The sequence below is a fragment of the Ambystoma mexicanum genome, chromosome 11 (assembly GCF_040938575.1).
Source record: "Ambystoma mexicanum isolate Mex_15411 chromosome 11, UKY_AmexF1_1, whole genome shotgun sequence".
In the NCBI taxonomy this organism is placed as follows: domain Eukaryota; kingdom Metazoa; phylum Chordata; class Amphibia; order Caudata; family Ambystomatidae; genus Ambystoma; species Ambystoma mexicanum.
In genome coordinates, this window is record NC_090934.1 from 1,185,462,308 (window position 1) to 1,186,038,133 (window position 575,826).

General features: G+C 46.3%; 1 protein-coding gene, 1 long non-coding RNA gene and 1 pseudogene across 3 annotated transcripts; 2 read left to right on the forward strand and 1 right to left on the reverse strand.

Annotated features, from left to right (window-relative positions):
- Positions 1-41,510: 41,510 nt before the first annotated feature.
- Positions 41,511-41,660, reverse strand: LOC138505275 (5.8S ribosomal RNA; annotated as a pseudogene).
- Positions 41,661-44,637: 2,977 nt separating this feature from the next.
- Positions 44,638-448,843, forward strand: MPI (mannose phosphate isomerase). 2 transcript variants are annotated; one of them, XM_069624514.1, is made up of 8 exons: positions 44,638-44,727; positions 79,122-79,249; positions 186,643-186,843; positions 234,869-235,010; positions 236,469-236,651; positions 280,910-281,083; positions 323,446-323,654; positions 446,406-448,843. In XM_069624514.1, exons 1-8 carry the CDS (start codon positions 44,712-44,714, stop codon positions 446,622-446,624), a joined length of 1,272 nt encoding a protein of 423 aa, XP_069480615.1. In that variant the 5' UTR covers positions 44,638-44,711; the 3' UTR covers positions 446,625-448,843. The 2 variants fall into 2 exon arrangements, with proteins under 2 accessions (XP_069480615.1, XP_069480616.1); XM_069624515.1 differs by lacking the exon at positions 446,406-448,843 and adding an exon at positions 350,546-350,956.
- A 63,929-nt stretch (positions 448,844-512,772) lies between these two features.
- LOC138504833 (uncharacterized) lies at positions 512,773-514,966 on the forward strand. Its single transcript, XR_011280000.1, has 2 exons — positions 512,773-512,829; positions 512,973-514,966. It is a non-coding gene; the product is annotated as an uncharacterized lncRNA (long non-coding RNA).
- The last annotated feature ends 60,860 nt before the right edge of the window (positions 514,967-575,826 follow it).

Sequence of the window (575,826 nt, forward strand, 5' to 3'; positions counted from 1 at the left end):
CTCGTCTAATGAGAACTTGCCCACTCACACCGAAGCAGCTATTTCCCATTAGAGAAACGGCCCTCTGACCTGCAGAGGCAGAAAGGTCCTCTTGTCTAATGGGAACTAGCCCCCTTACACTGAAGCAGCTATTTCCCATTAGAGAAACGGCCCTCTGACCTGGAGAGGCAGAAATGTCCTCTCGTCTAATGGGAGGGAACTAGCCCACTCACACTGAAGCATCTATTTCCCATTAGAGAAACGGCCCTCTGACCTGCAGAGGCTGAAAGGTTCCTCTTGTCTAATGGGAACTAGCCCATTCACACTGAAGCAGCTATTTCCCATTATAGAAACCGGCCTCCGACCTGCAGAGGCAGAAAGGTCCTCTCGTCTAATTGGAGGGAACTAGCCCACTCACATTGAAGCAGCTATTTCCCATTAGAGAAACAGTCCTCTGACCTGCAGAGAAAAGAAACGTCCTCTCATCTAATGGGAACTAGCCCACTCACACTGAAGCAGCTTTTTCCCATTAGAGAAACGACCCTCTGACCTGCAGAGGCAGAAAAGTCCTCTCATCTAATGGGAACTAGCCCACTCACACTGAAGCAGCTTCTTCCGATTAGAGAAACGGCCCTCTGACCTGCAGAGGCAGAAAGGTCCTCTCGTCTAATGGGAACTAGCCCATTCACACAGAAGCAGCTATTTCCCATTAGAGAAACGTCCCTTTGACCTGCTGAGGCAGAAAGGTCCTCTCGTCTAATGGGAACTAGCCCACTCACACTGAAGCAGCTATTTGCCATTAGAGAAACGGCCCTCTGACCTGCAGAGGCAGAAAGGTCCTCTCGTCTAATGGGAACTAGCCCACTCACACTGAAGCAGCTTTTTCCCATTAGAGAAACAACCCTCCGACCTGGAGATGCAGAAAGGTCATCTTGTCTAATGGGAACTAGCCCAAACTGCCCTCTTACCTGGAGAGGCAGAAAGGTCATCTTGTCTAACGGGAACTAGTCCACTCACACTGAAGCAGCTATTTTCCTTTATGGAAACAGCCCTCTGACCTGCAGAGGCAGAAAGGTCCTCTCGTGTAATGGGAACTCGCCCATTCGCAGCTATTTCCCCATTAGAGAAACGGCCCTCTGACCTGCAGAGGCAGAAAGGTCCTCTCGTCTAATGGGAACTAGCCCACTCACACTGAAGCAACTATTTCCCATTAGAGAAACGGCCTTCCGACCTGGGGAGGCAGAAAGGTCCTCTCATCTAATGGGAACTAGCTCACTCACACTGAAGCCGCTATTTCCCATTAGAGAAACGGCCCTGCGACCTGCAGAGGCAGAAAAGTCCTCTCGTCTAATGGGAACTAGCCCATTCACACTGAAGCAGCTATTTCCCATTAGAGAAACAACCCTCTGACCTGGAGATGCAGAAAGGTCCTCTCGTCTAATGGGAACTAGCCCATTCACACTGAAGCAGCTATTTCCCATTAGAGAAAGGGCCCTCTGACCTGCAGAGGCAGAAAGGTCCTCTCGTCTAATGGGAACTAGCCCACTCTCATTGAGGCAGCTATTTCCCATTAGAGAAACGGCCCTCTGACCTGGAGAGGCAGAGAGGTCCTCTTGTCTAATGGGAACTATTCCACTCACATTGAAGCAGCTATTTCCCATTAGAGAAACGGCCCTCCAGCCTGGAGTGGCAGAAAGGTCCTCTCGTCTAATGGGAACTAGCCCACTCACACTGAAGCAGCTATTTCCCATTAGAGAAACGGCCCTCTGACCTGGAGAGGCAAAAAGGTGATCTCATCTGATGGGAACTAGCCCATTCACACTGAAGCAGCTATTTCCCATTATAGAAACTGGCCTCCGACCTGCAGAGGCAGAAAGGTCCTCTGGTCTAATTGGAGGGAACTAGCCCACTCACATTGAAGCAGCTATTTCCCATTAGAGAAACAGTCCTCTGACCTGCAGAGACAGAAAGGTCCTCTCATCTAATGGGAACTAGCCCATTCACACAGAAGCAGCTATTTCCCATTAGAGAAACGTCCCTTTGACCTGCTGAGGCAGAAAGGTCCTCTCGTCTAATGGGAACTAGCCCACTCACACTGAAGCATCTATTTCCCATTAGAGAAACGGCCCTCTGACCTGCAGAGGCTGAAAGGTTCCTCTTGTCTAATGGGAACTAGCCCATTCACACTGAAGCAGCTATTTCCCATTATAGAAACCGGCCTCCGACCTGCAGAGGCAGAAAGGTCCTCTCGTCTAATTGGAGGGAACTAGCCCACTCACATTGAAGCAGCTATTTCCCATTAGAGAAACAGTCCTCTGACCTGCAGAGACAGAAACGTCCTCTCATCTAATGGGAACTAGCCCACTCACACTGAAGCAGCTTTTTCCCATTAGAGAAACGACCCTCTGACCTGCAGAGGCAGAAAAGTCCTCTCATCTAATGGGATCTAGCCCACTCACACTGAAGCAGCTTCTTCCGATTAGAGAAACGGCCCTCTGACCTGCAGAGGCAGAAAGGTCCTCTCGTCTAATGGGAACTAGCCCATTCACACAGAAGCAGCTATTTCCCATTAGAGAAACGTCCCTTTGACCTGCTGAGGCAGAAAGGTCCTCTCGTCTAATGGGAACTAGCCCACTCACACTGAAGAAGCTTTTTCCCATTAGAGAAACGGCCCTCTGACCTGCAGAGGCAGAAAGGTCCTCTCGTCTAATGGGAACTAGCCCATTCACACAGAAGCAGCTATTTCCCATTAGAGAAACGGCCCTGTGACCTGCAGAGGCAGAAAGGTCCTCTCATCTAATGGGAACTAGCCCAATAACACTGAAGCAGCAATTTCCCATTAAAGAAAAACGGCCCTCTGACCTGCAGAGGCAGAACCGTCCTCTTGTATAATGGGAACTAGCCCACTCACACTGAAGCAGCTATTCCCATTAGAGAAACGACCCTCTGACCTGCAGAGGCAGAAAGGTCCTCTCGTCTAATGGGAACTAGCCCACTCACCCTGAAGCAGCCATTTCCCTTTATAGAAACAGCCCTTTGACCTGCAGAGGCAGAAAGGTCCTCTCGTCTAATGGGAACTAGCCCACTCACAGCTATTTCCCATTAGAGAAACGGCCCTCTGACTTGCAGAGGCAGAAAGGTCCTCTCGTCTAATGGGAACTAGCCCACTCACAATGAAGCAACTATTTCCCATTAGAGAAACGGCCTTCCGACCTGGGGAGGCAGAAAGGTCCTCTCATCTAATGGGAACTAGCTCACTCACACTGAAGCAGCTATTTCCAAATAGAGAAACGGCCCTCTGACCTGCAGAGGCAGAAAAGTCCTCTAGTCTAATGGGAACTAGCCCATCCACACTGAAGCAGATATTTCCCATTAGAGAAACGACCCTCTGACCTGGAGAGGCAGAAAGGTCCTCTTGTCTAATGGGCACTAGCCCATTCACACTGAAGCAGCTATTTCCCATTAGAGAAACGGCCCTCTGACCTGCAGAGGCAGAAAGGTCCTCTCATCTAATGGGAACTAGCCCACTCACACAGAAGCAGCTATTTCCCATTAGAGAAACGGCCCTGTGACCTGCAGAGGCAGAAAGGTCCTCTCATCTAATGGGAACTAGCCCAATAACACTGAAGCAGCAACTTCCCATTAAAGAAAAACGGCCCTCTGACCTGCAGAGGCAGAAAGGTCCTCTCGTCTAATGGGAACTAGCCCACTCACACTGAAGCAGCTTTTTCCCATTAGAGAAACAGCACTGTGACCTGCAGAGGCAGAAAGGTCCACTCATCTAATGGGAACTAGCCCAATAACACTGAAGCAGCAATTTCCCATTAAAGAAAAACGGCCCTCTGACCTGCAGAGGCAGAAAGGTCCTCTCATCTAATGGGAACTAGCCCAATAACACTGAAGCAGCTATTTCCAATTAGAGAAACGGCCCTCTGCCCTGGAGAGGCAGAAAGGTCCTCTCGTCTAATGGGAGGGAACTAGCCCACTCACACTGAAGCATCTATTTCCCATTAGAGAAACGGCCCTCTGACCTGCAGAGGCAGAATGGTCCTCTTGTCTAATGGGAACTAGCCCATTCACACTGAAGCAGCTATTTCCCATTATGGAAACCGGCCTCCGACCTGCAGAGGCAGAAAGGTCCTCTCGTCTAATGGGAGGGAACTAGCTCACTCACATTGAAGCAGCTATTTCTCATTAGAGAAACAGTCCTCTGACTAGCAGAGACAGAAAGGTCCTCTCATCTAATGGGAACTAGCCCACTCACACTGAAGAAGCTTTTTCCCATTAGAGAAACGGTCCTCTGACCTGCAGAGGCAGAAAGGTCCTCCCGTCTAATGGGAACTAGCCCATTCACACAGAAGCAGCTATTTCCCATTAGAGAAACAGCCCTGTGACCTGCAGAGGCAGAAAGGTCCTCTCATCTAATGGGAACTAGCCCACTCACACTGAAGCAGCTATTTCCCATTAAAGAAAAACGGCCCTCTGACCTGCAGAGGCAGAAAGGTCCTCTCGTCTAATGGGAACTAGCCCACTCACACTGAAGCAGCTTTTTCCCATTAGAGAAACGATCCTCCGTCCTGGAGAGGCAGAAAGGTCCTCTCTTCTAATGGGAACTAGCCCACTCACACTGAAGCAGCTATTTCCCATTAGAGAAACAGCCCTCTGACCTGCAGAGGCAGAAAGGTCCTCTCGTCTAATGAGAACTTGCCCACTCACACCGAAGCAGCTATTTCCCATTAGAGAAACGGCCCTCTGACCTGCAGAGGCAGAAAGGTCCTCTTGTCTAATGGGAACTAGCCCCCTTACACTGAAGCAGCTATTTCCCATTAGAGAAACGGCCCTCTGACCTGGAGAGGCAGAAATGTCCTCTCGTCTAATGGGAGGGAACTAGCCCACTCACACTGAAGCATCTATTTCCCATTAGAGAAACGGCCCTCTGACCTGCAGAGGCTGAAAGGTTCCTCTTGTCTAATGGGAACTAGCCCATTCACACTGAAGCAGCTATTTCCCATTATAGAAACCGGCCTCCGACCTGCAGAGGCAGAAAGGTCCTCTCGTCTAATTGGAGGGAACTAGCCCACTCACATTGAAGCAGCTATTTCCCATTAGAGAAACAGTCCTCTGACCTGCAGAGAAAAGAAACGTCCTCTCATCTAATGGGAACTAGCCCACTCACACTGAAGCAGCTTTTTCCCATTAGAGAAACGACCCTCTGACCTGCAGAGGCAGAAAAGTCCTCTCATCTAATGGGAACTAGCCCACTCACACTGAAGCAGCTTCTTCCGATTAGAGAAACGGCCCTCTGACCTGCAGAGGCAGAAAGGTCCTCTCGTCTAATGGGAACTAGCCCATTCACACAGAAGCAGCTATTTCCCATTAGAGAAACGTCCCTTTGACCTGCTGAGGCAGAAAGGTCCTCTCGTCTAATGGGAACTAGCCCACTCACACTGAAGCAGCTATTTGCCATTAGAGAAACGGCCCTCTGACCTGCAGAGGCAGAAAGGTCCTCTCGTCTAATGGGAACTAGCCCACTCACACTGAAGCAGCTTTTTCCCATTAGAGAAACAACCCTCCGACCTGGAGATGCAGAAAGGTCATCTTGTCTAATGGGAACTAGCCCAAACTGCCCTCTTACCTGGAGAGGCAGAAAGGTCATCTTGTCTAACGGGAACTAGTCCACTCACACTGAAGCAGCTATTTTCCTTTATGGAAACAGCCCTCTGACCTGCAGAGGCAGAAAGGTCCTCTCGTGTAATGGGAACTCGCCCATTCGCAGCTATTTCCCCATTAGAGAAACGGCCCTCTGACCTGCAGAGGCAGAAAGGTCCTCTCGTCTAATGGGAACTAGCCCACTCACACTGAAGCAACTATTTCCCATTAGAGAAACGGCCTTCCGACCTGGGGAGGCAGAAAGGTCCTCTCATCTAATGGGAACTAGCTCACTCACACTGAAGCCGCTATTTCCCATTAGAGAAACGGCCCTGCGACCTGCAGAGGCAGAAAAGTCCTCTCGTCTAATGGGAACTAGCCCATTCACACTGAAGCAGCTATTTCCCATTAGAGAAACAACCCTCTGACCTGGAGATGCAGAAAGGTCCTCTCGTCTAATGGGAACTAGCCCATTCACACTGAAGCAGCTATTTCCCATTAGAGAAAGGGCCCTCTGACCTGCAGAGGCAGAAAGGTCCTCTCGTCTAATGGGAACTAGCCCACTCTCATTGAAGCAGCTATTTCCCATTAGAGAAACGGCCCTCTGACCTGGAGAGGCAGAGAGGTCCTCTTGTCTAATGGGAACTATTCCACTCACATTGAAGCAGCTATTTCCCATTAGAGAAACGGCCCTCCAGCCTGGAGTGGCAGAAAGGTCCTCTCGTCTAATGGGAACTAGCCCACTCACACTGAAGCAGCTATTTCCCATTAGAGAAACGGCCCTCTGACCTGGAGAGGCAAAAAGGTGATCTCATCTGATGGGAACTAGCCCATTCACACTGAAGCAGCTATTTCCCATTATAGAAACTGGCCTCCGACCTGCAGAGGCAGAAAGGTCCTCTGGTCTAATTGGAGGGAACTAGCCCACTCACATTGAAGCAGCTATTTCCCATTAGAGAAACAGTCCTCTGACCTGCAGAGACAGAAAGGTCCTCTCATCTAATGGGAACTAGCCCATTCACACAGAAGCAGCTATTTCCCATTAGAGAAACGTCCCTTTGACCTGCTGAGGCAGAAAGGTCCTCTCGTCTAATGGGAACTAGCCCACTCACACTGAAGCATCTATTTCCCATTAGAGAAACGGCCCTCTGACCTGCAGAGGCTGAAAGGTTCCTCTTGTCTAATGGGAACTAGCCCATTCACACTGAAGCAGCTATTTCCCATTATAGAAACCGGCCTCCGACCTGCAGAGGCAGAAAGGTCCTCTCGTCTAATTGGAGGGAACTAGCCCACTCACATTGAAGCAGCTATTTCCCATTAGAGAAACAGTCCTCTGACCTGCAGAGACAGAAACGTCCTCTCATCTAATGGGAACTAGCCCACTCACACTGAAGCAGCTTTTTCCCATTAGAGAAACGACCCTCTGACCTGCAGAGGCAGAAAAGTCCTCTCATCTAATGGGATCTAGCCCACTCACACTGAAGCAGCTTCTTCCGATTAGAGAAACGGCCCTCTGACCTGCAGAGGCAGAAAGGTCCTCTCGTCTAATGGGAACTAGCCCATTCACACAGAAGCAGCTATTTCCCATTAGAGAAACGTCCCTTTGACCTGCTGAGGCAGAAAGGTCCTCTCGTCTAATGGGAACTAGCCCACTCACACTGAAGAAGCTTTTTCCCATTAGAGAAACGGCCCTCTGACCTGCAGAGGCAGAAAGGTCCTCTCGTCTAATGGGAACTAGCCCATTCACACAGAAGCAGCTATTTCCCATTAGAGAAACGGCCCTGTGACCTGCAGAGGCAGAAAGGTCCTCTCATCTAATGGGAACTAGCCCAATAACACTGAAGCAGCAATTTCCCATTAAAGAAAAACGGCCCTCTGACCTGCAGAGGCAGAACCGTCCTCTTGTATAATGGGAACTAGCCCACTCACACTGAAGCAGCTATTCCCATTAGAGAAACGACCCTCTGACCTGCAGAGGCAGAAAGGTCCTCTCGTCTAATGGGAACTAGCCCACTCACCCTGAAGCAGCCATTTCCCTTTATAGAAACAGCCCTTTGACCTGCAGAGGCAGAAAGGTCCTCTCGTCTAATGGGAACTAGCCCACTCACAGCTATTTCCCATTAGAGAAACGGCCCTCTGACTTGCAGAGGCAGAAAGGTCCTCTCGTCTAATGGGAACTAGCCCACTCACAATGAAGCAACTATTTCCCATTAGAGAAACGGCCTTCCGACCTGGGGAGGCAGAAAGGTCCTCTCATCTAATGGGAACTAGCTCACTCACACTGAAGCAGCTATTTCCCAATAGAGAAACGGCCCTCTGACCTGCAGAGGCAGAAAAGTCCTCTAGTCTAATGGGAACTAGCCCATCCACACTGAAGCAGATATTTCCCATTAGAGAAACGACCCTCTGACCTGGAGAGGCAGAAAGGTCCTCTTGTCTAATGGGCACTAGCCCATTCACACTGAAGCAGCTATTTCCCATTAGAGAAACGGCCCTCTGACCTGCAGAGGCAGAAAGGTCCTCTCATCTAATGGGAACTAGCCCACTCACACAGAAGCAGCTATTTCCCATTAGAGAAACGGCCCTGTGACCTGCAGAGGCAGAAAGGTCCTCTCATCTAATGGGAACTAGCCCAATAACACTGAAGCAGCAACTTCCCATTAAAGAAAAACGGCCCTCTGACCTGCAGAGGCAGAAAGGTCCTCTCGTCTAATGGGAACTAGCCCACTCACACTGAAGCAGCTTTTTCCCATTAGAGAAACAGCACTGTGACCTGCAGAGGCAGAAAGGTCCACTCATCTAATGGGAACTAGCCCAATAACACTGAAGCAGCAATTTCCCATTAAAGAAAAACGGCCCTCTGACCTGCAGAGGCAGAAAGGTCCTCTCATCTAATGGGAACTAGCCCAATAACACTGAAGCAGCTATTTCCAATTAGAGAAACGGCCCTCTGCCCTGGAGAGGCAGAAAGGTCCTCTCGTCTAATGGGAGGGAACTAGCCCACTCACACTGAAGCATCTATTTCCCATTAGAGAAACGGCCCTCTGACCTGCAGAGGCAGAATGGTCCTCTTGTCTAATGGGAACTAGCCCATTCACACTGAAGCAGCTATTTCCCATTATGGAAACCGGCCTCCGACCTGCAGAGGCAGAAAGGTCCTCTCGTCTAATGGGAGGGAACTAGCTCACTCACATTGAAGCAGCTATTTCTCATTAGAGAAACAGTCCTCTGACTAGCAGAGACAGAAAGGTCCTCTCATCTAATGGGAACTAGCCCACTCACACTGAAGAAGCTTTTTCCCATTAGAGAAACGGTCCTCTGACCTGCAGAGGCAGAAAGGTCCTCCCGTCTAATGGGAACTAGCCCATTCACACAGAAGCAGCTATTTCCCATTAGAGAAACGGCCCTGTGACCTGCAGAGGCAGAAAGGTCCTCTCATCTAATGGGAACTAGCCCACTCACACTGAAGCAGCTATTTCCCATTAAAAAAAAACGGCCCTCTGACCTGCAGAGGCAGAAAGGTCCTCTCGTCTAATGGGAACTAGCCCACTCACACTGAAGCAGCTTTTTCCCATTAGAGAAACGATCCTCCGTCCTGGAGAGGCAGAAAGGTCCTCTCTTCTAATGGGAACTAGCCCACTCACACTGAAGCAGCTATTTCCCATTAGAGAAACAGCCCTCTGACCTGCAGAGGCAGAAAGGTCCTCTCGTCTAATGAGAACTTGCCCACTCACACCGAAGCAGCTATTTCCCATTAGAGAAACGGCCCTCTGACCTGCAGAGGCAGAAAGGTCCTCTTGTCTAATGGGAACTAGCCCCCTTACACTGAAGCAGCTATTTCCCATTAGAGAAACGGCCCTCTGACCTGGAGAGGCAGAAATGTCCTCTCGTCTAATGGGAGGGAACTAGCCCACTCACAGTGAAGCATCTATTTCCCATTAGAGAAACGGCCCTCTGACCTGCAGAGGCTGAAAGGTTCCTCTTGTCTAATGGGAACTAGCCCATTCACACTGAAGCAGCTATTTCCCATTATAGAAACCGGCCTCCGACCTGCAGAGGCAGAAAGGTCCTCTCGTCTAATTGGAGGGAACTAGCCACTCACATTGAAGCAGCTATTTCCCATTAGAGAAACAGTCCTCTGACCTGCAGAGACAGAAACGTCCTCTCATCTAATGGGAACTAGCCCACTCACACTGAAGCAGCTTTTTCCCATTAGAGAAACGACCCTCTGACCTGCAGAGGCAGAAAAGTCCTCTCATCTAATGGGAACTAGCCCACTCACACTGAAGCAGCTTCTTCCGATTAGAGAAACGGCCCTCTGACCTGCAGAGGCAGAAAGGTCCTCTCGTCTAATGGGAACTAGCCCATTCACACAGAAGCAGCTATTTCCCATTAGAGAAACGTCCCTTTGACCTGCTGAGGCAGAAAGGTCCTCTCGTCTAATGGGAACTAGCCCACTCACACTGAAGCAGCTATTTGCCATTAGAGAAACGGCCCTCTGACCTGCAGAGGCAGAAAGGTCCTCTCGTCTAATGGGAACTAGCCCACTCACACTGAAGCAGCTTTTTCCCATTAGAGAAACAACCCTCCGACCTGGAGATGCAGAAAGGTCATCTTGTCTAATGGGAACTAGCCCAAACTGCCCTCTTACCTGGAGAGGCAGAAAGGTCATCTTGTCTAACGGGAACTAGCCCACTCACACTGAAGCAGCTATTTTCCTTTATGGAAACAGCCCTCTGACCTGCAGAGGCAGAAAGGTCCTCTCGTGTAATGGGAACTCGCCCATTCGCAGCTATTTCCCCATTAGAGAAACGGCCCTCTGACCTGCAGAGGCAGAAAGGTCCTCTCGTCTAATGGGAACTAGCCCACTCACACTGAAGCAACTATTTCCCATTAGAGAAACGGCCTTCCGACCTGGGGAGGCAGAAAGGTCCTCTCATCTAATGGGAACTAGCTCACTCACACTGAAGCCGCTATTTCCCATTAGAGAAACGGCCCTGCGACCTGCAGAGGCAGAAAAGTCCTCTCGTCTAATGGGAACTAGCCCATTCACACTGAAGCAGCTATTTCCCATTAGAGAAACAATCCTCTGACCTGGAGATACAGAAAGGTCCTCTCGTCTAATGGGAACTAGCCCATTCACACTGAAGCAGCTATTTCCCATTAGAGAAACGGCCCTCTGACCTGCAGAGGCAGAAAGGTCCTCTCGTCTAATGGGAACTAGCCCACTCTCATTGAAGCAGCTATTTCCCATTAGAGAAACGGCCCTCTGACCTGGAGAGGCAGAGAGGTCCTCTTGTCTAATGGGAACTATTCCACTCACATTGAAGCAGCTATTTCCCATTAGAGAAACGGCCCTCCAGCCTGGAGTGGCAGAAAGGTCCTCTCGTCTAATGGGAACTAGCCCACTCACACTGAAGCAGCTATTTCCCATTAGAGAAACGGCCCTCTGACCTGGAGAGGCAAAAAGGTCCTCTCATCTAATGGGAACTAGCCCATTCACACTGAAGCAGCTATTTCCCATTATAGAAACTGGCCTCCGACCTGCAGAGGCAGAAAGGTCCTCTGGTCTAATTGGAGGGAACTAGCCCACTCACATTGAAGCAGCTATTTCCCATTAGAGAAACAGTCCTCTGACCTGCAGAGACAGAAAGGTCCTCTCATCTAATGGGAACTAGCCCATTCACACAGAAGCAGCTATTTCCCATTAGAGAAACGTCCCTTTGACCTGCTGAGGCAGAAAGGTCCTCTCATCTAATGGGAACTAGCCCATTCACACAGAAGCAGCTATTTCCCATTAGAGAAACGGCCCTCTGACCTGCAGAGGCTGAAAGGTTCCTCTTGTCTAATGGGAACTAGCCCATTCACACTGAAGCAGCTATTTCTATTTCCCATTATAGAAACCGGCCTCCGACCTGCAGAGGCAGAAAGGTCCTCTCGTCTAATTGGAGGGAACTAGCCCACTCACATTGAAGCAGCTATTTCCCATTAGAGAAACAGTCCTCTGACCTGCAGAGACAGAAACGTCCTCTCATCTAATGGGAACTAGCCCACTCACACTGAAGCAGCTTTTTCCCATTAGAGAAACGACCCTCTGACCTGCAGAGGCAGAAAAGTCCTCTCATCTAATGGGATCTAGCCCACTCACACTGAAGCAGCTTCTTCCGATTAGAGAAACGGCCCTCTGACCTGCAGAGGCAGAAAGGTCCTCTCATCTAATGGGAACTAGCCCATTCACACAGAAGCAGCTATTTCCCATTAGAGAAACGTCCCTTTGACCTGCTGAGGCAGAAAGGTCCTCTCGTCTAATGGGAACTAGCCCACTCACACTGAAGCAGCTATTTCCCATTAGAGAAACGGCCCTCCAGCCTGGAGTGGCAGAAAGGTTCTCTCGTCTAATGGGAACTAGCCCACTCACACTGAAGCAGCTATTTCCCATTAGAGAAACGGCCCTCTGACCTGGAGAGGCAAAAAGGTCCTCTCATCTAATGGGAACTAGCCCATTCACACTGAAGCAGCTATTTCCCATTATAGAAACTGGCCTCCGACCTGCAGAGGCAGAAAGGTCCTCTGGTCTAATTGGAGGGAACTAGCCCACTCACATTGAAGCAGCTATTTCCCATTAGAGAAACAGTCCTCTGACCTGCAGAGACAGAAAGGTCCTCTCATCTAATGGGAACTAGCCCATTCACACAGAAGCAGCTATTTCCCATTAGAGAAACGTCCCTTTGACCTGCTGAGGCAGAAAGGTCCTCTCATCTAATGGGAACTAGCCCATTCACACAGAAGCAGCTATTTCCCATTAGAGAAACGGCCCTCTGACCTGCAGAGGCTGAAAGGTTCCTCTTGTCTAATGGGAACTAGCCCATTCACACTGAAGCAGCTATTTCCCATTATAGAAACCGGCCTCCGACCTGCAGAGGCAGAAAGGTCCTCTCGTCTAATTGGAGGGAACTAGCCCACTCACATTGAAGCAGCTATTTCCCATTAGAGAAACAGTCCTCTGACCTGCAGAGACAGAAACGTCCTCTCATCTAATGGGAACTAGCCCACTCACACTGAAGCAGCTTTTTCCCATTAGAGAAACGACCCTCTGACCTGCAGAGGCAGAAAAGTCCTCTCATCTAATGGGATCTAGCCCACTCACACTGAAGCAGCTTCTTCCGATTAGAGAAACGGCCCTCTGACCTGCAGAGGCAGAAAGGTCCTCTCGTCTAATGGGAACTAGCCCATTCACACAGAAGCAGCTATTTCCCATTAGAGAAACGTCCCTTTGACCTGCTGAGGCAGAAAGGTCCTCTCGTCTAATGGGAACTAGCCCACTCACACTGAAGCAGCTATTTGCCATTAGAGAAACGGCCCTCTGACCTGCAGAGGCAGAAAGGTCCTCTCGTCTAATGGGAACTAGCCCACTCACACTGAAGCAGCTTTTTCCCATTAGAGAAACAACCCTCCGACCTGGAGATGCAGAAAGGTCATCTTGTCTAATGGGAACTAGCCCAAACTGCCCTCTTACCTGGAGAGGCAGAAAGGTCATCTTGTCTAATGGGAACTAGCCCACTCACACTGAAGCAGCTTTTCCCATTAGAGAAACGACCCTCTGACCTGCTGAGGAAGAAAGGTCCTCTCGTCTAACGGGAACTAGCCCACTCACACTGAAGCAGCTATTTTCCTTTATGGAAACAGCCCTCTGACCTGCAGAGGCAGAAAGGTCCTCTCGTGTAATGGGAACTCGCCCATTCGCAGCCATTTCCCCATTAGAGAAACGGCCCTCTGACCTGCAGAGGCAGAAAGGTCCTCTCGTCTAATGGGAACTAGCCCACTCACACTGAAGCAACTATTTCCCATTAGAGAAACGGCCTTCCGACCTGGGGAGGCAGAAAGGTCCTCTCATCTAATGGGAACTAGCTCACTCACACTGAAGCCGCTATTTCCAATTAGAGAAACGGCCCTCCGACCTGCAGAGGCAGAAAAGTCCTCTCGTCTAATGGGAACTAGCCCATTCACACTGAAGCAGCTATTTCCCATTAGAGAAACAACCCTCTGACCTGGAGATGCAGAAAGGTCCTCTCGTCTAATGGGAACTAGCCCATTCACACTGAAGCAGCTATTTCCCATTAGAGAAACGGCCCTCTGACCTGCAGAGGCAGAAAGGTCCTCTCGTCTAATGGGAACTAGCCCACTCTCATTGAAGCAGCTATTTCCCATTAGAGAAACGGCCCTCTGACCTGGAGAGGCAGAGAGGTCCTCTTGTCTAATGGGAACTATTCCACTCACATTGAAGCAGCTATTTCCCATTAGAGAACCGGCCCTCCAGCCTGGAGTGGCAGAAAGGTCCTCTCGTCTAATGGGAACTAGCCCACTCACACTGAAGCAGCTATTTCCCATTAGAGAAACGGCCCTCTGACCTGGAGAGGCAAAAAGGTCCTCTCATCTAATGGGAACTAGCCCATTCACACTGAAGCAGCTATTTCCCATTATAGAAACTGGCCTCCGACCTGCAGAGGCAGAAAGGTCCTCTCGTCTAATTGGAGGGAACTAGCCCACTCACATTGAAGCAGCTATTTCCCATTAGAGAAACAGTCCTCTGACCTGCAGAGACAGAAAGGTCCTCTCATCTAATGGGAACTAGCCCACTCATACTGAAGCAGCTTATTCCCATTAGAGAAACGACCCTCTGACCTGCAGAGGCAGAAAAGTCCTCTCGTCTAATGGGAACTAGCCCATTCACACTGAAGCAGCTATTTCCCATTATAGAAACCGGCCTCCGACCTGCAGAGGCAGAAATGTCCTCTCGTCTAATGGGAGGGAACTAGCCCACTCACACTGAAGCATCTATTTCCCATTAGAGAAACGGCCCTCTGACCTGCAGAGGCAGAAAGGTCCTCTTGTCTAATGGGAACTAGCCCATTCAACTGAAGCAGCTATTTCCCATTATAGAAACCGGCCTCCGACCTGCAGAGGCAGAAAGGTCCTCTCGTCTAATTGGAGGGAACTAGCCCACTCACATTGAAGCAGCTATTTCCCATTAGAGAAACAGTCCTCTGACCTGCAGAGACAGAAAAGTCCTCTCATCTAATGGGAACTAGCCCACTCACACTGAAGCAGCTTTTTCCCATTAGAGAAACGACCCTCTGACCTGCAGAGGCAGAAAAGTCCTCTCGTCTAATGGGAACTAGCCCACTCACACTGAAGCAGCTTCTTCCGATTAGAGAAACGGCCCTCTGACCTGCAGAGGCAGAAAGGTCCTCTCGTCTAATGGGAACTAGCCCATTCACACAGAAGCAGCTATTTCCCATTAGAGAAATGTCCCTTTGACCTGCTGAGGCAGAAAGGTCCTCTCGTCTAATGGGAACTAGCCCACTCACACTGAAGCAGCTATTTACCATTAGAGAAACGGCCCTCTGACCTGCAGAGGCAGAAAGGTCCTCTCGTCTAATGGGAACTAGCCCACTCACACTGAAGCAGCTATTTCCCATTAAAGAAAAATGGCCCTCTGACCTGCAGAGGCAGAAAGGTCCTCTCGTCTAATGGGAACTAGCCCACTCACACTGAAGCAGCTTTTTCCCATTAGAGAAACGACCCTCCGACCTGGAGATGCAGAAAGGTCATCTTGTCTAATGGGAACTAGCCCAAACTGCCCTCTTACCTGGAGAGGCAGAAAGGTCAACTTGTCTAATGGGAACTAGCCCACTCACACTGAAGCAGCTTTTCCCATTAGAGAAACGACCCTCTGACCTGCAGAGGAAGAAAGGTCCTCTCGTCTAACGGGAACTAGCCCACTCACACTGAAGCAGCTATTTCCCTTTATGGAAACAGCCCACTGACCTGCAGAGGCAGAAAGGTCCTCTTGTGTAATGGGAACTAGCCCATTCGCAGCTATTTCCCCATTAGAGAAACGGCCCTCTGACCTGCAGAGGCAGAAAGGTCCTCTCGTCTAAAGGGAACTAGCCCACTCACACTGAGGCAACTATTTCCCATTAGAAAAACGGCCTTCCGACCTGGGGAGGCAGAAAGGTCCTCTCATCTAATGGGAACTAGCTCACTCACACTGAAGCAGCTATTTCCCATTAGAGAAACGGCCCTCCGACCTGCAGAGGCAGAAAAGTCCTCTCGTCTAATGGGAACTAGCCCATTCACACTGAAGCAGCTATTTCCCATTAGAGAAACAACCCTCCGACCTGGAGATGCAGAAAGGTCCTCTCGTCTAATGGGAACTAGCCCATTCACACTGAAGCAGCTATTTCCCATTAGAGAAACGGCCCTCTGACCTGCAGAGGCAGAGAGGTCTTCTCGTCTAATGGGAACTATTCCACTCACATTGAAGCAGCTATTTCCCATTAGAGAAACGGCCCTCCAGCCTGGAGAGGCAGAAAGGTCCTCTCGTCTAATGGGAACTAGCCCACTCACACTGAAGCAGCTATTTCCCATTAGAGAAACGGCCCTCTGACCTGGAGAGGCAAAAAGGTCCTCTCATCTAATGGGAACTAGCCCATTCACACTGAAGCACGTATTTCCCATTAGAGAAACCGCCCTCCGACCTGCAGAGGCAGAAAGGTCCTCTCGTCTAATGGGAACTAGCCCACTCACACTGAAGCAGCTATTTCCCATTAGTGAAACGGCCCTCTGACCTGCAGAAGCAGATAGGCCCTTTCGTCTGATGGGAACTAGCCCACTCACACTGACGCAGAAAGGTCCTCTCGTCTAATGGGAACTAGCCCATTCACACTGAAGCAGCTATTTCCCATTAGACAAATGGCCCTTTTTGCTCCCCTAGTGGCCATGTCCTGCATAGTAATGGGAACTAGCCCACTCACACAGAGAAGGCTAGTTCCCATTAGAGAAATTGTCCTTATTGCTCCCCTAGTGGCCAAGTCCTGCATAATAATGGGAACTAGCCTACTCACACCGAGAAGGCTAGTTCCTATTGGAGAAATGGCCCTTTTTGTCCCTAGCGGCCAAGTCCTGCATAATAATGGGAACTAGCCCACTCACACAGAGAAGTCTAGTTCCCATTAGGGAAATTGCCCTTTTGCTCCCCTAGTGGCCAGGTCCTGCATAATAATGGCAACTAGCCTACTCATACTGAGAAGGCTAGTTCCCATTAGAGAAATTGCTCTTTTTCCCCCTAGTGGCCAAGTCCTGCATAATAATGGGAATTAGCCTACTCAAACTGAGAAGGCTAGTTCCCATTAGAGAAGGGCAGAAAGGTCCTCTCGTCTAATGGGAACTAGCCCACTCACACTGAAGCAGCTTTTTCCCATTAGAGAAACAACCCTCCGACCTGGAGATGCAGAAAGGTCATCTTGTCTAATGGGAACTAGCCCAAACTGCCCTCTTACCTGGAGAGGCAGAAAGGTCATCTTGTCTAATGGGAACTAGCCCACTCACACTGAAGCAGCTTTTCCCATTAGAGAAACGGCCCTCTGACCTGGAGAGGCAGAAAGGTCCTCTCGTCTAATGGGAACTAGCCCACTCACACTGAAGCAGCTATTCCCATTAGTGAAACGGCCCTCCGACCTGCAGAGGCAGAAAGATCCTCTCATCTAATGGGAACTAGCCCACTCACAATGAAGCAGCTATTTCCCATTATAGAAACGGCCCTCTGACCTGGAGAGGCAGAAAGGTCCTCTCGTCTAATGGGACCTAGCCCATTCACACTGAAGCAGCTATTTTTGATAACAAGCCAAAATGTTATTCCCCTTCACCTTGTAATGCTTGTCCATCTTGGCTATGCATATATCAAACTGGTTGCCCATCTTGATGCATTCAGCTAGTTTTAAGAAATTGTTGTCCAGCCCGACCTCGACAATGAAACAATGCCTCTTTCTTTTTACTCAAATAATTAAGACCATATACTGCTAACATATACTTCTCGAATCTTTCTTTCCATTTAATAACCTAGGAATAACCCAGTGCCTGCTCTTGGTATTTGTCACCTTGTTCACAGGGACAAATGTCTGTAATCTGCCTTTTAAGGTGCAATGAAAAAACACCTCTCAGAGTAACAGCCAATTGTGCTACGGCATGCTCCCTTCTTTATTTGTGCAAGTGTTTCTTTCGGTCACTACACTGCATGTGGGATGGGCACAGCATGGAGCGCAGTGCCCGCAGTGAAGGCCTTCAGCTTGTTACATAGCTAAGCAACAGACATGTCAATTCCTTATCATGTCTAAAATTGCCAGCAAACAACTTGAAACACCGGATGATGCGTCCTTGGATCACGTGTTCTGTTGTCTGCATGCACAGCTATGCTGCTAGGGTGCTTTTTGTGTCCTCATAGGCTCACGCACAGCCCAGATAATCCCCAATACATGCCTGGAGAGTCCCACTGAGCCACCATTCGACGGTGCAACTAACCCTGTACCTGCTCAGCCATGGCAACCACAATCAATGGCAAGTGCAGGCTTTTTGTCATTGCCGCAACTCATCACCAGTTAAGGAAGTGAACCAGAACACAGCCAGTATGTGTGACTTAATTTCTTTTGAGTTCATCTTTTTTTTTTTTTAAACACTTTATTGGTTTTCCAACATTACAACAACAAACAAACATATAACACATAACGTATGACTTGTAACTTGACTGGCTGCTTGGCACTCTGCATCAATGTCTTTCTCTCCTTCTTTTGCCAGCGAGTGGGCCGGCGACCCTGCCATTTGAGTTTCCCTTGTCCGTGTGGCAATGTAGCAGCTTTTTTTTTCACCTTCTTGTTCTGGGGGATGCCGAGCACCTTCCTCTACTGTTCTTCCGCCCTTCTCGGGACCTCCTCCTCACTATCCTCTCTTCGTTCGAATAAGTCCTGCATCAGGGAGTTCCATGCCATCATTTTCTGCCCCATTTCCCTTTCTCTCCTTTGCGCTGCCCTCATCCACACCGCCGTTTCTGTCATTGCCCATTTTCTGAAATCCGCCCACCATGAGTCTGTTCTAGGGCCCTCTTTCGAGTTCCACGCCATCCGTCGTTTAGCCAGTATACATATTAAGTCTTTCATTTTTGCAAGATGCGACCTGTGTCTGCCTCCTCTAGGGAAGAGGCCCAGTAGGTACATTTCAGGTGTCCCCTCTTGTATTTGAAGTCCGCTTCCGGCCACCCTGTGTCTGATTTCATCCCAGAAAACCTTTATCACTGGGCAGGTCCAGAACATGTGCACCATGCCTGCTTGCTCCTCTGGGCAGCGGGGGCATGTATGGGGGTCTCCCGGCTTCATTGCGTTCATCCTTTTGGGCGTAAGGTACGCCCTGTGCGTGACATATAATTGTGCTTGCCTGAACCTCGCATTCCTTGATACTTTCTTGGGATATCTCAGCACCCTAGCCCACTCTTCATCGCTAAGGGGTCGTCCGAGTTCCTCTTCCCAGCTTGCTCTTATATGTAGCACCTGTGAATTGTTTGGTCTCAACATTTGTTCATATAGCCTCGAGGTGGTGTGTCCTCCTTCTGCTACATCGTACCATGCATCCAGCTCTCCTTGTACGTCTTCTTGTTCTGGCCACTCTGGCCACCTTTTTTGAATCGTCAGTATCATCCTGTTATATAGGATGAATTGGCCTTCATGTATGTCAAATCCCTCCACCATGTCTTGGACCTCTGCCCATTGCTCGTCTATCCTCAGATCTCCTATTTGTGCTACTCCTTTGGCTTCCCATTGGGATCTGTATATTGCGAGCTGTGCCCAGTAATCCTGCTAGTGGGATCTGTGATGAACAAGGGTCTTCCGCCTTCTGGAGTGTCCACGCCCTCGCCCATAGTTTCGTCGCGAGTCTAAGCATGTTCGGTAGGGTCTTGCGTAATGATTTGTCTAACCATGGGATATCTCGTAGATAGTATGATTTCAGTGCTGGTTGTCAGAGAGTTTTATCTATAGCTTCGTCCTCCCCAAGCCATTTAACCACTTATTGGAGTTGCCCTCATAGATAGTATTTTTCAAAGTCAGGTAACCTGATACCCCCTTCTTCCTACTGCCTTTGTAGAGCTGTCATGGCGATCCTGCACCTCCCCCCTCCCCACAGGAACCTTCGCGCCATCGTGTCCAACTTTCTGAAAAAGACTCTGGGTATGGCATGCGGGATGTTTGTGAAATAGTATAATAACTTTGGGAGTACCACCATCTTCAAGATGGCTGCTCTTCCCATCATTCCCAGTGGGAGCGTCTCCCAGAAGCGCATGGCTTTTTGTATTTTGTCTAGTGCTGCTTGTGTATTGCGTTCGTGTGATTCTACGGTGTTGTGGTATATCTTTATTCCTAAATATCTGAAGGAGTTCGGTGCCCATGTCAGACCCATGTGCCGGAGTTCACCCCGGGGAACTCGTTTAAGGTCAGCCAGGGGAAAGAGGACCGACTTCTCTTTATTGATGGCTATTCCTGAGAGCCTGGTGTATGCTTCAGCCGCTTCTAGGAGGCAGGGCAGGTTAGTGCGTGGGTTTTCTACAAAGAGCAGGATATCGTCTGCATATAACGTGATCTGTTGTACCACCCCGTCCATGACTATGCCTGTGTCTCCATATTCTGCCCTTAGAAAGACCACCCATGGCTCCAGGGCCAGTATATATAGCATTGGTGACAGTGGGCAGCCCTGTTTGGTACCCCTATGTATTCTCCAAGCTTTTGAGATGTGCCTTCCTGTGTTCACTCTAGCTCTGGGATCTTTGTATAATAGCCTAATCCATCTAAGGAACCCTTCTCCCATGCCAAAGTGGGCCAGAACACTCAGCAGCCACTTCCAGCTGACCGAATCGAATGCTGTGATTGCACCTAGTGACACCACCTCGCATTCGCCTCGTCTCTGATTTGTCTGCTCTATAACATAATGTAATCTACGAAGGTTCCATGGCGTGTTGCGCCCCGGGACATAGCCCGTTAGGTCTGAGTGGATTAATGTAGGTATCACCATTTTCAAGCGGTTCGCTAAGACTGCTGTGAGTATTTTGGCGTCTTGGTTGATAAGGGAAATCGGTCTATATGAGGTGCATTCCCGTGGGGATTTCCCTGGTTTAAGGATCGGCACGATTGTCGTTTCCGACATAATGTTTGGTAATTGTGAATTCTCATATGCCTCCTGGTATGTTTCTAATAGTTTTGGGGCATTGTGCTCTTATATACCTTATAAAACTCTCCCGGAAGTCCGTCGGGAGCCGGGGCTTTACCCGAGGGGAGGCCGGAAATCACTGTCTCGATTTCCTCTAGTGTGAGAGGGGCGTCTAAGAGTTGGGCCTGTTCCGCCATTAGTTTTGGTAACACTATCTCAGCTAGGGCGTCCGGAATATCTTCCGGTTCCACTTCCGGATTAGGAGCATAATGTTTCTCATAAAAGCCTGCAAATAAATTGTTTATATCTTCTTGGTTCCTAACCTCTGTCCCTGTTTCATCTTCCAGTACCACAATAGGGTCCCTCTTGTTTTCATTTTTGGTGAGCCATGCCAGGAGTCTGCTGGGTTTATCCCCTTCTGCGTGCAGTCTCTGTAGGTATTTCCCGTAATTTAGCTTCCCCAATTTCTCCCAGAGTTCCATGCATCTTATTCTTAAAGTCACTAATTCCCTGGGTTCCTCGCCTGCATTTTCTGCCCTTCTTTCCTCCTCCCTTATTTCTTTTTCTATTTTGTCCAGTTCCTCCATGGCTGCCCCTTTTAACCCTCCTGTTTTCCCAATCGCCGCCCCCCTTATCACTACCTTGAATGCCATCCCAATGTGTGGCGTTACTTCCTACGCTACCCTCGTTATGTTCGAAGTATTCCTCTATCACCTCATGTAGATGTTCTTCCAGTTCACTCTCCCCCAGTGCTTCGGCTCGGAGGCGCCATGTCGGTATCGGGGTTGTCCTGTGGGTGTGTGCCCATGACGCTATTATCGGGGCATGATCTGATAATGTACGTGCTTTGATATCAATTCCTGTGAATTCTATTAAGGATTCCACGCCTGTTAGAAGGTAGTCTATTCGTGTGAATATTCCGTGGGGCGCGCTGTAATGAGTGTACCCCCTCCCCAATGAGTGTACCCCCTCCCACCTCCGTGTACCTGCCTCCAGACGTCCACCAGCTGCAGTCATGTGAGGGTTCTGTGAAATTCCTAGGCTGGGGGTGCCGGACTCCTGTACTTGTCATCTGATCTGTCGAGGAGTGGGTCTAGGGTGCAGTTAAAGTCTCCCGCCCAGATGAGTGTTGCGTCTCTATATTGGCCACTTTCGGTGCCACTTTTCTGAAGAATTCAGTTGCGTCATGGTTTGGAGCGTAGGTATTGATCAAACAGATTTCCTTGTTTTCTAGCATTCCGTGTTCCAACACAAGTCTCCCTTCCGGATCTGTTTCTTGCTTTATGAGCTGGAATGGTACACCTGGTGCAATCCATTAGTGCCCCTCTTGCGTAATTCAAGTATGTGGTGCCATATACTTGTCCTCCCCATTTCTTTGCCATCTTGGCCTGCTTTTCCGATGTTAAGTGAGTCTCTTGGAGCATTGCTATCGTAACTCTCATCCTGTTCAGCCAAGCGTATACTCTGAGTCTCTTAATATATGCGTTGAGTCCCCGCACATTCCAAGTTGCTATTTTTATCTCGTCAGGGTTCATGTTTACATTGGTTCGTTTGGCTCCGTTGTCCCATAGCCTCTGTTCCGTTTGTCAACCTGTTCTCCTACCCCCCCAGTTCTTGTCGCCTTCCTTTGCTTGCCAGATTATCGCTGTCTTTGCCTCCGGGATGGGTCCCCCTATTATGCCATTGTGTGTCTTTTTTATCTCCGCCCACTCGGACCATTCTGTAGTCTCGTAAGTCGTCCTCTCCGTTGATGGTGCCGTGTGCTAGTCATCCCTACTTGGTGTTAATCAACACATGAACTATAACTTCTTCAACCCAAACTTCAACATTTAAACAAACGCCCAGCCACCCTCCCCCTGCTCGGGCTTCGCCGCTTCTCTTGTCTTGCTCGCCTGGGCTAAGCAGACTCGCCGCAGCGTGTTACCTTAAAACTGGTATCCGAACTTGCATTGCTCTCTTCTTAGGGGGCTAGGTTTTTCCCGAGCCAGCCTGTCTGAGTAGAGCTGGTCTCTCCTTTCTGTTGTCTTTGTCCTCCCGACCCCCTTAATATATCAGATGTTAGCGTCTTTGTTTTTAGTTAGCTGCAGATCTTTTCACCGGGGTTGGCCCCTTCCGTTGTCAACGTACCTCTGTTCCACCTGGGGGATTCCCTGCACGTCCATCCATGCTTGGGCTTCCTCCGTGGATTCAAAAAAGCATGACTTCCCTTTGTATATCACCTTTAGCTTGGCCGGGAAAAGGAGCATGTATCTTATCTCCGCCCTTCTGAGACGTTCTTTTGTAGGGCCGAACTGGGCTCTTTGTTTCTGGACAGTGGCAGTATAGTCCGGATATATTGTGATCCTGGAGGAATTTCTAGTGACCTCTCCCCCTCCCCTTGAGAATGCCAGTATTTTCTCTCTATCTTTAAAGTTCATTATCCTGGCGATCATTGCTCTCGGTGGGGCCCCAGGGAAAGGTTTCCTAGTTAGTGCCCCGTGTGCTCGTTCCACCACAAAGCCCTGAGATAATGACCCCGCTCCAATTTCCATATTCTGTGGGGTCGTTTCCCTCCTCTCCTTCCGGAACTCCGATTATGCGGACATTGTTCCTCCTTGCCCTGCCCTACGCATCTTCTGCCCTCCGCTCTAGGAACCGGACTCTCTGCAGCACTTCTGACATTTGTGTCCTTGTGACCGTGAGGTCTGTGGTGTTTTGCTGTACCTGCTGCTCACTTGTTGTTACCCTGTCCGTCAGGTTCCTGGCATCTTGGCGAAGGAGGCCCACATCCACCATAACTGTGTCCAGTTTCTGTTCCAAGGATGCGTGCAGGGTGCCTATAGCAATGTCCATTTTGTTTTCAAGGCACGTCTTTAGGGAGGCAATCGCCTCTAGGATCTCTCCATCTTTCCTGTTATCTGGTTGGCATGGAGTGCACTCCTCCGCTGCTGCCACATCTGGTGGGTTTAGCTGCTTGTTTCCCGGTGCTTTGGCAAAAGTGTCCATGGTTACCTGTTTAGTCTTCACTTCTATTTTCTTGCCGGGCATCGTTGGTATGCGGGAGTGAGGTTTGGCTCTGTTCTTGTCCCTTCCTCGCATAGTCTGCTTTTAGGTTGGAGCTGCTGTTATTTTGTCTAGGAACTCGCTTCCCGGAGGGGTGGGTACCCCCCGTGTAGCAGTCGGCAGTGGCAGCCGGATTGGTGGGCGAGGTGGTCCTGCCCGTGTCCATTACTTGCGCCCTTGATGGGGTTGAGGCCGCGGGAGCTGATTTTGCCTCTCCCTCCCCGGAGGTGGAATGTTCTCATGTGCCATGGCTTTACAAGGGGTCAACCAGGACTAACTGGAGTCCAGGATATCAAGGGGAATATCTGCATATAATTTGTGGGTGTCCCCGTTTGCTTACCATCCCGTGGAGGGGACGGCTGTCGCCCGCTCGGCGTTATCCGGTAATTCTGTGTCCTCTGGGGCCCCAGCGCACCCAGCCTTATTGTTGGCCAGCGGGGGCAGCAGCACTCAGCAGTCCGATGCAGGCGTTCCGGGCGGTTCAACTCCCTGAGTACCCGTGGTCCGGGTCCTGCTTTCACAGTCGGGCACCGCCTCCTCTCTTCAAGCTCGCGGTTCTCCTACCCGATCTCAGGGGGCTCTGTCCCTCGTCGCCGCGCTCCCCAGCCGCCGCCTCATCACCAGCCCACACGGGCCCGTCAGTCTGCGAATGCTGGGCGGCCGCGAAGAGCAGCGGCGCGGCCAGGCCCGGGCCCAGGGACCGCAGGGCTCACCTCCCGCTGCCTCAGCCGTTTCAGGTGCTCGAGGACCCTCTTTTAAATTCATCTTTATGCTGTAACAACTCTCTCTGTCCTCACCCTTACACCAACCACCATACAACTTGACTTGCATTATCTTCTAGTGTTCTCTGTCCACATTCCACACCCATAACATTCCCTCTGCTGATATTCCTAACACTGTAAGGAATCCCCCTTTATTCTAGAGGACTTTATTCCCATGGCCACTTTCCCTATTCTAATATTACTCAACTAGAGTTGTATTGCCAAGTGGGAATGGTTCAGTTAGTCCCCCTCTAGTGCTCTATATGAGTATGGGTTGACCCTCCCAGGATTGACGACACATTGGCTTTACTATGCATGACGATTTGTTTGCTCTCCTGGCCAGAAAGACCATTTATCTGTCCTGGGCTTGAAGATGCGCTGGCACTCCTGGGCTTGAAGACAAAGATAGGCCCTTGCAGGGTCCAGAAACCGATGATGTGATGCATCAGCAGGGCCAGAAACCGAAGAGAGGCCCACTCAGCTTGGTGTTGAGAGTTAAACCACGGTTAAGTTGGTTTACCCAGCGTACTACACTCCTACTCGTCTTTCCAATACCCCTCTCTACTTTTGATGGGCTAGTTATTAGGTTAAGATGTACAACCAGGCACCATCTAGCATACTTCTTAATGGACACAGGCCTTCTTCCACAGCATTTACCTTATTTTCAGGGTCCACCTTCTACACTTCTTCCTTCCTCCACCTTCCTTTTCTTCCTCAGTACCTGTCCCAAAATGTTCCTCCATCGGTGGCCCTCATCTTCCTACACCGATTTCGTCTGTACCTTTTAAACTGTACTCCATGTCATTTCCTCCTTTCTCTTGTGTCTCACCTTCCATCTCTCCTTTTCCCCCTTGCTAGTTTTACCCTCTTCATGCTGCTCTCCCCTTTCCCTTCTTTTGACACATCTTCACCTTCCTCTCCCATCCACCTCAAGTCTTACTCTCCTTCAACTCCCTTCGCCTTCCTTCTTCCTCTTTTACTCCGCTCTTTACTGCAACGCTTGTTTCCAAACTCCCATATTAGGCCTTCTACCAAAGCTTCCCTATATAGTCCTGCCCCTTTTGATACTGGAAAAGGGTGTTAATTCATGTGCCCAACTCCTTGTGTGTACGTGACAAAGTGATTGGCTCTTCTGAGTAACTAGATCTAGTGATTTGTATCAGTTATAAATTGTCAGCTGCCAACTTGAAGTCAAGCAGCGCCGTCATGGTAGCTACCTGACCCCACCATGGTGCCTCCTGCTGCCAGCTGCACAATAACTCTGCCAACCTTGAACCTCCTTATCTGCCAACTTCATTGCATACCCAAGCTCAAGTAGGTCTTTTCCACAGTCCATCCTGCAGACTGTGTATTCAAATGTATTTTTGTGGGATCAAAGACAATACCCACAGATCTTTTGGCCTTCTAATGCAGAGTTGTTCATTCTTCAAAACTCTACCGGGTCTTGAATTACAGACTGCTACCTGGCAAAGGATAAAGTGGATAGGGCAGACGCCTTGGAAATACCTTATACACTGGCTGTTATCTTTCTGAAGGTACAGGCCCCCCAGGGTCTCATAGCTCCATTCCCACCCATGTCCACCTAGAAACATGGTCAGTTCTCTCCTTTTGTAATGCTGCCACTCAGTTCATTGTTGTACTCAATATGTCTTTCTTTTCATTGACAGTTTCATATTTTCAGTCATTTATATTCCATGAAAGTATTTATATTGTTAAAGTAGGCCTTATTTTCATTTATTATATTACTCGAGTTATCAGTTCATGGTTCTTACATATTTATCATATTCAAGATTTATTATAACCATTAATTGGACCAAAGTGTGAAATATCTTAGCCGTTGGTATAATTATGGATCTATGTGTTGAAATTGAATCTGAATTAGTAGAATTATTTCCAAATGTTTTATACCAATTTTTTTTAAATGTCAGATTTTGGGGAAGGTCACCCCGTCACCACCCACCCCCTCCAACCCCTTACACAATCCAATATGGCCTGACCCCAACCCACCATCTACCATCAGTGGCATAAAACATTTAAAGAAATTGAGGTAAGGGGGCAGGGGATTTTCAACCAGTTTGAGGGGGTGTCAACCAAAATCCATAAACCTATAATTATACTGTTAAATGGTGTTATGGTCACTAATAGTCTTAATAAAAATCGACCCCTAGGAAGGGGCAAATGTGTTTTTACTGGTGTATGAGGGTCACTAGACCACCAGGGATGGCTTGAAAGGGGGGGCGGTGATCGGAGCGTGATAGTTGTGATTTGTTTTTGCTGGGCTGAACACAAGTAATGAATGTTTTTTGTTTTGTTTACAGGTTTCTTTACGCAAGGAGCTGCAACGTTATGGGAGTAGTTTTTTGATTCTACGGGATTTGGCAGTCTGGGGAGGTATTTTGGTGGGCGTGGACACAAATGCAGGGTGAGGCCACAAATTCCCACCATGCCAGCAAAACATTAGTCTTTCCATAGGAGCAGCTGTCTCCCTTGTGGGTTGACTGTCCGCAAGCCCAAGCTGCACCTCTGGCTTTGCTGCATTAAAGATTTCACCTCCGGGGAAGAATGGGGAACCTTTGCCTCTGAGGAGGAATGGAGACCCTGCAGGGCTCCCAGAACTCAGCTGGACTTGGGGACAGTCAACCCACATGGGAGACAGCCACCCAAGGCCAGGGGCATCACCCTCACCTTCCTGGAGCTCTGGCTGGCCTGCATTATAGCTTCTCCCTCTGGGAAAGGACAGGGACCCTGCCAGGGCTCCCTGTGACAGCCGCTGTGCTTGAAGACAGTAGACCCAAATGGGAAACGCATTCCCAAGGCCACAGAGAGCACCCCCAACTGTGCTGGAGCTCTGGCTGGGTTTCGTGCAGCTTCACCGCCTGGGAAGGACGTGGACCCTGCCAAGACTCCCTGGAACCGTTGCTGGGTTTGTGGACAGTCAAACCACACGAGGGACAGCCCCCCTGGAGCTCTGGGCTGACCTGCATTATACAATTTCTCTCTGCGAGAGGGACCCTGCCGGGCCCCCTTCAGCAGTCACTGCACTTGGGGATGGTGGACTCACATGAGAGACAGATGCCGAAGGCCGAGGACATCACCTCCAACCGTCCTTGAGTTTTGGCTGGGCTAGATTAGTTTTTCCCTTCGTGGAGGCATTGGCACACTGCTGGGGCTCCCTGGTGGGGGAAAGTTGTAGCAGAGGCGAGCCGGAGCTCCAAGATGGTTGGCGGTGATGTCCTCGGCCTTGGGCGGCTGTCTCCCATGTGGGTTGACCGTCCCGCAGCCTAGTAGCGGTTCCAGGAAGCCCCAGAAGGGTCCCACTCCCTTAGGGAAGGTGGCCCTGTCAGGGCTCCTTGGGACAGCCGCTGCACTTGGAGATGGTCACACCATATGGGAGACAGCTGCCCAAGGCCAGGAACAAACTATCCTGGAGCTCTGGCTGGCCTGTGTTACAGCTTCTCCCTCTGGGAAAGGTTGAGGACTCTGCCGGCGATCCCTGGGAGTGCCGCTGTGCTTGGGGATGGTAGACCCACATGCCAACCAAGGCTGGGGACATCACCCCCGGCCATCCCAGAGTTCTGGTTGGGCAGCATTATAGAATTTCCCCTCCGGGAGCTGATGGAGACCCTGCTGGTGCTCCTTGGGACTGGTCAACACTTTATTTTTCACCCATGTAGGTGCATCCACACATGAGGTACTGTTTTCATCCAGACACCTGTGGGAAGGTAGGCCATGTGTTGGCGGTATGTTTCAGTAGTTTCCAGGTTGGAAATGTCTGAATATTGTGTTTATTTTCCATAAATTTCAGACTTTTGGGTAATAAATTCTAGGGGAATTTGCACAAGTCAGACCTCTGTGGGTTCCAACGGGAGTCTGCTCTCCTGAAACACTTGGGTTACCAGTGGTTTAGCCTTTTCCATTTGCACCCAGGTAGGTGCACCGACACATGAGGTCATTTTCGTCAGGATACGTGTGGGAATGTGGGAAGGTAGGACATTTGTTTTTTCTTGTTTTAACATTTTCATACATTTGCTACTGCACTTTGTTACACAACCCTTTAATTTCCCAAATGTGAACTACATGTAGTTGCTGATTTAGGCACTGTATGCTTTTGTAACATGCTCAAGTCACCAACCTTTCAAAAGGTCTGCCTGTGCTCTTTCAAAAATGGTATGCTTGCCATTCCTCACATTTATTTTCCTTATTTACACATGCTAAGTATGTCTGATTAGGCTGTCAGCATACAATTCCTGTGTGCTATGGCTCAGTTTTTGGCTTGTAGTAGTGCATGTTTTATGAAACAATACAGAAAAATATGCGATTTCCTAACTGGAAAAGTCAGGGGAATGTAGCAGGGCATTGCTTTTCTCAATATTCACAGAAGCCATTACCTTACAGGTCCAACCATGTCCACCACATACCTTTTTTAACTGTCATTTGTCAAATCTTTCCCCAAACTATGGGCATTTTCCCTACATAGATATTGCCTGACCTGTGCAAATTACCCTTTCCTTAACTTGGAATTTTGTCTGCTTTTTCAGAAATGTATGCCTTTGTCTTCCCTTTCAGCTTTCCTACCCTCCTCTTCCATTCCGTCGCTGCATGGACTATTGGGGGGGTGGGGGAGGAGGGGTAAACTCGCATAGCTCTCCCAAAATTGATGGTAACCTTATTTTTTTTTTATTTCCACTCAACCTGTTCTTGAAGCCTGGAAAATGTCAAATTCAGTACAGCAAAACATTTGTTCCTAGCTCTTACAAGGAAATAATCACAGACTTCTTTGTACATTATTTTATTGGCATTTTCTGAAAAAACACGAAATGTGCTCCCTTTTTGGTTATTTTCTCTCACCCCCCATACAGCAAACTAGGATTCCTAGTGGCGTTATTACCACCTACATGTGGGAAGAAAGGGGGTCAAAAGTGGGTGAGATATCACATGTAAAAAAAAAAAAGTTACAAGGGATTGATTGGCACCATACCGAAACCACCAAAAAAGGGCTTGGCAGCGGGGGTGCATTGCCAGTTAAGGGGGTAAAAACAAATAACATTAGCTTAAAGAAATAGACAATTGTGTAATTGAAACAAGTGCTTACACTGTAAAGCAACAAATGATACATATACATGTGTAAACCAAAGATCAAATTGATGGAGTTATATGGCGTAAAACTGCTTTACTTGGGGGATTGGAAGAAAAAGAAGCCAAATAGTGAAACATTTATGGAAAAACAGTTCTCATAACTGCACATGAATAGCTGCAAGAATTGGATAACAGAAAAAGTAAACTTTATTATTGCAAATTTTCACAATCTTTTGTCACAATATTTCCTGTAAGGGCTCAACAGATATGATGACTTCACACCTTCAGCAGAGGCACGCTGATAGAGTGCCGGAGGTCTGCAAACGCAATTATCGATCTATAAATTATTTGCTTTTCATAATGGTTCTGTAGTGGGAACAAATACACGTAGACAACTAAAGGTCTCAGAACATTTCTAAGTTAAAAATGTCACTCAAAATATGGATTTATAGGACAGTGAGTTAGATAACATGAAAAGCAACTCACGCTGCCTAAAATTAAAAATGCGATTAAAGTGGAAGGAACTCAGAAACACTTGACACTTTTCTCAAGCGTACCTAGCACTTTTTGAATCCGTTCTACTTCTTTGCACTTTAGTCAGGCATTTCCAATAGTTACAATTTGCCTTGAAGTAATATGGTTCTGCACTGACTTTGATGCATTTTGCACACAGCACTTTTATATGGCTGTATAACGGATTTATATGTACAGGGCAGTTTTGTCAGTATTTAATATCAGGCATTTACCAGGCGCAGGAGCCGAGCAGGAATGTACAAACGGAATTTGGCCTGTAGATATTCTGCCCCAGTTCCATAAAAGACATGATGAACTAGACATTAGCCCTTGACCTGAATGGGCTTGGCCATGGGTAGCCAATGAAGATGGTGCACACATGGAGTAATGTGAGCACAACTAGGTGTACAAGTGGCTACTCTGGCTGCAGAGTTCTGCAGGACCTGAAGGTGCCATAAGAAGTAGACAGTTTGTGCCAGAAATAGGGTGTTGCTGTGGTCCATGGAGGACATAACAAGTAAGGACACCACAGGGGCACATAACTGACAAAGGAGTAAACAAAGAACCTTGCTATGGGGTTTTCAGTTGAAGATAGCCCCTTTGACACACTGGACTTATCTGAGATTCCAGAGACTGAAAAGCTAATAGATTTACCCCTAAAGATGGCCAAAAAGAGGGGGTCCAAAAGGCAGTAGAGGATGGAGGGTCCACCACCAACACCTTATTTCCCCCCACCCTGAACTAGCTATTGCACATCCATGCACCCACAGCTTCGAGACAGGACCTAAATCTGGTCGCTGTTTTGACAAGAGAGATCTAAACGGACCAGGATCTGTGTCATCTGCTAAGAATAACAATGGAAGCCACAAGAGCAGATAAGCTTGGTAAGAGGTTACATGTACATGTTAAACAAAACCTGGAAGATGGAGGAAACCTGAGGGACTCCACATCTCAAGGCAGAAACCTGAGGGACTCCACATCTCAAGGCAGACGGTACAGAGTGAAAAGGGGGGATGTAAATTGACTGTTCGGTTAGAGAGAAACAAAGAAAACCAGCGGCAGATAAGTCAAGTTATAAGCACCGACGCTGCCCGAGTCGTGCAGCCAAGCCACATTGTCAACGTTGGAGACCAGCACCCCCTCTGTGCCACATCCTGGATGAAAAATTGATTGAGAATTGTGGAAGAAGAAAGATTACTCAAGAAAGGCAGACGAAGGCTTCAAAAACCTTCATAAGATTCCAAGATGGCCCCCGTGACCACCCCACTGTGAGGAGTGAGCGCTCCTCCCCGGCCACCCGAAAAGAAGCAATAAACAGCGTTACAAGACTCCAGGGCAGCAAAGGGGACAACCCGTGAACTGAGCGGTCCCCAAGAAAACTCCAACTGCAGCGTTTGGGGGCATTGTGAGTGGACCTGAGACCACCAGCAGCAATGTCTGTGTGGGGACTGGCAGTCGAGCCGGAAGAGATCAGAGAACCCACGCGAGTGGTGCAGTAGACGCAGAGTGGCCATTCAGCCAAGGCAACATAGGCGAGACTGGGGCGTGAGAGCAGACCACCGTGGGTCCCCGACAGCCGACCTGGGGGAGACAAGGCTGCCGGACCAGCACACCCGCCGGAACACACTAGCGCAAGCACCGCAGATCAGCAATACAGCAGAGCCGGCGCAGCCCGGACACCCAGCTACAAATGATAGGGAGCGGGTAGTATTCCCCTGAAATCCTGCGCCTGCCTCTGCCCCATAAAGCAAGCCCGGATCCACGCAGCACAGGGTCCCCATGAGCTGTGATACGCCCCAGCTGGCGCTGGATAAGTAGGCATAATTAAGGGAGTTGGCAGCCATGAAGCAGGCACACGCAAGACGCTCCCCTCCCAAACAACGGACATGGAGGTTTATGAAAGCAACTGCCCCGGCACACCATAACCTACACTTGGAAGCGTACCACCTACGGCAGGAGACCCGCAACATACCCAGACCCAGGCAAAGGCCCAAGCCCATACCATTCAGCAACATCAGAGGCAAACTGCAGTAATAGAAGGGTGACAGCACTAAGTTTCTTGCAGCATCCCCCCCGCTAACGGCCAGGGAAGGAACCCGGGGGCAAGGGGGGCGCATGCTTTCAACCCCCAACATTTGACTCTGCAGGAGAGCGCTGCTTCGCTCCACCACCAACCCGAATGAAAACTAACCCTGCCATGCAAGATTAACCGATAATGAACCTCCAGGGGTGCAAGAGCATACTTAAGAGGCTCAGGGGCGGTGGGAGCACGGGGGCACCCCGGGAAGAAATTCAAGTAGCTGCTGGGCTCCGGGCCAGTGTGACATTGTGATCTTAACCACTCTCACCTTTGAGCGTACTAGCCCCACGGCCCCCAGGGGGCAACCAACCCAGACTCTAAAGGGGAGGTAGACCCCTGCTGTGCACAGGAGGGAGAGAGAAGCATCCCCTTCATACAGAACAACTGGGCAATACCCTGGGGTCAAGAGGAATCTTAAGGGCCTAGGGAGAAGCCCCCTACAGTAAGGTGCAGGCAGGCACTCGCCATCACCAGGCAATGTTGCGCAACAAGGCCAAGGAGGTCAAAAAGGGCCCCTCAAGGGCCAAGATCTCAAGAAAACAGGAACAGACTCCCCAAAATCTATGGAGAAATGAGGGGGAAGCCCCAGAGGAAGAGGATCCAGGGGTGACAGAGAGGCAACAGTCAGAGGAACCCCCGACGCTGCCACAGGGGCAAGAGGTCACAAACAAGGTGCTGCAACAGTGCTTTAAGGCATTCAGTGACCCAATGACTGCTACCCTTCAGACATTAAGCCTAATACGCACAGAACTTGCACAATCCCTGCAGGAAATCAAAGGCGACAGTTGAATTGATACAGATGAAAAACACCATTCAAACTCACTGAAAACACCCGGAAGATAGATGTATTAGCGAAGCAGCAGGCGGTAGCAACATTGGCTTGGAGCTCCAAGCCAAGGAATTTGAGAACCGCTCGGGAAGGTCCAACATCAGGGTGGGGGCTTCCAGAAAGTGTGAGCGATGACCTCAGGAAAACAATGCAACACGTGTTCAAAGATTTGCTGGACATGGCTGGGGTAGAAATTCTCATAGGTAGAAGGTCCCTAGCGAGAAGGCCAGGGGCCAGGCCAAGAGAAGAGGCAATGGTTTTACAGCGATACGACCAAAAGAAATGGATCCTCCAAGTGGCGAGGAAAGCAACCCTGATAAAAGTGAACAGCACCGTCATAGAACTTTTCCAGGACCTGGCCAAATCCATACTAACAATGAGGAGGTAAATGGGCCCGGTGACCAAAACCCTTACCAAAGCCCAGATAAGATCCAGGTGGATTATCCCCTTTGGAATCGTCTTCAAGTGGGAAGGGCGCCAACACCACATCATTACGTTGGATGAGGGACCCAAGATCCTGAATATTGAAGAAGAAGGGGATGCAGAGGGAGGACATAATAGGAGGCCAGAAGTTAAGGCCATCAAGAGAAGCCATGGGAGTAGAGAAGAGTAGAGAGGTCAAAGACAAGACGCAAACAATTGCGGGGCCCTGGGGGGGGTGAGGGGGCTGCAACCAAAACCCCAGGCTGAATAGGCTGTCCACTTTAACAGCAGCAGTCGGGATCACGATACAAGGGTTAAGACCCGGCAGGGTTACACAGGGAATGTCAGCCTAAAGGCCGGCTCTGGGAGACGGGGGGGGTCAGGGGTGACAGATCTTGGAAACAGGGGAGAGCAGAGGAATGTCTCTCCCCGCACAGTTATTCTCTGGGATGGGAACGAGATCCAGCAACCTAGGACAACATTACAGCCTGGGGAAGTTGAGCCGAGTCCAGCCAGAGGCAGCGATGTAACGGACTGGGGAAGTTGAGCCGAGTCCAGCCGGAGGGGGCGAGAGGGAGAGTGGGGGGCTTAAATCAAGGGGGATCAGTTCGACATGGTTACTCTCGGGACGTAACAGGGTATGGGTAGCAGAAAAGGGATCCAAATACTAAAACTCAATGTTAGAGGGCTAAGCACACCGACTAAAGAGACAGAAACTGGAGAACCTCCTCCAGGATACCAAGCCCGACATTGTGACGCTCCAGGAGACCAATATCCATAAGCAAGACAGACACAGAATGAAGTTGAGAGGTACCCCCAGGTTCTGCAGGCTAACCACCGGAGCAAAGCTTGAGGGGTCCTCAAAGCTTTTAGACACCTACCTGACGTCAAAATAATAGGCACAAAAGCCGACAAGGAAGGTAGATTTCTCTTTGTCCAGGTACAATGGGGGGTGGCCTCTCACAATCGCCACATTGTATGCCCCCAACTCAGGGCAGGGCGGATACTTGCAGGGGGCTTTGGAGAAGCTAGACCAGTTAACAACGAGCCAGCTAATACTGACAGGGGATTTTAACTTGGCGTGGCACCCATCCGCGGACAGGGCACCCACATCTAAAAGGCCCATCTAGTAAACTACAGGCTAGCAAACAGAATGGCATTAGTGGATACATGGTATGAACTAAAAGGGGACGCCAAGGGGTATACTTACTACTCACATGTGCACCAAACATTCTCAAGAATTGATTACATGTGGGTTTCGGTGACACTGCTTTGCCAAGTACGGATCATAGAAAGGGAAACCATAGCCCTGCCTGACCACACTCCCCTGCAGCTAGAATTCCAATGGGAGGGCGGTGGGCCTCTAGAAGTGGCCGTTCCCCTGACATCTGCTGAGAGATGCAGTAATTTGCGACGAGATACACAAGTCCATCCACAACTTTTTTGGGGAAAAGAAGAGGCCAGAGGTGCAGGAAGATGTAGTATGGGACGCCTTTAAGGCAACCATGCGGGGGATGCACATAGCAAAGCAGGCATCTCGAGCCAAACAGGAGAAGGCCCTCCAGGTGGACCTAGAACAGGGCTAATGGAGACCGATAGGGGGGTAATGATCAGGAGGGAGTATAGGCATATGAAAGGGCAAATCAATGTCCTTCTAGCTAAACAAGCAGTAAAATCGCTCCTATTCTTGAGGCAGAAGTATTACCTCCAAGCAAACAAGACAGGCCGGCTCTTAGCCAGGTAGGTTAAGCAGAAGGAGGCGGCAGGTACAATACACCACATTCAGATGGTGGAGGGACAGGAAACCACACATACAGAAGAGATCCTGCAGGCGTTCACAGAGTTATATACAAGCCTCTACTCTATGGAGGCACCGAAGAGTGACCTCCAAAAGGCCTTCTTAAAATCTTGCTGGCTAAAAAGATTAGAACAGAGCCAGCGTGACGCTTTGGAAGGGAAAATTACCTAAGACGAGGTGCGTGCAGCGATCCAATTGCTACAACCAAATGAAGCCCCAGGCCCGGACGGGTACCCCACCACATTCTATAAAGCATTACATACCACATTAGTCCCGTTAATGACATCCCTGTTCAACTCCTTCTCCGATACGGGCCGCATCTCCCAGTCCATGGAGGCGGCCAAGGTAATCCTCTTCCCTAAGCCAAACAAGAAACAAACCCTCTGTAGCTCCTACCGCCCTAATAAACTTTGATGCCAAAATCTTTACAAAAATTCTAACATCTAGAATGGATAAAGTAATCACCGACCTGATCCACCCAGATCAAGCAGGCTTTGTCAAGGGAAGACAACGTTTGACAACATAAGGCGAATATCCCACCTGATAGAGAAGTCAAACAGGGCAGTCCTGAGGGCGGGTGTGCTAGCACTAGATGCAGAGAAGGCATACGACTGAGTCAAATGGTCATTCTTGTTTGCTACCATGGTGGTTATGGGGTTTGGCCCGGGCCTTCTCCACCTGGTCAAAGCCAACTATGGAGCACCACTTATCAGGCTAGCTATCAATGAGCATGTCTTGCAGGCGATAAGGATCACTAGGGGTACTTACCCGGGCTGCCCATGTCACCATTCCTGTATGCAAACTTTCTCGAACCCTTCCTAGCTAGAATTAGACAGGAGAGGGGAATAAATGGCATGACATTCCGTGGTGAAGACCATAAGGCAATGGCCTTTGCCAACGACCTCCTAGTCGTGCTAACAGACATGGACACTTCCCTCCAGACGTTAACAGCAAGCACTCCTAGGGGAATTTGGCAGAGTGGCAGACCTGAAGACCAACAACCAAAAATCTGAACTAATGGTGCTACAAGAAGGCATGCCCTCAGAAACATCAGAGCAATTTGCACGAGCAGAGGGATCCCTTCGATACCTGGCGGGGACAATAACCAGTACCCTAGAGGAAATATACCAAGCAAACTTAACCCCACCTGTTGGAAACTATCAAGACCTAGCTGGGAGAGATGAGGCTCCTTAACATATCATGGAACTGCTGCATCAATGTCATAAAATGATAATTTTCCCCAGAGCGCTATATTACTTTCAGGCTCTCCCCCCTGGCGGTCCCCCAGAAATTCTTCAAAACCCTGAATAAACTAGCACGTAACTACATCTGGCAAAGGAAAACACAGAGGGTGGCCTTGAGAGCCAGGGTCACTTCCCCGGGGGCATGGGGAATGGGAGTTCCAAATTTTCAAATGTACTACCAATGAGCAGCTCAATTGAGGCAGCATTCGCACAAGGGACATGGAGGGACAGTAGGTTAAGTCATGCCAGCTTTGCAAACAAACCATGGGTTTGCGGGAGGAGGATAGGTATCGCTATGCTGAACTGCGGCACTGGCTCTCTTCTCGAGATACGAAACAATCAATCACCAGAGAATTCACTTCGCTAGAAAGGTACTTGCTAACAAGTTCCGGTGATAGACAAATGATTAGTAAAATGTACAAACTGTTCACCATGCCAGAGGCACAGGTCCAGAGGCCCTGTATGAAACAATGGGCAGACACGCTGCCCCTCCTTATCTACGAAGAACAGTGGTGGGAAGTGTGGCAGCGAATCCCCAAATTGATGAGAGGGGTGCAGATCAGGGAAATGTGGACCAGGATACTAGTGCAGTGGCACCTAACACCGGAGAAGCTACATAAAATATACCCCTCAGTGTCACAGATGTGTTGGTGGGGCTGCAAAGAAGTAGGTACGTGGCTCCATGTCTGGTGGTCCTGCCCCATCCTAAAACCGTTCTGGGAAGTGGTCAACAAAGAAATGAAAGCCATCTTTGGTCCCCAAATATGGACAGAAAATGGAGAAGCTATACTGGGCCCGAGTGACATGCTGGACACACTCCCGACTAAACCACAGAGGAAAGCATATATAGTCCCAAGCATGGCGGCCCTCTCCCTAATTGCGCAAAAGTGGAAATAAACCAAGATCCCCAGCTAACAGGAATGTATAGCAAAAATGTGGCATTACACTTCACTGGAATGGGTAACATTCACTATCCATGGGGATTACGCTACATTCAAGAACAAGTGGGACGCCACCCTGAACTTCCTGCACAAAGACTACTGTGAACAATGGTGTCCTTAGTTACTAAGACTATTGGATATAGTCTATGACCCGTTATGCCATGACTATTCGGCTCAGAAGATATCCAGTGCAGTGAACCGGGGCGGGGGGTTATTGTCAGGCGGGGAAGGGGATTGTTAATGTTCAAATCTTTAAAATGGCAATACAAAATTTTAAAAAATAAAAAATGAGAAATTGAAGAAGCAAAATGGGACTAAGAGAGGCCAGGGGGGAGACAGCGCCGCCTGTCCCGGCTGCCGTGGCGAGACAGCCCAGCTCCCCGTCTAGCTTCCCCACTTGGGTGTCGGCTGAGACCATCAGGGTTTTAAAACAAAAAAAAATCCAGGCTATCAGCCCAGGAAGCCTGTCCGCCACCTGCAGCAGCACGGCTTCCCACGGCAGAGGCAGGGCACGATCATCCTTCCCCGACCCCCTCCGCCGCTCCCCTTTTGGGGGTCGGATGGAGAGGCGGACCAGAGAAAGCACATGCAGGAGGGTGGGGAGCAGGTGTCGGTGGGATTGCTAGAGTCTTCAAACCCCTGCACGGGGCTGAGCTCCAGGGACCTAGGCAAGAGGGAAGGTCGCCTGCTGCGCGGGCAGACCTGACCATCGCTCGCCCACGGATGTGGGCAGCGGGAACCTAGTCGCCCCCGTGTGCACCATGGCTCAGGGATTGCCGGGCCTGTCAGCCTGGGGAGGTGTCCCTTGAGAACGGCCGTGCTTCCCTCGGCTCCCACTCTGGACTTCCCCGTCGACTGGGGTACCCTTACTGACATCCGTCTGCTGGTGGGTCAGGGTGGAGGGGCACGCCCACGTCTGGCAGCTCAGGGGCCGCTCAGTGAGGAGAGGACGGGGGGGGGGTCACTCAGGGCTCCCTCTCTCCGGTGGCAGAACATCCCCAGCAGGTTAACCCAAACCATACGACTTCCTCCATCTTCTCGCAGATCCGAGGGCCTCACTAAACCATCCAATCTGTAGTAGCGACGGGCGGTGTGTACAACGGGCAGGGACTTAACCAACGCAAGCTTATGACCCGCACTTAATGGGAATTCCTCATTCATGGCAAATAATTAGTTAGCATGGAGGAGTCTTGTTCGTTATTGGATTTAACCAGACAAATCTCTCCACCAACTAAGAACGGCCATGCACCACTACCCATAGAATCGAGAAAGACCTATCAATCTGTCAATCTTTTCCGTGTCCAGGCCGGGTGAGGTTTCAAGACGCAGGCTCCACTCCTGGTGGTGCCCTTCCATCAATTCCTTTAAGTTTCAGCTTTGCATCCGTACTCCTCCCTCCCCCCCTCCCCAAGAACCCAAAGACTTTGGTTTCCCAGAAGCTGCTCGGCGGGTCATGGGAATATCACTGCCAGATCGCTAATCAGCATAGTTTAGGTTATGAACTACGACAGTAGATTAATGAAAATATTATTGGCTAATGCTTTCACTTTGGTTCGTCTTGCGCTGGTCCAAGAATGTCACCTCTAGCGGCACAATACGAATGCCCCCGGCCGTCCCTCTTAATCACGTTACGAAAAACAACAAAATAGAACCGGTGTCCTATTCCATTATTCCTAGCTTAAGTATTCAGGCGACCGGCCTGCTTTCCACACTACTTTTTTCAAAGTAAACGCTTCAGACCCCCAGGACACACAGTCAAGAGCATCAAGGGGGCACCAAGAGGTAGGGGCTGGGACAGGCAGTGGTAGCTCGCCTCGCGGGGGACCGCCAGCTCGATCCCAAGATCCAACTACGAGCTTTTTAATTGCATCAACATTAATATATGCTATTGGAGCTGGAATTACCACGGCTGCTGGCACCAGACTTGCCCTCTAATGGGCTCCTCGTTAAAGGATTTAAAATGTACTAATTCCAATTACAGTGCCTCGAAAGAGTCCTGTATTGCTATTTTTCGTCACTACCTCCCAGAGTCAGGATTGGGTAATTTGGGCGCCTGTTGCATTCCTTGATGTGGTAGCCGTTTCTCAGGCTCCCTCTCCAGAATCAAATCCCGATTCCCCATTACCCGTGGTCACCATGTTAGGCACAGAAAGTGCCATCGAAAGTTGATAGGGCAGACATCTGAATGCATCGTCGCGGTCACATAGATGTGCGATCAGACTGAGGTTATCTAGAGTCACCAAAGCAGCGGGGCGAGCCCGGATTGGTCTTGGTCTGATAAATGCATGCATCCCGGGAGGTCCACGCTCGTCGGCATGTATTGGATCTATAATTACCACAGTTATCCAAGCAAAAGATGCAGTTTCACTGAAAAGTCGTTTGTACTTACACATGCATGGCTTAATCTTTGAGACACGCATATGCTACTGGCAGGATCAACCAGGTAGCCGCAAGTGCTGGAGGGTGGCAATGGGGGGGAGCCGCGCGACAGCTATCCCGAGGGAACATTTGGAGAGAACCAGCTACTATATCGTTCGATTAGTCTTTTGTCCGTATACCCAGGTCAGATGACCGATTTACACATCAGGACCGCTACAGACCTCCACCAGGCCGAGTTCACCATATTTCGGGTCCTACCACACACGCTCATGCATCATCTCTCTGACAGAGTGGGCGAGACGGGTTGGTGGAGGGCCGACCGCGACAGGATGCCACTGCAATCGGCGAGCACCGACCGACCATCATTAGATCACAGGGTTTCATTCGGCCCTCTGACTCGGGCACATGTTATACTCCTTGGTCAGTGTTTCAAGACAGGTCGGGTGGTAAACCGACATCACCTCAGAACCCTGGCACCCTCTGTGGGCCTCTCCGCCCGGCAGCATGACGTGGTCGGGCGTATTGGGGGCAGCTCACCACAGTCGCATCGGGAGCCCCGCCTCCTGTTGCTACTGTAGCAAACCCCAAGAGGGGCCAGGATGGTTGCCGGATAAGGGCGCAGTGGCAGTCTATCTCCCCAAGCCCAGTGGGCACAGCAAAACTGCTGTCAGGTGGCTGTAACACACTCTGCTGGAGCAGAGAGCCACCTGCCCCCTGGGGCCTTCCCAGCCGGTCATCGTGCACCGCCACAGAGGAAATGCGCCTTACTGGGCTGGATGTGCCCGGGCCGCAGACCCGCAAGGTCCTCCACCGTTCCAGGTGACCAACCTGCCTGCCGTGTTGAATCCTGTGGACGGACTGCACAGACCCCACTAGTGTACCTCTCAACCGTTTCACGCCCTCTTGAACTCTCCAAAGTTCTTTTCAACTTTCCCTTACGGTACGTGTTGGCCATTAGTCTTGCGCCCGTATTTAGCCTTAGAGTTTACCACACGCTTTGGGCTGCATTCCCAAGTAACCTGACTCCAAGAAGACCTGATCCCGGTGTGCAAGAGGCCGCTACCAGCCTAACACCATCCACGTGGTGAGACTCGATCAGAAGGACTTGAGACCCCTGAGTGATGCCGGGGAGTCGGTCTTCTGTACACCACATTTCCCACACCTGCCGCTGAATGGGGATTCTACGCTGGGCTCTTCCCTTTTCACTAGCTGTTACTGAGGGAATCCTGGTTAGTTTCTTTTCCTCTGCATAGTAATATGCTTACATTCAGCAGGTCACCATGTCTGAAGAGGCCATGGTCGGGGAGCACAAAACTCAGGGCAGCTGGCCTCGGGCCCGTACGGGGGTTGCCCCAGCCCTGTACCTCTGGTGCAGGCAAGTGTGCTCTATCCCAATCTGCGACCGAAGCCCACATGGTCACGAGGTCCGCGCTCCATGGTCATCCTGCGCCGACAGCCGTGGGACACCAAAGAGCCACACACAGCACGGCCAGGTGTCCCAGGGTAGGGTGAAGGTGCGCCAGGCTTTTTTAAGCCTGCTGCCACCGCCACATCCGGGGCGCGCCAGCCACCGAGCCGCCCCGAAACCAGCATGAGGCGGGGAAAATGGGGAAGCCAGGACATATCGGCAATGAGCTTGTGCACCAGATCCAAGGATCCAGCAACGGTGCTGATCGGGGTCTGACCATAGGAGGATGAATGGAATGGGGTCCCTGCGACAGCCCCAGCCACGCCCCTGGGAGGGAACCCCGGGGCGATTGATGTACAAGCGACCCTCAGACAGGCGTAGCCGCGGGAAAAACCCAGGGCCCTATGGTGCATTCAAGTGTTGATCAATGTGTCCTGCTATTTACACTAATTCTCGCAGCTAGCTGCGTTCTTCTTTGATGCACGAGTCGAGTGATCCACCGCCAAGAGTCACAGGGACCTTTTTTTTGTTCCAGACGTCGGCCTGACCCTGCCGATGCAGGAGAGGTCGGGGGAGGCAGCGCTGCCTGTGGCGGGACAGCCCAGCGCCATCTAGCTCGACTGAAACCATTGTGGTTTAAAAATAAATAAACAATCCAAGTGCTCAGCCTGGGAAGCCTAACCACCACCTGCAGCAGCACAGCGCTTCCCAGTGGGATGGAGGTAGGCCGCTCCGTCACCTGCCCACCCAGCCTAATCCACTCATCCTTCCCCAACCCCTTCCACTTCCCTTTTGCGGGGGCTGGGAGACAGACAGCGAGGCGGGCCAGAAACAGTACAGACAGGGGGTAGGGAGGGGACCGCTAGAGTCTTCAAAACCCCAGCCTGGCCGCATAGGGCCCAGCTCCAGGTACCTGGGCAAGCGGGAAGGTCACCCACTGCGCCAGCGGGCCTGGCCATCGCACGCCCAGATGTGGGCGGCTGGAACCTTGAAGCTCACCGTCGAGTAAACTAGCTGCACCATGGCTCAGGGCTCATGCCTGGCGTGCGGGGCCCCTGTTTGCCTGGGGAGGCGCCCTTCGAGAGCAGTCAGGTTTCCCTCGGCTCCCGGCTGCCCCCATTCAGGGCTTCCCTGCTGACCGGGGTGTGCCTACACGCTGGCAGGTCAGAGAGGAGTGCGCGCCCCAACTAGCGCAGAGGCAGGCTCAGTGAGGAGAGGGGGCTGCACAGGGCTCCCTTTTTGGTGCGTGGTTGGGGACATCCCCAGCAGGTTAACCCACCCGTGCCAGGCATCCCTGGCCATCTGCTGGGTCGCACACCCCTCTCTGGTGAAGGGAATCCTCGCTCCCAGGCATCCCACCACCTCCCTCCAGAGCCACACCAAGATGCCCTGTCCCACTTCCCAACCCACACCTACCCATACCACCCTCCAGATCCACTGTGCCCCATCTTTCCCTCCAGAAACACACCCATGTGCACCATCCCTCCACCCAGATGCACTGCCCCCACCACCTCCCTCCAGAGCCACACCAAGATGCCCCGTCCAACTTCCCAACCGACACCTAGATGACCCATGCCACCCTCCAGACCCACTGAGCCCCGTCTCTACCTCCAGAAACACACCCATGTGCACCAACCCTCCGCCCAGATCCACACCAACGTGCCCCCACCACCTCCCTCCAGAGCCACACCAATGTGCCCTCACCACCTCCCTCCAGAGCCACACTAAGATGCCCCGTCCACTTCCCAACCCACACCTAGATGACCCACCACCCTCCAGACCCACTGTGCCCCATCTCTCCCTCCAGAAACACACCCATGTGCACCATCCCTCCCTCTGCCCAGATCCACACCAATGTGCCCCCACCACCTCCCTCCAGAGCCACACCAAGATGCCCCGTCCAACTTCCCAACCCACACCTAGATGACCCATGCCACCCTCCAGACCCACTGTGCACCACCCCTCCGCCCAGATCCACACCAATGGGCCCCCACCACCTCCCTCCAGAGCCACACCAAGATACCCCGTCCAACTTCCCAAACCACACCTAGATGACCCATGCCACCCTCCAGACCCGCTGTGCCCCATCTCTTCCTACAAAAACACACCCACGTGCCCCCACCACGGCCCGCCAAAGCCACACCAAGATGCCCCTTCCAACTTCCCAACCCACACCTAGATGACCCATGCCACCCTCCAGACACACTGTGCACCATCTCTTCCTCCAGAAACATACCCATGTGCACCATCCCTCCGCCCAGATCCACACCAATGTGGCCCACCACCTCTCCCCAGAGCCACACCAATGTGCTCCCACCAGCTCCCTCCAGAGCCACACCAATATGCCCCAATCAACTTCGCAACCCACACCTAGATGACCCATGCCACCCTCCAGACCCACTGTGAGCCATCTCTCCCTCCAGAAACACACCCATGTGCACCATCCCTCCGCCCAGATCCACACCAATGTGCCCCCACCACCTCCCTCCAGAGCCACACCAATGTTTCCCCACCACCTCCCTCCAGAGCCACACCAAGATGCCCCGTCCCACTTCCCAACCCACACCTAGATGACCCATGCTACCCTCCAGACACACAGTGCCCCATCTTTCCCTCCAGAAACACACCCATGGCCTCCATCCCTCCCCAGACCCACACCAATGAACCCCAATCCTCCCCCAAACCCACACCACTGTCCCTATCCCTCCCTCCAAACCCACACCAATGTGCCCCTTTCTCCAGATCCACACAAATGTGCCCCATCCCACCAGACCCACACCATTCAGACCCCACCAAGGTGCTGCATCCCTCCCTCTAGTCTAGACCAATACCATAATGCCCCATCCTCCCTCCAAATAGCAAGATGTCCCTTCCCCCTTGCAACAGATGCCTGTGTGCCAATCCCGAATCACAAGCAGATAGCCCCAGCCAACCCCCTCTAAAACCACCCATCCTAATAATCACACCCTCATGAAACATTAAATCACTCTATTAGCCCCCTGTGATCAGTTAAACACGATTATACACGGTCTCCCTGGTAGCCCTCCATACCTTTCATGTTGAATAGCTGAGCATGATTTTTAAAGTAAATGTAATTTCCCGCTCCCCTATCGAAATCGGGTGTCTGCAGGAAAGTTCACGGTATCCAGAAGAAAATGCTAATTGTATTTACCGCCAGTCTAGAGCAAACTGGTTGCTGCTGTTTCTGCAACCGAACAGTCAGAGCCTTGCCGCTCAGGACTCTCCATGCTCTCGTAGAAACGTTCCCGGTATTCTAAGGAAAATGCCCACCCCAAACGCTGCAAGCCAAAGGCAGGCAGGGCCCCCAGAGGAAATAATGCCCACCTCCGGAAAATGCCCACCCCATCCGCTGCAAGGCTGGCGGGGTCCGGATGCACTCGCACAGGCAGCCAGAGCTTCAGAATTCCCGCTCACTGAACGTGCTGCGGAACCGCTTCACTGCTCCGGCCGGAAATCACACGGATGACATCAGAGGTCACGTGAAGAAGAGTGGGCGCGCCATTGCGATGGTTCTTTTCTCGGATAGGAACTAGTCGCTACCATGGAGGTTATCCGAGGTGAGCTGAGGGCAGGGCAACCAAACATGCACTTCAAGGACCGTGAGGGGGGAGAGCCGTTCAGGGTTCCTAGTGGGAAAGGCTGACATGACATGTCCTGCTAGTACCCACCTGCGAGGGAAAGAAATCAGAGAATTTCCCGAGGAAAACCGAAATGTGGGTGGGGACACGATCAAAGATACGCCCCTTTGGGACAAGTTCCGTATCTCAGAGGCTGCTCAATAAATTCTTCTTCTTAGACTGCCTTTTAATAATATATTGTATAGGTGTATATAAATTCCTGAACATCTCAGTTGTACTATGGTTAGTTTACACCATTTGCGAAAGAGTAGTATTGTAACCACTTAAAGCCAGCTTTCTAACGCAAAGACAAGTACTACGTTTCACTAAGCGAAACTTGTTAATGGGATTGTACCGTCAACTCATTTAGTTTCGTTTCGCCATTAAGACCAATACCATTCACCGCTTTCATATGTATTTGTGCATTTCTAAAATTCAACTTTCATGAGCTCCCGTTCGACCACTAACTGAGCAATAATTGTTCGGAATTGTTCTCATTATTCCTGAAAAGCCAAGTTCTAAATTATTTACATTGGAAACATTCACATTTACCCGTGTGGTGGCCTTGAGTGATAACAGGACACTTGTATAGTAGAATAAGGTTTTTAATTTGACACCTGGAGTCAGTGGAGTGACAGGGCTATTTGAGTCCAGGGCAGGGAAAGGGGCAGTACTCGCAATTTTGTTCTGCTGCCCTTTATTGTTATCTTCACTGCATGGTACCAGTCAAAGGGTGCTGATATCCCTTGTAAGCTAGAGCTCCCAGGAGGCTGTCCTCTGCCATGGAGTTACGCTCTGCTCAAGGGGCCTGTGGATGACAGGCTCTTGGAGGGCTAATTCCCCCTCAGCAGGAGGAGCTCCGAGGCAGTGTGAACTCTGGTGCCTCCTCTCTGGCTGTGTCGCGAATCCTGCTTTACTCGCGCTGCACGCACAAACTCTCATGAGATCTCCCTGCCGAGATCTTGCGAGGGAAGTCTCCCCCCCACCCCCACGCACACACACACAGACACCTCCTTCCGTAGGAAAAGATGGTTCCTAGTCCATGACAAAGTCTGCAAACCTGATTGGGTTTCTTCTCTCGTTGGGGCCTGTTCTGGTTGGTGGTTACACATGGGGATTGGGTGGTTATGCGGGATGTGTCAAATGAGGTTGGGTCCATTGAGGTTGCTTCCCGATGTGGTTCTTTAGACCGTGGCGTGGTGTGGAGCTCATGTGGGCATGTTCACCTTGGTTCCCTTCTTCCGTGACATCTGTCTCTGGTTGTTGAGGGTCGCTTGCTAAACCCGATTGCTCATGGTCATTTCCTACTCCCCTGCAGGGGCAGGTAGTGGACAGCCTTTTCTTGTACACAGCCACTCTTTCCAGGTTCCACCTTCTTCCATCACTGGTGTGGACATGGTTGGTTCCTTTCCGTGTGACTTCTATGGCCTTGCTATATTTGGAGCCTGTGGTATCTTTGTGGGGTAGGCGTATTTTCACCAAGTCCCCTTCATTGATCTCTGTGCGATGGGCTGCCCTCCGGTTGTCACCTTAAGATTTCGTGATGATCTTGTTCTTTTGCAATCTGAAGACAATGTTGCTCATGGTGATGTCATCGTCCTCTCTGACTTTGTGTAGCCACGGTGGTACCAGCGTGGATGCAGCCCTTCTCCCTCTCAGCAAATGAAAAGGAGATACTCCTGTGATGGCATTTGGCGTCAGGCAATGTGCTGCTAAAGCCTCTTTGACAAACTTGTATGGATTCATGCCTGATGTGCATGCCAGTTGTAAAGCGCCTTTGATGAACCGATTGGCCCTTTCTACCAGCCCGTTGGCTTATGAGTGGTACAGACTTGCTCTCAACTGATGGATATTGTGCTTCTTTAGGAAGCTTTCCATTTCCCTGGAGACTAGTTTCACTCCATTGTCCGTTACAATCTCTTTGGGGAGCCCTTCCCTTTGAAAAACTGCGCTGAGTTCTTCTATAACTGTGCCTGTAGTGATGTCCGTCACAAATTTAATTTTCGACCCACTTGGAGAAATAGTCCACCATGACTACCCTATGCCTGTTGTCACTCGACGTGCCATCCAGTGGGCCAATGAAGTATAGCCCTATTTTGGGCCAGACGCAGTGTGGGATTTCTGTGGTTATCATGGGAGCCTGCCTCACCTTCAGTCGTTTGTCGCTGTTAGTGCAATCATGGCATCTTTCGATCATTGCCCTTACATCTTGGTCCATTCCAGGCCACCAGTACGCATTGCGCACTCTGCATCGTGCCATATTGCTGCCCAGATGACCTGCATGCGTTCTGCACAATATCAACTTGCGGATGCCTCTTGGGGGAATTAGTCGGTCGCCTCTCATTATTAGGCCATCCATTTCTGTGATTTTGCCGCTGACTTTCCAATATGTTCGCAGACCTTCCGGCACAGCTCTCTCACTGGGCCACCCTTTGCAGACCTATTCTGCTACTCGGCCCAGGGCATCATCCTGTTCCATTTCTTACTGCCAATGTAGCTCGCTCATCTCCATAAAGTCTCTGTTCCTTAGATCTCCTATGGATACCACCACACATTCGTCTTTGAGGAATGTGGTTCCCGGGGTACTTTGGTCCAGTAGCCTGGACATGCAGTCCGCTTGGGTGTTCTTCCAGCTGCAATATGAGTAATCTCATATGTATACTCCTGCAGTTTGGCGGAGATTCTTGCTCGTCGTGGTGTCACCGTTTTTGTGCCGCCAGGGGTCAGCATGTGTACTAGGGATTTGTGGTAAATGACTAAGCAGAATTTGGTTCCCCAAACGTACAACCTGAAATACTCACCGGCCCAGTCACACGCAAGGATTTAGTTTTCAACGGTAGAGTAGTTATTCTCTAAGGTGGATAGCGCTTTCGACGCAAGGGCAACTATTTTTTCTGTGTCTCCCTTCTTTTGGGTAATGGTGTCACCTAATCCGTATGCACCGGCGTCTGTTGTTATGTACGTTTCCCATTTGGGATTGAACGGTTTGAGACAGCGTGCGTGCAGGATTCACTTTTTGATTTTTGCAAAAGCCTCGACTTGTTGGGATTCCCTTGTGTTCTTCACACCTTTCTTCAGGAGCTCTCTCAAAGGCGATGTGGTTTCTGAGAATCTTGGAATGGATTTTGTGCAATATTCCACGAGATCCAGGAACGACCGAAGTTAGTCTCCCAACGTCGGGGCTGGGGCATCAACTGTGGCTTGTAGCAGGTTTTTCTTGGGGCTTACCCCTTCTTTCGAGATGCGGTAGACCAGGTACTCTACTTCACCAGTACCAAATATGCACTTCTCGTGACGCAGGTGGATTCCAGCGTTCTGTAGTTTGCCCAGTACTTCACTCAGTACTCTGTCATGGGTTTCTGTGTCCTTTGCATATACCAGGGTGTTGTCTTGGAAATACAACACATTTTCGATGCCGTGCAGCATGGAGTTTATCATTCTTTGAAATGCTAACGCAGCAGATGACAACGGAATGGCATTCGTGTATATTGATATGTGCCGAATGGCGTGTTGAAAGCTGTGAGAGGGCGTGAGGCCTTATGCAGACCCATTTGATGGTAGGCATCTCGCATATCAAGTTTTAAAAATATCATTGCTTCATTCATCATTAGTATGATTTTGTTGATGCTGGGCAATGGAGAACTGTCCGTGACTACTTCCAGCTTGAGGCTGCATAGGTCTATGCACACTCTCAACTCATTGGAGGATTTCTTCTTTAGGAGGACCACCGGGCTTAACCATTCAGACGACTTGACTGTTTCAATGGTTCCTTCATTTACCATTTTCTGAAGCTGGGATTCGAGTGCTCTTCTCGCTTCGCTGGAAGGGGCCTGACCGGTACTGCATTTGGTTTCAGACGTATTTTGTGCACATCATTTTTTATTTTCCTGGGTTTTTCGCAGAACAACGCATGGAATGCCTCCTTTAGGTTTGGCGCTCCTCCTGAGGAGACCAGCAGCACTTGTTCAGCGGTGCTGGAGTCTAGCCGGATGCTCAGTTTATGCTGGTCGTCCCATCCCAATACAGCTGGGCCCTCAGACGAAAAGTAGACGTTCGTTGTGGTGCACCTATCCTTGAATTCAATTTTGGCTCTGATATAGCCTAATAGTTTTACGGTGGCTCCCCCAAAGTCTGTTGGCCTTTGTTTGGTGCTTCTAAGTTCAACCAAGTTGCGTCCTATCATGTTCTTGTATGTCTGGATGGGGAGGATGGTCGGACGCCGAGTCGGCCCTGACGCGCATTTACATTCCATCCACTCTCACCACGCAATGGGGTTACTCTTCTTGCCCGAGATGAGTTGACCATGATCACCATGGGCTTGTCGTACTGATCCTCTGTCGCCGTCAACGCTGGCGACATTCCTTTCCCACCACGTGCATGCTACGGCAACGTGGCCAAATCGCCTGCACTTGGAGCATTCCTTGTTCCTTGCGGGACAATCTCAATCATTTGCCATGTGCTTGATGCTGGCACATCTGTGACACTTGGGTGCTTCTCTCAACTTTGGTCCTTTTTCCCTGTCGGCTTCTCGTGGCTGTCTCTCTCTATGCCCCTTCCATTGCACAGTGGCCATTTCGGGTCCAGGTGATGGCCCACTAACTTCTCTGTGCCTGCTCGAGGTTTCCTCATCGGCCCTTGCAATTTGTATGGCTTTATCCAGGTCCAATTCTTTCTCTTGTATGAATTTGTCCTGGACATTGCGGGAATTGGTATGGCCCACTAGCATGTCGCAGATGACTTGTTCCACGTTGTCCCCAAATCCGCACAATGCCGCCAGTTCTCTCATCCTGGTGATTTAGTCATTGATAGGTTCGTTACCTTCCTGTTTCCTTGTGTAAAACTTCAGTCTGTGGAGCACCACATTTTCTTTGTTGGAGACTCTTTTAACTATGCAGCAAACTGCCTCCTTGTAGACATCATCGTTTTCGTTGGTGGTGAGCACAGCCTTCAACCCAGCGAAGATGCGCTGCTCTTCAACCCCCATAGCGTTGAGCAGCATGGCCTTCTTTCTGGCTGGCAAATAGCCTCCTAATGCCTCCAGATACGTGGAAAACAATGGCTCCCATAGTTGTCACAGGATTGTCGGGGGACTGGAGAAAGGTGGGGGGGAGGTGTGGCGCCCTGCACGGTTGCTGTGCGGCTGTTTTCTGGTCCTCGTCGCCAAATATGTTGTGGCCTTGAGTGATCACAGGACACTTGTATAGTAGAATAAGGTGTTTATTTTTACACCTGAAGTAAGTGGAGTAACAGGGGTATTTGTGTCCAGGGCAGGGAAGGGGCCAGTACTTGCAGTTCTGTTCTGCTACCCTATATAGTTATCTTCACTGCATGGTACCAGTCAAAGGGTGCTGATATCCCTTGTAACCTTGAGCTCCAAGGAGGCTGTCCTCAGCCATGGAATTACGCTCTTCTCAAGGGGACTATGGATGACCGGCTCTTGGAGGGTTAATTCCCCTCAGCAGGAGGAGCGCAGAGGCCCGTGTGAAGTCTAGTGCCTCTGGTCCGTTTCTGGCACGAATCCTGCTTTACTCGCACTTCACGCACAAACTCTCGCAAGATCTACATGCTGGGATCCCGCAAGGGAAGTCCCCACAATCCATCTTTGATTATTTATGTCCGCCAATTAATCGTTGTCAAGTGCCTAGAAAAAAATATATTTTTCAGCGCCTATTTTTAAAAGTGAAGTAGTGAATAGTTCTCTTTATTACTATGTTAATAGTGCTTTATACCGAGCTAAATCACTACTGTAGCAGTCTCAGCGCCCAGGCTTGTACAAGACCCGGTATATTGTGCCCCAGCCAGGAATGTGGACGGGAAAGGAGCAGAGTAAAAATAAGAGGGGATGGTGCCACAAACAAAGGGCGGATGAAGCGGTGGAAGAATGTCTTCTGATTGCATGGTTGCATATCTGTCTGGTAGGTGGACCATAGAATTTACAATGTTGAAAATATGAGTTTATTTTAATGTGTGGGATCAATTGGAATGTGTTACAAGGAGATTTTGGAGAGTAGGAAAAGTAGTATACCTTGGAATATTTGGATGTATGAAGGAATATTTTTAATACCGCAGGTCAGTCTCCAAAATATTCTGGGACATGCCATCCTGTGGGCCGAGTACGTTCTATTAAAGTAAAGATTAGACTGTTAGGAAGGTGACTGTTTGTGATTAACAAAGAGAGGGAAGGGAAGGTAGGTTCCAAAGGACAAACTATTCCAACTTAGGTTGACAAAATTGCAACCTTAAATGTGAGATGTTCTTGAAATAAGATTAAGCAGTTTTGGAGCTTTTCCAATTCGAAATGCAGCTGATGGATTGACATAATTTTAAGTGTTTAGCAAACTCCACTTCAATAGGATTGACTAAAAGTGAGTATGCCACATGCGCATAATGTTACACTAAAAGACACAAGAGCAAGTATAAATAAGTCACAAATCACAAATAGAGCATTAAAGAAGTAATGCAAGATAAAGTGCACCTGTGGCCAATACCTAAACATACCACACCAATCCTCAAGAGAGCTACACTATTTTCTGTTCCACTCCCACATCACCTGCTTCACATACAAGGCTTTGCCAACCAAACTTCCATTCTACTTTGTTGAAATTATCCCCATCTGTGGAGGCTGTCGCTGCACCAGAAGCATAATGTCACCAGATAAGAATCTAAGAGATACAAGGAAGAAAGAACCAGAAATTGGCCTTCTCCTGCTATGCTCTTGAACATTGGGATAAGACACTGATGCACATTTGATCCGTCCCACCTCTACTGTGTGTTTATGAAGACACTGAAACGTCTGCCCTTTGTGGAATATGTCACCCGTTGAGCCCTGATAAAGTCACTCCCCCCTCCTCTTAAGCTCTCTCATCCTTTTCCCTTCTCCTGTTCTCCCAGTCATACGCTCTTTGAAGTCTCCTTTTTTTGTGCAGAGTACTTTACTCTAGCTGGATTTGCACTATATAAATCCCATTGGCTTTAGCCATGGGGCAAAATGTCGCTATTGGATATTTCTATATTTGTTTTGCATGAGAATGTTAACTGATCTTGTTTGTCATGTTTTTGTATCAAGTGAAAGGTTTATACTTTTATCTGAACCATAACACTGAAATAAATAAATAATGTGCTATTCAGCTCCTAAAACGTTACCAGCACAGGACAACAAATGCAAAATGATTCAAGCCTTGTATTTCACCAAGTGGGTATGGATGCTGCAATGTTTCTTTATTTTGTATAGCCTTTCTCTAGGTTTATCCACCCCTGGGCACATTTTTAATTTGGCTTCCAATATGCAGTTATTAACTTGCAGAGGTTTAACATCATATAGCTTTCCTGCTTCTTTCAAATGAATTTTATGTCAAGACCGGAGACAGGAGTAATTATAATGCTCTTTTTATTCAGTAGCAGCTCATTTTCTCAAACCACCCAAGATTTCCTAAAATTATTTATTGTGAAAGGACATCACATGGCTCAAAATGTCCAATCCAGTATCTGAGTTACAAAATGATCTGCAACAGGCTTCAAAATCTGCACTCAAACACCCCATTGGAGTGTGTTAATTGACTCTTGGTGAGTAAGAAATGGTGAGATTTGTAGGGTGGAGTGACTTTTTATGTTGGACAGTAGTAAACACCTTTTTAATTGTTTTACTCCTGATCAAACAATCTTCTTAGTTTCTTCTTTCTTCACAGCATTAAAATGAATTTTTATAATTTTGTAGATGTTGGTATTTGTGTATTTTATGAAGCTTTGTTGACTAGATTACTTTTGTAAGCATTAGGCTGGTATTCTAGGCAAACCAGGTTGAGGTTTGGAACACACTAAACTGCCTTACGGAATGGGGGTGTCCATGGCTTTCTCTGAACCCTTTTTTGTAAATGGGGAGTGATATCTCGCAGGCGTGATGTCTGGCAAGAAGCGCATGTTAGACTAGACCAGCAATAGGTAACATGTATAAGGGCAAGTGTGTGGGTGAACCTTGCATGTACACAGTGCATTCCACTACAGGAATGTACTGTGCCTTACAAATGCATTCCTGCCTGAGGGGAGGGCGTGTTAGGAAAGACTTCTCTTTTGGCAACCTTCCCTCCATAGTTTCTGTGTTCTGACTTTTTGAAGGGAAAGAAAGCCTTCAGCTTCACTTCCCCTGGCTTTTGCTAATTTATTATGGGGAAACTTATCGGTCTTTCAGAGCAGTACTCTGATAAAATGTTTCCTTTTAACTTTCACATTTTTGTAACTTTAAAATTGCACACAGCATCTTTCAATGCAGTGCAATGGGGATATCACCCTACCCCTTTACACATGGGAATTTTGGTTACTTTTATATGTGGCTAACGACAAGCTGGTGGCAGCAGATATATTTTTACCATGTTTGTGTAATTTCTAGTGTGTACATTCATGTTTACCGTGTATGGCTACTAAACAAGGCCAACGGCCACAGAACAAGATTTACGCTTGTTCTTTGGCAATGTTGCAGTTTGTCCTTCTTCCTGCCTTTCCAGGTCAGGAAATTCCATATAAGGTCATGCACTTGCTCGGGAAGGCTGATGCTTTCGCAGGCTAGTGCTGCCTTTGTGTGTGGCCTAGGAAGTGGGTGGGACGGTCTGGTTCCACTCCACATCTGTGGTGCCAGTGAGACTAGCTGGGGGGCATAAGTAAAACCAATAGTTGCTCCTGATTTGACAACTACTGGCTGTTTGAATGGTGAATATCCTTAGCATTGGTGTGTTTGGACTGGTTTCCAGGCTGGATTTTGGATAAGAAGAGGACTCCTGCAGCAATTTCTTCAGATCAGCATTGGAGCCAAGTAATTCGTTGTAGACAAACAGCCAACTGAAGACCCGAAGAAGACCCCTGAAGAGGCTTGTCATCCCTCCCTGTGTCTGTCCCGGTGAGGGCCTGTTAGACTACCTGACCTTCGAAGACCCAGAGTGGTACATCAGCCCGTGTACTATTGGGACCAACTAGACTCAACACCTTCTCGATGATCTTGCTGTCCTGAGGTCTTAGGAAGTGTCCCTGCACCACTCAGTGGACTGACCAGCTCCCTCCTGGACTACCTCGCCAGAAGCGCTGCTGTTCCGCGATTGCACCTGGAACTTTGGTGGTCGCCAGCTCGTGGTGCAAGTCGCCTTCCCTGCGCATTTCAGCGCCTCAGCCTCAAGGGATTTGATCCTGAAAAAGCTTCTTCACAGTGACTGGGAGGTCACCTGCGTTGTTTGTGTGTGGTGGCCGTCGCTAGGACTCGTCTCCACTCCCGTCCTGTGAAGTGTCCTAAAGAGGCCTGCATTGGTAAATCTTGCATTTCTACATCGCCTGGGGTTGCATCTGAAACTGACAAGAAGAATCCTGGCACCCGCAGCTCCCGGGCACCTCTCACCGGAACCAACAGCAGGACATCCTACCTCCAGGGACACATCAAGTCATCTGGGACAATCGGAGTCGGGGGGGGTAAGTATATGCAAAGCATTTGTCTCTCCCCCTCCCCTACAACTCTTCCCTCCCCACTTTCTCTTCCATAGGATAACATTGAAAACCAGTCTCTTTATATCCCAACATTCCATTGTACAGCCTTTTGGTCGTTGAACCTGGGTAGTACCATCTGAAAGGTAAGAACCCATTTTACTTACCTAGTAACTTTGTTGCATCTCTTCTTTTGAACAATCACCAACACAAATAACTTACCTGTTACAGATACATTTAGGGGAGAAGCGTGTGACTCCTGTTACTTTTGCCTTCTTCCTCTGACAGATTGGACTACCTAAGTTAGGGAAAATCACTTGTATAACTGTATCACTTTATCTACCTCCTGTGCTTATTTAAGTAATTGACAGCATTTTAAGAACCTATGGTGGATGTATGTATGTTTATTACTGAGTATTGGGCAATGGAGTGCTGAGCAAAGTGGTGAGCAGTTGCCTTTAGCGCTGTGGTAGAGTCTGCCTATACTGCCTATTGCCGTGCTGATACAAGGAGGAGCCTGGATTCAATCTGGGCACCCGCAGAGCCGAGTGGTGAACAGTTGCCTGCAGTTACCTGCAGGCAAGCTATGGGGGTGATGTGTGGAAATAAAGTAGTAAAGGTTGTGAAAGAGCAGGCGTCCAGCAGGAAATGCTCTAATGATACCAGCAGTTCATTTGAATTGGACTTTTGGAAACCAACTGTTACTCATAAGACCCACAGGACACCTGTGCTCGTCTTGAGATAACACATTTTTTAAGTTAATCAGTTCCGATCTTTCTCCTCCATTCAAACCCATATATGGGGGTTGAATCAACTGTGTCTGCTGGAAAGTTACCCGTCAAGCACGTTAGTCTTGTGGGAAGTGCTCTAATCACATTGGCAGTTGATTTGACTGGGACTCAACAGGCTGCAGTGGGTCTCGTTTTTATAAGAGCTTGCAGGATGCCTATACTCATCCAGAGATAACACATTTTATTGTCTAAAAATTACTTATTTGCGATCTGTCTCTTCCGTTTGAACCCACAATTGGGGACTGAATTAACTGCACGTTGGAAAGTTACCTGTATAGAGCATTAAACAAGGTGTTATTGAGAATCACTTCTATATTGATCCCGAATGAAGATCTCTAAGATTCACATATAGAGTAAGGCCCCTAGAATGCATTGTTTAAGGAGCCTCTCTAAAAGGACTGATTACACCATCCACAAACAAATTCTGGTAATGACAAGAGAACTTCCCCTCCCTGCATCACTGTAAGAGGAAAAGAGCTACGGGCATACCTCTGACGGACAGCCCCTTCCCACAGAAGTGTCATTGGGGTTGATGAGCAGGGTTGTAGGCAATGGGACAGCCACAGAGGAAGGCATAAGCGGATCGAAAAGGGGGGTGGGAGTATACATCGCATAAAAGTGAATGCATTCATTTACTTACAAACTCAGTAACAGATGCATATATACTAAAGGTGGTAGTTTCTCTGGAAAAGGGGAGACCACCAAGGGTTAACTACTCCATCTTTTTATACGGATGAGGACTGTGATATAAGTGAGGCTTCAATATCGTTATACGTTTCTACTCCCCACCCGGCTTCAAGAAATGGGGAGTATACCACTCCAAATGAATAAAGAGGGGGCAGGTGCAAATACTCAGGCTGCTTTGATTGCCTTGAAACAAGTGATTTCAACATTGGCATAATTGTATGAGGATATCCAATCTGAAGTGAGAATGCACACAATCACTTTGCGAGCAATTCAGAATAAATTGGAGCTTTGGACAAACCAATTGGAGTTGAAGGGCTTATCGCAACCTTACTCGCACAAAGAGCCGTCAGACCTGACGCAGGCTATTTTATTACTTCAAAATGCGGCTGCCCCATCCCAGGGAGATGCATCTCAACTGGAGGACCCTTTGGTCTGGGCTGATTTACCCAAGTGTCGAATAACAAACAACAACATAGAATGTGACGGCCAGACAGTTGATGATTTAGTAGGGAACGCTATAGCCCATTGCGACATAACTCCGAACACAAGGCATCCCCCCGGTGTATAAAAAAGCATCAGAGAAAACAAATAACATTGCTGATAAAAAAACAAAAAGAAAAATGTTAAAAGGTTATCACGGAAATTCTTACAGAACTTCACCATCGCCGAGTCGCTCATTGACAACAGGAGGAATACTGTTACAGCATTGGGGCAGGTAGTGAAAAAGTCTCAGATGATAGTAATAGGCAACTTCTCGGAGGATGAATGTCCAACTCAACTCGCAAAAAAAATCTGGCAGGGGCCCGGACATGGCGGAGGTTAAAACAGCAGCAACACAGTATGAACTGATTGTCCGGGAAAAGGTTGCCTCAGTGGATACAGTGGTAGGCCACAAGGATCTGTTCCAGTCGCTATTGCTTTGTGTTCAACTAAGTCAATATGTACACAATGTGAGATTTTCTGGGAAAACGTGGCCTCAGTAGACACAATGGTAGGCCATAGAGATTGGGTTCCAAATGTTTCTATTTTGCAAGGCATACATTCGTTTTCAAAAATGGATTAGCAGAATTTCCTAATTAACATTTTCCTGATTAGCAAACAAACCCATTTGATTAGCAATGTTGTATTAATGTTTTCAATGCCACCAGAAGATACTTGTACCCTAGATATAAAACAAGCAATACAGCAGTTGTGTACCACTGAAGTAAGACATTAGTGTGGTAAGTCAGGCCTTGCAAATTCTTTAAAATTCCACTAGACCTGCAAGTTTACAACATCCCCTGCAAATGGTACTGGCCCTTCTTAAAATCTACTTGAGTGGGCAAAACAACGTTGTGAGCCCTGGATGAGTGTCTGTAAAAAGGTTCGCTGCATGAATTGATATAAATAGATAGATATGATAAAAAGGCTCTGAAAACAGTTTGGCCATCTCTCTCTACTGCAGGTGCTAATATATAATGCAATCATAATCATAGAGCCAAGTGAGCTCTGGAGGTCAACTACAGTGTGCAGTATTGCAGCAGGTCTGTAGATGTACAGACTGCATGAAACTATTGATCGCTAATTTGTGTAAACATCTAGTTATCTTTTGTGTATTCATTATGTAAGCGACAAAGCAGAGTGGATGGCATGACATAGGCAGAGATCTGGGCAAACTAGGTGGAATATTGTAGTTTGCAGCCAACTCACTTTCAGGGTAGCTGGTATAAAGCAACAGGGTGAGATGGAATGTCAAGTATGGGATCAGCTCATGGGTTGAGCATTAGTTGCAACCTGTATTTAACCAGCAGGCCACAGAACTATGTTTGCCATCAAAGCATTTGGCTGTGCGGTCATGTACATTTTTAAAAGTGTCCATTTGTCAATATGATTCTTCCCTAACAAAATGAAATCTAGTTGACACTATGAGATTTAGATGCACTTCACTGTAAAGCATGGAGACAATGCAGCGTTTTACAGTAGCAATACTGTAATTATGCATTATGTAACAAATACAAATTACATTTTTAGAAATGTAATTGAATGACTTTTAAAAAAAAAAGATGATGTTTAACCCATACTGGTCTTTGGCAGACAGGAAATAGTTAGCTTAATAAAAGTATTATCGTGATTTATTCCTGGTTTGCAATTATTTGAAAAAGAAAATTATGTAGCACTCCCACACAGGCATTTTGGCACATGAGTGGAGGGGATGATTACTGCTTCTCTCTCTCTCTCTCTCTCTCTCTCTCTCTCTCTCTCTCTCAGCCCCTTTGAACTTGCAGTGAACAGAGAAAAGAGGGTGGAGAGGGCTCTGAAGGCAAGAGAGAAATGCAGGGTGAGCTGTACTTTGATTGAACAGGGTAACGTAAATAGCTAGCTTTACTACACAAGTGGGAATTTAATTGGCAAACCTACAGACTTTTTTATGCCTTGTCTTTGTGTCCAACTAAGTCTACATGTACCCAATATGAGACAAATGATGGGTTCCAACATGGGTGGTGGTGACTATGGGCCCTTCTTAGGTGTTAGGAGCTGTACGCAAGTAATTGAATGGCTAAACATGAGAGATGCACAGATGTAATTGTTCTTAGTCATGGGACAGAAAAAACAAAAGTAGATTCTGAGGCTCAAACAGACTCTGGGGATGTGGCAGAATCATTGCGGGCAGGTTGGGCTTGACTCCATTTTAATACACCAACTTATACTCGAAATGTGGCGGGAGAGGGCAGTAGTAAAGTGAATGGACCCTTAGTAAAAGTGGCTGAGGCCACCAGTTATGATTGGAAAAGTTTGACATTGACAGTGGAACGTTTTATTGAATTTTTGTCTGAAACATTAAGTAAGCTCTGTGCTTCCAAAAGATTTAGGCGGGAGGAGGAGTAAGAGAGCAACTATCAGAAAAACTCACAAGTTTGATCCGAGCGTGGATGAAAGGAAAAGGGAAATGAGAGCTGAAATTAGGAGAATAAAATGTTTATACATCACAAAAAATGAAAAAGGTATGTAAAAAGAAAAAGAGGTTAAGCACGGTTTTAAGAATCGGATGAAAAGACTGAAAGCTGGCTACTAAACCTACACTTTAATTTCCTCTTGGAACATCTGTGGCCAAGCGAACTTGGCTAAATTTCTCTTGAGTTCTGACATTTCCCAGGATAAACGCATCATTATTGTACAAGAGATTATGGCTGCACAACACTTTGACCTAGAGGGGTACACAGCATTTACTAAACCGTCCACCAGAGGCAACATGGGGCGCCCAAGTGGGGGTTTAGCCATTGCTTTTGATTTAAATTTTAGCATCAAAACACAGAGCATCGATTCTTCCAATGAGGATCTCTTGGCTGTGGGCCTCCTTATGGAGTCTTTCAATTTTGAAATACTTTTTGTGAACTTATATTGGAACCCTTCCAGGTTGACTCTAGCCTCCATCCAATCTGCCCTGGCCTTGATTTCTTTTTTATTTCTTTTTTTACATTGATTTAGTTTTGCACAGAGCTACATTATACATCCATACAGTCGAATAATGCATTGTACAGGAGTCACTTCAACAACCCATATTCGGGTAAAGCGCTTACAGCACTACATTTCCGTCACCTCCCCCATCTCCTAATCAGGTATTGGCGGAAAGCTCCCCATATGTCCCTTGGTCGACTAGTTAAGGGCAGCAGGCTGGAGTACAACTCTTCTTTGTCGTTTGCCCAGTTCATATCACTCACCCATTCCTCAACCGTGGGGGAATTTTTACTCTTCCACCGCATCAAAATGGCACGTTTAGCCAGCAACAGTCCTATATTTATAAGTTTCCGCTTTAATGGGTTCATTTTAAGCACATAGCCCAATATGCACGACGTATGTTCCCACCTTACAGGCTGGTCCACCATGTCTTCTAGCGCATCACACACCTTACCGCAGTACGTGGAAAGTGCCCCACAGGACCACAACATATGCATTATATCAGCATCCTCATTTCCGCACCTCGGGCCTCTTCCCTTGTCTGTTACATACCTTTTTTTAAGGCAAGCTGGGGTGAGGTGTACTCTATTCAATATTTTGAAGTGAATCGGCTTGTACCTGGAGTTGAATGATATCTGTCTCGTTAGCCTGCACAATTGCAGCCAATGTGCCTCTGTGAAAGTGATACCCAGGTCTCCCTCCCACTCTCCCTTGATATCTGGTGTTTGTACCTTCCTTGTTGAGAATGCTAGTTTACATAACGCTCAAGCGGTTTTCTTCATCGTACCAGAGGAAATTACGTAGTTCAGACTTTGATGTAAGGGTGGTTCTTGCAGGAATCCATCACACACAGATGCCATCGCACAGCGGAGTCTAAAGTATTGTATTGTAATTTCTGTAGTGGGGTGTCCACTATATGTATCTTAATATCATTCCAGGTCACAAACGGGCCATCCCGGTACAAGTAACCAAAGTGTATTATGCCCAATCCCTGCCAGTGTGCTGCCAATACTGCGTCTCTTGATGGGTCCAGATAAGGTGCGGCCCAGATAGGTATACAGGGGCTGTACATTATGGTATTGCTGGGGTGGCGAACCAATCTCGAACCTGCCTGCTGTGTGACTAACACTGGGTCCAGCTGGTTGCCATTTCCCTGCTTGCCGATGGCCCCACCATGCAGCAGAGTAGCCTTTCCCTTCCCCTGCCTCTCTAAGTCCACATATGATGTGTGCGGACCGCCCTCCATCCAATGCATCGCATAGTATGCCTGAGCTGCCAAGTAATACAATTCGTAGTCCGGAGCAGCAATGTGAGGCGCTTCAGCTGGCCCTTACCTGACCCTTCCACACGAACGTGGAGAATGCACCAGTTATTTTTTTTAAAAAGGATATGCCCGGCCACAATGGTATCGTACTAAAGAGACAAAATAGCTTGGGCAGTATAATCATTTTCACTAGTGCCACTCGTCCCATGAATGAGATGGAGAGCTGGTTCCATCGTTCGTTTAGTACACACTGCATTAGCCAGTGTGTCGTAATTAAGGGAGCGTACCAGATTTGCTGAGCATGCCATCTCTACACCTAAATATTTAATCTACTGGGGCATCCATCGCAGTCCGAACAGATTACTAGGTTCAGCCGTCTTGTCCATCAATGGGAATATTTCAGACTTGTTGCTATTCAAACGGAGACCTGAGTATTTCCGGAACCCTTGGACCGCAGCTAGTATCCTCTGCAGATATTTTCCAGGGTTCCTCACATACATCATGATGCCATCTGCATATAGTGTTATCAACTCCACTCGTCAAGCTTTGGTAATACCAACCCGTGCGTGGCATGCCCTCATGAGGTCTGCCAAGGGTTCTATCACCAATGCGAGTAGCAAAGGCGAAAGCGGACATTCCTGCCTGGTGCCTCCCGCTAGTGTCAGTATTGAAGATAGCACCCCATTCACACACACTTTAGCATACGGTTGCATATATAGATTTGCACCCCCCATATAAAGTTCGGGCCAAACCCATAGTTATGTAGCACCCTGAACAAGAATGGCCAGTATACAGTATCCAATGCCTTCTGCATGTCTAAGGATACTGCAACCCCCTTGGTATCTTGTGGTATCCTTGCCAATATGTTATAAAACCTCTGTATGTTTGATGCTGTAGATCTACCCTGTACGAATCCCTCTAGATTCTCATGCACAATGTAGGGCTTATCGGATTGAGTCAGGAGGCCAATATCTTTGCGATTTATCTTTGCATCTGTGTTAAGGGACAGTGGTCAATACGACCCACAGTCTTCTGGTGACTTCCCGGGCTTCAGTAACAGGGTGATGTCTGCCTCCCGCTTTGTGTCTGCCAGTTTCAGTCCCTCAGCCCACACTGATAAGAGACGGGGAGCCAGCACGTCCATGAATTCCCTGTAAAACTCTGCACCCAACCCATCTGAACCTGGGGCCTTCCCTCCTGGTAAACTTGTAATTGCCTCCTTTATCTCACTCAGCGGTATAGGTATGTCCAACACATTGCGAGCGTCTGTCGACAGCAGCGTTGTGGGTATCTTGGCTAGATATTCATCGATCTCACTGATTGTAGCCACACTTTGAGGTGAATAGAGGTTCTCATAGAAGCCATAGAACACCTTGCAGACTTCATCCACTCTGCCGCCTGGTTATGCAAGGAATGGTTGAGTTGCCTCTCTCATTACGTACCATCTGTGCTAGAAGTTTCCCTGGCCTCTCTTGCTCCCCATACCTGCGCGCCGCTGCCGGGCTATCAAAATAGCACAGCTCTCTGTCTGCTGCTTCTCGATATTCATCCAGCTGCGTTTTAATTTCTCTGCTAATATGTGGTGACGGGTTTTCCTCATGTTCCACTTGTAATTTCGCTAGGGAATCCTGTTGCCGCTTAAGTTCTCCTAATAATGCAGAGTACCCCAAATACAGTGGACATCGCAACCCCTCGCATTTAAACTTTAAACGCTTGCCATAAGACAGCCTGCTTACTCACAGATCCCTCATTATTTTCAAAGAAGTCAGTGACATGCTGCGCCATACTTGAACTAAACACTGGATCTAGCAGGGATGTGGCCTTGAAACACCATTGTGTTCTCTGTGGAGCTCCTTCCGGGATGTTCAGCAAGAGTGACACATGGGAGTGATCCGACAGTGTTCTGGGTAGTATCTGGGTCTCTGTCACTCAACTCGGCACCCTTTGTGATGTTAACCAAAGATCTATACTGGAGTGCATATCATGCACTGACGAGTCGAATGTGGAGATCTTCTGTGTCCCATGCAGAGCGTGCCAAACATGCCTCAATCCCAGATCTGCAATGTGTGTTTGTGTGTGTGTGTGTGTGTATTGTACATGCCGCACTCGTCAAGGGTCTGGACGCGACGGATGTGCGATTTAGCTAAATCTCGAGAATAGTATTAAAATCGCTGCCGCAGATCACTAATGCAGTGGGATATTTGCCACACTTTCGAAACACTTCCTCATAGAACTCTGAATCGTCTACATTAGGACCGTATATGTTCATCAGTAAGACTTCCGCACTTCCCAGCTTCCCATGTACCATCACATATCTGCCAGAAGGATCGCTTTCTGTTGTATAATGTGTGAATCGGAGTGACCTGTGGACCAGGATCATAACCCCATGGGCTCTTGTCGAGTAAGAAGTGTAATAGCGCTGCTCTCCCCATCCCGGGACAACCTTGCACGCCTGGTGCTCTAATAGATGCGTTTCTTGCAAGAACAGTATCTGGGCCCCTTGTCTGTTTACGTATGCCATCACCTTGTGCATCTTCATGGGTATGCCCAAGCTCCTCACATTCCAACTCAGTAACTTTAGCCCATTCGGCCCACTTCTAGACATCATCTCTCACATGTCTCTGGGCAGTCTCCATAACCATGTACCATCTCCCAACTCGGCAGTAATATGTTGTACTCAACCTGCGCATTTTCATAACTGTTTCACCCCAACCTCCCCCAAATTCCTCCCCTCATAGTACCCCGAACTTTGACTATGTTCTGCCCCATTCCCATACTCCCCCCCCCCCCTCCCCCCACCCTGTTGAACAGAATTGTGCACCCTCATTGGGGGCGACTACTTCCTTGGCAACTAGAGTTCCCGGCTTACACATTATTAAAACCTTAGCCGGGCTGAAAGCACTGTGAACGCTATAAACCAATGTTGCCAAAAACACATTGTGAATTTACAGAGTTACTTACGAGGTTCAGTACATCCAACATTTTGAGTACCAACACAGGTGTACTGCATAGCCCTTTGTAGACCCTACATACCCACTGGCTCTGGCTCGGACCTTGAGGTAATGTTTAACCAAGCGTTACCAAATACACAACTCTAGATGACATATGCACTAGCGAGGTCCAGAGCACCCATCATGTTCGGTATCATCATAGGTATACTGCACAGCATCTTTTTAGTCACTACCTTTCTTTGGGCAACTGCTACTCTGGTAGGAGAATGTTGGCCTGCACGAATGATGCTGCCTCGTCTGGGAACATGAAAAAGTCTTGTTTTTTAACTGCATGCGTAGCGTAGCTGGGTCTAACATAGCATAGGGTATTTTATGCTCTCTCAGTAGCTTTTTGACCCCGATAAATATGCGCCTCTCCTGCTGTACCGCCAACGTATATTCTGGGAAAATACAAGTCACACTGGAGCCTATCTTCTGATCTTGTTTTACCCGCGTGACCTTCAAAACCGAACGCGCCTGGTTTACGTCTTGCCACCAGTGTTCTGTGCGCACGCTCCACTACAAACATTTGAGACCAACCCGCGTTCCTCAGCAGGTCTTTCAAGAGTTCCTCCACAGCTAGTTCCATGGGGCCTTTCAGGGCATCCTCTGGCACCCCTATGATGCTTAGATTGTTCTCTCGTGATCTCACTTCCAGGTCCTCGCACTTAATCTTGATGGTGCCTAGATCTTTCGCCATAGTTGTCACTGTGCTCTGCAATGCCTTTATGGCATCCTCCGCCGTGCCAATCCGCGTTTCTGTTCCTGTGATGCGCTGTGTAGTCTTTTCCATCTGAGCCCGGATCGTGGTAATGCTGATAGTAATGCCATCTAGCTTGTCATTAATGGAGGCGAATCCTTGCTGCATGACTCCCTGTCGGTCTTCCGGCGGCGATGGCGGGGTTATCACCGCTTGACCACTTGTCCCTTCGCTTCCAGCGTCCATTAGTTTAGCAGTTGGCTTAGCAAATTTGTCAATTGTAGCGCTCTTTTTGGGGGTGCTCCCTTAGGTATTATACTGTACCACTGGCAACTCTACAATATTCAATACTATGTGCTCTATGATGCAAGCAGGCCTAGAGATCTTTTCTCTGTCTAACAGTAGTCTTCCGTTATGTCTGCCAGTCTCGTATTCTTAAGTGCGTGCCAAGATCCGCTGGCACAGATGTTAAATGATCTCTGCAGCACCACCTCCACCCTTTGCGCCCTTGTTGTTTCCAGGTCACTCTGTTCTCAATTCATGTGTTTCGCAGTTCCGGACAGCGAATCAGCCCACGCCCTCTTTCTCAGGCTGTGGGGGCCGGGAGGGTAGAGGGAGACCGACAGGTTTACTGAGTGTTCGTGACGGTCTACATCCTAAGGACCGGGTCCCCCATTTGATATACAGAACTTCCAACTCGGGTAGGGGAGAGCCAAGTGACACCGACCCTGGATGGCAGCCGTTCAGTCCTTGTGCAGGCTGCGATGCCCCAAAACATCCGTACCACGGACCCTCACCTCTTGTCTTGCCCCTGGAATGTAACCAAAAGCGCTACTGGCGTGTCAACTACAGCCCTCCTTCTCCGCCTGAACCTGATGCGGGTTCTCAGCACGTTCCCCTTCCCATCCTTTAGTGCTCTCAGTCGAGGCCCCGAGTTTCAGAGTTTGATATTAAAATGTCTTTTGGTGGCACTGAGGGGAACACAAAAAAAAACCTTTGTAGTACCTGTGGGTTGAACCTGCGGGAGTCGGCCTTTCCAGGGGGAGTATATGGTAGCCAAGCACTCCGACGCCTACCTGCTGGTGAGCACAGTGGTGAGCACGGTGCGGGACCAGGCCTCAGTATTAGTCACATACGTTGTCTGTTCCGGGTTAGCAGGGAGCATGCAGTCGCCCCACTCCACTGGGTCTCTCTATGCTCTGTGCTATCCCGGTGTGGCGTTGCAGTTCCAGTATGCCAATGTTGTTGGGTCAGCAGCATTTATTCCTGCAATCTGTATCCAGCTTCCTGCGAAAGTACGGGGCCGCCTTCACCAGAGGGATCCAATATGCCAGTTGGCGGCTTGCGTATGTACTTCCAAGTACCTCGTTGTGTTGCGTAATGGCAGAGCACACGCGTATCAAGTTAGTCAGTGCGGTCACACACTCTGGCAGGGTCTGAAGTCTCTACACATGGTTCCCCATGCGTGGCGTAGGGCATAGGTTGCCGAATCACAATTGCCGCCAAAGTTCTGTTTAAGTTTCAGTCCGTTGGGCTGTAACTTTCCTCAGAGCCTCACGGTGGTCAGCACTCAACGCGCTTTGTTCAGGTCCGCGGCGATAGGCAGGGCCTCCCTCACCGCCCACCTCGGCAGCATTGGTCGCAACAGGGCCGGCGACCCAGGGTCTTCCTCTTCCTCCCCGCGGCACGGGATGAGCGTGGCGAACTCAGGCACCGTCCACCCCAGCATCTGTTAGCAATGTGTCATGCCTGCGAGCAGCCTCCTCCCATGTACTCTATCTCCGCACCGAGCTTCAGCAGCTTCACCCTTTCACTGTCCACAAGCAGGCGCTAGGCCCGCCCCCACAGGAAGCTCCCTCGGCAGCCGTTATTCGTCTCTGCACACACACCCAGCAAGGGCCCGCTGAGCTCTGTCAAATATCTCCAGCGCAGCAGGAGTAATCGTTCTGCTTCTTGGTCAGGCTGTGCTAGACCCCGTTTATACCTCTTCTGAGCCAGTCTTGTGGCAAGCCCTTCCTTGGTACTGCCAAAATGATTCCAGGATGCTCTGTACACCAGCGGAGCTCACACAAAGGCTTCCATTTGACCAAACTCGCAACAGCGCCTGCCCCCCCGCTCAACCCTTGATAATCGAGAGTGGTTGGAACAAGGCCTTCCTCATGCAATAATTGTGGGTGGTGACTTTAATTCTAATTGTTCTTAGGGTTTCAGGTTGAACAAATCCTCTATAGTTTCTTTCCCCTCTAACCAACATTGTGCAAGGGGTCGATTGGGATTTGTTTATGCTTGGGTGGGGTTGTCATTAATTCCATTGCATAAGAACATTGGTGTTGCGCATGCCTTTACTTGGCATAGAGGGAATCCGCAATCACGGATAGACTACATCTATGTTTCGGACCGGTTAAGATCTATGTGGAGTCCCATATTGCTTCATGACCTTTCAATTGGTGACCATATTATTTTGCACTTCACTTTATTAACCGCTGTTGCCCTGTTAGATTAACATCCTGCGCTATGTTATCCATTGATCGGGCGGGTTAACTTTCAAATGGAACAATAATTCCTGTAGAAACTTTTGAAGTCCGATATCTACGGCTATTAACAACTTTACTTTGCTTGACGATGACCTACCCTTTTCCATCTGCCAATAGATACATTTAATGTTATGATCCGCCAAAGTCTACAAAAACTAAGGTAACTCACAAAAATCGTTTTCCCACTTATGACATTAGAATTGCAGAATCAAAAAGGCTTAAAGCCTTTTTAAGAGCTCCTGATTTTGAATTTACAACTAAGAGGTCCATTTTAAAGGCTCACAAAAATAGTGTTAAATTCCTAAAATTGGAAATGCACACAACCATCAGATTCCCCTAAATAAACGAATGTGTTGCAATGCAGCTGAATTCTGGACTACTATTAACAACAAATTGGGAAACGGCCAGGTTCATATGGTATCCCATTTCGGAACAGGTTTGGCTGGACTACTACCCCAAGAAATATTCCTTACCCCCTTTACTAAAAAAAATCTTGAGGGCCTGTCCTTAGAGTGAAAAGGACATTTCCTGGGCAATTTCCTTTTTTAAAAAAATGTTTTTAAACAACTTTATTTGTAATTTTTGTGGGACATGGGAGACAGCACAGTAATACATATAGACCTGAACTGATATGATATGGCATTTATAACGCCCCTATACACAAGTGTTTCAAGGCGTGACGAGGCAAGTGGGGGGGCAGAGGGAAGACGAGACAACGATCCTACTAAGCCAGGCGCCATTCAGATAGCGCAAGTGCATGGGAAGGGAGAAAGTGCGGGGGAAAGGGAAGGGGGAGGGGACAGTGCAGTACATGGGATAAATAGAGTAAATAAACAATAAGTAAAGGTACGGCCAGCTGGTGGCAAGTGCAAGGGTAAGTGAAGACACCAGGTGTCAAGTGCTGGTAGTGGGACTGCAGGGATACAGAAAACAGTCCCCAAGTGCAGGGGTTGCCAGGAAGGCAGTGAAGGTGTGCGACTGGCAGGGAAGGGCACCTGGGCACGAGAATAGAGGGTGGCCAGGTAACCAGTGTAGTTTCAGTTTCACCAGGAAAATCAGCAGGGGAGAGGAGGAGAGGAATCAGAAGCAAAGAGAATGGTTTTGAGGTGCTTCCGGAACCGTAGATGATTCTCTTGAAGTTTCAGGGAGGCAGGAAGGCTGTTCCAGAGGGAGGCCTCAGTCGAAGAAAGAGATCTACCACCAACCCGTTGCTTGGAGAAGCGACTGACCCTGAGGGATTTGGAGGCGGATGAGCATAGAGCCTGAGAAGCAAGATATTTAGGAAGAGCGAGATGAAGGTATTGAGGCCCCAGAAGGCCTTGTGGACAATGCAGAGGGTTTTGAACTTAATCCTCGCAGCCACTGGGAGCCAGTGCATGGATTTCAGTCCTGGAGAGATATGATCCCTGGGCTTTAGGCCAAGGACAAGTCTTCCAGTCCTTTTCTGGATGAGTTGCAGAGGGTGGAGAGTAGAAGCATGCAGATTTAGAAAGAGGCTGTTGCAATAGTCCAGCCTAGAGAGTGTTAGGCAGAAACCTGTGCAGTTCCCTTAGGGACCACTGCAAAAGATTTAAGACTACAGGTGTTTGCAAGTAAACCCACTTGGTAGCAGTCTGTACCACACAGATTCACTTGGTAGCTGTGGCTGAGCAGTCAGACTTCTCTCAAGAAGAGTTAGGCAGTATGCAGAGTATACACAATAGGTACAGAGACACAGTAGTACAAACAAACGCTGACCAGAGCTTTGGTGTAAAAGTATATAATTATTTATTTAAAAACGCACTTGTAAATCACACTAGCAAAAAAAGAGGTAAGTCATTTCAGCACACAGTCACTATCATATATATATATATATATATATATATATATATATACAACCCTATTCACTTATTAGACAAGTCTTAGTGAGAAACACCACTTATTTTCAGACAGTGGTGAGCGCTTAACATAAGATGACACTCTAATAAGTTGTAAAGAAAGGGAGGGAAAAAGGCAGAGTTAAAGAAGCACACAAGTTTCAATACTTTCTCAAGGAACCACAGTAAGGCAGGATAGGCAGAGTTCTACTGGAGAACAAGGAAGTCCATTGCAAGACACACTCTTGGAGAGAGCAAGCAGAAGGGGCCCAGGTTCACCAGTGGGGTTATGCCCAAAGAGTCTATGTAGATAGTTCGCACAAAAAGGATGAAATTAAAGCCAGGAAAAGTTAGCTAGGTTGTCCCAGGCCAGCCCAGGTTAGAAAGTTGAGGCTTTACTGTCACCCCGAACGATCTGTCGCATGGGAAGCCAGGCGGGACACAGTACCTTAAGTGTGAAGGAAGCTCCAGCGGGGGCAGTTGTTCCTGGCAGCAGGTGCAAGTCGGTGTTTCGTCCAGAGGAAGAAGAGGTCTCGCCTTGGAGGAAAGATGAAGGTCGTTGCACTGCCAGGTAAGAAACCAGCCGCGGAGTTCTCCGGTTAAAGGACACTACCCTTCTCTTCGGGGTAGTGGTAAACCGTGGTATTCCGGTTGCCGGGGTGCTTGGCACAGGCAAGGCGGCCATGAGATGCTCCAGGAAGGTGAAAAGAAGGCGAAACTGGTTATCCCCACCAGTCAAAGGAAGAAGACTCTCCACACTGGAGATCTCCTCTGTCGTCGGAAAAAGTGGTGAGATGGTTCAGCAGGGCTCCACCGGTGGTGTCGTCGTTGCAGGTCGGCTCAGCTTCTCCCTCCTCGGATTCTAAGGTCCTGTGGCGACTTCTGAAGTTCCAGTCCCCAAAGCCCTGCTTTTATGCAGCAAAACCCCATTCACTCAGCCTAGCTGTCAATCAAACATGCTGAGTGGTGAGCCGGCCTGCTCACCACTTGGGCCAATCACACAAGAGTGCGACTTGAATTACCAAGGTAACTCCGTCCAGGGTGCCTAAACCCCCTCCCATACCCCCTGTGCTTCCCAGACAGAGTGGCACCACTTTTGGAGGCTTCTGTGGAGAAGCCCGCCAAAAGTGGAACAAAGGGATCGACTCGGGTTGGAGTCACAGAAGAGAACACAAACGCCATTTTAGAATTGAGTTCTGGCAAAAAATACCAACCGGTGAATTAATATTAAATAAATAAACCGGCGGTATGTTCGAGGCTATAAGAATTAAATAATTAAAGTTGGTAGCCTCGAACAATGGGAAAATCCCATAGAGATATATTTGCGGTCGAATATAAAAAGTAGTATCCACTGCCACCAGCCAAAACTCGATCAGGGGGGACGGAGACGTGCCCCCTCGAACAACAGACCCCGGGGCAATCGAATTGCCCCGACCAGTACGTCCACAACATGATGGTTTGTACTGGTTTCTGTTCATAATTTGGGACTAGTAAAGCCAATGGTGACTTTACATGCCCTGGGAGACAGTAGTCAGTCCCAGGGTATGGAGTCTATGTTGGGGGGTCGCTACGACACCCCTGGGTTACGGCACGGAGGGTGCTGTGTAACCCACATAAAAAAACACATGAGACCCTATGGAGTAAAAGACCCCATAGCCCATAAAACACATGGAAAGTGAAAGGAACACCTCAAATCATGTCTAAGAGTGGGAGCAAATGAATCTCGCTCTTAGCAGGAGAGAAAAAAATAAACCCCAAAAATCCAGCAAAGCTGCTGGGGGACTCACTAGGTTTGGGAAATTAGCCTTACAGAGAGTTCTCCCTAACAGAGAGAACCAGAGCTCTGGAGACAGTGAACTTCTCGGGGACAGAGAAGAAAGGAAGAATGGCTCTAAGGAGGTGCAGTTGGTAGTGGGACTTCTTAGAGACGTCAGAGATGTGAGGAGAGAAGGAGAGCATGGAGTCGAAGATGACCCTGAGGTTTTTCGCCTCGCACGTGGGAGCAGGAAGAGGGCCAAGAGAGGCTGGCCAGAGAGGGACAGGAAAGGAGGGAGCGGGTGTGCCGATGAGGAGAATCTCAGTCTTACTGACATTAAGGCAGAGATCATTGGCGGCACACCACTCCTGGATGGCGGACAGACAGTCGGAGATGAGAGAGTATTGATGTAATGAGTTATAGGCAAAAGAACACTGTGAATAAGCAAAACGCACAGAGTTATTGTACACTGCCTGAATACAATAGCTAACAGCGCTCAAGTCCGTGCCCAAGCCTAAAGCAGGGCTAGCTATTTATATAGCTTGGGTTTATTTGTGCCGTGGTAAGCTTCTTGCGTGTACTCTATAAAGGGGAGCCAGGTAGCCACGTAGGAAGAGGGAGGGAGGGAAGGAGGAGGTGGAATAGGGGGAGGAGGAGTAGGGGGAGGAGGAGGAGGAGGAGGCTCCTATCGGTAGGATTGGGCTTCAGGGCATTGCCACCACATATGGAAATAGGTTCCACTTTCCTGGCTTCCTGGGTGTTATGTCGGGGCATTTGGTGGTCAGTGTAAGTGGGAATATTTCTGATTTGGCCATATTAACAGTGTAACCTGAATAAGTTGCTAACTCCTGTATTTCTGACATGAAAGGTGCTAGGTTTATTTCCGGTTGCCAGAAGTATAATAGTGTATCATCAGTGTATAGTGATATCAGCTGAGTGAATCCTTTCATATTAATCCCCCTGTCTGAATGTCGTAACTGCACCGCTGCCTCCATAGGTTCTATAGTTAATGCGAATAATGGGGGTGAGAATGGCAAGCCCTGTCTAATGCTCCTACCCAGCATGAAAAATTCGGAGATGGATCTGTTGGTTAACACTCGTGCCCCTGGGTCCGTATATAATAGTTTAACATATCTGATAAAATTGGGGCCCACCCCAAATGCCTTTAGTACAGCAAGGAGATAGACCCATGACACCAAATCGAAGGCCTTTTCGGTATCTAGGGATATGGCCACCGCATTTCTACCTGGGTCTATTTGTGCCATTATGCCGAAGAGCCAGCAGAGATTTAGGGCTGTGGATCTTGTGGGAATAAACCCGTTCTGATCGGGGTATACTAGTGTGGGAACTGCAGGTAAAAGACGATTGGTGAGTACTTTCGCAAATATTTTGGCATCAGTATTTATAAGGGAAAGGGGCCTATAGGAGGAGACGTCCTGTGGTGGTCGACGCGGCTTAGGGAGCACCGTAATTACAGCCTCTTTCATAGTTGGGGACAGTATGCCGCTCTCAAGGGATTCTTCCCATACCTGCGTTAATATTGGAACGAGTTCCTCGCAGAACTCTTTATACAATTCGGCCCCCAACCCATCTGAGCCTGGTGCTTTGCCTAATGAGAGTGCTTTGATTGCTTCCGTTATTTCTTCCGCCTTTACTGGACGATCCATTGCCAAGCGATCTTCATCAGGGAGTTTTGTAAGGGGGAGAGCCTCAAGATATGATTCAATTTCTGTGTGTGATTTCTTATCCTTGTTTGTATACAGATTTTTATAGAACTTAGCAAATTCCCCATTTATGTCCTTGTCCTTCAGGAGTACTTCCCCTTGTGTGGTTTGTATACTGGTAATCTGATGGGGTTGTTTATCCTGTTTGAGTAGATTAGACAGTGTTCTCCCTGCCTTATTGCCCTCCCCGTATCTGCGCGCCCGCATGGGGGCTGCCATATAGCTTACTTCTCTGATGGCCAGTTTATCAAATTCCTGAAGATTTGTGTGTATGTCGGCCAGTATTTCGCTATTCTGCATACGGGTGTATGTTTTTTCCAATGTATCTAGTTTGCTTTCTATGACCGTTAATTCGGGCCGGACACCTCTCAGCATACCAACTGACTTGGACATCAGGACCCCTCTGACCCACACCTTGAAGAATTCCGACACTGTAGAGCATCTATCAAATGATCCCATATTGTTAGTGAAAAATTCCACTATTTCAGCATGCAGAGGTTCCGCCACCCCAGGGTCCCCAAGGATCTCACGCTGCATTCTCCACCTCCTTAAAGGGCTGGGACCATCCCAGAGCGCTAATTCCAGTGACACTGGGGAATGGTCAGACAATGTACGGGGGAAGAATTTCACATGTTTTCATTGCTGTGGTCATAGCCGTGGATATCAGCCAATAGTCAATTCTGGACTCGGAGTCATGGACTGAAGAGTAATATGTGTATTTCCTGCTGTCTAGGTGTATGTCCCGCCAGGCATCTACCAATGAAAGCTGCGGGAGAATACGGCTCAATGTTAGAGCTGTTTTGCTCGGGGCTCTGATAGTTTTCGAGGACCCATCAAGTGCAGGATCTAAAGCAACATTAAAGTCCCCTCCCCAAATCACATTGGAAATATCGAGTGAGGTGATCATCTGATATACATCCATATAAAAAGTGGGATCATCTATGTTGGGCCCATATGTGTTGACCAACAGCAGTTGCTGGCCCGCCACCTTCCCCCACACCATAACATATCTACCCGTTTGATTGACTTTGCGGCCCTCCAACCCAAATACCAGACTAGGATGAATGATGGTAATGACCCCACTGGATTGCGAGGAGTATTCAGTATGGAACCTTGAGTTCCCCCATTTGGGAAGTATATGCAAGTTGCTCGTTCCCATTGCATGGGTTTCTTGTAGCATTAGGATGTTGGGGCCATGCCTAGTGACATAATTACCAATTTTCTTGACCTTCCTCTGGTTGTTTAATCCCTGCACATTCCACGTCAACAGTTTTATCTTTAGCCCATCACCCATGCATTGTAAAAAGGAATTGTGACATTATTTTGTCTATCAGAGCCATAGTATCCATGCGACTCGGCCAGCGTCAGTCTCCGTGTAACCACGTTTTTAACATTAAACCAACGGTCAACCTTCATAAACCGTTTACTGGACATAACACCATCCAGTGGCAACAATCCACTCCATTGTCTCGTAGTTGGTCAAAACCACAACAAAACCACCAACATCCGCTCCCTCTACCCTCCCTCCCACCCCCATCATCACCCCCAACTTGACGATGTACCCAAATTAACTCAGTTCGGCTCCAACACTGCAGTAATCACATTGGATGGAGCTGCCTAGACCATCAAATTATTAGGACTGCATTCTTGATGGTACAGTAGCTTAACAGGTGTTCAAACATCGGGTGTATCCTAGTCCTCCGGCCTGGGCCTGTTATTTTGTTCCAGTCTGCCCCCTCTGGGAGGAAGAGGTATGGAAGTCTCAATGTACTCCGTGGCCTCAGCCGGGGACTCAAAAAAAGTGCGCCCTTCCTGTGTGTTGAATCCTCATCATGGTCGGGAACATCAAGGCGTATGGAATTTGGTGTTCTCTGAGGAGTCTTTTGACTGGTTCGTAGGATCTTCTACTAGCTTGAACCCCAGCAGAGAAGTCCGGGTATATATGTATTCGGTTCCCTTCATATTGGAGTGTTCCAGCCTCCCTTGCCATTCATAGGATTCCATCTATATCCCTGTAATTAAGGAGTCTTGCAATTATCGTACGTGGCGGTGCACCTGGTTTGGGATCCGGGGCCAGTGTGCGATGTGCTCTCTCAACCAGGAAATGCTCGGAGAACACCTCCGGTCCAAATACGGATTTAAGTAGTACTTCAAGTTGCTTTTCATTTTGGTCTCTTCCGAATGATTCTGCCACGCCTACTACACGGATGTTGTTTCGCCTTGATCGAGATTCAAGGTCCTCGCATTTATTCTGCATTTTGGACATGGCTTCCTTGAGCTTGGTGATGTCACAGCTATGGTGTGCAATGGCATCTTCGTTAGTCCTTATTCTGTTCTCTGTTTCCGTGATGCGTCTCTTTTTCGACACTTGCCTTGAGGGAGCCTACGGTGGACACTATGTCGTCCAACTTCATGTTTACTGCACGGAATCAGTTTTGCACTATTGTTGTCAGCCTGTCCTCCTGATCTTCACTCTCTGCATTCAGGGCCTCCTTAGCGTTGGTGTGTATGTCTGCAGTAGTAATTTGCATTTGGCTACCAGTGTAAGCATCCATTGGGCCTTTCTTCTTGTTACTGGGAGTCTTGCCTCCCTTCCCTATTTTTTGTGGTTCGCCCATGATGCTGTCGGTTAATGTACTGTTATTTTCACCTTTTATGACCAGTTGTTGGGTACTCGCACTCACGTGGAGGGAGCTAGAACAAGGCTCCAGGGGCTTGGGGCCGCCCACCGCTAATGGACTGTGTTCTCCCACGTACTATGTTGGCAGGATACGAGTTTAAAGTGGGTTTGTGGTGTTGAGTTTTCAGGGAGTTTCCAGCGCATAGACCCACAGGATGACCAATGTAGGTCCTTCATAGGTTTGACGCCGGGACGGCGTGTCTGCAATCTATCTTTCATCCAGTGACCAGTTCATCTAGGATGGGATAGAGGAGACGAAGGCTGCATGTGTAGAGCAGGGCGGGTAGGCCCGGAATATGCACCAGCGGCGGTTGGAGCGGCGGGGAGGGAGGGGACTGCATCGGCCTCGCCGGACAGATAACTCTTAGATGGCCCCTTCGTCTCCCCAGCCGAACCTCCGGCCCCCTTGTTTAATTTCAGGCAGATTTTGCTGCTCAGCGTATCGCAGCGATGTGGCGCCGCTGCACGTTCAATGGGGGCGGCCTTGGGGCTCCGCGGCGGGGGATCGTTGAGAGCGCCGATTCTGTTCTACTTCTCCCGACCTTCAGTCCCTGCGCCCCGGCTTTGTATTGTTACAGGCCAAGTATTTCATGCAGAGTCTACAACAGCTCGGCCCCAGTGACGACGTGCTAGTAAATGTTGCAAAGTGTCCAGGGCGGACGTCAACAGGATACAATTTTTTAGTATTATTCAAAATCAGGATCAATGCAGTTATACATGGCCTCATGCTATTGTATTTGGATGGACCTAGCAGCCTGTACAGTATTTTGTAGCCTTTGGGCAGGTCAGGCCCGTGTTGTGTGTCGGGAGTAGCTGGGTTGTTGGCCTGTATCAGGACGGCCGTTTAACAGAGGGGGGGGGGCCCACATCAGCTTCGATGGTCTGATCCTAATCAGATGGCCTCCTTCCCCCACCCCTCCGCCGCACCCCCGACCTCCTTACTTGGTGTGGGACGGATTTCGCTGTCGCCTAATCGGGCCCCGGTGTGTTGCGGTGATGTAGTGGTGCCGCACAACCTTCCTATAGAGGCACCGCGGGATACAGGGCGGCCCTGGGGTCCAGCGGCATGCAAGCATCCAGAGCACCGGTGCTTCTTCACCTCTTCGGCCCGCTCGGATCCTGCATCACGTTCACAAACTACGGGCGAGGGCCTGGCGCGGATTGCAGGCTCAGGCTCCGCCCATCCATGGCCCCACGCCCCCTTGGGTCCACGGCCTCAAGTTGTTTCTTCGCGGTGCTTGCAGGCGGACCGTGCCTGCAGCTTGGGCCGGTTCAGGCTCAGACCGGCGTAACTACAGCGCTCTTGAACGTAGCTCCCCTGGATTTTCAAGATCTGAGGACGGGTACTTGGTCTGTCTGTACCATAGTTTTAGCACTTCAGGTGGTTCCAAAAAGGATGTTTGGTCGCAGGATTTCTGAATGGAGCTGGAGCTCACAAATCGGGCGGCCATCACTGTAGTGCGCAACAGCGCCTCCCGCCAGCATATGTTGATTTTAATTGAACTTTCATGAGGGTGGATCTGTGGGTGAGAGCAGTCCTGCTTATTTATTCTAGGGTTTTAAGTGTGTTGTATGGAATTTTATTAAATTATTTTTTTTCCCTTTTAATATTGGATGTATGGTGGTTACTGTCTTTTGTTGATATATGCTGTTATGGTTGAATGATTAATTTAACCAATAAACAATTTTAGTGTCATCTTTTGGTGTGTGTTTATGGCCGACAATACATATTTGTATTTTTATACATTCCCTGTCTAACTTGAATTGTGTTTACTGTGTGGGCTCATTGTGGACCACTTACCCCACTTGCACTCCCTGAGAAAAGCCTTGCCAGCTCTCCATGTTTACTATGATTGGATTTTGGCTAGCCTCTCATAGTTCACTATGAATAGGGTAGCTTCCTAAAATCTGAAATCCATCTTAACAGGGGAAGTCCAAGCTCATTGGTACGCAACACTCAAATGGAACTTGGCTCATATCTGATCTTGCTGACCACTCGGGGGGGGGGGGGGGGGGAAGCTTCTGGATCCTCCCATGTTGTTGTTGGAAAAAGGAGATTAATTGAGATTTGCTGCTCAGGACTCCCCTCTATGCTGAACCTACATATCCAGGGAGCGAGAAGAATTGGAAATCTCAAGGACACAGGTCAAGGAACAAGGGATTTTTCAATTTTCCCTTCGCCCAATCTGGGATTGCTAAATCTGGAAAAGGTACATGTCATTAAACTAGCTTGTGCCTCCCAGCTATAAACTCGTCTTCATAGCTAGATACGTCAAATTTTGTCTTTTTGCTCAAAGTACACAGAACCTCAAGATACACAAATTGGACTGAAAAGTGCCCTGTATTACTTGCTGCCTCATTCAGAGCCGATTAGATCTCGATTATTGCGCCAGACTGCTCCTTTTGGGGTGGTCTAGGTTTGCGATGACGCAGAAGAGGGAAATAAATGATTTTCTGGTGGTTTAAAAATGTTAAATCCAGCTTTTATGAAATTATTTGTTTCCACTATTGAACCTTCTTTAGTGGAGTGGGTATGTCATGACAAGGACCCTTTGATCACTATGCATCCCTATGCCATTATAAAAGGGCACCATCCCAATGCAGATCAATCGGTCCTGAGGTGCGCTTTGTGAGACGGTCCATGGTGCTAATGTCACTCTGGGCGTTCTCGATCAGCACATTGTTCTTGCTTTCTGCCAGAGCTGTGCAGCACTGTAGCACCATTGGTCCTTTGGGAGTCAGACCTTCGGTGGGAACATGGTAACTCAGATGGGCATGGGCCCCTAAATAGCAGAGGGAAAAGAAACGGGAGTACTACTTGTCATGTGAGGGTTTAGGGACAGGGTGCACAACTAAGTCCTCGAGGGCCACAAGCAGGTCAGGTTTTCAGTACTTCCAACATAAATAGTCATGGAGCCACGTGGCACATCATTTACACAGTCAGTGGTTAGACAGAAAACCTGATCGTGTGGTAGGCATAAGCGGCAGAGGAGTGCACTACTCCTTTAATGATTGTTTGGTGTATATGACCACTCTTGTTGGCTTGGATTGGGTGTCCTTGTTTAATACCTTAAACAAGTTTGGACTAAAGGAATGCTCTGTATGAAAAGTGTACCTTATGTCTGATTAAATGATACGATACGATGTGAGTGACCGCTCATTATCTAGGACCTTCTACCAAAACGTTGGCGTGCTTGTAGGGCTGTAAAACGGGTGTTCCTAGTTCCCACCTTCGTGGTACTCTGTTTAGTGATCTCTGAATGATGCAAGACTGAGATTACAATCCAAGCTCCTCGGCAAGTGCTCAATTTAGTGAGCTGTCCTTTTAGGGCTTTTCATCTATTGCAGAACACTCGCCATTGGATTGATTGATTTGTACAGCGCTAACTGCGCAAAACAAAATTCCTTTCAGGCGTGGAGATGGAGCAAAGTCTCTGGCATCAACCACATAATCTTATATACTCTGCATTTGTTACATGTACCCTCCTTCAATGCTTGTAGCCATAATGGTGTTTAATGCTCTGCTGGGTATGGGGCGTTTCTGGTGTCAGTATTGGGTGTTGTAATCTAGATAGATCAAATGCCTACATTATTCGACCTCCCCCCCCCCCCCTTCCTTTCATTTTTCTTCTCTCCACTAGTTTTCTTTCTCTATTGGTCACACACCTATTTGTTATCTCCCTGATTTTAGAGTCGTTTTGAAAAGTATACACTTTTTCTCATTGAATGTAGTCCATTTAACTATGAAACTAAAGAATCATATAGACCATGTAAAGACCAGCATTCCCAAGCTCTTCCCTGCTGATGTTACAGATTGCCAAATACCTGTAATTCGCAGCTGCTCTTGGTGGGCCGAACCTTGGTGGGTTAGTTAGCAGCCTAAAGTAACAGACACTCAAAGACATAAAAGTCATGCGTTAGCCATCTAGGTTTACATTAGACCAATGATGTTTTCTTATTCTAAGCCTGACGGCCCTACCTCCTGTGTTCACAATGAAACAAATGAGGGTCGGTGGCTATCGCTGCATACATTTCAGTTGGATTATTTTCGATGCTACTTTGCAATTACATAAAAGCCTGACCTTTTGTGTATGCTTGTCTGGGGTAGAAAGACATTTGACTGGTAAAAAGAAGGCCAGCCACAACACACACCCTCCACAACAAACAACCCAGACCCTGGGCCGTACCTCTCCAGTCACAACAGGCCTGTGCACACTCAGTTGACACGCACATACGCCTGTTTCTCCTGGTTCTGCAAACATCAACAGAATAGCACAACCTCTATCCTATCCCTCTTCCCTCACTAACCCACCCCACCCTCTTTCATATAGAGCCAAATGAGCACCTGGAAACCATGAAAATGGTAGCAGTGGGCGATCTAAGTCAACATAACATATCTGTCCAAAGGGTTGGGCTTGATGGTGGTCGGATGCTGATGGAATTTCTTTGTTTCTGCAGTATTTCCGCTTTCTTGCGCTGTGCAAAACTATGCCTGGGGGAAGATCGGGCTTGACAGTGAGGTGGCCAAACTCCTAGCCAGCAGTGACCCTCTGGTCCATATCAACCCAGAGTTGCCCTATGCAGAGGTAAGTGGCTATATCTTGAACTTGGGGCTGATATGGTAGTGTTACCTGGTTGTATTTCTGGTGTGCATGTACTTTTTGCTGCCCTCACTTCTCTCCAGGTTTCACCCAGATTGGGAGTTTTGTGGCATTCCCCATAACAAACTGGTTTGTTTCTAACTTATACTGTCCAGTACATTATCATCTGCATCTCTTAAATCCTGTTACCTTGCTAGGCACCCTTCTCATGTGAGGTTCCGCCCTTCATTAACCACAGAGATGTGAAGACCTCAATCAACCCCTGTGATTTACAGAAGCCCCCTGAATTCTGCTAGTTGTGTGGAATAGCTGCAGGAAATAAGGATACCAATAAGACCTAGCAGGTTATAATTTTGATTCCTCTGCATTTGATATACTAGACAGCTTGCCACTGGAGCACCGCGGAGTCCTTCACAATACTCTTCGTGTTTAAAAGTGCTGCATTTGCTCTGTGTCAGAGGAGGTCATAGGTCATGTAGAACTATGGGATTTAATTCTATAGCCCCCTAGTAGAATTAGCTAGTTAAATCACAGTAGAGCTGACTTGTCCCTTCAGCCTCCCGGGATTGTTCAATTGATGAACAATTGATTAACATTACATTGATTTAGAACACCCATTATAGAAGTACTTGGAAACGGGAGAAATGCGTTATTTAGTGCTACATGCAAGTGTGATATTATTCTGGCAAGCAACCATTATTTTCTGAAGTCATTTACAAAAGCAAATCATTTTCCACCAAAGTTGTCTGTTTGCGCTACAGATAAAATAAAAGGCAGGAAAGTAAGGGATACTAGATTGGAAAGGTGCAGCCCTATTTATTTTATTTATTTTTATTTATTTCATTTGTTATACGCGCCCAGGACCCGGAGGTATCACGGCGCTAGATTACATACAGTAAAGCATAGGTAGTTACAGTACAGTCAGTCAGCAGTAGTTACATAGGTGATCAAGCATATTTGTTAAAAAGTGCGGTTTTGACTTGTTTGAGAAATGCAAGGTAGAAAGGTTAATTCCAGATGGAGGGAGGGAGCGAGCGTGTTCTATTGTGGGCGCGATGACAGTGAAGCAGAAGCCCCCTGATCATTTTTGTTGAATCTAGGTGTAGTAAGTGAGATGGAGGAAGTCGAGGGTAAGGTTCGTGAATTTGGTTTCTTGGAGATGCAGTGTGTGAGATGGGGGGATGTGTTGTAGAGACAGCGGTGGGTGGTGGAGAGTAATTTCAAGTCGATGCGTGCTTTAATGGGAAGCCAGTGGGCTTTGTGTCTGATTTGGGAGATGTGCTCTGAGTGTTTGAAGACCCAAATTGCTCTGAGGGCGTTGTTTCTGTGTGAGTTGTAGTTTATTGAGGTTCTTGTTGGAGGTCCCTGCTAGGATGGCATTGCAGTAGTCAAGTTTTCTACTGACTTTTTCTCTAGCAAGAGTGAGGCAGCTGCTAGGGGTGAGGAATTTTCTGGAGTGATTGAGGAGTTTGGTAGAGTATGCAGCAGAGAAGGTCATTGCTTTCACGTGTTTGTTCAGGTTGAGTTCTGCATCTAGGTAGACTCCTAGTGTTTTCACATGAGGGGAGACAGGGATGCTGTTTCCGTCGATGATGAATGCAGTGTAGGCAGCATCAAGACGTTTGAGGGTATGGGGGGATCCGACAATGAGTAACTCGGTTTCATCATCATTTAGGCATAGGTGGTGGTTTGCCATCCATGCCTGTATGATGTTGTATATGTGATTGATGTTTGCGCAGTCGTGGTCATAGTTGCCAGATAGTTTGAGGAGGTTCCGGGTGTCGTCAGCAAAGTTTGTATAAGGGATATTGAGGTTGTCAAGGCGATTGAATAGGTCCTTAGTGTATGTGTTGTAGAACGTGGGTGAGACGCAGGATCTCTGTGGGACACCAGGGATGGGGTCTGCTGCTTCCGTGCCGGCGAAGACCCTAGAGGTTCGGTTGCTCAGGAAGGATTTTACCCATTTGGCTGATTCTTGTGAGAAGTTGAAGGAGGTGGTGAGGCGGTGGCAGAGGATATCGTGTTCTACGAGATCAAAGGCCGCCGAAAGGTCTAGTAGCATGAGAATGGCGAGGTCTCCTTTGTCGTGAATGAGGTGAAGTTGTATCTTGACGTCGAGGAGGGCAGATTCTGTACTATGCCTTGGCCTAAAGCCGGATTGGCGTGGACCGAGTAGGGAGTGTGTTTCGAGGTAGGATTGGAGTTGTAGGTATGCAGTGCGGTCGAGGAATGGAACTGTAGTGACGGGGCTCTAGTTGGTGGGGAGAGTGGGATCAAGGGAAGGTTTTTTTCAGTAATGGTTTGACCCAGGCTTCTTTGATGGAAGTGGGTATGGAGCAGGTGCTGAAGGAGGCATTGATAAATTTAGCAATGGTGGGGGTTAAGGGCTCGGTACAGAGTCTGATGATGTGTGCGGGGCAGAGGTCACCAGTGCAGTTGGAGGCTTTGAGGTGTTGGATGATGGTAATGGTTTCTGCAATGGCGATCGGGCATAACTGGAATGGGGGGATGGAGGGTGTGGGTGGCGAGGATGTAGGGTGGGGGGATTTGGCTTGAAGGATCAGTGCTTTCTTGAGGATGGTTTTATCTCTAAGGTTCTGGATTTTGTCGGCTAGGGTGGATTGTACCAATGTGTACCAGGTTTTGTCTTTGGTCAAAGGTAGAAACGGGTGCGACCAGGGTTTCCAGTTCTTTTAGGATTTGTGTCAGACTGGGCTTTAGGGATGCAGGTATTGTAGATGTTGGCTTTGGTGTTGATGACGACAAGTTTGTAGGAGGTGGCGCAGATGCTGAAGGCATCTTTGTTGCTAGGGGAAGGGTTTTTCTGCCAGATATGTTCTTTAGAATGCTTGGTTTTGCAGCGATTTGCTAGGTCTTCAGTGAACCAGTTGTGCTGGTGGTCTTTTTTCCTAGGCTAGTTTTGAGGGGGGTGTGAATATCCACGTTGTGGCGCTAGGCAGTGGTGTAAGCTGAGAGAATGGCCTCTGTGTTGTTATCAGGGCGAGTTTCGAGGGAGGTCTGAATGGTGGGTTCTAGGAGTTCCTTAGGGAGTTTTTCTGTATGTCTGGCAGTGATGGGTTGGTGGGTGGTGGGTTTTTCAGTGGTGACATTGAGATCTAGGGAGAATAGGATCAGGGAATGGTCTGTCCAGGGCATAGGATTGATGTCTAAGATTTTGGTGGAGGTGTTTAGGGATAGGATCCAGTCAAGCGTGCACCCTTTGGTGTGGGTGGGTGCCTGGATGACTTGTATTCAGTTAATCTCTTGGAGTGTTGATGTGAGTGACAAGGCCAGGTGATCGGCTGGGTCAGCAAATCCGAGATTAAAGTCTCCAAGGAGCAAGAATTTGGTATTGGGTTTCAGGAAGGGGGCAATGAGTAGGGTTATGTTGGAGTTCGGTGTGGCACAGGTTTTGGGCAGAAGGAGAGCCAGATGGGAGAGTTGTACTTGAAACCAGTGGTATATTGCGGTAAAACGACCCACAACTAGATAAAAGTACTGGAAAGACATGACCACAAGCCGTGCCATGCTGTGCAAAGGGATTTGGAGGGGATTATCCAAGGATCATTGGAGAGGGGTGTCATGTTTGATTTTTCTGAAAAATGAAGGAAGGGCCTTTTTGTGCTGGACTCAGTAAACCCTACTGAATAGCTAGAATTTCATGAATTCGAGAATGGGGAGCCCTTGCAAGCATTGAATAAAAAGTGGCTAATACAATCCTCCTTGCAAAGATCCAGTTTAAGTTGGGCTGCCACATGTTGTATTCTTCAGAGTCGTCTCTAATTAAGGAGAAGGTAATGAAATGGTGAAGTTGGTCACTGATTGTCAATAAAGTATAGATATGAGAGTATATACTTTAAAGGATAGTTCCGGGACTTTTTTTTTATTGTTCCTACGGTTCGGCCATGTGTTTTTAAGCATAAATCGGTAGATCGTAGAAAACTTTCCTATGGACCTTACCCGACTTTTCGTCCATTAACGCACTCGAAATCAGCCGCCATTTTGTGATAATCCTATCATTTCCCCCCATCGACCTGGCTCACCTGCGTTTGCGGCACTAAATCAAATCCCCCGCCCCTGAGCCTGACATCAGCAGACGCGTACCGCCCATTTCCCAACGCCAAAGCACGTTTCGTGTCAACAATCGCTGCGCCTCAGCTAATGAAGTGTCGCCATGGAAATGGCAGGACGCCTCTTTCCTCAATAAGTATAAACACACCGTTTCACAACACACAGCAGCAGATTTTTTTCGATTCCATTATTCTCTCTGTGTTACTTTGAGTATTCTGTGACTCGTTTCTGTGCTCTGGTCAGCTACCTTCGCCGCTTCTAGGCCTTGTGAACACCTGTACCATCTCTGTAAATTATTTTACTTTCTTTACCACACAATGGCTACAATAATGCCGTATATGTACGAGCCCGAGTACACCGAGGAGGAACTACTGGAAAGGCAAGCACGCGAAAACGATGGGGATTCGGACGGCAGTTGGGAGGACCAGTCGCATGGACGGCGTCTCCACCTGGTGCACGTGCAATCGGTGCGAGCTAATGCCAACTGAGGAGGAGAACTGCTGCTGCCGTGAAAATTCCGGGTGCTTGGTCTACATTTCGGAAGGCGAACCAAGTCCGCAATGCATCACCGAGCTGCCAGAGTTCAGGGAAGCCTGCCTCTCACGGACCGTGTTGAGGATGATGATGGTGCTTATGCACGAACTTCGCGGCACTGTTCGTCCGCGTAATCCGAGTAACGAGTAAGTATACTCTGGTTGTGATGTCAGTGATGCCACTACTATTTCATGGTCGTCTCCCACATATAAAATTACATCTACATATCATTCGAACGCATGTAAATTGGTTCCATATTGTGCATTTTCTAGATAGAATTTTTTTCAAAGCAGAATGACATTTTTTACCTTCATCGACATTGATAAGAAAGTTGTCATTTTAATACCGTTTGCATCTTTCTTTTTCACCGGTGGTACAGGCTGGTGGCCTATCGTTGCTTCGCTTGGTGGCTTCACGGGAGGCTCGGACACCGCGTTCGGAGAGTAATACCTGCCTGTGCGGTACTTGCCATTAGACAACATTTCCCCAGCGACAGTGGACAATACCGCAGATTTTCCCTGGATGTGCTGCAACCGGTACTTTACAATGTGTAATGTTTATTATTTATGTTCAATTGAAATTAAGATCTAAAATAAAACCCAACATATATTTTAACAATGGTTGTTTTGATTTTTTAAATGAATCTAGTGTGTCTCCATTGAATAGTCTTCCTGTGCCTTGTCTTGTCACACCACATGTCTCCGGCCAGCATCCTCCCTCACGCTGGCTGCCCACCTTCAATCCACATAACCGTTGAACCCATATGCAGCAGACATACATATGTTATTTTGCGGGTTGGCATCAAGCCTCCCGGCCTTGCCTCCTCCCCCAAAAATACTTACCACACCACTTTGTTCAAGCGTTGGCAATAAAAGGCTGTTGGATTTTATTGATACAAAACATGGTTATAGGTAAATAATCAATATGGTTGATCATAATAAATCGTCCTTTTGGGCACCGGGTACAGAGATGACCCCCTCTGGCCCGTGCCGCCTTGCCACCACAGGCCAGCCTGCTGCTGACTAACTGCCTAGGCATCCAGGGTCTCCAGGGTGAACTGCACCCATATATTCTCCTGGGAGGGTGAGGTATTTATAAACTCACCCCCCTGCCTTCCATGTACTAGATCCTGCAGCCTGCCTCTTACATGCAGTTAGATGGCCTCTCCTTGGTGAGGCCCTGCGGCAAACGAGTCTTGTCTGCACGACCACCGCCCCAATCCACCCCCCGCCCTATCAAAGGCAGTTCGCACCGGGGTACTTGCGCTGGCAAGTGGAGCTGTCAGGGAGCGATAAAGGCCAAGAGGTGCCAAAGACCATGTACACTTCAAAGTGGTCTATAGAGCATGGGTTGTTGTTCCCATGTCTACCTCCAGACCCCGTGTCTCCTGCCAAGCATCCCCCCTCACGCTGGACGCCCCCTGCAAACCGCATAATGCCACGACAGATTCACGTCATTCATTCACAAACACACCCCTGTTTCGAATTCTTTATAACCCACTTCATATTTCTAATGAGAACTTCTTTGCGCTTTGCTAGTCAACCCGTGAAGGTGCTGGTTATCTGCTCTTCGTCTCTGTGAACTTCCGTGACCACTTCGAGCAAACTCGTCAGTTTGCAACCTGTGAACTGCTCCCTGTTCTACGACAAGAAACTACTCTGATCCCTGCATCTAACTGTTTGTTCGTCAAGGTAAGGCCATGTACCATAATCATTTTGCGTCCAATTTTTTAATTTATATCTATTTGCTAGTAGTCCTCAAATTGCATCCATGTTTTCTTTTCGTTCAAGACAGTACATGCAAGGAACTAGTCACATGTTCTGAGTTTAGTCAAATTATTTTTCTATTTTTTTAAAGTTATTCAAATACTTATCCGCATGTGAATAACGTGTATAGTTCCAAGAACCAAAACAAACCTTGCATTGAACCTTTTTATGTGTCATTTAATTTTTTAACACATTGGTATTCATAGAGAATTGTTGATCTTTACTTTTCAGAACTTTCCACAATGCCTGCCTGTTCCATTGGCGGTTGCCCTTCAAAGACCCATAAAAAATCTGAAGGTACTATAATGCATGTTTTCCCTAAGACAATAGATCAGATAAGAGAATGGGTCCGATTGCGGATATCCACCGTCTGAGCTTGAAAGTAGAGTCCTAGAAGTCTTTGCGGACAAGAGGGGTGATCTATACCGCATCTGCAGCAGGCACTTTAGCTCAGACATGTACTCTACATCATTGCTAATAAAGAAGAACACACCGCGAGCGAAGCGAAAATTGCTCTCAACCGCTATTCCCACTCTATTCGTCCACATCCCTCCACTGGTGAGTCAAGTTTACGGATTTAGCTCTCGGCCTTGCGGTAGTGTGTAGCATTAGCTAACAATAATTTCCCCATTTATGTATCCACTCAATATGAAGGCGGAAGATTCTCCATCCGTGTCGTTATTGCAGTCATCAGCCACTTCAAGCGCCTATCGGGTAATCTTACTTAGCTATTCTGCCACTGACTTGTTTTAGGCATGTAAATCAATAGTTTTAATTTATCGTGTAATTATTTTACCTAATGGTACACCCTAGTACTTGTCCTCTAGTCTTTGTTTTCAGTTATAATTATTGTTATCAAAATAATGCAAGTACTGTCTTTCAGGGAGATGCTGAGGAGTCCAACGCATTGACGACAACCGTTGATGTCACTCAGATGCTCGAGGTACATTTCCGGACAGTTCCATCGATGGAGATCATCAGATCTTGCATTCTTGTAGCGTGATTGTTACACACAATGTTTCTTTCGTTTTTAGCCATTGATATGTCCTTCTGTCGTCGCCCTCCTATGTGTCTTCTTTTTTCAATATTGTGTTCATTACTAATGAAAGTCCTATGTTTCAGGGAGTCGATGGAGCATTAGTCCAAGAAGAAGGGGGAGCATGCAGTTACGCGTCGGCGCAATGTTCTACAAGAACATCACCCCTAGTAGTTGATGCAGATCTCTGGGTGGTGACACTTCCAACGATCGAGCAAATCGAATCATATTTAGGTATCCATTACTTATTTTAGACAACTGATCATTTGTGCAGGTCTATTTAGATGAGCCGTTGACGCCTGCACAAAGTTTATGTTCTTTTTAACAAAATAGAAAACCATACTAATGCAATTACTGTGTTTCAGGGAGTTGCTGAAGCGTCATCTTCAATAATATCATCAATGGAAGTCTATGCGGAGCCCGAGGTATGGATCTTGACAGTTCCATCTAACTAGATCAACAATGCGTGAATAATTGTCGTTTGAATGTTCTACACAATGCGTTCATTCGTGTTTTGCTATGGAGATGTACGTGGGTATTGGTCCCCAAGTACATTTTGTGTTTTCAATATTATTATACATACTAATGAAAGTTCTATGTTTCAGGGAGTCGATGGAGCGTCAGTGCGTGATGGATGTGCTTATCATGAAAATAAAGTCGTTGCAGCGCAAGAGGAAGTGGAGACATGCACACACGAGTCGGAGCAACAGCGTCCTGATGTTGAAGTTCGAGGCAAGAAAGTTTCAAAGAAAAGAAAGCAAAAGAAGGTTAGTGTCCTGGTCACTATATTATGTTGTTTTTCACTGTTAATAGTTCAATACTGTAAGTTGTGTTTAAACTGAACATCCCTTTTCCAATCTGTCCTCTAGTTGCGAGTGGGTGTACTAACTAGATCTACACAGACAGTGAAGCGAACGAGAGATGTTGCTTGTCAAACCTTTTGGCAGGGACTTGAGACTGGAGATGCATCGTGCCAATGGGAAGAATATGAAGTGATTGACAACGGAGCTATACCACCACCAGCCATTGATAGTGAATGTCCTCCTGGTAGTTCGGATGCAGTTGGAGATCAATTCACACCCGCAAAAACTAAGACCGCGAGAAAGTTGAAGACATTGTTTTATTCACCCATCGCCGTAGAAGGAACAGATGTTGCAATGGAAGAGAATGAAGTGGACGACAATGAAACACCATCAATATCACTGAACATAGCGGAAGACGATATCAGACATTCTACCTTTCATGTGAGTGACATGTCCTCAACGTTACAGGCCGAACCAGCTGGGATGCAGAGTGACAGTATAAGGAAAGAGGCCAAATTCATTGTATTCAATAGTTGTTTGATTGATATTATTATTAGGATGAAATGTGGGCATTCGGTTGGTGGGGAAGTATGTGGGGAGCCATTGATTAATGTGACTCGTGCAATTCGAGGCACTAACCTTAAAATACATACAACCTGTACAAAATATCCTTTCTCATGGTCTGCACAACCCATGCTGGGGCAACTGCCAGCAGGCAATCTACTTTGTGCAGCGGCCGCACTTTTTAGTGGTTCAAGTTTTAAAAAGTTAGAGTATTTCTTTCAGTTTGTGGGAATCCATTTAATTGCGAAAACTCAGTTCTACAAATACCAAATCGATTATCTATTTCCAGCCATTAGCGAAGCTTGGAGAATGAAAAAATGTCTATTGATAGTACATTCGCGGGCAAACGGTTCAGGCTAGCCGGTGATGGACAGTGCGACAGCCCAGGATTTTCAGCCAAGTACTGCACCTACCACTTTCAGGACATGGAAAGTAAGAAAATTGTGAGTTCGGTGGTCGTGCAGGTGTCACAAAGTACATCCTCAGTGGCCATGGAGAAAGTTGGCTTTGTAGCATCATTGCAAGAACTACAATCGCGGGGAATGGTGATCGACCTGATAGCCACGGACAGACACGTTTCAATTGCCAAGACAATGAGAGAAGAGTACAAAAATATAAATCACCAATTTGACGTATGGCATCTTGCAAAAACAATAAAAAAATGTCGGCTGCAGGTAAAAAAAAAGATATGCAAGGTATTTCACAGTGGTCCAAGTCAATCAGCAACCATCTTTGGTGGAGCTCAAAAACATGTGGAGGGTCGTTGGAAATTCTACTGGAAAAATGGCGGGCAGTAATGCTACACTGTAGCAACGTTCACCGCTGGACCACAAACCAAAATTTCCACAATTGTGAACATGGCCATTTGTCCACAGAGGAGGCACGGAAGAAGAAGTGGTTGATTCCTTCATCACCCACTCACAAAGCCATTGAAAAGATTGTATTTGATAAAACTATAACAAGAGATTTGTGCCACACGGAATTCTGCCACACAGGAGATTTGGAGGTGTTCCACAATATGTGCCTAAAGTACAGGCCAAAACGAATGCATTTTGGCATGGAGGGCATGGATAAATCGGACTCTTCTAGCGGTCTTGGCACATAACCATAATGTTGGCCGTCAACAAAGTAGGACGACCGGAACTTTAGGGATGCTTCGCTACAATAAGGCCTTCACTAAAAGAAGTAAACAATGGGTGATCAAACCAGTGTTTCAGGATATGCAATATGAGTTTATTGAGAGACTTATTGTTGATGTCCTAAACATGGCACATACATGGAGTTGTGAACGAACCTGTGCAGGGGACAACTGCATTGCCACCCAACATTGCCTCTGTTCCATGTCCACCTAAAGCAGAGCTCATTGAGAAATACACATCACGGTTTAAATGATTGTAATTTGATTGTCTCTTCTCTCGAGTCTCCTCATGTTGCAGGCCCATTGAATATTTGTATCTATGTAATGTGTAAATAAAAGTGATTGCTCAGTGTACATGCAATGTGTCCCTCCACCGTTGCCCCTCCCTTCACCGTGCAGTTGTGCGAACCACCCGGGTGTCACCCGTGACTTTGCTCTGGAGTCTCCTCATGTCGCAGGCCCATTGAATATGTGTAGCTATGTATTGTGTAAATAAAAGTGATTGCTCAGTGTACATGCAATGTGTCTACCCAACCTTGTTCATTTGCGCATTAAATTAAACCAAACAGTAATATAAAACATTTTTCAAAAAATATAGAATGTCTCTGTATTTATGGTTCTCTGGGGCTGCAAATGCACACAGACAAAATGCAAAGATGTAGTGTAAATTTCAAGTCCTGTGAGATGGCCCTACACTGAATGTAGCTAACTAGGATTGTGTGCTCGTTCAAAGTGAAGGTCAGCTGCTTTGATTTTTTGCTCGGGTGCCGGAATGGCCCACGACTCAGTATAAGGTTCTATTGTTATTTGACCTTGACAGGCCGGGACCATCCCGAAAGACTTCTTTTTGGGGGTGTGGTGCAATAACGTAAACGATAATGAATAGAATTTCAGAAACGAAAGCCATTTAATGTTCGTTCATTAGAAGAAATAACGTCGGCATAGAAGGAGTGGTATTTCGGGGCTGCCCTACGCACAGACACAATGGAAAATGCAAATATAATGTAAGTAACTCTTTAGATGAGTTTATACCGCAATTTAATTACTATACAGTAGCTTTAAAGACGGGTTAAGTTGTACTTGTTCGTTCTATGTGGCATATTGTTTTGTACCGCGCACTATCTTGAGGAGAACCAACTCCTTTTACGGAAGCACCTCAAAACCTTCCTCTTTGCTTCTGCTTTCTCTCTCCCTCTCCCCTGCTACAACTGGTCCACTGTCTGCGACCTCGGTCCTGGGCCCTTCCACTCTCCACCTGCACTGCCTCCCTGTCAACCCCTGCACTGGGGGACTGTCTCAGTATCCTACAGTCCCCCTTCCCAGCACTTGTTCTGCACTTACCTTGCACTCGCCACCAGCTGGCCCTATGTATTTATTATGTTATGCTACTTACCTTGTACTCCACTTCCCCCCTCCCCTTCCCCTTGCACTTTTACCTTCCCCCTACCCCTGCACTTGCACGATCTGAATGACACCTGGCCTAGTAGGATCGTTGTCTGTCTTCTCCTTGTTCCCTCCCCTCCCCTCCCTGCCTCGCCACGCCTTGAAACACTTGTGTATAGGCGCGTTGCAAATGCCATATTATATCATATCAGTGACGAAGTGGTCCACTGGCGCTCAGACGGCTCTGAAAAAGGCGGAGGAGAGGGGGTGGGTTACTGGAAATGACGTATAATACCCAGTTGCACTGTCCTAGCTATGAAATAATTTCCCGACCTAATATATAAAATGAATAATTTTAATAAAGATCTGATGGTGAGACTAATTTCATTTTTTATGTTTTTAAAACAGGTACATCCTTCATTATTGTATGTGTCACGAGTACCAGACACCGGCGGATGGCTTTTACAACCGCCAGTTGCTTCTCCGCGTGAACAACGTTACCACCCTGACCATTTTATGGGACGATCGCCAAGTACAAGTATGCCCTTGCGCGGTACTAATGGCTAGATGCAACATACATTCCGTTGATGGCCTAGTGCCTCGTTGTTGGAACAGCCATGCGATTATCAGTGCGACTGAAGAGCTTATTTTATCGTAAACCAACACCCTGTGTACTGCACACAAACATCGCTTGCCTCAAGACGAACTATTTTGGATTTAGAGCAAAGAAAATGCAAATCGTTGAATATTCTCTAAACATTTGATGTCAAATAAATGTACTTTACCAAATTTACAATCTTGCGGTTTGATTTAAAAGTACAGTTTCATATTCCGAATTGTGGCGCGCTGTGTTGTGAGCTGATCTGTGTTGGTTTCCGGGTTCTGTGTGGAGTCGCGTAGAAGACGCCTGGGCGCGTTTGCCTACGCAGCACAGTCACGTCACGGATAGAGGCGGGGAATATGAATGTTTTGATAAAGTCTGTTTCAGGGGCGGGGGATATGATTTAGTGCCGCAAACGCAGGTGAGCCAGGTCGATGGGGGAAATGATAGGATTATCACAAAATGGCGGCTGATTTCGAGTGCGTTAATGGACGAAAAGTCAGGTAAGGTCCATAGGAAAGTTTTCTACGATCTACCGATTTATGCTTAAAAACACATGGCCGAACCGTAGGAACAATAAAAAAAAAAGTCCCGGATCTATCCTTTAAGGTGCACAGGTGATAACAAAAGTGATTACTTTGTTGCCTTGCTGGACACAGGAGAGCTGGGCCAGAAAGATTAATTCCAGAGACCGGAGCGCTGTCCTTGGTCGACTTACTCCATTTTGCCCATGTTCAGTTTAAGGTGGCTAGCCCACTTCTAAATGGGATGGAAAGCTACAATAGGAGGTACTGTTCCTTTGAGGGAATGGCCGAAGTGTAGTAGGCAGAATAATCAGGAGGTAACCCTTTGACTCCCCCGTCCCTTTTAAAGGAACACCTGAAACGATAACTAATGGCGGGGCAGTGAAACGCACAAGCAGCAAACGAACCAGTCTCACTGTGTTATTTACTTTAGCAGAAGTCTATCCTGGCAGTAGCTGGCAGCAGATAACGGACACAGTAAGCCATGAACGGGCTCTGCACGTCAGAAACAAGATGGAGGTTGCACCCTTGGAAGGCTTTTTAGCAGCATTCTCTTGTGCACTCAGTTTATTGTGACCAGACAAAAGAATGTGGTTATGGGACAGAGGCCATTGTAATTCCTAACACCCCATATGCAGGTCTGGATAGGTTGGCAGTGTGAGGCTGGGGCCAACTTTTCTATCTTTTCTTCCCATTCTTTGGCCCTCCGGTGGTGCCCAGCCTATTCTCTCTTCCTTCCTTAATGACTGGCCACATGCTTGTTCTTACAAAACCCTTTTCTATCTTTTCTCTATGGCACCTGCTGTCTTTGTCTTCGCCATGCACCTCCTTGATGATCCGCTGCATTCTCATTCCTCCTCCACCTTGAGTTTACCCTATGTACTCATGGTTCACCTCCACACCTGCATTCACCTTTTCCTCATTCTCCTCAATGTCTTTGCTGGTTTCTATCTCTGGGTATTCTCCTTTCCCCACTTGCACAGCCTCTGTCTGCTTTTCACTGTCCAATTCCTGCTTGCTTATATTCCCCTTTCCCTTAACATACTGAAGTTCATTTACTCTTGTGTCTATCCTGTCTGTCGGAGTGCTCCTCTTTCCCAATAACTCCCATCTCAACCAATTCCTTGTCAGCCACCTTCTCTTCTTCTTCTCGTATCCAAGTTCCCCACTCCTCTACCTCTGTCATTAATTCCTTTGAAGGGGCCCCTGAGGGACCTCGTTTGTGGAAACAAGGCACAATCACCACACACGAACTGATACGCCAGACACTAGGGTTTATTGCAAAGCAAAGTATATTCAGTTGGCCAACTGGTCTCACGCCCTGTGACGTGTGTCTTTCAGACCTCGGGAGACGCAAGAGAGCGAAAAACATACATCAGTTACATATATACAAAACAAGCATCTTGTAATCAGTAGTGCCACATCCAATACCGCCCCTCGTACTTTTCCTCTGAATTGGGCACGATGATTGACAACGGTGACGAATATGACACCTTAAACATTCATTTTAGCAACAATTGCAATTTTGTAAGACCGCAGACAAAAGTCTTTGTTGAAGAGAACATAATGCTTCTGTTCTCTCTCGCAAGCTGCATGCAGGGGAAGAGACACATTCCAGGCCTTCCTATCTCCTAGTTTCTATTTGGATCCTGGGGGCCGACTCGCTCTCCAGGACTCTACAGGGCTGGGGGAAGGGGGGCCGCAAAGAAGAGCATTATTCATGCCATTTAATGTTCGCTTCTAGTATTACTACCGTGTTTTCAAGACTTGCTGGCACCTGTGAGCTGATTAAGGTGCCTCGCTGCTCTCTTTCAAGGATAGCGCGCGGGAGGAGACCGGGCATTTCTGTCTGGTTGCTACGTTATGTTTCAACATGTCTCCCTCGGCCTTGCATTGTGCACTAGCAAAGCAGAATATTCTTTCAGCGAAGCAGTTTAACAGAAAGCAAAAAGCAAACGTTAGAGAAGTCAAGCTCATGGTTATATATATCTCTAGTACTGAATGCATGAGACAGTTGGTCTTCGGCCAACATGATCCACAACATCGTGATCGAGGGGTGCCTACTTTTCTAGATCGACAAACCCTCCTTTTGAACGTATGCCAAACGTCTCATCTGTACATTGCATCCTCTTCTGACCAAGTATCTGATTCTGAATCTGACTCTTGCGCATCATTAGTTTTCTCTTCATTGACATGAATTCTTTAACTGTTTTTGTTTCCTCATTACCATGGGTATTTGGTTTAAAGGTGCTCTTTTTTTTTCTAGCATCTGTACGCATCCTTGATTCATTTCGGTGCATATTACAGGTAGACAATATATGCAACAACAGCATGTCATGAATATTCCTAGTATTGTTACTAGGATCACAAATAGTTTCCATCCCCATGAATATAATAAGTCCCAAAACCAGGAACTTATATCCCAAACACCTTCTTGGGTATGGAGTTCAGAGCTCAAAACGTGTAATTTTCTTATTGCTTCTAAAATCGTGGGAGAGGAGTCGTTTACGAATACGCAGCACGCTGATCCCACGATTTTGCAAACACCGCCACTATCAACCAGGATTACGTCAAGAGCCATTCGGTTTTGAAGTGTCATTTAATCTAATCCCTTTCTCCTCTAATGTCATGTTGTATAATATATCTGTTGTTCCGTTTATTGTTTTTTCTAAGATTCTGGATAATCGTCGAATATTATAGGAGTTTATTGCTTGGGCCAAGAATGGTATAAATGATGTTGCTACGTCTACTGCCATTAATCCCTCTTCAGTACTTCTTCGTGGCCTGTATCTAGATAGTTTGGCTATGTCTGCTGTTTCTAAGAAAAACACTCCTGGGAACAAAAGTCCTAAATAACATGTACCTCCCCAGTTTCTAGGTAACCAGGGATACACTTTTTCTCCACACATAAAATACACAGGGTCAACTACATACACTGGTTCTATTTCCCTATTAAGAATCGCTGTATTCATACATCTAGTGAATGTCCCTACTTAATAGGAGCCCTTCTTATGTAAACAAAAAGGAACAGAACGTGGGCTGTAGTTTACTGTGAAAGAGGGGGGCACTGCATCTTTTTTTTCCTTCTGATCTTATGCGAAATATGATCACAGATGATTTTTCTGGTGGAGACAATCTATCTTGTGGCATTGGTTTGGGCATAGCTTTTGGTATTATCCTTCATGCTCAATGAAATAAAGAGCAACCTATGGGTCTCATGAAAATCTCCTCAAATTCATTCATGTTCGTGCTATCTAACTGACCTGTTTCACTCTTATTTCATTTTCCATATTATAATGTACTCAGAGATGCACTGCATGCAGAACTTAATGTTAGTGGTTGCACGTACCAACCTATTCCTTTGCCACCATGTTGTGGCAGATGAGCACACACCCAACAGTTATTCTTTTTCAAAATTGAATGTGTCATGTTCATTATTTGTAGTAATGTGTTATTCCCATACCCCTCTGTCTTTCTTCCATTGGGGACAGAGTGTAAGTAATTACGTGGACAGCACTTTCAGTGGTGGAAATGTTTCTAATGGGCAAGAGGATTTCTAAGGGGTGCATTTCTTCTAGATACCACAATGCTAATGCTGTTGTTACTGGGGCTATTATACTCATTATGCACATGATTACTGTTAAAATCAGCATACAAGTTTTCCGATAACCCTTTTTGTGCAATTTTTCAGTTTCTATGTTTGATTCATTATTAGCCTTATCAGCAGTGGTGCATGAGGGGGCAAAAGCTGGTTCTGGCAATTTCTCTCACGGTCCGTCTTCCTCAGCGATTTTCGTCGTGGATATCTCTCCTCGTGGCACTCATCCGAATGTCAATGAGTTCAATAAATGTCAACTGTCTATTCTGCCAGCTCTCAGCTGCCTGGATTGCTTATACGTTGGGCAAGATCTCTATGCGTTAGCACACTGCTTAAAGAACTCCAGAGCAGTTATCAATTGCCTTTTGTACCATGTGCGCCCCGCTTGTCCGCTCGGGTTCAGGACACATGGATTTATGTTAGCACCGAGGAGTCTCGTTGTTGGGCTGTCTGATTTGCACAATCCTCACGCCACTCTCCTCTAGGCCTCCAGTTCCTATTTCATCCGTGAATAGGAAATGGAGGCAGCAAAAGATCAACAAAAATGAAGATTTGATCACTCCTTCTTTCGGCGTCGTAGATTGTACCGCCTTGCTCCTGTTATCGTGTGATCAATGAATAGTGCGGATGCACTTCCGGACTCAAGCTCGGAGTCTGCCTGTGACACTCTGATAGATGATGGCAGGCGCCCACGTGATGATTTAATTTTCGTTTCAGGCTGTGGTGGGGCAAAGGATGGTGGGCGCCAAAGCGGTACACGTTTCGTGTCGGCCAGCAGTGATGCAGATTCTGCTGGACAACGTTCGGGCAATCTTTGCCCTTCCTCTTTTTCAGCAATCTTTTCAGGCTTTCTTTCAGGATCAGGCATTATTTGTGGCAAAGAACTGTCAACCGTGTCTTTTGTTTCAGGAACCGCTGCTTCTTTCTGGTCACCTCGATCGAACAGTTTTTCAGATGGTGACGGGACCTTCTTGGCGTGGGTTGCGTGTATCCACACCGTGCGCCCATCCACTCGAATAGCCGTCTGCGTTGTCAGGAGTATTTGATAGGGACTACGCCACCTGGGTGCTAACAATGTTTTCCGCTCAAAGTTTTTAAATTAGCACCCAGTTTCCTGGTTCCAGTGTGTATCCCGGCCCAGTGTATCTGATCGGTAATGCCTCCTGCACCTGCTGATGAATCAAACGCAGTTTTTGAATCGAGAAATTACAATAAATGCTGAGCACAGGGTATTCAATCTCCCTAAGTCTTTTCGGCTAAGGTGCACACCAAACATTCGCCGGTCTCCCCATGACTATTTCATATGGGGAGAGCCCAGTCCTTGCCTGCACAGATGTTCGAATGCACAATAGCGCTATTGGTAACGCATCTACCCAGCTTAACTTGCTTCCTGCGCATATCTTGCTGATCTTAGATTTCAAGATTCCGTTGTGACGTTCAATAAGACCGGCCGACATCGGATGTCTCGAACAATGGAATCGCTTATCGATCTGGAGACCTGCGCAAATCTGTAAAATTACTGTGCCCACAAAATGTGGACCGTTATCTGACCATATGACATGGGGCAAGCCAAAATGGGAGAAATACTCCTTTAACATTACTTTCGCCGTGCTAATGGCAGTGCAGTCTTTCAATGGATATGTTTCCACCCATTTGCTAAATGCACATATGACCACTAGGACATATTTCAAGTTTTGGCATCCCTCCATCTCTATGAAATCAAAATGGATTGCCTCAAACGGCATAGAGAGAGGGCCAAAACTGCCTGTTGGAGTCACCGTTACCTTCCCCACATTGTGTTGTAGACACTGATGCAGTTCTGCACCAACCTCTCAGAATTTTTCTTTGTGTGCATTCTCCCATACCGTGGCTAGATGCTGGACGATTTTTTTGGCACAAATGTGAGTGGGGCTGTGGGCCTCGTGACCATCACAGTTACATAGGGATTGGGCAGCATCCAGTTCCTACTCTTCTTGTTCACCCAACAACCATCTAGATCTAATTCTGCAGAGCCCTCAGCCCACCCTTGAATCTCATCAGCAGTAGCTTCTGCCTGCGTCTCTTTGACAGTGGCAATTCCATTTTCTATCATGCAGGGCACTTCCTCAGACTGTACTGTCAACATTTTGGTATCCAGGTCAGTGGCAGTTTGCTTCGCAATCCTGTCTGCAAATGCGTTTCCCTCTCCCACTTGCATGTTACTTTTTTATGCGCCTCACATTTCACTATTGCCAGGTGCTTTGGACACGTAAGTGCAGACAATAATCGTACAATCAAAGGGCCATGTTGTATTCTAGCCCCATGTGATGTTAGGAAACCTCTCTCAGCCTATAGTTGGCCGAAGTTATGAACCACGCCAAAGGCGTACTGACTGTCAGTATATATATTTACACTCAAGTTCTCTGAAATCTCACAGACTTTGGTCAAGGCAATTATCTCCGCTGCTTGGGCAGAGTATAGGGGATTCTTTTACTCTCCACAATACTTTTGAATGTGGTGATAGCATAAGCGGCAGTTGATGTGCCATCCGGCAATTTAAAACGAGAGCGTCACAAAACAACTCTCCATCTGGCTCTTTTTGTGGGGTATCTGTTAAATCAATTATCCCCTTCGTTTCTACTTCAGTAACCATTAAACAATCATGGGGAGGTGTTTCATTTCCATCAAGTTCTTCTGTGGGCAGTGGCATTAATTCAGCAGGATTCACAGCGCTACACCTCATAATTTGAATGTGTGGTGCGACTAGGACGATTTCATATCTAGTCAATCTAGCAGAGGTGAGGTGTTGCGTCTGCGTTCTATTGAGTAGAACGTCTATGGCATGTGGCACCATCAAAATTAAGGTGTGCCCCAATACCATCCCTTCTGTTTGTTTCACTGATGCAGCAGCCGCTGCAACAGCTCGCAAACATTGTGGTAATGCGCGCGCTACAGGGTCCAGCGCAGAAGAAAAATAGCTGCACGGCCTATTTCTTCCACCTTGTTCCTGTGTTAAAACTGCCAACGCGCAGCTGTCATTCTCATGCACAAACAATCTAAAAAAAAATCAATTTGCTGTGCCCAAAACTGGAGCAGAACACAATGCAGTTTTGAGCAAGTCAAATGCTTTCTGACACTCTTCATTCCACTGCAAAGGCATCACAACATCCTTTTTTGTCAACTCCACCATTGGTTTTACAATTAAGGCAAAATTGCCAATCCATTGCCGACAATAGGAAGCCATACCTATTATGGCTCTGACTCCTTTCTGTGTTTTTGGAATAGGCATACCAGAAATACTCTCTATTCGCTCTGGTGTTAATCTTCTCCCTTCTTTCGAAAGTAAGTAACCCAAATAAGCCACTTCCTTTCGACAATACTGAAATTTCTTTAAACTGGCTTTGTGGCCATGCGCTGCTAGGTGTGTTAATAGTAAAATGGTACTCTCTTAACAAATCTCCTCTGTTTCTGCAGCAATCAACAAGTCATCTATATATTGTAGCAATAAGCATCCTGTTGGTAACTCTAGCATATCTAACTGTTCTTTCAATGCTCTGCTATAGATGCTTGGACTTTCTGTGTAGCCTTGCGGAATGCGCCTGAAGGTAAACGATCGCCCTCCTAATGTGAAGGCAAACAGATATCTACTTCCTTGGTGTACTGGAATGCTGAAGAAAGCATTCTTCAAATCAATAACACTAAAGTATTCTGCTGAAGCTGGAATCATTGTCAAAATTGTGGTAACATCTGGGACCAATGGAAATTGAGGATCTACTACCTTGTTTAGTGCGCGCAGATCAATTATGAAACCATATGGTACCTCATTACCTCCTTTCTTATATACTGGAAGAATGGGTCTGCTACACGTGCTGCCTGTAATTTCTTCAATCTCCCCCAATTTTACCAAATCAGACACAATACTCTTCAATCCTTTCTCTCCTTCTGCTGAAATGTTATACTGTGGAATATGCAGCAATGTTACTCCTTCTTTTAACGTAATTTTCACTGGCTCTATTTTCAAACATCCCACATCATTATCATTTACCGCCCATATAGAAGTTGGCACTTCACTCAATTCCCCTGGCAAAGGTTTGGACAGAAATTCTGATACTGGTACATTCTGTGGCGAAATAGTCAAAAATAGTCCATCTGTTGTACAGTGTGTAACTGCACTGAGTTTTTTCAACAGGTTTAAACCTAACAAATGTTCCCCACAGTTTTCTGTTAAGAGAAATGGACAGTATTCAGTGACTAGACCTGATGTTACTGGTACTGGGTGAGACTATGGATTGATTACTGAGGTACCTGAAAACCCTACTGAAATATTTGTATGCCCTGACGGTGTTATCACCGGAACCAAGTGATGGTCTATTGAACACTTCTGCGCCCCTGTATCCACAAGGAAGCTGTTCTCACTATTCCTGACTTTCATTTCTACGTAGGGTCCTTTCTGATGCACGGGAATAGACACTGGTTCCAACCCCTGTCTTGGGCTGTCCTATTGGGGAAATAACATATCCGATGTGTAGTTGCTGCTGTTATTATAGTACGCATTTGAATGAGAATCAAAAATGTTCCCGCCCCTCCCTCTATTTCCATTTTGCATATTCTGCTGGCTCGATTCTGAGGAGGGGTCTGACTTTGGGGTTGGGAACCATTCCCTTGACTATTTTGGTGTTACTGCATATTATTCCTGTTATGCCCATTTGCTCCTGGATGCCCTCTATGCTGTTTTCTCTGACCGTACACATTTCTATTTTGCAGGTGTGGACATTGCACTCGCCAGTGACCTTTTTCTCTACAATACGTATATTGATTTAATCCCAGAGGCCCTCCATGCATGTTCGAATTACCTCTGCCTTGTGCATTCCCTCTCCCTCTATTGTGTTCCGCTACTTGTAGCACCCTCGTTTTCAAATTCGCCCTATCCTTCACTTCTTTCTCTATCTCCGCATTTACTCTATTCTCATAGTATTGGGCCATGTGTAATACTTCGCCCAACGTTTTTGCTTGCCATGCACTTTCTGATGTCATTATTAAGTTTTGAATTGGAAGTATTAACCCTCTTACATACTTATCAACAAATAGTCTTTTCCCCGCTTCTGTGCTTACGTCCTGTTCACTAAAATCTATAAATACTTCCTCAAATCTATTAAAGTAATCCCTAGCTAACTCATCCTTGCCCTGCACACATGCAGTTAATTTGTCCCATTGAATTCTCTTCTCCGGAAAAATTCCTTTCAATTTCTGTATTATTCGCGCTGGTAGTGCCACCATATTTGGCCCTGGTTTCCCTCCCACTTCTTAATTCCTATCTTCCAGTACGAAATCTGCCCATTTGGCACCATAGGCCGTTGCATCGTCCACCTTTCTTATTTGCTTCCATATGTCTGTTGGCAAGATTACTGGGAATATTAAATCTATGTCACCCATGGTGAGTACTGATGATTGCAGGCAAGATTCTACTTCTTTGTAGAACCCTGCCCGATTCTTTGTTATATCAGGAATCGTCTGCTTTATGTTGTTCACTTCCTGTCTGGAAAAAGGAACATGTACATATTGGCAGTATAATGGGCTGCCGTTACCTGCACCGCTAGTGACCTGATGCAGGAATCTCTACTTTTGGCACAAAGGTAGGAGGTACTTCTCTCATGGGAAATACCGCGCTTACTGTTCCTCCCCCTCTCTCATCTGTAACAATATTCCCAAATCAAGTGATAGGGCTGTTTTCTCCTGTTCCGCTTTCAAATGCCCTCTTATATACTGCTATTATTTCAGGGGGGCTGGCTTTATTTTCATTTATATCTTTGCTTATCAAATGTTCAGCCATTATCTGCAATGCTTTTCTTTTCATGGGCAAGGTATATTCGTCAAATATCTCGTGTATCTCCATTGTGGGAACACTAGGATCCGAAATCCATTTCAACGCCTCTCGCATACATACTCTTAGTCTGTCGCCTGTATGTCTTGACGACGGCAGATATTGCCGCTGTATATATGGCTCTACCGCTTCAGTTCTATCTCTCTTAATATCCCTACTCCTATACCCAGGTGTGGCAAACATTTCAGTATGTTCATCGTCAAGTTCACCTTTTAGTTCAAAAAAGCCGATCTACATGTTCCCTCATCTCTTTATCATTCCCTCTACAACGGGCCAAAGCATTCAAATCTAGCAATCGTTGTGGTGGTAACTTCCCAAGTATCTGTTTCCATCTTGCCACCAAATGTTCACCCATGCATTCCAACAATACCTGTTTTTCGTTGCTCCTCCTGAAGTCGAGGCCATCCTGCCGTTTCATCATTCCCATCTATAAACATTTTGGCCTGTTCTCGCAACTCTTGCTTTCTCCCCTTACTAATCGCGCTTCGAGTCACTCTCACACATCCACTCTGTCCGACCCCTTCTTTCTTTTCACCAGATTCAAGTTCAATTACAGGGGGGAGCAGATGGGACAGAAGCGATCTCTAGTGAGGGAGGTGCAGATGGGGCCATGGGAACGGGCTGTATCTGTTGCGATGCTGATTGGCTAACCAGAGGCGCCGTGTGTGCAGTATGTGGCTGTGCTAGGGTCTGAACAGTTGGGAGGGGCTGAGCAACAGGAGGGGGCTGAGTAACAGTTCCTGACGCGATCATTTGAGTTTCTTGCCTTGGGCCTTGTTTTGTATCTGTCAATATTTTTTCTAACAATTCATCTGATGCATGCAATTCTCTTTGTGGATATATTTTTTCTATATTCAGCTGGTCACGTCTATTTGACCTCCTCAAACTAGCAGTCCACTCTTCCTCCTCCTTCTCTTCCGCTTTCTCTGCTTTCGATTTATGAATGTGCGCATGTTTCTCTCTACTTCTCCAACGAAGCATAGCTTCCATCCTCCAGTCCCTAAGAATGTCAAATGCTGCAGGGCGTGTTTTCTTTTGTATTAACACCTTTTCCAAATTATCTATCCTATTCATCTAAAAACTCCCATGATTCGGTCACTGAGAAATTAAATATAAACACAGTGGGCGATCTCTTCATCGAAGACTGTTTTATGACCCCCCCTAGCAAGCAAAGCAAAGAGGAGGTATCACAGCCCTCGATATATTCATTTATTTCAGAACGCGACATACCCTGCAATCAATTTGGCCGACGTTTCCATCTCAACCCCCAACCTGGCACGCTCTCAACAACGTAATCAAGGCACAAGGTGCGGGCAGGCTGGTTTCACAAATATACAAATCTATCACGATTGACACGGTCCCCGTCAACACCCGCATCAAAGCAAGATGGGAACAATCCCTGCAATCAACCATCTCAGAAGAAGACTGGACATTCATATTGCGAAAAACTCAAAAAATAGCTCTCAACTCCCGCTTCAAGCTGATCCATTTCAACTATCTCCACCAAACCTACTTCACACCAATGAAAGCGCATGGACATCACTCCGAGTCCTCTTCCAACTGCGAAAGATGTGGAACCTCTGAGGCTGACTTGTTCCACCTTGCATGGGACTGCCCCAGACTAACCTCCTTCTGGAACCAAGTTCTGGAGACAACCACAAAAATCATAGGGGAAGAGATACAACCCACCGAGACCGCAGCCCTACTAGGGATGACACGACTCCTCTCACCACCGACGAGAAAACTCGCAGGGTTACTATTGACACTTGCCCGCAGGAGGGTAGCCATGTCCTGGGGCCGCGGGCCCCCCCCCTCTATCTCCAACTGGCGTAAGGACATCCTTTACTGGCAGGACGTGGGAACAGACTACATTAAGCTTTTGCCCCAACACGGACGGCCACCAGACATTTGGGGCCCAGTGGTACTATTCTTAATCGCAGAAGCTGAAGGAACCTCCACCTCCCCCTCAAATTCCCAATAGCTCCGGGGCACGGACTGTCCACCAATGCAAACCAAGGGCCCGTCATTCTGAAGGAGACGATCAGAATACTCGGACACAAACGCACAGAGGCGTGAGGCGACGAGACTAGGAGGGGGGGGTGAGGGGAGGCGAGTGGGGAGGGGGGGGATGAGGGATTGGCGCACAGTTGACGCCACCCTAATGTGGGTGTAGTTGATGTTCCTTTTTTTTTTTTTTACATAAAACCCAAAAATAAAGGTTTTTTAAAAAAAGAAACCTGTATATTATACAGATGGGCACGACAGGAATGTGGGAAAAAGAAAATGAAAAATCAAGATAAAGACCCAAATTACGGGCAGTAGATAAAATAGAAAGCTGAGAAGTGGGAAAGGAAACACAGCCAGAAGGAATAGGAGGAGGAATAGTAAAGGCAGGAAAGAACAAGACCTCAGTCTTAGAATAACTGAGAACAAGGTAATGATCTTATCTATTTCACAAGTTTGACTTCCTCTTCTGTGTACTGGGTTCCTTCTCGACTTGTCCCTTGACCTCCTTCCACACACACTCTTTTGCCATCGACTCCGTAGTGCTAAATTAATTTGCTCTTTCTGATCACCAAAGTCCACATGCTTACCCTCAGCTCCAACTCTGCTTGCTTGATCTTCCAGTATACTTGTTCTCTCCTCCGGCTTTCTGGGTCTCTCCTCCTTTTGCCTGCTTCAGCTCCTTCGACCATCTGCCTCTAATTGAACTCATAACTCCAACACCCCTGTCTCTCCTGGGCTTGGTCTTCTATACCCTGGTAACCACTCCCCTCAGACCTGGCTCTGATGTGATATGATATGATAGGTTATTTATAATGCGCTTAATACGCAGAGGTTTCTAAGCGCGGACCCGGGAATCGAACCTGTGTTGCTCCGTGTCGTCTTGCTTCTAAGGCGAGCACGTTGCTGTTGCACTATCCCCCCGAGACAAATCTCTGGTAAAGAACCTGTAGCTGCGCTGGGTTATTGATGCTGGTCTTGTATTGGCTGTTTAGGATCAGGGTATCCATTTCAGGTGTGTTGACTTTCAACATGTGGTTGATGCTCTTTGTACAGATTGTACAGATTCAGGCTCTAAAAGCCAGGTCCACTGTCTTGGATTGACATGGCTCACTCTGATGCACATGCTTGTGAGGGCTGGACTCCGGTAGCAGAGTCTTCTCTTGTGCCTGCAATCATGGTGAGCCTCCACCCTCTCCTTCATTTTGTTCTTTCAGTTTGCATTTTAGGTAGAAAGTGCACCTTTTGCCTGCAGATGCAGCCCCCCTGCACATTTTGCTGCCTTTTGTTGGTTTTGGACTTTATTTTTCCTCTCAGCTAGGCTTAATCCAATACCTAGCCCAGAGAGTGGGCCTATATTTATGTGCTCTGCCTTAAGTGCACTTCTGACATATAAGGCAGGGGTAACGCAAATTGATCCAATAGTGTCCCATAGAGGGTACCCTATTCTCTGTTAGTCATGTGACTAGGCTTGTGGTAGCATTTTGCGTAATGTAAAAAGACTCCATTTGGTGGAGTACATTTTTCCTGGCTTGTTCCCTTTTGACCGCCTCCTCCATTTCATAAAATGAAGGTTGTGTTTTTTGTGTGTATGTGAGAGTAGGTGGCCATCTTGGGCCATTGAATACTTATAACCCAGGATTGGGGGGCTGTAATAAGTCCAAACCCGTTATGGTTGGTGTATACAGATGCCTGTTTGAGCTAGTACCTCCCTGGTGTGACTTTGCAAGAAGATCTTCAATACTCTTTCTTCCCTGGTGTCTTCTCAAGTTAACCCCAGCCACAGAAACAGAATCCTGTGTCCGAGGATGACACAGGAACTTTTCATCGCTGACTACCACCGACCAGATCCTCTCCTCGTTTCTGCTCCTCTGGCTCAAACTCTTAACCTGGGCAACACAGAATCGTCAAAAATCATCCTTCCCGAAGGTCTTGTGGTTCCTCCTGCACTGCTGTATTGTTGCTGGAACCTACCGGGGTCACCAAACAATGTGCATAGTGACCGCTTTTCTAAACCACAAAACTGCCTGATGTAGAACTCGTTTTTGGGCCAAGGAAATGTCTCCCCTGTCTCTCTGGTGCTGCTGGTGAGTCCTTTCTTCACTTGAATGTTCTTGAAACTGCTCCTTTGGACACGTTTGCAGAAGGTAACTCGTTTTTGTAAAAGCCTGCCCAAATACACACAACTGGCCTCCAATAGTCTCTCTTAAAAAGCTTTCTGGCTTCGATAAGAAAAGTGTTATACTTCCCTGTGATTGCATTGAAACCTAAGGTAGCCTGGTCAGCTTGAGGGAATCACTGGTACCCCTAAGTCAAAGTGACCTACCTAAAGACCCTGACCACAGGGCTCAAGGAAACTCTCCCTAAAGGTAAGTGATTGGTGTTCATTCCTCTTCCCATGGTAACCTGGTGAAGTGTCTGTTGTGAGTTTACTACTTGGGGCACAACCATGTCATGGTGGGGGGGGGCGCGGCAGGGACCCCTCCCAACCTGTAATAGGCAGCCTACCAGGGTCGAATGGCAGAGCTGGTTTTGACGAATCGAGGGAATTTGTGCCTTCCCCAAGGGGGAGCCCCCCCCCGTGCCCTCCATGAAGCTAGGAAAGCGAGCCCTCTCTACATACCCTACCTAGGGGTAAAGGCAAGTGGAACCTCACTGGGAGAGGCTCTCCCTTTGGGGACAAGGACTTGCGTTCCTGTGGGGAACATGCCAATATTATCTCTTCAAACATATCCAGTAATGATTTATGTGAAGAAAATGTCAATATGTGCAATAGCCAAGAGGAAACTGGTCTGTTCCTTTAACTGAGAAATCCTCATTGACTGGGACGAAGAGGATGACCTATGGAGGAGAGGAGAGGAGAAGAGAAGTCATGGAAGACGAGAAAAGAACTACAGGTCGGTGCCGGGGAAGTCCCACGGCTTTGTAGCATAGGAAAGGAGTCTGGAGAGAAGCCTGTGAGTTAAGAATTGGTTCGCATGCAAGCGTTAAGCGAAGGCTGGACGCTCTGCATCCCCAGCTTGTGAAGGAATAGGAAGCCGAGAGAGACGAGTTGCTTCTCGCAAGAACGAGCAGGAAAGAAGTACCATTGGACGCACAGCGACCTACAAGCTGGGAGAAGAATGAGCGTGGTGGCGTGACCACAAGAAACATGTGGTGGACATGCAGTCCCGCTAACAACGCCGATACCACTCAAGCTAACCGGAATATCAAAGTAACTAGGACACAAGACTACAAGATAGATCTCATTTAGTCCAACTTTTGAAAATGGAACTGAACTGTTTTGTGGTTTAACCAACTGCATTTTCAGGGCTTTCCTAGGATTATTTTTCAACGGAATATGCAAGGCAATCGCAGTTTGAATGTATAAGTCCTACAGAACGTCTGTACACATCAAGGGTCTATGCAGATAAGACCACATCGCCCTGGCCCTCATCAACATTCACTGGCGCCCACTGCACGCACACCTTCAAGTCTTGCTGCATCATCCTTAAAGCAGTCAACCTCAAGTCACCTAGCTACCTTGCAGAGAAACTCAGCATCTCTGGCGGCCAGCACACCACCAGAAGCCAGGACACATGCAGACTTGAAATCCGCCACTGCAAAAAGGAAAGGACCAGAAAACAAACCATCTCTCCCTACGCCCCAAGACTATGTAACCTCCTCCCTGTCGGCATCAGACTTGCTCCTACAATTCAGAAAAGAACTCCAGACCCACCTCTTCAAGGAATCGCTCTCAAAACCTAGGCCTTCACATCGCCTCTCACACCACCGCCAGACGCTGCCTGCCCCTCTGCTCCCCATCACCTGGTACAACTGTACCCCTCCGTGCCCTTCTCTATCCCACGCACCACTGTATAGCTGTTCTGTGGTTACCAGTGAAAAGCTCTTCGTTATGCATCTGTACTGTGTATATCTCTGTAAATCGCTCTGTTGCTTCTCAAATCCACTCAGAGCTGTGCAGTGCCCCAATGAAATAAGAATAGCATTATTGGAGGTTCAAAAACGAATTGATGGTCTGAAATGGCTTCCTCGAGGCCTTTTCTGCCTACTGAATTTGCTCATTAAAAAGCTAAAATTGATAGTTTTATATTTTTTACACAGATATTTAATCTGATTGAGACTGTTCGGTATTACTTTTTTTTTTCTTTAAATGCTCCAAATTGAGAGGGGCGTGTTTAATCACCTTTAAATCAGAGATGTAAAGCAAGGAGCAGTATTTTTATGGCCATTATGAATCGACACTTGAAGAGAACATGATTTGCACATAAATCATGAAAAGAACCAAGTAATAGATCAGTAAATTCTTTACAAGCCAGGGAGAGATCAACCTACCAAGGTTTGAAGTCCTGCTTTAATTGTAAATGTAGACGTAAAAGGACGATAGTTCATCTTAAATAACCTGATATAGTGGTCCGATCAGGATACCTGTAAGGTATTGTTGGATATAACATTAAGGCCCCTAACAAACACTTGGCCTAGACAACGCTCATCAAAATGGGTAGTAGTCGTAAGGAGATGAGTACATTATTTGGTTTGGAAGTTTAAACTGCATGTGATTTTGCTCTTTGAATCACACATTAACAAAACCAAGAATGATTACATTTTTATAATCCAACGCTTCGGTATTCAGCCATAAATCAAGGTTTTCCTGAAAAGCATCTGGGCTGCAGGGCAGTAGCATAACAGTACTTTGAAAGTCCCTGCTCCCTGCATTGGCCGGAGTGGGAAAAATACTGCCAGGGTATGAAATTCCAAACCCCACTACCCCCCTGAACTGCAAGGAGGGAAGATGAATAATATGCCTGTAGAACTAAACCTCTGCAAAGCGGGAAGCACGGAGGGAAGGGGTGGGGGCGGGGGCGGGAGCCATTTCTGTCAGCGGTTAACAGATTACCTTAAGAAACTGTTGCTATAACATACCCCCAGCGATTGAAATCATTAATAGGTTCTTGTCGCTAATTGGTTTGAAACCTGAGCTTGAGCCGGGGCAGGGCATTATCTGTGATAACCTGCCCAATGACAAGTGTAAGACTGCAGTCTAAGCGGGCCAGAATAATTGGGACAATCAAGAACATTGTGGCACTGTCTCCTGTCAGGGCTGTAACTATATTGAACTCGCCATAACCCAACTTAAAAAAGATAACGAAAGCCTGTGGCAAGAAATTAAGTCAATTAAGGGAATTCTTGGTGGCTTGACATTCAACCAGAAGCAGAATAGGGATACTAAACACGAATCATGGGGATAGCTTGGTCAACAAAGTCACACATTGGTTACAAGCAAAAAGGGTTACTCCATTATTCATAAAGGAATAAGTTACATTCACACAGGTCCCGGGATACCAGAATAGAGATGCCATTAAAGTACAGATGGTGGATGACCAGCTTGTCGAAGGTCTCCTGTTGATGGAACAGCGGGCTCTCCTACTTGCTGGGCTGGAGCTATCCTTAAAAATGTAAATCGGACTACTTGCACTATGGATGGCAAGCCTATAGCTGTTAGTAGCGCGAAATTGCAATTGGCTAGCACACTAGTTTCCACCATCCATATCTGTGAGACCAACCTAATTAATAAGAACTCTAGTGCATTGCCAAGAACCGATAATTCTAATGGATTGTGTCCTCCCACGTATTCCTTATCTTTGATATTGAAGTCTGCTTGCGGCTTGCTTTGGAACAAGTTTTCATAGGGTCGAGCATAGTGCAGCGTTGAGTCTTGGTCCTTGATGGCCTCACTAGCGTCCCTCGCAACGTCGGTGCTGGTATATGAAGCAGGCACGCCGACCGTTACCTCAGTTCTGTTTTTTCACGCATTGCTGCATGCTTGCGCGCTTCTCGCCTCCGAATTTCGATTACGTTTGTTTCATATTCCTCTAATATTTCCTCAACACTGAAGACAGGCTTCAAGCAGTGTTCAGACTGTGGAGCCAAGATGTCTATCACAGACCCTCACCGCATATGTCTCTGGTGGTTGGGGTCGGGGTCACAAAGTTGACTACTGTGGCTCATGTAAATCCCCAACTGTCAATGCCTTGCAGGAAAGAAAGGGGAAACTCAATGCAGGTCAGCCATCTCAAATCCCTGACCGATGCCCCATCTAAAAGAAAATCATCCTCTGAATTGAGAGATGTTTCGCCCATTAAAAAGCATCCTAAACACCGAAGACGTTCGAGGTCCAGTTCACAACACTCGTCCTCTTCTCATAAGAAGAGTAAAAAACGACATCACAGATCCTTGTCGTCTACCTCTCCCAAAAAATCTTTAGTTTCCAAAAAAGAATGCGACTCAGAGGGAATTAGAAAACATCTGGTAGAAAATGCTTGAAGTTTTCCAGAGGCAAGCTTCTCCGAGTGTCCCTCTGAAGGAGTCTGAGAAAAGAAGCCACCCTTTGGCATCTGACAAGGCCAGTAGGGAGTCTTGTTTGTCCTTCTCGTGTGCCTCAAGGCCCGTAAAGAGACTCCTCGACGCAAGTCGAAGGAGTCTTTCTCGACAAACAAAGATGTTGTGTCTGTCCCCTCGAAGCATTCATCTTCGGTATCGAAGCCGCCTTTGAAGGTATCGAAGCCGCTCTGTTCATCGCTTGAACCTTCAAGGCATGTAATCCATCTAAACATACCAAATTGTCTGCTCATTCACCGACTGCTTTGAGGAAGTTGTCGAAGCCTTCAACGCCTTCAACTTCGGAGCATTCAGTGCTCTCAAAGACTGTTAAGCCTATGACCGAAATGTCTTAAGTGTTGTAAACTCATTCCTAAACCTGATTTCTTCAGGCAAATGGGATCAATCTTTGAGGAAGAGGAAAATCAACCCCCTTTTGCGTACGAATAAGGGACACCAAATGTTCCAGAAGAGTTTATCTCTGAAGAATCCAAGATGCAAAATCTTGTTGAAATTTTAAAGGAGACCAGTAGCTGGGAAACGTCACCAGAGATGAGTTTGGTAACCCAGAAATAGCTGGTCATGCTGATCCCTCGTACAGAGCTGTAATTTGTAAAGTGGCTGAATATCTGGGCTGGTCCAAACCCGCAGCTGCTATGGAGACTGATGACCTCACTGATATTTTAGACAGTGGTCCAGTTAGGGAGGCTGTGTTACCATTTCATGTAGCGTTAAGAGTAAGGGTAATGGAAAACTGGTTAAAACCAGATTCTGTTCCATTGGTTAAACTGTGGTCAAAGAAATACAGAACTGCTTCTGTGGATGCTCCTTTTTTGAACAGGCACCCCACACCAAAGAGCATGGTTGTTCAGGCAGCAATAGTTTCTTCAAAAGCTGCAGCTTGCCCTTCTGCTCCGGCAGATGAGGAGGATCGAAGAATTGACACGTTGGGAAAGAGAGTATTTAGTGCAGGGAGCATGGCATTAAAATCAGCTAATGCAACCAGTGTCTTGGTAAAGTACACTCGCACCCTTTGGGGTGTAGCTGCTCTTACAGCAGAACACATTCCGGAGAGAGAAGAAAGAGAAGGCCCCTTAAGCCCAATACAAGATGGAAAAGATGCCATGAGGCAGTTTTTACAGTCCAGCCTGGATACAGTGGATTCAGTAAGTAGGTCCATGGCTGCCAGTACAGTGCTTAGGCGCATGTCTTGGCTAAGAAAATCAGGATGTTCTGCAGACGTCCAAGCACATTTACTTGACATGCCATTTGAGGGGACTTCCCTATTTGGTCAGAAGGCAGATAGTAGCCTGGAAAAACAGCAAGCATCTGGAGCTGCAGCAAAATCATTAGGGGAGGCAATCGGGCAACCTCCATCTTCGAGTCAAGGATGGAGAGGATGTCCTTTTCGTTTTTATTCCTCCGTCTCTAGAGGATGAGGTCAATTCTCACAAAGGGGCCAAAGAAGAGTCCCCTTGTGGAGGTGGAGGAGGAAGAACTCCCTGTTCAACAGCCACAGAGTTACGCTCAGCTGTAGGTGGTTGTTAGGCAAGATTGTATGCATTACCCTGTGGGAGACTGCACCGGCCTTGTCCTCTTGGCAATAGTTAACCCAACCTTTGGTATAAGCATGTACTGCACAAGTTGGTAGAGTGACTGAGCACCCAGGCTTATCTCAACATGGGTCAATGTGAGCTGTAGAGTTATCACACAGAGATTCACACTGACAAGTATCCAAATAAATACTTGCACTCAATGTTCCTTGATTAAATAATTATTTATTAATTTAACAGACAGTTGAATACACCTTCTTCAGAAGGAACAATATATATGTAACACAAAAATATATTTCAAAATAGACAATCAGTTTCTGTAAATCAGTAGATACACATTTGGGATGGTACCCAGACACTTCCTAAACCCTGAGGGGGCTTAAATAACTAGGACACTGTGGACATTAATCGATCACTGGCACATTTGGAGCAATACTGAGTTTGGTGTTAAAGAAAAGGTTTTAGGGAATAAAACAAACGTTAACAAATATTCTTCAGCAGGTGAGTACTTTTTTAAAAACTCCAATGCAAAGTAAATGAACCCTTTCCCAGCCCCACAAGTTATCTAATGTGTGACTTTTGTTGAGCGATAGTTAAAGCACAAAGTCAGAGGTAAGGAGTCTTTCAGGGAGCCAGGACAGACCATGTTAATTGAGCAAAATGTCTCAGAGAACTGAAGCACTTCTTGTAGGTAAGTAAAAGTCTTGTACAATATGGTACCTTTGGTTAGAAGAAATTGGTTCCAGCTGACTTCTGTTTCTGTGTAGGTCTGCAGATCCTTTGTTCCTGGGCCTCAGTCGTGGGGACAAGAGGGAGGACGTCTGTGGACTCCTGCACTACGGATGGAAGGTCGGTGGCAGCAATGGGCAAACTTCAGATCAGCAGCTCTTCGCATTTTCAGCTTCTCGCAACCCTCGCAAATAGCACCACCGCGGTTCTCGGATACCTTGATGGACTTTCCTTGCATTTGGGGTCCAGCACTCTGTTGAGGTCGCTCAGGCTTGGTCAGTCCTGCTTCCTGGAAATCCGGAGGATCTTCCAAAAGCTCGGGTCCGACTTAGACTTCCAAGCAAAAAACCTCTCCTTTTATGCAGGTTTCTCCCATTCAGTCTAGCTGTCCATCGCACATCAGGGTGGCTGTCCTCCAAGGACAGCCAGCCGGCCAATCACCTTTGGGTGCATTCCTAAGCACAGGGAGTTTGGGGACCTCCCTCACTTCCTGCCCCTGCCAGGCATACTGGAGCCAGAGGCAGGCTTCACCAGTGAATCCCGCCAAAGACAAAACGAACAAAGGGACAAAACCTGGTTTAGCGCACATAGTTAATCTCAAGAAGGACCTTTCCAACAAGAAATTGCGAATAAAGAGACTGGTGCCTTTTTTACAGGATGCGCACCCATGGGTGCTTTACTGCAGCTGCGAACACAGCCTGTGGTAAAAACACGCAATTGTAGGAAAAAGTATACCTCTGCCACCAGCCACATTAATTATTGAAAGTGTAACATAAAAATGTTACATGAGAAACTAGACAAAGGGATACTAAGTAACCCCTCCAGCACCCAATTGTAAGATAGTGTGTGCTGGGTCTAGAAAGTTACAAAATGTAAGTAAGTCAATTCCACTTCACTGTTCTTGGAAACAGTAGTTTAACCAAGAGAAGGTATTTAAACCTTTGGGAAATCTGAGAGACTTCCCTGTGGCACTGCACTGAAGGTGATGTGTGTCACAATGTAAAGATGATGCCTATGGAGTTTGTCAGACTGCAAAGTCAAAAGAAGCACAGAGTCCATATCACAGAAAAATAAATGGGAGAGTGGGAAAAAGGTCTCACACTTTCCAGGTTAGAATTGAATGAAAAAAGTCCACCAAAAGAGCTCAGGGCCTCTAAGGTAGAAGGAAATTAGCAAATTTCTGAGTATTCTCCCTAACAGTGGTACAGCTGAATGACTCTGTCACCCACAAGTCTGTGGTAGGAGGCAGACTGTCATAACTTCACCAACTGTGGAGATGATAACTTTGGACGCATGGGTGCTAAAAACCATAGGAGACGGTTATTGTTTTCTATTTCTAAAGAGACATCACCATTGCCCCCCAAAATCCAGATCAAGCTTGATTCCAGATCTGCTCCTGCAACAGGAGATTATCATCCTATTGGAGAAAGGTGCAATATAATTAGTACCTGTAGCGGAGAGAAACCACGGTTGGTACTCTCCTACTTACTGATACCCAAGAAGGATGGAGGAGTGCGACCCATCTTGGACTTGAAATGCTTGAACAAGTTCCTCAGAAAGGACAAGTTGAAGATGGTAACTCGTTGGCAGATCCTTCAGGCCCTTCGATTTTTTTGATATTTTGCTCAACCTGGAAACCTTGAATTGTTTGGTGTCATTGGACCTTCAGGAGGCTTACTTTCATGTGCCAATACATCAGGAGCACAGAAAGTACCTGAGGTTCGCAGTTGGTGGTTCACATTATCGGTTTCGGGTTCTGCAATTTGACCTCACTTCAGCCGTGAGGATCTTCACCAAGTTTATGGCCCCTACCTGGGCGGCTGGTTGATCAGAACTATTTCTCTGGAACAGTCTCAGAATCATCTGTCGCACCTGCCACTTCCTTCACGAGCTGTGCTTCTCCCTGAACTTCAAGAAATCCCACTTGACACCTTCACAGAAGCTTCAATTCATTGGAGCATTCCTGGATTCAGCTTCGGGAAAAGCTTTGCCACTCGAGTTAAGGGCTCAACATCTCTCGTAGATGGCCCAGAAATTCCTGAGTGCCCAACGTCTTCCGGCCTATGACTTCCTAAGGTTGCTCGGCCTCATGGCATCCTGCATTTTTCTGGTGCCAGAAACCCGTCTGAGAATGAGATTCCTTCAGTCTGATCTCAGATCCCAGTGGACTCCATTCTCCAGCAGAATGACAGACCTTCCCCAGGTCCCGACAAGGGTCATCCAGAATCTCCTGTGGTGGGCCACCCGAGAGAATGTCATGAGAGGAGAACCCTTTTGGCAACCATGGCCGGAGGTAATAATTGTGCCAGACTCCTCCCTCACAGGATGGGGAGCGCACATGAGGGATCTTTCAATAAGCGGACACTGGTCTCAGTCTGAGTTCATACTCCATATCAACCTTTGGGAGCTGAGGGCAATCAGGCTAGTGCTGATGACCTTCCTGCCCTCAATACGGTGGGAAGAGTGTCCTGATCATGATGGACAACTCAGTGCCCAAGCGCTACCTTAACAAGAGAGTGGGCGTAGGGTTACTGCCCCTGTGCAGAGAGGCAATGCATCTCTGGTTCTGGGCACTGAGGGAAGGAATCGCTCTTCTGGCAGTTCTTCTAGCCAGAGAGAAGAACACAGCGGCGGACACTCTGAGCAGGCAGAGCCCGATCCCCCACAAATGGGAACTATGTCAGGAAGTCCTTCTGGAGATCTTCGCCCTTTGGGGAACCCCTCAAGTGGATCTGTTCATGACCAGTGTCAACTGGAAGTGCGAGCTGTTCTGTTCCAGGAAATTTCCCAAAGAGGAGCTCTAGGGGGCACGTTCATAGTGGACTGGGAGTTTCCACTGCTGTATGCTTTTTCGCCAGTCTCTGTCATTCCTCATGTCATCGGAAGGTTGAGGAAGTTTGTGAAAACCTATGATCCTGATTGCTCCGGATTAGGCCAGGAGAACGTTGTACCCAGACCGTCTAGAAATGGCCATCTGCCCTCCAATTTGTCTTCCCCAAAGAGGGGACCTACTCTTGCATTGTTCATCCAGAGATCAGGACTCGCAATCTTCACGCCTGTTGTCTGAAAGGGTAAGATATAAGGATTGGGACCTTCCGGAAGACGTAATGGAGGTTTTGCTTTCGACAAAGAGACGTGCAACTAAATCCCTGTACTGCTGCTGTTGGAATAAGTTTTGCAGCTGGTGCAGGGAAAATAAACTAGATCCTTTTTACGTTAAAATTGCCCAGGTACTGTCTTTCTTGCACCATCTGACCCATTCTGGGTTGCAAATGGCCACAGTGAAGGGCTACTTTGTCGTGCCATCATAGGATTTAAATCTTGTATTATGATGTTTTATGGGAGCTCCATTTGACCCCTTACATTTGTGTCCTTTGAGGATGCGGACTAGGAAAACAGCCTTTCTAGTAGCTATCACATCTACCAGTAGGGTAAGTGAGCTACAGGCCTTATCTTCCAAATAACCTTTTACGACCTTTTCCAAGGATAAAGTCATTTTAAGAGTTAGGTCCTCTTTTCTTCCGAAAGTTGTGTCAGAGTTTCATTTAGCACAACGTATTGTACTGCCATCTTTTTGCCCTCCTCCTCATCCATCAAAAGAGGAGGATAATAGACTACATTGTGTAGACCCGAAAAGGGCACTAAGCTACTACATTACAAGAACTGCAAGTATTCTCCAAGATGATCAGCTTTTCATCGGTTATGCTGGCCAAAGATTAGGCCGGGCAGTCACAAAATAAACTATCTCTAGATGGATTCTAATGTGCATAACAGTGTGTTACTTATTGATATTGATATTTTATTTGTATCGCGCTCATACACAAGTGCTCATGCACAGCCAAAGATTTGCACCTAGGTTTGAGGGCGCATTCCACTAGAGGGGTGGCTGCTTCTTCAGCTCTGGAAAGACGTGTGCCGGTGCAAGACATTTGTATAGCGGCAACCTGGTTGTCCCTTCATACTTTCAGTAAATTACACTTTCCTTTTTCGCAATGTCAAGATTGTCTCCTCCTATGACAGCATGCAAGTTAAAGGAGGGAAAAAACGACGAAGTGAGATAACGGTCAGCACATCCTTCATATACCAGCGTGAGCGTCAAGAGGGATGCTACGGAGGCCACGAGGACCAAGACTAGATGCTGCACGGCACTCGACCCTATGAAATTATTTTCCGAAGCAAGCTGCAAGCATACTTGAATATCAAAGATGAGGAATACGTGGGAGGAACATCCAGTCGAAAGAAAGTTACCACGGGTAAGTAACTTGTTCATCTGAACCACCAGGCTATTTGCCCTTTTTGCAGCCCATTTTGGTGAACTTGGAGAGGGGGGCCACCTGCTGGGGATCGTGAATGATGCTCTGCGCATCCAAGTCCCGAACTGGTCAATTTAGGCAATCAGGCATTTACTGAAGACTCTGGAGATCTAGATCTAGTAGGTCAGATAACTGATAATGTTATTGTTGAACTTCATTCACACTTTTGGGGTGATCAATTTACAAGAACCCTGTGGTAAGAAGTGCCCCTCCCGCCCCCTTTCAGGGGTATACTACCTTTTCCATCCTAGCCATCGAAGGGAGGTGTGGGCAGCCTAGTGGTGGTCTTCTGACATGGGTGAATACTGCATCTTTGCCGCCATAAGTGTTCATGAGAATGGGTCCTAAGATTTCTTGGAGCTCCATATAAAGCTCCTTGATGGAACGGAAGCCCTTCTTGTTAATTTGTACAATTGGTGTGTTAAGCAAGATTGTATGCAGTACCCTTTGGGTGCACTACAACAACCCTGATCTCCTGGCAATAGGAACCCAACCTTTGGTATAAGTCTGTACTACACAGGTTGGTAGCGTGTTAAGCAGCCAGGTTTATCTCAAGAGGGGTCAATGTGAGCTGTAGGGGAGTTAAACAGAGATTCACAGAAGTATTCAAATAAAATCTTACAGACAAGGTTTCTTGATTAAACAATTAATCATTTATTTAACAGTCAGTTAGAGTAAGCCTTCTTCAGAAGGGGCAATATAATAGTAACACACAAATACACAAAAAATACACACTCTAAATAATTCTAAATCAGTAAATACGCATTTGGGATGACCCACAGACACTACCTACACCCTCAGGTGACTTCAATAGTTAGGGTGCTGTGGACATTAATATATCACTGTTGTATTTAGGATCAAATTTGTGAATATGTCAAAGGAAAACGAAGGTTATTAAAACAAAACGAGAATCACACAAGTATTCTGAAGCAGGTAAGTACTTTTGGTAACCCCCAATGCAAAATGAGTTAACCCCTTCCTCGAAGGAGGGACACAACACCTAAGCAGAGGAGAGAAGAGTCATTCAGGGAGCCTAGGCCAACCAATGTTAAGTTAGCAAAAGTCAAGGTGAACTGAAGCACTTCTTGTAGGTAAGTAAACGTCTTGCACAATGTTTTAGAAGTCTTTGTAGAATAAGAAGCAATTCAAAGTAGGGCCACAAGCTGATTAGGCTTGTGAGGTGAAGAAGCTGTTAGCAACTCTAAAGAGGCAACCGAGGCAAGTCTTCAATGAGGACAAGCAAGGTGGCACAACAAGAGGTAAGTTCTCTCAGACTTTACAGTACCTTTAGGTTGAAGAAAAAAGTGCAGCAGATGACTTCTCTTCCTGCAGATCCTGCTGTTCCTGGGCCTCAGTCGTGAAGACAAGAGGACAAGAGGGAGGATGTCTGGGGACGCCTGCACTGCAATGGGACGGTCACCGCTTGCAACCGGCAATCTTCAAACAAGTGGCACTTCAGTGTTTCAGCTCCTCACGCCTACCACAAATAGCAACACTGCGGTTCCTGGCTGTCGAGATGGACGTTCCTTGCTTCTGGGGTCCCGCACTCTGTTGAGAGGGCTTGGGCACGGTCAGTCCTGCTTCCTGGGAGTCCGGAGGATCTTCCTGGAGCTCTTAGCTAGCTTAAAAGCAACAGACACAAGCTGGTGTTCCTCTCCCTGGCTATTCGGTACCAGCAGCAACTGCTTTGGAATTTCAACCAGCTCAGAGAGAATGTCCAGGTGGCTTAGTTTGGAGTTGATTGACCCCACCAACTCAAGGGGAGAAGTCGTCCTTGCAGTGGCTTCTCTGTCGATACAGATTTGGAGTTTCACCACAGCAGCAGGGCTTCACCGGGCAAACCAACGGTCCAGGAGTTGCAGCAGGCGTCGTCTTCAAATTCTTCTCCGGATTCCTTTGTCCAGTGGTCGACTCTGCCTTCCAAGCCAGAAAGCCTGGCCTTTTATGCAGGTTTCTCCCATTCCATTCATTCCAGCCCAGCTGTCAGTCCCCCAGCAGGGTGGCTGTACTTGCCGGACAGCCAGCCGGCCAAACACCTAAGAGTGCATTCTGGTCTCCGAGACTAAGCGCAGGGAGTTTCGGGCACCTCCCTCGCTTCCTGCCCCCGCCAGACACCCTGGAGCCAGAGGCGGGCTTCACTTGTGAATCCTGCCCAAGTAAAAATGAACAAGGGGACCAAACCTGCTTTGGCATGCAGAGTAAATCTCAAGAAGGACCTTTTCACAAAGAAATGGCGAAAAAAGAACACGGGGCAATTTTGATAAAAATGGCACCCTTGGGTGCTTTACTGCAGCTGCGACCGCAGCGGTAAATGCACACCACAGTAGTTAAAAGTAAACCACTGCCACCAGCCATTCATCGAGGAAAGGGTAACATACAAATGTTACATAAGAAGCTAGACAAAGGGGATACTAAGTAACCCCTCCAGCACCCTATTGTAAGATAATTTGTGCTGGGTCTAGAAAGTTGCAAATGTAAGCAAAGTCAATTTCACTTCACTGCTCTTGGAAACAGTAGTTAATCCAAGAGAAGGTATTTAAACCGTGGGATATCTGAAAGACTTTCCTGTGTCACTGCACTGAAGGTGCTGTGTGACACATTGTAAAAAGATGATGCCTATGGAGTGTGTCAGACTCCACAACCAAAAGAAACACAGAGTTCAAAATCACAGTAAAATACATGAGAGTGGGAAAAAGGGTCACACACTCTACAGGTTAATAAAATCAAGTCCTCAGAATCCAGCAAAGTTGCTGGGGGGTCTCTAAGGTGGAGGGAATTAGCACATTTCTGAGAGTTCACCCTAACAGCTGGCTTGGTATTAGGGACTGCAATAACTGTAAGGGTACTCCATGCTGTGGATTTGTTGCTCAACAGGACACATACTCAGCATTTGACAGAAGCACGCTTAACACAGTATGTATTGACATTGTTTGCACCAAATGTGACTATTGCAAGATGTAATACTTTGAATCCGGCATCCCTTTTGCCCTTGTGAAACGGGGAAGGTGACCAAGATATACACGTACTGATGAACAGACCCCGAGGAAGGGTCGATCTGAGTGACCTTCCCTTGGAAGAGGGTGATGGGATATTTCATGTTATAAATTGGAAAATGGGGAAACAGTGGCCACAACTGAAACAACTGAAAATGATAAGGTAGAGAGGAATTTGCACATTTCTGAGAATTCTCCCTAACAGGCGTACAAAGGGACAGGGGTCAGGGCTCCCCTCCTCCCCAACTCCCCTCCTTCAGGAGAGGGTTAATGACTGAGACCTAACCACCATGGCAATATAGAGATTGTGGTTGCTGGAGACTGTAAACTACAATCTGAGCTCCTGCACGCCATGGCAGATGTTACAGACAATGAGGACGCAGTGTGGGGCATTGGTGAACTTAAAGCCTGTAAACCTAAGGGGCAATATAGGAATGCAAAAGAGGTGGCCGTCTTGATTATGATGGCCAGCCTGAGGGCCTGTAATGGCCGATTACCTGGCCATTCTCCAGAAGACCCTACTTTTGATGCTGGTACATGTAAGAGTAGGATCGAGTCTATTTTAAAAATGTTTACTTCTTCTTTTTTTTGGTTTTTAATATTTTGGTCAACCTGGAAACCTGGGCATTAATAAGGGATTTCGGTATACATCCGAGCGGAGAGTGAAAGCCACCGGCTAACCCTGTAGACGTATGACACCTTCCTGGGAGTATCCCCAAAGAAGGCAGTACCCCACAAATGTATCACTATTTGGAACATGCCACGCCAGGTGCTACATTAAATGGGTACGCATGGATCGGGTTTACATCAGCATTCTGTCACTATTGGAGTTTCTTTTGCCTCCAATTTGGAGGATCCTACTGAGATTTTGGATATTCATTAGGTGTTAAGTAGGGAGCTTTTTTACTAAACCACACAAAGTGGTCCACCACCAATCACAGGGCAGGACACCCTTGTATGATGGCGAGTGTAGAAAAGCTAAGAGCTTATTGGTGAGGCAGGCCAAGTTTTACCTAGAAGAGGTGTCATGGCGCTGTGTGAGACCAGGAAAAGTGATCATGCCATTTTAAAAAATAAGAAATTGGCCTGGAAAGAGGAGATTGGGAGCTCTCTCTTGATTGCTCTTGATAGTAGAGCTTCCTGGGAATTCTGGGCACTAATGGGAATTGACGCCCAACGGATTGTAACATCTTTTATGGCTGTATACCCTAGTCGATTTGGGTTGATCACTTCACATAACTGTATCATTCAAACAGAACATTGTTGCATGTATACCAACCCGTAATTCCACTCCACTGGTTTTGACCAGAGAGGAAGTTGAACGTGTCCTCTTAAGACAGAAATTGGTCAAAGCGCCGGGTCCGGACTGTGAGTCTAGAAAATACCCTTCCATAGCATAGACGGTATATTGTGATGGCCTAAAACCAACCGCATCATATATTTAGCATCGTCAGTACAGAATCGTCAGCATAACCAGAGAGCGTCCACTTTGTAATAATAGAATTTGCCATTTTAGTAATTTTTGCTTCGAGTGGATTGTGTCCTCCAACGTATTCCTCATCTTTGATGTATTCCATCCAGCACAGCTGCTTCGGAATTTTTTTTTCAGCAGAGGGCACCGTGCGTCAATGTCGTCGAGTCGATGGTCCCTCGAAGGCCTCCATCGAGGGTGACGTCATTGGGTGTATAAGTAGCTCGCGTAGCGTCCGTTGGCCTCAGTTCCGTTTTTACGCAGTGTACGTTGCTTCGGAGAATCGGCGCGCTTCGAGTTCTGTGAGAATAGCAAATTAACGAATATGTTTTCGTCATCGACGCTAACCACGACCCCAAAATCGGGTTTCAAAAAATTTAAATCATGCGGCTCGAAAATGTTGATTACCGACCCGCATCGAGAATGCTTATGGTGCCTTGTAGAGGGCCACGACATGGAAGCCTGCATGAAGTGTCAATCGATGACGGGAAAAGCCTTGCGAGAGAGGAGGGGAAAATTGCAGGTAGGTCGAAAATCCGACCGGAAAGCCTCTAGCATCGAGTCGAGGTCCCGTGAGGAGAAATCTCCTCGACACGAAAGGCATCGGTCCGGGTCCTGAAGTGATTCCCATCACTCGTCGTCTTCGACGAAAAAATCGAAGAAACAACGCCATAGATCCCCCTCCAATTCGTCTTCGGACGAATCGGCAAAAATGATGAAATGTCCCACAAAACATTCATCATTCGAAGAGTGGGAAGCTTTTAGGATGAAAATGTTAGAGGTTTTTGATAAAGCGAAGCCTCGGTCCGCGCCTTCCTCGGAAGCCGGCCGGGAGCGTCATCGCTCCGACACTCACGCGCCCTCGAGCCCGGGTGATCGAAAGAGGAAAGCTAGAGAACCATCTAGGACGCCAAGCGGCTGCTCGAGTCGAGTCGACTGATCGAGGTCACCGACGCCGTCCGAGACTGAACATACCTCGAAGGGCAAGTCCTCGAAGGGTGCCTCGACGCCCTCGAAATCGACGCCGTCGAAGTCGGACAATATGTCGAAGTTGTCGACGCCTTTGTCGACATCAACGCTGAAGCCCTTGGCGCTGAAACTTCCAGCTCAACAAGATCAGCTAGGAAGAGAAAAGGACAAGACAAAAACACCTGGGTCACATTCAGGACCCAGTAGCACTCCTCCTATACCACCACCAGAAAAGGTTTTTAAGCCTTTACCTAGGAAGGAGTTCTTCAAATCCTTGACCTCAATTTTTGAGGAACAAGAGAAGTCTGATGAAGAAAATGTTCCCTTTGGCCTTGAATATGGTACTCCAAATGTTCCTGAATGCCTGATTTCAGAAGAAAGCAGGATGAAGGATTTAGTGGAAACACTACACAATGCAAGTGGCATTGATACGTCCCCAGAGAACGAATATGGCAGGCCAGAGCCAGGTGAACATGCTCATCCATCATATCGTCAATTAATGACTAAGGTTGTGGATTATTTGGGCTGTGCCAGTCCTACAGCCCAATTTGTTCAAGATGACCTTACAGACATATTGGACCATGGTCCTACTGAAGACCCAATTCTACCTTTCCATGTGGCCTTACAAAATAGGGTGGCCAAAAATTGGGAGACGCCGTATTCTATTCCTCCAGTGAATAAATCCCTTACCTCAAAATACCGCCCTGCCAGTAGCGACCCCAGCTATATGTCTAAGCATCCCTCTCCAGAAAGTTTAGTTATACAGGCAGCCACAGCTTCAAACAAACTTGCGTACCCGTCTATCCCTCCAGACAGGGACGATAAGCGTGTGGCTGGCTGGGCAAGGAAGGTATTTTCAGCCGGGAGCATGGCACTAAAATCGGCCAACTCCACCTGTGCCTTGGCAAAGTTTTCGTACACTCTTTGGGAATGTATTGCAATGGCGGCGGAGCATATACCAGAAGGGGAAGAAAGGGAAGGATTCCTAGCCATTGTTAGGGATGGTAAGGAAACTATGCAGGAATCCCTTGAATCTGGTTTGGACACTGTGGATAGTGTGAGCAGGTCCATGGCCACTAGCACAGTAATACGTAGATTTGCATGGCTAAGGAAGTCAGGATTCGGACCGGACGTGCAGAACCGTCTCCTTAACATGTCCTTTGACGGGTCTCACCTTTTTGGCAGCAAGGCTGACGAGAGCCTTGAGAGGTTGCAGACCTCAAAAGCAGTGGCCAAATCTTTAGGAGCTGCTATTAGGCAACCTCAGCCTTTTCGTGCGCAAGGGCAATCATGGAGGGGACGATCCTATCGTTATTACACCTCATACGGGAAGACGAGAGGAATGGCCAGTCAAAGGGGCCAAAGAAAGGCCACTCACAGTGGACGAGCAAGACGTGCGAAGCCAGCTCCAGCTACAGCCTCTTTGCCATCAGCGGCTGCAGCAACCGCCACTAAACCACTTTGCGGACTTGCATCACAAGACACCGGTGGGAGGCAGGCTGTCGCAGCATCTGCAAGAATGGCAAGCCATTACTTCAGATGTTTGGGCCTTAGAAATAATAGCCCAAGGTTACTGCCTTCCTTTTCTAACGCAACCTCAAAGCAATCCACCAGGGAGACACCCATTGGAGTCTTCGGATCCGCTCCTACAGCAGGAAATTCTAACCCTGCTGGAGAAAGGTGCTATAGAACCAGTACCTGCAGCAGAAAGGAACAAGGGATGGTACTCCCCATATTTTTTGATCCCCAAAAAGGACGGAGGATTGAGACCCATCTTGGACTTAAGAAACTTAAACAAGTTCCTCAGGAAGGACAAGTTCAAGATGGTTACCCTTTCTTAGATCCTTCAGGCCCTCCAGCTTCAGGACTGGTTGGTGTCATTGGACCTCCAGGATTCTTATTTTCATGTGCCGATTCATCTCAAGCACAGGAAATACCTGAGGTTTTAGTTGGCGACTCACACTATCGGTTTTGAGTCCTACCATTCAAGCTGACCTCCGCCCGAGGGTCTTCACCAAGTTAATGGTAGTGGTGGCAGCACACCTCAGGAGAGGGGGGATTCACGTCTACCCCTACCTGGACGATTGGTTGATCAGGGCGCGTTCTGCCGAACAAACACTGGATCATCTGAAAATCACTTGCCACTTCCTCCACAAACTGGGCTTCTCCCTCAATTTCAAGAAGTCCCAAATGACACCTTCCCAACAGCTTCAATACATAGCTGTGTTGGACACATCCTTGGGAAAGAGCTCGCCTCCCAAGTCGAGGGCTCAAGACATTCTTCAGATGGTTAACAAATTCCAGAATGCCCAAAATCTCCAGGCTTACAACTTTTGAAGGTTGCTTGGCCTCATAGCGTCCTGCATCTTCTTGGTGCCAGAGGCACGTTTGAGAATGAGATCCCTTCAGTGTGCGTTAAAGACTCAATGGACCCAGTTCTCAGGTCAAATGACGGATCTTCTCCAGAGTCCAAACAAGGTTCGACAGGACCTTGTATGGTGAACTTGTATAGAGAACATCCTAAAAGGGGAACCTTTTTGGCAACCATGGCCGGAGATCACAGTAGTGACGGATGCCTCACTCAAGGGGTGGGGAGCTCACGCCAACGATCTGACAATCGGCGGTCGTTGGTCTCCATCGGAGTCCAAGCTACACATCAATCTTTTGGAGCTGAGAGCAATCAGACTAGCGCTGAAAGCTTTCCTGCCATCTGTCAGAGGGAAGAATGTCCTGATACTGACGCACAACATAGTCGCCATGCATTATCTAAACAAAAGAGGAGGTGTAGGGTCACTACCCCTGTGCAGAGAGGCAATGCAACTCTGGTATTGGGCAATTCAAGAAGGAATCTCTTTAACGGCAGTCCATCTAGCCGGGGAGGAGAATATGACGTCAGATGCTCTGAGCAGGCAGAGCACGGTGTCCCACGAATGGGAACTGTCTCAGGAAGTAATTCTAGAGATCTTCGCCCTTTGGGAAACACCTCAGGTAGACTTATTTTCGACCGGTACCAACCGAAAGTGCAAAAAGTATTGCTCAAGGGAATTTCCCCCAAGAGGAGCCCTAGGGGACGTGTTCGTGGTGGAGTGGAATTTCCCACTTCTGTATCCGTTCCCTCCGATTCCCGTCATTCCTCAGGTCATCAGGAGGTTGAGGCGGTTCGGGAGCTGTATGATCCTAATTGCCCCGGATTGGGCCAGGAGAACATGGTACCCGGACCTTCTAGACATGTCCATCTGTCCTCCAATACGTCTTCCTCAGAGAGAGAACCTTCTCTCTCAAATGGAAGGTCAGGTTCTCCACCCAGAGGTCAAAACGCTCAACCTTCATGCTTGGTATCTGAAAGGCTGAGATACAGGGATTGGAACCTTCCAGATGACGTTATGGAGGTGCTGCTTTCGGCAAGAAGACCAGCGACAAAGTCTCTATACCGTTGCCGTTGGAAAAAGTTTTGCAACTGGTGCAGAGAAAAGAATGTCAATCCTTTTCTATGTTCTATCCCGGAAGTACTATCTTTCCTTCTGACCCTAGCGCATAGAGGTCTAAATATTGGGACAATAAAAGGTTACCTTGCAGCGCTTTCCATCTTCAAGCGCTCGTCGGAAGAATGCTCTTATTTCAAAATTCCTTTAATAACACAATTCTTAAAAGGACTCACTAATGTGTTTCCTCCTCACCCATTTCAAGTACCGATTTGGGATCTCAATTTGGTCTTAAAATTCTTAATGTGTGCTCCTTTTGAACCGCTGCACACGTGCCCTTTGAGACTGCTAACATGGAAAACTGCCTTTCTAGTTGCCTTAACATCTGCAAGAAGAGTGAGCGAATTGCAGGCACTGTCTTCTGGGCCACCCTATACTGTGTTCCATAGGGACAGAGTTGGCTTAAAGGTCAAACTCTCTTTTTTTTTACCAAAAGTGATATCTGAGTTTCACTTAAATCAAAAAATTGTGTTAGACTTTTTGTCCTCCACCCCATCCTAGTAAGGAGGAGGAAAGACTCCACAGATTGGATCCAAAAAGAGCTTTAAGCTTTTATATCGCCAGACTAGCTAGGATTAGATTGGATAACCAACTGTTTATTGGCTACACAGGAAAAAGATTGGGTCAATCAGTAACAAAACAGACCATATCCCGTTGGATTGTCCTTTGCATCTCAGAATGCTACAGGCTGGCGGGGAAAGACCCACCAGAAGGTCTAAGGGCTCATTCCACCAGGGGCATCACTTCGTCTACAGCTCTACAAAGAGGTGTTCCTATTAAGTCCATTTGTGAAGCAGCGACTTGGTCATCGCTGCATACCTTTTCAAAATTCTACAACCTAGATGCTTCCCAATCTGAGGGGTTGAATTTTGGCAGAGCAGTCCTATACTCGGCTATATATATATATAAAAAAAAAACGAATCCCTCCTCCATAATGATTGTCCTTACTGCTTTGGGAGTCTATCAAAGATGAGGAATACGTTGGAGGACACAATCCACTCGAAGAACAAGTTACTTACCAGCTGGTAACGTTCTTTCGATTGGATGTTCCTCCAACGTATTCCTCATCGCCCTCCCAACCTACCACTCTGTAGATTTTTCCCGGGTTTTTGCTACTCCAACTCACGCAAGGCAAGTACCCGTCTACCGACACAGTCTGCATAGTGTAAATCCATACCAAAGGAAGGGGGGGAGAACAGAACTGAGGCCAACGGGCGCCGCTCGTGCTACTTATACACCCGATGACCTCACCCTCGACGGAGGCCTTCGAGGGACCATCGACTCGATGACATCGACGCACGGTGCCCTCTGCCGAAATGTTTTTTCCGAAGCAGCTGAGCTGGATGGAATACATCAAAGATGAGGAATACGTTGGAGGAACATCCAATCGAAAGAATGTTACCAGCTGGTAAGTAACTTGTTCTTTTCTTGCTTTTCTATTCAGAATGCTTTGCTGTAAGTGAATTCTATTTCGTTCTGCTCAGGCACAGAGCAAGGCCACAAGTTGCATGCCGAGAGACTAGCCCAGACAGCAGTATGCTGTTTCCCTCCCTCACAAGTCCTTGGAAGTAAGCAAAAAGGCATTTAATCATCATGCAGGTGCTAGCTAGTCTCGCTGGAGTGGCAGAAACTGTAGAAATGGCTTGAATTATGCTCTCCTTTGCGGCCCCCCTTCACTGAGCCCCTGTAGATCGAGCGGTCCTCTAACTCACAAATAGAAACCCAGAGATAGTGGGGCCTGGAATGTGTCTCTCCCCTGAACAAAGCTTGCTTGCAGAACAAGAGCACTATGTTCCGTATAACAAAGACTAGTGTGTGCACCTTTGCAGATTGCAACTGTTGCTGAATAAATGTCTTAGGAGTATCAAATCCGTATATTGATCATAATTTTCAATCATCGAACCATTGCAGAGGAAGATACATTATGGGCGGTTTTGAATGTGTCATTACTGATAATGTGGTGGTCATTTTTTATATATGTAACTGATGTAAAATGTTCGCTCTCTTGCGTCCCACGAGGTCTGGGTAACACACGTTACGGGACGTGAGATCCGGTCGGCCGACAGACTTTTTGCTTTGCAATAAACCCTAGATTTTGGGAACTGAACCTAGTGTCTGGTGTATCAATCTGTGTATGGTGATTGTGCCTTGTTTCCATGCTCGAGGGTCCCCTAGGGGCCTGTCAAAAGATGGTGCCCGAATAGGGACCCTCCCCCACTTCCTCCATCGTGTACATTGTAATTTGAAGAAGGCGTAAAAAACTAATCGAGGACGAGGCCGTCGAGCCGGGATCGAGAGGTGTTCGGGGCGCCCCTGTGAAAGTGATGAGAGACTCCTTTTCAGATCTGTACACAACCGATCCTTGAACGACGTGTCCGGCCAGAGGGCAAGAAGGCGAGGGTCCCGAAACGAGGCAGAGTGAGCCAAATATGCAGACACGACGATCCTTGGTTGCATCAGTATACGGACGCATTGCGTCTTGAGAGACGACTTGGTTGATCAGGTGAGTCGTGCCCTGATTCTAATAGTCCTGATATTGGTTGAGTGTTGCTCTTGCAAGATCAAACGCCCAGGGTAAGGTACGAACAAGATTAAACTTGCCTGGGAAATTGCATTCCTGTTTAGTGGGATTTTTCCACTGCGGTAGACAATCTTTGGAAACTGGCCAGGCTGCGCCACCCATAGGGTCGCCAGCGTATGAAATGTATGTGAAATATGGAATAGGGACAATAATGTTTTGTGAAATTTGGCATAGGCAAACCAGACATGAAGATTTGCAATGGCCCAAAAATGGGAGTTATGAGATGGCGCATATAGATTATTTGGAATCATTATTGCTGCACAAGAAAGCACGCCCTGAGACATTTGACGTCATTAGAGACTGGAGGAAGGAAGCTATGCTCCGCTTGAGAAGCAGAGAGAAACATGCTCATAGACACAAATCTAGAGAAGATAGAGCACTAGAACAGGAAGAAAAAGAATGGGATGAGCAAATTAGAAAGACTGATCGAAGTGTCCAGATGGGAATAGACAAAATATATCCTCAACAAGAATTGCATGCATCAGATGAGTTAATAAGATTTTAAATGAAAAAAGGCAAGAACGTCCCAAAAAGTAAGACTGACATAATTGCATTAGTGCCCATTGCTCAGCCCCAGCCCATCCCCGCAACTCAGCCTCCATTACAGCCTCAGCTACCACTCCCCTTTCCAGTTGTTCCATCTGCACCAGCACCTCCTCTGCATGTAATTCCACCCACTCTCGCACCTACCGAGCTTAAATCAACAGCCATCAGAGAAGACAGTATGGGAGGAGCGGGGCCTGCACAAAGTTTGTATGCTAGAGTAACCCGTAGCGCGGTTAGCAAGGAGAGAAAGAAGGAGTTGAAAGAACAGGCAGAAATATATATCGAAGGAAGGCTTCAACGATGGGATCAATGTATGAAATACAAAAAGATCAGCGAAAAGCAGGTATTGTTGGAATGCATGGGAGAATATTTAATGGAAAGATGGAAGCAATTAACCAGCATGGTGCCGCCGCAGAAGCTGCAGGATTTTAATGCCTTTTCGCGTATGAGAGAAAGTGAATCAGAGAAAAAGGAGCATGTAGACAGACTTTTTGAGTTTAAGAACGAACTTGATGAATTGTATTCAGACATGTTTTTTGTTCCTGGGTAAGGAGGTAAGGAGAGGGAGAAAAGAAGCGGTACGATATGTACAGCAGCGATTTTTTTTTCCGCAATCGAAACAGGCTAGTGAAGAAGTGAACATCTGTACACGAGAGGCGCTTAGATGGATCACAGATCCTAGCATTCCCTACAATGGAGGTGCATGAAATATTTGACCAATATACATTAGTCATGCAAAGAAAGGCATTACAAGTGATGGTCGAATATTTACAAGACAAATATGTAGATAATAAGCAGATTTGTCCGACTGAACTAATGGCAGTATATAGGAGAGCATTATCGCGAGATACAGGAGAGACTGCTTATCTCTTGATTTAGCTATAGTGCTTCAAATGAGAGAGGGAGAAGGAGGAGCGAGTGCGATATTTCCCATGAGGGAGGTCCTCCCCACTTTTGTGCCGAAAGTAGAAATTCCTGGTGTTAATGGATGCGCATCGCAGGTAATGGAAGCGCATTATACAGCACAGTACATACACGTTCCCTTCTCCAGACAGGAGGTGAATAATATAAAACGAACGATACCTGATTTGAGGAAAAACCCGGCGGGATTCTATAAAGAAGTTGAGTCATATTTGAAATCGCTCATTTTTACAATGAATGGTATTGACCTATTATTCCCTGTGATTCTCCAAGCGGATATATGGAAACAAATTAGGAATGTAGATGATGTGCAAGGTTTGGGTGCTACATGGGAGAATTTAATTAAAGAAGATACAGATAGGAAAGCGGGCGAAACACCATTGTCAAATATGTCAACGTTACCAGCACGTATAATACAAAAATTGAAAGTTATAGTTTCTGAAAAGAGAATTGTATGGGAGAAACTAACTGCATGCGTGCAAGGCAAAGATGAGTTGGCTACAGACTATTTCAATAGATTTGAAGCAGTATATACAGATTTTAGTGGGCAGGATTTAACCACTGAATCGGGGAAAAGACTATTTGTTGATAAATATGTAAGAGGATTGATACCTGTGATCCAAAATTTGATAATGACATCTGAAAGTGCGTGGCAAGCAAAATCACAGAGCGAGGTATTACACATAGCCCAATATTATGAAAACAGAGTGAATACAGAGAAAGAAAAAGAAGCAAAAGACAGAGTGAATTTAAAAACAAGAGTGTTATTACAACAGGTGACGAATCATAATAGAGGAAGATGACATGCACGAAGGAGAGCAGGTTATTTGAATATGCATGGAGGTCCACTTGGACTAAACCAATGTGCATACTGTAGGGAAGAGGGTCATTGGCGAGCACAGTGTGCACACTTGCAAAATAAGAATGGGAACAGTCGGAGAAGACAAAATGGAGGTCGCCCGGAAACACAGGGGTAGAATAGAAACAATAGCTTGCCGCAAATTCGGAATAACCAAAGAAATAGCAATCAAAATCAGGATCAGCACAATGGAGGAGGGGACGGGAATATTTTCGATAATCAATCGAGTACATACTATTCTGGAGACTATATATCAGATGATGTATTGTTCCGCTAGGACAGCCCGAGACAGGGGTTGGAACGTCTATTCCCGTTGATCAGAAAGGACTCTACGTAGAAATGAAATTTGGGAATAAGGAGCACACTTTTCTTGTGGACACAGGCGCACAGAAGTGCTCAATAGATCACCACTTGGTTCCAGGAATACCACTGTCAGGGCAGAAGAATGTTTCAGTAGGGTTTGCAGGCACCCCAGTAATTAGTCCCGTGTCCCAATCAGTACCAATTACATTAGGACCATTCACTGAATATTGCCCATTCTTGTTGACACAAAACTGTGGGGAAAATCTATTAGGTTTGAACTTGTTAAAGAAACTAAGTCCGATTATCCATTGTACTCCTGATGGGGTGTTTTTGACAATATCACCACAGAATATACCAGTTTCCGAGTTCCTGTCCAAACCTCTGCTGAAAGAGTTAAGTAAGGTACCGACTTGTATATGGGGAATGAATGATAATGATGTTGGGTGTTTGAAAATAGAGCCGGTGAGAATTGTTTTGAAAGAAGGAGTAACATTGCGACGTATTCACCAGTATAAGATTTCGGTTGAAGGTGAAAAAGCATTAAAATGTATTGCCTCAGATTTGGTTAAAAGAAATATAATTGAAGAGATTACTGGTAGTACTTGTAACAGTCCCATTCTTCCAGTTTATAAGAAAGGAGGTAATGAAATACCGTTCCGTTTCGTAATTTATTTTACGCGCATTGACCAAAGTAGTTGATCCCCAGTTCCCATTGGTCCCAGACGTCGCTACCATTTTGACAATGATACCAGCTTCGGCTTCATATTTTAGTGTAGTTGATCTTAAGAATGCATTTTTTAGCATTCCTGTGCACCCGGATAGCAGATACCTATTTGCCTTCACACTAGGAGGGCGGTAATTCACATTTACACGAATTCAACAAGGTTACACTGAAAACCCAAGTATTTACAGCAGAGCATTAAAAGAACAGTTAGACATGTGTACTATTGCAATACATAGATGACCTGTTAATTGCTGCTGATAAAAAAGAGATTTGTAAAAGGAGTACTGTTTTATTGTTGTCACATTTAGCAGAACATGGGCATAAAGCTTCTTTGAAAAATTCCAGTATTGTCGAAAGGAGGTGGCTTATTTGGACTACCTACTTTCGAAAGAGGGGAAAAGACTGACACCGGAAAGGATAGAGAGTATCTCTGGTTTTCCTATTCCAAAAAAGCTGAAAGGGGTTAGAGCCATAATAGGCATGGCTTCCTATTGCCTCCAATGGATAACACATTTTGCGATGATTGTGAAGTCAATGGTGGCATTGACGAAGAAGGATGTTGTGTTGCCTTTGCCATAGAGTGAGGAATGCCAGAATGCATTTGATGTGCTCAAAACTGTGTTGTGCTCCGTCCCAGTTTTGGGCACACCAAATTATGAAAAGGTTTTCAGATTATTTGTGCATGAGAATGAAGGCTGCGTGCTGGCTGTTTTAACACAGGAACAAGGCGGAAGAAATAGACCATAAGGTTATTTTTCTTCCGCGCTGGACCCCGTAGCATGCGCTTAGCCGCGTTGCTTGCAAGCTGTTGCTGCGGCTGCCGCGTCAGTGAAACAAACTGAAGGGATGGTGTTAGGCCACACCTTGATTTTGATGGTGCCACATGCGATAGACATTCTCCTAAACAGAACACAGATGCAACACCTCACGTCAGCTAGACTGACTAGATCTGAAATTGTCCTGTTTGCACCACATATTCAAATTCAGAGGCGTTGGGCTTTGAATCCTGCAGAATTAATGCCACTGCCCAGGGAAGAAATAGGTGAGAATTAATCACCTCCCCATGATTGTTTAATGGTTACTGAAGAAGAAACAAAAGGAAGAGTTGATTTAACAGACACCCCACAGAAAGAGCCAGACGGAGAACTGTTTTGTGATGGCTCCTGTTTTAAATTACCTGACGGCACATCAACTGCCCTATGCCATCAGGACACTAAAGACTATTGTGGAGAGCAAAAGGATCCCACACAATTCAGCGCAGGCAGCTGAAATAATAGCACTGACAAGAGCATGTGAAATTTCTGAAAATCTGAATGTAAACATATATACTCAGTCAGTATGCCTTTGGGGTGGTACAATTTTTGGTCGACTCTGGCTGAGAGGGGTTTCCCAACATCACATGCAACTAGGATCCAACATGGCCCTTTGATAGCGTGATTGCTGCCTGCACTTACGTGTCCAAAGCGACTGGCGATAGTGAAATGCGAGGCGCATAAAAAAGTAACATGTAAAGTGGGAGAAGGAAACACATTTGCAGACAAAATTGCAAAACAAACTGCCACTGACTTGAGCACAAACATGTTGATAGTGCAGTGCAGTCTGAGGAAGTGCCCTGCATGATAGAAAATGGGATTGCTACAGTCAAAGAGATGCAGGCGGATGCAACCGCTGATGAAATAAAAGGGTGGGCTGAGGGTTCTGCAGAATTAGACTTGGAGGGTTGCTGGGTGGACAAGGAGAGTAGAAGATGGATGCTGCCCAGCTCTTACGTAACTGCCATGGTCACCATGGCCCACAGTCCCACGCACATTTGTGCGAAGAAAATGGTTCACCATTTGGCTACAGTATGGCAGAAAACGTACATAAGAAAAAATGCGGAAACGCTAGTGCGGAACATGTTGTAACGCTCACCTGATTCCCGTAGAGGCGCCGGTCTTGACTGGGCGTATACCGTATCTTCAAAGGTGATGTGTAACACACGGCTGGCTCTTTGGGCTGGACCTCTGTGCACTGTATGTCTGACTCGAAGGGTAAGATGTCTGCAGATAGAAAATATGGGATTAAGGAACTGGGTTATTGAATGTGTCTCTCTCTTCTTCCCTTTCTCTTCTCCTGTAGAACCCCAAAGGTTAACGCTCTCACCTTAGGTAAGTGAACGCAGTGCTCTCCATCTGCCTCGGGGCAGGGTGCTGTAACCAGTTTCTTCTCTGGATAAGGGGAGCAGGCCTCTTGACTTCAGAGGACTGCTGTCCGTCGTTTACTGCACGAATGGTAAGTTTCGAGTAATTCTAATGTCTTTAAAGTCTTTAGTAATGATGTTTCTTGTTTTGCAGGGTTCCGGCGATGGCCGATGACGGGCTGAAGTGAGTTGAAGATGGAGCCCGTGTGATGAATAGAAGCGCCTGCAAGCACGTAAGTAAGCGCTTGTTGCCTGCTTCACGATGCGCTCTAACTGTCTTTTTATTTTGCAGGTACAAGTTCGGAGCGGCTGCAGGGTGCCGGAATACCCACTGGGTTAGATGTGGAAAGGAGTAATGGCACGTGAGTATTAAAGTTCCCCAATGTCTTTAAACGCACCTTGTTTTGTCTTTCAGATGCGGGATGCAGCGCCGAAGGCCTCCGGAGCGTGCGAAGAGTTGGTAAGCTTTTGTCTTTCAGATGCCGGAATGCAGTGTGAAGACCTCCGGAGCGCATGAAGAGTAGGTAAGCCTTTGTCTTTCAGATGCCGGAATGCAGCGCGAGGCGTTGGTGACAGCCGATGGACCAGATAAGTGAAGAGCTGTCACTGAAGACCGTAATGCTAACCTGTTCTTTCTTGTCTTTATAGGTGTTGCTGAAGACTGGATTCAGGATGGTAAGCCTTTTTCCTTAGGCCCAGGATCAGATGCAGAAGACACGATGAGCGTTCTGCTGCAGAGGATGCAGAATAACGCAAAGCAAGATTCATCCATCGGGTGTGGTTTAAATAGCCTCCTGTAGTGCTTAGGTGTCTCCTTCCACAGCCACGCCTAGGTAAGAAAAGAATTCCTGCTTTCCAGAAGAGTTCCAGTGTTCTGAATCTAGGGAGTGGCTCCTGCCCCACCCAACAGGAAAAGTAGTTCCAAACAGAAGAGGATCAGAGGCTCAACTGGCAGGCAAGTAAGCAGCATGGTCTGCTGCAGGTAAGTCCACCCAAGCATTATGAGCCCGGCGCTTCCAGCGCTGGGACTGGGCATATTTATGAGCCTGGTGCCACTGGCGCCAGGACTGGGTCCAAAAGGTCCCAATTGGGATTGGTTGGCACTCGAACCTGGGTTATGGATCTGCTTCCAAGGGAGTTGGGAATACCCTGACCTTTTGGAAGCAGAGATCATGACACATGTTTGCCACACAATGATGGAAAAGGAATAGCTACTCCAACAGGTAGTTTTGCCCCCCCCCCCCCCCCTCCATGCCTTTTCAGGTGATCCATTTTGATTTCATAGAGATGGAAAGGTGTCAGAACCTAAAATACATTCTAGTGGTAGTGTGTGCGTTCAGTAAATGGGTGGAAGCATATCCGCTGAAGGATTGTACAGCAATGAGCACTGCTAAAGTGATGTTAAAAGAGTATTTTTCCCGATTCGGCCTGCCACGGGTCATATGGTCAGACAACGGCCTGCATTTTGTTGCCGCTGTGATATTACAGATTTGTGCAGGTCTCCAGATTGATAAATGATTCCATTGCGCCAGACATCCGATGAGTGCGGGTCTTGTTGAATGCCAGAATGGCATATTGAAGAGTAAAATCAGTAAAATATGCGCAAGGAATAAGTTGAGATGGACGGATGCACTACCTTTAGCTTTGTTGTGCATGCGCACATCTGTGCAAGCAAGGACTAGGCTCTCCCCATACGAAATCATGATGGGGAGGCCTGCTAATGTTTGGTGTGCGCCGCAACCGAGGCGGTTGAGTGAGATAGGATATCCTGTGCTTAGTACATACTGTAATATTTTAATACAGAAGCTTCGTGTGATTCATCAGCAGGTGCAGCAAGCTCTTCCTGTCAGATATACTGGTCCGGGACATACTTTGCAACCGGGAAACTGGATCATGATCAAGAACTTTGAAAGGAAGTCATCGCTTGCACCAAGATGGCGTGGGCCCTATCAAGTTCTTCTGGCAACACAAACTGCAGTCCGTGTGGATGGTCGAAAGGCATGGATACATGCTACTCATATTAGAGAATTCCATCGCCAAGAACTGCCTGATCCAGACAACGAGGAAGAGACAGCTGCCTCCGACTCGAAGGACATCATTGCCAGTTCTCTGCCGCAAGTTCTGCCTAAGCCCGAGACAAAGCCTGGAAAGATTGCTACACAGGAGAAAGGGCTAAGTGTGCCCCAACTTTGCCCAGCTGAACCTGCATCGCTACAGGTTGACACGAAACCTGCATCATCACTTTGGCGCCCACCATCACTCGCTGCGCCACAGGTTGACTCTGAGCCTGAATCTGGAAGTGCACATGCACTATTCATCGATCACACAGTACCTGGAGCAATGCAGTACAACCTACGTTCTCAAAATCGGAAGTGATCTGATCTTCATGTTTCATTTTTGTTGCCTCTATTTCCCATCACGGATGAAGTGGGAATCGGAGGCCTAGGGGAGAGAAGCATGGGGGTTGCGCAAATCTGACAGCTCTGGAACGCGGCTTCCCGATGCTACCTTTTTGAAAGCGAAAATCCATGTGTTGATCACCCTGTGCGAACGAGCGGGGCTCACATGGTACAAAGGCAATTGATCATTGCTCTGGAATCCTTTGAGCAATATGCAGAAGCACGATAATCTTGCATTACGTTTAGTAATCCAGGCTGCCGAGAACTGGCCTAAAATACTTTGGTAACATTTTCGGACTTACTGGTATTTCAACGAGTGCAGCGGTGAGAAGTATACACGACGAATATTGATTGAGAAGAAGAATCAAGAAGATGCCTGTACCTGCTTCTGCCCCCTCCTGCACCAATGCTGATAATGTAGTAAATATAGAGACTGTAAAATTGTCGAAAAAGAATTGCCGTAAAAGATGTATGCTAATCATCACGATAATCATGTGCGTTATGAGTATACTAGCACCGATAACAATAGTCCTGGTATTATGGTATTTAGAAGAGATACATCCATTAGGAGTGTTGTTGCCTATTAGAAATGTTTCTGTCACCGAAAGCCCCGTCCATGTAATTTCTTATACTTTGTCCCCACTGGAGGAAAGACTCAGGGAAGGTTATGGGAATAACACGTTACTTTTGATAATGAACATGACGCACTCAATTCTATGAAAAAACAATTGTTGGGTGTGTACCCAAATACCACAACATGGTGGTAAGGGAATAGGTTGATATGTGCAGCCATTGCCATTAAGTTCCCCATGTTACGCATCCTTAAGTGCACTATATTATGGGAAATGGAATAAGCGTGAAACAGGTCGATTAGATAGGACAAACATGGACGAATTTGAAGAAGTAGTAATGAGGTTGCTCTATATTTTGCAGAGCAAGAATGAGAACACCAGTAGTAATGCCACAAGATAGATTATATGTGCCATATAAATCATCTGTAATCACTTTTCACATGAACCCAGAAGGGAATAAAGATAGAGTGCCCCCCTCATATACAATAAATTACAGTCCTCGCACTGTTCCATTTTGTTTGAAGAAGAAAGGCTCCTATTCAGTAGGGACATTCACTAAGTGCATGAACATTGCAATGAGAGAGAGAGAGAGAGAGAGAGAGAGAGAGAGAGAGAGAGAGAGAGAGAGAGAGAGAGAGAGAGAGAGAGAGAGAGAGAGAGAGAGAGAGAGAGAGAGAGAGAGAGAGAGAGAGAGAGAGAGAGAGAGAGAGAGAGAGAGAGAGAGAGAGAGAGAGAGAGAGAGAGAGAGAGAGAGAGAGAGAGAGAGAGAGAGAGAGAGAGAGAGAGAGAGAGAGAGAGAGAGAGAGAGAGAGAGAGAGAGAGAGAAAAAAAAAAAAAAAAACACCAGAACCAGTATATGTGGGTGATCCTGTCTATTTCATATGTGGGGAAAAAGCTTATCCCTGGTTGCCAAGAAATTGGGGAGGTACTTGTTACTTAGGGATTCTATTCCCAGGGGTATTCCTTTCAAAAACGTCAGACATAGCAAAATTATCTAGATCAAGGCCGAGATGAGGAAGGACGATTAATTGCAGAAGACATAGCAAAATCATTTATACCATTTTGGGGTCAAGCAATAAATTCATATAATAGAAGACCACTATCCAGAATTTTACAGAAAACAATAAATGGAACAACGGATATATTGTATAATATGACTCTGGAGGAAAAAGCAATCAGATTAATGACACTTCAAAATAGGATGGCTCTTGACATAGTATTGGCTGACCGTGGAGGAGTTTGCAAAATCACGGGGTAATTGTGTTGCGTATTTGTAGGGGAGGATTCACTTACAAATACGCAACAAAATTACCCCGTGATTTTGTAAGTGACTCCTCCCCTACGATTTTTGAGGCAAAAAAACACGTCCTGAGCTCTGACCTCCATCCCCCAGAAGGTAGTTGGGAATTAGACATAAACTCCTGGTTTTGGGAATTATTACGCTCATGGGGATGGAAATTGGCTGCAATTCTATCAGCAGTGCTCAGAGTTTTCCTAACATGTTGTTGCATACGCTGTCTGCCAATAATTTGCACTGAAGTAAGTGATGAATGCATACACATGGTGACACAGAAAAGAACTCCTGAATTGAATACAAACACGAATCACGAAATGCAGACAGTAAAAGAATTCATGTCCATTATTATCGATGATGATGACGATTATAGCAGTGTGCAGAGTTCAGAATCAGATACATGGTCAGAGGAAGACGCGATGTGTGGCTGATGCACTTGGTTTACGGCCAAGAGGAGGGTTTGTGAGTCTAGAAAATACCCTTCCATATCATAGACGGTATATTATGTTGGCCTAAAACCAACCATATCATATATTTAGCATAGTCAGTACAGAATCGTCAGCATAACCAGAGAGCGTCCATTTTGTAATAATAGTATTCGCATTTTAGTAATTTTTGCTTTTCTTGCTTTTCTGTTCAAAATGCTTTGCTGTAAGTGAATTCTATTTCGTTCTGCTCAGGCACAGAACAAGGCCACAAGTTGCATGCCGAGAGACTAGATCAGACAGCAGTATGCTGTTTCCCTCCCTCACAAGTCCTTGGAAGTAAGCAGAAGGGCATTTAATCATCAAACAGGTGCCAGCTAGTCTCGCTGGAGCGGCAGAAACTGTAGAAATGGCTTGTATTATGTTCTCTTTTGCGGCCCCCCTTCACTGAGCCCCTGTAGATGGAGCTGACCTCTAACTCACAAATAGAAACCCAGAGATAGTGGGGCCTGGTATGTGTCCCTCCCCTGAACACAGCTTGCTTGCACAACAAGAGCACTATGTTCCCTATAACAAAGACTAGTGTCTGCACCTTTGCAGATTGCAGCCGTTGCTGAATAAATGTTTTAGGAGTATCAAATCCGTCATATTCGTGATAATTTTCAATCATCGAACCATTACAAAGGAAGATACATTATGGGCGGTTTTGAATGTGTCATTACTGATAATGTGGTGGTCATTTTGTATATATGTAACTGATGTAAAATGTTCGCTCTCTTGCATCCCACAAGGTCTGGGTAACACACGTTGCGGGACGTGAGATCCGGTCGGCCGACTGAGACTTTTTGCTTTGCAATAAACCCTAGATTTTGGGAACTGAACCTTGTGTCTGGCGTATCAATCTGTGTATGGTGATTGTGCCTTGTTTCCATGCACGAGGGTCCCCTAGGGTGCATGGTGCACATAGATTTTTATGCTACCGAGTCAGGTGTCTGGGTCCCATACTTAACAAAGTTATTCAACTCGGCTCTTGGATACAATGTGGTCCCTCCCTCCTGGTCCCACGCTGAAATAGTGCCTATATTCAAGAAACGACCACGGGACGTGCCCAGAAATTACTGCCCCATCTCCTCACTAGATGCGGACGAGAAGATATATGCTCGACCATTCTTCGAACATCTTGAAACATGGCTAGTGGAAAGCCATGTTATAATCTGTTTACATTTAAAAAAACAAGGGTCGTCCACTAAGTTTTGTTACCAGGGGGATTATACTCATGGCGGGGAGTTAAATATATAAGGCAAAAAAGAGTATACAGCTACCACTCCCTCTAGTGTCCAGATCTGGCATCACCTTTATTCCACATCTGCGCCGATGTGGAATAAATTCTGCACTGAGCCTCAATAGTCCTGTTGCATAAAATTGTTTAAATCTATTCTTTAATATTTCATAGTGTGCAATACAATTCAGTTACAGGTACAAGCTTACCTTAAATGGCTGTTGGCAGTGAACCTTTTTACAAATACAGTGCACCTTTACTGTGGGCTGTTTTCACAGCTGCGGTTAAGGCACCCATGGGTGCCCATTTTACCAAAATGGCCCCTGTCTTCTTGTCCCTTTTTGGTCTTTCCCCTGCCCTCCAGGGTGGGAAATTCCTTTGTGTGATGATTATCTTCGGCGGGAGAGCTTGGTCAAGCCTGCTCATGCTCCAGAGTGTCTGTGAAGGCAGGAAGCGAGGGAGGAGTCCAACACTCTGCTGCTCTTTCTCTTCCAGCCTGCCTGCGAGAATCTGGTTCAAACTTGGAGGCTGGCTGTCCTGAAACTATTGGCCGATCTCCCTTCTGGATGCCGACAACAAAATATTTGCAGGGCTAGTTCTGAAAGACTTGGAATGCTGGTTGAAAAACCAGGGAATCCTGCCTGACGAATCAAATGGGGTTCAGAACGGGCCTTTACGCCTCACAGAATGGCCTGATAATAAGTACAGCCTTGAGTAAATCCTTCCAGAAAGGGGCACCATGTTTGTTTGGGGTCTGGGTCAATATTTCCCAGGCCTTCGACACAGTCAATGGAGTCAGAAGATGGCAGAAACTAAGACAGCGGGGACTCTCTGAATCAATCTTGGCCATATTAATTGAACTTCATAGGCGGTCTTGCTTGAGGATAAGGCTGGATGCCCGAGGAAACTTATTAACCTGCATTTGGACCCACAAAGGGATGAGGCAGGGGTGCATAGTTGCTCCCTACCTCTTTCATTTGTATATGGCAGACCTTGGTAAAAGTCTGCAGGGGTGTGGCCTGTCAAGCCTGATAGTGGGTTTAGAGGGGTTGAATTGGGTAGCCGATGCAGACAACATCGTGATGCTAGACCACACACCATTCGGCCTGTAGCGCATGTTGGACACCCTGGGAGAGTATGTTCTGATTTAATAACCTTAATAAATCCTCTTAAATCAAAAATAGTGGTCTTCAAGCGCTGCTTGAAAAAATTACCTATCCTTACCTGGAGGTTGTCTGATCAGGCTGTACCAATTGGCAAGGAGGTCCTAAATTTGGGATTTAACGTTTGTTCCTTTCCTTTCCAGGGATATGTAGAGGGTATTATAGAAGGCAAACTGATCTAATTGGGGAGTCAAATGAAGTTGAATCGCAGCTTCTGCAAGTTCTCAATACTTCCTTTGTTAAAGTTCTATACTTGTAAAGTGATTTCCATCCTTGCATACAGTGTGGAGGTTAGCCCAGCTATAAAATCGATAAACTGGGATAGGTTAGAGGGGTTTTGTATGGAAAATGTTCTTCCCCTCCTGAAATCATCTGCAAGGTATGAACTGGGTCCCCAATCTCTTCGTTTTCATATTGAGTGGAGAATACTGTCTGTATTTAGATTGCTTTGTGTACCACGTTTAAACATGCAGAACTTGGCAACAATGGCAAACTCTTTCTAAATGGTTTGGCTCAATACGCTCTTGAAATCCTGAGATCCTGTGAATGCGAAGTAAGTGATCTCTCTGACAATCCAATGTACGTAAAAAAGCGCTTAAAAAGAAAGGACTGGATTGATACCTTCATGGAGATGAGATCAAAAAAGATGGCACAATCCTTATTGCGTAACAAGTCGCAGGGATTCCTACCTGGATATCTAAAGCGTTTCCCGAGCTCCACAGTTAGAACTGACTTTTTCAGATTTCGGCTCAACATATTACCTACGAGGGAAATTCTTTCCTCCAGAAATAAGGATTCATACAGTGACAACCTGTGCCAACGCTGCAACCCTTTGTGTTGAGACAGTGAGACACATTTTGATGGACTGCGTAGGCACTAGCGCTGAGAGAGTGGAAACATTCGCGAGACTTGTGGACAAGGATTGGTGGCTGGATACACAATCATTCTGGGAACAAATGAGCTCAGGCCACGAAAACCTCTTGACCTGGGAAGTAGTAACATTTCTTTGTGAATTGGGTCTTCTGAAATAAGACTATTGATTGTAGTGTCCTTCCTTCTCATCTGCTTTCTCTTCTTTATTTATTTTTTTATCTTTTTTCCAATAGTATGCTATGTCTACTTCTTTTAATTTTTTTAATTTGTCAAAAGTCGACTTTCTGACTATACCATAGTAAATAAATTTTAAAAAAGTAATGCTGTTGGTTATTATTCCTGGTAGGATAATTGTATGAGTGTCCCCAATTGGGTCTTGCTTCCCCTGGCTTGCTGTTAGCCTGTCATTTCAACACATATGTGACAGAAGGCTATTTTATTTACAAAGTTATTCCTAACACTAGGTCCCTAGTAAAAAAGCTTTTTCGCCCTATGTGTTGACAATCTAGTGCCCATGGGTGCTTAGCCCTAGTGGGTGCTGATGTGCCGACTGCAAGGGGATGTTGCGAACCTGTCCCTGTCCTCTCTAAACCACTTTCCTATTAGCTAAAACAGAGTGCACACATTTGGGGGTCGATATCTGTATTTTAATATTTTCACCGCCCAGCCGTGTGGCTTATCAAAATGCTAGTCAAAAAAACACAAGGTTTTATAAGAAGAGATTTCTATGTCATTCTTGTCACATATAACTCTATTAAAAAGCTCCTTTTGCTCTGTACAGTACTTTGACTGTGGAAAGCAAATGGAGTTATGATAACATTAGATTTCTTTTTGAAAGCCCTTTACTTAATATGTAGGGGTATTGGGGTTTGGGTTATCCACCAGATCCTGCTATAACAGTCAACCGGTTTCAGCGGGATTCGAAAGTAGCCGCTTTCTTCAGGACGAATATTAATAAATGAAATATTCTCTTGGAAATTCTTCAATGCTAAGAAGAATGTTGAGGATGTCTTCAGGTCTCGGACCAGCTTAGTTGGGTCAATCCCTGAGTCCTACAGGACAAACAACAAAAAGAGATGGGTGGACTGTCATCAGTCTCCGAGTACTACTAGAAATTACTGGACATATATTTAAGTCATCATTCAGGGGTGAGGCACATCTTACCTCTTAGTCTGACATTTGTAGTTATACCTGTTCTCTGTTGGAACACAGCTATACGTGTCTTGATTCTTCCTGTCAGGTAGCCTGCGTCTCTCAGTATTACTTCCTAAAAATGGAGAACGGGGAGTTACAGGGCTTTATGTATCCAAAAGTGTACTGTGCGCTACATCTCGCAGTCCATCTGGACTCATCTCCATTCTAAGCAGTCCTTTGGTATAGCATCAATCTTGCTTTCCTTTCCCTTTTTAATTTCCCTTTTTAATTTTTAAAAACATTACTCCTGAGGTGGACCCACTCGAGTGGATAACAAGGTTTTTGGGGGCTATTAATTGCCACCGCTTACCTTATTTTCTTTTCTGTGCCGCTGCTATCGTCCGTGTTTGTGTTTATGCGCCATTTTGTGTTTCTATTTATCTGATAGTAGTCGCGGGTTGGTCACATGGTCAAGCGCGAACTACAAAAAACAAACTCAAAGTGACTAGGGAGATGTAGTCGGGAACCGTAGTTCTCACAAACACGGACGATAGCAGCGGCACGGAAAAGAAAATAAGGTAAGCGGTGGCAATTAATAGCCCCCAAAAACCTTATTATCCACTCGAGTGGGTCCACCTCAGGAGTAATGTTTTTAAAAATTAAAAAGGGAAATTAAAAAGGGAAAGGAAAGCAAGATTGATGCTATACCAAAGGACTGCTTAGAATGGAGATGAGTCCAGATGGACTGTGAGATGTAGCACACAGTACACTTTTGGATACATAAAGCCCTGTAACTCCCCGTTCTCCATTTTTAGGAAGTAATACTGAGAGACGCAAGCTACCTGACAGGAAGAATCAAGACACCTATAGCTGTGTTCCAACAGAGAACAGGTATAACTACAAATGCCAGAATAAGAGGTAAGATGTGCCTCACCCCTGAATGATGACTTAAATATATGTCCAGTAATTTTTAGTAGTACTCAGAGACTGATGACAGTCCACCCATCTCTTTTTGTTGTTTGTCCTGTAGGACTCAGGGATTGACCCAACTAAGCTGGTCCGAGACCTGAAGACATCCTCAACATTCTTCTTAGCATTGAAGAATTTCCAAGAGAATATTTCATTTATTAATATTCGTCCTGAAGAAAGTGGCTACTTGCGAATCCCGCTGAAACCAGTTGACTGTTGTTATAGCAGGATCTGGTGGATAACCCAGACCCCAATACCCCTACATATTAAGTAAAGGGCTTGCAAAAAGAAATCTAATGTTATCATAACTCCATTTGCTTTCCACAGTCAAAGTACTGTACAGAGCAAAAGGAGCTTTTTAATAGAGTTCTATGTGACAAGAATGACATAGACATCTCTTCTTATAAAACCTCATGTTTTTTTGACTAGCATTTTGATAAGCCACACGGCTGGGAGGCGAAAATATTAAAATACAGATATCGACCCCCAAATGTGTGCACTCTGTTTTAGCTAATAGGAAAGTGGTTTAGAGAGGACAGGGACAGGTTCGCAACATCCCCTTGCAGTCGGCACATCAGCACCCACTAGGGCTAAGCACCCATGGGCACTAGATTGTCAACACATAGGGCGAAAAAGCTTTTTTACTAGGGACCTAGTGTTATGAATAACTTTGTAAATAAAATAGCCTTCTGTCACATATGTGTTGAAATACTGAGGTATAGTTATGAGGCGTACACCTATCGACTCCATTTCTGTAGTTACTTTGCTGTTAGCCTTGCCAGAATAAGTCTCTGTTAGGTTATACTGATCCTGAAAGCCTCTTTAAAAAGTATTAGGTTTTAATTATCTTAAATAGCTTTGTGCCATCTAAAAATAAGTTGATAAGTTATTGCTTCCCTTAGTCTTCAAACTAAAAAACAACTATATTTGAATATTATACCACAAGGTCCAACTCCCCTAGAATAACTGTGTTATCCTGAATCACGTCACAGTGTAACTGACAGGGTCTACTACCCTTGTATTACTGTAAAGTAATCTGAAAGTAACTTATGGTTTTACTCCCCAAGAATAGGTGTGCCCTATACTGAATGTGAAGACAAAGGTCGGACTTACTAAGAAAAACTGTTTGTTTTCTAAATAAGGTCTCTGTACTTTAAAGCATAGTGTTGTGTTTTTATAATGTGTTTATATGATCTTTGATAGTACTTATTACCCCCAAGATTTATCTGGGCCTACCTGTATTTAAATAAACCATTTATTTTGACAATACAAATGGCCTTTTCACAAGTTGGGCGGTATCTGTACGTTAAATCTGCCGAGCGGTATTTGCGTTAGCACCGCACTGTGTGGCGCAAACAACGTCACATCAAGAGTTGGCATACATTCGCACACGGCCTTGGCATTAACGCAAATAGCGTCTGTCGGAAACAGTGGCTGTGAACCCGAAAACCCAGCGCACATTGAGTTAGCGTCACCTACTGCACTAATAGCGCCGCAGGAAATGCGTCACTGCCGGAACGGGAAACAAAGCGGCGGGCATTTTGGAAATTGCAATCCACCGAAAATCGCAGACCCTGGAAGCCATCTGCTACTGAAAACACTGCAAAATGTCCCAGAAGCGTACCAGGGGCAAGTCTGCCTTGGACAGAGTCAGAAAACCAAAGTTCTCTGAGCCAGAATTAAGCATACTGATGGAAGAGGTAATGGGCCATCTGGCTGAGCTGTATGGCCACAGCAGAGAAAGACCAGCACACAGCGGCGCACGCAGATCTGGAGAGCGGTCAGCCAGATGGTGACAGCGGTGGGCCGTGTGCCCAGGTACGGGGAGGACTGCCGCAAGTGGTTAAACGGCGTTCCGGATCCATGTCCGTGGGTTCCTGGCCCAGCACAGGAGCGAGACCATGGGGACTGGAGGAGGCCCATCACCACCAACAAGCTCACACTGTGGGAGGAGCAGATCACCAACCTAACTGACATGGGTACGATTGAGGGAGTGGGAGGAGCAGCGGCAGCCCCTGGCGAGTCACCCCCCACGCCCTCCCCAACCCCATTGGAGAATGCATTTTGTCTGGCCCAACACTCCCTACCCAGTTTGATTGTCTGTGGGTGCATTGCGAGAGATGCACCGCAGCCACCTGTGAGTGGGCTCTTGTACCACCGTACCGTAGCGCCCCCAGGTATCCAGAGTAGACTGAAGGACCTCCAATGTATCAATGTAAGGACCAAGGCACACAGATCCATGGCCTGGCCACAGCAACGTGATGTGTGCGTGTGTATCAACCCCCCTACCCCGCCTCACTTACAGTGCCATGGGAGCTGTGCATTCACATCAGACATCTGAAGATGCCACATCAACACGTCCGAGCTGTGTCCCTCCCCTGTAGTACGTTCCAGCAATCCCAAACTAGTGAATAACAACCATGTAATGGCCAAGCATGATACAAAATGTGTAGAGAAAGAATTAGAGAATCAGCGTGGGCGACTCGCGCCCAGATTAATAATTGGTCCGTAACCACATTAAAATATCACACAGTTCTGTAACTTGAAGTATAAGGTTTATTCCACGTATTGCACAAGCGCACAGCCGACACGTGTGTCTACCACCTGGTCGTCTTCAAGGCCTACTGAGTAGTTTTGGGAGTATGCACCTGTTTGCAATGTTCGGTCTCTAAATATTGAATGTAATACTGTACTGAATGATCACACTCAATCGGCGGGTCCAAATACCACAATATAGTTTCAACTGAAAGTGGTTTCACAAGATGTAGTTCGTCACAAATGATGTTTTGAAATTAGTTTCTTGCTGTCATTCTTGATGTTCACAATCAGTATTAAATGTCTAGGCGTTCTATATATGCCTGTAATAGGCTATCACAATATCCACAGGTTCAATCCCACATCACAACCGTACCACCCTCACCCCCTGTAAAGCATGAAATGCATGATACAAATGTAAGTTGCCCTGTTCTCATACCAGGCCCTATGTGGCCTACAGGCACGCAGTGATCATTGTAGGGCAACGTTGAAGAGGAGGCAGTCCCATCCAGACGCACGCCCAGACGCGCCTCCACCAGCACCAGCACCCTGAGAAGGGACTGGCCTGAGAAATCAAGGCATAAGACACACCCCGGCTCACCCCACCTCAGCCCAGTCACACCAGCTCAACGGCCCCAAGCCACCAGGGTGTCGCAGGATGTGGAGGTAGCCACCAGTAGAACAAACACAGAGGACAGGCACACATCGAGTGATGAACAACATGGTGCATCTGTGTTCTCACCCACTCAGTCCCAAACAGGAAATGGTCACCCCCCCCAATGGACACCAGAGCAAGTGCCAGTAGAAATCCACAGTCCCCATGTCCCTGCATGCAGATGTCATGCCCACACACACACATACCATTGCCCAATGTGGACACCCCCTCTTATGGATCACATAATGGCAGCCCCACCAGACAGGCCACCATCTCCAACAACAGCTCCCCTACGACCCTGCGTAGACCTGGCGGGCCGATGAGCCCCACACGTGACATACCCATAGTCACGGGAGCTGCAGTAATGGGACGGCTGGACGTCATTGGGGCACGTCAGGGGGGGTAATGTGTATTGGTGGGGGCAGGGGGGGATGTTTGTTGGGGCATTGGTGGGGGAGGGGGGTTTATTCCACGCAAAATAAATCCTTTTCATACTGCATAGAATGCTTGGACATTCATGATTGTGTTCAAGTGCTCTTTATTTGACAAGTGATGTTTGTAACATGTAACCATCGACCAGTTCAGAAAAAATTGTCAATCAACGCCTGTCTGGCCAACCTCCTCTCCCTCACCCCATTCCTGTATGCATTGGCCTCGGCTACGGGCGCATGCTCTTCGTCACTCCCATCACCAGGTGTTTGCCCTCAGCATCCAGGGGTAGAGACACATGCCTGCATCAGATGTTGTGCAGCATGGCACAGGTGAGTACAATGTTCCCCACTTTCTCAGGCACATACATCAGTGCACCCCCTGTATGGTCGAGGCACCTGAAATGTGCCTTAAGCAATCCAAATGCCATTTCAACACAAATGTATGTATGCCTGTGGGCAATGTTATATGCCAGCTCAGCTGGATTTTGAGGATTACGGACAGGGGTCGTGAGCCAGGTGTACTGCGGGTATCCGGAATCACCTGCAGGGTAAAAAATGTGTACATTGGGCCTTGGTTGGTTCAGTGGATGTGCAAGGGATACACGTCATTCCCTAAGCACAATGGTCATGTATGTGTGCAACATCTACATGCTATCTCATTGCAATATCTGTATACATCAATCATCTCTAGGGACATGCATGGGCTGACCTATACATGCAGCCTGTGTAAATGTGTAAGGTCTTATGTGGCAGGTTACCTTTGCATGCACCTGGTGTCAATGTACATGCAGCAGTGTATAAAAGACTATGTTTATGGATATGTGTGTGACACTAATGCTGAACAAGTATGTTCATGTTTCCATTTGTCCTTTGATTGTGGGGTCTTCATGTGCACTGTGTGTGCTCTGCAATGCGTGCCATTTCCTTTATGGTGACCTTACTGCATGCATCACCCCCTATGTCTCTTTGCCTCAGTGGTGCATCTCTTACTTCAGGATGAGGCTCCCGTCATATTTGCCTGCTCACATACTATATTGTTGAGTGATGGGGTGGGGCTGCCTCCATGGCTGCTGTTGCGTTTGGTACATGGAACATTTATCTACATTTGGACATGCATGTGAATGGCCAGTCAGGGGTCACTATCTCAGGGATGTTCATGGGAGTGCCTTCACCTGCTCATCTACAGTGGTGTTGTGGATGTGTTTTCAATTGGACTCACTAGGTATTCCTGTGTGTTGGCCAAGGTGAGATTGCTCTTTGGCGTCAGGGTGATTAGCAGCACTGCAAGACCGACCAGATGCATTGTGGTTGTTGGGTTTCCATGTGTGAATGTGCATTCATAAGTGTGAGGCATTCACCTTCTGTGTGTTCTGCAGTGGGGCACGTGTGCAGGGGTCCTTGTGTGACACACATGCATGGAAAATGGGGCTGTGCTAATGTTGGCTATGTCTCCTGGTGGCATGCAAGGCTTCCTGTGTGTCTGCTCCTACTTCATCTGGTGAATGTTGGTATGCATTTCATGCAGGATTTCTACTCCCCCAACATCCAAGTGCGTTGGCCTTGGTGCTTCTCCATGTACGCTGGCAGGGTACTGTTGCTCAGCACCATGGAGTCGTGGGAAGAGCCTGGATAGCCGACGCAGTAGTGGCTGAAAGTCAGGTCAGGCTACAGGTCATCTGCACGTTGATAGAATGGAAACTCTTCCGGGTCCTGTATGCTGCTTCATGGTCCCGGGTGCTACAAGTGCAACATGTGTGCAGTCAAGGGTTGCAATGACTTTCGGGACTTGGGCAATGGCATGGAACTGTGCCTTCACTTGGTTGACCTGTGCCTGTGTGGCTGGCAATGCTATGTGCACATTGACATGGAGCAGCAGTGCATCCACCACCTGTCCCAGCAGGACACTGAAGGTGGACTGGGCCATACCATGCATCATGGCAACTGTGTGTTGGAAGTTGCCAGTCCCGAGGTACTGGAGGATGGACACAAGCTTCACAAGTGGGGGCACAGCGGTGCTGATGGCTATCCGGCTGCCTATGTCACCCTGGATTGTGTCCAGCAACTGGGTGATGGTTGCCCTGTCTAGCCTGTACTCAGACACCAACTGCCCATCAGTCAGGGTCCAGGGTGTTGGCCTGACATGGGGATGGCTGGCCGCCTTGCTGGTGCTGGTCGTCTCCTTACTCCCCCCAACCTGCCCCCCATTACCCTCCCCCCTATGCTCCCAGGGCCCTGGCCTGGTGGTCAGGCCTCTGTAACTCATGGCGCAGCATGTAGATGTCCACATCAAGGCTCCCGGCTCCAAATGGAAACATGGTGTTGGGAAGGGTGTGTGGTGCATAGGTGTGTCTTTTGTAGGCCTCCTGTGTGCATTGTTTCCACCTGGGGCCTTATTGCTGTTTCCTCCCTGATCCTAATGGCAACATGGTGTGGGGGAGGGTGTGTGGTGCATGGGTGGGTCTTTTGTAGGCCTCCTGTGTGCATTGTTTCCACCTGGGGCCTTATTGCTGTCTCCTCCCTGATTCTAATGGCAACATGGTTTGGGGGAGGGTGTGTGGTGCATAGGTGGGTCTTTTGTAGGCCTCCTGTGTGCATTGTTTCCACCTGGTGTCTTATTGCGGTCTCTTCCCTGATCCTTATGGCAACATGTGTGGGGGAGGGTGTGTGGTGCATGGGTGGGTCTTTTGTAGGCCTCCATTGTGCATTGTTTCCATCTGGGGCCTTATTGCGGTCTCCTCCCTGATCCTAATGGCAACATGGTATGAGGGAGAGTGTGTGGTGCATGGGTGGGTCTTTTATAGGCCTCTTGTGTGCATTGTTTCCACCTGGAGCCTTATTGCTGTCTCATGTGTTCTTTTACTTCCAGCCTTTGGTCGGGGGTATTTTGGGCGGTATTAGCGCTGGTTTCCGGCACTAAGAGCGCCAACACTGAACTTGTGATGGGTATCTGTTTGGTAGCTGCGCTATTACAGCTGGCGCTATTACAGCCGGCTATAATAGCGCCGCCAGGATTTGCAGTCATGATCTTGCGGCGCGGTATTGGCGCCACTAATAGTTTCCGCCATATTTAAGGGCTACCACCCAACTCGTGATGACAACCATAGTATTTGTTTGCATTATGTGTATTCCAATTTCATTGTATGGATTCTACAGCCCTTTCCCCCTCCTAAGAAAAGCCTGGCTGCCATGTCTACGCTACCCTGAACTCATTGGTACAGCCTTATACTAAGAGTGGAGTCTTGCTCTGCCTCAGATGAATGGTTTTACTAAGCCCTTAGTTGGACTTCAGAAAAACTGTCCTAACACTGCCCACTATCAAGCAACATGAAAAGTGTAGATTTGTATGGCCTCATTTGGGAATATGAAGACTTCACCAATTGTAAAACCACCTGGGCTGTGTATGGCATTAAATGTCAGTGCAACATCCTGTACATTGGCAAGACGAAAAGGGAAATTCGTCAAAGGATCTGCGAACACAGATCGTGTCTGAAAAACTCTGTACCAGAAAAACCAATGGTGGAACATTTTCAGGCAAAATAACACAAATACAAGCACTTCTTCTGGTTTATCAGTACCACTGTTATCACAAGGAGGGGACCGAGATGTAAGACTGAGGAAGCTGGAACAGATTGTGGGGGGGGGGGGGGGGGAACAGGACCCTCACAGAACACGCAGGTGAAATCTGCTGCATTAATGTTCTGGTGTCCCTCCGGTTCTCCCACTTCTGCTTGGATTGCCAACACTGTGCCTTCTTCTTTCTGCCTCTGCTGCTACTGCTGCACGCACTCCAGTCACAGTTCCAGCTCCTTCTAATTGCCTGCACCCGAGGGGGCCTATGCCTCCCAGGTTCCTTCAGGTGTGGGCTGTTCGCCTTAATTGCCTGCCTGCTACTACAACATAACTCTTCAGTCCTCTTCCTTGTCTCAGTACTTATGCGATTATGGGACTTGTAGTCCTCGACAACAGTTAGTTCTTTTAAGAAACATCTTGATTTTAAGGGTAGATTTATTTCCCTTATCATTTAAAGATGGATTTTAAGAATTTGTTATTGCAAAGGAAGACAATTTACTATATTTCAAGATCCTTTTACATTATTCCTTTGGGAGAAAGGAGCGTGTTTATCCTGAAATACCTTGAAGGGTCTTTCTATTGTTAAGGCTTGTTCAGGTTTTATGCTATTTGTGCCCAAAGCCACGGATCATATATGTGGTTCAGATGCATCATAATGACAATAAGCCATTACTGGTTTGGCAACCTTGAAAGGTTCTTTCTTTTAAGGATAAATACTGTGCCTCATCCCACGGGATCTACTTGCCACCCTGGGCTTTGTCTCGTTTTGGTGGTCCTCCCGCAGTACACCACCCCCAAGATCAGGAAGCTCCTGGGAGGAGACTAGATAGGGTTTAAGTGGGGGATCCGTAGGATTCATCACACCACAGAATATGGGATCAACACAGTCTGGGCCTCTTTAGAAGCATACAAGGCCCAAGCGCGACGAGCAGCAATTTATGGGGCCGAGTTATGGGGGAATGTTTTGTGTTCAAAACTTGCAGTCCTAGAAACTAAATATTTGAAAATTATCCTCGGCCTACTGTATAGCACACCCAATCTGCCAATTTATTTTTAGAGACTGGCATGTAGCATATAAAGATGCGCTGCCATTTTTTTACTGGGGAAGGCTCTGGTCAAATGAGCACCTTGGCAAGTATAAAGTAGCCCTCATGGACCGGATTGCTCAGGCAGGTGGTAAGTCACTACCTTGGCTTGCCCACATTGGTGTTCAACTCAGCGTCTTAGGGCTGAGTGAACTCTGGACCATTCAGAATGCTAATGCACTCAAGACAGAGATGAGGAAAAAATAAGCCAGTCCAACTTGTTTACGGTATTTGGACTTGAAGACAGCATTGTGATATGAAACCTACCTTGATTAGATCAGCCCCAAATATGAAAGAGTGTTGTTCCTGAAATTGTGGCTAGGTACATTGCTGCTAGCCACCCCTGTGCAACAGGTGGAACACTAATGTTGCACCAGAATGCCCGTTTTGTGTGAACTTAACAAAGTTTGCTTCTTTTCGTCTTGATATGTCCCCACTATTTACCGCCAGAAGACTATTCCTGAGGCCATTCTTCAGGGGGAGACAAGTGTAGACTACAGCAGGTGCCATGACTCTGTTGCAGCGCAAACTATGTACTGTCAGTCTATTCAACATCTAAGTACCTTGCATGGGCCTGGTGTGTAAGGCAGAAAAAGATAGACAGCCAACGGCTTCAATACACATGGTGGACTGGCTTGTTGTCCCTGAATATGGCATAGCATAACCAGAATCTTAATGAAGGTACAACTGGGTTGATTTAGCTTGATATTCTAGCTAGTACTTGGCTCATATTCTAGAGTAGGCATTATTAGCCCTGATTAATTGACGATTGATATGACATTGTGGGTATTTTATGAATTGCATAGATATCTTTATTATTTTAATTATGTCTATATGTATGTACCTTATGTTATATCTATAATTGTGACGAGGTGTTTAAGTTGGCTCTGAGCTGCTATATTTATTGATCCTTTTTGTACTTGATTTTACCAGAGTCAATGCTGATTTTAAAATTGTCTATTGATGTTGCTGCTGTTGCTTTTATGATATTGCATATCGAAATAAAGCTATCATGATAATGATGAAAGTCCTTTGGTTGCCTATGCAACATTTTAATGAAACACATTCGACTGAGTCATTCCATTCAAGCTTCCTTGATGTAGTAATTTCATAGGTATTTTTATAAATCTGAGCAATACATCCTATTCAGCCAAGAGATAAAATTATTAGTGGGGTATAAAGGTCTTAAAGATAGCTAATCTATCCTCATTTAGCCAGGTTTCTGTCAACGATAGAAACTCTAAATTACAATCCATAAGTGGATCAAATACTTCGGAGGAATGTGATGGAAGAGATCTGAAATTAATTGATGCACATCCGCGAAAGAGGGGTTTCACCAGGCAATAACTGGATTCAATTTTATCAGTAGCCTTGTTGGCTTTCATGTAGTCATTGGAATGCCAGACTATATTAACATCACCTTTTTATTGTTGGACAGTAACAATTATTCTCTGGTATATTTTATTTACATTAATGGTTTACACTGGTCTCTAGGATCAGAGAGAAGTTCTAAGAAGTTATGCAAACAGTAGTACTTTAAAAGGGAGAAGTATATCCCAAAAATCCTGGTCAGACTTGTGGCTGCACTGCGGCTGTCCTAAAGTACCATAAGTGGCCAGGCTGGCAGAACACGGCAGAAGAGGCACAGAAACGACTACCATCAAGGTGATCATCAATGCCCTCAAAATCCTTGCCTCCTGGTTCTCCATGACCTCTCAGCACCATTTGACACAGTAAACCACCAGATGCTCCCTGACTGCAGAATTTGACACAGTAAACCACCAGACACTCACTGACCGCAGCATTTCACGCAGTCTACCACCAGACACTCACTGACAATCTACTTCTTAAAATACTTTATTTCGGCGAGTGCCATAAAAGTTCATAAAACATCATAAAAACATACACAAATATAAAACAAGTAATTAAAGTTCCATCCGAGGACTCTAATACAGTAGAAGAAATGAAATAATAATGAATTGATTACCCCTGTAAGTCAGATCACAATTGTCATCTACTAAAATACAATCAAAATGCATTTAATCACATAAATACATTAATTTCACAGCCTAAATTAAGAAATAACATGTTTCTCAACTGCATCAGAGAGAGTAGCCCTTCTCTATCCAGTGAACTCACGATCTTCCATGCTGTTTAAACATAAATGCTTAGTTTATGCCGCAGTCACTGGCGTCAGTGACCTCTAATGTTCAACCTGTTTCAACAAATAGCTCCTTCTCCGCCATGCACAGCGCAAATATTCGGCAAAACAGTAGACCATATTGAGGTTTTCTGATAGTCTACAAAATGAAAATTACTCAGGATTACAGCTCAGGGAGTCTTGATTCTATTAGACATGGAAGCAGGCATTATGCTTCAACTTCTTTATTCTTTCACTCTTGAGCATTTTTTAATCTCTAACTTTGTTTATTTTTTTATTAGGGTACTTGAAGTCCCTGCTAGTTCTTTAAATCCTGCAGTCCTCCACCAGACCTCCTTTTTCCTCGACCTGTTATGTAATTTCCTGTATAGGTCCCTTTCTCTTCTTTTGATGCTTGAACGTGACCCCTTTAGGCAGAAATGCCTCATCTAGGCAACTCAAGACCAAACCTGGCCCCACTGGCCTGCTGTCCCACAGACTTGAACTTCCTGTGTCTGCCGACAACAGTAGCATCTTTACCCCAGTCAGCTGTTCTTTTGCTCCTCCCCTGTGAGATGAGAACAGAACAAAATCAAGGTGTGGGGGGCATATGTCGTAACCGCTTTAATACAGATAATTACATGAGCAATCCGGTTAACTGTGCATATGTTGGGCGGGAATAATGCTTACCTCTGTGTCTTTAAAAGAATGAAGACTCTGAGCTGTAAGCCTGGGTAATCTTAATTTTATGTCAAGACCGGAGGAGAGCATTATGCTTGTTCAAAGCGGTTAATTACTGTGCCACAACTGACATTATTGGCCCGAAGTAAAAACACCTTACACCCTATCATTCACCCAAATGCCTCCCTCATAATATCTTGCAAACTTACTCCTGCAATAAATGCCTTGGAAGCTACGGCTCCCCTAACCGAATACGTGCTATCAACAGTTGCGTCTCTCCAGCTGGTCTCAACTCTGCCGTCTTGGTCTTGTATTCTTTAATACAAAGCTGAGCCTGGCCAGGCAAGTAAGGGTACGAGATTGAGGCACAGTTGGTCTTAGTCCTCTTTGCTATCGTAAGTCTCACGCCCTCAGGTCCGTACATTTTCCTGTCAATCTCCACGGCTTTGACGCCTGAAACTCTTACACAAAACTAAACATAGCAGCATCGTTAGCTTCCCTGACAGTTGACTCAATGATAAATATTTGTTTGGGGGACCCTTGCTGAGAAAACTTAGGACAATTGTCCACATCCCAGAGATACGCATATTTCGGGAGCGGCGGGATTCGAAATCTCATTTCCCTTATCAGTGTAATCGCCTAGTGTCTTCCCTTCAATTAGGTTATATCCAGCTGAACTGGCTGATCTGTAGACTCCTTAAGTCCTAAAAGCCTTGCTGTCTGCCACCAGGGAGGCTAGGAAGTTAAGTTGAAAAGACCAAGGTAGGGTACTAGAATGTGTTGACCCCTGTGCTGATCAATAGATGTGTGTGCAGGGACCCTGCTGTGTGTGACAGGGTTCAGGAGAGACAGCGCCCTACCGTCCCAATTTGGGTTCAACTTTACTCAGGCACAAACAGCTCTGCGCGACAGGATTCTACAAAATCCTGCATTCTGAACGGGCAATTGCACTGACCAATGAGACATAGTTAAAGACACCTTACCTTGATAAAGACCCAGGAGGGTTGAAACACGTATTGGCCGGAACTAGAATTAAAATGATTTTTATCCTCAACAGAACTGTCATGGTTGAATTACTTGATACCAAATTAACCTCGCATGTTGAACGAATTGCTCACCCAGCGCTGGTCTGACTACGGTTCTCCCCTCTTTGTTTTGGAAGTTAAGTACTTGCACTACAGGTGCAGAAACGGGATGAAGACCTTTTCACCAGTCCTCCCACATGTTCTACGCAGCGTGTTAGGTGAGATTTACATCTTTATGATACATCTTCCTGTCCTGTATCAATCCCAGAACGTTTGGTTTGGGCTGGGTAACTATTTTACCTCGTCTCTAGTTGAGTGGGAATCTTTTTTCCCCCCTCTCACCTAGTCTTTTACTTTTTTTATGGGTGACTTTTTTTATCTCTGATTGGACATAATCATAATTATGTGTGATTGGAGTTATAGTTTCCTATAACTTTGAACTGACTGTACTATGGTTGCACACAACATTTAAAATGCAGTGGCTTCCTTTTTAATTCTCTTATTATTTCTTGGGTGAAATACTGTTCCCAAGAAGTAACATGGGTTTCACATCCCCTTTACATTGATTTAAGTGAGCAAGCACACCCCACCTTATGTGGAGTGCTGGGGGATAAAATGGATCCCCTTTCTTACTTACTGGTAACATTTTTGTTACATTTGCAAGTTTACTTGAATGGCTGGTGGCCGTGTTTTTTTTTACTTTAGTGACTTTTTTGTCTTATTACCCGCAGGCTGATAAATCAGCCTCGGTAATGCACAGAAGGGTCTTTTTTCCCCACCTTTTCTTGTTTGCTTGTTGTTTCTGAGGTCTTTGCCTGCCATTCTAGGTGGGAACGACCTCAGTGGAAGTTTTGTCTTCGGCAGGAATCCTTTATTTATTGGACATTTGTATGGCATCTATGTACAAGTGATTTTGCAGGTGCCACAATACACATTTGGTGGGTGTGGGGGGGGGAGACATAGAAGAAGAAAACTACAAAAACAACAATAATGGTTATGTTGGCCTTGTTACAATGCTACCGTGCAAGTGCATGACAAAGGTGGTAAATGCGGGGAAGGGGAAGAGGGAGAAGTGCAGGAAGGGGTGCTTAATGGGTGGGGGAGGAGGTCAGCAAGTGCTGGGGGCCAATACAGCCAGTGCCATGGGGGAGAGGGAGAGGGGAGGATAAGTGCGATGGACAGGGTGGACCAGGTTGGGCTGGTCAGGGGAAGGGTACCCGAGGGCAAATGTTGGCAAGCGATGTTGGGAGGACTGGTAGGGGAGGTGCTCTGGTCCCGTTATGACTCAGAAGCGACCAAGCCCCAGTCGTAGCAGCAGCGGGGAAACTTTAGCACGGGATGGGGAGAGGGAAGGAAGAGGATAAACAGAAGTCTTGAGGTTTCCGCAATTTAAGAAGGTCCGGTTCAAGTCAGAGGACGGCAGGGAGGCTGTTTCAGAGGGAGGAACCTGCTGAGGAAAGGGATCTACCTCCCACTCTCTGCTTGGAGAAACATTTGACCAGCAGAGAGTTTGAGCTAAAGCACCGAAGAATTCTAGCAGGGAGGTATTTATAGAGGGAAAGCTAGATGTATTGAGGTCCCAGGCCCCAGACAGCCTAGTGGATGATGCAACGGATCTTGAATTTGATCCTTGCAGTCACCGGGGGCCATTGTAGAGACTTAGGGCTGCAGAGATGCAGTCGTGGGCTTGAGGCCAAGTATAAATCTCGCACTCCTATTCTGGATTAGTTGAAGGGGGCAAAGGGGGGAAAGAGGAAGATTGAGGAAGAGGCTGTTACAGTAGTACAGCCTGGAGAGGACCAGGGCTCTGGAGACGTTGAGCTTCTGGGGGAAGGTGAGCAAAGGTAGATAGCCTCTGAGGAGGTGGAGCTGAAAGTTGGACTTCTTGACAAGGTCTGCGATGTGTGGAGAGAAAGAGAGAAGAGTCGAAGATAACCCCAAGGGTCTTTGCCTCACAAGTGGGTGAGGCAAGAGTACCCAAAGAGGGTGGCTAGAAAATTGGGGAGAAACGAGGAGCAGGCGTCCCAATGAGAAGGATCTCCGTCTTACGGGAATTAAGGCAGAGATTGTTGGCAGAGCACCATGCCTGAATGGCAGTCAGGTATGAGAGGAGGAAGAGGATGGCAGCTTAAAGGAGAGCTGTGTGTCGTCTGCATAACACTGGAAATGAGGGGAGAAGGTGGAGATCAGGTGGGCCGAGTGGTAAGATGGATGTTGAAGAGCCATGGCAATAGGATAGAGCCCTGAGGGATGCCACAGGTAGAGGGTGAGGCGGAGGAGAGAAAAGGACTAATTTGTACTTGGGAGGGTCTTTTTGAAAGAAAGGAGGTCAGCCATGCCAGTGCCCTGTCCGTGAATGCCAAGGGTATCATATAGAAAGTTTATGAGGAAGGAGTGGTTGACTGTGTCAAAGGCAGAAGGAGGATCAGAACAGAGTGCTTGAGTCCAGATTGGAGAGCCGGTCTTAACAGGTGTTCAGGAGAGCAGATTCTGAGCCTCTGGATGCCCTGGAACCGGACTGGTGGTCATGGAGGCAGGCAGCCATTTCAGTGTGGAGGGCCAGTTGGGGGCTTACCAGCTACTCCATGAGTTTGCCCAAGAAAGGGGTGATCGTGATAGGGCGATAGTTAGCTGGGCAAGAAGGGTCCACAGGTGGGTTTTTTAGGAGGGGGTGCACAAGAGAGTGCTTAAGGGGTTGTGGGAAGGAGCTAGAAGCAAATGAGTGGTTACAGAGGTCCGCCATAGCTGGGACAAGGGGGGCAATGTTGTTCTTGATGGTTCTGGAAGAGCAAGGAGACACCTGTTTAGAGTAAACTTTAATAGAGCGGACAACTTTAGAGATCTCATCTGGTGCAATGGGAGAGAAAGAGGAGAGTATGACAGGAGAAAGTGGGGCCAGGGAGGCAAGAGAAGGGGCGGGTAGGAGCAGATGAGAGAAAGGACAGGATGTCAAGGGTTGAGTTTTGGAGAAGTGGGTGGCCAGTGCAGTGTAGAGGGCCTGTGAGGGAGGAGGAGAAGATGAGACTGCAGTAGGATTGGTAAACTCCTTGCAGATTTTAAAGCGCTCAGTCGTGTTATTGGTGGCTTTAGAGATGCAGGCTTCGACAAGGGCCCTCTTGAGGCAGTATTGCCTTTGGAGCAGGCAGCAGGCAAGTTTATCAGAGGATCAACTGGAAGCCTTCCTCTTCCGCTCTGCAGCCTTGCACTTGCGTTTCAGAGCTGCCAAGTCAGAATCCTACTAAGAGTTGCATTTGGAGGCAGGCTTCATGTGGATCCTCATGTCTGGGGAAAGGATGTCAGGAGTGTTATAGATGGAAGTTAGCAAGAACAGTCAGAAGCATAGTCAGAAGAAGGTGGGGAGGAGGTATGAAGGAGGAGGCAAATGCAGCAACTGACACTCGCTTTTCGGTTAATGACTGCGGAGGATACTGGCAGTGCGGGTGGAGGCATCATCACGAGGCAAAAGCGGTCAAGGTAGGAAGAGAGGAGAGAGTTGTCAGACCAGGAGAGAGGGGTAATAAGAGGGTTGGAGAGTAGGATGTCAGTTGCGATGAGAGCATCCAAGGTGTGTCTGGCACAGTGGGTTGTGGCAGGGAAGGATAATGAGGGAAAGAGTGTGGCGAAAGAGTACAATAGCCACATCCGGGGAGTCCAGATGGATGTTTAAGTCCCCAAGGAAGATTTGTTTGGGGGAGGAGGCAAGAAGCGAGGACAGGTCCGCCCATTCAGAGAGGAAGAGGGAAGTTGGTCAGGGGGGCCTATAGATGGTAGCAAGAGTATGAGAGAAGGTTGGAGAGACCGAGAGCCTGCGGACTAGGCTTTCAAAGAATGTGAAGGTTTGAGTGGGGATGATGGAGGCAGGAACCCACTCGGGGAAGACAGAGCCAACCCGCTGCGAGGCCGGGAGGGCCTGTGACTGGACAGGATCTTGTAGCCCTCAGGAGGAAGAGTGTCTTTGTATTCCCTGCTGAGGCTCGCAAGTGTCTGAGAAGGTAGGAAGCGAGGAAGGAGTCCAAATGTCTTTCACATTGCCTGAAAGGAACCAATTCCCAGTGCAGGGCTGGCTGCCCTGATTGGACAGCCAGACCGCCCCTTTCTATAGTTTGCAGAAGTTGTGCTGTAGTTCCTGATAAATACTCAGATCCTGGAAGCTGCTGACAAGTTGACCACTGGAGCTGAATTCGAAGAGGAAGATGAAGAAAAGACGTGTGTAGCGATTTCCAGTGACTAGAGAGCCTGCTGTATAACGCCTGATGCAACCCTTCCTTCCAATTTACCCGGGGGGCCTGAACGCGATGACTCCTACCCAGAGGTTGGTGGGATCCACTAGTTTCAAGAAGACCTGCATTTTGAGCCATCCCACGACGTGCTGTGAACTTGCTGGCCCGCAAACCGCCAATACCCATGTACCTGAGAGTCTGAGTGCAGTGCATGGCCTTCCGAAGTCTGAAACTTTGGTGGACTCCTGCTGGATCTCCAGAGACACTATTCGATTCCCTGAAGTACCCTCACTAGAGGGCAGGACCGAGAGAATGAAGAGAATCCAACCAGCGATATTTGTTTTTCAGCTGGGTGCTGTTAAAATTCCCAAATCCACAGAGCCGTGGGACTCCGTGATGAAACCTTTGCTGGAAGCCTTCTCTGATGACGACTGCTGATGCAAGTTCCCATCCAGTGCCCAGTTCTTTCGTCTTCAGTCCAAGAATCCAGGGACCGGGTCTTGTGCTGCTGCATCCCGAAAGGCATCCACTCTGAAGCTCTTCTTTTCTCCTAAGTTGCTGTGCTGGCTTGGGTAATACTTACCTTACGTCTTGTGTGAATCCTGTGAGGCTGCAGGGGTGGTTTGTGTGGTTGGGAGTTTGCCCATACCACTTACCCTGGCATAATGCTGGAACACATATAGGGAGCCTTCTCTTAAGTCCCTGAACGCTTTTAACTAACTCTGAAGCTAATACTTACTTGTTAAAGAAGATATCCTTTGGAACTTTGACTTTACTGCAACTGAACCCTATCCTGGCTTGCCTGCAGCTAGCACCTAGACCGCTGGGATCCCTCTTCTGCCTCTAAGAAAACTCGTGCTATATACTAAGGAAAGACTTTGATGTTAGGGATTCTGTCTGGAAATTATGACCAGTGTGAAAGTACTTGCATATCAGTGTTGTAACTGTAACAATTGCTAGTGCAAGCCACTGCTAGTTTAACTATGGAACTGTCATTGCTGTCATTTTGCTGTAATAATTGTGGCCGTGAGACACTACTATTTAAGCAGTTGCATGTAAAAATATACACATGCTTTACTAACTTTGAATGGTGTTTTCCCCCTTCTGAAAAGTAATGAGTATTGGTACTATTTTACTATTCTTAACTGAATGAGTGTAAAAGCTGACCGATAGGGTTTACCTACCTTGAAATGTATTGGGCCTAAATCACAGAAGTGTTTTATAATGGCAAAACCCCATTGGAAAACGTTCTGTGAATCGGGCCATTGTCTTTTTCTTAAAGGGCACCTGTGGGTTTTGCTTTCCTTGATATGCTTTATACAGATCTAAAACAGCCTATGAATTAATACTGGTCTTTTAGTTGCAGGTAGCCCCTCTTAAAAGTATATAGGTCTTACTCACCTTGAATAGCTACTGCTCTTCTAAACTTGTAACACTGGGTTGTGCTTCCTTGAATTGCTTTGGTGCTATTCAAAAATAGTTTAATAAAGTTCTTACTTTATATAGTTCTTAAACTGTATTATACACTTCTTAAAAATATACTGGGTATAACTAGCTATTAGGTAGCGGATAGTTATGTACCAATTGGTCATTTACTTGAAATACTTTGGGCCTCCTTACTATTTGTATTTTATTTATTTGTAAAGCGCACCAGGCCCAAGGGCATCCGGGCGCATAATTTAGGTTACAGGCATGTTATAGAGTACATACAAGAAGAGAACAAGGGAAGGGAATAAAGGCAATTTAGAATAAAAAAGCAATTTAGAAAATATACAAGTACTATACATATTAACAATCATGCATATCAGCTAGCAGGTTTGCGCAGTGTAGCGGAGTGCCAGTGGGTGCTAGTAGTCAGGCTGGTCTTGGGCTGCCAGCCAGGCTTTGGCTTTGCTCTTGAAGGCCAGGAAGGATGGTTCTGCTCTGAGTGGATTGGCTGGGGAGTTCCATAGTTTCGCAGCCTTGACTGGGAAACTGCTCCCGCCTGATCTCTGGAGGTTGATGCGGGGAATGGAGAGGCAGTTGGTTTGCACACTTCTAAGTGGTCTTGGGGAGGTGTGTAGAGAAAATCTACTAGCCAGGTAGCTTGGTGCTTGATGTGAGATGCTTTTGTGTGTTAGCGATAGCGCTTTGAGAGAAACTCCTCAGACCTGAGAGTCTGAGTGCAGTGTATGGCCTTCCGAAGTCTGAAACTTTGGTGGACTCCTGCTGGATCTCCAGAGACACTATTCAATTCCCTGAAGTACCCTCACCAGAGGGCAGGACCGAGAGAATGAAGAGAATCCAACCAGCGATATTTGTTTTTCAGCTGGGTGCTGTTAAAAGTCCCAAATCCACAGAGCCGTGGGACTCCGTGATGAAACCTTTGCTGGAAGCCTTCTCTGATGACGACTGCTGATGCAAGTTCCCATCCAGTGCCCAGTTCTTTCGTCTTCAGTCCAAGCGGATAGTTATGTACCAATTGGTCATTTACTTACCTTGAAATACATTGGGCCTCCTTACTGTTTGTATTTGTATTTTATTTATTTGTAAAGCGCACCAGGCCCAAGGGCATCCGGGCGCATAATTTAGGTTACAGGCATGTTATAGAGTACATACAAGAAGAGAACAAGGGAAGGGAATAAAGGCAATTTAGAATAAAAAAGCAATTTAGAAAATATACAAGTACTATACATATTAACAATCATGCAGATCAGCTAGCAGGTTTGCGCAGTGTAGCGGAGTGCCAGTGGGTGCTAGTAGTCAGGCTGGTCTTGGGCTGCCAGCCAGGCTTTGGCTTTGCTCTTGAAGGCCAGGAAGGATGAGAGAAACTCTTTGGGGAACTGATAGCCAATGGAGACTCCGTCTGGTGTCTGAGATGTGGAGGTTCTTAGGGATGTTTAGTGCCGCTCTAATGGCATTATTTTGAATGATCTGTAGTTTGTTGATGTTGCATTGGTTAGTGCCGAGGTAGAGGGAGTTACAATAGTCGATCTTAGACAGGACCAGGGTCCTGGCTAATGTCGTGCAGTTGGCTGGTGATAGGAATGGACGACAAGCCGTGATGAGCTTGCATGTATATGATGCAGCAGAGGAGACAGCGTTAACTTGTCTCAATAGTGATAAGGTGGCGTTGAGATAGATACCAAGTGTTTTAGTATCTTTGGCCACTATGATGATATTGCCGTCAATTGTGAAGGATTTGAAGGACGGGTCTAACTTGCTAAGTCTTTGGTGAGATCCTAGGATGAGAATCTGTCTTTTTATCGTTCAAGCACAGTTCATGCTGCGCCTGGATGATTGGATAGATGGAATTGATGGCTAGAGTGTCACTTTTGTGGTCACCGGCGATAGGAATGAGTATCTGGGTGTCATCGGCGTAATTGGTATATGTGACACCCAGAGAGTCCTAAATATGAAAGAGTGGTTTCGTGAACTCATTGTAAAGTGTCGGAGAAACACACGAACCTTGAGGAACCCCGCAGATGACTGGCGTGGGATCAGCAGTGGCAGAAGTGAAAAAGACTCTCATGGACCTATTTTCCAAAAAGGAGGTTATCCAGGCCGTGGCTTTGTCCGAGAAGTTGGCGGCGGTTTTGAGGTGACGGCAGAGGATTGGTGATTTACTAAATCGAAAGCTGCAGAGAGATCTAAAAGGGGTAAGGGGGCAAGCTTGCCCTTGTCTTTTAGGTCTTCGATCTGAGTTTTTAGATCTAGGAGGGCAGTTTCCATACCATACCGAGGTACAGTACGTTCCGTACCTTACGAGTCCGGCGTTAGCCGTGCTGGAAAGACAGGCAGGCTTGCCACCGGACCGGTAATTCCATTCCGCCTCCGTGATTGCCGGAATCACCGGGGCATTACAACCCCGGTGACCCGGTAATTCTCGAGGTGGAATTCTGTTAAGCCCCATTCCCATGGAGTCGCATAGGACTTCATGGGGATGGGGACCATGGAAACACTGGTTCCGTCTATGACAGAGCCGGTGTTTCCCTGTCCGCCTGCAGGCGGGTGGTTTTACTTCCGCCAGGTCAGACCTGGCGGGAGTGACACTTCCCGCCTGCAGGACTCGGAATCAGCCGGTCCGGAAACAACAGTGGCAGCGGATTTACCGCCACCGTTGTTTCCGGACCAGCTGACTTGTAATGAGGCCCATTGTCTCTTAAAGTGTAATTGGGTTTTGCTTTCCATGAATTACTGAGTGCATTCTAAAATCGTTATTGAGTGTTCATACTTACCATTGAATAGCTTGAGGCCTTTCTAGAAAGTATGAGTTTTTCCTGGCTCTGAACTGTGTTCTAAAAAGTAATGTTGCAAGGTGTATACTTGTAACAGGGGTGGTTTATTATGTGATTTCTATAACTGCAGGTCACTACATGACTGACGGGGTCAATTACCCTTGAATTACTGATTTATTCTAAAAGTATATATAATCTGGTTTTACTCCCCAATGATAGCGGACTGCCATTCTAAATGTGTTGTAGCTTTGACTCGCCTTGACTGCTTAGTGTATTCTTAGTAAGGTTATACTTTGGGTTGTAACCCATAAGTATTGAGTAGGTTTTTATAACTGTGTTTATATATAATACTAGCTTAACTATCAAGCTTCACCTGGGATTCCAATTCTCAGATGTTTAAACCTCTGATTGGTAAGTCTCACTTCAGTTTCTTCAGCAGTTTCATTCCTTCGTTGTTCAGCAGCACTAATTCTCTTAACAGCAAGTTGTATTTCAGTTTCTCCAGCAGTTTCGTTGCTTTGGTTTTTAGCAGCACACATTCTCTGATTAGTAAGTCTTGCTTCAGGTTCTGAGCACTTTCATTGTTCTGTCTGAAAGCATGTTGAATTCAATCAGCCTCATGGTCTTCAGATCTACCTTCTTCAGAATGTTGATCCTGTTTAAGCTTTCGAGGTTTTGTTTTGATTTGGGTGGGATTAAATACTGCTCTTTTTGTGTGGCATTTCTGTAAAAATATATTCGTGGGATAAAAGCATTAATGAAAGGAGAGAAAATTAAGAAATAAGTCTTTTTTTAAAAACATGGAACTTGATTCAAATCAAAACTATGTAATCTTCAAATTATAGCAAAATTCCATTTGTTGTCATGAGGGGTGAAGTAAGTACCTGTCCTTTACAAAATTTTGTGATGGAAATTAATCTGGTGTTGATCATGTTTCAGCTTCGATGCGTGATGATAACTTACTACAAATGACCTGTAGATGGTGGTGTAACACCACAAAACGTAATGACGAAAAACAAAGCAGAAAAACCATAAAGATGAATTATCTCGGGAACGGGATGGCTATAGAGTCCGAAATAATTGCATTAATTCGGCAATGAAATAAAGAAATAAAGAATATACTATATATATATATACACATACACCGTGGCTGTGTAGTTATGGTTAAGTTGCTGTTTCCATAGGAAGAGCACAGCACTTTTTGGGCAGCCTATAACTCCGCTCCCCCTGGACAAATCCTCTCCGAACTTTGCAAAAAAAGTATATGGGTCACTCTGAATTTTTGTTGATGTTTGGTCCAGGGGGGAAAAGTTAAAGGGGGGGTTCCCAAAATGTCTTTTTTCCCATAGACTGAATGGGGGAAAAACTTTGCGCACGGCTACAGGGGAAACCGCTGGTCGGATTTTCATCAAATTTGCGGCAGGTACAGGGGATTGGTCCAGAAAGCGTGCTTTTGTAAATTTGGTGATCTTTCGTGCAGTACTTTTCTTTGAAATGACCAAAAAGTATGTCTAAAAATATTTGTGGTATCTATGTCCGCTCCGCGGTCACACTTCCCTGTTCGCTCCACGGACAAGATACCGAATGGCTAAGGGGCTGGCATCATGACCGCGGACACGCGACATCTCTGCCGATTGGCTGCAGCGAGACGTGTTCTGCGTCAGATTGTTTGGATGCGCCCGACATCTTGGATCCACCAACAGCGGAGCGACAACCAGCGGCAACATGGTATTTCGAAAACTCTTTTGCTGTGTCATAGTGCTTTGTGAAAGGTTCAGACATTAAGACATGGGTGAGAAATGTATTTGTTCTGGCGGTAGGTCTTCCTGATGTATATTGTATGGGCACCTTGTTCGGGATGTTAGCTGGCACAGAAAATGAGGGGTCTAATAAGGGTAGCATTTCAGTCCGTGCAGCGCACAGGGAACTTGACAGTGTTGTAAGGACACGCGTGGTGTTAGCGAACATTGAAATTGAGCACATGCCTTCATTGCATTATTTTTTGCTATGGGTATGCTATACATTAGTGCGCCGCCATGGGTGTGACATGCTGCGGTGGTTGTGGCCAGGCCCTATCCTACCGCCTTGCATCGCGAATCGATTAGCTGGTTGTGTGGTTGTGGGGAGTGTGTACAGTCTTGGGTGCATGGTCGAAGCCATGTCCCCAAGAACAAAGTTATAAGAACTGGAGGTCCAAGGCACTGCACACCCATACATTGCAATATCTATGGACATACAGCTAGGAGTCCAGCCTCTGGCCAGAAGCACTGTAGCAGACAGTATGAGCTGGGTGAAAAAATGCATTTGGTCTGGCGGTAGGTCTTCATGATGTATTTTCTGTGGGCACCTTGTTCGGAATGTTTGTACGCACAGATAATGAGGAGTCTAATAAGGGTTGCATTTCAGTCTGTGCAGTGCACAGGGAACTTGTAACTGTTGTAAGGACACGCGTGGTGTTAGCGAACATTGAAATTGACCACATGCCGTATTTGCATTACTTTTTCCTATGGGTACGCTATTCGTTAGTACGCCGCCATGGGTGTTACATGCTATGGTGGTTGTGGCAAGGGCCTAGAGTCTTGGATGCATGGCCGAAGGCCATACTTCCAAGACTGTAGTCCCTGGCCCTGGCCACAACCACCGCAGCCTGTCACACCCAAGGCACTGCACACCCATACCATGTAATGTCTATGGACATACAGCTAGGAGTGCAGCCTCTGACCAGAAGCACTGAATGATACCACACCTATACATAAACCCCAGCTACCGCACGTCACTGAGGTGGTTGTGGGGAGGCCCTGCCCTCTTGGGTGCATGGCCAAAGGCCATGCACCAAAGAACAAAGTTATAACCTCTGCACTTACAAGCCAACATGGGTTTTATCTAGTGCGGTGGTTGTGGGCAAGATATACACTTTTGAATGCATGGTTGCAGGCTGTATGCCATACACCCAAGCATGTACACACTGCCCACAACCACTGTAGCTTATCACATTTATACATCACAACCATACAATCGATTATGCATCTGGCAGGTGTGGGCAGGTCCCAGAGTCTTGGGTGAAAATTGAGTACATGCTACATTTACAATGTTTCCTTCTGTGGGTGTGCTACTGATTTTTAAGCAACCATGGGTGTAATATGCTGCAGTGATTGTGGCCAGGCCCTACAGTCTTGGGTGCATGGCCGTAGGCCATACTTCCAAGACTGTAGGCCCTGGCCATAGCCACTGCAGCATGTCACAGCAATGGATACATCTGTAGTATTCGTTATTAATCAGATGGTTGTGGGGAGTGTGTAGAGTCTTGGCTGCATGGCCAAAGGCCATGCATCCCAAAAAGACACTTCTAAGTACTGGACTTATAAGCCACTTCGCATCCGTATATTGAAATGTATGGACATACACCTAGGATTTTAGGCCCTGCCCACAACCACTGCAGCATTTCACAGCTACAGAGCCACCCGTAGAATTGAAGATCACTCGGGTGGCTGTGGGAAGGGTCTGCAGTCATGGGTGCATGGCCAACTTTGTACGTAGTGAAATTACAAGACACAATGGGTCCAATATGCTGTGGTGTTTCTGCGCAGGACCCAGAGTCTTGGCTGCATGCCCAAAGGCTATGCACCCAAGACTGAAGTCATAAGCAGTGGAGTTATAAGTGAACATGGGTGTGGTGTCATGCGGTAGTTGTGTGCACGTCCTAGTGTCTTGGCTACATGGCTGGAGATGATGGTCGCAAAAGTAAACTTATAAGTAGTTAATTTACAAGAACCATGATTTTGATATGCAGCGATGGTTGTGGGTAGGAACTATACTCTTTGTTCCTTGGTCGTAAGGTGTAGGTGGTAGGTTTTACAACGAAGATGCTAGGGCCAGCCTACAGCCACTGCAGCATAATAGTGGCATAGATTAGACGTGTAGATTTGCATATGTATGAAATGACTCAAAATATACTTACTGCTTACTTTGTTTAGAATCCATATATGCCTTACCTGCCTTCAGTACTTCAGTACTTGGCGGAAGTATTCTTTTTTAAATTTCTGTGATAAAAGAAAAAGCCATGTTAGTCTTTGCATTTTACAAAAGTTTACTACATTGCATAATAGACAGTGTATTTTTTACCCTAATATTTAGATTACAAACCAGTGTACTGTACATTCTGCTAAGTTTCTGTGTTTGCTTTTCTAATCCTTGGGTCTGGGGGAAAAAAATCCTTGTCGGATTAAAAAAACCCTTTATTTGCTATGCTACTAACTATTTCTTTGTTTTCTCCTTCTTTCTGAATAATGTTATGTTTGTTGCCTTGCTGCCGATTTCTAACACCAGTTACATACCTGTTGGCATATTCTAACTGTTTGTTTGTAGTCTTTCACATAATTGTTTGATGTTGAAATACACATTAGTTATTAAATTTTGGCTTTAAGAAGATTAAATACGCATTTGCAAGATTAGCTGGCAATCTCTGCTTTAGAGTAATGATGCTATCATTAAACGTCGAACCATCCACATTCCTTTTTAATGTATGCAGTGTAATGACCAGCATTGGTTGTAGCTCCTGCATGGTAGATTATACCTATTGTTGTAAAGGTTTTCTTTCCAAGTGACACTTGACTGTGTGTGAATCCAGTCAGTTTGCAGTTTGGTACCATCTGCATTAGAACGTAGAAGCGTAAGTATTATGTACGCACTATGTGTTTGTATCAGTAAGGTGGAGCGATTGTCTGAATTGCAAATAGTACATAATCTGCCATGGTTTGCATTCTGTACAAGTTGCTGAAATGAAATAGATTCACATTTAGGTATGGATAAATACACAAATCGCTATACATTGCTACAGAGAGTGCATGTATGTTTCCACATGTACGAAATCTGGAAGATTTCATTTACTGGTATGCTTTTGTTTTCCAGTACTAGTAGTAAGTACATTAGAAATTCTTGTGGATCTTCTTGTGAGTTTATAGTGAATCTCACCATTCCAGCACAGTAGTCCAATTCTTGCCTTATTCCATGAACACTGTACGTGTTGTCAGGATCATTTCTGTGAAGCACTAACATTTGCAAACACAATTGGTCTGTACTGTGTAAGTAAATATTGTTAACTATTTGTGGCAATTGAAATAGAATATTCATTGCTACATTTGCATAGCAACTTACCCCAGTTTCATTTGCAAATTTGAATGGACCAGCTAGTTCTGTATCTGAGTGAATTTTCGAGAGTTTCTGTTCCTTCTTTGAAGAAGTACCTGGTTTACATTCCCTATTAGGTTCATCTTTGTTTGTGGTAATTGATGAAGCTTTAGCTTCTTTTGTTTTCTTTGAGGGATTTGCTGTAGGATTCCGTTGCATTTCTGTTTGATTTAGTTTTCTTTTACCACGTTTTACTTTATCTGGAACAGGATATTGTTTCAGATGGGGGGTGTACAGTGAATGCAGTCTATTGTATTCTAAAATGCAAGGAATATCAGCGTTGACTTTACGTGCATCAAAGTTCATTAGCAATAGACCGTCAGGTGTACGTAAGCGTGATAATGCTACGTAGCTCATGCCTTCTTTAAAGACTGTGTTACCTATATCTATCAATGCTTTGTCTAGGGTAAGACCTTGGGATTTATGAATGGTAACTGCATATGCAAGAGTACAGAAAATTGCTCTCTACGTACATACATGTCTTTGAAGAGAAGGAATCGAGCAATTGAGCGCCCCATCCTTTTCACTTCTGATAATTTATCGAAGCGAATATTTACAAACTGGATGTTGCTGTCACGTGGGTATGATTGAAAGCCAACAATTGTACTCAGTGCTCCATTAACTAGCCCTTGCTCGACGTCAAGGTTACGTTTAAGCATTACTTTACAATTTAAGGATAATTTTAACATTTTTTCCAACCCAGCTGTTTGGAGATTGAATTTTCTAAACTATTTAGTCTTGTTGTCACTTGCTCACACATGGGTACTGTCATACCATGTACGTCTAGTTTGTCTGTGGCGCTAATATCCATTATTGGTTACATTTCTTTATTTTAACATTGTTTCATTGAATTTGAAACCGCTTGCAAGAGTTGGCATTAAGGCCCTACAATTGACATTTTTGTGCGCTAATTGTTCCATAACATCAGTCGCACATGCTTTATCGCCATAAAGTGCATGAATGTGCCAGTTTTTCAATACTGCTTGTGCTTCTTGCGATAGTTCACCAACTCTAATACTTTTTAAGATGTTGGCATAAGTGTGATCTGCAGATTGCTGCATGTTTTCTGTTAATTCTCTGTATTGGAAAGGTTGCCAAAGGTTATGATATGATATGGCATTTATAACGCGCCTATACACAAGTGTTTCAAGGCGTGACATTTCCTATGCTGCCAACAGTTTTACGGCACAGTTTGTATCCTAAAGTTTTAAAAATAGGTTCACTTTTCACTGGTGTCAAATGCAGAAGATTTCCGAAAACAATAATGTGCTTCCCTGCAAAGAGTTCTTTGTAGTTACTTTTAAGTACTTGCAATCTGAGGTGAATCAAAGTCAACATTAGGTTGGAGCCCATGCTCACTTCAGTAGCATTTTCATTTGTTTTAATACTATGCGTAGTTCCATTGCAGCTTCTGCAGAAGGTTTGTAATAGTCTAATTTATTTTGATGCTCTACTGGAAGGAGTAGTAATCGGTGTAAAGTGATACCGCCTATGTTGTAGGCAGCTAAACCTGTGGGGGCCGGTACAACAAGAAGGAACTCGCTGATGATTTTGATTAAGAATGTTTTTCCTGATCCAGCTTCACCACTGATGTACAGCAGTATAGGTTTGTAATTTTGGCAGCTACATTCTTTATTTTCGTGTTATACACCATGTACAATTTGTTTTGTTACGTCCTCAAAAATGGTACCCTGATCTTTCTTAAGTTTTGCTTGTTCTACAGTTAAGTCTTCTGTATCTTCTTGATACTGATACATGGTGTTTTCTACTTCTGCCATAGCTACTTCTGCCTCATTTGCTATTAGTGGTTATCCTAGTGGTTCTTGACTTCCTGTTACAGAAGGTTGACTACTGTCGGAAGAGTCCTTATCTAGTTGGGCCTGAAGTTCTTCCTGTTGTTGCTCATTGTGTAACATTGTTTTGTACTGCGTAAATTTCACATCGATGATGGCGCATTCATTTGCTTTGAAAGCATCTTCATAGCAGTCATAGTTATCTAGTATGTCTTCCTCTTTTCTCCATGGTTTAAAAGGTTATAGCAGAGACATGTAATATAGTTCTTTCTGTTGAGGAGTTTTTAATGACAATTTCTTATATGATTAATTAAGCTTCATTTGGTAAATTTTACTAAGCTGCCTTCACAATCGGTCACTCTATGTCTACGTTTGCTTTCATGGGGTTTTATATTATTTTTGTATCCAATGTTTTGAGCTATGTGGTATAGACATAGTGCTACTTCTTTTCAGATAGTATGTGTCCAGTAAATTGTTTTTTAGAATGTCTTGGCTGTTGGGATCATTTCTGGCAATTGTTTCTATGCTCTCATATGATTTCAGCACTCTTTTTCTAGATTTAGCAGGACCAAGACTTAGCCATACTATATTGTCTGAATTTCCATACAAAGCAGTACCGGTTAAACAATCTGCTGCTTCATAGGAGCCACATTCTCTATGAGAGAGCATTTTCATGCCTAGGATGTACAATTTCTGTGATAGTGTTTTGTCTGATGTTAGGTGATCCCAGAGGTGAAGCTCTGTTTTTTCTGCTTTTGTTAAGTAGGCTGAAACATATCATGCAACAGCAGTAGAATTGTCTGCAATGTACTGCACATCTATGTTTGCATTCCATAAGAGGGCAATGATTGCATTGTAATCCTTGATATATTTTGATTCTTCTTTTTTTTTTATGTAATACGTGTTCTTAGGTGATTTACCTTTAACATTATTTCGAACTGAAAACATGTAGTATTTACCTTTGTTTTTGTATTTGTGACAACAATATTTGCCACATTTGTGTCTTTGAAATTGTAAAATGTGCCCATGCAGCTCAGTATGTGTCTGTTGTAAAGGGATTTCACAAGTGACATATTTTTGGGTGAACTGCAAAACAGTGGCATCACTGTCATGACCAAATTTAGGCGCACCTTGGATCCATAAAAGCTTGTGAATATGTGGTGCGCCTCTCGCTTGATATTCTTTTCTCCAAAAGAAGTGTTGCACTTCTCCAAGAGGAGGAACAGTTTTATTACAAATAAAGTGTAGCATGGCAATGAAACGATGATGGAAATATCGTGACACATTAACTGGATCAAGAGAGCAAAGTTCTACAGGTGTTAATATATCTATGTTGTTTTTGTTGCTGTTTGCTATGCGTAGGAACTCGTGTAAATCTTCCCATGCATATTCTGCACAACTTAGTGTAACAAACCAAGTCGGTGGTCCAAGGTTTATGATCATACAACGCACGTCTCTGTGCCGTCGGAACCAGTATTCTTTTGTACCACGCATGTTTGCAAGCAAATTTGTTATACTTGATTGTAAAACCTCATCTTTTTCCTGTACTTTTTGTATTAACTGCGTAGCTGGCCTATTTTGAAAGTGAGTTCCAGATTTCAAAATGTGTGCAACTCCGTAACATAGCGTTGCTAATTCACTTTCATAGAGTTGGTGGAATATGTATGCCACATTTTGTCTAAATCTGGGATCTTGCGAATACATTCGTAATGAGCGGTATTCTGATGCCCCAATCTAAGTGGGTCTATCATCGTACCTTCCACCTTTGCCAGTCGGAAAAAGCAGTGGAAAAGCACATGCTTCTACACTTTTTTTCCCATATACTCATTGGTGAACCTTTGGTTTGTCGCATTTGGTAAGTTTCTAGTGCATCATCTATGCTTTCATTGGAATGCAATGGATGAATTGTGTACTGGTCCAAAACAGTGGATGCTGCAGCAGGATCCAGAAGTTCGAATAGTCCATTTTCTGATGGCTCTTGAATTATTTCAGTTGTTTCCCTTAAGCTTTCTTCAATATTTATTTCCTTGTAGTACTCGTTATTAACTTTTAGATATTGCAATGCTTCTCTAACTTTATGTAAGTCCACAAGTTGTTGCCAAATCCTTTTGTCTTTTGTTGGTACACCATTTACCAAGACTATTAAAGAATGTTCTATTGAACGTTGCATTCCTACAGTGTGTACATTTTCAGTTAGATCTAACGGCAAATAAACTACTTTGCCACGAATGCCTTTCACCAATTCAGAGGGAGGTAATTTTGCTGTTTTTGGATGAAGGCGTATAATTGCTTGAAATGGGTGAACTGATTGAATTATGACGCTCTCATACAAATTGAGTTGTTGCAGGATTTTTGGTAGTGGGAACAATTCCAAATTATTTGTAATAGCATGTGAAGGAGTGTGGTTGTTGTCTAATTTTGTAGTACAGTAACTGCAACATATTAGGCGTTCAGTTAGTTCATTTTTGTTTTCTGCTAAATGGTAGAGAGCTAATTCAAACCATTTGGAATCTTCATTGTCTTCTATTTTGTATGCTATGTCTATATTTTTTGTGTTCCTTTTGTAAAACATTCTGCGGCAACAAACACATGGTTTGGTTCTTCAGCCGATGCCCTTTTAAATGTTAGTATTTCTTTTCTGTGTGTAATAGAAGGTTTCTATGTGCAGAATTGTTGCTACTCTATTCTAAAACTATTGCATTTTGTAAGTGGCTTTCGCTTCCAAAATACTTTCTCTGGATACGGTCAATTTCTTCTTGTAGGTATTTGGGTGTAACATGCAGAAGAGTGTTATTTAAATTGCCTAATTCTGAAGCTGGACTTTTTGCATAGTGTATTTTATACACTAGATTTCTTACATTTGAATGATGTATTGATATCCTTTTGATATCATGGAAGGTGCTTTTGCAAATAGGTCCAGAAGTGCAGGCTAATGAATGTCCTTGTAGTCCTGTGTATTTGCGCACTGGACAGATATCCATATTTTGCAGCACTTTCATTTTAATTTTGTCTTTACCTTTTACATACTGATTGAGGGACTGATGTAAAGATTTGAAACATTTGTTTGGAATGGCACACATTGATGTGCACAGCCATTTGTATACTGGATGGTCTGGTTCTGTCGAATTGAGAGGTAATGCTGAGTTTTCAGGGGATAATTTTCTAAGCAGTGTTTCTTGTTCCATGATGGTACTATTGATTTTTTCATACTCTCGCCCACTGCTATGGATGGCAATTGTTTGTTTGATTGTGTTTGTATGCTTCTTCATTAAAATATGGTTCTGTGGTTGTCGTGTGACTCTATTCACCTCCACTAATATTTAAGAAATTATTTTTGTTCACATTCCATTTATTGATGAGTTTGTTTTGTAATTTGGTATTTAGTGTTGTTGGTGGTTTCATCCTATTTAACACTAATATAAACAACTTCCTTTTGAGAAGGATTGCACTGTCCACGAAAGCTTGTAGAATTAATTTTATATGGTAGGTTTTAAGGGTTGAAGATGATTTCGGACCTCTTCTTATTAGATTCTGAAGGACTCTGTGGCAAAACATTTTTGCTAAAATACTTTTTTTACTATGGGTTCTTGTTACCATATCAGGATTATTAGGAGCATTGCTAGCTGTACTGGTAGCCGATTATTTTGCCAAAGGTTTTGTGTTTTGTGACACATTTTGATGGAGGAGGTAAATTTTCGGTAGTTGAAGCTTCCTTTGTTTTGCTAAATGACTGCATTAGCTGGTTTGTTCCAACATTCTCTACAAACTCTATTTCTGCGTTCCTTTCTACGGACTTGCTTTTTGGAAGGTATTCTTTGGTGTCTGTTGAAAAAAAGAAGGCATGCTTTGGTCTGTTGTACAATGTATGTGTGTTGTGTGCATGCGTGCATGAGTTTGATGGGGAAGCTCTTTGTCGTGTTGTGTGAATGTGCATTGGACTCTTACAAAGATTTGGGAAGGCTATTTTTGTGTTTGTATAGTACTACAATGTGCTTCAGATGAGATGACAGTACAAAGTGGCCTTGTGTTGACTAGAAGCATTAATGGTAAACAAAATGGCATAAAATTGAAACCGCTATTTCTTTTCTAGTACTGACATTCTAATGATTCTGTATGGTATTTGAGTTCCAAACACACAGGGATTTGTGAGCCATTCTGCCTGTTATTCTTTGTTTAACAAATGGGGATTTGTGAGTAGAATGGTGCAGAAATCAATGTTAGCTTTGGTGCCCAAAGTAAACAAATAACCAACGCAGCCTCTTTGAGGAATAGTTAGAATATGAAGGTAGTACTGTACTTATTTTTGCGAAAAGACCAGGTTTCTTCAGATATGTCGTTTGCAGTGTAGATGCTGTTGCTTCCCAGTAAAGTAGTCTTCACTGCGATTGAAAAAAAAAAATAGTCACTTTGTGTGTATAAAGCAGTGATGATACTGTACACGTTAATTGTGCATCATTTGTCAGAGTATTCTCCTTTCGTATTGCAACACAGTGCATGTGTGCATTTCACTTCACTATGTGCTGCCTTTGTATTTTATTTGCAGTATGTTACTTACAAGTTCTTCTGAAATGAGAACAATTTTAAAGTTATGAAAATGCCTTGTTTTTTTAAAGCTGTATTATCTATAGGAGAGGTTTGTAAGCGATAGGGCATTATAGTCGATGGGGGGGGGATGGGAAATGTTCTACTTTCAAATTATAAGTACGATACCGAAAAATCAGTAGACCTTCAGAGGGCGATGTCACCACAGCAATCGGGAGCGCTTATTTTTCCCCATACGATCGCATTGCAAGTAGCATTACTGTAGGCCATACACAGTACACAACTCAGACATTTTGTTATGTAAACTCGAGTTTCGCGCTATACAGGCATGCCTGTAACGTATGTATAGGTTATGCGGTAAACAGTAGTAAGTAGTGTGTTTGCCAATGAAAATTCGGACATCTTGCACTTAAAAGGGGGAGCGTTGGTATGTATTGCCTATGCAAATTTAGCTGCATTCATTTGTTTAAATGAAATCATAAGGGTTGCACATGTTCTTTGATTAAAATATGCATACCTGTACTCTATACTCATGCATGTGCGCATGCATGGAGGTGTACGTAGAAATCCGCGACACTTGCACAGTAGTTTGTGAGGTAGGTGCTTTGCAATGATATGCCACTTCCATTCAGAGTCATCGATAGTAAATTTGAAGTGCGCAATGTTGATGATGGAGTTAGATTTAGCGATGTTCAATGTGATTGGTGGATGGTGTGCGACTGCTTACTTGTGTCCAATGAGGGACTGGATTTGTGACTGATGTGGAAAGGGTAGAAGGACTGAGTAAGAGTTACGTGCCACACGCAGACAAAGCTTGTCCGCGGGTAGGGCGTGTCACGTACGGGTTTCTACAGCAAATCCAGCATGGAAAGGGGACTGTAGGCATCAGCCAATCATGTTCACATTGCTCTTTTGTGTTGAAAGACGGTGCGTATACTGAAAGATGGCAGAGGTGGAGAGGGTCAGGGTTTTGGTGCTTGGATATATTTTTGTCCATGGCATACAGCACTATGCCGAGAGTAGGCATGTGGCACACCATTTCGATGTGAGAGGAGTGGAGGTGGTGTGGGGTGCTGATGGCAATGTTGCGGCAATTCTGCAAGTTTGCAGACACATACGTACGATGACCACTCCTCATGTGGTAATTTTGCACTACAGTGCTTGCCATTTGGGCTACATGAGTTCACGTACTTCGTTGGAAGATTTAAGAGAGTTGGTTCAAGCACTCATGAACATCTTTCCAACTGCGAAAGTAATTTTTTCTGGTTCACTCCCTAGGGGAAAATGGGACAACAGTTCTGTTTTCTGTCCAGATCAAAGTATTGGGAGGTGTAACATCAATCGCGGCATGCGTGTTTTCATGTTACGAACTGGTATGTTTTTCTGCAGCCACAACGACATTGTTCCCAGTAATGCAGATTATTTTGCAGCAGATGGTGTTGCACTGTCTTCTTTGGGAAATGCCATGTTCTTTTGGAATGTACGGCTTGCTTTAGAGAAGGTTCTGTAATGGTTGTAGGAGGAAAGTAAGAACAACATTTTTTTTAAAAACACAAAATAACAGGTGTATGTAAGGCATCTGCCCAAAAACAAAAAAAAATGCTCTTTTCAGAGCCCATCTTAAAGGGGAAAAGGGGATTAATACTTAACTGTACAGTCGTCATTCTCTGATCCTGTACTTGTCTGCGGACATGGCGGTAGTTTGCAGGCAGCGCATATTACCAACGGGGATTCTGGGGTGGAGACGCATGCAAATGAGAATGAGCACAGCTAGAGATTGGTCAATACAGTTCAGTAGGTGAGTTCTGAACGGAGAGATTTAGTGAGACCGTCCACTCCCTGACAGGAGACCACTCAGCTATGGCTCTGTGTGCTCGAAAACAGATTATCTGGATTTTGGGAGACTCATGGATACATTGGTTGAAGGTGTATGCAGAAAGTTGCCGTCTATCTACAGATCTTGGATTTCCTCATGTGGAAGTGCACTGGCATGGCGTGCGTGGTATGAGATGGCTGGACTTGGTACCTCTCTGTGTTACTTTACTGACAGAGCGTCATCCTGATATACTTAACATTCATTGCGGAGGAAACAGTTTAGGCCACGTCTTTGGAATTTCTTTGCAATGAAGGAAGGACTTGCGCGGGTCATGGACATGTTCGCCAATTGCCGCATAGTTTTTTCCCGTATTGCACAAAGACAAATATGGCTGCGTTCTTCTGCATTTGGTCCACAAATGGAGAAAGCGAGACGCAATGTGAATAAGGCTGTTTGTTCTTTTCTAAGAGATGTTGGCATGTCCTCATTCCACAATGAAAACATTTTGTTTCGGAGCTCTTTTATTTTTCGTCGAGATGGCGTCCATCTCACATATGCTGGCAACCAAATTTTTCTTCACAATATATAAAATGCATTGCGCCCTTTTTTGGAATCACACTAACCTATTTGCCATTCCGTTTTTCCCAATGTACAGTTTTTGAAGCACACACAACACCACCAAAGGCTCTTTTCAGAGCAACCACTTACTCGCAGCGTTAAGTCCATTGGTATTACTCCACGTGCACCCTCCATTTTTGTGTCCTACGACTGTCTGTGGACTTTTTCAAAAATGCGCGGGGGCCTACAACGGTCACTTGCTAGTTCTATTGTTAAACTGAGAAAGGCGGCTCTGAAAAGAGCCATTTTTTAAAAATGTTTGTTGTTTTCCACTTTCCTGCTTTTGGGCACCTGACACACTAGGAGAGGAGGGCAAAGGAGGGTAAGGAATGGATGCCAACCACGGGGATAAGAAGGGGCAGGTGGAGAGAGAAAGATATAGGGTGAGCTTTACTTGGGTGGAAGCAGTTATTCTGATGCTCCGTGACCGTAGCCTCAAAAGCACTTCGAAAACTCTCCCCCCTGCAGAGTACTGCGTCACAATACATACACACTATTGTCACCTTTAAAAGATAAGGGTCAGTAGCATTTCGAATGGCTTGTGAGGCAGCTGGAGGGCTGCGCTCTCCCAAATGAGTGACCCTTGTGGTGAGAGGATCGGACACAGAGGATGCTGTGGAGGAACTTAATCTACTAAATTCTTCACATGGCACCACCTTGCGAATGTCTGTACTGTGGAACGAAGTTAGGTGTAGCTTCATGGTCGTAGTACCAAAGCTGTACACACCAGGTCTCCCACGACTCAGCACCAACTGGCACTGGTTAGACCTGACCAGGTTCGCATGTGCTTTTGGTACGTTCCCACAAACGGAAAACAACCGCCACAACCACGACTCCCGGCGAGTGCTTGTAGTGCGCAGTTCCTCCACCTCATTCTCTTTTTCCTCTTCTTCCTCGATCTCTACATCCTCACCCGTATATCCCTCTGCAGGCCCTTGGGGAGGTGGTGGTGGTGGAGGGTTTGGGGTGTTGCTGAGGCTAATGAAGCGACAGTAGCCATGGGTGCCATAACATTTAGTTTTCCTATTGGTCGCTACAGCAGTAAAGGCAGCACAACTCAATCTGCTATAGCCAGAAGCACAATGAAGATGCGCTCAGGGGTGTGGCCATTTATAGGGGTGGAGGGGTGCGCCTCATGACCATCTTGATCACTCAAAAGCGTTCCAAAAGTTTTAAACAATACATCCACCAGTACACCTATTGTATGGGGCATGTGAAATGCTTATTTTAAACTGTGAAATAACTTCCCTTGTGTGTATAAGTTCTTTTGTAATGTCGCGGAAGCACACAAACAGCGCAAATTAGTCCACACGCTCAGCGTGGGTGCGGTCACATGATGACATCCTGAACACATCCGCGAGGGAAATGGGTGCCCGCTGGACAGCAAATGTACACTAACAAACGTACGCATGCGCACAACTGTCCTACGGACAGTGTTCGGGTCCTCAAACTAATTACAAGTGCGCCACAAGTGAGACGGACAGATAGGGACAGGCGCCATGTTCGTTGTACTTATGGGTGTACTGCGCATTTGCATAAATCATCTGCTGACTTCACGGACAGGTCCACTGTCCTTAGGACACCTCCATTTCGTTTGCCCACGAACATGCCGCCCACCACGCTTGTTCTACGGACGGTTCCATCTTGGCTGAGGACGATACGGACAGGTATACTGTCCTTAAGACACTCCCATTTTGCTCGTTTTCAGACATCCCGGACACCTGTTGTGCTCTACGAATATGTCCTATGTCTTTTGTAAGTATTACGGAGAGGTATAATATCATTAGGGCTCCCCTTTATTTATTTAAGCACACCTTGCACAGATGGTGCGTTCTAAGATCAGTTCCATCTTGGTTGATATTGGTACAGGTAGGTGTGTTGCCATTAGAACATTCCTATTCTCTTGCTTACGGGTAGCTCGAACAGGCGTGCTGTTCGCAAACATTTTAAGTCTTTTTTAAAAAAAAAATGTTTCCTCCACCTCTGCAACAACAACAAATATAAAAAAACTTTCCAACAACTCACACACAGTTCAGTCAAGTGAAATACAGGGGGAAGCAGATACTGACACAAATATAGGGGAATTAGGATTCAACACGGGCTGGTTATGAGGGGATGATCTGTGAGGGGAAGAAGGGATGGATGTTTCATCAAAACGTCTGTGTTCTTCTGGAAGGTTTGGGGATGGTTCACTAGGGAATGGAGAAGGGGGGGCAGGTACAGGTGGAACAGTGATAACATACTTTCCCTCTCTCACAAAGTCCTCCACAAATTCCCTTAAACTTTTAAAATTGTCATTCAGTGTCTCCATTTTCAGTTCAATCCTTTTCAGCCCTTCTTCCTCTGTGTCGTTTATTGCCCTTTCTTCATTTCTTCCCTGTCTGTTAAAAATAAATATACATAAGTTAAATGTCTATAAAATACTGATCATTATTTTGCTTATGCAGAGCAGTGTGTACCATTATTGTCGCTGTCTTCGGACATTTCCCCAAGCAGAAAATTCTCCTCCAACAACTCCAAAGTACTGGCCATTTCTGTGTCAAAACAGAAATTATTTTTTCTGCCCCACATACCAAAAAAAGTACACTCACATATAAGAAAAATGAAGTTCCCTTACTATTTTGTTGTACTTTCCCTTCGTTGTAGTGCGTGTGTCTGCTATCGGTCCTGGCTGCAGACTTTCTGTAAGGTAATTACGTTGGAGGCATACCTTTTTTGTTATGGTATAATCCAATTCATTCTACATGGTCATTACATGCATGGGTTTAATTTCACACGTTTAGGTTTCCCTACTTCTTTATTAGTACTTGTAATGTCTATATGTGTCCTTTTTCCTTCCTAGGTGCGCATTTTTAGTGTAAGACAATAGTAAAATTTCAGGTACCCCGTGCCTGTTTGCCCACTGTTGACCTTGTCCGCACCCGTCTGCAAACGGGCGCTCAGTCCGTGCCTTTAAAATATTAATAGAGAGGGGGTTCTGTATGTTAAATGTATATAAAGTAAGTCAATTATGCTATATATCTTCCAAGATCACATCATGATAATGTATATGCAACAAAAAAAACTTTATTACCACGATGTTATGATTAAGTTACCCTTCAAAAAAACGGAACTGCAGCACACAAAAAACTTTGTTAAAGGGATGTTATGGTTAAGTTGCCACACACACACACACACACACACACACACCCCCCCCCCCCCAGGTTTTTGGTAGGGCAACTTAACCATAACGTTGTGTGTGTATATATACATTCCAGAATCTGGGAATCTTACTCCCAGATAATCCTAGTGATCGACATTCTCCAGACTTTGATTTTCCATCCTTGATGTCCACCTTGCGGGCCTTGGATAATTTGGGGCGGAACTCAATGAGTTTGGTTTTACCAATGAGTTTGGTCTACTAAACAACTTTACTAATGTTGAGTTCCAACCCCATGTCATTACATTTCCTACAAAAGTTTGTAACTTTTTTCTTTAACCCAGCCAGAGTAGAAGCCAGTGGCACTGCATCATCTGCGAAAAAAGAGAGCAGGAATTTTCATGTGAAGTAACTTAAGGGGGTTCTGGCATATTTCCATTAAATAAATTATTACCTCATTTATATATAGACAAAATGACAATGGCGCCAGGACACATCGCTGTCTGACATTTTTCCAATCCGAACATAGCTGTTGTTTTGCCACCGAGCCCCCATTGCACAGTTGCCTTGTTTGTGTACTTGAGTTGAATTAACTAAAGATGGTCATTGGGGACACGTCTACTCCTTAATACCTGCCACAACAGTACCTCTGGCACTCCATCAAAGGCTGTTTAAGGTCCACAAATATTGCATATATATTTACCCTGTACAGAACTAAATATTTTTGAAGAATCCAAGAAAATCTAAAAACGTGATCAGTGATACACATACAAGCCTGGAAACCAGCTTGAAGATTGCTAATGGATTCCGTAGAAATAGTCCATTCACTGAGATGTTTCACTAAGATCTTGGCAAACGATCTTACCCGTGGAATCCAGCAGAGATGTTGGTCTGTAATTTGCCGGGACATACTGGGACCCAAACCACAAGGTCACTCTTAAATCGGTCCAATGGTACTTTTTCTGGGCCACGGGGCATCCCACTTTTCTGCATTCTAATCGGCACACAGGGATCAGTGAGATCGTCTTCAGCTGTTTCAAATCGTACTTTGCTAATCGACACAGGTTTTTGCAAATGGATTCCTTTAGATGACCAAGTTTACCAATCTTATGTGAATTTTCACAAGGATCCATCCTCGTCCCGTGATCGTCATTCTTTACATGGAACACTACTCGCTCCACACAACATCCACCGATATGCAGATAACACACAGCTCTACCTTAAGATATCCTCCATCGAAGACATCCAAAGGCTCAAGGCCTGTCTCTCATTGATTTGGTTGTGGATGTCCAGTGGTTACCTGAAACTCAATCCCTTCAAGAGTGAATTCCTACTGGTGACAAACAACCCTGGACATCCAGACTTGACTCTTTGCTATGCACCTCGAGGGCTTCACACCCTAGATGGCCACCTGTGCCAGGTTCTTTGGGTTTGACATCGACAGACCCCTCTCCTTCAAACGGCACATAGCAAGGAAGAAAGAAACGGCTTGGTACCAACTTTCTCTCCTGCGGAAAATCCAGCCCTTCATCCCGGAAAACAACTGCAGATCTGCTGTCCAAGCCTTGGTCCTCTGCTAGCGGGATGATGGCAGTGCCCTTTTGTAAGGGCTTCCGGCGACTACCGTGTCTTCCCTGAGATGTGTCCTGCATGCTGCAGCAATACTCATTGAAGGACTCTGCAAATTCAAGCACATCACCCGACCCTCATCGAACTGCACTGGCTCCCACTGCAAGCATGCGTCATCCTCAAATCCTGCTGCATCATCTACAAGGCTGTCAACCTAATGTCCCCAAGCTGCCTCCCATTACGCTCTCTGTCATTACAGGAGTGACAATAAAGGGACGGAGCTGTGCTACACAGCGGAGCCAGCTGTGGCACAAAGCGAGACGAATGACAAAGGGAGCAAGGAGAATGCTGAAGGGACAAACCACCGTCCCGATACAGAGGCATACTGGGGCTGAGAAGTTCTGGCCAATCAGAGCAAACACTGTACCTGAAGGCGTGGCCAGGCCGAGGACGTGGTTGGCCTAGATTCCGTGAATGATTGCTGAAACCATCAACCGAGGGAGGAATTAATCCTCTGCTCACGAGAGAGCAGAAGGGCGAAAGACGAGCGGAGTCAGAAGATCGCTTGTATCCAGTCCAGAAGACCGGCAGTTGAGGAGGAGTGCTGCCGAAGTGAACACCCCCACTGAAGTGGACCCTGCAAAGCAGAAGGTACACAGTTGCCCAGGTTGAGGTGGGTCGGGGGGGGACACAGAATTAAGTGAAATACAGGGTCACAGAGGCCCAGTGAGAAAGACTAAACCAGAGAAAGAGAAAGGTTATAAGAGTTTGTGCAACTTGAGGAAGATAAACCTCCAGGGGGGTCACAAGAACCCACTGGAGCAGTGAGAACCACAAATAGAATAAAGGGGTTACAGAGTCCCCAGAGAGTCAAGTGAAGTAGTAATACAAACCCATGGGAGCCAGAGAGACCCATTAAAGAAAGCAAAGAAGAGACATGAGGACCCCAGAGGCACCCAAACTCTGAATCTAGAGGGGAGAGAGTAGCTTAAGCGGTGGAGAGGTATTGGGGAATATCCCTCCCATCTAAAAAACCTGGATTTCTGTTTTCTCTTTAACTTAATTTGTTTGGTTGTGGAACTTGAGAGACTTGAGGAACTTTGATAAACTGCCTGGAACTGTGAAGCTGGAGGACTGTTAATCTGAAGAATCCTGAAATCAGGAGAGATTCCTGGAATCCCTTTGGAAATATTCCGGTATCCAACATTGAATTGAATTCAATTGATTGTTTATTTCGTATAGTGCCTATACACAATGTGTTTCAAAGCGCTTCAATGAGGGAGGGAGCAAGCCAGAATATAATTACATTCGTCCAAGTTCTTGAAACAATCCAGAATGTGAAGAATAACTATCATAATCAGCCTGGCTGCCTTTCCGATAGTGAAAGTGCAAGGAACAATTAAGGAGAAGAGGGGAAGGGGAAAAAAGAAATGAGACAAAACCAGCAGTAACATTACTATGCCTGAAGACAATTGATATAGTGATGAGTATACAAGAGGGGGGAAAGGGGAGTGTGTAGTGAGGGTGAAAGAGACGGACAAAACAAGTGACTATCATTATAGGTCAGACGACGATTCAGAATAGTGCTGGGGGGAGTGGAAGGAGAAGACAAGGAGGGAAGGGGGCAGACTGCTATCAAAGTTCAAGGGACAAATGATAGAGTAAGTGCTAATCGACATAAAAGGCGGGAGGGGGAGGAGAGGGCAAGGTGACTGCGAAAGACAGGCGGCTACGATTACTATGCCTGACAGCAATTGAGGTAGTGCCAGACTTTAACAGGAGGAGGGAAAGGGTGGGGAGGAAGATGGGAGGGAATAGTGTAGGAAAGGAGGGAAATAGAGGTGAGGAGGAGGGGAAGGGCAAGACAAAGCGATAGGTCTTCTGAACTTGTATGTTGTCAAGTCATGCTAGGGGAGGAGAGGAAGGAGAAGAACAAAAGGGGGTGTGGGACATAGACATGCAACCATCATACAGGTCATACATTAGACAAGTATGAAATAGCAAAAGTGCTGGAGAAGGAGGGGAGAAAGGATGGGGCAACACTAAAACAAGGGAGAACAAAAAGAGTAGGGGGTTCATAGGGGTGGGTGGGGGCACAAAGTCAGTCACGGGGGGCATAGGGGTGGGTGGGGGACAGAAAGACATTCACGCGGGGCATAGGGGTGGATGGGGCACAAAGACAGTCACGGGGGAGGCAATGCGGCATACCGTGGTGGACAGAGGCCTTAGGATCGGGCCTTTGGAGGAGGGCCGGCCAAGCGTGCAAGACTCCTGATTGGCTGAGATGTAGCAGGCCACAGCCAATCCTGGGCCCCATGCACACCAGCCCCAGCACTCCAGTGCACAGCAAAAGGGCACAGCCATCTTGAAATGGCATACTCTCAGGGATCATAATGAGCGCACAAAACAAAGGACAGCAAAACGGAGAGATCTTAAGCTCCATAAAGTACAAAAGTATTGGATGATGATCGCGTCCTTTTGAAATAAAATGTACCTTCATTCCCATGTTTTGCGCAAACGTGTGCCGCTCACTACTGCCCAAGGGGGGCATGCCATGGAAAATGGAGTTGCACCCAGTGCACTACGAGGGCATCAGATGATGGAGGGAGGAGAAGCAGCAGTTACAGCCGCTCCGGTGCCCGCAGCATGAAAGAAACATTGAGTGCATGGCACTCTATCTAAATTTCCTTTATTTTTCTCTAAGTGGTAGGGCCAGTTTAATGAATGGGTTTGGATGGAGGACTATTATTTGGCTATTGATGAGCACCTTAGTTTAGTTTGATAGCAAGGGAACTCCCCTTTTGTCAATGGGGTTAGTCAGGCATTTTCCTTTTAAGTTGAATAAGACCTTTGCAAAGAATGTCCTCTAGTCTGAGTCCTTCCTCCGTCTGCCCATGCTATCCTTTTCTTTTCCCCTGAAGAAAGTCTGTTAATAGTAGACGGAACTGAAACAAGTAGGGGTAATAGTGGGTCAAGTGATCAGACACCTTTACAGGAACATCCGATGTTAGTTTTAGAAATAAGTTAACTGCATTTATTTAGTATTCCACAAAAATAATAGGCAATTGAGAACTTAAAGTGTGACACAGATGTTCTTAAGTAGAGGTCTTGTGTATTATTGTACAATATTTTAAATGAGTATTAATTTTTAAATGTTTAGCTGATTAGCAGATAAATATATTTATAGTTTTAAAAGTGAAATGAGTAGGGTTCACTTTTGAACTGTAAAATGAGTATATGTCATGCGAGTTTTCTTATATTAGCTATAAGCGTTTCCTGGGGCACTTGTTTTCGGTCAGTGCTTCCTGCCTTGCAATTATTACAGAACATGTTCATACTTCTTTTGTTTGCCTATATTCTTATGTGGTGTGTTGGTACAACTCCTACCTGCTCCAGACTTGCGATATGTCCATTAGTTTATTGTCCACTAGTCTTATGTTGTACAGTACCCAATCCTAATCCAAAGCTTGCTCTCCTATTCTCTGTATAACCACGTATTAACTTGAGGCTTTAAAGTCCTGCCATGGTAAATATATGTCCTGTAGCTTCCCCCATTCCCTCAGTGCCATTTCTCCAACCTGTTAGCCACCCTCCTCCATTACACACAAGTGTTTTTGATTGCCTTCTGTTCAAGTGTTATTAAAAAGGGCCTCTGTTCCCGAATGAAGGAGTGCCATTGTTTCAAGACACAGTTCCTAGTGGCGGTTAACTCATGATAGTTTGCTATATAAGTACATCCTCTCGCTTAACTGAAACCACTCTTTCTTGCACTAAGTTCTTAGTAATACATATATTTTCTTCATTGCACTTTTGTCCATTACTAGGTCTTGAGAAAAGCACTCAAAACACAGCTTTTTGACTAGGTTGTTCTTCCTCCATCCACTTCCAAACGCTTTAGGTTGTTACACTGGATGTAAATGTCCTGAATCTAAAGTTTACTATACCTGATGTAAATAACTGTAAATCTATTCTATGTAAACCTGATGTACATAATTTGTTCCTGCAACATATACTATGTTTACACAATGTAATTAACTTGTACCTTCTACAGCGCCTCGATGCACCAGGGGTGTTTGTGTGCTTTATAAATCAAATAAATAAATACATTGTTTGCATATTGCTTTTGATTTCTCCACTGATCTCTCTGTCCCCCTCTCCCTATAGCTCTGGATGGGAACCCATCCCAAGGGGGATGCTGTCATTGTGGACAATCGTATCACCCAGAAGACACTGGGGCAATGGATTGCTGATCATCCAGAATGCCTGGGATCGAAGGTCAAGGATACTTTTAGTGGTCAGCTGCCATTCCTGTTCAAAGTGCTGTCAGTTAAAATTGCGCTGTCAATCCAAGCTCATCCCAACAAGGTAAGTCCTAGTCTTGTGTTGAGCCTTAGTTGCTTGAAGATATTGCCAATTAGAATTCCATTACTATCATAAGAGCCTTCCTCTCTGAGATGGAAGGTGACATAAACCATCTTTTATGACTGACTGGAAATGCTCTACATTTCCCTTTTAAAGGAGATCCAGAGGTAAACCTGCATCCTTCTATCAGAGGCCTCATCTTGCAGTAGCAGATAATTCCTATTTTGATGTCGTCTTTCAATCCATTGGTAGTCTCGCCTAGTATGTTCTTTCTCAAGAGGCAAATGATGATTCATACGTTTGCATTACCCACATTTAACTGTTGACTGGCTCCTTCCAGTAACCTTATTACTCCTAGATGACAATTATAGCACTGAACTAGAGCAGCTGCCCAACTCATTCACCTTCATATCCATAACACAGGAAGCCTTTGTCAATCTAAAATTGCATTGCCGAGGTCTCCTTCAATAAACACACTAGTAAGTGGGTTTAACAATCATTTATTTCAATCAAGACAAGGGCTTTCGCGAAAGGGCTGACTCCAGCACACCACTAGAAGCGTAGTGCCCAAGTGAGCAGCCAACGTTACAGACTCAGGGCTTTTTACATGGAGTCCTATGGCAGAAAAAACAGGATCCACTTACGTAACTGCAATTTCCTGCCTAAAACACTTTGAGCTGTTTTCCCAGCCCTTGCAGAAAGGAGTACAAAGACCGGACAGGGACTGTTTTCACATGCATTCCAGGAAGAAGCAAATAGGCCAGACTCTCTGGGGTCTATGGGTCATAGGTGGTCAAAAGATGTTCCGGATGTAGCTACAAAGTTGAAGGGGGAGCACATAATCAAGCTGTCTCGTCATTTTCAAGATCCAGTGGAAATATATTGCGCACAGCATTTCGTCTTGCTGAGGCAAATAAAAATGGCAGCCCTATTTGATTGTGTATTAACAAACAATCCCTTTGAATCAGAAAGACAAAGCTTCATTAGGGCCAGACCTGCTCGTCCTCAATGGATATATCACTTGAATCATAGTTATTTTCAGAAATATCAAATTTTATGTAACCCTTCCACGACTTCTTCCATGTGTATTATTCTACTGGTCAGCATTGTATTGGTAGGTTTAGGTGTTAGTGCTCCCATCAGTTTCTTACAACAATCACCTATGAGTGACACACATAAGGGGAAAGGAGGCATTGTATACAGCAGCAGCAGGCAGCTATCGCTCCCCTAATAGCCAAAATAGGAATAAGGGGTTTCCAACCCCAGTATTTAACAAATTCCCACAACCATGATTCACCATTTCCGTCCCCAGTGTCATAATGTATTTGAGTTGTGATCTAATGCATCTCATCAATGCCCTTAAAATATTGGTACTGCAGTCAGTTATCAGGGTGCAGCATGATGTCCAAATTATTTTACAAGCCCCTCCTACTTCTGCTAACATTGTGTCTAATACCAGACAGTTTTGTAGTGCGACCATCCGGATTGCTTTAATTTCAATAGTAATATAAGGACGTTACTGGTTACATTGAGTTCCCTTTCCACCGATCTACCCAAATGCCAAATGTCTCGGGAGTTCATCATTATTCCTGCTGGCAACGACATACCCTTTATAAAGGCGATGCCAGGTAGTATCCTCATCATTAAAACCACCTCTTATCCTTCATTTTTAATTTCCAATATTTGCTATGACCTTCTTTGTTTTTCGTTTTGAGTTCACTCCCTCCAAAGGTTTATAATGTAAACCCAATAATATATAACTGATGGTACATCTTCATGTCCAATAGCGAGGCAACCTAAGAAAGGCTTCCTTTCCGCAAACAAACATCACCCCTTTTCGAGGCAAAAGAGGCGCTGAGATTCTATTTATCTCTACTGTTATCTGACAGTTGTGCTGGCCCATAAAAATGTCTTTGTCCTGGGTTTGGTTACTTTGATAATAGAAGGGGGCCTTCCGAACTATATTAGCTACATTGATCTGAGGGGGAATCTCTTCTTTCCCCCACCCTGTTGCCTTACTTAAAATAGGATGGGGTCTGCCTAGCAGGAAGTGGATCTATTCAAATACAGGGTTGCATTAGGTGTCAGGGTAAAGCTATTCCATAGGAGAGTTTGCAGGGGCACATACGTATCATTATCCATGGGTATCTCGTACCACTCAGGTCCCCTGTCATGGCTGTGGGGAACATACGTGCATATGTAACAATTGGTCCTATTTCATATCTGGTTTGTATCATTCACCCACTTCAGTATGCTGTTCTTTGGGTGCCTTTTCTGATACTCTTGATCCACATGGGGAATAGTCACTGGTTCTGGGGTCGGGGTTGTGTTGTGCTGGGCAATAGATTATGAGCAGCATAAATATCATTATGTTCAAGATACCGAAGGGATACTGCTGACTCTACTGCTATTAGTATACACATGGTAGTACATGCATACCTATCAACCGTTGGCATGTCTGCTCTCTCTCATCATTCTCATGCATTCTCATTCATTAGTTCAAAATTATCCATATTTAACAACCTACTTGGTTCCTTCGCACTGAGCTAATCCCGAGTGGCTGAGTTCCAGAATTTGGCTGTCAAAAGTAATATAATATACAATTATTTACACACAATGTTCAATTACCCTAATAATTACCCTAACAGTGTTGTCAGTTTATGCTCTATATCACAAGGGTTGCACTCTATAACACGTCCTGTTGTCACCTCTTCCGGCACCTTCCTTGACAGGTCTCAGCGAGGCTACTTCCTTACCCTTGAGGGGCCGTCAAGGCCATTTCATCTGTATTTTCAATTATCCTGGTTTGTTTCGACCCTTTACCAAGTCTGTCTCTCAGCCAGATGTCGGAGTTCAAACACAGACAATCAGTGCGGTTTCCTAGGGTGTAGGTTGTACCTTGAAGTGTCCTCCGTTGGCTCGGATGTAAAATGGTCCATATCCGTGGTTGGGGGGTGGAATATCTGAGGTGATGCCCGCTTAATGTGGTTCGTGTGTATCCAAGATTTATGACTGTTCACTTTTACGGCTGTCTGTGTTGCCAATAGGACCAGATAAGGTCCCTTCCACCGGGCCTGCAAGCAGTTGGTTTGATCAAAGCTTTTGATCAGAACATGCTCTCCCGGCTTGACGGAGTGGCCCGCTCCCTCTAGGACCACTGAAGCTGCTTCCTTCACCTGTTGATGGAGAATGGGCAGTTTGTGTGAGTTCAGCACACTATTGCCTCAACAATGGCTGTTCACTATTTCCAATAGCTTTGGGCTTTGGTATAGACCCAGCACTCGGAGGCCGCCCCATCATAATCTCGTAAGATGACAATTTGTGTGTCGCTTTCGGAGGAGTCTGCATGCTGAGCAATGCCAAAGGAAGCGTGTCTGGCCACTTCAGAGTTGTGGACGCACACGTTTTAGCCAACTTATTCTTCACCACGGCGTTGGGCGGTTCAATAAGACTGGCTGATTGATGGTGGTACACGGAATGGAATCGCTGGTCAATCCCTAACGCTGTGCAAACATATTTCACAACTTGACCAGTAAAATGCATCCCATTGTCCGAATACAGCAGGCTGGGTACCATATACTGGGGCACCCAATATTTCAAAATGTACTTTGCTGTGGATATGGCAGCGTTATCTCTCAGGGGGTAAGCATCTGAACAGCCACTCTTTATTACAAGGCAATATTTCAATTTGGCAACTGGCTCCATTTGTATAAAGTCCATGTACACTACTTTAATGGTTGCGTGGAGAGCTTGCTTTGACCTGCTGGTACCTTTACAGATTTACCCATGTTATGTTGAAGGCAAATGGTGCACAGTGCCGCCCATCTCCGACAGTACGACCCAATTTTGCGATTTTTCCACACTCTGCTCAGAATGTCTTCCATCGCACTGGCGTTAACATGAGCATTTCCCCATGGGCAAATAACTGTCAGGGAGCAACCGCCTCATTTGTATTCTATCCAGCCACACACCCTTGGACGTTTGTTCATTGTTTCTGTCCTTAGTCCATTCTTTAATTTCACAATCTGTTGCTTCTTCTTGAATGTCTGACTACTCCTTCAATGTCTCTTCCTACTCCACCCTCCCACTTTCCGTCCACATCCCTCTGTATCATGTTACATTCTGGAAGGGGCAATTTACAATGTTCCGCTGCACACTTAGCCAACTGGTCTGCCAAATAATTCCCTTGACACACAAAGTCTACTATCTTTTTGTGGGCTGAGCATTTCACTATAGCCACGCGAGTGGGTTCAGTCAATGCTGCTAATAATTAACTTATTAAGCCACCATGCTTTATCTTGGTACCATGTGAGATAAGAAATCCTCTTTCTTTCCATAGTAGGCCAAAATTAAAGGCCACACCATGTCCATAGGCTGAAGCCGTATAGATGGTTACAGCTAAATCCTTGCTTAATTCTAGAGCCTTTGTGAATGCCCTTAATTCTGCAGCTTGCGCTGATAATTCAGGTATGCGTTCCATATGGACAATATCATTTTCAGTTGTTTCAGTTGTGGCCACTGTTTCCCCATTTTCCAATTTATAACATGAAATATCCCATCACCCTCTTCCAAGGGAAGGTCACTCAGATCGACCCTTCCTCGGGGTCTGTTCATCAGTACGTGTATATCCTGGTCACCTTCCCCGTTTCACAAGGGCAAAAGGGATGCCAGATTCAAAGTATTACATCTTGCAATAGTCACATTTGGTGCAAACAATGTCAATACATACTGTGTTAAGCGTGCTTCTGTCAAATGCTGAGTATGTGTCCTGTTGAGCAACAAATCCACAGCATGGAGTACCCTTACAGTTATTGCAGTCCTTAATACCAAGCCAGCTGTTAGGGTGAACCCTCAGAAATGTGCTAATTCCCTCCACCTTAGAGACCCCCCAGCAACTTTGCTGGATTTTGAGGACTTGATTTTATTAACCTGTAGAGTGTGTGACCCTTTTTCCCACTCTCTCATGTATTTTACTGTGATTTTGAACTCTGTGTTTCTTTTGGTTGTGGAGTCTGACAACTTCCATAGGCATCATCTTTACATTGTGTCACACAGCACCTTCAGTGCAGTGGCACAGGGAAGTCTTTCAGATTTCTCAAAGGTTTAAATACCTTCTCTTGGGTAAACAACTGTTTCCAAGAGCAGTAAAGTGAAATTGACTTTACTTACATTTGTAACTTTCTAGACCCAGCACACACTATCTTACAATAGGGTGCTGGAGGGGTTACCTAGTATCCCCTTTGTCTAGCTTCTCATGTGACATTTTATGTTACCCTTTCCTCACTGAATGGCTGGTGGCAGTGGTTTTGTTGTAACTACTGTGGTGTGCATTTACCGCGGGCTGCATTTGCAGCTGCAGTAAAGCACCCATGGGTGCCATTTGTCTCAAAATGGCCCGGTCTTCTTTTTTTGCCATTTCTTTATGGAAAGGTCCTTCTATTTTTTTTTTTTTTGAAACTTTATTTACTAAACATCTACAACAAAAACCCAAGACAATCAATGTACAACAAATAAAACATGGCAAAAATGCAAGAAAAGCACAGCATTTTACACAATTTAATATACAGAGTGAGATATACAACACTGCAAACCCCCAATAAATCAAAGAAATCTCTCAATCACCCCCCCACCCAACAACCACAATGTTAGAACAGCTGCAAAAATCTAGCCCATATTTTTTCAAACAAAGCCAATTTACCAAGTCTCTTATACATCACTCTCTCCATATTTGCTAATTCATCCATCTCAGACAGCCACGTCTCAACATTCAATGTCAAAGCATTCTTCCAGTTCCTTAAGATAATTCTTTTACCAGTCATTGCCTCTCTGAACAACCACTTCTTCTCACTCCGAGAGAGATCATCCAAAGACTCATCACTCCCCAATATGATCACACTAAAATCCAAGACCGGGAGACCAATAATCACTGTATCACATATACGACCAATCTCGCCCCAGAACAGCCTCACCAGCCTACAATCCCATAGTAGATGTTCCAGTGTACCAATTTCACATGAACACCTCCAACAATCTGTACTCTGACATCCCTCTTTTATGCATTCTCTCAGGCGTCCAATAAATGCGATTCAGAATTTTAAACTGTCTCGATCTTTCCGTGGGTCCCAGCAAGCACAACTTCACGTTCATACACATGTTTTGCCACAAGCCCTCCGTGATATCCAATCCGATTCTCCTGCCGCACTCCTCTCTTAAAGAATCCTTCCCTTGCGTTCATCCAACGACCATTTGTAAACAGGTCACCAACCCACCTCATCCCACCCAGAAACCAATCTGCCCAAAAAATCACCCTGCCATCTATCTTGATAGCCTGATTTAGCCACACCGAGGCACCAGGCTCCCTCAAAGCATCCAAATCCAAATAAGGACACAAACCCTTCCATGCGCTCCTCAAGTCATCTATCAACAAATCGTGTCCACAACTCTTCCTGGAGACCGAGGTCAACACAGCTCTGGAAGTAAGAGGTCAATTGAAACTGGTTTCAGCCTCTACCCAAACATCCTGCAATTCCTCCACAAAGGGAACCAAAAATTCGGAAAAGAAGGCTAGGTGATATGCCCTGAAATTCGGCACCCCAAGACCACCCTTATCCAATGGCAATTGTAACTTCCACAATTTCAATCTCGGGGCGGGGGGGAGGGGGGTTCCTATGCCACAAGAACTTATCTCTCCAAAACGTCTTGGGGAACATCAAAGGAACTATGCTCAAAATGTGATTAATCCTCGGGGCAGATACCATTTTTAAGGCGTTCACCTTACCCCACAAAGAAAGATTCAAAATCTCTCAAGATCCGTCCGCAAACCACTACACATGACCCGTGCATTTTCCTTAACCATGTCACCAATCCCCGGTGTAAGCCAAACCCCCAAATACAGCAATCTATCTGGACACCACCTGAAGGCCAAATCGACCACAAACCTCCTATCAACAGAATGCGTGAAAGGCATAATATCCGATTTCATCCAGTTAATTTTGGATCCAGAACAAAGATTAAACTCCGCCATAACATCCATCAATGCCTCTGTAGACTTCTTGAGATCACTAAGGACTAAGAGCATGTCATCCGCAAACAACCAAATCTTCTGTGTTATCCCCCAGCACGAGCGACCCACCACATCATCAGCCCTCCTGATAAACTCAGCCAGTGGTTCCAAAGCCAACACAAATAGAAGAGGTGACAGAGGGCACCCCTGCCTCGTACCCCTCTCCATTCTAATTCTCCCTGACCTCATACCATTGGTAACTACCTCTGCAGTCGGCTCACTATATAACAGCCTGATCCAGGAAATAAACCTCATACCGAAACCCATCTTGTCCAACACTGCGTAGAGGAAGTCCCAATTCACCCTATCAAACGCCTTCTCCGCATCCAAAGATAAAACCATACTATCCCCTTCCTGACCACTTGCTTTCGAGACAATATTTAAAATCTTTCTGATGTTACTGGAGGTCTTCCAATCCTTCACAAAACCAGATTGATCCACATGTATCACTGACGGAAGCAGACGCTCCAACCTGCAAGCCAACATTTTCGCCAGAATCATATTATCAACATTAACAAGACTAATAGGCCTATAACTGGAAGGCAGAGTTTCACCCCTCCCTCCTTTCAAGAAGACCGATATCAAAGCATGACGAGTAGTCTCGGGAAGTAATCCTGTGGTCAACGACTCCACATACACATTCAGCAACAATCGCAGAGCCGAATCCGGCAGGATCTTGTAAAACTCCGCCGGGAACCCGGGGCCTTCCCAGCTTTCAACTTACCAATCGCCATCCTAACCTCATCCAATGAAATATCCTCCTCCAGCAACATTGAATCATCCACATTAATCCTAGACAGGCCTACCTTTTCCAGGAATTCTGCACCTTCACCTGATATCCCGGATTCATTCTTATAAAGTTCCTCATAAAAGTCTTTGAAAATGTTTTTATCACACCCGGATGATAGCTAATGCTGCCGGCGTGAGTCCTAACCGAAGGAATAGACCGCTTCCTCAACCTATAAGCCAACCACCTGTCGCATTTTTCACCCTTCTCCAAGTAGGCGCATTTTAAATAGAAGCTACTTCGATCATTACGTTCATCAATGAGCAAATTCAATTCTCTCCTCACCCTTTTAAGTTCACCGACCACCTCCCCACAAACCGGACATACCATCACCCTCCTCGACAATTCGGTAAGTTTAGTCTCCAACAATGCCTTCCTTTCAACGCTCTTTTTCCGTAACCCACTCGATACCCCAATTAGATGGCCCTGTATTGTACATTTCAAAGCCTCCCAGACAACACCGGGACGCATCACGCCATCATGATTACTCTCCACAAAACATTCCACTTCCTTCCTCAATACCTCCAACACATCATCCTCTTGCAGCAATGAAACATTCATCCTCCAAAATTTATGAACATTTAGCGCATATCGCAGCCGTAATTGCAAAACCACATGCGCATGATCCGATAAGAGTACGTTACCTATTTCACTTGTTTCACAACACTCCGTCATCCGACCAGCAGTCAAAAACATATCTATTCTCGAATATACTGAATGTGCACCGGAGTAAAAACTATACTCCCTGGTCAAGGGATGCTCCAGTATACAACAGTCTTGTAAATTATGTTCCAACATCAAATCCGCCAATGCCAAATGTTGCTGGTCCGCACCACCCTTAGAATGACTTCCACTCCTATCCACTGACTCATTCAAAACAATATTAAAATCTCCTCCCAACACAACATTCCTGGATCCCAAATCCTGTAATATTTGCGCCACTTTTCTGAAGAAGGAACCATCATCCACTGAGGGTGCATAGATATTACACAAGGACACCTCAATCCCCTGCACATCTAGCAGCAGAGCAATTATTCTCCCCCTCCTTATCAGAAGTTTCCTTCAGAACCCTGACCGGGACGTTTTTCCTGAATAAAACTACCACACGCGTCAATTTGGTATTATATGAGGCACCATAGACCTGCCCCACCCAACCTTTCTTCACTTTCTCAATTTCATCCTTTGCCAAATGAGTCTCCTGCAGAAGACACACATCACCCTTGAGATCATCCAAGAAGCGCAAGATTTTCATTCTTTTCTTGACACAGCAAGCGCAGCAGGAAGGAATGAGCGCCCAATTAGGTCACACTTTGAAAAGTCCCTCTCACTCCACCTTGGACGTCTATTGTGCACAGAAACATTGCTCGAAGGACCTTTAGACGTTGCTTTGCCATAGAAATGGATTGATGCCTTCTCTATAACGCTTTTCTCCCATGGCCCTAGCAAAATGAAAGAAGTGTGATGAGTGTTTTGTCCAGTGCCTTCGCCCTGCTTTACTGTGCCAACAACTAACCATTTCAATGACAGACCTGCTTCCAAACCCCAGAAACAAAATCCGTTTGAGTCGTTCCCGGAATTGAAAGTGATCAACAGCGTGAAGAGAGTAATTACTGTTTAGACAGTAACCTTTGTAACAACGAAGGTAACAGTGCTAGCCATGTGCTCAATTAAATAACTGGTGATATCACCATCTTCACCACCTTAAAAGTCTCGGCGATGTTAACATTTTCCCCTTCATTGTAATTTTCTGTTATTGCACACAATAACATTTGGATAGGTGGTGGATTTGCAATATTGGTCCGGGAAAAAAAAATTGCTTGTTTTAACTCCTTCCTAAGCATTTGTTTCCTTTGCTCAATGGAAGACTACAGATATCACTATGCAAAGCAGTGCACGTATAAAACCTATCCTTTATGTTCTGGAGAATTCATTTCTATTTATAAAGCGATGCCACCACCGACACCATATTAACAAAGCCAAATAAAACAAAATAAAAATACCAAAAATAAATAAACGTTTTAGGACACACTACATGTCCCTGTTCAGCAATGGCTCCAACCATCCTACTGCCTCCTTGTGGTCGGAAGTAGATTTATCTCCACCAGGCAGGGCAAGTGTTAACACATTATTCCTGTTAAGAAAAGCTTTCACCCCAGCAAGCCTGGCCTTCTCTTTTGCCTCCTTAAACGATTTCCGTATGGCCAAAGTCTCCTTGGGATAATCAGGGTAGAGGAAAACCTGTTGTCCTTTATAACCTGTTGTCCTTTATAATAGGCTTTACCCATCCTCCTTGCCAACCCGAGTACCTCTTCTTTGATCCTTGTGTATGCGAATGAAATGAGGATCTGTCTGGATTTTGATCCATCCTGTCTGCCAACCCTATAGGCATTATCCAGATCACCCAATACAGCCTGTTCATAATGAAAGGAACCCCTTAAAATGTCCAAGACTATCTTCATCAAGTCCTCTGAGGCATCTCCCTCAACACCAACCAGCCTCAGGTTCCTAGCTCTGACCTTTAAATCCAATTCAAGATTTTTGTCCTTTCCTTTCTGAACTTCATCCTTCAAGTAGTTATAGGCCCTGAAACTACCAGCCATCTCAGAAGTAATGGTTGCAGATCCACTTTCCAAGGCTGATACCCAGCAATCCAACTGTGACCCCTTCAGGGAAACATCCTCCATAGGGGATTTGACATCACTCACATCCTGTACAACTTTTCCAAGATCCTGGGCAATCTTCAATAACGAGGAATATATATCCTGTGTGCTAGGTGTCTCCTTCATCCCCATCCCTGAAGTAGATTTTGATTTCTTAGGCACTGGGTTTTCAGCTGAATGAATTTTTTTTATAGTTCATAATCACCTTTAATCATAAAAGGGAGAGGGTCAGGAGCAACAGGATTATGTTGCTGCCTCTGCTGCCTGCATTCCGGAATCACCCTTGGAAAGGTCCTTCTTGAGATTTACTCTGCGCGCCAAACCAGGTTTGGTCCCATTGTTTGCTTTGCCTTTGGCGGGTTTCACAAGTGAAGCCCGCCTCTGGCTCCAGGGTGTCTGGGGTAGGCAGCAAGTGAGGGAGGTGCCAGAAACTCCCCGTGCTTAGTCTCCTAGGAGACCCAAATGCATTCTGTGGTGATTGGCCGGCTGACTGTCCGGCAAGGACAGCCACCCTGCTGGGTGACTGACAGCTAGGCTTGAATGAATGGGAGCAACCTGAATAAAAGGCAAGGCTTTTAGCTTGGAAGGCAGAGTCGACTACTGGACGAAGGAAACGAAGAAGAACTTGAAGAGGATGCCTGCTGCAACTCCTGGACCGTTGGTTTGCCCATTGAAGCCCTGCTGCTGTGCTGAAACTCCATCGACACAGAAGCCCCTGCAAGGATGACTTCTCCCCTCGAGTTGGTGGGACCAATCAACTCCAAAGTAAGCCACCTGGACATCCATATAAGAGCTGGTTGAATTTCCACAGAGTTGCTGCTAGAAACCGTATAGGCAGGGAGAGGAACACCAGATTGTGTGCATTGCTTTTAAGCTGGCCTAGAGCTCCAGGAAGATCCTGCAGACTCCCAGGAAGCAGGGCTGCCCAATCCTGACCCCCCTCAACACCCTCAACCCCCCTCAACACCCTAGAAGCAAGGAAAGTCCATCTTGACAGCCACGAACCATGGTGTTGCTATTTGCGGTAGACGCAAGGACCTGAAACACTGAACAGCCACTGATTAGAAGATTGCCGGTTGTGAGCAGTGACCGTCCCATTGCAGTGCAGGAGTCCCCAGAAGTCCTCCCTCTTGTCCACACGACTGAGGCCCAGGAACAGTGAGATCTGCAGAGCTGCACAGGAACAGAATTCATCTGATGCACTTTCTCTTCAATACAAATGTACTGTAAAGTCTGGGAGAACTTACCTCTTACTGTAGAGTTGCTTGCATCTTCTACTACTCACAAGTCCAATCATCATGTGGCCCTACATTTGATTCTTCTTTTCTTCAAAGACTTCTAAAACACTGTGCAAAGACTTTCTACTTACCTACAAAGAAGTGCTTCAGCTCATATAGACTTTTGCCTATTGACTTTGGCTTAGCCTCTTTAACTGAACTACTGTTATTGGGGGATCTGAAAGTATTTGCCTACTTAAGAATATTTGTGGTCTCTTGTATGTTCTGAATACCCTTTTCCTTTGACTTATTACTATATGATTCTAAATGCAACAGTGATAATGTCCCCAGCACCCTAGCAATTGGTCACCTGAGGGTGTAGGTAGTGTCTGTGGGCCATCCCAAAAGGGTATCTGCTGATTTAGAGATATTAAGAGTGTGTATTTAATTAAGTGTATTTGAGTGTTACTGTTATATTGCTCCATTCTGAAGCAGGCTTATTCTAACTGACTGATAAATAAATTAATACTTGTTTATTCAAGAAACCTTGGGTGTAAGAGTTTATTTGAATACTTGTCACTGTGAATCTCTGTGTAACTCAATACAGCTCACATTGACCCCTCTTGAGATAAGACTGGCTGCTCAACACGCTACCAAAACTGTGTAGCACAAGCTTATACCAAAGGTTGGGTTACCTATACCTGTAGTTGTGCAATGGGCAACGGGAAATGTGAACAATTGAGTTGCCATTGTTGTGCTAATGAAATTTTTGGCATTTAATTCTGTACACTGTGAGGTGGCATGATTTTAAGATGTATATGACTGTTTATGTGTATGTTTTTTAAAACAAATGAGTGTATTTCTTGTGCTAAGGAGTGGTTAATATATTAAAACTGATATTTTTTGGTAATACTGCTTTTTGATGATTATTGAGAACACATAATGCAGCCTATATTTGTTTCATGGTTGCTACAAGAAATTGCTGTCTGAGGATATATACTGTGTTGATGTAGTCTGTTATATGTTCCTTCCTTTTGTTTAAATACACATTATTTATCCTCACTTAGTAGGAGGGAATATCACCAGAACGTGGGGGTTACCCCTGTAGAAAAACTAGTTGTTTGTAGTCTTCCCAGCGGGTACTGCATACAGACTTTGCCTAATACCAGGGCTCTGTTTAAGTGCTACTGCTGCTGCAGCAACTGATCTCATACATGGGGCAGCAGGGCCACCACATTATCCAGGGTTCCAGAAAAATAGACACAAGGCCTCTGTCTTCCACTTTGTTCCTGAGTTAATACTAATAGGGCACAACCTTCTTGTTCATGTACGAAAAGGGTAAATGGCTTGCCTTAATTGGGCGTCCCGAGTCCCGGGGCACTACACAAATCGTCTTTCAAAGCGTTGCAGGCTTCTCTCATTTCCTTCCTGCAAATAAAGAGGGTCTGATCCTTCTCTGTTTTTAAACACTGTAACAGGGGCTTAGCCAACAGCGAGAATTCAGGGACCCAATGACGGCAGTATGAAGTAATACCTAACGGGTACCAGGATAGGCTATTTCTTGGTTGTCTCGTATCCTCTCAGGGGACAGTGATCGGCCATCTACAGTGAGAACATATCCCAAATAATGAACTTTCAGCTGCACATATTGCATTTTTCTTAAGCAACACTTTGTGGCCATGGTGTGCCAAATGTTGCAATACAATCAATGTTCCTTCCTTACAACTCAATTCGCTATCTCCACATATCAAAATATCATCCACATACTGTATCAGTATTACCCCTGGGGGTAATAGAATTTCATCCAACTGTTTCCATGCTTGACTAAAAATAGCTGTACTCTCTGTGTATCATTGGGGTGCTAGGCAAAACCTATATTGCCGCTGCGCTAATACAAAGGAGAAAAGGTGTCTAGATTCTTCAGCTATGGGTATGGAGAAAAAGGCATTCTTCAAATCAACCACACTGAAATAAGTTGCTGCCGGAAGGGACCATTGTGATAATGCTCGTCACACTGGGGACAACTGAATATCTTGGATCCACAACTTTATTGATCTGTCTTAGGTCAATTATAAACCTATAGGGGGTGACTTCATCTCCTTTTTTATGGACGGGCAACAAAGGAGAATTATATGGACTGTCATCACACTCTTCGACAACTCCTAGTTGTATTAAGTCCTGTACAATTCTGACCAATGCCCCTTCCCCTTCTGGCAATATTTTATATTGTGGAGTCCTTGGCAGACAAACCCCAGACTTTGCTTTTATCACCACAGGGGGGAATATTCAAAACACCTACATCATTACTACCAGCAGCCCAAATTGCTGCTGGCAGTGCCTGTAATTCTGGTGGCAATGGTTCAACCAGATAACAACCTCCTATGACTGACATGGTATACACGCATTTCGCCGACCTATTTTTGGTCGTGGTACTTTTCATTGCCGGATTTTACATCGCCGGAAATCCCGTTTTTTTATTTTGGGGGGTGTTTTGTTGGGGTTGGGGTATTATTATAATAGTAAGGGAGGTGTCTGGGGGGGAACCCGCCCCCCAGAATAAAAAAAAAACAAAAACAGGGTTTCTGGCGATGTAAAATCCAGCGATGAAAAGTACCACAGCCAAAAATAGGTCGGCGAAATCACGTAGAACCGACTGACATATAGTCATGCGAACACCTGCCGGGGAACAATACATTGTTGCATTCAAGGCTTTCAAAAGATCCAATCCAAGGAGATTTTCAGGACACCTGTTGGTTAATAACCATTTGCTTGCCAATTTTACTCCACATATAGATGTCTCAAGTTTCTTGGACACCGGAGTAAAAATGGGTTCCCCGCTGAACCCTACAGATAACTTATTTTCACCCGCTAGTGGAACTGAGGGGACTGTCTTGACATCTACCGAGCTGCTATTTGCTCCGGTGTCAACCAAGAATTAAACGGTGGGGTGCTGTCCTATTTGTATTTTAACATAAGGTCCTTTCTGGTCAATAGGAACAGACACCGTTTCCCCAGGTTCAGTAGGGGTGTTTCAACTGAGTGTTGCAGTATCATCAAAAACATCATTCCACTCAATTCATCTTTCGCAAGCCCATTCCCATTCACTCCAACCATTTGCTTGTGGGGCGCCTGCTGAAAACACATTATTCTCCGGGTTATTAAATCTCCCTCTCCCTTGGGGTGGCCCTGCAACGGTCTCCCCCTCCCCTCCTACCTCTGCCCCCTGAATGCTGATCATTCTGCGCCATTAGTGCAGGACATTTATTTTTCTAATGGCCTCTCTATCTACAAAATGAGCACTGGTCTAGCCTGGGCAGTGTCCATTGCAGGGCGCTACCTACAGAGTTTCTTACCTGGGGTCTCTGGTCCTTGGGTTTATTATATGGTGTCTGTAATACTTTGTTTTTTAAGTTTCTGTCCGCCTGCCTTTTACCTTCCATTTCCTCCTCCTCTTGCTGTTCGTAATATTTGGCCATTTCTAGGATCTGAGACGGGGTGCTAGCCTGCCAAGTACTTTTTCCTAATTTAAGTGGCTTTTTGATTCCTTTGCGTAATCCCTTCACGAAGCCCATGGCGAAATATCTCTGGCCTGTATGGTCACTAACTGACTGTCCACTATGCGCCTTCAAATCTAAAAAAAACAATCCCCAACCGTCTCCGCAGGGCCCTGTATAATAGCATCCAGTTTCTCGACATTTACATCTACCTCCGACAATACCTCACTTAACGCCTTCAATATTCTTGTCACTAACATTTTTATTCCTTTGGGAATGAGGTCAGTCGGTTTTTCGGTCTTTATACTGCTGGTCTAACGTGGGCCAAGTAATGGTGTGTCTGGGGTAATTTCATAATCTAAATGGTTCCCATATATCAGCTGGGGTTACCGAGGACATTACAATATCAATGTCCTCGAAAGTCAAGGCCACGTTTTAAACAATGTTCTCAGTTCCTTATAAAATCCTGCGGCATTGGTCCTAGGGTCTGGGGTGCTCTTGGCTATATTAAACAATTCTGCCCTTGTAAGAGGTACATAGACCTATGTCTTAGTTACCAATGGAGCCCCACTCGGGTCTGCATTTGCCGTGACAATGGGTGCACATTCTCTCAAGGGTGCAATGGTTTGGGTCTTTGGGAGAAACACTTCTAACAATTCCTTGAACAACCTACGTGTTGTAAGGGTGTCCTCCTTTTCCCAGTTACGAGTCATATGTCCTTGATTTAGCCTTACATTCTCTCACCTTCTTACAAACATCCTCTCGCCCACCCTCCTTACATTCCGATCCTATCGTTACCAGGAGTCCGTCCAGCCATACCAATTGGGTGGCCGTGCTTTGTGTATCAAATACTCCTGTCCAGTATTACAACTTCCCACCCTCCTTTTCACCAAGTACCTTTTCAATGACATTGTTGGCAATTATTTTGGCATCTTTGAAGGCTTGACTTCGCCTTTCCTTTCCCCATACCTCCCCCATCTCATTATCATAGTGATCTTCCTTAACTTTTGTTACCCTCCGAACTATCTGGGTGTACTTATCCCATAGGGCTGCCCGATCTTTCTCAGTGCTAAGGCTCTGATAAACTTCATACAACCCCGTGGGCCAATTGCAAATTGCACTTGACCTCATTTTTAATCCAATTATGGACACGGTCACTATGTATTTTCATTACCTGCCGGAATTCCTTCTTCTGGCAGGTATGTAACCTCTGCATGACCCCCCTGCCTCTGGGTCGGTAAACAAGTCCTGCGCAATGTGTTCTACATTTTCAAATTCAAAATGTATAGAGGCAGGATGTCTAGTCAAATTCACTCTTTCCACCTTTTCTATACTTTTGGGTCCATAGTGCCAGTCTGGGGAGTGTACAGGGTGGGAATGATGGAGTGGGTGCAGAGGGGCCAGTAGGCCCAATTTTAGATTCGAACATGACCAGTGTACCGTCAGTCGCAAAAGATTTTCTGTCAATTTAATTGAATCTTGGCTGGTCTCATTGTCGGGATCAGGATCAGCGATTTCTTTCCCTGTTGTTGGTAGGAGGGGATACATAGCCTTTAGAATATTTTATCAGGGCCGCTCAATCTTCTACATCAAGTCGGTGGTCAAATTCCTTATTATCCAATTCACAAGCTTTTTTTCTACTGTCCTACGTGGTCTCTTTCTTTCCTTCTTCTCTTCTGACATTTTATTTTTAATGGCCTTGTACCGCCATTGGCGAATGGCATGGAATTGGGCCGGACAAACCTTTTTCCTAAGTAGAACTAATTCCAGAAGTTCTATGGTTTTTAAATCAAAAGTCCCTGCCTTCTGCCATTGGTATTGTACTGACTTCTTCGTAAATTCTTCACAATTTTTGCAAAATTGGGTTGCTCCAAGCCCATAAGTAGTCAACATCGAATAGCACAGGGTGTCCTCAGCAGGCGCATACATAGGTTTCTCATTACTATTTTTATCACACATTATCCATTTGCAATAATGTATCTTTACCAAGATAAAATAATACGTATCATATAACTGATACCAATGTGGCTTACCGTCCACCAATACAATATCTGCAGATAAAATTGACTTACCACACCATTGGGGACCTTAGTCCTCTGTCAGATTCCTCGGGCCTCTGGCAGGGCAGCATCCTATCCCTGTCCTGAGCCCGTCTATCAAAGAAGAGGTCGCTGGTGCGATAAGACTTGTGGCCCCGGTATCGGCGCTGCAGACAAGGTTCAGTTGGGGGCACACAATGAGGGCTCACTGAGGGGCGCCATTTTGTCAATCTAAAATTGCAATGGCCGAGGTCTCCTTCAATAAACACACTAGTAAGTGGGTTTAACAATCATTTATTTCAATCAAGACAAGGGCTTTCGCAAAAGGGCTGACTCCAACACACCACCAGAAGGGCAGTGACCAAGTGAGCTGCCAACGTTACAGACTCGGGGCTTTTAATAACAAAAACTAACATGGAGTCCTATGGCTAACAAAACAGGATACACTTACATAATTGCAATTTCCTGCCTAAAACACTCTGGGCTGCTTTTCCAGACCTTGCAGAAAGGAGTACAAAGACTGGACAGGGACTGTTGTTAAATACATTCCAGGAAGGCGCACCGATGTCGAACAAAGACTGTTTTCACATGCGTTCCAGGAAGGAGCAAATAGGCTGGACACTCTGGGGTCTATGGGTCGGTCAAAACATGTTCAGGATGCAGTTGCAAAGGTGATGGGGGAGCACATAATGTAGCTGTCTTGTCATTTTCAAGAGTCAGTGGAAATATACTGCACACAGCATTTCATCTTGCTTAGGCAAATAAAAATGGCAGCCCTACTAATGGATTTTGTATTAACACCTGCTACTGAGCTAGAGGAGCTGACATACTACTGACAATCGTGCTGTCCAAGATACTAACCTACGGCCTGGTGGATCAGCCTCAGCAAGTGCCCTTCAGATCCTCTGCTAAGACTTCTTTCTGAGCATGATTAAGTGACTCAGTGATCCTCATGCTGTAATCACTGTAACATCAAATGTGTTGAAACTCCCTTTATCAGTGGCAATGACAAGGAAATAAACCTTAGAGTGGACTCACCAACAGAAAATAATTCTTGGAACCACTTGTGACCGGATTTCAGGTAAGATGAAGCTGATATGAATTCCCTGAACTCTCCTTCCTCCCCCGTGGCAAAAGCCCCGGAGACTGAGAGAGATCCCAGGGAAACCCTCGGGGGGAAGAAAACCCTGTGTGTCTGTCAGTTCGTCTGCTTACAGTGTCTTCTAGCAGTTGTACTTCATGGTCGTTTTACATTGTACTGTCTAATATCAGAAAATGGATAAGACACAGTAAGTATTAGTAGGTTTAGAATCGGATAATGTTAAATGGAGAAGGAAACAGGACGGGTTTAACACCTTGTAGCGGACTGGAAAGAGATAGTACGTGAATCAGGAGACTCTGCTTTTGGGAGACCTTGGGAGACTTCGCTATGATAGAAGGAAGGAGTTAAATTGGGCTGAGAGAGCGAAAAAGTATATGTACCTCTGATGACAAGGAATACCTGTGTTATGGAACGGACTGGCCGCTGAACAGTGGTTCAAATAGGTAGTCCGCTGTTTGTCGAGAGTGGCGGAAATATAAGATTGGCTGAGAGAGGGAAGGGAACAACGTTAGGACTATTCTCACCATATGAGGGGGAAAAAGAAAGAGCCGCCCCTGCCTTCGTACCTCGGATGTGACCGAGGGATGAATTTGTTTGAAGTACCGAGGCAACCCGGAAGTTTCCCTTGAGAGCGTGAGAGTTCATACTGCTCGTGGAAATACTGCGGTAGCGGTTTTACGGCTGGGGAGTAATGACAGCTGATACTGGAAACAGAAAGTAGAAGGTAAATACACACAATATCGTAATAGGGACAGATAGACAAAGCCCAGGTCCGAACTTACGTAGCGTTGGTTTGAAGGAGTAGCAAAGTGCCTGCTTGTTGTAGAAAGAGACAGATATGCTGTGCTTGGTCGAGAGGGCGGAGTCGAGTTGCCGTGTGGGAACAGAGCAGCTAGACTGCAACAGACAGCAGTGGCCACCATCTTAGGTGGAAAAATGGATGCTGCATACCTCTGGACCCAACGGCACCACAGGGACCAGCGCTTCCTAAGGGGCGTGACAGTATGCCCCCTCCGAAGGGTCGGAGAAGCCAGTTTACCGGGATGACAACGATAGAAGCGTCAAATCAAATCCGGGGCATGCACAGAAAAAGCAGGCTCCCAAGACCGGTCTGCGGGAGAATAACTGCGTCAATCAACCAGATACTGAAGACGACCCCGATAAATTTGGGAGTCACAAATACCGGCCACCTCGTATTCAGGACCCAAAGGTGTAGCGACAGGAGGGGGACGAAAACCCCGGCGTCTAGCAAAACGATCCGTCACATCCTTCTTGAGTTGGGAAACATGAAAAACAGGATGAATCCGGGACCATGAGGAAGGGAGCTGAAGCCGGAAGGCAGCAGATCCCACCCGTTGAAGAATAGGGAAAGGACCAAAAAACTTGGGCGACAATTTGGACGGCACCAGATGGCGATGCAAAAAGCGGGATGTCAACCATAATTATCCCCCGGAGCCAGCAGCGGAGCCGGGGAGCGACGTCTATCGGCAAAGCTCTTAACACGTTCTTGGGCAGCAAGAAGAGAGGCTTGAGTGGATTGCTGACATTCCCAGATGCATAAGAGTAAACTATCAACATCTGGAAATTTAGACGGAGAAGATGAACCCACAGGAAAACAGGTTGGATGAAATCCGTATGAACAATGGAATGGGCTAGTCTTCAGAGCAGAATGTCTTGAGTTATTGTAGGCGAATTCAGCCAAGGGCAACAGTTCGCACCAATTGTCTTGGGAGGCCGAAATGTAGCAACGTAAGTACCCCTCAAGTGTCCGATTGAGACGCTCGGTCTGGCCGTTGGTCTGTGGGTGGAATCCAGAGCTCAGAGCCCTATTGATCTTCAGATATTTACAGATCTGACGCCAGTATCGAGAGGTGTACTGTGGTCCTCGATCCGAGACAATGGTTTCCGGAAGTCCGTGAAGAGAGAAGATCCGGGCGATGAATATCCTTGCCATTTGAGCGGCTGCGGGAACTTGAGGAAGTGGAATAAAATGGGTCATTTTTGTAAAATAGTCCATGACCACCATTATCGTGGTACACCCTTCGGAAACAGGTAGGTCAACCACAAAATCGGTAGATCTGAATTGCCAAGGACAGACCGGAACAGGCATATTGGAAAGAAGACCCTGGGGAGCTGTTCGCTGTGTCTTGGTTTGTAGGCATATTGAACAGGCCGAGACCTAATCCTGGATATCCTTAGCCCGTTCGGGCCACCAAAAATGCTGTTGTACCAGATCCATAGTGTTGGCGATTCCGCGGTGTCCTGCTATTCGTGAGTCATGACACAATTGCAACACCATCTTTCTCAGATCTTCAGACGGTAAAAACAATGGTTTCTCCCGGTAGGCACAACCCTGGTACAGCACTAGTTTCAAGTCATTCAATACTGTAGGATTGTTTCTCAGAAGCAGAGCTGTAGCTTCTGAGACGGACTGTAAAAATGTAGTTACTACCTGCAGAAAACGAGCCGTGGGAAATATTGGCTCTGACCGAAAAGGATTCGAAAAAGATAGAATCCTTCCTTGACAAGGCGTCGGCCTTGAGGTTGATTCTGCCAGGTATGAATGTAAAAGTTATCTCATACGGGGAAAAGAAATGAGCCCAGCGAGCTTGTCTACTATTTCAAGTCTGAGCATACTGTAGGGCTCGAAGATTACTATGTCTGTTCGAACTTCGATAGCATGACACGCTCCAAGTAGCAGATGTCGCCATTCCTCAAAGGCTCGCTTGATTGCCAGCAGTTATTTTTCGAGGACGGTATAATTTCTTTCGGAAGGTGAGAGAGTCTTAGACATGTATGCTACCGGACACTCTATCCCCCGCTTGCTTTCCTGTAACAGAACGTCTCCCAATGCATGGTGAGAGGCGTCTGATTCCACAATAAATCTTAGTTTGGTCTGGGGTAAGAAGAATGGGACCAGAGACGAAGCGCATCTTAAGTTTGTCAAAAGCTAGTTGAGCCTCATCCGACCAAAGGAAATGCACTCCCTTTTTGAGAAGAGCGGTCATAGGCAAGATCTCCTCTGAGTAGTTAGGGATGAAACGCCGGTAAAAATTGGCGAACCCGAGGAATCTCTGAAGGTCCTTCACATTCCCAGGGGTTGCCCATTCCGTAATAGCAGAAACCTTTTGTGGGTCCATGGAGATTCCCTGCATAGATAAAATGTAACTCAGATATGCCACCGTGTCCTTGTGGAACTCACGCTTATCCAATTTACAGTACAAGTTGTTATCGGACAGTCTTTGGAGTACCTCCATAACATGTCGAATGTGTTGAGAAGATCAGAATATCGTCCAAATGAACGATAACCGAATGAAGAAGATCTGAGAAGATGTGGTCCATGAAACGCTGGAAGACGGCAGGGGCATTTGAGAGGCCAAAGGGCATGACTCGATATTCGAAGTGCCCGAAGGGTGTTCGGAATGCCGTCTTCCATTCATCGCCAGCTCGGATTCGGATAAGGTGGTAAGCTCCGCGGAGGTCCAATTTTGTAAAGACACTAGCTCCTTGAACGGCTTCAAGTATGTCAGGGATCAAAGGCATAGGATACCTATCGGTGATTGTGATCTTATTCAATCCACGATAGTCTATACATGGTCGAAGTTCTTTAGTATCCTTTTTTGCAACAAAAAATAAGGAAGCTCCTGGGGATGTTGATTCTGCTATAAGACCATGATGCAGTTTCTTTTGCAGATATTCCTTTAGAACTTCCTTTTCCGGCGAGGACAAAATGTACATGTGCCCAAATGGGATAGGAGCATCTGGCATCAATTCGATTGCGCAATTATCTCTCCGGTGAGGTGGGAGTTCTGCATATTCAGTGTTAGAGAATACCGTGTTAAAGGGCTGATAGACGTCTGGAATGCCCTGAATATGGTTAAGCATAGCAGAATTTGGCTTACGTTCTTGCAAAAAAGGTCCAGGATGAAACCCTAAAGCTCTGCTCGAAAGGCAGTGTTTGATACAATGTTCAGACCCCATAAAGAGGGTTCCTGCTGTCCAGTTTATATATGGATTATGAACCCTGAGCCAAGGTAGTCCAAGTATGATTGGATAATGGGCGGTCCGGATTATGTCCAACGTGATGATTTCGACTATGGGAAGCTATTCTCATATGTAGAGGTTGAGTTTGTTTGGTTATAGGACCAGATACCAATGGACTTCCGTCATCTGATTCGACTGGACTAGCTAGCGTTTTTAATGAGGATGGAATTCCTACTTGTTGAACCCACTGAAGATCTATAAAATTACCAACAGCTCCACTATCAATCAAGGCGGGTACATCCACGGGTTCTACGGTATCCCATCGGAGAGTAATATGCAGAACGACCATTGGAAGATCTGGAATTTCAGTGACTTGAGAAGGTACATGAAAAGGTGAGGAACCGTTTCTCAATTCCCTATCCGTGGGTCCCCCGACGGTAGAGAACAAGCGTTTCCCGATCTCCTCACTGGAGTAACGGGATAGTTCTGAACGGCATGATCCTTAGCCCCACAGTACATACAAAGATTATGTTGTCAACGTCTGTTACGTTCTTCCGGAGTTAGCCGACCTTGTGTTGTACCAATCTGCATCGGTTCATCTGTTGGAGCCCTTGCGGGAATGGTGGTGAAATCAGAAGTAAATCATGGATTTCTGGGTCGACGACGTTCTGTCTTTCCTGTATTCGGTAATCCATTTGCATTACCATAGAGATTAATTCCGTGAGATTAGGGGGGCGAGGTACTCGAGACACCTCATCCTTTAACTCCACATTTAGGCCTCTTTTAAAAAGAGTAATGAGAGCGTCATCAGCCCAGGAAGTGCCCGATGCCAACTTTTTAAACCTAATGATATAAAACAGTAGGTCCTGTGATCCTTGCCTACAGTCCAAGAGTTGTTCCTGAGCTGAGATAGTGATTTCTTGTCTACTAAAAATAGTCCTAAGGCTATTCAGAAAACCGGATAAGAATCCAATAAGGGACTATTAGTAGTGACTAATGGTGTGGCCCAAGCTAAGGCTGGACCGGTTAAGGTAGAGATTATATGACCAACTTTATCCCTATCACTGTGAAAGAAAGCAGCCTTAAATGAAAATTGAACGATGCAAGCTTCATTAAAAGCTTTCAGCTCATGGGGATCACTGTCATATAAACCTCCGGGAATTGGGCCAGGGGGTAGCTCCGAGTAACTAGGAGCTCTCGCCATATGTTGGCGTAAAATGGCATTTTCCTGTTTTAATGATTGTACCTCGGCGGTCAGAGACTGAACCGCTGTCAGCAATTGTTGCTGTTGGGCTGGGTCCATCTTGAAGTTAAGCTTAATTGGGGAGCCACTCAGTCTCACCTCCCGTCACAACCACTGCTTTTCTCTTGTTTAGTGGGCGTTGCTAACTGTAATCACTGTAACAACAAATGTGTTGAAACACTCTTTAGCAGTGGCAATGACTAGGAAATAAACCTTAGAGTGGACTCGCCAACAGAAAAGAATTCTTGGACCCACTTGTGACCGGATTTCAGGTAAGATGACGCTGATATGAATTCCCCTGAACTCTCCTTCCTCCCCCGTGGCAAAAGCCCTGTAGACGGAGAGAGATCCCAGGGAAACCCTCGGGGGGAAGAAAACCCTGCGTGTCTGTCAATTTGTCTGCTTCCGGTGTCTTCTAGCAGTTGTACTTCATGGTCGGTTTAGATCGTACTGTCTGTTATCAGAAAATGGATAAAACACAGTAAGTATTAGTAGGTTTAGATTCGGACAATGTTAAATGGAGAAAAGGGAACAGGACGGGTTTAACACCTTGTAGCGGACTGGAAAGAGATGGTACGTGAATCAGGAGACACTGGTTTCCGGAGACTTCGGGAGACTTTGCTATGATAGAAGGAAGGAGTTAAATCAGACTGAGAGAGAAAAAGTATGTGTACCTCTGATGACAAGGAGTACCTGTGATATGGAACGGACTGGCCGCTGAACAGTGGTTCAACTAGGTAGTCTGTTGTTTGTCGGGAGTGGCGGAAATATAAGATTGGCTTAGAGAGGGAAGGGAACGTTAGGACAATTCTCACCGTATGAGGGGAAAAAAGAAAGAGCCGGCCCTGCCTTCGTTCCTCGGATGTGACCGAGGGATGAATTTGTTTGAAGTACCAAGGCAACCCGGAAGTTTCTCTTGAGAGCGTGAGAGTTCATACTGCTCGTGGAAATACTGCGGTAGCGGTTTTACGGCTGGGGAGTAATGACAGCTGATACTGGAAACAGAAAGTAGAAGGTAAATACACACAATATCGTAATAGGGACAGATAGACAAAGCCCAGGTCCGAACTTACGTAGCGTTGGTTTGAAGGAGTAGCAAAGTGCCTGCTTGTTGTAGAAAGAGACAGATATGCTGTGCTTGGTCGAGAGGGCGGAGTCGAGTTGCCGTGTGGGAACAGAGCAGCTAGACTGCAACAGACAGCAGTGGCCACCATCTTAGGTGGAAAAATGGATGCTGCATACCTCTGGACCGAACGGCACCACAGGGACCAGCGCTTCCTAAGGGGCGTGACACATGCTCTTCATCAAGAACCCCACCAAGTGCTTGTACTGCCACTCCTCTTTAATTCCCCCCAGTAAGGCTTGTAGTGTGCCTGCTGTTTTGCCCCAACTCCACAGCCTCTACTTGGCTACCTTACCTCTTCTCTGTCTTTCTGTTACTCTGCATGTCTCTACACCTCTCCTCGCCTTTGGTCTTCCCCCATCTTGCTCCACTCTGGATTCTTATTTTCCTCTCTTGCTGTTACCTCCAACCACTTGTTAATTCTTGGTCAGAAGGTACCAAAAAACACTTTATAAAATACACAACAAAGGATTATCCACACAATATATCATCTTAATATAGATGAGGCAAAAAGAAAATCGCTACAATCACAAATAAATTTAAACTTTAAGATCAACGTATACAATAAGCAACTTTTAAAGTTTTTGGCAGTTCTGTAAAAGCCTTTAGGAATGAGAGAGGCAGGTAAAGTGTTTTAGAAAAGGAGGGAAAAGGCACTTAAAAGAAAGTAAATGGTACAAAGGCTTGCAGCGAAGATGTGTTGTTTAACCACAACATTCTCAGCTTTGCAAAAAGTACATCAGTTGCAGTTCCAATGTTCTGGTTGGATCTGAAGAATGGCAGACCCTTAGATCCGAAAAGAGGCGACGCCCAAATGATGATCAAGAATAAGAACCCTTCCATCAACGCAATGGGAAAGAAAGTTAAAATCCAGAGTCCAGATACGGGTCCTAGTGCAGAGGTAGTGTGTCGTTCCAGGGTTAGTCAACAAGTATGTACGTTTTGTTAGAAACCCTAGAAGGTGGATCCCCACCATCTCAATACTGAGGACATTGCACCGCTTCTTAATGTATTGTATCTATGGTGGTCCAGCTCCACATACACCCCGTCCTACTGCCCACCTTCCATCTTCTTACTACTTCTTGTCACTCTACCTTCTAATAAACTGCTGTAAAATATCCAAAGGCTATATCTGGTGAAACATCTGCAGTGAGATGGGGGTGGGGGGGATTCGGGTCCAGGAGCAGGATGCCAACAGTGGGGTTGGCGTACGCAAAGGTTCTAAGGTTCTAAGTGATCCAATCCAACCGCGGCTGATTTTGCCGCTTCCGGAATGTTCGCATGAGAAAGGTGCGAACCACCAAAAGTTTGCACCTTTCTCATGCAAACACATGCATATACTACGGGGGCTGCAGGGGTTTCCCCCGCAACCCCCGCTCACTACTTTGAAGTATAGTGAGCGGGGTGTTGCGGGGGACACCCCTGCAGCCCCCACAATTTTTTACTTCCCTGCAATGCTACCACCAAAGGTTCGAACCTTTGGTGTTCAAACATTTGGTGGTAGCATTTTTAGAACTTTTGGTCCTTGCAACCATTTATAGTCGGTCAAAAAGTACAATTCCGTACGCAAACACCAGGGAAGGAGGATTGTCAGGGATTTGTTCTTGGGACCACACTAAAGAGGACCCAAAAACCTCACAGTCTTCGGGGTGTAAGCGCAGCCCTTACAGCTTCCCAGATTGGGACCACACTAAAAAGGACCCAAAAACCTCAGTCTTCGGGGTGTAAGCGCAGCCCTTACAGCTTCCCAGATTGGGGAGATGGAACCAAGGGAATTAGCCAGGTGTCTCCTCATGGAGGAAATTGGGTTCAGCAATTCATGGATTATCACAAGGTTGTCTGCAGGAAAGGCACTCCTGCTTCTTAGACAGGGGATGAAGGCACTTGGAGCCGCTTCAGTGAGACTGGGACTTTTGGCAGGGGAGGCAATCCAGGTGTCCCTACCGGAACAGAAGGAAAGAGCACCACAGTCTGTTACTTCTTGGTCACTAGAGAGATGGAGCTTCACCAGTAGATGTCTTGGAGTGATTAAGATGCACCAGCATCTTTAGCAAAGCTTCAGTCCTTTTCCTCAACCATTAGGCCATCCATTTGTGCAGGTTTTTCAGCATTAAGACACTGGTGAGTTGGTAATATGAGGGGTCAGAAATTAGAGACGACACAAAGTTGTAGGGTTCTTAACATTTTCCTTGTAAACAGTCAATACAATAGTCCAAGCAAACTCTTTATAACTGGTATACATTTATTTTATATACACAAGGCAGGTAAGTATATACTTTCTTAGACTAACCAATACACATAGGAAATATCAACAATACCTTTTAAGGGTGACTGCGCCAATACTAGTTGCTTGCGCTTACAATTGTTACAGAAAATGACGGTAATGACAGTAAATAGTAGTGGCGCACACCCGCATCTGTTAGAGTGAAATGACAGTTTCATTCATTTACAAAAGTTGTGCAGTTCTCTGGAAATGAAACGTCAGTTGGGGGAAATCGGTAACAAGCATTGCCCAGAGAGATTGAAAGAAAGGTTGAGACAGAGGTGGCACAACCCCTCATATATGAAATGTCTGCATGGTGGAAATTGGTGCAAGTAGCCACTGAAGTCAACAAGTTGTGTTATTGAAGAAATATGATTCTGTAATACCTAAAGTGGAAGGAAGATTCTTATGCTTGTTAATCTGCTTAGAATCACATGCTGTGCATATGGTCCAACATCCAGTGGTAACTGCAGAGTATTGCATCTTGTCTTTCGGGGACCGAAAGGGGACGTCGGCATAGGCGTGTCTGTAACACTATCCCTATCGTGACGTGTGTAGTACCCAAAATCTCTCATGCGCCGAGGTCCCTCAGATTGTTTTTTTCCGCCCAGATAACTGGTCGCCCTACAGCAGAGCTCTTACTAGAGACATTGTTTATCTTTACTGAATTTTTGGTTTATGCCCCGTTAAGTCACTTTGCCTAATAAGAACATCTTTGACGAAGACTATGGAGGAATCGTCTACGGCTGTGGTCGCGGCGCCTAAGATCCGGCGGCCGGATTTCCACGTGGTTGGGCCCTCTGGCCGACCTATACAGTAGGGAGAGTGGGTTTGGGGTGGCCATATTGTTATTATGTCTTTCCTCCTTTCCACTTCTTTCCCTTTCGGTCTGGTCATCCTTCCCTTTTGCTATGGAAAGGACTCCTTTAGATTCTGCCCTAAGTGTAGGGTCAGATATCCTTGGAAGGACGAGCACAGGACATGTAACGCCTGTCTGCCCCTAGAGCATGACGAAAAGCGTTGTTCGGCATGCAAGCTCCTTAAGCCTAAAACCCTTAAGGATCGCCGTGTAAAGTGGTGGGCCACGTACGGCATGTCACGCGTGGAGCCTCCCTCCCCTACCGCAACACCAGCCGAAAGTGACGGGGGTACTTCGGATGACCAAACGTCCAATGCGGATGTTATAGACCTTGAGGTGGACACTTCTAGGTCTGCCACGCCCGTCCCCGACCCTTTCAGGCTCGACTCTGGTCTTGCTACAGGGACAACACCCGGCGAAAAGGGCGTACATAAACATCGCACTAAACATACAACCCCTACGCCCTCTTCGATGCCTTCGTCGAAAAAGGCGAAAGCGCCAACAGGTCCGTCGAAAATTTCAACGGTTCCCTCGGATCGTGTAGATCCAAAGCCTTCCCCGCATCCTCAACAGCACATGACGACTGGGCAAACAAAAAATATTAAGGGCACTACTCCCCAATCTACACGCGGCGAAGTTTTGGAGTCCGAAACTTCGACGATTTCCAAGGCCTCAATAGGCCCGAAAGTTACGACTAGGCATCTACCCGGCACTCCGACCGCTGGGCCTTCTGGTGCCGCGGACGGCATTTCGGCTACCGCTACATCATCGGAGGCTTTCTCTCACGATGATTCGGTTACTATCCGGAAGAGCATCGGTAGGATTGCAGCGGCGGTGGGCCTTATCCCAGTCCTGCAGAAAGTTAAGGGCCAGACCGCGGAAAAAAATTTCGTCAGATTTGGGCTGCGATTCCGATGACTCTTACGTGGATAGTCAAGAGCCTTTCTCAGACACCCTGAGAAGTTCCTCTCGACGCCAAAGGGTGGAGAACGTTGTTTCTCCCAACCTAGGCCCTTTTGGGTCCTCGAAATGGACTACTGAAAAGTTTGAAGGATGTATGGATCGGCTGGAGCAGATTATCAGTTCTGCTGACCAGCCTCTGCTGAAAAAGGCTCGGGTAGACCCTAACCTTCAAATACAAGATGTTCAGCCTCAGGTTTTCCAACAGGAAGACGTGGCCCACATGGACACATACAGGGAGATCTATACTGAAGAAGAGGAATCCTCTTTTCTCGAAAATTATGAAGAAGATCAACAGGCGACGACGGAGAACTGGGAGGAAACCCAGCAAGAAGGACAGAACCCTTGGTCACATCAAGATCAGGACTCTGATATTTTGTGCATCGATTCTCCTCCTTCCACCCCGGCTCGCTAGGCATCCCCTGTGGATGACCAAATGGCTTTCAACACCATGTTGAAAAAAGCAGCAGAATTCTTCAAAATTGCCACTCAAGAGGCTTTGCCGAAGCAGGATTTTGTGGAGGACATTAGTAAGGAAAAACCTCTTGCAAGTCAATCCATTCCCCTCTTTAACTCTGTTAAGAGGCGGATAGCTCCATCTTTAGTCACACCTGCCCAGACAAGGGCCGTGAACCCGAGAGTTGAAAAATTATTTCGGGCTTCTCCTTCCGACCCTCTATATATCAAGGGGCATGCCATCCCGGACTCACTGGTGGTGAACACTACTTGTAAGAGGGCAGGGGTACCCCTTGCCACTGGAGAATCACCTTTGGACAAGGAGTCTAAAAGATTGTATGCCTTAGGCAAACGTGTCACGTCAGCAGCTGCATATACCATTTGGGTTGCTAATGACACTACTCTATTAGGAAGCTATGCCGATGCCCAATGGAACCTGCTCCAAGAAGGCCTTCAGGAGGTCCCGGAACCGGCCAGGACCAAGCTTCTCGCCATTGTTGCGGAAGGAAAACTGGTTAACCAGAATGTGGTTAAAACATCCTGGATACTACAGAAACATCTGGCAGATCCCTTGCACAAGGGACTCTTCTGAAGAGACACGCATGGCTGCGTACATCGGGATTTAGACCTGAAACTCAGGCCTCCCTCATTAATATGCCCATCGAAGAGTCAAACCTCTTTGGGAAAGCAGTTGATGAAGCGTTGTAGACAGCCAAGAAGCAGCATGAGACCTTAAAGTCTCTGCAACAAATTATAGAAAAACCCTCTTCCCAGATGGGTAATAACTCTCGGCGGTCCTTTCACGGCCAAGCTTGTGCCGGTCAAAACAACTACAGCACAGGCAGCTTCAACAATAACCAAACATCTGGAAGCCCCTCTTACTATCCCTCAAGGTGTCAGAAACGCGGCAAAGGTAGAGGCATAGGCCCCAATCCCAGAGGAGCCACAGCCTCGGATCAGAAATGACCACCAAGTTCAGGAGGGGATAACTTCCGACCAGTGGGTCTTAAAGACGGTCGCCCACGGTTATTGCGTGGAATTCTCCTGACCTCCACAGTTTAGACCGCCGCGCTCACGGCGCCTTTCTCCGGACCATCTAAACATCCTGATTCAAGAGGTGGAAGCACTGCTGGGAAAGGACGCCATAGAAGCCGTCCATATTCTTCAGGTAAACGAGGGTATTTATTCAGTGTACTTCCTTGTACCCAAAAAGGATCTCTGCATGCGTCCTGTTCTAGATCTGCGCACAGCGTACAAGTTCATAAAACCCCAGAAGTTTTGCATGGTAACACTACAAGAAGTGATCCCATTGCTGAAATGGGGGGACTTCATGGCAACATTGGATATGAAAGATGCATACTTCCATATTTCAATGTTGCCAGCGCACAGAAAATACCTAAGGTTCATGATCCAGGGCAAACACTAACAGTTCACAGTTCTCCCCTTCGGCATCGCCTCTGCGCCAATGGTGTTTACCAAGGTCCTGGCAGTGGCAGCAGCACACCTGCGCAGACTATCAGTCCCAGTTTACCCTTACCTCGACGACTGGCTCATTACAGGGGACTCGTTCGACGCTTGTTTTTTGAACACCCAAAAAACAGTAGATCTCCTCTTCAGCCTGGGCTTTTCAATCAACGAAATGAAGTCCAGCCTCGTCCCCAGCCAAGTAAAACAATTTCTGGGGGCACTAATTCGGACGGAAGACGTTCTGGTCTTCCCCTCCAGCGAGAGAGTTCAGAACATGCTCTCTCAGATTGCTCAATATGTAGCCAGTCGGGAGGTGACGGTACGCAAAGCCATGCAGTTGCTAGGTATGATGGCGTCGTGTATATACTTGGTTCCCCACGTGCGGCTGCGCATGCGTCCCATGCAAGAGTGGCTCAACAGCCAGTGGTGCCAGGCCAGCGCACAATCGGAAGATCTGGTAGCTGTCTCACCAGCCCTCGTTCTCTCTCTGCAATGGTGTTCGAGGGGAAACCTCCTGAAGGGGAAAACCTTCACCACCCCTGCAGTGGAAGCTACTCTCATGACAGACGCATCTCTCACGGGGTGGGAGGCTCACCTGCTTCAGCAGACAGCACACGGAGTGTGGTCCCCTCAAGTAGCATCCAATCATATAAACGTAATGGAGCTATTCGCAGTGTTCAAAGCATTGAAAGCCTTTCAGGTACACCTGCAAGGGAAGATGGTGCTGATCTTAACCGACAGCACTACAGCAATGTATTACCTGAACAAACGGGGGGGGGGGGGCACTCACTCTCCAGGGCTATCCAAGCTGTCCCAAAGCATTTGGATATGGGCTCTCGAACACAGGGTGTTTTTGTTGTCCCAACATGTTCCAGGGGAACTCGATCTTCTAGCAGATGTACTCAGCAGAGATTTTCCTCTGCCAGAAGAATACGAATGGCGGCTGCACGAAGACATTGTATCCAGCGTCTTCGCAGAATGGGGGTTCCCAGAAATCGACCGGTTCGCTACTCGGGAGAATGCCCAATGCCAAGACTACGCCTCCAGGTACTCCCAGAACCAGTCCAAGGTGAACAGTCTCTGGATAACATGGTCGGGGAAATTTGTCTACTCTCAACCCCGCCCCCCCCCCGACTCCCCTTCTCAACTAGATAGTGCACAAGATGCACCAGGAACCAGTTACCATGATACTAGTGGCCCCCATGTGGTCCCGCCAACCCTGGTTCGCTCACCTGATGGAAATGTCCCTTTCCCCACCAGTCAAGCTGCCCTGCCCGTACAACATGTTGTCTCAGGACAGGGGGGAAAACCCTACACCCGTGCCCCCAAACCCTGAATTTAGCAGCCTGGCTCCTGAGATCATAGAGTTTGGACACCTGCAACTCCCTCAGAGATTGCTATGCTAGCAATTGGAAACATTTCGTCATCTGGTGCAATTCCAAGGGTGTCAATCCTATCGATTGCTCACCCTCACACATTGTGTTGTATCTAACCAACCTGTTGGATTCTGGGTTAGTATTTAATTCCCTAAAGGTTCATCTGGCTGCTTTGTCAGCCTAAACCACATCACAGCAAAAGGTATTGTGGTGGAAGATACTGGTGATTAAAGCCTTTATGAAAGGAGTTAGGAGGATTTATCCTCCCATCTCTCACCCAGCCCCTGGATGGGATCTGAATGTGGTTTTAACCAGGCTCATGAGAGCGCCATTCGGGCCTATGCATAAAGCAAGTCTGAAAGACCTGACTTATAAAACAGCCTTCCTAGTGGCTATCACTTCTATCAGAAGGGTTAGCGAACTACAGGCTCTTTCTGTTTTAGACCCCTTTGTTACAGTCTACAAAGATAAGGTAGTTCTGTGCATACATCCCAGGTTTGCGCCTAAATTTATTTCGAAGTTCCATGTGAACCAGTCAATCGAACTACCCACTTTCTTCCAGAACCCTACTAACATGGCCGAAAGAAGCCTTCACACACTAGACGTGCGCAGGGCAGTCATGTTTTACCTGGAGAAAATTAAACCACTATGAAAGACTAAACAATTCTTCATTTCAGTGGCAGCTGGTAGAGAAGGGGATCATGTCTCTAAATCAGCTATCTCAAGGTGGATTGTCAAATGCATCACAATAGGTTACACTCTTGCGAAGAGAGAACTGACTTTCGAGCTTAGAGCACATTCTACTTGAGGCACTGGGGCATCCATAGCATTAATTGCAAATGTTCCTCTTGAGTCCATTTGCAAAGCGGCAACCTGGAGTTCTGTACACACCTTTACAAAACACTATTGCCTAGACACTCATTCTAGGTCCGATTCTCAGGTGGGACAAGCAGTACTAAGACATCTTTTCTCTACTGTTCCTTCTCACAACCCACCTCCAACTCCGGGTACTGCTCGCTACTCTATGCACAGCATGTGATTCTAAGCAGATTAACAAGCATCAGAAGACATGCATTACTTACCGTAATAGTATTTCTGATGATTGTATCCGCTTAGATTTACATGCGCCCTCCCTACCACCCCGCTCGGGGTGGAAGGAACATAGACTTCTTACTACTTTCTCTCTTTATGTACTCACTCACTATAGCCTTGGGCTCCCTCATGGCAGAAAAAATACATTCGGAGGGACCTCGGCGCGTGAGGGATTTTGGGTACTACACACGTCACGATAGGGATAGTGTTACAGACACGCCTATGCCGACGTCCCCTTTTGGGTCCCCGAAAGACAAGATGCAATACTCTGCGGTTACCACTGGATGTCGGACAATATGCACAGCATGTGAATCTAAGCAGATACAATCATCAGAAATGCTATTACGGTAAGTAATGCATGTCTTACAGGAAGACCTGATAAGAGTATCGGGTAAGGATCTGTCTTGGAAGGAGATCTTCCTGGCAGGAGAGTAAACTAGGATATCAAAGGATTGAGTTGAGAAATTCGTGGCAGGGGGAGTATACCAGGAGAGGAATAATCCTGTAAAGAGACACCTTATGGTTATAAACTATGTTCTGTGAAAGAGGCATTTGGTTTTTCCATGCTAAGAAAAGTGTTGTGTAGAAAAGATATGCGTTTTGCTATTCTAACTACAGTATTCCATGGATGCCCTTTCCTTTCTGCAACCTCAGAATCTGCAAAGTATAACTAGTATGATAAATAAATGCTATTACTGTCCTTGTGATTGTAGTCACCTCAGGGTGTAGCAATTGTCTAAGAAGCATATCCAAAGATTATCCACTAACTTGTTATGATTCGGGAAAATCATTTTAAAGTATATTTACATTGTTATATGAATTGCCTTTTTAAAGAACGCTTATTACAAAATTGATGTTGATTAAATAACTATTTATAACTGAAACCTTGAGTAGAAGTGTTACTTGGCTACTTGTATTTTACGAATTTCATTGGTACAGCTCCACAGCTCACATTTACCCCTAATGAGATGGGCCTGGCTGCTCAGTCACGCTACCAACTTGTGTAGTACAGACCTATACCAAAAGGTGGGTTACCTAATACCAAGCTGATAAGTGTTGTGTAGTATCAGGGTGACTGCACCAATTCTTGCCTAGCAGGGTCAGATATAAATGTGGACACAAGGTCAACTTGCTTTAGTTTTAGTTTTGTAGGTGGGAACATTCTCATTAGCATAGGGACAGATGGGACTTTATCCCACCATTTTTGTTTTAATGAATGTTGGGGTGATTTCATTGTTATGCTTAATCCCCTCTGCTCTCCTAACCCCTGTACCTTTTTCTTCTCCTAAATGAGTGGAGCCTTTTTCCACTCATTCATTCTTATGGGCTCTGTCTTTTGGAACTCTATACTTTGTATTTTACCTATACTATGCAGTCTATTTTCCTCTATAGTTCTTAAAGGTATCTGTATTTTACTATTGCAGCACACAGCTCCTTATGGGCAGTGTTACCTGGGGACCCTTAGGGTCCACCTTTGAGATTCTTTTCTTTATCCTAGGGTAACTACAGTTCTTAAGGATAGAGAAATACTTAGTATCTCTCCAAAAACATTATAGTCTAAGAGATTGGCACGCACCACCTTATGTGGAGTGCCAAAGGCATACCTAGTATGCCCCTTCTCTCTGCTCCTGTGACTTTTTAGTCACATAGACAATCTCCTAGTTATGGCCAGTGGCAGTGGACGTGTTCTACCAACTATTGTGTAATGTTTGTACAGCAGGCTAGGTCCATAGCCTCGGTAGTGCACAATCCTGTCTTTTTTCGCATTACTAGCGTGGTTGTTCTTTGTTAGCCCTTCTTCTACCGTTCTGGGAGGGGGAGGCCGGTGTGTGTGTTCTGCCTTTGGCAGGAACTCTTGGGTGTCCCCGCCTAGGCTCCAGTGTGTCCGGGCAGGCAGGAAGTGGGGGAGGAGTCTTCCACGGCTGCCCTTTGTCTGCCAGAGTGCCTGAATAGAACCAGCTCCCACTGGGGGTCTGGCCCTTCTGATTCGACAGCCAAACGCCTCTTTCTGTAAATTGCTGAGAGAGATTGCAGAGGAGTGTGTGCTGGAACTGTATACAAGGTGAGGCTCCTGGAGTGAAAAGCAAGTCAGCCACTGGAAGCTGGAGTAACCGAAGAAAAGACGACCAGAGACGCCTGCAAACCTTTTGCAACACTGTGAAGCAACCACTGCCGTCCTGACCACGTTTTCTCTGTGACAGGGGAGCTCCGAAGAGGATGACTCGTTCCCTTTGGCTAGTGGGAACAACCAGTCCCAAGACTAACTTTGATTTGAGCCATCTCCCTAGGTCCTGTGAGTTCCCAGAGCTGAGGAATCCCAATACCAGGAGACCTGCCGCCCATTTCAAGTGCATTGTCGTGGAAAGGCCAAATCCGTCCATATCTTTGCACCCTCAAGGACACTCCAGAGATCCGAATCGCCCAGACCCCCTTATCCGAGTGCGGGACTGCAGGAAGAGAAGGAAATTGACTGGGCGAATCGCATCCTTGGTTGGTGCTGCAGAAAAGGCGCAAAAACCGCAGAGTGACTAGAGAAGTTGGTGAAGTCCTGCTCAACTGTCTCCGTGATAACCTGGGTATCACTGGTCAGGCTCTGGCATGGCTGACTTCTTTCCTTTCCGGTCGACCCTCCCAGGTCCAAATGGGCTCCTTCCTCTCTGACATCTTTTTCTCCACCTGTGGTGTCCCCCAGGGTTCCAACCTCTCTCCCTGGCTTTTCAACCAGTATCTGGCACTCCTTGCCCACCGCATCGCCGCTCTCTGCCCCTACTTCCAGTGCTATGCAGACGATACCCAGCTCATTTTCAGGCTACCCTCGGCCTCCTCCTCTCCTTCCCTCATCTCCGACTGTCTGTCTGCTATCCAGGAATGGTGTGCCGCCAATGACCTCTGCCTCAACGCCAGTAAGACTGAGATTCTACTCATCGGCACACCCACTCCCTCCTTCCCTGCAGCTCTCTGGCCGGCCTCCCTTGGCCCCCTTCCTGCCCCTACCTGCAAGGCTAAAAACCTCGGGGTCATCTTCGACTCCACACTCTCCTTCTCTCCTCATATATCTGACGTCTCTAAGAAGTCACACTACCAGCTGCACCTCCTCAGAGGTATTCTTCCCTTCCTCTCCTTCCCCCAGAAGCTCACTGTCTCCCGAGCCCTGGTTCTCTCAAGGCTGGACTACTGTAACAGCCTCTATCTTAATCTGCCTGCCTCCACTCTCCGCCCTCTGCAACTTATCCAGAACAGAACTGCGAGACTTGTCCTTGGCCTCAAGCCCAGGGACCGTATCTCTCCAGGACTGAAATCCCTTCACTGGCTCCCAGTGGCTGCGAGGATTAAGTTCAAAACCCTCTGCATTGTCCACAAGGCCTTCTGGGGCCTGGGACCTAAATACCTTCAACTCTCTCTTCCTAAATATCTTCCTTCACGAGCCCTTCGCTCATCCGTCTCCAACTCCCTCATGGTCAGCCGCTTCTCGAAGCAACGAGCTGGGGGTAGATCTCTCTCCGCAGCAGGGGCCTCCCTCTGGAACAGCCTTCCTGCCTCCCTGAAACTTGAGGAGAACCATCTCCGGTTCCGGAAGCACCTCAAAACCTTCCTCTTCGCTTCTGCCTTCTCTCTCCCTCTCCCCTGCTAAACCTGCTTAACTCCCCACTGAATTCAGCACTAAACCTGCATCTGGGCCACTCTCAGCAACCTCGGTCCAGGGCCCAGCCACTCTCCACTTGCACTGCCTCCCTGGCCCCCCCTGCACTGTGGGACTGTCTCTGTACCCTACAGCCCCCTTCCCAGCACTTGCTCTGCACTTACCTCGCACTTGCCACCAGCTGGCCCTTTTTATTTATTATTTATTAATTATTATTTTTTACGCTACTTACCTTGTACTGCACTTTCCCCCCCACCTCCTCCCCCTGCACTTCCTCCTTTTCCCCTTACCTCTGCACTTGCGCGATCTGAATGACACCTGGCCTAGTAGGATCGTTTGTCTGTCTTCCCCTTGTTTCCCTCCCTCCCTGCCTCGTCGCGCCTTGAAACACTTGTGTATAGGCGCGTTACAAATACCATATCATATCATATCATATCAGAGGTCCTTGTTAGGCAGAAACCTGTGCAGTTCCCTTAGGGACCACTGCAAAAGATTTAGGACTACAGGTGGTTGGCAGTAAACCCAATTGGTAGCATTCTGTACCACCCAGATTTACCTGGTAGCTGTGGCTGAGCAGTCAGACTTCTCTCAAGATGAATTAGGCAGTATATAGAACATACAAGATAGGTACCCAAAACACAGTAGCACAAGCAAACACTGACCAGAGTTTTGGTAACAAAGTATATAATTATTTATTTAAAGACACACTCAGAAACACTCCAGCACTATTACTATAAGCAAGTTCAAAAACACAGTCACTATTAATATATATACATCCCTTATTCCTTATTAGACAAGTCTTAGTTAACACCACTTATTTCCAGACAGAGGTGAGCGCATAACTAAAGATGGCACTCCAATAAGTTTAAGAAAAAGGGAGGGAAAAGGTAGAAATTAGGAACAGCACACAACACAATACTTTAGAAGCACCCAGCAAGGCAGGAAAGGCAAAGTCTACTTGTGAGCAAAACGTTCAGAGGATAGGCTCCCTTTTGGAGAGAGCAGAACACCACTGTGCCCAAAATCACCAGAGTTTCAAAGTCTTAAAAAGTCTTGCAGGGAGTTCAGAAAGAATTAGTTCAATTTTGAAAAGTTCAGTTAGCCAGTCTAGGGCCAACCCAAGTAGTAAGTGGAGGCTTTAAGAGTCACCCCACACAGACTGGTTGCGAGGGAGGCCAGGCGGACACAGTACCTTCAAAGTGGAGAGGATCCTCCAGCGGGGGCAGTTGTTCCTGGCAGCGGGTGGAAGTCACGGCGTCATCCAGAGGAAGAGATGGTCTTGACGTGGAGGAAAGCTGAAGGTCGTTGCACTGCCAGGGAAGAAAGCAGCCGTGGGTTCTCCGGTTAAAAGGTACTACCCTTTTATTCACGGTAGTGGAAAAAACCGTGGTATCCCGGTTGCCGGGGTGCTTGGCACAGGCAAGGCGGCCACGAGATGATCCGGGGAGGCGAAAAGACGGGCAAACTGGTTATCCCCACCAGTCAAAGGAAGAAGACTCTCCAAATTGAAGATCTCCTCTGTCGTTGGAAGAAGTGGTGAGACGGTTCAGCAGGGCTCCACCGGTGGTGTCGTCGTTGCAGGTCGGCTCAGCTTCTCCCTCTCCGGATTCTTAGGCCCTGTGGCGACTTCTGAAGTTCCAGTGCCCAAAGCCCTTCTTTTATGCAGCAAACCCCCATTCGTTCAGCCTAGCTGTCAATCAAACATGCTAAGTGGTGAGCCGGGCGGCTCACCACTTGGGCCAATCACACAAGAGTGCGACTTGAGTTGCCAAGGCAACTCAGTCCAGGGTGCCTAAACCCCCTCCCACACCCTCTGTGGTACCCAGACAGAGTGGCACCACTTTGGAGGGCTTCTGTGAAGAAGCTCTCCAAAGGTGGAACAAAGGGCTCGACTTGTGTTGGAGTCACAGAAGCGAACACGAATGCCATTTTGGCATTGAGTTCTGGCAAAAAATCCTACCCGTGAATTAATATTAATTAAATAAACCGGCGGTATGTTCGAGGCTATATTAATTATTTATTAAAAATGGTAGCCTCGAACAATGGGAAAATCCCATAGGGAAATATTTGCGGTCGAATATAAAAAGTAGTATCCACTGCCACCAGCCAAAACTCAATCAGGGGGTCGGAGACGTGCCTCCTCGAACAACAGACCCCGGGGCGATCGAATTGCCCCGGCCAGTACGTCCACAATATGATGGTTTGTACTGGTTTCTGTTCATAATTTGGGACTAGTAAAGCCAATGGTGACTTTACATGCCCTGGGAGACGGTAGTCAGTCCCAGGGTATGGAGTCTGTTTGGGTGTCACTATGACACCCCTGGGTTACTGCACTGAGGGTGCTGTGTAACCCACCTTCCAAAAACACATGAAGCCCTATGGAGTAAAAGACCCCATAGCCCATAAACCACATTACAAAGTCAAAGGATATCTCAAATCATGTCTAAGAGTGGGAGAAAAAGAATCTCACTCTTAGCAGGAGAAAAAAATAAACCCCAAAAATCCAGCAAAGCTGCTGGGGGACTCACTAGATTTGGGAAATTAGCTTATACAGAGAATTCTCCCTAACAGTCCTCCCTCGAGGCTGCTGCTGAGAGATCCTGTTCCTTGTCCTGCCTTCAGTCATCAGACCAAGGAATCTGGAGGTCGGGTCCAGAGCTGCAACATCGCAGAGCATCCACCATGAAAATGTTCTTCTAACCTAAGGTACTGTGGGGAAAAAGGTATTGCTTACCTGATTCCAGAAAGTGACTCCAGAGCACGGGGGTTCACATTGAGGTGTCCAGGGCAACCCCATCTTACCTCCGACCGAAGCCGCTGCTTCTGTCCCTTTAGAGTCCTTTAACAGTGTCTCCAATGTTGGTTAAGCTTTCTTGTATCTTCCTTCCTAGAGACTAGAAAGTATCCACAGGAACTTCTGGTGTCTGCTGCTTTGCAAGACTTTAAGCCTCTACGAACTGCCTTTTAGCTAGGGTTGTGTTTTTGACTTTGAAAGACTTGCTGTGCCGCAAAACTACATCTAGAACCTGAAGCTCTGTTATGATAACATTAACCAATTGTTTTCCTTCCCAAAAATCACCATCTTGTATGTGTATGCAGACTAAATACAATTACTGTATTATTTTGTGGGTGCACAGTATTACCGATAGAACTGTCAAACTCCTGTGTTTACTTTAAGCAACTACCAACTAAGACGTGACCCTTTGAACAGTATACCTTTGAGTGTTGGTTTATTGTGCTAAGTGTGTATATAATCTATATTTTAATACATATTTGTGTTTCTTAGAAGTACATTACTGACTGGGATCAGTGTACTTAACTCCAGTTCACATCTTCCTCTTAAGATAAGCCTGACTGCTCTGCCACTCTACCATCGTCCTTGAGTTGTACAGACTGATATTAAGAGTTGGGGATCTACAGACCACTGGGATAGCTTACTAGGATACCTTTGGGTCCAGTGCGCAATATAAATGAATAAACAAACAAACTAAAGTCTTAACCTCCAAGTGGGTCTGTAGGAAAACTCTCCCAACGGCGGCTTTCCTACTGCCCAGTTTTCCCCTCCCCATCTTGTTTGGAAACGCAGACCAAGCATTCATAGAGGTCGGCCACCATCTTGCAACACCATTCTACACAGGCTTTGTGCCGTGGGGCTCTATCTAGCAGTACCAGAGTGTGTAATTGTTTCAGAAAGGAGGTTTCTCTGGTCAGAGTAGTTTGAGTATGTTTAAATACAAGATTCAGTATTTGCCACCAGTCCTGCGCTCCTCTGATTGATTGAATTGGGTAATTCTTTCCAGTTCCAGCAGCACTGCTATTCAATAACGGATGTCATGACTGTTCTACTACAACCACCCTTGGGAGATGGAGGGGGGGGGCTCACAAACTTGGCATTGATTGGGTATTATTCTACCAAACGAGAGTTGGTGTTTTAAAGAGTCCACACCATAAAAGGAGCTTCCTTTTGAAGGAACCAAGGCATGGTTTCACTGCTTTTTTTTAGAAGGCAATGGCACTGGTTCCCATGGCTACCTCACTCTTTACTCCTTAGCCTTTGGGGCCAGCAATGCTTAGCAACAGCACCACCCGTCCCCAAGGCTGCCCCAAGAAACCAGTCAAGGATCTTTGCCACACCACAGACCTATTAACATCATCGAAGGTAAGCATAAAACGAACTGAGACTGAGACGAGACTGCATGGGAACGGGAGAAATACTGAAATCCTCCCAAAAACAAACTTGAATCCAAACTCGCCTGCAGAGGAAGATAATCATCAGAGACTGCAAACCAAACATGCTTTTCCCCAGACTAAAACAGTGCTGGGGTTCTCAGAAAACCAGCCCTAATCACACCAATGTAAGATGCCAATTCACTTGATAATCAGGAAAAGTAGTCTAGAGTGGAAGAGGAAACGTGCTTCCTGCTGCCTCAATGGCTTCCTAATGATTATGCCATGTTACACATCGGGGCCCTCTGCAATGTGTGGCGGAGGTGATGATTTCATAAGGCATACTCTTAGTGAAGAACTCCATGATAGATTGGATCTCCTACTCAAGAGGCACCTAGCCATGGCTAATGTTGGTTTGGGAGCGGAAACTGTCCCTTTGGAGGGCTGAGAGAGAATCAGAAACAAGAGAACTATTGGAACTCATGTTTCTTGTACCCATGCCTCATTTATGTGAGGTGACTTTTGAGATCTGAGAGACCCGTGCAAAAGAAGAAAATACCCTGTGTGCATAAAACTGCTAAGAAGAGAACCTCAACTTTGTATTTCAACTGTACAAAAAACAATTGCCAGAGACTACTGTTTTGATAGGCATTGATGCTGAGTTATGTAATGAGATCTAGTCGCATTACCCATACTAAACAGCTTGCGATCAGGTTTGCGGTTTTTAGTGCCCAGTATTGATATTGATATTGAAATTTTATTTGTATCGCGCTCGTACACAAGTGTTTCAGAGCGTGACAAGGCAAGGGAGAACAAAAACAACGATCTTACTAGGTCCAGTGACCTTGAGAACACGTAAGTGCGTGGAAGAGGGAAAGGGGGAAAAGTGCATGGAAGGGGGGAGAAGTGGAAAGTGTGTAGCAAAGTAAAACAGATAATGATATAAATAAATAATAAAAGGCAACAAACCGTGGTAGTGCAGCCAGCAATTGGCAAGTGCTGGGTTTAAGGCAGCAGACAGGGTATGTCTGATAAGTGTAGGAAAAAGGGGTGGGGACTGTATGGTTACAGATACAGACCCCAGTGCATAGGATTGCCAGGAGGCAGTGCGGGTGGGTGGCAGTGTGAGCAGGTACCTGGGCCCTGAGGTCAGAGGGTAGGCCAGGTGCACGGTGCCGAGAGAGAAGAGATCAGCAGGGGACAGAAGGGGCAAAGGTAGAAGCAGAGAGGAATGTCTTGAGGTGCTTCCGAACCGGGGATGGTTCTCCTCAAGTTTCTGAGTGGCAGTGAGGCTGTTCCAGAGGGTGGCCCAGCCGAAGACAGAGATCTACCCCCAGCTCGTTTCTTTGAAAAACGACTGACCCTGAGCTAGAGGAGCGAAGAGCTCGAGAGGGGAGGTATTTACAGAGGAACAGCTGAAGGTATTTTAGACCCAGGCCCCAGAAAGCCTTGTGGACAAAGCAAAGGGTTTTTAATTTAATCCTTGCGTCCACTGGGAGCCAGTGGAGAGATTTCAGGGCTGGAGAGATACGATCCCTGGGCTTGAGGCCAAGGGCAAGTCTCGCAGTCCTGTTCTGGATGAGTTGCAAAGGGCAGAGACAATTGTTAGAATTGTCTAACCTAGAGAGAACCATGGCTTGGGAGACAGTGAGCTTCTGGGGGAAGGAGGGGAAAGGCAGAGTACCTCTGAGGAAGTGCAGTAGGAAGTTTGACTTTTTAGAGACATCAGAAATGTGGGCAGAGAATGGAACGCATGGAATCAAAGATTCTGAGGTTCTTAGCCTTGCAGGAGGGGATAGGAGGAGGGCCAAGGGAGGCCGACAAGAGAGTGAGGGGAAAGGAGGGTGAAGGTGTGCCGATGAGGAGGATCTCAGTCTTGCTGGCATTCAGGCAGAGATTATTGGCAACACACCAGTCCTGAATGGCAGATAGGCAATCGGAGATGAGAGGAGGAGGAGGAGGAGAGGAGGTGGCCGAGGGATGCCTGAAAATGAGTTGTCTTCAGCATAACACTGGACATTGGAGCAGAAAATTGCAATGTGGTGGGACAGAGTTGCCAGGTATTAGTTGAAGAGCCAGCGAGAGAGATTGGACCCCTGGGGAACACTGCAGGTAGAAAGGGAAATGGAAGAAAGGAAAGACCCAAGTTGGACCTGTGAGGCGTCGATCAGAGAGGAAAGAGGTCAGCCAGGCCAGAGCCTGATCGGTGATACCCAGGTTGTCACAGAGACATTGAGCAGGATGGTGTGGTTGACTGTTGAAGGCAGAAGAAAGATCAAGTAGGATGAGGACAGAGGGAATGTTCGAGTCAAGGTTGGAGAGCAGATCTTCACTGATGTTCAGGAGAGCTGTTTCTGTGCTTCTGGCAGCACTAAAGCCAGATTGATGGTCGTGGAGACAGCCAACAGAATCAGAATGAAGGTTAAGCTGAGAGATGGCCAGCTTTTCCAGGAGTTTGCCCAGAAAAGGAGTAATGGAAAATGGGCGATAGTTAGCAGGGCAAGAGGGATCAGCTGTGGCTTTCTTGAGAAGAGGATGCACAAGAGAATGCTTCAGGGGGGATGGAAAGGCTCATGAGGCAAAGGAAAAATTGCAGAAATCGGCAAGGACCGCAGCGAGGGTATCAATGTAGTCCTTGATGGTTTTAGAAGAACAGGGATGAACCTGTTTTGATGTGGCTTTCATAGATCGGACTTGTCTAGCGACCTCGGCAGGGGAGAAAAGGGGAAATGACGAGAAAGAGGGTGGGGGAGTGGCTGAAGGGGGGCAGAGTTCACCGAAGGAGAGGGGGGAGGGGAAGAGAGGGTGTACAGGATGTCCTAGGTTTTTTAGATAAAGTGAGAGGCAAGGGCATTGCAAAGGGCCTGGGAGGCGCCAGGATATATAGAGACGACAGCTGGGTTGGCCAGCGCCTTGCAGAAGTAGGGCAAGAAGGATCAATTAATGTGGCATCAATGTTTAGTGATTCATGTCTGGCTAATTACAACCCTGATTGCAACTCAGTTCCAGACCATCTTGGTCACCAGAAAAACTGAAACTGATGAATGGGGCATACAGGCTTTGAACAGAAAGCAGGGATTGTGGCCTATGAGAGGCACACCCATGCATCTTTTAAGGTTGCTATATACATATCCCTATGTATAGCTTTTGGTCTTTCTGGTTTCCTCTGCATGGTGGCACTTTTTTCTGAATGTTTTGACTGGAAGGGGGTGGCATATGAGAACAATAGAATTAATTACAGCAACGTCAAGCTGGCAAACGTGGAGGTCTAGATTCAGAAAGCTCTTACTGTGTAATTGGAGTGAGCAAGTTACTTTACCTGCAGGGCTTCAGCCAAATTATGAAGTGGGCTGCTGGTGGTTAGATTAACTTGTTACAAATATGACCAGCTGAAGACCTAGTGGAGAGGGAGATAGGTAAAGTTGAAGCTCCTTTTGTGGGGTGGTAGTTAATGGGGACAATGGATTGTGTGTGCAAGTGTGCTGGAAGACAAGAGATTAACTTCTAGGACTTGGGACTGTGATTGCTGTCTTGGGTACACTGTCAGACATTGTGTTAGGCCAGAATTATATTTTTGATGGTTTCCTTGGTTTCCGACTACCTCTATCCTCCCAGCCTGGCCTAATTCAAAACCTAACTGAGAGTGTGGCTCTTTTTTTTTTCTGTGCTCTGCCTAAGAGTATTTTGACACCTATGGTAGGAGTACTTCAAAGGTGCTCCCTAGACTCTGAAAGAGAGTACCCTCTCTCTGTTAGTTACGTAGCGAGGGTGGTAGTGGTATTTTCCCCCATGTAATGTGTGACAGGATCATGACCCTGTCGGGGGGGGGGAATAGGGACCCCGCTAAGAAGCACAGCTCCCAAAATGTGCCTGAGCACAACCAGGACTGGAACTAGGAGAACAGCATCGAGAACAGGAATGGAATGGAATGGACTGGGCATTTTAGCTGCCAAACAGAGAGGCGACCTTCAACACCCGACCTACAAACCCCAGATAGACCCCAGGGGAATGGTGGGACATCAGAGAATTAACTTAGAGTGAGAAGGAAGTGCAGGAGAGATACAGAAATCCACCCCAATCCAAAATGGAAATGAAATTCACCAGCGCATGGAGAAAGCTACATGCAAAACAAGCAGCCTGAGCACACGGCTGCCACCCGCAAATGGAGATTGAAAAGGGACAGGGCTTAAACCCTACCTAAAGCCTTCCAGTGGAACTCAAGAGGGATAGCTTAGCCCCATATTGGCCAAGGGGCATGTGACCAGGAAGTCCAATGGGACCCGGGAGGAGTGTTGGAAGGAGTAGGCTGTGCTAAAAAAGCCCATCAGGCACAGAGGAGATTGAAAGGTGTTCGGGTGAGATCAGGTGGAGTCAGTGGGTCAGGAGACCAGGCGGAGGAAGGGCAGTGGAGCAGTGTGCAGAGGATACACTGGCAGTATTTTGTGAGCGTGCAGGTAAGGTATTGTTTGAGAGATTGACTGATGGCAGTTGTGTGTAGTGTAGTGAAACGGGGTGTGTAAAAGGAGAGGGAAAGATGTGGGAAGCATTGGGGAATTAGAGATTGAGAATGATAATGTTTGGTAGGTGGATGTAAGGCTGTAGTGGAAGTAATGGTGAGGGTGGAGTAAAGCAGGAGGGGCTATCGTTTGAGGAGATGGGCAGTGATTGTTTGATAATATCAGGACACAGGCATTTATAGGGGAGTGAGCAGAGAGAGGCGGAGGACAGTGAGGAACACAACAAGAGATAGAAGGCATTGAGAAAAGAGTGGAGGCTGGTAGTGAAGAGGAGTGGAACTAGAGATAGAGGTGGGGGAGTAAGAAAATCTCAGAGGGAAGAGCACAGAGATGGATTTAGGGGGAGAACGAGAGGGTGTGTGTGTGTGTGTGTAAGGGGGGGGGGCTGGTGGTGAAATAAGTCTGCTGACCAAAGGAAGAGTATCATTTAGAAAGGTCATGTGGGAGTTAGACAGAAAAGGTGATGGCTTTTAGGTTTCTCTCCCAGATAAAAGACAGACACTAGGGGGTTAGCATGCATTAGAGTCCATTGGGGGAACATTCTGGTGGTTGGGGTGCCTGGGCTAAGCTGGAGGGAGCCCACAGAGAGGTTGAGGGAGCCTTAGGCACCTCCTTAGTGTCGACCGACCCAGCCTTCTCGGACCAGTTGTTTAAAAGTTTAATAAAGCACCATGAAACTGCTCTATTTGACTGTGGATTGCTGTGGCGTATGGTTGCACTGGCCGTATTCCATTTTACCTGGCTGGGTCATTTTGTACTCCCTCCTCTATCCATCAAAATGGAGGTTGTCTTTGCCTCACAGACTTGAGGGGTGCCATGACTAGCCCTTGTCCCTCTTTGGCTATGCTAGAGGAGGTGGCCATCTTGACCCACTGGATGCCTGTATCCCAGAACTGGGGTCTGTAGTCAGCCTGAAACTAGTTCTGGAAGGCTTACTCTCTGGGATTGTGTAGTTTAATTCATAATTCATTTGTGAGAGAGCCCTTCCTGATGGGTATGCCTGGAACGCTGTCTGGCCATCAGCTGACCACTGTTCTGTTGAATGAGGCTTGGTAGGTGATTGGGTCTTTGTTCACTGACTGTCTCCCCAACCGCTGGAATTCTGAACCTGCACTGTGGAAAGTCTGCAGGTCTTGGAAGAACCAAAGCTCTGCATCAGCATCCTTTGGCATGCCAAAGAATAAGTCGGCAAAGCTCCACCTCTCCAGGATGACCAGAAGGGAACCCACAGCGGTGCTGCTTTCCCCTGATACAATCCATCTCCCTGAAGCTTCTACTGCGCCTTTACTGTGGTGCCCAGGCGCAAGTGCCCCTTTGTTCCCAGAACTCGAAAGATGCTTTGTGCCAAACTGATCAAAGAAGCTTCATCCCCAACCATGAGGCAACCTCTCAAATTCTATTTCTCCCAACTGGGAAGCTCCAAGGGCCTGCGCTGCCTTGATTCTTGCAATCACACCGCCAAACTCGTCTTCCCAGTTGTTGTTTTCTGGTCTGCTCTTCTTCAGCGCAACTCCTTCAACCTTTCTTTAAGATTTGTTTTCCCTTGGGGTCTCTCTCCAAGCCGATTCCTGTACTGATGATGACATAATGCAGGGTGCATAACGACTTACACATCCGACTCGTCTTTCTGATCCTATGGCCCTCACCCCTGACTTGGGAATCACTGGATCGATAATAATTGCTCTTCCCAAGAATCTTGGGGTCCCTCGAGCACACGTATTGTCACTGGAGCGCTTGCTGGTTGCTGAACAAAGTGCACTGCAACTGCATTAGGAAACTGCTGATCTCCTACTGCAGAACCTTTTTTCTGTCCAAGAGTATTGCTCTCCTGACTCTCGGGTCCTGCTGGAAAATCCTTTTCTTTACATATCTTCATCCCTCGGCCTCTTTCATCTTGAAGGGACTGTTGAGGGCTTCCATCCACCAGAACTCTAGTAACGGCTCCTTGGGGCACCTTTGCACAAAGGTGGGATTTTTGATTGACTCTAAAGAACTTGTACTTAAAAACTATGAACTTGTACTTAAAAACTATGAACTTGTACTTAAAAACTATGTTACTCACTTTGTACATTGTGGCATCTTCTGTGTTTCAAAGTTACTTCCCTGTGAGTTTATTGCTTTTTCTCTTTGCTTTTTCTCACCTAAAGATTATTATTTTTGTGAAAATATAGTGTGTGGACATTCTCTTGGTATGTGAACCACCTCACTACACCACCTGAGAAATATACCTGGGTTCCTCTGTCACGACTACCACTTTGACAGGCTGGTGTGCTTGAGGGAGTCACTAGCAGTTCCTGTGTCCGGAAGATAAACCTAAACATCTTGACCAACAGGTCTTAAGGAAAATCAACCTACCCTACTTTGAGAGGGAACACAGGCAGATTGAATAAGCATGGCTGTTTTTGCTGAAAAAGCAATGTCTGGGTTACGTCCGGGTTTTTCTTTTACTGTACCTTGCTGATGAGAGGGAGGTGGCTGTGGTCTTTTATAACCCCCTAATTTTTCCATTTAATTCACAGGACTTGGCTGCCAGACTTCATGCCCTCTTTCCTGAGCACTACCCCGACGCCAACCACAAGCCTGAGATGGCTATTGCTCTGACCTCCTTCGAGGGCATGTGTGGCTTCCGACCCGTGGAGGAGATTGTGGCCTTCCTCCAGAGTAAGAGATGACCTGATGGAAGGCATAGATGAAGGAAACTAGGATGAGAGATTGAGAAAGGATGGTGGCAGTGAGGGAACAGAAGAGGGTATGGAAGAGAGGGAAGAGACTGGGCACAGTGGAAGAGAGGTAAGAGACCAGGAAGGCAGGATGGAGCAGGGACAATAGACAATTTGAGGGAAGAAACGAGGGATGATTGTAGGAAGGTAAGAGAGGGTGGTGGGAAGGAAGAAAGAATGGGACAATGGGAAGGAAGAGACATGGTTGAGAGGACAGCGGAAAGAGATCAGTGATGGAAGTGAGGAAGAAGATGGGTGATTGGAGTAAGAACAATGGGGATAGTAGGGAGGAAAATATATGGAACAATGTGAAGGAAGAATGAGACTGGACAGGACGAGAGGAAAGGGCTTGGGTAAAGCGAATGGAGTGATCAGAGCGAAGAAAGAAGTGCACACAAGGGACAAAAGAAAACGTTAGACATTTGGGCGAGAGGGTGAGATGGGGATGATGGGAGCAAAGAGACTTGATCGCGAGGGAAGAGATCTGGTGATGTAAGGGAAGACAGACAATTTGAGCTTGGCAAGAGATGGAGAAGGATGAGAGAGAATAAAATGGAACTATGAGAGGGGAAGAAGAATCTGGGATGATGGGTCGAAAAGAATGACGACGAGCAATGGTAGGGAAGTAAAAGAAAAAAAGGGACGATGGAAGGGGAAAAAAAGGGATAATGGAAGGGAATTAAGAATGGACCATGAGAAGGGAGGAAGGTAACGAGCCAGTGCGAGTGGTGGAAGAGGAAGGGGCTTTGCGAGGAAATAAATAGACTGGAGGTGTATAGGATGGAAGGAAGGGAAGGATTAGACAGTGGAGGCAAATCTCCTATCACTTCTGTCAACTTCTAAGGAGTTAGCCTATAATGTCTGCATTGCAAACTACAAACGGCTCCCCTAAGGTGGTTGCTGGCATTATTGCAAATTTCACTGGAAGCCACTGTTGCAGTTTCTGATTATGACGTTCTTTCACCTCATTAACATCAAGAAATTATTTTAAAATGAGCAGCCAAGTGGTGGCCTTAAAGAAGTTGAGACATGTACACAGACAATGCAATGCATGTTGACTTTGTTAGGCAATATAACTGCCTCGGGGCATTAGGCATGCTCTTGCCCCGTAATCCCTTCTAATCCCTACTTTTCTCTCTTGCATTCTCCTTTTTTTTTTTTCCACACTTCCCTTCTTTGTACTACTTGTTCGGATTAGATTGCTCACTCTAGTCTCTGCTTGAACCACAAGGTTGAATGTATGCTTTTCAGCGAGTTGGAATTGCAATGCCCTGTTGTGATGTTGCGATTAACAAGACACTTTCCTGCTCTTGGCAGGATATAGGTGGCGTCAGTGGTCTCTGGGCCTTGCAAGTCCTTGCATGGTGGACTGACTGAGCATATACTGTTTTATCTTTAGATGTTCCTGAGTTCAGAGCCCTGATTGGGAATGCAGCGGCTGAGCAGCTGGAGCGCAGCCTTGGTGAGGATCCACGAGGCGTGGCTGTGGCACTACGCTCCTGCTTCACCAGCATGATGAAGAGCGAGAAGAAGGTTTTTGTGGACCAGCTGAACATGCTAGTAAAGAGAATATCTGAGCAAGGTGATCTTTGACTGCCTGAAACCAGAAAGAACCTAAGATAACGGGATGCTAGTGTCCTTATTTCCACTATTTTCTGCTTTATTTCTCTGACATATTCTATTTCTGTCCCTCCTGTTACTTCTGTCCCTCTATTTCTCTCCCGTCTCTCTGTCTGCCTTAGACAGTTGCCACAAAACACTGAATAGTAGTTACATGGATTGAAGTTTTGTTTTGTTCGTTTTTATCGTTCAAAACGAGGAAACATTTGACATGAGTAACGCAGAATTTAATTTCCTCTGCCAAGCTTTGCCTGGGTAAAAGGAGGGCGGCACACAAGGAGCGTAAAACCGGGGCAGAAATGAAAAGCTTTTTATTTTTTTTAAACATATTTTTATTACTTTCCAAGTACAACATATAACATTCCAATCCCCTTGAAACATCCCCCACACCCATGAAGTGCAGCCCGTTTCCTTCCTTTTATTTGTCTTGATGAGTCACAGTATGTGCTAAATTCTTATCTTGTGTAGGCACCATTGTACCATGTAGTCACTTTGCAAGTATGTCAGGACTGGACCCCATTCTTGTTTGAATTTCTCCTGGTCCCCCTGAATTCTGTATGTTGCCCATTCTAGAGCCACAAAGTTCCACACTTTTTGTAACCATTCCTGTATCGTGGGGGGTGTCTGCTTTTTCCATTTTTGTGCGATTGCCAGTCAAGCTCCTATTAGCAGGGTTGTTAAGCCTCTTTTCAGAACTTTCGTGGGTATTTTCATTCCTGGTTCCCACATCGCACACATCCATATTTTGTCCCCTATCTGCCCCATTCCCTGCTAAATTTCTTGCATCTGCTTCCTGGCCTCTCCCCAAAATTGTGGATTACTGGACAGATTTTCCGTGTTTGACGCTAGTTGCCTACTGCCTTACATCCCCTCCAGCATTGATCTGATGCTTGTGGATACATTGCATGAATCCTCTCCGGCGTATAAGGCCATTGTAACAAAACCTTAATCTACATCTCCCTTAACTGTATTGAGCGGGTTAGTTTTGGGATAGATCCCCACAGATATTCCCACTGGCTTCTCGGTTTGGGTTCTCCCAAAATGTTCCCCCATTGCCACATGTAGTTCCATTGCACTCATTCTTCCTGTTCATTTAAGTATTTGTATATACTAGTGACTATGCCTTTTGAGCCTGAACTTGTAGTGATGAATTGTTCAAATGGCGTTAACTATCTTGTGGCTGCCTCTTTGATTATTGGGGAGCTTAGCCAATGTTTCAACTGACTATACTTGAATCTGTCCCCCTCTGTCAGTCAAATGGATACATTTGGATACATTTCCCAAACGTTTTAAGTGACTGCCCTTGAAACATAGCCCTTATCTTCTGGCATCCTACTCTTTACCATTTCCAGTTTGCATCTTTTGGCATTCCGGGTTGAAAATCTGGATTATTGAACAGGGGGAAGAATGGGGATGGTTTCAGCGAGAGTGCTTCTCTCACCGTTATTTTGTCCCAGGTCTCTAGTCCTACCCACAGGACCTCACTAATCCTTGTGTTCGGGAGTCTCTTCTTTTTATCGATCCACAGGATGTCCTGGTGAGGAGAGCCCACGACCGCCTGTTAGGTAAGATTGTATGCAGTAACCCTGTGGGAGACTACACTAGTCTTGTCCTCTAGGTATTAGGTAACCCACCTGTTGGTATAGGTCTGTACTACACAAGTTGGTAGAGTGACTGAGCAGCCAGCCTTATCTCAAGAGGGGTAAATGTGAGCTGTAGAGCTGTAGCATTGAAATCCACTAATATAAGTATCCAAATAACACTTACACTCAAGGTTTTCTAGTAAAATAATTATTTAACGGTCAGTTTTAAATAAGCATTCTTTAAAAAGGGCAATATGCAACAATAAAAATACACTTCAAAATACTTTCTCAGAATCAAGTTAAGCAAGTAGATACTGTTTATAGATGCTTCATACACACTTCCTACACCCTGGGGTGACTCCACTAACTAGGACAATATTGGCATTTATATATCACTTTTGTACTTGGTAAATTCTGAGTTTGATAACGCAGGAATGGTTATAGGAAGGAAAAAGGTTAACAGGTTCTCAGAGCATGTGAGCACTTGTCAATCCCCCAATGAACTCTAGATAAAACCTTTCCCAGCAATACTTAGTTAAACTAATGCATCACCTATGACGGACAGCTAGAATCAAAGTCAATGGGTTTTAGATGAGTCTGCAGGGAGCCGGGACAGCAAAAAGCAATTTGAACAATGTCTATGGAGCTGAGGCACTTCTTTAGATAGCACAAAAGTCTTGCACAAAGTTAGAGAGTTTGTTGTAGTAAATCACTATTGGGCCACAAGCTGTTACACTTGTGAAAAGTTAGAGATAGATCAACTCTAGAAAGCAGCTACTGCAAGTCTCAAGTGAGATGAGCAGACCTACAGACAACAAGGTAAGTACCTGTTAGTCAGAACAGTACCTTAGGTTAGAAGAAGAGGTTCCAGCTGGCTTCTGTTCTGGTTGCAAGGTTGCAGATCACGGGTTCCTGGGCCTCAGTCATGGGGACAAGAGGGAGGACGTCTGGAGGAGTCCTGCACTGTGGTTCGAAGGTCGGCAGCAGCTACGGGCTCTTTTCAGTTCTGCGGCACTTTGAGGTTTCAGCTACCAGCAAACAGCACCACTGCAGATCTTGGACACTTGATGGGCTTCCTTCGTTCTGAGTCCAGCACTCTGGTGAGGTGACTCGAGCTTGAGTCGTCCTGCTTCGGGAGGGTCCTCAGGATCTTCCTGGAGCTTCGGTCCGTCTTAAAGACGATGTACTCCACTACGGATTTCTCGACCCCTGTCACTCGGTTCCAGCAGCATCAAAGAAGTACAGCCAGTTGGGCAAGGTATTCCAGCAAAGCTTGTCTTGGGGTTAGTTGGTCCCACCAACCCAAGGGAAGAAGTCGTCCGTTCCGAGGCTTCTCTAGCCTATTGGAATTGGAGCTTCAGCACAGCCGCAGGGCTTCACCAGGCAGTTCAACGGTCCAGGAGGATGCAGCAAGCTTCTCTTCACGGTTCCTTTGTCGGATGTTTCGTCCAGTGGCCGACTCTGTCTTCAGTTCACCAAGCCTCACCTTTAATGCAGGTTTCTCCGATTCATGCACAGCCTAGCTGTCACTCACACAGCAGGTAACCAAGAAGCCTCGGGACAGGGAGTTTTGGGCACCTCCCTCGCTTCCTGCCCTGCCAGACACACAGGAGCCAGAGGCGGGTTTCAGCACTGAAGCCCCCCAAAGGCAAAACTAAAAAAAAGGGTCAAACCTGGTTTGGCTGGCAGAGTAAAACCCAAAAAGACCTCACAAACAAGAAAAAATGTGAAAAAAGACGACCAGGGCTGTTTTGACAAAATGGTCACCAATGGGTGCTATACTGCAGCCGAGGATTCAGCCTGCTGTAAAAACGCACAATGGTCGGAAAATTAAACCACTGCCACGAGCCGTTTAAATAACAAGGAAAAGGGGCTACTAAGTAACCCCCCAGCACTCCACATAAGAAGGTGTTTACTGGATCTACAACGAGAAAAGGTAAGTAAAGTCAATTTCACTTTACTATTTTTAGGAACTGTAGTTCACCCAAGAAAAGGATTAAGAGAAATCTAAAGGATTTCTCTTTGACACTGCACTGAAGGTGCTGTGTGTCACCATACAAAAAGTAGATGCCTATGGAGTTTGTCAGTCTCCAGAAACAAAGAAATACAAAATAAGATAAAAAATACATGAGAGGGTGAGAAAAGGGTCTTGCTCACTCCAGGGTAGAAATGAAAAGTCCTAAAGTCCAGCAAAAAGCTGGAGCTCTCTATGATTGAAGGGAATTAACACAGAAATGAGAATTCTCCCTAACACCGCCCTATCCTGTCTTGCCCATATTTTAAGTTGGTCTTCCCCTAACCATTCCCTCATGACCTGTAGTTGTGCCGCCTCTAGTATCTAGAAACGCGCGGGAAAGCCATGCCCCCCCCTTATTTCTCAGGGTCGTAAGTGTGGACATAGCTTCCCTTGGCGGCTTACTCTTCCATATATAGGAGTTTATGGTCCTGTTCAGGGAGCAGCAAAAAGTTTTCGGGATTCTAATGGCAGGCCATTCGCGAATGCCATTGTTTTATGCGTTTCCCCTACCATCGCTATTCCCGTCAGCTCGTCACATTCCTGTATCCTAATTAGTAGGGGTTCTAAATATATAGTGTAGAGTAGCGGGGATAGTGGACACCCTTGTTTAGTTCCTCGACTTAGTTCTACCTTGGCTGTTACTATGTCGTTAAGTGTTACTCGTATTATTGGCGTCACGTAATTAACCTGCACCATTGCTAGGTATCTAGGCCCAATCCCCATGTGCTTCAGTGTGTTAAAAAGCATTGGCCATTCAACCCTGTCAAAGGCTTTTTCTGCATCTAATGATATCCAGATTGCAGGCTGTTTAGTTATTGCTGTCTTTTCTATTAGATGGCAGACTCTTAAAGTATTGTCAAATGTGTGTCTGGAAGGTATAAACACTGACTGATTCTGGCGTATTAGTTTCGGGAGGAGATGCGACAGTCTGTTAGCCAGTATCCTAGTGTATAGTTTGGCATCTATGTTTATCAGTGCTATTGGTCTGTATGACCCTGGCATTGTAGGGTCATTCCCCTGCTTATGGAATACTACTAATTTCGCTTCATTCATGGAGGGGGTTATGTTTCCCCCTAGTCATGAATGAGTTAAATAATTTTGTAAGGATTGAGGTCAGTATTTCTCTGAATTTTTTTATAAAAGCTTGCCGGGTATCTGTCCAGGCCAGGCACTTTATTCATCGGAAGGTTCTTCTGAAGGTCCTTTATTGCTTTCTTTACCTCCTCTTCCTTAATGTCCTCCTCTAAAATTGCCCGTTAGTCTTCTGTTATCTTCAGAATGGGGTGTTTTGAGAAATATTCTTCTTGTTGCAGTTCTGAGGGGTTTTCTGAGGTGTACAGATTCTGGTAGTAATCCCTAAAGATTTCCCCTATTTCTTCGTTTGCTGTTTTCTTCTGCCACTGGGTATTAGGGAGTTTTATTATTGTCTGACTTCCCTGTTTTTCTTTTAGTTGTCTGGCTAGGTGTCAGTCTGCTTTATTAGCTTTTACATAGTACCACTGTGTTAGGTACAGCAGTGCTTTCTCTTCCCTCTTAGTTATGAGTATCTCATGTTGTCCCTGGATGTGTCTCATTGCTTTTCTTACTTTATTACTCAGATTTCTAGCTAATTCCTCTTGTATATCCATTAGTTTCCCTTCCTTTACCCATTGGGCCTCGTTACGACCCTGGCGGTGATGGTGTGAACAGTGCCGGTAAGGCACCGGCAGCGTTCATCCCGTCCCGCCACATTACGAGTTCTGCTTGTGGGTTCCTGACAGCCCGCCAGGTCTTAACTGGCGGGCTGTGCGGCACCCGCAAGCAGAACTCGTGATTGCAACGGCATCATTATCAACGGTGCCGGTGCAACCATGCTCCCCACCCCCATTCTGCCCTATGGGACAGAATGGGGATCGGGAGCCCGGCATTACTGCCACCTGCAAATGGGCAATTACCGGCCCATTCAACTCGTAATGGGCCGGTTATTTGCCAATCGTGGGTGGTGGTGCCGGTAGCAAGCATGGCGGTAGCCCTGCCATACAGGCACGGCTACCGCCATGCTCGTAATGAGGCCCATTGTCGTCTTTGTTTCTCTTTCCTCGATTTAAGAGCTATCAAGTATCCCCTTGTTACCACCTTAAATGCATCCCAAATAATTTCCTGTGACACTTCTGCTGCCTCATTTTCCCTGAAGTATTGCTCTATCTGTTCTCTTATTGATTCACACAATATTAGGCCGTGTAGAAGTTCTGTGGGGAGGTTCCACTTGCATAGCCCCACCTCCTTTTTTTCCCCACTCCAGTATCATCCACAGTGGGGCATGGTCTGATAGAGAAATCAACCCCATTTCAATATCCCTTATTTTGCCCAATAATCCTGTCGAGGTCCATATGTAGTCTATCATAGAGTTGGTGGAGTGTACGTGGGAAAGTGCATAAAGCCCTGTTCCTGGCCTCTAATTACCCTCCACAAATCCTGGAGGGCCAGCGTCGCCATCTTTTATTTCAATGTTTTGGATGGGGCTGGTGTATTCTGTGACCTGATCCCACTCCTATCCTGTGCTGAGACCCATGCTATATTAAAATCACCCGCCAATATAGTATCCCCTTTGGCGAAGGTCTCTAATTTTGTTATGGCTTTGTTATGGCTTCCCTTAGGTACTCTTCCTGTCCCGTGTTTGGTGTATATATTGTTGCTAAGGTGATTCGCTGCCCCACCCCCCCAGGCTGCGTTCAGAGAAATGTATCCATCCTTCCTATCCATTTCCGATTCTAGTATATGTATTCCCAATCTGTCATGTAGTGCTATCGCACTCATAGCTTTTTCCCTTCCGCGTTCGCTTGGTACAATTGAGTGTATCCCCTGATTTTTTGTATTTCCTGTCTGCTCTTTTTTTGTATGCATTTCCTGGAACATCATAATATCTGCTTTCACTCCCCTTAAGTGATGTTCCACCTTTGTTTCTTTTTGAATGCAGTGTTGAGCCCCCTCACATTGTACATTAGTATTTTTAAGTCCAACATTGGGGCCCTTCTTCTCCTCCCACTAAGTTCCCTGTTCTACCTCTTCCCTTTGCTCCACTTCTGGACCCCTTCCCTTTCCCTTATCCCCAACTTTCCAACCTCTACCTACACCCCAACTCAACCCCCCCAAACCCTAACTTCCTTCCCCTTCCGTGAGGAGGGACCAGGTTCCTATGATCGCTCAGACGAAAAGTCCTACGCTCCTGGCCCTCATGTCTTCCCCTAGATGATATTGTGAGGATTACCAAACCCCACTTGCTGTACCAAGATGCGTCCTTTCTTTCCTTTCCCCTTGAGCCGCATTTTACGATATGTATTTTCTGTCTTGGGCCTTCTTCCTGTGCAAGTTCTACGTCCACCTCTCCTCCACTATATGTAGCCTTAATTCGGCTTGTCCATCTTTCGACTGTTATTTTCCACTCCTTATATTATCCCTGTTGCCTCCAAGTTCCTTTTTTGCCTTTCCTTGGTATAGTGTTCCATTCCCATGATTTGCTGCAAGTTTGTTAATCCCATTGTTCCTCTCTATTCTCAGTTTCTTCACTTGATAGGTTTAGGATCTGTTCGCCCTCCTCACACGTTGTTATTCTCTGGGTTTGCCCCTTCCATGTGAACAGAAGGCCAAAGGGGAACGTCCACATGTATCTTGTCTGTTTCGCTGTTAGAAATCTCACTACTGGCCCCCTCCGTCTCCTTTTCAGGAGCGTGCTCTGTGCTAAATCCTGGTATAGATGTACCTCATTACCGTTTATTCGCACCTGTCCCGCTTCCTTTGCTTTCCTTAGTATCTGTTCCTTCTGGCCATGTGCTGTTACTGCCACTAGGACGTCTCTTGGGCACGCTCCTGGTTCTCCCGTCCTTCTTGGTCCCACTCGGTGTATTCTGTCCATTTGGACAGGATCCTCCTTACCTATGCCCAGGATTTCTGCAAATAATTGTTGGCCTGTGCTTTTTAAGTCTTTGTCTTCCACCATTTCTGATAGGTTTTTTTATCCGAATGTTGGATCGCCTAGATCAGTTTGTCTAAATCTTCATTCTGGATTTCTAAGTTATATTAGGCATGCTGAATGTTCCAGCTTTTCATCGTTTTTTTTGTGTCTCTTCTTCAATGCTTTGTACCGCTCTTTCTAGGGAGTCTGTCCGTTCTTCTAATTTTGCCACATCAATTTTGAGTTCTTGTACTGACAGTGACATTTGTCTTCTTTTAATGACTCACTGCGTTTGGAAGGATGACATAAATAGAGTCTGAAACTCTTTGAACCACCCCTGCATATCTTCTTTGCTCGTGTCATACCACCATCTCTTGTGGTTGGTGTTGGGTGGCTTTGGGCTGAGTCCCCTCTTCTAGACATTGTTGTACTCCCTGGGCCCTACAGCTGCTTGGTGGTAGGTTCTTGCCTCAACTGGGGGCTCTTTTGGGTTATGGATGCCGTTGTCATGATCTCTGCTTCCAAAAGATCAGGACTTGCCCGACTCCCTTGGAAGCAGACCCATAACACCGGTTCCGAGTGCCAGCCAGTCCCAATTGGGACCTTTTGGACCCTGTCCTGGCGCCAGTGGCACCAGGCTCATAAAGATGCCCAGTCCCAGCGCTGGAAGCGCCGGGCTCATAATGCTTGGTTGGACCTACCTGCAGCAGACCATGCTGCTTACTTACCTGCCAGTTGAACCCCTGATCCTCTTCTGTTTGGGACTACTTTTCCTGTTGGGTGGGGCAGGAGCCACTCCCTAGGTTCAGAACACGAACTCTTCTGGAAAGCAGGAACTCTTTTCTTACCTAGGCGTGGCTGTGGAAGGAGACACAAAGCACTACAGGAGGCTATTTAAACCACACCCGATGGATGAATCTTGCTTTGCGTTATTCTGCATTCTCTGCAGCAGAACGCTCATCGTGTCTTCTGCTTCTGATCCTGGGCCAAAGAAAACAAAGGCTTACCATCCTGGAATCCAGTCTCCAGCAGCACCTGTAAAGACAAAGAAAGAACAGGTTAGCACTACGGTCTTCAGTGGCAGCGCATCTCTTACCTGGTCCATCGGCTGTCACCAACGCCTCGCGCTGCATTCCGGCATCTGAAAGACAAACGCTTACCAGCTCTTCGCACGCTCCGGAGGCCTTCAGCGCTGCATCCCGCATCTGAAAGACAAAAGAAGGTGCGTTTAAAGACATTGGGCAACTTTATTACTCACGTGCCATTACTCCTTCCCACGCCGAATCCAGTGGGTATTCCAGCAACCTTCAGCTTCTCTAAAGCTCCGAACTTGTACCTGCAAGATAAAAGGGACAGTTAGTGCGCATCGTGAAGCAGGCTACAAGCGCTTACTTACGTGCTTCCAGGCGCTTCTATTCCTCACGCGGGTTCGATCCTCAACTCTCATCAGCCCGCCAGCCGCCATCGCCGGAACCCTGCAAAACAAGGGATATCATTACAAAAGACTTTTAAGACATTTGAAGTGCCCAGAACTTACCGTTTGTGCAGTTAACGACGGACAGCAGTCCTCTGAGGTCAAGAGGCCTGCACCCTTATCCAGTGAAGAAACTGGTTACGGCACCCTGCCCCGAGGCAGATGGAGAGCTCGGCGTTCACTTACCTAAGGTGAAGGCGTTAACCTTTGGGGTTCTACAGGAGAAGAGAAAGGGAAGAGGAGAGAGGCACCCAATAACCCCAGTTCATTAATCCCATATTTTCTATCTGCAGACATCTTACTCTTCGAGTCAGACATACAGTGCACAGAGGTCCAGCCCAAAGAGCCAACCGTGTGTTACACATCACCTTTGAAGATAGGGCATTCACCCAGTCAAGACCGGCGCCTCTGCGGGAATCAGGTGAGCGTTACAGCCGTTTCCGCCCCTTGTTTTGGACATGTGAGGGATGTACCGGATCTAGCGATGAGTCCCTCGCGTTATCCAATGTGTTTATCTCCAGACTGCATTAATTGGGAAGGAGGCATTTTTGCATTTTAGTAATGTTTTGTTTCTCTGGCTATACTCTTGATTCCTGCTGTATTTCCTGATGTTATGGTTGGTGTCCCTTTTGGTCTTTTTCGGTTTCTCCCCGATTTTTATCTTCACCTACTGTTCGTTATCTCCTGTAGGTCTTCTGTGGTAGGAGAGCCTGGTGGCATCTGAGGAGGAAATGTGACGGGGGGGGGGGGGAGTAGGCCCCTTTTGCTGTTGAGCGGTCAGTGTCCCTCTTCCAGTCAGGTCCTCCCTTGTTTCCTCTGGTCTGTGACACTGCTGTTCGCCGGGGTGTGGGCCTCCTACTCTTTTGGTGTGGGTGGATCTCTCCTCCCCACCTTATCCTCTGGTGTCGGGGCTTCCGAGTCTTTCTGTCCCCTCTCCTCCCCCCACCAATGCTCCGTGGGATTGGGCCTTCTGTTCTGTCTCCTCACTCGTCCCCGTTGTGCCGTGCTCCTCCTCTCTCCCGCCCGGCCAGAGCGTTTCTTCCAGTGCGCTTCCCTCTCCCACCTGTGCTTTATTCCTGTGGCTCATCCTGGGGCCATGTGGGGGAAGTGCCAGCCTCTCCTCCTCCTTCAATGAGTCTCTGGTGTACAGAGCCGGGGAGACTTGAATTCTGGCAGCCGCGCACTCCGTCCCGATGGCCCCTCCTCTCTTACTGCTCTGCCTCGTTGCACCGCTAGCCACTGGCGTGTTTCCTTTCTGTGCCTGAGCATTCCCGGCCTCGCCTCCGATCCAGCGCTTCCTCCCTCTTTCGTTTTTGTGTTGCGGCTGGCATTGTCGCAGTCTGAAATATTTCCAGGCAGGAGCGATACCTTTTGTATCACATTCCGCCAGTCAATCCTTTCCCTTTCGGAAGACTCTCCGTCTTTACTCCAGTGTCCGTTGGGAGAAGTATTTCACTTCTGTCGCATTATATTGTACACCCTTTTTGTTGTGGCCCAGCGGGGAGAGACAACCACACACGTCGTCCTTGTCCGGCTGCCATCTTGGAATCCATCGGAAATTAACAGCTTTTGGCGGACAGGAAAACTGTATATGGGAGAAATAGGGTGCCTCCGGTTTGATAAACATATGGAGAGTGGAAAATGTGTGATTAAACCCAAAACATCAGAACAGTTCTGAAAATATGATGTTCATCAATATTTTCACATCAATCCAGGTATTGTCACAGATGGCCTCAAAAACACACCAACTTCCAATTCAAGGGTTTCTATCTTGGTTTTTATTCAAGGAGCTCTCCAAGGGCGGCTCCTCGCTATCCAACCTAGGGATGGGCAATCCGTCCCTTGTCCAGGTGTCCCTCACCCCAGGGTGATCACTAGACATTGGTAACCCCTAGCATCTAATAACTATCTGTAACCTATAGCATCTAATAGCTATCTGACTAACAGTGATGGCCTAAAGGCAAACCCTGTATCCCACTAACTCCCTCTGGGAATAATCTAGGTGGTCTCTAACCTGGGATCCCCAAAGGTAGTTTTCAATAAGACACTCAGACACTCGGGCCCTACCTGGTCCTAAACTTCCACGGCCCTCCTTCTATCCCTGTGACTATTAGTCTCTCTTCCTGGTTTCCTCCCTTTTCCCTCCCTCCTCCCACTGACTCTCCTCTATCATTTATTTCTTCCTACGCTCTTCCTCAGATGCTTCTCTCTCCTTTCTGTAATACCGACCTCCCTTCTCCTTACTACAACTATCCCCTTTCCTATTTACTACTTTCTCTCCACTCTACTAGTGCATACTATGTCTCTCTCCACTCTCCTTCTATCCCTCTCCACACCATTACTACCCATTTCTCCACTCTACTACTCCTCCCACACCCTCTTTCCCAGTCACCTTTCTTCTACCCTTGCACTCACCTTACCATGTTTTCCTTACTCTCAGTCTCAGACCTTTCATGCACACTCCCAACCCAGTACCACTTTCTCTCCCTAACCAATACCTCACCTTGCGCACACCTTCAATAACTGTTAACCAGACTATGTGGCTCGGTGCCAGGTGTCACAGATGGCCTTACTAAAACAGCAACTGCCGAAGACAGGTCAAAGGTGTTTTTATTCAAATTCTTTAAACGGGCTCTAAGGGCCGTCACTCACTCTGTTGACCCTCCGTAACCATTCCCCAGGTTAGTAACTACTGCTTGTTTACCCCCTACAATCTAGGTTCTGTCTTGCTCTCTTTGAGGGCCTAAAGGCCTCCACCTTCTTTATCTAGCTGTCCTCTGGGACTTCCTAGCTGTGATTTACACTATCCAATGGTTAATTAGGGTTGTACGATTGTGCCTTTCAGACAATCAAGCCCCCTTTTATCATCTTCCTTTCATGCCCTGATGTTCCTCTCCCTATGTCGCTCAATGACTCAAGTCACCTCCGGCTCTCCCCTCTCCAACTCCACCCACCTTATCTGTCCCTCCAATCACTCTCAATCTCTTTCTCTCTGACCTGCCTCCACCCTCCGATGTTACTCCTTTTTGCTACTCTCCTCTCTTCACTTCACCGCTACTCCTAACCACCTTCTACTCAGCCACTCTCCTTTCACTCTCATCCACCTTCTACTCCTGCTACAATTTCACTAACATTCTCTCCATCCGCTCCAAGAAGAGGGTCCATATCCAAGCCTGCTTCACCAACTACATGGCTGAACTCTTCAAAATCTGTAAGGCACTTGCCAATCCTACTGTAGTCTCCATCTCTCCTCTTCGATCCCAGGCCCTCTGTTCATCACTATCCCACCATTTAACTACCAAAACCCCAGGACATCCTGTCCTGACTCTCGTCCACCCCCTTGTCTACTCCCCCTCCTACTCTCAAGCCTCCTTTATTTTCTCCCCCCTATAATCTCCTCCTCACTCTATGAAAGTCTCCTCCAAATAGGTGCTCCCATGCCCCTCCAGAACTATCAAGGACAACATCTTCACTCTCGCTCCTGCCTTGTCCGATTTCTGTAACCATTCCTTTACCACTGGCTCTTTGCCACTTTCCCTCGAGCACTCCCTTGTGTACCCTCTCCTAAAAAAGCTGTCCACTGACCTCTCCTGCCCGGCTAACTATCGCCCTATCTCCACTTCCCCCTTCCTGGGTAGACTCCTCAAAGATGGTCATCTCCCAACTGACCCGTCACACTGAATCTTTTGGCTACCTCCTTTACCACCAGTCTTGACTTCAGAGCATCCAGAGGCACAAGACTGCTCTCTTGAACACCTGTGAAGTCCTGCTCTCAAACCTTGATTCAAACTCCCCCTCTGTTCTCATCTTCCTTGATCTTTCCTCTGCCTTTGACATGGTCCATCATGCCACCCTCTTAAAACAGCCACACGACAACCTTGGTATTAGGGACCTTGCACTGGATTGGTGGACCTCCTTCCTTTCTAATCGACCTTCCGAGGTGCAACTGGGCCCTTTCTCTCTTCCACCTCTCACTCTACCTGTGGCATCCCCCAGGGCTCTATCCTATGGCTGTGGCTTTTCAATATCTACCTTGCCCCTTTGGCCCACTTGATTTCCCCCTTCTCTCCCCATTTCCAGTGGTATGCTGATGACACTTGGCTCTCCTTAAAACTTGTCCCCGGTCCCTCTCTACCTCCTTTCATTCCCAACTGTCTAACTGCTATTCAGGCATGGTGCTCGGCTAATGATCTAGGCCTTAATGCCAGTAATCCTTCTAATTGGAACAGGGTCCCCTTCTCCAAGCTCCCCTCCATCTCTCTGGCCACCCTCCTTGGGTTCCCTCCCCTCATGTAGTGGGGCAAAAAACCTTGGTGTCCTCTTCGAATCTGCCCTCTCCTTCTCCCCTGACGGACCTTCCCAAGAAGGCCCACTTGCAGCTTCACCTCCTCAGATTTATTCTCCCCCTTCCTTACATTCTTCAGAGCACTGGTTCTCTCTAGGCTGGATTACTGGAACAACCTCTTCCTCAATCTACCTCTTTCCACTCTTTGCCCCCTTCAACTTATCCAGAATAGGACTGCAAGACTTATCCTTTGCCTCAAGCCCAGGGACCACATCTTTTCAGCCCTTAAATCTCTCCACTGGCTCTCGTGTGGCTGCGAGGATCAAATTCATAACCCTCTGCATCATCCACAAGGCCTTCTGGTGCTTGGGGCACTGCTACCTCCAACCCCCTCTCCTTAAATACCTCTCTGCTAAAGGCCTTTGTTCTTCTAGTTCATAACTCTCTGCAGATCAGAGGTTTTTCCAAGCAGAGTTGGGGGTATATCTCTCTCTCTTCGGCAGGCGCTTCCCTCTGGAATGGCCTCCCTGCCCGTTTTCTTTTTTTTTTTTTCTCACTGCCCTTCTTCGACTTGAGCTAGACCTACTTAAGTTCCAGAAGCTTCTCTTCTCTACCTCATTCCCCCTTCCCTTCCTTGCTAAAGGCCCCCACCTGCCGCTGTGGCCTGGTGCACTTATGAGTCACAATGTGAACCCTGACCAGTCTCGACCAGCACCCCCATTCAGCACTGTCCCCCTCTGCCCTCATCCCTGACCAGCTTGGAGGGTTGACTCCCCCACAACCCTCTCTCTTGCACTTAAAGACGGTGGCCCTCTCCAGTCCCCTCCTGAGCACTTGTCTGGCCTCCGGTCCGGGCCCTCCCCCTAAGCCCTTGCCTGGCCCCTGGGCTGGGCCCATATCCCCACACCCTTCTCCCCTTTCCTTTGCATTATCGCCCCACTCCTCGACCCCCCCACTCCCCTCTCCAAGCACTTTTCCTGCACTTGCATGATCTGAATGTCACAAGGCCTAATAGGACTGTTATTATTATCCCCTGTCCCCCCACACCCCTTATTTCCTTGTGGTGCCTAAAAACACTCTTCTCGTTGTACAGTGCGCCTTATAAAGCCCAATAAATAAATAAATACGTTCTCACTTATCCACCTTATGTGGACACTCGCTACACAGTACCACTTGCTCTCACCAACCAACCAATACGTCGCCTTCTCTGTAAATCGTCTCCACACTCCTGTCCACCGTCCTTCCTGCTTTTGGCCTCTTGGCCTATCGCCTTGTTAGGCACGATTGTATGCAGTACCCTTTGGGAGACTACACCAACCTTGTCCTCCTAACAATAGGTAACCCAACCTTTGGTATAAGTCTGTACTACACAGGTTGGTAGTGTGGCTGAGCAGCCAGGCTTATCTCAAGAGGGGTCATTGTGAGCAGTACACAGAGATTCACAGTGACAAGAGTTCAAATAAACTCTTACACTCAAGGTTTCTTGATTAAACAATTATTAATTAATTAAAAGGGTTTGGAATACAACAAAGGTCAAACTAATATTCTGAAGCAGGTAAGTACATTTGAACCCCCTTATGCAAAGTAAATTAACCCTTTCTTGGAGGAAAGGTAAAGCAGAAAGTCAGAGGGAAGAAGAGTCTTTCAGGTAGCCAGGCCAGTCAATGTTAATGGAACAAAGGTCTAGGTGAGCTGAAGCACTTCTTGCAGGTAAGTAAAAGTCTTGCACAAAGTTTTAGAAGTCTTTGTAGAAAGATAGATTCGAGGAGATTGGGTCCTCCGACGTATTCCATATCTATGACATGTAATCACCACAGCTGTGCTGCTTCGGAAACTTTTTTCGGCGTCTGCGTCGATGCGCCGTCGTCGAGGACTTCCTCCGACGTCCGACGTCATCCGATGTGATAAGTAGGACGCACAACGCCCGTAGCCTCAGTTCCGTTTTTTCCGCGAACGTGTTGCTTTGTGAATCTCGGTTAACGCCTCGACTCTTTGGAGTTCTGTTCTTCTCGGTTCTTTGAACCTGTTCGTTTTTGTGAAAATCCTTCGTGTGAAGATGTCTTCTACTTCGTCTTCGACCCCGCGTCCGGGCTTCAAGAAGTGCAGGGAGTGTGGGTCCAAGATGTCGGTGACGGACTCGCATGACGCCTGCCTCTGGTGCCTCGGGGAGGCCCACGACACGGATGACTGTATCGACTGCCAGTCGCTCACCTCCAAAGCCTTACACGAACGTAAGAAATTGTTGTCGGTAGGTCGGGTGTCCAAGCCCCGGAAGTCGAGATCTGCGGGGCTTTCAACGGATGATTCGAGGGGTGACTCTCCGCGTCGGAAGTCTCGTGGGTCTCCTTCTAGGAGTCGGTCTCGCCAGTCCTCAGCCTCTTCGAGGCATTCTCAGAAGCGCTGACACCGGTCGTCTTCCAGGTCCTCTTCGGAGGACTCTGCCCGGCACGTCGCTTACCCCACCAGCCGTGCGACGCCGGAGGAATGGGCTTCCTTCGGAAGAAAATGCTGGCGATTCTTGAGTCGCAGGGTACTAAGTTGATGAGGATGATAATGTTTCTGAGTCAGGCTCAGATGTTATTGATGAGTTAGGAGAATCAGAGGAGTCTCACGATGTGAGCACCACTGCACCTCTACTTGCTTTAGCTCCTCAAGCTATAACCACAGGCACCCTACCAGGTCCAGTACTGAGTCCAGAATGTGTCTCTCTTGAAATCACAAACCATCAATACTTGGTTTCTACCACTGCCATCTTCTCTTGCGAGGTAGACAGAGACCATGACCATAAATGGTCACATTCGAATACCATGCATTTAAAAAAATAAAATAAAAACAAATGTTATGCGTGGAACTCTGCACAGCAATATTTTAATGCAGGGCTTCCCCTTGAACACCCATCGGGATTCAACACACTGTATTTCACCAGCAGCTATTTAATATTGTTCTTGTAACATGCTGCATGCAACTAGTGGCCTCAGAGCTTCTGCGCAAGAAGGGAGCATCAACAAGGTGTTGGGAGGAGCGGTAACATTGGGAAGAGGTAAGCTTTGAGGTACTTCCTGAATCTGAGGAAGTTGGGTTGCAGGCAGACAGATATGAGGCGAGGGTTCCGGAGATTGATGGTGAGATTCGAGAATGCTCTCTCATTCTTGGTTGTTGTCTTGGTTTTTGGAATTTGAAGGAGTCCAGCATTGGTCGATCATAGAGATGTTTCCTGGGAATGATGGTTGAATTGGGAACAAAGGAAGCTTAGGCTGATGTAGTGAAGGGCTTTGTGGATTATTCAAGTGGCCTTGAATTGTTCTCTTTTTGAGACAGGGAGCCAAAGGAGTGACTTTAGGGCTGGAGAGATGTGTTTTTGTTGATTGAGGTAGAGCAGGAGTCGGGGCACAACATTTTTCACCATCTGCAGGCGAGTGAGCTGGATGGAATGGGGTCAAGGTAGGGGCCATTTCCATAATCTAGGCGAGTGTAGATTAAGGTATTGACAGCAGTTAATCTGTTACGAACAGATAGAAAGGGGAGCATGCCTGGCAGGATTTTTAGCTGAGGGAAACCAGATTTGACAACAGTACTGACTTGTGCTGTAACATATAGATTTGGATCAATTATTAAGTTAAGGTCTTTAATGTACTTGTACGAGAGGGAAAGTTTCCAAAGGTTTAGAGCTGGAGACGTTTGCTCCGCAGGTTAGGGCTTTTGTCTATGAGCAAGAATACTGTTTTAATGGGATTCGGTTTCCGCCAGTTTAGACCCATCTAGGTTTTTATTGGCCTGAAGACAAGGGGCAAGACATAGATCCATAGTAGAATGTTTTGGCCAAGTGGAGAAGGATCTGCTTCTTGCCTGCATACATGTCGAAGTTTAATCCAAAAGAGTGAATGATATTGGCAAGGGGCAGAAGAAGAGATTGAGGTCCAACAGAGCAGAGCCCTGAAGAACACTGTTCTTGGTAGAGGCACTGTTAAGGGGGGGGGGCACGAAGTTGGTCAAGTTGTGAGATCTAGACAGATTGAGTGCTATTCCACAGGCAGAAGCCTGCTAGTTGTGAGTCAAGGAGGGAGCTGTTCTTGATGTCAGCTTGATGTTGATAACCAGCTGCATGCTCTAGAAGCTTGCCAAGAAATATGTTAGAGCTGGGTATATAGTTGGCCCGATCAATGCAGCCCAGATTTGGCTTGTTCATCAGGGGTACAGCCCCACTGCAGCTTTCAAGTGAGTGCTAATCAAGCCTGAAGATATGTGGTGATTCACTAAATTCAGAATATGGTGGGGAATTGCTGGCCATAGAGATTTGAAGATTTTTGCAGGGCAGGGATCGAAAGGGGATCCCAGGGGATCCAAGGGCTTGCACTCAGCAAGTAGGGACTCCAGTGGAATCGAAGGACTAGGGGCAGAAGAGAAGACTGGGTTTGAAGAGGGGAGGTGTTAGAGTGAAGATAAAGATGAAGGTGTTTGTGGGAGCGGGAGTGGTTGTGTTACTAGCAATATTTTGTCGAATGGTCAGAATTTTGGAATGAAAGCATGAGGCCAGGTTGTCCGTGGTGAGTTGGAGCAACTCTTCCTTTTGTGTGAGAGAGTAGTGCCCCGTGGTACCACAGTGTCCCACCACTACTCAAAGTGCCCCCAGAGGGTGGATAGAGTAAGATAGCCAAGTATTCCTCTCCCTTACCCTCGAGCTAACAACCACCCTGTATCATATCCAACAATCACGAGAAATCAGAGACAAGAAGTCTTTGGTAGAGACTAAATTTCCAAAAAGGCAGTGTAAGCAGACCACAGAGTCGATCTGCTTATAAAGATTGTTCCACCATGTAGCCCGGAAAGTCGTAGCTTCTGAGAACCAGCTGCTTGTTTACTTCATGACAGGAGAGAAACAGCTAATTCTACACCTGTGGTCTTCAGGCGACCGCAGGATGGTGTTTCCCTGATTCCAAGATAGCACAGACAGCGCTGTATGCCGATAAAGCCTTGTATGCTGTTAATGGGCCCATGAAAATAGGAAAGGGGCCCAATTTAAGGATTAAACCAATCACTGAAACTCCTAATAATTGCTTGATTAGGGATGGTAAGAAAACTATCAGGCCTGACCAATCAAGAGTGCCTGAAGCATGTAACCTCAGGAAAGAACCAATCCCAAAAAGTTTACTGAGAGCCCCACCATTATGTATACAATGGGTGTCGTGGAAAAATGACCACTGACTATTTCGATCAATTGGTGAACAAATTGTTAGTAAAAAATAGGCAACAAGACAAAAACAAACCAACACTGTTCAAGACATTGACGCCAGTGAGAACCACCTCCCTCTAAGCACTGTTCTCTTTTACCCAAAGGAACACATGCATCCAAATGGAAGCGGAGGTCCAGACAGGGCAAGGAATCATACTGAAACAATGTTACAAACCGGGAACAAAGCCCCTTTATCCAAGTCTTTGATACCAGCTGTGTTCTTACATGTATAACTGTGTTATCAAGAGGGACAGCATAAAGTGATACATTCAGTAGAGCTTAATATACTCCTCAAAGTTTCACACATGGCCTGAGGAAGGCGAGCACATTTACAATATGATGACTTCCGTCTACTAAAGCTGCTTTTCCTAGGAAAGCAGGAGTTTAAAACACACTTATATATGCCAAAAGGGAAACGTGTCCGAAGTGAGATATGTGAAGGCGGGCATAGCTGCACCCTAGGCGAAGAGACTTCATCGCAAAGACATGCCCAGTAAAGCCTAGAGCATCGCCTCGCACAAACAAACATTTGTTTAAACATGGCAACTTGAAATACCTACTCTATATTATAATGCAGCAATATGCTAGAGGAGTACATTCAATTTTAAATTCCAGACTAGACCCCCTTGCCCTCTCACACAGGGTTTGGAGAAAAGTCGGCAGGTGTCATAGACCCAGAGGAAGCAGACTTACTTTTAAAAGCACCTTTGAGGGAAGCACGGACTGGTTCCTGGAAGAAGACTGGGATAGCTGAATAACCTAAACGGGCTGAAAGCTGGAGAGCCTGAAGCCTGACCTCTCCATTGGCAAGGAAAAGAAAGCCAGAATGAAGCGAGACCCGTGGCAGGAGGGTAAAATTGATTGCCCGACAACGATGCTCGTGTGAGGGGAGAGAACCTTAATCTGCCAACAAACCCAGTAGTGGGGCCAGGAGATGGCTAGACTTTAACATACTGTGACAAATCGAAGGGAATTTGTCCCTTCTCTCCAAGGGGGAGCCTCCCCCTTTGAGGCTAGGGAGCCGGCCCCGTAAGACCCTTCATAGGGATCTGGGCAAGAGGATCCTCCCTGGGAGAGACTCCTGTTCCTGCAAGGAACTCCCTAGACCATTCACCATAGTGGCATATATGGGACTATCATATATCAAGAACATTACAAATCTGGGAACTTAGCTGAAGACAAAACTAAAATATACAATTATGCATAAGGAGGAGGATCTGTCTCTTTAAGGAGAAGCGTACATTTAACTGAGACAAGTAGGCTGGTAGATGAGAGCACACCGAGGAGAGGCGAAGCACAGGCAGAGAGAGAAGCGTGTAAGCAGGGGAAGCCCACTGACGAGCTGATGCCTGGAGGAGATGGAGCCAATGAGAGCTGCATAGCCTACAGCTTTCAGAGGAGTACTGAGCATCAGAAGGAAACACTGGAGGCCCAGCATTTCCGAGCAGATAGAAGCTGAGGAGACAGGAATCCAGTGGTGGCGAACAGTTCCAAAACCACCCGAAGGAGGAGTCAACAAGACGCCCTGCGACCCGCATCCAGACCCTGTTGCAACGAGAGGGAGGACCGAGTACATACTCTGGCAATAAGGAGAAGCATGAAATCCGGAACAGAGGAAGAGAACCCGAGTGAGCGCTGAGCCCGACAGCGTTCCCCCACAGATACAGATACAGTTAACTGGGAGAACAGGAGTACCGGGAGGTCGCCGGGGCATCGTTCTGGAGCAGGAGAAACTATTCCCATTGGAATTGACGAGATACTTAATATAGAGCCATTGAAGCGAGACTGTGTTAATGGGATCAAAACAATAACGAATAAGCATGAAAGAGAGAGTATTCAGAACTGGGCGCAAACACCCTGGGAAGAGGGAAAACCCATGGTTTAAGAAATAGAGTGTAGGAATCCAGAAAGAGAAGTTTATAAATATGAATGGGAAGTGAAATCAAGTGAAGCATATAAGAGAAGAAATATCAAACTGAGCAACCCCAGGAGAGGGGGAGGGTCAAGTCATTACAAAGGATAACCAACATAAGAAGGCCTAGGTTACAAGAGACAGAAGGGCATATATGCCTGGATCAAAGTATATGAAAGAGTGATCCAAAGGACTGTGGAACAACTGTACCGAAAGGGGAGATATAACCCAAGTACATTGTAAAAGAGTTACAAGATCTTAACTATTTGAAGATATCTTATGAAACAGAGACATTGCCGTAAGAGATAACTAGGAGAGGGGAGACATCCTCCTAGTGTAATTTAAGTTAGTTAAAATAGTGATAGCGTCAGTTAGAACTAGTTCTGGACCATGGATGCATTCATTTCAGACTTCGTGACGACTGACGAGCTCTGTGACTTATTTATATAGGTAGAGGTACCCTTCTACCAACAGGGAAAGATAGGCCTTATCTTTATTATTTTATTAAACACCAGTAATAATGTCCTTAATTGTCCGCCTCCTTCTGACTTGCCACAATACCCGCGGAGGGGATGGGGGGGGGGTCCGAGAAAGGGAGGGAGTGAACACACTGAGCTCTAGTGTTGAAAACACTATTCCTTTTGAACAGAGTACATGGAAATCTGAAGCATGGAGAAACCCAGGTACTATTACAGGTTAGGGCTGGACCTTTATAGAATAGGTTTAGGGGGACTTTTATAAGATAGGTTTAGGGCAAAGGATTCTGGATTTGTGTTTTGGGATAGGGTTAACTCGTAGATTGAGCAACTTGATAAGCATAGGTTGGAACTTTAGTTGCCAATCGTTGAACTCTTATTTTGGATTAGATTAGGGTGTCCCCAGTGGGTACTTCAAAAAAGGTAGCAGGCGCTCCTCTCCAGAAAGAACATGGCATGATAATCTGTTCTGAGATGAGAGTTTGCAGCACACGCCTTTTGCTCACTGTACCTTTCACGGATGGAAAATATCCATTTGCATATCAGTCTTTGTCCCGCCCACATGGGCATTCCAGCACCCAGTGGGACAGACTTAATAGGACTGGGTTTACTGTTTGTGGTAGAACAGCATGGTCATCTGTCTTCAGGTGGGAGGACAACACCGGACAGCTTCCCAATTTTATGTTATCCTTCTCTTTGAAACTTTTTCGTAGTTGTTCCTTACTATATTTAGACATAACCCCTATGCCCTTTAGGCTTTGATGCATCCTGACCCTGGTTTATCAAATCTTTAAACTAAACCAGACTAAAACCTTTTATCTAACTCTTCTATATCCCAGCTCTGCAACCTACACATCACAATGATTTTGTGATGGCCTTTAAGTGCTGGGGTTCAGGGGCTTACAAAGTTCAGTTAGCACTTTGAAAAGCTCTGCTTGAGGGGTTTTGTCACCAAACATACTTTTGCAATAGTATGATTTCTTGAGGCTCTATAGATTTTGAGGCGAGATAGGTACCTGAGTTAGTCTTAAGAAAGTTGTTTTTTTCTCTGGCTTTCAAGAGGTGGGCCTTTTGTGAGAATCCTGAAGGTGTCTCCCTGACTAGTCCCAAGGGATCTGTCATCCAGGTGGCCAGGACACAGACATCTCTCTTGGATCTTCCTAGGGGTGGACCAGTGAGGGATGATCACCTGGATGGGGGGTCCTCTGGGAGTGGAAAAGGGACACTGACGGGTGAGACGCAGTATCCCCCTTCTTACAACACCTTTTTCCCAACCTACCAACCCCCTTCTTACAACACCGTTTCCCAACCTACCTAGTAGGACACTCAAACAATCTACTCCCCTCCCCCTTTTCCAACACAAACACTTTAGCACTCCACGGACAAACATCAGAGCCATTTACCGACGTATCCCAACACAAGGGTCAAGCAAAGTCAGACAATTGACCAGAATCACACACACCTGACGACCCTTTCCCTTCCCCACAAGGATAAAAGGTGGAGCACAAGTGCACAATACGAGCAAGGCAGACTGCACGACGAAAGAGCTAACTCAACACAGCAGTTCAAGAGGAGGAGAAAGACCAGCAGAGAAGCAACCTTTCCCTTTCTGACCAAGGACTGTGAAACCTCCACGGAAGGAATCTTAAGACCGCAAACAATAGCTAGCGTCTGTTGTAGCAGAGGTCAGCGGTACACAGGGCCCTCCTCCACTGATTGCCAAGCCGGGGAGAGACGCTTGCCACCGTGGTACCAGCCTTGACTCCAGAGAAAAGAAAAGCCAAGCGGATCATCACAGCCGGTGAGTCGAGGGGAGCGTTGAACAAAAGTAGCAAACGGCTAATTGCAGAAAGTACAAATAACTGTTAATGTGAGAGGAGAAAAGCAGCTACAGAGGAGTCAGGTACCACGTGGGTGCTCACTCGGAAAACTCTAAGCGATTACACTATTGTTGAAACTACTGTTACCAGAAGGCGAGAAGAGGGTCATAGTGATGATACGGCGGTCTAGTAAAATCCTCTGTACAGTCGAAAGTCTTTGACCGGCAGATGATCTTGAAGCCAAGGGAAGTGAATCCTGCATTGTAAAGAACCATTCAAGGAATTGTGTGATTGACAACGTTGGCAAGAATGAACCCAATGGAGGGATGCCTATAAAGAGGGGGCGAAGCCTGAAGTCCTGATAAATAGTATGTTGACATTAGTGAACCCGGCAGAGGGTTGTCCACAGTGAACTGTTTAAAAAGACATTAAGATTTGTGAATGTCACAGAGGAGATTGTGTTGAAAGCCGTAGTGAACCCGACATAGGGAGGCTACATTCGAGAAGGGTCTGAGCCTGGAAGAGGGGAATCCAGGGGTGAAAAGGCATCACCCAATGTGCAAGCAGAAAGGAACTTTTATTTATGATTTTTGGAACACATCAGGTCCTCGGAGGCAAGAGACTTTTTTTTATAGAAAATAGACTTAACCACTGTAGGTCCTGATACCTGAGAGCGGAACTGTAGTATCATGCTGGGAAAGCTTGAGCGTGTGCTGAGCTCCGGAGTCCCGCCTTGTCCCATGCTCAAAACATGCTCAAAACGTGGGGAAGGGAGACCCAGACTACCGCATCCTGACTTATTATTTGTGAACACTTCTTTCTTTCTTGTGAATCCTATCCATCACCTTGTTTGTATTTAGCATAAGGTTTTTCTTAGAATGGGCCCTTTTATTTGACAAGACGCGACTAGGACTGCCTTATTACTTGGTGGTTGTAGCTTGCTACCATATTAGATTTGGGTTTGCATTTTTCCAAATCAAATATACAATTTAATAAACACCCTTAAACTGTGATCACTTGTGTCTGTCTTTCCTGTTGCCACCACGAGTGCCTTAAACTTTGCTATTGAGAGTTTAGAGGTCCGAATTGAACCATTTAGCTTGTGTTTTGGGTTGGTGCAAATGGTTTTGTGTGGGTGAAGGTCATCAAGGACCGAAGTCAGCCAGGATCAGATGGTATCCAGCGTGGGCTCTAAGTGTGGGTGGTTTCTTGTAGTCTAGCTACCACATCCTGAGGGGTCACACCGTTCCAAAGATTAAGTTTGAGAGTAGGAGGTTTGGCTGCTGGCTTAGGAATAGAGAGTGAAGGAGGATTATGAAAGTTATGGGACAGTGGCCAGAGCTGACAATTGGAATATGCTTGTCAATAAGAATCTTCTTGTCTTGTGAAAAAACGAGATCAATGGTGTGGCCCAGGCGGTGCTTGGAGGAAGACGCAAGCTGTGAGAAGCCTAGGGGTGTCCATGTTGAGTTTCAGATCATATGTAACGAGGGCAGTCGGTGACCTTTGATGCAAAGCGGTTTGAGAGAGGCGTAGTCCTCATAGCTTATTTTTTTTCCATGGACGCGAGAGAGCAATAGATGAAGGCAAGGACTCCACATTCCTGTCTGTGCGTAATATGCTGCAACCTGGTGGCGTAAGGTCAGCAAGTATTTGGTTGCAGTTGGTAGTTAGCCAGTTTTCAGTGAGTTAGAGCATATCTAGTTTTTCTAAGATGATCAGATCTGCATGGTGATTTTACAGCCGATCTGGATTTCAATAGGAGGCAATTTAGATGTGAGTGGTGTTTTGTGTGAGAAGAGCCAGGTATTGTGTTGGGGCGGAGTTATGGTCCTTGAGGAAGTGCATTTTTAGTTTCTCCATCACATCTCTTGGTAGAGTTCCATTTAAATGAGATAAAGAGCAGAACATGGCAACAAAACAACTTTGCATGAAACTTGATGTGTGTTGCGGTACTCCTGCTGGTTCCAAATGAAAAGAATACCTTATTTTCTGGCAGAGCTTAAGAGACAAATTGGGTCAGGCAAGTGCAGAGCTTTTCTACTGAGACTTTGTTGTTCTGAAAAAATTGAGGTTCCCTTTGAATGGGGTGCCGGGGAGGAGAGTGATGCAGGAGACTGATCTCTCTTAATGTCTTTTGTATTCCTGGAGGGTGAGGTCACTTTAAAGATGGCTGCCAGGAAGAGGTGTGGGCTGTACTCCTGTTTCTGTTTCCTCAGTGGTTCAGAGAGATAGAGGCTCATTTAAAGTTGGCCATCAGCGGAGAGGAAATGGTCAGCAATCCTTTTTATGCTGCTCCTTGTGGCGCAAACCCTGCTGCATCTCGAAATATCCTGCTTGCTTCAGTACTGGGGCCCAGCCGTGCCAAAGCACTTGCAGGTTTACCTGCCTCACTTGACAGCCACACACAACTCATCCAAAGCACCCTGTCTTTATCAACCTGACATGCTATAGTTCTGAGACCCAAAACAGTTTATTCAAAACTGATTTTGTTATGAGACGCTTTAACAGCCCTATGAAATCATTGTAATCTTGTTCTCTCACCTCTGCTCCAGTATTGAGGTCCATGCAGAGTTCTGCCAATGCATTACTCTTTTTTTATTTTTATTTTTTTATTGGTGTGTGTATAATATATAAATATATCTGAGGCTTGTGGAATCTGCTTAGATCACATGCTGTGCATAGGCCGACATCTAGTGGAAGCTGCGGAGTATTAGTTTGTTTTTTGAAACTCGAAAATGAGCGTCGACACAGGGCGTGCCAGTAATACTATCCCTAGTGTGACGTCCACTGTACCCAAGATCCCTCACGCGTCTAGGATCCTCAGATTGTTTTTTTCCGCCATACTGGTCGGAAGCATTTTGCGGAGTCCCCTGGCCTTAGCCATACCTTTGCTAAAATATTGATGAATTGACATCCTTCCCCATCCCAACGATATATATATATATATATATTACATAATACATAACCCTTAAGATCCATAATACTGCACATTGGCCTGTCACATTAAATTCCTTGCAGAGTATAGCAGTAAAATGAAGGCAAATTTACAGAGTTCATTAAAGACAGAGGCTCCAGCAAGTGAGATTAGCATTAACTGACAAAATTAATTTTTTCCAGTTCTTTGGTTATACCTTGCAGGAGCGCATTCAAAGCCCCAATTAGGGATACATTTAACCCCCCCATACATCTACTCCAGAAAAGGTTCACTGGCAGCTCTGAATCTTTCACAAACCTACCATTAAAAATCAAGACAGGCATAGGCTCAAAGTAAAAACAAGTAAGCACAAAGTGAGTTAATTTCTCCACAAAATCGACAGCGAAAGTCCAGAGAACTAGACCCCGGCGCTTTATTATTACCCCAGTGCCTTGTCCTCTCGAGAGTCGGTACCTAGTTGAGCCTAAAACGCACATAGCTGGTTCTTCCCCTATCACACGGAAACCTCTGAAGGTAGAGGGGCAAGCATTCCCTAGCGTGGCCAAAATTGGAATATTCTTTGTAATTAAAGTAAGAATTGACACAATCGACCGTTTCCACCCAGTCTGCCCTGAAGAGAAATCTCTTCACCAGACCTGGGGGTTGCAGAAGGTCTTCTATAGTTAAGCCAAGGGAAAGTAGTATTGAGTTCATTCTAGCACAAAACATTTCCATGGATAAAACTAATTCTGATCTAGCAACCTCTCTTAAGCTTTCATATAGAGTGTTTGTCGAAGGGTCACTTTTTTCCTGAATAGGAAAAGTTGTTTCCAAAGGTACCTGGCCTTGAGAGATATAAGGCAGAGCTCATGGTAGATAACTGCATTAGGTACTGCCATAGATAAACCCAGTAGCTCTTTCCACAACTTTCCCTGAATGCTAATCAGAATCAGACTCATATCATGGGTGCAAAGATCGAGGCCATAAAGTAAGATGGGCTCACATTTGGCAAGATAATATTGCCATATCGGTCTCCGAAAAAATCTGCAAACCTTCGCTTTCAAAAATTTAATTTGGGATTTAAGTTTGCAGGCCTTCTCATCAAGGCTCTGTTTCCATTGTTTCGCACTAACCCTATTTGTGAGATTGTACCACAAATATATAATGGCCTGGACTTGATTCACCGTTTCGTCACCCGTGGTCCACCTGTAAGTCTGTATCTTTCTTCTTTTGGAAAAGACCAAAATTCGAGATTTGGATGCGTTAAGCAAAAGATTATTAGCAACTGCATAGAGATAGAAAAGATACATTTTTCTCCTAAGGCCACAAGGGGTACGGTCCAAGAGAATAAAGTCATCTGCAAAAGCCATCCACTCGACCGCCATCCTCCCCAACCTGGCCAGTGCAATGGAAGATCCCTGCCACACTCCTTCCACATCGCACATGTAAAGGTTGAAGAGAATTGGCGCCAGAGAGCAGCCGTGCTTGACCCCCACATATGTAGAAATTTCCCTGGACAAAGCACCCTCCTTAGTCAGACGAACCCTAATGGTTGTGTTCGTATGAAGTAATGCGAGGAGCTGAACAATCTTACGCAGGATCTTCATAGCTAGCATCTTGGACCACAATCTCGATCTTATTACTCCATCAAATGCATTACTCTTTTTACATGTCCCTGCTACTTAAATAGAACATTTAAGCACCAGTGATTTGTGTACCATTTTACTCAATGTCCGTGTCGTCTTCCCTCTCTCCTCTTACCAATCTGTGCCCCTCCACCTTTTTCCAAGCTGTTCCTTCCGCTCAATTCTCTCCTCTTCCTTTATCCCTGTCCTCTCTCTCCCACTTTGAATGCTTCTGCCTATCTCTCGCTGGGTCCTTCAATCTTTTTCTCCACACTTATCCCTATCTCTCTTCTATATTCCTGTAAGTGGTATCCATGGTAATGATGAGGTGTGACACACAGGAAATGGAATGGGAGAGTTGAGAGGAGGCAGGGAGGGCCCAAGGCAGAGCTCGTTTGAACCTACAATAAAACCTGTGTTGCATACTGCGGCGAACCAGAAGGACGATTATGACTTATGGTTCAAGGGTTTTTTTCAAAATAAAAAGATCAAAATGCCTAACTTGCCCTATTTATATTATGAGGGAAGTTCCCTGCATAGCAAAACTATGGATGTATGTTAAAGTCAAGTACTTTAATCCGAATCCTATCCAACTAACTTGCCCTACCACTTCAGGAAACACCTTACCAAAGGGAAAAGTGTAGGCTGTGTACACTAGCCTCAGCAAGACTTAAAGGCCCATTTTACACCTGACTTGTTCTCAGTCGTCAAATGTGCTTTTTCACAGTAGGATATTCTTCTTCGCCTTGATACTTGGTTAAGGATTTCAGTCTCTCTGTGTTATTAACAAAGACTCTTTCTTGAAGCAAACCATCCCATTCCTCAAGGGTTGCTGACAAAAAATGAAGTTTCTGTATTTTCCTCCTTTGAAGCACTTGGACTCCCCAAAGTATCTCAATTCTCAGACTGTTTGCTTTCTTTTACACAAAGGATTTATATATATGTGTGTAGGGCCTGGTCCACCCTCGTTGTTCAAAGTTCGAAATTTCTCTCTGGCTTTCTCAGCCTTACTTCAAAAGACTTTACTTTTCTAGAGTATTTTCTCACTCCGGTTTCTCCGGTGCCTGTAACCTAGATAGCTTCTCAGCCATTATTCACAGTGTTGATACTTCTCTCAGTCCCCCTTTCATTGGGTCTTTTTCTCTAGGGTTTCTCGGGCTCTTGTAACCTGAATGGCTTTTCCAGCATTCTTTCACAGTATTAATCTTGCTCTCACTCCCACTTTTCTATGGGTTTTCCACTCTGTGGTTTTGCTGGTTCCCATAACCTTGATATTTTTCCCAATCGTTATTTACATTGCTTGTATTTCTCTCTATTCCCTTTTCATTGTGTTTTTCGACTCTCTGGTTTCTCAGGCTCCCGAAACCTTGATATGTTTTCAAATTGTAATTTACAATGTTCGTACCTTGTAGCAGTATATTTGTCGTCCGGTTTCTGAGGCTCCTGAAACTGCGTCTGCTTTCCCCATGTCTGCGTGTCTCTGCAACCACAGTTCAATGTGGCTAGAGCCTGGGATTCTGAGCTCCCTCGTACTGTCTGGTCTCTGCGTTCTTTGCCAACCTTTCAGGCCACCACAGCTCTTTTGTTGTCGTGCCACCGGGCAGGGCAGAGATCTCTCCACTCCTTTTCTGACCTGGACTACTTAAATGGATAGAACGCCATCCTGCAGGCATTCAGTTAGCATCTTCTTCCTCCTCGTTGCATCCACTGACCCTGCGGCCCAGTTCGCCTGCCTCCATAGGAATTCCCTCTTGCTTTACAATCCACCCTCTTCTGATACACATCACAGGGGCAGCTGAAACGGTGTCCCTCTTCGTTGCCCAAGGCATTTTGGCTGTATTCAGCATTGTCTGCAGCCAAGAGTGGTACAGAAGGATTCTTGTGAAATCCATTTGTTGTGGGTGATATAAAAGTATTTTCCATAGGGCATGGTTTGAAGCGCCAGTGATGCAGACTCTTCTGTAAAAGCCTCAGTGTGAAGCTCGGAATAATCACCTTAAAAATACAGATCCCAACACCTTTATGAAGTCCACTAAGTGTTGGTAGTGAACGGAGACAAGTAAAGAAGGACCGGAGCAAGCAGCAGCGATAGAAATCACCCTGGCAGCCAGTTTAACGATTTGGAGGTCGCGTCGCAGGCGCTGTGGAGCCTTTCCAAAATGGCGGCCGTTCTCTGGCCGAGTTCCCGTCCTGCTGGCTTGCGTGCCCGCCGATCGCACACAGCGACCCCAGGAGCCCGACTAGGAGCCCCGCCAAACAGGACCGCGGGAGGGAGCCTTAGCCTTGCTGGATGCAGCCCAAGCATACCCAAAGCAGAGAGAGCCCTGTAGCGACTCAGACTCATTAATCAAGGCGGGAGGAGGCTGCAACGGTCCCGACTGGGAGACGAGGAGAGCAAAGGGGGCAAGTCACCTAAACCCTGATCACCCAAAGGGTGGGAGGCTACCGCTCCTAAGGCTAATGCAGCACAATCCGAGGACGACACCGGATTATGCTGCCGCAGTCATCCTAAAACCATAAAACTTGGAGCAGTGAGGCTGTAAACCAGAGGACTTGGCACCCTGTTCAGTCGCGTATCACAACTCTTCGTTACCTCTGGTTGGTGGGAGCGCCTGGGGGGGGCCGAGGAACAGAGGACGCCCCCGCCATGCTAACCAACTAGGTTTCCCGAAAGGGGATCAGCTCCACAGAAGAGGGTGAGCCTAACAGGCAAACAAGAATATCTTTCTTATAAATTAATTCTCCCAATCCGGGGAGGCTGCTGGTAGTGGAGCCATGGGGGGAGCCATTTGGGGACACTTTAAAGAAGACACCAATCAATTCTCATCCACTGGACTCTAGGGTTGATGCGGACGTGCTAAGGAGGTTGATGAGGTCTGAGGACCTGGAGAGAGGAGTGCGCAGGACTCCTAGCAAACCGCTTTACTGGAAGAGGGAGAAAAGAGCTTAACAGTCTCCTGAATTGGCAGAGGCCTGGCAACGGCACCTCTCATCCAGGGGGAAGCTATAAGAAGCTGAAAGCATGGATAAGCAGCAGAAGCCACAAAAGGATGCTGAAATAGCCACTCTCCTACAACCTCAAGATAGGGGGGGGGAAACAAACTAAGCGCCCTGGTCCACTCCCCGGAACGACCCTCAGGACAACTATCCATGAAAGAAGACATCCAATCCTTTATGGCGGAGTTCCACAACTGCATGACAGAGATCTCAACCAGAGTGGACCGTTTGGACAATCGAGTGCTGGAGGTGGAACAAAGGCTCGGAGTTTGAAGATTAGTCTATGGAGCAAGCAACAACAGTGCCAGAGCTGCAGCGCAGAATACAGGCACTGGAAGGGAAAAGCGAAGCCATGGCAACCAAACAAGAGAATATGGACAATAGAGCCTGCAGAAACAACCTACGGATTAGAGGAGTGCCCTCCTCGTTCTCTGACCAGACCAGATCCTGAGCAACTGTCTGTTAATTGTTCCAGACCTCCTAACACACCTTGACAAGGCAATGCTGCTCATGGACCATAACCATAGGCTGCAAAGCCGCTGAGATTTTCCTGCAGAGACGCTGCCAAACGTGATCACACGTGTCCCCTTTTTCACTGCCAAACAGGAAACCATGACAGCAAGTCAAACGCAAGAAGAATTATTTTATGAGGGGCGTCACTGCAAATCTTTCAAGACCTAGCAACAGCGACAGTGCAAAGAAGGCGAGTGCTCAGGCCACTAACAGCATTTTTACAAGACGAAAGATCAGCTACTGGTAGCTATTCCCCTCTACGTGCAGTTCACGCTCAAAAGTACAACGCGGACCATAAGCTCACTAGAGGAAGCAAAAGCCTCTTGGGGAATGGCCCCCTGAATATAAACAATAGCTCTCCAGCTAAATTTCTCACACCAACAAAAAGGGATGCCCCACAAATCGAGACCTAACACTTGGGCGAAAGTAACAAAAGGACAGAAGCCCAGAACTTCCCCGCAACAGTTGTGAGCCATTCTCAGGGGACCACCGGCAGAGACCTCCCAACGCGCAGCCACATTATAACTATACCGGCCGACCACACCAATAGGAGTCTTGGGCCCGTACGTCACACTGCATATGCCTGGTCAGGAGTGATATGTCACTCGGAGGCTATTGGGGCGATAAGCCCACTACTGATTTTGTTCCTTGGTTGAAATATAAGTTTTGGTTTAAAAAGTTGAAAACCTGGTTGCTGCAGTGAGCTGATGTGATAATGGAGCTAGACTGCGATTGATGCTCACCCCGACAACCCCCCCCTCCTTCCCCACACAGCCCCTCTTCTCCACGGTGTAATCAGACTCTGTTAGCACCCCCTTTAAAAGCTAAAATGTGTAACTCTTAATGCAAATCACCAGTCAAGTGTAGATCCACCCTGCGATGCCTAATCGACCTGAATAGCTCAGTTGTATTTTTCCAAGAAACCCATTTGATGCCACCTGACGTTGCCTGCCTGTGCAGCTGAGCCTTTCTGAAGCAATTCATAGCTTCCTGTGGGTCGGAAAAAGGGGGCACAATGGCCCTTCTGGTGAGAGGAGTTCCCTTCGATGAACTAGAGACGCTACGCAGTCCGGAAGGACTATGCATGGGGGTTAAAAGGTATGCTATTTATTCATCTTTATACACTGATCACTGTTTATGCCCCTAATGAGGGGCAGGAGGCCTTCCTAATTGATCTGGAGTCCAAACGACTCCCCTTCCTCGAGGGCTGAGTGGTAATGGGGGTGACTTTAATGGGGATCCAGACCCCCGGGCCGACAGATCACACCAACGCATGCCAACAAACATTAAATTTGCTTTGGGATTACTCTACCTATTCAAGTCTTTAGGGGTGGTTGACACTTGGAGGGTGTTACACCCGGGGGTAAAAGACTTCTCTTTCTTCACTTGCGTCCATTGCGCGTCCTCCCACATAGACTTACTCTTAGCTAACCCCCAGCTCATGTCCTATGTCGATGACGTGGCCATAAAAACGAGGTTACTGTTGGAACATGCACCGATACTAACAGCTCAAATCCATTACCCCTAGCCCCCCCTCAGGCCCCGGAAGCGGCTAAGGTGAGAGGAGAAAAAGATTCCCCTTCACCTAGGGACAAGGTAAAATAGTTCCTTAGTCAAAGCAAAAGGTTCTGGGGTTGACAAAGGTCAGGAAGATTTATCATTGACATGAAAATCTTACCTAACAAGCGATAAACGTGGCAAAAATTATAATTTGGCAGTGCAGGAAAAATGCCTCTAATTCTGTTGCCACACAAAAAAGTGGTGGTAACAGAATTAGCTCCACTTTTTTCCTGCACCCCCAAACTCATAATGAGGCCCACAGTCATTACAAACTGGTAGCAAAGGATGGAAAAGTACAAGGGCCTTGCCATTTGAACAACAGGGCTCAGAACGTTGTGCAGAGTGCAGCAGGGACGCATCCAAACAAGACGGTTTCATCAAGAATTGAAAGTGCAAAGTACCGAGGGGGGCCTGTTGACTGGGTCAGTAAGCTAATCTGAATCAAAGCTTAAGTACAGAGATATACATTATAAAGGAACTTACCGGCCATGCTTACGATAACAGTTAACTTGCATCTCGCCCTACAGAGAGGTGCTCTGAAGGATGATACGCGAAGCTAGGCACTGTGTCATGGGGCTGGACAACCAGAGAAAACCCTTCCCAGCGAACGCCGATGCATACTGGCATACGGCCGCTCCAAGTACCATGTTGCTTGCCAACACTCAAACACTGTTTAGTCCGCAACGTGTTGCCGGATTGACTCAAACCTATGCGAAAAAAGGGACGAATAATGATAAAGAAAAATTGTGACTATGGATGAAGCAGCGAAAGGAGATATTTTAAAGCAAAAGGCAATGGAAAGTGTTCTATCTCCAGTGGTGTTTCTACCCGGACCTGGCGAGCCATTAGTATGATATGATATGATAGTTTATTTATATAGCGCCTATACACAATGTGTACAGTACTGTGGGAAGGATGGGTCCATAGCCTTTGAACACTATGCAACAGTAATTTGTGGGACCAATTATGACATAGAAAGAAATACATAAATATTATTGCATTGTCTAGGCGTAGCTGTACAAACGATATTAAAGGATTTACCAGATCTCTCAAAGGATAAAGCAAAAATAATTTGAATGAGTACTAGAAGTGCATAAGTAAAATTAATAAATATTATGAGAAGGAAACAAGTACAATATTATTTTCGAAAAAGAGTGCTGGAAGGATGAGTCTGTGGAACAATACATCGCAGCACTGGAGAGGGTGGGCTCATCCCTGCAACTTTGAGGCTCTAACATATGAAAGACTAAGGGACCAATTCTTGTTGGAGTGCCGCAAAGGAAGAGGCATGTTTTGGTTGAAAGATAATTTGTCGTTAGAAGAATTACTATGATTGTTCTACGTTGCTGTTCTGGAGTGTTTGTTCTTTCATCTTTTCGTCTTTTCCTTGGAATGGGTCGTTTGCGTGGCATTGTAGGATTGAGAGTTGTTTAGTCTCTGTTTGGTGACGTCTAGTTGGTCCTGCTTTGGCCTGGTTGTCTTGTGGTCTTGTGGTGTAGTGGTGGGTGAGGGGGTGTCCGCTACTAGTTTGGGCCTCGTCTGTGGGCGGTGGTCCGGATGGAGTTGGCGACTCGTTCAGTCACTGTCCTAGGGGTGGTAGGAAGAAGTTGAGCACGCCAACCTATGATGGGGCAAGCCACATGAATGTGAAGAAGCAACAAAGCAATACAGATGGCCAATATATGATACAATCGATATGTACGGGAGCACAAAACTAGAATAGATACTCTGGGGGGACGGACATAGAATACAGAAATAAGCTTGGTAGTTTGCATAATGACTTGTATTCAAATAATAAAAGGGGTTGAAGAAATGCCTCACTAGCCCTAACTCTCTGAGGGGTTTCCAATCCTCCACCAAACTAACTAATGAGACGGTGGTTGACGGGATGTCAAAAATCATATTCACCATCCAGTGTCCAAAACCTATTCTGACCCATACACTCCAAATGCTTCAATCTACTACAACAGGAAAATAAAGTGTCTTTTGGCTGCCCCTCTGCAGCCTTCTCCAGCTCTGTTGCGCAAAGTTCCAATGTGGAAAGTAAAATGCAAAATGTTACCAAAAAGTGCCACAAAGTTGTAAGTAACATTTCCTAACTTGGTGGTGGTGATTGTGTTTCGAGGAAGTGAATTTCTTCCCTGAAGGTGGATCTGGTAATGCCAGGGGGACAATCCACTTTCGTTGATCCTTTCCTCCAGGTTTAAGATTATGGAGAGCAATTGCTTAATGGCCTTTTCCTGCCTTTGGCAGACTGGGCTCTGCCAAATACTTGTGTGAACCTGTTTGTTGCACAAGCTCCTGTCAGCCTTGTTTGCTTGTTGGCTGTCACTATAGCCCACAGCCTTGGTATATTATTTTACTAAGTTCAGTGCTTCTTTCCCAATTGCCAATCACACTGGGGCTTCCAGCCTGCCATGTGCACTCTTAATTATGCTTGTACGGTTTTAATAATTCAAGGTGGGTTTGTTCGTGGGCTATGTACCTTTTTTGTACAGCTTTTCCACGTGACCCAGTACTGTATTGGGTTGCAGCACACTGCTCCTCTTGTTGTTGTGAGGCTCAGGGGCTCGGCTGGCTCCTCCCTTTGGTTTTCTGTGAAGGGCTGTCCTGCCGGCAGATTGTTTCCACAGTATTGGAAGTCCTGGCCTCTGCTGCGTCATTCACAATGATGGCAGCACCAGGCAGCGATGCTCCTGCAGGGAATTGTCATCCTCAGTCTCCCACTGATAGCCAGCTTCCTTAGAGCTCTAAGGTCTGGGTGAAATATCATGACTTCCTTCTGGTCGGCTCTGCCATGTCCTGTCCAGTCAATGCCTGCTGCGGGTAGCAAAGTTCTTTTCAGGAGCAGTCTGCCATGCCATTATGTTGTGGCTCAGCAACGGCACCACTGTTGGAAATGGCTGTATCCATTAATTGCTGACAACTCCAAATCTGGGTGCGTTAAAAAGTTATGAGCTTGCAGGTAGTTTTTCTCAACTGTGTCGGGACATGGAACCCGCCTCTGATCATGAACGCTCCTGGCGTTCATACACAGCTCCTGGGTCTTGATACATAATCTGTGTGCCTGTGTTGTGCTTTATAGAAACTGAGGCGGCACCATTGAACAAAGACCTGGTTTCTGCGGTCTCTTGAGCTTCCACAGTGGTTTTCCGCCAGTCTCGGTGCCAGTTTGTAATTTTTTTTGTTGGGATCCGGACTTCACTGTTTCTTCTTTGCCTTGCTTCGGGGAACGCTGATCAAACAGCTGTTTGCCGCCCGTGTCTCCAGTGGCGTTTAGCCCAACTTTCTCTAACAATGAGGGAGGGGGTGAAGATATGACTAGAAGAACTGGAAAAACAAGGAATCGTACAAAGGATTGATGCATGGAGTGGGTGGCACCTCTGGTAGTGTTTAGAAAATCCTTGGGTACAATACGATTATGTGTAGACTTAAGGGAATTGAACAAATGCGCCATACCGGATAGGCATCCCATTCGAAATATACAGAAACTCATTGCAACCTTGGGTCCGGCAAGTTTCCTTTCAACACTAGACCTTACATCAGCTTACCATCAAGTGAAATTGCATGATGCGTCAAAAAGATTAACTGCTTTTATTACACCAGAGGAATGATATCAGTTTGTAAGTATGCCGTTCGGGTTTATCTCTGTATCATCAGTTTTACGATACATAATGTATAGACTATTTAATAAAGAGACAGGCGTACGATTCTTCCAAGATGTCATACTAGTGTATGGAAACACTGAACATCAACATGATGAAAGATTAACAAAAGTTCTGGAGAAATTGGCATTGGCAGATATGACATTTGAGCAAGGAAAAGTGTAAAATACAGATGGAATAGAGTACTTGGGGTATGTGATTTCGGAAAAAGGCATTGAGCCAAAGAAAGAACTATATTTCTGATACTATATAGAAAACACCATCACCCAATATTAAACAGCAAGTAATTTCATTTGTGGGAATGGCTGAATGTTATTCAAAATGTATAAAACATTTTGCTGACTCCACACTTAGGCAGTTACTGAAATTGGGTGGTGTTTTCAAGTGGAATGGAGAATGTGAAGTGGAATTGAACAACAAAGAAAGCGCCTAGTTAAGGCATCAGCATTGAATATTTATAAGAACGGAAGGTTAGCAATAATAACTGACGCCAGTGATGTAGGTTTGGGCACAGTAGTCTCTCAAAAAGGAGGGAAGACAATTTACAGTAGCCTTTGCATCTCGATTATTGAAAGGAGCAAGACAAAATGCACACAACAATTGAAAAGGAGATGTTGCCAATAAAGTAGCCACTAGAGACAATAAGGTTCTTTTGTATAGGACACCATATTTGAAATTCACATGGATCACAAACTTCTAAGAGAAATAATAACATCTAAAGGTGTGGATAAAGTATCTTGGACAATCAGGAGGTGGGTAACAGCACTACAGGATCATTCCTTTGAAATAAAATATATTCTAGACATAAGGAATTATAAGGCGGATTACCTATTAATGTTAACCAACAAGGAGAAACCACAAAAGTAACAGAACAGGTAAATGTTTGGCAATAATACATCAAGCAATTTCAAAAGATGAATGGGTTGAACCAATGGGAAAAACATGGCACAGATGAAACTAATAGACTGGGTCAGAAAAACAAGAAGAGACCAAAAGATATAGGAATTGACTCATTATGGCAAATAAAGGATGAACTCTGTGTAGAAGAGAACATACTCAAAAGAGGAAACTGGATAATTCCACCAAAATATATGAGAACACATCGTAAATTTTTTATGGAAGAAGTATTTCAGAGGGAAGGATACTGTAGGGTATTGTTAATAGATAACAGAGAACAGTTTAAGTCAAATGAAATGGAACATTACTTAGGAGTGAGGCAGCACAACATAGGACCCGTGCAATATATCATTCACAAACTACTGGAGTAGTGGAAAGATTTAATAGGTTTCTGAAGTATGAGAAACTAAAGGGTGCCTCACTTACTAGTCCCCGGGGATCTCTCTCTCAGGTGGCTAGGGCACGGCCATCGCCTTTGGATCCAGACCCTGGGGGTGGTCCAGTGCGGGAGGATCACCTGGATGAATGGTCTTCGGGCAGTCAGGGTGGGGCAGCCGATGGTGAGACGTGGTATTCCCCTCCCCTTTCCCATACCCATGCCCCATCCTATTTTATAGGATCTGCCATCATTCCAACTCCCCCCGCCCTTTCTACACAAACACTGGGCCGAGGAAGAGGGCGACTGAGAGTAAAGAGGCTAACACTTGCATATCTCATTGGACATGTCCCGCTAATCAGGTCAGGCAAAGTCAGGCACTTGACTTTAATCACATACATCTGACGCACATGCGTGGGAAGTCCGCCAAGCGAACACTACACTATCGCGCATGCGCTGGTGTCCACATTACGTGACACAGCGCTGGTGTCCACATTACGTGACACAGGGCATGCGTGATTAAATAAGTATGGCGGTGCCCAGCATTACAGCAGGAGCGCGACAGAGCACCCAGGACGCTCAACCTCGGACTCCAGGTAAGCGCCCATATCCCCACGGAAGGAGGGAGACACTACCCCGCCACACATGGGCTCTGCACCAGCTATATAGATCGCAGCCATTAACCTCCTTCTCTATCACCTCATTAATCTCGGCAACTGAGACCAAAACGGTTTCTTTTTAGATAATCAAATTGTCCTAATTAACAGCTATGCTCCAAATAGGCTTGGTTTTACCAACCCTTAAGTGACCTCACCCCCATGGCACAAGCACCAAATGGCAGTTCAACCAACATGGGCTCCCCCAACCATGCTCGCTACCCAGCCATACCCCCACTGGATGCAACTCACCTACCAATCCATCACTCTCTATTAAACCCCTCTGTAGGGCCCAACAGGAGCCAAGACTGCCACAAGGACAGCCTTCAACAACTGAACTAGGACCCCAATGAGGGCTCACAGAAATTCACACATGGTAAGAGGTACACCATGTCCCTCCCCCCATTACTATTTGCACATCAACCCAAATCTTTTGCTAACTCTTTTCCGTTTCTTCCTCCATTTTCTTCCAACTGGAATCTAATTCCCAATGTAATTCAAACTGTTTATAATGCTATGATTCTCAAACTGTCACAATGTTTTCATGTCACCCCAACACCACAATGTTTGACTATTGTACAACTATCATGTCACCATATTGTCACATTTTACACATCACCTGGCACTATTGAATATTGATCAGCCTTGAGAAAGACCCCCAGGGTCGAAACACGTGTCGGCTGACCGAATTGGTACATTGAGTCCTAATAGTGTTTCTTAAACACTGACAATTGTATTAAAAAAACCACCCAAGAAAACCGCCAAATAAAAAACAAATTGCTTCGTACCTACCAGAGTGTTGGAACTAATCATTGCAGCAAATCCAAGCAAGATCTCCAGGAGTAAAAACTCTTTACCTACATCTGATAGGCATTAGCTCTCCCCACACGGATAAAAGGCGGAACATAGAGACACACTCTGAGCAAGGTGGAACATGAGAAGGGGCAGAACTTCTGGGGCGAAGGCGAACCTACTGGAGCAGATCGACCGATCGAGGGAGTAAAGTGTAGGGAACCCCTGAAGATCCCTGCAGGAGGTCGTTGCTTCTGGGAAACCGTGAAGGAGACGCAGAGAAAGCCAAATCGCAGCCAAGAAGAACCCTGCATTGTGTTTCAAGGACACAAGCGACCCTCCCGGCTTAACAACCTAGTTGGGGAGGCAAGGGCAAGCCTGTGGGATTAACTTTGACTCGTGAATCAAAGCCACAGAGACAAGAAAGGAAAGCGCACAGCCAGTGAGTTGGTGAAAGACATGTACGGCCGGTTTGTGTCAAGGACAGATTGAAGCTGCAACAGTGTATCTCACACGTGAGGGTTGCACACATACTGATGAGATGCGAAAAAAAGCTAACCAGTGGCTGATAACTGTGAAGCCAGTGATACAGAGTAGCAGAGTGGTCCGGCGAAAGGAAGAAGCCCACTCGAAAGTCTTCTAAATCTGAAATGTTGTTATAAAGTGGCAAAGTGAACAAATTCTGAAATGTGGAATGGTTAGGATTAACCCCGCCAAAGGGGAGGTGAAAAGGTGAATGCCTGAAGAGAAAGATTTCTTTGAACGTTTGTGCTTATGGTACTGAACTACCAAGACCAAGAGACAGTGGGGCAAATAACATAAGAGTGTGAGCTGAAGAGAAAGTCGAAGTGGTCCTGCGGAGGTCTATGGTAAAAGCCTTGCACATTTGAATGTCTTAGACAACAGTAAAAGGTCCGTGCCCGACTGAGGGAGACCGGAAGTGTGATAAATTGGGGGAACAGGAACCCCTAACGAATGTGTATTAAGCTTGGGGAAGGGAACCCCTCCAAGTGTTTTGATTGAGAGGTCCGAGCCTGACGGAAGGCGACCTGCGTGAACTTTTTGTTGAACTCTGAAGGAACTTTTGGAACGCTGAAATAAGTGACATTAACGTGAAAGGCCAGGTGGGTCGTGATCCACGTTTTGAACTGCCTTTGTTTTGAGAACCTGAGCCAGAGTGTGTCATCCTGTTTACGGGGCCGCCTTTCTCCGTGCTGTCCAACGTGGGGAGGATAGCTGACTCAGCCACTTTGATCCTTTGTTATAACTCTTTGCATATATATTCCACTTTACACACTTTTTTTATGAGAGATAGGGCAGACTGACTAGGACTTTGTTTTCTTTATTATTTGATGGTAGAGACTACTCCCGTCATAGCTATAGGGCAAAGCAGGAGTTTCTCCAAACCCCAATAATCTAATAAAGGTTTTGAAACTTGGAAATCTTGTCAGTGTGTGTCATGCTTGTGATACCATGCCTCCCTTACAGAAGGATCCAATAAGATGTGCGTGCGTTAGCAAGGAGGATTGGAAAAGTGCGGCAATGGAAATGGTAGTGGCGTATAGATTTGAGCCTCATACCACAACTGGTACACAGTTTGAATTTAGCAGAGGGAGAAAACCACAATCCGAACTAATGCCAGCCTGGTTAAAACACACTAGTGCCATAAATATTGATCGAGGGGCACTTGACCACAACCTTAAAGACAAAGGAAAAATAAGGAGACCTATGATAAAATAGGAGTTTGCAGGCTTCCACTTGTCAGTGGCATCAAGGGCTAGGATACATTTGCCAAAACTACTTAGAAAAGTGTTGGTGGTCAGAACCCTTATAAGTGATGGACAAATACCACAATGCCATGTGAATGACAGATGGTCAAGTATGGAATCTACAAAGAAATAAGGAGGATGTAAAGAAAAGAAGAGAGACTAGCGAGAGAGGACGGACTAGTCAGACCACAGAGGAAGTTTGTAATGTGCCTGCGAATATCTAAAGTAACAATGGTGGAGAGAGAGAGTGCATGCAGTGCACATCTCGAACAGGACAAAGGTATGTGATTGCAAAGTTGTCTGAAAGATTATAGAAGATGGAGGGCAAGGATGAGTGTTAGGCAAGATTGTATGCAGTACCCTTTTGCGTGCACTACAATAACCCTGACCTCCTGGCAATGGGGAACCCAACCTTTGGTATAAGTCTGAACTACACAGATTGGTAGTGTGGCTGAGCAGCCAGGCGTAGTGTCAATGTGAGCAGTAATGTTGTGACACAGAGTTTCACAGTAGCAGTTATTCAAATAAACTCTTACACTCAAGGTTTCTTGATAAAACAATTATTAATTTATTTCACAGTCAGTTGTATAAGCGTTCTTCAGAAGGGAGCAATATATGTAACACTCATAATACACTTCAAAACACACTCTTAGTTTTTCTAATCAGATGATACCCATTGGGAATGACACACAGACACTTCCTACATCCTTGGGTGACTTAAATAGCTACGACACTGTGGACAATGATTTATCACTGGTACATTTAGAGCAATACTGAGTTTGGTGTAAAAGATGGAATAGAGGAATAAAACAAAGGTTAACAAATAATTCACAGACCGGTAAGTACTTTTAACACCTTCCAGTGTCAAAAACGTTTAACCCTTTCCTGGGGAAATGATAAAGCACAGAGTCAAAGGGAAGAAGAGTCTCTCAGGGAGCCAGGACAGCCAATGTTAATTGCATAATGGGGGTCATTCCGAGGTTGGAGTTAAGGGAAAAACGATGCCAGTAAAGGATTACCGGCATCGCTTACTGCTGCGGGCTATTCCGACCAACCAAACCGCTATTAGCGGCACCATAAATAACAGTGCCTCTAATAGCGGCATGGGCCCAGGCACGCGACCCATCATACCGGCAATAGCGGCATTCCGTAAACTGGAGGACATCACAAATCAAGCGGACATGCAAATATCGGCATCATGAAGGCACTAAAAGTGGATGCCGGCATACCGTAAATACCTGCAATGCTGACCAACCGTAAAATGCCATGTGCAGTGTTCCCAACTGCCACAGGTGCACACCATCAGCACAGGTGGAGGCAATGGAATCTGGGCCTGTACAAAAGGAGCACACCCACACACCACACCCCTTTCCACACCAAGATCCAATAGTAGCATCAATGCTTCAGCTGGAGGACATGCTTGCATTGCAACACCAGCAACAATAGCAACAGCAGGCACCACAGAGGAGACGCAGCAGGAGAAGGAGGGTGAGACTGGCCCAGCATGCCCCACCAGTGCAGCCAGCATAACCACGCATGCAGCCCCCAATCCCAAACATCAGAGCCAGTCCTTTCAACCCAACCCCGGAGCAGAACCACACCCTGTACCGTCTGGACCGGGACACCATCAACACCATCGTGGACATGCTGGGAGGCTTGTGAGGGGCAAAGCTATAGCAATTCTGCAAGATAACCAAGACGGGTCACAACTGAGAGAAAGCAAGGCTACACAACAAGAGATAAATTCTCTTAGACTTTACAGTACCTCTGGTTAAAAGAAATGGTTACAGCTGGCTTCTGTACCTGTACACCCCTGCAGATCCTGTTGTTCCTGAGCCTCAGTCTTGGGGACAAAAGGGAGGACGTCTGGGGACTCCTGCTCTGCAATGGGAAGGTCAGCGAGAGCAATGGGTGAACTTTAATTCAGCAGTTCTTCAGTGTTTCAGCTCCTCGCATCCGACAGCAAATAGCAACACCGTGCTTCTCGGACACCACTCTGGACTTTCCTCGCATCTGTGGTCCAGCACTCTGTTGAGGTACCTCAGGCTTGGTCAGTCCTGCTTCAGGGAAGTCCGGAGGATCTTCCTGGCGCTTGGATCCAACTTAAAAGCAACGCACCCAATCTGATGTTCCTTTCCCTGGCACTTTGGTTCCAGCAGCAGCAGAAGTGGAAGTATAGCCAGCTCCGAGAGGATGTCCAGGCATGCTTACTTTGGAGTTGATTAGTCCCACCAACTCAAAGGGAAAAGTTGTCCTTGCAGGGCTTCTCTAGTCGAGGCAAATTTGGAGTTTCAGCAGAGCAGCAGGTCTTCACCAGGCAAACCAATGGTCCAAGAGTTGCAGCAGGCATCTCTTCCAAGTTCTTCTTTGGATTCCTTCGTCCAGTGGTCGACTCTGCCTTCCAAGCCAAAAAGCCTTGCCTTTTATGCAGGTTTCTCCCATTTATTCCAGCCTAGCCGTCAATCACACAGAAGGTGACTGTCCTTGCCGGACAGCCAGCCGGCCAATCACCTTTGGGTGCATTCCTGTCACCAAGGGGATTAAGCACAGGGAGTTTTGGCCACCTCCCTCACTTCCTGCCCCTGCCAGACATACTGGAGCCAGAGGCAGGCTTCACTCGTGGATCCCACCAAAGACGAAACGAACAAAGGGAACAAACCTGGTTTGGCGCGCAGTGTAAATCTCAAGAAGGACCTTTCCAACAAGAAATGGCAAAAAAAGGGGACCGGGGCCATTTAAAATGGGCACCCATGGGTGCTTTACTATAGCTGCAATTGCAGCTTGTGGTAAAATTACAGAATGGTAGTAAAAAGAAAACCACTGCCACCAGCAATTAATTGTAGAAGGGGTTACATAAAAATGTTATATGAGAAATTAGACAAAGGAGATATTAAGTAACCCCTCCAGCACTCTATGGTAAGATAGTGTGTGCTGGGTCTAGAAAGTTACAAAATGTAAGTCAAGTCAATTTCACTTCACTGCTCTTGGAAACAGTCGTTTATCCAAGAGAAAGTATTTAAACCTTTGGGAAATCTAAGAGACTACCCTGTGCCACTGCACTGAAGGTGCTGTGCGTCACAATGTAAAGATGCTGCCTATGGAGGTTATCAGACTCCATAGTTAGAAGAAATGCAGTGTCCAAATCGCATTAAAAAAAACATGAGGGTGGGAAAAAAGGCTCACTCTCTCCAGGTTAGAAATTTAGAAGTCCTGAAGTCCACCAAAAGAGAGCTGGTGGTCTCTAAGGTAGAGAGGAATTAACATATTTCTGAGAATTCTCCCTAACAATGAGCAAAACAGAAGAGAAGGGTTTGTGTGGTATCCATGGTAATGATGAGGTGCAATGCACGGGGAATGGAATGGGACAGTTCAGAAGAGGAATCAAGGACGGAGGGCAGTGGAAAATGCTGTGGTGCTCCTGTGAACCTACAATAAAACCTGCATAGAAACATTTCATTACGTACGCACAGTCATTGCACTACATTATACACTGAATTTTCTCTCCCTGCTGTGTCCTCCATTTTCTTTCTACCTTTCTCCTTGTGATGCACCTTACTCTTTACTCCCTACTTGTTTAGTCTTAGATTATGTCCCTTATTTGTTCACTTGCCATCTCTTTGATTGATTAGTCATTTATAATGCGCCTTTTCACAAGTGTTTATGTAATATTTTGCTCCTCATTCTCAGGCCGCCACCTTAGCACTTCCTCTTTCTCTTCTTCGCAGTTGCGGCTGGCAAGGATACCTCAGAAAGTAACGGGGAGCTGCTGCTACGGCTCCACTCTCAGTTTCCAGGAGACATTGGATGCTTTGCCATTTATTTCCTTAACCTGGTGAGGTTGAAGCCAGGGGAGGCCATGTTCTTGGGAGCTAATGAGCCGCATGCCTACCTGTCTGGAGGTGAGTGAATGGTTGGAGCTGGGGAGCACGTTCTGCATTATGCTTCTGGCAGACTGTGTAGCCGTCTCCTCTCTCCTAACTTGTGAAATTAGTTTCTGACCATGAGTGTGCATAAATGCAGGCCACCCCACTTGGGCAGAACATCTTTACATTGACTGCATAAAAGCCAACCCCTTACCACTATCTGTTGAGTGAAAAGGCCACATTTAGCGGTGTCAACCTGGGAGGGAGTGCGTTCATCATGGACCATTGCTTCTAAGCCCATTCTTTCTCAAAGCATGTATTTGTGAAGGAGGCAGATTGTATGTTTGTCTCTCTAATATTAAGCCAGTTCAAACCTGCCAACCCAACTGCCTGGGCTCTTTTTATGAGTTTGTACATTGCAACACCCCTCCCCCAAGTCTTGTGCTGCTGCGCTTTTGGGAGAATTCTCAAAAATGTGCCAATTCCCTCCCCCTTAGTGAGCCCCAGCAACTTTGCTGGGTTTTGAGGACTTGATTTTTTTAAACCTGGAAAGAGTGTGACCCTTTTTTCCCACTCTCTCAAATTTTGTAATGTTTATTTTACCTCTGCGTTTCTTTTGCTTATGGACTCTAACAAATTCCATAGGCATCACCTTTTACAATTATCACACGGCACCTTCAGTATAGTGGCACAGGGAAGTCTTTTAGATTTCCCAAGGTTTCAATACCTTCTATGGGATAAACTACTGTTTCCCAGAGCAGTAAAGTGAAATTGACTTTACTTAGCATTGTACTTGCTAGACCCAGCACACCCTAATTTACAATAGAGTGCTGGAGGGGTTACTTAGCATCCCCTGTGTCTAAATGTTCATGTAACATTTTTATGTTACGCTTTCCTCACTGAATGGCTGTTGACAGTGGTTTAGTCCAAACTACCATGGTTTGCATTTACAGCGGCCGTTCACAGCTCCGGTAACGCTAACTGCGGGAGCCATCTTTGACAATATGGTCCCGGGTCTTCTTTTTTCACCATGTCTTTGTGGAAAGGTCCTTCTAGAGAGTTTCTCTGCGCGCCAAACCAGGTTTGGTCTTTGTTAATTTCGCCTTTGGCAGGCTTCAGGAGTGAAACCCGCCTCTGGCTCAAGAGTGTCTGGGGTAGGCAGGAAGTGAGGGAGGTGCCCGATCCCTGTGCTTAGTCTGCTAGGAGACCCAAATGCACTCTGTGGTGATTGGCTGGCTGACTGTCCGGCAAGGACAGCCACCCTGCTGGGTGAGCGACAGATGGGCTGGAATGAATGGGAGAGAACTGAATAAAAGGTGAGTCTTTTGGCTTGGAACGCAGAGTCGACCACTGGACGAAGGAACCGAAGAAGAACTTGAGGACACCTGCTGCAACTCCTGGACCGTTGGTTTGCCCGGTGAATCCCTGCTGCAGTGCCGAAACACCAAGTTTGCAGCTACAGAGAAGCCCCTGCAAGGACGACTTCTCCGTTTGAGTTGGTGGGACCAATCCACTCCAAAGTAAGCCACCTGGACACCATCTCAGAGCTGGTTGAATTTCCTCCTAGTTTCTGCAGAAAACCGTATAGCCAGGGAGAGGGACACCAGATTGTGTGCATTACTTTTAAGCTGGCCTAAAGTTATTGGAAGATCCTACGAACTTCCCCAAAGCAGGACTGACCAAGCCTGACCCCCCTCAGCAGAGTGCGGGACCCCAGAAGCAAGGACAGTCCACCTCGACAGCCAGGAACTGCTTTGTTGCTGTTTGCGGTAGCTGAAACGCAAAACAGCCACTGAAAGTGAAGTTTGCCGGTTGCAGGTTTTAGCAGTCCCAGTGCATTGCAGGAGTCCCCCGACGTCCTCCCTCTTGTCCCCATGACTGAGGCACAGGAACAGTGAGATCTGCAGAGCTGCACAGGAACAGAAGTCATCAGCTGCATCTTTTCGTCTTTACCAAGGTACTGTAAAACAAGTCTAAGAGAATTTACCTCTTACTGTAGAAGTGCTTGTAGCTTCCACAACTCACAAGTCTAATCAGCTTGTGCTTTTATCTTGCTCCCTTCTGAAGAAGGCTTATTCTAACTGATAATAAATGTGATTCTTCTTTTCATCAAAGACTAATAACCTTTTTACTTTGACTTACTCTTAAGTGATTCTAAATGCAACAGTGAGATATTAATGTCCCCAGCACCCTAACTGTTGAAGTCACCTGAGGGTGTAGGTTGTGACTGTGGGCCATCCCAAAAGGGTCTTTACTGCTTTAGAAACTAAGAGTGAATAGTTTTGAAGTGTATTTGTGTGTTGCTTTTATATTGCTTTTATATTGCTCCCTTCTGAAGAAGGCTTATTCTAACTGATACTAAATGTGATTCTTCTTTTCATCAAAGACTCCTAAGAACTTGTGCAAAGACTTTTCCATTGACTCACCAGAAGTGCGTTATCCTATCCAAGACTTTTGTCCATTGACTTTGGCTTAGCCTATTGAATTGAATGACTCTTCTAGTGAACTCAAAAAGTATCGGGATTGCTTAAGAATATTTGTGGTCTCTTGTGTTCTAATAACCTTTGCCTTTTACAAACTTTATGCCAACAGTAAGGTATTAATGTCCCCAGCACCCTTGTTACTGAAGTCATCTGTGGGTGTATGTTGTGTCTGTGGGCCATCCCAAAAGGGTCTTGTATGATTCAGAAACTCAAAGTGTAGAGTATTGAAGTATATTTGTGTGTTACTATTCTATTGCTCCCTTCTGAAGAAGGCTTTATAACTGAGTGATAAATAAATTATTGTTTTTGCAAGAAACCTTGTGTTTATTTGAATACCTGTAACTGTGAATCCTTGTGTAACTCCACTACAGCTCACATTTCCCCTCTTGAGATGAGCTTGGCTGCTCAACACGCTACCAAACTGTGTAGTACAAGCTTATACCAAAAGTTGGGTTTCTTATTACCTGTAGTCAGAGTTGTTGTAGTGCACCCAAAGGGTACTGCATACAAAATTTGCCTAACAATGACAAAGTGTTGATCACTAGAACTCCCCCCGATGATAGTGCCACCAGTTCCTGATGTTGTCTGGGACGTAGTGGAAGTGGCTATTTTAGGGCCTTTGACGTTGAGGGGAGATCAGGGCAGCTATGTGGGGGTGCTGATGGATGTTTTGTCTAAGTAGCCAGAGGTATGTGTGTTGAGGGAAATCAGTGCTAGGAAGATTATTCAGTTCTTGGAGTCAGTGTTTTTTGCAAGAAGGTTTTCTCAGAAAGAACATTTCAGATAATGGCGCACATTTTGTGGGTAGGGAGTTTGAGGCGTTTTTGGAAGAAAATGGCATTAAACATTCAGCAACAGCACTATATCATTCCAAGGGAAATGTCGAAAGGTTTAATAGGACGATAATGGGTGCAGTGAGGATGGCTACAGTGACGGGAGGAGAGTGGGTACTGTAAAGGTGCAGAAGTAGGGCTCAGACACAATGGTGGTATGCTTTTGGATATAGACTTTTATTAATAAAAAAGGGGTTGGAAAAATACCTCGCTATCTCTAAAGCCAACAGGCGTTTCCCCTACCTCAAAAGAAACTAGTAAAATATTCAGAAAGTCTGAAACTAAAATGTCTGTCACTGTCGTGTCCCCAAAATCTACTTATGTCCCCCAACACTAATAATCTAAGATAACTGTGCAAGGATGGTCTCTTCTCAAAGTAACCTGTGTCCGTTGTGTTTTCAACCAACAAAAAAGTTCCCATTTTCACTGGTAATAAAGGTGATGCTAAATGATGTTTCAAAATACAAGTGGGTGCGGATCCCAGACTCGCAATACTCGGAGCTTGGTTCACTCTCCTGTCAAACAAATGTTCTCCCATGGACTGTCTCTTTTCCTCACAGGGTCCCAGACCCTCTTCGATTTCAACCTTGGTTTCGATGATGTGTGCAAGTCCCACACTCACTGCTGCGTTGTATCTGCTTGGTTCACTCTCCTGCCAAGCATACAACTCTCACTCTCTTGTTTGCTTCACAGTGCCAGACCCTCTCTTTCATCAGGGTTGCAGACCCTCTTACTCTTGGGTGCGTGTCTCAGACTCACACTGTTGCGTGGCATCCACTTGGTTAATTCTCCTGACAAGTATACAACTATCTAATTTGCTTCAGAGTCCCTGACCCTCTCTTTAATCGGGGTACCAGACCCTCTTACTTTTGGGTGTGGGGGTCACAGACTCACTGTTGTATTGTACCCGCTTGGTTCACTCTCCTGCCAAGTATACAACTGTCTCTCCTTCGGTTCAGGGTCTCAGACCTTCTCTTTTGAGTTCCTGAACTCACCCTATTGCACCCTGGACCTCTAACAGCTACCGGAAACCCACATACCTGTTTGCTTCCTTCTCGGAGGTACCAGATGTTCCCAAGCAGCTGTGTCCCTTCTGGAGGTTCCGGTAGCCTTCAAATGTCCTGCTGGGTCTGCAGCACCTCTGTAGTCTGCTGACTTTCTCTGGTTGCACGTTCTGTCTCTTCCATGCCTTACCGGGTCCTGCACGGCTCCCATTATTCCTCTTTGGGGGACACTTCTCGCCCTCTTGCGTCTCTGCTGCACTTGGGCTTGAACTGCCTGCGAACTCCCGCGTGGGATTGATGTCGCCTTGGGCCAAGCACTGGCCTTTGAAAAACCAGACTGCTCGTTCTGCTTCTTAAGAGTGATCTTTAAACTCGCAACCATCTTCTGCGGCCATCTTCTGCGTCACAGTACCAGTCTTAAAGCTACATGTGATATTTTGCACTTTCTTGGTTGTCATTTTTGTCATGAAGGTTAGATTGCCTGACCAGACAACAAAATATATTGGTTCTATCCAGGGAAGGGTTAGGAGGATTTAGAGTTGGAGAAGGGGTTGAATATTGTCAAGAGGGATGAAACCAAGTTTTATAGTGAGGGTCGTCCCCAATCCCATAGGTGGATTCCTGCCCCATGTGATCCTCCCTTGGTGCACCATCCTGAGGGGGGACAATTTTACTGTGGCCGCACTGCCCTGGCTGTTAGGTAAGAATTAGTGCAGTCCAACTGTTTTGGAACTACACAAGACTTACCTCCTTGGTATTGGGTAACCCACCTTTTAATATAGGCCTGTACTACACAAGTTGGTAGTGTGACTGAGCAACAAGGCTTATTTTAAGAGGGGCAATGTGCGCTGTAGAGCTGTGCAATGAAACTAGTAAATACAAATATCCAATTAACACTTAGACACCTAATGTTATAATTAATTAATTTATACACAAAGATACTCAAAGCATTCTTTAAAAAGCAGTAATTAGCTGTAACATTAATCCCAAGTTAGGATTCAATTCAAAAGTGACCAATAAAGCAGGTGGGTAATTCATTCACATGGTACACATGTTCCAGCACCCGGAGGTGATGTCATTTGAGGTCAATATAGCATTTATACAGTATCACCTTTTTGCAGGAAGGAAAGGTTGGGGTTAGATCAGAACAGACTGATAGGTTATAAGACTAGTTGGATTCTCCCAAAGGGATGCAGTCAGTCAATTATCCCAGCATTAACGTGTTCAGCATTTAAAATCTGTAAGGGAACAGGCACTGCCACAGCCATTAGGTTCAGAAGGAGGCCTTTAGGGAGCTAGTACAACCAAAGTCAATGGACAAAGTCAAAGTTCTGATGCTCTTTGAAATGTGTTCTTAAATAGTCGGTGTTCAAAAGAGAAATCACAGCAACTCATGAGGAGTCACCTTTCGAAAGCACAAGCTGTAAGGCCAATGCAGGTAATTTGAGGTCAACTTGGTATTGGGTTAAATCGCACTCCCAAAGATAGGAAGCACCCCAAACGGCAAAAGGATAAAATACCCCAAACCTCACAGTACCTTGAAAATGAAGAAAGTGTTCCAGTTGGTTGCCTTCATGATGCAATGCAGTAGACCCTTGTTCTTGGTCCTTGGTCGTGGTGATGAAAGGGAGGACATCTGGCGGGCTCCTGCTGCAGCACTCGAGAGGGACTTAGAAGCAATGGATTTCAGTCGATTCTTTGTGGTTTTGGTGCCTTTTTCTCAGCGCCAATGAAGAAGAAAAGCTCTGGTTAGAATTTCCTTGATCCCTTGGTCCTAGACTCTGGTCAGGGGACTGTGGATGTGTATTTCTTGCTTCTGTAGGGCCCACTGGATGCCTACGAAGATCTGGCCAGATTTGGGCTTTGGAAGACAATGCACTCAAAAGTGTTCGAGGTACCCTGGGTATTGGGCAACTGCAGCCTTGGAAAGTTGCAGCAAGTCGGGGGCTGCTCCAAAATAATTTGTCTCAAGGCTAGTTGGTCCCACCAGCCTGAGGGAGGAAGTCATCCTTTACGGGTCTTCCCTGTTGATTCAAAAACGGGTTCCAGGGCAGCCAGCCGGCCAAAGGACAGGAATGTTTCAGGGCCCTCCCTCACTTCCTGCGTTTCCAGGCACACAGGAGCCTGGACAGGCTTCATGGCTGAAGCCCACCAAAGGCAAACTACACAATGGATCCAACCCCGATGCAAACAGGGTGAAAGCCTAGAAGAAACGACCTAACAAGATATGGCGAAAAAACAAGAAATGGTCACCCTTGTGTGCAGCACTGCAGCTGAGGTATCAGCCTGCAGATACATGTCACTAGGTAGTAAATAAAGAAGCCACTGCCACCAACCATTCAAGTAAGTTAGTGTAACAAAATCTCACATGGGGAATGGGTTAAAGGAATTGCTAGGTAATTTCCCCCCCCCCACCCCCTCTCCAGCACTCCACATAGGGTGGTGTGTGCTGGAACCATAAAGTAAAGTTAAGTCAGACGGGTCATCTTCCTATTCTTGCGAACAGTAGTTCACCCAGGAAAATGTAGTTAAACATTAAGAGAAGTCCATGGGACTGCTCGGTGGCACTGCACAACAGATGCTGTGTGTCACAATGCAAAAGCAGATGCCTATGGAGTTTACCAGACTCCATAAAACAGTAAGGAACATAGAAAATCATAGTCTGGAAAACGCATGAGGGAATGAGAAAAAATGTAAAAAGCCCAGAGTCCAGCAAAAGCGCTGGGGGTCTCTAAGGCTAAAGGGAATTGGCACAGAAATGAAAATTCTCCCTAACACTGGCCACATGGGAAAGGTCTTCCCCCTAGGGGAGAAAGGACGACATCCACAGATTCGCCACAGTGTGTGCAGTGATGGAAAGGGTATTTCAGTACAGGGGAGGAAGGAAAGCTCAGGGACAAGCCGCAGCACAACACAGGTTTGAATTGCGATCCTGTGCTTAGAAACCACTTGCTGGTATTAAATGCGTTATTAAAAAACTATTATAATATTTATAGGTTGGCACCTCGTGACGTCCCAGGAGTGTCACGGTTTGAGTGTTAGAAAAGGAGAAAGCCTAACTCGAGATTATGTCTAGGCTGGTTGAAGAGGGCGAAGTCTGTACATGTTGATGTTGGGGCGGGGGGGGGGGGGTGAAGAGGCGAGTGAAGGAGAACACTGAAAAGGCAAGAGAAAGATATGACAGGTTATAAACTCTGTGAGGAATGTGCTGATGAGGTCTGGGACTGTGATTAAAGTCAAGTTGGGAAGGAATGTCCAAGTATTCAAAGGCCATGATGGTCAAAGAGGATGTGGGAAATACTGTGAGACTTGAGAATGGAAAGGTGTGGAATAAAAGGGTGTCATGGGTGACCAGAAGAGATGGCACATTAACAAAATTAGAAGAGTGAGTTTATATAAAGGGAAGGAGATGTGTTACATTTGTGAATAGTTAAGTGTAGTATAGTTAATGTGGCAGTGGAGAGAATGTAGATCTTTGTGTAAAGGTTCCTAGGCTAGAATCTTGTGGGGAAGATCTGGAGTGTTTGGGTTTGAGAGGAGCTGGTTCAGAGAGAGAAGGAAGGAGCGGAGGCCTGCGCTGCTATAACCTAATGTGTGAAGACCCTTATTAATACATAGCCCCATCTGTGACATAAATTCTAATAGCGAGTGAGAATTTGTAGAAGGTTGTGCATGCGACTGTCTTTCTGAAGGGGAAGGTACAAGTTTGCGATGACCCACCTAGGTGAGTCTTTCTAAGGGGTGAGTGTGACAATGTGTGCAAAGACACACCTCTAAAGCCAGGGGTTTCTATCAGCGAGGGAGAGAAGAATGTAATTTCTAAGGGGAATTTTCACTAGTATTCTGTATGTGCACATATATTTTGCACAAGACAATTCACTAGTGTACTGGGGTATGGATGTTGTACTTTGTAGTTTCTACATACACTGCTGTGTTGTATGTGAGAATGCTTGTTTTTTTCTGACAGCATGCTCATTAGTGGCGTAAATGTGTGGATAGTGCATTTTTCTGATGGCATGTTCACTAGCTTCACCTGTTCATGTTTGTTAGGAAAGATTCCTCTTTACTGCACCTTTCCTTCCATTTCTATGGTCCTCAAAAATGTATGCTTTTATTTTTGTATCGGACCTGTTCTTTTGATTGTGTAGTGAAGCCTTAGCTTCAATACACTGGCTTTTGCTAATCTGTTATGGGGAAACGGACATGTCATTCAGGCTGTCAGTACTGGGAAACATTGTTTTCCTTAGTCTTGTTACTTTGTTAGTTCCTTTAGTAACTTGTTATCACTTGTGATAACTTTTTATCATTGTACAATGCATCTTACAATGCAGTACAATGAGGTACACTTTTAGTTTTGCCCTAAACTAACACTCAAAACGATTTCTGGTTACTCTAGGTGTGCTAAAGGGACAAGCTGGTAGCAGCAGTGACTTTTTTTTACCATTTTTTGGTACATGTCGTTTTAGCCTTACCGCGTTTACTGCGTTCACCCCTTCCTGCAAGGCAGAAGAGTCATTCAGGGAGCCAGGCTAGGCCAAAGTCAATTGGGCGAAAGTCTAGGTGAGCTGAAGCACTTCTTGCAGGTTCGTAAAAGTCTTGAACAATGTTTTAAAAGTCTTTGTAGAAAAGAATAATTCCAAGCTGGGCCACAAGCAGTTTAGACTTGTGAAGTAAAGAAGCTGTCAGCAACTCTACATAGCAACCACAACAGGTCTCGCCAACAGAGAACAAGTGCAGTTACACAAGAAGAGATATGTTCTCTTAGACTGTACAGTACCGTTAAGTTGAAGAAAAAGGGCAGCAGATGACTTCAGTTCCTGTGCAGCTCTGCAGATCCTGGTGTCCCTGGGCCTCAGTCGTGGGGACAAGAGGGATCACGTTTGGGGACTCATGCACTGCAATGGGACAGTCACCGACCACAACCGGCAATCTTCAACCAAGTGGCAGTTCAGTGTTTCAGCTCTTTGCCTCTGCCGCAAATGGCAACACCGCGGTTCCTGGCTGTCGAGATGAGCTTTCCTTGCATCTGGGCTCCAGCACTCTGTTGAGGTGGCTCAGGCTCGGTCAGTTCTGCTTTCTGGGAGTCCGGAGGATCTTCCTGGAGCTCTTGGCCAGCTTAAAAGCAACACACACGATCTGGTGTTCCTCTCCCTTGCTATTCGGTTCCAGCAGCAACTGCAGTGGAATTTCAACCAGATCTGAGAGGATGTCCAGATGGCTTACTTTGGAGTTGGTTGGTCCCACCAACTCAAGGGGAGAAGTCGTCCTTGCAGGGGCTTCTCTGTCGATACAATTTTGGAGTTTCGGCACAGCAGCAGGGCTTCACTGGGCAAACCAACGGTCCAGGAGTTGCAGCAGGCGCTTCAAGTTCTTCTTCGGATTTCTTCATCCAGTGGTTGACTCTGCCTTCCAAGCCAAAAAGCCTTGCCTTTTATGCAGGTTTCTCCCATTTATTCCAGCCTAGCTGTCTTTCACCAAGCAGGGTGGCTGACCTTGCCGGACAGCAAGCCGGCCAATCACCTAAGAGTGCATTCCTATCTCCTAGGAGACTAAGCACAGAGAGTTTCGGGCACCTCCCTTGCTTCCTTCCCCTGCCAGACACACTGGAGCCAGAGGTGGGCTTCCCTTATGAATCCCGGCAAAGACAAAACGAACAAAGGGAACAAACCTGGTTTGGCACGCAGAGTAAATCTCAAGAAGGACCTTTCCACAAAGAAATTGCGAAAAAGAAGACCGGGGCCCTTTTGGCAAACGCAGCCCATGGTAAATGCACACCACAGTAGTTAAAAGTAAACCACTGCCACCAGCCATTCATCGAGGAAAGGGTAACATAAAAATGTTACATGAGAAGCTAGACAAAGGGGATACTAAGTAACCCCTCCAGCACCCTGTTGTAAGATAGTGTGTGTTGTGTCTAGAAAGTTGCAAGTGTAAGTAAAGTCAATTTCACTTAACTGCTCTTGGAAACAGTAGTTTATCCAAGAGAAGGTATTTAGACCTTTGGGAAATCTGAAAGACTTCCCTGTGTCACTGCAGTTAAGGTGCTGTGTGACAACATGTAAAAGATGATGCCTATGGAGTTTGTCAGACTCCACAACCAAAAAGAAAGAGTTCAAAATCACATTAATAATACATGAGAGAGTGGGGGAAAAAAGGCTCTCACTCTCTCCAGGTAAACAAATGTAAGTCCTAGAGTCCAGCAAAAGAGGTGGGGGTCTCTAAAGTAGAGAGAATTAAGCACATTTCTCCAGCATGGGGTCTGGCATGGATTCACATGCTCATGAATATTCCCCGTCGTCAGGCTGGGAATCCTCGGTAAAGAAAAAATCAGTATCAGTTTCGTTTCTGATCTGTCTTTCTTAGTAGTAATCAATCACTGATCTCTGGGTCATACTGCCCCCAGCCAATGACTGCCCTCTCCCTAAGCCCCTCCCCCGGCAGCCATCCTCAGATTTTTACTGCATGTTCAAGTGTTGGGGAATCCTCGTCCTTAGCTCTCGAGCTTTTACTGCGTTTTCACGCTTTTTCAGGAGATTTTCTTATTTTTTCGGTTTAATCGAGCCTCAAGATCCACCGTTTCTTCTTCCGATAACGGTGACCCGTTTCGGAATTCTTCTATGCCCCTCAAGGGTGAATTTTTTGTCGAGTTACGCTTCTTGGAGGATTCCAGAAGATCTGAGGCCTACCTCAACGGACATGGCCCAGGACATAGGAAGCTCGACGCCCGGATCCAAGCTGTTCAGGAACTGCCCTGGATGCGGATTGCAAAATGTTTTCAAGGAGGATGAGCATTTGCGATGTCTCTACTGCCTTCATGAGGACAAGACGGACGTGGAGAAGGACTGTGCGTTCTGCAAGAACCTGTCTGAACGGACCAAACAGGATCGTCGTTCCCGCCTCGCCGCCTGGCTGGAGAAGGGCACAGCAGGTGAGCAGGCGAAGAAAAAGTTTGAGTGGTCTTCTAACTCCTGTGAGGGCGCCCCGGCGACGGGGGCCCAACAGAAGGCCAAGCACCGCGAGTCCGCGGGCACCGGGAGCGCCGAAAGGTCGGGCTCTTCGGCTGTCAAGCAGGGCGCGACTTCCCCGGCATTCAACCACGAGCCAGCGCTCTGGTTCGGGGAAGAGGAAGTCCGAGAACCCGGCTAAGCTTCTGGAGAGGCCCCGGTTGATCTCGAAGGGAACAGAGGGGGAGCGAGGCCTTGACCCTCCCCCTAAGGCGAAGGCCCAGAACGCACCTAAGGTGGTGAGGGCTTTGATCCAGCCGGCAAAGGCCTCTATCGAGGTTGTCGCAGCGGCCTTGGCAAAGCCGGCGGAGACTATGCTAGTGGTGGTGGCCTCGGGGCCCAGAGTATCCCTGCCCCCGCGGAGGGAATCCTCTTTCCAGCCCATCGTTAAGACCCCCGTGAAGACCCCGGTGGAAAAAGAGGGGTTGGGGCCGGTGGCCATTACGGACTCGGATTCAGCCTCTGAGGAGGATCTGGTGGAAGCCGAGAAGGGCCTCAACGAGGTTCGAGAAAGTTCGATCCCAGGGGAAGGATCCTGCTGATAAGATCGAAGATGGCAACAATGACGACGACGAAGGCCCAGTGGAGCAGCCATCCCACCCGTCGCAGCCATTGCCCGAGCCTCAGGATAGCTCGGCGGCCATTTTGTTGGCGATCCAATCCTTATGCACTGAGAAGGACGAGGTTACCACGGACCCCGATGGCGGATCCAGAACCAGGACCGTCGGGAAGCCCTCTGAACAAGCGGAAGAGAGTCTATCCCGCACCGCCCTTTGTGCCCACAAGTTCTGCGGACCCCTCATCTCCCTCGCCGGACCCTCGGGATGATACAGCGACGGGTACAGACGATGACGGGGGCGATGATAAGACGGACTTTTCTTCATCACCCCCTCCTCAGGCCTCTCCATGATAGCCAGGGCATCCGAGCTTTTTCAGCTCTGCCCGGAAGAACAGAAGAAAGAAGGCTTTCTTTACCAACGGCGGGAGGCCAAGAGAAAGACGGTCCTTGCGGTATCGTTGCTCGATGACATCTGGGACAGGGGCTGGCTGTCCTCAAGAACCCTTCGACGACGCCCGCCAAGAGGGACAAGTACTAGAAGAAGTACTGGGTCCCTGACGCCGCCCCCTTGTGCCTCAGGGCCCAGCCTACGCCGGATTCGGTTGTCTTGGCAGCGGCCAAGAAGAAAGTAGCGGGTGCGGCGGCGTCAACTTCGACTTACCCCCGGACAACGAAGGCAAGAAGTTGGACTCCATGGGACGACGAGTAATCTCGTCGGCGGCGACGACGATCGAGGCGGCCAATGCCTTAGCGATTGTGGCCCGTTACGACAGGGAGCTTTGGTACAAGTTAGCTCCCCTGCTGGACTTCCTACCGGACGACAAGAGGGCGGAGGCCCTACAGATTCTGCCGGAAGGTGAGGTGGCATCGGACCATGCCATAACGGTGGCAACGGACATTGCCGATACCGGATTTCGCCAGCTGGGCAACATGGTTTGCCTACGACGACGAGGATGGCTCAAGGCGACAGGCTTCCGCCAGGACGTTCAGACCAGAGTGTTGGATATGTCGTTCGACGGCAACAACCTCTTTGGGAAAACGGTGGACGAGTCGCTCCAGGCCATCAAGGCCGACACTGAGACTGCCGAGCCCTGGGAGTACTTCAACAACGACGGCCCTTTCGGAGTTCCAGAGGCAGACAGGGTGCCTCCAAGGGATCCAGTGGTGGCTCTTCCACATACCGCCAGGTGGCCCGCTCCTCGTCCCAGGAGGCCTACATCAAGGTGAACCGGCCGTAGCGTCGGGGCCCCCACCGAAGCACCCCGGTGGGAGGCCGGCTGACGAAGTTCGTCAGCGTGTGGGAGTCCATTTCCACTGACCGTTGGGTGCTGGACACCCTTGCCCGCGGGCACTCGCTAGAATTCCAAAAGAAGTGTCCTTGCATTCCTCCCGTGGCCAGGAAGGAGAATCACGTTCCTCAACTGCTGTTGGAGGTAAGGGCGATGCTCAAGAAAGGTGTCATCGAGCTTTCCCCCAAGAGGCTCCGGGGCTCCGGAGTGTACTCAAGGTGCTTCCTCGTCAGAAAGAAGACGGGCGGTTGGCGCCCCGTCCTGGACCTGCGTCGGTTAAACAAGTACATCAGCTGGAGGAGGGCGACTTCCTATCGTCGTTGGACCTGGAGGACGCTTACTTCCACATCCCCATTCTAAAAGGACACAGAAAATTTCTCAGATTCATGGTCCAGGGACGTCGCTACCAGTTCAGAGCGCTGCCGTTTGGACTAAAGTCGGCACCCAGGGTGTTTGCCAAGTGCCTGGCACCAGTGGCGGCGTGGCTGCGCCTGCAGGGGATCCACGTCTACCCCTACCTGGACGACTGGCTAATCCGCGCAAGGACAAGAGAACTCGCCGTCGAGCACACAGCGAGGACCGTCCGCCTGCTCACCCAGCTGGGATTCGCCATCAACTACCCCAAATCCTACCTGGTTCCGTCTCAGGTGGCACTGTTTCTGGGAGTGAAGCTCGATACAGTGGAGCAATTGGCATCTCCGTCGGAGGAAAGTATGAAGGCCATTTTGGGCAAGGTGCAGCGCCTACTAGCCACGGAAGTGGCCAGGGTGAGGTCTATGAAGTCCCTCCTCGGGATGATGTCCTCATGACAAAGTGGTGAGGATCTTCACCGACAACACCACCACAATGTTCTACATCCGAAAGCAGGGAGGCACCAGATCCCCAGCCCTATCCAAGGAGGCCCAGGATCTGTGGCACTGGGCGGTCACCCAGGGGATGTTTCTGGTTCCCTTCCACCTGGCAGGAATAAAAAACACCATCGCCGACTCACTCAGCAGGGAGCTGCGCTCGTGCTACGAGTGGGAACTATGCCAGGACAAGGTGGACCGGCTCTTTCAGCGATGGGGCAAACCCCAGATCGACCTGTTGACGACCGCGACAAACTCCAAGTGCCAGAGGTCGCCAGCAGGTTCCCACAACCGAGGAGCATGGGAGATGCTTTCTCGTTCCTGTGGGACGGCCTGTTCCTGTACGCTTTCCCACCGTTGTCGTTGCTGCTCCGACTCATCAACCAGCTCAAGAGGTCCAGGTGCAGGATGATCCTTGTCGAACCGGCGTAGCGAGACAGATCTGGTTCCCGGACCTTTCGGACTTGTCAACGTCCCCACCAGCCAAGCTGGCAGCGGACGCGGATCTTCTCTCCAGAGAAGGAGGCGCCATTCCTCATCACGACCCGGAGTCGCTGAACTTGCAGGCCTGGCTCCTGCAGCGCTAGAGTTTGGAGGGTACGATATCCCGGCTGACTGCAGAGAGGTTCTTGCAAAGACCCGGGCATCCTCAACTCTCAAGTGCTACGGACATAAGTGGAAGAGGTTCTCTGTCTGGTGCCGTGCACAGAAGATTAACCCTCTGTGGATTACGGCCCTTCAAGTGCTGCTGGATCTACTGTCGTTGGTCAAGGTTGGACTGGCGCACGCCTCCATCAAGATACATCTGGCTGCCATCTCCCGATACACCAGAACTACGGGACGGGCGTCCTGGTGGTCTCACCGCCTGGTGAAGGAATTTATGAAGGGACTGTTCCGATCGTTCCCGCCGGTGAAGGCCCCTGCCCGGGCGTGGGAGATCAATGTGTTGCTGACCAGGCTCATGGGGGGCCCCATTCGAGCCTATGCATTCGGTGCTGTTGAAGTTCCTGTCGTGGAAAACAGCATTCCTTGTGGCCATCACCTCCGCACGACAAGTGGGAGAGATCCAGGCCCTGTCTTGCAAGCCTCCATACTTGACTTTTCACAACACAAGGGTGGTGCTCAGGACGCACCCCTCCTTCATGCCCAAGGTGCCGTCGGACCTCCACCTTAACGAGCCCTTGGTGTTACCTGTTTTCTTCCCGTCGCCTTTGTCGCTGGCTGAGAGGACTTTGCACTCGCTGGATGTAGCTAGAGCGCTGAAGTTCTACGTGGACCGCACAAAGGGTTTCCGGAAGACGTCACAACTTTTTGTGAACTTTGGACCTGTGAATCAAGGGAAGGCTCTCTCGAAGACTTCCATTTCCAGATGGCTCTCCGGCTGCATCATGCACTGTCATCGGTTGGCAAACCGACAGTTGCCTGGCCGTCCGAGAGCCCATTCGACCAGAGCGATCGCTGCTACTATGGCGTTCCTGTCTGGTGTGCCCCTGCTGGACATCTGCAGGGCTGCTACGTGGAGGTCGACGTACACCTTCACAAGATTCTACTGCGTCGATCGGGACTCCAGGGAGGAGTCCAGGGTCGGCCAAGCACTGCTGCGCAACCTGTTCGCTTAAGGGGAGCCTGGTGAGGAGGTAAGAGATGCTTAATGTTGAGTTGTTGTATTGCTTAATGTTGAGCCTGTTGCCACCTCCCGTGGTTGTGCATGTGTATACTGCTATGTATTCTTATATTCATTAGCATGTGAATCCATGCCAGACCCCATGCTGGAGAAGGAACAAGTTACTTACCTGTAACTGTTGTTCTCCAGCATGGGTCTGGCATGGATTCACATGCAAACGCTCCCTCCTTCCCCTCTGTGGCTCTTCACTTGGTCATACTGCCACTTTACATGCTACCAAATCGGAGTATGGCTGCCGGGGGAGGGGCTTAGGGAGAGGTCAGTCATTGGCTGGGGGCAGTATGACCCAGAGATCAGTGATTGGTTACTACTAAGAAAGACAGATCAGAAACTAAACTGATACTGATTTTTTCTTTACCGAGGATTCCCAGCCGGACGACGGGGAATATTCATAAGCATGTGAATCCATGCCAGACTTCTGCTGGAGAACAACAGTTACAGGTAAGTAACTTGTTCTTTCTGAGACTTCTCCCTAACAGAGCTCTGTCCTGTGGAAGATCTCCAGCAGTCTTGTGAAGGAGCTGCAGCCCTTAGAGTGGAGGGAACATCCATTCTCGACATCAGTTCGGAGTCCTATGAAGAAGAGCCTTCGTAAGTGCCCAAGGACCGCCATGTGGCTGACCAGTTCTGTGTTTGGGCTACTGTGCAGCAGACATCACCGTTCCGAGTGGAGGCCTTCAACTTGGGGAATCTTTAGCTTGTGCAACAAGACTTAGCTCTGCAAAATCTCGTCGTACTAGCATCAAGGGGACCCAAGATAGGAGGGAAAGTCAACCCGCGACTAGTGAATCCCTTTGCGTCGCCCTGCATCAGTGGCCGTCGTCTGAAACTGATTACCTGCATCCATTCCTGTCCTGAGAAGGGCCCTGCATTGAGTTTTGCTGCATTCTTCCAACTGGAAGACCTTGCACCAGCATTAGACACCGACCAGAGAGATGCTCGAACCTGCTGAGGCTGACCGCAGGAAAAGCGATCTTGTACATTCTTCAATCAACCTGCCAAGTCCTGTGAAGAATTGTAGTACGGGGGTGAGTTATAGCGATACTTACCTGCACCCCTAACTCCCCTTTAAAAGTTTGATAACTTTTATAAAACTTTACTCAAACGTTGCTTTGCTTTGAACATGTTTGTTAGCTAGTATAACTCGTCCCCTGACACTTGAAACTGTTCACTGGACTCCAGACTCATTTTTTTCCAGCTTCACAAAATTGTATGGAACTTTGCTGAACCTTTTGGGCACAATGCCCCATACATCTTAGGGATGGACCTCTGAAGTTAGGGTTGATTCTCTGTGGACTTGTAGTACTATTATTAAACTGTACCTTTATTTTCAAGGGTTTGATATGTGTTTGGCCGTAGATCACAAATTGTATATATGTATCTAATTTTTAGTATTGAGTGATATTACCTGTTAGAAGTCATTTTTCACTGTGTTATTTGGCCATAAGTAAAGAAGTATTTTTATACCTGTTTGTCTAAGTGTGTTTCTTGACTGCTTCATTCTGTGTGCTCGTTGTAGACCCTTTACAAACTCACCACCTCTGGAGACTTAGCCTCGACCGCTCGCCTTGCTACCTTGAACTGGTTCGGCTACATCGCCAGGAGTTGTCCCTGACATAATATAAGTTGGCCTTCTATACATCTGTCCACCAGGCCAGAGTATAGACAATCGGTCCTAACAGTGGGTGTGCTCTAATTATGCAGTTTTTTCTGACGGGACGGTTGATGTGTTACTGGTTGCTAAATTATTATTGAGAGAACAAGGTGTTCTGGCCAAAAACTCAACAGCAACAAACTGTTTGGGGCAATGCGGTAGCAGGTGCCTTATAATAAAGGGCGAAGTAATCAACAACTGAACAGTTGGTGTTTGGTAATACAAGATACATAGACCAGGGATGGAGCAGTCTGGCCTCGTGTTGATTGGAGAGGTGATTGCCCTATATCCCAATGAAGTCTGAAGTAGAACACACAACACAGTGTTCTCTATTGGTGGGGCCTGGTTCTTTAACTCTAGGGCGGGGGTATTCCCGGTGTGGTCTGCTTTGGGGAAAACCTATGCTTTAGTTCTATTTCCTGTAAAAAGCGTAGGTACATTTATACACAGATTGTTTGCCAATTCCAGCAGAAAGAAGCAATGTGGGTCCTCACATAGGTTTTCAATGCACTGCCACAAACCTCATCCCAGCTCAATCTGAACAAAAGAGGCCTAAGCATGCCCATGTTGGAGCAAAGTAAATAACCTCCTACTCAATTCCTAGGCAGTGAATGTCTAGGTTCTAAAGTTATGAATTCTGGGCTAAACTGCCAGCACTCTCAAATGAAGGTGGGTTTTGATATCTGGCTCCTCTACAATGAGTGCCCTCAACCTGACTGCCTGGTCGAGGACACGACTTGCAGAGGGACCAGAGTTCAAATCTTACCTTAATTTGTGAGTTTTTGAGGCCTACTGACAGTTTTGTGGAGAGGGTGTTCTACCGTCTATTAAGAGAGCAGTCGGGTAATCCAGGGTCCCACAACAGGCAGTCCGCTTACCAGAATGGGCAGTGAGGGGCCGGGAGGGAGAAAGTGAGAGGCAGATGCCCTGCCAGGATTCTGTGACATGCACAAAGGTGCTGGCCCACATTCTATAAAGTACAGTTTCCTGTCGGATTATTTTTCCAACCTTTGGAGAAGGAACCCTTGAAGACAGCTCCTGTTTAGCTATGCTCTTTGGAAAAGTGAACATTTTTGGCTAGTTATTCGGCCGTTTTAGGCTCTGTGGGCAGCTGCTGTAGCTCTGAGCCTTTCTGGAAACACAAATGAAGGCTGTCTCAATTTAAGGTTGTTAGGCAAAGTTTGGATGCAGTACCCTCTGGGAACACTGCAAACAACTCTGACTACCGGTATAGGAAAGCCAAACTTTGGTATAAGCTTGTACTACACAGTTTTGGTAGCGTGTTGAGAGGGCTCAATGTGAGCTGTAGTGGAGTTAAACAGAGACTTACAGTTACAAGTATTCAAATAAACTCTTAAATTCAAGGTTTCTTGAATACACAATTATTAATTCATTTACAGGTCTGTTAGAATAAGCCTTCTTCAGAAGGGAGCAATATAATAGTAACACTCAAATAGACTTCATGAAATATACACTCTTAATATCTCTAAATCAGTAGATACCCGTTTGGGATGGCCCACAGACACTACCTGCACCCTCGGGTGACTTCAATTGCTAGGGTGTTGGGGACATTAATATATCACTGTTGCATTTAGAATCATATAGTAATAAGTCAAAGGACAAGGTTATTTTAGAACATACAAGAGACAACAAATATACTTAAGCAGGCAAATACTTTGGATGCCCCCCAAGAAAATTCAGTACAATAGGCTAGGCCAAAGTCAATGGGCAAAAGTCTTATATAGGATGAAGCACTTCTGGTAGGTACATGGAAAAGTCTTTGCACAATGTTTTAGAAGTCTTTGCAGAAAAGAAGAATCAAATGTAGTGCCACAAGCTGATTAGACTTGTGAGTAGTAGAAGATGCAAGCAACTCTACAACAAGAGGTAAGTTCTCTTAGACCTTATAGAGTACCTTTTAAAAATGAAGACAAGATGCAGCAGATGACTCCTGTTCCTGTGCAGCTCTGCAGATCGAACTGTTCCTGGGCCTCAATCATGGGGACAAGAGGGTGGACGTCGTGGGACTCCTGCACTGCACTGGGAAGGTCAAAACTCGCAACTGGCAAACTTCACCTTCAGTGGCTGTTCAGTGTTTCAGCTCCTTGCGTCTACCACAAATGGCAACACCGCGGTCCTGGCTTTCGAGGTGGACTTTCCTTGCTTCTGGGGTCCCGCACTCTGTTGAGGTCGCTTAGGCTCAGTCAGTCCTGCTTCATGTGAGTCCAGAGGATCTTCCTGGAGCTCTAGGCCAGCTTGAAAGCAAAGCACACAATCTGGTGTTCCTCTCCCTGGCTATATGGTATCCAGCAGCAACTCTGTGGAAATTCAACCAGCTCTGTGATGGATGTCCAGGTGGCTTACTTGGAGATGATTGGTCACATCAACTCAAAGGGACAAGTTGTCCTTGCAGGGGCTTCTCTGTCAATACAAATTTGGAGGCAATGGTCCAGGAGTTGCAGCAGGCATCAAGTTCTTCTTCGGTTCCTTCATCCAGTGGTCGACTCTGCCTCCCAAGCCAAAAGCCTCTCCTTTTATTCAGTTCCCTCCCATTCATTCCAGCCTAACTGTCAGTCACCCAGCAGGGTGGCTGTCCTTGCTGGACAGTCAGCCGGCCAATCACTTCAGAGTGCATTTTGGTCTCCTAGGAGACTAAGCAGAGGGAGTTTGGGGCACCTCCCTCACTTCCTGCCTACCCCAGACACCCTGGAGCCAGAGGCGGGCTTCACTCGTGAATCCCGCCAAAGGCAAAGCGAACAATGGGACCAAACCTGGTTTGGCACGCAGAGTAAATCTCAAGATGGACCTTTCCACAAAGAAATGGCGAAAAAAGACCAGGGCCATTTTGACAAAAATGGCACCCTTGGGTGCTTTACTGCAGCTGCGAACGTAGCCCCTGCTAAATGTACACCACGATAAGGTCAGTTTCACTTTACTGCTCTTGGAAACAGTAGTTTAACCAAGAGAAGGTATGCAAACCTTTGGGAAATCTGAGACACTTCCCTGTATCACTGCACTGAAGGTGCTGTGTGACACAATGTAAAAGATGATGCCTATGGAGTCTGTCGGATTCCATAACCAAAAGAAACAGTGTTAAAAAATCACATAAAAATACATGAGAGAGTGGGAAAAATGGTCTTGCTCTCTTCAGGTTAAAAAATCAAGTCCTCAAAATCCAGCAAAGTTGCTGGGGGGTCTCTAAGGTTTCTAATGTGGAGGGAATAGGCACATTTCTGAGAATTCTCCCTAACAAAGCTATGTCCCAAGTAACTAAGGACAACTATTGGGAGGAGGAAATCTATGAGCCCTGAATCTACTGTCTTCGTCCTACATGATGTCTGCGAGTTGTGCCAGGGTATTTTATCCAGGACAGGACTGGCAGGGAGAGAAGCCCCACTGGCCTGGCTGCAAAAGTTGGGAAGTCTGCTAAGGGGAACAAAAGCACAGAATCGCTGAGGAAATGACGAAGCAGCAGGCTGGGAAGGATAAACTCATGCCTAAAAGTGCTGTGGCTGGAGAGGAGTCTAGTGCCCCAGACAAAATTCAAAACCTTCAACAGGTTAAAAAATGGACCCCTACCCAACTTTTTGGCATCCAGCATTGATAGAGAAGTAGGGACTTTTGTCACTTGTGGTAAGTCAGAATCGGGAGACGGACAAGGTGGCAGTCTGGAAAATGTTTTTCTTGATTTTTATACCAAAACAACCTAACTGTCCCTATGGTTCCTGGTCCTATCCTTGGAAAGGAAATCTAAAGAGTGCTTGTCAGGTTGTCCTACAAAATTAACTCGTTCCGCTGTCCAGAAACCTAACCTGATTGCTGTGCCTACCACTATAAACAGAAAATAGCCTAACAAACACAGGTACAATAGGGACCTTATTTCCAAAAGATAGAATGGTGGATGATTTCAGAGGCCACCATTATGTCTGTGGCAAAAAGGGGTTTCCTGGCTCTGTTGCAAAGTGCAAGTAAACAAGCAAAAAATAGTCCATAGGCACCACCCTGCGAGAACGAACATGGCTAAATGACCTGTTCTTTGGGAAGGTACCCACTCGAGAGTCCGCAGCTTCACTGTACCTTTCAAGAAGGGAAATATCTTTCTGATGCTTGTTAATCTGCTTAGAATCACATGCTGTGCATATGGTCCCAACATCCCAACATCCAGTGGTAACCGCGGAGTAACCACGGAGTATTGCATCTTGTCTTTCGGGGGACCGAAAGGGGACGTCGGCATGGACGTGTCTGTAACGCTATCCCTATTGTGACGTGTGTAGTACCCAAAATCCCTCACGCGCCGAGGTACCTCAGATTGTTTTTTTCCGGCCAGATAACTGGTCGCCCTATAGCGGAGCTCTTACTAGAGACATTGTTCATCTTTACCGAATTGTCGGTTTATTCCCCATTAAGTCACTTCGCCCAACAAGAACATCTTCGACGAAGACTACGGGGGCATCCTCTACGGCTGTGGATTTCGGCGCCTAAGATCCGGCGGCCAGATTTTCCACGTGGTCTGGCCCTCTGGCCGACCTATACAGTAGGGATAGTGGGGTCGGGGGGGCCATATTGTTTAGTATATCTTCCCTACTTTCCCCTCTTTTCCCTGTTGGTCTGCTCATCCTTCCCTTTTGCTATGGAAAGGACTCCTTTTAAATTCTGCCCTAAGTGTAGGGTCAGACATCCTTGGAAGGACGAACACAGGACGTGTAACGCCTGTCTGCCCATAGGGCATGACAAGAAGCAGTGTGTGGCGTGCAAACTCCTTCGGCCAAAGACCCTTAAAGAGCGCTGTGTAAAGCTGAAAGTGACAGGGGTACTTATGACCAAACGTCCAATACGGATGTTATAGACCTTGAGGCGAACGCTTCTAGGTCCGCCACGTCCGTCCTCGACCCTTCCAGGCCCGACTCTGGTCTTGCTACAGGGACTACACCCGGCGACAGGGGCGTACAAGTGCATCGCACTAAGCACACAACCCCTACGCCAATTTTGACCCCTTTCGTCGAACAAGGCGAAAGCGCCAACGGGGCTGCCGATAACTTGGCCAGTTCCCTCGGATTGTTCAGATCCAAAGCCTTCCCCGCAGCAGCGTTTTGCGACTAGGTAATCTAAACAAACTTAAGGGCGCTACTCCAAAACCTACATGTGTCGAAGTGTGGGAGCCCGATGCTTCGACTGTTTCCAAGGCCTCAATAGGCCCAAAAACTACGGCTAGGAATCTACACGGAAAACCGACCGCTAGGCCCCCTAGTGCCGCGGACGGTATTACAACTGCCGACAAATAATTTGAGCCTTTGTCTCACGACGATTCGGTGACTATTCAAAGTTGCACTGGAAGAATCACAGCGGCGGTGGGCCTTACTCCGGTTCCGCCTAAGGTTATGGGCCAAGCCGCGGAAAATTTTTCAGCGGATTGGGTTCCCGATTCCGATGAGGCTTACAAAGATAGTTGAGAGACTCTTTCCGACACCCTGAGAGGTTCCTTTCGACGCCGCAGTGCAGAGAATCTTGTTTCTCCTCGCGTAGGCCCGTTTGGGTCCTCTAAATGGACTACAGAAAAATTCTAGGGTTGTATGGATCGGCTGGAGCAGATTATCAGTTCTTCTGATCATCCTCCCCCGAAAAGGGCTCGGGTAGACTCTAACCTCCAAATTCAGGAAGATCAGTCTCCTGTTTTCCAGCAAGAAGACGTGGTCCAGATGGACAGATATAGAGACATCTATAATGAAGAAGCGAAGCTTCTTTTCTCAAACTATGAGGAAGATCAACAGGATACTACGGACAACTGGGAGGAAACCCAGCAGGAAGGTCAAGACCCTTGGACACAGCAAGATCAGGCACTGATGGTTTGTGCCTAAACTCTCTTCCGGCCACCCCGGCTCGCCAGGCCTCCCCTGTGGATGACCAAATGGCATTCAACTCCATGTTGAAGAAAGCAGCTGAATACTTCAAAATTGCCACTCAAGAGGCGGTACCTGAGCAGGATTTCGTGGAGGAGATTATTAAGGAAAAACCTTAGGCTAGTCAATCCATCCCCCTCCTTAACTCTGTTAAGAGACGGGTAGCTCCCTCATTGGTCTCACCTGCTCAGACACGGGCAGTGAACCAGAGAGTCGAAAAAGTATTTCGACCTTCTCCTTTCGACCCTCTATATATGAAAGGGCACGCCATCCCATACTCACTGGTAGTGACTACCACTCGAAAGAGGGCAGGGGTACCCCTTACCATGGGAGAATCACCTCCGGACAAGGAGTCTAAGCGGCTGTATGCCCTGGGCAAACGTCAAGTCAGCAGCTGCATACACCATTCGGGTTGCTAATAATAATACTCTATTAGCAAGCTATGCTGATGCCCAATGGAATTTGCTCCAAGAAGGCCTCCAAGAGCTTCCTGAACCCGCCAGATCCAAGCTTCTCGCCATTGTTTCGGATGGAAAACTGGTTAACCAGAATGTGGTTATGAACACCCTGGACACTGCGGAAACTGCAGGCAGGTCTCTTGCACAAGCGACTTTACTGAAAAGACACGCATGGCTGCATACATCAGGATTTAGACCTGAGACTCAGGCGTCCCTCATTAATAAACCTATTGAGGAGTCTAACCTCTTCGGGAAAGCAGTGGATGAAGCGTTGGAGACAGCCAAGAAGGAGCATGAGACTATAAGGTCTCTGCACCAAATTACACAGAAACCCTCCTCCCAGAGGGGTAATAACTCTCGGCGGTCCTTTCGAGGGCAAGCCTGTGCTGGTCAAAACAACTAGGGCATGGGTAACTTCAACACAAATCAAACATCTGGAAGCCACACTTACTACCCCTCGAGGGGTCAGAAACGCGGCAAAGGTGGAGGCAGAGGCCCCAATCCCAGAGGAGCCACAGCCTCTGGTCAGAAATTACCACCAAGTCCAGGTCCCCTCCCATGTCTCCCCGGTCGGGGGCGATTAACATCTTTCCTCAAGGCATGGGAGGGGATAACTTCGACCAGTGGATCTTGAAGATGGTCGCCCACAGTTATTGCGTGGAATTCGCCCGACCTCCACAGTTCAGACCGCTTGGTTCACGGCCCCTTTCACCGGACCATCTGGAGATCCTGATCCAAGAGGTGGAAGCACTGCTGGGAAAGGACGCCATAGAAGCCGTCCCTATTCTTCAGGTAAGCAAGGGTATTTATTCAGTGTACTTCCTTGTACCCAAAAAGGATCTCACCATGCATGCTGTTCTAGACCTGCGCCCAGCAAACAAGTTTATAAAGCCCCGGAAGTTCTGCATGGTAACATTGCAGGAGGTGATCCCATTGCTGAAACAAGGGGACTTCATGGCAACGTTGGACATGAATGATGCATACTTTCATATTTCAATGTTGCCAGCGCACAGGAAATATCTAAGGTTCATGATCCAGGACAGGCACTACCAATTCAAGATACTCCCCTTCGGCATTGCCTCAGCACCAAGGGTGTTTACCAAAGTCCTGGCAGTGGCAGCAGCACACCTGCGCAGATTATCAGTCCCAGTTTACCCTTACCTCAACGACTGGCTCATTATGAGGGACTCATTCGACGCTTGTTTTTTGAAAACCTAAAAAACAGTAGATCTCCTCTTCAGCCTGGGTTTTTCAATCAACGAAAAGAAATCCAGCTTAGTCCCCAGCCAAGTAAAACAATTTCTGGGAGCGCTAATTCGGACGGAAGACGGTCTTGTCTTCCCCTCGAGCGAGAGGGTTCAGAACATGCTCTCTCAGATTGCACAATATGTAGCCAGTCGGGAGGTGACGTTACGCAAGGCCATGCGTTTGCTAGGGATGATGGCGTCATGTATATACTTGGTTCCCCACGTGCGGATGCGCATGTGTCCCATGCAAGAGTGGCTCAACAGCCAGTGGTGTCAGGCCAGTGGACAATGGGAAAATCTGTTAGTTGTCTCGCCAGCCCTCGTTCTCTCTCTGCAGTGGTGGTCATGAGAAAACCTCTTGAAGGGGAAGACCTTCACCATCCCTGCAGTGGAAGCCACTCTCACGACAGATGCATCTCTCACAGGGTGGGGGGCTCACCTGCTTCAGCAGAAAGCGCACGGAGTGTGGTCCCCTCAAGTAGCGTCCAATCATATAAACTTACTGGAGCTATTAGCGGTGTTCAAAGCTTTGAAAGCCTTTCAGATGCAACTGCAAGGGAAGAGAGTGCTGATCCTAATCGACAGCACTACAGCAATGTATTACCTGAACAAACAGGGGGGCACTCACTCTCCAGGGCTATCCAAGCTGTCCCAAAACATTTGGATATGGGCTCTCAAACACAATGGGCCTCATTACACGGATGGCGCTAAGGGATTACCGGCACAGGTAAGGGCACCGGTGCCGGTAATCCCTTAGCGCCATACTACGAGGTCCCTCAGCGGGTCCTGTCCTTAACGTGTGGCCAGACCTGCGGAAGGGCCTTGGTGAATGGGGAATTACCGCCCCGCCAACCTTGGAATGGGGTGGTAATTCCCCCATTCACCAAGGCGGACTTGGTTAAATACCGGAGGCAACCATGGCGCTAATAGCGTCATGGTTACCGCCGTCCGTGTAATGAGGCCCAATATGTTTTTGTTGTCCCAACATGTTCCAGGGGAACTCAGTCTTCTGGCAGACGTACTCGGCAGAGATTTTCCTCTGCCAGAAGAATATGAATGGCGACTGCACAAAGCCATTGGCCCTCATTCCGAGTAGGGCGGTAAGGGATACCGGGCACCGGTAAGGAGACCGGTGCCGGTAATCCCTTACCACCCTACTACGAGGTCCCTTAGCGGGTCCCTCCTTTAACGCCTGGTCTGACCAGGCGTTATGGACGGGACATGTTAAGGGACTTCAGAGCTAATTGCGGTACCGTTATTAGCGTCTTGCCCATTCCCATTGAGCCCTATGGGGGCTCAAATGGGAATGGGAAATGGCTTTTTCAATGGAGACTTACCGGACCCTCAAAGGTCGGACTACACCGGTAAGTCCCCATTGAACCATAACGGTGCCGGACCCGTTATTGGAGGCAGTCATGGCGTAAATAGCGCCATGACTACCTCTAATCTCGGAATGAGGGCCATTGTGTCCAACGTCTTCGCAGAATGGGGTTTCCCAGAGATCGACCTGTTCGCTACTCAGGAGAACGCCCAATGCCACGACTACACCTCCAGGTACCCCCAGAACCGATCCAAGGGGAACGGTCTCTGGATAACTTGGTCGGGGAAATTTGTCTACGCTTTTCCCCAGACTCCACTTCTCAGCAAGATAGTGCACAAAATGCACCAGGAACCAGTTACCATGATACTGGTGGCCCCCATGTGGGCCCGCCAACCCTGGTTTACTCAACTGATGGAAATGTCCCTCTCCCCACCAGTCAAGCTATCCTGCCCGTACAACATGTTGTCTCAGGACAGGGGGGAGACCCTGCACCCATGCCCACAAACTCTGAATTTAGCAGCTTGGCTCTTGAGGTCATAGTTTGGACAACTGCAACTCCCTCAGAGGTGCATGGACATACTCAGGGAAGCGAGAAAACCTAATACACGTTATTGCTATGCCAGCAAGTGGAAACGTTTTGTCATCTGGTGCAATTCCAAGGGCATCAATCCCATAGATTGCTCACCCTCACACATTGTGCTGTATCTAACCAACCTGTTGGACACTGGATTAGTCTTCAATTCCCTAAAGGGTCATCTGTCTGCTCTGTCAGCCTACACCACATCACAACAAAAGGTATTGTGGTGGAAAATACTGGTGATTAAAGCCTTTATGGAAGGGGTTAAGGGGATTTATCATCCCATCTCTCACCCAGCCCCTGGATGGGATCTGAATGTGGTTTTGACCAGGCTTATGGGAGCTCCCTTTGAGCCTATGCTTAAAGCAAGTCTGAAAGACCTGACTTATAAGACAGCCTTCCTAGTGGCTATCACTTCTATCAGAAGGGTTAGTGAACTACAGGCTCTTTCTGGTTTAGGCCCCTTTGTTACTGTCCACAAAGATAAGGTAGTTCTGCGCACTCAGATTGGTTTGCCTCTAAATTCATATCAAAGTTCCATGTGAACCAATCAATCGAAATACCCACTTTCTTCCAGAACCCTACTAACATGGCTGAAAGAAGCCTTCACACACTAGACGTGCGCAGGGCAGTCATCTTTTACCTGGAAAGAACTAAACCACTAAGGAAGACTAAACAATTCTTTGTTTCAGTGGCAGCTGTTAGAGAAGGGGATCCTGTCTCTAAATCAGCTATCTCAAGAAGGATTGTCAAATGCATCGTACTATGTTACACTCTTGCTAAGAGAAAACTGCCCTTCAAGCCTAGAGCATACTCTACTCGAGGCACTGGGGCATCCATAGCATTCATTGCAAATGTTCCTCTTGAGTCCATTTGCAAAGCGGCAACCTGGAGTTCTCTACACACCTTTACAAAACATTATTGCCTAGACACTCATTCTATGTCTGATTCTCAGGTGGGACAAGCAGTACTAAGACATCTTTTCTCTACTTCTCCTTCTCACAACCCACCTCCAACTCCGGGTACTGCTCGCTAGTCAATGCACAGCAAGTGATTCTAAGCAGATTAACAAGCATTTGAAGACATGCATTACTTACCGTAATAGTATTTCTGATGATTGCATCTGCTTAGATTCAAATGCGCCCTCCCTACCTCCCAGCTCGGGGTGGAAGGAACATGGACATCTTACTACTTTCTCTCTTTATGTACTCACTCATTATAGCCTTGGGCTCCCTCATGGCAGAAAAAATACAATCAGAGGGACCTCGGCGCGTGAGGGATTTTGGGTACTACACACGTCACGATAGGGATAGTGTTACAGACCCGCCTATGCCGACGTCCCCTTTCGGTCCCCGAAAAACAAGATGCAATACTCCGCGGTTACCACTGGATGTCGGACCATATGTACAGCATGTGAATCTAAGCAGATACAATCATCAGACATGCTATTACGGTAAGTAATGCATGTCATTTGCATATCAGTCTTTGTCCCACCCACATGGGCAGTCCAGCACCGAAATGCTATGGCAATTCCCTTCTGAAGAAGAGTACCAACAGCAACCCCATACACGTGTTTCAGCCTTGTTGGGCCTCATCAGTGAGCTGGAGCTCTGCCCCTCTGAGCACAGTGAGCAAGAGGTAAACGAACACTGAAAATGTCTCTTCCACATTCCCCTCCTTCGATTGTGTATGAGTCTTTGGGTCAGTTTCTTTCTCCCCCTGGCTCTTTGGTTCGAGAGGCACTTTGTCTAAATTTCAGGGGCGTCTGCCATCTTTGGGACTACTTTGGCTCATAGAGCCCCGTGAGATATTGTGCTGGAGTTGTCTTCCACCGTTTATCGCGATATTCTCTCCACTCCTGTTGGGTACCCTCTCTGGGGTAGCGGGTCTCCCGGGGCCTGGTTACTCTCACCCCACTATAGGGTTGTGTCTTTCTCTGCTTTGGTGTCGGATTTCTGTCACTCAAGTTTGGGACTAGGTTATTCTCACCCCGCCTTGTGGTTTGTTTGCTTGCATCCCACCTTGAAGTTGGTTTGTGCTCCCCCTGCCTTAGGGTCAGTTTTGGCCATTCCGTCTGGCTTCCTGGAGAGGCATGGATCTTTTTGCCTTCTGCAGTGCTGGTCAAACCATGCGGTCTCCTTTGCTCAGCTTCCTCAGCGTCTGCTGGAGCTGGTGCTCCCTTCCCACCTACTCTCTGCAGGGCTCCGGCAGCGGCTCTGTGTCTCGCCGCAAGTTGGCTGTTCTGGCACATCCTCCCATGCACGGGTCTCACTGGCCTGCGCTTTGCCTGGTTTGCTGAATTCTCAGTGGGCTCCACTGCAGATCACAGCGCTACGCGGGGAGTGTGCTTGTCTTGCTCTGCCACACCTCCCAGGGGGAGTTTCCTCTGGTCATGCTCCATGGGCTTCTCTTCCCTTCCACCAATGCTGATTGGATCTCCTGCTTTCATGTGATGAGAAAGGTGGGCTTAGCTCACGTTCTCCAGTACAGGTTGAGGATGGTGCCTGAATATAATCAGAAACCATACCAACCATATTACGGGGCAAGTCATTCCACAAGTCAATTCCCATGTAACCAAAAAACCTTTTGGATTCCTGAACCTAGGGAGGGTAACCATATCCCTATTTATGGATTGTCTATCCTCTAAGGAAGTGGGATCCTGCTTGCCCTGTCCACTAGGGGTTGGTCAGCTTAGGGGGCTAGTCCAAAAGGGGGTAAGCCTGTGGGCAGAGGGGACGAATTCCCTCGATTCAACACACACTGTTGGTTGCAGTGCTGCTGAGGAGTCGAGCAGTTGCCATTGACACTATAGCCATCGGGTGAGTCGCTGCCAAGGGTCCATTGGCGGTCACCGTTGATGGCAAGGTTTGGGTCACCATACTCATCAGTAGGCCAACATTAGAATCTGTCGAGTGAATTCTGCTGTCAGTCATGGACCAGAGACTTGTGCAGATCAAGATCTGTCATAGGTCAATATTCCAGCATCGGTCAAGTTCCCGACATAGTTGTTGAGATGGTACCATTGACTGTCTTTGTTTGTTTCATTATGGAGAGCTCTACAGAGCCGGCACAGTGGTTAGTGTAGGCCAATTTACAGTCCTAGGGCTACAAGAGACAAAGAAGACATACCTCCAGCCCTGATGGAGAGGTTCTTCAACGTTGTGCAGTAGATTCATGCTGGACAATTGGCCCAGAAGGTTGTGCCTCAGGTGCAGACAATTCTATACACACAGAGGAAGACTCAGAGGTGCTGTTCAAGGAGAAGGATGAAGAGGTGCCCAGGGTGGAATGCACTTCTCCCAAGCAGATTCCCAACAACATCCCTCCCTCCCAAAGGTCAATGTCGCCTTCCAGGATCTGATGTCAATGGTGGCAATTCATCTCCATATTGACCTTCAGGAGCCACAGGTAGATGAATATTTTGTCTTAACTGCCAAGGTGAATGGGCCCTGTAGTTGGCTCACCTAGTTTTTAAAATGGCATAGAGCTTGAAGTTGGGCCAACAAGTCTTCAGGGTCCTGGTGTCCGCTCTCTCAGTTGACAGGCGATTCAACAAAACGTTCAATGCTCCAGACTCTGATATGGTGTGCTTTAGAAATAAGCCTTGGACAGATTCTTTAGTGGTACAGCAGTGAGGCAAAAATCAGCAACACGTGTGGCTTCATCCACACTGCCCCCAAACAAGGAGTCCCACAAGATGGATGCGCCTAGAAGAAGGGTCATCCATTCGTCATCACCAGCAGTAAGGACTCCGAACATGGTAGCTATTTTGTCCCAATATGAGAGATTTCTATGAGAAAAGGCCCACGCTCTGTTCAAGTTCTTGGCGGAGATTAAACATCTGAAGGCAGAGGACCTGTTCCAGGAGTGTGTGTTGGCCGTGGACAGTGTCTGTCCTCTAGAGACACCAGGTTTCAGGGCATGAACTACGGGGCAATGCTGAGGCACGAATCCTGAAGCTGGCAGCCTTTAGAACTGAAGTGTACACAAAGATCCTGGGCCTTCCATTTGATGGCATGGAGCTGTTTGGCAAGACCAACGATGATGCCCTTTCTTCGTACAAGAATGAGACCGAGACAGCCAGAGCTGCTGGACTGTTGCCTTTCAGGCACCCATCATCATTGTTATCCTGATCGAGATGTCGGGGACGCCCTTTGAATTCCTCTTTCCAATGACATCAGTGGTATTAGGCATCTCCGGCGAGGTTTGAACACCAGCATGCTCTAATGGGGCAGAGCTCCTTTCAGTCAAGCTTGGCAGTCAATAATATTCGATAAATGGATGCTAGACATGGTAGTGAAGGGCCATGCTCTGAAATTTGAAAGCAGGCTTTCCCAGAGTACCACCATTTGGGAGAGCAGTTTCGAAGAAACGCTGGTCTCAGTTGAAGGAGCTGGAGCAGACAATATTGAAAAATACCATCAAGTTGCTCCCCAAGGGTGACAGGGATTCTACTCCTGGTACTTTCTCACTCGAAACCGAGGTAAAGGGTACATTCAAAATAGGATTTGCTCACTCTTAACAAATGCATTCTTAGGAAAACATTCAAGATGGTGGATTTACAGCATGTGATCCCGATCGTCCAAGAGGGGGCTTTTTGTTTGTGCCTAAAACCGAAAGGATGTGAATTTCCATCTGCTGAAGAATCAAAGATTCCTATAAAAAATTCCTACGGTTTGTTTTTTGGGTGACACACAACAAACATTGTGGCTCTGTTCAACACAGCAGTAGGTCAGGTAAGGACAGCAGAGTTCAGAGTGGAGTCACTACGGTAGCTGGCGTGTGAACTGAGGCAAGAGGAAAGCATGTTAGTGTACAAGATGTTGCTGGGGCTCATGGCCTTTTGCATTCTATTAATTCCGTTCTGCAGGCTACAGAATTGTCTGCTGCAGGAGCGGCTGCACCAGCAGTAGCGTCATCTGGCAGGTACTGGAAGGAAGAGATCTGGCTTGTGCTGATTAAGTATGGGCTGCCTAGTGGACTCCTATGCCAAATCTGCTGAAAGCTTTGCTTTTTCAAGATCGGCAGCACCAGGTCCATACTGTTGTCTCGATGGGAGCAGACCATATAGCAGTGTTTCTGCAATCATCCGGTGTTGTTGTTGGCAGTTGACTTGGCGGGAAAGGTGGTCACAGCAGACACCCATATTGAGCGCTAAAATAGTGCCGCAAGTGGTAACTAAATGCCCAGATGTTGGAGGAAATCCTTTATACGTGGGCTTGCCAAGAGGTCAAACTGATCAGCACTGCAGGAAACAGAAAATACACAAACCTCGCTTCCAGATGCCATCTTCCACAACCTCGGGGTGCGGGGTTGGGGGGCATTCAATTAACTGGTCAGAGACATTTGTGTACGCATTTTTGATTCTTGGAGTTGTAAATAAGCTAAGGAGGACCACTTGAAAGATGATCCTGATAACCCAAATCTGGGCCAGGCAGCTATGGTATTTATCTGGATACCCACCTGGTTCATTTTTATCACTCGGGAAGCAGGGCAAGATACTGCATCAAAACCTAGCTTTGTTCTGCCTGGCAGCATAGCTGTGAGGTCCTAGAGTTTGGCCATCTGGCCTTGGGGCAGGACCACATGGAGCTCCTGGCAGAGGCAATGGCAGTGTCTACCAAGGGCAACTAGGCAAAGAAAGCGAAAATGTTCTGTGCTGTTGCGTGTGGTTGGGCTTCCATCCAATACTTTGTCCGCTGCATAGGATTCTCCTATGTGTTGAACTTGGCTGGATCTGGCTTGCAGCACTCGTTGATCAGGTCTGCCATCACAAGATACAGAAAAAGACTGCCCGTGAATCATTGTTCGCAGTTACTATAGTTAATGAGTTTCTGATAGCTCTTCTTCACAAGTTCACACCCATGCAGCAGTTGGTGCCCGTATAAGGAACTGAACGTGGTTCGTCAAAGCCAAAGGGATTGCTGTTTGAGCTGATGCATACTTCAGATATAAAGCATGCACCTATCATGGAAGATTGATTTCTTCATGCCTGTACTTCAGCAAAAAGGGTGTCAGAGGGCAGGCTCAGTCGTCACAGGTGCTCTTTGTAAAATTCTTAATGGACATTGTGGTGTTAGAAACGAATCCATGCTTTGTGCCGAGGGTTGTGTCCATTTTCTTCAGAAACCAGAGCATCTTTTTGTCAATGTTCTTTCAAGACCTGGACAGTGCAGGCAGTGGGCGAAGTGTATGAAATGAAGTAGTGGAACTATGTTTCCTTCTGGCCTGCCCCACTCCCCACAATCCACATCCCCACGCCCCCTCCCACACACAATACAAACCCCCAAACACATGCACCTGCTGCTTGAGGGAACGTTCAGTGCAGTGCACTGAAAGTGGAAGTTTCAGCTGCTTCCTACACATTTATTTTAAAACTAAACCATTCAGGAACGGTTTCTTTTTAAAATAAAAGTATAGGAATAGTCGCGCTTAATTTTAAAAAGTAGAGGAGCAGTGCTCACTTCGACCACTAAGTGCAAAGGACAGAGTGCTGTATTCAGTGGATGCCAAGAGGCCTCCGACGTTTTAATTGGACAGAACAGGCTTTCAAGCGGTCTGAAGAACAGTTGTTGGTGTTCTACTCGAACTAGAACAAACATGTTATGTCCAAACAGGACATAGCCTATTGAAATGTAGAAAGTTTGTTACGGAAATAAACCAGAGGCCGTTGCTGAAAACATTTGTGAAAAACCAAAATGTTATGGCTGGAAGGTTTAGAAATACTCTTAACCTCTAGTGCAGCTCTGGGCAACCCTCCAAACCATTGTTCTTTAGCCTGCCACACCATTACAGAAAGGGTAAAGACCATATGCAAATCGGGCTTGGTCCCAACCTAAAAAGGGCTTCCCAGCCTGAACTACTATGTCACATCTCTTCTGCATGACACTAAGAGTATCCCCAGACATGTTTCGACCTCATTGGGCATCATCAGTGTTAGGGAGATTTCTCAGAAATGTTCCAATTCCCTCCCCCTTAGTGAGCCCGAGCAACTTTGCTGGATTTTGAGGACTTGATTTGTTTTAACCTGGAGAGAGTGAGACCCTTTTTCCCACTCTCTCATTTATTTTAATGTGATTTATGAATTCTGTGTTTCTTTTGGTTGTGGAGTCTGACAAACTCCATAGGCATCATCCTTTACATTGTGTCACACAGCAGCTTCAATGCAGTGACACAGGGAAGTCTTCCAGATTTCCAAAGGTTTAAATACCTTCTCTGGGATAAACTGTTTCCCAGAGTAGTAAAGTGAAATTGACTTTACTTGCATGTGTATCTATCGTACAATAGGGTGCTGGAGGGGTTACTTAGTATCCCCTTTGTCTAGCTTCTCATGTAACATTTTTATGTTACCCTTCCTCAATGAATGGCTGGAGGCAGTGGTTTACTTTTAACTACCGTGGTGTGCATTTACCGCGGGCTGCGTTCGCAGCTGCAGTAAAGCACCACAGGGTGCAATTTTTGTGAAAATTGCCTTGGTCTTCTTTTTTTCACCATTTTTTGTGGAAAAGTCCTTCTTTCGATTTACTCTGCGTGCCAAGCCAGGTTTGGTCCCTTTGTTCGCTTTGCCTTTGGCGGGATTCACAAGTGAAACACCCCCCCCCCCTTTGGCTCCAGGGTGTCTGGTGTGGGCAGGAAGTGAGGGAGGTGCCCTACTCCCTGTGCTTAGTCTCCTAGAAGACCCAAATGCACTCTGAAGTGATTGGCCGGCTCACTGTCCGGCAAGGACAGCCACCCTGCTGGGTGACTGACAGCTAGGCTGGAATGAATTGGAGAGAACTGAATAAAACGCAGGCTTTTTGCTTGGAAGGCAGAGTCGACCACTAGAGGAAGGAACCAAAGAAGAAATTGAAGAGGGTGCCTGCTGCAACTCCTGGACCGTTCATTTGCCCGGTGAAGCCCTGCTGCTGTGCTAAAACTCTTCGTATCGACGGAGAAGCCCCTCCAAGGACGACTTCTCCCTTTTGATTTGGTGGGGCCAATCAACTCCAAAGTAAGCCACCTGGACATTCTCTCAGAGCTGGTTGCATTTCCACAGAGTTGCTGCTGGAAACTGAAACGCCAGGGAGAGGAACACCAGATTGTGTGCGTTGCTTTTAAGTTGGCCAAGAGCTCCAGGAAGATCCTCTGGACTCCCAGGAAGACTCCCAGGAAGCAGGACTGACTGAGCCTGAGCCACCTCAACAGAGTGCTGGACCCTAGAAGCAAGGTAGTCCATCTCAACAGCCAAAAACCGCAGTGTTGCTATTTGAGGTAGTCGCGAGGAGCTGAAACACTGAAGGGCCACTTGTTTGAAGATTGCCGGTTGCGAGCTGTGACCATCCCATTGCAGTGCAGGAGTCCTCAGAAGTCCTCACTCTTAACCCCACGACTGAGGCCCAGGAACAGTGAGATCTGCAGAGCTGCACAGAAACAGAAGTCATCTGCTGCACTTTTTCTTCATTACAAAGGTACTGCAAATTACCTCTTGTTGTGTAACTGCACTTGTTCTCTGTTGGTGAGACTTGTTGTGGTTACTGTGTAGAGTTGCTGATAGCTTCTTTACCTCACAAGCCTAAACAGCTTGTGGCCCTACTTTGGATTCTTCTTTCTACAAGGACTTTTAAACATTGTCCAAGACTGTGACTTACCTCTGAGAAGTGCTTCAGTTTCACCTGGACTTTTGCTCAATTGACTTTGGCTTAGCCTGGCTCCCTGAATGACTCTTCTTCCCTCTGTGAATGTGTTTGGTTTTCCTTCCAGGAAAGGGTTAACTAACTTTGCATTGGGGGTTTATAAAAATACTTACCTGCTTTGAGAATATTTGTGAGATCTCTTAAGTCCTCCATTTTGACCTCTAAAAGTGTGTGTTTTGAAGTGTATTTGAGTGTTACTGTTATGTTGCTTCCTTCTGAAGAAGGCTTATTCTAACTGACTGATCAATAAATTAATAATTGTTTATTCAAGAAACCTTGTGTGTAAGTGTTTATTTGAATACTTTTTTTTTTGTTTTATTATTATTTGTATTTAACCAAATTGATTTTTTACAAAAAAAAGAAATTGTAGGTCCACACTTTGTAGAAGTAGAAGACATTTTTTTTCGCAATTTTGCCGTTTTGGTACTTTAGGACACCACTATTGATCAAGGTAGGGTCATTGGGCTAGAACCTAAGGGCTGGAGACTTAGTCCCCAGAGTTCAGAGTTAGGTGAAGTGCTGCGAATTAGCTCTTTTTAAAGCCACAGTTAAAAATGTAGCTACCATCTGGGACCATTTCGCGGAATCGCCTGCCATCAGGCGGAACCAAACAGTCTCTTCTTCTAAAACTGAAAAGTTTGAAGTTAGTGGTGCTAAGTACAAGTGTCTTTCGGCTTATTTGAATACTTGTCACTGTGAATCTCTGTGTAAAACCCTACTGCTCACATTGACCCCTCTTGAGATAAACCTGACTGCTCAACATGCTACCAACCTGTGTAGTACAAGCTTATACCAAAGGTTGGGTTCCTATTGCCAGGAGGTCAGGGTTGGTGTAGTGCACCCAAAGTGTACTGCATACAATCCTTGCCTAACAATCATCGAAGAGTGGCTTGGGTCTCTAGGCCCACAATTTGTCTCCATGAGTGAGAGTGGGTCCCTTGCTCGCTGTGCCATAGGGAAAAAAGCTGCACCTCACTGATGCCACCCAACAAGATCGAAACATGTCTGTGGTTGCTTTGAGGAGGGGACGTGGCCTAAAAGTTCGGGCTGGGCTACTCCCATTGGTGGCAGTACTTAACTGATTTGCATATGGCTGGACCCCTATTGTAATGGCGCAGATGGACTAGAAAACAGTGGTGTGGAAGGTTGCCCAGAGCCGTGCTAGTGGTTTAGATCTATTCAAAACCTTCGACCCATCAATTTTTTGGTTAGTTTGTCGGTTAACGGACAACACCACAACTACATTTTTATTTGAACCAGCTGGGAGGAAAAAACCCTCCATGCCTCCTAGCCTGGGAGTGGTGTCTTCTGAACCATATGCATTCAGTTTCATCTCATGTAGAGGAAGAAAGGAACATGCTGGCAGACTCACTGAGCAGGCTCTTCCATGCAACGCACAAGTGGAAGTGTTGAGATGGATTTCCAAAATCAACCCTGTGGGTGGATTTTGTGTGGCAATCTATTATGGTGAACGGGGAAATCACTCCAGTCTAGCCAAACCGAATCAAGCTTAGGTAGCAGAGTGGTTACACTTAAGTCTTGGCAGGCCTGAGTGATAGGGCTAAAAGAGTCCAAACAGAACACCAATAATTCCAATTACAAAGGTAAGTACAAAAATACACAATGATTTATTGGGCGTAAAATGCACACTAAGCAAATGAAACTTCTAGGCAAAAATGGTCACACTTACCACCCTGACTCTGAATTAGCCAGCGACCATTGCAGAGTCCTGGAATCCGGTGGGGAGCAAAGTCTTCTGTGCTTGATCCGGGTGGGGAAGCCAGGGCCCGTGGCTGCAGAGGTCACTTTTGGCGTTTTCGATTTAGTTTCGGTCGGTTTCAGGGTTTAGGAATCCGTTCCAGACACCTTCCAAGGAAAAAAAAAAAGATGAAGACTTTTGCTGAGCAAATGACCTCAGGACACCTCTAGGATGCTAAGAAGATGGATTGCAATGGGAGTCACCACGGTCAGTTGGTGACAAGCAAACTTCCAGGGATGAACAAAGGAGGTGGTCCTGCATAGCTTCCTTTGATACAAGAAGGCTGAAAATGCAGAAGCAAGCATCTTGTTGTACAAGTTGAAGATCCTCTAAGCTCCAAGGATGCACTCCGGAGGGCATCGACCACAGCAAGGTAGCCCAGGAGAGATCTAGCCAGTACAGCGGCTGCTCCCAGGACACTTCCGAAGGCTCAAAAGGCACGGATCATCAAGACTGGTTGTTCCCACTGGTCCACGGATCAAAGCACAGACAAGACTCTTCTTGAGATCAGGTAGAGGAGTAGGGCTTCACTGGGACTTCACTGGACTGGATGAGGGTCAGCTGCAGGAGTCGTGCTGAGATAGTCAGCTGGCTGTATTTCATGGGGGACTTGGCTCCAAAGATGATCTCTCAAATTACTGCAGTAGCCCTAATTTTATCCACAATTTGGGCTGGGAGCTTGTCCAAGCCCACCAATGGTAAGGATCTGCACTTTTCAAATGGGCAGTGACTATTCAATCATGGATAGCCACTTGCCTCAACATCTGCCCAGCAACAGACATTCAGGCAACAGGATGTGTACGGGGGCTAGACAGCCCCAGTTGTCACAGCCACACTCACACGCAAACTGCCACTTTACCCGCAAAAACAGCTTTTCCCCAGGAAAGGGCTTTCCATATTTTGTATTTCCTGACCTAAGAAGGGCAAAAGACTAGATGGCTAAAGGAAAGCGAAAGTCTTGTGGCACAGCCATTATAGGGTGCTAGCCCCCTGTAGTAGCCATTTGTGGTAAATGCTAAGGTGCACAAGTAAAATTACATAAACACAGCAGAAGAATAGCCGCTGCCACCAGCTCATCCTCAGCACATTGTCAAACTAACAAGCATTTACAGAAAAAGATATGTAAGGATACAAAGTATCCAAATAGCACTTCACTTTAAGGTTGTGTGTGCACTTGTAACAACACAAGAAATTCATCAAGAGAGACATTAGGAGTTTGGCAGCAATTCCACTGAATTCCCACCAAACTCAATTACCCTTACGACCACTTGGTCACGTGGGGTTACAAGTGGTGGTCGGGCAGTGTTATTCCCCATTTTTGGAGTCCATAGGACTCCATGTGGATTTTTGGCAGTTTTACTGGAGGGGAATTACCACATTTTAAATCCACTTTTTTTTGGGAGATAAAATAAATGGTAACTCCAGCAACAAACTGGAGGTCAATCTTCCACTTCTCCTCCAAATAATTGGCAGATTTACCATGCAGTAATTCGAGCTGCGGTAAATCCACCAAAACCTATAATTTGGTGATGCGGGAAAAATTGAGGAAATTCCTTTACTGTGAAAATAGTGGTGGTAACGGCAGGTGATGGAACAGCTGTAATGATGCCCATAGTCTCTCAGTACTGATAATTTTGGGGACTAGTCAGTTTCCCCTTAAGAATGAGCAAAAGGGCAAGGGAAGTAATACGTTAGGCTTTACTTACTTCCAAAACGTCGGCACAGGATTCTACACAAAGCAAAAATGAAAAGGTGTCCATAGAAGCCTATGGAAGGAAAGTAGCAAAAAGAAAAACTTTCCTAACAGCTTCCTCCCAGCCGTCCCCCTATACGCTTATTGTTAGGCAAGATTGTATGCAGTACCCTTTGGGTGAACTACAATAACCCGGACCACCTGGAAATAGGGACCTAGCCTTTGGTATAAGTCTGAACTACACAGGTTGGTAGTGTGGCTGAGCAGCCAGGCTTATCTCAAGAGGGGTCAATGTGAGCAGTAATGTTGTGACACAGAGTTTCACATTAGCAGTTATTCAAATAAACTCTTACACTCAAGGTTTCTTGATAAAACAATTGTTAATTTATTTCACAGTCAGTTGTATAAGCCTTCTTCAGAAGGGAGCAATATATGTAACACTTATAATACACTTCAAAACACACATTCTTAGTTTCTCTAAATCAGACCATACCCATTGGGGATGGCTCACAGACACTTCCTACACCCTCAGGTGACTTAAATAGCTAGGACACTGTGGATATTGATTCATCACTGGTACATTTAGAGCAATACTGTGGTTGGTGTAAAAGATAGAAGAGGGGAATAAAACAAAGATTAACAAATAATTCACAAACTTTTAAAAATCTTCCAATGCTGAGTAAGTTTAACCCTTTCCTGAGGAAAAGATAAAGCACTTAGTCAAAGGTAAAGAAGAGTCTATCAGGGAGCCAGGACAGCCAATATTAATTGCACAATGTCTAGGGAATCTGAAGATCCTCTTTGCAGGTAGGTAAAAAGTATTGCACAATGTTTTTAGAAATGTTTGTAGAAAATAGAACACTTGAAGGGCCACAAGCTGGGATGCTTGTGAGGGCAAAGCTATAGCAACTCTGCAAGTTGTAACCAAGACAGGTCCCAACTGAGAGCAAGTAAGGCTACACAACAAGAGGTAAGTTCTCTTAGACTTTACAGTACCTCTGGTTAGAAAAAATGGTTCCAGCTGGCTTCTGTACCTGGACAGCTATGCAGATCCTGTTGTTCCTGAGCCTCAATTGTGGGGACAAGAGGGAGGACATCTCGGGACTCCTGCTATGCAATGGGTAGGTCAGCGGCAGCAATGGGCAAACTTCAATTTAACAGTTCTTCTGTGTTTCAGCTCCTCGCGTCTGACAACAAATAGCAACACTGCGGTTCTCGGATACCACTCTGGACTTTCCTTGTATCTGGGGTCCAGCACTTTGTTGAGGTGGTTCAGGCTTGGTCAGTCCTGCTTCAGGGAAGTCCAGAGGATCTTCCTGGTGCTTGGGTCTGACTTAAAAGCAATGCACACAATCTGGTGTTCCTCTCCCTGGCACTTCGGTTCCAGCAGCAGTGGCAGTACAGCCAGCTCCGAAAGGATGTGCAGGCGGGCTTACTTTGGAGTTGATTGGTCCCACAAACTCAAAGGGAGAAGTCATCCTTGCAAGGCTTCTCTAGTCGAGGCAAATTCAGAGCTTCAGCAGAGCAGCAGGGCTTCACCGGGGCAAACCAACAGTCCAGGAGTTGTATCAGGCGTCTTTTCCAAGTTTTCTTCGGATCCGTTTGTCCAGTGGTCGACACTTTCAAGCCAAAAAGCTTCGCCTTTTATGCAGGTTTCTCCCATTCATTTCAGCCTAGCTGTCAATCACATAGCAGGGTGGCTATCCTTGCCAATCAATCAGTGAGCCGGCCAATCACCTTTGGGTGCATTCCTGTAACCAAGGGGATTAAGCACAGGGAGTTTCGGGCACCTTCCTCACTTCCTGCCCCTGCCAGACATACTGGAGCCAAAGGCAGGCTTCACTCGTGAATCCTGCCTAAGACAAAATGAATAAAGGGACCAAATCTGGTTTGGCACGCAGAGTAAATCTCAAGAAGGACCTTTCCAACAGGAAATGGCGAAAAATGAAGACCGGGCCATTTTGACAAAATCGCCACCCATGGGTGCTTTACCGAGGCTGCAATTGCAGCCCACGGTAAAAACACACAATGGTAGTAAAAAGTAAACCACTGCCACCAGCCATCAACTATAGAAAGGGTAACATAAACATGTCACCTGAGGAACTAGACAAAGGGGATACTAAGTAACCCCTCCAGCACCCTATGGTAAAATAGTGTGTGCTGGGTCTAATAGTAAGTAAAGTCAATTTCACTGTACTGCTCTTGGAAACAGTAGTTTCACCAAGAGACTTCCCTGTGCCACTGCACTGAAGGTGCTTTGTGTCACAATGTACAGATGATGCTTATGGAGTTTGTCAGACTCCAAAGTTAAAAGAAACACATAGTCCAAATCACAGAAAAAATACATGAGAGAGTGGGAAAAAGGTGTCTCTCTCCAGATAAGACGTTAAAAGTCCTGAAGTCCAGCAAAAAAAGCTGGGGGTCTCTAAGGTGGAGAGGAATTAGCACATTTCTGAGAATTCTCCCTAACACTTATGCTGCATGATAACCTCCACGGCGGAATTGGGAGGCGTCATTTAGTGACGCAGAGACTGGTGCGGGCTCATGGGGCGATGCTCACACTTAGCAGCCCCTATTCTAAAAGTCACGAAGCTGTGCTAATAATTGTACTGCGTTCGGCAGCAACGTTTCTTCTGGCTATTTGCTCTATGCTCCCTGTAAACCTCAATGTTTTGCTCTGCCCTCCCTACCTGGAAGAAGTTAAAAAGCATGTGTGCAAATTGTGCTGGTAAGTGTACTGCAGTTTACTGTTTGTTGTTTGAGTCTGGCTGGGCTATGAATAAATATAAATATAAAAGCCCTGAAGTGACAGCATCCTTTTTTAAAGAAGCTTTTTCCCCGCCCAGTCGGCATTGAGGGTATCCCAACCAATTGTTGAAGGAGAGAGATGGGCGAACAAGGACTAGGAGTACCAGAATCAACATGAAGGTCATTTTGACGATCGTCCACGTGGTTCTGATGAACCTATTTTGATGAGAAGACTTGTTCCCTCATTACTACTTGGTATTCTGTTTTCTAAAATATATATAAAAGACTCAGTAGTGGAGATAAAAAGTTACCTACTTGCCTGTTAAGTGTAGATCACCAGTATTGGTGTCATTTATCGATTCACATACGCCTGACCTCCTCCCCTGCAAGGCTTACGTTGCTCTGCTTGTGATGGTTAATGTGCATCAAGAAACTGATAGTGTAACTGTAGGTTTTAGAATGCGGACTTTCAGCATTGGGTGTGTCACAATGGCCTAGCAGCTGGGCATGGGCTCTTAAAGGAGCAGTAACCTACTAGTGTAGGTTGTGTGGATTGAAAGAAAAACAAGATTTCCAGGAGCCTAGCCTGACAAGTGGGAATAGTCTAAAGTGTGAGTCTCTACACAATTATATTTACTGTTACTCACTGTGTCTCATTCTCCACACAGACTGCATCGAATGCATGGCCTGCTCAGATAACACAGTGAGGGCTGGGCTCACACCCAAGTACATCGATGTGACTACCCTCTGCCAAATGCTGAACTACATGCCTGCTCCTGCCCGCTCCAAGTTGTTTCCTGCCATGCCTAATCCCTCGGACCCGTGTACCTCTCTCTACGACCCTCCAGTGCCTGACTTTACTGTCATAAGGATAGAGGTGAGACGTCATCCCTTATTTGTTGTGAATGTCTGTTTCAATGCAAGAAAAGAAAGACTGTGTGTGTGTGTGTTTATATATGTATGTATATTTCTGAGGCTTGTGGATCTGCTTAGAATCACATGCTGTGCATAGGCCGACATCTAGTGGTAGGTGCAGAGTATTGCATTCTGTTTTCGAGTTTCAAAAAGGGGCGTCGACTGGGCATGATTATAATACTATCCCTGTGTGACTTGTATTGTGCCCATGATCCTTCACGCATCAAAGTCCGTCCGATCGTTTTTTTTCTCACTTTTGTGGTCGGTCTCATATGCAGAGCTCATAGCTTTGCTACTAGAGATATATTGCAGTTTAAAAAGATGAATACATTTCGACAGCTGTCTCAATGATCGATTCTTCAACGTCCGGCGACTACCGCCTGAAGCTCCGACGGAGGTCACCTTCTCGACTGCTGGCTGCGGCTTTCACTTAGCTCTGGCTTTTGCAGTAGCGAGAGCGGTGGGGGTTGGGGGGGTCGTCCACATTTACACTCCTTTTATAGAATGCCTCTTTCTGCGTTCCTTTCTACTGACATTTGTCTAGCTGCCGCTAAATTTATACAAAATTATGGAACAGACGCCCTTTAAATTCTGTACTTCCTGTAATGAAAAGTTTCCCTCCAATCTCTCGCCCCGGCACTCGCTGACCGCTGTAACCACTCCTTTGCTACGGGGGTCTTTCCCTCCTCCCTCAAGCACTCCCTTGTGTGTCCCCTCCGCAAAAAACCATAAGCAGACCCTTTCCGTCCAGCCAACTACCATTTCCATCACTCCCTTTCTGGAGAAACTGAGAAACTATTTGAGAATTTGGCCCTGTCCCGACTCAACTCTCACACTGAACTTGTTGGCGGTCTCCACGACCATTCACACTGAACTTGTTGGCAGTCTCCACGACCATCAATCTGGATTCAAAGCATCCAGAGGCATGGAAACTGCTCTTGTGATCACCCGTGAAGAACTGCTAGCATCCCCGGATTCCAACTCCCCTGCTGTCTTCATCCTTATTGATCTCTCCTCTGCTTTTGACACGGTCAACCACTCCACATTCATACAAAGGCTCCATGACACCCTTTGTATCTCGGAGCGGATTCCAAGTCATCCTGGGCACCTTCTCCTCGCCTACTTCCTTTTCCACTTGTGGCATCCACCAGGGCTCTATTCTCTCCCCTTGGCTCTTTAACATCTACCTCACTCTGCTAGCACGTCTAATCTCCTCTTTCTCCTCAAACTTCCAGTGTTCTGCTGATGACACACAACTCTTCCTCAAACTTCCTGCGGATGCCCTTGCTCCTTCCATCATCCTTGACTGCTTCTCTGCCATCCAGGCCTGGTGCACTTCGAATGATCTCTGCCTCAATGCCAGCAAAACAGAGATCCTTCCTATTGGGACTCGTGCTCCGGAATTCTTCCCCTAACTTTGGCCTTCGTCCATGGGCTCTCCCTGTGGCCTCCATTCTGAAGCCAGAAATGTTGGAGTCATCTTCGACTCGCACTCGGGACATTGCCAAGAAGTCTCACTTTCAACTCTTCCTTCTCAGTGGAATTCTACCTTTTCTCACCTTTCCCCTGAGGCTCAATGTTACCCGGGCCCTGGTTCTCTCTAGGCTTGACTATTGCAATAGCCTCCTCCTGATTCTACCTTCTACTCTTCGACCCCTCCAGCTAATCCAGAATAGGGCAGCAAGACTTATCCTTGGCCTCAAGCCCTGGGACCCGTCTCTCCTGCCTTAGAAAGTCTTCACTGGCTCCCGGTGGCTTCAAGGATTAAAAACAAATCGATCTGTATCATCTACAAGGCCATCTGGGGCTGGGGACCACACTATCTGCAATTCTTTCTTACTAAATATTCCCCCTCTAGATCTGTGCTCTCCTCTGCACCAATTCCTTGTGTGTAAAGCGGTTTGCTAAGCAGAGGGCAGGTGGTCGATCCCTTTCCTCAGCTGACTCCCTTCTTTGGAACAGCCTTCCCCTCCCTCTGCGTCTTGAGCAGGACTTTCTTAAATTCAGAAAAAGCCTCAAGACCCCTCATCATTTTTTATTTTTTTATTTAGTTTACAGTTTATTACAAACGTTTACCAACTTCCCAAAGCACCCCCCCTTCCTCATCATATTTGAATAGATAATCATTTTTCCAAAACAGGTTCCAAAATGTGTTAAAGCGTAAGTCCATCTAGGCATTTCGCCAGCATACAAACCTTCCCACCATCCATTGGCGTCTCGTCCAAATTGAGGTGATAGATGGCTAAATAGATAGAGTTCTTAAACTTTGCAACTCTTTACCAAACAAGGTCAGATGTTTTAATGATTCCTCATTAGCATTGCAAAGTCTGCATCTGCGATTCGTCGTCCGGCCATATCGATGTAGTTTGGTGTTATGAAGAGTGTTCAACCTAACCTCATGAATAGATCTCGATGTTTATCATCCGGAAACTTTGTTAAATATACCGGAGTTTGGTTGTCAAAGTTTTTGTGAGCGTATGTTCGATAGGGATCTTTTCATTTCTGTCTCTTGCCAATCATTTGTCCATAAAGCTTTTTTCACATATGTTGTTGTATTGTTTAGTTATAGAGCGCACTGGGCACTCCGGGCGCTATAAAGAGTTCTCAGGTTACAGGTAATATGGACATTGGATAAATATATACAGAGACATTACATACTTATAAAAGTTTTGCCGCAGAATATATATACAGTAATACACAGACATATCGTAAGTTATACGGTCATATATAGTGTATAGTGTATTAGAACATCTAGGGGGCTTAAGATGGAGATAATCACTTGTCAGAAGAGTGTAACCATCTCTTAACGTTACTCTTGAAGGGGTGGAAATAGGGTAATGCTCTTAGGCTATTAGGGATAGAATTCCAAAGTTGGGCTGCCCTAACTGGAAAGCTGGCGCATCCTGTTTTGATGAGTTTGAAGTTCGGAATTCTAATACTATTGGATTGTGCCTTTCTAATAGGACGTTCTGACGAGTATTTGGTGAATCTATCAGTCAGGTGTATGGGAGCCTTGTTGGTAAGGCTTTGCGTGTGATGTTTAGTGATTTGAGCTTAATTCTGTCATATATAGAAAGCCAGTTAATAGCACATCTCTCGTGGGAGATATGCTGCGATTTAGGGATGCCTAAGGCAGATCTTAAGGCATTATTTTGAAGTGTCTGGAGTTTGTTAATGTTATGTTTGCTGGTGCCCAGATAGAGTGCATTGCAGTAATCCAACTTGGATCAGTATTCAAAGTTTCTCTTGGAATTCCTAGGTCTAATAGGATGTCGAGGCATTTTCTTGACCATAAATCCAAGCTCCAATCAGAGACACTTCCGAGTTCTCTCACCAGCAGGCGCAAATTGTATCAGGCAAGGCGATTTGATTTTACTGAAAAGTTGCAAGGTCTTCCATTTTACTGTCGCGTATAGGGAGAGTAACCCCAATTTGTGGCGAATATTGGCTACAGGAAATGCATTTGGCAGATGTAAAACAGAACGCCAAAACTTTCCCTCCAGCCGGTCCCCTGAGTCCCATGGGAAACCAAGACAAGATTCGGCTTCATAAGTTGGAGTTGGAACAAGTTTTTGATTGTAGAACCGAATGACTGCAAAGAGTGAAAAGGTGCCGTATTTACAGCCTATTCGTTTTGCTTGTGCAATTAGTTCCATTGTTTTCCTATCCAAATATTCCTTCCAAGGTGTTTCAGTTGCACTTGCACTAATCATGGTTACAAGGTATTTAATGCTGGGAACTGGATATAGGCGTTGGTTGTCTAAAACCCAGACAAGATTTTTTGATTTCTGTGTGCTCCTCTTCTCCATGATTAAGATTTCAGATTTTTTGGCTTTGATATGTAGGCCATTTTGCTTGACATATTTCTGAATGATTTTAAAGTTTTCATTTTAGCCCGCGAGGGGTTCTGTCCAGTATCACCAGATCGTCTGCATAAAGTAGCCACCCTATCATTTGGTTGTTGATTTTTGGCGAACAACAGGGTGATGGGTCCATGATATGTTGTATATCGGCTATGAAGAAATTTAACTGAAAAGCTGCAACCTGGCATCCTTGGTTTAGCCCCTTCGTAGTTGTTATGGATTCTGTTAGAAGGCCTTCATGGTTGAGTCTAATGTGCATAGAAGTATTAGTGTATAGATCCTTTGTTGCACTCAAAAGATCAGGGGGGGCAACCAGCCGCTTCCATCTTTTTCCAAAGCTGGTCCCTCGTGATACTGTCAAATGCACACTCGAGGTCGATACATGCCATATACATTTTATGATCTTTGGAACATCCTTCCCCTCCCTCTTTGTCTTGAGCAAGACTTTCTTAAATTCAGGAAGAGCCTCAAAACCCTCTTCTCACCACTTCCCCCCCGCCTCTCCTCTGCTAGTCTGTCTCCGGATTGGTGTCGAGGGTTGTTACGCATCCTCAGGGCCATGACCTCCCACACCTTATCCCAGCTTCTGCCTATCCTCAGCACTTGCCTCGGCTCACACACCACCCTTGGTGGCTTGCACTTACTTACATTGCACTTCACCTGCTACTCACCCACAAGCATCACAGCACCTATCCCATTCCCTCTCCCTTCTGCACTTGCACGTTCTGAACATCACAAGGCATAGTAGGTTCGTCTTCCCTATTCCCACTGTATTATATATATTTCTGAGGCTTATGGAATCTTCTTAGATTACATGCTATGCATAGACCGACATCTAGTGGAAGCTGCGGAGTATTACAATTGTTGTTTTCGAAACTCAAAAAGGGACGTCGACAGGGCGTGCCAGTAATACTATCCCTAGTGTGTACACTGTACCCATGGTCCTTCACGCATCGAGGTCCCTCAGATTGTTTTTTTCCACCATCGTGAACGGTCGCTTATAGTGGAGTTTTGTTTCAGCTGACACCATTAATTGGGAAAAATTTAATTATAGTTAATCTTTCTGTCCTTTTCCTTCCGACATCGATCTTCGACGCAGTGGAAAGGACGAGACAAAGAAAAGACAACGCCATCAGACGGTGTCAAGTTTCGACAGACCATCTCGGCCTTGCAAGGCCCACCGGGCCAAGGCCCATACAGTAGGGAGATTGGGGGGCGGTGATTGACCATGCATGGCCCCACCTTTTCCCTTTATCACCCTGCTGCCCTTCCCAGACATGGATAGGTGGATAGGACACCCTTTAAATTCTACCCCACTTGTAATAGAGAATTTCAGTTGATCGACAAACACAGTGTGTGCAAAATGTGTCTGAACCGCAACCACGACGAAGGGCACTATCGAGCTTGCAAGCGCTTTAAACCTAAGACCGTTGTAGATTGCAGAACTAAACGCTGGGCCCATCATGCCATGCAGGTCGAAGCCGCCATGGACATGGAGTGAGCCTCCTGTGAAGGCCGCGTTGCCATCTTTTCAGACGGCGAGGGCGAAGGGGAACATCCAAGGTCCCAAGTGCAAGCCCCCTACCCTAGTTCACAGGCCGGCTGCCCTGTTGTGCGGATGTCACCCCGCGGCAAGAGCATTTCCTCTTCCTACACTAAGCACACACCCCACGGCGAAGTGCCGGCACCACCGACCAAACGCCCATATTCAGCGTCTAGGGGGAGATCAGTAGATTCCCTGTCCTCTGGGCACTCGAAATCCCGGTAGCCTCATGACTGGCCCCATAAGACAAAGGACGCCGCCCGTAAAACTCCTTCGGCCGAACGTCGAGTGACAAGACGGAGGTCTTTCCAATGCCGAAACTCGACATATTTTGTTGAAACCGGCTGGAAAGTCCTAAAACACAGGGTTATCGCACCTGGTTAAGAAACATGTCCCAGAAGGACTGTTTAAGCCTTCTAATTCCAAAAAAATCTTCCTCAGAAAACTCTGATCAAGGAGACAAGTCTCATAAGAACAAAGACAAGGCTCATAGGGACAAGTCTGCCCCTTCAAGAGATGTTGTAACTGTCCCACAGGAAGAAGAAGAGGGTCACTTAAGTGAAGCCTTACAAAATAAAGGCCTACCTACTTTTACACCCCAAGTCCCTGCCATACCCAGCGCCGCCCTATGGTCAGCAGGGGACATAGATAGGGTAATGGCCGTAATGACCTTTTTTGCACATTTCTTTGAAAAAAAACGTCATGCACTAGAACATTCTCAAAATACACCCCCTACTGCTCAAGCTTCAAGCTCTCAGCTCCTGTCTTCCAGTTCTCAGCCACCAATGTCTTCATCACAGCCACCAGCAAAAAGGTCTTGCATTTCTGTAGAACTGTATGACATCCATACTGACACTGTAGGGGATCGGGACGAATATCAACACTATGATGGTGATGATGATAATGAAGACGAGGCAGAGGTGTATTCTATGTCATCTCCAATTCAACAAGATTCCCCAGTTCCTGATTTCTCACTAGATAATCAGCCCTTATTTAATGATTTACTAATCAAAGCAGCTAAGCACTTCGGTATTCAAACACAGGAGACTCAGCAAGACAAAGATTTTGTCGAAGACATCCTGGGAGACAAAAAAGCTGCCACCCAGTTCATACCCATCTTAGTCTGTCCAGAAAAGAATCCAACCTTCACTGGAAACTCCCAATCAAACAATGGCAGTAAACGCGCGGATCGAAAAACTTTTCCGCCCAGGCCATCTGATCCTTTATATATTAGAGGCCAGCTTAAGCTGGATTCGCTAGTTGTCACAACTACTCGAAAGAGGGCAGGTACCCCACTAGCCTTTTCAGAGGCTCTCACAGACAAGGAGAGCAAGAAGCTCTATACCATGGGGAGGAAAGTTGCAACTTCGGAAGCATTTCAAACTAGAATCGCCAACAATTCCACACTGTTGGCGAGCTATGACTGCCATAAATGGAATGAAATTACAGCTCTCATCGACTCTACTCCAGATCCTTTAAAGTCTAGACTTGCCCTAGTAGCGGCAGAAGGCAAATCCACCGCCAGCAGCTTGCTAAAGAACAACCTCTACGCTGCAGATAATGCGGGCCATATTATGCAGAAGGAACCATTCTCAAGCGCCACGCTTGGCTTCGCCAATCTGGCTTCAAGCTTGAGAACCAGGCAACGTTGCGCAATATGCCAGTGGAACCAACCATACTATTCGGCAAAGCGGTAGAAGACGCTTTGAAATCAGCCAAAGAGGAATATGATGCCCTCAAATCACTTGGGCAACTGACTAACAAACAACCTGGCCAAAGAGGTGGGAACAATTTTCACCATTTTCACTGCCAAAGTTCCCAAAGAGGGTCCGGATACGGACAGAATCAGAATACATCATGGAACAACAACCAGGGCCAAGCGTCCCAGTGTTAACCAAGAGGCCAGCGCAGATCCCGAGTTCGCGGGAGATCCTCCACATGTAGAAGTGAAGGAACGCCTCCCAAACAATGACAGTCTGCTACAGGTCCCCTCCCATGCCTCAGCAGTAGGGGGACGGATTTCACTATTCACCCACGCATGGGAGGGAATAACCACGGACAAGTGTGTGTTACCTACAGTAGCGGGAGGTTATTGTGTGGAGCGTCTAGAAAAACCATCAGACCACCCCCCGCGCCAAAGGAAGACAACACAGGAAGAACAACTCATCCTGGTAGAGGAAGTCAACGTGCTCCTCCTCAAAAACGCCATTGAGATTGTGCTGTCCAACGAGGTAAACAAGGGTATTTATTCAACCTACAACCTTGTGCCAAAAAAAATCTAACGATGCGCCCAGTATTAGACTAACGCCTGGCAAACACTTATGTAAAGCCACAAAAATTCAGCATGACAACGCTACAAGAAGTAATTCCCCTCCTAAAATAGGGGGATTACATGGCAACATTGGATATGAAAGATGCTTATTTTCATATTTCAATGCTCCCAGCACACAGAAAACTCTTGCGGTTCAAAGTAGCAAACCAGCACTACCAATTCAAGGTTCTACCCTTCGGAATAGCTTTAGCTCCAAGTCTATTCACGAAGGTACTGGCGGTGGTGGTGGTGGTGCACCTGCGCAGGGAGGCAATCCCAGTTTACCCCTACCTGGACGACTGGCTGATGACAGGAGAAACATCCCATCTTTGCAGACAGAAAACACAAAGAACACTAAATCTTATCTTTCAATTGGGCTTCTCAATAAACAAGAAAAAGTCAAGTCTTGTGCCAAACACAACAAAACAGTTCCTAGGAGCTGTATTAGATACAAGAACAGGCTTAGCCTTTCCATCCATGGAAAGAGTGCACAACATGCTTCGGTAAATACCCCAGTATCAAGCCGGTCTCCAGATAAGCGTACGCAAAGTATGCATTTGCTAGGCATGATGGCATTGTGCACATATCTAGTCCCACACGCACGTCTGCGCATGCGACCAATGCAGGAGTGGTTGGCGAAACAGTGGTCTCAGGCAAGTGGTCAGTGGGACGATTTAGTGGTCGTTTCGCCAACACTAGTTCAAAACCTACACTGGTGGTCAAGAGAAAATCTGTTGAAGGGAAAACCCTTCCACGATCCGGAAGCACTAGCGACTCTCACAACAGACGCATCACTCTCCGAGTGGGGTACCTTTACCACACAGCACATGGTCTGTGGACTTGCATCAAAGCACAGTACCATATCAACCTGCTGGAACTGCTAGCAGTATTCAAAGCACTTCAAGAATTTGAAGCGCAACTGACAAACCAGTTGGTTCAGATTCTAACGGACAGCACAACTGCAATGTTGTACATCAACAAACAGCGGGGCACACACTCTCCAAGTCTGTCCAAGTTGGCGCAGATAATATGGAAATGGGCACTCAGACGGGGGTTATCCCTATCCTCCCAACACGTTCCAGGGGTACTCAACACTCTAGCAGACTCTCTGAGCAGAGATCCCCTACCAGAGGAACACGAGTGGCAACTAAATTCAAATCGTCATAGACCACATCTTCTCTTAGTGGGGCTACCCCACACTAGACCTGTTCGCTACAGGAGAAAACAAGCAATGCCCAGACTTCGCGTCCAGGTTCCCCCAGCCAGACTCCAAGGGGAATGCCCTATGGATGAACTAGTTAGGGAAATTTGCTTACGCTTTCCCCCCCCCCGACTTCATTAATGAGCAGGATAGTGAACAAAATGCACAGAAAACAGATGACGCTCATCCTAATTGCTCCCATGTGGGCGAGACAACCGTTGTATCCAGATCTGCGCAAACTGGTGATGTGTGAACCCATCAAACTCCTGTGCCAAACCAACCTGTTGACCCAACACGGGTGAACAACAGTGCACCCACAACCACATTCAATGAACTTGGCAGCATGGCTCCTGAAGTCATAGAGTTCGGACACCTTAATCTACCACCGCAGTGTATGGATATCTTCAAGGAGGTTCGAAAACCAAACCCTAGGCACTGCTATTTTGACAAGTGGAGGAGATTTTTAATTTGGTGCCAGTCAAAACAATTAAACCCCATAGAATGTACTCCTTCAGACATTCTTAATTATATGCTCCACTTGTTAGATTCAGGGTTAGTATTCAACTCTATAAAGGTCCACCTAGCGGCTTTATAAGCGTACACCACCTCTAAAAGTAAAGTAAAGTATTGTGGTGGAAAATTCGTCATTAAGGCATTCATGGAGGGAGTAAAAAGACTCCACCCTCCAATTTCAAACCCACCCCCAGGATGGGATCTCAATGTAGTACTAGCAAAGCTCTTGGCCCCCCATTCGAGCCTATGCATAAGTCAAGTCTTAAAAACCTGACCCACAAAGCTGCCTTCTTAGTGGCTATTACTTCCATAAAAAGAGTTAGTGAATTGCAAGCATTGTCAGTGCAGGACCCTTTCTTTATCATCCATAAAGATAAATTGGTTTTACGTACTCATCCTAGGTTCTCCCATAAATTCATTTCTAAATTCCACGTGAACCAATTTATTGAGCTTCCGTCTTTCTTTAAGAATCCAACTAGCTCAGCTGAGGTAAAACTCCATACACTGGATGTGAGGAGAGCCGTCATTTACTACGTAAACAAGACCAGGCCACTTAGGAAAACAGATCAACTGTTTGTATCCGTAGCCCCAGACAGAGAAGGAGACTGCATTTCCAAGTATGCCATCTCCATATGGATAGTCAGATGTATATAATTATGCTATTTATTATCAAACAAGACACTGCCTTTTACACCAAGAGCTCACTCCACACGGAGCACAGGAACTACTCTGGCGTTTATCGCAAATGTACCCTTAGACAGCATTTTCAAAGTAGCTACATGGAACGCAGTACACACTTTCACTGAGCACTACTGCATTGACACCCATTCCAAAGCAGAGCAGATACACAGGTGGGACAAGCGGTCCTAAAACATCTATTTGCCTCTGCTCCTTCTCACGACCCACCACCTTCTCCTAACACTGCTCGCTAATCTATGCATAGCATTTGATCTAAGCAGATTCCACAAGCCTCAGAAGGGAAACATTACTCACCGTAATCATATTTCTGATGCTTGTATCTGCTTAGATTCACATGCGCCCATCCTTCCTCCCCTGATAGAAGGTGCATAGATGTTATATGAGCTTTCTGTTATCTATCTGCTTGGATACACCTGTACTTAAGCTACACTTCATGCAACCTCATGTCAGAACAAAACAATCTGATTGACCTCGACGCGTGAAGGACCATGGGTACAGTGGACGTCAGACAAGGGATAGTGTTACTAGCACACCCTGTCGATGTCTGTTTTCGAGTTTCAAAAACAACTGTAATACTCTGCAGCTTCCACTAGATGTCGGCCTATGCATAACATGTGAATCTAAGCAGATACAAGCATCAGAAATACGATTACGGTGAGTAATGTATCATATATATAACTGACAAAAAACGTGGTTAAAGGGACGTTGGGTTTTTCTTTGGGCAACTAAACCATATCAAATTCAGTACAACTATTTGCAAGGGACATTATAGTTATTTTGCACTAATAATAACCTATCCATATTATAGTTAAAAGTACAACCGAAAAACCCCAGAAATTCGACAGTTATGGTAAGGTAAGCAACCATAACTTGCGCCACCAATCTGCACTGCTAAGACTAACACCCATGCCATTGAAAATGACATCACAAATGTCTTTGATGACATCACTGATGACATCACATGTCTGGCTCCCTCTTTTTTTAGTTCACTGACGTATCTAGGCAAGGTGGTTTTCTTCACTGACAGTCAGGAACTAAATATTAAAAAAGTACTATATTTGTAGACCTTACCCTTCTCATATGTTCTTACACTACTTTCCTTAGAGTTCATTCACATCATATGATACATGTACATAGGGGAAGAAGCAAGGCTGAAACACAGCAATCATTTCTGTGCATGAAGATAATCAGTTAGGGTATGAACACTTTCTGGTAATACTGCAGCTTTTTTGCTTACTGTACTTTCCCTGTATATGATAATATTTGTATATGTTGTGGTCTCTTTGTTTTGTGTGTAATAGTAGAATTATGTAGTAAGTGAGGCAGTGTTAGCTACTTATTACATGTTTCACAGAACGCAAAACTGTAAAAGGAAAGCATTGATCATTTTAGTATCCAATATGGCAAGATTTTCAATCTTGCACCTCTATGGTGAATGCTGCCGACAATGCCTACGTTTCTTCATGAGTAGGTTCATATAATGGAAAGAAGTCTGAAATGCAATGGTGGTTATAGCAATGCATTGCTTAATGAACTATGTATCTCATAATAGTTCTCCCAATGACCTCTGATAGTTTGTTGCCAAAATGATGACAATCCCTTGTGGAGGATTTTCATGAAAACTAAATGCAGATGCAATGTCATCAGTGATGTCGACATTTGTGATGTCATTTTTGGTGGCATGGGTTAGTCTTAGCAGTGCAGAGTGGATTCCTCGGGTTTTTCTGTTGTACTTGTAACTATAATATGGATAGGTTGTTAGTGCAAAGTAACTATGATGTCCCTTGCAAATAGTTGTTGTGCTGAATTTGATAGGTTTTTCTTTGGACAATTTAACCATAATGTCCCTTTAACAAAATCTTTTGTCAGTGAATTTCATAGGTTTTTAGCAGGGCACTTTAACCATAACATTCTTTTGTCATAGTTTTTTCAGTAAAGGTGGTAGGGTTTTAGTAGCGCAACTTAACCATAACGTCCCTTTAATAATGTTTTTTTTCACTGAAGTCCATACGTTTTTAACAGGATACTCTTAGTTTGTATAGATGTACTGTACAGCATACTGAAGCCGGTGGCTCTATACTAATAGCCAGAGTGGGTGTGAATAGTGCATCTGTTCGTGGACATTGGGTGGAGTCCAACCTGCCGAGAAGAACAAGTTACTTACCAACGGTAACGTTCTATCGATTGGATGTTCCTCCCATGTATTCCTCATCTTAGATATTCGTATCTTCAGCTTTGCTGCTTTGAAAAAAATGTTTCCACCACGGGGCGCTGTGTTCGAGGTCGATGTCCCTCGAGGGCTGCTGTTGAGCGTCGACATCATCCGCAATATAAAGGGCTCGAGCCGCGCCCGTTGGCTTCAGTTCTGTTTTTTTTTTATATACCCAGCTGAATAGTCTACCAGGCTTCCTTTAGACCTCAAGCTCTCAAGGAATTCGGAGTGCAGTTGACGCAAACTGTACGGCGGGGTAGGCTGGCAGGGTCGATGAGGAATACGTGGGAGGTACATCCATTCGTAAGAATGTTAAGTTGGTAAGTAACTTGTTCTTCGAATGGATTGTGTCCTCTCACGTAGTCCTCATCTTAGATAGATTCCCAAAGCAGTATACATTTGGAGAAGGGAGTACTAGGTGATACTAATCATGGACCATATGAAGAACGGCCTTAGCAAACAGACCTCCTTGTGATGAGGTGGAAACTAGAGAATAGTGTTTCACAAAAGTGTGCATAGGCGACGAGGTGGCCGCTGCACAAATATCTCGCACCGGAATGACCCTCTGGAGAGCCGTCGAAGTTGCCATGCCCCTAGTTGAGTAAGCCCTTAGCCCATCTGGAGGCTCTCTTCCAGCCAATCTGTAGCATTCGGTAATTACCAAAATTATCTATCTGGATAATGTCTGTTTTGTTACTGTAAGGCCCAAATTATGTCCAGTATATCCAATGAAAAGTTGGTCACATTTGGGGTCCAGTCTGTGTAGTCTTTTTTCCTCCTTACTTGCATGAGGAGGAGGATAAAAAGAAGGCAGAGTGATTTTTTGTGACAGGTTAAAGTCAGAGACTATTTTAGGCAAAAACAAGGGTTTGACACTAAGAATCACGTTGTCCTTATGAAAGATGGTGTGAGGAGGCTTACAAGAGAGGACCTGCAACTCACTCACCCTGCGGGCTGATGTAATTATCACTAGAAGGATTGACTTTAAAGTAAGGAGCCTTAGCGGGCAAGAGTGCAAGGGCTCAAAAAGAATGCATGTAAGGAACTTTAAAACTAAATTTAAATCCCACACAGGTACCTGAAATGGGACTGGAAGGTACACCCCGCCTTAGCAAAGCCCTACCAACTAATTTGGTCAGTATCGACAACCCAGGCCTCCTAGCAGATATCTACCACAACTGCGTTACCATCACTATTGATGCAGCAGCACCATTAACAACTAAAACACAACGTGCTGATAAAAGAACGTGTTTCGAGGGGATTGGGTCCTCCGAAGTATTCCATATCTGACATGTAATCACCACAGCTGTGCTGCTTCGGAAACTTTTTTCCTGGCGTCTGCGTCCTGCGTCGATGCGCCGTCGTCGAGGACCTCGTCCGACGTCATCCGATGTGATAAGTAGGACGCACAACGCCCGTAGCCTCAGTTCCGTTTTTTCCGCGAACGTGTTGCTTCGTGTTTCTCGGTTAAACGCCTCGACTCTTTGGAGTTCTGTTCTTCTCGGTTCTTCGAACCTGTTCGTTTTGTGAAAATCCTTCGTGTGAAGATGTCTTCTACTTCGTCTTCGACCCCGCGTCCGGGCTTCAAGAAGTGCGGGGAGTGTGGGTCCAAGATGTCGGTGACGGACTCGCACGACGCCTGCCTCTGGTGCCTCAGGGAGGCCCACGACATGGATGACTGTATCGACTGCCAGTCGCTCACGTCCAAAGCCTTACGCGAACGTAAGAAGAAGTTGTCGGTAGGTCGGGTGTCCAAGCCCTGGAAGTCGAAGTCTGCGGGGCTTTCGACGGATGATTCGAGGGGTGACTCTCCGCATCATCGTCGGAAGTCTCGTGGGTCTCCTTCTAGGAGTCGGTCTCGCCACTCCTCAGCCTCTTCGAGGCATTCTCGGAAGCGCCGACACCGGTCGTCTTCTAGGTCCTCTTCGGAGGACTCTGCCCGGCACGTCGCTTACCCCACCAGCCGTGCGACGCCGGAGGAATGGGCTTCCTTCGGGAAGAAAATGCTGGCGATTTTTGAGTCGCAGGGTACTAAGCCGTCCGCGCCCCCAAGTGGGGTCGGCCGTGAGAGGTCGAGAGACACCGCTCGCAAGAGTGGTCGGCACGAGTCACGGGAGAGGTCCCGTTCAGACAAGGAGACTCGTTCTCGACGTACCCGTTCCAGGTCCCGGTCCTCGACGCGTTTGAGACTGTGTGCACCTGTGAGGTCTTCGAGGAAGACATCGATGTCTGAGGCGTCGAGGGCGTCGACAGGCTTTCTCGAGGCTCCGGCTCCGAGGAAGTCGTCGAAGCCGTCGACGCTCAGGTCGTCGAGGGACACGCTCGGGGCTCCGGCTTCGAGGGCTGTGTCGACGCCGCCGATGCTGGAGGCGCTGCATCTGACGTCGGTTTCCTCGCCTTTCGTGTCGGAGGTACCCTGTGGCACGGGAGAACCCCCTAGGAAGGCTCTGGTTAAGAGCAAGCACTCTCGGGTGCCTTCTTTTCGCCACCTGGAGTATATTTGAGGCGGATGAGGATTCTGATGGCCTGGTTCCTAGTCAGGTTCCAGATGAAATTGTCTCGGGCCATAGTCAGTTTGACGATTTGAGGCAGTCACTGAGGATGCCAGTGGACTGGACACCTCTCCGGAGGTGGAGTTTTGTAGGCCTGAGCCTGGCTCTCATGCCGATTCCTCGTACCGGCGCCTTATGGCTAGGGTTTCTGAGTACTTGGGATGGTCTGCTCCCCCAGGGGAGTTTGTGCAGGATGATCTGACGGACATCCTTGATGTTGGTCCCCCAACCTGATAGGGACGACAAACGTTTTGATGGCTGGGCGAAGAAAGGGTTTTCTTCTGGCGCTTCAGGCGGCCAACTCCATTTGTGCCTTGTCTCGTTTCACGCACACTCTGTGGAACTGTGTTGCGTTAGCGGCTGAACATATTCCCGAAGGGGACGAACGGGATGGTTTCCTTGCTATGGTCCAGGATGGTAAGGATGCCATGTGTGAGTCCGTTCAGTCGGGTTTGGACTTAGCTGAATGCGTCAGTAGGTCCATGGCGGCGAGCACCGTGATACGCAGGTTTGCGTGGTTGCGGAAGTCGGGGTTTGCTCCTGATGTGCAGTCCCCGCTCCTCAACATGCCCTTTGACGGTGAACACCTTTTTGGCAGCAAGGCTGACGAGAGCCTTGAGAGGTTGCAGACCTCAAAAGCTGCAGCAAAGTCGTTGGGCGCTGCAGTTCGCCAACCTCCGCCTTTTCGTCCTAGGGGACAGCAGTGGAGGGGTGGTTCCTTTCGCTATTACTCGTCCTTCAGTAAAGCGAGAGGAGCTGGCAGTCAAAGGGGCCTACGCAGGGGTACCAGAGGTGGACGACAGGGTACCCGTGGTGCCAAGGCCGCTCGGGCAGTTGCCTCTTTGCCCTCAGGTAACGCCGCAGCCGCTCCCACTCAGTCATGAGGCCATGTCCCATGGTTCGCCGGTTGGGGGAAGGCTGGCGCAGCATCTTGTAGAGTGGCAAGCCATTACTTCAGATGTGTGGGTTCTGGAGATCATAACCCACGGCTACTGTCTTCCTTTTCGGCACAGGCCTCGCGACAATCCACCGGGGAACCTCTCTTTGCAGAGTCCGGATCCGCTCCTTGCGCAGGGAATTTAATCCCTGCTGGAGAAAGGCACCATAGAACTGGTGCCTGTAGCGGAGAGGAACAAGGGATGGTATTCCCCTTATTTTTTGATTTCGAAGAAAGACGGGGGATTGAGACCCATCATGGACTTGCGCGGTTTGAACAAACTCCTCATGAAGGACAAGTTCAAGATGGTTACTCTCTCTCAATTCCTCCAAGCCCTTCAGCTTCAGGACTGGTTGGTGTCTCTCGACCTCAAGGATGCTTACTTCCATGTGCCGATCCATCCCAAGCACAAGAAGTACCTGAGGTTGGCGGTTGGCGACTCGCACTTTCAGTTTCGGGTCCTGCCGTTCGGATTGGCCTCCGCCCCGAGGGTTTTCACCAAGCTCATGGTGGTGGTGGCAGCGCATCTCAGGCAAGGGGGGATTCACGTCTACCCCTACCTGGACGATTGGTTGATCAGGGGGAGCTCTCCCGAGCAAGTCCTGGATCATCTGTCCGTCACCTGCCACTCCCTTCACAGGCTGGGCTTCTCCCTCAATTTAAAGAAGTCCCATTTGACGCCAACACAGCGGCTCCAGTACATCGGAGCAGTGCTCGACACTTCCCTGGGGCAGTGTTTTCCTCCCCAGGTGAGGGCTCTTCACATTCAGCAGATGGTGCACAAGTTTCAGCATGCCCAGACGCTCCCAGCGTTCGAGTTCTTGAGGTTGCTCGGCCTCATGGCATCCTGCATTCTTCTGGTGCCAGAGGCTCGCCTGCGGATGAGATCTTTGCAGTGGGCACTCAAGACGCAATGGTCGCAGTCCTCCGGCAGGATGGCGGACTCGGTTCAGGTGCCGCCCTCGGTCGCCCGGGACCTTCTGTGGTGGGCTGTCGAAGGCAACTTGATGAAGGGGGCTCCATTTTGGCTTTCCTGGCCGGAGGTAACGATCGTGGCGGATGCATCCCTCACGGGATGGGGAGCTCATGCCAACGGGCTGACAGTCAGCGGTCGTTGGTCTCCGTCGGAGTCCAGACTCCATATCAATCTGTTGGAGCTGAGGGCCGTCAGGCTAGCCCTGAAGGCTTTTCTGCCGACTGTGCTAGGAAAGAATGTCCTGATCCTGACGGACAACACAGTGGCCATGCACTACCTCAACAAAAAGGGGGGGGGGCAAGGTCACTTCCTCTGTGCAGGGAGGCGATGCAGCTCGAGTTCTGGGCCATCCAGCAGGAAGTTTCGATCTCGGCAGTTCATCTGGCCGGAGACGAAAACGTGACGGCGGACGCTCTGAGCAGGCAGAGCGCGATCTCTCACGATTGGGAGTTGGCTCAGGAGATTCTCCTGGAGATCTTCGCCCTTTGGGAGACCCCTCAAGTGGATCTCTTCGCCTCCAGTGTCAACCGAAAGTGCAAAAAGTTTTGCTCGTGGGAATTTCCTCCAAAAGGAGCCTTAGGAGACGTGTTCGTGGTGGAGTGGTCATTCCCGCTGCTGTACGCGTTTCCTCCAGTCCCCGTCATCCCGCAAGTGCTGCGGAGGTTACGGAAGTTCGGTTCCCGGATGATCCTCATTGCTCCGGCGTGGGCCCGGAGGACGTGGTACCCAGACCTTCTCGACTTGTCCATCTGCCCTCCACGTCGTCTTCCCTACCGAGACGATCTGCTCTCACGGGAGGGGGGTCAGGTTCTCCATCCAGAGGTCAGATCCCTCAACCTTCACGCTTGGCTTCTGAAAGGTTGAGGTATAAGGATTGGGACCTCCCTGAAGACGTGATGGAGGTGTTGCTTTCGGCCCGAAGACCAGCAACAAAGTCTCTGTACCGTTGCCGTTGGCGTAAGTTTTGCGACTGGTGCAGGGTTCAGAATGTGGATCCTTTTGCATGTGACATCCCCATGGTTCTGTCCTTTTTACTTTCTTTGGGCCACAGGGGCTTGCAAGTGGGTACCATTAAAGGTTACCTGGCGGCGCTGTCCATCTTTAAGCGCTCGTCTGAAGAGTGTTCTTACTTTAAAATCCCTTTAATTTCACAGTTTCTGAAAGGGCTCACTAATGTGTTCCCTCCGTCACCTTTCCTGGTGCCCGGTTGGGATTTGAACCTTGTTCTTAGGTTTCTTATGGGTGCTCCGTTTGAGCCTTTACATTCTTGCCCTTTGAGGCTGTTAACTCTGAAAACTGTGTTTTTAGTTGCGGTTACTTCCGCTCGCAGAGTGAGTGAGTTACAGGCACTTTCAGTTAAGCCACCCTGCACTGTATTTCACAAGGACAGGGTTGTCCTTAGAGTTCGTCCTTCTTTTCTTCCGAAGGTAGTGACGGAATTTCATTTGGCCCAGAAGGTTGTTCTTCCGGCATTCTATCCTCCTCCGCATCCTGGTAAGGAAGAGGAGAGGCTCCATAGGCTTGATCCTAGGAGGGCTTTAAGCTTTTATGTTTCACGCATGTCCCGGGTCAGAGTGGACGATCAACTCTTTATTGGTTACGCTGGAAAGCGTTTGGGGCAAGCTGTGACGAAACAGACTTTGTCTCGCTGGATTATTTTAGCCATCTCGGAGTGTTACCGCTTGGCGGGTAGGGACCCACCGGCTGGCTTGCGGGCCCATTCTATCAGGGGTGTGGCTGCATCTACTGCCCTGCAGAGGGGTGTTCCTATTCGCAACATCTGTGATGCAGCCACCTGGGCTTCAGTACATACATTTGTACGTCACTATTCCCTCGATTCCATCCGAGGGCAGGATCTGGCCTTTGGCAAGGCGGTCCTTTGCTCTGCTATTTGATTGGCTATTCTAAATTTTGATTCTAAATTCTTTCCCTCCTCCTTGCTCTGGTACTGCTTTGGGAGTCTGTCATAGATATGGAATACGTCGGAGGACCCAATCCCCTCAAAGAACAAGTTACTTTCTTACCTGGTAAAGTTCTTTCGATGGGATGGTCCGACGACGTATTCCATATCGCTCCCGCCCTGCCTTCCCCGCTGCAGAATTTCTTTTGCGATTGCAGCTTACGTTCCGCAAGGCTTTGTGTCTGACTGGCAGTTGACTAATGTCACACGTTCTGGGGGAAAAAACTACAACTGAGGCTACGGGCGTCTTGCGTCCTACTTATCACATCGGATGACGTCGGACGTCGGAGGAGGTCCTCGACGACGGCGCATCGACGTCATCGACGCAGGACGCAGACGCCAGGAAAAAAGTTTCCGAAGCAGCACAGCTGTGGTGATTACATGTCATAGATATGGAATACGTCGTCGGACCATCCCATTGAAAGAACGTTCTGGTTCAACGAAGAGTTAGTATCGCTAAAGCGAACTAAACGTTCTTTTGAACACATCCTACCACAGACTCTGCAAATGCCTTTAAAGGTGTAAACAAAACTTACAAAGCGGCAATTATTGCCCACAAAGCTGATGCATATAACACTTGCATTATGAACGCTTCATCAGACTCTAAGGAGCTTTTTTCCATCCTCAAAAAATTGGATAACCCCACCCCAGCCACTGTCTCTGCCAATTCCAGCAAAGAATGGTGCACCACTATTCAAGACGCTTTAGCTTCCAAAATCACTGTTACAAAACAAAATAATCAATAAAAGACCAATGCTAGCTGGAGAAAATGCCCCAATAACACCCGCACAAAACCTAATGATAATGCCAACCTGCTATTCCAGTTCACCCCAGTCACCCAGGAATTAGTGACCAATACTATCTCCAAACTAAAAGCTTCTAACTGTAAAGGGGACAACTTCCCAACCCACTTAGGTAAGTTATGCGCACCCACCCTCACCCCTATAATAACCAACGTTGTCAATGCTTCCTTTAACAGAAACACAGTTCTGGCCAGCATCAAAGAAGCGTGGGTCACCCCACTTATAAAAAAAACAACTCTTGACCCAACCGTGCCCACGAACTAACGACCAAAAACCACAGTCCTGTTCTTGCTCAAAATCATAGATCAAATTGCCCACCTCGAACAAAACCAGCTGCTTAGAGCCAGACAATCTGGAATTAGGCCTAACTATAGCACGGAAACGGCTCTCATTGACTTGAAAATCCAGATGGATACTATCAGGGACTCGGGGAAACTGCATACTTTTGTTGTTTGACCTCTCTGCAGCGTTTGACATTTTGGATCATGATAAACTGTGCACCACCCTAGCTAATGACTTTAATTTATCTAAAGATGCTACCCTTTGGGTGAAATCCTTTCTTTCTGAACGCACTTCTAGAGTTTCCGGTTTATAGTGATATTTTCAAACGTAATATTTTCGAATGACATTTTCTCGACACAATTTTGCTGAAAAAAAGTTCTTCAAATGTTTTTTTAAAAAAAATGTTTTAAATGGGGTTTACCCCCAAACCCGTTTCTTTTTAACACTTTGTTTTACGTATGAAACATACAAAAAACATATAAAATAAAAAATACATTAGAAGAAAAAAAATCGGCAAAATGTTTTTCGAGAAAATGGTATTTCGAAAATATTTTTTCGAAAATATGACCGGATACCAGAGTTTCCATAGGTAAAGAAGCTGCTGATCCCATACCATTCCTCATCGGGGTACCCCAAGGGTCATGTCTTTCACCTACACTCTATAATGCTTACACAAAGCTTATCTTCTCGACATTAGATGATATGGGTGATATCGCAGATGACACCCAGATCCTCATACCAATATCAGGGAACTATGACCACGATACATTGACCATCAACAAAATCTATGCTATAATCCAAAACGGGATGGGTTTGAACACTCTCTGCCTTAACGATGAGAAGGCTGAGATTCTCATTGTGGGATCCCAAACCAAAATAGGTGCGCTCCATTCAGAATACTCCTCAATCAACATTGATGGCACATTGATTCCAGTACTTAATCAAGTAAAAAGCTTAGTTCACTTAGACACCAATCTCACCATGGCCAACATATAAGTTCAATCTCATCTTCCACATCATATACCTCTAAACTAATTGCTTTAAGCCGTCAGTTTCTCACACCCACCACCTGCATTACACTCAGCCAGGGCCCTGATCCTGTCAAAGTTGGGTTACTGTAATGCACTTTTACTAGGGACCTCCAACACCAGCCTAAGTAAATTACAACTAATGCAAAACAAAGCATTATGGGCAGCCCTATGAATAAAAAAGTCCGACCATATGTCCAATATTAGAGACTTACTGGCTAACCATTAAAGCCAGAATCATCTTTAAAACATTGTATCACCCACAAATGCCTCTCCAGAAAAGCCCCTTTCTACATGAACAGAGCCATAAATAAAAATCCATCACATCACTGAGATCTAGCAACAACTTGCTCTTTGCGGTTCCTCGCTACAAAAATACCAGAGCTGGGGGTATCAGCTTCCAAGTTCTGGCCCCCAAACATTGGAACTCCCTCCCTCTTATTATTAAAAAGGAGGAATCTCTCCATGGCTTAAACAAATTACTCTAAACTTGGTTGTTCAACTAGTGTTAGTAAACTGACACTATAGCCAGAATTAGTCCGCCTCCTCAAGTCTAAAAAACTGCTTTCCCAACAGATGCCCGATCTAGAAAATGTAAATATGCTTGATGCTTGTATTAATCGATGTATGTAAAATTTCTGTGCAATGTCATTTGTAATACTGTCCATCCATGTTAGTATGTGCATATTAATGCCAAAGATGTTTGTAACCACGCTGTGATACCCCAGGGTCTGGGCGTGTAACAAATGTAATAGATAAATAAAAAATAAACTGTACAATCAAAGGCATCTTTGAAGTAAGACACTTTTTCTGAGGAACGCTTAAAAATAGACAGCGCTGCCAGGTATCCTTTTATTGTGCCAACCTGAAGCCCCAGATTGGCCAAGTGTAAAAGGAAAGAAAGTACCATACGTGTATTACATAGGAATGGGTACAGATTCTTGTCCTTACACCAGTTACTGAATTTGTTCCAACAACACTGGTACAAGGATTTTGTTGCTGGTCTTCTGGCCGAAAGCAAAATCTCCATTACGTCATCCAGGAGGTCCCAATCCTTGTATCTCAGCCTCTCAGAAACCATGCGTGAAGGCCGAGTGTCTTGACCTCTGGATGGAGAACCCGACCTTCCTCTTGCGAGAGAAGATCCTCTCTTTGTGGAAGACTTATTGGAGGGCAGATGGACATGTCCAGAAGGTCCTGGTACCATGTCCTCCTGGCCCAATCCGGGGCAATTAGGATCATGGTTTTCCTGAACTTTTTCAACCTCCTGATTACGTAAGGAATCACAGGGACTGGAGGAAATGTGTACAGAAGTGGAAATACCCGGTCCACTACGAACACGTCCCCTAGAGCTCCTCTTGGAGGAAATTCCCTTGAGCAGCACTGATCGCGGTACTGATTGCACTTCCGATTGACCTCGAACGTGCAAACAGATCCACTTGAGGGGTTCCCCAAATGGTGAAGATCTCTTGAAGGACTTCCTGAGCTAGTTCCCACTCGTGGTAGACTGTACTCTGCCTGCTCAGAGTGTCCGCCGCCGTGTTTTTCTCTCTGGCTAGGTGAACTGATGATAGAGAGATTATTTCTTGTATTGCCCAGAACCACTGAATTGCCTCTCTGCACAGTGGTACTGACCCAACACCTCCTCTCTTGTTGAGGTAGTACATGGCCACTGTGTTGTTCATCATTATCAGGACATTCTTTCCCCGTACAGAGGGCAGAAAGGCCTTCGGCGCTAATCTGATTGCCCTCGGCTCCAAAAGGTTGATGTGTAGTTTGGACTCCGATGGAGACCAACGACTGGTGATTGTCAGATCGTTGGTGTGGGCTCCTCACCCCGTGAGTGAGGCATCCGTCACTACTTTTATCTCCGGCCATGGTTGCCAAAAAGATTCTCCCTGGATATTGTCCTTGCAAGCCCACCATAGAAAATCTTGAGCCACTCTGGCTAGAACTTGCAAAAGATCTGACATATCCACTGAAAATTGGGACCATTGAGTCCTGAGGGCCCATTGAAGGGATCTCATTCTCAATCTGGCCTTTGGCACCAGAAAAATGCAGGATGCCATGAGGCCGAGCAACCTCAGAAAATCAAAGGCCGGCAGATGCTGGGCATTCTGGAACTTTGTTACCATCTGCAGAATGTGATGAGCTCTCACCTCAGGAGGCGAGGCTTTGCCTGAGGAAGTATCCAGGACTGCTAAGATGAATTGGAGTCTTTGGAATGGTATCATATTTGACTTCTTGAAATTGAGGGAGAAGCCCAGTCTGTGTAAGAAGTGGCAGGTCATGTTCAGATGGTCCTGGGCTTGTTCGGGTGATAGTGCCCTGATTAACCAATCGTCCAGGTAAGGGTAGACCTGAAGACCACCTCGCCTGAGACTCGCTGCCACTACCGCCATCAACTTGGTGAAAAGACTTGGGCGGAGGTCAACCCGAATGGCAGAACTCGAAACTGATAGTGAGAATTGCCAATCGCAAACTTCAGGTACTTTCTGTGCTTGAGATGGATCGGCACATGAAAGTAAGCATCCTGAAGGTCCAATGATACCAACCAGTCTTGAATTTGGAGAGCCTGAAGGATCTGAGAAAGTGTTACCATCTTGAACTTTTCCTTCCTGAGGAACTTGTTCAAGTTTTTTAAGTCCAAGATGGGTTTGAATCCTCTGTCCTTTTTTGGAATGAGAAATTAGAGGGAATACCAACCCTTGTTCCACTCCTCTACAGGTACATGTTCTATTGCACCTTTCTCTAGCAGGCATTCAAATTTCCTCTAACAGGAGCGGATCTGGAATTCTGACAGAGTTGTATCCCGGTGGATGATCCTGAGGCCTTCTTTAAAATGGAAGGCAGTAACCCTGGGCTACTGTTTCCAGTGTCCAAGCATCTGAAGTAATGCCCAGCCATTCGTTCAGATGCTGAGAGATCCTGTCTCCCACTGGGGTCTTGTGGGTCAAGGCCTCAGAATGGCTTTGTAGCAGCTGTAGCAGCGGCTGAGGGGACAGATGCCACTGCTGGGGCTGATCTAGCACCCTTTCCTCGTCCACCACAAGAACATTTTCTTTGCTGTCCTCATTGACTGGCCTGTCCTTTTCCTCTTCCAAATGAGGAATAAAAACAAAAAGGGCGTCCCTGAGTAGGAGTGTTGCTGAGGTTGTCATATGGAGGCGCTAAGTGACTTAGCCGCCGCCTTAGAGGTCTGCAGCTTCTCCAAACCTTTATCTGCCTTGCTGCCGAACAACCTCAAGCTGTCAAATGGCATATTGAGAAGTCTGGCATGGACATCAGGTGCGAAACCCGACTTTCTAAGCCACGCAAATCTGCGTAGCACTGTGCTAGACGCCATTGATTTGCTGATGCTGTCAGCCGTGTCCAGTCCCGATTGAAGGCATTCCCCCATAGCCTCCTTTCCATCTTTCACAATCGCAAGGAAACCGTCTCGCTCCTCACCCTCAGTAATATGTTCAGCTGCTGCAGTAATACAATCCCACAGGTTGTATGTGAATCTTGCAAGGGTGCAAGTCAGATTTGTGGACTTTAAGGCCATGCTGCCCGAAGAGAAAATCTTGCGAGACCAGGCATGAATTCTTTTATCGTCCCTATCGGGGGAATTGAGGGAATTGAAGGGTATGCGGATTGTCTAATGGATGTGGCTGCCTGGACTACTAAGCTCTCAAGTGTTGGATGTTTAGTTTAGATTTCAGGGTCATAAGAAGAGGGTCTGTATTTTCCTGCACATTTTTTATGTACCGCTGGCCCAGAATCTGGGGTTTCCCATGTGGCCATAACCTTCTTCTGAAGGGCAGTATGAAAAGGAAGGACAGGATCCTTTTGAGGACCTCCACTAAGAATGTCTCTCATGTCGCCCTGTTCATAAACGGGGGAATTTCTATTCCATCCCATGAATTCTACCACCCTATTCATAAGGTTTGTATCCCAGTTCTGCATGGTCAGCAGGGTCGGGTTTGTCAAATTCCAATTTAGGAGACGTGTCTAGACCACTAGCTGTTTGCAGGCATTCATAGAGGTCAGCCATTTTGGAGTGAGGATCAATTCGTTCCTCAGGAACATCCCTTGTACCACATTTTACCCCAGCAGGGGAAATCTCCTCCACTTCGGAAGATTATTCATCATAAATAGAAGCCATAGACTTAAAAAAAAAAAGTCTTGTCTAGGCACAGTGTAAAAAATGTTACCCGTGGCTTGTGGAGGCATAGACCTTTGCTTCGACAAAGGTGTCGATATTGGTGCCGGAATCAGCGTTGACCTCAACAAAGGCATCAAAGTAGTTGACGCAGGCTTTGACGCGGTCGAAGGAGCTATGGATTTAAGCACCGCCGAGGTAGCTGTCGACGCTGTCCTCGACACTGGCGTCGAGTAGGTCTTCGACAGATGCGTCGAGGAGACCTTCGACACAGACTTCGATAGTGGTTTGGTACCTGAGGCCATTTTGTCTGTTGTTGCGCCCGATTTATGCACCAGTGCTTTGCTGTTCTTATGAGGTGTTGGAGAGGTTTCTCTTGATGACACCCTCCAACATTTTTTTGCCAGATTTAGAGCGTCTTGTCTCTGACTTCCCTCTGTCACTTTTCGAGTCAGCCGGGGCATGGCCTTCACGCAAACTCTTCAAGGAGGTCTGGGCCGCGTTCTCAAAGATTCGCATTAATGAGCCTCTGAAGGCCTCCCATTTCCTAGGGGAATCGTGCTTTGAAGGACATTCAATAACCCCTGTATCGGACGACAAAGGAGATCGGTATTGCCTTTTCCTCGCCTTCTTCGAAGAAGACGAAGATGAAGATTTACGAGACCGACTCCTCGACCTATATTTCTTCGATTTACGTCGTTTACTACTAGACTCCATGGAGTCTTTCTTTTTTCTCAAAGAGGACTTCGAGAATTCCTCCCACACCACCAGTTTACCTCTTTGTTCCTTGAGAGCTTTATTGGTCATGACAGGAACCGCATTCGTCAACTCGATGGTCCGTACCCAAGTACCAGAGGCAAACTAGATGGGGGTCAGTAATAGACATTTTCTTCTCACATTTCTGACACTTTTTAAAACCACTTTAGCGGTAGAAGGATTTGATAATGAAGATGTAGTCGAAACTGAAGCGCCGTTTTCGTACACACTTAGCGAAAGCTTTGTTGGAAAAACGGAACTGAAGCCAACGGGCGTGGCTCGAGCCCTTTAGACTGCGGATGACGTCGATGCTCGACGGCAGCCCTCGAGGGACATCGACACCGCAACCTCGAGTACAGCGCCCCCTGGTGGGGAAAAAAAAATTCTGAAGCAGCAAAGCTGAAGATAGGAATATCTAAGATGAGGAATACGTGGGGGGGACATAATCCATTCGAACAGGAGGGGTGGTCATACAAAGTGGTACCATGCAGCAAAGACAAGAAACATATACAAACAGCAGCAAGTGCGTGTATGGGAAGGGAAAATGCAGTAGCTGTACAAAGTCTGTACAGCGCAAAGGCATAGGGTATGCAGCATAATGGAATGCACCAACAAGAGAAGTAACGTTTGCCTTCTACAATCTTACCGCACACCTGCTTCACATTCCAACAAAGGACGAAGAGGCAGCGTTAGGGACACCAACTACGGAGAGCAACGTGGTAAGTGCACTAAAGTTTATATTATAATTGCACAGGTCCGGTAGTGTACAATAGTAGGAAAAAAATATATTTTCTGTTTGTGCACAGCAATGGCAAGCACCCTAGAATGGCCGGAAGAGAATTTTCCGCATGAAGAAATGAGTGAGGACGATAACCCCATTGATACCTGCCACATTGTGAAAAGGGAAAGAGTTACTGCAAGGGCAAGCACCCTAGAATGGCTGGAGGAGAATTTCCCACATGACGAAATGAGTGACCATAGTGACCCCATAGATGGGGAATTCAGTGTGAAAAGTAACACCCTTACAATATATTGCTTCATGTATACTAAACATATTTCTTTTTCTTTAACAGAACAAACGGCAATACAAAGGAGTACACCAGAAGCAGCACCTTTTCCACAGCAACATACGGCCACAGAAACTGAAGGAAACGCTGTAAAAATAAAAGTAGACTGCCTGGGCGCCAAAATGGATGAATTGCTGAACTATTTTGCCGCCTTGAAATTGTTTGTAGAAGAACATATTATGGAGAAAATAAGATACCACTGCCCCACCTTCCCCATTTCCCAGCCCCCCATTCTCCATCCCCGCAAATTGCGTGCCCTGAGAGACGCTTCGATGAGACCTCAATCCCTCCTTCACCACCAACTTGTAGAAATGCCGAAATCCCCAGTGTATGTATCTGTTTCTGGTCCCCCTTCCCTTTCCGAATAGTGGCTATGAATGTGTGCTAATAAAGGTTGATATGTAAATTGTTACTGAATTTATATGTGCCTTTTCCTTTGTTTTAAGAAGCCCATTGTAACTGTGAAGGGCACTGCACTGTTGGGGATAATCGCAAGTGAAGGAAATGGAGGAGCCGTACGACCGCCGCACCTGGCTGCCCTATGCGCAATCACAATGGAAGCATCCGTAGGACACCACTACGGGCTGCATGTTTGCATGCACAGAACCTCCTCTAAGTAATTGTGGGACCGTACGTTTCTCGGTCGCACCGCACAGTTGTATCTCGTCCTGTGACACCTGGTAACACCGCCCCTGGCCAAGATATACAAAGAAACGTGTGATGTAGTTTTAATAGGTGGAAGCGCTCACCCACGTCCTGCACATGAACAGTCCACCTACTGTATCATGCACACACCAAGCTTATGTAGAAATGTTCAGTGCACGTGCACCGTACATTTAAGTAGTCCGGGGATGGCAAGGGTATCTGTCGGAGACCTATGCATGTGGCCACAAAGTATTCCGGCCAATATGCGTCCCGCAGATAGGCGTCCAAATGGAGAACAATGGCGATGTCACCATGGTAACAGAACCACACTGCGCGTGGGCCCTTATTAGGCAGGCACGATCCAGATCTGTACACATAGAAAAAGGACTCTTTTCTGCAATGTATGGAGTGAGTGTTAGTGATAGTGCACCCTTACAGAGGTCCTACACTCTTCCTTCTGCATGTAGTTATTGTAGGGAAAGATTTAGGGCCACTTTCCGGTTGCACATGCTCCACAACAGTCCTATAAAAGGGCACACCCCACAACTGTGCTGCAATCCGTGTTTGGCTTTCCAGGGAAGAGCAGCAGTGCATATTGGTTCATACAGTAATTGATTTCTGACCAATTCTGTGCCTGGAAAGTACCTCTCCAAGTAATGGCCACCAGGGCTTCTGCTACTACCTCTGACTCGGGAGCACCCACACCCTCACCACCAACACCTTCTGCTGAAGGTCCTGAGCAAGGAAACGGGAGTCCTAATGTGGATGGACATCAAAAAGGAAATGAGGATAAAGTAGCGGGAATCCCCATTGCCTGCAGCCAGCGTGAGTCGTGGGTATGGAAACTATTTACGACCGTTGGAGATGTGCCCAAATCTCGTGCAAACCAGGTAAAATGCACTGAGTGCGACATAGTTCTCAGTCGCGGAAAACCTGGCTTGTACAGCTACGGCGTATGTATCTCTGAAAGACGCAGGAAACCCAATGTCCAGTGTGCATTGTGTTTTCTGAGAGTCAGGGCCTCATAGTTATTTTGTATGTTTCTCTCTCTTTTAGATTGTAAAACTTGTTTCTTCCTGATGAAGAAGTTGATAAATGATCCAAAAAACGTCGAAACCGGTTGAGAAAATTGGGGATGTGGTCATGTTTTGACATCTAATTGACCCACCCCTAGAGTAGACCACTTTTTATGACAACTATAGTGGTCATGTACATTGATTGCACTTTACCTAAAATGTAAAAGCTGCTAGCTATGATTTATAACAGGGTTTACCATATATGTATTGTTGGACTGTATGGAATGTGTATGCATGATGGTTGTATGTGGACGAATGAGTGAATAATTTATTGTCAATTGTATGAATTGCATAGATCACTATGTTCTTAATTCTCCTGCAATGTAATCAATATGCTAAGTGCAGATTAAATTACGATTAATTTCTTTATTCAAATCTTGTATCGGGCACAATTAATTCAATTCTTTTGATACTTGGTTAATTAAGTAAACTCCTCTGGACTCTTTCTTCTGAACAAATTGTACAGCTATGGCACCCCTCCATGCAGCGGCACCTGAAATCGAACCACAAGGCAGCTGTTCATAGGGTTGTCCCCTTCCAAGAAGGCTCTAGGTTACTTTCCTCTACAGCATCCTCCGTATCTGCTCCTGCTACCACTAGGGACACTGCAGTGGGCCAGCGCGTCCCGCAACCAACCAACCAACCAGCCTTGCAGGCCATACACACCGCAACAGACCCATACATTTCAAAGGTCACTGGATTGTGCATGTACTGCATCACGGTACTGTGCAGGGGGGAACAATTTGAAGTGCTATTGAGGCTTCGGTCCGGGAGCATGACAAAGAGTGCCCCCTACCCAAGTGAGGTCCACCCCACTTCTTCTGCTCTCCACATGCAATTTCTTATCCCTGTGGTTGGTACACTTTGACAAACCTCCCTTCATTCCTGCCCTTCTGTGACGTGTCTTATAACAACAGGAAAAATGCAACACAACCGGAAAGGTGGGGGGGGACAAAAGGCTCTTTTCAGAGCCACCTTGCACTGTTAAACAATAGAACTTGAATGAAAGCATGCAGGCGGTGGCGCAGCCTATGAGCGCAGAATACAGGGTTGTCAACAATGAGCAGCAGGATTCCATCAAACATTGTACGCAATCGCAAAACTAAGTGGTGGCTCTGAAAAGAGCCTTTTTGTGCTGTTTGTGTTTGCAACGTTCGAAGTGGTGAACACCCATAGGGAAAATGCTTGCTAAACTTGCAGGAAGCGCTGCGCTGCATTTTTGATATTACGCAGAAACAGCTTATTGCCAACATCAGTCGGATGAAGTCCTATTGTTGCTACTATGAAACGTAATGTTTTCATTGTGGAAGGAGAACATGACAACGTCTCGCAAAAAAGCAAAAAGCCTTGTTCACATTGTGCCGCACATTGTCCATTTGTGGCCCACACAAGGAAGAATGCAGCCACGTCTGTCTCTGTGCAATGCTAGAAAAAATGATGTGCGACTTTGGAAACATTTCCATGAGTTGCCGAAATGTCTCCATCGTAAACTGCAGTGAGATGCGGATAACATGTCCTAAACTGTTCCCTCCACAATGAACAATAATTATGTCTGGATGAGCAAGCGTCGCCAAACTGGCACAAAGAGGACCCACATGGAGGCACTTCATCTCACGTATTCTGTACCCGTGCACATTATGGAGCGCAGGTTGGGCTGCCAGTGCACAGCATTCTGCGTAACCTTGTACTCAATGGATCCAGGAGTCACCCAAAAGCCATATAGTCCGCCTACTGAATGGCACAACTATACCCGTAGCCATCTCCACTCCTATTTGCAAACACACGTTCTGGCACAATCTATTGCTACACACCACACCCAGGAAATCGTATTAACCAATCCCAACTCCTGCAGTCCCATTTCCATTCCAGCCATCCTGAAAAGACCCGGATGTAGCACGTGCGCACCTCCAAATGGCATGGCTTTCGCAAACATATTGTCCTGTGTGGGGGGCTGCGCAAACACATTTGAAGCATCATAGAGAATGGCCGCTTTGTTGGTAGTTCTGGACATTGTTTATTTTTTATTTTTGTAAAGCGATGTGTAAAAAAACACCCTTTTGTGTGGTAGTTGTTGGGGATTGCTCTCTTTTTTTCCTCTTTACATTATTACAAAGTGTCTGCAACCTCCATTTTATATCATGGAACAGATGACTAATTTCAATAGGGGGAAAAAAAATCAGCTCGACTGACAAACGTCACACTAGAAGCACTAAGGTTCTCATGGGCACAGAAGAGCATCCTAGCATGGAACAGAAAAGCAGACATACACCTGATTCGATAATCCGTAGTCCCATTTCCATGGCAAGTACATTAAGGACAGCATGTAGCACGTGCGGTTTCCCCAACTACTGCGAGGGCCGCGCCCTAGTAAAAACAGGGCCAGTCCTTCTTCTCTTTTCAGTAGTCTTTTCCCAGCACTCCCTCATTGGCTACTGTTACACAGTCACATACGCATCCACCAATTACATCAAGAATTCTGCATCTAACGCTATCACCTCTGTTGAACAGTCTATACCAACCGTTAAACACGCAGAGTTCAAGTGTCCTGTAAATCAAAAGCACCTGCACTGGAAAGTACTGTAAAACGATCTACGAGTTCTTCATCCACATACATCGGTATCGCTATCCATCACCACGCCTTGTAGGTATTTCTACTTTTTGTACAGTACATTTGGAACTGTGTTATAAGTTCGTGGCAACAGGGTACCTGGCACTGAATCTCCATAACGTACTCAAAATTCCCACTGTTATTTCTCCCATCACCTACCATGAAATGGCTCCTGCAGTGGTAGATGGTGGCAAAGCTGCCATTTGCCCATAGCAGCCATTGTTCTATGGAAACGGTTACTCTGTTCTTTTGTTCCGTCAATTTTACGATGCTTTCCCCCATTAACGCACCTCCTTATCAAATTTGTAAAAATCGCACACAAAAGGATCAGAGTATACCACCAAACTAAGCCAAGTGCATACATTACATGCATAACAACAGTTTCCAGCCACTTACCTTTCACACTTCTTAGATTACAACAGTACTTAAAAAAAAAAACAGTAACATTCATAAATGCGCATAAGGAAATTAAACACCGGAAGCAATTACTCCACTCATATAGCAAGCATATATATGCAGAGAAGTACATGCAAATGCACACACAAAAACATTCTGCTTTGCACTCTGTACATCTTTACGCACCTTTTTGTCATCCTTCCACAATGCAAAGTACTCCATTTTGAAAGTAAATAGTCCTACACTAATACACACACGTGTTTAATAACACATCATACAATACACTCCCAAATATCCCACCTACCCCCTTAACAAACATGCATATGCTCCCAAGTCCCCATTGATATTGTAAGCCTTCCATTTATACACACACACTTTCTCTTCCTGCCAAGACATCCCCCTATAGTTTTAAAGAATGTGTTGTACAAATGTAAGAACTATGCCATTAGCCAACATTTTTTCTTACCATCATTTTATACAGGTGCAGTACCCACCTCCCTCTGGAAAGCCACTGGCGTGTGCACTTCAAAATGCAACCTGCAATAAACCTACTCTCACTAAGCAACAAAGTAAGTACAATACCATCATAGTGTTGTACGTCTTACTACAAGAGCGCACTATTGTTGTATTGTAGCATAAAGATTTGCGGCAATCCACCATTATGTACTTAATTGTTACTCATGACACCTCTACAGATGCTCAGTGTTTATGTCGCCCCCATTAGACTAATCCCCACATAGTAAGATACTGTCCCCAACCAAAAGTTAGAGGCCATTACAGTGACCCACTTCCATTTATATGCCAATCTTCCTATTGACCCACTCATGCACATTGCACACATATACATTTGAAAATTTGCTCACCCATACTTCCCTTTCTTCGCCAACAGCTACTACACAATGCCTACCAAAATGCAACTCCTTAGAAAGCAACGCAGAAATAGAGCCACGCAACATAAAAACATAGAAAGTAGCCATCCACTGCAAGCAGAACTTCTACAGAAAGTTCAAAGAGAAGAACTAATCCAGTCATTAAGGAAAACTGATACATCTACCAGTAATGACAGTGTAGTTCATCTGTCAAAATGTGAGAATGAAAAGAAAACCACTAAAAACTGTGCAACCCAGACTACTGCTAACAGAGCACTTACAAATGGTAACGTTACCACAAAGAAGCGTTCCAAGAAATTCATTTTACAAAACAAATTCCACCACAGAGTCCTTCAGAACCTTATAAATGGAGGGCAGAAATCTCACTCAACCCTCAAAACCTACAGCAGAAAGGTCATCCTGGAAGCTAATTTACAAGCACTACTTCGAAACAAACGCAATATCAGCATAGATAGCTTTGGCCACATCTGTACAGGTGAGTGGAGTCACACCACCAACGCAGAGCCATACTTCAATGAAGAATCCTACAAACAAGAACAAACAAACCAAATTGCCTTACATCGGAGTGGACGAGGGTATGAAAAGATACACGATACCATAATGGAAGAAGAAACACTGCTTTCAGAAATGTGGCGATCAAACTTAGACGTCGCATCAAACCAACACGCCTCACATACAAATGGCCTTGCTCATCAATGTGTAACGTTCGCCAATGCTTAATCAAATCTTTGCAGCAATTCCTCAATCAGTATGTCAAAGGCAATGAGAAAAGAAAAAGAAAAATACTACAAACTATGGACTCCTGTCCAGTGTGCAACTACACAGGAATACAAGTACATTCCTTAGGCTGTATTTCTGGACCTGCTTGCAAAAGCACCTTCAACCGTATCAAAATGTTAGCAACCCACCATTCAACAGTCGGAAATCTAGTTTACAAACTTTACTATGCAAAAAGTCCAGCTTTAGCACTTCAACATTTAAATGATATTCTCCTACACGGTACAGCCAAACAAGTGCTGGAAGAAATGGAGCACTTCCAAAGGAAATATTGTGGAACAGAAGAACACTTACAAATGACAGCATTTCCAGACTACAGTACTGACAACATTGCAGCTAGCACATATACAGAAAAGAAATACAAAAGTTCAAAAGCACATCTGCTGAAATGCCAAACGAAGTATGTGTGTGTTGTCGTAGAACTTTCTATAGAAAGAGCACCAAAACTATAGATATAATGCAGAAAATAGAAGGCAATGAGGAATCCCAATGGTTTCAATTAGCTCTGTACCTTATAGCTGAAAACAAATATGAAATCATGAACACCTCCATACTGCAAAACTTGACAATAACCTAAGGCCTTCACGCGCAATCGGTAATAATTTGGAAGTATTTCCACTGCCAAACGCACTGCAGCACCTTAATTTGTATGAGAGCATTATAACCCAAACAGTGAACCCATTTCAAGCAATAATACAACTTCAACCAAAAACTGCAAATTTGCCTTCCACCGAATTACTGAAAGGCATTTGTGAGAAAGTAGTTTATTTACCATTAGATCTCAAAGAAAATGTAGACACTCTACGAGTGCAAAGGCCAATAGAAAAATCTTTGATTATCCTGGTAAATGGTGTACCTAGAGAAGACAAAATAAATTGGCAGCAACTAGTGGACTTAAGCAAAGTTAGGGAAGCTTTGCAATACCTTAAACTAAACGATGAAAACTACAGGGAAATAAACATTGAAGAAAACCTAAGAGAAACAACCAAAATAATTCAACTCAACAGCTGGCCAATTTGAACATCTAGATCCTAGTGCAGCGTCCAGTATTTTAGACCACTATACAATTCACCCAATGCACTCCAAAGACACCATAGACGATGCACTAGAAACATATAAAATGCGGCAAGCCAAAGGAGCGCCATCAGTATATGGGAAAAAAGTGTAGAAGCACAAGCCTTTCCTCTACTATTCCCCCTTGGAAAAGGTGGAAGATATGATGAAAGATGCACACAAATAACAGCATCAGAATACCGCTGTTTACTAATGTATTCTGAAGACCCTAGATTTAGACAGAACATGGAGTACATATTCCAACTCCTCTTTGAAATTGAACTTGCAACGCTATGTTGGAGTTTCCTACACATTGAAAACAGGTTCCCATTTTGAAAACATGTCTGCTACACAGCTACTTCAAAAGGTGCAAGAGAAGGACAAAGTTTTACAGTCAAGTATTACAAATCTTTTGGCAAACATGTGTGGTACGAAAGAGTGCTGGTTCCGACGGCACGCAGTTGTACGGAGTATACTACGCAACCTTGGCCCACCCACATGGCTTGCCACTTTAAGTTGTCCAGAGTATGCATGGGAAGACTTGCACACTTTCCTACGCATAGCAAACAAAAACAAAACGGGTGTAGACATGAAAACACCAGAATATGTTGCTCTCTTGAACCAGTAAATGTTTCACAGTACTTCCATCATCGCTTCTTTGCCATGCTGCACTTCATTTGCAATAAAGCACTTCCTCCCCTCTGAGAAATGGAACACTTTTTTTGGAGAAAAGAATATCAAGCCAGAGGAGCACCACACATCCACATGCTTTTGTGGATTAAAAATACTCCTAAATTTGGTGAGGAGAGTGATGAAATTGTTTTGCAGTTTATTCACAAATATGTCACTTGCAAAATCCCTTCGGAAAGTACGCATAGTGACTTACAAGCACACATTTTGCAATTCCAAAGATACAAGTGTGGCAAGTATTGTCGACGCAAATATAAGAACAGAGACAAATACTACACCAAATGTCGCTTTGGTTTCCCTAGACCATTTTCAACAACAAGGTAAGTAAACGGCTTCATGTCTTCGGTTCGACACAGTGTGAAAGGGAAATCTCTGAAGAACACATACTGCATAAAAAGGAGCGAAGCATGAAAGTACATCAATGATTGCAATGCAATAATTGTCCTCCTATGCAATGCTAATGTTGATGTACAGTACATTGCAGACAATTCCACTGCAGTTGCATGATATGTCACTGCCTACTTAACCAAAGCAGAGAAAACAGAGCTCAAAGAACTCTGGGATGACATAATATCTGACAAGACACTGGCACAAAAATTGTACAGCTTTGGCATAAAAATGCTGTCCAATAGAGAATGTGGCTGCTACGAAGCCACAGACCGTTTAACTGGCACCGCCTTATATGGGAAATCTGAAAACCTAGTGTGGCAAGCCATGGTCCTGCTGCATCCAGAAAAAGAGTACTTAAATCGTACGAAGACATACACACAATAGTCAAAAGCGATCCCAACAGCCAGGACATTTTGAAGAACAACTTATTAAACACATACTACCCGAACAGGAGTATTACTTTAGAAGCCTTGTTCCTGTACCAGATAGCCCAAAACTTTGCATACAAAAATAACATTAAAACAGATGAGGAAAAAAGGTATATACAGAGTGGAAAGTTGTGAAGGCAGCCTGGTGAAACTTACGAAACGCAGCCTAATTAATCATATGAAATTGTCATGAAAAACTCCTCAACACAAAGAACTGTACTACATGGCTAACTTCAGCTTTTTAAGCCATGGAGAAAAGAAGATTTATTAGCCACCCACGCCTCCTATGGAGATGCTTTCAATGCAAGTGAAAGTACAATTATAGATGAAAACTTTACACGTCACAATAGCATATTGGACAATGAGCACCAACAAGAGTAAGAACTTCAAGCACAACTAAATGTAGACACTTCTGAGAGCAGTGAACCTTCTGTAACAGGCAGCCAAGAACCACTTTGACAGTCACTCATAGCAAATGAGGCAGAATTAGCCATGACGGAAGCAACCACCACCATATTTTAGTATGAGCAATCTGTCGAAGAGTTGGCTGTACTGAAATCCCAACTAAACAAGGAGCAGCGTACAATTTTCTAGAAGTAAGTGAACAAATTGAACATGGTATACAGCACGAAAGTAAAACTTGCACCTGTGACAACTACAAACCTGTACTGATATATGTAAGTGGTGAAGCTGGGTCAGGGAAAACATTCTTAATAAAAATTATCAGTAAATGCCTCCAACAATTGACAAACAACAATCTTTCAGCTGTTGTAACCACCCCTAAAGGTTTGGCTGACTGCAACATAGGTGGAGTCACTCTACACTGATTGCTACTCCTTCCAGTAGAACACCAAAACAAATTTGAGTACTATACATTTTCAGCAGATTCTGCTATGGAACTACGCAGAGTTTTGAAACAAATAAAAATATTCTTAATGGATGAGGTGAGCATGGTCTCCAACCTAATGTTGGCTTTCATTCACCTCAGATTGCAAGAGGTCCTCAAAACAGACTACGAAGAACTGTTTGGAGGAAAACATGTAATTGTTTTCAGAGATCTCCTTCAATAAACACCAGTGAAAGGTGAACCAAACCTTGGGACACAAAGCGTGCCGTAAAAGTCTTGGAAGCATCGGGAATGTAAATCTCTGGCAACATTTCCAATACAGAGAACTAACTCAAAACATGCGTCAGTCTGCTGACGGTCACCTACGATAACACTTAAAAAAAAAAAAAAAAAAAAGGAGGCACAGTCTACCCTCAATACTAGAGGCATCCATGAGCTGTACAGGCTTAACTCGTGCTACTGATGTCATGGAACAATTAGCGCACAGAAATATCACCAGTATGTCCAACTCTAGCAAGCTGTGCACAATTCAGTGCAACAATGCTGAAAAAAGAAAAACGACTACTAGTGGAAATTCATGCCACAGACAAACTGGACGTACACGGTATGACAATACCTATGTGTCAACAAGGCATAGCATGACTAAAAGCCTTAGAAAACGCTATCTCCAACACAGCTGGTTTGGAGAAAATGTTAACATTATGTGAACTGTAGAGTAATGCTAAAGCATAACCTTGACGTAGAGCAAGGTCTAGTTAATGGAGCACTTGGTACAGTTGGCTTCCAAACAAACACAAAGAGGAGAGGTGAGTGGAAAAACTCGCCCACTACTAGCACATCCTCAAATTTAGCACTATTATGTTTTTTGTTCAAGGCTTCGCCTAGAGGACTAATGTCTCTATTGCTAGAGTAAACCGCAAATACTTTGCAGGGGATCAAAACCCCAGTCTTAACAGACAAACCATAGACCAATTATGGGGAAATATAGCAAATAATTTTATTTATCTCAAGACAATGTTAAAAATGCTCATAAAAAGCAAACGTTCCAATAAAACAGTTAAGTCTCAACAAAGTGCAAGATTTTATCTCTATAAATGAAAAAATGGTAAGTAGGCCGACAAAAAAGTGGTGAATCAAGGACTGTTTATAAGCCTGATGCTATAAAAATACTAGATTTGGATGTGTTGTGTTGTGAAAGTGTAGAAACATAAATCACTTCAAACACTGCATTCAGTCTACTCAAAAGTCAAACCTACTAATTCTCATGCTTCTCTCATAACTTCCCAACATGTTTCTTTCTGATTATGTGAACAAAACTAAACAAATTCATCAGGGATAGTCTGCAGTCTACCAAAACAGCTACTTACAGGGACTAATCATAGTTAGAATTTTGACATTTTGTTGAAAACAAAACCCAAAGAACTAAAACTAAAGACTAGCTGGGCTACAGACAAAATGCTATAGCTTGAAAACAACGATAAAGTCCAATAGGTTGTAGACTCAAAATGTTGGGATCCTGCAATTAGTCCACCGTTTTCTAAGAGCAATCAGCATAAAAGTTCATCATCTGCAAAGAAAATGATCAGGGTGTCGGTAATCATCACCCTGGCCTCTAACTTTAACTATAAGTCAGAAAAGATTTAACTCAAACTAGACAACCTATTCTAGTCAGTATAGTGGTTGTCAATCAGTCAATGATATTGGCACCACTTGCTGGTCAAGTGACAAGATAGGACAAACATGGTGATTAGACAGATGAGAGACACTGGACAGCTCAATAGTCCATGGGTCTCAATGTATATTTTGTAAAAAGCAGACTAATCAACTATGGTCATTAACTTGATCCACACAAATTATGAGAGAATGTCTTGTCATAAAGCTGGAAGACTCTCCGCTAGTTAGCATTGTGTATTCACAAACGAGGGAAGGTTGATTGCCAACAATTTTCAAGTATGACTCAATTTAAGGAATAGAAGGGAACAACAGCAATGTACGGCGCTCCTGTGTCCGTGAAGGAAGGCAACAATGCTCGTCCAGGTGTGGTGTCGAACTGGTTAAGATTTCTGAAAAAATAATGAAGGTCATCAGATGTAATCGCGGTTAGAGTACATATTAGGATAATTCTCCTTTGTTCCGGGTTATGAGGGTTACCAATATTGCTAAATATCAGCCTTAACTAACACATGTCAAATCCGTGTATGCAGGAGAAATGCCGCCCCTGTATCGAGTGATGCAGTTCCTGTGACGTGCACGGCAGGCAGCGGCAAGCTGTGATGTCCGTCTGTTCAGGCTGCAGGGGATAATCTGCTATGCCAATAAAAGTGGCTTATGAGTAAGGAAGACAGCAAAATGGGGAAGAGCCACCTAATTATCGTTGCGGTGGGATGCGGTAGATGGGTTAAAGAGGTAACTGCTGAAATGCTGCTTACTTAAGTGAGGAGTCCCCATTGGTTAATACGTGATCAACCCCAGACTGTAGGCAGAGGTAGTCAAAGAGGGCCTTGACTCTACCTTGTCGGTCGTAATACTTTAGTTACTCGTAAGTCCGCGATAAAGCGAGACCGAGGCTGCATGTCGACACCAGAAGGAAAAGAGGGAAGGAGAAACCTGAATATAGTTAATCCCGGGGCGATAACTCTTAGGTGGATTCTAAAGTGAAGTGCTGTTAAATTGGCTTACCAAATTAATCGCTTTACTCCTGTTGTCCAGCTCGTACTCTCGTACCAGACTTCCAGACATACCCACGGGACAACAGCATTTAATTTGCGAACATCCAGTTTGACAAACTTTCACAAGTTAAAAAGATAGGACACACTACAGCTCGATTCCTTCTTTTCAAAGACATGTATGTACGCAGAGAACAGTTTTCTCTGTCGCTGTCTTATGCAGAAACTATTCATAAATCGCAAGCTCTAACCTTAGATCAAGCATTGATTGATATTGGCAGCACAGTCTTTAAAGAAGGCATGAGCTACGTAGCACTGTCACAGCTACATACACTGGAAGGACTGTATCTAGTGAATTTTGATGCAACTGCAGTCAGCGCAGACATTCCTTGCATTATAGAGTACAATAGACTACGTGCACTGTGCACACCCCATCTGAAAATGTACCCTGCTCCTCAGAAACCCAAAGGTTTGAAAAGAAGGCTCATTGAATCAGAAGTTGTAAATGATGTGGCAACAGTACCACTAAAGCAATTGAAATCAACGCATACTACATCAACTACCAAAAGCACAGACAAAAGGAGTAAAAAAGACAAGACATACCAAACTCCACACACAAAAACAGTGCCTCTTCAAAGAAACCACGTACCCTTCCATCAAAGTAGTCAGACACAGAAGTACCTGATCCATTCAAATTTTCCAATACAACAGGTGTTAATTGCTATGCAAATGTAACAATGAATGTTCTATTGCAAATGCCAGCAATTGTGGAAAACATTTATTTAAATGGCGCAAACCAGTTGTGTTTGCAAAAACCACGTACCCTTCCATCAAAGTAGTCAGACACAGAAGTACCTGATCCATTCAAATTTTCCAATACAACAGGTGTTAATTGCTATGCAAATGTAACAATGAATGTTCTATTGCAAATGCCAGCAATTGTGGAAAACATTTATTTAAATGGCGCAAACCAGTTGTGTTTGCAAATGCTCGTCCTTCACAGAAGTGCAGTAAGTAATCCTGACAATATTTACAGTGTCTCAGGAATAAGGCAAGAATTAGACTACTGTGCTGGAATGGTGAAATTCACTTCAAACCCACAAGAAGATCCACAGGAATTTATAATGTACTTACTACAAATACTGGAAAGGAAAAACATACTCATAAATGAAATCTTTCACATTTCCTACATGTGGAAACATACATGCAGTCTCTGCAACGATGTCATTCAGGAACAAGTCCCTGACGAATGCTTTGTGTATGTCACCTAACTGTGACTCCATTCCATTTCAGCAATTGTTGCAAAATGCAAACCATAGCACATTATGTACGTTGTGCAGTTCTGATAATCGTTCGATGCTACATATACACTCATAGTCAATATGTAATATTAATGCTCTTAAGATACAATGCTGATGGAACCAAAATCAACTGCAAACGTACTGCCTTCACACACGGACAGGTATCAATTGACAAGAAAACCTTGACAAGAGTTGCCATAATCTACCACACAGGCGACATAACCAGTGGAGGCCACTATACTGCATACATTATAAAGCAATGGTCATGGTGGGAATGCAATGATACTTCCATCATTCCAAAGCAGAGATAGCTTGCAAATGCCTATTTAAATGTTCTTGAAGCCAAAATGTAGTCATTGATGTACAAACCTACTATACCTTACTCCCCAGCACCTTCGTAAATGCACAAAAAAAAAGTCCTTCCACACTGTCAGCATACAACAAGCATTGAAAAAATACATTAAAGTGTGTGTTGGACAATTGTATGTCCAATGAACCCAATGAGTACACTCATACAAACAATACGTGTACACAAATCACAGTAGCATTATTTCCCACAGGATACGTAAAAGGGAAAGTACTAAGTATGAGGGTTCAAAACTATCCTCAGTAACCTCTGAAACCACCAAGTACTCAGATGAGTCACCATCTCTCCAAGAATACTCGTACAACTGCAAGGCATATGCAACTATCACTACGGAAACCCATAATGGTAGACTACCACTTCAGAATGCACACAGATATGAAAGTACATCTGAAAAAGTGCTATAACCACTCCAAACGTTACTGTAATTCATTGTGCACCATAGCAGCAAAGAAATTTGGAAGGGTTTTTTATCCAGCATGGATTTTTTTCCCCCAGACCCAATGATTATGCAAAGAAACACAGGAACTACGCACATTGCATAGTAAACTGGTTGAAAGCCTAGTACTTATGAAGTACTAGTTATGAGGGTCCACAAAGTAAATAAACATATGCAATGTAGTGGACTGCAAAGTAACATAAAACCTGCTCTAACATGTTCTGTTCTCTTTTCCCACAGATTATGCAGCAAAGATTACTACAACATTTCACATTCGATGCAGCACAGGCCCTCCCCAATCCAAACAGTATGCAATTATTGGTATCATACTTCTCTACAATGTCCACAGTGCAATGTATGCACTTATTTTTCAATGCACATAGCAATGCCACAATTTGCAAAGCACACCTATATTACACTACACAGCTTGTACATACGCCCTACACGCTTCACTACACCCAGTACAGTGCAGGGGCTCCAGCCATGCACTCAATATTGTAGACCCCACAACTGCCGCTGCACTGTACAACTATGCATACAAACATCTATCCACGTACCAAAAACCCCACACATAACACAGCCACGTAGCCCTTAGCCACTGCAGTTGACATTGCCTGCCATTTCTTCCACACAATAGATAATCTGTTTCCTACGTACACTGTTCACCTAAGCCTATAATAAGTGGATACACTGAATGCACTACACTATAGTAACCTACCCTATAATCTGCACAATCGCAACAAAGCAATTTGATCAATCTATCAATATAGTTTACGTAACTGTCCTAACTGCTGCAACATTTGGCTCCTCGCAGTCCACTGGCACTGTTTAGGTCATTAGCTCATCTTCATTGTTATGTTCACCATTTCAAAACAAGGTATACAACACAGATTTCACTGCAGCACATGGTATGCACCTCGGCAGCCATATTTCAAACACTGCGTTACTCCTTAAATGTTTACACTTCGGTTTCCCTTTCTTATTGTATAATGGAAACACCATTTGAACACCATTTAAACACCATAACCCCCTTACAATGTTTGAAGGATGTACGCAGTAATTCCTTTCCTTTGACCAACGACAGCCCCAAACATGTTCATGCTGCAAGATACCAAACTGCGTACAATGGCCCAGTAACACACGTATGCTGAGGCAGCGCACACATAGTCTGCCATCGTCCACCATTCCCTCGTAACATACTGCACATATAAATGTTCCTTGGGGACTGTAAAAGCACATTTTATGTATGTTACCATCTGTGCATTCAGTGCAGCATGTGTACGCCACCATCATCTCTACTTCTACGATGTACTACCTGTACCGTAATTATACTACCAACATTTGGAAATGCATTCTACAATCGAAAAACATTGCCAGATGAATCCTTTTTTTTTCTTCCTGCATCATCTCCGGAAAGCGAAACCTAACATACCTCTCCTTCAACAGGACAAATGCTCATTGTAAAACAGCCTTGAGTGGGAAGCATGATTAGCTCCAAGGGGAGACATTGTATGGAATTGTAGAAAAAAAGGATATATAACTGACAGTGCAGTTGCTCTGCCCATGTGCCCCAAAGGTAGTCTGCAACAATTCCATACTCCGTACACTGTAATTTGTCACCTACCCAATACAAGCATGGAATTTGCCGAAGTTATGTAAGTACAACTTTACATCACGTGTGTTACGATTAAAATTTATTAAGCTGCAGTTGTGTTTGCATAATTATACATTTACTTTACTGCACACTTTCTCTGTGTGCATTGTACTGAGGTTTGTGACAGCCGAAATCATGCGCTGTTACAGTGGCATGTCTCCACCATTCCCCATAAATTGCGACTGTGATTGTACTGCGTTTTGTTGCCATTCTTCCCCAGCCCCATAAATCTAGACATAAAGGACAAGATGAAAAGGGAACGCAATTGGTGAAGTGAAACAGCACACCTTATGCTCACTCGTGCAGTGCTACATTCCCTGTTATGTCCTTTCAAACAATTATCAGTTCTACACACCTTCATTGTATTGAAAGTAATAACGGCCACCGGCGCACGCAGCAGTCAACTTGCACACAAATATTGACAATTCACATTGCAGTGTTGCATTTTTTAGCAAACTAGCTCCTGCATTCTCCTGCAATCCGAGGGGACCCCCATGAGGGTTTTATTTTCCTTTGGACACACACACACACAGACATTGTGCTGTGGGTCTAACAACACTCGCTAGCACTGTCATTTTTTGTAAAAAGGAAACGCATGAAAGGAGCATCTGGTGGCAACGTTTCAAAGACATTTTTCTTGTGTGAAGCCGTACAAGCACAGTATCGCCTACAAAACGGAGAGCAAGTCTTTGGGTTAACATATGACGCTACTCAATAACACACAGTACATGGTCCATGAGGCAGCCACCTATTACGACATCATTCCCGCAAACTCTTGTCCTGTATGCTGCCACAAATAATGGCTGCTTACATCTATTCGTATTCCTCTTTCTTCTCAGATACCTTGCACCTTACTGCGCGTGCTATTCCTTCCACATTTCAACAGACGGGTGGTGGACCAAGCATTGCAAGATTACCATAAGCGATGTGTTTTCCATCATTGCTATCTGGGCCGATCGATATGGGCCTGTATGTCCATTTGCGGTTCCGCCAATACGAACCAACCTGCCAACGTTTATGATGTAAGGCATCCCAGAAGCAACAGCTGCTACCTTGTCTACCATGCAAAGAAAATGTGTTCTTCTACATGGCCCACCAAGGACCACAAAGTAATCATTTTCTCACTTTGCTAGACGACAAAAGAAGTACAGAAGTGCAGAATATTACCTACCCACCTGCAGGGAATCCCTACTTACCTGCCGACCATCGAGCAGATTGCCCTTCTCCATTGTATTTATTTAGTTTCTCGATTCAAAATGGCGGGCGCAATGCAGCGCCAGAATGAGACTGGGCTTCCTCGTTGCTAGGTAACCTGATTTTGAATATAGTTGCACAATATCCGGCGGCGGCCCGAGCAAGGCCAAAAGGCCCTGTTTGCCACTGCACATCTTCAGTCTCCTCAGCGAGGTGGAGAGGCCCCCACCAACCCCAGAACCACCATCATCCCCACCACCACCCATTGGCCGCTACGACGATTCCTGGGAGCAGAAGATCACCAGATGAGAAATTCCAGCAATCTCATGTTGTAAGGCCTGCATGGCCTGTGCAGAATTTAACCTACCCACCTGCAGCAAATCCCTCCTTACCTGCCAAGTATCGAGCAGATTGCCCTTCTCTGTTGTATCTATTTAGTTTCCTTGATCCAAAATGGTGGGCGCTATGCTGTGCCAGAACAAGGCTTGGCTTCCTCGTTGCTAGGTAACCTGATTTTGAATATATTTGCACAAAATATGCCAGCAGGCGGAAGAAGCCGGTGGCCCGAGCAAGGCCAGAATAAGGCCCTGTTTGCCACAGTGTGCGGAGAGACTACTTACATCCATCTTGTAACTGCAAAGCATAGCGCAAAATCAGTAAGACCGTACCACTACCTTAACATTCTTGCGAGCTTCTGCGCCTCTCGCGTGCGCAGGACACTGCCCCTCTGACCGACGCAAAAAGGGACTCTTTACGCCCAGCTACATTGCCGCGATACATATGTACTCGACTACGCTAGTATTGCTTGAGACTCTTCAATCTCACTTGCACACGTACCAGAGCCCAATGTCTCTCGGAATTCCGCTTTGCCACTTGTATGCCTCCCAATCGACTTAGCACAGCTTGCATGTCAGCATTTTAACGCTTTGTTACTAACAGCTACATCTGTTGATGCTGCTCGCGTACTCTATATGAACGCTTTTACACGGTTCAGCCTTACCGATACCAGCAGCATAACACTGGATCTATTGCACCTATATATCTGGATGCATCTTGCATTGTGTGGCATAGTCTTGCATAGAAACTGCCCGCCGTTGCTAATACCTACACATATTGTGATTTGCATAGTTCTGCATATCAATAGTCTAGGGCGGCACCTACACAGCGTCTGACTCATTAATATTACGTGAGCTCTTCTCATCCCTATTGTCTAGTCTAATCATGAATATTACCTGCATACTGCCTTTGACTACACCCACATTAGACTTGATACACGAGTTCCCATCATCTTGAACAGTATATGCTCCATTAGCGCCTATTGAGCCTTCAACTGTATTGTATGTTACTACCTAATGTGACCTCCTTTTGAAATCAGATTTTAGCCTGTTGTGCCTTAAACTGTATCACGCCCTACTGCCTTTTGTGCCCTACTTTTGAAACTTGATTTTAGCCTGTTGTGCATTAAATTGTATCACACACTACTGCCTTTCTGTGCCATACTTTGAAATTTGACTTTAGCCCATCGTGCCCTAAACGGCATTGCGTTTTATTGCCCATTGAGCACCACTTTGAAAACCTGATTTTAGTCTACTGTGCCAAAACTACACAGTGTGCGGAAACATGTCTATAAGGACTATCCTCCAAATCCTACCAGTAATTATTGCTGTAACAAGTATCCAACAGACTACAGCTCCCAATTACCTCTCAGTAGGCTCATTACCCCTGACCATGGCTAGCATCAGGTGCTTACTTTGCCCACTTGCAGAAAGAAATAATAAACATTGTGCTAGACTACTACGTCTCCACGAACTGCGAACGAGCCTCCTACAAAATCATGGCCACTACCTCAACAATAACCGCTCTAAAGTTAAACTACCCATTACCCTGATAAATCAGTCTCATCTACAAAACAGAAACTTGCCAAAACCAAATCTAGCCTACCTAAACACACAAACACCCACAACCGAGACAACTTCTCCAAAATTAACACGGCCCTAATAAATGCCAGATCTTTAGTGGCACACGCCGTACATATAGCAGACCTAATCACCACAAACAACCTTGACATCCTAGCAGTCACCAAATCATGGCTACACGCTGCAGCAGGCCCAGCCCTCGCATTAGCAATCCCAGAAAACTACCAAATCCTTAGAGCGGACAGAGCGGACGCAAGAGGAAGAGGTATCGCCATCATCGCTAAAACACAACTAGCAATTAGACTAGTACCATCACCATCCATCTCATCCTGCGAAATTCCTACTGCTAAAATACCTATATCTTAACTCTAGTACACTCACAATTTACCTAGTATACCGACCACCAGGACCCATCGGCTCCTTCGAGGATATCATCTCAGGCATCCTTACCAATAATACAAGAAAAACCTCACAGGTACTCCTACTGGGGGACGTCAACCTTGGTTTTAATGACCCAACAGACAAAGACGCTAAGACTATCGCTAATATGCTTCTAGAACAAGGATTCACCCAAAAAGTGACTCAGCCAACCCCCGTTAAAGGCAGAACCCTCGTTTGGGTAGCAGACTTAAATTGTAAATTATCCATTAATTCATCAACTGCATTACCTTGGACAGACCACCATCTGATTGCCTGTACGATGGCAATAAATAAACATCCACAAACTAACTTGGTCATAGCACCTCCTCAATCGACCAGGAACAAAAAAGACATCACAGTTGATAGACTAGTGCCACACATCCTCCCCTCCTTGAACCTACTCTCGTCCTCCTCTGACCCTAACATACTAGTTGACACCTACAATAAGACCATGTCTAAAGCCTTGGATTCCATCGCACCCCTCAAATTACGTAAAAGCAAACAACGAGCACATCTGAACGCCTGGTTCACCCCACATCTAAAACCACTCAGGCAAGTAGAAAGGAAATTGGAAGCCATATGGCGCCACTCCCCTTCAGAAGAAAACAAAACAAACTTGACCATATTTGCAGATGTCTATAAAAAAAGAAATAATAAACAGAAATAAAAACCTATATAATGATAGGATCACTAAAGCCAGCTCTAACACAAAGGAGCTATTCACAATACTTCTAGAAATGGAGGCCCCTGTCCTTTCAGCTGATAACATCACCAAAGACAAACCCTAGTGCACTAACATACAGGACGCTTTAGCCAATAAAATAGTACTCCTCCAAGAAAAGATTGCCAACAAGAAATGCTCACTACCTAATCAGGATACCCGCATTCCTAGCCCCAAGACATTGACTGATAAACCAGCCCAATTCAAATTTTCCAAAGTCTCCATCCTCGAAGAAGAGAAAATCATCTTCTTATTGAAACCATCTAGATGCCAGGGTGATAATTGTCCAGTACAATTAATCAAAGACGCAGCCAGAGACCTGGCACCATTTATTTCCAAACTCATTAACCCATCATTCTCTACCAACACTTTCCCAAGCAACTTGAAAGAATCCTGGGTCTTACCCCTACTTAAGAAACAAACCTTAGACCATGCCATTCCAACTAACTACAGGCCCATCACGTGTCATGGTCATGAAGTCGGGGGCACAGGCATGCAGGGGTTGCTTGCACAGGAGACCTGGGTGGACACTGTCCTGGTCACTTTGGTGCCAGGCTCATGAACAAAAGTAAACAAGAACATCCATTTAACACCAACAGACTTTTATTATGGACATAGCACTTCAGATCCATTAACCTTGAACATTCCATCCATTAAGCAGGATGCATTAACCTTGAACATTCCATCCATTAAGCAGCCCTAGGTGTATTCTTGGGTGTGGCTGCTAATGGATTGCCTTTGCACGTGCTCACTCTAGGAGTGGCAGGGTGTGGCTGGTAAACCGGCCCTAATGGGCGTGCCCACGATCTCAGCTATATAAGCTGTCCCGATCCTCAAGACAGATGCTTCACGTTATTCTGCACTTGCAAGCAGCGTAACGCTCACTGTCGCCTGTGGTCAGTCATACCTTTGAAGATCCTGCTTCCTGGACATCCTGCTTCCTGTCAGCATACTTACCAACTGGGGCAAGCTGTTCTTACCTGTACATCTCTTCAGTGAATCAAGTATTCATCTTTACACTTTACAGAACGCCAAAATCTTCATTTTGGCACCTCAGCACGACACGCTACATCGTCGACAGCAGCGCCTGCAAGGAAAAACAGAAGACAAGGTTAGACATAAAAAAAAACAGTCAGTTTAAGGTTCCGCTTCGCCATACTTCGCGCTTTCCCTTAAACCACCACTTACCTGCTGTCGAGCATTGCGGTTGCATCCATCTTCCATCCAGCCGCATTTCACAGCTGCATTGAGGCCGCATTTCCATCTAAGGGAAGAAAACTGAAGAGAGACATTATTGCGGGCATAAATAGGAGCAACATATAAAGACATTAAAGAGAACGGACAGCATCACAAGAGCTAAAGAAAGACTTACACTCATAAGGAGAACCTTAGTCCCAGCTGGACTGGACTAATCCTTATCAGGGATCGGTGAAGGAACTAGATCCCATTCGACGCTCCCCTGCCAGAAGTAGAAGGATGGAGAGCTTATCTTCCATAATTCACAGGTGAGCTTTATGGGCCAGCGTATGCTCACAGAAACCGTACTTTGGGGTGAAGGGTTCGAGAGGTACAACAATCGCAGATTGGCGCACTCACAAGCTCTTATCTCCACTCAGGAGCAGTATCACCACGTGCCACTGCTCACAGCTTTTCTACTGGGGAAGAGGCCTGAAGTGGGTGATTCAAGTTCAGTGAGGGCTGCAACCGTGCCCCAACGCCTCCGCAGAGACCAGGTGAGCGTAACATCATAACGGTACCATTCCTTCTGAAGATACTCGACAGAGTAGCGTACCTTCAGATACAACAATACCTTGAAACAAATCACCTCTTAGGCACCCGCCAATCAGGTTTCAGGCCACAACATGGCACTGAAACTGCTCTAATTGACTTAAAAACACAAATTGAGGAACTTACAGATGAAGGGAAAACAGCTATGCTACTCCTCCTTGACCAGTCAGCTGCCTTTGACTTGATGGACCATGAGGTTCTATGTAAACACCTTGCATCAGCAGCTCACTTTTCTAAGGACGCAATAGCATGTGTACAATCATTCCTTAACAATAGAACCATGCAAGTCTTCTCCCCTTCAGACTCAATCCCTATTACATGCGGCATTCCACAAGGATAATGTGTCTCGCCTACCATGTACAATATATTTACAAAGCCACTGTTTGATAAGTTGGATAATCTGGGTGTCACCTACACTAGCTATGCAGACGACACCCAGATCCTCATAACCCTTTCGGGCTGGATGGCCACTCATGGCCTCTGCCTGAATGACGACAAGACTCAACTTCTAATAATAGGAACCATGGCCAACCTCAAAAAACTCAATGATTACTCATCATTCAACATTGATGGCAACACCATCAAGGTTGTAAAGGAAGTAAAGACGCTGGGATTTTACTTTGACTCCACACTAACCATGAGCAAACAAGTCAACTCTCTAGCGTCCACATCAGCATATACGTGTAAACTAATCCGGGCCTGCAGGCCATACTTATCCTCATCCAGTTGCATCACCTTAGCAAACGCCCTCATACTTTCAAGACTGGACTACTATAATGCCCTTTACCTGGGAGCCAACAAGTACATCTTAAATAAGATCCAAACGCCACAGAAATATGCCTTAAGAACAGCACTAAACATCCCAAACAAAGATCACATATCAGAGATTAGAAGACGAAACCACTGGCTGACAATCGAGGATAGAATCCTCCTCAAAACAACCTCCCTGATCATAAATGCCTGAACAATGCTGCCCCACGTTACCTTTCCAACCGGATAGCCAGGAAAACATCAATTCCCCCAACTAGGACTGCTAATTCATACTGCCTTAGTGTTCCACGTTTCAACTTATCCAAATCTGTAGGTAGAAGCTACCCAGTAATGGCACTCCAAACATGGAATTCACTCCCCCCGCACTCCGTGCTGATCAAACTTACCCTAGTTTCAGGCGCAACATTCAGAAATTGATCAGAACTATTGACGTTTCACCATAAGACTCAATACTAAAATAGCATGCTAATCCAAGCACATCTATAGTATTCTATCCTAAACGCCCACTTATACTGATGACTTTATGTACTTATCGTACTGTTTACTACATCTACTTCACCTGTTATCTACTTATATTGTAAATTTTACAACTGAAAATACATCAACACTGTACCTAACACTATACCTGCAAATATTGTGACTGTTAACGCTTGCTCACTCACTGTAAATACTGTAATTGTATATAGCTTCTACACGCAATTCTATGAACTGTAAATACCCTAAACATTGTACCACAATACTGTGACTGTAACATGCTGTAACCTAAGCCTAAAGCCTACTTGTACTGCTTGCGCCCAGTTACCTTCGGGTTTGGTGCGCCATACAAATAAATAGAAATACAAAAAAATACAAAAAAAGTCCACAGATGGCATTGTACACTGGATCTTGTTTGTGAAATAAAAAGAGCATTGATTGCAGCCACCTTACACGTTCTCGTGAACATTCTGTTGCAAAATAAAGCACTTGCAACAATTTACAGTGTTCTTGGTAAAGCATGGGAATGTTCTGGAACCGTACGCTCCGGGTGTGTATGTCTGCTTTTGCTTTTGTTTATGTTGTTCCTTTCCGGCGCTAGATGCTCACATGGCGGAGTGCGCTACGCTTGGCACGCACGTTATGAAAATACCTGGAGTGCACGCCGTGAGCAACGACTCTCCACAACTTAAGTCAGCTATGCCACTGACTGTTGCAATGGTGTATGCCGCCCACACGTATAGGTAATGGAAGTGATGCACACTTTACAATTTCACACAATAGGAACGCCAACCGCTAGGAAGCAATAGGAACGTCACATACATCGTTGGCCATCTGAACAAGTATGCAAAAGAGAGCTAACAGTCAGGTGGCCTGCCGTCCTGTATATGGCAGGACTTAACGGCATTGACGATTTTTTCCTGTGCAAATGTATGTGGGTCGGTCTGTACATTATCCATACTTTAAATGTCTAATGCTTAGTAACTTGTGTCATGTCCTAATATCTTCCTTCACTCTCAAAGCACAGGGTATTATCAGGGGCACACCATATCAAAAACAAATGGTGGCATGTCAGTCCATGAACGGCAACAAGTCCAATGACGTACACCATATACAAGTGCAGGGACTTCACGCCACCTCTGGTGGTGTATCTACTGTAAAATCTCCTCCACAACCATTCTGTAATGGTGAGCACCCACAGGAGACATGCATATTTCCAAGAGTGTACGCTGGAGTTACAAATCCGTATAGGAACGGACCCAAAGAAGGCAACATTCTGAAACCTACTTCCAACCAGTGTCCAGACTTAGTTCAAAGGGCCCTAGCCATGCACACAAGGCAGTAGGGGCTTGCCACTCCCAACACAACATAGTACACCAAATGGAAATATCCCGATATCATCTGCAATACTCTCCCCATCCCCATTGGGCTCTGAAGGTAGTCGCCTGTGCATCTACCCGACAATGAATTATATATATGTCAGTAGCTGCGTACATGGTCCATGTTGGAAAAGTGTGACAATAAAAAAATCCTTTCTTGTCCCAATGTCTTACTAAACTCCCTGAAGCAAGGCTCTGTTCATGGCCACACCATTCCAAACGCAAATGGTGCCATATCTCACCAATGCTGCTGTAGCAAGTGTAACATGTCCTCCACAATGATTCTACAAAGGAGAGGACCTTAGGACATTCACATATTTAAAAGTGTATGGGATGGAACAAGGTATGGTTATAATAACTTACCGAAGTTAGCTAAGGCAAATGAAATGCACTTTGTATATATATGTGTGCAATCGAGATACCATTATCACAGTGCTCCCATGCATGTTCCAGTGTCTTACTGCACTCCCTGAAGCAAGGCTCTGTTCACGGCCACACCATTCCAAAGGCAAATGGTGGCATGTCTCACCACTGCTGCTGTAAAAAGTCTCTAACATGTCCTCCACAATGTATCTGGAAACGTAAGTACCTTTTAAAAGTCTGTAGGATGTCAAAATGGATGGTTATAATAACTTATCCAAATGAGCTAAGGCAAAGGGAATGCACTCTTTATACGTATGTGTGCAATCCACATACCAATATCACAGTAGTCCCATACATGGCTGCATTGCGTTGCGGGGGTTGTGCCAAAGGCCTAGGCTCTTGGGTACATAAACCCAAAACCCTAATCCTTTGACACACCCACTAGAAGGCAATAGAGCCTTGCATGGGAACATGTGGCCACATAGCTTTCCTGACTACAGGTACATATGGGTACAGTAACTGACCCAAACAAGGCAACATTCTTAAACCTACTTCCAATCAGTGGCCAGACTGTTAGGTCCAAGGGCCCTAGCCATGCACAGAAGGCAGTAGGGGCTTTGCAGGCACAACACAACATAGTACACCCACTGGAAATATCCTCATATTGTCTCCAATGCACTCCCTATCCCCAATGCAGTCTGCCTGCACTCACCAAATAATTATAGTGGCCTGTGCAGCTACCCGCCAATGAAGTATATGTGAGTATGTCACAGGTTTCCCGCCTTCTCACCTGTTGCTGTTGTTTACTGGAGCTCCTTGAAGGAGTCTTCTTGCGCACAGTCCGGGTCTTGTATAGTCCCGTGTGGACGTCTTCGGGTTCCAGCATGTGATCGGCGCTTCGACTCCTGGAACGTTCAGTAAGTCCGTGAAATCCAGAAAATGATGAAGTGTACTCGGAGGCGGGTACACGGGGGTCCAGGACACAGGAGGTAATGAAAGGAAGGGACTGAAAGAGGAAGAGACAAGGGAACCAGGAATCGGGAGCAGGTAGTCAGCAAGAGCGAACTACGGCAACGCATGTCTAGCCACTGCAAGCGGTAGCGTTGAGACACGCGGGCCCACGGGGCGTGGCTTCTTTATAGAGTGTGCTACTTCCGACGTGAAAGCTGGTAAACAACGTTCCGTGTTTGATGGCCATGTTGGTAGTACTACTGAGTGCAATTCTCGATGTGTCAGGGACCAGGAAGTCCAAAAGGGATGCATCCGACGGTTCATGACAGCATGCCTCCACCGAAGACCCGTCCCTCTGGGTTTGCCCGGGTGTATGAGATGATACCTTCTGAGTAATCTGGGAGCATTTAGATTTGAGATTGGTTCCCAGGTGAGTTCACTAGGAGGGTACCCTTTCCACTCAACCAGGTATTGTAGCTGACCACGTTTGTACCTGGAGTCACATATCCTAGACACTTCGTATTCCAGCTGGTCATCGATAATTACTGGGTTTGGCCTGGGAGCAGTCTGTGAGGACTGGATGTATGGCTTCATTAAAGATGTATGAAACACTAGGTGGATCTTCTTCCAAGAGTCTGGTAGTTTGAGCCGGAAGGCCACTGGATTAATGATTTCCTTTATGGAAAAGGGGCCATAGTACCGGGGAGCCAGCTTATTCGGTCGTAGATGTCGAGGCAGTAGTTTTGAGGATAGCCAGGAATCCGCATAATGCTTGGTGTGGGTTCGAGCCTTTTCTAGGTGTTCCTTGGCTTCCTTGTGTATATTGATGAGAGTTTCGATCCAGGTGTCGAGTGTGGGTACTGGTGTAGGATGTGGGAGAATGGAAGGTAGGACTTAAGGTGGAATCCTTGGCTGCAGAAAAAAGGGCTGGTCTTGACGGCTGAGTGGTCCGAATTGTTGTAGGTGAATTCAGCCAGGGGTATTAGGAGTGACCAATCGTCCAGTACCTTGGTAGTGAAGCAACGGAGATACTACTCTAGAGTTTAATTCACCTGTTCCGTAGCTCCGTTGGTCTGTGGATGATAACCTGAGGAGAGGGCGCGTTGGATCCCTAGTATTCGGCATAGATGTTTCCAAAACTGAGAAATGTATCGGGGCCCTCTGTCTGATATCATCTTGGAAGGGAGTCCATGAAGTCGGCATATGTGTTCCAGGAAAATTCCAGCAAGTTCTGAAGAAGATGGTAGATTATACAGTGGAGTAAAATGAGCCATGTGAGTGAATAAATCAATGGTGACCATGATGGTCGTGTATCCCCTGGAAGTGGGTAATTCTACTATGAAGTCCGTAGCAATGACTTCCCAAGGTCTTGTCGGTAACCAAGGTTGAAGTAGGAGACCCGCCGGCTTCTTATTATCATGTTTATTTTGATTGCAGACTGCACAGGCTTGGATATACAGCTGAACATCAGTTTTCATTTTTGGCCACCAGAATTGTCTCTGTATCAGACGGAGGGTGTTGGTGACACCACGATGTCCTGACTGAAGGGTATTGTGACAGAGATTTATGATCCTTTGTTAAAGTTTCTGTGTGGGAATGACCAGGCCATTGTCCTTAAACAGATACCCGTCCTTAGTTCTTAGACTCCAGCGATTCTTTCCAGTAAATTCCTTCCAGAGGTGAGAGGACTGGGTTTGTATCCGAACATCTTCCAGGAGACTAATTGCTTGGGCTACAAAAATTGTGTTGGGAAACATCTTTGGGAAGGACCGATCCTCAAGAGTTTCATAGTCGGGACGCTGGGATAAGGCGTCAGCAATTATGTTTTGTGTTCCAGGGACATGGTGGATCTGGAACTGATACTGGGCAAAGAAGAAGGCTCAGCGAGCCTGACGGCTGTTTCTACATTCCAGGGACTGTAAAACTTGAAGATTCCGATTGTCCGTGCGGGCTTGTACAGGATGCTTTGCTCCTAGAGGTAGATGATGGCACTCTGTGAAGGCTTGACGGATGGCTAACAATTCCTTTTCCAAAACGGAATAATGGGTTTCGCTGGGAGTTAGAGTTCGGGAAAGGTAAGCTATGGGATGTTGTAATTTATCCTCAAATTCCTGCTTTAGAACAGCTCCAATGGCGTAGTTGGAGGCATCTGTTTCCAATAGGAATGGTCGATTGATGTCAGGTTGAGCCAGGATGGGGGCTTGTGTAAACTCTCTCTTTAACCGTTGGAATGCCTCCTCTTGGGATGTGGTCCAATGAAAGGGAGTATCTTTTTTCAACAATGTAATGATCGGTTGAACTATCTCAGAAAAGGAGGGTATGAATTTCTGATAGAAGTTGGCAAGCCCCAGGAAGGATTTGATCTGTTTCACAGTAGTCGGAACGGGCCAGGATGGTATATCCTTTACCTTTGATTGGTCCATTCCAATTCCTTCTGGGCTAAGGTCGAATCCTAGATAGTGAACAGTGGAGACCTGAAAAAGGCATTTCTCGGGTTTAGCCAGGAGCTTGTGTTCACATAGCCACTGTAATACTGCCTTAACATGCTCTACATGCTGAACATGGTCCTTAGAAAATATTAGGATATCGTCCAGGTACACTATGACGAAGAGGAACAGCATATCAGAGAACACCCGATCCATGAAACGTTGGAAGACTGCTGGAGCATTGTCGAGCCCAAAGGGCATGACCAGGTACTCAAAGTGACCAAAAGGCTTTCTAAAGGCCGTTTTCCAGTCATCTCCTTCCCTAATACGGATCAGATTGTAGGCACCTCTGAGATCCAATTTCGTAAAGACTATAGCTCCTTTGCTTCCAGGATGTCTGAGATTAAGGGCAATGGATAGCGGTCCTTCAGGGTGCACTGATTTAACCCACGATAATCAAGACAAGGCCTAAGCTCTTTGGTGTCTTTTTTAGGAACTAAAAACAACGAAGCTCCTGCTGGTGATTTGGATGGTCGTATAGTACCATTTTCAAGGTTGGTATCCAAATATTCATGGAGGACTCCCTTTTCCGGTTCGGATAAAATGAACATTCTTCCAAAGGGAATCACGGCGGCGGGTTCAGTGTCAATAGCACAATCTTCAGGTCTGTGAGGTGGTAGGGCCTGAACTATAGCAGTTGAAAACACATTGGTGTAGTCCTGATAGGCCCTAGGAAGCTGGATGATATTTGAGACCATGAATGGGCCTTGCTGGTCTGACAGTGTACCTCCAGAAGATGTTGGCAAGGAATCCAGGAATAGACAATGAGACATACAATGCTCTGAACCCAGGAACAAGGAACCTACTGCCCAGTTGATGTATGGGTTGTGCTTTTGTAACCAGGGCATACCCAGCACCATTGGGTAGTGAGCAGACTTTATGATGTCTAACTTGATCACTTCTCAATGGTGATTTATAGAGAGCTGCAACTCCTGGGTTTGTAGAGTTATGGGTCCAGAAGAGAGGGGTCTTCCATCAATAGCCTCTACAGGTTGCGTGATGCCTCGAGTTTCATATGGAGTGTGGTGGGCAGTGACCCAATCTTGATCTATAAATATCCCCATGGCTCCACAATCCACCAATGCCAAAATGGGGTAGGTTTCGTTCTTGGATGGCGATAGAAAGGCCTGTAAAATCACAAGATTTTGTACAGGAGAGTTCAAGGATGGAAGAGATGTGGGGCAAACATCTCTCTCCCGAAGCTGCGCTCCATCTAGGATCGTTTCCCGAACGCTGTGGAGGAGCAAATGGACACTCTCTCACTAGATGTTTATCTGAGGCACAATACATACAAAGCCCGGTATGAATCCATCGCATTCGTTCTTGCAGGGTTATGGATCCGCGAAAGGCCCCGAGTTGCATGGGTTCTGGTTCATTAGCAGGGGTAGGAGCGTGCTCAGCCTTCAAGGAAGTTTCCATGGAGGTCTCTTGGAAAGACATTTCTTTTCTGCATTCCGTTCCTGGATACGGAAGTCTATCTGTAGGGAGAGATCCATAAGAGCCTGGAATGTGCCTGGACGAGCCACTCTGGCTAGCTCATCTTTTATTTCTTCATTTAGTCCTCTTCGGAAAAGGGTAAAGCAGGCTTCTGAAGACCAATCTGCTTCTTTGGCGAATTGCTTAAGGCGTGTCACATATGTCAGCTTGTCTTGGGAACCTTGTTGGAAATCCAGTAGGCGTTCCTGGGCACTATAGACCTGTTTTGAGCGGTCTTTAGAGCCTGAACGAATCCATCGTAGTCATCCAGGAGGGCATCCCCAGAATTAACTAAGGGCGTGGCCCAAGTCAAAGCATTCCCGGAGAGATGCGAAATCATGAAGCCCACCTTTGCCCTGGGGATAGAGAAGTAGTAGGGCTTGAAGGTGAAGTGGACTAAACACGAGTCAAGGAATCCGCGAAGGGTTTTTGAAGAACCGTCCTATTTATCAACTACTCCGCCAAACAATACACTTTCCTTGGTCACGGAATCCCGGGACAAGACTAGTTGTTTTAACGCGGCATTCTCAGCCTTAAGATTCTGTACTTCTGTTGTAATTCCTGCATGCCGCGCATAAGATCTTGACACGCCGCCTTCATGTCTGTGTCTATTTTAGTTAGTTGGCATCTTAATCTGTCACAGGTTTCCCCCCTTCTCACCTGTTGCTGTTTACTGGAGCTCCTTGAAGGAGGAGTCTTGCGCACAGTCTGGGTCTTGTATAGTCCCGTGTGGACGTCTTCGGGTTCCAGCGTGCAATCGGCGCTTCGACTCCTGGAACGTTCAGTAAGTCCGGGAAATCCAGGAAATGATGAAGTGTACTCGGAGGTGGGTACATGGGGGTCCAGGATACAGGAGGTAATGAAAGGAAGGGACTGAAAGAGGAAGAGACAAGGGAACCAGGAACCCAGAACAGGTAGTCAGCGAGAGCGAACTACGGCAACGCACGTCTAGCCACTGCAAGCGGTAGCATCGAGACGCGCGGGCCCGCAGGGGCGTGGCTTCTTTATAGAGTGCTACGTCCGACGCTGAAGCTGGTAAACAACATTCCGTGTTTGACGGCCATGTTGGTAGTACTACTGAGTGCAAGCCTCGATGTGTCAGGGACCAGGAAGTCCAAAAGGGACGCGTCCGACGGTTCATGACAGAGTAGCTTGTGAATGGTCCATATTGCAAAACTGTGATGGTAAAAAAATCCTTCTATGTGGCATTGTCGCCCATTCTCAATTTCTTTGCATCATCTGCAATGCTGTCCCCATTCCCAAGGGAGCGTCCACGCAGTCGCCACAGAAGGTAGTCACCTGATGAGCTACCCGCAAATTGCCTCACTGCTCCACCATGCATGGAGGCATTCCATTGCGGGGGTGGTGCCCAAGCCCTAGGCTCTTGGGTACAAGCGGAGCCTACGGCCTCTGCCCATGCACCCAAAAGCCTAGGACTTGCCCACAACCACTACAAGGCAATGCAGGCATGCATGGAAACATTTGGCCAGGTACCATACTTCGCAAATGTACCACAGCCGTGTTCCCAGTGGAGCGTCCATGCTGTCGCCACAGAAGGTTGTCGCCTGAGCAGCTACCCGCAAATTGCTGCATTGCTCGCATATACCCCTCACACACCACAGTCTTCGTTGACCTAAACAAATATATCACATTTTCCGCTCTTCACTCCCCCATATTTTTCATCCCCTCTTTCACCCACCCGATCCTGCAAACCATGTTTTACAACGCCTTCGGCACGGCACTATTCTCCGATACACCATGGCGGCGTTTCCCAAAAACGTTGACGCACAGCACGCTTCCCTCCATCCGACCACCGGCCACGTCCAATGTTCGCCAACATCACGGCGTACTGCAAGCCAAAGAGACTTTTGGCCATGGAGCGACCAGGGAAATGGGTCAGCAGAGCAGACCCAGATATCACTAATATTCTGAGACGTACAATTCAGTTCTTTGCAACAAAAGTACTTGTCGGATTTACACCAGCTTTCTGAACCAAGCCCCCGCTCCTGCCGCAAATGTTTTTAAAATCCGTCCAGCCGTTCGGCCTTTAGTTTTTCCCCATTCAGTCTATGTAAAAATAAAAATGTTGGGACCCCCCCATATAACTTTCCCCCCCCTGCACGAAACCTCACCAAACTTGCCGACAAAAATCAGAGTGGCCCATATGCTTTTTTTGCAAAGTTTGCTGGGGATTCCGCCAAGGGGAGCGAAGTTATAAGCCGCTGAAAAAGTGGCCTTGGTATGGGTTTAGCAACTGAACCATAACTACATGGCCGAAGGCGATTCCTGCAAGCTTTTTAAGGCAAAAATGCTTATAGACAGGAGCACTAAACAGTGGGTGGCCTATGCCATGCAGGCTGCATTCCATTTTCCCCACTGGCGCTGTTGGTTTGTGTTAGGACAGTTTTTCTGAAGTCCAACTAAGGGCTTAGTAAAACCATTAAACTGTGACAGTACAAGACTCCACTCTTAGTATAAGGCTGTACCAGCTAAGTATATGATAATGCAGGCCGAGCAGCCAGGCTTATCTTAGAAGGGAGAGAGGGCATTGGGAAAGTACAAAGACCTTGTAGTATACCAAGGATTAAATAGAAACGCTGACAACCAGAAGTATTATAAAAAATAATGGTTTATTGGTGAGTAAGACTTTTTGGTGTGATAATCAATAACAATTGCTTTTCAGCTCAGTGGAACACAGTCTATGATACGCAAGAACTCTTTACATTAATACCTAAAGAACACTTTTCAAGGATGGCACACAGCTATTCAAGGTACGTAAAACCTAAGGCAGACTTATTCCAAACAGGCTACACAGCAAGATAGGGAAAGCAAGACCCAGTTGGTAAACTTTTATACAATTATTTTCTGGAAGAAATAGGTGAAGCCAACAGCATTACTTTTGGTAAGAGGCACAACGAATTCACAGGTAAGTAAAATAACCTTGCATATACTTTTCAGAATGGCAGAAACATTACATTCAATGTATGTAAGAACTTTTGTAACTGTTCAGTCTAAGAGTTACAGTTACCAACTTTTACAAGTAAGTACACTTTTCAACACTTGTTATATTTCTCATGGCAGATCCCTTTAATCACCCAGCCCTTCCCTATTCTATGGCATGAGTTTTCTCAGAGGCAGAAGAGCTCTGAGAAGATACCCTAGGAGGATTCCAGCAGTGGGCCTGGGTGAACTGGATGAGAGGACTCCCAATCACAAGAAACACCCCAAAGATTTACAGAAATCACACAGACTTAAGGTAAGTAAATACCCCAGCCAACACAGTTCCTTCGGCACTGAAGAAAAGTTGCACCGCGGGAGACTTCAGGATCTGCATTAAAAAACCCAGTCGACGGATTCCTTTGTCATGAAGACCGAAGACATGACACTGGAAGGGATATTGAAGCAGGGGTCAATGGGGAAGGCTGCAGGCAAGAGTTTCTTCGTGGCTGAAAGCAGTTCTGTGGTTTGGCGCCCTTTTCAGGAGCCAGAAGAAAACTGAATACAGCTGGTCAGATTTCTGTCACTTGGAAGGTCCAGCACTCTGGTGAGGGGACTTTTGGGACACAACTCGTCTCTCTGGAGTTCCTGCATGTTGCCACCAAAGTTTCAGCTCGATACAGAACTGGGAAGACAGTGCACCGCACAATTGCTCGAGGTGCCAGGGTATTGGGGTATTGCAGCCCTGCAAGTTTGCGGCACGACTGGGATGCATCAAAATGCATGTCATTTTGAGTCTAGTGGATGTCACCAGGCTCCGGGTCGGGTAGTTGTTTTCGGAGTCCTCAGGTTGTTTGGAAGGAACGGCTACAGCAGGCTCCGGTTACACGGCAGATTCTCCGGTCACTGGAAATCGTCTCAGCCGTGTTTTCTTCATCTTCCTCTTCGGATTTGATTCCAGTGGTCGACTACCTTTCCAGCTTCCAGGATCAGACTTTTATGCAGCAACCCAGCCAATCAGACAGACTTTCAACATTCAAACTTAGGGGTTGGCAGTCCTTTCAGGACAACCAGCCTCCCGGTTTTAACTGGATTCTCGCAGGTTGGCCAGAAGACAAAGGGGTGCAAAGATTTGGACTGCTTCCTCGCTTCTTGCATTCAAAGACACTCTGGAGCCTGGACAGGCTTGACCGAGGTCTCCAGCCAAAGATAAAAATCGCACAAAGGAATTTCCCACCCTGGAGGGCAGGGGAAAGACCAAGAATGCAGAAGAATCACAGAAATTGTAAAAAAAAGAAGACGGGCCATTTTGGTACGCCATGGGTGTTTTTATTGTATGAAGTGAATCGAAATGGTCCTGCACCGGTTTAAGCAAAACCCATTGCGCATTTGAAAGTCTTTTTTTTTATATCAAGAGGATCCGAGCCTGAACGAGGGAGACCCATGATAAATACTTGAAGCGAGAACCTTGCATGTCAAGATCCTGATAGAAATGTAACTTTGCTTTTTGTTTGTTATGACATGCCATCTGCAGTAAGAGACTGCTATTGGAAAAGGGACTTTGGTGGAAGGCCCCGATATCTATGCTTTGAACTGTGTCCTTGTGGCAGAGAAGCCAGAGTGTGTGTGAAGCTCGAACGTGCCACCTTGCCCCTTGCTGGAAACATGGGGACAGGAAGCAACTGCTCAACCGTCATGACATTTTATTTCTTGAACACTTTTCTTTGTTGCATACATTACTGTCCCACACCCTTTTGTATTTAGAAGTAAGGATTGGTAATAGGTTTATTAGTATATTCCCTTTTATTTTGACAGAGACTCGACTAGGACTGCATTATTATTATTTGATGGTCGTAGCTTGCTCCCATCCTTGGATTTAGGTTAGATAGGCGTTCAACCAACCCATTGAAGTTCAATAAACACCCTTGAAATGAGATCACTTGTCTGTCTTCACTGTTTGATACCATGCCTTCCTTAGACCTTGGGAACTATAGTTCTTACAAGACTAGCCAGAGAAAGTAAAAGGGGAGCAAAGAGGGCAACCCTGTAACAATTAAAAAGGTATAACCAAAAATTGCCAGAGGATAAAATTAAAAGGACACTATGGAGAGTCTTAGAAATAACACCCATAACTAGAGTGTGGAAAAAGGTTCCCACTCACTGAGGTATAGGGAAAAATAATCCACCAGTAAAGCAAAAACTTCTGGGGTTCTCACAAGTTAGGAAGATTTAGCCCTGAAATCGAAATCTTACCTAACAGTTCAGACTAGGAAGAGCTTGGCAGCTACGGCTCCATTTCGGAAGCCGAAGACATACATGGCTGTCCCCAGCCCCAGTAGGCGAGCCGGAAGCTCTGCTATGGGGAAATTCTCTAGTGAAAAAAGCACACATTTGCATTCACAAAAGCACACAACCCCAAGCCAAACTTTGACAAGATAGAAAAGGGCTTCTACAGCAACTACACTTTTGTCAAAAATGTAGTTGAATGTGATCGAAGCCCGCTGTGCTTTCGCACTTGCGTTTGCTGCATCGCTCCAAATGTAAAGAAAAGCAAGTTGCAGGTTTTAAACACCCATCAACTGCCAATTTGGATACGTAGAAACAGCTGTCAACACATTTCCAAGCAAAAACATGGGGAAAATATGCCAAATCAACACCACAGGTACCTATACAGCCGTCTAGGTGCCCCTGTAACTATACCAGTGACCTTTTCTACTATGCCAAGGCTACTGATACTTTGCCCAAACCCCTGCATGGTAAAAGACCTAGAGATCCAGAAGAGATTGCGTTTTCCCCTTCCTGAAGCCCATAGAACAGGTACGTGGACAAAGGAAAAATTTGAGAAAACAATGGGCAGGGTGTCGAGTTTGTAACTTTTATGGAAAGATACCCAATTAAACAAAAAACTCTCTTCCCAGATAAGGGTGAGCCAACTCCAAATCTCCCAGACACCATCACTCTCCTACACATGATGTCTCTGAAGACACTTCTAACATTTTTCAAAATACACAGGATGATCAAGGTGATCTCTATTATCACCAAGATCAAGAGGATAAAGATCAGAGTATTTGGCAAGGGGACACTGATGAAGGTACTTGGTTAGCTACTCCCACTCACGATAACCGAGATGAGCCATATGTTGTGTTTGGTGATGATGATGATATCCTGAAGGAGCCGAGTCTCGTCGCTCATTGATGGCCAATGCCTTTTTAATAATCTGCTTAAAAGAGCAGCAGAGCTTTTTCAGATCCATTCTCAGGAAACAATTTCAGATCCTAGAAGACATTTTGAAGGAGGAAAAGGCTGTCAGCCAGTCTATTACCCTATTAAACCAGATTAAGAAGAGTGTTGCACCTTCCCTTCTCGCACCATCCCTCACACGGGCAATTAACCCATGAGTGGAGAAGATGTTTAGACCTGCACCAAGTGACGTTCTATATAATCGGGGTCATGTAAGGTCTGACTCGATGGTAGTTACTACCACTAGAAAGTGTGCTGGTGTGCCCTTATCTAATACCGAGGCACTTCCATATAAAGAATTCAAGAAGCGTTATGCTTTAGGCAAGAGGGTCACTGCTTCAGCCGCCTACTCGGCACACATTGCCAATAATAGCACTCTGTTGGCAAGCTACAGCGATGTCCAGTGGGGATTACTCCAAACTAGCTTAACTGACGTACCGAGCCCACTAAGTCTCAATTGCTGAACATCATTAAAGAGGGTACACAAGTTACCCATCATATTTAAAAAAAATACCCTAGATTCTGCAGAAACCGCAGGCAGAGTCCTTGCACAAGGTACCTTATTAAAAAGACACTCTTGGCTGCGTAATTCTGAGTTCAAACCAGAAACACATGCCACTCTGATTAACAAACCTATTGAGGAATCAGTCTTGTTTGGCAAGGCTGTGGATGAGGTTTTAGAGACAGCAAAGAAGGAGCACGATACACTAAAAATCCTAAGCCACATTTCTAACAGCTTGCATGTTCAACGCAGGGTTTTCAACACCCACCGTTGCTTTAGATCGCGAGCCTTCTCCAGACCCACACATTCAGGGATCCCATCGGGTTCCTCTTTGTGATGCACACCCCAGGGTACACACTCTACTTACCGGGCCTCACAACACTGAGGTTTCAGACGAGGCAAAGTTATAGGTAGGAGTGCGGCCTCTAGAAGCTCTCCTACCCCTGCCAGTAACTGCCTTTCCCATCAAGGTTCCCTCCCATGCATCTCCAGTAGGAGGTCGAATTTCATCATTCACCAACGCATGGGCGGAAATAACCTCAGATCAGTGGGTGCTGACAACTGTCGCAGACGATACACAATTGATTTTTTTTTAAACCTTGTTACTGTCCGCTTAAAGACAGTAGTATGTCACAAGAACATCAACTCATCCTACAAGCAAAAGTGGAGACATTACTTCAGAAAGGAGCCATAGAGCCCGTCCCTTTTCTAAAGGTAAACAAGGGTATTTATTCAGTGTACTTCCTTGTACCAAAAAAGGACTTAACCATGTACCCTGTATTAGATCTTCGTCATGCAAACAAGTATGTCAAGCCACAAAAATTCAGGATCAGGATAACTACTGGAGGTAATCCCTCTTCTCAAACAGGGGGATTACATTGGACATGCATCTGGTGCAAGAGTGGCTCACAAGATAATGGTCTCAGGCAGCTGGTCAGTGGGAGGATCTAGTAGTTGTCTCGCAGTCTCTAGTTCTGTCTCTGCAGCGGTGGTCAAGAGAAAACCATCTGAAAGGGAAATCATTCACCACACCGGCAATAGAGGCCACTCTTACCACAGACGCTTGCCTATCAGGGTGGGGAGCACATTACCTCCATAATTCTTAGTAGATCCACAAGCCTCACAAGATATTCATTACTTACGGTGATCATATTTCTGCTTGCATCTGCTTAGATTCACATGTGCCCGCCCTTCCTCCCCTCTTGGAGTTGAAGGTACATATACGTCTTACACCTTCTTTATCTTCTCTACTCCCACATCACTTCATGCTCCCTCTTGTCAAAAAGAAAACAATCGGAGGGACCCCGACGCATGAAGGATCATGGGTACAATATGCGTCACAAAGGGATAGTAGTACAAGCACGCCCAGTTGACGTCCCTTTTCTAAACTTGAAAACAGAATGCAGTACTCTGCACCTACCACTAGATGTCGGCCTATTCATAGAATGTGAATTTAACCAGATAAAAACATCTGAAATACAATCACGGTAACTAATGTATGTCATTTATTTCTAGGGCTTGTGAATCTGCTTAGATTCTCATGCTCTGCATAGGCCATCATATAGTGGTTGGTGTTACGATGGATTTCTAGAATCTGGCTCGGTGGACAGATCCTAGGAGGCCACCCCAGTAATCGTGAACAGGGGAACTCTGAGAGATTAGTCAAAACCCAATAAAGGTAGCAAATGAGAGCAGTCTAGGCTATTCAAAGGTGTGTGGGAGTGGTGTAGGGTGTCCACAAAGTAAAGCACACAATAATTCCATTTAGACAGTAATGCATGTCAATTCTATATTTATTCTAGGCCTCAAACACCCACTAAAAAATTAAACAAGCAGGTGATACTATCACACAACTCAATAATAAACGGTATCCGCAGAAAAAATCAAAAAAATAAAGGGAGAAAAAGCCAAATTCAGCAAAGAAAAAATGACACATTTCCAAAAAGTCGAATAAGGGGAGCAGGGGATGTGGGGGGGTGTCCCCTGCTCTCCTTGAACGACATTATGGGAATTTTGGAGTTGCAGGGGTGTCCCACGCTTCCACAAAAAGGAAAGCAGGGGACGTGGACGGATAAAATAAAAAGCGAGGAAAAAAAGGGACCCTGCGGCAGAAGTTCCACCCCCGCAATAGGGAGGAGGAACTCACATCACTGGGGAAGAGCTGCAGAGATGGAGATCAGGTAAGTACCCAACTGGAGGTAAGTTGGAGGTGGGGGGTGCCGGGGGATGCAGGCAGGGGTGCCTGTTAGTGATTATTTTGTGTCTGGCATTTCGAATTAGTTCTTTTCGAATTAAAAATTCCTGGCTTAGAATCATTTGCTGTGCATATAGTCCGACATCTAGTGGTAATCGCAGAGTATTGCATCTTTTTGTCCAAGATCAAAAAGTGACGTTCACATGGACGTGACTGTAACACTATCTTTAATGTGAAGTGTAGTGTGCCAAAGATCTGTCTCGCATTGAAGTTCCACCAGATTGTTTTTTTCCACCAACTAGTTGGTCGCACTAAATGCAGAGCTCGTAAGAGTTTTATATTGCTATCAAAATTAGCATTAATTCCATGGCTATTCAGTTGTTCGCTCATTCTCGAGGACTATTGACACCTGATCCTGCCAACGTTCCATCCTGGGCTGTTCGGTGACTGTTCTTCTGTTCTTGCGTGGCTTCGGCCCTCGGCCTGGCCTTCACAGTAGGGAGAGCGGGTCCTATTCACACTGTCTTCTTTGAAAATGCCTTTCTCTTGCCCCTTCTCTTCTTTTTCTTTCGGTTTGGCTTCTGCTTCCCTTTACTATGGAGAGGACACCCTTTAAATGTTGCCGGTCTTGCAACAGGAAGTTCCCTTGTGTGGACAGCCATCGCCTATGTAATCTGTGTCTTCCTCGTGATCACGAAGAGCGCTCCTGCGAAGCCTTCAAAGTCTTTAAACCGAAAACTTTGAAAGATGGGAGCAAGCTACAACCATCAAATAATAATAATAATAATGCAGCCCTAGTGGTGTTGTCTAAATAAAAGGGCCTATACTCCTAAACCTATTGCCAATCCTTACTTCTAAATAAAAATAGTGTGGGAAACAATGTAATGCAAAAGAAAAGTGCTGAAGAAATGATGTCAGGATATTCCCTTCCCACGTTTTCAGCACGGGCCAATGCGGCACACTCGAGCTTAGCACACTTTCTGGCTTCTCTAGCACAAGGATACAGTTCAAAACTCCAACACTGTGCCAAAGTCTCTTTGCCATTCAAGTCTCTTATTTCAGAGGGCCTGATGCAACACGACAAACATTAAAGTTCCTTTCATCCTAAGATTTCACATATACAACTTCTCAGGTGATTTACTGTTCACCCCGGGTCCCCCTCTTACAGGCTCAGACCCACTTTAACACAAAACCTTCAATTGGTCTCCCTCTGCCGTACTCGGGCCAAATTTATCTTTTTTCCAAACTTCCTCTACTTCATCAAAATCGAAGACTTTCAACTGTGCACAGGATTTTGCTTGACCCGTCGCAAGACCACTTTGATTCACAATTACTTGTCCTCTTCTTGATATAACCTTTTTCTCACTTTCACTTTTGCCACTTCTCAGCTGGATACCTTACAGAGACCTTCGATTGAGCACCCAAGCAGTGCCGGACCCCTCTCAAATGTATTGTATCTTGCTTTTAAAGTTCAATCACTCACCAGCAGTTTAACTTTACTTGGGTCTCTTATCACATGCGTTCTACACAGACCGTCCCATAGCCTAGAGACTTGTAGGAGTGGGCCTTTTGATCACCAAAACCAAAACCAGGCCCACCTTTAAAGAGTACGTACACGCTTTGTCCTTAAAACAAGTTTATTGTACAAACGGCCGGGAATGGTTAGATGGCACCAAAGAGTAAAACTAACCTGTCTCCCTGAACCACAAAAAGAACATGCATGTTATACAATATACAAAAGTTAAAACACGCACAAAGAAACATGTTATGATGAACAATGGGGGAATTTCAATGATCTTTATGGGTGAATATTGTTTTATTCAATGAAATCTATAGGGGTTGTAGCTAGTCTGAAAATTATATTGTGGGGGTGGGTGTTTGTGTTTTGTTCTATGTGGTTTTTGTGGTGCTCGTTATTTGTAATTGTTTTAAGGACTATATTAATTTGTGTTGGGGTTAATCGACTTTAATAGATATGTGATTGTTTCTTTGACCAGAGTTCTTTGTAAGAAGCATTTGATGGTATATTAACGACTTAGTTGTTTATTTATATGTACTATGTACTTTATTGTTGAAAATGAAAATAAAGTTTATTTAAAAAAAACACTCCCAAAGTTTTTGTAAGTCAATCCCCACACATGATTGGTTAAACCTATACAATGTAACCATATTCCCTTCAGTTCCCACACTTCTTATTGGATACATTCATCTAAGCACCATACTCTTTAACTTAAAATTACATGTTTCATATTTACACTACACCCGTCTCTGGGGTTTTTCGATATTTGGTCATAGCCTCATCTCCTAATTATGGTTTCCACAACTTACAAACAATTTCAATTATCACAGGTTCCATCCGGTTAGAAACCGTTACCCCTACTTGTGACACACTTTGCTATTCTATGAAAATACCATTGTTTTGAAGAGGAGGCGAGTAAACAAATTTCCTTTTGATCTATTTTGCTGGTTTTATCGGCCAAACATGCTGGTGCTGTAAGAAAGGCATGGTATCATCAGTAAGACCAACACAAGTGACCACAGTTCAAGGGTGTTTATTGAACTTCAATTGGGTTTGAAAAATGCCTATCTAATCCTAAATCTAAAGATGTGTGAGCAAGCTACGACCATCAAATAATAATAAAGTCGTCTAGTGGTGTTTTGTCAAAATAAAAGGGCATATACTAATACATCTGTTGCCAATCCTTATCTCTAAATACAAAATAGTATGGGAAACAATGTTATACAAAATAAAGAAGTGTTCAAGAAATCATATGTCAGGATTTTCAAGATGTAGGCTTCCCTTCCACGCGTTTTGAGCACGGGACAAGGAAGAACACTCAAGCTTATCACAGTCTCTGGCTTTTCTAGTCCCCGGGGACTAGTGGGTGAGACACCTTCTGCTTTCTCAGTGTCCACATTGGGTGCAGTTCAAAACTTCAACATCCTGGCCGTCTGTGCCATTCAAAGTCTCTTCTTTCAGAGGGCCTGATGCAACAAAGTTCCTTTCCTTTCAGTATTTCACATATACACAATTTTCATAATTGTCTTACTATCCACCTCGGATCCCCCTTTGCTGGGCTCCGATTCAGTTTGACACAAAATCTACACTTAGTCTCCCTCCATCGGGCTCGGGCCAACTTCATCTACTTTGCCAAAAACTTTCTTTATCAACATCGAAGATTTTCGACTGTGCGTGGGATTTTGCTTGACCCAATGCAGGACCACTTTGATTCACAATCCTTTGCCATTCTTGCACTTTTGTTAACTCTCAGCTGGGTCCCTTACAGAGACCTTCATTGAGTACACACAAGGTGCCAGACCACTCTGTCAAAGGTAACATATCTTGGTTTCAAAGTTAAATCAATCATCTGCCGTTCAATTTCACTCGCGTTGGTTATCACACGCGTTTCAAACAATGTCTGTTTCAGCGCTCGCCATACAATGTTACCACTTGCAACCTTGACTTCAGCACAGACTGGTCCTGTATCGGTCATCCCAACTCAACGGCTGCGTTGATTTCACTGGTGCTGCTTTGTTGTTGGAGCCACGGACAGTACCACGGCAGCTGGCGATTCTCCCCTTCTTGATTATCGATGCGGGACGGCCCTGTGTACCTCCGCCACAAAATGCAGGATTCTTCAGCTGGGTTTCCTGGTCTTACGTTTCCTTTTCTCGAGGTTTCATGAAAGTAACGTTTCCTCATTGAAAAAGATCAAAATAACTTTGCAATCCCCTTCCGTTTTGCCGTATTTCACCTCTTGTTAAACTACCATCTTGGAACTGCTGTTTCCTCGTGTGCTTTGCCTTGCGCAAAGTGTGCTCACATGCTCTGCCTTTAATCCGTGTGGGGAAGTGTAATAGAAGTCAGGTGTGTGTGATAGTAAGTGCTTGACCTTGCCTGACCATTGTATAGGGACACGTCAGGTGTACAACTTGGGTGTTAGTCTGTTTTCTCTCATAGCGGGCTGTCTGTGCAAAAGTGTTTGTGTATTAAAAGGGGCAGGCGGTTGGGTTCCTAAATATCCTACCTGATCGGATGGGGTAAAGGTGTTACAGGGAAGGAGATGCCACATTTCACCAGCCAGTGTCCCACTCCCTAAAGACCCCTCACTCAGGTGATCCTCCCGCACTGGTCCACCCCCAGGAACTGGATCCAAATGCGATGGCAGTGTCCTGATCACCTGGATAACAGATCTCCGGGGACTAGTGGGTGAGACACCTTCTGCTTTCTCAGTGTCCACATTTAATTCTAAACTATGCAACTTACCATTCCACCCCACATGATCCCAACCCACACCTTGCCAACTCTATTGAAAACCCATGGTCTATCAGTGCTCCTTTCCCTGCAAGCAACCCCCATCAGGTTTAATTGTCCGGCCCTAAAATTCAGCCCTACCAGTTGGCCAGAATCCTCCCTTGATTCAATAACAGACTCCTATATACTTGGAGATTGCATCAACCCTTCACAGTGCACCTAGGCCACAAAAAGGCCTGCCTGAAACTGACCATCTGATCTTCATCGCAGTTGCTGCCGTCTTTCCACAACTTTGTAGAACTAGTTTCTCAGTCACACACAGTTCAATTGCCCAACCCAGGTTTTCAGCCAGCACAATTCCTAACTTATCAGAGAACGCTGCAGCAAATCAGATCTGTATATTTATGCTGCCAAAAACCTATTTACCTAGAGACCCCTATGTAGGTGTACCTATACATGTATGTTCAGGACCACTGCAACCTCGCACACTGATTTTCCCATTGCAAATCTCCTACCTTGCATGCACATGTAGAACTCCTTGCTGCCTGGTTGTCAAGTGCTATGTGGCCTGACACACCTATATTGCGTTTATATTGTATCCACAGTTTTGACTTTTATCTGCGCACATTCAATTCGAAAATGTATCAACTAAAACACAAACAACACTACAAATAACACACATCTCATTCCCATTAGCTACACTGGATTCATGCTAAATTGCCACATTATGTCAATGTCGCTGTCACCCCAGCCACTAATATGGTGCATTCAATTAAAATTTCTCTTTACCCGTGGGACCCTTATCAAATACCCCAACATTCCCCCTTTAGTTAATACATTAATTAACAAACCAATAGCCAGCTCATCAATCTCACCTTCTTGGGGAAATGAAACCATACAGCCATCTCTCGTACTAGTCCCCTCGCACTCATGCTCCTCCGCTGGACCATCCCAATTCGCCCTGCCACCAATTCTGCACTCTACCCGTTGTTCTACATATTCACCCCAACATGGTGGAGGACACAATACTACTCCTGTATTTATTTCAGACTCAGTATAAGTACCCATGTGAGATTGAATGGCAGTGGCCCTAGTCTTAGTCAGGGTCACAACCATCATAGCAGCAGCTCTAGGCATTTGGTCAGAGCAGCACCGTAGGACATAGTTGAGAGGAACAAAAGATAATTTAAAAAAAGACAAAAATAGGTATGAGAATTTTCATAGTTGTGCTCATCCACCAAGCCACCCAAGAAAAAAGAGAATCTAAAAAAGAGTCATCAGTAATTCCCACCTCCCTTTTCATGCACTCACCCCCCCCCCCCCCCCCCTCAGGTTGTGCAATGCAGCAATTGTTCTGGCCAGAGTTACATTGTCCAAATCATTGGGAGGTACATATGTGCAACACATACTCCCGATTTTCTGGCAAACCTTGCCCTCCATAGCCGTTAGGAGGCTGAGGATATACCGATTCTGCTATGCTACAAGCCTCAGTGCCCTGTATTCTTCCTTAATTGCACTTGATGCTGATTCAGAGGAATTCATAAATAATTGTGATTCATAGCAAACAATTTGTAACGACTTCGAGCTAGCTAAAGTTTGTACGCCAGGTGCCAAAAGGGAAATAAAAAACATTTCTGTCCTGCTAAATAGTCGAAATTGTTCAGGAATGTTCATAAGAGCGTCAGTAGATGCTGATGAGATGTAGTTTGATCTTCTCGATCATTTCAAGGAGTCTGTTTCTACGAACGTCTGTAAAGTTCCCGAATTATCCATATCTGATGGCACAAGGGATGTAAGGGGCACAAATGTAGACTGAGATTTAGAATTTGCAAATGTCAGGTGGCTCTGTGGAACCACAAGTGATGGGCACATGCAGGGTGGTGAGACTGCAAATGCCTTTCCAGGCCAGAGGTAACTGCTTATATGAGAAGGGTCCACAGGACCAGTACAAGTTGAGAAGTGCTGCCGTACCGCCAGCCAGATCAGCGATGCAAAGGGTGATACTTCAGTTTCGATTTGTGTCTACAGACACTGTGCGATCGCCCTTAAAACACAGAGAAAATGTGTAAGTAACTGGATCTTAACAGGTTTGTCTGCCTCCTTGAGCCATGTTAAAAAGTTCACATACTTTTTCCATACACTTGCACATACTCGGTTTATTTGTGCCACCCCTTCTTCAGGAAGTCCCATCAATCCTCCTGCTCTGCACCTCTTCACCCTTTGTTCCCATTTATTGTTCACGATAATTAGTCCTTCAAGATTGAACTGTACTCTTTGAATGTTTCAGACCTACTTCTGTTTTTTTCGCCCTCTGATGGTAAACATTCTTTTTCGACTAGAAGGGTAGAAGCTGCTACAGATTGCCCCTGAAACTGCCCATGGACCCTGAAACTGCCCTTGGACCCTACACAAGGCTAGGTCCACTAGACACTGAGCCTCTGCTACCTCTACCTAATCGGGAATAAATAATCTAGGGACACCAGAAGCATGGGGATAAGAAAGCAAATATAACACTACTCTGGCTCTCTCTCGCTCTCCCCCACCCTCTTCATTTAAGGATACTACAAATCATCTGATGCAAAGCATATGCATCATTTACTGTTTCTAAATTTACATCTTTATTATTTACAAAATCTATTTCAAGGTCTTGTTGTGCTCTTAATAATATTTCTGCGTATCCATAGTACTTGATGACTCGGACCCATTTAAATTCCTACTATTCAGAACATTTACCACAGAAATCAAGAGAGAAATAGATCTAGGCATTCTCATACATATTTTAAATGCATTTTTTTGTTTTACAGCCTGAATAACAATTCTCGATATCTGTGCGCCCCCTCCCCCTTTCACTGGCATGAACTGCGTCTCCTTAGGGCACACTTACCTTTTTAGGACTGCTCTTCCCTAGGTGTCAGTGGAGGGACTCCAGTATCCTTTCGTACGTTATGGACGTGGATCCAAGTTTTGTTTCCCTCCCTGCAGTCGGTGTAGCAAAGATCACTCAATGAGGCCCATGGAAATGCTGTTCATTCCAGGGGTAAACAAAGGAACGCATGTAGATAGAGTCCCTGGGGCGTAGCAATGGTTGCTGTTGATCTTGTTACTTGCTGTCTTTTCCCGTTGCTTGCTGTTGTGATGCTGTAACCTGTGAAAACACAATCTTAATGCTCTTAGTCAAGGCCCGAAGATATTCCCCAAACTCTTCTCCAAGAATCTCTGCTGACTTATGTGCATCTGAACCTGTGCGTGTGGGTGAGAGTGGTGTATACAATCAACCCCCTTTACCACCTCATGAGGACTGAGGTGGTGATCTTTCCCTGGTGTATTTTGTAAGTAAAACAGAGCCAAGGAATACAGTACAACCAACTTCCGCAATTCACTACATAATTTAGACAACTGCATTTTGATAAAAACCATTAAGCCTTTCCACTATCTTGTTGGGTTGTGGGTGATGCACAGAGCACAACCTGTGCTTGATCCCCAAAAGGGATGTAATCTCCGCAAATAATGCATTAAAAAGAGTGGGTCCCATAATCTGATTGCAGGACCTCACATATTCCCCACCATGGAAATACTTCCCTCACCAGAAATTTAGCTGCTGATTTTGCATCAGGGTGCAGGCAGGGACCAACCTCAAGCCATTGGGAAAATGGACATACAATGACGATAAAATACCTGAAATTATTATACTTCTGCATGGTATCAACAAGGTCATTGTGCAGTTCTCTGAAAGGACCTGAAGGCTGGGGAATTAACCCTCTGACTGCTTTCATGGTGTTACTGGGATTGAATTCTTTACAAACTATACAATTCCCTACGAACCTACTTACCAGTTCGCAAATGTTTGGTATAAACCACTCCTCCTGGAGTTCTGTTGCTATTTGTTGTCGGGACATATGTGACGGTTAATGTAGTTGCTCTAGAGCCACAAGAAGCAGTTCTGTGGGCATTAGTACCTTCCCTATCAACTCCTGTTTCCACAACAAGTCTGTAAGCAAGAGCATACATCCCCTCTTTGCCCAAAGCTCCTTCACCTCTTGAGGTGCATTTCTACTATTTGAAGCAAAGGGACTGCAGTATATGGGACTGGCAATTGTACCTGTTGGGACACCATTTCAATTTTTGTAGGTTCTGAAAAGGGCAAATATGCTGCTGCCTTTGCTGCTTTGTTTTACCAAGTGCTATTAAATCAGTTCTATTAGTATTCACCACACACTTCACTATTCCTACCTCTAAGAGCAATGTTAGCGCTTCGATTATTTGGGATAGTAGTGCGGCATGCTGGACTGGAGTCCCGTCAGATCTTTTAGACCCTCTTTTCTTCCATCTAGTTAACCCAGAATGTACCGTGGAGGTGACATATGCAGAATCAGAGTTGATAGTGACGACTGCCTTCCCCTTACTCATCTCTAGCACCTCAATGAGTGACACTAGTTCTGTCACTTGTGCAGAGTAATGGGGAGGCAGTTGTTTTGCCACTTGAATCCACCCACAAGAGCTGCAACTGCCGTCCCTGTGTGCCTCTCACCAGTGCCCTGATCAATTGTTGATGGCTCATCAACAAATAGTACCTGGCCTTCTTCCAAGGCATCTTCCTTAACATTCGGCCTCTATTCTTCTACTCCCTCATAAGTAGCACAGTCATGGACAACATCGTCGGGTTTCACTGGTTCAGCTAAGAATGTAGCCGGATTGACTAGGTGACACCTTACTGGATGTATGGAAGTATTTGACAAAATAACTTCTTACTCTGTTACTCTTTTTGTTGTCAAAGTGGACTTGGACTTTTCCAAGATAGCAAAACTGCATGTTCCACATACGTCACTGGGCAGCCCATAGTAATGGTTGAAGACTTTTGTATCGCAAAAGCTGCTGCGACGAGAGCTTGTTCACACAGCAACTGACCTTGCATAACTGAATCCAAAAGCCCGCTATAGTAAGCCATGGGCCTGTAACCTAATGATGTTTTTTGAGCCAGGACTGCTGTCATTACCTTTCCATCTGTATGTGAAAATAGAAAAAACTGTTTCTTTGCCATTCTGGTCACCAAAACTGGAGCATTACTTATTTGCAGTCGTGAGTTCCCAAAAACATGTTCTCATTTCCTCTGACCATCTTATCGGACCCATCTCCTTCTGTGCTTCCTTGAGCGCTTGAAGTAGGGGCCTCAGGTAACTAGAGAAGTGAAAAATCCAGGACCTACAATAGTTACAGAGCCACAAAAACTGCTATATCTCTTTTACCGTAACTGACTGAGGCGTATTCTGCATTGTGGTGGCTCTCTCAGGCATCACCTTTCTCCCTGTAGACGTTATTATCTGACTCAAATATACTTCTCTGTCTGGCAATACTGCAATTTATCTTTGTCCACTTTGAACCCCTTCTCTGCAAGCATACCAAGGAGGGAAGTTACCTTGACATTTCCAACAAGAAACTGTTACTTCCAAGAGCCTTCGAGATTAGAAAGCATAAGAGCAGTAAACCCTGCTGAAGAATCCTTTATTGTGTGTCTGAGATACCCAGGGCCCTCCTGCGTCACTAATCCAGCCAGGGAGAAGCAGCAGCTGCTGTGGTGCATCCTTGGTTCCAAGAACAAACCAGCATCAGTGAAATCAACACAGCCGGTTAGTTGGGGAGACCAATACAAGACCGGTCTGTGTTGAAGCCAAGGTTGCAATCAGCAACATTGTATGGTGAGCTCTGGAATGAACATTGTTAAAATGCGGGTGATAAGACAAAAGTAAAGTTGAACTGCTGTTGAGTGTTTGTACTTTGAAGAGACTTTGATATACCTTTGACAGAGTGGTCCGGCACCGCATGGGTGCTCAATCGAAGGTCTCTGTAAGGTGTCCAGCTGAGAAGTGGCAGAAGTGAAAGTTAAAAGGAATATTTTAAGAAGAGAACAAAGTATTGTGAAACAAAGTGGTCCTGCGGCAGGTCAAGCAAAATCCCACGCACAGTCGAAAGTCTTTGATTTTGATATAGTAAAGAAAGTTGCCTGGGGGAGGAAGACCAATTGAATGTTTTGTCATAGTGGGTCTGAGCCCGGCAGGGGGCACCCGATGTGAACAGTTAATCACCAGAGAAGTTGTCTATAGGAGAATCCTGAAGAGAAAGGAGCTTTTGAATGTTTGTCACATCAGGCCTTCTGAAATAGGAGATTTTGAATGGCAAAGAGACTTTGGCACAGAAGGCTCTGATACTGAGATCTTGAACTGCATCCTCGTGCTAGAAAAGCCAGAGTATGTGCTAAGCTTGAGTGTACCGCCTTGTCCCGTGTTGAAAACGTGGGGATGGGAAGCTAGCGGCTCAACTATCCTGACATATCATTTCTTGAACACTTTTCTTTTGTATAACGTTGTTTCCCACACCATTTTTATATAGAAGTAAAGATTGGCAATAGGTTAATTAGTATAGGCCCTTTTATTTGCTTGCTCCCTTCTTTAGATTTAGTATTAGATGGGCATTTTTCAAACCCGGTTGAAATTCAATAAACACTCTTGAACTGTGATCACTTGAGTCTGTATTCACTGTTTGAAACCATGCCTTCCTTACAGCGCTTGTAAGTTTCCCAAATCCGTTTGAATGAACATATTAAAAACACTGTGATTCACAGTACCCCTGAGGTAACCTTGAGTGCTCAAATCTCTGCCCACGATATGTAAACATTGTGAGGTACTGGGAATCTGGGTATAAGGGGACAGAGGAAAATGCGTTTTTTAAATCAGTTACTGTAAAATGGGTCGACCCAGTAGGGATATTACAGAGAATGGTAGCAGGATTTTGTACCACTGGAAACACTTCATCAATGTTGTTCAGAGGACGCAAATCCTGGACCAACCTCCAACTGGACCCTTTTGCTTTCTTCAAAGAGTGGATGACCGTATTACATAGAGATACAGATGGTTGTATAATTCCTTGTTTTAACAATGCCATAACGGTTTCAAAAATCCCTTTGTCTGCCTCCCTAGAAATGGGGTATTGCCTAATTTATGGCAATATTGCTCCTGATTTTAATTTAATTTGTACTGCTCATACACTTTTCAACAACTCCACATCATGAGGATTGCTGGTCCACAAGTGGTCCGGCACTTTCTCCAAATCCTCCTTCCAATATGGCGATGTTTTCCTAACAATGAGCTATCATTACCTGGCAAGGCACCCCAATCTCAAAGACCATCTCTCCTGTGTCTTCCGCATCCTCAAAAAATTGCTCATTAGACACAATGAGGTTGGATCGATACACAATACTGTGCGCCATTCGCCTCCATCATCATCAGTGCCTGAAAGAACCACCCTGTCCTTCTTGACAACCACTGCTTCCAACAGAATGGCAACAATAGTCCCTGGCACTATCTCCTGTGACTCAGCAGGCCGAAAACAAAAATTCAAGAGGTATACGCCGTGTTCGATCTTTTATTCCCAGAACCCAACTCAACACTATCAACCCATACAGAAACACTGCTGAATGCACTGGCACCCCACTGGTTGCGCTATCACTGTAATACGCGGTAGAAAGTCCTGCTTCTCTCACTGGGTACAATCCTGGAGTCAAGCATACTATGCCGTCTTTTGAAAAAGTAATTGACATATTAAGCTTGCTCAGGAGGTCCCTTCCCAAAAGATTTGCTGGGTTATTCTTACAGTATGACAAGGGTGCAGATACAATTTGCTTACCTACCTTGATACGCAGATCCTCGTTGTAAGGAACCGACAGGACAGCCTCAGAAAATCTGTGTGTGTCCATCATTTTGGCTGAAAGGGGAAAATCACTGCCTTTGGATGATTTCATAGCCTCGATAATAAATGAAAACGTCTGCTCACCTACCTTTACTCCGAGGTTCCTCTTCCGGATCAGTAGTAACTGATAGAACTGGACACATCAGAGATTCCTGTGGGCTGTCCTATTCCTGGTACATATGAGCACCAGGAGGCGAAAAAGGATTTCCTCTGAGCACACTTGCTCCGGTGTAGTGGGTGACTGTCCCGTGGGCTAGTGGGTTTTCATCCCAAGCCTGTACCAGTGCCTAGGCTGACACGGTCAGTAGGGGTGCATAGATCTGTGCCATTCCAGCTCCTGGGTTTTGATCAACCCGGACTTGCTGTAATGGCACAGAGCTTGGGGCATATGGCAAAGTTGGGGGATTCATTTGTGGTGGACCTGCATTGAAATATTGCGGCCGGCTTCAACAGTCCTGTTTGACCTGTCCCATTCTCTCACACACCCAACACTGCACTCCATACCCTCCAAAACCTCCTCCTATCGGCCCATTAAACCGGGGCCCCATCCCTCCAAACCCGCCAAATGACCCACCTCCCTGTGAAAATCCACTCCTACCCTGTGGAAACCCTCTCATTGGTCTTGGTCCAGGTACATACCCGTCCATCCATCCTTGTCCCATTCCGGTTTTCATTTGTCCCTGCTGTTCCGATTGTCTCTGCTGTCCCCCTCTGGAGCTTGTTATCATTGCTTCTTCTAAACTGATCTTTGCCAGCTTTTTCTGAACCAGCTTGGCCTCTGCCTTTTGTGCTTGCTCCATGCTTTCCTTCTCCTGCCGCCTTTTACAAAAAAGCACAATGTGGGCTTGAATCTCCTGCCAACTCTTGGCCTCTATACCTACCATTTTATCCAGGTCTTGGTGGACTTCTTTGGGCAGTCCCTTTTTCAACATGTGGTAAAAGATAGCCACATTCTTGTCCCATGCTTGTCTTGTCTCTGCCCTCCACATTTCTTGAATTAATTGAACATGGGCGGTAGGATCCTCATCTAGATTAATGTTGTCACCAAGATAGTTTATATCGGGCATATCAGGGTACATCATTCTCAATGCCACCCAAACTTGTGCCCTATAATTTTAAAGGCTGCTCCATCATGGGGGTTCGTATTCAATTGAACCCCCAGATATCCTGCTTTTTTCCAGAGCTCATCTGCCCGCTCCCCCTAAAAGGCAGTGAAAAGGCTTTTCATGTCCCCAATCGCTAATATGATACCGGCAGTTTTTTTATTCCAAAGCATAAATCCACTTCCCCGCCCCTCCAGTGAGCGAAGGAAGCATCTTCATTAGAATATTCCAGTCCATGTGTGACAACGGGACATAGTACACCTTCCCCTGACCTTTCTAGAGTAGTGGAATTGAGTTACCCGTACCTTTACTGGGGCTTTTCCCATCTATCCTCAGCCACTCCCTAAAGCCATGTAAGCCCCACAGCGCGTCCGAAGGCCCCATGGTGTGCTTTCCCTAGTTACTGCTGGAGCGGGAGGTTAAACTACTACCTCTTGTCATCCTTACTCATCATATGTTTCCCATTCATCCTCTTCCTCCTCTGTCACTAGTAGCACATCCCCTAATCTTTCTAGGGGGCGGAGGCGTATTGAACACTGCCGTAGCATGCCGCATCTCTTTCTCCATGTTCTGATTCTGTACCTGTGATGGCACGTCCTTGCTCCAAACCCACATTTACTCCCATTAGAACTGATCTATCTAACCTAACACGGATCTGACCATGCCTCCAACTCCCTTCCTCGACCTCCTGCACTTGCCTATTCTCTTCTTCCTGTCCTTTACTCCTGCTCTGTTGTAACCACTTGACGTCATTCTCCGCTAACTTTACTGCTTCCCGTTTTCATTGTTCCTGCCTCTCTACTACCATCTGCAATCTATCTTCTATTCTAGTGATGGGGGGCACCTCCTCCCTTCTAAACTCTTCATCGCTCCTTGCTCTTACAGTTCTCTCCTGCTCTTGTTCCTTCAGCTCCAGTTCTGGTGCTGATCTAAATGTCGAATAAACTTTTTTCATTCCACCTTCCATTTGAGACCCACCAATAATGTTTACTAAAGAAGGCGTTATCCTCCTGTTGCCCTCATGATCCCATCTTTCGAAGATAGGAGCTGATATGGGTGCCACCCTGTCCGTCTTTTAATCGCCAGAGTGGTTACCGGAGAGTATGGAGGTTCAAACTCTGGTTTAGTATATCCTTCTGTGGGTAACAAAGGATAGCACCCATATGGGGGCGGTGCAGAGGAAACTCCTTTCTTGTCCGCTCAACAGTCATAATTGTATGGGTCTCCCTGTCCTTCTGATACAACCTTGCTAACTCCAAGATATTCAATCTACTTTCCAATGTGGAACTTCTATATGTATGCAAATTCTCCAGCATACCGTTATCATAAGACCCTTTGTTAGGCCAGCAATTAAGCATTTTGCCTTTCGTTTCCCTCAACCTTTCTCAATGGTATTTAAAAATCTTCACCTTATATCTGGGGAGCACCTGACATAAATGATTCGATGCAGTCTCCTTACTCAAGACAATGTAACTCGAACACAATTTCAGAAATTGTTAATATAAACTCCAAGAACCAAACCCACAGCACAATCACTACCCACAAAAAATCCTTTCCCTTTTCCTAAAATAAAGAATTTCCCGCACTCACTCTCCTTACTCGCCTACACCACAACCATCTCGATAATCAGACACTCCTCAGGCATACACTAAAGACGGCATATTTATCAAAACACACACCGGCCAAAAATCCTATTTACTTCTCTGAGATTTCTCCTTTACTCGAGCATAAAAAGGAGCACAATGTTTTCCACTAAAACACTGCTGACTCTCTTCTTTACTAGCACAACACTCTTGAATACAGTTATTTATTTTCCAAACTACAGGAAGACCCTTCACTACTTTCACTAACCAAGAAAAAGCAAGGCTTAGGCTCCGTCCGCCCAATCAATACAAAGTAAGGGGTTGCCAAGGGTCGATTCCAGAAAGGTATCGACAAGTGGTCTTACCATAACATGCCACCTCACCCTAAGGCAAGGGCTCCTGCCAACCAGGCAGGCAACCTGAAGGGTATCAAGACTATACTTACAATGGGCGTGCAGATGCAGGAGACCACACCTCTCAAATAACAAACTAGATAAAAGCTTACAACATAGAACAATTCATTCACTCCTCCAAAAATACCCACTCTTGCAACCTACTTGACCCCATCTAACCTTATACATACCTATCTTGCACTATCCAAGAATAAAAAAGGACCCCTTATTTCTTCTCCCCTGTTACCCTCTTGCTTTACCTGGCAAAGATGCACTCTCATGAAAGTGGACCCTGAAGCGCTCCAACGTGGTACTCCTTTAATTTGGCCTGTGCAGCTGTGTCACGTTACCACACCTCCAGAGGGGTGAAGGGGGAGACAGGCCTTTAACCAATATAGTACCTGTAGCCCTCTTCCTTGTCGAGCACAAAGACTGGTCCCAGCATAGAAGCTACGCAGCCAAGATTCTTATATACTTACAGAGATTGCGTCTTCCTTTATCAGTGCTCCTAGGCCATAAAAAAAAAAAGCCTGCGTGAAACTGACCATCTGATATTCATCGCAGCTGCTGCTGTCTTTCCCCAACCTTGTATAACTAGTTTCTCAGTCACACAGAGTTCAATTGCCCAACACAGGTTTTCAGCCAGCACAATTCCTAACTTATCAGAGAACTCTGCAGAAAAACATATCTGTATATTCATGCTGCCCAAAACCTATTTACCTAGAGACCCCTATGTATGTGTACCGATACATGTATGTTCGGGACTACCGCATGCCCTCACACTGATTTTCTCATTGCAAATCTCCTACCTCGCATGCATGTGTAAAGCTCCTCGCTGCCTAGTTGTTAATCACTATGTGGCATGACACACCTATATTGCATTTATATTGTATCAGCATTTTGACATTTATCTTGCTGTGCACATTCAATTCGAAAATGTATCAACTAAAACACAAACACTAAAAATAACGCATATCTAATTTCCCTTAGCTACACTGGAGTCATGCTGAATTGTCACATTATGTCAACATCGCTGTCACCCCAGCCACCAATATGGCACACGCAATTCAAACTTCTCTTTATCCGTGGGACCCTCATCAACTACCCTAACAGACCCTTCAACCATTGAAGAAGGCTGCTGATCACTTCAAAATGATTACACAAGAAGCTGCCCATGATTCAGACTTTGTAGAGGATATTCTTAAGTAAAAGACCCCAGTCAGCCAGGCCATTCCTCTATTGAACTCCATCAAAAAACACTTGGCTCCCTCGTTGCTTACCCCTTCACTTCTGAGGGTGGTTAATCCCTACACAGAAAAAAATATCTGCCCGGCGCCTTCTGACCCACTGTACATCAGGGGCCATGCCATTCTGGGCTCCCTTGTGGTTACCACGACCCGGAAAAGGGCCGCAGTATCATCGTCTTCAGCGGCATCTCCTCCGGACAAAGATTGTAAAAAGCTGTACGCCCTTGGCAAGAGTGTTACTACCTCCGCGGCATACTCTACCAGGATTTCTAAGAACACTGCACTCCTCACAAGCTATAGTGATGTCCAGTGGGGCCTTATCCAGTATGGCTTCCAAGAAGTCCCAGAACCTACTTTCACACGACTTCTGGCGGTAGTTGCAGAGGGAAGGCAAGTCACCCAAAACATTCTCAAGAACACCCTGGAATCTGCCGAGACTGCAGGACGCGTCCTTGCCCATGGAACCCTGCTTAAACACCACGCTTGGTTAAAAAACCCAGGTTTCAAACCAGAGACTCGGGCTTCTTTAATCAACAAGCCGGTAGAAGAAACCAACCTCTTCGGGAAAGCGGTCGATGAGGCTTTAGAGACAGCTAAAAAAGAGCATGAGACCCTAAAATCACTTAACCAGATCTCGGGTAAGCCCTACGTCCAGTGCGGCAGTTTCAGCACACGCCAGTCCTTTCGAGGGCAGTCTTTCTCTGACTCTCCCCATGCACAATACGGCTCTGGGGGATCCAACTGGACATCATGCCAAGGTTCCTCAGGTAACTTCCAGCCCCAGGCACAGCATAGAGGTTCATGTCAGGGAAAGGGCAGAGGCAGAAACTCTGCTTCCAGAGGCTCCCCGGGCCTCTGTCTTCAAGTGACTCGATGGTACAGGTCCCCTCCCATCCCCCCCAGTCGGGGGTCCTTTAACATCTTTTGCCCATGCATGGGAGGGGTGACTTCAGATCACTGGGTGCTCAAGACCATCACCCACGGGTCCTGCATCAAGTTCCTCCTACCACCATGCTACCATCCACCCAGAGCCAGACGATTATCATCAGACCATCTTCGCATGCTGTTAGAAGTGGTCCAGGTCCTGCTGGAAAAGGCCGCCATCAAAGTCTTCCCTCATCTCCAGGTAAATGAGGGAATTTATTCAATGTACGTCCTTGTACCCAAAAAAGATCTAACCATGTGCCCTGTTTTAGATGTGTGTCCTGCGCACAAGTATGTCAAGCTTCAAATGTTCAGAATGCCAACTCTTCAGGAAGTAATCCCTCTGCTGCAGCAAGGGCATTACATAGCCACACTGGACATGAATGATGCATACTTTCATATTTCAATGTTGCCAGTGCACAGGAAGTACCTCAGGTTCACGATAGAGAACACGTACTATCAGTTCAAAGTTCTCCCCTTCGGCATTGCCTCAGCCCCAAAGTTGTTCACGAAAGTACTGGCAGTAGTGGCAGCCCACCTGCGCAGACAGTACATTCCCGTTATCCCTACCTCGATGATTGGCTCATAATAGGGGACTCATTCAGAACATACTTAGTAAATACCCAGGCAACTGTGGAGCTCCTATGCAGCCTAGGATTCTCGATCAACGAAAAGAAATCAAGCCTGGGCCCAGCCAAGTCAAACAATGTCTGGGGGCTCTGATTCAGACAGAAGACAGGCTCGTCTTTCCCTCCAACGAGAGGGTTCAAACCATGCTGTTCCCGATTCCTCACTATGTAGCCAGTCATCGGGTTACCGTTCGCAAGGCCATTCAGCTCTGGGGATGATGGCTTCCTGTGTCTTCCTATTTGCAGATGCTCGTTTGTGCATGCGCCCCACGCAGGAGTGCCTCTCGAGCCAATGGTGTCAGGCCAGTGGGACGAGCTAGTAGTTGTCTCGGCAGCCCTCATTCATTTTCTGCAGTGGTGGTCAAGGGGAAACCTTCTGCAGGGGAAAATATTCACCACCCCCACAGTAGAAGCCACTCTAACCACAGACACATCTTTGTCTGGGTGGGGGGCTCACCTCCTTCAACAGACAGCGCATAGCGTATGGTCCCTGTCAGTAGCAACCAATCACCTACATCTATTAGAACTACTTGTGATATTCAAAGCCCTAAAAGCTTTCCAAAACCTTCTAGAGGGCAAACTGTCCAGATCCTCATGGACAGCACTACGGCTATGTACTACCTGACTAAACGGGGGCACTCACTCTCTGGGGCTACCAAGACTGTCCCAGAATATCTGGAAGTAGGCACCCAAACACAATATGTTCCAGGGGAACTCATTGTTCTGGCAGACAGGCTCAGCAGGGATTTCCCTTTACCCGTAGAGCATGAGTGGCGGTTGCTAGAGCACATTGTACTCGCCGTCTTTACAGAATAGGGCTTCCCAGAGAACAACCTGTTTGCGCCAAATGCCTAGACTACGCCTCCAGGTACACTCAGGCACGCTCCAAGGAGAAAGTTCTCTGGATAACATGGTCCGGGAAATGTGTCTATTCTCCCTCCCCCTCCTCCCCCCAATTCCGCTACTCAAAAGGCTAGTGCACAAGGTGCACCAGAAACCAGCTACAAAGATTCTGGTGGCACCAATGTGGGCCCGACAACTTTGGTTCTCCCATCTCGTGAGGATCTCAGTCTTCCCTCCAATGAAACTGCCATGCCCTTACAACATGCTGTCTCAAGACCAGGGACACACATTGCACCCGTGCCCCCAAACCCACGACTCAGTAGCCTGGCTCCTGAAGTCTTAGAGTTTGGGCACCTTCAACTCCCACTGAGATGCACGGACATACTATGGAAAGCACGTAAACCCAACACTAGACATTGCTACTCCAACAAGTGGAAGCGCTTTATCTGGTGCTATTCTAACGACATCAAACCAATCGACTGCTCCCCTAAATATATTGTCCTCCATCTTACATACCTGTTAAACCCGGGACTTGTTTTCAACTCCCTAAAAGTACATTTAGCCGCTCTTTCTGCATATACCACATCACAGGGCAAGGTTTCATGTTGGGAGGTTCCTGTCATTAAAGCTTTCACGGAGGGGGTGAAAAGACTTCATCCCCCAATTTCCAACCCAACTCCTGAATGGGACTTGAATGTTGTTCTTTTGAGATTAATGGAACCTCCCTTTGAGCCTGTCCACAAGGCTAGCCTTAAGGCCCTCGCCTATAAGACTGCCTTCTTAGTGGACATCACCTCTATAAAAGAAGAGTCAGCAAACTATAGGCACTTTCTGTTCAAGACCCCTGTTAGGCAAGATTGTATGCAGTACCCTTTGAGTGCACTAAAACAACCCTGACCACCTGGCAAAAGGAACCCGACCTTTGGTATAAGTGTGCACTACACAGGTTGGTAGCGTGATTGAGCAGCCAGGCTTATCTCAAGAGGGGTCAATGTGAGCTGTAGGGTAGTTACACAGAGATTTACAGTGACAAGTATTCAAATAAACTCTTATACACAAGGTTTTATGATTAAACAATTATTAATTTATTTAACAGTCAGTTTGAATAAGCCTTCTTTAGAAGGGGCAATATAATAGTAACACACAAATACACTCCAAAATACACTCTCTTACTACTTCTAAATCAGTAAGTACCGTTTTGGGATGGCACACAGACACTTCCTACACCCTTAGGTGACTTTAGTAACTTGGATACTGTGGACATTATTATACTACTGTTGGCATTTAGAATCAGACGTAAGAATTTGTCAAAGAAAAAGGTTATTAGGACAAAACAAGAGATCTCACAAATATTCTAAGTACTTATGAAAAACCCCCAATGCAAAGCTAGTTAACCCCTTCCTGGAAGGAAGACCAAACATAATGTCAGAGGGAAGAAGAGTCATTCAGGGAGCCAGGCTAGGCCAAAGTCAATTGGGAAAAAGTATAGGTGAGCTGAAGCACTTCTTAGAGGTAGGTAAAAGTCTTGCACAATTATTTAGAAGTCTTTGTAGAATAGAAGAAATCAAAGTAGGCCTCAAGCTGTTTAAGCTTGTGACGTAAATAAGCTGTCAGCAACTCTACAGAAGCAACCACAAGTCTCCACTGAGAACAAGTGCAGTTACACAACAACAGTCTAAGTGTTCTTAGACTGTACAGTATCTTTGGTTAGAAGAAAAGGGCTTTGGCTGGCTTCTGTTCCTGTGCAGCTATGCAGATCCTGTGTTCCTAGGCCTCAGTCGTGGGGACAAGAGGGAGGACGTCTGGAGGTGTCATAAAAGGACCAACTTCTATTCAGTGGCCCTTTGCGGTTTCAGCTCCTCCCGTCTCAGCAAATAGCACCACCGTGACTTTGGCTGTTGAGATGGACTTTCATTGCATCTGGGTTCCAGCACTCTGTGGAGGTGGCTCAGGCTCTGGCATTCCTGCTTCCTAGGAGTCTGTAGGATCTTCCTGGAGCTCTTGGCCAACTTAAAAGCAACACACACAATCTGGTGTTCCTCTCCCTGGCTATTTGGTTCCAGCAGCAACTGCAGTGGAAATTCAACCAGCTCCGAGAGGATGTCCAGGTGGCTTACTTTGGTGTCGATTGGTCCCACCAACTCAAGGGGAGAAGTCGTCCTTGCAAGGCTTCTCTAGTTGCAACTAATTTGGTGTTTCGGCACAGCAGCAGAGCTTCACCGGGCAAACCAACACTCCAGGAGTTGCAGCAGGCGTCTTCTTCAAGTTCTTCTTCGGATTCCTTCGGCCAGTGGTCAACTCTGTCTTCCAAGCCAAAAAGCCTCGCCTTTTATACAGGTTTCTCCCATTCATTCCAGCCCAGCTGTCAGTCACCTAGCAGGGTGGCTGTGCTTGCCGGACAGCCAGCCAGCCAATCACCTAAAAGTGCATTCCTGTCTCATAGGAGACTAAGCTCAGGGTGTTTCGGGCACCTCCCTCGCTTCCTGCCCCTGCCGGACACCCTGGAGTTAGAGGCGGGCTTCACTCGTAAATCCCGCCAAAGGCAAAACGAACAAAGGGACCAAACCTGGTTTAGCGCACAGAGTAAATCTCAAGAAGGACCTTTCGACAAAGAAATGGTGAAAAAAGATTATGCCATTTTGACAAAAATGGCACCCTTTGGTGCTTTACTGCAGCTGCGAACGCAGCCCACGGTAGAAGCACACCACGGTAGTTAAAAGTAAACCACTGCCACCAGCCATTGATCAAGGAAAGGGTGAGAAACTAGACAAAGGGGATACTAATTAACCCCTCCAGCACCCTATTAGAAGATAGTTTGTGCTGGGTCTAGAAAGTTACAAATGTAAGTAAAGTCAATTTCACGTAACTGCTCTTGGAAACAGTAGTTTACCCAAGAGAAGGTATTTAAACCGTGGGATATCTGAAAGACTTTCCTGTGTCACTGCACTGAAGGTGCTGTGTGACACAATGTAAAAGATGATGCCTTTGGAATTTGTCAGACTCCACAAACAAAAGAAACACAAAGTTCAAAATAACATTAAAATACATGAGAGAGTGGGAAACAAGGGTCTCACTCTCTCTTAGTAAAAAAATAAAGTCCTAAAATCAAGCAAAGTTGCTGGGTGTCTCTAAGGTAGAGAGGATTTAGTACATTTCTGAGAATTCTCCCTAACAACTCCTTTGTGACTATTCACAAGGACAAGGTAGTTTTTCTCACACACCCACGCTTTTCTCCTTCATTTATCTCAAAGTTCCATGTGAATCAATCGATCGAATTTCCCAGTTTTTTCCAAAATCCCACTAATTTCACAGAATGAAGACTCCACATACTAGATGTAGGAGGGCAATAATTTACTACCTTGAAAAAACGAAACCACTAAGAAAGACAAGTCAATTATTTGTCACTTTTGCAGCTGGTATAGAAGGAGATCCTGTCTCTAAATCAGCTACTTCCAAATGGATTGTAAATTGCATCACACTGTGTTGCACTCTTGCCAAGAGCGATCTACTCTTTACGCCTAGAGCTCACTCTACTTGGGGCACAGGGGCTTCCATAGCATTTATTGCAAATGTTCCTCTAGATTCCATTTACAAAGCAGCAGCCTGGATTTCAGTTCACAATTTCACCCAACATTACTGCTTAGACACGCACTCTAAGTCTGATCCTCAGGTGGGACAAGCGGTGCTGATACATCTCTTTGCTACTGTTCCTTCACACATCCCACCACCATCTCCGGGTACTGCTTGCTAGTCTAAGCACGGCATGTGATTATAAGCAGATTCACAAACATCAGAAGACATACATTACTCACCGTAATCGTATTTCTGATGGTTGTATCTGCTTAGATTCACATGCGGCCACCCTTCCTCCCCTCTTAGAGTAGAAGGAACATAGACATCTTACACATTCTCTCTTTTCTGTACTCACTTGCGCATTCTGTAAGATTGCCTTATGGCAGAAGAAAAACAACCGGTGGGACCTCGATGTGTGAGGGGGTACACTACACATCACATTAGGGATAGTGTTAGTCACACCCATGTCGATGTCCCTTTTCGATTTTCTAAAAAAAGGATGCAATACTCTGTGATTACCACTAGATGGCAGACTTTATGCACAGCATGTGAATCTAAGCAGATACAGTGAGTAATGTGTGTCTTCTGGGGCTTGTGGTTCTGCTTAGATCACATGCTATGTATAGGCCAACATCTAGTGTAGTTGCAGAGAATTACATGATTTCTTTTCGAAACTCGAAAAAGGGACATCGACTGGGCGTGTCAGTAATACTATCGCTAGTGTGACATCCACTGTACCCATGGTCCTTCATGCGTTGAGGTCCCTCCGATTCCTTTTTTTCCACCATCGTAGTAGGGCGCTAGTTTGCAGAGTTCTTCAGGCTGATAGAAAAAGTTTCTTGTACTTCCTTTCTATTCTTTCCATAACCGCCCATCGCCCGCTGCAAGATATTCTGCAGTGGAGCTCGACTGATGGAGCCATTGTAGACAAGGACTGAAAATTCGCCTTGACGGACACTGCCCGTAGCCTACACAGGCCTCATCGGGCCTTGGCCCTTCACATTAGGGATTGTAGGGGGAGGCCATACTTCTCCTTTTTAGAGAATGCCTAATCTCTTCGACTCATTTCTTTCTTTTCGCTGTGCTGCCATTTCCAATAACCATGGAAAAACACCTTTTCAGTTTTGCTCGTCCTGCAATAGGAAGTACCCCTGGGTAGACACACACAGGGTGTGTAAACACTGTCTCCCACAGGATCACCCCGAAAAGAACTGCAAGTCTTGGAAGCACTTCCGACCCAAGACATTAAAGGACCATAGAACTAAACGCTGGGCCATGCAGGCCGAGGCCTCCATTGACGTGGAGGGAGTTTCCAGTGATGGCAGCGTCAGTGTCCTAAGTGACGCTGAGGGCGAACAGGATTCGACGGACTCCCATGTGCGAGCCCCCGACTCCATTAAGCAGGCCGGTGGTCCTGTTACGGAGACTACACCCGGCGACTCAAGCATGCACACTACACGCCACACCAAGCACACATCCCAGGGCCGCCCGTCCACCACGCTGTCGACTGTTGAAAGCCTTGCAGTGTCAAAGGAAAGGTCCTCAAAAACATCCCTGTCCTCTGGGCCATCTCGTTCGCTGCATGACAGGCTTCTGAAACAGACAAACAAGTCAGTTTCGGACACTGCACATAAAACAGACGCCCCGTCGCAAGCCGAAAGGTGCTTCGATGGCCCCTTCTACCTCGAAAATAAGAGTACTCATTAAAATCACGTCCTGAGCCCTCTTTTAAAATCCAAGATGTCGAAATCCTCTAAAAATTTGACACATCTTTCTTCTAAGCCCTCCATTTCCTCTAGATCTAAGGAAACCCCTACAGCCTCAGACGCCGTTTCAGCGGACACGCACCACAAGGAGCCTACACCCTTACAGGACACTCCTACCTCAGTATTTCCAAGGTCATCTGAGTGGACCCATAGAGCTTTGATAGGGTCATGAGAAAAATGTCCTCTTTTGCAGACTTTATGGACCAGCACCCTACACAACTGTTAAGTCTTCAGGGCCAATCTTACACAGCTAGGAATGAACCAGTGTTAGGGAGAATTCTCATAAATGTGCTAATTTCCTTCACCTTAGGGACCCCCAGCAATTTAGCTAGATTTTGAGGACTTGATTTTATTTCCTGCAGAGTGTGATCCTTTTTGTCCCACCCTCTCATGTATTTTGATGTGTGTTTTACTCTTGTGTTCTTTGATTATGGGGTTTTAGAGAACTCCATAGGCATCATCTTTTCATGTGTGTCACACAGCACCCTCAGTGCAGTGACACAGGGAAGCCTTTTAGGCTGTTCCAAGGTTTAAATACCTTCTCTGGGAAAAACTACTGTTTCCCAGAGAATATAAAGTTAAATTGACTTTACTAGTCTTTTTAAATTCCTAGACCCAGCACACACTATCTTACAATAGAGTGCTGGAGGAGTTACCTAGAGTATCCCCTGTGTCTAGAAACTCATGTAGCAGTCAAATGCTAACCTTTCCTCTCGAAAAGGCTGGTGGCAGTGGTTTTACAACGGACTACCATGATTTTTCCTGACCGCGAAACCGCAGAAGCCATGTTTTTCAAGATGGCGCCTAAGCCCCCTTTGTTTAAACAGGTCCTGGTCTTCTTTTTTTCACCATTTCTTTTTGGAAAGGTCCTTCTAGTGATTTTCTCTGTGCGCCAAACTAGGTTTGGTCCCTTTGTTTCTATGCCTTTGGCACGCTTCAGGACTGAAGACCGCCTCTGTCATCTGAGTGTCTGAGGTGGGCAGGAAGTGATGGAGGGGCCGAAACTCCCTGTGCTTAGTCTCCTAGGAGACCCAAATGCACACTGACGTGAATGGCTGGCTGGCTGACTGTCCGGCAAGGACAGTCACCCTGCTGGGTGAGTGGCAGCTAGGCTGCAATGAAAGGGAGAAAACTGTTTAAAAGGCGAGTCTCTTGGCTTGGAAGGCATACCACTGGAACGAAAGAACCGAAGACGAGCTGGAAGAGGACAGCTGCTGCAATTACTGGACCGTTGGTTTACCTGGTGGAGCCCTGCTGCATGTCCGAATCGCCAGGTTAATCTCGACAGAGAAGCCCTTCAAGGACGACTTCTTCCTTTGAGTTGGTAGGACCAATCAACTCGTAAGCCACCTGGACACCATTCTCAGAACTGGTTAAGATTAACCAGGGAGAAGGACACCAGTTTGTGTGCTTGAAGACAGCTACCGGAATCGAAGAATTGCCAGTTTGCCAGCTTTGCGACCAGTCCCCCGATGTCCTCACTCTTGTCCCCACAACTGAGGCTCAGGAACAGCGAGATCTGCGGGAACTGCCAGGAACAGAAGTCTTCAGCTGCATCTTTTTCTTCAATATAAGGGACTGTGAAAACCAGAACGAGAGAACTTACCTCTCACTGCGAAAGTTCATGCAACTTTGGCAACTTGCAGGCCTAGTCAGCCTGTGACCCGACATATGAACCTTTCTTCCGTGAACTACTTCTGAGAACCGTGGCAAAGACTTTTCCGTTTAAATACCAGAACCGTTTTTACCTATACAAGACTCTAGACCATTGACTTTGGCCTACCTATTGCATTGAATCAACTCCTCCGGTGAACTCAAACTATTTGCACCATTTTAAAGTAACTGTAATATTCATTTTATTAACTTAGGCCTTTTTGCTCCTACTTCAAACGCTGTGAATGCCATTTTGCTCCTTCTTCAAAGTAGCTTAAATGTTTCAGAACCGGTTAGTGTATTGTAGTATATATTTCTTTCTAACTGTTTTTATTAACTTTTGCAACGCAATCAGTACAGAAGACGGAGAAAAAACACAAAACAATACCCCAACATAGGACAGCAAACCCCACCCCACCATCCTCCCCCACCCCCCAACTCCTTCCATGTTATACCTTCTTTCAACAATTGGGCATTAGTGTACCGCACCGTATCAAATGCCTTGTGACCCATACCATCCAAATATAGAGGATACAACCCCCAATCTGACCCACACCAAGATGTAGTCCTTAGCCAGTCCTGGGGGCTGCGACCTTGGGCGTGTTGCCGGGGTATCCTCCGGATTGTCCTGTACCAAGGAAACACACTCACAGTTTGATTCACTGGACATGTAGCTCCTGAAGGCCGTCCAATAGTCCCTGGGTCTGCTGTTAAGGGGGAGCGTTTGATTGTACTGCGTCTCCCTCCGCTCACATATCAACATAGTATTTAACCAATGATGTAGTGTAGGTGCTGCAACCGCCCCCCAAGTGCGTGCCACTAATGCTCTAGTGACCGCAGAGGCCATGCCAACCAAGTGATTTTCACTATATGACTGCAGTTCCACCAATGCCAACAGCCAGGCCTCAGGAGCAAATGGGATTGGGTCCTCCACTATCCCCTTCATAACCTCTGCAATGGCAGCGCAAAAAGGTTAAATACGAGGGCAGGACCAGGCCACGTGATAGAAATCGGCTGGGGTTTGTTGACATTTCTTGCAGTTCGGGGACCTGAGTGGGGACAGTTTGTGTAGATAAAGAGGAGAGTAGTACAGCTGGTGTAAAAATGTAAAATGGATCAGGCGGAATCTATTGTTAACAGAGACCGATTTGGTCTGGGCAAGAATGGAACCCCATTGGACCTCCGGCAATGACCGCGCCATACCATCTTCCCATTTGGCCCTATATTGGGATGAGGGTGGGGACCCAAGTGACCGAGCCAAACCATATAGGGATGAAATCACCTTTCTAGTGGATGTCGGAGCAATGGCATACTCCAGTACTGGGGATACTTCAGGTGCGTTTGGGAAGTCGGGCCACCTTGTCCTAAATACCTCTCGGAAGCGGAAGTATAGCAGCAGAGTAACTGGGGACCAGTCGCCCCTGACCTGAAGATCCTCCCACGTTATAAATTTGCCATGCGGTGCCACATCTCCTAATGTGTAGATTTGCAGGTTCTGGAAGTGTTGAATAAAAATATGCTCATATTTAAGAGGAATACCGTGAACTCTGTATATGGCCATCGAGGGTGAGCACCACGGTCCCAACCTGGCCCATTTCGCCAATTGATCCCAAGCCTTGAGTGTAATCTCCAAGGGTTGAACCTCTGCCCTCAAGTGCCACTCCAGAATGGCCCATAGGAGGCCTTTGAGGTCCTCAGACTGAGTGACAGATCTCTCGAGGCATGAATGAGGGAAATTGTTCGGAAGGGACCACCACCAGGTTGAGTATTGGATCTGGGCTACAAGATAATAAAGGAAAAGTTTGGGGACCTCCAGATCCCACCGGAGTACGGGTATCACATTGTGCGCAGAGATACAGGGTCGACTCACAGCCCAAATCAGCTTGGACATCAGTGACTTTATGCGATTCCAAAAGGATACGGGGGGCCATTTCCGGATGTTATTGAAAATGTATAATAGTTTCGGCAGGATAACCATTTTGGATAGGGAAATGCAGGCCGCTTGAGAAATAGGAAGACGTATCCATGTGTCTACTCTGTGTTCCAAGTGTGGCAGGGCCGTAATATAATTCTGCTCGTATAGTTGAGATGGGGAAGTGGACACCTGTATACCCAGGTAGCGGATTCCCTGCGGGCACCATGCAAAGGCCTCCCAAACATCCTGCGGGGTGACCCCTGTTGTGAGCGGGAGCACCTCTGATTTAGACCAGTTTATTTGTAAGCCAGATAGGGCTCCGAATGTGGATATCTCCTCCATCATGGGGCGCAAATTGGTCTGAGGGTGTTTTGTGTATAAAAAACATATCGTCCTCATAGAGCGAGATGATGGATACATATGAACGAATAGTCATTCCGCGGTGGGAGTGAAATTCGCTCAGGGCACAAGCCACCGGCTCAATGGCCAAGGCAAATAAGAGGGGGGGGGGACACCCTTGCCTAGTGCCACAAGTTGGATGGTTAGGGGCAAACTGGATCCCATTAGTATAAACCAGAGCACGCAGGGCTGTATAGAGAAGCCAGATCGAATATAGAAACGTGGTACCAACGCCCATGCGTTGGAGGACCTTGAACAGAAAAGGCCATTCAACAGAATTGAACTCCTTCTCTGTGTCAAAAGCCACCACCGCAATAGGAATGTCAGGATTCACATTATGCATCAGGGTGAATAATCTGCAGATTGTTCTGAGTAGATCGTCCTGGAATAAATCCTGCTTGGTCTGGAAGAATCAAGGCGGGCATGTGGGGGAGAAGCCAGTCAGCGAGCAATTTCGCCAACATTTTATTATCAGTATTTATCAGTGACAAAGGTCGATACGACAAGCATTTTTTGGGGTCCTTATTAGGCTTAAGCAGTACCGTAACCAGGGCAGTCCGGGTGGATTCCGGAAGGACCCCTGAGGAAGCCGCCTCCTCAAACATACTGCATAGATGGGGGATAAGCAGGTCGGGGTAAGCCTTGTATAGCTCAGCCGTAATACCATCCGTTCCAGGAGCCTTACCGTTTGGAAGCAAATGTATCACCTTACGGAGTTTGGCCTCTGTGAGGGAATCGTTAAGGAGCACCCCAATCTCCTAATTAAGCCATCCCAGGGCGATCCTAGTGTTAGGGAGAATTCTCTGTTAAGGCTAATTTCCCAAACCTACTGAGTCCCCCAGCAGCTTTGCTGAATTTTTGGGGTTTATTTTTTTCTCTCCTGCTAAGAGTGAGACTCTTTTACTCCCTCTCTTAGACATGATTTGAGGTGTTCCTTTGACTTTGTATGTGTTTTATGGGCTATGGGGTCCTTTCCCCCATAGGGCTCCATGTGTTTTTGGTATGTGGGTTACACAGCACCCTCAGTGCAGTAACCCAGGGGTGTCATAGTGACCCCCAAACATAGACTCCATACCCTGGGACTGACTACTGTCCCCCAGGGCATGTAAAGTCACCATTGGCTTTACTAGTCCTAAATTATAAACAGAAACCCGTACAAACCATCATATTGTGGACGTACTGGTCGGGGAAATTCGATTGCCCCGGGGTCTGTTGTTCGAGCGGGCACGTCTCTGTCTCCCCTGATCGAGTTTTGGCCGGTGGCAGTGGATACTACTTTTTATATTCAACTACGAATATATCTCTATGGGATTTTCCCATTGTTCGAGGCTACCACTTTTTAAAATAGCCTCGAACATACCGCCGGTTTATTAAATTAATATAAAATCACCAGTTGGTATTTTTTGCCTAAAGTCGGTTCCAAAATGGCGTTTGTGTTCGCTTCTGTGACTCCAACCCAAGTCGGGCCCTTTGTTCCACTTTTTGGCGGGCTTCTCCACAGAAGCCTCCAAAAGTGGTGCCACTCTGTCTGGGTACGACAGGGGGTGTGGAAGGGGATTTAGGCACTCTGGACTGAGTTGCCTTGGCAACTCAAGTCGCACTCTTGTGTGATTGGCCCAAGTGCCACTTAGCATGTTTGATTGACAGCTAGGCTGAATGAATGGGGGTTTGCTGCATAAAAGCAGGGCTTTGGGGACTGGAACTTCAGAAGTCGCCACAGGACCTAAAGAATCCGAAGAGGGAGAAGCTGAGCCGACCTGCAACGACGAAAACACCAGTGAAGCCCTGCTGAACCGCCTCACCACTTTTCCCGACGACAGAGGAGATCTCCAGCCCGGAGAGTCTTCTTCCTTTGACTGGTGGGGATAACCAGTTTGCCCGTCTTTTCGCCTTCCCGGATCATCTCGTGGCCGCCTTGCCTGTGCCAAGAACCCCGGCAACCGGGATACCACGGTTTTCCCACCACTGCAAATAAAAGGGTAGTACCTTTTAACCGGAGAACTCCGCGGCTGGTTTCTTCCCTGGCAGTGCAACGACCTTCAGCTTTCCTCCACGTTGAGACCATCTCTTCCTCTGGACGACGCTGTGACTTGCGCCCGCTGCCAGGAACACCTGCCCCCGCTGGAGGATCCTCTCCACTTTGAAGGTGTCCGCCTGGCCTCCCTCGCAACGGTCTCTGTGGGGTGACTCTTAAAGCCTCCACTTACCACTTGGGTTGGCCCTAGGCTGGCTAACTGAACTTTTCTGAACTGAACTAATTCTTTTCTGAACTCCCTGCAAGACTGTTGAAGACTTTAACTGTGTGATCTTGGGTGCATTGGTGCTCTGTTCTCTCTAAGAGGGAGCCTGACCTCTGAACGTTTTGCTCACAAGTAGACTTTGACTTTCCTGCCTTGCTGGGTGCTTCTAAAGTATTGAGTTGTGTGCTTTTCCTAATTTCTGCCTTTTCCCTCCCTTTTTCTCAAACTTATTGGAGTGCCATCTATAGTTAAGCGCTCACCTCTGTCTGGAAATAAGTGGTGTTAACTAAGACTTGTCTAATAAGGAATAAGGGATGTACATCTAGTAATAGTGACTGTGTGTTGAATTTACTTACCTCTTTTTGTGCTAGTATAATTTACAAGTGTGTCTTTAAATAAATAATGATATACTTTTACACCAAAGCTCTGGTCAGTGTTTGCTTGTGCTACTGTGTATCTGTACCTATTGTGTATACTCTGTATACTGCCTAACTCATCTTGAGAGGAGTCTGACTGCTCAGCCACAGCTACCAGGTAAATCTGGGTGGTACAGACTGCTACCAATTGGGTTTACTGCCAACCAACTCTAGTCCTAAATCTTTTGCAGTGGTCCCTAAGGGAACTGCACAGGTTTCTGCCTAACACCTATCGAGGTATTGGGTGATATCATCATGCCCGCAGTACTATGGGCAGTATACAACCTCTCGTAGTATTGGCGAAATACCCCATTTATCTCCCGCACGTCCCTAGTAGGCTCCCCCTCGGGGGGTTCCACTTCTAGTATGGGATCCAGGCGGTGCTCCTGTCTAATGGCCCAAGCAAGGGTTCTACTCGGGCAGTCCCCCTCCCCATATCGCTGCTGCAACGGGGTCACCTAAAAATGTTTCCTCCCCATCCATCAGCGAGCGGATTTCCCATCTTTTTGCTGACTGGTCGGCTTGAAGCGAGGGGGAGTCCATCCTCTCCTGAAGGAGCTCCACATTTTTAATTTCTTTTTCTTTAAGTGCAATGGCTCTGCGGATACGTTTCAGGACAAATACCCCCCCCCCCATCTGCAACATGCACCAACCCCGCAAGTACACCTTGAACACCTAGGCAGGGAGTTTGTGCTCCTTCCCTAGTTGAGTCTCCTGTATACACAGGACATTAACATGATGATTTTTCACTTAATTGGAAACGAGACGTGTCTTTTTTGCATTAGTGAGACCCCGAATGTTCCATGTAAGCAAAGTGATGTCAGGATTTACAGGAACATAAAGCTTCTGAGGGATAGTCATGTTATGACTGAACTGACAATGATTGGATAGCCTGATGCCACAGATGTATCATTTGGTGCAAGACAGTTGGGACACTTTACAAGATCACGACGCGCACAAGGCATTATAGACCTAGAAGAAGATACCCTCCCACCCCATCCCCTTAAACTAGGTACAGCAACACAATTGCAACAATCCCAACCCACCCTCCACCCATCCCAGAAACAACAACCTACCGGCCACCATATCCCACCCACATAACATCAAACATAATGCTTTAACCCAATCAGGTGCCGCTAGGCATGGGGGGAGCCAGCGCCTGCTGTGCCTCCCGTTGGCAAGAGGCTTGATTACCACATACACTGTTTAGCTTAGTGTTACCGTCTTTAATGAAGGGTCTGGCCCATATCAAACTATGCTGAGGGGGCCCCCGCACCAGGGGATCTGGGACCGGACCATGAGCGTGAAGAGAGCACAAACCCTTTAAGTCCGACTAAGGAGAGTGGTGAGGCGAGACCCCTGGGTCTGGGATCTCCAAAGCAAATCTCTCAGCTGACTCAGGCGACATGAAGAATACGTTTTCCACTCATGCACCACCCTCAGTTTGGCGGGGTACATCATTGGGTAACGTACGTTTTTCTTCCTCAGGGTATTTTTCGCCATTTGAAAAGGTTTCCGTAAATCCTGCACTTGTTGGCTGAAATCTCTATACAATCTGATAGTTGCCGAGCTCCACCGCAGAGTACCCTTTTCTCGTGCAGCTCGGAGCAGCGTATCACAATAATTAAAGATGCGGGCAATTATAGCCCTCTCGGGGGAACCAAAGACCAGTGGGCACGCTCCACCATAAACAAGTCTGTGACTGGCAGATTGTCCAAGATCTCCCTGAGTAATTTTTCCACAAACACCTCCATGTTGTCTGTTGGAGTGGATTCCGCAACCCCTGTGATCCTTTTATTTTTTTTGGTTTTTTTTGTTAACAATTTTTATTTGCATTTTTTTTACACAAAACATTACAACTCACAACTAACTACATAACCAACAACCGTGCCCTCTCCTCTACTGACACTTCTTTGGAGTTCTTGTTATGCTTAACCTCTCAGTTCATGGCGGGGCAGCCTTTGTCACCATGCGCCCCTTGCGGCGCCGTCCTGTTTTTCCACCCCTGTGATAGTTATGTTATTTCTTCTCGACCTCCCCTCTGGGTCATCATTCTTGGCCACCACCTTTTTGACCGTTTGCTGTAGGGATGCCACCTCTCGTTGTAGTTCTGTTATTTTATCCTCACCAGCCCCAATCCGATGTTCTGCTTCAGACATCCTGCCGCACAGCTTATCAATGTGAATTGCGGAAACATCCACTTTGCAAGTAAGTGTGTCTATCTGTGCACCCAGGCTGTCTGTGCTACTTTTTAGCGCCAGCCATGTATGATTGAGGGTCGCGATGTCCAGCTGAGAGGAGCCAGGGTTGTCGCCCTGTTGTGGGGGATCGGAACAGATGTGTTGGTCCATTTTTGACTGTCTCTTCTGAGTCCCTATTTCTGGGGTGCCCCCACAGATTGATTGTGTGTTGAGTACTGGTAGCCCCATGGGCATCTGTGTCCAGAGAGAGGGTGTTGCAGGGCCTAACGCAGATGGCAGCTACGTACCAGTATTGCTAATTTCACAGAAAGCCATCGGGCTGAAGCGGCATCGTCTGCGAAGTCTTGTGAAGCTTACAGCAGGGTAGCGACTGAAAGAAGGGAGGTGAGCACCGATGGGGCACTGGGTGAGCTGTACAAAGTCGAGGGGCCAAGACCATGGATATCATTCGCCATTGTTATTAAGCAACTCCCGCTGAGATCAACCAAAGTGCAGTGAAAGGCGCCCCACCACTCACATTTCAATCGAGTTGACTGAGTTGAGCTAATAATCTAGGCGCAGCCTCTGGACTGGGAGACAGGGAGAACAGGGTAAAAGGTCCAGCCCTAAGCACGTTCCTGAGATGGAGCGTCGTGGACCATGTGTTATCTAACTCATCAAATGGGCCGGAAGGAACATTGTATGGCCCTCACATAATGGGGTTACCAAGACAATATTTCTCCCTGCTCTGCGTGCCCCGCGGGGCTGGGGGGGAGGGGGTGAGAGCCACCAAGTATGTAGTGGAGGTCCCGGCCCCCTGGTACCTCAGTTAGAGAGAGTGGCCGACCACGTTCAAGCCCCGCTCCCCTCCCAGCCCCCCGACTCACTGCCTGCAGAACGTTGATGTGGCATCCGGAACCACTGGGCGTCCGGCCCCCGATGAGGATTCCTTTGCTGAAGTGCAGTACCTCCGCTCCCCAGGCCTGCAGGGAGCTCTTGGGCAAAGGAGAGCGACAGCCGTCCGGAGGAGTGCTGTTCCGTTAAGGCGGTCCGACTGAATGGCCTCCAGGCGGGGACTCAATACAAAAAGTTGGCAACCACTGCATGGCCGTCCGGTCTCTCGAGTCCTGGCTCGTGAGAAAGTACTCAGCGCACCGGTGCGCGGCCAGCAGAGATGCCAAGAGCCACAGTTCTCAGGACACCAGTCCCCGGGGGTAGCGGGCTGGCCGGTGCCCGACCCTGGGAGCGATCAGGCCACAGGATGCTTTCCTGCTCTTCACCCTGCCAGAGATGAAGCGGCAGTGATTTGTCCCGAGCAGGAATGGCGACCATTATGGGGAATGGGGCGAGCAGTAGCGAGGTCCGGAATCTCGAGCGCCACACACTCCCCAAGTCCCCAACTGGTGGTAAAATATGCTGCGGGTGTCCCGACACAATATTCCCAGCTCTTCTAGAACAGCAACAGGACTAAAATGCAGGAATTTAAATCCTATACCCGAGCATCTGCCGGAGCACTCTCAGGCTGTGGCCATTTTACAAGCCGCGCAACAGCGCCCCCGTATTGTAGTATATTTCTGTGTGAGATTGATTGCCCTCTTTTAGTTAATGTTTTCTAACTGACTGTGTAATAAATTAAGAAGTGTTTTTACAAAGAAACCTTGAGTATAAGTGTCTATCTGAATACTTATTGCGAACCTCTGCGTAACATCCTTACTAGCTCACATTCCCTCTTGCGATAAGCCTGACTGCTCAGCTCACTACCAAAAACTGTGTGGTACAGACTTATACCAAAGGTTGGTTTTGCTTACACCTGTAGTCCTAGTTGGGTGTAGTGGTCCCAAAGGGTACTGCATACAAACGCTGCCTAACTACCAGCATCCAAGTAGGCATGCCTGGACTCTGTTCAGCCCAGCACCTCCACCCAGAGCCAGACCACCCCTTGGCTCACCCTGCCCTTTCAGGATAGATATTCAGGATAGATATTTTGTTGACAACTCTGGTTCACTTGACCCTGGTTCTCAATAAGATCAAGGGACCAGTATTATCAAGACCAGGATGACCAAGACCAATTGTACAATGATGACGACGTCTACGTCATCCAGTCACCAGAACAGCAAGATCATCCAGTTGCCGACTCCCCGGTCGACAACCAGCTCCAATACAATGAGATGCTCCTCAAGGCTGCAGAACATTTTAACATAGACACCCAGGAGGTCTAAGTTGATAAAGACTTTGTGGGGGACATTCTTGGAGCCAAGTAGTCTGCAACATAGTTAATTCCCCTCCTCCAATCCATTCAGACACATTCAACCCTCTCTCCTACACCTCTAGCCTCTGCAGAGGCACCACCAGATAGAGAGTAAAACATTTTACACTCTTGGCAGGAAAGTGGCTTCCTTGGCGCCTATCAGAACAGTACTACCCTGTTGGCTAGTTAGTTGCCATAAATTGGATGAACTGCTACTACAGATTGATGGTGACAGAGCCTCTAAAATCCCAACTCCTGAAGACTGCATCCAAAGGCAAAAGGGTGGCCAGCTGCATCCTAAACAACAACCTAGATACAGCAGACAATGCAGGGCGTATCATAGCAGAAGGCACGCTTATTTAGCGCCATACCTCGCTTACCCAATCAGGTTTTAAACGTGAAACGCAGGCTTCGTTACTCAACATACCTATTGAACCCAATGCTCTGTTCGGTAAAGCGGTTGAGGATGCCCTTAAAAGCGCAAAGGAAGAGTATGATGTCTCTTGGCGAACTATCCAACAAGTATTTTCTGCAGAGGGGGTCTTCCAACACAAGAAGGTTTCGTGGGTAGTGCCCTTAATGCTCCTCTTGTTACAGCCAGGTTAACCAATCATCATCCTGGGACAACTCGCAGGGACAATCCTCCTCCTAGAATTTTCAAAGAGGTATAAAAGGTCTAGAAACAGATGTAGAGCCTTCTCAGCCAGAGGCTTCACACCACCCAAACAATGACATCCCCCTCCAGGTCTCCTCCCATGCCACTCCAGTGAGAGGTTGCATTTTACATTTCACCCACGCATGGGATTAGATCACGTCAGACAGGTGGGTGTTGTCCTCCGTGGCGGGTGTATATTGTATGAAACTGCTACAAAAACCACCCAACCACCCGTCAAAGCACAAGAAAATAACACCAGAAGAGAGGCGCATTTTATTGGAGGAAGTAAAAGCCGTACTGGAGAAAGACGCCATAGATTTTGTCCCAGCAAACCAGGTAAACAAGAGTATTTTTTCAACGTACTTCCTTGTGCCAAAGGAAGACCTAACAATGTTTCCGGTACTAGACCTGCGCCCAGCAAACACGTATGTCTAGCACAAACATTTCACATGACAACACTTCAGGAAGTGATTCCCTTCTAAAGCAGGGGAACTACATGGCAACATTGGATATGAAAGATGCAAACTTTCATATGTTAATGTTCCCAGCGCACAGAAAATACCTGTGCTTCCAAATAGCAGGAGAGCCCTACCAATTCAAGGTGCTCCCATTTGGCACAGCCTCGGCTCCAAGGGTGTTCACAAAGGTGCTAGCAGTAGTGGCAGCGCCCCTACGCAGAGAGTCCATCCCAGTGTACCCTTATCTGGGCGACTGGCTGATTGACAGGGGAGACCCCTCAAATTTTCAAATTCAACACCCAGAGAAGTAGCAACCTTCTATTCCAATTAGGTTTCTCCATCAACGAGAAAGTCCAGTCTTGTACCCAGTCAAACAAAATAATTCCTGGGTGCAATTATAAAGACAAGGGAAGATCTGGTCTCGGATTTCAGATTTAGAGTTGAGAACATGCTGCTAGAGATACCTCACTATCTAGCCGATAACCGTACGCAACAATGTTCCTGCTCAGGATGATGGCTTCATCCATCTACCTAGTACCACAGACGCGACTGCGCATGCACCCAATGCAAGAGTGGTCAGCAAAACAGTGGTCTGTTGTTTCGCTAACCCTGGTACAGGCTCTTCGCTAGTGGTCTAAGGACAATTTATTGAAAGGAAAACCCTTTCGCAATCCACCAATACAAGCGATACCGAAAACAGAAGTGTCACTCTCAGGATGGGGAGCTCATTTCCTGCACCACACAGCTCATGGCCAGTGGACACACAACACAGCCCAAAACCACATCAACCTTCTAGAACGACTAGCAGTTCTCAAGGCTCTGCAATGTTTTCAGTAGCTCTTACTAGGACAGACAGTACAAGTCCTCACTGACCGCACCACCGCCATGTTCTACCTAAACAAGCAGGGAGGCACACACTCTCCAAGTCTGTCCAGACTGTCCCAAAAATGTGGAAGTGGGCACTCAAGCGGAACATGTTCCTAGTCTCTCAACACGTTCGAGGGAACTCAGTGCTCTAGCAGACTCTCGAAGCAGAAATCCTGTTCCAGAAGAACACGAGTGGCAGCTCAACAAAGATATTCTAAACAGTATCTTTTCCCTGTGGGGTTATCCCCCTCTAGACTTGTTCACCACAAGCCAAAACAAACAATGGCCAGACTTCTCGTTCAGGTTTCCCCAACCAAAACCCAAGGGGAACGCCGTGTGGGTGAGTTGATCAGGGAAATTTGCTTATGCTTCCCCAACCCCAACACCACTCATCAGCAGATAGTACTGGCTTATTCCAGGTGCACAAGATGCACCTGGAATAAGCCACGCTAATCCTGATAGCTCCAATGTGGGCAAGACAACCATGATTTCTACACCTGCTCCAACTGGTGATGTGCAGACCAACCAAACTCCCGTGCCGTTACAATATGCTGTCCCAGCACGGGGGGACAACACTCCATCCACATCCTGAGTCTATGAACCTGGCAGCCTGGCTCCTGAAGTCCGAGTTCTGGCACTTAAAACTTCCTCAAAGGTGTATGGATATCCTAAAGGAGGCACAGAAACCCAACACCAGGCCCTGTTACTTCAACAAATGGAAAAAGCTTATAATTTGGTGCCAGTCACAATCCTTAAATCCAATTGAATGTTCCCCTTCCAACATTCTACACTATATGCTTTACTTACTAGACTCTCGCCTATTATTTCACTCCATCAAAGTACATCTACTGTCTCTCTCCACATACAATACTTCACAAATCAAGTTGTCTTGGTGGAAGGTTCCTGCTATTAAAGCTTTCATGGAGGGAGTAAAGAGACTATACCCTCCCATTTCTAACCCTCCACCAGGTTGGGCCCTTAATGTTGTGACTTCAAAGCTCATGGGCCCGCCATTCGATCCTGTGCACAAAGCCAGCCTAAAACATTTAACCTACAAGACTGCCTTTCCAGTAGCCATCACCTCCACTAGACAGGAGCTACAGGCACTGTCTGTACAAGACCCTTTCTTTATAATCCACAAGGAGAAGGGCCTTAGAACACATCCTAGTTTTTCATATAAATTCATATACAAGTTCCATGTTAACCAATCACTTGAACTACCTATTTTTTTCACAAACTCCATCGAACTCAACTGAAAAGAGCCTCCAAACACTAGATGTAAGGAGGGCAGACTTGTAGTACGCAAACAAGGCTGCCTATAAGGAAAACAGACCAACTCTTTGTTTCCATAGCAACTGGTAGGGAAGGGGATCACATTTCAAAGAATGAGATCTCCAGATGGATAGTCAAGTGTATACAACTATGCTATTCATTATCAAAGAAGTACCCGCCTTTCACACCAAGAGCTCACTCTACCAGAGGTACAGGAGCTACTTTAACATGTATTGCTAATGTCCCTATAGACGCCATTTGCAAAGCAGCTACTTGAGTTCCATGCACACCTTTACTCAGCACTACTGCATTGACACACGTTCTAAAGCAGATTCACAGGTGGGACAAGCGGTGCTAAAACATCTATTTTTCGATGTACCTTCTCACAACCCACCTCCTTCTCGAGATACTGCTTGCTAATCTATGCATAGCATGTGATCTAAGCAGATCCTCAAGCCTCAGAAGGGATACATTACTCACAGTAATCGCATTTGTGATGCTTGTATCTGCTTAGATTCAAATGCGCCCTCCTTTCCTGGAGTAGAAGGTGCATAGATGTTTCTTTTTCTATCGCTATTTTCTGCTTTATTACATATGTACTCACGCTACAACTCACACCAGCTCACGTCAGAAACAAAACAATCTGAGGGACCTCGACGCGTGAAGGACCATGGGTACAGTGTACGTCACAATAGGGATAGTATTACTGACACGTGCAGTCGGCGTCCCTTTTTTTTTGTTTCAAAAACAAATCATGTAATACTCTGCGACTACCACTAGATGTCGGCTTATGCATAGCATGTGAATCTAAGCAGATACAAGCATCAGAAATAAGATTACAGTGAGTAATTTATCCCATACAGTCAGCGCATGTCCTTAAAATGCATTCAGTGACTTAAATGAATAAAAGAAAGTAAGTGATGCAGTAAGGGGCAACCAAGTCACAAGAAATATGCCCTGGCTTCAGAAGTCCAATCACTATGAAGAGTGGATCCTTGTGGTCCAAATGTCACAATGCTTCCCCCCCCAGAATGCATCTGATGCAGGTGAAGTACTTGTGTTGGTGATTGTTCAAGAGGAGATATGCAACAAAGTTACTTGTAAGTAAAAATGGGTCCTTATCTTTCAGGTTTCATTGCTCTGGTGTGAAGACCAAATAGCAGTGTAATGGAATGTGTGAAAAACCTGAGGGTTTTTCCCTCCCCACTCCCGGGGGAACTTCCAAATAGGTGGCCAGGGGAGGGCCATCGCTTTTGGATCCCGACCCTGGGGGCAGACTAGCGAGGGGGGATAACGTGGGTGGAGGGTCCGGGGAGGGATTACCCAAAGGCGAGACATGGTATCTCCCCTTTCCAAGCTCCCCCTACCTGACATTCCCTCAGCCTACATGGTGTATTGTTTGCTCAACACCCATTTTCCCCTGTATTCTCCTTGTGAAAAACATCACAACACCATCAAAACAGAATAGACATACAGAGGCACTCTACCATGTTTATGAATGTCCCGTTAACAAGATCAGGCAAAGTCAGGCAATGAACGAAAGAGCACGACAACTGAAGCCTGTTAATACTACTCAGGTGTATAAACGGAGCAGCCGTGTAAGACGAGACGAACGAGTTGGAACCCGAGCAAGAACCCAAGGCAGAGACTGAGCGAGCAGGCAGCTGGAACAGCCTGAGCACCCCAAGTTCCACTGTCGGAGAACCGAGCGCTGAGACGCTAAGGGCTCGTGGCTGGAGTGGGCTAGAGAGAGCGTGGTGAGGGAGCCGTGTCTCCAAGGAGCCAGAATGGCAGTGCGCGAGGAGCTGATCTCTAGAGGGCCGTCCTTGAAGGTGCTCGTTCCCCTGGGCCAGCAAGGCCGCCCAAGAGTGTCGGAGGGGCGAGTTAGGAGTCCCTGACCCCGGCAAAGAAAAACCGCAACAGCTATGCTGATAACAACCGGTGAGTTCAAAGGGATAAGGGAGCCTGGTTGGTGAAAGGTGCGAAGTGCGAGATAAGAAAGGATTAACAAGAGAAGGACAAGCGTAGGAGTAAGAGACACAATGAAGAGAAAGCTTCAATTGTCTGTTGTGTTGTAATGTGCGAAATACAGATTGAGAGAGACTGTTAATGTGAACTTGGTCTCTGAAAGTGTAGAGGAGCTGTGCGATACCCGAAGTGGGAGCTCTCGCAAAGTATGAGGGGGGCACTGCGTGAGATAGGAAGAGCGAGTTGAAGCCCTGAAATAAGTAAGTCAAATAGTGCCTGGGGAACAACCCTGTTGATGCACTGTGATATGAGATGTGAAAGAGTGCCGGGGGCATGATCCCAGAAAGGCAAAGGTGTTGGAGTGGTCACGCACATAGCTAACTAAACTGTGGGCATTCAAATATCTCTGATACAAAGAATTGGCAAAGTGGTAAAATTGTGGAATTGTTGGGGAAGGGAACCCCTGTTGAATAAAGAGCAAGAGAATCTTGTGCAAAATATACAAAGAGAACTTTGTGAAACAATGATCCAAACGGGAATTTTGGTCCATGATGGAAAGCATTGGCGATGTGGTTTTAAAGTGTGAACTTTGTGAAAGTCTGCGAAAGGAAACCCTGGGAAGAGTGAAACCTGTTTTGGGAATTGAACGGTGAGGGGAAAAGGAATCCCTGTGAAAGGTGAAGGATTTGTCAGAGAAAGTGAACATGGAAAAGCCATAAGAAAGGATTATGACTCTTTTGAACTTTGCAGAACTTTTGTTGACCTCAAGTTGTACAAGCTTGTGGAAGGGAGCTGTGGGACAGCTCCAACATCGCCTGATGAACATTGAGAAGGGTGCAGAATCCCTACAGTGCCATCCTGATATTGTTTTGCTACACCCTTTTTTATGTTGTCCAAACCCCTACACTGTATCTTTCTAGTTAGTGACACAGACATTTATTGTATTTAGACTGACACACTTTGGACTATTATACTTTTCCTTTTATGGTTGAGACTGCTCCCATATAGAATAGGACAGGTTAGGCATTTATCCCAACCCCTTTTCTTAAATAAAGGTTTTCAAACTGATTCCTTGTGTCTGTGTCTGTCTCTCGTCACCATGCCAATCACACAAAGGATACAAAGAGACTTGTTCTCAATGTTATTCTGTGGTGGATAGAAGGAGAAAAATGCTTTGACTTTACTTACTCCCTACTCCAATTTTCCCAGAGGACTGGATGGATTGACTGGGTGTCGCTTGAGGTTGGTTTTCCTGCCATGGGTTCCGGTGAGAGGTGCCCAGGCGCTGCAGCTGCAAGGATTCTTCCGGTCGGGTCCAGGAGCAGAGTGCAACCCTTGACAATTGTTAAGGGAGTTTTCCTAAAGTCCTACTGGCAGTACAATTTTAGTATGCTATGCCAGTGGTTTTTAGATCCCTGACTCTTAGTATCAATCTGTACTAACTCAGGACCTTGGTAGAGAGGCAGAGCAGTCAGGCTTATCTTAAGAGGAAGCTGTGAGCTGTAGGTAAGTACATTGAATCTAGTTAGACAGGAACAGCAAAGAAGCACTTATACTTATATGTTTTATAAAAGTATATATTTATTATATTTGCACCAGAATAACTTTAAATACTTTAGACATTTATACTAGAACACTTAGGAATGCTTGATAATATACTTCAAAAGGCACTTTCACTTTTGTGTTTGTTCGCGGTTAGATATGTAGCAACGTTACAAAGGGAAAATACAATGGGCCTCATTACACGGACGGCGGTGGACCAAGGTGCTATTAGGCGTTAAATTCTCCAACCCGCAAAGGGACCTGGTAGTAAGGCGGTAAGGGTTTACCGGTAAAATACCGGTACCGGTAAACCCTTACTGCCGTCCGTGTAATGAGGCCCAATGTTATCCTATTATCGGGTATTGCGCACTCATGCTGTTTTCAACAGTTTATACGGTAATGCATTTACTCTGCAAGGCTCTGGAGCGACTTCTGGGAATCCTTACCTTAGGTCTACCTTAGGTTAGAAGAAAATGTTTGTGCTGGATGCTCCACGATGTTGCATGTTGCAGCTCTGGACTCGACCTTCGGATTCCTCGGTCTGATGACTGAAGGCAGGACAATGGATGGGATGATCTCTCAGCAGCAGTCTCAAAGGAGGACCTGTAGCACGACTTTCAGCAACTTCTTGGTTCACTTTGTGGTCTTGGCGCCTTTTCTGCAACACCAGCAAAGGACACGGATCGCCCAGTCAACCTTCTTTGCTTCCTGCAGTCCCATGCTATGATGAGGGGGTCTGGAAGAGTTGGATCGGATCTCTGGAGTGTCCTTACGGGTGCATTTAAGATTTGGATGCATTCAGCCTTCCCATGACAATGCCCTCAAAATGGGCAGCAGGTCTCCTGGTATTGGGGTTCTGCAGCTCTGGAAACTCCTAGGAACTTGGGAGATGGCTCAATTCAAAGTTTTTCTTGGGACTAGTTGTTCCCACCAGCCAAAGGGAAAGAGTCGTCCTCTTCAGAGCTCCTCTGTTGCACATAAAACGAGGTCAGGCCAGCAGTGGTTGTTCCTGAGTCTGATGATAAAACAGACTTCATTGAGGAGATTTTAAAAGACAAGAAAGCTGTTTTGCAATCTATCCCTCTACTTAAAAGTATACAAAAAAGGGTGCCCCTTTGCTAACTAACCCCTTACAAGTTAAACCTGTAAACCCCCAGATAGAAAAGAAGTACAAACCAGCCTCTATTGATCAGCTTCATGCAAAGAGTCATTTAAAAGTAGATTCCCTGATGGATACTACAGTCAGAAAGAGGCGGCGCTCCTTTATCAACCAGTGAGTATCCCCCTGACAAAGAAAGCAAGAAGAGAAACACTTAAGTAAGAAAGAATGCCACTTCAGCAGCATATGAACTGGTAATAAATAATGCTGCAGCCGTTATGGCATAGTACAACAGACCAGTGAGACGAGCTAGACCATCTCACTCAGGAAGTGGCTGAGCACCTTAAATCTGCTATGTTTAAAGCAATTACAGGGGGTAAACATCTAGGCTAATATCGTTATTAAAAACAAACTGGGTGCAGCTGATATGGCAGGAAGCAATATAGCAGGGTCTACTGTTGTAAAAAGGCATGCTTTAAACCCAAAACGCATGCTAGCTTACTTAATAAACCTATGGAAGATTCATGTCTATTTGCGTCAGCTGTTGATGAGGCTCTAGAAAGATCCAAAAAAGAACACAAAACTATTAAAAGCTTACATCTCATGACTTCCAAGCCCTACCAACAAAGAGGAACTATTGCCAGTCCTTTCAAACTCAACTATTTAAGTAAACGAGTCACACCAGCTATCCAGGGAGCTCAACTTATCAACGCTTGTTTTCACAGGCAACCAGATCTTATTCAATCTAGCGCGACAGTGGCAAAGCCACCAGAGGGTTTGCCTGGGCTGCAAAATGACTCCCCGGTGGTAGCCCCCTCCCACTTGACCGTTGTAGTGGGTTGCATAACATCATACGCCTAAGTATTAAGTACAGTGTAGGAGGGGTACTGCATTGAGCTGCGCAACCTCCCACCAGGGTGAAAAATGTTGCCTCATCCTAATGCAAGAAGAGATCCAGGCACTTGAAAGGAGCAATAGAGCAAATTCCGTTCAATCAGGTAAATGTACATCAGGGAATTTACTCAGTATATTTTCTTATTCAAAATACCTAATAAATCATATATTTGTGTACTTGCCTATCTAACTGGGGGTTCTGTGTGAACTCATTGTAGCTGCTGACCACTCACACCCCTCCTGAATCTAAGCCTTACTTCAGTGTCTTCCCTGTTCACCATATAAGGTTGGCTTCCCAAAATCGACTCCTCTGTTTTGATTTTGGAAATCCATCTTAACACCAACCTTTGATGGTAGCTTATTACACAGAATTGTGGTGGTACAAAAAACGTCATTATTCATGGGTTTTTACCAGGGAAAGCGTTGGACAAATCCTTATTGGTACTAGGACTATTCCTGCAACTAATCAGGATTGTTCCACAGTTAGCTGTGTAAAGGATGAGACAACACAAAGTGGGGTCTTCTCCAAGGTGTCCAACACGTCTTTAATTGTGTGTTAAAAAAAATAAATTCCTAACCTATTCTGAGATACCTTATGCTATAACGTAAGTAATACCCAAACAAGGTGGCCAATTAAAAGTTCTAAATCCTAGTTGTTGGGTAAGATGTTCATATCAGTGATAAATCTTCCGGACCTGTGTCAACCCCAGAGCATTTTGCTGAACTGGTTGATTGTTTTTCCCTATCTCAGTAAGTGGGAACCTTTTTCCACACTCAGTTCCTTTTACTCCTTTTTATGGGTGTCATTGTTAAGACTGTCCATGGTGTCTTTTTAATTTTATCCTGTATGGCAACTTTTGGCACATGCTGCCTATTGTTGCTGGGTTTCCCTATGGGCACCCCCTTTTAACTTTCTCTGACTAACCTTGTGAGAACTACAGTTCCCAAGGATAGAAAGGATATTGTATCCTCTCTAAACTTTATTTAGGTGAGAAGACCAGCACTCCCCACCTTATGTGGGGTGCTGGGGAGATGCACTGTATCCCCTTTCTCATTTTAACTGTAACATTTCTCTTACAGGGGCAAGCTTACCTTTAATGGCTGGTGGCAGTGAACCTTTCTACTAATTTGGTGCACCTTCACCCTGGGCTGTTTCCCATAGCAGCTAATTTTACCAAAATGGCCCCGGTCTTCTTTTTTTGACATTTTAGTGTTCCTTTCTTGTTCCTTCTTCTGACATCCAGGGCGGGAAAATCCTTTGTGTTCATTTTATCTTCGTCGGGAGACCTTAGTCAAGCCCGTCCCGGCTCCAGAGAGTCTGTGAAGGCAGGACGTGAGGAAGGAGTGCAAAACCTGGCACCCCCTTTGTCTTCTGGCGTGGCCTGCGAGAATCCAGTATAAACTGGGAGGCTGGCTGTCCTAAAAGGACTGCCAACGCCCCCAGGTTTGAATGTTGAAAGTCTGTTTTGATTGGCTGGGTTCCTGCATAAAAGTCTGATCCTGGAAGCTGAAGAGGAAGTCGTCCTGTGGAACCAAATCCGAAGAGGAGATGAAGAAAGCGCGGCAGAGATGATTTCCAGCGACCAGAGAGCCTGCTGGGTAACCAGAGCTTGCTGTAGCCCTTCCTTCCAATCGACCCGGGAGTCCCGAACACGACAACTTCTACCCAAAGGCTGGTGAGATTCACTAGTCCCAAGAAGACCTGAGCCATTCCACGTCATGCTGCGTCCTTGCGGGGCTGCAATATCCCAATACCTTGGGACCTCAAGCCATTGGGCGGTGCACGGCCTTTTGAATTGAGCTGAAACTTTGGTGGCATCCTCCTGAGACAGGATGCCACTCCTTGAAGTCCCCTCAACGTAGTGCTGGACCAGATTAGCATTGGGAATCTGACCAGTGATATTCAGTCTACTCCTGGCTCCTCAAAAGGGCCCCAAAATAACAGAGCTGCATCCAGCCATGAAATAACTCTTGCCTGGAGCATTCTCGATTGATCCCTACTGCAAATTCTCTGCTAAGTCCTGTCTTCCATCTTCCGCGACAAAGAAATCCATTGAAACGATTTTTGGCTGCAGATCCTGAAGTCTTCCTACTGCAACTCCTCTTCTGTGCCGAGATACTGTGTTGGCTGGGGTATTTTACCTATCTTAAGCCTTTGTGATTTCGGTGTAGCTTTGGGGTATTTTTCTGCGATTGGGAGGCCACTCCTCCAGTCCACCCAGGCCACTGCGTAATCCTCCTAGGGTATCTTCTCTAAGGTCCCTACATCCTCAACTAACTTTAAAGTGAAATATTTACTTGTTTGAACAGTCTTCCTCTGGAACTCTAACTTTGTCTGCAACCAAACCCTATCTGACCCTGCCTACAGTTTGCATCTAGACCAATAGGGTCCCTCTTCTACCTCTGAGTGAACTTGTGCTATTGAATAAGAGAAGGACTGGATAAGTAAAGGCTTCTGCCTTGGAATGAATAACAAGTGTTGAAAAGTTACTTACTTGTGAAAGAAGTTGGCTGGTAACTGTAACTGAGAGTGTGCAGTTACAAAAGTTCTTACTTAACTTGAATGTGTTTTGCCATTCTGAAAAGTATATGAAAGGATGTTTTACTTGCCTGTGCATTGGTTGTGCCTCTTCCCCAAAAGTAATGCTGTTGGTTTCACTTTACTATTCCTGTTAGGATATAAATGTATGAGTGTCCCCATCTGGGTCTTGCTTCCACCGACTTGCTTTTAGCCTGTCCAGAATAAGTCTACCTTTAAGTTGCTGATAGCCCATTTTCTACCTGCCTAGAAAAGGTGTGTGCCATTCTTAAAAAGTGTTCTGTAGGTTTAGCTGACCTTGGTCTGCCTGGTCATTCGTAATTAGTGTAAAGAGTTCTTGTGTATCTTAGACTGGGTTCCACTGAGCTGAAAAGCAACTGTAATTGAATATTACACCAAAAGGTCTTACTGACCTTGCATAACTGCGTGCTATTGTAAATGTAGTAGTAGGTTTTTACTGTTCCTTGACTGAGTGTTCCACTATTCAGAGAAGTATACTTGCAGGTGGTTTACTATGTGGTTTCTTTGTTGAGCGTCACTGCATGCCTGACATGGTCTACTATCCTTGTATTACTGAAAGTAATCCAAAAGTAACTAATGGTTTTACTCCCTGTGAATAGGTGTGCCCTATACTAAATGTGTTTGATAAGGTCCGACTTCCCTAGAATTACTGTTAATATTCTGAATCAGCTCTATGCTTTGGTCTGTGTACTTTAAAGCAAAGTGTTGTGTTTTTGTAATGTGTTTATATGCTCTATGATAGTACCCATTTAATTAAGATTTGCATTGGTCTACTTGTATTTAAATAAACCCTTTATTTTTACAATACATAGAGTATCAGTGTTTCTTTGAACCATATGTATAATACAATTTCATTGTACTGGTGCTACAGCCCTCTCTCTCTACTATGATAAGCCTGGCTGCTCTGTCTATGCTATCATATACTCAGATGGTAAAGCCTTATACTAAGAGTGGAGTCTAGTACTGTCTCAGTTGAATGGTTTTGCTAAACCCAGGGATCGAAATTAAGATTGCATAAACAGGAGCTAATATCAGCTCCTGGGTCCAGCCTTAATCGATTACCAGGAGCTACCACTGGAGTACGAGGAGCTAGTATATAGCGTTCCGCTAATCTGGCTTCCAGATATGATGCAAACTCATAATATTTTTCATTATTTACGATCGCTTATGCTTTAAATGTCATATAGATGTGTCCTAATGTTTATTTAGAGATTGTCCCAAATGTACATGTGTTTTTCCTGCATCAATTGGCCTGGGGAGCCAAACGTAGCTCCTGATATCTGGTGGTGTCAAGCCAACCAGGCTCTTCAAGGCTACAAGCAGGAGCGAACTAGCTCTTAGCTCCTCTCAATTTCGAACACTTAAGCCCTTAGTTGGACTTCAAAAAAACAGTCATAACACTAGTCTTAGTTGGTCCTTGGCCTAAGGCCTACCCTAAACTAGAACACACATGTCGGAAGACTTGGCCAACACAAGAGTTATAAAAACCTAATCTTCAAAATCTCACCCTAATATAACAGAAATAGAAAGAGGTTTTCCTATAAAGGCACTTTTCAAAGGTACTAAAAGGCTAGGCCTCCCTGGGTGTTCTACCTGTCGCTATGTCTCTGACAACGTCTTGTATGATTTTCAAGCTACTTAGTTCAGGCTTTATCCTAGCCCCATAAGTTTCGTTTCAGTGCTTTTCAATTCTTTTGTTTTTAGCTTTCACAGGAGGACTATCCCAGACCTGGACGTCCTCTGGCTTCACAAAAGGTCTCACCCAGACCTTGGTTTTCTTCTGCTTTCCCAATGGGTCTCTTTAAGACCTTAGGTTGCTTATTCTTCTCATCAGGTCTTTCCTGGACCTTGGGTTGCTTACGTTTCTCTGTAGTTACCTCCTAGACGTTATATTTACAATAGGTCTCTTCCAGACTTGCTAATTTTCAGGATTCGGAGCTGGTCTGTTAGGTTTCTCATACTTCACAACAGGTTTCTTGTAGAGCTTAGGTTTCTCTGGATTCAGTAAATCTCTTCGGGACTTTGGGTCTTTCACGTTTCACATCATCAGTAATGTTATTTCATCCTCCCTCATTAGTCCTTTTAAGGCACCTGTGTATTGTGTCTCTTGCCACGTGTCGGGTCCTCTGCTTTTTGCCCTGAGGTCATTGGTGGTAAGCCATAGGTTTTGGCCTACTAATTCTGCCAAGGTTTTCGCCCTGGTCATCACCTCTCTCTCTAGGGTCTCCAGGCCTCAACCAATTCCAGCCTGGCTTCTCCGATCCTTTTATGCCTTTACACTGCCTTCCTCCAGGCAGTATTCCTTTCCTCATTCCAGGAACCTTGCCTTCTGTCAAGAGAGCGTACTTGCAGTTTGCTTTGTCTGGGTTTCCCCCTTTTACTGAACTGTCTCCAGCCCTTTTTGTAGTACCTAGGCTAGGCTTCTTTTTTTATTGTTGTTTTCATAGGCTCTTTCTCTTGTTTGTGTGTACTTTCGGCACTGATTGGTTATTCCCTAGGGAATACTTAATTCCTCTCATTATTAGATTGTGAGCAAAAGCATGGTACTGATTTATTACTTGATGGCTCCATTGCCAGCAATGACTGCTGGTGAGGTTTCAAAGGCATCCACTATGTGCAGGGCCGTCATGGAATTTCTTGCTTGAGGGTACGTGGCTCTGTGACTTTCTGTGATCATTGTGGTCTACCACGGATAGTGCTGCGGTACAAGCTCTGGCACGCAAAATACACCATTTTTCCTTTGCTTGCTCTTTCTGATAATATTCAAACATTCTTCCTCCATGACTTGCTAAACCAGCAGGGTTGCAGAAGGTATTCACTTCACTGTGACTTGTTTGTTGCTTCTGTCCTGGATCGTGGGAGCCAAAGAAAATCTCTCTGGGAATAAAAGTCCTTGAGGCCATTGTTTCACAGTATTGCCTCTGTGCTAAATCTCTGTAAGGATAGTGAGCCGGTATGATCCCTCCACATCCACACTTTGCAAGACACATTGGTTGCGGCCGGACCACTTCCTCCGCATGCCAATATGGGGAATTGTCAACTCGCTAAAGAATCCACTCTGCCGATTTATTTGAGCACCACATGTACCTTAACTTTATGTTTGACTAAAGGCAGAAGTTGGGGTACGGAATTAGTGTACAAAACCTCAGAACATCCACCAAGAGGCTGGCAGTCAGGTGAAGCTCCCTATTCTCTCGGCACCACTGGGTTCATGGTCCTGGCACTATCGCGTCCTCACTTTTTTTGTCTATGGACCATCACTTTCTTGTGTCTAGGGGATGGTTTCCTGCACCTTTTGCCTTCTCTTCTTCAGATGGTTTCCTCCACCTTTTGCCTTCTCTTCTTCAACCTGTCTCTCCCCACCTCCTTAATGCTCTGCCACATGCCTTTTTCGTGGTTGAGCAAGCCTTCTCTTGATCCTCATCACGCTCTCCTTCCGAGGTTCCTCTGACATTTCCTTTCACTGTACTCCCTTTCTGCATATCTCCATAACCATCCTCTTATAGACTCCTTCCGATCTCCTTTCCCTATTTTAAAGCACCTGCAACCTCCTCCTGTTATTATTCTCCATCCTCTTCTGACTCCTGTCTCTCTCCTCCAACAACCTTCTGATGTTTTCTTTAACTTGCTGAAATCTCTCCAACCTCCACTTCTTGTTTCCTTCCAATAGCTGCTATCCTTTCTCCTCCTTCTCTGGTTCTTTATCCTCCAATCTCCTGCTCTGCTCCAACCTCTGCTGGCCTTCTGCCTCCAAGCACCCACTTCTGATACATTACAATCTCTTCTGCCTACTCCCTCCAACCTCCTCCTTCTGCCGCAGCTTTATTTCAATCAATCGCCTCTACCTCTCAACCTCTGACTCCTTTCGATCACCTTACTCCACAGACACCATTTGGTGTTTATCAGGCTCTAGCACCTTCCGAAGGTCTGCCCTTTGTATGAGAGCTTGCACCTGTGTACAGTAATGAGTGTAGGCTGAGGTTTGGTGCGGTGAGGGTCAGCAAAAAGCTGTACCTCTGTTTACGTAGGAGGTGCATAGTTACCCGGCTTTGCAGACTTAGCCTTCTTTAGGCTTGTCTGCCATTTTTATTTGGATTCCACTGCTGCAGATTGAACCAGGTCTGCACAAAGTTTCCTCCCGCAGCAACACCACTCTGTGGAATGCCGCCAGTCCAGCCAGTCTACCATTTCCTTTCCCTGTTTTGGGTGGCAACCTTTTGATGGGGTTAAGTTGGCTAAGCCCTGGTCTTAGAATCTCTGCATTGGCTAGAAGACATCTTGAAGGGGAAGTTAACTGGGAAGGGTGTCTCCGCAAATATCTCCTGCCACAGCCCTAAGGAGATAGAAACCCAATGAAATGCCTCCGGATCCAGCATCACGGCATGGGTGGCTGCATGTAGCCCCATTAAACATCCCATCTACCATCCTCAAACACAGGCAGGGGACTTTTATACACTATGCAGTTTGTCTCAGCATTAAATCAGGTGAGATATGGAAAAGCTACTTGGTACCCTCCTGCAAATCACAGAGGAGCTCATGTTCCATAAGGGCATAATGTTAATGGAAGGCGTAGAAGCCTTCCATTAACGTCACGCCCATTTTCAATAATATGCAGGCAGAGAGGAGGGGCGTTATGCAACTTACGTTTCTGCCACCTTCCTTCCTATCCGCCATACAAATGCTCCAGCATTTGCACCATCATGCATTTTCATGCCGGTGGAAATGCTGTAGATCCCTAAGGAGTCAGCTGGATTTATATCCCAGCATAAAACTGGCAGACCCCGTAGGGATGCATTGTAGACACTTTCTGCCACACTAAACTCTGCCTACCAGGCTCGCATGGCAGGCAGCATTTAATTGTAACCGATGCTTGCCATGTGAGCATGGTAGGCAGCGTTTACTCATTTGCACAGCAGAGTGCAAATGTGCAGGGCAAAAGGCAGCGTACATGCGTGTGCTCTGCCTTTTGCCTGCACATTTGCATTCTGTCATGCAAATGACAAACATTTGTCCGCTTGGATCTTGCTACACCGGAGTGCAAATGTACGAGGTCCCTGCCACAAATTTTGAATTGGAGCAAAATGTGTTGCACAAAGTTTCAGCAAATGTCTGGCCGATGCCACATCTGAAGAAAGATAGCCAAAAAGACTGAATAATTATCAAGAACAGGATGAGCTAATGTCATCAAAGGGTAAATGTTGTCAAACTTCCCAAAATAACCCCCATCCTGGACCTATGTGAAGCAAATGAACTTTAAATGTAAATTGAACCAACAGGTTTCAATGAACTCTTCATCCCGTTTCAGTTCTCCACAATTTTGGCATTAATTGGATTTAACACTAAAGTCTCTCAAATTATATATCTGTGAGTGGTTGCCGCAACCTTCAAAAGAGCTTTCTAACTTTTTAGTTTCTATACCTCCGCCATCATACTGTACGTATTTTAAGGAACTCATGGTGGATCCAGTAAAGACAGACACAAGTGATCACATTTCAAGGGTGCTTATTAAACTGTATACAGGTTGGTAAAATGCCTAATCTAAACCTAAATCTAAGATGGGAGCAAGCGTCGACCATCAAATGAAAATAAGGCAGTCCTAGTGGCGTGTCAAATAAAAAGGGCCTATACTAAGAAACCTATTGCCAAACCTTCCAGCTAATACAAAAAGGGTGTGGGAGGGTTTTCAAGAAAAGAAAGAAGTGTTCACAAATAATACGTCAGGATGCAGAAGCTTGGATCTCCATTCCCCACGTTTTGAGCACAGGGTAAAGTGGAATCTTGAAGCACAGTAAACTCTCAAGCTTTCCCCAGCACGAGACGACAATCATGGCCGTGGATGGCCAAGTCTTGTTTCACTTGAAAGTCTCTTGCCTTTGAGGACCTGACACTTTCAATAACAAAACAAAAGGTTCCTTCAACAAAATGAAAGTTTGTTTCCTGGTTTTACTTTGTGTGAGGATTCTTCACCCCTGGATCCCCCTCTTCCGGGCGCTGACCCCTCTTTACTTTCAGCCTCCCTCCTCTGGGTTCACGATGGCTTGTCCTTTATTCACCAATCCTAATGTCTTTTTAAACAGTTCCTGTGGACATCCCTCGGTCGGGGTCACCTTTGTCAAAACACTGTACCTTGGGACTTTAGACTTTGTCCCCTTCTCGTTAGCATCCCTCCTCCGGGTTCATGATGTCTTGTCCTTTATTCACCAATCCTAATGTCTTTTTAAACAGTTCCCGTGGACATCCCTCGGTCGGGGTCACCTTTGTCAACACACTGTATCTTGGGACTTTAGACTTTGTCCCCTTCTCGTTAGCATCCCTCTTCTGGGTTCACCCTTGTCAACTTCACATTTACTTTCAATGTTAGTGGGATTCACTTCCCTTACTTTCTTTATAGTTCTTAGGTCAAAGGCTTTCGATTGTACGGGGATTATGCTTGACTTCCTGTATGACCACTTTGACCTAACTTGGCGGCTGTTAGGCACGATTGTATGCAGAACCCTTTGGGTGCACTATAACAACCCTGACCTCCTGGCAATAGGAGCCCAACCTTTGGTATAAGCTTGTACTACACAGGTTGGTAGCGTGTTTAGCAGCCAGGCTTATCTCAAGAGGGGTCAATGTGAGCTGTAGGGGAGTTACACAGAGATTCACAGTGACAAGTATTCAAATAAACACACACAGGGTTTCTTGAATAAACAATTATTAATTTATTTATCAGTCAGTTAGAATACGCCTTCTTCAGAAGGGAGCAATATAACAGTAACACTCAAATACACTTCAAAACACCCTTTTAGAGGTTGTCAAAGGGGAAGATTAATATGACATAACAATATTCTCAAAGCAGGTAAGTACTTTTGTAAATCCCCCAATGCAACGTTAGTTAACCCTTTCCTGGAAGGAAGACCAAACACATTCACAGAGGGAAGAAGAGTCATTCAGGGAGCCAGGGTAAGCCAAATTCAATTTGAGCAAAAGTCTAGGTGAAACTGAAGCACTTCTCAGAGGTAAGTCAAAGTCTTGCACAATGTTTAAAAGTGTTTGTAGAAAGAAGAATTCAAAGTAGGGCCAGGAGCTGTTTAAACTTGTGAGGTAAAGAAGCTATCAGCAATTTTACAGAGCAACAACAAGAAGTCTCACCAACAGAGAACAAGTGTAGTTACACAACAAGAGGTAAATTCTCTCACACTTTACAGTACCTTTTGATTGAAGGAAAAGTGCAGCAGCTGACTTCTGTTCCTGTGCAGCTCTGCAGATTTCACTGTTCCTGGGCCTCAGTCGTGGGGACAAGAGGGAGGACTTCTGGGGACTCTTGCACTGCAATGGGACGGTTAACCGGTAATCTTCAAACAAGTGGCACTACGGTGTTTCAGCTCCTCACAACTATCGTAAATAGCAACACCGCGGTTTCTGGCTGTCGAGATGGATTTTCCTTGTTTCTGGGGTCTCGGTCAGTCCTGCTTCCTGTGAGGCCGGAGGATCTTCCTGGAGCTCTTGGCCAACTTAAAAGCAACGCACACAAACTGGTGTTCCTCTGCCTGGCGTTTCAGTTTCCAGGAGCAACTCTGTGGAAATGCAACAAGCTCAGAGAGAATGTCCAGGTGGCTTACTTTGGAGTTGATTGGTCCCACCAACTCAAGGGGAGAAGTTGTCCTTGCAGGGCCTTCTGTCGATACGAATTTGAGTTTCACACAACAGCAGGGCATCGCCAGGCAAGCCAACAGTCCAGGGGTTGCAGCAGGCGTCCTCTTCAAGTTCTTCTTCGTTTCCTTCGTCCAGTGGCCGACTCTGCCTTCCAAGTCAAAAGCCTTGCCTTTTATTCAGTTCTCTCCCATTAATTCCAGCCTAGCTGTCAGTCACCCAGCAGGGTGGCTGTCCTTGCCGGCCAGTCAGCCAGCTAATCACTACAGAGTGCATTTGGATCTCCTAGGAGACTAGGAGACTAAGCACAGGGAGTTTAGGGCACCTCCCTCACTTCCTGCCCACCCCAGGCACCCTGGAGCCAGAGGCGGGCTTCACTCATGAATCCCACCAAAGGCAAAGCGAACAAAGGGACAAAACCTGGTTTGGCGTGCAGAGTAAATCTCAGGAAAGACCTTTCCAAGAAGAAATGGCAAAAAAAGAAGGTTGGTACCACGGTAGCAGGAGTTTCCCCCAGTCCCGCTTATCCGCATCGACACGCTCTGTGTACCGTTGACATCTGTTGCAGCACACTTGGGCTATTGTCCTCGGTATTATGATTCCTGCTGCGGAGGTTTTGCAGGTCTGCGACGAAAAAGGCAAAGTTGTGTCTCTCCTTGTCAGCCTTTCGATATTCACTGCCTTTCTCCTCTTAAACTACTGGGTCTGGATAGCTGTCTCATCGTACGGTCTGCCTTGCTCGTACTGTGCTGTTTTGCTCCACGTTTTATCCCTGTGGGGGAGGGAAAGGGCTGTCCGGTGTGTGTGATTATGATCAATTGCCTGACTTTGCCTGACCCTTGTATTGGGACATGTCAGGTAAACGGCTCTGATATTAGTCCGTTCTCTTGTGTGTCGTGCAAAATATTTGTGTCGGAAAAGGGGGTGGGGGTGTGTTTTTGAATGTCCTACGTGGTAGGATGGGGAAAAGGTGTTGAAAGAAGGGAGATACCACGTCTCACCCAGCGGTCTCCAACTCCCCGAGGACCCCCATCCAGGGGATCCTCCCTCACTGGTCCACCCCCAGGGACTGGATCCAATAGCAATGGCTGTGTCCTGGCCACCTGGATGACAGATCCCCGGGGACTAGCTAGGGAGACAACTTCAGGTTTCTCACAGTAGCATGTGTAAGGTCCATCAATACCCTGCACTGATGTTGCAATGTATCGGGATTTATATTAACCAGCATCACTTTCTCCAAAGAAAAGGACACATTTCCCCTTAAACATTGTCGGCTTTGCAACAAATCCAGAAATAAGCATAGTATTCATAGGAATCCTTATCCGCTAGCGTTAGAAACATGAGGCAGAACAGAGGCGTAGCCAGGATTGTCTAGCAAATTGGGCCTGAAGCTAATGTAGTTGGACCCACTGCACTGACAAAAATATCTGTAAATGCCCACACAGTGCTGCTGAGTGGGCATTTACAGATTTTGGGTGGGCCTTGCTCCTCAGGCCCTACCCTGCCTACGCCTCTGAGGTAGAACTCCCCATTCCATTCCCTCCCCTCAAGACCATGGATGGACCCTGAGCGGATGTTCCGAGACATCAGTCAAGATGCAAAGTAAGAGTTAGTGATAGCAGTTTTATAGTGCGCATTCCCTGAAAAGGTCTCTTGACACTGTAAGCCGTAGTCCTGCTACAACTAAGCATGGAGAAGAGTTTCTGCCTCAATCCTGCTACTAGCCGTTTAACTACTAAGCCATTTCACATGGAAGTGTGCTATGGAGAAGTGCTCATTTTGAGGTAGTACAACACACAACACAACCATGATACCTCAAGGAAAGAAATCTAGATGACAGACATCTTTCTGCTAGAACCACTTCCAAAATCTCCTTCCAAAGCCCAGCCTCTACAGAGGTCCAAATTCCAAGCCGCACCACCAGTGGCAGTATGATGCCGAAAGGCATAGATGGCAATCCTGGATATGATGCACGCTGCCTAAGGCCTGGGTTTCCGTGAGGAACCTTCATGACTTTGGGTGCCATTATGATCCTGAAGACTATTGATATTAAGCTATGACAACCTCAAGATTTGAGAACCGCTTCCTCATTTTAATCCCACTAAACTCCCCTCTTGACAAACCCAGTTTCTAACAAGAGTTTATCAGGCCAGTGTACTCCCAGTTAGAAAAACCCTAATACACTCATAGCTGGACGATCTCAGTTTGGCAATTCTGATTTGTACAATCCCAGCACATTCTAAGAAACTTAGCAACATTTTAGGCACCTAGTTATTATAGCCCAATGAAGCACACATGTTCCCTGCTCCATTACAGGGCACAACTCCACTCTTCCTCCAGCAGCACCATCACACCCTTATCCACCATTTCCCTTCAACAAGCCAGTGCTTGACGTGCAGTGCCTAAGCTGGCCTTTCTATCCTTCACCTGGACACGCTCACATTGGCTGTTCTTTCTCATTGCACTACTTTCTCGTTTACTGGGCCATGCTACTTGCCATGGTTTTCATCGGGGCAGCTTTGAGCCCCACAACTGTGATGATGGTCAGAAGAAGCATTATCACTCCAGTTTATATATTTCCATCTGTCTTGCACTCACTGTTGGAATCTAAACATTCTTTTATATGACAGTGATCAAATCTTTTTCCTTTAGCCTCAGAAAATAAATGTGCTCCATAACCTGATAATTCCCTTAGATATAAATTTTGTGCTGTCTGCTTCGTTACAAAAGGCAAATAACTGCAGATGTTGATTAATGGTTCTTTCTTGCTCCAGGTGCCTGCCTCCACTAAGAAGTACATTGTTGCATCCATCGACTCTGCCAGCATCGTTTTGGTGATTCAGGGTGAAGCTACAGCCACATCCACCTCTGCCCTCTCTGACATGAGCCTGCGCCGTGGATCGGTCATCTTCATTTCGGCTAACGAGAGTGTCTCTCTGGACCTGTCCTCTGAGGGTGGGATGCTTCTCTTCCGAGCCTGCTGTCTACTATAGGGGGAGGAGGATCTCCCATCTACGGTCGCTCAAAGTAGATAGAACCCGATCAGATGAGTGGCCAAAACCTCAGGGGGCGGGTTCTTACCTCCAGGAATACGTGTGAGGTGAGGAATGGTTTTCCTAGTTAAAGTATGCGCATGCATGAAAAGGACTTTGAGACACACACCCTGGCTCAACTGTCAATTAAGAGACTTCCTTGAACCAGATGGCTGTTCTATCAGATGAAATTTTTCTTCCAAAGCGCTCGGCTGAATACAGACAAGTGTTTTGGAGAGGGCTCCGTTTATGTAAAAATGAGACCGACCACCAAATAAACCACTACAATTGTAAGGAGATGTCACCGTTGTAACAGAAATGTTCTCCTCTAAGGTGGTGGACACTTGATGGAGAACTGAGATGCTGTGCATGCCAGAATAGGTGCGTGGGAGAATTTAATACTGAAGAACAGATGCAGAACTGAAGTAGAGTAAGATGAGAGAGAACAGATTCCAAATTAGGGAAGAGAGGACCTTTCCATTTATATGATGCCATGGAAGTCAGTAGAGTCAAAAAAGGAGAAGAGAATGCTTATATGTTAGACCTTCAGCATTGTTCCTCAATATCAGATCCAAAATACATCACAGAGTGTGCATTGGCATCAGAAGAACAGATATATTATAGAAGAACCGAAGTATTAACTGTCGCAGTATACAAGGTGAAAGACTGTAGAAATAACATGTGGCTCCAGACATCTGCAAGTGTAATCAAGGAATTTGTGTCACTAAGCACACTGAGATTCATTACGAGTTTGCCGGTGCAGTAAAAAAAGGGTGGGAATTCTGTTACTGCCACTTTTTTTTTTAAGGTAACAGCATTAATGCAATTTGTACCACACAGCTGAATTCCAGCAAATTGTGTCTTTTTGAGATGTTTCTCTCTGGGCCTAGCTTTTCTCGATACAAGTGCTCAGGCTTGAGCAACGATAGACCATTTCATTGTTACCCATGATAAATGCAGGGACTTTAGTGTCTCTGTACTTCCACAAGATTTTTTCACATTTCAAGGGATCTTGTCCCCTTCACCATATGGTAATTTAAGCAACGGTCCCACTCCCTTCCACGCTCAGCAAATCCTCCTCCACCCAACACCTTTCGGCATTTGATACCAGACTGTTTGTGACTAACCATTTGTTTCACAGGTGTACAGCTCAATATCCCAGTACGTCTCTATCAATTTCCTGCATTGATAGCCTTGCCAATCTCACTAGAGTGCATTTTGCCACATGTGTAAGAAACCTTTAGACAAAAGAAATCTTAAACTCTGATACTAGTGGCGAGATTTCATATAAAAAACACTGTCTGGAAAGTCACAAACTATTGACATTTCACAAGACATATTTCTACTTTGTGGAAACCATAGTATGCACCTACCTCAGTTAACTTGTATGGACAGTGCTCTTTTTCATTCATATGAATATACCTAATCAATAAATACATTTCTCACGGAAAGCAGTCGGTAGTACAACAGGCTAGCGGAAAACCTGCAAAAGACTCTGGGATCTCTAGTCAAATATTGAACTGAAAACATTATTTATATATAGATATAGGATTCTTTTTTTTTTATAAATTGGTTTAGAAAAAAGATATGTCTATATGTCTGTTTGGTTAAGGCCTTTTTTGTTGCACTGATTAGTACATTTTGGAAAGGGGAGGTAAAGCGGAGACTACTTTTCGTGGTTACAGTGAAAATGTAAATCGCAGGAATTCCCATTTGAAAGATGCAACAACCCAAATTTATCTGCAGGGACAGCCAAAGAACTGTAGAAGTAATAAAGACTTGAATGTTAGTACCTTGCTCCTCTATGGCCTCCACATCATGTTCTCTACAAGACCACATTTTGCCAATGTTTTGCTCATTCACAAGCCACTTTTCATAGGTGTGTCAGAAATGGAATATACATTTCTGAATTTCTTGCAACCAGAAATGTTCCAGTTTCGTGACAACCATAGTCTTGCCCGCAGGAGAGGTATGAGTCAACTCTATGCTGCATGTGATGCGCTGGGTCTTCAATTTGCTGGAACGTAGCATGTTTAGATAATAAGTTGAATGCTGAGCTTCGCGTCTTTAGTTTGCAAGCGGGGTGCTTTTTATTTCCTGGTCTGGGATTGTACAACCAATCCAGTAACGTTTCATGCAGCCGAGAAGGTAGCTCAATAAAGAGACTCCAAATAATTTTACCTTAATCTGGTTATGTGATTATTTCAGCCGTCTTCATATTGAAATTTTCTGCAGTTTAAGATTATACTTTTGCTCTGTAGGACAACATCATCCTATTTAAATTGAATATAATTATTATGTTTTGTTTAATGAAATATTTACAAAACAATGGTTTCTTAGTATATGGCTGCAATTTGTAATGAGCTATACAGCAAACGTTCTAGAGCAGTGTTAACCACATCTACTTAAGTAATACTTCTTGTAATAAACAAAATGTAAATATCCTTATTTTCTCCCAAATGGAGGAGAAACTGTAATGAAGCCAAACTTTTTATCTTCTAGCATTTTTCTAGGAATGATATGTGAACAATTCCAGTATTTTCATTTCATCACATATATAAACCAGGCAACTGTTGACCTTCTGGAATATTTATGGCAATGGGTGAGAGAGGTCTGCTAAAATGTGCTCCTTGAAGCAAATACTTCTGAGGGTACGAAGACGTGAGCAAAGGCATTTAAGCATTACATTCTATTTAATGTCTACAGTTGTCCAATTCATAATGCTTAGTGTATGCCACATAAATGGCATCTTAGATCAAAAGAACAAAACAAGACTGATGGCATTTGAATTGAGGGGCCAGAATGCTACTTGTGTAACTACTAAGACTGATCAGACCAGTGGCCCTCTCCCGATGAGAACTGACTTAATTCAGATTGGCTGGAGTGGTCACATGATCTGAACATACTCAGTCATTGGAAGTCCTATAATTCTTGAGAGGAAGTCTTCTAGTAGGCCATCCACAATCTTGTGTTCCATTCCATAAAGTTTTCTCCAGTGAGTGGGCTGTAGCAGCTGCCCTCCCGCTCTGCCTGTTGCTATAGAAATCCTCTTTCCTGGTGTTCGTTTTGGTTCTCTCCTGTGGGCTGCTGGTCAGTTGGGTACTGTGCCCTCTTCTCAGATATTTGGAAGTACAGCAAACAGTTTTTATGTGGATTGGTGTCTTTGTTGCCAACAAAGTTTATTTCCACCTTGTACCCAACCAAGGGCTGCTGGCAGATCCCTCTGGATGAGGAGGCAAAAGCCAAAATGTCTTTCGAGGTGATTGTGTCCTCCAACGTATTCCTCATCTATGACAGGTAATCACCACAGCTGTGCTGCTTCGGAAAATTTTTCGCCGTTTGCGTCCTGCGTCAATGACGTCGATACGCTCCCTCGAGGGCCTCCGTCGAGCCGACATCACTGGATGTTATAAGTAGGACGCACAACGCTGTAGCCTCGGTTCCGTTTTTTCCGCGAACGTGTTCGCTTCGGAGATCTCGGCGTGCCTCGGTTCTTCTCTTGATTGAATCGGTTCTTTGTTCTTGGTATTGTGAATCATGTCTTCGACTTCCTCTATCCCGCGGTCGGGCTTCAAGAAGTGCCGCGGCTGCAGTTCCAAGATATTGCTTACGGACCCGCACGACGTGTGCTTGTGGTGCCTCAGCGAGGACCACGCCACCGATGACTCTGATGATTGCCAGTCATTGACATCGAAGGCCTTGGGGAGTAGAACGAGAAGTTGACGGTCGGTAGGGTTTCCAAACTCCGTAAATCGAGATCTAATGGGCTTTCTACTGACGATTCGAGGGGCGACTCTCCGCATTGGCGTAAGTCCAGAGAGTCTCGGTCCCGGAGTGGTTCCCGCCATTCCTCTGCCTCATCTAGGGACTCGCGGAAGCGCCGTCACTGATCGCCTTCCCTGTCCCTCGTCCATGGACTCCGCCAGACGGCGGGTAGCTTGTCCCAACAAGCACTCATCTCCTGCGGAATGGGACACCTTTCACAAGCAGATGATGGCGATTTTCGGATCGCAGGGCTCTGTTCCGTCCGTGCCTTCGAGAGAAGCCAGCAAGGAACGCGCTAGGGCCACAGCTCGCACGCCTTCGGGCTCGGGCAGTCGGCGCGATCATCGGGAGCAAGGTGGATCGCTCTAGCCATGCCTGCTCCAGGTCCCGGGCCTCGACGCCCTCGAGACCGTCTGAGCCTGTGAGGTCTTCTAAGAAGACGTCGACGCCATCGGCTGTCATGATGCCTGCTCCCGGGGAGCCGGTTCAAGCCCTGCGTCCCCGAAAGCGGACATCCAGTCCCCAAGGAAGGACCCAGCAACCCCATATAGGGGCCCTTTGGACAGTGTCCTGGCGCCTATGGCGCCAGGCTCATAAAAGACATCAGTCCTGGTGCCATATGTCATTATGGAAGTGCTTGAGTGCACTTACCTGATGCAGACCATGCTGCAGGATCCCGGCCTCCTTGAGGCCTGAAAGGAACTACTTTACCTGTGGGACTAATGTACCATCCGGGCGTGGTCGGGGAAGGATACATACCTGATTGGAGGAAGGATACATACCTGGAATTTCTTCCAAGGCTATTTAAACCCCACCCGAACAGCCACACGTGCTTCGCGTTGTTCTGCATCTAGCAGCTGGACGCTCACCGTGTCTGCTCCTGCATCCTGACTTCTGCCACGCCTGCCAGCATCCTGGATCACCTGCAAAGGAAGAGAAGAAGAGAACAGAAGAAGGAAAAGTCCTTACCTGCTAAATCCGCATCCCGGAGACATCTCGCCGACAATCCTGAAAAGGAAGACTTTTATTTAAAAGCTCATCGCGTCGATCGCTGCAGCGCCGCATTCCACTCACCTTTACAGGGCGCCTCCATGTTCAGCAGCGATCATCCGGATTCGCAGTCATGCCCCAGCGCCTAGGGAGAAAAAGACCAGAACAAAAGGTGAGAGAGAGAAGGGAATAAGGAAAGCTAAATCTCCATGTTAAGACTTACCTGTTGATTCAATCCCTCTTCATTTCGTGTCCGCGCCGCATCCTGGCATTTCCGGACCCCGGCCCCTAAGGGGAAAAGGAGACATCAGCGTTAATGAGCGAATGAAAAGACATTACCAAAAAACGCTCATTAAAGACTTACCTGATTTCTACAAGGATTTCACCTCTCATCTCGGGTCGGTGCCTCTTCCCCGGCATTCCGTACCATGGCCCCTATGGGGAAAAAGTCACTAGCATTAGTACATTAATGCGTGGACACAAGGGGAACCTCTTATCAAAAAAACTTACCTGGAAGCCAAGCAAGTTTGGTTCTCACCAATCCGAAAATCCAGTGAAGTAACTAGATACCAACGCGCCCCTGCATCAGAAGCAGGATGGAGAGCTCGTCCTTCCAGACCCTAAGGTGAGACGCTACGAGGAATCACAGAAGGGTTTCGAGGAGGGTGAGAGGGGAAAGTGGGAGGCTGATTGCATTACCCCGCAGACAGTTAATCCCCTATTTTCACCTACAGAAGGATACTTCTGCGAGCCAGACAAGCCAGATTTGGGGGCCCGCTCCAGTCCGTCTTCACAACCCTGCGCATCACCTTAGAAGAGGTCACAGCAGCGGGAACCAGGCCAGCGCCTCCGTGGGAGTCAGGTGAGCGTTACAGAACGCGAAGCCTTCCTACAAATTCCCACCCAGGCGCTATGGAAAGTTCTGAGACTGATCAGTTGGCCCAATTACTGGGGGAATTACGGGCCGAAGTACATGCCGCTCGTCAAGAGACTAATGCCCTCAGGAGGGAATTAATAATATCAAAGGAAAGAACTGATGACCTGGCCAGACAGCTTTTGCAAGGTCAAGCTGGGCAAACTCCTCTACCCGGTTCCGGAGGGAACCCCGCTCCTGTGGTTTCCAGTAACCCTGTGCAGATTAATCTACCTGGAAACATGCCGCTGGCCCCACCCGAACGCTTTGCTGGGGACCCCAAACGATTTGCCGTATTCATGAATCTGTGTCTTTTGCACTTCCTATGCAGACCTGGGGCCTTCCCTAATGATCAGACCAAGGTAGCCTTTGTATTGTCATATCTCAGCTGCTGCGCTGCCGATTGGTCAGTTCCACTGGTTACTCAAGATGACCCGATTCTTCGTGATTTTCAAAGGTTTCAAGCAAGCATGGAAAGGTTATTTGCTCGACACTCTCAGGGGCAGGCTCTGGATGACGAACTTCTATCCCTGCGACAGGGCAATCAGGACCTCCTATCCTATATTGCAACCTTTAATAGTCTAATTGTGGAAACGGGATGGCCAGTGGATAAAAGAGTCACGTTGTTTTATCGAGGCCTACGCGGAGAACTTAAAGATGTATTGGCCCAAGTTGTAAATCCGCCCCAAGAATGCACAGAGTATATAGACTTATTGGTCCAATTGGATCACAGACTTCAAAACAGAAAAGCAGATCGGTCCAGGTTTGAGACCCGGGTGTTGGTCAAGACCTATGCTAATCCCAAGGGAGTTGATGTCTCTTAGCCTATGCAAATTGGAGGGGTTAAAGGACACTTAACTCAAAAGGAACGTGAAAGGAGGCGGCAGTTAAAATTATGTCTTTATTGTGGGAATTCTGGACACTTTCTACGAGATTGCCCAGCAAAACCGCCCCGAAAGGCGGTAGGAGCCGCTGATAAAAACCATGAAGACACTGTTTCGGGAAACGACTCCGCCCGACAAGTGTAGGGGTCCGCTTGCCGAGCTTGAAAACTAACTCTCAGACCTCGCATTTCATTGTGCCAATGGTTCTCGTAGATCCAGAACAGCCTCAGCGGTTGCATGCAATAAAGGCATACATCGATAGTGGGGCTATTGGAAACTATGTGGATCGTGAATTGGTCTCTAGGATTAACCTCCCTCTCCGTCCTAAAACCAGCAAAGATGTCATCACCACAGTCAATGGAACTGAAATTGCCTCTGGACCGGTAACACATTCCACTACTGAGGTGACTCTTATTGGTCCCGACGGCCATCGGGAGGGTGTTGTGTTTGATGTAATCAAGGCTCCACAGTTTCAGGTTGTTCTTGGAATCCCTTGGTTAGAGACACATAATCCTCGAATTGATTGGTGAGCTAAGAGAATAACCTTCCCGGATTGTACACAAACCTGCTACCCAGAAAACCTGAAGATTAATCTAGCATCTGTAACCTCTGCCTCCATGCAACTACCTCCGGAATATCAAGACTTTCAGGACGTCTTCCAAAAGGAACAGGCCAACACGTTACCTCCTCACAGATTGTACGATTGCCAAATCGATCTGGTGCCCGGTGCACAACCCCCGTGTAGCAGGATTTGTGCCCTTACCGAACCTGAGAATGTGCATTTGAGACAATATTTGGATCAATACCTAGCTATGGTTTTATTCGCCCGTCCAAGTCCCCGGCATCCTCGGCTTTGTTCTTCGTGCCCAAAAAAGAAGGTGACCTTAGAACTTGTATCGATTACCGCGCATTGAACCAGATAACGGTTAAAAACCGTTATCCTCTGCCTCTGATCCCTGAACTCCTTGACCAGGTGAAGGACGCTTGCATATACACCAAGTTAGATCTCCGGGGGGCTTATCATCTGGTACGAGTTAAAGAAGGCGACAAATGCAAAACTGCCTTCCGTACTAAATACGGATTATTCGAATACCAGGTGATGCCTTTCGGATTGTGTAACACGCCGGCTGCCTTCCAATACTTCATGAATGATGTCCTTCGGGAACTCATCGATGTTTGTGTTGTCGTATATATCGATGACATTCTGGTGTACTCCTCTTCGGAATCTGATCACAGAAAACACGTCAAGGCAGTACTTCAAAAACCGCGCCAACACAAACTATTTGCTAAATTGGAGAAATGTGTTTTCCATACCACAGAAGTCGAATTTCTAGGTTTCATCCTGACACCCAAAGGAGTCCGAATGGACTCAAGAAAAGTGGATGCCATCCTCAAATGGCCATCACCTAGCTCTGTAAAAGGGGTTCAAAGCATGCTCGGCTTTGCCAATTTCTATCGCAGGTTTATCCCGGAATTTTCACGCGTGGTACAACCCATTACTGCACTCTTGAGGAAAAATAAACGTTTTGAATGGTCTGAAGAAGCCGAGCAGGCCTTTCAGGATTTAAAAGCTAAGTTTACCTCTGCACCTATATTGAAACACCCGCGTCCAGATCTCCCTTATGTCGTCGAGACTGACGCATCCAGCCAGCCATGGGAGCTGTCTTGTCCCAAAGAGATCCCGAAACCAACCAACTGCATCCCGTAGCATTTTGGTCCAGAAAATTCTCGGCACCCGAGGTTAATTATGCAATCACGGACAAAGACCTGTTAGCCATTAAGTCCGCTTTTAAAGCCTGGCGGCATTATCTGCTTGGCGCTCGACATACCATCACAGTGATCACTGATCACCGGAATTTACAGTATTTGAAAACCGCCAAGGCTCAGTCATCACGGCAGCTCCGATGGGCTTTGTTTTTCGCTGAATTTGATTTCGTGATTACCTATCGACCTGGCTGCAAGAATGGCAATGCAGACGCCTTATCCCGAATTGGAATGGGAGAATCTGATACAAACTCAGAACCAGTACCAATAATTCCCGAACAGAGGATTCTAGGCATGACTTTGTTACAGACGCTTGAAGACATTCAAGCCAGAGTGAAACAACTCCTGGACCCTACAACCTTACAGGATTGGATACAAAAGGGATCAGACTTTACCATAGATAATGGTTTACCTTATTTCCAAGGACGCTTATTCCTGCCACATAAGGAATTACACTAACTAGTTATTTCCGGTTATCATGATGCATTAATAGAGGGACACCCCGGTATTGCCAAGACAGAGGAAAAGGTGAAACGACAATTTTGGTGGCCCTCTTGGTGAAAAGATGTTAAATCTTTTGTGATGTCCTATGGTGTTTGCGCCCAAACTAAAAGTCAAAAGAAAAGACCAGCCGGTCTCCTTCAACCTCTAGACATACCGCCAGCACCCTGGCACACCCTATCAATGGATTTTATTACGGACCTGCCTCCTTGTTCGGGGTACAATACTATTCTGGTAATTGTGGATTTGTTTTCCAAAATGGCCCACTTTATTCCTTTGAAAGGTTTACCTTCAGCTTCTGTCCTAGCCAAAGAATTCCTCGAAAATATTGTTCGGCTACATGGATTCCCATCTATACTAATCTCTGACTGGGGAAGCCAATTCATTTCCCACTTCTGGCGCAAATGTTGTCAAATGGCGCAGATCGATGTAAGATTATCGACCAGTCACCACCCTCAGACCGATGGTCAGACCGAGAGGACAAATCAGACCCTTGAGCAATACTTATGGTGTATGTTACAGCAATCTGAAAGCAACTGGAAAGACATTCTTTGGATAGCCGAATACGCATATAATAATTCGGTACACTCTGGAACTGGCCACAGTCCTTTTTATACTTTGTTTGGGCATCACGCTCGAACCTCAAACCTTGACTCACCTCAGAACCTCGGAATGCCTGCAGTAGAACATCTGCATTCTACAATTACCCAAGCCTTCAAAGAGGCAACTACGCATTTACAACAAGCCAAGAGAAAATACAAGGAGAATGCTGATCTACATCGGAGTGAAGCACCTCTGTATCAGATTGGGGATCAAGTGTGGTTAGCTACCAGACATTTACCACTCAAAGGGCCTCGAACCTTTAACCCAAAATATCTGGGACCTTATTCTATTACGGCAATAATTAACCCAGTGGCTGTTAAACTTGATTTACCAGCTAGAATGCGAATTCATCCTGTTTTTCATGTGTCACTTCTGAAACCAGTGGTACCCGGAACCCGACTACTCAAACCTCCAGAACCTATTTTAATAGATGGGGAGCCCGAATTCAAAGTGAAGAACATTTTAGACTCAAAAATGTTTACGCAAAACTGTTCTACCTAATTGATTGGAAGGGGTACGGACCTCAGGAGAGGTCGTGGGAACCCAGCGACCATGTGCATGCACCTCGATTAGTCAGGAAATTCCACCGACTCTTCCCAGACAAACCAAAACCCCCGGAGGGAACAACCTTGGGAGGGGCCTTGTGGGGGAGTGCTGTCATGATGCCCGCTCCCGGGGAGCCGGTTCAAGCCCTGCGTCCCCGAAAGCGGACATCCAGTCCACAAGGAAGGACCCAGCAACCCCATATAGGGGCCCTTTGGACAGTGTCCTGGCGCTTATGGCGCCAGGCTCATAAAAGACATCAGTCCTGGCGCCATAGGCGCCAGGCTCATTATGGAAGTGCTTGGGTGCACTTACCTGGTGCAGACCATGCTGCAGGATCCCGGCCTCCTTGAGGCCTGAAAGGAACTACTTTACCTGTGGGACTAATTTACCATCCGGGCGTGGTCGGGGAAGGATACATACCTGATTGGAGGAAGGATACATACCTGGAACTTCTTCCAAGGCTATTTAAACCCCACCCGAACAGCCACACATGCTTCGCGTTGTTCTGCATCTAGCAGCTGGACGCTCACTGTGTCTGCTCCTGCATCCTGACTTCTGCCATGCCTGCCAGCATCCTGGATCACCTGCAAAGGAAGAGAAGAAGAGAACAGAAGAAGGAAAAGTCCTTACCTGCTAAATCCGCATCCGGAGACATCTCGCCGACAATCCTGAAAAGGAAGACTTTTATTTAAAAGCACATCACGTCGATCGCTGCAGCGCCGCATTCCACTCACCTTTACAGGGCGCCTCCATGTTCAGCAGCGATCATCCGGATTCGCAGTCACGCCCCAGCGCCTAGGGAGAAAAAGACAAGAACAAAAGGTGAGAGAGAGAAGGGAATAAGCTAAATGTCCATGTTATTAAGACTTACCAGTTGGTTCATTCCCTCTTCATTTCGGGTCCGCGCCGCATCCTGGCATTTCCGGACCCCGGCCCCTAAGGGGGAAAAAAGGGACATCAGCGTTAATGAGCGAATGAAAGACATTACCAAAACGCTCATTAAAGACTTACCTGATTTTTACAAGGATTTCACCTTACATCTCGGGTCGGTGCCTTTTCCCCGGCATTCCGTACCCCGGCCCCTATGGGGAAAAAGACACTAGCATTAGTACATTAATGCGTGGACACAAGGGGAACCTCTTATCAAAAAAACTTACCTGGAAGCCAAGCAAGTTTGGTTCTCACCAATCCGAAAATCCAGTGAAGTAACTGGATACCAACGCGCCCCTGCATCAGAAGCAGGATGGAGAGCTCGTCCTTCCAGACCCTAAGGTGAGACGCTACGGGGACTCACAGAATTGTTTCGAGGAGGGTGAGAGGGGAAAGTGGGAGGCCGATTGCATTACCCCGCAGACAGTTAATCCCCTATTTTTGCCTACAGAAGGGTACCTCTGCGAGCCAGACAGTCAGGATTTGGGGGGCCCAGTCCAGTCCGTCTTCCAAACCCTGCGCATCACCTTAGAAGAGGTCACAGCAGCGGGAACCAGGCCAGCGCCTCCGTAAGGTGAGCATTACATCGGCGACATGTCCGTCGAGGGACTCTCTCGAGGCTCCACCTCAGAAGTAGTCGTCAATGCCATCGGCGCCGAGGCCGTCGAAGGACGCGCTCGGGGCTCCGGCCTCGAGGCCTGTGTCAAAGTCGTCGGCGCCTCGCTAGAGGTCGACGCTGATTCTGTCGACACCCTCAATGTCTTTTGAGGAGGCTTTATCGGAGGTGCCCCAGAGACCGGTGGAAACCCCGAAGAAGACCCTGAGAAAGTCAGTAAGGCCTGTGATGGAGCCTTTTTCTGTGCCCTCATCCATGAATTTGTTCCAGCCTCTGGATTACATCTCTGAGGTGGATGAAGGGTCTGATGAAGGTTTGGTTCCTGATGAGGTTCCTGATGACCTGTTGTCTAGTCATAGCCAGATGGAAGACCTGCGTCAATCTTTTCATGACGCCAGTGGTCTGGACACCTCCCCAGAGATTTAATTTGGCAGGCCTGAGCCTGGTACACACGCCAAGTCGTCGTGCCAGCGTTTCATGACGAGGGTGGAGTACTTGGGGTGGTCTGCGCCACCAGTGGATTTTCTGCAGGATGACCTGACAGATATCTTGGACCAAGGTCCACCAACTGACCCGGTACTGCCATTTCATATGGCCTTGCAAAGAAGGGTGGCGGAGGCTTGGACTGCTCCGCAGTCTCCCGGCAGTGGGTAAGTCGTTGCTGGAAAAGTACCGTCAAGCCAGTGGCGACCCCTGCTACTTGTCTTCGCACCCGACTCCAGAAGGTTTGGTGGTGCAGGCGGCTACGGCCCCAGCAAAGCAGGTGTCGTACCCTACCATCCCTCCTGATAGGGACAACAAGCGTTTTGACGGTTGGGCAAAGAAAGTAGAAGGCAGCCAACTCTGTGTGTGCCTTAGCAGGTTTCACTCACACTCTGTGGAATTGTGTATCTTTGGCGGCTGAACATATTCCCGAAGGGGAGGAACGGGATGGCTTTCTTGCCCTTGTACAGGATGGCAAGGATGTCATGTGTGAATCTGTTCAATCGGGTCTGGACGTGGCAGACTGTGTCAGCCGGTCCAGGGCGGCGAGCACCGTGATGCGCAGGTTTGCGTGGTTGCGGAAGTCAGGGTTTGCTCCTGATGTACAAGCCCGGCTTCTCAACATGCCCTTTGATGGTGAACATCTTTTTGGCAGCAAGGCTGACGAGAGCCTTGAGAGTTTGCAGACCTCCAAAGATGCAGCGAAGCCGTTGATCGCTGCATTCCGTCAACCTCTGCCTTTTCGTCCTAGGGGACAGCAATGGAGGGGAGGTTCCTTTCAATACTACTCTACCTTTGGTAGATCGAGGGGGGCTGCCAGACAAAGTGGCCAATGTAGGAGTACCAGAGGTGAAAAACAAGTTACTCAAGGTGCCAAAGCCGCTCGGGCAGTTGCCTCTTTGCCCTCAGGCACTGCCGCAGCCGCTTCAGTTCAGTCATGAGGCCATGTCCCATGGTTCGCAGGTTGGGGGAAGGCTGGCGCAGCATCTTGTAGAATGGCGTGCCATTACTTCAGATGTGTGGGCTCTGGAGATCATAGCCCATGGCTACTGTCTTCTTTTCCGGCAGAGGCCTCACGACAATCCACCGCGGAAGCTGTCTTTGAAGAGTCCGGATCCGCTCCTTGCGCAGGAAATCGCATCCCTGCTGGAGAAAGGCACCGTAGAACTGGTGCCTGTAGCCGAGAGGAACAAGGGATGGTATTCCCCATATTTTTTTATCCTGAAGAAAGACGAGGGATTGAGACCCATCATGGACTTGCATGGTTTGAACAAGCTCCTCAGGAAGGACAAGTTCAAGATGGTGACTCTCTCTCAAGTCCTCCAGGCCCTTCAACTTCAGGACTGGTTGGTGTCTCTCGACCTCAAGGATGCTTACTTTCATGTGCCAATTCATCCCAAGCACATGAAGTACCTGAGGTTCGCGGTTGGCGACTCGCATTTTCAGTTTCAGGTCCTGCCGTTCAGATTGACCTCCGCCCCAAGGGTCTTCACCAAGCTCATGGTGGTGGTGGCAGTGTATCTCAGGAAAGGGGGGATTCACGTCTACCCCTACCTGGATGATTGGTTGATCAGGACGCGCTCTCCTGAGCAAGTCCTGGATCATCTGTCAGTCACCTGCCACGCCTTTCACAAGCTGGGCTTCTCCCTCAATTTAAAGAAGTCCCACTTGACACCTACCCAGCGGCTCCAGTACATTGGAGCAGTGCTCGACGTGTCCCTGGGGCAGTGTTCACCTCCCCAGATAAGGGCTCATCACATTCTGCAGATGGTGAACAAGCCCAGAGTCTCCCGGCATTCGAGTTCTTGAGGTTGCTCGGCCTCATGGCATCCTGCATTCTACTGGTGCCAGAGGCCAGGCTGCGGATGTGATCTCTACAGTGGGCTCTCAAGATGCAGTGGTCGCAGTCCTCCTGCAGGATGTCGGATCCCGTTCAGGTGCCGCCCTCGGTCGCCCAGGATCTTCTGTGGTGGCCGGTCAAAGGCAATCTCATGCGGGGTGCACCATTTTGGCTACCCTGGCCAGAGGTAACGATCGTGACAGACGCATCCCTCACGGGATGGGTAGCTCAGTCCAGACTCCATATCAATCTGTTGGAGCTGAGGGCAGTCAGGCTAGCCCTGAAGGCTTTTCTGCCGACTGTGCAGGGGAAGAATGTCCTGATTCTGACAGACAACACAGTGGCCATGCACTACCTCAACAAAAAGGGGGGGGCAGGGTCACTCACTCTGTGCAGAGTGGCGATGAAGCTCTGTTTCTGGGCCATCCAGCAGGAAATTTCGATCCCTGCAGTTCATCTGGCTGGAGGCGAAAACGAGGTGGCGGATGCTCTGAGCAGGTAGAGCACGGTCTCTCACGAGTGGGAGCTGGCTCAAGAAGTTCTCTTGGAGATCTTCGACCTTTGGGGGACCCCACAAGTGGACCTCTTCGCCACCAGTGTCAACCGGAAGTGCAAACGATTCTGCTCGTGGGAATTTCCTCTAAGAGGAGCTTTAGGGGACACTTTCGTAGTGGAGTGGTCCTTCCTACTGCTGCTGTACGCATTTCCTCCAGTCCTTGTCATTCCGCAAGTGTTGCGGAGGTTCGGTTCCCGAATGATCCTCATTGCTGCGACATGGGCCAGGAGAGCGTGGTACCCAGACCTTCTCGACATGTCCATCTGCCCTCCACAACGTCTTCCCTACCAAGACGATCAGCTCTCACGGGCGAGGGGTCAGATACTCCATCCAGAGGTCAAGTCTCTCAACCTTCATGCTTGGTTTCTGAAAGGTTGAGGTATAAGGATTGGGACCTCCCTGAAGACGTGATGGAGGTGTTGCTTTCGGCCAGAAGGCCCGCAACAAAGTCCCTGTAACGTTGCCGTTGGAGAAAGTTCTGCGACTGGTGCAGGGTAAAGAATGTGGATCCTTTTTTATGTGCCATTTCTGTGGTTCTGTCTTTTTTGCCTTCGTTAGCCAACAAGGGCCTGCAAGTGGGTACCATTAAGGGTTACCTGGCGGCGCTGTCCATATTTAAGCGCTCGTCTGAGGAGTGTTCTTATCTTAAGATTCCTTTGATTTCTCAGTTTCTGAAAGGGCTCACTAATGTGTTTCCGCCATCACCTTTCCAGGTGCTTGGTTGGGATTTCAGCTTAGGGTTGAAGTTCCTGATGGGAGCTCCGTTTGAGCCTTTACATTCTTGTCCTTTGAGACTGTTGACATTTAAAACTGTATTTTTGGTTGCGGTCACTTCCGTTCGCAGAGTGAGTGAGTTGCAGGCACTATGCGCCAAGCCACCTTTCACTGTGTTCCATAAGGACAGGGTTGTCCTTAGGGTTTGTCCTTCTTTTCTTCCGAAGGTTGTGTCGGAATTTCATTTCAGCCAGAAGGTCATTCTTCCGGCGTTCTATCCTCCTCCGCATCTACATCTCATGCATGTCCCGGATCAGAGTGGACAATCAGATCTTTGTAGGATACGGTGTAAGGCGTTTGGGACAAGCTGTTACTAAGCAGACTTTGTCTAGATGGATTATCTTGACAATCTCTGAATGTTATCGGTTGGAGGGTAAGGACCCTCCGGTAGGCTTACGGGCCCATTCTACTAGGGGTGTGGCTGCCTCTACTGCTCTGCAGAGGGGTGTTCCCATTCGTAACATTTGTGAAGCAGCCACATGGGCGTCTGTCCATACTTTTGTCAAACACTACTCCCTGGATTCTATCCATGTGCAAGATTTGGCCTTTGGTAAGGCAGTTCTCTATTCTGCAATTTGATTGGGCATTCTAAAATTCAAAATTATTTTCCCACCTCCATACGTTGGTACTGCTTTGGGAGTCTCATAGATGTGGAATACGTCGGAGGACACAATCCCCTCGAAGAACAAGTTACTTTCTTACCTGGTAACGTTCTTTCGATTGGGATCTTCCTCCGACGTATTCCACATCGCACCCTCCCGACCTGCCCCTCTACAGAATTTCTTATGCAATTGCAGCTTACGTTTCCGCAAGGCTTTCCGTAGTCATACTGGCAGAAGATTGGTGCCACACGTTCTGGGAAAAAACTACAACTGAGGCTACGGGCGTCGTGCGTCCTACTTATAACATCCGGTGACGTCGGCTCGACAGAGGCCCTCGAGGGAGTGTATCGACGTCATCGACGCAGGACGCAGAAATATTTTCAGAAGCAGCACAGCTGTGGTGATTACCTGTCATAGATGTGGAATACGTCGGAGGAACATCCCATCGAAAGAACGTTACCAGGTAAAACAGTAACTTGTTCTTCTCTATACCAGAGGGCCTCTTCCAGTTTACTGTCCCAACCTTTGGACTATACAGAGCCCTGGCCACCTTCCAGAGGCTTAAGGACCAAGTGCTTGCCCCACACCAAACATTCACTGGAGCCTAGCTGGATGATATTGTTGTGCAAAGCTCCAGTTGAGAAGAACACCTACAGCATGTGATCCGGGTATGCAAGCAGTTAAGAAAAGTATGTGTCATCTGGCCAGGTTGCCTGTGAAATATCTAGGGTTCCAAATTGGAAGTGGAAGCTTCTTAGGACAGGAAGCCAAGGTCCGGGCCATCCAACAAGTAAAAAAGGTAGTCACAAAAAAGGACATTCACACCTTTTGGGAGACCCAAGCCTAGTAATAAGTCGAACAACTGAAGAAGTCCCTGTGTAAAAGTCCAGTATTTATCATGCCAGACTTCAACAAAAAATTAATCTTACATGCCAGATGGCTGCCTCTACTATTGGTTTAGGGGCAGTACTGTCGCAGCTTGAAAATGGGGCGGAAAAACACATTTTTACATAAGCTGAAAGCTCCACCCAGGAGAAATAAATTACCCCATCATGACTAGAGGTACCCACCATCAAGTGGGCTATATACAGCTTGCAGTATTATTTGATTTGATCAGTATTGATTTCAACAAAGAATTAATCTTACAGCCCAGTTGGAGGCCTCTGATGCTTGGTTTAGGGACGGTACTATAGCAGCTTGAAAATTCAGAGTGAAAACACATTTTACATAAGCCGGAAGCTCCAGCCATGAGAAATAAATGACCCCATCATATAACTAGAGGCACCTACCATTAAGTGGTCTGTATCCCGCTTGCAGTATTATTTTGTATGCAGTAAATTTAGACTAATTACTGATTAATACCTGTTGGTCTGGATGGCAAGAAACTAGGATACTAACCCAATTCCACCGCTCCCATCCCCTGGTCCGCCAATGCTTCTTGACCTTGCAACCATTTTCATTCATGGTTGGACACTGTGCAGGCACCTGACATGCCAAAGTTGATTATCTATCCCGTACCCACAGGCACCTAGTGGACAAGGAGAGGGGGAAGAGGAAGACTTGAGTGAAAGTGTGGAGGTGTGTGACAAGGTCAATAGCCTAGCCATGTCAAAAGAAGAGTAAGGGCCCCTCTGAGCCAGGGGTGCGGGTCTGCCCTGGGAGAAAATCAGAACCAGCCCTAATCCGGAGGTGGCCTTAGCCCTTCCCTTTGTGTCTGTATGAAAACTAGCAGTATGCCACATCTTTGATATGTAATGTCCACAGCCGTGCTGCTTTGGAATATTTTCGGCAGCGGGCGTTCTGCCTCGATGGCATCGGGTCGATGTCCCTCGAAGGCCTCCGTCGAGGGTGACGTCACCAGATGTTATAAATAGGACGCACAGCGCCTTGTAGCCTCAGTTCCGTTTTTTCTACAAACATGTTTGCTTCGAGACCTCAGCGTGCCTCGTGTGATCTTCTTCCAAGAAAATGTCTTCATCTTCTACCCCTCAGACTCTGCGTCTGGGTTTAGGACATACCGGGACTGTAAGTCCAAAATGTCGATTACAGACCCGCACCGCATCTGCTTGTGTCTGGGTGAAAGTCATGATACCGATGACTGCTCGAAGTGCCAGTCGTTGACTGCCAAGGCCTTGTGGGAGCGTTAGGGGAAGTTGCAGGTAGGTCGGGTTTCTAAACCTCGAAAATCCTGGAATGCTACCGGGATTTCCACTGATGATTCAAGGGGGGACTCTCCTCGTTGGAAGGAGGCCAGGGGATCTCGATCCTGGAGTGGGTCCCGCCTCTCGTCCTCGTCTCGGCACTCCCGGAAGTGGCATCACCGGTCGCCATCCCCATCCTCGTCGGATTATGGCTCAGCAAGGAAAGTGGCATGTTCCACTAAATCCTCGACTCCTGAGGAATGGAAGGCATTCAGGGAGCAAATGCTGGTGATTTTTAAATCCCAGGGCACAGTTTCATCCGCGCCTTCGGAAGAAGCCGACAGGGAGCGATCTTGGTCCGATGCTCGCGCACTTTCGGGCCCGGGCTCTTGGCACGATAAACATTGGGAACCGTCAAGGTTCTGTTCGGACAAGGCTCCGATGGGTCGCCAGCAACGTGCCAGATCCAGGTCTCGGTCTTTGTCCCCAGCAAAACTGCGGAAATCTAGAAAGGGCTCGAGGTCGGCATCGACACCGTCGGCGCCGTGTCCGTCGAGTGCGGCTGTCGGAGCTTTGCCTTCGATCCAGCCATAGGAGCCTTTGGCACCGTTATTGATGCCTTCGTGGCCATTTGGCTGGAATTTGCCGGTGGAGGCCCCTGGTACTGTTGATCCTCTGAGAAAGGCTTTATCCAAGACTGAGAGGCCTGTTGTGGACTCTGGGGCTGCTCCTGTCCCTAGGAAGGAGTTCTTTCATTCTCTGTGTGATATGTATGAGGATGAGGAGAGGTCAGATCTGGAGCTTGAGCCTGTGGAAACTCATGAGGCTCCTGACATTGTCTTTTCTGAAGACAAGTCAGTTGGAGGAGTTGTGTTAGTCGTTACATGATGCCAGTGGCCTCGACAGATCACCTGAGGTGGAGTTTGGTAGGCCAGAGTCTGGGGCTCATGCTGAATCCTCCTATAGGAGGTTGTTGTCTAGAGTTAGAGTATCTCAGGTGGTCCAGTCCTCCAGTTGCATTCGATCAGGATGACCTGACTGATATTTTGGTCAGGGTCCGTCCACTGACCTAGTGTTGCCTTTTCATTTGGCATTGCAAAAAAAGGGTGGCAGTTACTTGGCAGACGCCGGAGGCTCTTTCGGCGGTCAACAAGTCATTAACTAAGAAATACCGCCCATCCAGTAGCGACCCCAGCTACCTATCCACTCACCCCACTCCCGAGAGTTTGGTGGTTCAGGTGACTACCATCCCTCCTGATAGGGACGAAAAGCGCTTCAATGGTTGGGTACGCAAGGTATTTTCTGCTTGGAGTATGGCGCTGAAGTCGGCCAACTCCACTTGTGCCTTGGCATGGTTTTCACACACTCTGTTGAATTATGTCTCTCTAGCGGCTGAGCATATCCCAGAGGGGGAAGAAATGGGTGGGTTCCTTGCTCTTGTGCAGGATGGAAAGGATGCCATGTGTGAATCACTTCAGTTTGGGTTGGACACAGCTGATAGTGTTCACCGGTCCATGGCTGCGAGCACCGTGGTACACAGTTTTGTGTGGTTGCGGAAATTGGATTTTGCTCCGAATGTGCTGGCCCGTCTTCTGAACATGCCCTTTGATGGCTCTCATTTGTTTAGCAGCAAGGCTGATGAGAGCCTTAAGGTTGTAGACCTCAAAAACTGCTGCTAAATCTTTGGGCGCAGCTGTGCGTCAACCTCCGACTTTTCGTCCTAGGGGACAACAGTGGAGGGGGAGTTCCTTTCGTTACTATTCCTCTTTTGGTAGAACCAGAGGAGCCGCTAATCAAAGGGGCCACCGTATAGGTAGCCGTGGTGGACTGGGAAATAGAGGTGCCAAAGCCGGTCAGGCAGCTGCCTCTTTGCCTTAAGGCACTGCCACAGCCGCTCCAAACAGCTATGAGGCCATGTTCCATTGCTCGCCGGTTGGGGGCACACTGTCTCAGCATCTCGAAGAATGGCGAGCTATTACTTCGGATTCATGGGTTCTGGATACAGTAGCCCACGCCTACTGCCTTCCCTTCATAAAGCGGCCTCACGACAATCCACCGGGGAATCTATCTTTGAAGTTTCCAGATCCGCTCCTTGTGCAGGAGATCTTGACCATGCTCGTGAAAGGCACTATAGAACTAGTGCCTGTGGCGGAGAGTAACAAGGGATTGTATTCCCCATATTTTGTGATCCCAAAGAAAGACGGGGGAATGAGACCCATCTTGGACTTGCGTTGGTTGTACAAGTTCCTCAGGAAGGACAAGTTCAAGATAGTCACTGTTTCTCAGGTCCTTCAGGCCCTTCGACTTCAGGATTGGTTGGTGTCTCTGGATCTACAGGATGCTTATTTTCATGTGCCGATTCATCCAAAGCACAGAAAATACCTGAGGTTTGCGGCTGGCGACTCGCACTTTCAGTTTCAGGTCCTGCCATTCAGATTGACCTCCGCCTGAGGGTCTTCACCAAGCTAATGGTGGTGGTGGCAGCGTATCTCAGGCGAGGGGGGGGGGTTCACGTCTACCCCTACCTGGACGACTGGTTGATCCGAGCGCATTCTCCCGAACAAGCTTTAGATCATCTCAGTCTCACCTGCCGCTCCATTCACAAGCTGGGCTTCTCCCTCAATTTCAAGAAGTCGCATATGACACCTTGCCAACAGCTCCAGTACATCGGGGCTGTGTTGGACACGTCCTTGGGGTGGGGGGGGGGGCATTGTACAGATGGTCAACACATTTCAACGTTCCCAGAGTCTTCCGGCTTTCAAATTGTTAAGGTTGCTCGGCCTCATGGCATCCTGTGTTTTTCTGGTGCCAGAGGCCAGACTGAGGATGAGATTCCTTCAATGGGTTCTCAAGATGCAGTGGTCGCAATTCTCAGACAAGATGTCGGATCTCGTTCAGATTCCACTCTTGGTCTCGCAGAATCTTCTGTGGTGGGCCAGCGAAGGGAATCTGATGAAGGGGGAGCCGTTTTGTCAACCGTGGCCGGAGGTGACGGTGGGGACTAACGCTTCCCTCACAGGATGGGGAGCTCATGCCGACGATCTGACTGCCAGCAGTCGTTGGTGTACATCGGAGTCCAAACTCCACATCAAGCTGTTGGAGTTGAGGGCCATCAGGCTGTCCCTGAAGGCTTTTCTGCCATCTGTGCAGGGGAACAGTGTCCCGATCATGATGGAAAACACAGTGGCCATGCATTACCTCAACAAAAAGGGGGGGGGGGTAGGGTCACTCCCGCTATGCAGAGAGGCGATGCAGCTCTGGTTCTGGGCGATACAGCAAGGAATATCACTCTTGGCAGTCCATGTAGCCGGAGAGGAGAATGCGGTGGTGGACACTCTGATGAGGCAGAGCACGGTCTCCCACGAGTGGGAGTTGGCTCAGGAAGTCCTTCTGGAGATCTTCGCCCTTTGGGGAACCCCTCAAGTGGATTTGTTCATGACCGATGCCAACCGGAAATGGAAGAGGTTTTGCTCAAGGGAATTTCCTCCGAGAGGAGCCTTAGGGGACGCATTTGTCGTGGATTGGTCATTCCCATTTCTGTATGTGTTTCCTCCAGTCCCCGTCATTCCTCGCGTGCTAAGGCCTTCTAGAAATGTCCATCTGCCCTCCACACCGTCTTCCCTGTGGAGAGGATCTTCTCTCGCGCCGGGGGTGATTTCTCTGGATCGGGTCAGGGTTCTCCACCCAGAGGTCAAGACTCTCAACTTACACGCTTGGTTTCTGAAAAGTTGAGATATAAGGATTGGGACCTCCTGGATGACGTGATGGAGGTGTTGCTTTCGGCCAAACGGACGCAACCAAATCCCTGTACCGTTGGCGTAAGTTTTGCGACTGGTGCAGAGGACACAATATCAATCCTTTTCAGTGTTCCATTCCGATGGTTCTTTCTTTCTTGCTTTCTTTGGCCCACAGGGGTCTTCAAGTGGGTACCATTAAAGGTTACCTGGCAGCGCTGTCTATTTTCAAGCGCTCGTCTGAAGAATGTTCTTATTTTAAGATTCCTTTGATTTCCCAATTTCTAAAAGGGCTCACGAATGTGCTCCCGCCGTCCCCGTTTCAGGTGCCGGTTTGGGATCTGAATTTGGTCTTGAAATTCCTGATAGGTTCTCCGTTTGAACCACTGCACTCTTGTCCTTTGAGACTGTTGTCTTTCAAGACGGTTTTCTTGGTTGGAGTTACATCTGCTTGCAGAGTGAGTGAATTGCAGGCACATTTGTCTAAGCCACCCTTTGTACTGAGGGTACGTCCGTCTTTCCTACCTAAGGTAGTGTCTGAGTTTCATTTGAAGCCAGAAAGTGGTGCTTCCTGCTTTCTTTTCTCCCCCTCATCCTAGTAAGGAAGAGGAGAGATTCCATAAATTGGACCCTAGGAGAGCTTTGAGCTTTTATATTTCTAGGATGTCCAGTGTCAGAGTGGACGACCAGCTTTTTGTGGGGTACACTGGACACCGATTGGGCCAGGCTGTTACCAAACAGACCTTGTCCAGGTGGATTATCTTCACCATTCCTGAATACTACAGATTGGTGGGAAAGGACCCTCCTGAAGGATTGCAAGCTCACTCCACTAGGGGCGTGGCTACATCCACAGCCCTGCAGCGGGGAGTTCCTATTAAGAATCTTTGTGATGCAGCAACGTGGTCTTCCATCCACACCTTTGTCGGGCATTACTCCCTGGATACGCTCCATGGTCAGGATATGGCCTTTGGTAAAGCAGTGCTTTATTCTGCCATCTGATTGGATATTCTAAATTCTTCTCCCTCCTCCATTCACTGATACTGCTTTGGGAGTCTGTCAAATGTGTGGAATACGTTGGAGGCCACAATCCATTCGAAGAACAAGTTACTTACCAACTAGTAACGTTCTTTCGACTGGATGTTCCTCCAACGTATTCCACATCGCCCTCCCATCCTGCCCCTCTGAAGAATTTCCTATGCTATTGCAGCTTGCGTTCTCGCAAGCAGCAGTTGGGTACGAGCATGTTACACGTTATGGAGGAAAAAAGGCATTGTGCGTCCTATTTATAACATCCGGTGACGTCACCCTCGACGGAGGCCTTCGAGGGACATCAACCCGACGCAGGACGCCCTCTGCCAAAAAAGTTTCCAAAGAAGCACAGCTGTGGACATTACATGTCAAAGATGTGGAATACATTGGAGGAACATCCTGTCGAAAGAACGTTACCAGTTGGTAAGTAACTTGCTTGTCTCACACCATACCTCAAAAACACTCTGCTTGCCAGTTTTTATCTTTTCATTGCAGCCCTCAAGAATTGCTACAGAAAACACAGAGAAACCAGATGAGGAATAGAGACCCAGAAATAATACAATCGCCACTTTGGGAAGTTTGAGAATCTGGACTCAAACCAGGTAAATCAACACTGAGCAACTCAAACACAGGAGAGACACCAGAGAATGCTGCCAGCCTAACTGACATTAAGCGAACAGTGCGGCCCACCCGCAAGCACTTGTGACCCCTCCGTGTATACCGACTGACCCTCTAGACCACCAAGGACAAATCGGGGAAAAGGGACCACTCCTTCCCAACAAACCTACCAGTGGGCCCCAGTTAACTTCTAACGCCACCATCATTGGTATGAGGCAAAAGTGGCTGGGACTTAGGTCCTGTTTAAAGACTTCCCTATGCACATGCACATACACATCCTGGGAGGGGAGGATAGAACAGAATTGTCCTGGCAAAGCTGGCCAATGGCAGGAAGAGGCAAAATATAAAGGGGGAGACAGGACACAGAAAGAGGTTGGTTGTCTGGGTGAGGTCACAAGAGTTGGAGATGGTGAACCAAGAGATCAGCAGGAGGAAGGAAGTAGCGGTGAAGAGTGGAAGCATCTATTGGCAAAAGTGAGGTGTTGGTTTAGTGAGTGCAAGGATACTGCGGCGTGTGAGTGTGCATGGTTGTGTGACGAGAGTTGTTTGAAAAGTAGGTTAAGAAGAGTATCTGAAGTTTCTGGTTACAGAGTGAAAGGATGTTTGAGTAGTAGTTGGAGGGTGGATTAGTGGTTGGAGGGCGAAGTAAGGTTGGAGGGAGGAGTAGTTTGGAGGAAATAGTAGTGGTTTGGCGGGAGGTGTAGGGGTTTGTCTGGAGGAGTAACATCAAATGGAGAAAAGGAGTAGGTGGTGTGAGAAACCTTGGAGGGACAGGAGAGGGGAAAATAAAGAAAAGGCAGGAGGATTGGAGACTGAGAATAGAGAGGGAAGAGAAGAAGGGAAAGGAGAGAGTGGAGGATAACTAATCCTACAGAGCGTCTGAAAGGTGCTTCCCCCAAAAGTTCTGATAGAACACTAACATTTGGATAGAGTAGGGACAGCCATGAAGTCCCTGAGGGAGTTTAGAGAGCCATCATCTTAGGGAGTCACCCGTAGTCGAAAGTAGCAATCAGACAGTAGCAATCAGACAGTAGTGGTTACTGTTTGGTAGCACTAACCAGGGGTCACGGATGTCTGGGTTAGAGAGACAGTCACAAGGGAGAAGAGTGGGATGGCCCTAGAGACCACGAACAACTAAAAATCCTTGAACTATACTCTGGCGTAAGAGTGTTTTTGTGGCACCTATGATAGCAAATGTTTTCTTTTGTTCAAATGCATTGTGTATTTTAAAATTCCCTTTTTGTTTAATTCCAGAACTTGCTCTTATTCATCATCATCTGTTTATTTCGGAAACAAACATTTCTATTAAAACATCAATTTATAAACAATTGAACACAAAAGATCAAAAATGTCAAATTGATTTTTTAAAAAGGTAGTAGCTTCAGAACAGTAAAGTACCTACGTTATTAGTACGACGAGGGTTTGGATATCAATATTTAAATTCTAAAACATTGGCCAGATTTAAACTCCAAAAAGCTGCAGGCTTGAGTTTCCCTGTCCTAGCCTCAAAGCTTTGGAACGCCCTGCCTGTTCGCATCAGAACTGAGCCCTCTTTTCATACCTTCAAGAAGAAAACCAAATCCTGGCTGCTCACGCAGAACACATGAAGCACTTCACACAAAGCCTGGACCACCGCATGGTCGCCCTGCTTTCTTGCACATGTCTCCTATTTACCTGCTTACTTTATTGATTATGTCTATATATCTGGTTCAGATACCTGCTCATCTCTATTGCCTCTGCCTGTACACCGTATGCTTGATTCCTCTACGAGAATTCTGCTCCCCTGGGGGAGCTTGAACCTCTTGTCATTGACCCTTTCTGCAATGTACTGTAACTGTGTATGCAAGACTATGCGCCTGGTTGCCCTTGGGCCTGGCTGCGCTTTATAATTAAACTAAATACAAATACAAATAAATACATGTGATAAAGTTTCGGGTGTATTGAAGTGGGTAAGTGCATTAATTTCAGTAAGCATGCTTTTTATGCATTTCATCCATGGTGTCTCCAGTACATTATCCTTACCCAAAAGCACTTTCTTTAAGTATTGTGTGAGGGTTGCTTTCTCATTTCTCCACAGGTGAATCCAATGGATAACCAGTAAAATGGCTGGATCATCTCTGATGTGTGATAGACCTAGTTCTAAGTGCACTCTGTATATTACTGACCCAGGGTAGGCTGAGAAAAAAAAGAGGGTAATTCTAACAGACTTGAATGTCTTTAGTTTTCCCAAAGCCCCACAGTTTCATACCATACTTTGCAACTGCTGTGGCTTTAGCAAGGGTATACTTTGGTAATTGGGTCTATGGGTTTAGTGCTAGAGATACCCATAAAACGACACACTCCCCCAGAGCCTGTTTAAAACGATTGCACTGTTTATTCAGATGGGGGACAGCAGAGCGTGTAGCAGTAAAGCGTACCCCCTAAGTAAGCTAATTCAGTCACCAGGGAAATTCTACTATTATTACTTAGCATTACCGGAAATGTTGGTGAGAGCCTGCCTTGTGACATACCATCCCTGCTGATTTAGCAACATTAATATGCAGATCTAGGCAATTCATGAACTGGGTATAGTATATGATCAACTTCTGTAGGGAGCGAGGGGTGCTAGCCATTAACACTGTGCCAAGGTCAGTAATGTTATACACCCCAATTTAGGTATGTCAGCTCCCACTGATGTCAAAGCTGGATATATATTAATATCTAAACAGAGGAGCCAGAATGCATCCCTGCCGTACACCCGTTCTTAAAGTAAACAAATATGTGTAGTGTCCATCTGCGCCACTCCTAACAAACGCTGTGTTCGGATGGATCACTTAATGAAGGTCAGTATTTGTCAAGGACAGTGTCCCCCCGACACTGCGTACCTGGTCTTTTCCGGTGATCCGTTGTGACTGGAATGAACGCGATACGGTGTCCTCCAGCACAGAGAATCAGCTCGGCACCCCAAGGAGAGGGGTACCTTGGTGGTGTCAGCCCGCCTCCTCGCCCCATGTGAGCACCTCCGCTGTAATATCATCCCGTGAAGAGAGTGCAAGAACCGACAGGGGAGGCAAGGCATGTCATGATGCATGCCTCCAGACTTCAGGATCAGACCAGCCTTCCCCAGTTGCAGGCTCCCATGGGGACCTTTAAGGCCCCAAAACGTTTTCAGAAGCCTTCCTGGAGCCAGTCCTGGCACCTTTGGCGCCAGGCTTGTATTATTTAATCATGTGAGCAAGGATTCAGTGAACATGGAGGCACACATAGTCCAGTCTGGAGGAACTGAGCCACGCAGTCTAGTTTCCAGGGTGTGGCTGGGCTTGGGACTACTTTACCTGGGACTATTTGATCAAGGCTATATAAACCACACCCAAAGGACAGAACACGCTTTGCGTTATTCTGCACTCCTGCAGCGTAACGCCCACTGTGTCTGCTCAGCTCCTGTTTACCCGGACTTCAGCCACGGCTCAGGAACCACAGACCATCAGCACCTGTTGGAGAAAAGGAAAGAGAGAACAAGCAGAAGAACAGCGGTTGTGTCCTTACCTAAGAGAAGCAGTCCTCCAACTCCATCCGAACAGCCTTCTCTTTAGCCGTTCCCGGGAACCACTGCACCTGCAGAAAAAGACACAAGAAGGGAGAACGAATACTCACCTGCAGGCGACAGTCTTCCAGCATTCCATCAAAGTGGTTCACACGATCACTGCTCCGGAGTCACACCGCACCTGCAGAGAAAGAGAAAACGCAACATCAGGGTAGTCGCGCAAAGGAAACACCCATTTTAAATACATCTCGACGCTGTGCTCTTGCGCTAACACTCACCTGCAGAAATACTGCGCGGCATCGCAGTGAGGAGCCCAATCCTTCATCTGGCACCTCCAAAACTACACCTGCAAAGGAATAAGCACAATAGTGAAAACCTTGGAAACAAAAGAACACTTAGGCAAAACTGTTACCAAGAACCGATTGGTACAAAGACTTACCTATGGAGTGCCAGCTGGTCTGGATTCCTCTACAAGCTGCAGGATCAGTGACACAACTAGATCCAGTGAAAATGCCTATGAACATTAAAGCGCCCCTGCATTCAGACGCAGGACGGAGAGTCCACCATTAAAATACCTAAGGCAAACGCCCACTCGTGAGAGAAGTAGTGAGACAGAGAAAGAACCGTGCAGACGTTCATCGCTCAGCTTCGTGCGACGCTCCCGTGGAGACCCGGTGAGGCATTGGTTTGGCTTTTGGTAGATTTCCAGAGGCGTCCCATGGGTGGCAAGCCAGAAGGAGAATGCCAGTGGAAAGATGAGAACATGGTAGATGAGGAAGACAAACCATCAAGCGGTACAGGGCAAGAACAGGCTGGACAAGATTGACAGATTAGAGCAGGACAAGGCAGACTGGGCAGGGCAGTCAGAACAGACTGGCAGAACAGGCTGGACAGCAAAGACAGACCAGAGAATGTCAAGGTAGACAAGCAGGGTAGGCAGGACAGGCAGGATATGATGTTCTAGACCAAAGGTGGAACGGGGAAGACAGGAAGAGAAATGAGGAGCAGCAGCCTAAGGTGCTGCTGGAGCACATTAAGACATGCCAGAGAAGTGGTTCAGGGAGTTTAAATACTCTGGCACGAGAGCAAGGCTCTGTGGTGCTTGGTTGGCATTCTGCCATCCAGCACAAATTCCACGCACATGCATGGTGGAAACAACATGGCGGCGCCCACAAGGTGGCAACATCCCAATCCGGGATGTTTTCTCCATTGTCCGGCACTCGGACGCCACTAGAAGTACAGGTGCCAGAACGGACGCTGCAGGTAGGTGTGCTTGTCTGTAGTGTGTATGAGTGTTGTGCATGGAATGGGGCGTAAGGCGCATTGTGTTGTGGAACGGAGTGCAGGGTGAGCAGCCCATAGCTGGCACTGGTGCCTGGTAGTATTTGAGCCGGGCAGTTTATGGACCTGAGCACCTACAATTTTTGGCAATTAACCTTATCAAATGCCGTTCTCGGTCCATAGAGGTCAAATAGACAGGCTCTTTTTGAATATATAGTGAGCTATTGTCAAGTATAGATTCAGGCATTGCTCACTTGCACCCAGGCCTTCCCAAAAGCCAAATTGTATTGGGGTAAGTACATTGTTCTGTTCAACCCAGTCTTTGATTTTGTCTAGCAAAGCATGGGCAAGTATTTTAAAAGAATCCAAAACCAAAATCTACCTTGCCGACGTTGGGGTCTCAATAGGATCTTTTTCGTAGATCAGTTGAATAACCGCGGTACACCATGGCTTTAGCACGAGCCCAGAGCATACTACAGCATTAAAAGCAATTGTTAGTACAGGGGCCCAGACGTCCAATTCTGCACAGAATAGGAAGGCCGGTATGCCGTCTGGTCCTTGACAGTGATTGGACCTTTGTTTCCCAATAGCCTCCGTGATAGAGAACACTAAAGACTGATTGGATTGTTGTGAGGACACGCATGTTTCAGAAATGGAACCTAACGGAATAACGAAATAACCATAGCCCCTGTATTAGTGGTTTCCTCTGTATAGATTGGAGAAATGGTCAACCCAAATAAGATTGGGGTCCATGGTTTCTAGGCCAGTCCTACCTTGCGTGTATTGTGGAGATGGGGTTAATAATTTCGAAAACCTTTTGGATTGATTCGTGGAAGCTGCATCAACTAAATATTGCCAGGAGTTTTGGTCAAGTTCTCTTTTCATTAAGGCTATTTGTTTCTTGTAATTGGCACTAGCCAGGATTATTGCTGAATTGAACGTAAGAGGGTATTTTAACGTGGACAGCAAGTTAGAATTAGCTTCATTACATTGGCTATCAAGCCATCCTATAGGCATGTGATTCCCTTCAGTTGTGACAGGCCTCCTAAACTCGTCTGACATGTCTGTTGCCAGAGCATTAAATATGGAAACAGCATTGTGTGGTGATTCAGGAGCATCTAGTAGAGATTTAATTAGGCAATGATTTGAGGAAACCATGTTCTTCTGTAATGGAATTTGGTCCACCATCCCCAACCTATGGTTCATTTAGCAGTTGTTAAACTAGCCTTTGATTTAAAAAAAAAAAAGGGGTAATTGCAGTTATTTAGATTCTTGCGTCAGTTTAATTTTAGCACCAGTGGGTGGTAATCAAAAAGGAAAGCTACATCAACCTAGTGATCCTTCAATAAGCCCCAAAACGTAAATTGAAAAAGAAAATAATCTATACAACACTTTCTCTCTGTTTCCCTGAATGTGGATTTCCCTGATTTTATCTTTCTCTACGGGTCCATTAATGGAGCGTAGGCCCCAGGCATTGAGCCATGTTCCCAATAAAAACCATTCAGCACACATTGAAGGGTCTGCCCTAATTGGATCTTAAATATCAAAACGACTTGCAGGTAGGCCATAGCCGATTCTCAAATTAAAATCCCCACCCACAATCAATACCACATTATTCAATTCCATTTAATTCAACAAAGTGTCTATTATGACATTAAATTACAAAAGGCAGCAATTCATATGTTTCTTATGGGGACTGTTATAAAAATGGACTAGCCACAGTTTATTGTGAGAGTCCATACTGATTTTCCATACTGATTTTTAATGTCTGCAAGAAAGAAAAAAAGAGTCTAAAATGATGGGCCTGGGTTGGCAGTCATACATTGACTTAGTTAAAATTGCCATGCCCCCAAAGCATCTGCTTTGATTATTTCTTTTAGCCTAGAGTTGGTATGAATAAAAACCATCAATAACTGAATTGTCGACAAGCCAGGTCTCCTGGAGAAACATATCTGCCTGTTTAAGGTATAGTCAACTACCACTGGGCATTCTAATTTTTTCTTTGCCCCTGCAATGTTGCAAGAAACCACAGTAACCATTTTTTTCCTGGCTCTTTCTCATGTGCGATAAACGAGAATGCCTACTTAAACCAGATATTGAGACATTAGATGACTCTGATCCAGAAGTTTCCTCCATTACATCTGTATCCATCTGGATACAAAGAGAGATGGTAGGCAAGCTGAGACTGGTTACTGATTGCCTTTAGTGGCGACCGGTTACCCAGGTAGTCAATCAATATCGTCTCATTCAGTCAAACACTCCAAGCGATTTCTTGTGGGTATGGCTTGCGCATCTAGAAATGATTTGTGGTTCCCACTGGGTCTTGTTTCCTGGGTTTCCAGCAGGGATCGAATAGTAGATTTCTCTATAGCAATATTTTTTCTACCAGACTTACCTCCTAGGAAGGAAGTAACATTGCTGTGCCGATTAATGTTATAATGATATTGCTGGGTGGGAATATAACAATCTGGTGCATAAAATAAAGATGGAGGCAGGTTCCAGTACCTGTGGCAACACCTTTATGTCCTGAGATTGAATTGATAAGCTCTGCAATCCTTTAGTTAGAGAAGGTGATCACGTGCAGTGTTTTTTGTGTTACCCACTGTGAGGAATCTGAAGGTGTCCTCACTTCTTTCCCCAATATGTCCTTCCCCCCCAGGTGGCCAGGGAAAGGCTGTCGCTATTGGATCTTTATCCTGGGTGTGGATATGTGAAGGAGGATCACCTGGGTGAAGGAGACTTGGGGAGTGGGGATGAAGCACCCTTTGGTGAGACAAGGTACTCCCCATTTCACTTTTCTAATGAGTCTAATATCCCCCACGCCTTTGTAGGTTACTACCAGTCCCTAACCTATCTTCACCTGAATCATCTCCCAGTAAATACCAGTTGGGTACTGCGACGAGAAAGTGACACACCAGAGCCATACCTACTCTCTTTATTGACTATTACACACACAAACATCGCTTTGGTAATGGCACAAGGAAGAGTCATCAAACACTGAAGCAAGACTGTTGGTTTGACAAGGAGCAGCCTGGTCTTTCTGAAACCATAATTGATGCCTTTAAAATGAGGAAACGATGGCCAGAGGAGGACTTCAGTTTCCTTTTGGAAACACAGTGGGACACAGAGAAGCTGCAGCAGCAGAGGAGCGGCAACCAGAGAAAAGCCAGGTCGAGACTTGCGGGTGAGCCGGGAGAAGCAGAACCAGCATTGTGGAATGCTGCCGAGACGCTGGGATCAGAGAGAAGCTCTCTGAGCATTTGCAGCTGCAGAACTTTGAGGACAGTGCTTACCGGTTCTCGAGGGAAGGCAGCAGGGTGAAGTGAAGTCCTTTAAAAGGGAGCCCGAGGCCGTAGAAAGGTGGCACGAAGCAGCGAGAACCAAAGGAGGTTTTCCAGTGCCTCACCAAAGCCGACAGACACGCGTCCGGAAACGGGGTGAGTCTGCCCAGAAGGCAAGGGGACTGGGAGGCATGTCAATTGCACAAAAGAAGCTAAGAAAACTTGAATATATTAAAGGACTGAGAACAGGGGACTGAGAAATCTTAAAGAAGCCTTATCAAAAGTCAAACAGATATCATTAAGAAGTACTGGAAGGAATACATGGTTGTGATGAACATTATCAAGCAGCAAAAAAGCATTGCCAAATGTCAATATGTATTAGTGAACGAAATGAGTTGTTGAGAAACGAAAACCTGTATGCAAGAGTGAAGTACGAGAAAACCTGGAAAAGGCTGCCAGATGCTTTGGTCAAGTGAATTGTAACAGTGATTACGCTTCATTGCAGGAAAGTGTACTGGGAAGCTTATGTTGTTTTGCAAGCAGAATCTACTAAACAAGTGAATGGTGGCAAAACAAGCAATAATAAAGCATCAAGGGCATGTGCTTAAACTGTGGTATGAAGCAGACGCAAGTAAGGTGTGTCAGTTGCATGACCTGTAATGGGTGGACCGTGTGGTTCAACAACTGCGCCTAGACCGAGTACACCCACCTAAGGAAAGCCACTTTGTGATTGAACCAAAGAAAATGTATGTGAACTGAAGTTAAGGAACTGAACTTGGTGAAAGGTAACCAAACCAGAAGAGCTGGCAAGTGTCGCAAATAGTTGAGTTAATTTGGAACATTTAGAGACTTGAAAGCTTGGGGAAGGGAACCCTTTTTTGATAACGTGAACAATTTGAACCTTGGGGAAGGGTGACCCCTTTTCCACCCAAGACCTGGAAGAAGCTCTGTACTTTTATTTTGAACACTTCTCATTTGATGCTTGCATCCCTACACACTGTATACATTTAGAGGTGAGGGCAAGACAGGCAATTTGCTTTGGACTTCCCGACACAGACTATCATTAGTTTTATTTAGTTAGGGAAATCCCACCTTAGCATAGGGCAAGTTGGGCCATTTTCCAATCCTCCTTTTTAGATAATAAAAATGTATAAACCAAACTCAATTCAGTTGTCTGTCTACTTCATGGTGCCTTCACAAATGATGTCAGAGCGGGATGGGGCTCAACCGATGCAAGTTTAGAAATGATAAAGTTTGAGAAGTTAAGTCCCAACTCATCAGACCCCTCATAGACACAGAAGGCTCTATTGGGTTTGATATCTTTAGCAGTAGGGAAGAAATCATTTCCCCCCAGGTGAAAGAAAACTAATGCCTACTGATATGGTCTTAATTCCACCCCCACATACATTTATCAGGTTGGCTCCCCAAGTCGGTGATAGCATGAAGATTTGGAATTGATGTGTTAGCCGGGGTCAAGACCCAAACTTCAGGAGGGATATAAAGGTGTTAATGCAAAACCATGGAAAAGATCCCTTTTCAGATCCGTCAGGGGGACAAACATGTATATGGGGTGCTCGAAAGAGCAGTGTTTCCTAGGGTAGAAGCCGGGAAAGAAGTAAAAGAACGAGGTACTCAAGGCTTCGGGGAAGCTGATGAAGCACCTGACACCCCACAAAAACATGAGCCCAGAAGGGTTATAGTAGAAGAACCTGAAACTCTTCCCGACCCAGCCTTCACCCAAACGATCGACTGTTAGCTGAAGCCTTATTGCAAATCCTACCGGAACAAGAGGGCAGTGAGAAAGAAGGTCGCTTTTTCCTTTTAAATCATGGGGTGATGTACGGGGGAGACACCCCTTTAGAGGGCATGGTTAGAACACAGTTGGTGGTAACGAAGAGTCACAAATAGATTGTCCTGGAAATAGCTCACGCCCATTGGATTGGCGGTCACTTAGGGCAGAAAAAAACCCAGGCACAAATCCTTAACAAATTCTACTGGGCCGGAATTCACACAGCTATTAAGACCTTTGTCCGGTTGTGTGCAATCTGCCAAAAAGACCAGCACAGGTTTGCCACCACCAGTACCCCTACAACCACTCCCAATCATTGAAGTTCCATTTTCTAGAATGTATTAATTTATTGCATATTTATAAGGTGCATATACACAATGTGTTTCCAGGCGCCACAAGACAAAAAAGGGGTGGGGGGGAGGAAACAAGTGGATTAAAATCAGTAACGGTCCTACTAGGCCTTGTGCCATTCGGATTGTGCAAGTGCAGCAGCAAGAAGAGCAGGCGTGGGGGGATTGGGGTGGTGGGGTGAGGGACAGGAGGGCCCATGGTAAGGCAAGTGCTAGGGAGAGCCCAATAAGGAAAGTGCCAGGGGATGAACAGGGTTCTCCGACTTGTGCAGGAAAGGGGGGTGCTAACCCTCCGGGCTGGTCAGGGAGGGGGCCCAGAAGGGCAGTGCTAGGTTGGGTAGCTGCTGAAGCAGACTGGAGGCGGGGACCTGATACCCTGTAGGACTCATAGGACCAGGCCACCAGTCACTGCAGGCAGATGTGGGGGGATTAGCATGGGAAGGCGAGAGGGAAGGAAGAAGAAAAGAGCTGGGTCTTGAGCCGCAATTGGCTTGGATATTGTAGGTCCCCTAGAAACATCAATGCTAGGGAACAAGATATCAGTAAGTATTAGTGAAATAAGTTAATTGTTGAGAAACAAAAACCTGTATTCAAGAGTAAAGTACGAGAACCTGGAAAAGGGCGCCAGATGCTTTGGTCAAGTGAATTGTAACAGTGACTACATGTCAATGCTCCCTTTCTCCTCTTCACCTGAATCTTCTTTGGATGAAGGAGATGAAGGGTCTTACTGGGATTTCGTCTGTTTCTTTGTCGTGGAGATTATTCTCTCCTTATAGAGATATGGTCTGCCACAGAGGGCAGCCACTATGCCTGACCTATGGACTGTCAAGGCAAAGGGCCTCTCCCAGGAACAACCAGGTAAGTGGAAAAAGCCTGGATGGCTAAAAAAAAACCTGCATGATGGAGTTGTGGAATCCAATAGTCCAACTAGTTTCCAGCGAGGATGAGAGGAGACTTCCAGAGTGTTATGAGGGTCCAGCCAAAACTGGAGTGCAGCTGTACCTCAAAGAAGAGAAGGGACAGCAGAGGAAGCACTATCCGGAGGGAAAGAAGCCAGACCAGAGGACAGTGAAACGAATCACAAGCGAAAAAGGTAAGCTAGAGAGAGAGTGTGAACCCTGAGCTCCGTGGAGAGTGCTGCAGGAGCAGCGTTGAGGGCTAGGAAAAGATGAGCAGTGTGTTCAGAAAGCAAGAAAATCACAGCGTCTGGCCCAAAGAAAGCAACCAGTTGCAACGCGAGGAAAGCCGGATGGTGACTGAATGTTAACCCACTGGCGGTGGCCATCTTAGAATAGACTAGACCGCGGTTTGGACTTCCAGATATGCGTGGAAGGGCGAGTGTTGACAGCAGGCCCCCTCTTGTAACGGGTGCTGCCAGGGTTGCCAGGATGAAGGTTATGGAACCTGTACAGTAGGCGAGGTGCCTTGATATGTGCGCTGGGTTCCCAAGAGCCCTCAGACGAAGTATATCCTTTCTGACTCACCACATATTGAAGGGTTCCCTTGTAGTACCGGGAATCACAAATGTGAGAAACTTCATATTCTCCAGCATTTGACAGACTCAGCATCTGGTGAGAGCGAATGGGACGGGAATACGCATCAGGAACATATGAGCGGAGAAGGGAGAAATGAAACACTGGATGGAAATGAATCAGAGACTTGGGTGACCGCAGTCTGAAGGCCACTGGATTTATTTTGGCCAGGATTTCATAGGAACCGATAAATCTAGGTGATAGCTTGCACGGGGAGCCCACCTTAGCAGGAACTTGGTGGACAACCATACCTTGGTACCTACATCCCAGTCAGGTACTGCCCTTCGATGTTTGTCTGCCTGTTGCTTATTCTTCAGTTTGCTGTCTTCTAGATTTTCATAGGCCTTCTTGTGGGCTTGGGAAATGTCTGCCAGCAGGGAGTCTATTGAAGGTACCGAAGACGGTGGGCAGGTAGAAACTGGTAGGGTCTGGGGGGTGAATGCCATAAGTGCAGTAGAAAGGGCTCATACCAGTTGCTGAGTGTACTGCGTTATATGCAAACTCTGCTGTGCATAGGAGGGCCACCCAATTGTCTTGTTGGATATTAGTGAAACACCTGAGGTATTGTTGCATGGTTGAGTTAAGTCTCTCAGTCTGCCCTTTGGTCTGGGGATGGTAACCTGAGGGCAGTGCCCTTTCTATTCCCAAGAGTCTGCACAATGTGTGCCAAAAGACAGAAGTTTACTGTGAACAACAATCTGATAATATGCATTCTGGAAGTCCATGCATCCTGAATATATCGCAAAAGAAATCTTGGCCATTTCAGGCGCAGTGGGTAGCTGTCATCGTCCGTCCACCCTGGAAGGTTTCAGACCATTGGTGCCGGTGCCATTAGCTTGCCATCACATTTTCCTGAAGCTACCGCACCACTCTAGTGTTTCTTCCAAGATGGTGCTTGCGCTATCTACAACTACAGTCTACGGACTGAGCATGGTGCGTTGCAACCCTGTTCTTCTTGCTATCAGATAAGACAATGTTTTCCTGTTTGCGTTGTCTTCGCTCTTTCCCCAGCCTTGCTTCACTTCGTAACTCTGCCTTTTGATCAGCCGCTCCCCATGTGGACATTCCGCTTCAGCTGCTCTGCTGCACTCACATGAGCCTCCTTGTTTTCTTCCTGCCTTTCCTGCCTTCTGCTGCCTTCCGCTTCCGTACAGCCTCGGTTCTGCCTTCTGCCTCAAGATGCCTTTTTTCTGTGCCTCCTGTTGCCAGTTCATTATACTCCACCGGTTTTGTTGTTACCTAGTCAGTAGGAATATACCTTCACTGGACTAACCTTGCTAAAACTACCGGAGACTTTCATCTCTACTATCTGCATATTGCGCTACAAAAAGATTGAAGGTTTTTTTGCAGCCTTTTGGCATTTTTCCTTTGCATTGCCGTTTTTTCGGGTTGTGGTCCCTTGCCCTAGCTGGTGTTGTTGGCGGGCATAGTGGCTACTCCTCGAGACCGGCCCTATCTCTATAAAGATTGGAGATCTACCTGGAAGAAGACGACCCCGGTTCCCCAGGAGGAATCACTTCAATCGTCTACAGAGGAAGATTCAGGTGAGGGGGAACTCTTAACCGTTGTCAGTTTGTGACACCCCGGAACAGAGACAAGTATGGCTTCTGCTGAACAGGTTAAAGAACTCATTGCAGCAGTGCAGGGTCTCTCAATGTAGGTGCAAAACCTGAAGACAGAGAATGTGGTTCTTAGCTTGTTACTGCCAGAAAGGAACGGTCAGCTGATCTACTGCCTATGGGACTGGCCTTGGCAAGGTTGATAGATTGCACAAAATAGGTGAAATTCCTGAATGCTTGTGTGGTCCATCTTACATTCTGCTCTACTACTTATTCGATGGATCAGGCTCAAGTGGGTTTCATGGTGTCAAACATGATCGGAAATGCACTGGCTTAGGCCACACCTTTGTTGATCTCGGCTATACCTGTGTTGCAAGACTACTGTGCCTTTGTTGCTCTTCTAAGACAGATGTTTGAGAGACCGGAGATGATTTGCACTGCTTGTGAGACCCTACTGGACATACAGCAAGGATCCATGGATCTGATGTCCTACATTAGCTATTTCAAGAAGACTTCTACCGAGGCTGTCTGGCCAGAGGAAGCCCAGTTTACGATATTCAGGAGGGGTCTTCACGAAGACCTGAAGTATTAACTAGCCCGCACAGCTCACCTGGATAACCTTGCATATTCTATCGGTTGTCCAGATAGATTACAGATTAATGGAAATGAGATCCGAACCAAAGAAACATCTTTGTAAATCTCCTTCTACACCAGCCCCTGTTTTTCCTCTGTCCAGTGGAACATCCAAGGATGAACACATGCAGACAGGAACCACACAAGGCCCTCTGTCTACAACAGAAAGGCAACAGAGATGTTCGCTCAGCCTCTGTATGTATTGCAGTTCTGTGTCGCATCTACTTCGAGACTGTCCCGAAGTCCCACAAAGAAGGTTGGGAAACGAAAGATGCTGGTCCTAGAGGGGACCTCAAAACGGGGAAATAAAAAAGGTCCCTTGCTAGCAACTCAGACCTGCTCCAATTCACATGACTCACGTCTCCTTTTGGTCTGTCTGAACCTGCGGCTGCCCAAAAAGACCATAGAAGCATTAGCCTTGAGAAAGCGACACACCAGAGCCATACCTACTCTCTTTATTGACTATTACACACACAAACATCACTTTGGTAATGGCACAAGTAAGCGTCATCAAACAGTGAAGCAAGACTGTTGGTTTGACATGGAGCAGTATGGTCTTTCTGAAACCATAATTGATGCCTTTAAAATCAGGAAACGATGGCCAGCGGAGGACTTCAGTTACCTTTTGGAAACACAGTGGGACACAGAGAAGCTGCAGCAGCAGAGGAGCGGCAACCAGAGGAAAGCCAGGTCGAGATTTGCGGGTGAGCCGGGAAAAGCAGAACCAGCATTGTGGAATGCTGCAGAGACGCTGGGAGCAGAGAGAAGCTCTCTGAGCATTTGCAGCTGCAGAACCTTGAGGACAGTGCTTACCAGTTCTCCAGGGAAGGCAGCAGGGTGAAGCGAAGTCCTTTAAAAGGGAGCCCGAGGCCGTAGAAAGGTGGCGCGAAGCAGCGAGAACCAAAGGAGGTTTTCCAGTGCCTCACCAAAGCCGACAGCCACGCGTCTGGAAACCGGTGAGTCTGCCCAGAAGGCAAGGGGACTGGGAGGCATGTCAATTGCACAAAAGAAGCTAAGAAAACTTGAATATATTAAAGGTCTGAGAACAGGGATGAGAAATCTTAAAGAAGCCTTGTCAAAAGTCAAACAGATATCATTAAGTAGTACTGGAAGGAATACATGGTTGTGATGAACATTATCAAGCAGCAAAAAAGCATTGCCAAATGTCAATATGTATTAGTGAAAGAAATGAGTTGTTGAGAAACGAAAACATTATGCAAGAGTGAAGTACGAGAAAACCTGGAAAAGGCTGCCAGATGCTTTGGTCAAGTGAATTGTAACAGTGATTATGCTTCCTTGCAGGAAAGTGTACTGGGAAGCCTATGTTTTTTTGCAAGCAGAATCTACTAAACAAGTGAATGGTGGCAAAACAAGCAATAATAAAGCATCAAGGGCATGTGCTTAAACTGTGGTATGAAGCAGACGCAAGTAAGGTGTGTCAGTTGCGTGACCTGTGATGGGTGGACCGTGTGGTTCAACAACTGCGCCTAGACCGAGTAAACCCACCTAAGGAAAGCCACTTTGTGATTGAACCAAAGAAAATGTATGTGAACTGAAGTTAAGGAACTGAACTTGGTGAAAGGTAACCAAACCAGAAGAGCTGGCAAGTGTCGCAAATAGTTGAACTAATTTGGAACATTTAGAGACTTGAAAGCTTGGGGAAGGGAACCCCTCTTTGTTAACGTGAACAATTTGAACCTTGGGGAAGGGTGACCCCTTTTCCACCCAAGACCTGGAAGAAGCTCTGTACTTTTATTTTGAACACTTCTCATTTGATGCTTGCATCTCTACACACTGTATACATTTAGAGGTGAGGGCAAGACAGGCAGTTTGCTTCGGACTTCCCGACAGAGACTATCATTAGTTTTATTTAGTTAGGGAAATCCCACCTTAGCATAGGGCAAGTTGGGCCATTTTCCAATCCTCCTTTTTAGATAATAAAAATGTATAAACCAAACTCGATTCAGTTGTCTGTCTACTTCATGGTGCCTTCACAAATGATGTTAGAGTGGGATGGGGCTCAACCGATGCCAGTTTGGAAATGCTAAAGTTTGAGAAGTTAAGTCCCAACGCATCAGACCCCTCATAGACACAGAAGGCTCTATTGGGTTTGATATCTTTAGCAGTAGGGAAGAAATAATTTCCCCCCAGGTGACAGAAATCTAATGCCTACTGATCTGGTCTTAATTCCACCCCACATACATTTATCAGGTTGGCTCACCAAGTCGGTGTTAGCATGAAGATTTGGAATTGATGTGTTAGCCGGGGTCACAGACCCAAACTTCAGGAGGGATATAAAGGTGTTACTGCAAAACCATGGGAAAGATCCCTTTTCAGATCTGTCATGGGGATAAACATGTACATGGGGTACAAGGATGAACACATGCAGACAGGATCACACAAGGCCCTTTGTCTACAACAGAAAGGCAACAGAGATGTTCGCTCAGCCTCTGTATGAATTGCAGTTCTGTGTCGCATCTACTTCGAGACTGTCCCGAAGTCCCACAAAGAAGGTCGGGAAACGAAAGATGCTGGTCCTAGAGGGGACCGCAAAACGGGGAAATAAAAAAGGTCCCTTGCTAGCAACTCAGACCTGCTCCAATTCACTTGACTCACGTCTCCTTTTGGTCCGTCTGAACCTGCGGCTGCCCAAAAAGACCATAGAAGCATTAGCCTTGATGGATAGTGGTGCGGCAGGGAATTTTGTGGATACCATTTGGGCTGAACGGGAAGTCATCTCCCTGCAAGCACGATCTGAAAATCAAGCAGTTGACTGTAAACCATTGAGTTCTGGGCTCATCACACACACCTCTGTACCAGTGGCGTCGCTAGGTGGGGGCCTGGGGTGGCCGGGCCCCCCGTGAAACCCTGTGCCCCCCATGTACCTCCCCTACCTAAGACGAGCAGTGACCATGTTCTCCCACTACTTTTGTCTGTGCCCCCCTACTTTTGTCTTTGGCCCCATCTGTGCCCCTTCTAAATTTGATTCCTGGCGACGCCACTGTTCTGTACCCATAGGGTTCTCTGTATGTAGTCATAGTGAGATGATGTGATTAGATATTATTCGGGCAGCACATTTCCCAGTAATACTACGTGTATCCTGGTTATGGAAACATAACCCTCTTATTGACTGGATAAAGAATACTTGGTACTTCCGCTCGGATTACTCTGTCACCCTTGTTTACAAGGTTCCATGGAAGCATCTCTTCTAGCAGAGGGAACACTATCTCAGTCCTCCATGGTTGGAGTACATTACTTACCAAAGGAGTACCAAGCATTCAGAGAGGTCTTCTTGGATAAGGTTCCCAAACAACTTCCACCTCACCATCCAGAGGAATGTGCCTTGGACTTAACATCAGAAGCGTTGGTACCTTTCGGTCGCATGTTTTCATTGACCATCCCAGAAAAGAGGCTCTAAGGGATTACGTAGAAGAGAATCTGCAGAATGGTCTTATTAGGCTACTAAGTCACCAACCGGGGCCTCCTTGTTCTTTATACCCAAGAAGGAGTCAAAAGAACTTAGGCTGTGTATTGATTACAAGGGACTGAACCGCGTCACAGTTTGGGACCGGTACCCCATGCCCTATATCAAGGACATTTTTGAGGTGGTACAAGGGGCTGTCATTTTCACCAAACTTGACGTACGTGGTGCCTACCGTCTCTTACGGATTGGATCAGGGGATGAGTGGAAGACGACTTTCAGAATCCTCTATGGTTTATTCGAGTATCAGGTCATGCCGTTTGGTTTTTGGAAATGCCCCTGCTGTCTTTCAGCGGTTTATGGATAGTTTGTTTTCAGAACGACATTTCAAATCTGTCATTGTCTATGTAGACGACATCTCTGGTGTTTTCTAGGTCCAAACGATTCCATCAGAGCCATGTGTTGAAAGTTCTGGACAGACTACAAAGAAACCGATATCTTGTGAAACCAGAGAAGTGTCTACTACCTATTACAGCTTTGTTGAAGAAGGATGTGCATTTCCTCTGGAGTGCGCAAGTAGAAGAATCATTCAGGTCCCTCAAGACTCTGTTTTGTTCCGCCCAGGTTGACAAACAACCTAACCAAAGCTACCCTTTCATTGTGGAAACCGATGCCTGAGCAGGAGCCCTTGGAGCAGTCTTAAAACAGTCCTTGAACGGTCAGGAGTATTTCACCGCAAATATTTCAAAGTCTTTCAGCCCCAGTGAACTCAACTATTCTGTGATCGAGAAAGAGCTCCTAGCAATGAAACATGCTTGTGCGGAATGGCGACATTTATGACGAGGCACGATCCATCCCTGTGAAATCAGGAATGACCACCTCAACTTACGGGTATTGCTGCAGATGGACTGTCTCAATGCAAGTCAAGCCCGATGGGCCTATTTTTTTGTTCTTGAACAATTAGATTTTTTTTTTATCACCTCCACCATCCCTGGGTCGAAGAACAGTGTGGCGGATGGCTTGTCACAGAGTGTTACAGGAGTGTCTTCGAGTGTCACCAGGACGGAACCTATCTTCTCAAGAAACAAGTTCCTGGGTATCGTCACTACCTTCCTTCAGAAAGTTAAAGAGGCCTCTAGTGGCTTCACACCGTCCCTTCTTCATCGCTCTCTAACCAAAAATGACGATCCCCTGTTTCAGGATAAACTCTTGGTTATTCCGGAAGCTTCACTGCAGAGACAGGTATTATCTTCGTGTCATTAAGGGAGAACTGCGGGTTACAAGGGATACGAGGCAACCTTGGATCTTGTCCAACGTGCTTTCTGGTGGCCTACAGTATGTAAGGATGTCAAGTCCTTGGGGCTTACCTATCCTGTGTGTTCTCAGTGCAGATATCCCACTGGCAAACCGATCAGCTGTCTGGAACAAGGCCCCACTCCTAACAAACCTTGGAGCTACGTATCCACGGATTTTGTGGTTGATCTGCCTCCCTCACAGGGTTGTACCACAGTGATGGCAATGGTGGACTCCTTCATTAAGAGGGCCAATTTTGTGCCTTTTCCAGGATCACTGACTCCATCAGAGATGGCTAGGGTGTTCTTTTGAGAATCTTCCGTCTTCATGGTATCCTAGAATCCGTCAAGTCAGACCGGGGTCTGCAGTACACTTTGACGTTTTGGAAGACTTTGTGCGATCTATTGGAAATCGAATGGGCCATCAGGGTATCATCCCCAAACTAAAGGGCAAACAGAAAGTCTGATCCATACCATGGAACAGTACCTTAGCTGCTTCATTAACTCTCAACAGGACAATTGGGTAGACCTCTTACCCACGGCAGAATTTGCCTACAACAACACCAAGCACACTGCTTTGGAATTAGTCCATTTTATTGTACCTATGGACGGCATCCACAATTTCTCCTTGATAAGGTCTTCCCAGCTTCCACGGTTCCCTCGATTGGTGCATTCCTAAGTGACATTACGCAGGCACAAAGGGCAGCATTTCATAGCCTTATGAAAAGGAGAGGAGAATACAAGAGACAGCCCGACGTACATAGGAATCCTTCTCCCAACTGGAGGTTGGGTCTAAAGTGTGGCTATCAATTAAACATCTGCCTAGATGGGTGCGGCCCGCTACATTGTCTCCCATATATATTGGGCCTTTCGAAATACTGGCCAGGATCAATCCTGTGGCTTTCAGATTGAAACTGCCAGCCGCATTACGGCGGCTGCATCCAGTGTTTCATTCTTCTTTGTTACGCTCATTTACCCCAGACCCTTTCTCTTGAAGTACAAGACAGTGCTTCCGTGCGCCTTCTTCTTCTACTCCTGAGGAATACCAAGTTTCTGGCAACTGCGATTCACAATATCGCAAAGGAGTACTTCAGTACCTTGTGAGATGGAAGGGATACCCTGTCTCAGACAATTCATGGGAACCTATGTCTAACATTAAGGCAACGTTATTGATCTGACGTGTCCATCGCCTACATCCCGGTAAAGCCTGGCACATCCAGACATAAAGGGGGCATACTGTCATCGTCTGTCCACCCTGGAAGGTTTGGGACCATTGGAGCCAGCTCCATTAGCTTGCCATCACGTTCTCCTGAACGCACTGCACTGCTCTAGTGTTTCTTCCAAGATGGCGCCACCCACTACCTACAACTACAGTCTAGGGACTGAGTGCGGTGCGTTGCAACCTTGTTTTTCTTGCTATCGGGTAAGACGCTGTTTTCCTATTCGCATTGTCTTGGCTCTTTACCAAGCCGTGCTTCTCTTCGTTCCTCTGCCTTTTGATCTGCCGCTCCTCGTGTTGACCTTCTGCTTCAGCTGCTCTGCTGCACTCACCTAAGCCTCTTTGTTTTCCTCCTGCCTTTCCTGCCTTCCACTCAAGTCCAGCCTCAGATCTGCCTTCTGCCTCAAGCTGCCTTCTCTCTCTGCCTCCTGTTGCTGGTTCATTATACTCCACTGGTGCTGTTGTTACCTACTCTACCTGGGCAGTAGGAATCTACCTTCACTGGACTGACCTTGCTAAATCTATCAGAGACTTTCATCTCAACTCTCTGCATATTTCTCTACAAAAAGATAGAAGGTTTTTTGCAGCCTTTTGGCTTTTTCCCTTCGCATTGATGTTTTTTCGGGTAGTGGCCCCTTGCCTTAGCTGGTTTTGTTGGTGGCCATAGTTGCTGCTCCTCAAGACCAGCCCTACCGGTATAAAGGTTTGGAGATGTACACGAAAGAAGACGACCCTGGTTCCCCAGGAAGAATCACTTGAATCGTCTACGCATGAAGATTCAGGCGAGGGGGAACTCCGTTATCAGTAGCCCTCGGACAGGGATGACGTGTGTCATCTTGGTGAATGAGTCGATGATGACCATTATGGCATTCCCTTGAGATTTCTGAAGGTCGACTACGAAGTCTGTGGAAATATGACTCCAGGGTCTGGTTGGAGTAGGGCCTTGTTCTAAGAACCCAATAGGTTTACTGGATCCATACTTACACTGAGCACATATCCCATGCCTCTTATTAAAGATATCATGGAAGCAGTACAGGGGGTGGCAGTATTCTCCAAATTAGATCTCTGTGGGGCCTACCATCTCCTATGGATCAAGGCCGGAGATGAATGGAAGACCGCCTTTCTCATCCCTTACAGGCACTTTGAATATCGGGTTATGCCCTTTTGTCTGCTGAACGCCTTAGCCATTTTCCAGCATTTCATGGACCTCCTATTCTCAGATCTGCTATTTCACTCAGTGATAGTTTACCTTGACAATAACCTGGTTTTCTCGACATCCAAGCAACAACATCAAGTACAGCTAAGTAAGCTGATATTTTCTCAACCAGTTATTCACTGGTTGAGAAAATATCAGCTCTTGGTAAAACCTGATAAATGCGTCTTTGAAGGTACTACTGTGCCTTACCTGAGATTCATTTTGTCCAATCACGGAGTATCAATGGACCAACCCAAAGTCACTGCCCTTCTCGAATGGCCCCCTCCATCTTCTGAAAAAGACATACATCGATTTTTGGGACTTGCAAACATTTATCGCAAGTTCATCCAGGTGTTCTCCAACATCATACTTCCAATCACAACTGTGGGAAACCCGAGGGTTTTCTCACTGATAGGCCCTGGGTATCCTTTGCTCAGGTGGCCAGGAAAGGGCCATTGCGCTTGGATCCCAACCCTTTGGGAGGACAATCGATGCAGGATCACCTGGGCAGGAGGTCCTTGGGGACTGCAGAAGGAAGGCCCTTGGGTGCAAAAGCAGTATCCCCTTTCTTTTGACACCCCCCACCTGACAGCCCCTCTGTCTGCTGTATGGGATATTGTCACCGACGTCCCATTCTACCCCAACCTTTTCCCATGCCGAAGAGAAGGCGAAATCATCAGGGTAAACAAAGACCACCCCTCAATTCCAACATGGGTTTTACCCCGCTTTCCTCGAAACTCACTTTTCAATAACCATGCATTCAAACCCCTTTTTCTGACAAAAATCTACGACATCTTTATCCCATTGTTGTAGAACACCACAATTCCCATAATCCCATTCCCCTATTGAAATACCCTAGGATTGGGACGAGGAAGAGAGGGGCTGAAAGTATGAGGATTACTGAGGAAAAACCCTTTGAGAGACAGAAGACAGACTATCTAATCCTAAAAGTAAGTTGTCCCACTAATAGAGTCAGGCAGACCCAACCCTGACAAAACACCTGCACTCAATTAACACCTCACGGGTGTACAAAAGGAGGCTGCACAAGGAGAGAAGGCAGTTGCTCTTGGTCCAAGGTCCAGATGAAGGCGGAATCAAACAATCAACTGCTGAAACGTCCAATACAAAGATAACCACTCTCTGTCCTCACTTTAGACTAATTATAAGTGACGTTGACCAAGGTTGGGTCTGTCCTCACTTTAGACTAATTATAAGTGACGTCGACCAAGGTTGGGTCAGATGACCATCACACCAACTGTGCGAGACAAAGGTCTGGCCATTCTGCCCAAATAGCCATGTCCACCTCCGACTAAGCCAGGAAGATAGGGCCACACGAATTCCTAGTCTGGACAGTATGGACTACATCACATATGGATACAGATGTGTGATGTTGCTTATGGATGTATTTATGCTCCTTCAGTTTATATTAGATGTTCTATTGTACATTTCCTGTTTTGTTTTACATTTTAAAAAACTAGGAGTCAGACTTATCTGCTAGGACTATGTACATACGTACGCTGAGAGCTTTACTTAAGTTTGCACTAACTATATGTCTCTTGAGTTTCTTATGTCTTTTGTTATTTTAAGAAAACATTGAGGACACAAATGGTGCCTCTCGACAGTAACCAATGGAAAAGAAATGAAAAATAACTAAAGTAAAGACAATGTTGAAGGAGGAAAATAATAATCACTCCTCCACATTGTATTTGATAAAAGCTTAAATTAATATGTCTTTTCTTGCTGAGATAAATAATTAGCTGCCACTGATCGGCCTCTTTGAATAGATGCACACCTAGTGCAGAAGGAATTAATCTATTAGGACACTTTTCTGTTACATATTAGTTGTTTTTGGGAAGCCAGGAGGGAGTCTGCAAGGCTGACTCTGGTAGAGGATCCCTACCTAAACCTCAAGCACTCCGAGAGCAAGGCTGGAGGCAAGTCAGGACCGGGCTAACTGAGCCGCTAACTTGAGAAAGTGGAACTTGGAAAACAAGCTGTGTTGGTGTGCAGTCAAAAAAGTCGAAACAATAAAGTCGAATGTCAAAAATGTCGAAAAAAAAATGTTGACAAAAAAAGTCTGTTTTATTTTTTTATTTATATGTATTTTTTGGGTTTGTAAGTAAAAAAAAGGGGTAAAATAAAAAAATACTAAAAAAGGGGGGTTTGGAAAACCCCCCCATTTCGAAGAAAAAAACGCAATAAAAAAGAAATTCGACTTCTTTTTTTCGACATTATTTTTTCTATATTTTGACTTTCGACATTATTGCTTTCAATTTAATGACTATAAACCAGCAGTGGTAAGGCAGGAAGAAGGCCAGGCGAGAGACCCCCATTTCCAAGTGGCAACTGATGGAGTTAAACAGAGTGTGTCCTTCTAGAAGTCCTTGATGAGAAACCTGCTTCCCTTCCACCAACAGATGTAATTTGGGGAGGTTTGATAAATCACAGAACCTAAAATAATTCCAATAATAAAGGGAAAACTGAAGAACGGCAACAACCGTTGAGTGATGCGAGATAGTAGAACAAAAGCATAATTGATTTGCCGTGAAAGAAACAGCCTGATTAGACCATTAAATAAATTGAAGTTCAGGTATTCTCCAAGTGCCTTCTTCTCGGGAATAGGTGGGGAGTACATATGCCAAAAATAACCAAAGCACCAGGTGGGAGGTCTATGGAGCAGTCCTCAGGTCTATGGGGGAGGGAGGGATACGTCTTTCGGTATCTTATCCTGAAAGACATCAGAGAATTCCAGATACCTAGGGAGTATATAATGCACCCCCGGGACCTTGTACTGAAAAGCCGGGTTAGCCAGGACTGACACCTCCTGGACGTCCTTAAGACAGTTCTTCAAACAAAATTCGGAATTAAGATGCAGGATGTTTCTTGTCCAATCAATACTGGGATTATGTAGTCTCAGCCATGGTATCCTCAAAATGATTGGGAAATGCGTGGTACATATTATGTCAAAACATAACGTCTCCTTGTGGTCGCCGACTGTCATGGTTAGGGAAGGAGAGGTATGGGTGATTAGACCTGAGCTGAGAGGTTGTCCGTTGATCCTTCCACAGCTTGGTTTTCCTGACGTTCCTGCATCGGTACTTTTTCTTTTCTGGCCCAAATAATCTGCATGAAATTGCCTGCGGCACCACTGTCCACCAAGGCCCATGTTTCAATAGCCCGTTGTCCTACCTGTAAACAGGGTTCGACAACCATCAATCGGTTATCAGCCTGAACCGTGTAAATTGAGGCAAAAAGAGAGGGACTTGTCTCCTGACCCCGGTACCTTTCCCCTTCTAGGCCCGGGGTTTGTCGTTTTCCCGACTGCTGGGGGTGAAAGGGGATACGGGGTGACTTCTGGATATTCACGAAGCAGATGGGAGCTTGATCCACAATGTATACATAAACCGTTTTCACGACTTCACTTCTTTCCATAGGAAACTGTGGCCCTCTAGCAGAACCAATCTGCATAGGTTCTTCCCTGGAGGTGGTATCTGGTGATGACGATTGAAGTGTGGTACTTGGAGAGGGGCTAGAGGTTCCCTTATGCCCCCTTCTTTCAGATCTTCTCTCCAATAAGCGAGTGTTGATGTGTCGTGCTAAGGAGATCAGATCCGACAATGTAGTTGGTCTACTGACGCGAGCCAGTTCATCCTTTTTGTCTGTATGTAAGTCACATATTTAGGTGATTTGACTGAATCCATGTTTTTGAAAGAGTGAAGTGACCACATTTTTTTTCATTGTGGGGGAGACCCCGCCTCATCCCCCTCCTTCACCCTACATTTATTAATATCCCTTATTCCACCCCCACATATATTTTGTTTAAAACATTTATTTTTTTCGGTAAAAAAATTAAAAAACAATTCGGTCACTTCGTCCTCAAACATTGGATTTGGTCACTTCTACGGTATCGGTAAACCACGTCCATAGATGGTATACTGTGCTGACGCAGGCCATCTGGGTTCTGCTGCTGTACATTTGAATGAAGAGACATATGTCAACAAGTCCGCAGGGCTCCTGTGTCTCACCCACAATGTATAATATATTTACTAAGCCCCTATTCGACAACTATGCAGATGACACTCACATTCTCATACTGCTTACCGGGGATTACAACCAGGATGTGGCCTTAGTAAATAAAATGCACCTCATCATCCAAGCATGGATGGCAGCCCACAGTCTATGCCTGAATGATGACAAAACTGAGCTCCTCATTCTGGGAACTAAATCCAGCCTCGATCAACTCGGTCACAAATACACCTTGGTTAACATTGATTGTAACCTTATCAGAGTGGCTAAAGAGGTAAAAACATTAGGTTTATATCTTGACTCCACCCTCACATTTGCTAAACAGGTTTACACCGTGGCATCGGCCTCTGCATACACATGCAAGCTGATCAGAGCATCAAGGGCATGTGCTGAAACTGTGGCATGAAGCAAACGCAAGTAAGGGGTGTCGGTTGCGTGTCCTGTAATGAGTGGACCATGTGGTCCAACAATGCGCCTAGACCGAGTACACCCACCTAAGGAAAGCCACTTTGTGATTAAACCAAAGAAAAACTTAAGTGAACTGAAATTGGGAAACTGAACTTTATAAATTGGCAAAAGGTAACCAGACCAGAAGAGCGGGTAAGAATCCCAAATAATTTAGTTAATTTGGAACATTTAGCGACTTGAAAGCTTGCAGAAGGGATCCCCTCTTTGATAACGTGACCTATTTGGACCTTGGGGAAGGGAAACCCCTTTTCCACTCAAGAGCCAGAAGAAGCTCTGGACTTTTATTTTGAACAGTTCTCTTCTGATGCTGACATCCCTACACATTGCATACATTTAGAGGTGAGGGCAAGTACAGGTTTTGGACACAGACAGACATCTTGCTTTGGACTTTCTGACATAGACTATCATCAGTTTTATTTAGTTAGGGAAATCATACTTTAGCATAGGGCAAGTTAGGCCATTTTCCAACCCTCCTTTTTTAATTAATGCAAGTTTATAAGCCAAACTCTGTTCAGTTGTTTGTGCCTACTTCACGATACCTTCACATCTCCCACTGGATTCTTCTGGACATTCGTATATGTTGCAGGTTTTCAACTGGTGTTTGCAGGTTAGTATTAATCCAGTGGGTGCTTTTATTTATCAAGGAGCATGTCTCTTCTCTGGTCCCAGGTGGTAAAGGGAACACTTCAACGATTACTCTCACAATTGGAAGAGCAGCCAATGTCAAGGACAATATGTGTTCTGTTGAAACCAGGGTTATCCCATCAGAACCCTGTAAGGAACTCATGGTGGCAACAGTACAGACCGATAAAGTGATCACAGTTCAAGGGTGACTATTAAACTATATAGATAGGTTGGAAAAATGCCTAATCTAAACCTAAATTTAAGATGGAGCAAGCTACGACCATCAAATAATAATAAGGCAGTAAAAACCTTTTGCCAATCCTTACAACTAAATACAAAAAGAGTGTGGGATAATGTTCACAAGAAAAGAAAGTGTTCACAAATGATAAGTCAGGATGTAGTATCCGGGGGTCTCTCTTCCCCAGGTTTTGAGCATGGGAAAAGGCGGGACTCCTGAGCACAGCACACGCTCAAGCTTTCCCAGCATGAGACTACAGTTCTGTTCTCAGGTATCAGGACCTCCAGTGGTGAAGTCTATTTTTCTATAAAAAATTCTCTTGCCTCTTAGGACCTGATGTATTACAAAATAAACAAAAGTTCCTTTTTGTATGCATGTGTGGGTGATGACCTTTCACCCCTGAATCGCCATCTTCTATGCTCAGATCCACAAAAAGTTATTTTCTACAAAATCATGAAAAAAGTTATTTTCTGATTGCACTTGGGTGATGATTTTTCACCCTTGGGTCCCCCTCTTCTGGGCTCAGACCCCTCTCGAATATCAGCCCACCTCCATCGGTTTCACTCTGGCTTGTATTTAAAAGATTTCTCTGTTGCATTTGCATGTCAGTGGGGTGATGGTTTTTCACCCATGAATCTCCCTCTACCAGGCTCAGACCCTCTCGAATGTTTGCCTCCCTCCGTCGGGTTCTACTATGGCCTTTTTGGTGGGCGATGACTTTTTACCCCTTGATCCCCCTCTTCTGGGCTCAGACCCTTCTTGAAAGTTTGCCTCCCTCCATCGGTTTCACTACAGCTTTTGTCAACTCAATTTGACTTATGGCATTCACAAATCTTAATGTCTTTTTAAACAGTTCACTGTGGACATCCCTCTGTTGGGTTCACTCTTGTCAACACACTGTTCTTTGGGACTTGAGGCTTTGCCCCGTTCCATCGGCACCCTTTTTCTGGTTCACTCTTGCCAGCCTCTCAGTTCCTTCTACTTTCTTACGACGCAGGATTCAATTCCATTGGGTTTTCAATGTCGGTCAACGACTTTCGAGTGTACAGGGGATTTTGCTAGACACCTGTATGACTACTTTGACCTTTCCCTTGTGGCTCTAATTGGGCCTTCTGGTACCAGTAGTTTCAACAAACATGGGACAAACCAGAGTCTCTCTAATGAGCACCCACGTGGTGCCGGACTCCTCTGCAGCTGGTTTTCCTTTAATGTTAACAGTTCTTTGAACTTCCCTTTTTTTGCCATTTGTGACTTTTGTTCAACACAGTTCGGCTTTTTATCGGTTCTTCCCTCAACTCACCGGCTGTGATGAACCGCTTGGCTTTTCTTGTCTCTGGAGTCAAGGACGGTACCACAGTAGCAAGCATCTCTCACTGGCTTGGTAATCAGCGGAGGAGGGCTCTGTGTACTGTTGACATTTGCTGCAACACACGTTAGCTATTGTTTGCGGTCTTGTGATTACTTTCACGGAGGCTTCGCTGGTCTGGGTCGGAAATGGCACGGTCGCTTCTCTCCTTGTCGCCGCCTTTCTCCTCCTCCTGAACTGCCGTATTTGGAGAGCTCTCACGTCGTGCGGTCTGCCATGCCCATAGTGTGCTCTCGTGCTCCACCTTTTATCCTGATGGGGAAGGGAAAGGGCCGTCAGGTGTGTGTGATTCTGGTCTCTTGCCTGACTTTGCCTAACCCTTGTATTGGGACATGTCAGGTAAACAGTTTTGGTGTTAGTCTGTTGTTTTTTGTGGTGTGCGAAAGTGTTTGTGTCAGAAAAAAGGGGGGGTAGAGTTTCTGAGTATCCTACGTGATAGGATGGGAAAAAGGTGTTGTGAGGAATTATATTCTTCATCTTAGGGGTTTTGATAAATTCAAAAAGGTGAGATGAATGGGTGGTGCAGGTTTTGATTATTATTTTACGAACCCCCAGTCTGATTTAACAAGAGGGACGGGGAGAAGAATTACTGGGTGTATCCGGGTATGCAAAAGAATAACACGGATCCTGGGAGATGTATTTTCCCACTGCACTGGGATTTGGGTCCCTAAAGGGCCTACCATAGGCGGAGGATTTGTTGGATTTGGATAAGAGAGATTCATTGGGAGGAAAGGGGGTGGATATGGAACAGCCTTGAAAAGCTTCAGGGACTTCGTCCTCCTCACCTTCTTCCTCGGTATAAAATGGTATCTCTCCTGGGGCATTCCCCTGAGCATAACCCTGGGTTCCCCTACCCAGGTAATCCTCCCTTGCTTGTCTACCCCTAGGGTTGGGATCTGAGAGAGCCAGTTCTTCCCTGGCCACCTGGATAAGGGATTCCCGGGATCTACTTGGAAGAATACCCTCAGGTTTCTCACAACCCCAGACACCTTCTGAGAAGGGTGACCTTTGTAATCCATTTGTACAAACATATTATTAAAAGGCCATCTTGCATCATCATCATCTGATGTCCCAATACTACACATACCAAGAAGCACATGGAGGCAAAACACATTTTCCTAAAAGATATTCTGCTGATCCGACAATGGCAGCTTAACTGGTGTTCAGCCAAATTACATTGATAGACAAACTAATGATGTCATGGGGAAATGTATAGGGAAATGGAATTTGCATATGCAGTCAACATTTCAGCACAAAGAGTGGCCATCCCAGACTGACTAGGAGATTCCTTGCAACAGTTATATCTTTGATCTTTCCACATCAACGCTGCGCAATGTGTATAATATACATTAGTGACATTAAGTCCCAAGTGTTGATCCCTTTCATGTGTCCGGATGGATGGATGAGACTTAGCTGACTATTTCTGTTTCGGTTCCCTCAGACATATTGCGAAGAAAGCAGGTATGTCAGTCACCGATGTTTTGTGTATTAGATCAAATCGTTTTATTGAGAGACCACATGTCACTAATATCTCTCTGTGTGGTATCTAGGTATTGCCTGATCACATTTGCTTGTGTCATAACTGTGTCTTTTTCCCTTGGCCCATATATTTTCTTTGCCACAGGAGGAGTCCAGGATGGCCAGTGCTTTCACCATACCACCCAACACATTGCAGTGCAGATATGCCACTCAGTTTCTTTGTGTATTTGGGACATCCGTCTCTGGTGATAGAGTTGACAGCAGGCATGTCACTAATATCTGTCCTGCCAGTGTGTAGGCTGGTTACAAAGTATTCACCCATACAATTTGCTAGTGTCATATCTGTGCCTTTGCCTCTCCGTCTATTTCATTGCTTTTCCACAGGAGACTGTAGTATCCAGTGCTTTCACCTGTGACAACGCCATTAATCTGACTCAAGAGGAGACGGGAACCCCTCTCATCTGGGGTTTGGAGGCCTACCAGGGAGAAAGCCATGTCAGCCGTACCCCCGAGATGGACCATGGCAGTTGCGAGGACCTCAATTCCTGTCCCCCTATTTCCAGCATGTTTTTATACAGACCACAGTTATCTCCAGCCTTGCCTTCTCTATCAGATACTCGCCAGCATCTTTCTATTAATTTTACAGCTCCTGCATCAGAATCAGAATTAAAGACAAACCTGCAACCTGACAGCTGCAGGGATCGGCTGGAGAGAGAGAGAGGAAGGGTGGGGGGGGCGAGAGAGAGGGAGGGGGGAGGGGAGGCAATAACCACCAACGGGAAAAGAAGTAGAAACTCTGTGGCTGAAACACACCAGAGAATCTGTCACGAAGCAGAAAGTGAGAAGACACTTCCATACTCAGTAGCGCAGAGGATCGTGAGGAGCTGCTGAATAGAGCAAGCCAGCCCACACAAAAACCCAAATGCCCTTTAGACCACCAGGGACCAAAGGAGAAGGGCGTATCCTCTCCTGTTAGATTTACTGGGAGACACCACGGAACCAGGCCCGGAACATGGACATGGACCACCATCTCTAGTATGCGGTGAGCCAACATGGAAGAAGTGGGCCAGGATGAGCCTGTTACTTATGTCTTTCCACATTTCACACATGTCCTGGATGGATAATCCATGGCTAGATTGGCCAGGGAAAGACATTCAATCTTGGAAAGGGGAGGGGATTATAAACTGGGAACAGGAAGTGTGGGGTTTTCGAGTGAGGTCAGAATTGGAGGATGACCAAGAGACAGCAGGAGGGAAGGAAGGAGCGGCAGATTGTGAAGTCGAATTGTGGAACAGGTGAGGTATTGGCTAGGTAGTGGAAGTGGTACTGCAGTGTGAGTGTGCATGACAAGTGTCTATAAAAGGTAGTGTACAGAGTGATTGTGCAGTGGATGAGCATAGGGTGAAAGAAGAGTGTTTAGTTTTGTGGGAGGAGGAAGCAGTTGTGTGGAAGAGTGAGTGGTAGTGTGGGGGAAGGAGATGGGTAAGATCAAAGGGTGAAGGCGTGACCTAGGAGGCGTAAGAACATTGAAAGGACAGAATATTGGTGCTAAGAGCTAGGCAGAGTGGAGGAATAGTGAGAGTAGAAAATATAAAATCAGCGTGAGCATGTTAGAAAGTGCCTGACTCAACCAGCCTAGTTGCAAGGCACTATCCCAACTCTCCATGACAAGACTAACCATTCGATAGAGGAGGGAGAGTAAAGAAGTCTCTGCAGGAGTCTAGAGAGATGAGGCAGTCAGCCTTTAAATGATCAAAATGATCACCTCCAGCTGAAGACAAAACTAGACCGTAGGGTTCAACTTTCTGTCGATGCTAATCTGGGGTCAGTGACTCTTGGGCTAGAGTGGATGTTCTGCACTAGGCGGGCGAGAGAGAGAGAGAGGGACTGCCATAGGCCCCACAAAGTCTTTAATAAAAACAGATGAAGTACCTTTGAGACTGCGAATACTTGTTAAGTCATCTGTCACACACTGCACCATCCGACACATCACAGGGAGACAGTTATGCCTCTCATGGTTGCTTTGTGCATTAGGTGGGGTCATGCTTTTGGTAACAAAATATCAGAATCAGGATACAGACCCCACTAACCCAACCTTCAAATCTCTGCATACTTAACCCACATAAAACTCACGCAACCATCTCTCTCCCAGCAATTCGCACGCACTTTACCACACCGCATCAACAACACATAAACAGCATCTACAGCACACGTGGTCTCGCCCGATCGGAAATTTGCACCAAAGCCCAGCACTCGGTCTATACCGAGCTGAAGCCACCATCAGCACACCACCTCTCCCACTCTTCTACTCCCGCTCCACACGACTAACCCTACCCGCCCTCCTTCTTGATTGCAGATCTGCCATAGCACCTAGGGACCAGCTCTGTTGGTGACACAGTGTGCTATATAAGTACCTTTAACATAACATAACAATATCACTATTATATGTCTCTGTTTTATCTAGGCTATGTGCAATGTATTGCCCTAATACATTTACTCCTGTGATGACAGTTGCTTCGCCACATTGCTCATTTAATTTCTTGTCAGCAGGAAAAGGGTTCGTCCAGTGCGGTTTTCCTTACGCAGCAACACACTTCACTGGACACATGAATGCCTATCACAGTATTGTGCATTAATCGAATTTGTTTTAGTTTAGTGGCACATAACTAATATCTGTGTTGGTAAAGTCTAGGCCTTGTATGAAAGTATTGTCCCGTCAGATTTGCTTGTGTCATAAATGTCCATCAGGAGGCCATGACATACAGTGATTTCGCAGCACACCCAAACACATCTCATGCAGCGCAGGTATGCTACTCATACTCAGGGCCTCTTTGTACATTAGGACGGTCCGTGTGTGGGGTTACAATTGAGAGCATGCATGTCAATAATATCGGTCAGAATAGTGTCTATGTACAGTCAAATTTATTGACCCATCTCATTTGCTTGTGTCATAACTGCGCCTTTGCCATGGCTCCTTTAATTTCTTGCCCGCAGAAAAAGACATGTTCAGCCATTGCTTTTTGGTCACCCTTCGACACCTTGCACTCAACGCATGTATGGCAGTCATGATTGCTTTTTTCATTAGTGCTAATTTGGTTTAGTGGGTTACAAATGATAGCAGATATGTTGCTAATATTTGTCTTGATAGTCATGGACACTACTAGTAGAAAGTATGACTCAATCACATTTGCTTGTGTCATAACGGTGTCTTGGCCCATTTAATGTGTTGCCATAGGAGGAGACCAGGACGATCAGCACTTTCACAGCACCCTCCGTCGCATCTCATAGAGCACAGGTATGCCTCTCAGGGAGGACCATCTCTGCGGTTAATAATGAGCGTCACTAATATCGGTGGGGGTAGCGTCTATGCCTAGTGGAGTGTATTGCCCCATCCAATTTCTTTGTGTCTTTTGTACGCCTTTGCCACATTTCTCATTTGATTTCCTGTCCTCAGGAGGAGACTGTGATGGCTAGTAATTTCACAGGAGCATCAGCTCCTCAATTGGCATGCAGGTATGCTATTCAAGGTTGCTTTTACATTTATGAGAAGGTAGGTTCTCTAAACTGGGATTGCACTACACTCCAAGTTGGCACCTGTGAAAGCAAACATTTGTGATCAATATGAAATGAGTATAATGAACATTATGGTTTTTTAAGAACTCTTTTTTGTAAGTTTGTTTATCTGAAGAAACCTGTGTGGGTGAAACGTGTCATAATGCCATACTTTTTGCTACAATAAAGAAAATGATTTCACACATGGATGGTGGAGCTGTGTGATAGTTCATAATATTTTAGAAACATAATAAAACGCGTACCGCTTCTCCGGGTGGCCAGCACCTATAATCATTTTTAATCGCAATGCGCATCCCGAACAAATGGGGCGAAGAGGAGGCAAATACGAAGAAGGGAACAGAGCAGTAGACCTGGAGGGCAATCAGAGGATTGCATGAGTGAAGCTAAATGCTGCAACATAGTGATTCAGAGAAACTGCAGCAAACTAGAGGTAAGTGAAGTTCTGCCTCTTAACGCACATTACACAGCACCAAGTTTAATGCTTATGAATGGAAAATGGGATTCATTCCCACAACTCGTGATTAAACATGTCTGAGTCATTGAGAGGGGATAAAATCAGAAAAGTGAACATTGAAGCTAAATATATTTAGGACAAAAACGAACACCTCATTCCATAAAATAACTTACCTTAAAGCAAAATATACTATATCGATATGGCATGTTATGAAGCTTAAAGAATGGCAGAGGAATCTCCATTATTCAATAACAAGTTATCGACATGGAACATTACAAATCATCAACATTGGATCTTTCTAACAAAACAGTCCAACAGAAAATGTATAAATCGGAGAAACTATATAAACAAGGAACCGGCAAATGGTGGGAGGCAACTTCCTTGTAGAATGATATTGATACAAAACGGAGCACACAAGAACTCTGTATCCTCACTATTCCTTCTTATGAAAATCCGGACCCCTAAATATTAACAGAATAGTGGGGAAACTACTAACAACTATTTATTTAAATTCCTAGAGATCCTAGTCAGATATTCTAAAAAAAAGATTGAGATGATTCTAAATGAAATAAAGGCTATATAAAATATTATGAGCAACAAGAGAAAGTCCCAAATAGCTACCCTTAGATGTTGCATCAACTGGGGACTTACAGTTAACAGACAGAGTGGGGTACCATCTTCATAAGCATATGTCAAAGATGAGGAAGGTCGGGTATATAGAAAAATAGGAAATGTAGAAATGTATTCAAAAGCGCATGTAATAAAACTCAGACCACCTGGTCATGAGAACTAACAAAAGAGAACAGATGAAAGATCAAGAATACATTTCATGTGTGATCGTGACTTTAGCCTACCAGGGTGTTTTCAGAGAAGATAGATGACTTTTCTATATGCACTTAACTATGACACAAAATAAGGGTGATGTTAGTAACCTGTGGGTGACTTATTTTCATGCATTTCTTTGAACTTCATATATGCATCAGTCCCCACAAAGAACGACAAGGTGTCGACAGTCTAGATCTGTTTCCAGCCTTGTAGTTTGAACACAGAAAAAAGGCTTTACTGTCACTAATACATATATAGGAAATGATACAAGGCTTTCTTCAGGACACACAAAGCCTTGTATCATTTCCTATATTTGTGTCATAGTTAAGTGCATATAGAGAAGTCATCTATCTTCATTTCATTACAAAAATATCAGAAACACTATGGAAAGCAAATTACATGCTGGCCACACTGGATGTGGTGTCCCTAAATATAAGTATAAGACACAACAGAGGAATACAAAAAGCGAAACACTATCTCAATGAAATCAGCTACTTTAAGAGTTCTCTCACTAATGATAATCGGAATGTTACAAATTTGTTTGGAACATAATGCATTTACATTTCATGGAAAATACTGTCTTCAATGTTAAGGAACAGTAATGGGAACAACATTAGCACCCTCATATGCCAATTTAATTATGGGTGTGTGGGAAGAAGAGCTATTTATAGTGGCAAAAGTGTCAAACGACATCAATAAGGTAGCTCTGTGGTGCAGATTTATAAATGATGTATTCATAATTTGGGAAGGCACTACTCAACAATGTATACAAATACTTAATGATAGCCCATAGAACATCAAACTAACAGCACCACAGCTATATAGAAATTGTTTATTTGAATGATAAGGTTTCAGTTCAAGGTAACATGTTACAAAGTACTACACACCACAAAGACACAAGTACTAATACCATATTGGATGCAGATGCTCTCACCCCAAATTATTGATAAAAGTATACACTATGGTGAATTTATAAGCATGAAATGCAACAGCACAACATAATCAGAATGCCTAAAATGTTCTAGAGAAACAATCAGAAGATTTGAAAAAAGAAAGTATCCCAGGCATGTCATGAACATGGGCTGTAAGAAGGCTTTTAAGAGAAATGGTGTCGCTGTATTTTTGAAACGGAATAAAGAGAAAGATCATACACAACCAATTAGATGTATAACAACATACCACACTAACTCTCACCAAATTAAGAAAATGATAAGCAGGCATTGGAAAATATTAATGAATGACCTGGATATTAAGGAACATATAGGACAGAATGTATAAATGACATTTAGGAAGCCACCCTCCATAAAAAACAATTCTGGTACCAAGTTTCTTTCGATGGTAAAGCTGATAATTGGCTGACATATCAAAGTATGGGTTTCACAATTATTCCAAATATTAGCAGAAATATCTGTTCTCTCAATGGGTTCTGTAAACAGACATAATAACATTGATCCTGTAGGTTGCTGTTCTGATCCGCTCATCGCAATCGCGTAGTATGGGAGACTCAGAGTGATGTATTTCCTTTGTAGGCAGCTGATGGTGAGTACTCCAAATATGGGGGTTGTCTCCGAACGGTGATCGATGGGCTAATTCTTAACTAGGTAGGTAGTCGTACCATGTGTTTGTTCAATAAGCGTATGCCTTTGTTTTTTTTGTAAACTTTATTTAGTGCAGTCTCAGACATGTAACCACAAAGTACATAATCGGGCGAGCAAATTATAACATAGTGTATCAGCATAAAGTTTTGGTGCAGCTTTCAAGAAAACAATGACATAACATGAACCATTGGTATCACTGTAGATCTTACTGTTCAGTGCTCGTATTCTGTAGGAAATCACAAAATGGACTGCATATGTCCTTGGGTCTACAAACCGGTACAACCATTGGAATATAGCATTCCTCCCTGTCATTTGCATAGGTCAGATCCCTGAGCCACTCCTCAACACTTGGGGCTGCTCTAGATGTCCAGTACTTCAGAATATATTTTTTGGCGATTAGGCAACCCAGGTTGAAAAGTCTGCGAATCTTAACAGGGACATTCCCAATATCTCCCAGCAGGTATTTAAGAGGTCACAATACAGGGGGAATTTCTATAATGTTACTTAAGACATCTGCCACTGACTGCCGGAACCGGGAGATAGGTGGACATCTGCAGTACGTATGAAGGGAATCTGCTGGTGTCACGTTGCCTTTTTCGCACTCGCCACTTGTGGCTGGTGCAAATCTTGCGATATGTGCGGGTGTATAGTGCAATTGATTTAATACCTTAAATTGTATTAGCCTAAAGCAGATATCCAGGGAGAATTATTTTGTCAATCGGCACCAACGCAGTCATCGCTCCTCTCATATTGTAATCCCTAGATCCCTTTCCCATTTCCCGTTGGCGCCATTGTTGGTTAGTTGGTTGGCCTGGCACTCTTTATACAGTCTAGAGACTAGTCTTCTGGGGTTTTAATAATTTCTACCAGTGTGTAGGTGGTCGGCTCTTGGGGAAGGTAGGCAAAATAATTTCTACCAATGTGTAGGTGGTCGGCTCTTGGGGAAAGGAGGGCCATCTGCGACGGAATGCTGCATGCATTCTAAAGTATTGTAGTGTCCTACTTAGGTTATTTCTCAATTTAGCTGTGAAATCTTTGAGAGTGACGAATTTCCCATCAGGGAAAAGGTCACGGAGCAACATCTCTCCTCCTGTGTCCTACATGTTTGGATATGTTTATCATAAGTCGGAGGTAGCTGTGGGCATCCCCACAATGGGACCAGCCAACAATGCAGTGTCTCGACTCCCAACCTCTTAAAGAATCTCGATCAGGTATTGACAGTTGTGCTGACCGGGTCGAATGAACATGAATCATGGTGTTGGCCTGCTAGGTCTAGGTGTAGTGGGGTATCACCTGTAGAATACCAGTAACCCGCATACTAAGCCTGTGACACAATAATGTAAAGCTCAAAGTTGGGCGCTATCAGGCCTCCTTGTACAAATTGCTCGTCCAGCCCCTCCCATTTCATACGCAGAGTTCCCGATCCCCATGTGTATTTGATTGCAATTGAGCGCAGTTTGTCAAAGAAGGCGCAACTCGGTCATATCGGAATATTGCAGAAGTAATATAGCAACTTTGGTACTATAATAATTTTAAGCATTGAGAGTTTGCCGTACAACGACATAGGGAACCAGGCTCACAGCCAGAGTCCAAATAGGCTTCATAGTTGTCTGCAAGTAAGGAGCAATGTGTTCGGGACACCAGTACACCCAGGTATTTTAATTTATTGGGGACCCATCTGAACCCCATCAAGTCGGCCGGGATCTGTGTCCCCTCCGTCAATGGGAATAGCTCTGATTTAGCTTAATTGAAACAATATCCTGAATATGTTGTAAACCGACAGGACTCCTCTAATAAGGGAGCCATATTTTGTTCTGGGTTATGGATATACAACAGAGTGCCGTCAGCGTAAAACGATATAATTTGCGGAGGACCAGCTATGTGAAGACCTCTGTGGCTATTTTTTAATCGTATTATACAGGCCAGAGGTTTGATTGTCATAGCAAAAAGAAGAGGGGAGAATGGGCAGCCCTGTATTGTGCAGCGACCTAACTGAAAGGGGGCAGACAACTCACTATTAGCGCACACTCTGGCTCTTGGGTTAGTATAGAGTAATTTTGTGAATTTGATGAATTCATCACCCAGTTTCATCCTCTGGAGGACTGTGAAAATGAATTGCCAAGAGACAGAGTCAAAGGCCTTCTCAGCATACAACGAGGCAGCCATGGCCTTGGCCCTTGGATCTATTTGAGCTATGATGCAGAAGAGTCTGCGCAGGTGAAACTCTGTCGACCGTCCTGGGATGAATCCGGATTGATCCGGGTGAATCAGTGTTGGCATAAAAGAGAGAAGCCGGGCAGAAATGGTTTCGGCAAATATTTTAGTATTGGTGTTAGTTAAAGATAACAGCCTATATGAGGCCGTGTCTGAAGCTGGTCTGTTCGGTTTCAACAACACTGTGATGATGGCTTCAGAAAGTGATGGGGGGAGCCCCCCAAGCTGCAAGGACTCTTCCCAGACCTTTAAATGTTTGGGCGCCAGAGTTTGACGAAGCTCCTTGTACACTTCGATTCCTATACCGTCAAGGCCGGGATCCTTCCCCGATGGGAGGGCCATTATGGCTTCGGCTATCTCACCTACCATGATTGGGCTGTTGAGTACAAGCTGCGCCTCATCGGATAGGGATTGGAGAGGGATATCGTTTAGGTAGATTGCCAGCTCCGCCTCAGTACACATGTCACAGTTGGTATATAGTGTTTTATAGTATTGCTGGAATTTGTAATTGATTTTGTCCTGAGTGGTTAATATGCTACCATTCTTGCCCATAATTCTGGTGACGTGTTGTGGCCCTGTTTCAGAATGGATAGCAATCGCGAGGAAGTGGCCTGGCCTGTCTGCTTCCCCGTTTCTCCTTGCCTGGACGGTACGGGTCATCAACCGTAACTCTTTATCGGCTAAATCCAAGAACCGCAGTAGGTTGCCCTTAATGAGGCCCAGTAGCGCCCTATTGTGTGAGGTGCTGTATTACTTTTCTAGTTGTCTAAGGTCCCTCTCCACCCTGTCCAACTCCCTATGAGTCTCTCTCAAGCGACCGAAGGAGATTGAGATCACCTCACCTCGCAGCCACACCTTGAACGCTTCCCAGACAGTAGCATAATGGGGTACAGAATCCTAATTTCTCTCAAAAAAGTCAGAGACGCCCATCTGCTGCGTCGAGAGGAACAATGGGTCTAGAAGGCACGAAGGCGGCATTCTCCATGGGGGGTGGGGGGAATGAGGGCCAGCCCATGTTATTGTTAGGGTAACCAGAGAGTGGTTGGATATTGTTCTAGGGTATATTTTACAATCTTGTACTTGGGCCATTAGTGTCACTGAGATCAACCAATAATCGATTCTGGAATGCGCATCATGCACCGATGAGTAGTAGGTATACTCCTTAGTACTCGGGTTACGTGCCCACCACACGTCCACCAGATCTGTATGTTGAATAATTTGCCATATCATTCGGCATGCGCTAGTCAGGTCCCGCTGAGTAGCACTAGAGCTGTCAATTGCACAGTCCAGGATCGTGTTTGGGTCCCCTCCCCACAAAATCAGGGAGCGAGGTCCTCCCAGCAATTCTGCTATTTGCCAATAGTATTCAGAGTCATCCCTGCGAGCCTGCCCCACAGTATTACATATCGACCTAGGTGATCTATGCACCACATGCTTTCATGGAAGGGCGGTGACCGGTGTATCAGTGTCATAACCCCCCTGGCCTGAGATGACTAATCTGTGTAGCCTTGTTGGTTCCCCCAACTGGATGCAAAACGTACATTGAGAATACCTTGGGAGTGAGTTTCCTTCAACATTAAGACCTTTGGACCAATACGATTAATATATGACAATATTTTCCTCGCTTTAATAGGGTTGTTTAGACCACGAACATTCCAAGTAAGGAAGGGGATCTTGTCAACCGTGCTGACTTGCCAGCTGCAGTACATACATTTGCCTCGCTAACAGGGCAAGAACAATGTCATTGTGATGTGTACTAGGGAAATAGCCTGCACCTGTTTTGATTGAACTCTTAAACATTGTTGAACACTTAACCAAATCCATTCATTTTTTGTGTAAATGGAAGTCTTTAACCCCAACTAGAATACACACCACCCCCCCCCCACCCACATCATCTCCCCCAACTTGACGATGTACCGCAAGCAAATTGTGGGATTCCACAAGGGAGTACTATGAATAGCGGCCGCGATCCAGTAGCTGGCTGCAGATACTGCGGACGGTCCCAGCCGTATGCGTGATAATCTTAAATGTACGTTTTCATAACAGGGGGACAGTAATCGATTCAGGCATCAATAATTTTCCATGTTGTCCACTCCATCTCTGGCAGGACGAGGGCCGTGGTTGCGGTTGTGGTCTCGCTGACGAAGGGGGATGGAGATCAAAGCCTCTATGTATGCCGCTTCCTCAGTACGAGTCTCAAAGAAATGTGCTTGGCCCCCGTGCTGGATCCGCAATTTAGCGGGGAACATTAAAGCATACGGCACCTGTCTGATTCGCAATAATTTCTTCACAGGGTCGTATGATTTCCGGAGTGCTTGTACGTTTGCCGAGAAGTCTGGGTAGATATGGATTTCTGATGACTAATGGTACAACGCACCTTTCTCCCGTGCTAGACAAAGGATTACATCTGTGTCTCTGCAATTGAGCAGTCATACAAGCATAGTGCGTGGAGGAGCACCGGGTTTAGGGGCTGGGGCCAGGACTCTGTGTGCACGTTCAACTAAGAATTGTGGGGAGAATTGTGTGTGATCGAATACAGACTTAAGCAAATCTTCAACAAATGTCTCTGTGGGGCCAGTGCAAGCCGCCTCCGGTATTCCTAGTATGCGTATGTTGTTGCGTCGCAAATCTGGTTCGAGTTGGATGATCGTAAATCTGTACTGGAATTGTTGGTGGCTGTCTTTACATGATTTCTTAGTAACTGGACCCTGAAAATGAACTCAGCGTTGTGGGCTCAGGTACTTAAATTACTATTGGATAAAATAATCACGCTAAAAGAACTGCCAAAATCGTGGAAAAATTCAATCATGATCCTGATTTATAAAAAAGGGGATAGACTTTTGGCCTCTAATTATCAACCAATTTCGCTACTAGATGCTGACAGCAAAATCTTTGTCAGACTAATATTAAGGGAGTTGGAGGAATGGACTAAATTAAATGGAATCATACCAAAACAGAAAACCGGTTTCAGTAAGGGACTATCCTCCTCCCTTAATGGTTTGGTTCTCAGTTGTTTGAACTCTAGATTCTCGCCACAAGGGTGGCTTGCCTCTTTTTGGGGCATTTATTGGCCTCTCCCAAGCCTTTGACACTGTCAATAGGTGTTTCTTGTGGAAGCAATTGCATGCCTGGGGGGTTCCCTCTAATCTACTTTGATTGAATTACATCAAAATACCAAGATGAGAGTTAGATTATCCAGGGCGGGCCTACTATCTGGAACAATACGGGTGGATAGAGGGGTTCGTCAGGGTTGCTTAATAGCGCCTTTGCTTTTTATCCTCTTTATGGCCGACCTCGATCGAAATTTAAACGAGAGTGGTCTAGTATCACCGCGCTTCGGCTCAACTAAAATAAGCTGGTTGGCATACGCGGATGATGTGGTGGTACTGGATCACTCTCAGTTCGGACTCCAACGTCTGTTGTCCACCTTGGAGGCCTATGCCCAAAACAACGATCTCATGATAAATCCCAAAAAATCCTGATATTCAAACATCCGAACAGAAGAATTAAGAATAATTCATGGGAGCTGGACCACCTTCCCATAGATGTTGTCTCTGAGCTGATCTATTTGGGATCAACAATTAAGTCATACCCAACGAAAATCCATCTACTTGAAAATATTAGTTTAAAAATTATTAAGTTGGGGGCTCAGATGACAAGGATAAGAACAAGGTTTTGTAAATTTTCAATATTGCCATTGGTGAAATTTTATCTAGGAAAGATGGTTCCAGTCATTCTGTTCGGTATGGATACAAATTTGCTCTTGATGCATTTGAATTGGGATATTATAGAGTCAAACCTTTGGAAAAAAAACATTATCCCTCCCGAATTGTGTTCCTATTGAGTCCCTCAGATACGAATTGGGCCTCTCCTCCCTAAGATTGTGGTTGGAGTGGAAATTATTTCCTTGTACAGGTCGCTCTTGGATCCTCCAAAGTGTTCACTATACAAGGACTTGTCCCTCCTAATGCATTGTAATAGTAACTGGTTCCTTGAAAAATTAAAGTGCAGATGCTCAGAGTTATTGATTAACTCAGACTGCACATTGGAACTCCTCATACAAAATCCAAAAAAAGTAAAAGAGCGGCTGAAAAGTTGGGGTTGGTTAGAAACAGGAGAAAAGATGAGGAGGGCTAAGTTGTCAATATCATTTTCTACTATGGGTAAAAATAGGGCGATTTTACCCCCCTATTTGACTAAATACCCAGACCCGAGATCAAGGAATCTCTTTCCAAGATTCAGTTTGAACATACTGCCTACTTTAGAAATTCGATCTGTTAGAGACAAAGTCTTCTGGTGATTGTTGTGATAAATGTGATGCTAAAGAACATAAAACGATAAAATATTTGTTATCTAGGTGTGCAGGCACCTGGGAGTGAGAGTCGCTCGACTTCAAAGATTTGTTCATGATGTTCAGTGGTTAGAAACGAATGAATTTTGGCTCAGATTATCATCTGGCAATTAAATATTCTTGACCACAGAAGTGGTCAGAATTTTAAGAGATTTAAATTTGGACGGTTATTAAGAATTGCGATTTGTTAATAGTTGTAACTATGTTGTTTACTCCTTGTTTTTTTTCTTTCCTTCTTTATCTTCACTTTTTATGGTGTAAATTGTTTTAAATTGTTTTCCTTTTCTTTTGCTTTTTGTGTTAGAATGTGTGAAAAGTAAAAAAAAATGGGCTAATGCACAATAAAAAAATTAAAAAAATGGTTTATGTATTCTGAATTTGTAAAAGTTCTATAAACTATTTTCAGACAAATGAGGAATCTGCACCTAAATAGTTCTCTTTGTGTCTGTTCTGTGCAGATGTACACAAGAAACCAAGAAAGTCATATACTTCAGATATTTGTCTAATTATTTTCTATTTTTACATTTGTAGACTGAGATTGCGACGGAGGTTCTATTGTTCAGACCCATTGCACTAAAAAACAAGGGTGAGTTTCAAAGAAATATCGCTGCCACTATTTAAATCACTTCTTAGGGAAAGCGTGCCCTTTTCAGCATGCTTCCACTGTTGAATTACTTGTTTAGCATTTTTCATAAAGTATCATTTCTATGTTAAAAACACCCTTTTCAGTTTTATTACTTTCAGAGTTTTAAGAAAGAGGACAGGAAAACGCAGACCACAACAAGGGATGCAGGCTGTTAAATGACAGAGATTTGGGAAGAAGTCATGTTGCAGCAATCAAACCCATCAAGCAATGTACCCATGAAGGAGGCCTATGTGCAGTGGACATGTGGAAGGTGAGAAAATACCATTGCTACTCTTAAATGTATCCTCCTCAGATGCCATTAATAACAGAAGAGGTACAGAATTCAGAGCCAATGGATATCTTTTGCAATCAACACCTTCAAAGACAGATGTGCATGATACAGCAAGTTTTTCCCCATAATCACCGATTACATCACATGCACAAAAATGATAAATTTTTGAAGCTACAGAAGAGCTTCAGGACATTTCAGATTATAGATAACTGGACCCAGACCACAGTGTCGAAGAAAATACAATTATGTTAGAGGCTGAAGAACGTGAATTGCCAAATGAGGGCATTGTGCGGGAACTTAAAACTATTGTGTTTGCGAGCTGCCTGCTGTATATTTTACAGATGCTGAAATGCACCACATTCACTCACGGTACTACTTGTGGCAAACCAATGACTGATTTTAAGAAAAATTTAATCGCAGCTAACTAAAAAATTCAAGGTACCAATGAGGAGGAATACTACAGCCTTCATGGTCCGTTCACCACTCCTTGAAAATATTGCAGCAGGCAATCTGCTAACTTCATATGCACTTTTTTTAGCGGGTCAACATTCTCATAAATCTCAACTTTTGGAGCTTTTATGAACTACAGTTCATGTTAAAGAACTCATGTTTCAGATACCAAACAATGGGCCTCATTTTAAGTCTGTCGGTCTGGAAATAAGGGTGCCAGTAGCAACGTACCGGCACCCTTTCCAGACCGCCAGACTTCGAGAATGCCTGCAGGGGCCAGATATTCCGGCATGTCTGACCTGCCGGGAGTATGGCCCCTGCATGCATGTTTCTCAGAGAAGCACCAGCACCTGTGGGACTCCACAGGAATGGGGACTTGCAGTTCCTGCCACCTGACATCCCGGGCCGCTGCGACTTGTGATGTCCCAGTGGCACCGGGATATCAGGCGGCGGAAACGGTATTACGAGGTTGGCGGGTTGGGCCCAACACCTATTCCCTACAATAGATGAGGCATAGCAACAAAAACAGGTAGCACCGGGCAATGCTTTCGCAGCAAAAAGGCTTTGGTTGGCAGGGGATGGTCATGGGTTTAGTGCAAAGTATTGCACTTATCATTTCCAGGACTTGCACACTTAAAAAATGTGAAGCTCAGTGGTAGTCCAGGTTACAGAATATACTTCCGCTACTGTGATGGAGAAACATAGTTTTGTAACATCGATTGAACTTCTTCAAGCCAAGCCTTTTGAAGATTTTAAGTGACATGGGGCTGATCAGAGGTTTGAATGGCCTTTCAGAATTTTGCCATACAGGATTTAGAATGGTTCTGTAACATATCTCAAATACCTTCTCCAAAGGTTGCATTTTAGCATCCTTGACATGGAGGCGAGGACACGCTTAGCAGTGTTGCACACAATGAAAAGATGGGTGGGCATAGGCAAGAACTGGTGGTGATGCACTCGGAAAGGGTGGTAGTAGAGAATTGTGTTAAGGATTGGGCTTCACAAACCTAAGGAAAGAGTGGGTAGCCAAGCCAAATATCAAACAAATGCACTTTGATTTTGTGTACTATCTGGTCTCAATGGTGATGGCAATGGAAGAGCCTTGACCTTAAAACCAGATTTAAATGACGTGCAGCACTATTACCAAAAAATAGACCACAAAAAGAAAGTCTTCCAAAGTCTGCCATTATCACCCAACTAAGTAGCTAATTTAATTGAACGGGCGTGTGGTTTTCCTAAAACTCTTGACTGTGTTATTGCCATTAAAGACCTATTTCAATCATCAAATCCTCCTATGCCCTACGTGTATAATATATAAAATAAAGTTCGTCAGTGTCTGCATTTAACAAAATGAAATGGCGTAGACTTTTTACATACCATAGTCTATCATATTGTGCAAATTCTATAATGCACATTTTATGCATAGCAATGATAGGTGAATGCAAACATGTCAGATCAGATAACTCTGTGGGTGAACCACAATACGTTTCATGTGATTGGGGTTCCTGTGCAAGACTGCTATTCTGTGTTCATATTATCCCCAAAGAGTGGAACATAAACATATATATGATTTATATATGGATCAAATACATAGTGTATGTAGTGGCTTGTTGAAACTGCATTGAAGTATTTTTGTGAGTGAAAAAGTGGTACAATCACACCTTGTAAGGGACCATATGCCTGCCAGTTTCAAAGCAGTGAGGGACACTCATTTCGTATACAACATATAACACATGCCAAGATAACCTGTACAGTAATCAGCTCAGACGATCAGCTTTGATCCTGTGGCATGGCTGTTTTTGACAAGTACATTTCAATCTTGTCCATTCAGCCTGCATCGTAATCTGTGTTCACAGCAGTAGTGTCATATCTCTTGACCAGGGGTCTGCAACATTTGGCTTTCCAGAGGTTTTTGATTACAACTTCCATCAACCATAGCCAGCCTCTGCTCTAGACCGTTCATTTTGCTAAGGTGAGAACAAGCACAACACACATGAAGAGAGATTTGCAGAAATGAGAACTGTATGCTAAGGTTGTGTGCTATATGCTTCCCTGGGATTGTGGGATTGGTTTTTCTAATCACAGGATACTGTCCACTACAGTACTAGACCTTCAATTGAACTGGTGAGGACCAACCCATGGTCTGAGAAGGAATATCCTTACTTATGGGCACATACACCCATTTCAAGTCCTATTTGGCAAACCACTAAGTTCATGCAGAATATTTGTTCTTGCACACAACAAAGAAAATATAGGTGGGAGCAATATTACAACAGACATTTATGGGATAGGAAAACCTTGGACGACTTGACCGGAAGCACGGTACATACTTTGTGCAATCATTCACTGACACAGTGTGCAAAATGGAATCTTAGAAAAACATTGTGTGACAACCTTTAGGTTCACTGTCCACTGCTGCCAGAAACATATAACATACTTTTTATAAAGCAAAATAACATAAGTAGGGATGTGGCCTGAGGGAGCTCATGTGCGGAGGCCTCTCTGATGGCCTCCGTGCAGTACCGAGCCCGACAGTGTGTGTTGCTGGTTCTATGGCCCGTTAGAATGGTGATGAGCAGACTTGGGAAGGGGCCAAGCACACTGTAAGTGGAAGCCTACCGGATGACTGCTCGGGAGAGGATTTCACTCCCGCTTGCAAGGCGCGCTGTGCATGCCGATATCAAGATGGCAGCTGCGACCATGGTGGTCTGGTTGTGGTGGTGAGGCTGCGTCTGCGTGGATTCCTGGGGTCTATGTATGTTGTCTGCAGAAGCTGCCGGTGAGAGACTGATGCTCAAGGCGGAGGAGAGCTGGCACTACCCGGGGTTGATGGATATGGTGATCCAGTTTTCATCCCCCCCACATCACAATTACCAGTGCTTATGCTGAGGTGTTGGTGGGTGTGAGGTCGCCATCGGGTGCTGGGAGAATGTGAGCAATTGCTGGTGAGCTCCCTGGCCAAAGAGATTGGCATCCAATGTTTCTGGCTTACCGCCCCTGTTTGGGGGTGTCCAGTGGTGCTACATGATGTCATAGCAGTGGAAAAACCCTTGCAGAAGCGGCATAGCCTCGATGCAACAGGGCCAGGACAAATCTAGGAAGGCCTGCATGGCAGTGCCTCAGGTGCACAGTCCAGGTGACTCTGTGTAGGATATGGCCCGCCCGGCCACTGGCCCTGATTGGGTGTATTTACTTGGTGAAAAGAATCAGGAGTTCCAGAATAGTATGGCCGATCTTACCTCTACGGTCACTTCACTGGATGGGAGAGTAGTCGAGGCGGGGCACTGCATTAGGGAAACCAAGGCCACAGAAACAGCCCAGTGTTTGGTGGATCTGAGGCAGAAGTGTGATGCGCTTGAAGCTAAACAGAAGGACATTGAAAACATATCCAGGCAGAATAACATTAGAGTGTGTGGGATTCCTAGCTCAGTGGGAGATGCTGAACTTCCGGATTATGTCCGTGCTCACTTCTTGGCATCTCTGAAGATGAGGTTGTTGAACTGAATCGTTCCCATTGCCTCTGTGGTTCTTCCAGGGAGGGAGCCAACTGTCCACTTGAAGTCCTCAGCCGAGTTTGCTTTTTTGCCCTCAAGCAGAAGATCATTGATGCGACCTGCCTCATTCTGACGATAACCTTCAGGAGAACTACCTTGTAAGTATTCCAGGATCTGGCCGATGCTACAATCCATAAGCGCAGGTCGCTCCACCCGTACACAACCCAGCTTAGGGAGGAGGGAATACGCTGTAAATCGAGTTCCCCTACCCACTTGTTCTTCATGCTCTGGGAAACACTGCAAGTGATTAAATTATCTCTGCATGCAGGGGTTCTTCTTTCTAGATGGCCTGCTGACCCCGAGTGGAGTTGTCTCCCTCCCCGCACACCATGACTGCTGATGGTCCTGAAGCCACAGAGGAGATTGTGGCCCAAGGCCGGAAAAGCTCAGAAGGGTCAAGTGACACTTGTGCAAGTACATTGTCGTGCGTGAACTGGGATGAGTTTCATTGTGCGCTGAATTCCAAATTGATCCGTAACCCTGACTTCTGGCTTTTCTGCAAGCAGGAACCCTCTGACTGCGATACTCTGGTTCCTGCTCATTGAAAAGGTGGGGTATGGAATGGTGCTACACCCTGAAACCTGGCACTGGCGGTCGGGCCTGGTGATGGGCGACATTAGCCCAGAGCTATGATGTCAATAGTTCAAATGTGTGTACATCTTTTGTTATTGGATTTTCTCATTTTTTTATTTTGTTTTTGGTTTGGGGGTTGCGGGAGGTGGTTTGTTGTGCGTTGGGTTGAAAATGAATGCAGAGCTGCCAGTACCATGGGGTTCTTTTCCTTCATTATCCTAGAATGTTCCCTGTCGGCAATGTTTTGTCTTTAGCTATCATTCCTTCACGCCTGATGAGGCAGTAGGCCGGGCCCCGTCCACGGTCAGGGTACTTCACATCAGCATACAGGGACTTAATTCTGTGCAGGTCGGTTCTCATAACAAGGGTTCTTCCATAGCCTTGCTTCCGGAGACTCGTTTATGTCCACCTGATGTGGTAGGTTGCAAAACAGGCTCTTCCCCACTCAATATGTGGCCTCCAGCAGCTGTAAGAGGGGTGGGACTGGGAGACTATTTGCCAAGGATACACCTTTTGTGAAGCTGGAGGTCAAGGGGGATTCTAGGGGTAGGTTTGTGGGCATCAAAGGTTAATATTTGGATGCCTGTTTTCCATAGTTTCTCTTAATGTGCCAAATGAAAGACAGGATCTGTTCCTTGCCGATTTTCAGTCTGAGATGGTTCCTTTTATTGAAGGGGAAGTGAGAGTTGGGGGGTGGAGATTTCAAATAGTGCCGATTCTGATAAATTACCCCCGCCCCCTTCCTCCCTGACCTGCCCTGGTAGTTTGGAGTTATTTTTTAGGGAAATTGACCTGGTTGATCTATGGATGCAATTGTATGATGGGGAGCATGATTATACACAGGAGCTTTTTGAGCATTGATTTCCTCCTGGTTTCTCACTCGCTGGTGTCCTAGATCCATGAGGACACATTACTACCCATGTTCTGTCGGATCATGACCCAATGAAACTGGTAGTGCTCGCGCTTCGGCTTTCCACTACCCGTAGGCTGCCCTGGAAACTGCATGCCCCGTTCTTCTGGACATGGCCTTGAGGGATGCCATTGCTAAGGCGATTATTGATTATTTCACAGAAATCTCTTGGATCTTAGGGTCCCTGAGGCAAGCCAGTGGGATGCTAAGAAGGCGTTATTCGACCGGGGGATTTATTGCCCATACAGCATCTTATATTAAACGACAGAGAAATCCCCAGGATATTCTTGTGACAGAGGTTTGCAATGTGGAGTCAAACCATCAGCAGTCAGGCTCTGTAAATGCTATGAGGCAACTGCCGTTGGTGAGGAACAAGCTCAAGGCTCATTTGGCCGGACGCACAGCTCAGACGATTGTTCACACCAACAATCTTATTACTCTAAGGGCATTAAGGCAAATTTTTAGTATTCAAACTAAAGTTTGTGCAGACCAGGAAAACTATTATAGGGCTGGCAGTGGGGGACGGGACTATTCAATACTCTGAACAAGACATGGTAGAGATAGTCAAGAAAGTACTTTGCTGTTAAATTGGGAGCATCCGGAAAACACCTCAACACTCTGCAGCCTGATATTGCCTATTGCCGGTTGGATGGTCTCCCTAGGCTCACTGTAGGTGATTGGGAGATGTTGGACGCTCCAATTATGACAGAGGAAGTAGCTGCAGCCATCACCTCACTTCAGAATAGGACCCCTAGACCAGACAGACTTTCGGCTTTCTTCTATAAGGATTTTCGCCCCAGTTGATTAAACGCTTGACTAAATTGTTTAACTCGTTTTTAATGTTGTGGACTGTTACCTCTTCCATGTGTGAGTCCATTACTGTCTTATTCCTAAAGCAAGGTAAGTCCCCACGGTACTGTCAATAGTACAGACCTATTATGTTATTAAACCTTGACGCTAAGCTTTACTCTAAAATATTGGCTACTAGGCTGGCTGGTGTGTTGCTTCACCTGGTCGACTCTGAATAGGCTCGGTTTGTTCCTGGGCATAGCACTCACAACAGTATCAGGCGGGTGCTGGATCTTATCGACATACCAAGAAGGGACACCCTGGGCTTGGTGATACTAGCATTGTATGCTACTAAGGCATTCGACAGAGCGTTGTGGCCCAATTTTAGGGCAGTCTTACAGGTCTTTGGCCCAACATTTCAGCATCTGGGACACTCTACTAAGGATAATGCTTAATCAGGAGTAAACTGTTCCTATTCGTATCACTCGTGGTACCATACGGGGCTGTCCGCTATCGCCTCTTATTCGCTCTTGCCATAGAGCCTTACGCCCAAAGAATCAGGGATAATCCGGAAGTACAGAGAATGATGGTGGGGGGGCTATCACAATATCTCCCTCTACGCTGATGTTTCGTTTACACTGATGGATCTCCTGCCCTCTTTCAGGGCGGTTGTATCGGGGCTGCAGAGTTTTGAGGGGTTTTCCAGATTCTCTGTTAATGAACAGAAGTCTGCTGCTCTGGGGGTCTGGATACCTAGCAATATTATGGCTTCGGTATACGCTATTTGTCCTGTTGTATGAAAAGGACTATCTTGCATATCTGGGGGTTGTGCATCCCTGGGTCCTCCCAAGGGTTGTATCAGGTTAATTTCTCTGGCCTTTTTAAGGAGTTGGCGGATGACTTATGTCATTGGAGTAAGCAAGAGATCTCTCTGTTAGGCGCATCATGGCAGTAAAGATTAATCTTTTGCTGCAGATCCTTTATTTCTGTCAATGTTTCTCTTTTCAGGTACCGACTTCAGGCTTACTATCCCTGCAGTGTAAGGTCCAGCATTTCAAATGGGTGGGAAAGTGGCACAGGAGTCACAGGGAAGTTGTGGGTAAGAGCGATATCAAAAGGGGAGGCCTGGGGGATCTGGACATTTTCAGGTGCTAGCTTGCTGCTCAGATGGCCCAGGTGCTGTCATGGTGGGACCCCGCTGTCCTTAGCAGATGGGTCACCCTTGAACAGGCGTTTTCTCCTTGCAAATTAGCGTCTTTGATCATACTAAATTCCCTCGCACTACTAGTCTTTTGGCCTCAAGGTGGGTATGGCTCAGTTGCTGGTGGAAGACATTGAGGAGAGTTGGGGTGGTTTCTGGACTGGGCCGGTCTACCCCAGTTATGGGACATCTGTAGTTCTCGCCTGGATTTTCAGGACATGGTTTCTCACCTTGGGTCAGGGTAGGCTCTCCCCTCTCATTCATGGATTGTAAAACCAGGTTCTCTCTGGAGGAGAGCGAGAGAGTTGGGTGTGCTCAGATGTGACACTGGATCACTAATCCTTCGGTAAAGGCAGTGTCGACCAGTCACTATGGTTGAGGGAGTTGACAGGGGGGCATCTCACGTTTGTACAGGTTACTGAGGCTCGACTTATTAAAGGCTAGTCTATCATATATAATGGGCTGGGAAACTGATGTGGGACATGCTATAGACGACGATCCCCGGGAGAACATCTGGTCTAGTAACCATGGATGCGCCAAATGCATTACAAATAGAGAATGCATGTACAAATGATGGTATAGGTGGTATTTGCCCTCACTGAGGTTATATAAAATGAACTCAGCCTTGGAGCCATACTTTTGGCGGTGATGTGGCTTGCCGTGTAGCTATTTCCACATGAGGTGGTCCTGTCCCGTGATAAGAACATTCTAGGGGTCCATTTTTATTATTTGTAAAGGAAACTGCTGGAGGAAACCTGCCATGTGTGTCCTTGGTCATACTGCTGGGAAACCCTGTGGAAGATGTTTATCCTAAGGTGGGTTGCAGGGTGCAGTTGGTTACCCATCGGCTCCTGGCAGCCAGAATTACAGTCGCAAGAGGCTGGAAGTACCCGGGTGGGGACTATATTGGCACAATGGTGGCTGAAGGTGTGTGATTATTGTGGTCGTGGAAAAGGTTACTGCCTGTATGAATGATCAACTAACCAAACACGTGGATGCCGTTCATTGAGTATCATCAGAAGTTCCCATCCCTGACCTTGAGGCCGCATCTGCTGGTGGGTTATTTCCGGATGTGAGATCTGAGGGGAGTTGTGGGCGGGTCGACATTGTTTGTATTACATGATGCTTGGGGACGAATATTTGTGTCGGGAGGGAGGTATTTGCACAACTATGATTTACTTACTATGCCAACTGTATCTTTAAAGGGCTGTGTATGTGTTTTTAAATAAGTGTTGAAAAAAACAGGTATATTTAAACTGGAGAGCTCTACTACTGCATTAGATTGCAGTATAAAATGTAATTCACTGACAATTCACAACATGAACCCTTTTTGTTTTTAAAAAGCTTAAAAATTAGAATAATATAAACATAAAATGTGTGCTTTGAATCTCCTGAGGGTGAATAGCTAGTGTTGAAATTCAAGGTGGATGAAAAGATTGTACATTAGAGAAAAAGAGGAATTCTTTAAATCAGTGGTGCCCTTGGAATACCACTGGGCTAGGGAACTATAACAAAAGCCACACGCAAGTGTTGAATGTTTCGATGATACACACAAGTGTAATAACTAGTGGGATACACAATGCACTTTTTCCAAAACAACGGTATGAAAAATCAAACGTACTGATTTAAATTCATTACTAAAAGCCTTGAGAGCCAGTTGGTGCTAAAGACAAAATGCAGAAAACAGACTCGAAAAGAGTGGTGTGAGTACCACGAATTCCTTATTACGTATCAATGTATAGCGTGGTATGAGGGCCCTTTTAAAGTGACGACTGATAGAAAAATATGTGGTAGAAAACAGTTCACTGTCTTGCTAGCGGACCAGTAGCTATTTCAAATGAGTGATGCCTGGAGCCAGTCCTGATCTTTACTACTGCATGCTGGGACTTGTAGTTTTAATTTTTACATTGTAAGTATTGATTTGGAGGTTCCAGCATGCAATAGGAAAAATACTGCTTCAAGGTTCACACAAGAATACTGTGCAGCTAGTGCATAGTGAAAAGGGATTTGTGCGTTTCTACCTTTAACAGAGGAGAAATATCTCTTTGTATATCAGTCTGGTCCCACCCACTTAGGCAGTCCAGCACCGAAATGCTTGGCAATTCTCCTCTGAACAAGAGTACCAACAGCAACGCCAGACCCGTGTTTCGGCCTAGTTAGGTGTCAGAGTTGCCATTGCAAAGAATGAAAATGTGTTTTCTTCCCTTCGTTTTACAGATCATATAATTTTGATCTTGCTTCGAAATGCCACCATGGCTGCATGTGGTATATTAAATAACTAAATTATAGATTTAAAGAAAATTAGAACTAAAGATTCTGAGACATTACTGGAAACACATCAAAGTTTTTTCTCAACCTGTTTTCCCTTTTTGCAGCAATGTGGTTGCCTAATAGGATGATTTACAAATGATATTCACTAGTAACCAGAGCATCTTCCTCATTGTTGTGGTGACACGTGATTCTATAAATACGTTTAGAATTTACTCCGGTTTGTGCCACCAGTGCAGACGATGTTAGTTCGCCCATGTGTGACTGCCTGTTACCACAAGATGGCCATGGCATTTGGGTTGCAGAGATAAGTGCATCGAAATGTGATCCATAGAAAACACATTTATTATACATTGCTGTGAGGTGCGGAGCGGGTGTACTGATGATTAATGGAGAAAAAGTCCCAGAAACCATTAAGACACATGCAATACATTGATGACATTTTCATGATTTGGACAGACTGTGGAGATTCCCTTAAATAATTCCATGGATCAATCAATAGCTTCTACTACCACATTACATTTACAATAGACTATTTGAAGACAAGCATACACTTTCTGGATACTACTATCTCTTTGGAGAGGAATAGCCAGCTGGAAACGGATATGGGTTGCTTGACCTACTGTCGATTTGACCAAATCTTTTGAGTCAAATCTTTTTTGACATAATGTAGAGGGAGACCCCCCACAACCACCCCTGATGCAGGAGAAGACCCCCCTGCACCCCCAACCTATTCCCTTACCCTTCCCACAACTATTTTTTTATTCAAATATACCATTTGACCTACCGAATTCAACCAAAAAGATGCGGTCAAATCAGAGTAGGTCAAGTTGCCATTAGGTCAACTATGCCAATACCTCTGGAAACATCTGTGCACAAGAAACCCACTGACAGGAACAAGCAGCTGCACAGGACAAGTATCCATACGAAACACACATAAAGATCTGTCATTTGCAGTCATGCAATCAGGTATCAAAGCATATGATCGAACACAAGGTCAGGGGACAAGAAGCCCACACATTCTTTCAGAAAAAGCAAAACTCAGTCAGACAGATTGACTGGGAGTAATGGTTCATTGAAAAATGCAAGGGAAAACCTGCTACAATACAGAGAAGACAGAATTACAAAAAAAGTTTCCCTAGTTGGCACCTGTCTCCCAGCATTAACACAATTGGACAGAATTGTTACAGACCTACAGTGACCAGAAGCGCATTTCCAATGCATCAAGAACAACTGAGACGTAGAACATACCCATACAATACAAGGAGGTGTAAAAACTGATCAACACATCAGCATTGAATCTGCTAGAACTCCACAGAAGTGAATAATACAGATCCAAGGGACATACAACTGCACATCTTCTAACATTGTGTACCAGTGTACCAGTGGATTGTCATCCAGTGCAAGAAATGCCCACACAGAAAATATGTAGCTGAAACCTGCAGGAACTGTGCTAAAGAATGTATCTACACAGACATACCATCGTCCACCATAACAAAGCAACACTGGTAAGACATCACTTTACACATGATTGGCATGAACTAACAGACCTGTCAGGTTTGGGACTGAAGACTTTAAGAAAGATGTGGGTTGCATGGATCACTATGGTGAACTTTGGGACTATCATGGAATTCGGCTCTTAGTTCCCCTGTCCCGAGAGTTTTTTAAATTTAAAAACCCGTCCTGATTTTGAGGAAAGGAGAGGGAGACTGTCACATTTTTTTGGGAATGGGGGTAACACCTTACTCGGCAAAAGATATAAACTAAACAAACATCCTAATATTTACATAATGTTCACTTTGCAGGATAGTGTGACAAATCGAGGGAATTTGTCCGTCCATCCCAGAGGGGAGCCTCCACCTTTGAGGCTAGTGAGGCGAGCCTGCTTTGCAAGACCCTCCCTTGGGGTCTGAGCACGTTGGACCTCACTGGGAGAGCCTCCCTATTAGGAGACAAGGACACCTGCTCCAGTGAGGAACTCTCTAAGCCATTTCCCATTGTGGCATATATGTGACTGTCTGATATGAAGAATATTATAGAAGCCAAGGACTTGGCAGAAGACATCACTAAAATCAACAATTGGGAACAAGAGCATATGTCTCTTTAATGAGAGACCTCCATATAACTTTGACGAGTAGACTAAAAAGCGATTATTACACGCTGAGGAGAGGCGAGAGATTAAGCAGAGGAAGCCTCCTTGCGACATCACACCTGTGGGAGAGTGAGCCAAGGAGATCCGCGGAGCCTGCACCTTTCAGAAGTGGCCTGAACACGAGAAACAAACGCTGGAGGCCCAGCATTTACACGCAGTAAGAAGTCGAGGAGATGGGAATCCAAATCCCGGTGATGACCATGAACCTTTCGTGGTGGGCAGGGCACCCATGCAACGATCCCGAAACCACAATGCTGAGGAAACTGCAAGACTTCAGCTTACCTGCCATACCCGATCCTAGGAAGGGAGAGGACCGAGAGCAAGGGCCAACATGGAGAATGGGAGGAGTCACTGTTGCGCACGAAGCAAGATGGCCATGTAGCTTTTAAGCTCCCAAAGCCCGCGGCCTACAACAGCACTAAACTAGCTCCTGATCACCACCTACAGAGCTGTCGAGACCAGAGCAGGTGGCCTGGAGGACCGTGAACCCAGCTCACCACCCTTGCACTCTACATCTGTCTGTTCCTTGCCCGTACAGAGCTGTACATAGTGCTCATCTGGCCCGCAAGGAAAATGGCAGCCGCAATTTGTACAGCCCTGTGAAGGGGCTCTGCTGCCTTGACGGGGTTTGGCGGGATGGTGGTGGAGTCCTGCGCTTCCCCTTCATCTGATGCCTGTCTGCTGTGAGCACCCAGGGGCTCGCTGGTTCCTCCAGCTCTCTACACCAGGCCGATGAGTGCCCCACTACATAATACTGTGTGAAGCTTCTGCCTCGGGGAATCAGATTGCCAGTGAGCCCATGTGAATGGTGCGTGCACTGCACACCATACAATCCTCGTTTCTTTAAAGTGCAGAGACCCAGCTCCTGGTTCCCCCCATGAGAGAAGCAGGATGCATGTTCAATACAGGCAGCCCTCTGCGCTGCTGACACTGCGTTGTAGATTACACCAGAGGGTCTACACCATCACAATATTGTAGACCTGATCAGTGCTGCCTTTCTCCTTCTGTGGGGAACATAGCTGTTAATATTCTATCTTGGTAATTTACCAGTGTGGTTGCTCTGCTGCCCTGCACCTCTGTGGGGGACTGTTGGAGGGTGGTGAATCATCCATGTGAAAGTATACCCAGCTACTACGAAATGCTGCAACTGTCAAATTCTTGATTGCCCTGGGTCTACTGCGGTGGTGTGGTGGCTCTATCCCCTGCCACAGGGACTTGCTTCAAGCTGGTGCATGATATGCAGGGGTGAGGCCTGATACTAAATCCTACCTTTTCCCACTGTCTAATGGCTATAGGATTTTCATTGGTACAAAGAATACCCCTAAGGTTTTGGTCGCCCCCTAGTGACGCTGTGCCTGCTGGTGACGCCACTGCACCCGATTAACCCACTGAACTGCAACATATGATGACCTGCATGCAGGAGGGTTTTTCAGCTGTACATAGTAAGCTTGACGACATCACTGGCACGATTGGATCCATCAAAGCAAATTTGGAAAAGATGAATTTGCAGCTCACTGAGGCGGAGAACAGAGTAGGGATGGTAGGAGATGATGTATCCCGACTGAAGACTGATGTGGCTACCCTGACTAAACAAGTCCAAGCTGTCACCAAGAAGAACGACAAACTGGAATCCAGGTCATGACGTAACAATATTAGAATTACTGAGGTTCCTGAGAACAACCTGGATGGCACAATGGAGGATTTTTTGGAGCATACCATCCTGTCGCTGCTGGATAAATCTAAACTGTCTCTGCAATGCATGATGGAGCATGCCCACAGTTTCTAGCGCCCAAACCTAAGCCTGGGGCACCACCTCGCCCGATCATTACATGCTTACTAAACTGTTGCGACAGGGACGTGATTCTTCAAGCTGCCCGTGAGAAGGGAGAACTGCTCTTGGGCTTTAACAGACTGCCTATATACCCTGATTTCTCTGTGGCTGCACAGCAGGAAAGGTAAACGTTCTTAGCAGTAATGAAAAGGCTCAGAGAACTGGGCAAGAAGTACACCATGCTCTACCCTGATAAACTTTGTATAGAAATTAACGGGAAGACATACTTTTTCACGATCCCTGAGGAGGCCATGAAATTCTTGGATGGGTGTTCTATCCTGACGTAAAACAACTACGAGTGTCCGTTCTATTGGCCATGTATTTTGCGAATTGCTAGCATCTCCAGGTCATGTGATCTAAAAATCTTTTCTTTGGGACCCTTTACTCCTTATGGAAGGCCATACTCTGGAAACGTTGGTGTGGCAATACTCCATTCCCTTGGTGACGGTAAAATACAGGAGAACATTTTTGTAACACTATCACACTTTTCAATAGCTGTTGGTTGGTCCGGGCTGTTACCTGTGCGCCCAGCTCCCCCATGCAATGTTGCAGAGTTTGGTTGGGTGGTTATATTGGGGGCACTATCTTCCCGATTGGGGGGAGGATGTGGTGGTGGGTGGCTGAATTGCAATAGCACTTGGTAATGGAAGCACCACTTTATTATACTGTGGGCGGTAAAAGGGAAGCAAATCACAATGTATTATGGGCAGGCTATGGTATTGTGAAATGATCTATGTTACGGGGAATGGCGGGTGATCTCAAATGTATGAGCTGGAATGTGTGGGGCCTTGGGAACCCGGTTAAACGGCAGCAGCTGTTGCTCTATGTGGAACATCACAAAGTTAAATTGTTATTTTTACAAGAATCCCATGTCCTAGCAGCGGGCTGCAAAGGGTTTGCCAGGAACTTGGGCCAGAATCAATATTACACCATTTACTCTACACAATCCAGGGTGTAATGATCCTGCTCCATAATTTGCTACCTTTTACGCATAAGAAGGTTCACATTGACCCACTGGGGCGATATGTGCTGGTCAATAGGTCACTGGCAGGAAGGAAGGTGGTACTTTTGAATATATACAGCCCTAATGTTGATGACCCGATGTTCTATGCAGAGCTTGCTGAAATGCTATCTCTTTATCCCCTGATACCCATACTGTGGGGCAGCAATTTTAATACTATTGTAAATATTAACCAAGACCAGACTGGTCGGTCCCACCGTGTGCTATCTAGGTCTGTGCAGGTGATTTGAGCAAGAATGACTGATTTAAGCATGGTAGATGTTTGGAGAGTGGTCAACCCTGGGGACAGTGCCTACGCATACTACTCTATGGTACATGATTAATTCTCCTGCATAGACATCCGGCTTGTTTCTGATATGCTGCTCAGGGGTTGGGGGAGGAGGGGGGTGTTGTAGTGAGTATGCTGCCTAGAATGTACTCTGATCATTCTCCTGTGTTGGTTACTCTTCGCCTGAGTGAACTCACTGGGTTCCATATTAACTGGCGATTCAAATCTCAGGCACTGACAGATGTGGTTTCGAGACTGGTGGGAAGCCTTCAAGGCTTATATCCGGGGCATAGCAATGGCAACAGAATGCAGAGTCCTAAAAACCATTCGACTTGACATCGAGCAGAGTGAAGAAAATCTCCATCTTCTGGAGAGGCAGCAGTCAGCCATTCCTCCATCTGCTTCACAGGTTAGGGAGACGCTAGATGGTTTTAGGAAAAATGCATCTAGAGAACTGAAGTTTTTGAGCACACTGGTAGCATCGAGGTGTTATGGGGAAGGCGAGAGGCCAGGGAGGCAGGCTGCATGCTCATAGGTTAAGCAGGTGAATGGGGGCTGCTGCATACCATTGATCAGGGACGATTCTGGCGCCTTGGTTCACACTTTGTCTGAGGTCAATAAAGTATTCACAACTTTGTATTCGCTACTGTATGCTAACAAGGAAACGTGCTCTGCAGTGGACATGGATCTGTTTTTAGAGGGGCTCCCACTTAGATGCAAACCGGCCGAAGTGGGCGCCCTGTTAGATCTCCCCGTAACCTGGGAGGAAATCGTCAGTGCCATTTCAAGTCGGTTCTGGTACCTTACCTCCACGTTGTATGGGTGGGAGCTCTCAAGACATGCTCCCTCCCCAATACTATGAGGGAAGCTGTAATTACAGAGCTATTGAAGCCTGACAATCATCTGACCTCTGGATCTTACCAGCCCCTTTCTTTGATAAATTCAGACGTTAAAATGTTCACAAAGATTTTGGCCTCTCGACTGTCACCCTATATGCCCCATATTACAATCCCGATCAGTATGGTTTCATTCCTGGGCGTTCTACTGCGCTCAACCTGCGTCATCTCTTTAACGTCTTGGCACAAATAGACCAGCACACTCTGGCGGTACCGGCCATGCTTGATATACAAAAAGCTTTTGATTCAGTTTCCTGGCTCTTCGTGTATGCTGTGCTGGAGAAATGCGGATTCGGTCCCGGTTTTATTTCATATGTACGCCTAGTATACACCTCTCCGTTTGCTAGAGTCAGCACTAACCGGACGCTATCCACCCCAATACATAAAGTCAGAGGCACTCAGCAGGGCTGCCCTCTGTCACCACTCTTATCTGCTATAGTCCTAGAACCCTTGGCAGACCTTATTAGACACAAGCACAGGCATAGGGGCATCCGATTGGCTGGGGAACCTGGAATAATATCCCTACACGCAGACAATGCCATAGTATATGTGAGGGACCCACAAAGCCATTTATATCCTATCATGCGCAATGTGATTGCCTATGGGAAACTTTCAGTACTTCGGGTAAACTAGCAAATCAGAGCTGTTCCCTCTTACTGAGGCCACTACTAAACCCCCAGATCTTCTCGGCTTCACGTGGGCGCAGTCTACAGTGCGATACTTGGGGATCATGCTGGCTAGGCGGCATCATGATACACTTCATGAGCGTAATTATTGCCGCATTTTTATTGCGCCTTTCACTTAGGCTTACGACATGGGCGCCATTGCCATTGACCATCGCAGAGAAAAAAGCTTTGCTCAAAATGACAATTTCCCTCAAAATTCTTTACTTCTTTCAACACATACCGTTATGGCCTAGCGTGACATTCTTTAAAGAGCTAGCTACCACGGTTAATGCCTTCGTGTGGCACTCGGGTGCAAATGCAATACCTTGGGCATGCCCTATGGGCAGGGTGGGTTTGCATATTGGTTGGCAGCACAAGCGCAGTATCCAGCTTTTTGGTTTGGGGGAGGCTAGTTCCCTGCATGTCAGAATTGAGAGGCCCTTGGCGGGTGGGCAAAACATATAGGTCGCCTCGTTGGCCTGGTGCAAAATATGGCAGCTACTGAGAATTGTACACCCCTATCATGGTGACTTTCTGCTGTGGAATTGTGACCCGGCATTTCCCAGGGTAGATGCGGTCACTGTATGGCGGTGGACTCAAGAAGGCTTTAGCGTACTGGGGAATATGTGCTTGAATGGGAACTTTGTCGCTGCTTCTGACATTCCTGCACTCACGCAGTATTAATCCTCACATTGGCGCCATTATATTGGTGTTTCCATGGTCTTTAAGTGCAAAGGGGGGGGAGGGGGTTCCCAGTGGAACCGTATGGCGACTCCTTGCTCGGGTATATTATGAAAGCCTACAGATCCCATGGCACAGTCTCTACACTATACAAGCTAATACAAGACCCATTGCTGACCCCCACCCGCCCCCCCCCATAGCGGAACTGCGAACTAAATGGTCCAGGGACGTGAATTTAGAAATTACGGAGGACACCTGTGGGGGGGAAATGTGTGCACAAACCAGAGAAGTCTCCTTTAACTCCTGATTCCGCTTAATACAGTTCAAAATCATGCACAGACCCCATTATACGCCAGCAAGGCTGATGCTGGTTTCCCAAGGGGCTACAGGTTGTTGCCCTAGATGTGGGATAGAGGGGGCTGGGCACTTTCATATGGTGTGGAGCTGCCCTAAGTTGGATGCTTACTGGAGTGCTATATGTACTTGCCTCACTGACATGACAGGTGCCAAGCTGGATGCTACCCCCAATGCAGTGTCTAGTTCATGTCTTCTAAGTCTGTGGAGCAAGGGGGCGTAAGCTAGTGAACTTATATTTATTATGATGAGCTGAATTGGGTGCACTGGATATGGCGCTGGTCCTATTGCATGTAAGAATAGGCTGCTTGCCAATAAACTTCACAACAACAACAATAAGATGTGTTGATCAGTGTGTTTATTACTAAAGGTGCCCTTTATGTTGACACGTGTTTCGACCCATTCCAGGTCTTATTCAAAACTGGGCACTTTTGTGTCTCTAACGTTAACGATCAATACGCGCTGAGTGCAAAAGTATATATGTGGGGCCGAATCCCCAGGTTCCTGTGCAAGATAGTATGTCCCCTGTGCTGCTGTGGGATCACGCGACCTGTTCAGACAGTAACATGGGGACCTATTGGCACCCGGAACTGTGGAGCATGCCATTACGTTGTCTCCCTTTTTCCTCCTAAAGAGGGATAAATAAATACCCATTTACTGCAGCTCGGACCCCAACAAATTGTGTTCTAGATAAATAACCTATAGGTAGTATAGCTTGTATTATAGGCAAGTATGTAAATTCACATTTTATTTATCTGCCAAGAAGCCATAAAAGCTAGCTGCACATTGCAAACTACACATTCCCAGGATCATTTTGTAAGAGATTAGCTGCCTTTTTGTTAGTCTGAGGTACATGAATCTTTATGCAGTTTTTATTGATTTAAAGACATCCTTTGACAGCGTGCCCAGGGCCAGTTTGTGGCAAGTACTGCAGAATTTGGGTATTCCATCTAGTATGCTGAGGGCAATCCAATCTCTTTATTCCAGCAACGAGGCAGTAATTAGAAATGGGCTGGGTGGCCAAACCACAGGTTAAATTAAAATTGACGCAGGAGTTAGGCAAGGTTGTTTCACCTAGCCTGTTCTCGCCATTTATCAATGGGATTATTGACCAGCTTCCAGCAGAATCTACTGACGCACTGATGTTGGCAAATGAGCGTGTCCCAGCGTTTCTGATGATGCTGTCCTGTTGTCTCTAACTCCCCATGGTCTCCGCAAGCAGTTGGTTATATTTGATAATCTCTGCAAAGTTAACGGCCTAAAAATTAATGTGCAGAAAACTCAATCTATGGTATTCTCCAAAAGCAGGGCAAAAAGTAAATCTCATCTTAAAGACGACCCTATTAAGCAGGTTAGCCAGTATGACTGCCTTAGCGTTCGAATGATGGCTAATGGAAAAACCAGATAAACAGGGCAGCACTCATACTGGTCTGGCACTGTGGGGCAGTGTTGCGCTTTAACCATGATAATGGGGCTGGTCCAGTGAGTGTTACATTGAAAATGTACAAGAGGCAGGCCTTTTACGGGGCAGAACTTTGGGGCTTGTGCAACACCAGCATGCTGCAAACAGCGGAACATACTTTCCTGAACACCTGATTAGGTCTGCCCGTAAATACAATGAATGCTCCAGTTTACACAGAGGTGGAATTACAGAGCATTGGCTTTATTTCCAGGGTGCAGCCTGTGTTTCTAGGTCTTTGCCTGTGGAAAAACGCTAATTTGCATATGTATAGAAGTGCTGTAAAGGATGTTTTATCTCAGGCAGGTGGCGCAAATGTACCCTGGTTTTTAGCTATAAAGAAGGAGCTTTTTGCACATGGCGTGGGAGACTACTGGCTCTGGCCTGAGACAATCCCCAGCCATGCTAAGCTAGGTCTCAGAAAGAAATTGGAGAGAATCTGGGAAACTGAAATAGGTGTTAAAATAACAAATTCAGTCAGTATAGCCTCCTATATATTATGGAAACCAAATTTAGGTTTCAAAAAGTATTTGGATAGAATGCGCCCGACCCTAATGAGAATCCTCTACACACAAATTCGTATCAGCATTTTGCCACTCGCAGGCTTGCAGCATAAATGGAATTTGCATAAACCAACAGTGTGTCCCTTCTGTCCGACCCATGTTGAGAGCACTACGCACTTTATTTTTTTTTACCATGACTATTGACACATCAGAAAAAAATGCCTGTTCCCGCTTTTCAAACAATTCTGTGTTAGAAAGTTGAAGGAGGCTTTACAATGGTGTATGATGGGAGAATGTGAATTGGCAACTGGTATGCAGAATTTAATTTTCTCTACCAGTCTTGGAGGAAAGAGCAACATTTTATATGGGATTGAGGAAGGATGTTTTAATTTTGCCGGACGTATTATCTGTTTTATGATCATATTAATTTATTTCAAAAGTTGTTTTGAAGGATCCACTAATCTCTGTAATATGTCACTAATTGTTACTGATGTTTCGATTAATTTTGTATGTGACTTGTGATCCGTCGGATCATAATAAAGTGTTATGATGATGATGAGCCACCTTTGATACTTTCAAGGTCAGGAAGTGAGGCTCATGGGTGCCTTGGAAGGCAGTGAATGCACAAGCATTTTATAATTTGGCATATTTGTTTACGAAACTGGTCCACTGATGGTTTCAAAGTGTCCCATGGCGGTTTCAAATTGCCCCTTAGCACATCTCAGCCTGGGAAGTGGTCCGAAGAGTTCCTAAAATGCAACATTACTCTAGTAACTTATCAACAGTTCAAGCCTCTTGTGGTGTCATGATCGATTGTGTTCCCATTAGAAACAGATGGAGATGATCGGCGGCAGATGAATAAAGATACGCTGGTCATCTCAAATGTCTCAATGTTTTGGCACTATGATGTGGGAATTGTGGGCTGGACTGTAACATCAGAGAGGAGGCCCAAGGATGGTGTGGTAAGGTTTGCAGGACCCAATCATTTCAAGATAATGTATGCCCGTCTATGGGGGAATTATATGACTTTGCTAATCGGCTTCACATAGAGAACTATCCAAATGTTGCAATATGTGTTGATGCTAATTAGTTTGTGTGATTATAAAAGCTTTGGTTCTTGGGGCTTATCTTTAACAGCACTTTCCATGTAGTTCTATTCCACATTATATTTGAATTCTGCTTTCCCAGCTGTATCTGAGGCCAGAATAAATAAATAAAGTTACTTCTTGCATGGTGTACACTCCTTTATAGACTACTTTTGTAATTTTTTGACCAAGGCAACCAACAATCTCCAATGAGATAAATATTGAATGTAACATCCATTAGGTAAGACCCTTACTCTCATATGCTAGGCTACTGTATAATGTCCCTTGACAATGATACCTAGCCTAGTACTAATACACCAATAAATAATTGATCTTATTTTCATTTTTTCTTCTCTTTTTTCCCTCCTCCCCAATTGTTATTCTACCTGTTCACCGCAAACAATCCTCCCCTTACCCCCTCCCTTTTTGTCTGTGTTACAATATATGGTATGATTTATCTGTTTTCTTTTGATTATCTGTTTCTGTTTTTGTTACAATTATATGTAAATCTGTGTGCTACTATGATGTATAATTTAATATATATAGCCCTGAATGAAAAAGGCAGAGTTATCGCCGAAACACGTGTCGCACTTCGAATACACTTTGATTTTTTCACCATTCCTTTGTGTGGAGCATTCTTTAAACTTGGCGATGCCCCTAGGTGGAGTTGGGTTCTCAGGACCCGAATTTCAGTTCATATTTACTTGGAGAAGGGGGTCTCTCTCCAATTCTCTGCCCGACAGCCGACAACCCTTCCCAAGCGCAGGACATCATTCGTTGATAGTAAAAGAATCCCCCCCATGCATGCTGATTACATTTCAGGTAGGTTTACTAAATTTGACGATTCCAGTGGTTATGATGCAGAAGTCAAAATGGTGACTAAAGTTAAGGTAGGTAAACTCCCTCCATCCCAGACTCTAGGATAGGCCTAGGAAGGGATCCTTAAACAGACCGCCACCAACCAAATTCAGGAAAGGGATCTATGGGCAGGATTTTACGCCCATGTAACGCTATGGCAAATATAGGGCGGGGAAGGAACAGATATGTTAGCTTACCTCTGACTCTGAATACTCCAGAGACCACTGCTGCATTTGTGGATTTCAATGGGGCTAGTCGTATGTGCTTGGTACGGTTGAGGAAGGCCCAGGAGTCGCAGGTGCACAGGTCACTTTTTTGACATGGACTTTAGTTTTGGTCGTTCGCGATGCTTCAGAATCTGTTTCAGATATCTTCCAGCTGAACACTCCAAACAAAGAAAAGATGAAGACTTATGCACAGCAGGACACCTCTAGAATGCGAAGAAGATTGATTGCTACGGGAGTCACTACGGTCAAATGTTCCAGAGATGAACAAAGGAGCAGGTCCTGTCCTTCTTTTTGTCTTTTAAAACAATTTTTCTTGTTATTTGTTAAACATAGTAACTTACAGACTTCCATATCATTGTACATTTTATCAATCACGGGTTACACCTGTTTGTACCCTCGTCCCTCCAACTCCCCCCCAACACCATCCTACATTGCACCCAGTAACACAAGCTTCCTTTCTACACATTTCTCTACTTGTACATCTTCTTCTACATTACCCCTTTCCAGCCCACTTTCTTAACTTGTATGCACGTACCCAGCAGTGGTTATATCCATTAGCATCTGCCTCCACGCATTCAGCCCCATATTATTCTGTTCCGGGTCCTGGCTGGCTGCTTCTTGCCAAACCAAGGTTTCTGCATTCATCCATTTCTGGAGATCTGCCCACCATACACTTAATGTGGGCCCCTTTTGTGCTTTCCACCCCATCAATATCCTGCGTTTTGCCAGCATATATGCCAAATCTTTTAACTTGCTCACGTGTCTTGCTTTCTTGGGTCTTGCAAAGCTACCTAGAAGGCAGGCCTTGGGGGATCCAGTATCTAGGGCGATACCTGCCCTTGCTACCACTTGGGCTATCTCATCCCAGAATTGCCTAATTTTTTTGCAGACCCAGAACATATGTACCAGATTCACATTGTCTAATCCACATTTCGAGCAGGATTGTACTCTCGCTTGGGAAAATGTAGCTATGTGTCACGTACAATTGAATCTGCTGTAATCTGGCATTTCTGGATACGTTTTTGTGATACGCCATCGCCCTACCCCACATTTCATCTGACATTTGTTCCTGCAATTCTGCTTCCCAGCTCTGTCTGACCTGCTCCATCCCATCCCCCAGCCTGCCCATCACTAGCTCATATATCCTCGAGACCTTGTGCCCTCACTCTGAGATATCATAAAGTGTCTCTTAACGTTTGATCCTCTTGTAAACCCCCTTCTACCACCGTCCATTTCAGACTAAATTGCGTTAGCAGGCGGGTGTACGTCAGGTGTTGTCCAGGATGTATCCCGTATCTGCCACTAGTCTCGTGAAGTATTTGGGCGTCCCATCTCTCAGCACATCTCCCACTGTTGCTGCGCCCTTGGGTTTCAAATACTTCCTCAAATTTAGCCTCATTTGTCTATCCCCCTCCTTCAGTGCAACCAGTGGGATCTGCGGGGAACACGGTGCAGCCTCCCCCAGCAGCAGGCAGGCCCGGCGCCATATCGCTTTCCCAAGCTTCAAAAACAAAGGCGGGCAGGATTCCTGTGATTCTGTTGTCCATACTATCTCTTTGAGAAAGAATGCGGCGGCCGCTGCCTGCAGCAACCATTTAGTCACGAATTGCATCTGGCTAGCGACAAAATATACCTCAAAGTTGGGCACGTTTATCCCTCCTTGCTCATACGAGTTCTGGAGCTTCATAAGTGCCACCCTGCACCTCGAGTCATGCCACAGGAAGCTCCTACATATACCGTCCAGTCTTCTGAAAAAAAGAATTGGGATAGCATATGGGACATTGGAAAAATAATGAACGCGTCTTGGTAGCACCATGATCTTTGATAGAGATCCTCTCCCCATCATTGACAGCTTAACCCAGAAGGACATAGAGCTCTCTATCTTGTCTACAGCTTTCACTGTATTCCGCTCGTGCTCAGTCGGTCATGGTATATGTCGACCCCCAAGTACTTAAATGTATCCACTTCCCATCTGATAGGTAGCACCTCTAGTGTGAGTTCAGGTTGTCCTGCATATCCTCCTAGAGGAAACAGGCTCGACTTTTGTGCATTCACCTGACAAGGTTGCGTAGCGCTCCAACACATCTAGTATATATTGCAAGTTAATCTCAGGATGCTGCAGGTATAGAAGCATGTCATCCGCATACAGCGAGAGCAAATACCTTCCTCCTGGTGTAACAATACCTGCCTCTAAGTATTCCTCTCGGCGATAGACCGCCAATGCTTACAGTGCTAAGATAAAGAGCATCGGGGACAACAGACAACCCTGCCTCGTGCCCTTACCTTGCTGCCACTGTTCCGAGATAACTGCACCAGTTTTAACCCTTGCTATCGGTTCATTATATAGCAACTGCACCAATTTAATATACGTGGGGCCCATACCAAACCTCTCCAACACTGCCATCAGCCAGGGCCACCTAACTGAGTCAAATGCCTTGACCGCATCCAGTGAGGACACTGCTAATCTGTGCGTGTTGCCTTGGGTATGGTCTATTATGGGGTGGAGTCTCCTCAGGGTACTGGTAATGTGTCTGTGTGAAACATAACCTGTTTGATCCGGGTGTATAAGCTTGGCAATGCCTGTTGGACCATAAGGCAGTAAGGATCTTCCCATCCTGGTTCAACAGCGAAAGGGGCCTATAAGAGCCACAGTCCGTGGCTGGCTTGCCAGTTTAAGAGGGAAATAATTATCGACTCTCTGAGCGAGCCAGGCAATTAACCTCTGCCTTGTTAAGCATTGCCAGTAAAGGGGGGGTGACCTCTACCCTATACTCTTTATAGAATTTGCTGGGCAGTCCGTCTGCTCCTGGGATTTTGCCTGTTGCCAGCTCCCTTACAACATGTTCTAGTTCCTCTGCTATTATGGGGGCCTCCAGCTCGGCTACCTCATCTGCATCTAGCATGGGTAGGTTAATCTGTGACAATGTCGATCTCTGACATTTGGCATTCTGAGGTTTCTTCGTATAGCTTTCTATTGTAATCAAAGAAACCTTTATTCACCCATTCTTGCCTCTCACACAGTTCTCTGTCGTTCCCCACAATCGCTCTAATCGTTTCCCTCTTGTTCTCGATTTTATAAAGCCAGGCCAGTAGGCGTCCCGGTCTATATCCTTCCGCAGTTTTGTTGCACCTCATGCTTTCTATAACTCAACTTACCTAGTCCATCCCAGTGTTCCAAGCTTTCCTGCTGCAGGCAAGAAACCTCTTGTTCCCTGTTCGGGATCTGTCTTCCACCAGCTCAGTGGCTTCCAGTTTAGCTTCTGCGGTACGCAGGTCCCTCTCAATCACATCCAGCATCCCCTTAGACTTTGCCATAGCCGCCTCTCTTACCACTACTTTAAAGGCCTCCCACAATGTAACTGCAGACTTTGCACTACCTGTGTTGTGTAGGAAGTACTCCTTCACCTCTTCTCTCAGGTTCTCCCTGAAACCTCACATCTCTGAGCACTTTGACCCTAAGCCTCCATGTAGGGATTCTAGCCCGAGGGGAAAGAAAGTGCCACATAACCACTAGGGGTGCATGATCTGAAACAACCCTTGCCTTATATTCTGCCCCTGTAAACTGTCCCAGTACTCCCTCACCAGCAAACATGTAATCCAGCCTCGCATAGAGATCCTTGGGGGCCGTGCAGTGGGAGTACCCTCTGTTTTGGGGATGCATTGTCCTCCATACGTCAGATAACTTACATGCTTGTAGTAACGTGATCAAGGCTTTAGCCACAGAGACTGGATGAGTGAATTTATCCTCTCGTCTATCAATTGCTGGGTTAAGGGTACAGTTAAACCCCCCCCCCCCATATCAAGGTACCATCCCTATAGGAGCTGATCTTGGGACATAGTGGGCCTCATTACGACCCAGGCGGTAAGTTACCGCCTGGGCCGTGACTTTACCACCATGGCGTAAACTACGTTTACGCCATGGTGGTTGGCGGACTTACCGCCCCATTCCGAGGTCGGCGGGGCGGTAAGTCCCCAATCCCCATTTACCCTTCCCCATTCCCATTTTTGCCCCATAGGGCATAATGGGAGTGGGGAAGGCGTTAATTACGCCACCGTAAATTACGGTGGCGTAATTAACTCCATGGTCCCTTAGCGCCATGGATTTTAACACCTGCTAAAAGCAGGTGTTAAAAGCGCCATGGCGCTAAGGGACCTCGTAATTGGCGGTAAGGGGTCGGCGCAGCTAACGCTGGCGTTAACCCCTTACCGCCAGGGTCGTAATGAGGCCCAGTGACCGGAAATATGCTGCAGTGTCTTGATTCAGCATATACGTATTGATGACACAGATCTCTCTGTTCTCCACTAACCCCTGCAGTACGATCATCCTACCATCCTCGTCAAGGGAGGTCTTAAGGACTCGAAGCAGAACCGTTGGTGCCACCCAAATCAGGACCCTTCTGGCATATGCTGAGTATGATGAACCAAAGGTCATCCCTCACCACTTCCATGCTAAGGAATTTTGCTTATCTTTGGTAAGGTGCGTCTCCTGCAGGAGGGCGATATTTATTTTCTGCCGTCTCAAATAGGCTATTACTCGGTTCCGTTTTATATAACTATTCAGGCCCCTGACCTTCCAGGATGCTATTTTGAGTTCTCCCATCTCACATTAAGGCACCCACCAGGCAACCATTTTCCCCACACCACATCTCCTGTCTCCACCCTGAGTGCATCTGTAGGCTAACTTCCCCATTAACTGCCCCAACTCCCTCCTCTCCCCTTCCCAACCATTGCCCAGCTCCAAATCTAAAGCTCAAGCGTCCCCGCGTCTCGCTCCAATCCCAGTCTCTAGTGCTGGCATCCGAAGCGGAGCAGGAGGATACATAACTGCTAGTATCCTAACCTATCTAAACTAATATGTGTTATAGTGTGATTCCTTCCGACGGCGTCCGTATCAGGCACTGCTCTGGTGGTTTCTGCATGCTACTACTTGCTAAGTCGGCAAATATGTCCCTACTACGCTTACAAGTGTATCAGTTCACACTGTGATAGCTACCATCTTGCATAAGTATACATCAGCGTAAGCGATACAGACTAATTTATCACTCCCGCCTTCCGCCAGGTCTTCTGTCTCGGCTGGCAAGCTCGCTGCATCCATTCACTTATTCACATCTTCCGGAGTCTCGAAGAAGATGGCGCAGCCTTTGTGTAAGACCTTCAATCTGCAGGGTACAACAGCATATATTTAAGATTCGCACTCGTAACCTCCTCTTGACTGCCATGTAGCTCATTCTTTGTTTCTGTACCAGGAAGGTATAGTCAGGGTAGGCCGTAATGTTCGCTGATGCTCGACGTATCGTCCCTCCTTTACAAAAGTCTTCTAGGATTTTCTCCCTGTCTTTGTAATTTAGGATCCAGGCTATTATCAGACTTGGTTGAGCCCCAGGTGGCAGTTTCTGTGTCAGGGCTCTATGCGCTCTCTCCACCGTGAAATTCTGAGTTAGTGCTCCAGGGCCTATTTCCTGTAACAGCATGTTTTCGATAAAGTCTGTCAGGTTCGGTCCTTCTTCCCACTTGGAGCCCAATTAACTGCACATTGTTCCTTCGTGCCCATTCTACTGCTTCTTCCGTCCTGCTTTCAAGATTCCGTACTTGTTGTTGCAGAATTAAGATTTCCCTTGAGTTTGAACTGGAGTCTTCCAGCCCTTTAAGATGAGGTAGCAATACCCTTGAGATAGATGGGGATGCAGAAGTTACTCAAACATCAATAATCGAAACGACTTAGGTAGTTGGCAAAAGGATAACTGTTTTAATATCAATTATCTAAAACAGGGAGTATAACGGACATCAACGGCCTTCTCAGCGTAAGAACTCTCAATGCATCTTGAATAAAAGCATTCTTTTATAACAAAAAATCGTCATACGTGATGTCAACCTAGGTATTACTAACTTCATGCTACGTGGCAAACTACAAAAACCTAATGGCAAGTGTGATAGGGTCTAAGAAAACATCTAAGTATACGATCCATACGTGTCTAAGGCAGTGTAAGAAAGTGATTTGTTTCTAAACATCAGGTGGGTAACTAAGGCCTCCCCTAAAACAGGTCACTATGAATGTCACTAAATACACAATGTCCCATTGGCTACACAAACTATAGGACCTTTAATCATGTGGTCTCCTACCATTGGTTGGCACTCTAACCTCCATCAGTACTTTTCCACCTACATCTAGCGGCACTCAGATTGGGCTTCCAGGTGCTGGTGAGCTAGTCTTTGACCATAGCTTCCCACCAATTAGCATAATCATCCATCATCACCTCAGTGGTCTGCTGTCACTTAGGGCTTTGAACTTCTCCTTGGGAGTGCTCTTTGCTCTGGAGAATTCAGGGGAGTGAAGGCACACTCTGCCCTCATACGTAGGTGGGACCATCATGTTCGTCCAACCTCATTCCTCCACGTGACTAAAGACCACAAAATCGAACCTCTTGTGTATTTAAAATACTATTTTCAAATAGACCTCTGACGTCTTCCTTGTTTTGTTCATGTCTCCTTTGTAACTGCGACACACTGGAAGAGATGCCTTCCTTCTTTAGAACAGCTCTGCTATAACACGTAGTGGAAACAACCATTCTTTACTTGCTTATATATATATATATATATATATATATGTATATGTTGGCGCATGCCGCAGTCTATTCACTACTTAGCTAGCCTCAAGAATACTTTGTCTGCTTGTGTTTCTTTGCATCTGTACACGGGTAAAACAGCTTGACATATTCATCCTTTCTGTAGCATAGTTTTCTTCATCTTGATCCCAAGATGTCCCTCATCTTGGATACTTTCTTGATGCCTTATAGAATATCTGCATTCTCTAGTCTCTGCATCTCTTCTATGTACATCAGCTCTGCTCTGTGTGACCTCACCATTCGTCTTGGCCATTCATTTGCTCTGCTTCTTCCGGGATTTCATTCAAATGGCCATCATACTGTCACGTATGCAGGTATGGTTTTCTCAATGGGAACCTTGCTTTCAGAATTCTCCTTGTTATTTGTATTTTCACTGGTATCACACGTGTCCCACACTCTGGTTCCCAACATATAGGCAAGATGGGCAAGGTGATTGAGGTGGGGGTACTTAGCTTCTTCTCTACAAGTTCTTGTTGCAGTTCTCCTGGTTAGCGTGCACTTCTTTCTCTAACATGCAGGTGCACTCCGACAGCAACCTGACATCTTGTCTCAAGAGGTTCATCTCAATACTAATCGCATCCATCTTAAATTCCAGTGCAGACTTCAAAGCGGCTTTGGCTTCCAAAATCTGATGGTCTCCTCTCCTGGTCACCTCTGGGCCTTGGGTCGCCTGGGCCACTGGTGTTCTGCTGTCTGTTTGGGCAGGTTTGGCAAACGTTTCGATCGAGGACCGTTTCCCCTTGCTCTTATTCAGCTTGGATGCCATTGTTGCGCCGGTCTGCCTTGCTGCGTCTTGCCTCTGTCAATTTTGCTGTGGCACCTTTCCTTGTCTGTAGCGGTCCTGTTTCTCTTTACTGGATTTTCTAACTGTTGCACCTCGTAGCTGTCACTTCCATTATGTCTCACAGCGGACGCTGATAGTCACCAGATCACACTGTTAGCTCTTGGTAGCTTAAGCACGACCATCCGGTGGTTGGAGACCTTCCTCAAACTCGCACTGTAGCCTCACTTGGTGCCGCCACTATGCCTTGACTTCCACACTTTTTCCGACACTTTGCGGGGATCTTCGATGTGCTTCGCTGGGTTTTTGCTGGTGTTTAGTACCTGCACTCCTGGCCCACAATCCATACATACTCGTCCATTTGCTCACTCCGTCTGGGTGCCCTGCAGGTTCACTCGCAGTGTCGTCTGTAACCAATACCCAAATATTCAGTGGGGTGCCCTCACTCTTTGTTTCGTGCTCCCTGTTGGTGTCTCCATGTGGTTACGCTACAGCAGATACAAATGTGTGTCCCCATAGATTCAGGGTTAACAGTTTTTTAGGGGGAGCTTGTTTCTATCGACTGCGCTCACTACTGCACTCCCCTCCAGGGCCCACATGTCCACACTACAACCATTGCACTCTACGATCCGCCCACAACACCCAATGATAAATACACAGACTCACCTTGCCGTCCGGGGGCTACTGACCTACTCCCGAGCATCGAAGTCCCTGTGTGTATGTCACGAGCCACTGCTGCATGACCATGGGGACCAACACCTCGGCCGTGTGTTAAACTGTTCCTGTGGTTGTTGTTTCCTCCAGTGCGATTTATAGCAGCTCCTGATTGTAGTCCCTTTTATGAGCCGTCTGCGTCACCCCCAAAATGTCTGCTCTTCCAACTTGCAGGCATCTGTGCTTTGTCTGCTCGTTTCCGTGCCCCTCACTTGTGCAATGCTGTTTAGGACAAACCTTAAGGAGACCACAATTTGCTGTGCTTCATGGTTCCTTAGGCCCCTTTCTTACTCTTGGGCCTGCCCGTAGTAAGTTAAATGTGGTCGCCACCTGTACTTCCGTTTGGTCCATTCTCTTTTCCTGGGTCGGCCCGTGCTGGAGGACATCCACCATCAAATGTGTGTACACAATGTTCCAGCTGATTTCCATGATCAAGCAGCAGTAGAAGCTGTTCAGTGCGCTATGCTCGTCTACAGATCATAGTCTTCTTCCTATCAAATCTGGTGTCATGTGCTTTGCACCTCCCATGTGGGCTTCATAGCGGGAGCCCAGCTCTTTTGTTTGATCAGTTACACACTCGCGTTGGCGAGCTCGGCACTTCACCTCCAATTGATCTCACGTGTGAAACAAAATGGTGTGCTACTATTCTTCTGCCGTTCTGTGCAAGGTCCTGTCGTGCAGCCACCCATTGTCTCTCATTGCATGTATCCAAATCAACACTCATCTTCCTTCGCACTCGCTGCACAATGTAGTTATCCGCTATATGCTCCGCAACACCATCTTCTATTAGCATATTGCTTGAGCGCGTTTGGTTTGCTGCCGTCGCTCGATGAGGCTCCTAGGTTTTGTATATCTACTGGCGCCCTGTTTCTTATTGTGCACATGGGCGCCTCCACCTTTGTCTGCCAGAACTCCGGTATCTTCAACACCACATTAAAAAATGAAGTTTGCCTCCGTCTCCTGGTTCCGGTGTCACTGGCCATACATCTGTCCCTGCGGGGGGGATCTTGCACGCGCTGGCTGAATACCGCTGTACAGACCCTCCAATAGCACAGTTTAATCTCGTCCCCTCTGCCAGCCATCCTCTGATCAGCATTTATCTTAATCTCTGTGACTGCGCTCCTCAATGCTGCAGAGGTCTGTTAGCCCAGTCCTTGTCCTGATGCGCCTGCCATCTTGCATTGTTCATAGTCGGGCGCTTCAAAACCTCTCTAGCTCGCGTTCCATGTCCTGTGCATAGGGAGCTTTCAGCTTGTAGACTTCAGTTCCTCACTACTTCATGCACTTATATGTTCATTATTTCACAGCCCGCATTCTGTAGCCACTGTATTCCATCGGGATCATTCAGGATCAGCAGGAGCCCAAGGAATCACGTCCTATTTCATGGCCCTGTAGCCATGCCCCCAGGTCCTGCCCTTCTTCCCTTGATGCAAGAAAACTGACAATGTAGTGTGAGAATCCAGAAGGTGTCTACCTGACTAGTCCCTGGGGATCTGTCATCCAGGTGGCCACGGCCATCGCTATTGTATCCAGTTCCTGGGGCTGGACCATTGAGTAGGGGGGGTCACCTGCATGGGGGGTCCTCAGGGAGAGGAAGTGGGACACCGATGGGTGAGATGCGGTATCCTTCTGTTCACACCTTTTCACAATCCTACCATATAGAATACTCAAACAGGCTACCCCCACCCCCTTTTTCCAACGCGAACACTTTCGCACACCATGAAAGACGATGGACAAACACCAGAGACATTTACCAGACATGTCCCAACACAAGGGTCAGGCAAAGTCAGGCAATTGACCAGAATCATACACACACCTGCCGGCCATTTCCCTTCCCCACAGGGTTAAATAGTGGAGCACAAGAGCACAATACGAGCAAGGCAGACCGCACAACGAGAGCGCTCACTCAGCACGGCAGTTCAAGAGAAGGAGAATGACAGTGCGAATCGAGAGTGTGACAAGGAGAGAAGCAACCTTGCCCTTTCCGAGCAAGGCCTGTGAAACCTTCATGGAAGGAATCTTAAGGCCGTGAACAATAGCCTGCGTGCGTTGCAGCAGATGTCAACGGTACACAGGGCCCTCCTCCGCTGATAACCAATCTGGGAAGAGACGCTTGCCACTGCGGTACCGGCCTTGACGACTCCAGAGACAAGAAAGGCCAAACAGTTCATCACAGCCGGTGAGTCGAGGGGAGAGCCGATACGAAACCGAATTGTGTTGGACAAAAGTAGCAAACAGCTAATTGAAGAAAGTACAAAGAACTGTTGATACGAAAAGGGAAAACCATCTACAGAGGAGTCAGGCACCACGTGGGTGCTCACTTGGGAAACTCTGGGCAACTACCCTGTTGTTGAAACTACTGTTACCAGAAGGCCTTGTGAAAGGCACAAAAGGGGTTAAAGTGGTCATATAGTGGTCTAGTGAAATCCTCTGTACAGTCGAAAGTATTTGGCCGACAGATGATTGTGAATCTAAGGGAAGTGAATCCTGCATCATAAGAACTGTTCAAGAAACTGTGTAATTGGCAAAGTTGGCGAGTGGGAACCCCACAGAGGGATGCCGATAAAGAGGGGGCGAAGCCAAAAGTCCAAATGAATAGTGTGTTGACAAGAGTGAACCCGGCAGAGGGATGTCCACAGTGAACAGTTTCAAAAGACATGAAGACTTGCGGATCTCACAGATGAGTGTTACGCTCACCTGGTATCCACAGGGACGCCACCCAGCCGGGTTACTCGCTGGTAGGCTTCTCAGCTTTGCCCTGATATGGTCTGCGGGGAAGGTTCTGCCTTGTGGTAGAATTAGGCGTGCTCTCTGTCCTGCCTTCTTTGCAGGGGCGCGTTTTCTTTCTTGGGCGAGTGCGGTCCAGTTATTTCACAGACGCCGGCCCGTTTCATATTGTTCAGGTAGGTCTTATTGCTGTTCTTTAGTTTTGTTGCTATCCTGCATGCCTTTCTTTGTTTAAAATGTCTCTTTTTTCTCCTTTAGGTATGCGGAGCTTCAGCGCGGCGAACTGGCTTGGTTGAGCCCCGCTGGTAAATGATGGCACATTAAAAGCGCTATGATGCAGTAAGTAAGCGCTATGCGCAGCGCTGCAAAGTCTTGCCTTTGCTAACCTGTGTTTTCCTTCCTTGTAGGTCGCAGTGTTCTTCAGCGCAAGTGGAATGTCCGGAGTGGTGCCAGCCGAGAGGTGACCAGCCAGGTAAGTCTTTTGAGCAGTTCGTAATTTGTAAATGTCTCTACTGCTTTCTTGAATGTTGGCTCTATCTTCCTCTTTCAGGTCGTTCTGTCCGTGAGGCGTGCAGATTCGAGGAAGCTGTTCTCAGTAGCTGCGAGTGTTTAAAGATGAAGACTGCAGGTAAGATGCTGCTGCTAATGATGTTCCTTTTGTCTCCTTGCAGGCTGTGCTTCTCCAAGGTTCGAGGGAATAGCTGGACACGGTGAGCGTCAAGTTGCAAGCTGCAAAGTAACGCGAAGCATGTTGTCTTGCTCGGGTGTGGTTTAAATAGTCCCAACAAAATAGTCCAGGGAAAGTAGTCCCTAGGCTACTACACCCAAAACACTAGACTGCATAGCTTGGTTCTTAGGAACCAAGCTATGTGGATGCCTCCATGTTGGCTGACAATACAATAAAGTAGTTCCCAAGCACATTGTTTTTCATGGTGTATGAGCCTGGCGCCATAGGCGCCAGGACTGTCCCCATGAGGGCTTTTGAAGAGGATGCCAGGCTCTAGAGCCCGAGACCTGACTCCACCTGGTCAATGGGTTTGCCAGAGGGGGTTTTGGCGAGGGTCGTGACAGCACTCCCCCCTAAGGCCCCTCCCATGGTGTTCCTTCTGCCTGGCCCAGGTTTGGTTGGGAAGTTCCGATGGAATTTCCTGATTAGACGTGGTGCGTGGATATTCTCACTGGGCTCCCAGGAACTATCTTGTGGTCCAAATCCTTTCCAATCGACGAGATAATATCGCTTGGTCCTAGAGTATTTACAGTCCAAGATATATTTGACTTCAAATTCTGGTTCTCCGTCAACAAGTATGGGCTTAGGTGGTGTCGCAATCCGTGTCCTGGATTGCATTGGTTTCAGGAGGGACACATGGAATACCGGGTGGATGTGTAGTTTAGGTGGTAAATCCAGTTTTACAGCTGCTGGGTTGATAATTGCCTTAATGGTATAGGGTCGTAAGAATCTGGGATGAAAAGTCCGGGTTCCCTTGATGGGTATGAATTTAGCGGCTAACCAAACTTTGTCTCCTACTTGATAATCAGGGGCCTTTTCCCGGTGTTGGTCAGCGAATCTCTTTTGTTTTTCTTTGGCATGAATAAGGTGTTCCTTTGCCCTTTTGAAAGCCTGAGTATTGGTTGTGTGTAGAGTCTTTACCGCTGGCATTTCCAAGCTGGCTGGAAGGTCTAGTTCAGAGGTACATGGATGTCTGCCATAAAGGGTATAGAAGGGCGTTTGTCCCGTGCTTGAATGCAAAGAATTGTTATATGCATATTCGGCTATCCATAGTAGGTCTTTCCAATTCCTTTGTTCGTGATGCAGCATGCACCATAAATATTGCTCGAATGTCTGATTGGTTCTCTCGGTTTCGCCGTCCATTGGGGGATGGTTACTGGTAGATAGCCGAACGTCGATCTGTGCCATTGCACAACATTTTTTCCAGAAGTTTGAAACAAACTGGCTGCCTCGATCAGAGACCAGAACCGAAGGGAAGCCATGTAGCTTAACCACGCCCTCCAGGAACACTTTTGCTAAAGTGGCTGCGTCTGGGAGGCCTTTGAGAGGAATAAAATGGGCCATCTTCGAGAATAAGTCCACAACTACAAGGATGGTGTTGAACCCTTGGCTTGGAGGTAGATCAGTGATGAAGTCAAGGGAAAGAGTGTGCCATGGAACTGGAGGAATGTCCAATGGTTGTAGGAGACCAGATGGTTTTTGTTTCTGTGATTTATTTTGTGCGCAGACACCGCAGGACTGAATATACTGAATGATGTCCTTATGCCAGGTAGGCCACCAAAAGTTCTCTTTCACCGTAGCTGGGGTTTTGGCGATCCCAGGATGCCCTTCGATCAATGAATCATGATAGTTTGAAATAATATGCTGTTGTTATTCCTTCTTTAGTACATATGGGCGATCCCTAAAAAAGGGTAGATGGTCCTTGATGGTATATTGTTCTCCTTGAGTTTGCCAATGCGAGGTAGGCATCAGGATTCATTGTCCATTGGATTTCTTTTCATAGTTCTGCTTGTGTGAAGGCTGTCGTGATACCCAAGAGTTTGTCTTCAGGTATAATAGATACTGGGTCTGGAGTTGTATATACTATTTCATCTATGCCCATGCTAGATAAGGCATCCGCCTTTTCGTTTGACTCCTGGTCGAAATGTGATTACATAATCATATTCGGCGAAAAAAGGGCCCACCGTAATTGGCGCGAGGACTGGGCCTTGGCTGTTTTGAGATATTGCAGGTTTCGGTGGTCTGTGATGACTGTAATGGTGTGTCTGGCCCCCAGATCGTAGTGCCGCCAGGCTTTAAAGGCGGATTTCATAGCCAGGAGTTCCATGTCCGTGATGTCATAATTAATCTCTGGAGGTGAGAACTTTTTCGACCAGAAGGCCACAGGATGTAGCTGGCCGGTTTCCGGGTCTCTCTGTGAAAGGACAGCCCCCATTGTGAGACTGGACGCATCAGTTTCAACGACATAAGGGAGGTCTGGAGGAGGATGTCACAGGATTGGAGCGGAGGTAAACCTTTGTTTAAGTTCCTGAAAGGCTTCTTCTGTCCAAGCAAACTTTTTATTGTTTTTTCGTAATAGTACTGTGATTGGGTGCACAACCTGAGAGAAGTCTGGGATGAACCGGCAGTAGAAGTTTGCAAAGCCCAGCATGCTTTGTACCCCTTTCAGAGACGTCGGTGAAGGCCATTTCAGAATGCCATCTACCTTGTGCACGTCCATTCTGATGCCTCCTGGAGTAAGGATAAAACCAAGAAATTCTACTTTGGTGACGTGAAAAAAGCATTTTTCAAGCTTTGCAAACAAGTGATGTTGACGGAGCTTGGTGAGGACTGAACAAAAGTGCCTGACATGATCTTGTTCCGAGGCTGAGTATACTAAGATGTCGTCTATGTACACTAAGGCGCACACATCAATAAACTCACTTAAGACGTCATTCATGAAATACTGGAATGCCGCAGGAGCGTTGCATAACCCGAAGGGCATGACTTGATATTCAAACAAGCCGTACTTAGTACGGAAGGCGGTTTTCCATTCATCTCCTTTTCTGACTCGGACCAGGTGGTACGCTCCTCGAAGGTCCAATTTTATATAAATCTGGGCATCTTTAACTTGGTCTAGCATATCAGGGATAAGTGGCAAGGGGTAGCGGTTCTTCACGGTGATCTGGTTCAATGCGCGGTAGTCAATACAGGTTCTCAAGTCTCCTTCCTTTTTTGGTACGAAGAACAAAGGACTGGCTGCGGGGGACTTCGAAGGACAGATAAATCCGTTTGCAAGGTACTGGTCTAAATAGGATTTCAAATGAAGGTTTTCTGGTTCTGTGAGAGCGTAGATCCTGCTGCAAGGGATTTGTGCACCAGGAACAAGGTCAATCTGACAGTCATAGGGCCTGTGCGGTGGCAATGTATTGGCTTGGTCCTTTCGGAAAACATCCTGGAAATCATGGTATTCACTTGGCAAGGTATTAGTTGCTCCCGGGGTAGATACTGTTGCTCCGGGAGTCATGGGGATACAGACGTCGGGTTTCTCCTCTTGGTAATAGTAGGCAGGGTAGCAGTCACCGGGGAAGGTTAATTTTCATGCCCGCCAGCCTATCAAAGGGTTGTGAGCAACCAACCATGGCAACCCTAGTATTAGCCTGAACTGAGGTGCCTTGATGAGATCGAATGAAATAGACTCCCAATGTCCGTCCTGGCACAGCAAGGTTACCCTGGCTGTGCACTGGGCTACTGGTCCGGAAGCGATTTCTGTCCCATCCACGGTGGTTACCTTGTCCATAGTTGGCTTAGAACACAAAGGAAGCCCCATCTCTGCTGCCAGTTCTTGATCAATATAATTTCCAACTGCTCTGCTATCGATGTATGCTTCAACGGCATGCATTCTTGACGACTGTTGGTGGTTAATTAAGATCACTGGTATTGCAAAGTGCGAGGTCAGCAACTCTTTCTTCTCACTCGACAAACTGACCTCTACCTTTGTCGAGCTTGTTAGTTTTCCGATTCCTTAGCTTCATCCTTCTCTGTCGCCCCCGACTGTTCTTCTTGGGGGTTTTACTGGACGGTCCTTCAGGAAATGTGCTGGTTTCCCACAATACAAACAAAGCTGTTGTTGTCTTCTTTTGTCCCGCTCTTGTTTTGTTAATGGAGGCCGTATCCCTCCAATCTGCATGGATTCTACAGCATTTTCAGGTACACGGGGTGTGTTTTCCCTTGGTCGAACATATACTGTCCGAGGGTCCGTCTTAGACCGGTCTGCCTTTCGGTCCTGCAACTGGTGGTCTAGCTGCACGACCAGATTTATGAATTCTGCACAGTCTCTGGGTGGATCAACCACCTGGGCTAAGAAGTCCTTTAATTCGCCTCGTAAGCCTCGATGGAATAACGTGGTTCTTTTGTTTTCTGGCCACCTAGCTTCGGCAAACAGTCTGTTGAAGGTGGCAATGTACGTTAACAAGTCCTGATTCCCCTGTCGGAGGGACAAGAGTTCATTGTCTACTGCTTGTTCCTGTGTATGGCGAGCAAAATGTTTTTCCATTTCTCTCTGGAACCCCCCAAAGTCATGTAATAGAGGATCGTCATGGGTTACCAACGGCACCGACCAATCAGCTGCACTACCACTCAGGTAAGAGAAGACAAAAGCTACCCGAGCTTGGTCGTTTGGAAATGCTCCAGGCCTACAAAGAAAATGAAGGCGGCACTGATTGATGAATGCTGCATACTTCCGTGGGTCGCCTGAGAACCTTTCTGGTGGTGCCAGAGGCATTGTTCCAGGTAACGTGATCTGTACCGGAGTGGGTGGTATGGCGGGGTTTTGCATCATTGGATTGCTTCCAGGTAGAGGCGTCTGTCCTGCCTGTGATTGCAAGTATTGCCTGCTAATCTCTTCAGTGCATTCTTTGGTCACTATTAAGTCCCTCCGGAGGGCATTAGTCTCTTGTCGGGCAGAATGAACCCCAGCACGAAGCTCTCCTAGTAATTGGGCCAATTGGTCCATTTCTGATGTCTCTATGGCGCCCAGGTGGATTTGTTGTGGTAGACTTCGTGTTATGTTATGCTCACCTGGTATCCACAGGGATGCCACCCAGCCGGATTACTCGCTGGTATACTTCTCAGCTTTGCCCTGATGTGGTCTGCGGGGAAGGTTCTGCCTTGTTGTAGAATTAGGCATGCTGTCCGTCCTGCCTTCTTTGCAGGGGCGTGTTGTCTTTCTTGGGCGAGTGCAGTCCAGTTACTTCACTGACTCTGGCCCGTTTGATATTGTTCAGGTAGGTCTTATTGCTGTTCTTTAGTTTTGTTGCTATCCTGCATGCCTTTCTTTGTTTAAAATGTCTCTTTTTTCTCCCTTAGGTATGCAGAGCTTCAGCGTGGCGAACTGGCTTGGTTGAGCCCTGCTGGTAAATGATGGCGCATTAAGAGCGCTGTGATGCGGTAAGTAAGCGCTATGCGCAGCGCTGCAAAGTCTTGCCTTTGTTAACCTGTGTTTTCCTTCCTTGTAGGTCGCAGTGTTCTTCAGTGCAAGTGGAATGTCCGGAGTGGTGCCAGCCGAGAGGCGACCAGCCAGGTAAGCCTTTTGAGCAGTTTGTAATTTGTAAATGTCTCTACTGCTTTCTTTAATGTTGCCTCTATCTTCCTCTTTCAGGTCGTTCTGTCCGGGAGGCATGCAGATTTGAGGAAGCTGTTCTCATTAGCTGCGAGTGTTTAAAGATGAAGACTGCAGGTCTTGCTGCTGCTAATGATGTTCTTTTTGTCTCCTTGCAGGTTCTGCTTCTCCGAGGTCCGAGGGAATAGCTGGACACGGTGAGCATCACGTTGCAAGATGCAAAGTAACGTGAAGCGTGTTGTCTTGCTCGGGTGTGGTTTAAATAGCCCCAACAAAATAGTCCAGGTAAAGTAGTCCCTAGGCTACCACACCCAAAACACTAGACCGCATAGCTTGGTTCTTGGGAAACAAGCTATTTGGATGCCTCCATGTTGGCCGACAATACAATAAAGTAGTTCCCAAGCACATTGTTTTTCAATATGTATGAGCCTGGCGCCATAGGTGCCAGGACTGGCCCCATGAGGGCTTTTGAAGAGGATGCCAGGCTCTAGAGGCCCGAGTCTTGACTCCACCTGGCCAATGGGTTTGCCAGAGGGAGTTTTGGGTGAGGGTTGTGACAATGAGACAGTATTGAATGCCCTAGTGCACCCAACGGAGGGAAACTAATATTCGAGAAGGGTCTGAGCCCGCAAGAGGGGATCCAGGAGTGAGAAGGCATCACCCAACGTACAAGCAGAAAATAACTTGTTTTTATTTTTTGATTACATCATGTCCTCAGAGGCAAGAGACTTTTTGTAGAAAAGAGACTTAACCACCAAAGGCTCTGACAGCTGAGAGTCGGTTCGTGCTGCGAAAGTTCAAGCGTGTGCTGTGCTCCGGAGTCTCACCTTGTCCCGTGCACAAAACGTGGGGAAGGGAAACCCCAACTATCGCATCCTGACTTATTATTTGTGAACACTTCTTTGTGTCTTATGAACCTCATTCCACACTCTTGGTTTGTATTTAGCATAAGGATTGGCAATAGGTTTTTCTTAGTAAAGGTGCTTTTATTTTGACAAGATGCCACTAGGACTGACTTATTATTATTTGATAGTAGCAGCTTGCTTCCATCTTAGATTTAGGGTTAGATAAGGCGTTTTTCCAACCTGCATGTACAGTTTAATAAACAGCCTTGAACTGTGATCACTTGCATCTATCTTTATACTGTTGCCACCATGAGTTCCTTACAGTAGGAGCAGGCATCTTAAACAAGTTGTATATCCATCCAAGTTCCACAGATGTATTGTATTGTAGTCATTTATATAGCACCATTTTCCCATTTGTATGGCATCAATGCATTTTGTGGTTGGAACACCCTGAGGGACTGAAGTCCAGGTATGGGAAAATTCTAGGAGGAGGCCTAATATGCACGTTTGCATTTGGCCATGATTAGGATTTAAGCGGCTGGCTAAGCTCCAGTAAGCAACCCAAGCATGAGCGGGTGCTGCGGTGGTCACGACAGAGCGCTACTGCATGAGACTATGTGTTCCCAGCTAGACTGAATTTTGTCGTAGGCTTTCGTTGTATTATAATGGTAGAGGAGTTGAGGCAAGTCTGGTGTTTCAGTGTGAAACCGTAATGTGACCAGCTAGACTGAATTTGGCAGTTGTAGCTGCATTCTAGAGCGCGTGGGGGGGAAGAGAACCATCCCTTGTTGGTGGAGTATGCACACCCAATTTGGTAGCTGTCATGGCGGTGTGGACACTTCTTGTTGTATAGATCCAAAGACCAGAATCTCTTTGGGGACACGAGAATATGTGACACCATTTTCTCCATCTTCATTTGTGCAGTACTTTAGGTTTCAGAGGGAGTGTAGGAAATGCATAAAATGTCGTGTCCATCCCAGGTGAGGATGAAGGCATCTCCTAGTGAAGCTGGACCTTTCCCCCTCCATGAGGTACACAGGGTGCATTTCCTGTTCTTGCGTGTCCCAAAATGCTATACCATCGGAGTGCCCTATTTTTGAAATATTGGCAATAAAGCGTTATGATTGATGCGTGTCTGTGTGTGTTAGAAACAACTCTGCCCTGATGTTCTCTTCTCACTTAAGGTGGGAGGCGATCAGAGAAATGTCATGCCCCAGACATCATTTCCAAATATCCTTTGCCAAAAGACAAAGTGACAGCGATCATGCCCTCCCCTCCTGTTTTTTCATGTAGAATACTGCAGTGGTGATGGCTGTGTAGATCAACACCCAAAGTACACCCAGCATTGGTAAAAAAGGCTTTTGTGCTTGTCCCGGTCTTCCAGGATCCATAAATCGTGTAACCCCAGGTGGTCCTGAATGCTCCCCAGCACGCTAGAGAGGCATAGAAAACCATAGTTTTTGATGGAATTGGAGGAGAAAAAGGGACACCCAAATTGAGGTTCCTTTCCTCCATCCACCAAGTCAGATGTTGGTAGATAGTCTCTGCGATAGAAATCTCTTGTTTGAGGTTGCATTTCCTGACACCATTCCGAAGCCATGCATAGTTGGCAACAGCTCCTCTTAGAACCTCTCCCAATGGACAGTTATTGATAGCTCTGCGCAAAGCTGTTTTAGCCGCCAACATTAGCACGCTGGGTGTGTTGGACCCTAACGCAAGCAGGAATAGATGCTCTTCACTTTGGCGCCCACTCCGTGAGATGGCCATGGCTTCCAAAGCCTTTCAGGTTGGAGTTTGTTTAGAGGACATCAGGAGGATGGCTGATTGGGCAGGGGAGTCAATCTTTAAGCAATTCTACCTGAAACCGGTAGAACAGCCTGCATCGATCGTGGTAAGTAAGCTTTAAACAAGCATAATGTGAGCCTCTGGTCTCGACATAGAATAAAGATTTTCCATAATAACTTACAAGAAAGTCTTAATTCTATTAAAGACACGGAGGTGTGCATTATCCTGCCCAGTGAGAGAAATAGCAGCGCAAGACACGCTTGAGGGTAGTTGTTGTTCGCATTGCTTTAGGGGTAATTGCCATTTTTCAGGCTATGTGTATTTACAGAATAACACACCGATTTCTCGCCCACCCTCGCAAGGGGGACTAGGGTTGTCATACGTATCAAGTAATCCTAGTTATGTGTTCCTTCCCTTGACAGTAGCTACAGACAAGTCCACCTGACCTCCGGATCGGCTCTGTTTCTCCTTCCACAAGACGGCCTCAAGTTACAGTTTTATTCTTATGGTTTATGGACAGCCAAGTTTGCAGCCTCGAAAGAGGAAGTTACATCATGTTGAGGGCTATTTGGAAGGGCATCTGTATGTCTATTGGTGAACTGGTGTCAGATGTTGGTGACCTATTATGAACTCTAGTGAAGTCTCCTGGGATATTGAGTTTTTATTCCTTCAGAGACAGTTATGGACTAAAGCTTTTGTTTTGTTGATACTTTATTAACATTTTAGTGCACATTTTGTTATGCATACTATTTGCTCGCAGTCAGGTGCATAAAATACTTGCTGCTGAGCTTCTTTTCATATGTTTAATGAAAGAAAGAGAAGCATAATGATCCCCTCCGTGTCTTTAATAGAATTAAGACTTTCTTGTAAGTTATTATGGAAAATCTTTATTGTTGGTAACATTGAGCTCATTAGGAACTCTCAGCAGAGAACTTACATGGTGTAAAATGTTCAGGGGGTGGATAAACCTTTATTCCATACAGCCCCATATGTCTCGAATAAATTGAAGTCTTCTTGTTGATGTCAGTAATGACTTGTCCATTCTCCGCGTGAACTCCGCACAAATGTCTGATGAACTACTATCGAAACAGAATCCTGCACCCAAGAGGGTGTGGAGAATTTGCATGCAGCATGGCACAACTACTGGTGTGATGCTCAGTCACATCCAAAGCAGAGAAAGTATCAGCACTCAAACTCACCACAGGACTGGACCAGTCTCGGTTGGACTTGCCTGCACTTTCACTATGTGAGTGCCATAGATAGGGACGGTCCTATCTGGATGGCACTCTGCCTGCATAGTTGGACAGCTGGGTGGGTGACAGCTGAAGTTATCTCCAATTACAGAGAAAAAAAAACAGCCTGTGACTAAATCTCTGCATTGGCTGTAGAATTGAAGCAAACAGAAGAGTACCGGTGCTCTTTGAAATCCAAAGTAATAACTTGAGGAAGCAGGATGGAGCGAGGAAAACAGCTGGCTTAGAGACTGATGAACACGGAAGGAGAGACCAGAGTGGAAGGGAGGAACAGGGGAAACTTAGAACAGGCATCGAACAAGGGAACAGCATGGCAATGGCCAAGAACAATTATCAAGAACAGTTACCTGGAGTTGCGGCGCAGAGTTGCCAGCGTTTGAACAACATACTCCAGTTCTGTCCCCATTGCGCTGGACGTTCAATGAGAAAGGAGAAAAGGAATGAGATGCAAGTCTAAATAGAGGCAATGGGGGCACTCGACGCATACCTCTGCCCAGCGGAAAGAGCCACGGTTTATGGCAGTTTATCCTTACCCTGGCCCTCGGTGCAGATTACAACTGCGAGATCGAAGTAATCCAGCTTGGCCCAACATCAATCTGCCACAGGTATTCAAACAGAAATTCCCAGCATACCCTATCAAATGCCTTTTCTGTATCGAGAAAGAGCATTACTGGCTCTTAATGGTCTCGCGTTGCAACATGCATACTGTCTATTGTCCGCCCCTTGACAGTTCTGTACAAATGCTACTTGGTCACGGAGCACTAAATACGGTAAGAAAGAGTCCAATCTATTTAAAAATCTAGTCAAGATTGTAACATCAGCGTTCAATAAAGATATGCCTATAACAGGCACAGTACTCCCAATGTTTATCCCGCTTGGGAATCACGGAATTGGAGGCCTCCAGAAATGTCTGCAGAATACTCTGCTCCATTATAATAGCATTTAAAACTTTTTGCAATTTCGGGGCCAGCGTCTCCTTAAACCATTTATAAAATGCCATTGCAAACATGCTCATGCCGGGGTATTCCTTGACTTCAGCCCCTTGATCGCTTGAAACATTTCCCCTTTGCGTAATCAGAGCTTCCAACAATAGCCTAGCCTCTGGACCAAGTTTAAGCAATTTTAAGACCCAGGGCAGTCTTGTGTTCATTGCTGTGAACCTGAGCCCTCTTGACTATATAAAGTTTTGTAATAGTGTGCAAAGACCTCTATTATCTTTTGATAAAAACAGAGCAATACCCCGCCACCTCCCCACCTGTAGGGTAGTTCTCTTAATTCCCTTTGTTCAGTTCAATCTCAAACATCAGATCGTCTTGGTCATCTATAGATCCCACTTGCCTAAAAGACACCTTAATGGTATCATTCAGTCTCTTTTCTACTATTAAGCGCTCCTTTTTATGCATCTACACTCCACTAAGTAAAACCCTCCTTAAAGTGGCTTTACCCGGGTCCCATACCACTCCCATCGCTAACCCATATTTTCAATCTTTGTGAACAATTCTTCAATTTCCTCAATCATATGCTCTTTGAAAAGAGTGCTGCACAGTAGCAAGTTGTTACACTGCCACCTCTCCAGGTTTCACTTGTGCATAACAGCTCCAAATGCACTAAGAACATCTTGCGATTGGTGCGGACCACTGTAAATATTTGAGTAGATTGTATCTTTTCTCTCTGGTCCTCCAGCATCTTGTACAATTTCCTAACTCTTCTTTACTCAGCCCCTTTTGAAGGTCCTTGCAACGTTGTTTGTAGGCCTATGGATTTACCACCCGATTAAAATCACCCCTCGAAAATCAGCACTCCTCTGACCAATCCAGTCATCTTCATAAAGGCCTCCTGTATAAATTCCCCTTGCCCCCTGATTCAGGCAATACACAAAGACCAACGTCACTAACATTACTTCCATCTTTCCCACTCAAACCTATATTGTTCTTTCCAGCAATCTTTCACTGAGACCACCTATTCTTTTTATCTTCTGCTAAATATAGTATTCACTCCCGCCTCATGTTCCTGTGACACCCAAGAAGAGGCTCCTATCCCCACTCCTCCTATGATCCTATCTTGGCTTCTTATATAGAGCGATGCTTGTACAAAAACGATATCCACCCCCTTCTTTTTGAATTTGGAGCTGTGTGTGATCTCTTGTATGGCTAATTATGTCCCATGAAATTCAAAGAGCCTACCGTGCAGCATCCCACGTACTTTTCATCCATTATCTTGCCAATAGTTGCTCACTCCTCCACAATTCAACAACCCCAAATCCCCACTGACTCATTGACCTAATTCAACCCCTTGCTGCCCCGACTTAGTACTGTCCAGTCCCAATTCCTCCCAGATACCCATTAGGTCCACGCCTATTCTGCAAAGATCTTGTCCTTCTCCACCTAAACAGATCAACCAACAACCCCATTTTCATCTAATCCCTTGTTTCGCCTTGCATCCCTAGCCCCCCCAGCTTTTTCAAAGACAAAGCACCCTCAAATTCCCCTCTCCACAAACTTCCTCCTCGCCACATCCCAACCACAGCTTGTTTACTAACCAAACAGATACTGCTCGACCACTTTCTCCCTTTCTCAACCTTGGGGGCATCCACAAACATCTAAATTTGCAAGCTCATGGGAGCTTCATCCTTACGGTCTGCAAACTGTGTTCTTTTGAAGTCCATTCTTGTCAGCTTCTCCCTTAGTTTCTTCCTGTTGAGTTTCAACCAATGACCTTGTCGCCTCACTGATGTTCACCGCGCCTTCAGCAAGTAGGACTCATTCCAAATTAAAATATTAAGGCAAAAGGGAACCCCATCTATACTTAATACATTTCTCCCTTAACCATGTCATAACCACACTACATTCCTTTCTTTTATTCAATGTTAGAGTAGATAAACCATGCATAATGTGCCTCTTTTGTCCCTTATTTTCCACCCAATATGTGACCTTGCCTTATTCAAGATTCAGAATTTGCACACCACAATTGATCTTGGAGCCAAGCCTCTCCTTCTGTGGGCCTGGCCCAACCGCAGAACCAAGCCTTCATCTACAAAGAGAATATTCACAATCTTCTGGAATTTCTTCTCCACTTGCATCAGTGCCTTTTCGTTTGGCCTCAGGTACATCAACAAAGGGCAGATTACACTGCTTTCCTGTTAAAAAGAAATATGCCACTTTCAGTATACTTATCCTTGGTTCTTTATTATGAGATATAAGATATAAAGACCCCCAGCACAGCCAGAGATCCAGAGACACCAACAGTACAACTTCAACTGACAACATTGGAATCCTGCATAAACAAACAAGAATGCTCTGACCTCATCAGATGTATGGTCAGAAAATAATACCACGTGACATCAACCAGTTCCAGTCAAGTCACATTACAACACATCTTCCCCTTTTTCATATAATAAAAACATATGAGTATACAAAGAATCAAATCACACACAACCCCTTCTCACTACTGCAATTCTGTTCTTATTCCAAACTTGACCACCCATGACTCGCACAGCTCCTTTTAACACAGCAACCACTTTCACAGGCTCCGAGTATAAGGAATCTCCTTTTCTCTTAACAACTCCCTTCCTGATTCTCACCCAATCACCACATTCTACTCGTAACTCCTTCCTACCTCTCTTTTCATTCTCGCGCATAACCCATTTCTCCTTCTTTTTCTTCAACATGTTTCTCACTTCATCGACGACCAGATCAGACTCTCTACTCCTCCCCAAACACGGAGGACTCACCACAGAATATGGCTTGTGGCCTCTCATCAATTCGAAAGGACACAACCCTTTGGTTGTGTGAGGAGCCATGCGGAGAGCCCACATTCTATTTTGAATAACCACCATCTTGTCATATCCGCACTCCTGCCCATGCGAATACTCTCCATAACACACCTGTTCATTCTCTCGACAACACCATTGGTCTCAGGATGATATAAAGCAGACCTCTTATGCTTTACCCCACATTTTCTCAAATAATTTGGGAAGCATCCTCCAGTTAATTGCGTGCCATTATCAGTGAGTATACTTTCCGGGACACCCTCACTCACAAAGATTCTTTGCAGAACATCTACCATGCTCTCCCCCGAAATTTCTCACAACCCTGAAGTCACACCACCTAGAGAACAGGTCAATGACCAATACCACAAACTTGCCCCTACCATAACCCAAATCAACAAGACCCAGAATGTCCATGGCCAATTCACACCAAACCTTTGAAGGCACACCAACATCTACTAATGGTTGCTTCCTCGCTTCGACACCCTTTCCAGTTTTAACACACATGTGACATTCATTCAGCCGTCTCTTAAGATCTCTGTCAAAACTCAGCCACCAATAGTCACATCTCAAAACACCTTTTGTCTTGGAAACCCCGATATGCCCACTATGAGCCAGATCAATCACTTTGGCATGAATAGCTTCAGGTGGGAACTGCCCGTTCCCACCTAAACAGAATACCATCTGAAACGGACAACTCATCTCTCAGAACGGCCTCTCACTTTCCACCAATTCCACTTTCTTAGGCCACACCGAGGACATCACAAATGTTATCACTCTACTCATCACTGGGTTTTTCCTCACTTCTTCGAGCCACTCCTCCTTAGACACAATCCCATCAGAATTCACAAATACCATCTCCATATCAACATCCTCCAGAGGATCATGTTAGGATACTTTTACTCTCGACAAACTGTCTGCCAAAATATTCTCCTTCCCTGGAATTACCTCAATTTTGAATCTATGGCATTGCATTCTAGTGACCCATCCAGCCACCCTGCGTGAAACTCTGTCCAGACCCTTACTCTCAAAAATCACTTTTAGGGGTTTGTGGTCCGTCCAAATAACAAAATCAGTTCCCCATACAAAACTTTTGAACCGCTCTACCGACCAATAGCATGCTAAAGCTTCTTTTTCTAATACAGAGTAGCGCATTTTAGCACCTCTCAATCTACGAGACGCATGAGCAATAACTTCTTCTGAGCTATCATCACATAACTGTGAAAGAACAGCACCCAGTCCGCCCTCACTAGCATCCACAGTAATTACGCCGGTTCTCTTTGTATTAAAAACCCTAACGGCTGAGCTAAATCTATTTCATCCTTTATCCTTTGGAATTCCATTTCACAAGCCTGATTCCAAACAAACTCAATGCCTTTCCTCAATAGCTTTCTCATCTCTAGCACTTTGACGGCATAGTTCTCCACAAACTTCTGGTAGAATTCTGTCATGCCGAGGAATGATTGAACTCAACTTTATTTGCTGGTATTTTAACCTCCTTTATCGAGTTTACAAGACTCTCTTTCGGTTTCATCCCTTCACTGGACACCTCATGCCCCAAATATTCTACCTTGGACATTGCAAACTTGCATTTCTCCTCTCTCGGGGTGATTCCTTTCTCCTCAAATATCTTCAACACAGTGTCTAGAACTTTATCATGTTCCTCCATCGTCTCACCACATATCAGCACATCATCTTGAAAGCAAAAAACACCTCTCACACCTTTCAACAACCGGTCCATTACTTTTTGGAAGACTGACAAAGCCAATGCCAGCCCAAATGGCATTCTCTTAAATTGGTAAACACCCTCATGCCTAATAAAAGCTGTCAGTTTCCTACAACCCATGAAACAAGGATACACTTGAATAGGTCAAAGAAATCCACTTTTGCACTCTCCTTTTACCCTGTAGCCAAAACAGTTCAACACAAACGCTCAATTTGCGATCCCCAAATCGGGTGACTTCTTGGTTTTTTATAAAGTTCAGCAAGGTGCATTAGTCAAGAAAAAATAGATTTTACATTAATTTTTCCTAGCAATCATACAGAATGGAAAAACACAGAAGCATACACAATGTTTAGACCAATTGCTTGTGTATCAGAACAGGAAGTGAATCCTCCACTGTCATGAACTGGTGGACAGTGTTACAGAGGGAACAAGTGAACATTTCTAAACGAAGACAACAGGACAAATAACACAATGTTCTTTCTGAAAGTAGTGACACTGCACTGTAGGTTAAAATGTGCATCTACACTGGGGTGCTTCAGCCGTCTTTGCGGGCTAGGTGAGCCTCGTATCTGGCACAGCCTTCATCAGGACTCTTTGTATCAACCACATTTAAGATTTCGTTCTACTCTCCTTTGACTCACTGGTTTCTCCCTTCAATAACTTTGCCACACAAGCCAAAGAGTGCTCCACAAGTCTTGGAATGTCTAATACCTCATCAAAGTTGGGCTCATCCCTCAACCACAGCTCTTCACAGATTTTATTGGAATTGCAATGAGTCATAAATTGGTCTCAAATGTGCTCATCGAATGACCCTTGAAACTTGCATGACAGAGCCAGATGCCGTAAAGCAGTCAAATACTCCTCTACAGATTCCCCTTGATCTTGCACCCACGTGCGGAAGTTGAATTGTTCCAATATTGTAATTGTTTTGGGATTGAAATGCAAGTCCAACTTGAGTAGAGCTACATCAAATTCATTCACTGAGTCCCCACTACCATCACCAGATGGTTGCGGAAGTGTTTCAAAAATCCTTTACCTCTCATATACCAGAAAATGTAACAGCAAAGCAAGCTTTCTTTCATTGGAATATGAATTGCCACCAGCTGCTTTAAGGTAATGCATAAAACCCTTGCGCCACTGAGCCCATAAACTTTTTGCAGGACCGGGAGTAGGCATAAATATTGGAGGCCCAGCTATGCCTGGTAAAGCCATCTCGATCTACTTATAATGCTGAGTTTGTAGAGAGAGTAAAAATGTTCAGGCTCCTTGACAACCTTTTTATGCTGGCAAACAATATTTATAAATGTCCATACACTTCTTCGATATGCTTATCATTGGAGGCAGCTCCCACTTATCTCTGGAAGGTGCGTGTCTACAGGTCACTGTGAACAGCTGAATCTAACTGTATCTGACTTCGCAAACAGTCTGCCTCTCACGATTCTGCTCAGATAGTCTCTAGAAGGTAAGCTTTTCCGTGTGACTGTGTGCTTTACTACTGCCTTCACGCACACTCTGGCCGTAAGCTTTTCTGTGTGACTGTGTGCTTTACTACTGCCTTCCCGCACACTCTGGCCCCTCGCGCTTCTGCTCCCTGGGTAGATGCTCGTGAGTCCTCTCACTTTATCAGGTACAGTCCCGGGGTGGATGGTGCTCTTCTTTGCCCTGCCCCTCCCTCTATCTCTTCCTTCTCGCTTCAAAACAAATGTATAATGCAGCTTGCACATGAAACGGGCGCTCCGAGGCTGTGGCTCGAACGTTAGCAGTTGCGAGTGTGCCTCTATCCCGTTTTATATGGTAGGGCCTGGGATATGTTCGCCGAATGACGCGCAGTGTTGTGAACGGCCACGGCTGCTGACAGGAGGCTCCGAGCAGCTACACGCATGATGTGCAGTGTCCCGGAGGGGCTAGGGGTGTGCCAGGGAGCACTTACTTGAAGCGGGGTACACACTGGGTCCAACGTCCCTCGATGGCCGCTTCTACGCTCGGATGGAGCGGAGCGGCATTAATACTTGTTGCTGCTGGAGGTCTACGGCAATCCCATCCTCGTCGCCAATGTTAAAAAGAAAGATGCCACTTTCAGTATACTTATCCTTGGTTTTTTATTATGAGAGATAAGATATAAAGACCCCCAGCATAGCCAGAGATCCAGAGACACAAACAGTACAACTTCAACTGACAACATTGGAATGCTGCATAAACAAACAAGAATGCTCTGACCTCATAAAAACTATGGTCAGAAAATAATACCATGTGACATCAACCATTTCCAGTCAAGTCACATTACAACATTTCCCTTGTTCTAAACGTATCTATTTTCTCTTCAAAATTGTGTTACATGCTTCAAGATTAGCCAATCAGGAGTCTAATTTTATGTTCATAGTGAGCAGATTATTCTCTACTGCTTCCCTTTGGTCTTCAAAGCTCTCGCTTTTTCATTGTACGTTTGACACAGTGGCCTTACTTTCTGACCGTGCTGCTGGTATCTCTGCCAAGATATCCCCTATATGTTGCTTCTTGGCTACATCGTTGTCACCACCATAGGTGGATACCTACATCAATATTGGTGCATGAACTTGTACATGGCACATTTCCACTCTGGTTCCACACTTGACAATTGTTGTACTTGTTTCACAGTCCTCAGCACCATACACCCTGTGCCTATCCAGATCCAGTCAAAGTCACACACTTCATCCCTCTGTCAGTCTTCTTCAGCCACCAGGTAAGTGGCCCAAAAGCCTCTGTATTTCACATTATTTTGTCTAATCTGCCACTTTCAGGTATACACTACCACTCTTCTTAGAGATTCAGCACTTGCCAAAGTTCAAGAGGAGTAGGTGAGGCTCTCAGTCCTCTGCTCCCTCAAATCATCAAGATATGCTGCCTCCACAATCTTGCAGTCTCTCTGAGCCGCACCTTCAGGTTAGGTGCTTCTTTGCTTCTTCCCACTAGGCTGTGACTGGTTGAGGAAGTTTTTTTCCCCTTTTCCTCCCCTCATTTCCCTCTGTAGAGAATGACTGTTCCTGCCTGCCCTGGGGGGTAGCGGGTAAGGTGGGGACAGCGGATACGTTGTGAGGGCCTACAACCAAACCTTCACTTAGCCCTGAGGTTTCCTTCACAAGAGATGTCTCAGGCAGGCCTCCAGCTCCTTGCCACCTTTGTTTTCACTCTCATGCCCTGCTCGGAGCGTCATCCGGCACGGCTCAGACCATCCTTTTTTCCGATGGTCCTTTTCTGAGGACCCCCCCCCCTTCCCAGTAGGATTAACCGTCTCATTCGTTCGGGGGTGGGAGGGAGCGGCTATCACCCAGCCAGGGGCCTCTTCAGACCAGAGCACATGGGTGAGGTGCGCTAAGTGGCCATTTTCCATGCACCATCAATGCGTGTGGGTCTGGGAAGATACAGGCATCACGGAGACAACTGCAGGTATGCAATGATTGTCATATATATGACAGGTGTTGATTGCCACTTTTCGTAGTTACTGCTTGTTACCGAGCATACATAGATATGGATACATATATAATAACTTTTTACATTACAGTCTTCAGTGACGACGCTCAGCACATACATTTGACGTAACCGGCAGACCTCAATAGCGTCTTCGCAACATCTAGAGCCTTGAAGACAGCCTACAACTGTTCAGGCTTCAGCCTACACAGTAGGGAGAGTGAGGGGGAAAATATCAAGTATATTTTTAGACAATGTCTCCACACACTTGCCCCATAATGTGCTTCGTCTCACTGTCCCCCTCTGCCCATAATGAAGAATACTCCTTTTTAAATTCTTCCCATCTTGCAATAAAAACATGCCCTGAAATTGACACACATGTAACCATTGTCTTCCAAGAAACCACCAGAAGACCAAATGTCGAGCGTATAATCTCATCAAACCGAAGACGCTGAAAGATTGATTCTCGAAGCACTGGGAAGCCTACGTGATGCAAGCAGAGGCATCAACGGATTACCCCACGGGCGCAGAGGAATCCAAGGCAGAACAGGACAGTACCGGCTCCATTAGTGATACCGAGGCGACATTCGATTGGGAATCGGAAGCTTCCTGGGTGCCCATCCCAAGTTCCGAACGGCAGGTGTCCCATGCTGCTATTGAGGCTACCCCTGGCGACAAGGGAAAACTCGTAAAACACACACACAAAGAGTGGGGGTGCCAACACATAAACATCCATCCGGACACAAACAAAAACACAACTCGCCCACAGTACACATTGACACATTTGTTGAAAACTTCAAAAAGGTGGCAGTGGAATTAGTCTGCTCACCTGGCAGCTCGGTGCCTACTAAAACCTCTGCGCCCGTGCTCTGCCCGCAGCGATTCTTCTAAGCCTAAACAAGAGCTGAGTAAAAGTCGTTCTGTGCCTGAAATAGCATTGCAGCCACTGAAACATCAAACGCAGGGGCTGAAACAGACTGTTTCTGTGCTTCCTCATGCACCAAGGTCAGGATACACAGGGGCCATCTCACCTTTAGTGGATACACTAAACAACAAGACTCGGACACAGGGTAGTAAAGAAATAGATACTCTTACCCCTCCAAGACACCCCCTCTGGTAGTGCTTGGACCAAGTATAGGTTTGAGGTCACCCTTAACAAAATGGTTTCCTTCATGGAATTCCTGGAGAAACACCCTATTAAACATACACATATAGTTCATGAGGAGGATGAACCTTCATCTAAGACACCTAGGTAAGATCCCACAGGTTCTTTTGAAGAATCCATCATCAAACTTGACGCAGATGTGGGGCATTTTTTATTTTTATTTTTTAGACTATGATGCTGGTACAGACCCTGAGGATTATGCAGTCCCATCTCCTACCGTCAATGACCCAGTTTCATTCTCACCCATTGATGACCAGTTGATATATGATGACCTCCTAAAGAAGGCAGCTGATTTCCTTCAAATTGAAACACATGAATCCAAAGAGGACACTGACTTTGTTGACAATATTCTCAATGAGAAAAAACAAGTCGGTCAGTACTGTCAGGATTGAGGCTGGTGGAGGCTCTAGCAGTGTGGCAGGTGCCGCTGGTGGGGGCTCTAGCAGTGTGGCAGGTGCCCTAATGAGGCGTAGGATTCATCCTACATTATTCCCCAGGTGTGTCCTTCATCCCTTTTTCAGGAAGCAGCTTCCGGGACGAAGGACAGTCCAGGAACTACGTTTCCCAGCAGGCCGAGCGTGGCACAGGCCTGCTGGGATGGAGTCAGCCACGGCCGCGCGCATGCGCGAGCCGCGCCCGAAGCCCCAGAGGAAGGACGTGTAGAGCCAGAGTTCCTGACGGCAAGCCTACGCGGGGCACCCCGCCGCCTGTTAGCCACCCCAGGCCCCGCGTGACTGATAAGATAAGTGCAGAGCAAAGCGTGCATGTTCCGGCAGCATTCTTGAGACAGTTCATTTAGAGGAAGTCGCGCTTGGATTTCCGAACTGGGACCGCGCCAGAAGCGGTTTAGGGATGCATGGCGCTCCGTCCAATAACCCAGCATGAGACACCATTAACACGCGATTGTGTTCCTAGACGAAGCATGCTTCCTATTTGTGTTTAGACCGGAAAGACTGCAAAGCAGGCTTGCTAATTCAGAACTACTAATCCCTAAACAGCGACTCCGCATATATACATACGCTTGCATTCTGACTTAATTCTTGCCTCTTGCAGTGCATGTGAGGTACAGGACGTCATAGGGGTCTAACAGCACGAAGAGACCAGAAGACTACACAGCAGTGCCGAAGCTAAGTGTAATTTCCATTGTTAATGCGGGGCACGTGAATGTTTCATTCTGTATGATGTAAATGCAGACGGTGTTCTCATTCTGTATGGTGTAATGCAGACACAGCTTTCCTCCATGAAGAAATGGGTGGATAGTGGTAGAACATTAAGTCCAGTAACTGGTTGAGGGCTCCAGTACAAAGGCCTAACTTCATCTGGCATACGTGTGCATTGTTGAATGTGAATAGAACATAGTAACTGGTCTGGGGCTCCAGTACAAAGGCCCATTTCATCTGGCATTAGCAGGATTGCTAGTGAATGCAAAAGTGCCAGGGCGGAGAACTCCAGATACAGGAGCCGGAGCTGAGGAGCATGTTACCCTGTTCTTCCCCATCCCCATCCATAACCTCTCCCTTTCCCTCTTTCCGGTGTTCCCGAACAACCTCTACCCATCCAACCATCGGACCCTAACCCTCTTTCCCCCAAGGGTCAAGGCGGCCTGTGTTACTTGCTCTCAGGTACCAAGACCCGACGGGGAGGGAGGCGTTCTAGCCGCGTTTGTGCTGCCTCTGCGTCGAGAAGAAGGAAGTCTGACAGAATCGCAAGCCCAAGTATTCATCAGACGCCTGGGCAGCACAACCATGGCAGACGTAGTAGCATTACTCCAAGAACTCAAGACTGAGTTGATAGCAACTAGGCAGGATTATCAGAATTTGGCGGGTCAGGTGCACACCCTTACTATCCAATAACAAGCCCAAGCCACGCCTCTGCCAAGGGCCCCTCCGCCAACCCCGGTTCAGGTGCAGGTCGCTACGGAACCCCAGCTGCCTCTAGCAGCGCCCGAAAGGTATCATGGAGACCCTCAAACCTTTAACCAATTCATTATGCAATGTCAATTGCATTTCCTGACCAAGCCAGCAGTGTTTCGTACAGCACAGTCCCGTACAGCCTTCGTGATTTCATATTTGAGTGGAGATGCAGCTTCTTGGGCCACACCCTTAGTTCGAAAAGATGACGCTCTGCTTTATAGTTGGGATACCTTCCTAGAGGAGTTCGGCAAAATCTTTAAAAGACGAGCTGCAACCTTAATTAAGGATAGGGAATTATTGACTCTAAGACAAGGGAGCAGAGATTTGGTTTCGTATGTAACTGCGTTTAACCGGTTGGCTATGGAAACCGACTGGCCACAGGAAAAAAGAATGGCTCTGTTCTACCAGGGTCTACGTGAGGACTTAAAGGATCTCGTGGCTCAAGTAGATCCCCAGCCAGATGAATGTTCCACTATGATCGACCTAGCACTCAGGCTGGATCAAAGACAGAGTGAGCGGCGGCAAGACAGGCGAAAATGGGACAATAAGCCAATAGGGAGGTTGGACCAGCAAAAACTAACCAGAGCAGTGGAGAAGGGAACTGAGGAACCCATGCAAATCGGCTCGGTACGGGGTCCACTGAGCAAGGAGGAGAAAGAAAAGAGGCGCAGAGACAAGTTATGTCTATACTGTGGGAAAGCAGGGCACTTCGTGCGGGAATGTCCTACCAAGCCCGTTAAAGGAGGGCCTTCGGGAAACGAGAAAGCTCGCCCATGAGGGTGGTAGGAGCGAGCAGAGCAGAAAACACCCCACCGATTTTGGCTAATGTGCACACTACCCAGGAAGCCCATATCACAGTGATCGGGAATTTGCACTGGCAAGAGGAATGGGTACCCGTTACTCTGATGGTGGATTCGGGCGCCACAGGTAATTTCGTGGATGTCCAACTAGCTCGGAAAATGGGCCTTCTGTTACGTGCTAAGTCTCTACCCGAAGAAGTGAAGTCCGTAGACGGGTCCCCATTAGTCTCAGGGCCAGTGACTCAGCAAACAGAACCGTTGCATCTGAAAATAGGTACCACACACCAGGAAATAATTGCCTTCGATGTCATAGCGGCCCCTCAATTCGGGTTTATCCTGGGACTGACTTGGCTGCGACATCACAATCCACAGGTGGGCTGGAAGGCCGGTTCAGTTACTTTTAATTCCGTCTTCTATCAAGAACATTGTTCAGTATCCGTCCCGCAGTTCGTCGCAGGATTTTCGGGATGTTTTCAGCAAGGCCGCCACCGAAACCCTACCACCACATCGGCCGTTTGACTGCCGGATTGATTTGGAAGCAGGGGCAGTACTTCCTTGCAGTAGGATATATGCTCTCACAGAAGCAGAAAACCAGTATCTGAAAGATTATATTGAAACAAATCTGGCCAACGGGTTTATCCGACACTCTACGTCACCCGTCTCCTCCCCCTTATTCTTCGTGCCCAAAAAGACTGGAGACCTCAGAACATGTATAGACTACAGGGCGATCAACAAAATTACCATCAAGAACCGCTATCCTTTGCCTTTGATACCGGTGTTGTTGGATCAGGTGCGTGGGTCGACAATTTACACCAAATTGGACCTTCGTGGGGCCTATCACCTGGTAAGGGTACGCAACGGTGATGAGTGGAAAACGGCATTCCGGACGAAATTTGGCCTGTATGAGTATCAGGTTATGCCGTTCGGCCTATGCAATGCCCCAGCAGCTTTCCAGCATTTTCTGGATGAAGTGCTCCGCGGGTACCTGGACGTGTTCGCGGTGGTCTACATCGATGACATCTTAATTTATTCCCAGAACTTGGAGGATCACCAAAAACACGTCTGGGCAGTTCTACAGAGGCTTCGGGAACATCAACTATATGCAAAACTCGAGAAGTGTGAGTTCCATCAATCCACTGTGGAGTTTCTAGGGTTCATTCTGTCACCTCAAGGAGTCACCATGGACAAGAAAAAAGTACAATCCATTCTGGATTGGCCCTCACCGAAATCAGTAAAAGACATTCAAACAGTCCTTGGCTTCGCCAATTTTTATCGTCACTTCATAGAAGGATTCGCCAAGAAGGTACAGCCCATGACTAGACTGTTACGGAAGGGGGTAACCTTTTCCTGGGACGAAGCGGCTGAGGCAGGCTTCCAGGCCCTAAAAAAGGCTTTCGTTACTGCCCCGGTGCTAATGCATCCTGATCCAACCAAGTCATACATTGTCGAGACGGATGCCTCCAGTTATGCTGTGGGGGCCATTCTTTCGCAATGAACTGAAAATGGACAATTACACCCAGTTGCCTACTACTCCCGGATGTTATTACCCGCAGAACAAAACTACGCCATAGCTGACAAGGAACTGTTGGCGATAAAAACAGCATTCGACGAATGGCGACATTATCTAATGGGGGCTCGACATACTGTAACCATTTTTACTGACCACCGAAACTTGCAGTTCTTGAAATCTGCAAAGGCTCTCAGTCCCAGGCAGCTCAGATGGGCCATGCAGTTCCCCGAATACGATTTTGTAGTCACTTATCGCCCAGGAGTTGATAATCGAAAAGCAGACATTCTATCGAGGTATCCGGAACCAGATCCTGATCAATCCACCACAAGAGTAGAAGAGCCCAAGCCAATGGTCGATCCCAGTCGTGTAATCGGGAGTGTAGCTGCGGATGCAGTCTTCGATACTGTGAGAAAGGCGATGTCAGCACAGCAATTAGTCCAATGGGCTAGCCAGAACAAAAAACAAACTATTAAGGAAGGATTACCTTTTTTTAAATCAGCCTTGTATTTACCCACGACACCCCTGCAACAACAAGCCATTAAATGGTGTCATGACTCAAAATTCGTAGGTCACCCCGGAAAAGCTAAAACAATTGAATTAATAAAACGCCACTTTTGGTGGCCATCCATACCTAAGGATGTTCATATATATGTGACCCAGTGCGAAACTTGTCTCAGAAACAAATCGGATCATCAACGACCATCAGGAACTCTACAACCCTTACCAACGCCTCCCGCTCCTTGGCACTCCGTGTCTATGGACCTAATTGTGGATCTGCCGCTAAGCCGAGGATTTAACACAATTTATGTAATCGTGGATTATCTCACCAAAATGGCTCACTTTATACCATGCACTGGTACCCCGTCAGCCAGTACTCTGGCAGACTTGTTTTTGCAGCATGTCGTCCGCCAGCATGGCTTACCGCACATTGTCATCTCGGATCGTGGACCACAATTCACGTCAAGGTTTTGGCAGGCCTTCTGTAGATCTGTGGGTATGGACATAAGACTCTCCACCGCTTATCACCCAGAAACTGACGGGCAGACGGAGAGGCTGAACCAGACTCTCGAACAATACCTCCGGTGCCTTACTCTTGGTAAAGAAGATAGTTGGGCGGACGTTATTTGGTTAGCTGAAATAGCATATAATAATGCAATACATACTTCAACCAAGACGACTCCTTTCTACAGTAACTATGGGTATCATCCCCGTTTTCAACCAGCCCTTTTAGGACACATACCTGAAGTACCAGCGGCAGCCGAGAAGAAAAAACATCTTGAAGAAATATGGCATTCGGTGCAGGATAACTTGAAAGCAGCGAAAAAGGCTTATAAACACCAAGCAGATAAAGGAAGGCGACCAGGTCCACAATACCAGGTAGGGGATAGGGTGTGGCTATCCACTCGTCATCTGCGGCTACAGGGATCACGAAAGTTCATGCCCCGGTTTATCGGCCCGTTCCCTGTACAAGCTTTGGTGGGACCAGTGGCTGTACGGTTAGTTTTACCAGCACACATGAAAATACATCCAGTGTTCCACATAGCTTTACTCAAACCAGCCCCGGCCACTTCCAAAACCAAGAACCCTCCTCCTATTCTAGTCGATGGTCAACCCGAGTTTGAGGTCCGCAAAATCCTTAATTCCCGTTATACCCGGCATAAACTCTTTTACTTAGTAGATTGGAAAGGGTATGGCCCGGAGGATAGGTCCTGGGAGCCCGCTGAAAACATCCATGCTCCTCGGCTCCTTCGCCTTTTTCATTTGTCAAATCCATCTAAGCCTGGGCCTGCCGGAGGGAGGGAGAGTACTGTCAGGATTGAGGCTGGTGGGGGCTCTAGCAGTGTGGCAGGTGCCGGTGGTGGGGGCTCTAGCAGTGTGGCAGGTGCCCTAATGAGGCGTAGGATTCATCCTACATTATTCCCCAGGCGTGTCCTTCATCCCTTTTTCAGGAAGCAGCTTCCGGGACGAAGGACAGCCCAGGAACTATGTTTCCCAGCAGGCCGAGCGTGGCACAGGCCTGCTGGGATGGAGTCAGCCACGCCCACGCGAATGCGCATGCACGAGCCGCGCCCGAAGCCCCACGCTTGCGATTCCGGCCAGCAGAGAGGAAGGACGTGTAGAGCCAGAGCTCCTGACGGCAAGCCTACGCGGGGCACCCCGCCGCCTGTTAGCCACCCCAGGCCCCGCGTGACTGATAAGATAAGTGCAGAGCAAAGCGCGCACGTTCCGGCAGCATTCTTGAGACAGTTCATTTAGAGGAAGTCGCGCTTGGATTTCCGAACTGGGACCGCGCCAGAAGCGGTTTAGGGATGCATGGCGCTCCGTCCAATAACCCAGCATGAGACACCATTAACACGCGATTGTGTTCCTAGACGAAGCATGCTTCCTATTTGTGTTTAGACCGGAAAGACTGCAAAGCAGGCTTGCTAATTCAGAACTACTAATCCCTAAACAGCAACTCCGCATATATACATACACTTGCATTCTGACTTAATTCTTGCCTCTTGCAGTGCATGTGAGGTACAGGACAACATAGGGGTCTAACAGCACGAAGAGACCAGAAGACTACACAGCAGTGCCGAAGCTAAGTGTAATTTCCATTGTTAATGTGGGGCACGTGAATGTTTCATTCTGTATGATGTAAATGCAGACGGTGTTCTCATTCTGTATGGTGTAATGCAGACACAGCTTTCCTCCATGAAGTAATGGGTGGATAGTGGTAGAAAATTAAGTCCAGTAACTGGTTGAGGGCTCCAGTACAAAGGCCTAACTTCATCTGGCATACGTGTGCATTGTTGAATGTGAATAGAACATAGTAACTGGTCTGGGGCTCCAGTACAAAGGCCCATTTCATCTGGCATTAGCAGGATTGCTAGTGAATGCAAAAGTGCCAGGGCGTAGAACTCCAGATACAGGAGCCGGAGCTGAGGAGCATGTTACCCTGTTCTTCCCCATCCCCATCCATAACCTCTCCCTTTCCCTCTTTCCGGTGTTCCCGAACAACCTCTACCCATCCAACCATCGGACCCTAACCCTCTTTCCCCCAAGGGTCAAGGCGGCCTGTGTTACTTGCTCCCAGGTACCAAGACCCGACGGGGAGGGAGGCGTTCTAGCCGCGTTTGTGCTGCCTCTGCGTCGAGAAAAAGGAAGTCTGACAAGTATATCCGGTTACTAAAATCAGAAAACGGTTATTACTGCCCCTTTCTACTCCAGCACAACCCAGGGCTGTTAACCTGCGTATAGAGAAATGATTTAAGGTAGCTCCTACAGACCAACTTTTTATTAAGGGGCAGTTGAAACCAGATTCACTGGTGGTTACTACCACACACAAAAGAGCAGGCACCCCCATAGGCACTTCTGAAGCCCCACCAGAAAAAGAGAATAACAAGATCTACTCTCTGGGGGGAAACAAGTACCAACATCAGCTCCGTTTGAAATGCACATTACCAATAATACCACCCTCATGGCCAGCTTTAATAGAGTGCAATGGGACCAGGATGAGGACCAGCTTGGCGGAGTCCACAAGCCCCTGCGATCTGCAATACTCTATCTGAAGGCAAATTGACAGCAAATGTCATTTACACCACCTGCCTGAGTGTTAAGTGCTTCCTGCATACTCATTCAGCCTTTGCTTTATTTTTGTTTCATTTTGCCGTTTTCTGCATTCGTCCTCCCTCTCCACTGACTCCCCTGCCCCGCTTCCTGTTTCTTTCACTCTTCCGCCTCCCATCCCACCCACAACCGCTGATTGGGCGACAAGGCCAGGTTTAAACCTCAGAAGGGTATAGGCCCCTTGCTTGCAGCCGCTCTGGCACTTTTGCCCCACTTGCATGAGTGGTAAGTGCATCCTGTGTCTGCATACAGCCTTGGTTTTATTGTGCCCCTTTCAGAGTCTGTCCTCCTGCTATGCTGCCTCCCCTGCCCCGCTTCCTTGTTTTCTTTTCCCTACAGCCTCCCATCCCGCCCAACCGGTGAGTTGGCTGCATGTCCCATTATAACCTATCTGGGCTGCCTCTGCCTGGGCAGCCACTGGCTAAGGACCACAAGGCAAAGGGCAGCTCCCCACCAAGCAGCTCCACTCTGTGTTTGCTTGTGTTCGCCTGGGATGCCTGCCGCGGTCTACCAGCAGCGACTGATAATTTAAGTGTGATGTGGGCTGGGAGTACAGCCATTATACCATATAGCCACATGCTTTTAGCCTAAAAGTGTAAGATAGAAAAGGCACGCAGGAGCACCTCTAATGAAAACAGCTTCACCTCACTGAGGAGGCCCAACAAGGCTGAAACAAGTGCCTGGGGTTGCTGATGTTACTCTTGTTCAGAGGAGAATTGCCTAGCATTTCAGTGCTGCACTGCCCTTGTGGGTGGGACAAAAACTGATATCCAAATGGATATTTCTCTTCTGCAAAGGGTGCAGTAAGCTAAAACGTGGTTGTAGACCCTCCCGGGTAGAAGAAATTCCATAAAACAGGGTATTTGACCCATGTTAGTTCTCAGTATAGCGGCTCCCACATTCCTTTTTAATAGTGTTAAGGTAGCCTTATTTTACATTTAGCATAAGTGTATAAGGGAGCCTAACATTCTTTTAGCCGCCTGTGTTAGTCAGCCATATCCTCCATTTAGGCTTGCCTTGCATTTAGCCCATTTGTGTTAGGTAGCCATATTTTGCATTTAGCCTATTTGTGTAAGGTTGTCTTATCTTGCATTTAGCAGAAGGGTGTAAGTAGCCTTACCTGCTTTGAGCCCACCTGTGTTAGTCAACCTTTTTAGCCCATTTGTGTAAGGTAGCCTTACCTTGCCTTTAGCCCTTTTGTGTTAGGTAGCCTTACCTTGTCTTTAGCCCTTTTGTGTTAGGTAGCCATATTTTGCATTTAGCCTATTTCTGTAAGGTTGCCTTATCTTGCATTTGGCAGAAGTGTATAGTAGCCTTACCTGCTTTGAGCCAACCTTATCTTACATTCAGCCCATTTGTGCAAGGTAGCCAGTTCAGCATTAAACCCAATTCTAACCAATCCCAAGGCCAGACGAGCCCTCTGGCACATCAAGAACCAGAAGCCCACCCCTCCACTCCCTCTACCCACCTTCACTCCTCAGATTGTCCCCTTCCCTCACTGAAAGACCTCCTTCACCCCCTCCCCACATCTCCTTCTCTCCGCACCATCCCAACCCTGCCCAAACCCTCCCAGCCCCCTGATAACCTCCGTAACCCTTTATGTCTGCCCCCTCCCTCCTTAATTATTTTATTTTTTGGGGTATGTAAAATGCGCCTATACAGCAAATGGGTGTTTCAAGGTGCAAAATGTCCAACCCCCCCCTCCTTTTTTGCCCAGCCCAAACCCCTCCTGTCCAACACTCAACTTTCCCTTCCCTCAGTACAACCCGCACAGCCTTGGCCAAATCTTCCCCATCAGCTGACCCTCCCACCCTCACCCACACACCCCTGGCACCCGCCTGCCGGCCCAGGATCATAAGCTGCCCCCATCTGCAATCTTCCCCCCTCAGCCCAACCCTGCGCATACTCTCTCCTCCTTCACGGATAACCCTCCTAGCCCCCGTATAACTCTCCGCTGTCTACTCCTTCCCCCACTCCACCACACCGCCCTTTTCTCCCAGCCCAATCCTCCTGTATAGACACTCAACCTTCCGCTTATTAAGCGCAGCCGGCACAGTCTTTGCCAATACCGGACTCTGCGCACCCCCTCCCCACACTTACCAATACCGCTTTGGCAGCCCCCCCCATCTACTCAGGTGCAGAAGACTTTC

Bases quoted from the DNA above. Each gene is read 5' to 3' on its own strand.
- MPI (XM_069624514.1), top strand. The intron at 235,011-236,468 runs GTAAGAGATGAC...TTTTATCTTTAG, and splicing joins GATTGTGGCCTTCCTCCAGA to ATGTTCCTGAGTTCAGAGCC. The intron at 281,084-323,445 runs GTGAGTGAATGG...TTCTCCACACAG, and splicing joins GCATGCCTACCTGTCTGGAG to ACTGCATCGAATGCATGGCC.